Below are 576,716 nucleotides of genomic sequence, written 5' to 3'. Positions count from 1 at the left end.
AATGTATGAGTGGGAAGATTTCTGTGCCTATATGTATATATCAAAAGTGTCCAACCTTGGCAACATTAAGACATGTGGACTGCAACTTCCAGGATTCCACAGCTATTTTCCTAGCTGGGGAATTCTGGGGGTTGAAGTTTGCAAGTCTTAAAGTTGCCAAATTTGGACTCTCCTAGTACATATGACTGTGTAGCTATATTTACTACATCTGTATGATTATATACCAAATGCAGATTTTTCCCTATAAAAGACAATTATCTATTCTAAATAATATCCTGCAAATGTCTGTCAAACCCTGATTTATGAACCTGGATTTCTAGTTCACCAAATCATAAATAGTTAAACTTTCTGATCAATGATTTGGTGTGACATCTGAAATAAATGTTTTTGAATTATATAAAAAGTAAAGTGTCATGGAAAAATACTGATTTTTTTTCAGAGACAACACAAAAAATCCATAAAATTATTAACTAAATTACAAAGGAAAAATGAATGATTTTCTTTTATTTTTACCATTTTTCTTTTTCTTATTTATTTAGTAAGAACTCTGATAGTAAATTTACAAAATTGAAATTATTTAAAGCATATTTTAATCCTCCCAAAATTAATTTCAAATGCAGTGCCAAAACCACTTAAAGGGATACTATGTGCAGCCTGAGAAAAAATGACATTTTTTTATTTTTTTATCCCACTTTCATTATTTTATAAGAAACTCAAGGCCACAAATATACATAACATTCCTTTATATAATATAGTACCTATTTTCCCTACTAAACAACCTTAGCAAGATGGGCTGGGCTGAGAGAGAGTGACTGGCTCAAAGACACCCAGCATGTTTCCATGCCTAAAATGGGCTTAGAATAGTGGTGGGATTCGAAAAAATTTACTACTGGTTCTGTGGGCGTGGCTTGGTGGGCATGGCATGGCTTGGTGGGTGTGGCAGGGGAAGGATACTGCAAAATCCCCATTTCCTCCAGATCAGTTGATACTCTGGAGGCAGAGAATAGATGGGGGTGGGGCCAGTCAGAAGTGGTATTTACCAGTTCTCCGAACTACTCAAAATGAACCTGCTGAATACCACCTCTGGATTAGAACTTATAGTCTCCTGGTTTCTAGGCTCTTAGGCCAGTGCCTTAACTAGATACCAGATTGGCTCTATGAAAGAATAAAATATGAAATATTGAAAATAAATTGGAAGATAATTTGCATGTTTTCTTACTAATTTACAAATATTGAATTGAGATGATCTAATGCACTGATGGCGAACCTTTTCGGCACAGAGTGCCCAAACTGAAACATGCTTGTGTGCACATGCCAGAGTGCCAAAAATCTAAATACCTGCTGGCTGTTGCACACATGCCTGTTTTTTGGCCATTTTTCCGGTCATTTTGGGGCAGTTTTTGTGCTGTTTTCAGACCATTTTCAGCCTGTTTTCCAGCACTCTGGCGCCCACAAAGAGCAGCTGGCTGGTGTGCATGAAACCAGAAGAGCAGCTGACGATGGTGTACATGCCCACAGAGAGGGCTTTGCGTGCCACTTCTGGTACACGTGCCATAGGTTCGACATCACAGAGCGAATCCATTATACTTTTAAAATGCAGCCATCACCAATGGCAGAACTTGAGTAACTAGTAGTACTAAAGATAAAACTGAAAGCAAATGAAAAGAATGATAAACATTTGAAACTCATTTTCTTTTGTTAGGATCTTTAGATTTCTTTTACTATTGATTGTAATGCTTTTGATCCCATGCATTTCATTTTAATTGCAGAAATATATTGTGTAATTCAATGCCCAAGGATTGTAATTGAATATATATTCTATAGATTGTTTTCAATGTTTCCATTAAGGGCTACCATTTACCGTAGTTCTTGTTTTAACCATATTATAGATTAACCCAACTTGATTGAGATTTTGTCTTAATGTCAAAAATATGCTAGAAATCAATACTGTAGTCCCCGGAAATAAAATGAAGTCTAAACTATAAATTGTACTCTCAAACAGCTATGCTGTGGACATGCTCATTAATATATTGTTGTGATAAAGAAAACGAACATTTTATAGAACAAAGTGTCTCTGTAATTTAAGCTTGCTATTCAGTAAAATCTGAAGGCTTAAATGCTGCAAATGTTTATGTAATTTCAAAAAAATTTGGTATGAAAGTTTCATTAAGGTATATAAACTAGTAAGGTTGTCAGAAATGGCATTAAGTATTCAATAAGAGTAGACTTTATGCAATTAATAGCAATTAAAATTATACTTTTATGATGTCAGCCACCAACACTGAAAAGACGTAACTGCCCATAAGGACTTTTGTACCATATCTTTCCCCTAAAACTGTCCAATTTATATGAAAAATGCCAAAAACACATCCCATATGGGTGCTATTATCTTCTAGGATTTCAAGAAGTAATCTATCTTATCCTGCATATGCACATTAAGCTAATTTGCTTTAATTAGTTTTTTCCCCACCCCTATTATGTTGATGCTAACCTTTGGAGATAGAGTTGTTAAATTTTTATTATAAAATCAGTACAAACACTCCATACAAACTGTCTTGAAGGAAGACTGTTTTATTTGACTTGCTTCTCTATTCATACAACAGAACTTATCAACTGCCTTGAACTACTGTGGAACTTTAATAGTTAAATAGGAAATATTGAAAATTTAACTTTCAACCATTGCAGGGAATTTCAGCCTGATTATAAACAAGTTAGAAACATGTTACACTTTCTTTGTATCAGTAAAATTTAGGATGGAGTGGTAGGTTGTTTTTCGACCATCAATGCTTTAATGTTAATCTGGTCTTTTAGCCAAACTTCATTTTTGTTACTGTATATTTGTCAGGTGCTGCAGTACAATCAAACATTCTAAGTCTCACTAAGCCCAGTGACACAGATCAGAAATGTAGAAGATTCTTTTCTTAATCTTCATTAATGTCCTTCACATTAAAAGTAATATTTTATTTGTCAAATGATTTTTACATTTTTTCCTTCATTCAGAAAAGCAAGAACTCCTATGGAGGTATAATCAGAAACAATTATACCCAACAAACACATTTCTATCAACAATAAGTATAATACTTTGATAGCTTAATAATGTACAATAGGAGTAGGATAACAATGAGGAATTTTGCATGAGTTCTTGTATCTGTGCATTGGAGTGAGAACATTATATGTTGAACCTGTTGACATAATGTTTGACTGTGTTTGTGAAATTATACACGTGTGATATTCCACTAAATTAAATGAGAAATACCTGCATGAAACAAAATGAGAAACTAGGGATTTAAAATGCATTACTAATAGTTTTGCTTTGTCACCTTTACAAAAGTTAATTCATGTAGTACATTAAAACAGAACTGTCTTAAACATCCTCATTTCTGGAGTTCAGGTGCAAGAAAAGAGCTTTTTGTTTTTGTTTTGTTAATGAATTGATATTCTCAACAGCAGGCAATGAATTGGTTCACTAGATGAAACCACTAGTAGCTACAACATGGCCCTCAAGGGAAAATGGAATTTTTTAGCTAGCACTATTCAAGTGCCTGATTGCTGATTAGATAGTTATCTGGGATGCATTCAAACTGCTGACATCAGTAGGGCAACTATCAATTAGCAATTGTGTGCTTGTATAGTGCTGCCTGTAGTATCACCTCTCCCTGGTTCTTAAGGTAAATAGTTTCCCCACCCCCATCCTCAGTTGCTAAGCAGAGACTGCCAAGCGTTTTCTCAAGCAAACTGGTTCACTGATTACCATTCAGTCTCTTTTTAAAAAGTCGTCTGCTCACTAACTTTAGAAAAACTTCACCGTGACATCATTTGCCTCATGTGAAACTGTTAGGGCCAAATTTTTTTTTTATTTTGTTCCATAAAGTACACTCTTTTCATGTACAGTGCTGCCAAGAAAGAATTTTGAAGTTTATTATATATGTATCAGAATCTTTTCTTCACTTTAGAATAAGAAGATGTATATTTATAAGATGCCATATACATTTCATTGCAGAAAAAAGGAAAAGAAAAAGTCAAAATCCCTTTAAAAGTTATTGCAGCATTGTCTTTCTGGTTGTTGTTTTTTTTCCTTATTGAACTCAAAATACTTGGAAAACCTAACTGCCATCCAGGTGCAGCCAAACGTCAGCTGTAATTAAATCAGTTCCGTCATAGACTGTAGAAATATATAGTTGCATCTGCAAGAATCCAAATAAAGGGAAATAGTGGGAAGAGACCATTTTCTCTGGGAGATGGCTCATGAAGAAAGGTTTTCTGCATGAAATCTGATGATATTCTGAGACATTTACATATATTGAACAGAGACTTCCAAAATTATGATACTTCAAGCAGCTGGCAAGTTTTCTCCTCTGATTAGACCTGTCCTTCTTTACATGTCACTGCTGGGATAACTTATATTCAACATCAAAGTATTAGGGGGGGGGGGGCTAGAGAGAAGAGATTCATGTCACCCGGCTCTGTGTTTTGTGGCTAAACAAATGAACAAGGGAAAAACTGCAGGGTTACATTTGCTGAGTGTAGGGATCAATTTTAGAAGAGACTGCAGGATGGAGAGGTATAGAGAAATGTCCATGTATTTCTTTGTTGAATCAGTGCTAATAGTGTTAATTTTATTAAAACAATCTACAGATATTTCAGACAATCACTTTATCAAACATTCCAGAGGCTCCAATACGCAACATTTACTTGTCCTGATGATGTTGATTGGGTATAGTATAGTGTCATATGTAACTTTATCCCATGTTTTTCATAATTGCAGGAGGTTAAATGATTGGACTAATTAATGTTCCTATCTTTTTATGGGGAAAACAGGCAAGACCTTTCCAGGCTAAGATGCTATGTAAGAAAGACAGTTTGGGCAACAGGATCATTTACTGACAAAGTTGTTCAGCATGTATCTTACCTATTGCAGTGGAGGCAATATAGGGATAGCAGACTGGCAGCTACATGATACAGATATTTGAAAATTAATCTAATTGCATTTAATGCAATCCAAGCTTGGAAAATAGCAGGTGCTTCCTGCTGCTGCTGCCACTGCTGGTTACATATTTTGCTATCCCTATGAAACAATTGCTGCTGTTATCCCACTAAGAAGTAGGCCATGCGGAACGGTTATTGCCCTGTCATATCTTACCACAAGGAAGGCCGCCTGAAAGCAGTAGCACTTAATGGCCATATAAGATTACAAAGCACAATGTGTGGAATCTGTGATTTGGAAAGAAATTGGGGAGAATGAGCTGCTGTTTTAATAAGTTACCAATTATACTCCCCATTCTTTAATTTCTCCTCTGGGTCATAAGTTGGTTAGGCTGGAGACCCTAATTCTTGTACCAATCACTTTCATAATAGATTATAATACCAAAAAGAGGAAAACTATTTTATAAAGTTGCAAAGTACCTTTCATATTTGTTACTTCAATGTCTAGGAGTAGAATCTTGAGCTTTAATAAAAATAGGCAAATGACATTTTGAAATCAAATGAAATAGACATTTTCTCAAATGTCTTTCAATGCCTTTCTACAATAGATTTTTATTCAAAGCTTTATTTTCTTGAATCTACAATACTGGAATTCCTAGCATCTGATTGATTTAAGAATTTGAATTTAAGAATATTTTATTATTCTAACGCATAATGTTTTATTACTATACTTATAAAAAGATATTTATTGTTTCAGGAAATTATATGTTATCTGTTATAATTCCATTCATAATTGGGTTAATTTCCTGTTTTTGCAATGTGCAAATAAATAAAAATGAGACTTCATCAATGTACTTTCATTTTTTAGAGCTAGCTGAATCTTGGTCTATAGCTGAGCCTAAATATTTTCTTTTGTAGAAAATACATGAATGCCTCTAAAAGCAAGTTTGCAACTCTAAAAACCATCAAATTAGATTTTATATGGGGAATTTTGTTCAAAAGAGACACAATTTCCACAAAGACCAATCCCACATTTGGAGGGGAGGTTCCATTTGATTGTTCTAGTCCTCCAATTGCCATTCAAATAATAACACACAGCTTTCTAGGATAAGAACAAAAATACTTGCCATTATGGATAAAATTCTTGCCAGAAGAAATCAGGTTTTGAAAGTAGATGTGTTAATAGTTCAAGATTCTCTAGGTTTTTTGTTTGTTCATTTTGTCACTGCAAACCACAAGGGAAAGGGGAAGAGACCAATCTACTTTTTCTAATAGCTGGTGTTGGTTTTTGAATGTTGCTCTTTTGATAATTCTCACATGCATATAACCTGTTATCAGTCTGTTGTAATGATGATGTATCATCTCCATGATCTGCCTCTTTGCAGCCTAATATATTTGATAGCTAAAGTGAGCTTCTCTGCTTATAATTGGATGTCTGCTATTGATATGGATAATGGATCTCTCCTATGAAATGCAAACAGCAAATACGTGCTCAGCATGGAGGTAAATTAAGTACCTATGTTACCTGGGAATCAGCAGGTAGCTCAGCCTCATGACTTAATATAAGGATGTATTTTTCAGGCATCTCAGCATATCTCTAATTGCAATTATATTTTATGCACTTCTTGTCAGAATTCATAGAGGAGAACTGTATGTATAAATCTTTTAAATACAAATACAAGCAGATGAGCATGAAAGGTTTTACTGACGATATAGCTGTGCTTAAAAATATACTGTATATTGATCAGTATCCAAATTCAAATCAGCTAATTTCATTTTAAAAATAATATTTTTATTAAACTAACAAAATATGATTTTAAAAATAATGAGTTTGCTGAAATATTTTTTTTATATTTTCATCTGCTACAATTGTCAGATGGCTGTTTGTTGGTAGAATAAAATGGTAAGTTTACAAGGCAAGAATATGCCAAATAACAAATAGAAAAGTATTGCCTTGAAATTTACTTTATACATCTTGCATTTATAATAAAAAAAACATTGTTTTTTTTTTCCTAGGGAAACTGCATTACTGTAGTATAAAATAAAATGTTTTTTTCAATTACAAGTTACATTGCTGTCTGATTTTCATAAACCTTTCTTTTGATATCAATAGCCTTAATATATTAGTAAAAATAGATTGCTAAATCAAGTTTTCACACAATACATTGATTTTTGGGAGATTTTTTCCAATGTAAAGCTAGAAAGATGACAGCTATGTGCAAACATGGTAAAATATTGACTTTATTTCTCAGGTTCTCAGTTCACTTTGAGTTCAAGGTTGACAAGGGCAATAATATCTTGTAATTGTTTATCAGTCATCATACTTGTCCAGGGCACTATTTTCCAACAAAATCTTTATTGGATTTACAGGCATTCCTCTTTTTGTTTGCCTTGTTTCTCTCACCTTTCACAAGAAGCAAGAGAAAAAAAATTAACCTCACTGTCCCTAAGTGGTAGTAAAAAGATTCTTTAAAAATAGATGGACATGCATTTGATAATTAGCATAAGCTTTTCAAACATTTCCTTGGTTTCATTCAGCTAATCCAGTTACGGATATTGTACGGCAAACCATCAAATCTTTCAAGTCTTATTCCTCAGCCCACCTCCTTTAGGATCTGTAAGAAAAAATAATAATAAGAGAAACCACTTGTTCCAAACCAAGTACTTTCTTTTTTTTTGTGAGGGTAATTTTTAATTTACTTTAGGTGACTGGGTGCAGTAACCTGATTAGAGCTGAATGGGCTATAAAATAAAACTCTGTTTGCTTTATATTAACTTTTATTAAGATATCACTATTAGCAATTTATAAAAAAATAAATTCTAATGTATACTAATTGGGCTTAATTTTATTACTGCAATTCTCCAAAGGCAAAACATTACCTCATTTAGCACTTGAGTCAGCATTTTGGAGGTTAATTTTGTTTTAGTAAAAATGAATTGAAATAATTCTACAAAAGATATAGTTTAGTAATTACAGTTAAACAATACATGCCAAATATTACAATGGACTATCACATTTCCAGTAGATATTACATGAAATGCCACTATCATTTAATCTTATTTAGTTTATATTTTTAATTTATTTATTTTTTTAAAAAAATATTTCATTTAGTTGTAGATTTATGCCAACAGTTGCTTGCCTTTGTTTCCAGAACATTTTTATCCTTAGTCTGCCTACAGAGGACTTTTGACTTTTTCTAACTAAGCTTTACTTTCATTCACTATATTAATTCCAGATATTCTAGGACTATACATTGTCTTGGATAGAATTTTAAAAATATGCTACAGAGTTAATGAAATACAAATAGAACATCTGTTCCACTGTTCTTTAAAGCAGCTTTATCGTTTCCTGGGATACTATGGTAGATGCAAATGATAACTGCTCAATCCCACGTAAACATGGCTGCTTTAAAAAGTTATAGCAACGTGCTAAATTTGTACTGCAAAGCATCTGTTTGAACTTGTGTAGCATATTCCTTAAAAAGCTAGAATCTGGGTATAATATTTTAAATCTTCAGTTGTATTTGTTGGGAAATATTTTAAATGGAAACATAATAGAATTTAATAACATCTCATAAATCAGTATTAAACAATGGGAATCTGAATCCTCCTTCCTTATTTCTTGCAATTCTTTTAATCCTCTAAAATTATGATACTTAAATTCATAAGCAGATTGCAAAAGACATATATAAAAAGGAAAAGTGTATTAGAACAACAGAGCACATGAGGTAGCAGAGTACAGAAAAGCAACATGTAAAGTCATTATAATGTTCAATAAATGAACATATTATAAAGGTATATATTAAAATATAATAATTATATAGGTACATAAAATAAATATTCTACATCTGTTAGTTCCTAGATACTTAATGTGACTTAGAAGAGTTTTATCACAACAGAATATGGCCTTGCCAATATAATTTGTTGGATGGCTAATGTTTTTCCTTAAAATAAAAACCATATAAATGTGTGTGTATGTGCATGTGTGTGTGTATACGCAAATATACATATGTATACATACACACATACACACACACATTTCATATACAGTATTTCCCATGATATTACACAGAGGAAAAAAGAAGTGAATGCTTGAATGATTACTGGAGAGAGGCACAGGGGAAAGGAGCTAAAGGTATTCCTTAACCTAAGACCTTTTGGTCAGTGCCAGTTACAATGGCACTGAACATGGTGGTTATGATTGGTCCTCAGAGTTCCAGCCATCCCAACAGTCATATGGTCACATGATCATGATCTGGGTGCTTGGCAACCCACTTGCACCTACAACTGATTTCTAAGTGCATCATGACCATGTGATCACCATTTGCATCCCTTCCTGCAAGCTTCCTCAGAAATGGTAAGTCTCTTCTACCCAGGCATCTTTCCACAGACCTTCTGTGCTTGTTCTGCACTCACCATGTATGCACCCCAGACACAATCCACATGACCTTTGCTATAACTCCCTCACTCCTGTGTACCCTCCTTGACCTTCTTCATACCCCGACATGCTCTCCCTGACCTATACAGTATCTCAAGCACCCTACACAATTCATGTGGCACATACACTTGCACCATTGCATATCCTATTTGCCCCACAGCACTTCTCACACACCTTTCTCCATTCTTCCCAGTCTGTGGAGCACCTCTTGAACACCATCTTGCTTCATTACACACCTTGTTTAGCCCGTACTGTGCTTCTCATAAAACCTCTTGCATCCTTACACACCTTTCTCAATTCTTGTGAGGCATCTCTTGCACACTTCCTTTCAGTGTCCTGTGCCACATCTCTCATGTACCTTCTCATTGCTTAGCATCGCAATTACTTAGGATGGAAATTCTCAACTGCCATCATAAATTGAAGTCTACCTATACATCAAAACTAGTACAATTGAAAATTTGTCTTACAATGATGTAAAATAAAACACACAGGAAAAAAGAGAAAAAAGAAAAAAAGAAAATAGGAAAGGGGGAAAAGAATAGTTGCATTAAAACCTAAACAAATACTTATAAGAATGGGTTAGGCAAGAGTGGAATTAAAAAAACATTTTAAACTAAATTAATTGACAACAATAAGAGAGCCAGAGAACCCAGTCACACAGAACCAAGATATGACTAGGGTTTGATAAGGTGTAACTGAAACAGCTATACACCAAATAAAATGGATGTAGAAAAAAGCTCTAATAGTGGTCTGATTAAAGGTTTCTTCTGATCTATGAACTGAACACATATTTCCAGTATTTTCTCTCTTGCCTTCTCACCATCTGTTATTGCAGATGACAAATTATGTTTTTCAATTTCTTTTTGGAATTACCGCTATGGTGCTACTCTTTCAGTGTAGTGGAACCCCAAAACTGAATACGGGAGATTGGCTTTATGGAGGACTTGTGTTAGGGCATACTGGATAACATAATATCTGTTCTGTGGAATCCTATGCATTATTTTGATTTTTGAAATAAGAAATAAAATTAAAAGCAAACACAGAACTTTATGCTTAAAGCAATTCTGTCAGATGTTGGTGAACAAATGTATTTTAACACATTTTATTAATGCAGAGAGAATAGGACCAAATATAATCCCAAAGAGAGTTTTCCATAACTTATGAGCAAGAGAGGAGAAGGCCCTCTCTTGCATGCCAAAAAAACCTTGATTCTAATTTTCTAAGACCTCTCCTGCAGCTTTTATATCCAGATTCATAACTGTTCTTTAGATATTCAAACGCTAAACCAGAGGTCTCAAACTCACCTCATCACAGCCACGCCACGTGCCATATCAGGACTTCTTTATCCTTTGCTAAACCAGGCGTGGGTATGGCCAGCACATGACGCATCTGGCCTGCATCTGGCCTGCAAGCCAAGAATTTGACAGCCCTGCTCTAAACTAATTGGGGCTTTTAAGATCATTGCCATGGCTTTTATCATTACTCCTGATAAAGTATTTCAGCTTCATATAATTGCTGAACCTGCCCCCCCACAATCATCATCCTAGCTGTTCTATTTTGTACCAGTTGCAAATTTCAGACATTTTTGGGTGATACATGGTGGTATCTTACAGATCTCAAAACAGGATATAACCACTATGTGGATAACTTAGCAAATCCACATCAAACTATAGCCTGTTGTATCATGAACACCGTTATCTCCCATGAACAAGATCATCATATATACCAGGTAAGCACTTAAATCAAAAAATAAATTCTGTATAATAGATAATTTACTACTACCACAATTTAGTAACACTAACCAACAAATAAAAGAACTTTTAGGCTTGAACTTTTAGGCTTTCCTTACTGCCATTTGAAGAAAGAAAAGGTTTAACAAATCCTTTTCCAGCTACACATATTGTTACCAGATAGCTGAACAAGCCAAGGAGGACACAGACAATTGGAAAGGAGAACAAATCAAGAGAAAAGGAGGACATGGTAATCAACAAAAATTACAGCAAAAAAACTTCCCCAAAAATGTACCTGACATTACTTTCTCCAGCATCAGAAAGATTGTTTTTTTTTCAATCTCACAATGTGTTAGAGCCAGTTAGAAGGTAAAAACCTTCCGCATGTAACTGATTAAGGTCTTGTCAATTTCAGGCAGCAGTGTAAACTGGCTGGAGAGTACTAATCAATTAATAGGGGAAGTGCTGTGCCACAGAGAAAAGCTGTTCAGGAAAACAGAAAATATTGATTTTAAGGTTATGCTTGCTAGACAGAGGACTTGAGTGGGAAATGAAATCCTTTTGCTGGACATCTAATAATTCTAGCAACATGCAGAGTGCACCCTGTATTATTACCTCCTCTTCAGTTATTCACTGCAACACCTTCAGCTTCAAGAGATTTTAAGGGACAACTTCTTTTGCAGTTGTTCCTTCTGTAGTAACCTCAACTATGGTAACTTTGCCATTCCTGGGTAGGTTTCATTTGAAGACTTAAGGCTAGGAAGTAGCTAGGCAGACAGCTTCTGTTGGAACATGCATGCAAAGTTGTGCTCCTGCAAAAAAAAAAAAAAAAAAGTTTTCCACAAGCAGATAGCAGTTGGGTTGATAGACGGCCAGCAAAAAAATCCAGTACATTTTCCTTCTACTATCTACCTGGACTATGTAATAGACAAACTTCTCATTCTACATTTAAAGCAGGGTGTTACTTCAAAGCAGTGTTCCTTTTAAACCCTGTTTTTTTAAAACAACAACAACAACAACCATCCTTCAGGCCCTGACAAATGACAATTTAGTCATTGCTTACTTAGATATTTCTAAATATGAATGTCCACAAGCTAACGTATTTCCTTTAAACGAAAGCAAATTATGTGCTTTTATTATATTTTTAAATGAATTTATTTCCTTCATATAAATGTGTTATGTTGAATAGATTATATATAATTACATAAATATGCTGCTTAACAATTAGTCAGGAATTTTCATCTAAAAAAGAAAGAGTGCAAGTTACTTTTTAAATGTCATATTATCTGTATTTTATTTATTTATATTATTTGCTCTATTTTACTGAAAAAATGATAGTAAATAATATACAAGTTATCTGTTTGCATTTTTATTCTTGTATTTTTGCTATTTTCTAATATTAAAATATTCATTTACTTTCTAGAATTAATGAATTTTATTGTAGATACTTACAAGATAATCACCAGAACTAGTAATATTTCACAACTTTTTAACTTAAGTTAATCTAATTAGTAGCAAGCTACGCAACAAAAGGGAGAAGGCAAAAGGTTTTGATTATTCCCTGAATATTTTTGAACAGGTGTTCATACATATATCACAGGAAGGACAGCTCTTTCATGTTACCCTGTCATATGATACCAATTATTTTAAACGTGTGTGACAAATCATTGAGACATTATAAATGGGAGGTTGCATCTCAGCAGGTTTTACCAGTAATCCTGGTGAACCAGAAAGAAAGTGTGTGGGCAGAGCAATATCGCAAGGAACAATATGCTGTGAAAATATTCTCATTCCTTAAGGAGACTTGCATTTTAATCAATGGAATTTGGTCATTAACTTTATGTATTTTGACTGTACTCTAACACAGAACCCTATGCATGTTTATGGAGGATTACATGTTTTAACATTTATGGCAACATCACTACATAAAGATCCAAGAACTTATATTTTTCTATAATATATAATTGCTGGGCAAAATGCTCTTCTATCTGTAATCATTCCCCCAGCTATTATTATGGATGTTCGCTAGCAACAGCTTTAGTAAAAGTATGCTAAGGAAGAAAAGAACTTTTGAAGCTTATTAAAACTGTATACACAGATCTGAACATTAGTAGAGTAAGAAATAACCTACACAAAAGAAAAAAGTGAAAAAAAGAAAAAAGTTAAGAAAAATGAGAAAGTAAACAGATACAAAGAACTGGCTTCCAATGTTCTTCACGGAGCCATAAGTACAATTATACTTTAGCTCTCTCTAAACCTATAGCATGATACTCTTCTTTGTATAATCTCTCCTGTTTAATCCTCAAAACCATAAATTACAAGTTTATTTTTTTCATTTTTATGTAAAAAGTCCATAAGAGGTTTCCAGTCACCAGTAAATGTAGATAATGTCTTTTCTTTTATTAAAAAATAAATCATTTATACATTTTAGCAAAACTATCAACTTTACCAACCATTCCTCCAGTGGGTAGTGTCAAATGTTTCCATTTCTGTGCATGTAAATAATCTCACCAGAGTAATCATATAATATATTGAAATAATACAGTATATGACTGTGTTCCATGACTTTTCATGACTTTTTTCTAACTATTTGTCCATCATGCCTAGAAGAAAAAGTTGTGGCTTCAATTGAACAGCAATCTTGAAAATCCTCTGAATTAATATATGTATTTAAATCCTTTTTACATGTATACAAATTATGATAAAATGTCCCTTTATGTTGTTTACATTTCCAACATACATTTGAAATGCCTTTATACGTTGTTTTACATAATTGTTCTGGTACCAGTTTGGCATCAGAACCAGCTTGGTCTAGTAGTTAAGGTACCAGGTAGAAACCAGGAGACTGTGAGTTCTAGTCCCATTTTAGGCATGAATGTCAGCTGGATAACCTTGGACTAGTCTCTCTCCCTCCCTCCCTCTCTCTCCCCTCCCTCTCCCCAATCCACTTCACAGTATTGTAGTGGTAAAAATAGTAGGAAGCATCATTGAATATGTTCACTGTCCTGAGTATTTTATAAAACTAACAAAGGTGAGATAAAAATAAATAAATATCAGGTATTGACATATCATCTTAGAAAAAAAAATCATTGAGATCATAACACAATGTAAATTTCACCATTTTAACTACTTATTTTCCCATGGATTCATCTGTGTATGTATGTATGTATGCATGCATGCATGCATGCATGTATAATAATCGAAATTCTTAGTCCATCTTATCACATATTTTCCTTTATTTCAAATTTCAACAAAAGTTTATTCATTCTAGCAATTACATGTTCACCATCAGTGTATAACTATGCTTCAAATCTGTATTACTTTGTGCCATGTTGTAAGTCTTTTTGTCCATCTTGAATCTTTAAAACCAGGAAACCATTCACAACTACATCCTTCTGCAGTTAATTGTTCTCTTGATTAGATTTTAAATTTTCCCTGATGGTTTTTCAGTAATTCCTGCTATGTAAACTATTTGTCTTTATCTGCAGTTTCTTTTAAAGTTAAAGTTAAATTATCTTTAACTTTTCAGCCTAAATGGTAGTAAATACTTTATAATCATTATTCAATATTTATTGTTAAAGTCATATCTTGTCTCTCTTTAGATACTGGTGTTGTATTAGCCTCTTTTTTGCTATCAAGCTTTCCATTCTGTAGAATAATATTCATCATTTGTGTAATGATTGTAAAAGTTCATCTTCAAAATATTTATGGTAAGAAACTGGCAACCCATCTGGATCAGATGCTTTTTATGCTTTTGTGTTTTTAGTAGCTTCACAAGATTCTCATGTTGTTAAAAGTCAATTCAAAATTTGTTTTTTATTCTCTATAATCTTGGTAAATAATTTTTCTTTGTTTTGCATAGTTCATCTTTACTTATTTATTTTCATCTGTCATTTTTAACATAGATTGCCTCTGTAAAGCTTAGTTTGGTGAATAATAGTCATCCCTTGGATTTTTTAAAAAATTGTTTTTCCCTTTTTTATTTCATTGAATATGATTTATACTTTCTCTTGCCTTTTCTTTTACATTTATTAGGTATGTTGTATAAAATACATTCTTCCATAGCTTTGCATGTAAACATCCTTACTTCTGTGACTTTATTAAGATTATTCTTTAAAAACATTCCTTTAACTTTTTTTACAGTCTTCCACTATGATTTCCTTTTGTATCAACATCTCATTCAATCTCATCTAAAACATATATTTTTTCTTTTCATTCATTGTATTCAAAGTAATGGTAATGTTTCCACATTATAAACATTAGCCAAAACCTTAGACATCTTGAAAAAGATATTTTTATGTCTTTCAGAAAAATTGTATTATTTTGAATCAACATATTTATATCTCTCTGCATCAACAAGCTACAAATTATCCATTAAATTAAAAAAATGCTTAATAGTTTGCCCTGTGTATTTTTAAGTTCTGCATTTTTATAGAAAAACCATTTTATTCCAATCTCCCAAGAAACATCAATTTTCATAAGAAAAATCCAATAATTTATCCATGTCCTTTGTAAAATGCTGTTTTATCTTTATTTGAGACACAAATTCATAATACTAAAGTCTTAGCCCCCTGTAGATTTCTTCTACCCCAACTTATCTACCATAATCATCAGTCAGCATAGATTTTGAACAAAGCTATGTATATATTTATACACAAATAAGTCCATTTTTCCTTCCTTCTAAAATACTTTTAAGCCAGATTTCTGTGATTCAAATATTTTATAACTTTTTTCCTAATACAGGTTTCTTTTAATGAGATTATGTCTTGCTTCACCCTTTTCACATAATGAAATTTATTTTTTCTCTTTTTGTTCCGTTTATATTCTATGTTAAGAATTTATTAGGCCAAGATTTTTAAAAAGTCAATGTGTATAACACCAAACATAGATTTTTCCTAGTGTTGTCTTGTTATATCTATTGTGATATATATTTGTGGGTTATGTGTAGTCATAAGAAATATTTTCTGCATAAAATAATACAAGACTACATTTATGTTAAATATATTTGACGGATTTATAATATATTTTCTATAAATATTCCCATACACACAAAAGATAGGCACTTTACAGACTTATATAAAGCGTAATTATTAGTGGAAGGAACAAGGGCAGATGATCAAAGCAGCATCAGCTAATTCAATTCAAGTTTCACCCCTATTGTACTTGCAAACAAAAGGGGCAGAGCTTGTGTTGTGATGGTATAACAGAGTTTTTGGCATTTTGACAACAGTGATGGATCCTGCAGACATCTCCATAATTTACACAGAATATTGTCTTATTAGGAATAATATTGGTTCTTAAAAACATACAGAATACATGTAAAATTTATCTTTCAAAACTTGATTTCCCCCCTCTGTGTTAATGTGTTTTGCAGATTTAATGAACATAAGTATCTCTGAGGATACCTGGCATAAGCAGAAAAGAAAGACAGAGTGTTTGAAAGGAGAAAAGGTAAGATAGTATATTTTATGATGTTGGTGTATTTCAAACTGAATTATTTTTAGTAACAAGAGACAAATCATAAAGCTATGAAATGATTATTTCACCTTATAAAATATGGCTTTGTTTTATTTTCATTTTAATAATGACTGACAATCATTTGTGAAAAACAGATATGACTTTAAAGAGGAGCTAGAGTAATAAACATTGTCAATGAGTGTGACAGAGATAGAAGAAGGTTGGCTGTTTCAAACTAGATATTTAAGGATTTAACGGACAAAGAAGGTTTGATTGAATTCTCATGTTGTCAACTATTAAGAGAGGAGAGGAATTTAGCTGCTTTCTCCAAACCATTATCCCAATGTAAATTTTTCTACTCTAGAACATAATTTTTATGTTTCCCCCTTCAGGAATCACAGGGCAGGAAAATGAGTGAACATCATCATATTTTAATCCTGTATGCATGTAAGTGGAGGAGAGTAAATTAGATCAGGAAACTAAGATAGAAGTTTTTTCCTTGCTGGATTAGGGCCCTTTGTAATTAGATTGAACTTCCATGTCTTGATTATGCTGAGCAAAATTTATGAAATAACCATGGAGATTTGAAGGTGGTTTGATGATCTCTGCTCCACTCTCAATTAGTTTTCTCAAAACCAGACAAACTTAAGTGCAAACCTTGTGAACCTTGAAAAATGGATAAATAGGATTCTATGAATTCAGTATATTTACTATTTCACCAACATATTTTTCAAAGCCTTATTTAAAACTGATGAAGAGTTTTACCTTCAAAAGTCACTGTAATTTCTGCATTTTCTGTTATTTTAATCATTCATTTTATCTAATCAACCAAACAACAAATTAGGTTATTGCAGGAAATTGAAGAAATTATTGATATGGGATTTTAGCAGTTCCTCCTCAGCAATATCAGCAGCACTGTTATTGCTGGAAAGATTCAGACTCTGGTTATTATTATGCAGAAATTGTTTTGTAAGAAAGTAGCTTCTCAGATATGCCTATGTCTATGTTTGAATATGTTCTTATCTATCTATCTATCTATCTATCTATCTATCTATCTATCTATCTATCTATCTATCTATCATCTATCTTGCTGATTTACCTATCCCTTCATTAGGTCTTACTGTTACATTTAAAAGTAGATTATGGATGCATTGTGTAGCAGATATTATCCAACGGATGTTGAAGAGCAGATTTTCCATGTGTTTTCATTCTCTTATCCAAAGGCACAACTTGAATTTACATTATCCAATTCTACTTTGCACATTTTTATAAAATGTGGATTACTGTGCCTCCTTGTTGCTTTGTTAAAATAAAATAAGCTTCACAAGGGAATGTTGCTTTTTCTATAAAATCTTGCTAAGTTGTATAGAAAGTAGTAGTTGATTCCTATAACCTAAAGATGGACAGGAGTTACCCGTCACAAACATATTGGGCAAGAACTTTATAAAGGAGTGAAATGTTTATTTGTAAATAATAGAATAAGACTACAGTATTATAATTCAAAGGCTATAGTGGGTATCAATGCAAATAGTCTTTAATTTAGCAACCATTCAAAGTCATGACAGACCTCTACAGGGGCACCTACAGTCCATTTTGTAAGTTCCAATATCCACCCTATTGCATGACCACATGTTGAGCACTTGGCAATCAGTGTGCATTTACAGTGATTTGTAGCATCCCATGGTCATGTCATCAAGTATTATGTCATTTTTGCCTAAAGCAAACATTTGCTACTACTTTTTTGGCAAAACCAACCCATAGCAAACAATGGGCCCTTAACAACTACAATGTTTGCTTAAGAACCACCACAAAGAAGTAATAAAATTACATTGGTGATCTGCTTTACGACCATCATGACTTAGGCACCACTATTGTTATGTCAAGGATTACCTGTATTGAAGACATATAGTCATATCTATTCTATATCCATTTAGTAGCATTACTTACATGTATCTCAGTTTGGAGAATGAAATTTTATCATAATGTACCATGTTAGACTTTTTCCTGCCAATATTATAAGCATCAAGATGGCCTAATTATACAAAAAGAATTTGTGCTGGAAAAACATTGTTAAATTAAGAGAAAAAATTCTTCAACTATCTATTCTCAATGTAACTCTGAATCTTGTAAAAATGCATTTTCTAGTATCAATATTACAGTATACTGTCCCTCAGGGCAAATTTCCTATAGAATACTTTAAAATTAGTGATGCTTCTATACATAATAATAGGCATTATTGTACTTAATTTGGAATATCCTCTTCTAGGAACATTAGTATTTGTTCTGCTATCTGTATATTAATATATACTACTTATAGAGTTCATCCAAAAACCAGGACCCATGACTATAGGTCTATAGGATTGGAATTTGCCAAATTTGTGTCTAGTTTGGCACCATCGTAACTGCTTAGCAACATTTCCTAGAAACCTGTAGGTTATATAACGCAAGGAAGGGGTATAGTCCCATTGTCTTTTCACCTCCATATGGCCCCTGTTCCTAATAGGCTGGTGGGAAGACCCAACAAAAATAGCAATAGCAATAGGAGTTAGCAATAGCAGTTAGACTTATATACCACTTCATAGGGCTTTCAGCCCTCTCTAAGCAGTTTTACAGAGTCAGCGCATTGCCCCCACAGTCTGGGTCCTCATTTCACCCACCTCGGAAGGATGGAAGGCTGAGTCAACCTTGAGCCGGTGAGATTAGAACCGCTGAACTGCAGATAACAGTCAGCTGAAGTGGCCTGCAGTACTGCACCCTAACCACTGCGCCACCTCGGCTCTGCTATTAGCTGCTTTGGAACCAACCCAAAATTTGAAATCTCTTTATGATGGTGCCCAGTGAAAAAAGAACAGGAAAGCAACTCTACTGGCAAAGTAAAACTGGCTGGGGATGCTGCCATTTAACAGGTGAACCTTCTTCCTCCTTAGAGGAGACCCTTGGCCCAAGCCAAAATAGAGAGAGGTTTCACGGCTCCTTTTGTTTTCCCTCCCCCCGCCAGCAAAAATGGCAAACAGTTTAGAGGAGGAAGAGGAAGAGGAGGAGGAGGCTACTTCATCAGGGCTATTCTTAATATAGACTTAAGCCTATATTATATGTGGAAAGAAGAATAACCTAATGAATCATGGGCTATCTAGGAAAAATATATTAGATATAGAAGTACTTTCTTTTGTAAAACATTATCAATAATGCCTTCCATTTCCTTCACACTTTGTCTAGTGTCTATATGTTTCTTTAGAAAAACAGCAATTTGTATGAGCACCAATATAATAAAGCATGTCAATCTTTAACTATCCATTCTTCAAACTTATTTCTTGTCAGTTATTGGAAAATTGCTCCTGTCTTATAGTGAATTTTCCTAGGGTTAGCATTTAGATTTAATAGCTAATGTAGAGACTTGAATGTTCTAGTGCCCCTGTGAGAGGCACATTGATCAGTAACTATTCATAACTGTCTACTTTCTGGGACGGATAAATAGTTACATAGATATGCTGCATCCTAACAAAATGAATACTGTACAATAATTTCCTTACAAAAAATTGAAACTCAAAAATGTAGCTTACATCTGTCAGACATAACAGCATAGAGGTTTTTTTAATTGTTACTGTGAGCTTGTGTGTATTTCTATCACATATTCCTTTTTTAGTATGTGTGTGTGTGTGTGTGTGTATGTATGTATATATTGCTCAAAATCAAATATGACATGAATGAACAATGTTAAAATCTCTAGTTGAAGTGAATACGTCCCTCTCTCTCTCCATTTCCCTCCCTCCCTTTCCCTCCCACCACTTAATAAATCCTGAGCAGTAACCAAAAATAAAATATAATCAAACTATTTAAATCCAATGCAAAAAAATTTGAGACAAGCCCCTTAAAGATCACATTGTTAGTGTACATATGCCAGAGCTCCATCAATATCCTGATCCCAGTGCCTGGTCTTAATAATCTTCTAAAAAGTTAAGGTGATTCCTCATGAGAGAAAGGCATGCTTCATGGGGCTAACTAGGTGACACTGCTTCACGGGACTGGGGCATGCTGTGCCAAAATCAGACCTGACCCCATGTCTTTAAAGAGCTTTAAAGGTGACACTCCACACCTTGAAGTCCCCCATAAACCAGTGCAGCTTGCATAACTGCAGGGCATATTGTTATATAGCTAATTTGGCACGTATCACTGCATTTTGAATCAGATCAAGTTTTCACATGCAGCCCCATAGAACTCATTACAATAGTTCAGTGGTGAGTTGCAGGCGGTATGCCCTGGTATGGGCATACCGGTGCCTGCCCGGAGCACCAGGTACCATTCCGGTACGCTGCTCCGGAGAGCCCACCTGCCTGCCCGAGCTCCTTACCTGTATTTGAGATCTTTGGTGTTTTTGCGCACGGAGCGCAAGGCGCCTGCGCAACACTCCACTGAGCAGTTGGTGCATCTCAGAGGCGTCGCAAGAGGTAAGGATGCATGCATGCACTGCATGCATGAGTGTGCACTGCACGCATTCATATAGTAGACACTGGGCCCTGTTGCAACCGTACCGGTTGCAATGGGATCTGGAACCCACCACTGCTACAGACCCTTCATATCCTGGACATAAATTGTTTCAACTTCTTCCCTCAAAATGACACTATAGAGCACTGCACACCAGAACAACTAGACACAAGGACAGTTTTTACCTGAATGCCGTCACTCTGCTTAACAACTAATTCCCACAACACTTTCAATAATTGACCAAGAATGTATTACTATTATTCTTCTCTTTTTTTCTAGTATCTACTGTATTTCTCTCCACTTATGACTACAACCATGTTGCTTGTATCTTTCAATTTATATTGTTTTTATTGTTTCCTAGTACAATTTGACAGCTTATTAGTAACCTTGTCTATCACTAAATGCTGTATCTTTTTATTCTTGATGAATGTATTTTTATTTTCCTTATGTACACTGAGAGCATATGCACCAAAGACAAATTCACTTGGCCAATAAATAATTCTATTCCATTCTATATTCCTTAAAAATCATCTAACTCCAAGGTAGGGTATGCACTTCAACACTTACAAGGGTCTTGGGAAAAGGTATTGACCTCATCCACGTTTCAGGTAACTATCTCCTCAAAGGCTTCCTGTAGAAGCCAGAAGGATTGAGTCCACAAGTTGCAGAGGGCATCCCAGATATCTATTCCATTAGGGGTTGGGGGGGAGAAATCCCCAGTTAACATAGACAGCTCCTGAGTTATCTCCTGGACTCTAGCCATGTGGAATCAAGAACTGAGTGAATTGCCAACAAAGCAGATCACAGCAGCCAGATGGAGATCTTTAAATTGGCTTCTCCCCAAAATGAATTAGCCATGCTTAAAAAAGACTGTTGAATGACAGGATGCCAATGCAATAAGAGAGAAGTAAACACAGTTTGCTTCTCTTATCATGGTCAGATCCACTTTTTGTTTCCCTGCAACAACACTCTAAGAACTGTTTCTATTTCTTAAATTCCCACAGATGCTTGGTAAACCAGTAACCCTTTAAAGTTTGTCACACACCACCTTTTTAGGTAATAGGCTGCTTGTCACCATTTTTGTTCTTAAAATGATTGTTTGGGAGATTCAATCAGGATATGCCTTTCTTTAAGTTAAATCTATCCTTCCATGTTCTCGCAAAGAATTAGTCTTGTCAAAATCTCAGATTCTACCCTGAAATAGATGATTCCTCTATTCTAGCAGTATAAATACCCACTATGAAACTCAATGGTATGGTATTAGGAGAGAAAATATTGTATATAAAAATACGTACCAATATAAAACTGCTAAGAAGGAAAACGAAGTTCCAGCTTGTTGTATAAATGTAGTCTATGTCTTTGTATTTGTGTGTTTAAAATATTTAAAAAATAAATAAATAAATACCCAATACGTATCCTATCTTGCAAATACATGTGAATACTATCTTGCAAATACATGTGATTCAGACATAGATATGAAGCAGCAGATCTTAAAATATTGAAACTATAATGACAATAATCTCATGGAACAAAATAGTTCCTAAATAGCTAGAGACGGGATAGTATAACTTGGATTTAATCTTTTAAATATCTTTAGTGTCTGGGTTCTTGATTAAATGCCCAGCTATAAAAATATATTGGGTCAAACATTCTGTACTTTTTAAATTAATTACAAGTGAAACTGAAAGCAAATCATCAAATTCAAAGTTACTGTAGCACGTAGATTTATTCTTAGAAAAACTTTCAGTCCAAATCTTTCTGTTTCCCCAGATATGAGTGATTTTATCATTGGCCATATCTATCACATCCTCGGTATAGCCAGTAGTATCTTGGCAAAAATCTTATGAAATTGACCACATCACAGTCTCATGCTCTCCCATACAAATGATTGAAGATTTGTGCATTAGAAATGATAATATAGATTAAGAAGCCAAATATACATTTTAGAATCACTGTTTAAAATATATTCATTGGTTTAAGAATGGGTGCTTCTTGAAGTGAATATTTTCATCAGGTTGAAATCATAGCTTTCCTCCATGTACTGTATGCATCCATTCATACAATATAGATTGTGCTACCACTGTTTAAATAGGTAATGGTTTGTTGCCAAAGTGAGTGAACCAAGGGCAGCTGTCACTGTCGTAATGGAGACCAGGAATTATCAAAGTGGTTATTTGCCCTGGGTATGCCATATTAGGCAGATGAATATGTGAAAATCTGTTTTAAATTCCCATATTGCCTCATTATGTTACTAGATAGAGCTTTCAGAGGCTTTGTGGGAATTTAAAATGATAGCTCCCAGCCAGCTTTTGACTGTGTTTTTGCCACCCTGCCAAGAAAACCTGGCAACTTCAGTAGTGGCCCACCAGAGCACAATTTGTCCAACACCCATTAAGCCTCAGTATCCACAATTTATTATTAAGACAAACCTTGTTTCTCTAAAAAATATCTACCAATTCATTGATTTTAAATCATTCTTTTGAAAAAGTCACATTCATTATAAAGGATGATTTTCATTATAACACAAATTTTGTGAATTTTAGAAGAATTAGAATAATTGATTATCTCTACTACAGAAATGGTTTAAAACCGTGTAACAGAACAAGGATATAAAGATGCTACAATGATCAAAACAGTCCTACTTAAAAAAAAATCCAATGCAAACATTAGCTTTGAGAAGATATCAAATAACTCTGAGAGTAAATAAAGTGCAGGGCTTCATATAAACTTCATATATCACCAATGATTTCCTTCTACAATTTTTAAGGCTGTATTTAATATATCTCTGATTAATAGTAGTATTTCTACAAATATCCTTTTTATGGATCTGTATTTATTTTTTAATTATTTTAATTACTGAGATATTCCATTTGGGTTTTTGATATACACAGATCAAAGTCAATTACATTGGGGAAGTTGATAAATAGTAAAAAAAAAATCCATTTGGGACCTTCTCTTCTTTTTAAACTTAAATAGTAAGAGGCTAATACTCACCAAGTCTGTAAATGTTTTGTTGAGATCTTAATGCCTGGCTGTCTTCTACTTAAGAGTCGTCTTCCTGTTCGGCAGTTGCAGTTTTCCTTAGTTTATCAAGGAATTTCAACAATGAATGGTGCAGGAAAAATAGCTAGAGCATTGCTAACCATGATTAGCCATAAAAAACAAATGATAGAATCAAATCCAGCTCAGAACTCATGACAATATGGAAAGAAACTTTTTGAAGTTGTTCAGAAGCTGTGAAAAGCATTCTTAAGCCCTAGATGTGTTCTAGCAGAAGCTAGTTAGCCTCTACCAAGGTTGCTTTAATTTTCCTACAAATCAAATAAGCAGGTGGTTGGAGAAGATGTCCCATAAACCCCTTCCAAAAAGATGCCCTATATACCCCTTATATTTCCTTGAAATAGTTAAATGCCCACAATTTCATATGTGAGCTGGAGAATTAATTCCTCAACTAACTTTATATTCAAAGCAGAAATAATACAATTTAATTTAAATTACTCAGACATTTAATTATCATGTTTGCTGTTATCTTGTTAAGATATTTCAACAGTTACCAGAAAAAATTCTTAACCTATTCTGATATTTTTCAATGGTTTAGATTGCCCACTGGGTACTTGGAAAAGATTTAAAGAATGTACTATATTATAGTTAGGTTCATAAACTCTCACATGACATAGACTGTAAGATTATATACATACCTTAAGTACAGGTATAAAAAAGGGTGAAGTAGTTCAGAAAACATACGTTAAAAAAGACTGCATTCAGAGACCAAAAAAGCAAAATTTTGAAAGTTGTAAAATAGTTTTATGTGTATAATTTTCATGACATTTCTTTTCAAGCGATACATTTTTGTTTGCTTATCAAGATTTTAATCCATATGTTTTGCACAGGCCATCCTGCCACTCCTTCTCTGTGCCATTAAAATATTAAAATACAGTCAGTCTGTGTGCAGGAAATGAAGCTGACCGGGGGGGGGGGGGGGGAACCTTGAAATCCACAGCAAAGATTAGTAATATCTGAAAGTGGTTTAGGATTCCTAGTGGGATTGCTCCCTCTTTTAATAACAAAGTGCAAAGGGAAGGAATATGCACAGCTTACTTGTCTTCTTATTTCTTTTGATCTGAAAGAACAATCAGATAAGGGTGATTTCTGAAGACAGTTGCCCCCAGTGATAACCATCATCATCAACAGGAGGCATTCAGGTACTGTCACTGGAGCCTTCCATGTTCAGAGGATGAGTATTTTATCTTTTTATAGTTAAAAACTACTGCTGGGTTTTCTGTTTATAGCATACATGTGGATGATGAGTGTGTAGAAATAAAATGAACTTTGAAAAAGGAATAAAGTCTGAACTTCAGACACTGTCAGAAGAAAATCATAATTTAAGGTTAAGGTAGGAAATCTGATGCACAGACAAAAAAATGCCTGTGTCCAGTAATGGAATAAATAAACTAGTATTATGAAGCCTGCAAAATACTTTATCCAGGGTTTAGCTGATTTTTTTTTCTTCTTATCGCAAATGTAAAAAAAAAGTTGAACTCTGATTGATATTTATCTATAGACAGGATGTAGATTGTCAAAGGTTAGTGTCAGTTGAACTGAGAAAACTGATCATAGAAAGATTTTGCCAATATAATGTCCTCATAATAGTGTTATGTGGGATACTTTCCTTTTATATATTCACAGTATTAAGCATAGTTTTTCTACAATATTATAGGCAAAAGGCAATTGGATTTTGTGTTATGATACAAAATCTTACTCAACTTGCTACTTCAAAGCAGACATGCATTCCATTAATGAAAAAGATTTAGCATCTAAATACATATATTCCCACAACATTTATCTGCATAACCAGCCAGCCAGCCAATCAGACACTTCATTTTAGTCAATGACTAATAAAAATACTTTCAATAAATCAAACCAGCAAAATTAACCCTTAACATCAAAGACTGTTGATAACCATTTATGGGTGAAACTTATATATAATGTAGCACACTTTTTCTACTTTTACTGAAAAAGATTTGTCCTAGTTATTTAACAAATAATGCAAGCAAAAATTATTGTAGCACCCTTGAAATTTAATATAAAAAGGACTAATTGGACTGTTGACAATTGTCCCTGTAAAACTCTCAATCAGAAGACCATGGGCCGTATCAAGTTTTCTAAGGTGTACCAACCATATCTTGAGTGAATTAGCCTTCATGCAACCATGTTTTGAGTCCTAACCCTAACCCTAACCATGTTTTGAGCCCTAACCCTAACCCTAACCTGGAAGCTGCAGAATTCCCTTCTTCCCAGCTGTCGCTATGCTCATACACACATACACCCATAAGGCCCTTCCTTCCCGTGTTTCCCTACACTCACACACATGCATAAAACCGTAGAGCCTTTCATCCCCAGCCTGTCTATGCTATACTGCAGCATCCCCTTCCCTAACACACACGTGCATCACTAAGGGATGGAAACACGTGACATGACACTTTATGACTGCATTACTTATAAAAAGAATCTGGTTACAAATGCCATCATAACTCAAGGATTGCTTTATTTAATTTTAAATCTTTGAAATGTGCCATGATTATTATTAACATCCCTTCATTTGTAATTTTGCTCTCAGTTGGAATCCAAGAATGAAGTGGTCCATTAGACCAGGAAACCAATTTAGCTAGTTATCCGGGGGCAGTTTGATCCTGTTGGACCTGAGGAAGTGGACATGGTCCTCCGGGATGTTAGGGCAACTACTTGTTTATTAGATTAAATAGTGGGAAAAGTTGCAACTTCAGATAATCCTGGATGAAATGGATTAGCTGGATCCCTTTCAGTTAGAAAGCAGGCTTTATTATAGGTCAAATTTGGCACTGGCCACACTTGAAGATAATCTCTGGTGGGAGCAGAATGGAGGGGTGCATCTCTCCTTGATCTTTTGGAAGCTCTTGATATTATTGACCATGGTGTCCTTTTAGGCTGACAGTAGGAGTTTGGTAGCTCAGTTTTGCATTCATTCATCTCCTTTTTTGAAGGCTAGTCCCAATCAACCAATAAGGAGTAAGATGTCCAGTTCACAGCTGCTCCTTTTTAAAATCTAGGTAACAGCATCATCACAGGATGGGATATTATCAATATGCCAATAATAGCAAACTTTATATTTTCATCCTTAGTGACCCAAGTGATGCTGCAGCTGTAACTCATGGTGCCTGAAGGCTGTGGGAGTTTGGATGGGGAACAACAGGCTTCATCTGAACCCTGATAAGACTGGGCATTGGGATCTGAGGGTTTATCATCCTTAGTTCTGAATGGGTTGCACTATTCCAGACAGACCCTGTGTGCAATCTAGGGATTATCCTAGACTCATAATTCCTGCTCAAAGAACAGGTGGCAATCATGGCTAGGAGAGCTTTTGTGTAACTTCATGTTGTGCACCAGTTTCTGCATTTTGAGGCCCTATTTTCTGGTCATCACTCAGTTGGCTTACTGCAATGCACTCTACATGAGGTTACTCTTGAAGAGATTTCGGAAGCTACCACTAATGCAAAATGCAGTAACACAGACAGTTCTGGAGATCTCTTGGGTGGCACATGTGGCACCACAGCTACGCAGGATGCACTGCTTGCCAGTTTGCTTTTGGGTCCAATTCAAGATGTTGGTCATTACCTTCAAAATCCTTTATGGCATGTGTGCAGGATATCTGAGGATCTGTCTTATCATGATGGGATTAGCCTGCCCCATTCGTTCCAGCAACTAAGGCCTACATTGGATCTTGTCTGCTAAAGAATTTCAGCTGGCAGGATCCAGGAAAAGGGCCTTTTCTGCTATGGCCACACCTTCTGGAATAGTCTCCCATTGGAAGTGAGGTCTGCTCCCATATGCCAGGCCTTCTGAAAGAACCTGAAAATGTGGCTCTTCCTCCTGGCCTGGGGCCCTGACTTTTTATGAAATTGGCAAGCTGCTCAAAATTGCTGTATTATTTAGATGGGCAGCATAAACATTTTTTCACTCACTCAATAAAAATATTTGTTTTACTCTACTTGTTTGGTGAGATGGACAATTATTATCAGAAAATTGAAAACCTGGAAAGTTGTCTACCATCTCATGTCCCCAGTGCACTCTCCAGTGCACTAACAAATACAAGTTTAGAGTAATATATAATGATTCACTTGTAATTTAATGAATTTTACCTTCTGAATAAACTGAAAAATCTTTAATACTTTGGTCCTGAAAGGCAACATTGTCAGAGACATATCTAAACTGTTACTGAAATTTATTTTCCTGAATATGTTTAGCCACATCTAATTCATAAAAAAATACGGTGATCCATAGTAAAAACTAAATATTAATCGGTGGCTAAACATTGCTTTTGCAATTGCTTTTATATTGTTCTACAAAATCTAATTATCTGTTACTTTAGCTGAAGCACAATACACATGAGTATCTATAGTCTATCATTCAATTCCCATTAAAGGTGTAGAATATTGTGATGATAAAAATCATGGCACCTTACGGGAATATGCAGGTGTTCAATTGTGTGTATTATGCAGAGTCTGTCATTCCAGCAACATCCCACACTTAATTGCTCATATTTCTCTATTCATAGCTTCATTTATAAATCAGTCTTATGCTCTCTGAAGGAATGTTCATGTAAACATTTTCTGATTTGCTAATTCAGAAACACTGTGATATAATATGATTCTGTAAATTTCCTATATTTGTATCAATTGCCCTCTTAAAATATTGTATTATACAAAAAGGCACACTAAACAGAATTGGATGACAATGAATTGGCACAGTATTTCAAGTACTACTATTAAAATATAGGGTTGTGTTTTAAAAAATCAGGTGCTGTACTATAAAATAATGCTTATCAGAAAATACACAACAGAAGGGATTAAGTTTCAAATTTCCCTCCATGGCTTGTATGAACCTGATCATTATTGTATCACAGCTGATGCTATATACATTTTTAAAAATATTTACATAAATTGCAAATATGATGTTATTCCATTTGATTAAACACTCAGTTATCCAGATGTGTACAATGGGCCCTCAAAAAACAGCAGGCCATCTATGAATTTGGTTGTTAGTGAATTATCATAGATTGGATTATTATCCTAACATATGATTAGTTTAAAAACTTAACAATGTACACTTTTCCTTTTTCACTTTTCCCTATTTGTTTATTTTTTTAAATAAATGTTATTAAAAGTCTCAGAAAGAACATAAAAACTAACAAAAACTAATACGAATTAGAAAGAGTGAAGAAAAAGGTGGGGGGAGTGCAGTGAGAAAGAATAAAAAGAAATAGAAGCTTCTGATTTCCTCTGCAGCAAATACAAGTATTATTTCAAAATTATCTTTTACTCTATGATAGCTTTAAAAGTTCACTATATTTTCTATAATCTATTTTTTCTACTCTCAAAACTGTAAGTGATAAGTGCATTTTTCCCACTTCATGCAAAAAGTCTATAGGGTGTTTCCAAGCAGCCATAAAATGTAAATATTATCTTTCTCAAAGAAATTTAATTTAGCCATCTCTGCCAACTCCGTCATCATTCCTCTATTGTGGATAATATCAAAATTTCCTATTTCCCATTTTTTACAGAGTCAATAAAAATATATATTCCTTCTCTTTTTCTTTTTTTCAAGTATTGTACAAGGATGTTACTATAGTTTCTACAGTTTAAAATATTAAAACTAATAAGGTCAATCAAACAAGAACACTGAATATCACAAATGTGTCACTTACCTGCCCTACTATAAGATCTTGCATGTAGTGAGACGCAGAAGACTTGTGATTCAATGATTGCTGATTATTTTGCCTGCCCCCATAGCACCCTGTTGAAATTTATACAGTACCCAAAGCTAGTCAACTCTCCAGCAGTTATTCCAGTTCCTAGTCTCATATAGATAAATGGATAATAATACCCTGTATAATAAAGATCATTGCAAGAGAAAATTATTATATGTTCTGATATAGTTTATAGACATTTATACATTCTGGCTTGTAAGCACTGAATTTCTATGGTATATAGTGCTTTGATATAGTATGTCTGACAAATATCTTAGAAAGTTAAACATGCATTTTGTAAAGAAAGACAATATCCCCTTTCATTTGAAGTCTAGAGAACCAAATCCTGGTATACATTTGAGATATTAATTTCGTGTTATTTAATACCTTTATTTCTATTACTAAATACTTTATGCGTCCTGTTTCTGACTTTAATTGTCCATTCACTTGCACAGTTTCTATGAAACTTCACAATTTCCTCAAGGTTAAGAAATAACAAAAAACTGCAAACTAGAACAGACAGTAGCTTGTTCAAAAGATTTGCTTTTACACAGAAGAATAATCCAGATTCAGTCCAAGATTCCAAGAGCTATTTTAGGATTGTCAGCAAATGTAAGGATCAAATGGCCAAGGTTTCTTACATGAACAAAATTTACACAAATAGCATACAATAGCCAGGTATCAAACTGTTGTTTCCAGAAAAGGAACAGGGAATCAGGACTCTTGATTAGCAACAGCTGGCAGCAGCCTGCTAAATAACCCTTATGTGGATTTCATTTCTTTTTTATGAATTTATTAGACAATGTGGATTGTCCTAGTACTAGTGAATAGCCCATAGTCTGTTAAGTTCATGTTATAAGTATACTTGTGAATTTAGAAATGTTAAACTACTTAGAGAATAGATCTTTAGATTGTAAAATACTTTTAAAATTGTTTTATGATGTATTTTTAATTGCATGCCACCGAGAGTCATGTTCTGTGAGCAGCTATATAAATGTGATTTATAAATAAATATAAAGAAATATTACTGAAATGAATAAGTAGTATTATATTTAATAACATTATATTATTTCAAGGTAATGTTTTAAAACCACGCACACTAAGCATTTCCTTGCCATTATGAGTGTGTATTGCAAGTTTAGTGAATTAAATAAACAGAGTTGTTAATTTTGAATTAATTATTCTAGGAGAGTAATTTAAAATTAAGCATTATTGTGGAATATATGGCAACATTTAGGAACACAAAGCACAATGAATTACATTTGGCAAAGAGGTCTGATTTTACTCTGATACCTATTCAGCATTAAGACTACTTAAAAGACTTACAAGTAGTCCTTGACTTACGAATGTAATGAAGCCTGCCCATTCAATTCGTAACCTGTGTATTCATAGGAGTGAATTGCATAACTGGAACACGATCACTCTCTCCTTTTGCCCACACATTTGCTAATTGAATGTGAAGTGCATATGAGGTATCTCAGGCTGGGGAAGGTCATTGGAGGGGAGGTAGTGGTGGAACAGGTAGTGATGGAACAGGACACCTGTTTCAGACCACCCAAGGCTTCCCCCAACTCACTGAGATACCTCATTCTCCCTCCCCCAGGGTCTCCATAATTCTGCAGGCTACTTCAGCTGACTGTTATCTGCAGTTCGGCAGTTCAAATCTGACCGGCTCAAGGTTGACTCAGCCTTCCATCCTTCCGAGGTGGGTGAAATGAGGACCCAGATTGTTGCTGGGGGCAATATGCTGACTCTGTAAACTGCTTAGAGAGGGCTGAAAGCCCCATGAAGCGGTATATAAGTCTAACTGCTACCTTGTGAAGATCTGTCTCTTCTCCAGCCTTTCTGTTTCTTTGTCTGTTGCAAGTGAACAGCATTGCTCCAGGGGCTCCATTTTCTTTGGCAAAGGGCCTCCATTTTCAGCAGCAAATGAATTTTGCAAAGATGGCAAGGGTACCTCCTCCTTGTGCACCCTTCCTCTCATTCAATGTAATTTTAAATGAATTTTAAATGTATAGTTTCTGTTTACTGGTTTATGTTTTATATGATTCTTTTATACAATGTTTGTACGCTGCCTAGAATCATCTTTAGTAAGATCAGTGGCATATTGGTTTAATAAATAAATGCATAACTGAAATATATAATAATGGCAAATTATGAATATAAGCAATCAAGTTAAACTGTCTAAAATTTAACTTCCCACAGATATGTTAATTTGACTTCAATATTATATAAGAGGCTAAATTAAAGCATAAATAAAAATGTGTAAGGAAATATCTGTGATGGGATGTGCACTTGGGGAAGCAGTGGACGAAGAGAGTTTTAGAAACACAGAGCTTTTCTAGAGAAAAGCCCAGATCGAAACTGAGCTGGATGGGGGAAGAAAAAGAGGTTCAAGATACCCATACCCTAGAATTCTCAGGATTGATTGAGTGATTAAATTTATGTGCTGCGCATCTTACTCTGTAAAGTGATTTATAGGCTTCAATGTTATAGCTTGAGTTTCTCCATTAAAATTCTGTCCATTAAATATAAGCAGATAAAGGATTGGATTCAATTGGATATAGCTGTGCCATTTTTGGTCTTTGGCCTGACAATATCATAGAATTAAAAGTAGTTCTAAACAGTTTTTTTTAACTATTTAGATGTTATTTTATAAATTATTAATATTAATTTTATTTTCCTAGCAATATTATTTTACTTCATAGAATACAATAAAAGCATTGATACAAATAACATTACAATATCAAATTAAATTTTAAAAAGCAAGTAAAAACTGAAAAGATTATCAAAGACTTAACTGTGGTGACTAAAATAACAAGGAACAAATAAAAGATTTCATTTTGAGCCTACTATGAGCCGAGGTGGCGCAATGGTTAGAATGCAGTATTGCAGGCTACTTCTGCTGTCTGCTGGCTGAAGTTTGGCAGTTCAAGTCTCACCAGGCTCAAGATTGACTCAGTCTTGCATCCTTCTGAGATCAGTAAAATGAGGATCCAGTTTGTTAGGGGCAATATTCTGACTCTGTACACCACTTAGAGAGGGCTGTAAAGCACTGTGAAGCGGTATATAAGTCTAAGTGCTATTGCTATTTTAAAAAGGCAATTGAGCATGGGGGAAAGAGGACTTTTGTTGCTATCTTCCAAACCTCTTGACTAAGGACTTTTTAAGATTGTCTCTACAGTTGTCCTTAATGAGATGACTGGTTATATATAGGTGAAACTCGAAAAATTAGAATATCATGCAAAAGTTCATTTATTGCAGTAATGCAACTTAAAAGATAAAACTAATATATGAGCTAGACTCATTACATGCAAAGCAAGATAGTTCAAACTGTGATTTGTCATAATTGTGATGATTATGACTTACAGCTCATGAAAACCCCAAATCCACAATCTCAAAAAATTAGAATATTGTGAAAAGGTACAATATTCTAGGCTCAGTGTCCACTCCAATCAGCTAATTAGGCCATAACACCTGCAAAGGGTTCCTAAGCCTTTAAATGTTCTCTCAGTCTGGTTCAGTAGGAATCACAATCATGGGAAAGACTGACCTGACAGTTGTGCAGAAAACAATCATTGACACCCTCCATAAGGAGGAAAAGCCTCAAAAGGGAATTGCAAAAGAAGTTGGATGTTCCCAAAGTGCTGTATCAAAGCATATTAATAGAAAGTTATGTGGAAGGGGAAAGTGTGGAAGAAAAAAGTGCACAAGCAGCAGGGATGACCATAGCCTGGAGAGGATTGTCAGGAAAAGGCCATTCAAAAGTGTTGGGGACTTTCACAGGGAGTGGACTGAGGCTGGAGTCAGTGCATCAAGAGCCACCACACACAGACGGATCCTGGACATGGGCTTCAAATGTTGTATTCCTCTTGTCAAGCCGCTCCTGAACAACAAACCACATCAGAAGCGTCTTACCTGGGCTAAAGAAAAACAGACCTGGTCTGTTGCTCAGTGGTCCAAAATTCTCTATTCTGATGAGAACAACTTTTGCATCTCATTTGGAAACCAAGGACCCAGAGTATAGAGGACGAATGGAGAGGCACATACATCCACTGTGCTTCATTAAGTCCAGGTTCAACGCAGCCATCTACCAGGAGATTTTGGAGCACTTCATGCTTCCTTCCACAGATGAGTTTTATGGGGATGCTGACTTCATTTTCCAGCAGGACTTGGCATCTGCCCACACTGCCAAAAGCACCAAAACCTGGTTCAATGACCATGGGATTCCTGTGCCTGATTGGCCAGCAAACTCACCTGACCTGAACCCCACAGAGAATCTATGGGGCATTGCCAAGAGAAAGGTGAGAGACATGAGACCGAACAATGCAGAAGAGCTGAAGGCTGCTATTGAAGCATATGGTCTTCCATAACACCTCAGCAGTGCCACAGGCTGATAGCTTCCATGCCATTGAGGCATGCCCCATTGAGGCAGTAATTGCTGCAAAAGGGGCCCAAACCAAGTATTGAGTACATCTGCATGCTTATACTTTTCAGAGGTCCAATATTGTTCTATGTACAGCCCTTGTTTTATTGATTGCATGTAAAATTATAATTTTCTGAGATTTGGGGTTTGGGATTTTCATGAGCTTTAAGCCATAATCATCACAATTATGACAAATCACAGCTTGAACTATCTTGCTTTGCATGTAATGAGTCTATCTCATATATTAGTTTCACCTTTTAAGTTGCATTACTGAAATAAATGAACTTTTGCATGATATTCTAATTTTTTGAGTTTCACCTGTATATGTTTAGATATAACATTGACAAAAATTTACAGCATAGCCAGATGATGTTCATCAAATTCTGAAATTGATTGATTGGTCAGACTTATGTGACTGTCTATCTCATATAATTGCCATAGGTTAGGGTTAGGGTTAGGGTTAGGGTTAGCAGTTAAAAACACATCCTTTCCCCAGATGCAAGTATCCTCACAGCTCAGTCCCTGCTCCTTGGCACGTTGGGGTCTTCACAGTCTATCAGAGGCAGGGGTAGGGGTGGGGGTCTCTCTGATCTCCAATGGGAGGCTGTCCCAAAAGACAGATGGCCACAGATAAGGCACATCTCTGAGGTCTCATTAAATTGCAGGGAGTGGACCTGAGGTTTACCCACTTCTAGGGCAGATAACCTCATTAGATGTGAACCCACAAGCAACATCATAAGACTGTCATACCATCAACTTGAATTAGGTTCAGAAATGAACTGGCAGTCTTTAAAATCACCAGATAAATTTGTTTAACCTTTCTATTGCTCCAGCTTTCACAGCCATATAACAAATTAATGCAAAATACTATTGATCCTCAGAAACAATCCTTTGTTGTCATGGAAATATTAACATATTCTGAAGAAGTGTTATATCAAAGTAAACAGGATCCCTCCAAGGTTTTTTCCTTCAGATTGGATGAGTTACCAGTAAGTGATCCAAACTGAGAAGTGTTAGAATTAGATTTGCAGCCAAATCACTTGAGTTGCTATTGTCTTTGAACTCAACTGGAATATAACACAGCTGTTGCTTTGGTAGCTCTTCACAGTAGGTTTCCAGTGCTGACAAGCTGAACAACTTATTTTCACCCTTAGTGTTCTGACACTGGTAGTAACTTTAGTTGTACAACAATTAAATGTGAATATAGTGTCATTTAACTTGTAATAATATAGACACACATTATCACTGCAATTCTAAAGAAAAAAGAAGAAGTGTGATTTTGCCTATGCACTTATTATGGCTTGTCATTGCAGACTTAAGAATAGATTTGTGTTGTTGCTATGTGATATACAGGTTTGCCTCAGAGATATCTAAAAGGTATAGTTGGTCCCTTTTGAAATGCCAGATACCTACTTTATTATAACAAGAAAATGACAGTCAATTGCAATCAGAATTTACTGTGAACTTAAAAGGCTGGAAGGACTTTGGCTAATCACTTATAATGTCAAATGAAAATTAAAGTATAAGGAAATTGAGTTAATACAACTTAAAAGTTTATATTCTTACCGGTTATATTAGAAGACCTACAATTTAATTAAATTATATGAAATGATTGGCCTTACTTGTATTAGTACATTTTCTGACACATACATATAGGTGGTAGCAGAATTGAGTTACTCTGCAAGAAAGATCTTTGGGAACTAAATACAAGCTTGTAATATTAACCATTTTGTTCTGAGTATATTAGTTATGAAAGCCAAAATGTTCATATTATTTTTACTTAAATCATTGAAATATTGTCAGTTTACACTACTAGGTCCTATAGTTGACATTCTCTGTTTTCTCTTCCTAAAATGGGATCTTTTCAACTCTAAAGTCCTTCTTTGATTGATTATAGTGCTTCTGTCTTTGGCTTATTCTTTTTTCCTTAGAGCTCAGGATTTTCTTCTCCCCCCCACCCCCCAGTCTTACCAAACAGTGAAAGCAAAGAGAGCTGGTTTATATTTATTCATAAAATGTTTCTAGTGGCCCAATTTCCCTTTATTCCTCAGTAGGAAACCATCTGGAACTTGCTCTGTAGCCTAAAATAAAGATAAGCAAGAAAATGAAACAAGATATAGCAAACTATAGGTAGCTAGAATTATAATAAAGCTATGATCTGATATTCTTTATTGATTATTGAAAGAGTATATGAAAATTGTTTTGATTGTTTTCAATAAAGTTAATTGGAATTTGATTATTTCCATGTCAGTTAAAACATCTAAAGGGTATGAAAGTACATATGATAGGAAAGAAGCAAAGCTATCAAGAGTTAAGATTCTGTTAAAATAATAGGTAATGAAAGGTTCTTTCTGAACTGTAGTTACAGGAGATGTGTAATGCTGGAAAATCCTTTCATTTGCTTGGGTTTTTTTTCTATTTAGCATAATGCATTTTGCATTTTTTAATAGTTTCTCCCCTCCACTCACTCTACAGCCATTTGTGTTAAGAAAACAAATAGATTGTTGGTGGATAATGCAAACATCTTATATGATCCAGGCTAATTTGAATTTTCATTTTAGATTTAAATTGATGTTAAAATAAATATTGTGCATTGCACAAAAAGTATTTATATCATACATCAAAACACATAACATCCTACTTTCATGTACCAATAAGTATAGAATTCTGTAATTAGTTTTAAATCTGGATTTTTTTCCACAGACTCCCACCTTGGCAAGGGTGAATTTTTGATGTTTTGTTTTCTGAGAAGATCTGATTAAGCAGAGGAACTAATACTATACCTTTTCATATAACATTGGTGGAAAATGATCTTATTCAGCTATACAAAGTGGCCTGAGGGGCTCATTTGTAATAAAATAGGTTTGCCACTTTTATGTGGGATGGTATCATGCTGAAAACTGGATGTAATCTACATGAGGTTATGTGTGCCACATAAAAATATTTTAAGACTCAATTTGATTTATAGGAATAGATGTGTAAAGATATGGCCTTTTGTCAATTTCACCAGGTAGACCAGACAGAAAACACAACCAGATAAACTAATTCCACTTTATTGTAAAGCTACATTAACATAAATTTGAAATCTGAAAGTACAATTCTCCTGCCATCTCATTTACAACTTGAGATACTAGGGAGTGTCCCTTCTGGGTTTCTTGCCCTGTCCACAATCTACTTGCAGGCTATGCTGTCTCTTTATCTGACGGTTCCCTAGGCAGCATCTCTTTGCCCCATCTCCCAAGGTCTTTCCCACATACAATTACAGCTTTCTGCCAATTTGTTTTTTGCAGCTTGATGCAGAAAAGTGAAGCTTTTTGTAACTCCTAGTAGAGAATTAATTCTCCTATGAGATGAAATGTTCTGTCCAGTCCTGTTTCACAGTAGCTTTTAGAGCTTGACTGTACAAAAAGGACATTATTTGATTGTTCCTTGTTGCCAGAAGAGCTAGCAATTGTATTTAAATAACAATCATCCCCAAGCCTGTAGACCTTAAGCTTTGATCAAATATGCAGTGCATAACTTCTCTAATAGATACTGATGTAGCTCATATAGTCATGGTTACTGAAAAGTAAACCCCGTGAAGTAACTCAATAATTCCAATTTGCATTGGTGAAGGATTGTACCTCTCAGCATCTTATCCTGCATGTTAGATGGAACTGATAGGTGGATAGGCGTGCAATAGCAATTATATTCTGATTCTGTGCCATTTGAATCACATTCAGGTAATGTTTCTTATGTCTATAAAGAGCTGGATTGAAATAATTGCTTAGATTCATATTAAAATAATTTTGATGAAATCTGATAAAATCATTGAGGAAATCAGATTAACAAAAAGATTGTCACAATCTTTGGCTTATCTCTTGTTGCCATTGGATTTCTGGAATTCTAGAGTTTTACATACTTTTGCAAAGTTTACCAAACAATGTTTTCCATTCCATTTTCTTTTTTTTTTTTTATACCCAGAAAGTACAGCATAAAGTATGCAAATAAAGTAGCTTTCCGGAAATGTGTGGAATAGATGAATAGATTTATTTATTAAAGTTGATTTTTTTAAAAAACTACTTGCATATATTTCCTTTAAGGTTAGTATATGAAATAGTATAGTATATGAAATCCCATGAACATTTGGTATATATAAATTCTTCAGTCAAAACTGAGTAGAAGATAAAAATCTCTTGAAATAACAAATAGCTCCAAAGCCAATCAATAGGATGTAACAAAATTTAGGGGAAGTTATATTTTACAATTGCAACAAAATGTAAATAAAAGTATATGGCCAGTCTAAATAAATGTGTTTAAAACTCATTGAACAAATAGCAAGGAAAAGAAAGGGAAAACAAATGTGCATTATACATGGATTTCTGCAGTGTTTTGGAGTACTTTGTTGTACACAAAAAGCAATTGTCTTTTTTTCAGTCTTGCTGTAAAACAGTTTTTTGATTAAACACTGTATATATTGTGTCTTCAATCTCAAGAATTGATTCATATCACATATATTAACATTTTAACTTCCATAATTCTATTAAAATTAATGATGTCACATTGGGTTTAAAACAAAAATGGGGAATAAACAGTGGTGTTTCAGATCTTAAAACAGCATGAAATTGTCTGGCTGAAAGCTTCCAACTGCTAAAAATATTTTGAAGAATGTTATTTGATTCTGCTGCTTCTGCTATAGGTTCATATGGTGTTTGCATATAAAGGCTTTCTTTATGGTGGCTTCTACAAAGTAAAATTACCCTAAAGTCCTCTGTTGTTTAATACCACAAGTATATTCCCTATACTTTCCTGGACTTAATATGCAAGCTGTTTCCAGGTTCAGAGCTATAGTAATTCTAACGTAGGAACTGTAATATAGATGTTTTATGATATGTGGCTTATATTAAAGCAATAGGAAATAACATGTCAGTTTTCTCATTAGTAAATTGTTATAATAGCTTACATAAAATGAGACAGCCTATTAATATTTTCCTTAGATTCACATTTAAAAGAAAAATACTGCTATCTCTGTAAGTATCCTTATGATACAACAAAGAAATTCATTATATTAAAATGATCTGGCATGTCTAAACTAGCTTGAGCTATATGAAAATTTAAAGATATTGCTGAATATCCATTTTTTAATTTTAGTAAAATAATGAAAAGCATATTTTATTTTAACTTACAGTGTAAAAGCTAATTGATATGAAACATCTAGTTCTGTGTATCTGTTGCAAGTTCTTTTGTGGTATTAAAAACCATTTTTCTTGTTACATATTTAACTTGCATTGGAAAAGCAATTTAAAATTCCTATCCACACATGTACATTTGTGTTACCTGTCTATTCTTGTCAAAAGAGCCTAGCCCAATTTTTAAAAAATATACTGCCAAGTTATAAAATTTGCATTTTATTTTTACAAGCAACATAATACAAATTAAATGAATTGGAAATAGCAATATCACAACATATACTACTTAAAAAAAAAGATTTTTACTTGGATAAAATAACTGCTGTAGTAGTATGAAAGAACATAGTGCTTGATTATTATTTAGGAAAATACTAAACGAAATCAAACATTTGACCAAACAAAAAGCAACACTCTAATTAATCTAACATTATTCATGTTTCTCATATGTCTGTTTTTATTTTCTTGTGAACATGGAGTTCTTTGAAAACAATTACATCGTATTTGTGATTTTAGGTTCTCACTTGTATAGTATATTCCTATTGTATTTCTACATGTTTCTCATATGTTTCTGCATGTTTTCATGGGAATTCATGTACAAATATAATAGGAATATAGTAGTGTATATAATTATAACCTACTATAGAAATATAGTAGTTTATAATATATGTTCATTATAGTTGGAAATATGTTCAAATGGCTAGTTAAAAAGGAGAAAAGAAATCTAGCATTTAAAGTAATCTAGAGATGACATTTCATTTAAACACTTCCCACAATGTTTGGAAAAAGTCAACAAATATCTTCCTTTTGCTATAGTTAAGTTGCATTTGTCTTTTATTTTATTCTCACATTTCTCCCTTAGGTGTACTGCATAGTATATCATTTTTTAATTTTATTTTTGTCCCGATACTTACTATCTATCTATCTATCTATCTATCTATCTATCTATCTATCTATCTATCTATCTATCTATCTATCTATCATCTATCTATCTATCTATCTATCATCTATCTATCTATCTATCTATCTATCATCTATCTATCATCTATCTATCTTCTTTCTTTCCTTTCTTCCTTCATTTCTCTTTCTTTCTTTTGTAAATCTTTTGCAGAAATATATCTTCTTGATGCTTATTCTTAATATGTATTAGAACTTAGTGCAAAGAACTTAAAAAACAACACTGTGTTGCACATTATGTTGATCCTGGGGAATACTTATGCACACTTCTCATTGTCTATCAGTTATGAAGCAAAGCTTTTCAACTGTAGTAGATTTCATCTTTTAAGCAAACCCACATACCAACATAACACAAGCACTTTGTCCCATAATGACTTTTTAGCTTCTACAGCACCTATATGCTATGACTGCAGACTATATTAATATTAATGAAAAAATGGAAGTTTTAGATTTAGTGACTGTTGTTCCCTTCCTGCACCTCTCTTATGTTAAATCCATTAGCACAGATGCATGTATATTAATAAATTTAAAAAAAAAGAACAAAATGGGTCTCCATGCAGTATTATGCCTTCATATGACCACATTAATGTTTGAAATTGACCTGAATGCTGCTGTTATCTCAAATGTAGCCTTATAAAATTCTTATTTCATAAAATGTGCTTAATTATACTGGTCTGCTGTTGATGTCTGATAAAATATGTTGAACATTATTTTTATGAATATTATAATTACTTACATAACTTAATAAGACACTTCTAATTATAAGTTCACAATTTTATTGTTCATTCAGAAAGGTAGCATTAGTTCAACTCATTTCTATATAACCACAAAAAAAATAATAGGTGAAGTAATCCCAATAGAGTTAATTTCATATAGTTTATTTCATAATTAGAGTTTACTTTAGGCTCTCAAAATTATGAAGTCCACCTTATAGTAGCAATATGGCATTAATTCTTAAATTTGGTAGATATTCAAATTTATGTTCACAAGTGTAAAAATAAGACCTGCATAATTGCTCCATTTATATTTCTTTTCATAATGAAGTAAGTAAATCTTTTATAGCATTCAGCACCACTTGTTTGCAAAATCTTTATGTCATTCTGTTGGAATTAAAAATATGTTCACTATTAATGTTATATAAATTTGTTCAATTCATAATTCTTGAATTTATATAAAAGTCACTTCATTTAAAAGCATTTTACAAGTGCAATTTTCAATATGCCCAAAATATATACATTGAGTGGTAGTATACACATAAATATAATATACAAAAATATGCATGTAAACTGTGCGTTTGACTATAAATTATATGTATTAAGAGAAATGTACATGAAAATGTAACAGGATTTTATTTTTTAACTCATGCAGAAGCTAAACAAAATTAATTGAGAAGTGAACTAAATAAAATTTACAGATTTACCCACCCATATACTGTAACAATTAGTGTACAAATTTGCTTGAATCAGAAAGCAAACATCCACACGTATGTATCTGTATTTTAATTCCAATAAATATTGTAATGGATGGAATAATGAATACAAAAAATGATGTTTCATAAAGTACCTGACCAGTTCCTAGAAAGAATAAATGCAAAGGGGTTTTTTTAGTCATCAATATTTGGATGTGCAGAATATACACAAAGACTTATATTATATTTGTGCATTTTCTCAAGCTAACTATTATTGTTATTTTTTTTTAAAAAAAATCCTTCATTTGCTCATGTTGTCCAGGTTATTTGGACTGGTTGATTCTGACTGCTGTCCCGGTAGATCAGAATGAACTCCTATTTTTAGAAGCACTTTTTGAAAATTAAATGCTTGTGGAAATTACAATCTAAGTTGCATGACACTCAATACATATGTTGAAGATTATTTTTCTCTTGATTGATATATAACAAGAGATATTCGCTTATTACTTATCGAATGCCTGATATGACACAAGATTTTCTTTTTACTTTTTGAAAATAAATTGTGTCAGGAGGCTATGATTTTGAACAGACGGCTAGCATGAAAAGAGGGAGATAATTTTCCCCCTATTGGTTATTTTTCACTGTATTCATCTTTTGTTCAATACTTTTTCTTCACAAATTCAAAAAAGGAGTTTAAAATAGTCATCAAGGGTACAATGACCTCCCCCTTCAATTCCCCCACTGAGACTGCAATCTTAAATAAGCTTGTAAACTTCATTAAATGTTTGTGTTTGTTATAAAATTGTATATTGCCAAATTTCATGGATTTGGGGTTGTTTATAAGAAAACCTTAACTGTATTAGCTCTCTTCTATATAATCTGTTTTGTTTCCAGTTTATTTTCCTTGATAACAACAATATGAAAATCGTTGCTTTTAATATTATGATTATTATTATAAAACATCACCAAATTTCAATTTTATCTCATTAATGTTTATATGACTCCTAAATATCAGTACATTTCCAATCTATGCAGAATCCTGAACAAAAGGGCTACTATGATAAATAGCAGACAGGTGTTATGCTTGTGTGAAATTCAAAGTATTTATATATCCTTTTGAACTATGTACAGCTATAATTTATATTCATTCCTACCTACAAATCATACTATATTTGCTTGGCAATTTGCCAACATAATACGTGTGTGTGTGTGTGTGTGTGTGTAATTGAATTGAATTGAATTGAATTGATTTTATTTGTAGGCCGCCCTTTTCCCCGAGGGGACTCAGGGCGGCTCACAGAAACCAGGGAGAGGGGAATACAAAACAATACAATACTAAAACAACAACACATAATAAGATAATACACAACATGCATACAACATTCGGGCGGGGCAATGGTCCTTATCCCCAGGCCTGACGGGCGAGCCAGTTCTTCAAGGCTATGCGGAAGGCCTGGACGGTGGAGAGGGTGCGGATCTCTACGGGGAGCTCGTTCCAAAGGGTCGGGGCCGCTACTGAGAAGGCCCTCCTCCTTGTGGTTGCCAGCCGGCATTGGCTGGCCGATGGGATGCGGAGGAGGCCTAACCTATGAGATCTTATAGGCCGTAGGGAGGTAATTGGCAGAAGGCGGTCTCTCAAGTATCCAGATCCACTGCCATGTAGGGCTTTATGGGTGGTCAATAGCACCTTGAAGCGCATCCGGAGATCGACAGGTAGCCAACGCAGCTCGCGGAGGATAGGTGTAATGCGGGTGAATCGAGGTGCACCCGCGATCACTCGCGCGGCTGCGTTTTGTACTAGCTGAAGTCGCCGGATGCTCTTCAAGGGCAGCCCCATGTAGAGCACATTGCAGTATTCCAGCCTAGAAATCACGAGGGCCCGAGTGACAGTTGTGAGCGCCTCCCGGTTCAGGTAGGGTCGCAACTGGCGCACCAGGCGTACCTGGGCGAATGCCCCCCTGGTCACAGCCGCTATATGATGGTCGAATGACAGCTGTGGATCCAGGAGGACTCCCAGGTTGCGAACCCTCTCTGAGGGGTGTAGAATTTGACCCCCCAGCCTGAGTGTTGGATTAATGGCCGAATTTTTGGGAGGAAAACACAACAGCCACTCGGTCTTTTCTGGGTTGAGCACAAGCTTGTTAATCCTCATCCAGTCCATGACGGCTTCGAGCCCCCGGTCCATTACGTCAACCGCTTCATTGATTTGGCACGGGGCGGACAGATACAATTGAGTATCGTCCGCATATTGATGGTATCTAATCCCGTGCCTACGGATGATCTCTCCCAGCGGTTTCATGTAAATGTTAAATAGTAGGGGGGATAAGACCGAACCCTGCGGCACCCCATATTTTAGGGGCCTTGGGGACGATCTCTGCCCTCCCACTAACACCGACTGCGACCTGTCCGAGAGGTAGGAGGAGAACCACCGTAACACGGTGCCTCCCACTCCCACCTCCCGCAGTCTTCGCAGAAGGATACCATGGTCGATGGTATCGAAAGCCGCTGAGAGGTCAAGGAGGACCAGGATGGAGGGATGTCCTTCATCTCTGGCTCTCCAGAGATCATCCATCAATGCGACCAAGGCGGTTTCAGTGCTGTAACCGGGTCTGAAGCCTGACTGGAAGGGGTCTAGATAGTCTGCTTCCTCCAAGGACCGTTGGAGCTGGAAGGCCACCACCTTCTCAACAACCTTCCCCAAAAAGGGGAGGTTGGAGACCGGGCGGTAGTTATTAAGGACAGCTGGATCTAGGGATGGCTTCTTCAGGAGGGGTCTCACCACCGCCGCCTTCACACACACAGACACACACACACACATAATGGACTGGTCCTGTGATGTACGTGAAATATTTTCACATCCTAAAGAGATTAATGGAAACATTTTTGTATGAAGAAAACATTAATATAAACAATTGAAATCAAAATCAGTTTTCATTAATTACCACTTGACTCTATTTTTTCTTTCCTCTACAATTCAGTAATTCTGTTATTAAGAAGCCACAGTTAAGATAGTAAATATAATTATTTTAAAAAGTATAGAGAATTGTTCTTTACATTTTAGTAAGAATAAAGCTCTTGACTATTTCCCACTGTTTGTGCTGAACATACTATCACCTCTTCAAGAAAGCCTTTGGCTTTGAGAAAGTGACTACTGCTCTGCCTGCAGTTTTACCTTCTGTCTTCTGTCAGTAACACCAAAGGAAAGAGGCCCCTTCATACAACTTGGGGAAAATGCAGTCTCTTGAAGCTTATTCTTTCCTCTTAAGGACTCATTAGGTATTATACTACAATTAGAGCAATACTTACGTGAGCATAAAATGGTAATTGCCTAACTAATAATCTGTATTAATGGAAACAGAAAAAGAATGTCCCCTTTGATAGCTGAGTGATTTCTGTTAATCCAGGATATTTATACTATTTTCCCCATCCATCTTTTTTTTTTGCTTTCATTTTTTTCCCTTCTCTTGCTATACATTACTTAAAATGAGTACCGTATATACTCGAGTATAGGCCGACCCGAATATAAGCCGAGGCACCTAATTTTACCACAAAAAACCTGGAAAAGTTATTGACTCGAGTATAAGCCTAGGGTGGGAAATGCAGCAGCTACCGGTAAATTTCAAAAATAAAAATAGATACCAATAATGTTTTTGAATATTTATTTCAAAGAAAAACAGTAAACTAGCGGTGTATTCAATGAAATACTTCACTCACCTCATGATGCTGACGTCCCGCTGTGATGATGATGTCCCGTGCAGCCGCGGGAGCGATGTCCCGCCTCCTATGACACACGGCACAGTGATTCCTATCATTGGATCACTGTACCAGAGGAGGTGGGACATCGCTATGTGGCTGCTTGCCATAACAAGGAGGAGGTGGGACATCGTTGCAGAGCGGCAGGAGGGGGAGGAAGGGGAATCGTAAGACAGCCCTGCATTACATTAGAACGTGAGGAGGGGGGATGGTGCGGTGCGCGCTGCACGGCAAACTGACACAGAGGGAGGGGAAACTCACAGGGGCACTGGGCCATTCACGAGTGTCACCCAGCGGCATGGCCCCGCCCCTTTTCCTCCTCCATTTCGGGCAAATTTTTCACTGACTCGAGTATAAGCCGAGGCGGCTTTTTTCAGCCCAAAAAGTGGGCTGAAAAACTAGGCTTATACTCGAGTATATACAGTAGGTATGGTTCCTTAGCACCAGAAAATAATACATTGTTTATTAATATTGTGACCCAAGGGAATCTACAATGTATGATTACTTCTATCAGCAAAGACAGTTGTTCTTTTTCTGAACCCTCTTTTCCAGTACTTCAAACTACCCACTTATGTAAGCAAAATAAAATGTTTTAGCTCATTCAGGTTTCACCTTATTTTGAGATTTTCTGTTTAAGAAACTACAATATATGAAATGAACATCATCCTTTTTTTCCCCATGCTATACTAATCATTAATGTCTGAGTAACCAAAAATAATATTGATAGGTTATCAGAAAACCAATCAAATAGTGAATCCCCCAGTTGTATTTATTAACTACCACACTTCGGTTATGCAAAATAAACGTTCATGATGTTAAATAAATTATTTGTTGACCATTATGTTTTGAAACCTAAGTTTTCAATATAAAAGTTTTATATGCTTTTATTTATAAATAAATAAATTAGTAGCACTGTGACAGTATATGCTCGTACCTGAAAGAAAGTATCATAATTAATTGAGATTGTTTTCTGAATAAACAAGTATAATTTGTGTTCCGAAGCAATATCTAAAAAAAGTATTGGTACAATTTTAATTTAAACCTGCAATTGCAATTCAATTAAATTAAACTTGGAAGTAACTATGATCTGTGTGATATGTTCATTGATAGTAGTGTTTTGATTACATTATCAATGAATATCTAATACATTAAACAAAAGTGAATACACTTACTCTTATTTTTTTATTCAAAATATTTGCTAATTTTTGTGATCGCTGGCAATCATAATTGTCTCTTATAGCCAATGTGTTTTTTTTCCTAGAACAATAATTACAGTAATTGCTGAATATGGGGTTAACACAAAATGTAAACTATGGTGTTTAATGGAGAAATTTAAGACCAGATAAAAGAATATAGCATCCCACATATTTCTCCATAATTGTACAGTCCTCCAGAGATAATGGATATCATTATCAACGGCGCCTGTCCTAGGAAACTTGGCAAGGTTATGATTGTTTGTTACAGCTTTGGTTATATTAACATACACATTAATATTTATAAATATTTGATGTCATGTTAATTTTTCATATAAGATGATTTATGTAATGTTGCTGTGCTCTGTTAGAGGGCATTTACTGTAGGCTTCAGAACGGAACTGGATTGATGCATGTTCTTTAAGGGATCTTGACTATATATTACTGTACATATGTACGATGAATCATTCCAGGGAAAAGTGATTCAAAAATAAATTATATAAATTGTAGAAAAGTGCCATTAACATTTTAAATAAAACATCATGAAAAAGACCACACTAAAATATTTCATATGTGTTATTAAATGGTAGGCTTTTTGTTCAAAAAGAGCTGAATTTAGTATTTTTTTTTGTTTAAATAATGTATTACAAATATTTTACACACTTTTCTTTAGGATACTGAAACCTTAAATTAAATTAATATAAAACAAGAATAAATTCTATTCTGATAGGATCCCAAGGAATGAATAGAATAGTATCTATTGTTTCAACTGAATTACTTATTAATATTAGAATATTGAAAATCATAAAAACATGAAAAATGTACAATGCTCAGTTTCTCATTACTCCATGAACATTAGCGTTCTACAGTAGAGTTAGAACTAAGATAGTTTGTAGAAAGTTTGTGAATTAAGTCAGTGGCAAGAAGACAGATTTTATAGTCATATATTTATACACATTTATGAACACATATTAATCATTTTACATCAAGCAGGAAACCTGATGTTTGAAGATTGTTTTTATAGTATTATGTTAGAATAATAGCAAGAAGCTTCCAGCCTATGACCCAGGTGCCTCTCACCAGACCTCCTCATTATTAAATATACTGATGTCCTACTACATGTCCCTCCTCTTGAGAGTTTCTCGGAAGAGTAAGGGAATCTTTTCATACAGAGGTCTTTAAATCAGCACTTTCCAAAAGCTTTCTTTGTGTATTGCCTTTGTTGCTTGCAGTGCTTCCTGAAGAAATTGTTTCCTCTTTATTGCACCTCAGCAGCAGCTAAAAAAGAAGCCTATATAGTTAGGGCAATTTGTCTCTTTTTGAGACTTCTTTCTCAAGAAATGAAATTCTATTTCTCAATTAAAATTAGGCATTTGAAGAATACAGAACAAAGAGGAAAATTTAGCATTTGGCTCTGGGGTTCATGGTATTATTGAGAACTATGATGTGTCCTTGGTTGTAAGTGTATGTATTTGAGAGAGTTGGTCTGACACAGATGACTAAAATTAGCATGTAGTTTCAGGTTTTCTTGAATAAAATTATTTTCCTTAAGTTAAAAGGTTTCCCACTTTTGATTTAGAAGGTTCTGTATATTTTTTGCATCTATATCTGTTATAGGTTCCATGGAGTGGAGGGGGAGGATGCATCATATAAATGCACCATAATCAGGGTTGGGATTCAACCAGTTCAGGTGAACCGGATACTAATTTTACATCTGGCTCGCCAAACCCGTAGTTGAAAGGACAGGCTGGCCTCACCCACCCCACCCTGCCCCTCCCAGGAAACTCTATGTGGCCCATTTTGGATGCTAGGTAAGTGTAGGGTCCAAGCAGAGTCTGGGGAGGATGAAAAATGGGCCTCCTGGAAGTTTTGGAAGTCCGGAAAAAGGCCTGTTTTTGACCTCTGGAGGGTCTCCAGAGCAGCTCCAGATCCAGAGGGAGGCCCTTTTTGCCTTCCTGGAGGCTTGAAGAAATCTCCAAGATCCCACCCCCCGCCCACCGTGGTTCAGGAGCCGAGTAGGCCATGCCCATCATGGTTACGTACACCCAGCAACTGGGCAAAGAACTGCTTTCTAAAAATTTTCCCAACCCTGTCCATAATGCTATTACACAAATGATACATTTGATGTACTTGAGAATAGATATGGCACACAATGACAACTTATTTAGCTTTTGTAGTTTTTTTTTAACTTTTTAAAAGAAGTTTATTTATTTTCTAAACACAGATGTAATGGTTTTAAAACTATTCTGATTGTTCAAATTCTGAACTCTAAATAAGTAGATAAAATACAGCATCCTTTTTTGGGTTGAGGACTATATTCTTTTGAGAACAATTTTGATAGAATCATGTCAGTGATGGGATAGATTGGAAAAAGTGGTGGGGAGGCAAAATCAACATAATCTCAATAACTTTTGTTCTCTTTTAACACCCAGCTTTGTCATTCTGACATCCTTATCTGTAGCTTTCTGATATACAGTATACTCTCTTGTATCTTTGTCTTAAGGCAGTACGCTGCCAGAAAGAACAAATATTTTTTATAACGTATCATTTTTAAGGACTACATAAAATTAGATCTACATCCACAGGATGTCCATGCTTTAATAATGATTCCAATTAATGGGAATTTTTCCTTTTTGTGTGAAAGATAAACACTATTCCTAATCAACATCAAGAAAAAGCTTTAAACCCCATTCCCTAACATCAAAATTGCTCATTTCCTGCTGTTTGTAGAAAGGGGGGACTATCTTACCCATAGGGATAACTGACTGGGTAACCTGAAAGCCTCTCTTCCCACTGATTATGATTGGGTTCACTGGTAAAGAAAACTGCCTCCTAAAAACCTACTGAAAATTTCTGTTTTCCTTGTATATAAGTAGGACAGCAGCAATCTAGTTAATTAATTGTTCTATGTGTATTTGCCACCATCCAGGACAGAATTTTTATTAGGATCCTTTACAACATTCTGAAACAGGTTTTACTAATCTAAATACCACTTTCTAAATCTAAATGTCCACTTTCCATCCAATGACACTCTGAAAATGTAATAAGTAAAAGTATTCTAGTGGTGGTATTGGGATAAGAAAAGTACCATTTTTTTAAGTATAAGACTCACCGGAGCATAAGACGCAGCAAGGTTTTGAAGAGGAAATTTTTTAAAAAAAGTTTTTGCACTCTGCAAACCTCCCAAAAATGGCCCATTTTTTTGTGTGAAAACGGCCCTGTTGTTTTTTTCCAAAAAAGGGCATAAATAGCCCTTAGGAGGCTTGTAGAGTGCTCGGGCAAAAACGAGCAAAAAATTTCCCATTTTTCACAAAAATGGGCTCATTTTTTTTCCAAATAAAGGGCATGAATAGCCTTTAGGAAGCTTATAGAGTGCTGCTGGGGGGGGGGGGCAAAAACAGTCCATTTTTCACTCATTTCTGTCCTCCCCAACCCAAAGGAACTCTCTGAAAGCCTTCTAAAAGCTCTACATGGCCATTTTGGTGAAGAGGGTGGAGTTTCAGGAGACAAATAGTGCTGTATTTAGTGTATAAGATGCACCCAGATTTTCAGCCTCTTTTTTTGAGGGAAAAAGGTGCGTCTTATACTGCGAAAAATATGGTACTCATAATAAACAATAAAATCACCTAACAGCAGTAATAAATTGGCATTAAAGACAACTGTCTCTTTGCCTTTGTCTTCTGGAATGATGATAATGTTTTGATCCTGAAGCATTAAGACTGTTTTTTTTCTTCCGCTTTACAGTAGCCCAGTTTTTGTTCTTGAGGGGGGGGTTACACTTATGAGGGCCATACATTTTCATTGATCTTATTGGAGAATTCAATTCTTTCGGATGCTGTTTCTGATGCTGCAAATAATTCTTCACAGGACTAGTTTCCTGGGGCATGAAAAACCCAAGACAGTCTATGACAAAGTGCACAGTTGCTCAGACACAACACAATAACAAAAATGATGCTTGAACCAATAGGCCTTCTCAGCAGGAAATATCAATGTAGGCATCAGGTACTGAAAAGCTTTGATATATTCATATAGATTAGCAAAATAGGCTAAGATTCAAGTACTCAGACAGAAAAGGCTAAATTATATACAAATAATATGCTTATTTGGGTTCCAATATTGGGATTTTTTTTTGAAAGACTTGAAAAGAGTGGAAGAGTCATGAACATTCCCTTCTATCCACATATTTTTGCATAGTTAAATAATATCTGCAAGAGATTTTTTTGTTTTCATTTTCTTTATGTCTTAGCAGTGTTCATATTCTTGTATGCATGGGGAGATATAGTAGTCATGATTAAGATGTGTCTATACTCAAATAGCCTCCTGGAAATTGAACATGCTGGTTTGGAGATAACTAAAAGTTTGTGAGTTAAAGGATGAGAATTTCTTTCTCCCCAGTAACCAATAATGTAAGCATAGTTCATAAGAACTAGTATGTTCAGAATAAAACTATCGGCAAAGAGCTGCAGGAATTGGCTCTCCAGGAATCCCAAGAGAAAGACCTTATTTCTTTCTGCTTGCCAAAATGTATATTCAGAATAACCATACTACACTTCATCTTAGCGAAAAGGCCGAGAAGCCTAATATCAGTACTTTTTAAATATATTTTAATGTCAGTACTTTTTAATATATTGTAAAAAGTAGTATCTATTGCTGGTCTTTGACCATAATAAAGATATACTACTACCACTGAATAACCATATAATTAATATTCTGAACTGCCTGCCATATTTATCTGCTGTTCCACTAAAAAGCTTGACTTCTATCAAAAAATACCCAAATCTCTTCTTTTTTTGATTGGATTATAATCCATATGTTGAATAGCCTAAATAAAAATACAAATTTTCTGCAAAAGGATGGAAGGGAGGGAAGGAGAGAGGGAAGGATAATTAGATAACGTGAAGAGTAAATATAGTCTTTGATTTACGACCATAACAACCATTTGCTGTCACATTGCCTTGAAATGGAAGATTTTAGCCCCGTGGTCTAAAATGTTATTCAGGCCATGACTGCATTTTGGGTGCTTAGCAATCTATTTCCATTTACAATTGGTTGCCAAGTAACCTGAGATCATGTGAATGTCATTTACAATGTGTCAGAAATATTGACATATATTTCAATATGTGTCCATATATTGGGGGGGGGTTGTTTACAAGTGAAGGGGGTGTTAGATTTGGGCCTATCAGAAAGGCTCTGTAGGGGAGGAGAAAGTGCTAGCAAACACCAACATTCTTTCCAAATGCTGCTGCTGGCATTTGCTGATATTTTTACCAGATTTGGGCTCTGAGGTCTATTTTTTGTAATAGTCATTCAATATTATCTGTAGTCACACCAATATAAGTTGCTTGAATGAATATATCTGTCCTATTATGTTCTGTTCTGTTCTCCTTTCCTACTTTATAGGAATACTATAGGACAGGGACGTGCAGTCAGAGGAGACAGGGGAGGCAGAGCCTTGCCACTGTCATCATGAAAAGAAAAAAAATGTAAAAGGAAAAAGGCAAGAGCTGAGGTCAGGCTGAGCTAGTTGCTGCCAGAGTCACCATGGATAACTCTGCTTAGTGCTTAACTGTTTAAAAAAGCCTCTAAAAAGTGCCCTCGACAGGAGACGGCAGGAGAACAAGGTGCCTCATCTAGTGTGACTTTATGATCATTCGAGCAGAGCTAAGCAAGGGTTAAAAGCCGAAAAATTCCTGATGTAGATGAGGCACGTCGTTCCCCTGCCTCCTATAGAGGGCGTTTTTTAAGAGGTTTTTTTAAACAGTTAAGCAGAGTCATCCACACGGTGACTCTGGCAGCAACTAGCTCAGCCTGACCTCAGCTCTCGCCTTTTTCCTTTTACATTTTTTTTCTTTTTATGATGGCAGGCAAGAGCAGAGTTGAAATCCTCCCTGAAACAGCTGGAAAAGATACTTGTGGGTCGGAGGGAAGGGGAGGAATTCAAACTTCATCCTCCTGGTGCAACTTTGTGTGTGTGTGTGTGTGTGTGTGTGTGTGTTTGAGAGAGGGGGGAGGTAGCATATTAAGACAGTTCTTTAGTTTATGCACTATGTAACACTCTAATACTATGCCTTTGGAGCTTTTGAAATTTTAATTATCCAATCATAAGTAAAAACAATGTTTTCAGCAGAATGAATTTCCACTTCTACTTACACCTGCCAGCCAAAATGCTGCTAGTGGTATTGCTAACATGGGCTGAGGAGGAAAAACTAAATTTTCTGAATCCTGGTGCAACTGTGTGTGTGTGTGTGTGTGTGTGTGTGTGTGTGTGTGTGTGTGAGTGAGAGAGAGGGGGGAGGGAGGAAGGAGGGGAAGAGAGAAGAAAAAGAAAAAGAAAGAAAAAAACGTATTTAGCAAAGGAGAAAAACAAATGCTGTCGCTTTAAATCGGAACTGCACATGCCTGGCTGTGGAATTCTGGGAAGTCCACAAGTCTAAAAAAATTGCTGCCTCACCAGCCATAAAACTCACCGCACGTCACTGCTATAGGAAAGCTACATTGAGCAGTGTCCACAGAGGTGGCCAAGGAGATCAGACTGGCAAAAGCAGTGTCATGGTGCAAACTTCAACCTGTTTTCCATGTATATTGAAACATATATAGAAGAGGCAAGACTGGCAGCAGGACGCAGTAACACTTGTTTTTATCATTCTGACAAAAGCAATGTGGTCCTACAGATCTAACTGAGATTAGATTTGCTGATTTTCTTTAATCATTTTCTTTAATCAAATATGTTAGTGGGATGTCAGTAGAAAATAATCTAAACTTATTCAGACATATTTATAAAAACATGCGCCATAGGAGTGCAGGAAAGCATGGCTTATTCAAAGATTAAGCCAAAATAATTGGTATGGTATTATCAATTCGTAATATGGTAATTGTGCTTCTGTAGATATCTGTATGTTTCTAGTTCTTTGAAAGAAGAGAGCAACTGATATATGTTTATGGTATAGTAGTAACTACTAATGGCATGCAATCTTATCTTTCCTCACTTTTAGCTTCATCATCTATTCCCTGTTTCAAACATAATCTAATAGTTGATGAATATTCAAGTCAGTGAAAGTTTGTTTATTGCGTATTGTAATATATGACCCATCCAGCCAATTGGCAAGTTGCATTGCTGATATTCATGTTTTGTAATGAAAGCAGCAGATTTCTGTGACCAGAATAACCTTTATAACTTTTTTCTTCCATGATCAGTCTGATTATAGAAATGGTTGCTCCCGTTCCTTGAAAATATTGTTTCACTGAGTATATTGCTTTTTCAACTGGATTTGAATGAAAGAAGGAAAAATAAAAATAAGGCTTCATTTTGCTTTGATTTTATTTACATAATATGTTTCTTATAAAGCAGACATGGAGAAGGCTTCAATAAAAGCTGGTAAAAATATAGCCCTTCTATCAGTAAGAGACCACCCTATTACAGTATTGCTGTGTAAAGAAAGAACATCTACTATTAATTTAATAAAATATTTAAATTTCAGAAAGAACTTTTAGATAATTTTTGGGGGGGAAATTACACCTCTAAACTACTATACATATAGTAACTGTTATTACTATATGTATACATTTATAAAAATGATATTTTATATTTGAATATTAAAGCCATTTCATCTATATCAGCAGTGTCAAACTGAATGTCATTGAGGGCTGCATCAGGTTTGTGTTTGACCTTGGGGGAGGGGCTAGGAGTGTGTGGCTGGGAAGGGGGGCATAGCCAGCTCGATGTTACTCATTGAGGCTGTACTTTGGCTGTGACAGCCATCTGTACCCCACTGCCAGCAAAAACAGAGCTTGAGGAGGCCACACATAGCCCATCTAGGCTCCGTTTTTGGCCATGACCGCCTCCTGTAGTCCTCTGTCAGTGAAAACAGAGCTCAGCAACGCCTTGTGCAGCCTGCCTGGGCTCTGTTTGTACTGGCACAGGCACTACTGTGCATGTGCGGACTCGGATGGCTGCCTGGCTTCTCACTCTACAGAAGCCAGTGCCGAAGATAGAACACCCTGAACACCCTGAGTGCCTCCAGTATCCTTTTACATTCATTGCAATCCTCCCTGGTGGAGCTTTACCCCAGGATTCGGGCAAGATCTGGCTTTCATCTGTTTGCCATCTCCCTAGCCGCTTTGACTCCCCTCTGCCTTGGCCTGGGCCTGATGTCCTGCCTGTAACATCTGCTCTTCCCCTCCCATCTGCTGTCTGCCGTTGCTCTGGCTAGTTATAGATTTAGGTAAGATAGGTATAGTTAGATATAGTTAGTTATAGGTATAAGTAGTTATAGTTAGATATTTAGAAATAGTTACGAGGGTAGCGGTTGGTTTGCACCCGGGGGTGTGGAAGAGGTTGATAGTGGCAGGAAGTAGGGCTAGAGTCGGGGCTTGAGGTGGAGTTAGGGCTGGGCTAGGGCTGGGCTGATGTAGGATTAGATTAGGTTGGTGTTGGGTTATTAGGGTTATTAGGGTGTAGGGTGTAGTTAGCGTTAGATTAGCTTAGATTAGTGATTAGGTTAGGAGTAGGGCTGGGTTGGCGTGGGAGCGATAGAGGATGGCGGCCGCAGTGGCGAAGACTGGGTTTCGAAAACATCAGTGCTCTCCTCCTCCTCTACTAGAGTGGCTCAGGCCAGTTTCAGACTTTGGCCCCCCAGATTGGGGCCCTTACTCAGCTTCAGGAAGGAGACTTTTAGGCACACGGCCCGCTGACCTTCTTTGGAAGGGTGAGACTTAACAGTTGCCGCTTATGAACACTAGACTCTTACATCTTATCCTTGCCTACATATGGCCGCCTTATACACCGCTGACTTTTGATCTGGTGGCCGAGGATGTCTCTCTGGTACATAGAGGAGAGAGAGGAATGGAGCAGTTCTCTCTCCTTTTTATATTATTGCTTGCTAACGCACTTGTGCAGTGCTCCATACATTTTTAATGTATGGTGAGTGCTTGGGTATGATTGTGGGTATGACTGTGTTGTATGTATGTGCCCACTTTTTATTATATAGTTGTATTTGTGTTTTTTAAATTCTTGTGGGGGAGTGTCTGTTGTATGATTGTGTACTCCTGAGAGGGCTGGGACCATAACCGGGTACCTCCTACACTGAGTGTTCTGCAGAAGTGTTAGGGGGGCCTGGTTCAACCCCCAGCCTTAGAATGTATGGTTCGAAGGGCTTGCCTGGGATGTCGATCTCTGAAGGGGAGGGTGGGGGCCCTATGGACGCGGGAGTGGGCTGGAGCATTACGGTCCTAACTGGGAGGGGCAGATATGGCGGGGACTTTAGGGCGAGCCATTACCGGGGAAGGAGGGTTCGCTATGTTACAGAGATCCTTCCTTCTGGCCCTATTAGTCCCACTCCAAGGCCAGATGGCGTGAGTAGTCAGGGCCCTGGTCTCAGGCTGCTGTTGCTAAATGCCAGGTCTGTGGTTCACAAGGCTCCCCTCGTCCAGGGGGCAGACCTGGCATGTATTACTGAAACCTGGCTGGGCCCGGAGGGAGGAGTCCCCCTCACCAAAATGTGCCCAGAGGGTTTTCAAGTGCTTCACCAGCCGCGACCCCAGAGATGGGGTGGGGGAGTGGCCGTTGTTATCCGAGAGTCGTTAGTTCCTTGTAGGACCCCTGCTCCGGAGCTTGTTGGGTGTGAGTCCTTGCTGGTGAGAAGGGGTGGGGGAGTGGCCGTTGTTATCCGAGAATCGTTAGTTCCTTGTAGGACCCCTGCTCCGGAGCTTGTTGGGTGTGAGTCCTTGCTGGTGAGGTTGGATCCTGGGGGTCAAGTGGGCATGCTGCTAACGTACCTACCTCCCAACAGCGTTACAGCAGCCCTCCCCTCGCTCCTCGAGTCAGTAGCCGAGCTGGCAGTTGAGTTTCCCAGGCTTATGGTGCTGGGGGATTTCAACTTGCCTTTGCTTGGTGAGCACTCTGATGGGGCGCAGGAGTTCATGGCTTCCATGACAGCCATGGGCTTGACCCAAGTAATTCGGGACCCGACCCACTCAGCGGGTCACACACTTGACCTCGTATTCCTCTTGGAGCAGTGGAGTTGTGATCTTGGTCTGAGGGGCATTGAGATCCTGCCCCTGTCGTGGTCGGACCACTGCCTACTGAGGCTTGACTTTCGGAGGCCAATCTCCCACTGTAGGGAGGAGGAACCGATTAGGTGGTTCCACCCCAGGCGCCTTATGGACCCTATGGGCTTTCAGATGGGGCTTGGTGTTATACCTGATACTCTCGCCCACGATTCAGTCGGGACTCTGGTCGCTGCTTGGAACTCCGTGGCGGCAGGGGCCCTTAACCAGATTGCGCCTCTATGGCTGATCCGCGGCAGTGGATCCAGGAGGGCTCCTTGGTTTACTGAGGAACTCCGGGAGATGAAGCGCCAAAAGAGACGCCTAGAGCGCTGCTGGAGAGCCAGTAAGTCTGTGTCAGACCAAGCCTCATTAAAATCTTGCATCAGAGCCTACCTCCGGGCTATCCGGACATTAAAAAGAACTCATATTGCTGCTCTGATAGCTTCCGCTGAGTCACGCCCAGCCGCCTTGTTTAGGATAGCCCGTTCCCTCCTTAAAGGGAGGGATACGGGCACTCCCTTGCAAGGTAAGACTGAGGAGTTCGGTCAATTCCTCGCGGATAAAGTGGCTCAGCTTCGGGCAAATCTGGACTCCAATTGCGCAGAGCCAGCCGAGGTACCGAGGGAGGGTCTTGAGCGCCATCATTGGATTGATTTTCAGTCTGCTACCCCTGAGGAAGTGGACAAGGCCATCGGAGCAGTGAGTGCCTCCACTTGTGTACTGGACCCGTGTCCCTCCTGGCTGGTTGTGAACAGCAGGGAGGTGACACGGGGCTGGATCCAGGCGATTGTGACCGCGTTTCTCCCGGAAGGGTCTTTCTCCCCCCCTTTAAGCAGGCGGTGGTGAGACCCCTACTGAAGAGACCGTCCTTGGATCCAGTCGTTTTGAATAACTATCATCCAGTCTCCAACCTCCCCTTTGTTGGGAAGGTTGTTGAGAAAGTGGTGGCCTCTCAGCTCCGTCGGTCCTTGGAGGAAACCGATTATCTAGATGCCTTCCAATCTGGCTACAGGCCTGGCTACAGCACAGAAACTGCTTTGGTCGCACTGACTGATGATCTCTGGAGAGCCAGAGACGTGGGCCGTGCCTCCGTTCTGGTTCTCCTGGACCTCTCAGCGGCCTTCGATACCATCGACCATGGTATCCTGCTGCGGCGGTTGCGAGAGGTGGGGGTGGGAGGCACCATTCTTCGGTGGTTCTCCTCCTACCTCTCGGGCAGGTCGCAGTCGGTGTTGGTTGGAGGACAGAGGTTGACCCCTAGGACCCTTAATTATGGGTCTACTGCAATGCGCTCTACATGGGGCAGCCCTTGAAGAGTGTTCGGAGACTCCAGCTGGTCCAGAATGCAGCCGCGCGAGCGATTGTGGGTGCACCCCGGTACACCCACGTTACACCTATCCTCTGCGAGCTGCACTGGCTACCTATTGGTCTCCGGATACGCTTCAGGATGCTAGTTATTACTTATAAAGCCCTACATGGTATTGGACCTGGGTACTTGAGAGACCGCCTTCTGCCGATTACCTCCCACAGACCCATTCGATCCCACAGATTAGGCTTCCTCCATATTCCATCTGCCAGCCAATGTCGGCTGGTGACTACTTGGAGGAGGGCCTTCTCTGTGGCTGCTCCGGCCCTTTGGAACAAGCTCTCCGTGGAGATTCGGACCCTCTCCATCCTTCGGGCCTTCCGGACGGCCATGAAGACCTGGCTGTCCCAGCAAGCCTGGGGTTGAGTTTCCCCCCCCCCACTTGAATTTGTTGTGTCTGTTGTGCTTTTAAGTTGTTCGTATTGTCTGATTGTTTTTGTTTTACTTTTTGTAATTTCCCCTCCCTTGGCTTTTGTTCAGCCGCCCTGAGTCCCTTCGGGGAATAGGGCGGACTACAAATTGAATAAACTTCTAAACTCCTAAACTCCTACTACAGGCCGGACCTTTGCTGTTTCCAGGTAGGGCCCACAAGCCAGATCCACCCCACTGGCCTTGAGTTTGACACCCCTGATCTATGTGATCCTCTCTGTTTCTGATTTTATCATCATAATAAATTTATACATTGATATTCTACAATGATTTCAATGACAGTATTTTACCAAATATAGATGAAAGACCACCCTTTTCTGAAACCATACCCAATTAAATTAAATAATCCTTAAAAATGGAAACAAAAATTAAAAGCAAACAAAATCTATTTCAATTAAATATTTGGCCAAGACAAGATTATTTGAGGGATTGATCATCTGAAATTATTTTGTCCTGTTCCACACACTCTTCCAGATTGGGTATACTCCAGATCCCTTTTCGGTACTAGGATGGACATCAGACGCATTCCTTTTCAACTCAGGAATTATATTTCTACTAAATTGAGCTTGATGTTGCTAGCCTTTTATAAGGAATAAAAACTTTGTTTCTCCCTTCCTAGTCATTTGGGATAGAGTGTTAGATATTTCCATCTTGGAATATGGTGTGATGTAGTTGGATGATGTAGTAAATAATATACTTGTTTATTTGATTTTTTTTAGTTGAAGAAGATAATTATAAAGAAGTATCAATAGAGGTAGTAAAGGTAGACTTCAAGTTACAATCATATTTGGGACTAGAACTTCTGTTACAAAGCAGTGTAGTTGTTAAATGCCCAACTTTATGACATTTTGCCACAATCATTAAGTGAATCATGTAGTTGCTAAACATATGCAGTTTTCTTGGTTGACTTGTCATGTGATCTCAGCACACTGCAGCCATTGTAAATACATGCTTGCTACCAAACACCAGACATTTGATCATGTGACAGTGACAATGTTATGATGGTAAAGTACAATGACTTTTGAGTAAGAAAATCATTTTTCTCAGTGCATCATAACTTTGAATGGTCATTTAATGAATGGTTCTAAGTCAAGGACTACCTGTAACAATTTGATCTTATTTTAAGCCCATAAATAGAGTCAATAAACTCTTATCTAACTATTCCACATTGAAGTCTTCATTTGTTTTTATGTAATCAGTTTCTTAGTTGCATTCTCTGAATATAATTCAGGAATGGGAATTACCACTGAGTAGGTCAGATGCATTGTCTGAAATTCATCACTCTGAAAAAGTTCTTCAAGCCCTTTCAAGAGAGCCTTTCTCCTCTCTTATTTCCCAAAGCCTTCATAAGGAAATACCAGTTCTTTTCTCTTTAGTCAGATTAAGGGATTGGATATGATAAATAAGGGACTGGTTAGGAAGTAGCTTGGGAAACAATCCAACCTATCCTGATTCCTTATGCTGAGGTTTACAGCAAAAACATTGAAATTTGAAATTAATATTAATAAAATAATATTGAGCAGAAATAGTTTAAATGAAATTGGACATAAGAAAAATCCAATTTCAAAGTAATTATTAGCAAGAATTGACATAAAACTTTGCAATTAAAAGCTAAAAGAAATATGTAATTGGTAAAAACATGACTCTGAGTCTAACCAACAAAGTACAGAGAAATGAAAGCATCCAAGCACTTATTCTACAACCATCAATCTTGGGTTGCAAAGACTGGATCTTTGTAACTCTTTGCCGATATCTAGATTTTTTTTTCAATCTAGAATTGGTTCAAAAATGTCCAACAATTACACTGTGATTTGTAGCAAATTTAAATCCCACAGCTGTTTTTGGTGTAAATTATAAATAGACTTTCCAGGATTTAGAAACTAATTGAATACAGTTGTTGGTAACAGAAAAGTGAGCCTTTCATTTAATGAAATAAGCTGTAGCTCATAAAAACTTATGTCTTTTAATAAAATAAAACATATTAGACCTAAAAAGATGCTGTTAAACTCTTTCTGATTTTAGGCATTTCTGACATATTTCAGACAGTACATTCCCAGTACAAAATGTTAAATTTACTATGGAGACAAAGGGATTGTGTTGATTTTTTTATTGCTTCAGAATGAGGGCACAATTTTATTATGCCACCGAGATTCATGATTGCCAAGTTTTGGCTGCTTTCCATTCTCAATATTATATTAGTAGTGAAAATTGTTTAAATAATAGGTTATGGGACACTAGATATTTCTTTTAGCAGCTCTCTTACAGCAATTATTGTGCCACGTTTACTATGTCATCTAGATTTATAGATGGAATGGTCTACCTTATTTGTTTTCAGAATAATAAAATATTTGACATTCATATGAAATAAGGTTTAGATTTAAGATAACTTTAATAGGAATAAAATATTCATTTATTCGTGGTAAAATTGTTAGATGGATCTGTTCTTTACATGAATGCAAATTATATTTCTAGCCCACTTACTCCAACAAAACAGCAAATATTTATTTATTCCAAATTTAATAGTACTGCCTTGTTGGGATCACTGCTCCTTCTTCTCAGTTATATTTATCAAATAGGCTTGTTGCTTCTGTTACTCCTATTCTTTCAAGCATTTCAATTATCTGTTAGAGATCAAATATCAAAATAAAAGCTGGACCCTGCATTCATCAGAGCTTGTAGATATCTTTATTTCAGGATACAACTTAGTGGGCCAAGTGTGCCATGACCTTTTTATGGGCCTCCCACTGTTCACAGAATGGATGAACCAAATGTTCTGGTTTTTTGTGTAGCAAATGTTGTGTCTTTTTGTGTAGTTTTTGGAGGGAAAGCCCCAAAAGGGGAGTATGAGAAGCAAAATAGATCTCCTAAGATTTCTAGATTTCTTAAAATTACATTCAAAATGGAACCAATCGTTTTTGGAATACAACACAAAACCTATATGTGGTCCACAAGTTGCTTTCTTAATCCTTCTTTGTTATATTTTATATATAAAATATCACACTTTTAATTTGTACAATTCAATAGCAGCTTAAAGTATTTAAAAGCAATACACTAAAATATTTGACAATAAAATAGCAGAGTAAAAAATTCACACTCACAAAAAATATTCAATAAAGATTTTAAAGCAGAGGAAAAAAGAAGTTCTATTGGCAGATGGATACACTTCCATTTTGGCCTTCTGAGGTAAAAAAAAGAAGTGCTAGTTGTTATAGCCACTGAACATAACTATTCTATTTTCTTAATTTTTGCCTTAGTTGAAACAGAAAAGACCCTTTACTTTAGGGCAGTTTGGAAGGAAGTGGTCCCTGGAGTATGATAGATTGAAACTCACTATTGTTTTGTATCATAAAAAGCAATAATAAACTTTTTTGAATTGTACCAGAAACTCATTGTGTTACATACTGAAAAACAGTATGGTAGTTTCCACTAAGGTCCTCTGTTCCGGAGGGAACAAGATTCAAATCTGATTGGTTGAAAGGTCTGACAGCTCCCTATAAAAGTGCCGCTGCCAGATAAAGTCTTTGCTGGATTGTACATAGTTGTCACTTAATAAAGAGCTATTTATTGCTGAAGCCTGAGTCTGCTTCATCCATTCACCCTATCTAACACTGGCAACAAAGGATGGGATTGGAAGTCAACTAGGCACCAAAAAGAGCAAATACAATCCAGTGAGTCAACCCAGTCCAGAGCAAAGCACGGCTTCGAGCAGCCATCTTAAAGCGGCTAAATCTGCTTGTTGAGACAAGATGACTACACACGCCCCACCAGCTCCGTACGACCCAGCCATCGAGCGCTGGGACTCGTATATGATGAGGTTCAAATGCTTCCTTGAAGCCAATGACCTCTGGGCCTGTCCAAAGGCCGGAAGAAAGCAATGTTCCTGAGCTACTGCAGACCAGACATGTTTGAGATGGCTAAAGACTTGTCTGAACCAACACCGATCCAGTCGGTCGTTTGGTCAGTCCTATAACAGATGCTGTGGACACACTACACTCCCAGACCATCTAAATATGTGTGGAGGCATGAGTTCAACCTCCGCAACCAGAAGGAAGGTGTAACGATCAATCAATATGTTGCAGCACTTCGGAAGGCTGCGGCCTACTGCGAGTTCAGGGAATTAGATGAACTCTTGCTGGACAGAATTATTTGTTGTGTTTGGGAAATTAGTTTACAGAGGAGGTTGCTCGCCAAAATGAACCTCACTCTACAAATGCCAGGGCTACCGAGTCTTCGACCAAGTCGACGGAGATGCTGCAGAGGTAGAGCAGCCCAAAGAGTGCACGTAAAACTGCAGAGTTGCATCGTGAGACTATGGAGCCAGAAGCTTCAGACAGCGAGGACGACATTCGCACTGACACATGCACTGACCGCAAAGAATCGGCACAGAAATTTGAAACACATTTCCCACCTTGCACTGGCTGTGGAGGCAACCACCCAAGATCGGCTTCCGCTTCCAGCGCTGTGAATGAAAGGGGCACGTTGCCAGGGTCTGCAGAAGTGAGTTCCCTGCAGCACCAAATCAACTAAAGGGCCAACCTGCATGCCCCAAACCGCCAAGAAGAGGCTCATGGCCACCATGGCCAAAACAGCATAGGGCAGAATCCAGTGCAACTTTCCAGGCCACCATCGGTCAAGCATGCATGCCGTGGGCTAAAAAGCTGAAGGTCACCATCCTCCTTGAAGGATCTTCATGCTCCATGGATATTGACACAAGGTCATCACTCACCATTATGTCATGGGCTAAGCTTAAGAAGGCTGTCCCCAACTCGAGGAGGCAGAAGCTGAGGGTTCCAGACCTAAGCCTGAGCGACTACCAGGGGAACCGAATCCCGGTTCTGGGCCAAGGCACTTTCCGAGTGCAATTCAAGTCCTTTGATGGACCGCTTCCTATGACGTTGGTTGGCGGAGCCCTGCAGAGCTGCCTAGACTTAGACTGGTTCGAATCCCTGGGCCTGGGGGTGACCGTAATCAATTCTGTTCATGTCAAGAGCACCGAAGAACTCCTTAAGGAGTTCGAGGATGTCTTCGGCAACTGTCTAGATAAGTATGTGTGGACTCCAATATCTTTTAATTTGGACCCCAACATAGCCCCTATTAGGCTTAAATCCAGGAAAGTCCCTTTCACTCTCCACCCCAAAATTTATCTTGAATTGGACAAATTAATTGGCCAGGGAATTCTAAAGACAGTAGATCACACACGCTGGGAGACCCCTATAGTGACCCCGGTGAAGCCTGACGGGTCAGTTCGCATCTGCATGGATTACAAGTGCACAATAAATACAGCTTTACAACAAAGGGCTTATCCTGTACCCTATAAATGCATTTACTACACTCACTAGGCCCCAGAAAAGTGTTCGCTAAATTGGACATGGTGCAGGCATACCAACAGTTGCCTGTAGATGGCACCATGGCGGAGGCCCAAACCATTGTGACAGATAGGTGTGCCTTTAAATGCACCTGGCTGCAATTCGGCGTTAGTATTGCCCCTGGACTGTTCCAAAACATCATGGAACAGCTTTTGCAGGGGATACCAGGAGTTGTGCCCTATTTTGATGACATATTGGTATCGACTGCAAATAAGGAGCAACTTTTCAAACACGTTAGGGCTGTTTTGACCAGAATTAGCGGAAAAGGTCTCCGCCTTTAAAAAGACAAATGCCAAATTAATGTTCAAAGGGTTGGATTCCTAGGGTACCCAATCGATGGCTCTGGGATTCATCCCACAAACAAAAAAATTAAAGCAATCCAGGACGCCCCTACACCTTGCAATCAGACTGAGCTCCAGGCATTCTTTGGACTCCTTAACTTCTACAGCATCTTTCTTAAACAGAAAGCCACGGTTGCTGAGCCTCTGCATCGGCTCCTCAGCAATAAGGCAAAATGGACCTAGGGCAGAGTTGAAGCTGCCACATTTGCTGCGGTGAAAAGACTGCTGTCAGCAGACACATTCCTGGTCCAGTACAACCAGACTCTGCCACTTGTGTTCCCCGTTCGGCATCGGGGCAGTCCTCAGCTACCGCATGCCCAATGGAACCAAGGCCCCCATCACCTACTAATCAAGAACCCTGTCAGCTGCTGAGCGGAACTACAGCCAACTGAACTGTGAGGCTCTGGCTGCGGTAGCTGGTGTAAAACGATGACTACTTGTATGGCTGTGATTTTGAAATCATCATGGACCATAAACCACTTCTGGGCCTGCTGGCTGGGGACCAGCCTACCTCGGCATCACTGTCACCGCAAATGACTTGTTGGACTTTGTTCCTCGCGGTCTACATCTACTACCTCATCTATCGACCTGGCACCACATTGAGGCATGCTGACACCCTCAGCCAGTGGCCTCTACCAGAACTGCTTGCCGATCTGACCCCTGAGACACCAGTCCTATTCATAGACTGCCTGGTCCAGTCTCCTCCAGTGGGGTCGCCTGCCACTCAGCTAAAGACCGGACTCTGAACCAGGTTTTGAACTGGAGGTGGAGGGGGTGGCCCAAGGGGCCGGTTGGGCCAGCATTTAAAATGTTTTTTGCTAAAAGGGACAAACTGTTGTCAATTATTGTTTACTGTGGGGGGACCAGGTCATTGTTTCAACTAAACTGCGAGTTGCAGTATTAGAGGCCTTGCACGTAGGGCATCCGGGAATTGTCCAGATGAAATCTTTGGCTAGGAGTTACATGTGGTGGCCTAACATGGATAGGGAAATTGAGGAATGGGTGGCTACCTGCACACCATGCCAGGAGTCCAGATCAGCTCCCCCACAGGCACTTGCGACCTCAGTTACCCTGGTCTAGGGTGCACATTGACTTTGCCGGCCCAGTTCACGGCCAGGTATTCATGGTAGTTGTGGACTCCTACTCAAAATGGTTAGAGATAGTCTTCATGGCCACTACCACAGCAGAAGTGGTCATCAAGGCACTACAGAGACTTTTCTCCACTCACGGCCTGCCCAATGTCTTAGTCTCTGACAATGGCCCCCAATTTATGGCCATGCAATTCAAGACTTACTTAGCTTCGCAGGGAATCAGGCATGCCCTTGTAGCTCCATTCCATCCGGCTAGTAATGGACAGGCAGAGAGAATGGTGCAATCCGCTAAAGAAGCCCTATCTAGAATGGGGCCGGGAGATTGGCAAACATGGGTTTATCAATTCCTCCTCATTCAGCACATCATGCCAAGTGCTACCACCTGGAGAAGCCCCTTTGAGCTTCTAATGGGTCACCGGCTAAGATCGCCCTTAGACCGGCTACACCCAAACTACTCTGCTGTGATGCCCCCAGATTCGACCGGCAAAATTAGACACTTTAGCATAGGGGATCGAGTTTATGCCCACAACTACATGGGGAGGGTCTGGATTCCTGCCACGGATACAGGAATTACCGGACCTCGCTAGTATCAATTGGAGCCTGAGGATGATAAAACTTGGAGGAGGCACATTGACCAACTCTGTGGCTGCGTCTCCCAATCCAACCTTAGGCAACAAGAGGTAAGATTTAGCCAAAGCCCTACCCAAAAGGAGCACAAATTCACTCCTTCAACTGACTTCTCAAGCCCGAAGGTACCAGGTACTTATCTGGTGAAGTTGCAGGGCCGCAGCGAGTTCCGAGCAAACCAGCTCCAGAAACTCCAGCCACGCCCTGTGGAAAGTTCCAGGAGCTTCCACCAGGCAAAGCCAGAGAGACAACAGCTCCATCCGACCTAACTGAAGATCCAGCACTGACTGAACTGTGCAGTTCTGAGCGAGTCACCAGAAAGCCTGCTTACCTGTGTGAGTATGTTACAAGCTGGACAATCCCAACTAAGAGGGGAGGGGTGTTACATACTGACAAACAGTATGGTAGTTTCCACCAAGGTCTTCTATTCCGGCAGGAACAGTATTCAAATCTGATTGGTTTAAAGGTCTGACGGCTCCCTATAAAAGGGCTGCTGCCAGACAGAGTCTTTGCTGGATTGTACATAGTTATCACTTAATAGAGAGCTGTTTGTTGCTGCCTCATCCATTCACCCTATCTAACACATTGCTTGTTGGAAATTCCTACCACTACTCTTCTACCACCCCCTGAATTTCAGTGTAGTTGCTCTCTGTTATAGTATTCTAACTGAATATTAATAAATTTGTGAATTCTTGTCAGAAACATATTTGTCTTCTGGAACAGTTTTGTCTACCATTTTCTGTTCTTCCTATTCTCAGAAACATCTGTTCAGGTTTCTTTATATTGACTACTATACTCAGGATCCTAATTTTTTATCAATATGACTACCATGTATCAATGTGTACCTAATAAGTCATCCATGGGGAATTGTTGTGCCAAATCTAATCTTGACAAAAAGAATTTATCTGATTATCCCAGTTCAGCGGTATATTTTCCACAAAACAAAGGGCATAACTCAATAAGGACTTGTTTCCCATTAGAATAAGATCTATTATAACTTAACAATTTATCATTAAAATGGAAAATAGTATTTAGAGCAAAGGTCCAACTTATGTTGACTGATTTCATGTGAATTTTCCTCTTTTACAATTATATATTTTATGTTTGAAACAAATTAAAAAGGTAGTTTATATGAAATATAGTAATTAAAATTTAAAAAGTATTCATAATCAAATTTATTAAATTTTACATGTGTAGGAAAATTAAAAGGTGTTTGTGTTAAATGTCAGGGTTTTCTTCCAGATTCATTATATATCTATATATAATATTTAAAATGCATCTTGTATCTCACTGATCATATGCCCATTAATTTGTATTTTATAGAAACCCATTAGAATTGCACATCTCCAATTAACATCAAAGGGCTTCCGTATATTTTTTCCATTTTAAAGAATAAACAAATCCTTTTCTTGTATCTTCTAAAGTCTTACATGTTGGACATAAGGAAGGAAATTATTTATGTACATTGTTACAGGATACTAAATAAAAGAATATAAAACAATCATGTCTAAAAAGACATAAAGCTTCTCATATCCCAGATTTGTGCATTTTATATAATGACATTGTATTATTACCCATGTAGGTGGCAAAATCTTGCTGACCTTTTTTGAAAATTTTGAAAGGCAAGCAAGATCAGACCTGGTTAATACTTGGCTAGAAAATAACCACGAAATCCCCAATCTAAAGACTTTGGGTTAACAGAGGTCCTCAAAGAAAACATTGGCCAACGAGTTATGTTGTCTTGCCAGAAAATTATGTAATAGCCTCCTTGAAGGTGCCAAAAGTTGAGCTCAGCTGAGTCTGCATCTGTACTGTCAACACAACTTTCTTCACAGTATTGTAGAACATGATCTACACGCCAGGCAAACTGCATACTTTCTGAATCCACATTAACTTGTCAGGATTTGAATCTAGATCATTCAGAGATAGATTTATGATCTTGGACACACATGGAGGTTGATTACCCCACATCCCTCCCTTTCTATATGCAGAAAAAGGGCCTTGTATTTTGAAACAAAGAAAGATGTTGAGAACTGAAGAATAAGATCAGTCTCTGGGAAGAACAGTCTCTGAAATGAGCAAAATAGAATCCTCAGGGATTTTTGAAAGGGCATCTAGGAATAATTGAGACACAAGGAAATCTTTTATAGGCAACAATTACCTATGGTAAGAGAAATAAACATATTGCTATTATGTTATGTGGATTACTTTTCATTTCTTTTTTTATTTGGTGTGATGTTTAATTTAATGCTCCTGATATTTATTGTATCTATGTAAGATTAATTATATGCTTGATGCAGCTTGGTATCTGAGTAATAGCAATAGCAATAGCAATAGCAGTTAGACTTATATACCGCTTCATAGGGCTTTCAGCCCTCTTTAAGCAGTTTACAGAGTCAGCATATCACCCCCACAGTCTGGGTCCTCATTTCACCGACCTCGGAAGGATGGAAGGCTGAGTCAACCTTGAGCTGGTGAGATTAGAATCGCTGAACTGCAGATAACAGTCAGCTGAAGTGGCCTGCAGTACTTCACCCTAACCACTGCGCCACCTCGGCTCCTCCATATCCATTACATGATGTGATCACTTCTGAACTTTTATTTATTCTTTTTATGGAAGATTTCTTTAAGTTATTATTTATGATTTTATCTGTATTCCCGCTGCCCCCCCCCCCCGGTTAATTGTTTTATTGCATTATAAGATGTGAATAATACATTGTAGAATACAGATAGAGGTACAGATACAGATAATAGCTAAGTAAATTTCTAAAATGTTAATGAAGATAAAATTGCTTGATTGTACAATTAATGCTTAAGTATGATATGGATAAACAGTTGCAAAAAAGATTAATTTGATTAAATATTTGTCATAGAACTATGCTTTTAGTTTCACTATTGTTTTATATTCTCCAAGTTTAAATTCCCAGTCAGATATTGTTAATGTTGAATCTTTCTTTGCAGCAATGTATTTTTATTTCATGCACCACTGAATGTTTTTACATATGACTACCCAAGGTTAAAAATGAATTTACATTCCCTTTTTTTCTTTTTCTTAATAAATACATTGAATTTAAATTATACCTGGTGAAATTGAACTAAGAGGAGAAAGAACTATTTTCCCTAATCTCATGATTAAAAGCTACAAGAACCAGGTGGTGGTGCTATGGAATGTATTTAATTATTATTTTTATTTCAATTTGTCAGTAAGGCTCATAGATCGTGGGAGTCCTGCATGCTAACATTAGTGGGGAGAATCCCACATCAAGTGCCACTTCCAGGTATCTGATGGCAACATTTCACCTTAATGGCTCAGCTCTGCTGCTACAATCTTGTAGTTTCATATTAATATAACTTGTCTTATTTGAATCAGATAACTATCTACTTGTTAACTTGAGATTGACAACTATTCTTTGTCATGCATTGAGAAATTAATTTTTACTTTTCTAACTAGAAACTAAAATTCTAAAAAACAAATTTGTTATTGGAAAATTTATATTATGCATTACCTATACTTTTCAGATTGTATGCATTAGAGTGCAATTCTTATACTACAGTTCAGAAAGCAGATAGTTCAGAGCAGTCCCAATTTTCCAAAAATATGTCTTTGGAACTGCTGCTAAGCAAGTAGTGAGTTCACTGTTGGCTCACCTTGTTTTCAGCAATATCTTGGAGGAAATCAATAGGCAGATCCATGTATGAAAATGTCAATCCATAAAGATGAGAAGAAATGGGAGAACAAATAATGGGGGAAGAGTTGTTCCCACCTAGCAAATTCTTTATGCTTCCTGTGCCTTATGAAACACTGCTAAATTATTCAGTTGACCCTCTGGATGGACAATATTCATTTAAGAACTTTTAGTACTGAAAGAGCATTAAGGTACATTATCTCATGAGCTGACATTAACTTTATATCGTTAAACTAGGACAGTCCATGTCTATCTAATACAGCAAAGTGCTTTTTTGCATTGTATAATTTCTCAAGTTTTCTCAGAAATTAAGTACCTCTTTTTTACTCATAATTTATACAATATGAAAATGAAAGCAATAATATGTGATGTACTAAACTTTTAAATCATGGTGTAGAGATTTCAGCAACTTGGGTTTAACTGACGATCACACATCTTTTACATTTAAAAGCTTCATATTATATTCTATTAAGTACAATTTACAGGAAATTACAATATAGAGGAAACATAACTGTTGTAGAATACTGAATTTATGCTAGATTCAGTATGTTCTTCAGTATAATAGAAACCACTGCCTAGCAAATGTCCATTTCCCTAGCAAGTCCAGAACTTGGAATCATTTCCTTTTAGCAATTCACTGAAGGAATGATGCTGTGTAAACTCACAAAAGTATATTAAAAGCTAAGCTTTAATGTGTGTCATGCCAATCTGTGCTATAATTCCTGCATCTAATAACGGTAGATAGGGACTTTATAAATGTGTGCATGGAAAAATAAAAATGCTTAGGATTGAGCACAATCTTTAAAATTTATGTAACAAAAAAAAATTAAGATGACTCACAAATTGATCCAAAATTTTGGATTTAGGACACATCCTTGATTGGAGCCAAAGACCAATGCAGCTAATTTAATTTGTCCAATAAAAGTTTGGATGTATTGCTTCTTAGATTTTACCCCTTACTTTCCTATGGAAAGTTTTTTCTGAAATGAAAGGAAACTTCCCAAAGTAATTCATTACAGTAGTGAAAATAAAAAGAAATCTCTTCTTAACATGACCTAATCCAAAGAATCCAAAGGTGGCTCTTTGAGTCCCAGCCACTATTTTAAAGGAGACTTAATAAATTTGTTTCATTGAACTGCCATTAGTTTTTATGCTTATAATATACCTCTCCTACTTGAAGGTGTGATAACTTTCTACAGTGCTAATTTAATATGCTAAAGATTCAAGGATATGTTGGTATTTTATTTCAAAACTGTTCTTATTGTTATTGAAACCCCATTCCATATGATTCAGAGCCTGCAATAATTCAGATTTATACATTATAGATATTTAACTATATTGAATCTCTTAGGCAAGTATTTGGGTTTCCAGTTAAATTTGCAGCATATGTCACATACAATTTTGTTATTTTTAGGGTCAGCAGAAGCATGTCTAAAGAAAATACTATCACGATTCAAGAATGCCTTGCCAATTCTTATTACCTGTTTCCTGAATGCTCTGTCTTATTGTCACTCATCCTACATAGATGCACTCCAATAATTAATAGTAAACAGGATGGAGAGAACTTTTTAATGGTCCCCTGTTCAAGATCTTATGTTAAAATAAGTTCCCATGAGTGAAGTATAAGTTAGCTTTTTTCAAGAAAAAGAAAAGGAATGAATTACATTTTTCTTCTTGTCCTTTAAATGAATAGCATAGTTTGGGTGAAATTATCAGGCAATTGCATGCCTTTTATGCAGATAATGCTATTTGATGAAAGCGGTGTTTTGATCTGCTAAGGATAATACAGATCCAGGGTTGGATTCATTGGTAAGAGTAAAGCTGTCTTCTGTGATAACTTCATCTCAGCATGAGGTCAGACGGGGAAAACTGGGATGGGGGATTAAAAAATGACACAGTCGGAGCAGTATTCAGTTCCCTGCTGTGCTCCTGGCTGCACACTATAGCTTATGTTTCTGATCTGTTATGGTATTGTCTGCTTTTCTCTCCCAGCGCAGAAAGAGATTGCTTAAAAGTTTTCTTTCCTTTTTTTTCTGCTAGAGGGATTAGTTCAGTGCAGCTTTTTTAATTAAAGAAACTGTATCTTTTTCAAGGCAATTTAAGGCTGCAGTAGAAGGCCATCAGCATTCATAACTTAGTACTATTAACTATAACAAAGAGTAGCTGTACCTATTAAATTTTAAAACAGGATCCAATCTGTGGAATTTTAGGGTTAATAATGGCTACTCACTCAAAATAAGTTGCACTGAATGAATTATTGTCCAGAACTAGTAACTTCAAATATTGCACATTGTATTCAGCTAAGTTTACTTTATGAAATCTCTAGGGCAAGAGTGTGTTTTAATTGCATACATAAGTGAAAACAATTTGGAGTGCTTTTCTCCTTTGCTGAAAACTTTTAGGGGGTATCTCCCAATTTAAACACTGTGAGTTGATCTACCAAGAACACTTAAATTGTTTTGTATTAATAAAAATATATTTGCAGTTTGATTTCACCAAAGGTAATACCTAGAAGCCTCAAATATTTCAGATAAGGTCCTCTGATTATCATTTTTCCAAGGTGCTTGGATTGCAACATAAGCAGCTTCTCTTAAATTCCTTGTCAGGTCAGATAGAAACAGTTCTCCTGGCAATTAATGAACAGAATATATTGCCTCAGAGAACAAAGAAGAAGGACTAAGTCCTATCTATTTACAATTGAATCTTTTTATGCCCACCAGTTTATTAAAGCTCACCAGTTGCTAAAACAATACTTCAGGCTCAACAAAAACAAAATAATAGCGTCTATTTTTCTCTCAATTTTTCCCTTTTGGCATTTCAATCAAGATGGTACGTATGTTGCTGTAAATCCTGTTTCACTGTATGGGCTTTGAGAGAGTTTTATTTACAACTGGTGGCTAATGATGCTACTTCTTTTTTTTTTCCACCTAAGAATAAAGTAGGAAAAGAGGATTAGAAAGAAACCTTTATGGGAACTTTGAAGAATGCAACTGAAAATACAAGTATGAATTATAAAATATAGATAGATAGTAGTATAAATTAGTAGCCACTATTAAAAACAGTATAAATTTTACTTAATTGATATCAATACCTTAACTATGAAGGTATGATGACACTTCATATTCATGTTTTATAATTTTTGCATTAATCCTTGCAGTAGCTCTGTGGCGCTGCATTCCCATATTTTGCATAAGAGGTTGAGCCTGAGCAAGAAACGATTTGCCCAAAGAACTGTGTTACTTCACCATGTGCACTAAATCAGTAGCTGAGTAATGGGTTTTACTCCCTTGACCTACTTTGTGTTCCCATCATAGAAATTCTGAGCAGGGCTCTGGCTATAATATATATGACAACAGATCTTCTGAAATTTATTTCATTTTTAACTATATGAAAGATTAGAAAAGAGACTTCTGGTCCATGTTTACCAAATGTTCACAATTAGGTTTTTTTTTCTTGAATTGTGATATGGAATGAAAAGAGAGATGAGATCTAAAGATTGCATCTATTTTTCTAAGGTTGCAGTTAATGTAGTGAGGACTTTGCTGACAATCATGCTTGACATGACAATAATTAAAACGTAAATACATATGTTTTATCCAAGTTGTACATGGATTTTTTCTCTCTCTTTATCGCTCTCTCTCTCTCTCTCATAATATGTAATGACTTCCTTAATTTTTGTACACTATTAATAGTTTATCAATAAACCTTTATCTAGGACTATATTCATTGAATATAATGGGGGGGGTGCATACATGCACGTGCAAAGGAATATATATTGCAGTACTCGTTTTCATTAAAACCAAGTCCTGCACAGTATATAGCAATACAGATGATACTTTACTTTAACATGAATATATTCAAGGAAACATCAATTAACAACCAGGGCAAAAAAAACAGCATACAAACATTTATAAGACCCTATTCAATTAAAATATCTGTGGCTGAAATAAAAGTGTTTTGGATGAGAAAGCATGTTAAAGTTGCTTCTAGGTATACAAATTTAAGGAAATACATACCCAAATTGGTTTCTGCTGATGAAAAGGTTGTTTCCTTTGAAGTCTTATATTCACCTAACCTGAAATACATAAGATTTAAAGACTGGGCAGTTAAGAAATCTTGCATGTAAAAATGCAATATTGTTTTTGATCGGCAGCAGGAGCTTTTCAGTTATGACCCCATAACTATCAAAATTGTTTTATTTTCAGTTTAAAGCAACTGGAAACATCTTGGCTTTAGAAGTCTACTAAGAATCCTGTAGTTGGATAGCTTTTACATTTAGCTTTTATATTATACATCTACATTGCTTAAATAGGATTTTATTTCATTATTTGTAATAAATTGCGTCATGAATATTTTTGTGAAAGGATGAACTAGAAGTATATACTGGATAAATCAGTAAATAATTAAGATTATTAAAATTGTAATTGTGAAGAAACAGCTTTGTTATTTTAAAAAAACTTGCATGGGTTCCCAGTCTATTATAGTGCACATAAGTATAAAAAGAGGAGAAATATTTTTTTTTTAAAAAAAAGAGGAGAAATGTTTTGGTTATTTTCTTCTTTCATGCTGTGTGTAGGCTATGTCAGATTGCTTCTTTTATGAATCCGTTTTAAAGAGGGTCAACTTTTGGGTGAAACTAAAGTATTTCTCTTCTTCAAAGGTCAGACTTATACTGTATACTTATGTATGCAGTGTAACACAAAGTAAGGTAGGAAAAAACATGACCCCATTTAAAGGTTGATTTGTATAACCAGTACTTTCAGTGACTCGAGAATCAGTATATATATGACTCTAGTTTGCCTTAATTAAGGTAATTAAGACATATTCCTCATTGCAGACAGCCATTTAATGTTATGGTTTGTCAGCATTCAGATTTAGAATACTGGTTTTCTAATATTATCACAATGATTGTGATACAATGACCTATCTAAATTATTTGAAATATGATAGGCAGCTTTTCATGTAATGTTTTTGTTGTATACATTTTTATGATCCTTCACTATAATGCAATAAACTGGACATTTCAGTAGACTGAGACTTACTGGTATAATTCTACTTTATTTCACATCAACCTATTTATTGATATGTCTGTTTTATTAATTAGCAACCAATTTTCCACTTCTACCTGAACAATTGTTTTAAAATTTCATTTATTTAATTGGCTTAAATTGTAATACAAAATAATATCAAATATTAGTCTTTTTTAGTTGGTTATATTGTGCAATCATACTTTTCCCTTAAAATTCTGCCACCTTCTCAAAAGAAACATTCATTTTATGATGATATTCTTAGGATTCATTATAAAGGAACTTACAGAGTCAAAAACTAATACAAGTAGATAATACAAGATCTTTAGATAGGTAGAGAGGCTTGTCTCATAGGAATGCTCCTATAATTAGGCATAAACAAACACCTATACTGTGCCTCTTTCCCCTTTTTTCTTTTAAAGTTAGTAACAGTAATGTATAATTAGAAAGAGAGTACATTTTGAAAATGTTTGTGCAGGCTGAAACCCCACCGATCTAGAGAAATACTCTCAGACCTTTGTAAACATGCCAAAAGGCAAAGATTAAAGGGGAGACAGAAAAATATAACTTAGCTATAATTTTTCAAAGAAAGTCATAAACAGGAGCCCAAATTGTCCCAATTCAGGGATATAGAAACATGAACCTAATAGTACCAAGAACAAATGAGAATTGTAACTCTCATTATAGTCAGCCAATAAGATAGATGGAGCATCTAAACCAAGACTCTCACCCCTCCCCTTTCATTTCTGTTTTAATATTATGCTTTATCCTTATCAACAGCAAGCATGAGCTCTTTAGCTCCAACCCAGGAAATCTCTGATCTTACAGTTTTTAACCACAACTTGACACAGACCCCAGAGCAAACAGTGGTTAGAAACAATTTCCTCCTATGTGAGTTGTCTTACTATTCTATTTTAGATATGATTTCTTTACAAGCATTTGAGTGCCTGCAAGCATTTGAGAAGACATATGGCAAAAGGATCAAGGCACTTTCAAACAGATAGATGAATTAGATTGAGATGCACATCAAAAAGAAGGGACACGTTAAGGCAACTTTTTAAGTCTGGAGAGGATGTGCCAGTGTCTGGTATTTTCCCTCCCATTTTCATTTCACAAGTAACTTCCAATAGGCAAAGCCAAGGTCCTTGTATTCACATCCAATCTTGCGATTTGCTTTCAATGACTTCTTGAAGTCAAAGGAATGGTAGATGCTCCTTGCCATTTTATGCAAAAGTGTGTAAGTGTGTGTGGTTTGTGTTTGTGTGTGTGTGTGTGTGAGAGAGAGAGAGGGAGGGAGGGAGGGAGGGAGGGAGGGAGAGAGAGAGAGAGAGAGAGAGAGAGAGAGAGAGAGAGAGAGAGAGAGAGAGAGAGAGAGAGAGAGAGAGAGAGAGAGACTTTCGCCTTGTTAATACTATACAGGTGAGAAAAGAAACAGCCAGTACAGACTGGTCTACTGAGAATATATTTCTTGAACGTTGTGTTTTAAGTTTAGGCACGTCTATTGGCAGATTATAACAGGATATTAGCCAGATAAGATTTGAAAGAAACGTGACTTAACACCCTTCAAATTAGCTTAAAGGCTAAATCATAATTAAAGTCCGGTAAGCTTCATCTTCCTCGACAGCATTAAACATTTCCTCCGATCCTCCACGCATTACTTGAAGTAAGTCCGAGAGATCTCGAAAAGGCGTTAGAGTTGGGCTGTCCGCGCCGGTATCGGAATAACTTCAAGACTTTTCTTTTGCAGGGGTTCGTGGGCAAAGGGAATGGGGCTTCCCTGATAGCTCTCAGTAGATCAGTCGATACAATCCCGGGAATATTCGGAGGAAATATGAGGGAACGGAGGGCTTCTCTAGTTGCTCACTGCCCAGGTGGTGGTAGCAAGGTGCTTTCCCGGCGTTTCAAGAATTGGCTGCGGTTTTCTTTTTACACTGAGACATGCACTCACCGCCTCTCCCCTCAGCCTCGTCCTGAACTACTACTGGGGATCCAGAAATTTCTTGGCAGAATTTCCTCAGTTTCAAATGCTTCCCCGAGCTAGTGATTTGGTCAAGAAAGCTTCGACGGTTTTCAGATTCCAAAGCTCTGGGCGCTCCGGACTAACTTGCTAATGGTTTTTTTTGTTTTTGTTTTTGAGGAACTTCGAAGCTTGCTTTTCCCCAACTGGGAGGCTCTTCCTCCTCCTCCTCCTCCTCCTCCTCCTCTTCCACCCCCCATTTCACCACCGGCGTAGGATACAGCCTCAGACTTATTTTACCTCTCATGGCCAGAGCTCAAAATTTGAATTCAGTTAAACGAGTTGGCAAGCCTGAAACTTTTGCGCTCGGATTATTGGAGATCTCTAGCGTTTAGCCTACTGACGAAGGGATGGTGGTGGTTAAAATTGCATGTTTTGCGCTTGTATTTTGTAGGTGTGCACGTGCCTATGTACGTACGTATGTTTGAAAACCTTGCACTACACTCCTATCCATTTCTGTTTTCTTTCTCTGAAAAGGTAATATGTGGTCAGAGCGATTTTTTTCTTTAGTTTCGCAGCCGGCAAAGTGGTGGCGGATTTTAGTCTACTGCTGCTGCCGCAAGTCATGACCGAGCAATATAGTTAAACTTTAAAAGAGTTTATCTTCTGTCTTCGTTTGCTCAGCTGAACTTCTACTACACCTCAAGCAGTAGCATTTGCCCCTCACCACCGTCGCTTTCCCTTTTATTTCCAACATCGAATCTGAATAAGACTTCTGTGAATCTCGGAAGCTACTTCCCTGCTCTGCAGCATATATCGTTCTCCAGAAAGTTTCCGGCCCGCTCTTTCACTAATGTTCTTCAAACGGGAAAAAGCCCGGAGAGGGGTGGGGTAACAAAGTGGGAACACGAAGAGTGTCCCAAAAGAGTCCGTCCTTTCAAAGGCATTGCAGTGGTGTGGAACAAGTTTAAACCTATTTGCTTAGATGTTTGTCTTTGTTCTCAAATTAATGGGGTTAGTTATCATTACAGCCTGCGTAAGAACGATGAAAGATGCTTTGTTTTTTAAGATGATGTGCTGTGAGAGGTATAGGGGCTATTCGGGAGGCTGAAGATGCGAAAAATACGGAGTGAACTTTGTTTTTCTTGGGACGGAGTGGGAGGCGCAACTTGAGAAGCGGCGATCCACTACATTACAACTGACTTTGTTCTTCAGAAGCGGCTGCCCAGCGGCTGAAATAGCTTCGCTATTTCAGAAGTAAATACTTTCTAACCACCTTCTTAGGACTGGGGCCACCTTGTCAGGGCACACCCACCAAATCAAGCCACTCTCGAGTGAGCAACATTCCTGTTGAATTCGCGACCAAGTTGTGATCTAGAGAATGGCCACGTCAGAAAGGGATTGGCCGTTGCCCCTCTCTAGTATACTGTTTCCAACGCAATCTGGAATCCCCCCGCGGCCTCCCATTCAAGTACCAACCAGGCCCAACTTTGCTTATTTTCCGAGCCCAGACGTAGGAAAGGCAGCCGAGTTCAAGACAGGGATACTTCACTTCGCTCATTCTAGCTCATCCGCAAGCATTTTTCAAACGGAGAGTTGGGTGCGAACAGCGCCAGGCAATACGGTAGGGAGAGAGGGAGAGAAAAGCTTGCGGTCCCTTTTGCTACACCTCTGCACTTGTAAGTAAACGTAAGTTAATTTCCCTCTTACTTGGGACTAAGTCTCGCTGAACCCGTGGACCTTATTTCTGAATAGGCTTCTATGAAGCCGCTTTGTTAAGTTCCCGGCATCATTAGAATGGAGCGCGAAGTGCGCGGAGGACTCGCTGCCTTAATTACAGCCTACTATTTTGCTTTCATCAATCTCTCGGACATTCATCTGTTCTCCCACCCTCGCTATAAGAACTCAACTGACCTAACATGCCCAGCCTGTATAAGGGTCCAGGCGAGGGGAATTAAAATGTAAACGTTAAAAAAAAAGTATTGGCGAACAATAGCAGAGCTCCTTCCTTTGCCCTGAGAAAGCCGAGTCAACTGCAAACATTTAGCCCATTTATTCTCTTTCTTCCCTTTAGGACGTACAAATCAAATTACGGGGGAGGGGGGACCTCACAAAGAAGCACCAGCCTCGTGTCCTAGAAGTAAGCGGTGCATCCAAAGCCTTTTTTTTTGGAGCGTCCGCGATTGTGGGCGAATATATAATGAAGCGGTCTAAGTTCATTAGTGTTTGCAATCAGCGGCACGCAGACACCCTCATCAGGGCAGAAAGCTGCGAAGAGCCATTCATCAGTGTGAAGTGTTGTTCATGGATGACCCCTAAATCATGGCACTAGTAGTAGATGCACTGATTGGACACAGCATGGGAGACTCAGCACTTTGTATTAACCAACAGGGGCGGCGGGGATGAGAATGAGGGGCGACGCGAAAGTGGTTCAGTCCAAATGACAGGAGGAGGCAGCGAAAGAGGCGGCGCGTTGCACAAAACTTAGGCGGGGAAGGCAGTGGCGAGCTTGCCAAATGCCGAAGCAGAGGAGCAGAGAATTATAAATGGCCAAGTCCATTCTTCGCTGCCCGCGCTGGGGAGCTGGATCTCCCCGCGCTTTATGGTAGGCGCCTCTTTTCTGCGTGTGCGCCTCTCTCGCTCCCTAATAAGGGAGGCAGGGGCTGAAGCGACCGCCGCCGAGCCCGCTCTCCCTTCGGGATATCCCCCCCCCTCTAAGCTTAGATTCGCCTGGCTGCCGTTGCTCCTCCCCCCTCCCGGCTTCTTTGGCGCTTTATTGGGGGGGCCGTGCTCTTCCTTTCCACCTCCCTCCTTTCGAGGACGAGCGAAAATAATGTGACACTACCACTTAAAACTCTCGAGTCGGTGGAAGGGACGCAGCTCTGGAAGCTGCGGAGTGTGAATTCCCGAGGAGGCTCCTCTCCCTCCCCCCCCCCCCGTCGCTGCCCCCTCGCCCGGCAGGACCGGGCACGGAACTTGCAACACTTCTCTCTCTTTCCCCCCACCCCTCTTGCCCTTCCCGTACGGGCTCCCCAGTTCGGTCGGCCAAGCGGGCGGTGCTGCCGTTCGCCTCGGCGCTCTTGGGCTGACTGAGGAGAGCGAAGGAGGAAAAGTCCGAGTTGAGGCACCTCGGTAAGTGGCTCCGTCTCGCGCTCTTTGTCGGTCCTAGTGCCCGTGGGCCCCTCTGAGAACCGGAGGAGTTGTGGCGAATAGCCGGGAAGGGTTCGAGGGACACCCGGGCGGCTCTTTCTATCCTTTCCCAGTTCTCTGACCTAAAATCCTGCCTGCTTGGTGGAGTTTTAGTTGTGACCTGCCTCAGGTGGGGCTTCCTTCTCTCTGGAGTTCCCCGGAAACTTTTCTCTCTCCCTCTCTCCCTCTCCCTCTCTCTTTCTCTCAATCTCTCCCGCTTTTCTTTGGGCTTTTTTGCCGAGGCTCTTTGCCGGCGGCAGGGCAGCCGAGAGGGTTCAGTTCTTGTCCCAGAGAAAAGGGGGAGAAATGAAGGTGGAGTTGGGGGAATGGCTGGGATGGGGGTGGGGTTGGGAAGGAGCTCCCCGGCTGGTCCTCTTGGTGTCAGATCTGCTCGGCAAAAGGGATTGCCAGGACCTGAAGAAAGTATAGATCTGGTCTGAAATGGAAAAGGAAGAGTCCAAAAAAGCAACACCGCGGAGTGTTGGAGAGGTCGCTAATTCAACTTGATCTCCTCAACTCCTAGAGTGAAGGAGCAGCGCTGACATGACCGGACGGACCCATCTGTTGAAATCCGCGTTGATTTAGTTATTCCATCGGTGTTCCAGGTCTCAGTCGGAGGATTTGGCACTTTAAGATTCAGCAGGTTGCCCTTTGCTGGCGAACTGAGCTGCTCCAGACGCCACACGCGTTACTTAACCGAAGCGTTTCCTTCTAAGCCAGTTATAGCCTAGCTTTCAGAGCTGTTGGACTGGGGTGTTCCACATAATGACAGTACGAATGTGACTGCTATAGAATTTTTATCCTGTTTGCCCTCATCCCCAGTTTATCAGTTCGGATGTTCGGGTATGAAGAAGGTGGAAGGTTTGTAAAAACCTGTTTTGCTTCAGCTTGTCTAGTTTATGTGTGTGTGTATTTTATGGTGAGCTTTGATTCTGTTCTGGCCTTAAGGAAATGTGTCAAATATTTTATAGACTACCGAATCTCTGGATAGGTTATTCATTTTCCAAATTAAACATTTGTAGTTTTTGCCTAGTTTTTCTATACTTCCCTGGTCAAAGTCATAAGTATATTTATCTATTGATTATAGGGATTATTTATGTAGTATTTATTTGCATCAAACTTCATAAATTGGCTATAATTAACAGATCATTAACTTTCAATTATGCACATAAGAAATTTTGTAATAAAAACCTAACAAGATATCTCTATATAAAATATGGATATCTTATACACAACTTGTTACTATTTGCAGAATTCCAGTGACCTGATCTTATTGTGCTTTGCTATATATTCAGTTAACATACATGCATGCATGCATGCATGCATACATACATACATACATACATACACATACATACATACATCTTAATAAGTTCTGAGACTTAAAGTGTCAGAATGTTTGCTCTCCTAGCCAAAACATCTGCTATTCTAATATGAACTTGAATGTTCTATTGACTGAAGAAACACATTCAGTTAAAGCTGTTTTTTTAAACTTTGAACAGTAGTTTAACATCAGTGTATATATTTAGCTAGATTTATTGTTAAAGCCCCTAGGCCACAGTAGGAATTCTGAAAAGATGAGTACACAACCCACTTCAATACCTAGATAACCTTACCATTACTCTGTTTCGTGTGTTAAAGAAGAGTGATTACTCTATTCAGCTTGTGCCCATGTGCAAGAAACTGAATTGATTAGATTGAACTCTGTGGTGTCCACTGGAATGGTGTATGTTACTTGCCTTAACTTGAAATACATGTATAAGTATAAACAAAGACTGATTGTAACTTTTGTATATTAGAAAGCAGGAAAAAAAATCTTAAATTTGTTGTATATAATGTATAAGGAACAGTATAGTAAGGATTATATGTAATGAAATTTTGTAAAAAGTACCAATTCTGAACCTTTAGTTATTTATTTTGGCAGAAATTTCCTTCAGGTGTTTGTATTTGAAAATAATAGGAAATGATGTATACATTGAATAAGGAAATGATGTATATATCTAACAATGGGCAGATTAGGACTAACATTGCAGGAGTACCAATAATCCTGTTAGTAAGGTATTAATATTTCATTTAATTTTTAAAATCAAAATGGAATTATTGTGACTTGAAGATTTAAAAAAGATATATGGAACTAATATACCCGCACATTTTGATTTTTTTAAAAAATGTCAAGTGGATTAAAAGAATACTGAGATTTTTAAAAGCTTATTGGCTGCCATGTTTAGCACCACCCCAAAAGAGTAAACATGGAGTTAAATGTTGTTATAATGCAAAGATATAGTGTGTGTGGGGGGGGGGGGGTAACCAGTATATTGTAGCCTAAGCATAAACCAAGATTCCTGTTTTGCCAGTGTATAAGTCAAGTCTGATGATTTGGGAAAGGAAGGCCTTACATATGGATGCTATTTTGAAATGTATAGATGACAAACAAAACAAATATTTAATTTAGCTTTAGGAAAAGCTATTTAACTATGATTCTTTGGAAAAAAATTCTTAACATATTGTTACCACAGTTACTCCTGCTGTTTTCAATAGAACTAGACAAAAACAGTACAATATTTTTAACGTGGTAGAAAAATCCTGAGATCTTTGCAAGGTCCCATGTAATTGAATGTTGAGAATTTTTATAAGATGCATTATAGCTTTTTATCACTAATATATTACAGAAACAATATTTGCACAAAAAATAAATTTCATGAATCTTGACATTTTTGTTTTCTCGCCTCACCTGTTTCTATAAAGATTATTTTAATAGATGTAGCTATATAAAGGTTCTTAACATAGAAGATTGAGAAAAGTGGTCTCTTTAATTAAGTTAACTTACAGTATCTTTTTATAAAAGATAGGTTTATCATATCTTTAAAATAATGCTAAATTTTGATTGCAAAAAATTGAATTATCAGTTGTGTGTGGTAAAGAGGCAACTTAATATTCAACATAATGCAAATTTTTATTGTTTATATATAAATCAGTTATTTAGTGAAATATTTTGTTTTTGACTATTTTTCAGAAATGGTTGAAAGTCGTATTTCGATTGTCAAATTCATTTTTATGAAGTTGGTTTTGAAAGTTGCTAAATATGGACAGCATAGATGCATAGAAAGAGCCTGGGTTTTTTTCTAGTTGAAAAACTATATGTTTTAAAATATGATTTACTTTTAACATTTGTTATTTTTCCATAATAGAGATTGAAAGTTCTGAATAATAGTATAGTGGAAACATTTCAGATATATTGTTTTACAACATAAAAGTATTCATAAATACCTGCTTTTATGCTGAATTAACTTGTATAATAGCAAAATTGTTACATTTTGAGGTTTTTTGTTACATTTTTACATTGTTACATTTTGAAGTTTGAAACTTGTTTTAAAGTGTTAAAGATTTTAGGATTTTTTTCAGACTGCTTTGTCATGCAACTCATCTTACTGGAATCTTAATCAAGTGTCATAGAAAAAGTGGGAAAATCGTTTTGTTTTTTTTAGAAAGAACAGTTTGTTTAATATTTCTTTAAGTTGATCTTTAATTCACAATTAAGCTGATTTATTAAGCCAAACATGATTAATTTAAGAAACTGCTAATCTTATTATACATTTACACCTATCACAAAATAAACATTTCCAAGAATAATATAAAAACAGTAGCAATTGAAATCACCTATTATTCATAAGTTAACTATTTTAACATTACATTGCAGTGTTGATAGACTCTGTAGCAGTGAAAAGGTATAGTTTTTTATTCTTTCCTAGAAACAGTAAGGATAGTTGATGTTCTCATTCCTGCTGTGAAATTTGCATATTTCTTCTTTCTCTCTGTTCTTGTCTCAGCTCTGGCAGTACTTGGTTACAAATAATATTTTTAATGATTTTGGTAACTATATACAATTCATTTAAAATATGCTTTCCCAGGAAATATTAAAATCCATATATTTAAAAATAAATCAGAGGGTACAATACTATAGTTCTAACAAAGCAGATATTTACATGTTTCTAAATGTGGGTCTTTTCAGTCATGTATAGGATAATATTTTGTATTCTATATGTTGAGGTATAATTTTTAGATATGAGTCTCAGAATATTTTATTTTGAAAAAGTAACAGATATTTGAAAAACTGCAGTTTATTTTATATAGACCATACCACTATTAAAACAGTAAAATGGATCCTGACTGACTTCTTTAGAACCCAGTATATATAATAAATATGTAGCATTGATTTTTGTTTTCATACTATATATATATTGTACAGCATTCTGCTCCCCAAATTAAATATCTGGGTATCTCTATTAGATAGATGGTTTGTTCATTCTATAATTTGTACTTAAAAATATTGAGGCTATTTAAATATCTTAAAAAATGTATAAATGGTGTAAAAGTATACAGCTAACATAAATTGTTTTTTGCATAGAAACAGTTAAGTTGATCACAGAAATCTAACTTCTTATTTTCTCTGTGAATATCAAGACATGGGAAGAAGGAAGAAATCTTTATACTTATGCATTTATTATGACACAAACTCAGAAGACAGGTTGATAATATTTATCCAAATGTTATTTCATTCATTACTTCAGCATGCTAAGTTATTATATTAATTAGCGGTCATATACTATTGGATTGTAAAGCTGAAAAAAGTGATTAAATTCGCATTTGATTTAAAAAAGCAACCACTTATGTTAATATTCATGAAAGAACTTAAAACTAAATATAATATTTCCTCTACCTGAATTAATTATAAAGGCATATACTTCTGTTCACTTTGTATTTTATGTAACAAAGAAACACAAAGGATAAAAATATGGCAAAATATCCATATGAGCAAAGGTTCTTTTAAAATTAAAATGTGTGACTGAATAATCCAGAATTTATAAATTGCAATAAATTGTATTTTTTTGGTTAGGGTTAGGATTAAGAATACGTATCAATAGGTAACTGGGTTGTAATCTTCATTTGAAGAAATGAAATCACTTATAGTGTTGTGTTTGGAAGATTATAGTTTGTGTCGTAAATATTATTTAAAATGCCCACAGTGATATAACATTTCTTGTTTGCTCGTAAGTCTCTTTCAAAATATTAATAAGGTGCACACTAAGCTATCACATAAAGAAGAGGCTACTTTTTTCAGAACCTTACTTAAACATGAAAACTGTTTTGTTGATTTCTCAAAAAAACCCACCACAACCCTATAATGTACTTAAATAGCATTAAAGTTGTAATCTGATACATACCTTTCTGGGAGTAAGTATATTTCAATTAAACTGGTATTACCTTTGAGAAGACATGCACACAAATGCTTTTATTAAATGATGAAACAATCCTAATGTGTGCCTATCTCCTCATTACTCCCATTTTGCCAAACTGTACTTTTATTCAGTTTTTGATGTTTAATAATGATGGCCTATTACTATTTATTTTTTAGGTTTTTATTATTTTGGGAAGGAAATTGTACTTTGAGCTAGTGTGATTTATTGTATAAGTTATTTTATGATTTTATAACCTGGAATATGTTATATAGGCAAAGCAAAAATACTGTAAATAAACACAATCTATGTAAAGTGATGAAAAGTTCTGTGAATCAAACACAATGAAGAATGGCTATATAAAATATTTAATAATTAAAGAATATAATGGATTTAAAGATGTAGAATTTATTCTAAGGCCAAATAATTTAAGCAGACTTTGCTTACTATGTCATATTGAATTTAATAAGTCTTCGTTCTGAATAAATGTTTGGACTCTTGCAGTATATTCTTTCAGCATTGTTGTGTTTGTCAGATAATGGCTGCAATAAAATTTAGAATCCATTGGTTGTAACAGGATATAGTGGAACTGTAACTATGTCAGTTGAGAGTCAGCGTTTCTTAGGATAGATGTTAGGTGTGTCAACAATTGCCATCCAGTATCAAGACTTAGAAGTTAAACTCAGGGCCATCAACGTTTTAATAAGTTTTGCCTAATTCTTATTTAACCATATTGTGTTGTGTGCTAAACAATCTTATACTGAGTGCAAGCTGGATTTCTAATCAGACAATATCAGTAAGCGATAAACTGAAGAACAACCATGCCAGTGATACTGAACACAGCCAAATATGTATTTAATAGGGGTGTAAGTTAGAGTTGGGTCATAACATATTGTTGCTGTTGCATTATAAGTTTTAAAATTAGAGTTACTATGTAAATGAAAAGACCACTGTTTTATTTACAATATGTTCTGTGCAGTGATCTAAAGAAACAAAGATTTCAAATCAAGTTCTATTTTTTGTATTTTAAAAAGTCATTTTTGTGTGAGGAATTTTTTTGTTCCTTTGATGGTAAAATTGATATTTATCTAAATAGTGGTTTATAGAATGAACAATGAACCAAGAAGAGTTTGGTTCAGTTTATATGTAGAATTATTGGGGCCTTCACCACTAAATCACATCTTCCATATCATGTTTATAATGTTAATAATAACCCTGGCTTTTAAAGTAAGACTTTAAAAGTATTGCTAGTGTAGTAGTATTGCTACTATTCACCCTTCTGTCACGAGTAGGAGATCAAATTATACATAGTCATAGTGGATAGCAGATGGATAATATAGGTTTTGACATTATGGGATACCATTTTTTTTTTCATTTCAAAGTTGACTGTGGAGTGTCGTATAGCTTTTTCATTTCAAAGTATCTAATACGAGTCATTAGGGTAATGTTATATAACATTGTAGATTTTAAAGTAAAAGTGAATTTTAAAGTTTAAATGATATGGGGAATTGTTTTTACACAAATTATTCAACAAAATAACTTTTAAGGTGTTCTTTCTATGTGTTTTAAAAATATTAATAACTGTCTTAATTTCATTTTGAAAGTAGAAATATATGGTGCTTTATTAATCACCAAAATTGGTTGAATTTTATTGTTAGAAGATTAAAAACAAACTTTATCGCTTTGGTAACTGTTGCTAGATTGCAATGGTATGTGTTTCAGGACAGTCAGAATATTTTCCTAAATTTATAATCTGATAATGGTGAATTTTAAACGCTGAAAACACTATGCTACTAATTCCGCAAAAGTGAACATTTATTTTAATTGCTTATATGTTCAAATATATTGACATTTATATTAGATTGCAACTTCTGAACAGTTAATTTAATAGTTTAGACATATTTATTCAGTAAAGCATTGTTGCACTTTACAGTTACTAAAATACAGATTCCACTACTAGTGGTCTTCCCTTGTCTATGATTTCTGTGTTCACTAAACATTCAGTATGAAAATAAAATCCAGTGGAGTTGTTCTAATTTTCTTAAATAGCTTTAAATAGATATCGATAACATAATTTAAGACATAATTGGATATAGAAATGAAATTACTGCATTGTAGTTATTCTGATATAATCAGTTCTGTTATAATGTATGTTATGTATTGTTCTACAAAGCATTTATAGTTGATAATGCAAGCTTCCTTTATTCCTGCAATGAAATCTGAAATCAAATATCTTTTAAAAGCGTTAACATGTCATAAAAGGATTTTATTTATCAAAACTGCAATTAAAAGCCAGTTGCTTTTCTTTATAATAATATTTTAATGATTTGTTAGTATTATTAAAAATTTAATTGAGGTAAGGATTATTGTTTTATACAATGTTCTATGACATACTGCAGTAGAAATTCAGTATAGTCAGGCGCAACTTATATTCTAATTTTGGGTGGAGTGAAGGAGGAGGAGTAGAATATATTTGAAGTTTTTTTATTTAACAGACATCCTATCACACTATACAACATGTAGTTACTCTTGGTTGGTTCGTATGGCAAGTAATACTAAAAATTTAGAGAGGAACTGTCATAAACTGCTGTTGCACCATCAATCTTGAGTATTTTGTAACATGAAATGCTGAAAAACAAAGCTAAAAATTTACAGAACAAATTACAGTATTAGGACTTCAGGTGAGATCTTGGTTTTAGTTTTTTATCTATGGTAGTTTAATACAAAGATTAACTTATCAGAATAAATTGTGCAAACTTTATGTTTAGTGTGACTTAATACATATTAATTTGATAACGGGAAACAGTTCACAGGAATCTAGTTTTTATACAGTAGTTTGTAATTTTGAATTATTTCGAAGCAGCTATATAGATTCTTAAGCTAAATGACAAAATGAGATTTTCTCATCAATATACCATTAATATATGAACACATAACCATACTATACTTTCATTCATGATATATTTCTTTTTTTCCTATTTTTATGAAGCTTTGGGTTCAAGAAAATTGTGTTAATTTTGATAGTTAATGAAAGCTAAAGACATCATATAATTCACCTTTTGAGGAGGCATTATCTTTCATTTTAAATGGCCTAATTAAAAAATATACATATTAGTATTCTGTTGATATTTATTCAGAATTAAGACTTCCTCTGTACGATAATAATTTACCTTATAGAATTAAATCCATTTGAACTTGCTGCCATTGCTGCTGAATACTTTTTTCAAGTGTAGATAATAAATACTAATACTTCTATGAATTCCAAATTTTATTATACTCTAATAAGTAATGATGTAAATAATTTCAAAATATTTAGAACTTTAATGAATTTTTGATGTATTAAAATAAAAAAGTGAAATTTTTGTGATAAGCTAAATGCGAGTTGCAAGTTAAGTTGCAAGTTGGAGATGTTACTTTATCTTCTTATACAGTTTTATAAACTATTTTATCCATTTGTAATGTGTGAAATGGAAAACCTTTAAATAATGGAATCATTGAATCTAGTATCAGATGGATAATTTTTGTTATATTTTGTACATATCAAACTTGCATTCATCTGTGGAAAAATAGTTGTTAGAATTAAATGTGGCAGCATAAAGTTCTTAGCTTGTGAATGAAAAATTGTCTTAATATATGTATGCAGAGAGAGAGAGAGAGAGAGAGAGAGAGAGAGAGAGAGAGAGAGAGAAATGTATACATATCCTTGAACTATAATAACTTATAACTATTTGGGGCTGAAAATATTTTAATAGTGACCTTCATAATGGTTTACAATGTTTTGTAGAATAAATGTTCTGCAGGAAGTCATGTCCATGATGCATTATTTTAGTTAGAGAAAAATTGAGTAGAGAATGTTTTTAGATGTATTTTTGTTGTAGCCTTTTACTTTAATTTTTTGCAGCAGGTAAAAGCAGGTAGCAAGCAAACAGGTAAAATGTCTTTGTCCTATCACTGCACTGTAAAAAATATAATCTGTTACAGTTTGGTAACAATTATGGCAGGATAAATCTATAATTATATCTTAAGAATAAATATTTCGGTGTTTTCTTTTGTCTTTAGGATTGGAATGATTTAGTTCAGGTTTTTATGCCTTGGTTATTACTTGGGCTTAACTGAGATGCAATTAAACTATATTTTGCAACTTGTTTTAAATGTGAACTGGATATTTTGATGTAAAATAACTTTCTGTGGAATTATACATTGTGTCTTATGTATATAGTATAATGATAGAGTGCAGTCTTATGCAGGCTTAATAAATTTGTTCCCCAATAAAAATTCTTTTTTAAAAAGTATTTTTGTAGCACATATGTGAGGAATGCAATTAAGCCATATAGTTTTCTACTTTGAAGTATAAAGTGTATGTACTTGTGGCATTGTACTTTTTTCCGTTCTTTATCTTGATTTATATGTATGCCGCAAAAGGCTTTCTTTTGGTGAATTGGCATAAGTCAACTTCTAACCAATAGTGACTGCACTATTTATGATATTAATGCCCATTACTATAGTTCCATGAGAATAATATACTAGAAAATATATTACTGAATAGTAGCTTCACAAATGGAATGATGTGCAAGGACTAAAGGGAAATTTCTGGGATTAAGACTTGAAGTCACAGGAATATAGGTCTTTTTTTTTTTTTTTTTTTGCAAAAAAGGAACTCATTTTATTGAATTTTTAAAATACATGCGATTTGTAGAAACATTTCAGATCCTTACAGTAATGATATGGGAAAAATAATAAGCAATTCCTTTAAAGTTAATTATAACAAAGTGATATATATTCAAGGAGACTTCAAAAAAGGAAATGCCGATGATAAGTAGCTAAAATGTATCAAATGTTATAACTCTATTATAATATCTTGGTAGAATACTGAGTGGCAGTACATGTTTGTGTTTAGCTATGCTGAAAATACCTTGAAGACATTTAGCAAAGCATCTGTACTGAAGAAATACTCAGTTTATTTATCAAATCACTAGGCCTGTTCTGATATTATACAGAAAAAAATACTGTATGTGTCAGGTAACTGATTCAAGCAAATGTCTTTCTCTGCCTGAGTATTGATCTGCTCAGGATTATGGAAGATGAAGTCTCCAGAAACAAAATTGGGACTAACATTGGTTTCATTTTAGAAATATATAGATAGTTTATTGATTGATTAGCTTTATAACCATACTAAAAAATAAAGGTAAAGTGTTAAAAGGTGTATTTCCAAAATGAAATAGATAAGAGAGAATATGATGAAATGTATGTGTTAATGCAAACAGTCAATATTCAGATAGTTGAATACATTGCCTTTATCTAATATCCCAATCTGTTTAATGTAACAGATCCTTAGCTGATCTCCCTTCTGCATAAATTTAACTGTCCTGATAACAATGTATATGTTAGAGTTCAGGAGGAAATAATCTGTGACTCAGATGCTTTTTGTTGGGAAGTACTTTTTAATCATCCAGTTTAATTTTTTTTTTATTTGAGCAATAATTCCATGTCTAGCATTTGACTGCTCTGATTTTGTACTGAGAGTCCAAATCTTCAGATGAAGCTTTATATATAGTTCCCAAACATGTCCAGGCTGTAATTCAGTAAGCTAGTAGTGCCTCATATTATGGAAGACATTTCAGCTTTTAAAGCCTACTTGGGAATGGAATATGCCATTTCCCCTAGGTAGTATTCTCTGGGCTAAAATGATGCACTGGCCAAGTTCCCAGATTTTGTTTTGTTTTGCTTTTTTTTTTAGTTCATGAGGAATAAGCTGGTTCATTCAGCTTTCCAAGATACGTCTTAACCCCCACTCAACAGGAAAAATAAAACAGGATATTTTTTTATTTAAACCCCGGGAATTCAGAAGGAATTTTCTGGGAGCCACAGAAGTATTGACAGGATACTTAGTGCCTACTGGTCATTCATTTTGCAAATATGCCGTAACACGTTGGGTACTATTTTTGTTGCCTATGAAACATTCTAGATCTATCAGTCAAAATATATTTCAGAAATAATTATTGTTTGCATGAAAATATTTCTTTAAATTCATACATTTTTCAGTTCAGTCTAGCAGATTGTGCATGCTGCTGATCTTGTCAGCTAAATAATGTCAGCTGGCAGGCATTAGAAGATGGGCCATTTGTGCAGTAGCCTCTAACTTGTGGGATATCTTCTCCTCAGAGATTAGAATGGCCCCAAATTTGCTGCCCTGAGGCTTTACAACTTCTTGTGTTCCTGAGCCTAGAGTACTCAGTGTGTTGAAGGGCTCATTTCTTGGCTTTACTATTAACGGGCCAAGTATCTTGGCCAAGTATATTTATGTTGATTATTGTTTATTGTTTATTTGCTTTATAGTATAGAATTATACCAGGGTCATTGATTGAGATGGTGGCTGTATAAATTGAATTAATTAAAAAATAAATAAGTGTTACTACTAAAACAAATCCTGCATCTTTTTAAATTAGTGTGAGAATGCAGTGAGTTAGTTTTGGTGATTTATAATTTCTGGCAGGATTTTCAGCTTTGGAAACTGAAAGCCCAATGTATTAAATTGGAAAATGAAAGTAACCCAATTTCAACAAGCTTCAAAAGAGATTGTCAATATAGATGTAAAATTGGTCTGCTATCCAAGAAATACAAGGTTTTGGCCTTAGGCATATGAAATTCATGTTGTTTTGTCATGTTGCTATTTTATTTTAAAAAGTATTTAGAAATAAGCACTGTTGGCTTTGTAAGCTTTATCCTTAAGGTAGTGTCCGTAAATTAGGAGCTTGAAAAATTCTACTTATATTTAAATTAATATATAGAGTATTATCTACTTAATATAAACAGAAGAGAATTGATATCGCTGTAATCAATATATGGATTATTTCTTATCTGCAGAAGATATCCACAATAATTTATTAGATGCAATCTTATACCAAGAGTCCACTTGTTTTCAAGTGCCGCATAGTTGAGTAAAAAAGTTCTGCCTTTTTTGACCTCTATTTCTCACAAAAATTTCATAGCTATCTACATAAAAGTTCTGAACAAATTTCAATTGAATTTTTAATGAGTGTTTTGTTTCAGTCCCAATATATTATACATGTGAATCTTACAATATTGAATTGTATGTATGCATTATAAACTTTTAAGTTCAGGTTTGAGTTTCTAGATGAAACTTAGTTTAGGAGTTAGCATAAATTGTATTAAGTTTATATTTATCATCAGTATTCTTTCGTTTATAATTTTATCAAATGTCTGGTCCAAGAATTGCTTTTAGAACAAATATATGATTTTAACCTGTCCTAATATTGTTGCTAAATAATAATATTTTCAAATGAAATAAATTTCCTAATTGTATGATATTAAAGTATTAAAGACTATAAAATGTTCTTACACCAATATACAGAGCAAAAAAAAATCTGTTTTGCTCAACATCATTTTACAATGCAAACAGATGCTGTATTTTTCTATAAGCTATCAAGATACTATATAGTTGGATAGTATGAGGGTTTTAAAAGGTAAAACACATATTTGCAAGGGTCACACTAACAAGCATATTTAAAGCACAATAGTGGCTCAAAGTGACTTGAGCCAAGTAGCGTGGTTGGTATAGGATCTGGTAGTGCCTTCTTTCCAATTATTATAAGGATAGAAGTTATCTTATTGGCTGCTTTTTTGCTAAATCACGGTATAGCAAGAACTCACTGGGTGCAAAGTTTTAATTTTCACCTTCATTTTCCCATAATATTGTGTTATTATTTCAAAATATACACATATAAGAAGAGCCCTGATGGTACCTGGTTAAAATGCAGTATTGCAGAAAAACGCTGGAGTTTGATCCTGAGGGACTGAAGGTTGTCTAAGAATTCCATCCTTCTGAGGTCAGTAAAATGAAGACCCAGATTGTTGGGGGCAATATGCTGACATTGTAAGCTGCTCAGAGAGTGCTGTAAAGCACTTGGGGGGTGTATAAGTCTAAGTGCTATTGCTATTAAAACAGGAATATAAATTTGTTCCTGAACAAAATCTAAACAATAGGCTGCATAGTCCATATTTATAAATGTCTTGGGTTTTTTTTTTTTGTTGTTGTTAAATTACTGATGTCACTCTACAATATTCAGTCAATGCTTACTTTCAGGTCTTAAATTAGGCTCTAAATTAAGTACTAGAGGTTTCATCTCTTTTAAATTCCTAACAATATTTCTTTTTAAAAAATGAATATTAACATGCATCTGTTATCTGTAAATGAATAGGAATGTAAAATTCAGCAATTTTTTGCATGTTCAAAATGTAGTTCTATAAATGTAGTTCTAGAAGCTATGCATTAAACATGTTAGAAAATAATGTGTGTATGTGTTAATATATTTAATATAACTTTTTCAAATCGAAAGTACATCATATGAAATGTGTTAATATAAATGGATTAATAATTTTTCCACTTGTGTAAAAATATAATATTCAATTACTTGGTAGCAGTGAGATCCATAATGTCACATATTAATATTCCCAGTAAGTATTTAGAAACATATCCTGCATTTGATAATGAAGATGGGAGTTTATATACTTACCAATAAATTCTTTTAGCTAAACATATTTTATTTAAATAATATTTTAAAGTTAAGATTATTTTTAAATATTTCCATTAAATGTTTTGTAAAAAGAAATTTGAACATTCCCAAATCCAACTTCTGAATATATTTGTTTGATCATATAGAACTGAAAACATACAGAATTTAACAAATCTGGTGAATGATTGTTTCTTAGAAATGCAAAATAAAGAAGAGTAAATACAGAATTTGGTATGACAAAATTGTATAATTTAAAAGCTAGTGATATAACCATTCAAAAATATGTCAATTCAAAAATATTCTGTAAAGATTTACAGCAATTCATTGAACTATTTCATATTATAATTAGCTTGTATGTATGTATACATACAAGTGCTTGTATGCACTTGCTTGGTATTAAGTTATCAACTGAAAATACATTTCAAACAATAAAAAAAGTAATTGCTTCATATGTGTATCCTAAAAAATGAAATCTGCATCTCTCTATGTATTTACATAAACAGAAAGGCAGGGTATAGAAAAAGTAGAAATGTAGGAAACGGTCAAAAAATGAATAAAAGCAAGTGCATTAAGTTTTATCTAATTTCAAGATGGCACTTTAAGAAGATAAATCTTGCTGTGTAATAAATAAATTGTGAGTTTATCTATTAAATACTTTTGCAAATTGATAATTTTCAAAAATAAATTTGATGTAAATTGAATTTGCACTAATAAAACATTTGAAATAACAAACCTTAACAATCCTATCCCTTGGCAGTTTGTTTAATTACCTTTCAAAGATATACAAGTCGAGCATTTACACTTTTTCATAGTGCTTTGTGCTAATTATTTTGGTTGCCCTTTTCAAAATTAGCCGTGTTTGTTTATTTATTATACTTCTACCATTTCTAAGGCAACAAAGAACAAATATAGAAGTAAAAAACTATATAAACAAAAACACAAAGCAAAGCACTTTATAATACACAGAACTAAAGTCATTCACTTCACTCTTGCAGAAGATCTGTGTTTTAATTACTCTTCAGAAAACGTAGAAAATGAGGGCCAAATACACTTTATGAAAGCGTAAAGTTGGATAGAATACCCCGTTATAATGAGATATGGTTAACTGGATATACACTATGTCAGATCTTTAAACCTGAAAGCATACAGTAATCTAAAACAATAGAATGTTATGATGTCCAGAGAATAATAAACTATTCCAGGTACAATTACATCATAGTTCCTTGCTGAAATAATACATGGTCTATAATTGACTAAATAGATTGTATCAGACATGTTTTCTGGGAGTCAACTTTCTTGCAAAGACACCACGTAACATAATTTTAGCAACTTTAGGAAAATCTTATTAGTAGTTTAAGTATTCCACTCTGGAACAATCCACATTAGGATGTATGAGGTACCTACAGATTTGTGACTTAATTGCCATTTATTATGTTCAGTCCTCTTCTTGTTTACAAAACCTGAAGGATATGTCTCATTTATAACTTGGGCACTTTTAGTATCAGTTTGATTTACCACATGGGCAGTTCTGTTTTTATTCTTTAATACCAATAATTTTGCGTCTTAGGGTAATATTAATGATTTGATCAGGGCATAGTGTTATTTCATCTGAATATTTCATTTAATCACATTGGTTACTTATTAAATTCAAAGGGATTGGATTCATGGCAAGTTTAGATTTATATAAAGATCGTATGATATTTACAGGATTTAAAAAAAAAAACAATTTCCTAATAATTTCCAGACTGGAACACTTACTGTTATATGTGAATCCAATGAAATGAGTTATGGCTAATGCCAAAGTAATCCATCATTAAAGGTAAAGGTTCCCCTCACACATTGTATGCTGATCTTACGTATTAATTGATATTTGTGTTGAAATTAGGGAGGATAATGTTATATCTTTGGTTTTTTATGGTGTTATTATAAACTGGGTCCAGGTGTCTCCCCAGAAATATACAAAACTTATTGTACAGATAGAAAGCCACTGGGGGGGGGGGAGACTCCACTCAGCTCAGTTGGGATTGGGGAACACCAGTATTGGCAACAAATGTAAATTGTTTGTTTTAGATACCAACAAACTGAAACTCATTACCACTGTATTATGTATAAAATTGTTCACCAATATATTTGTTAAGCATTTTAAGTAAGTAATATGCCTACCACCTTTTCAAAAATCAATGGATTGAATGTTGCAAGATCGTATTTTGGCAGTGATGTAAACTGATTTCAGGGAAGAATGAATAACTTTCAATCAATGCCCAATCCTCCCTTACTTAGCTGACAGATACAACTTTGATTCAAAATCCAGAATAGGCTTTGGGAGACAAGTTGCTGCTTTCTCCACTGAATGGTCCTAATTTTGAATATAAAATTGTGGGAAAGTAGGTTTGTTAGCACCTTTCCAGGGATTCTTTTTTCATCTTTAATTACTATTAAAAATACTGCATCCAGTTTGGGTCACACATTACAAAAAAGATGTTGAGACTTTGGAAAAAATGCAAAGAAGACCAATTAAGATGAATTAAAAACCTGGAGACTAAAACATTTGAAGAACGGTTGCAGGATTTGGGTTTGGCTAGTCTAGAAAAAAGGACTGGTGGGGAGAGGCATGATAGCAGTATTCCAGTATTTGAGAGGTTGCCATAAAGAAGAGGGGTTCAGTTTATTTTCCAAAGCACCAGAGGGCAAGACAAGAAAAATGGATGGAAACTAATCAAGGAGAGAAGCAACTTTGAATTAAAGAGAAACTTCCTAATAGTGAGGATAATTAACCAGTGGCTAATTATCCTGGCTTGCCTTAGGATGTTGTGGATGCTTCACAGTGATGGGTTCCAGATCCCAGTGCAATCGGTACGGCATCCACCTCATGAACGCGCGCACAGCGCACACACACACAAGCATACTTACCGCCTGTGATGTTCCGCAATGCCTCCGTGACAGTCCACAACACTTCTGCAAAGCTCCAGCTGCTCGGCGGAGCATCACACAAGCGGAAGCACTGAAGAGCTCAATACCGGTAAGGAGGGAGGGTGGGTGGGCCTTCCGGAGCACCGAACCATAACGGTACCCAGTGCTCCCGGCAGGCACCGGTACGCCTGTACCAGGACATACCGGTCGTAACCCACCATGGGTGTTCATCACTGGAGGTTTTTAAGAAGAGACTGGACGGTCACTTGTCTGAAATAGTATAGGATCTCCTGCTTAAGCTGGACTAGAAGAACTCCAAGGTCCATTCCAGATTCTGTTCTGTTCTATTCCTATTCCTATTCTAATGTCCAACTCATACACCCTTGTTTTAACCAGATTTGATGGTTTCTTCTCATCATTGATTAAAGATTTTAAAATAATACTTTTCAAGAGCATCTTTACCCATGCTGCACCCAGTAAGTTAAACCGTATACTTTTATACATCCTGATGCAATGATTTAATAATACCTCTACAATCAATCTTCAGAGTAATTCGGAAAAAGAAATTGTTCTTTTTGTAGGTGATAGATCAATTATAGTTCCTTAAAGGTTGTAGAATTTTATTCAGTTGCTTTTGCCAACTGACATGCTTAATGTTTCTATTCCATTTGTAATACTGTTTGTGTATGATTTGCATGTGTATGGGCTTTCAATAAGTATTTCTAATGACTGCCTGGATTAGCCCATGCAGTTTTGGCAAGATTTTAGAAATGGTTTTCCATTTCCTTCTTTCTAGAACCGAGACTAAATAATAATATAAGGACAGTTAGATGCAGCTTTGTTGTCCTTTCTGGGTTTTTTTTTTTTTGGTAATATAAAGATACATTTATGCTATAATAAAAACTTCCAGCATTTTTCCACTAGTTCTTGCTAACAGCCATCCTTTCCATTGGGGCCAAGAATATTTAATCCTGCAATGCTGACATATATAGCGCAGAGCCATGTCAGCTACAGCTGTTTCCAAACATCAGTAACAAAATTATAGATAGGTTTTGAAGCTTCCATTGTGGAAATGAATACATCTGAGGATTCAACTTGCTGACGGTGTTTATGTAATTTAATCTTACCATCTGGAAGAGAGTAAACATTTTTCAGAAAATTAAACTTAAAAAAATAAACCTCTTGTGGTTTTAAATTTAGTTAACTTCATTAAAATGTAAAATTACAAGTTCATTAGGCTATGCATGGACGGTTATTATTCAAAACCATTTAGACCATGACTTGATACCAATTTGTTGTAAAAAAAATATCTTTGAAATCATTTGTTACAATTTTTCATTTTTTTTTTACAATAAGAACTGGCTAAACTTTTTGTTTTTGTGTAAAATGCAGTTGATTATGTTTGTATTAGATTGTTCCTTCAAGTTTTGAAAGTAGAGGAAAATACAAAAACATTATCCATTATATCAATGACTTTAGGTACATTTATAGTATAATCTTTATACAGGGAAAGTTATTGGTGATTAACCAAGTTTAGTCTGTTAAAAATAAACATTATATATTAATATTCTTTATTTTGCAAGCATTTTAAATTGATTTGCAATTTCTATGTCTTGTATTGTTTTTCTTTCCAAACACCTCAATTATAACAAAAAGGAAAAAGTCTCTAGGCAGAGTAAATGACTTAATTTATTGGGAATATAGATTTTGAATTTAAAGAATTAAGAATATAAAAAAGCTGATACATTGTGCTTCAATTCTTGATTTTTTGTGATATTTTATTTCATTTATGTGCTGCCCATCTTGTAAGCTTACAAACATTAAAATCAGTCAACAGTAAAAACAAAACCAATAACAAAACATTCACATCTGCCTATCCAAGGTCTTTAGAAAAGACTTGATAGGCAGACAAAAATGCCAGTCTGAATATGTAACTGACTGTGCAATGAATCGTATTAATGATAGTTCATCATTAAAAGAATAAATGAGGAGGGAGAAAGGAACATTAAGACTGTGGGGGGGGGTGAAGTCTTCTCTCAATCTTCTAACCATATCCAGAGAGACACCTTGCCTCCATTAGAGTTTAAGGCCAGTTGGCAGAATCAGGTCTTCAGGCTCTTATATAAGATCAGGAGAGTCACCTCAGGGAGCATTATGTTACAGGGGCAGGAGGCATGGCAGAGAAGGGTCTTCTCCTGGACCCTGCTGGCTGGAATTCCTTGACCAAGGAGGTGTGTAGCGTGTCCTCGATGCCAAAATAGGTGGGGCAGGCCAAACCCATTACGGTGAGACATTTCCTTAGATAGCCTGGGCCATGGTATGCAGGGTTTGAAAAATGATAACCTACACCTTGAATTGCACCCAGAAGCAAACTAGCAGCCAGTGCAGTGGCTAAGACACTGAGCTTGTTGATCAGAAAGGTTGGCAGTTCAGCGGTTTGAATCCCTACTACAGGTCTCCTGCATGAGCAGGGGGTTGGACTAGATGACTTCCAAGATCCCTTCCAACTCTGTTACTGTTTACCTCATGCAACTGTGATGTAACATAGGTCAGTCTGCCCCCTCCCACCCCGAGAATTGTCTGCACTGCCCATTCTGCAAATAATCTTCAAGGGTAGCCCTCTGTAGAGGGGATTGTAATAGTCTTGGCAGGAGATGTCTTGGGCTTGAGTGACTGAGCGCAGGGACTTCTTATCCAGCAAGTGTGGCACAATGAAAAGTTCTGCAAAAGCTCTCCTAAGCATGACTGCCACCTGGTCTTTGAGCAGGAATCATGCATCCAGAAGAACAAAGAGGCAAAGAGATGACATAAAATATCCTTTAATATTGTGACTTGTTCTTGTGGAAATTCCCAATATAACTATACCAAAATCCATAGAGAGTGATCTGTACTTTTGCAATTACACTTAATTCCTGCTACAGAATTTAATTAATAATGGAATATGATTAGTCCATTAGAGTTGGGTGGCTTATAAATTACAATAATTTTTAAAGAAAAATTGGGTAAGAGTGGAGTTCTATCAAAATATGGTATTTCTTTGATGAAATGTTTTTAGACTTTAGTGTGGTAAGTATTACTAGAAGCATTAAATGCCAACCAGCATTTGTATTAATGCAGCTTTGACACATAATACAAGAAAATCATTTGAGTTACTGAGTCTTTGTCAGAATATATCCAATGTACAGTTTCTGTGTTGGTTCCTACATTCTGTTTTGCAAAGAGAATTACTTTTGACACTGAAAGGAATTCTAATTGTTAAACTTTACACAAAGACTTATCAGGAAATGACGACTTTCTAAACAATCCTTTATTCAGCCATTATTTTGGGTTTTTTTTGGGGGGGGGGAACTCACTTTATTTATTTTTTTTATTTTTAAAGATTTTTATTAACAAACATGTAAAATACACATGCACACACAAATTAGACATACACCACATTTATACAATACAGTGCGAACAGGAATTTCCTGTTTTTTATATTAGCAATCATCAATCGATATCACTCATCTTATATTATTTCCCCTTCTATCGTATTTCATTTAGATTTCACCATTCTTAACCCTCTTATTTTACTCATAACTATTGTTTTTGAGTGTTGTTATATTCTTTCATTCATGATTTTTGTTTCTTTCCTTCATCCACCTATACCATTTATCTCATATTTGGTAGAATTCTGATTCTTCCTTTCCCTGTATTTCTTTAGTTAGTTTATCCATTTCAGCCATTATTTTGACTTGGCAGAAGACACTCTAGATTAAATTGATGCCCATTACAGAGTAAAAAACCTAAAAATTCTTATACTAAAAAAGGTAAATTTTAGGTTTCTTATTTTCTCCTTTACTACTTAAGTGATATTTGATAGTTTCTAGGTGATTTTCTTGGTGGCCTTGAACTTCTAAGATAAATTTACAAATTAGTTTTCTCTAATCTGGGAATCTGGACAGCATATTAAAAAGCAGAGACATAACCTTGCCAACGAAGTTCTTTATAGTCAAAGCTCTATTGTTTTCTCAGTAGTAACACATGCCTGTGAGAGTTGGACCATAGGAAAGGCTGAATGCTGAAGAATTGATACTTTTAATTTGTATTGGAGAAGACTCTTCAAAGTCCCTTGGACTGAAGGAGATCAAATCAGTTAATCCTAAAGGAAATCAACCCTGTCTGTTCTTTGAAGCTGAAGGTCAAATACATTGGCCACCAAATGAGAAGAGAGGACTCATTGGATAAGACCTTGATGTTGGGAAGGATTAATGGCAAAAGAAAAAGGGGATATCAGAGAATGAGATGATTAGATAGTGTCATCAACGCATTGGCCATGAATTTGGTCATACATCAGAAACAACGGAAGACAGAAAGATGTGGTACATGTAGTCCATGGGTGTGTCTGGCACAATAATGACTGAACAACCTTGGAATTCTGATTTTTACTTGGGAAGGCCAGAACATGGAATGAAATTTAACACATAGAAGGTCATTTATAAAGTCCAAGGAGATGCAACATTTTGGGCAATCTCACCAGTGCCTCTGAAACTGAGAAAGGTTGTGTGTTAGCCTCACTCTTACTCAATTTATATAGTATCTCCATGTTGCACCATGCGTTGAGGAGACTAATTGCTCTATAATTAGCAGGATACTCATCTTTCTGTTTTTTTTTAAAGCTAGAGACAATGATTGCAAGTCCTCATTTTTTGGTGATTGGACCATAGGTGTCAATGAGTGTGAGTGGTGGCCAGAGTGTGAGCCTACAAATTCAGTTGGTTTGAAAGGATTAGTTGTCATAGTTGGGCAACAAGGGTCTTGATCTCTGACATTGTTACTGTCTGACATTTTGCCTCCATGGGCAGGTTTTCTATAGTTCAGCTATAGGGTCCACTTTCAACAGAGGTGTCCATGTAGAGTCCCTGAAAATATGCAGATGTGGCAGAACAACATGAATGGACTATTGCTTTGGGAGTTTGATAAGATATTCCAGAATTAGGCTGAGACTTTCGATTTGATTTTTAATTTGAACAATAAAATAAGTTACAATTGTATTTTTAAACATCCACAAAATATTAAATGCTGCTATTTAAAAATGAATTTTGCAAATTGAATTGAATTGAATTGAATTGAATTGATTTTATTTGTAGGCCGCCCTTTTCCCTGAGGGGACTCAGGGCGGCTCACAGAAACCAGGGAGAGGGGAATACAATACAATACAATACTAAGACAACAACACATAATAAAAGTAATGCGCAACATGCATACAACATTCGGGCGGGGTAATGGTCCTTATCCCCAGGCCTGACGGGCGAGCCAGTTCTTCAAGGCTGTGCGGAAGGCCTGGACGGTGGAGAGGGTGCGAATCTCTACGGGGAGCTCGTTCCAAAGGGTCGGGGCCGCTACTGAGAAGGCCCTCCTCCTTGTGGTTGCCAGCCGACATTGGCTGGCCGATGGGATGCGGAGGAGGCCTAACCTATGAGATCTTATAGGCCGTAGGGAGGTAATTGGCAGAAGGCGGTCTCTCAAGTATCCAGATCCACTGCCATGTAGGGCTTTATGGGTGGTCAATAGCACCTTGAAGCGCATCCGGAGATCGACAGGTAGCCAGCGCAGCTCGCGGAGGATAGGTGTAATGCGGGTGAATCGGGGTGCACCCGCAATCACTCGCGCGGCTGCGTTCTGCACTAGCTGAAGTCGCCGGATGCTCTTCAAGGGCAGCCCCATGTAGAGCACATTGCAGTATTCCAGCCTAGAAATCACGAGGGCCCGAGTGACTGTTGTGAGGGCCTCCCGGTTCAGGTAGGGTCGCAACTGGCGCACCAGGCGTACCTGGGCGAATGCCCCCCTGGTCACAGCCGCTATATGATGGTCGAATGACAGCTGTGAATCCAGGAGGACTCCCAAGTTGCGAACCCTCTCTGAGGGGTGTAGAATTTGACCCCCCAGCCTGAGTGTTGGATTAGTGGCCGAATTTTTGGGAGGAAAACACAACAGCCACTCGGTCTTTTCTGGGTTGAGCACAAGCTTGTTAATCCTCATCCAGTTCATGACGGCTTCGAGCCCCCGGTCCATTACGTCAACCGCTTCATTGATTTGGCACGGGGCGGACAGATACAATTGAGTATCGTCCGCATATTGATGGTATCTAATCCCGTGCCTACGGATGATCTTTCCCAGCGGTTTCATGTAAATGTTAAATAGTAGGGGGGATAAGACCGAACCCTGCGGCACCCCATATTTCAGGGGCCTTGGGGACGATCTCTGCCCTCCCACTAACACCGACTGCGACCTGTCCGAGAGGTAGGAGGAGAACCACCGTAACACGGTGCCTCCCACTCCCACCTCCCGCAGTCTTCGCAGAAGGATACCATGGTCGATGGTATCGAAAGCCGCTGAGAGGTCAAGGAGGACCAGGATGGAGGGATGTCCTTCATCTCTGGCTCTCCAGAGATCATCCATCAATGCGACCAAGGCGGTTTCAGTGCTGTAACCGGGTCTGAAGCCTGACTGGAAGGGGTCTAGGTAGTCTGCTTCCTCCAAGGACCGTTGGAGCTGGAAGGCCACCACCTTCTCAACAACCTTCCCCAGGAAGGGGAGGTTGGAGACCGGGCGGTAGTTATTAAGGACAGCTGGATCAAGAGATGGCTTCTTCAGGAGGGGTCTCACCACCGCCGCCTTCAGTGCGGCGGGGAAGTTCCCCTCCCGAAGGGAGGCGGTTACAACCGCCTGGATCCAGCCTCGTGTCACCTCACTACAGTTAGAAACCAGCCATGAGGGACACGGATCCAAAGCACAGGTGGAGGAACTCACAGCTCTCATGGCCTTGTCCACATCCCCGGGGGTAACCTCCTGAAACTCAACCCAGAGCTGTTGTACTTGGTCCCCCTGAGTCTCGGCTGGAACTGCAGATGTGGAGTCCAAGTCCGTCCGAAACCGAGCAATTTTGTCCGCTAAGAATTGGGCATATTCTTCAGCTCTGCCCTGCAAGGGTTCCCCCGCCTCCCTTTTGTTCAGCAGGGAGCGGGTTATCCTAAACAGGGCGGCTGGGCGGGACTCAGCGGACGCAACCAGGGAGGCTATATGTGATCTTTTAGCTGCCCTAAGTGCCCTAGTATATTCCCTGGTGCAGGTGGTTACCATTGCTCGGTTCGATGCGGACTTATCGGACCTCCAGCGGTGCTCCAGGCATCTCCTCCGGCGCTTCATCTCCCGGAGCTCCTCGGTGAACCAAGGTGGTCTCCGGGATCCGCCGCCTCGGAGGGGCCGCAGTGGCGCAATCCGGTCGAGGGCCTCTGACGCTGCCGAGTGCCACGCAGCAGCCAGAGTCTCTGCCGGACTGTGGGTGAAAGTATCAGGAATAACCCCAAGCTCTGTCTGGAACCTTACTGGCTCCATAAGACGCCTGGGGCGGAACCACCTGGTCGGTTCCTCCTCCCTACAGTGGGGGTTTGGCCTCCGGAAGTCGAGCCTCAGTAGGCAATGGTCTGACCACGACAGGGGTATGATGTCACTCCCCCTCAGACCAAGATCACACATCCACTGCTCCGAGAGAAATACAAGGTCAAGCATGTGTCCCGCCGAGTGGGTTGGGCCTCGGATTACTTGAGTCAAGCCCATGGCTGTCATGGAAGCCATGAACTCCTGCGCCCCATCAGAGTTTTCACCGAGCGTCGGCAAATTAAAGTCCCCCAGGACCATCAACCTAGGGAACTCAACTGCCAGCTCGGCTACTGACTCGAGGAGCGAGGGGAGGGCTGCTGCAACGCTGTTGGGAGGCAGGTACGTTAGCAGCAAACCCACTTGACCCTTGAGGTCCAACTTTAACAGCAAAGACTCACACCCGACAATCTCCGGAGCAGGGACCCTACGAGGAACTAACGACTCCCGGATAACAACGGCCACACCCCCACCCCTTCCCTGGGCTCTCGGCTGATGCAGCACCTGAAATCCTTCTGGGCACAGTTCTACAAGGGGGACTCCTCCCTCTGGGCCCAGCCAGGTCTCAGTAATACATGCCAGGTCTGCCCTCTCGTCTAAAATTAAGTCCCGGACGAGAGGTGCTTTATGTACAACAGACCTGGCATTTAGCGACAACAGCCTGAGACCAGGGTCCTGATTACTTACACCATCTGGTCTTGGAGTGGGACTCCTAGGGCCGGAAGGAGGGATCTCTGTGATGTAGCGAACCCTCCTTCCCCGGTAATGGCCTGCCCTAGAGTCCCCGCCGTATCTGCCCCTCCCTGTCACGACCGCAATACCCCGACCCTCTCCCGTATCTTTAGTCCCCTCAGCCACCCCCATAGCCCCCGCAATTCCCGGCAGGTCCTCCGAATCAAGCACACTCATTTATACACTCAAGCAGTCCCCACGTAATGATTAAAACACATAAAATACAAGAGTCATAGGGTAATAAAAGTGGGATCATCCAGGTCACACATACAATCACATGCACTCACCATACCATTTAAAAGTTTGCGCAGCGTGCGTAGATCTTATAAAAGAGTATATATAGAAGGGAGGAGTAGCCTTCGTCCCTTCTTATGTATTTGGGAAGGTCCCAAAAAAGTCCAGGCGATTAGAAGAAATCGTTAAAGCTGTTAAAGTCCGATTTATCAATAGTGTCAGTAAAGGCAGAGTCTGGGCAGTTGAGATGGTTTCCATCTAACACAGGATTTTTATCAGTTGAAATAAAATATTGTAAGAAATGCCAAATATGAATCTTAAATTAGAAATAGGAGTTAGGTGTTTTAGAGCAAATTAGGTCATGTCAATAACTTTATCTTTCAGTATCTTGCCTTGGTGTCTAGAGATCCTGTGTTGGTATCTACAGGCTGTTGGGGTCTGGCTTGGGAACAGTAGGCTTCAGCTCAACTCAAGTAAGAGTGGCTTTGAGTTTTAGGATCTTCTGGGAACTTTCCATTTCTTATTCTGTAGTCACATTTGTCCTAAACAGATAGTATATGCAATCTGACAGTTCTCTTGGATTCATGGCTCCTACTTGAAAAGCAAGTGTTTTACCTGTTCCTGAACTGGGAGGCCCTGATCATAGTCATTCATGCCATAATCATCTTGTGATTCAATTACTGTGAAATGCTGTACTTGGAGCTACCTTAAAGCAGACTTGGGCATTTTACAACCCTGGGGTCATATCTGGCCCTTTGATTGTCCTTGTCTGGCCTGAAGCAGCAAGAGACACCAGGGGGAGGTGGGCAGTAGGTGGCAGTGGAAGGATGGCAGCAGTGGCAGCTCTCCACAATAGCCCCGGTTTCTCATGTGGCCTTTTGGGAAAATGAATTGCCCTCCCCTCTCTTAAAAAAATATTTCTGTGGTGCAAAATGTGGCAGCACTACCAGCAGTTCTGGTTGCCAGTCATTTGGCATACAGTATGTGATACCTCCAATTTGCAAGCTTCATTTGCTACCCTTGTGTTTCGTAGGGCAATACAAGTTGCTGGTAGTTACCAAGTGCTTCATGGTTTGGGACCTAGTTACTTACAGGACCATCTCTATCCAGTGTGATCTATTTGTCCTTTGAATCTGTTAGGAGAGGAATTCTCCAGGTTATAAGAGCATTCCATCTGGCAGGAAGACAGTCTTTTCTGCTATGGCACATGTCCTCTAAAATATCATCCCCCTGATATTATCTTTGCTGGCCTTTTGTAAGTAAATAAAAATCTGAATTTGCTATTGATTCTGGGACACTTGAGCCCATTTAGCAATAGAAATAGAAATATCACTTAAGAGTTGTATACTGCCTCATAGTGCTCTACGGCCTTCTCTAAGTGGTTTACGGAGTCAGCATATTTCCCCCCCGAAAGCAGGATCCTCATTTTACCAACCTGGGAAGGATGCAAGGCACGTCATCCTTGAGCCGATCAGAATCAAACTCTTGGCAGTGAGCACTGAGTCATCACAGCTCCTTTCATTGCTAATTTGAAAGCTAGATGCTACAAATTTTCTCAGTAGCTATTTTATGCTGTTTGTGTTGTTTAAAATTTTTTGTTTTACTGTTTTTATTTTGTTTTAATTGTTAATTGTCCACAATTTTTAATATGAGATACCGTATATACTCGAGTATAGGTCGATCCGAATATAAGCCGAGGCACCTAATTTTACCACAAAAAACTGGAAAAGTTATTGACTCGAGTATAAGCCTAGGGTGGGAAATGCAGCAGCTACCGGTAAATTTCAAAAATAAAAATAGATACCAATAATGTTTTTGAATATTTATTTCAAAGAAAAACAGTAAACTAGCTCTGTAAGTGGAAAAGAGGGTCAATAAAAACAATATGGTATCAACAATAACTTTAAAAGTACAAAAACCTTAGCTCATTCAGCAACCAAGCTAAAACACGAGTTAAAATCCTTCAAAACTCATAGGCTCATAATATACATTCTACCAGTGTCCTGCCTGTGCCCATTGAATATACAGCCTGTCCTGTGTCCATTAATTACAGCCTGCCATTGCCCATTGAATAACATATACAGCCTGCCTGTGCCCATTAAATATACAGTAGCCATTGTAAAAATTTGCTCTGGATAACAAATTATTATCACACAATACTGGTGTATTCAATGAAATACTTCACTCACCTCATCTCCATGCAGTTTAAATTCATCTCCCTGGAACACTAAGTTCTCTTTTTATTTGCTAAACTGTTGGACTCCTACAGTAGCATGCAGCTTCATTTTCAGACTTTGCTCTATTGAATGATGCCAAATAAAACTTAAAAAAGAGGAGATTTCTGCAAAGTTTGTCCAAATGTATGCATGTACAACATACCTGTGTTAAAAATTCTTCTCTGACACACACACACACACACACACACACACACACACACACACTTATTTCTTGGTTATCCCAAAGGGCCACAAAAGCATCCCATTGCCACTGTTGCTTTCAGCATGTTACATTCCACCATGGATATCTTTAAAGAAAGAATTTGAAACTAATAAAGGATGTGCTGTCCAATTTCTTAAATGAATTATATTTGGTGTAAATAAAATGAACCCTGAAACAATTACGTTGGCCATTGATGTGTTTGACCCTTCCCTTGGGCTCAGCTTGGTCATCTCCTACAGCTATCAGTCTTTTGCATACGTGGATACCAAAAGAACAGTTTACAGATAATCCTTATTTAGTGAACATAACTGGGACTAGTATCTTGGTCATTAAATGGTTGTTAAATGAAACTGTGACTGGGCTGAGGATCCTATTCAGTTTTCCTTTGCTTTACAGGTCTTTTTCACCATCATTATAGCTGCAAACAAAACAATCACTAAACAAGGCAGCAGATACAAGGGGGTAATTCAGTCCACCTCATCCCTTTGTAAAACACCCCCCACCCCCAGCCGCTCCTCAGCCCCACCCGTTCCCAGACACCTGATGAGTCAGCACTACTTTCCCAGATGGGGACAGCGCACCCAACGCTTAGGTAGTCCGAGAAGAAGCGGGGAAGGGCCCCACTTCTTCTTCTTTCCACCCCACCTCTGCAGAAGGAAAACTCAAAGCATCACGGCGATCCCGGGAAAAAGAGGCGAGCCGGGGAGCGGCGGCATTTCTCTCTCTCTCCCTCTCCCTCTCTTTGCCGCGACCTGCTGCCGGCGGGCAACAAGGATGGCCACCCACGCCGCAGATCCACGTCCAGCAGGGAGGAGGAGGAGGGAAACCCACCCACCTGTCAGCCACGGGAGAAAGGAAGTCGGCGAGCGGAGGAAAAGACGGGGGAAAAGGAAGCTCGGCGGGTGAAATGCGGTCCCCGCCAGGATCTCACCTCGCCCTCTTAGCCTCCCCACCCTTGACACACATGCACGCACACGCACCCTCCGCCTAGCCCGCCAGAACATTCCCGGGTGGGAACAGCCGGGGGGTGGGGGGAAGAGAGAGAGAGAGAGACGCGATCGCGTTCCCGGCAGTCCAGAGCAGGAGGCGCTTTTTTCCAAAAATAAACACCGTGGATCATCTATCTCAGTGTTTCTCCACCTTGGAGACTTGAAAGTGTGTGGACTTCAACTCCCAGAATTCTGGGAGTTGAAGTCCACATATTTTCAAGTCTTCAAGGTGGAGAAACACTGATCTATCTAATTAATATAATTAGTTATAATTAGTTGGGAGGGAAAAGCGCTTGGTGCAAAGAAGGACTTTCTTTCAACCAGCGGAACCCCCTGGCGCAATCGGGCTGCGATTGGCGGCCGTCCTTGCTACAATCCGCGCCGAGCTCTGATGAGGGGGAAATTAGATTCCGGCTGATGCGGCAGGGGCTGCGCTGGTGGGGACGGGTGGAGGGGATGGGACTTGGAGTCCTACCATCTTGGCGAGTGGGGAGTCTCATCCCACCCCGCCCCGCCCGTCCCCGCCAGCGCAGCCAGGCTGCGATCGGCGGCCGTCCTTGCTACAATCCGCGCCGCCCGCCTCATCAATGGGGTAAAGTCCTTACGTCCAGCTCTGATGCGGGCGTAAGGAAAGTCCTCTCTTTCCCCCTCATCAGAACACAAGCCCGGGAAGCGAGTGGAAGTTCTCTGCGCGACTGAAACGGAAGCCACGGCAGGAGAGTGAGGCTGCTGCCGGCCATTTCACCTCGCGCAGAGAACTTCCACTGGGTCCCGAAATGGAGGAGAAAAAGGGGCGCCCCTTTTTCTCCTCCATTTGGGCAAATTTTTCACTGACTCGAGTATAAGCCGAGGCAGCTTTTTTCAGCCCAAAAAGTGGGCTGAAAAACTCGGCCTATACTCGAGTATATACGGTAAGCAGCCATATATATTTATTAAATAAGACAGCATTTGTTTGAGTCATAAATATAGCTGGATTGTCTTATCATTGAATCTTTTCCCATTTCAATGCATTGTTTCAGGTATATGTTATGAATAAAATTATTACACTGGAAACATTTTATCTAGATTAAAATAGTTTTTAAATTAAGTTTTACTTATGAATTAAATTTATGCTGCATTTTCAGAGAGACTTGTCATTCATGCAGCTGCTTTTGTATTATATATAGCAGCACGCTCACAGATATCTAATGATAGTGTTATAGGCATCTGGCTGCTATTGCCTGAAGTAGTATGACATTACTAATACTTGAAAAATGAAAACTATATATGAAAGTATATGTATTCAGGTTAAGCATGACTCCTGTGACTTTATGAACATATCCTTGTACTTATTCTGAATAATCTCAGTATAGATGATATTTGTATTGCTGTCCTCTGTATTTTTGTAAAAAAAAATCTCACTCTAGTTAAATTCATAGTGTTATCTTGTGAACTATAAATCCAAATACTAATTATGTATGCCTCTATGTAGCTTTTAAGTATCAGCCAAATAATGGATTTAACTTAATAATATGCAGTGAAATTAAATGTTTGGTAAAGTTGCAAAAATACAATTGCCTTTAAATTGTCATAAAATGTTTTGGGATTTATTTATTATTTCTTTAGCCACCCACTCAACTAAGTGATTTGCAGGCTGATACTCTAGTTATGACTCAAATGCCTTAATCCATGCATACAAAAATGTTAGCATTTTCAAATTGTGATTTAAATATTAAAAAGATTAATTTGAGTTAAATGGAAGATTGAATGTCATTCCATCATCATTGGGCTATGTAAATACTTTTAGGAAGTACTTTGATTCCCTGTGCTATTGCTCCTCAAAACTACAAAACAGTTGCAACCATTTAAAGGCTTCGTATGGGTGTTTCAAAACTTCTTGGTAGATTCTTGGCCTGCCCACAAGTTGTGCCTAACAGCAAGGGAAAGCTCCGAGCAGCTGTTCCAAAGAGTTGCTCTGAGTAACAAGTCATGTGTTGATTTATTCTTGAGTGAATATTTGTGCAATTGTTAGCTTTACAGCTGAAATGCAGATATCTAGAAACTTTTGTAACACTAGTGGCAATAATCAATGATTTAATATATTTATGTGGCTGATCATTCAATGTGACTGGATAGCACAGAACCACTAAGTTAAAAATTATACATACCAGTAAAGCAAACAAAAAAATATTAGGTGATAATCAGCACTAACATAACTTATATATAACCAACTTGGAACTCAGTTTGGAACTTTACTCATCCTAATTGTGAAATCAAGGCCAACTTTATATTGGGGGAGGAGAGGCATTTTAAAAGTCTCTAAAAATTGGGACAAAATCCAGACAATTCGGTGGCCAGTTATTGATATACTTAGTGAATGTTAAATTGAAAAGTCTAGGAATCGAAAATGCATGAAATTCTAAAGAAAGAGATGAACCTGTCAAGACTGTGACTAAAAACATGAGGGAGAAAGGAGATCAGCAGTCTTCTAAGCATATTTCATTCTAAAAATTTATTTTCATAGCTATTGTATCAATTATGAATTCTCCCAAGTTGTTGAAAAATGGTGGACAGAGAATGGAATATAGAACTTTGAATTTAAAATAATTATATCAGTTCTTACATGTTACATATCTTACATATACATATATCCTTGGTGGACTTTCAAAAGCTTGGCATTGTTTCCATCAACATGAAAGTACCTCAGATCTTAAATTAACATGTGAGAGCTGCTTTTTATTTATAACTACCGACATATATACTGACTTCTCAAATTAAACTAATTTCTTGGCTGGTCAGTGATGCATTGCTTTGTCTATCAGAATAAAATTTAAAATTGTACTCTCTCAACTGGAGTTGACAAAAACCATGAAAGCATATCTGATTTTGTGCTGTTCATCTATACAATATTTAAAAATGGAACAAATTCAGAAAATGCTTTTGTCAATTATTGTTTAGTGTAGTGGAATGCAATTTTGAGATCTGAAATTGAGAACTCTGTAATGAAATATGACTAATAGAAAACAAACTTATTCATGTTCTGAATATAGAATTCCGTGATAAAATTTATTTTAAATTTTAAATTAATGAAGGTCATGTCGCCTTCTAGGATCAATTCTAGTTCTTGTTAAAATATTGGTTAAAAACCCCACCTATTACATTATTTAAACTATTATGAGATATGTGGTCTTCAGATTATAGTTTGGTGGATTTGTAGATTTTTTTTACTTTCAAATTAGAATTAAATTTATCTGTTCTTTTAATGAGGCAGGACTTCCCAAACTGTCATCTCATTTATGAAACACCTGATTCTTAATTTTCCTTTCAAGTAACCTGATCATTCTAGAGAAGTGGTATCAAACTCACGTCATCACGGCATCATCATATGATACATTGGAACTTTTCCTCCCCCTTTGCTAAACCGGGCATGGGCATGGCCAACACACGACGCATCCAGCCCACGTGCTGGGAGTTTGACACCCCTGTTCTAGAACTTGATTTTTGCCATGCAAAATGTAGCTTTGGATCATTTTATCCAATGTAGAAATGAACAAGTAATGTTTTGACTCATTTGTTAAATTGGGTTCTTTGCATCTGTTTTTTGGGCTTGTGTAGTGAACAGCCCACATTTTAGTTAATACTTTTGCAGAAATATTGAAAATTCAAGAGGGTTCACAAACCTGTAAGCATCATTGTATGTGAACATGAAATCAGTGAATATTTGAAATGTTACTTACAATATTAATCATCATGTATTGCATGGTCTCTAATCGTTGAGCACCTTACATGCCCAGTCGATTACCTAATAATATGATTCTTAAAACCAGGGTTAACTTTTACTTTGTTATAGCATGTCACCCAAATCTCAAATCAGAGCCTTCAGAGTCTTTTAACCATACGAAACAAGCATCATAATATAATCCTAGATCTGGCAAACCCATATCTCCTTTTTTTAAGCATCCTGTAGAAGCTTATATTTTAATTCTTGTTTTTTATTTTATTTTGCCAAATAAATTTAGGTATCTCTCTACCACTTTTAAAGAAGAATCCTTAATCGATATCAGTATAGGCTGGAATAAAAATAATTATTTTTATTTAATTATTTTTTATTTAGCTGGTACAGTTCTACAGAAGAATTAATGTGTCTGTCATTTGTACGTCTATAACTGTCTGGTTTGGTACAGCAACTAAAAAAGACACTTCAAGGGATAGCTAGCACTGCAGAAAAAACAATTGCAACCAACTTGCCTTCCATTGAGGACCTGTATACTGCATGAGCCAGAAAGAGACCTGAGAAAATAAACTGCCTCAATGTTTCTCCTCAGGATGCCGTTATAGGGCATTGCATGCCAAAACAACTAGATCAAAGACAGTTCCCCCCCCCCCCAACGTCATCACTCTGTTAAACACAATTCCCACCATATGCCTAAGGATATCTAACCATGTAGTAGGGCTACATTTTTATTATCCTTCTCATCCCGCTCCTATTAATATCTGATGAATGACTATCATATTGTTGATTTATATTTTTATTTTATGATTTATCACTTTTTTGCTTGCATGTACACTGAGAGCTTATGCACCAGAGACAAATTCCTTGTGTGTCCAATCATACTTAGCCAATAAAGAATATTATATTTTATATTTTATTCTAGATAGTATGTTCATCTTAATTACTGAAATTCTTCCCATCAATGACAAATTTAGTTTTTCCTTCTCTTTAAATTTAACTTTATCTTTTTTTTTAGTGTAATTATGTTTATATAATTTAGAATTTTCATCAGTAAGAATTACCCCCAAACACTATACTTTTTCACAACTTTAAAACCAGTTTCCAATTTCTTCTGGTCTCCCACAGTCATATTCTTGGTCAATAGGAGCTGGATGTTTTGATCAGTTGTTAGTAGTAATCCCCCCCCCAAAAAAAACTCCTTAAGAGCTAGACAAGTAAGCTGCATTTGCAAAAATGTATCAAATGTCTCACAATCTTTCAACACTTAAAGGAGTAGAAGGCAAAATTTCCTGTTATTTTCTTAGTGTTAAATGCCACTTGCATACTAATTTTAATGATGTTTTGGAGCTGTCAAGAACTTCTTTTTATTGGCTGCTGATTCTGGAGCCTTTTCAGTGAGAGTCTGATATTATGAGAGAGAAAAAGAGAGAGATTTTAAAATTGAAAGTTAGCTAAACTAAGCACCCCTAGTTTGCATGGTATGGTAACTGAAATCTGAAACCTACAAGTCTTTGTATTCCCAAATCATATTTATATAATTTGCAGACAATATAAATTCTGCTCCAAATATGAGAAAAGTGAGAAGTGGAAGATAGTAAAACATGTTCTACAATGTGAAAGAATAATTGTAAATTGATTGGTAGGTAGTATTACCTTTGTCAGATGACAATATGAGGATGGACATAATAGTTCCTATCTATGACATGCAAGCTAATAACAATTATGGCATTCATGCTTTGCCCTGATTATGTACAATTATATAATTATATATAAGAGTTTATCTGTATTTGAGTATGTTTGTCTGCATAATAGGTAATTGATTGAAATAAAAATAATACTTATTCTTACATTGTTATTTATCATGATATACACTTTAGATATATTATTTTAATGTGCTTCATTTTCCAATATTAGTTTCCCCCTGTAGACATTGTTAAGCTTTTTGTTATTAGTATTCTAAAAGATTTTAAAAAGAAACATTTCAATAATAATAATGATAAATCCTGAAGTTTAAATATAATGAGATTTCAATAGAAGAATATTTGCAGCTCGCGATTGAACTGTGATTTATTTTATTTATTATGAAGTCAGATGTGTGGTGACATGTAATTCAAAAATGTGTGAGTTAAGTAATGTGTACAGATAGTTCTATGTTATTTGAATAAAAAACATTTTATGTAGCATATAATTATGCCCCATGCTATCCATTAAGTTCAATCTGTTGTATTAGCTGTGTCCAGTCAAAAACTAGCAAGGAGAAATATATGAAATGTCCATATAAAACCATATTGGTCATATAACACTGTTCCAAATTCATCAGTAGGATGGTCAGCAAATTGAGTTTTATTTGGAGCATAATAAACCAGCATCTTGATAGAGTAGGAAAAAGGGGATTTTTTTTCATAATTAGAATAGCAATATTTTTGCATTACAACAGGGTTTTTTAAAAAAATAAAACTGATTATTGGTGGATGTTTAAGAAGGGATCCTGTCTTATGGTTGGTATCTTGTAGGAATACAGTGTTGGGTTAAATCTAATAGCTTTTCATAGCTGTTTCTAAACTCTCAACCTCAAGGATACTTTCCTTAACTATAAAAAGGGACAATTTAAAGGTATAAAAATATCTATAGGTCATACATATATTTCACACTCATATCGATAACCACCTGTTTCTCACAGAAGCTAACAGTGAAACGTAACTCTAAATTTAGTTAAAATACAAGTTTCTAATAAAGGCCAGCTCCCTAACGCTCTACAGACTAGTAGTACTCTTCATTCATTTATAAAATTTATTTACTTCCCATCTCAGTTCAGGCAACTTACTATTAATAAAATAGTGTCCTGGCAAACAGTCACAAAGTAAAGTAATAAAATCAAAAAATGAAGACGTTAATAAAACATAATGACTAGAATTATGAACAAAAATATGACTATATTAAGTATTTTATACTGGAGAGAGAATCATTAAATTGATTCATTTCTTAAGGAAAATATTAGCTAAATAGCTAGCAGTGACGTGAGGTGAGCTTTATGGCTGGTGAGGCAGCAATTTTTTTTAGATTTGTGGACTTCAGCTCCCAGAATTCCACAGTCAGGCATGCTCAGTTCCGATTTACCTTGTTTTTCTCCTTTGCTAAATAAGATTCTTTTTCTTTTTCTTCTCCCTTCCCTTCCTTAAAAGTCCAAATATTTATTTTATAATAAAGCGGAAGATCCAATACCTTGACCCTAAATAATTTAACTTCAGCAGGGATGAAATAGTTGCTATTGTAGCTAACAAATCAAAATATGACATTGGAAATACTCTGTCCTTCAGCGATGGTTGAATCTCCCCCCTCTCAGACAAGTAAACAAACCCCACAAATATTTTTGTGATTTTTGTGAAAAAGGTGTGTGTGTGTGTGTGTGTGTGTGTGTGTGTGTGTGTGTGTGTGTGTGTGTACACATACCCATGAAGCCAGTACACTGATATTTTAGCTGGAACAAAAGAAATGTGTGTAGATTATGAATTTAGCAGTATTGTTTATTTAGAGAGTATTATTTTACCCAGATCTTTAACTATTCTTTAGTACTGGTTAACTTCAAGTTCTTTGAAACATAGTTTAAAAGACCAGTTTGCATGAAATTCATGTCTTTTTCAATTAGTGCAATTCCAAAGTTTTTTTTTGTTTGTTTGTTAGGTTTGCTCTCTGGATATAAGCATTGAAAAAGCTCTAGTTATATGCATTGTATCCCCTCATTGTATTCCCTGTTTTTGTTATTTGTTATTTTAAAGGTAAGGTATTACTTTAATAAGATATCTCAGTTGTGAATTCTGTATTTTTGAGCAAAGTACTCCTTTTGTATGTTGAGTATTCTTATTGATGACCTTCAAAATCAGGCATGGGTCTTTAACCTGAGTAATTAAAAAAAATGAACACATTCTTGTGTTGGAATCTCATAGATTCTAATATTTGATCTGCTGTTGTGATTTTCCAGATTTTTAAGCTTTGATTGCAAATCTATAATAGTTTCTATGGTATATTCAAAAGCTCTTTTTTCTGTCTCACAGGAGAAATAGAGTCATCCAGTGCAGAGGCCGCCATATCTTCTGTCATTTTTATGATGGCTTTATACAGTTTCCTGCCTCCTTGAAGTTCTTTTTAAAGCTGTGGTTAGAAAGAAACTTTGAGTAATTGTCTAGTGAGTTATCAACCTTAGCTGTTCTGCTTTTTAAGGCTTTAGGGACAGAGGAAATGATATTTGCAAAAGAAGCTAGTAAAAGCTAGTAGAAGGTGAAGGTCTATCTTTTGATTAAAATCAACAAAAATCTTGAGTTTTATCTTTAGGATGATCCAGTATGTTCTATTCTATATTGTGAAAATAAGTAAAGTGAAAATAAGTAAAGTGAAAAATGAAAATAATATGCTGTGCTTTAATAGGAAAAGTGGCTAGAAGGAGAGTTTAAAGCTTATGTCCTTATCTTAGTTGAATGCTAGTCAAGTAATTATTCCTCTTTCATATTATTTAGATTGCTTTTCTATCACCTATCTAAATTACCCATAGTTGTTTCTCAAGACTATATGCCCTGTTTATATTTACATATCATGCTAAGCCATAAAATGCATTATTTAGTTTTACCTACCATAGGGTAATGCACTCACCATGGCTGAATTTGTGTTAAATTATGTTTTCTTTTAACATCGTTTGTTGTCTATGCTATAATATAGTACTTTATTCACAAAATGAAATAAGATTTGATTAACTAAATTGTAGCATTATGTGCAGGAGCCATGTATCTGTGCTATGTACCTGTTCCCATTCCAGCACTGCCATAGAGAGAAAATCTAAAGAAGTTATACATGAGCAAAAGACAATCTATAAAGCATGATTAGGGTCAACCATAAAATTAATTGAAAAAGAATTACTTGAGCTCTTTTGAGTTCAAAGTTTTGAAGCTCTTTTGAAACTGTGCCAAAAGAGGAACCCCAAAAGAAGGAAAAAGTTGGTCTACAATTGCCACTCCAAAATTGGCCCAAAGCCCCCTGCTGCTGGGGAGAGGAAGCCAGACAAACAACCCGGGAAGCAAAAGGACACCGCTATGAAAGGGGTGGAACCAGAATTCCCTCCCATTCTGAGGAAAGAAGAACCCTCCTCTCCATCGGGGGAAAGTGAAACCGATGACAACCATTTGGTAAGTTCCCAATCGGGCCCCATGACCATCCCAGTAGAACTTAAAGTGCCCTCTATTGATGCCCAAGCAAAAATGCTGGCCCTTTTAGAGTCTGGATGCACACGTTGCATTATTAGCCTAGAAGTGGTGGAAAAAATGGGTTTAAGACTTGAGGACTTTGAAAGTCCCCATTGCCTTTTGCCAGTTAGATGGGTCAGTAGCTGGGAGGGGGCTCCTGCCCATTTTGTGACTGAACCAATAGATATGTGGATGGGGGATCACCAAGAAACTTTAAGTTCCATCCTTACACCAGGGATGGATCGGCCCCTCATACTGGGCTTACCCTGGTTACGGAGATGGAACCCACACATCAACTGCAAGAAAGGGTGGTTGCACATTCGATCCGCTAAACCCCCAGATGGAAAGGGGAGGGTTTCCCACATAGCCAACGCTGAACCTAACCTGGCGGCTGCGGTGTAGGAAAAAATTGAGGGGAGGAGAAAATCCCAAAAGAATATTGGGACCTAAAGGACATTTTCAGTGAAAAATCTTCTGATAAATTACCCCCCCCCACTGCGCAACAGATTGCAGCATTGAAATCCTCTCAGGAATAAAACTCCCCAAACCCTAGATTTACTTGATGACCCCCATGGGAAATGGAGGATTTACAGAAGTTTATTGACAAAAATTTGGAAAGGGGGTTTAGAGAGCCTAGTAGGCCATGGGTGGCCGCTCCTGTATTGTTTAGAGAAAAGAAAGATGGCTCTTTTCATTTATGTGTCAACTACAAAAACCTCAACCTCAACAGTGTTTGTGTATATCCCCTCCCGCTGATGGAGGGCATGTTGGCCCAATTGGGTAAAGGGAAGATTTTCACAAAATTGGACCTAAGAGAGGCCTACTACAGAGTCAGAATTAAAGAGGGAGATAAATGGAAAACTGCTTTCAACTCTCCTTTGGGATGTTTTCAATTCAGGGTAATCCCTTTTGGTCTGCAGGGGGTGCCAGCAGTTTTCATGCAATTAACAAACGAAGTTTTGCATGAACACCTGTACAAAGGCGTGATCGTCTACCTTGACAACATCCTTATCTACACCGAAACACGTGATGAACATGTGACTTTAGTGCAATCAGTACTCAAGAAACTCCGGGCCACCAAACTTTATGCCAAATTGTCTACATGTGAATTTCATCAAGAGAAGATTGATTACCTTGGCTACCACATCTCCCACAATGACATCAAGATGGGCATGGCGAAAGTTCAGGCTGTCACTGAGTGGGCACCTCCTCGCACCCGCAAACAATTACAAAGATTTGGGGGATTTGCAAATTTTTATCATCAATTTATGCCCTCATTTGCCAGCATTGCTCTGTCCATTACAAATCTCCTAAAATCAAAAGGGGAGGCTAAACCCAGACTGGGTAAGCCTTTGAATTGGACTATGAAGTGTCAAGCCGCTTTCAAAAAATTAAAGCGACTCTTTGCAGCTGAACCTGTTTTGAATCACTGGGATATGGAGGCACCATTTATCGTTCAAGCTGATGCCAGTGATGTGGCGGCGGGGGCAGTATGAACACTGATGGAAAATTGCAGACATGCGTTTACACCTCACATAAGTTTACAGAGACAGAGGAGATGGACTATATGGGAAAAGAAAGCTTTTCCTGTCAGATGGGCTTTGATGACCTGGCGACATTTCCTAGAAGGGGCAAAACACCCTTTTGAAGTATGGACTGATCATAAACATTTGGAAGCATTGAAGACCCCGTGTAAGCTTTCTCCTAAACAGGTGCGTTGGGCACAACACTTCAACCGTTTCAACTTTACCTTCAAGTACATTCCGGGGGGGGGGGAGAACTTCATTGCCGATGCCTTGTCTAGGCTTCCCCAGTACAACCACTCTAAGCTGAGCGTTATTCACCCAGTCATCCCAGCAAAAAGTCTGGCTGCCCCGGTGGTTACTAGGAGCCAAGGCATAGCACATGTAGAGGTCACTACGGACCTAATATACAAACTCAAGGAGGGCCTTGAGTCTGATGACTGGTTCAAGAAACATTCAAACGAATGCACCATGAAAGATGGACTGGCTTGGGTAGGAGCTAAATTGTATGTTCCTGCTAACCTGAAACCTATTGTTCTTCAACGGGCCCACAATTCAAGAATGGCGGACCATTTTGGTTTGTAAAGACTGCATCTGATTAAGAGACAATTTTGGTGGCCTTCACTGAAAAAAGACATTGAGTCCTACATAGCCAGTTGTTTGTTTGTTTGTTTGTTTGAAGTTTATTTATATGTTGTCCCATTTGTGCAGCTGCGAAACGACCACCAGGAAGCCCCAGGGCCTTCTCCAAAATGTTGCCCGCCCTGAGGCCCCATGGAAGGAGATATCAATGGATTTCATTGTCGACTTGCCAGAGCGTCTAGGACTACCGTGATTTGAGTTATCACCGACCTGTTTTCCAAACAAGTTCATTTTGTACCCTGTTCCAAAATCCCATCTACTAAGTCATTAGCTAAATTATTTATTTGACATGTGTATCAGTTACATGGAGTGCTTGAGTGCATAATTTCGGTTACGGGGGGGGGGTCCAATTCACTTCCCTCTTTTGGAAGGAGTTTCTGAAGTTAAATGGCTCCGCCCAGGGGCTAAGCTCCGCCTACCATCCTCAGACTAATAGGGCTTGTGAACGGACTAATTCTGTTTTGGAACAGTACCTCCGGTGTTTCATCAATTATCAACAAGATAATTAGACTGAACTGTTACCACATGCTGAGGTGGCGTACAATAACTGTGCACAGCAGTACCGGCTTGACCCCTTTTAGATTTGTATTTGGCCAGGATTTTGTACTGATTCCTGAGTTACCTGAAGAGAAACCACAAATTTTGTCCCTCTCCGAGTGGAGGGATCAACTTCGCCAATTTTGGCCCGTGGCCCGCAAGGCATTGGAGGTTGCTCCAGGAAACATAGGAGTCGAATTCAGTATCTGGTGTCCTGGAAACATTTTTCCCCCTCCCATACTGAATGGGTTGAGAAATCTCATGTTAGGGCTCCTACACTTTTACAGAAGTTCTACGCCAAATACCCTGATAAGCCTTGATATTATTTGACATGTGCATGTTTATGTTGTCTTTTCTATTGTTTTTGGTTTTCCTGCAGGGATGACTTCTCTTGCTTTAGACATAGTGTTTGTTAGTACATTACTATTTTTCTCAATGTTAATATGTAGATAAAGTGTAAAAGTTCTGATTTTTGTATTTATCAATAAAATAGCGTTACTAGAATTAATATAATATTTTGCTATATAGGTTTTCCAGGATTTTGCCTTTTCTGCATATCCTCTGTATCCAGTATAAACCTACTGTATAAATAATTTATAATAAATAAACAATCTTCTGCTTGCCTTATCTCTTCTTCCTTGAATTTAAGGCTTTGAAGTTCAGTAAATAATTTATGACACTTATTAGAGTAGATGAATCAAGCAGTATCCTTGATCCTAGATGTTTTCTGTCATTGTTTCTGAGGAATACTTCAACATAATCTCTCTGATAAACAGGGTGTTGGAAAAGATGGCATAATATATTATAGAACATGATTTATATAATAGGAATGCATTTTTTCTTACATTGATGAATAACAAAACTAATTTGACTTTGTATCTTCATGTTTTAAAATCCATGAAATAGAGAATTTTTGGCAATTAAAAAAAGATTGGTGTGCCAGTTTAAAATAATGTTTAAATAAATTTTAAAACTATCATAGATTGAAATGCATAATTTTGACTGTATGAAGCTGCAAGTAAAATTCTTGAACACATCTTGCTGAATACAGTTCTTGTACATATTCAAACAAAGTGTCTGCTAATTGTTGAACTCGCAAAATGGTTGTGATAATTAAGTTAAAATATGGTTTGATGTGAAAATTGAGTGAAAAATAATCATAAAAATATATTGTTTAATCTAGTTTGATTTGGTCTTGGTTTGATTCACTTGGAATAAATGGAATAGCCTTTTTATCCCTATCACATTCACATAGAAGCAACTCATCCATTAGTGAATTAGTTTAAATATAGTAATTTTTCCACTCAAGGAAGGTCTCAATAAAAATATTTATTCTACAATTGACAGGATGCTATGGAAATCTGTTTTGTGTCAAATATGCAAACATAATTCTTAACATGAATTGTTAAGCAGATTTTAGGGTTCTGTAACTTTAATTATTATTTTCTTCTTCGGTCATGAATGCATCGTAGAAATGATCATGAGCCTTTACATAGAAATGTATCTTCTGAATAAGATAAGAGAGTAAGGCTCTTCTTATCTCCTACTTTCTTTTGATCTGGAGTTCTAAAGTTTCTATTTAATCCACAAACATCAATAAATCATTACATAAGCATTGTACTTATATGTCAGGGTCAGTAATCACACTCTGCTCTTGAGATTTAAAAAGAAAAAAGTTTCATTATAGAATTTGGAAAATTGGAGACATCTTGCTAGTATTTAGTGTATTCTAGATAACTGTCATCTTGCTTTCATCACTGGGAACTTTTTTGTAATAAACAGGATGGGTTCTTTAATAAGTATGTAGCTTAGGGGGTGTGTCCGTGCACGCTCCTAAATTGCTTGCCATTTGAAGAAATAGTGGCTTTTATGATTTGTGTCCTTTCATGTCCCTTAAAGGATGCCTTGTCATTGTTTATACACTGGTGATCTCATATTTGGTTAATTGTAATGTACTTGGAAATGAGGCACAGCTAAAACAGAATGCAGCATTCTGATTCCTGCATGTGGTATCTTTACTTGGATATTGCACAGGCTTCTTTTTAGTTATAGAGATATATTGCATCTGGGGTAAATGCCCTTAAGTATCTTGGGACCAGGGTATGAAACGGAATCATTTTTACAGTATAAATCTGCACAATTAATAACATCATTAGAAGCATTTTCAGAATGGTGGGTACATTCAGCCCATCTTCCTTTGATATGACAGAGAACAGCAATAGAGTTGTTTCATTATGTCATGCCCCCATTTACAAGGTTTTACATGACTTCTTCATGCTCCTCTGGAGGAGGAGGAATTTCTGTGTTTTCATATTGTATAGTCTAAGCATTGTTTTCCATTACACTGACCACAAGGAGGCACTTTGTGATTGGATTTCTGTTTACTGAAACTCTTCAGGCATAGCTAGATGCATCTGAAAAGTCTCAATAAGGATGAAACCAGTGATGCGGTACCTCTGGTGATGAAAGTTTGTAACATCAAAGAAGCCCAGCTATTTAATTTGTTGATTGGCTCTTCTCCTTGGATCTAGGACAACTCACCATGGCCAGCTCGCCTCTGCCATCTCTCTGCCACCAAGTCACCGCAGAACAACTCCACATGGCCAACTCACCATAGGGACAACTTGCTGAGGTGGCAACTCATCACAGGTGTCCAGAGGGAAAGCCGGGCGAGGGAGTAGATGGGGAGAACACAGAGCACCTTGGGGTGGGTGGTTGCAAGACAGCAATGTTCAGGAGCTTTCTATATTCATAAGCCCTGCTGCCACCGCCACCAGACTCTGAGTAGAAGAGGCCTGGGATACTGGCGGTTGCCAGGCGGTGCGGAGACAGTGGTTTATAGATCTTGGGGAAATTGTATTATGTACTATGGTTTTATTTATCTGTCTACTGGGTATAATACCCTACTAGGCCTGATGAATGGAGAAACAGTTTAGTATTGCACCGTAGTAACTTGTACTTATGACTAGTACAATTGCTAATTCATATATATATTAATTTACCAGTATAAGATTGAAGAAGTCTCAGAAGCTGCAATAGGTACAAAACGCTGTGGCCAGATTGTTCTTTGGAAAAATCTATTATTGCAGAATTATTCCTATATTCCATCTAATTATCATCAGTAGTAATAATATTAATTTTAAGCTATGTGATTTCTGGTTGTTTTAGACTTTAGAAATGGCTGACGTTAAGCGTGTTCTTGTATACTACCCAGAATAATATGTTGAGCTAAGCTATGTATCTGCTCCTTTCACAAGCCTACTGAGATTCTTTAGCTGAAAATTCAGGTAATGAATGGTATAGTTGGATTATTATGTTAAATATTGTGATCACCTTAAAGTATATTTTAAGATTCCTACTGATTCTTGCTTATATTCTAGAGCAGGGGTGTCAAATTCGATTTCATTGAGGACCTCATAAGGGTTTTGTTTGACTTCAGGGGGACAGGGTGGGCATGGCCAGCTCAACTTCACTCATGTTGCAGGTGCCTGTGGTGGCCCAAGTGTTGTGCCAGTGAAAACAGGCTCCTGAGCTCCATTTTCTGCTGCAACAGCCTCCTGAAACCCTCTGCCAGCAAAAACAGAGCTTGGGAGGGCCGCATGCGGCCTTCCCAAACTCCATTTTCACTAGCAGAGGCACCACGGGCAAGTCCTTTGCTGTTCCCAGGGTGGGCCCCACAGGCCAGATATAAGTACCCAATGGTCAGGATTTGGGCCCTGAGTCTTGAGGTTGACACCCCTAGTTTAGAAAAATCAGGCTACTTGGACTCATTTTATTTAGGATTCAGGTCTGGACTTGGGATACAAACAGAATTCTGTTGAATTATCTTCATCAGGTCTTTGAGGGGAATAAGCCTTTGTTGGGTCTATCAGACAGTTCATCAATTTTTTATATCATCAATTTTCTGTATGTTTTATTGGACTACCTTTAAGAGTTGAGGCATTGCTTTGCAATGGTTTCATTCTTCCCACAGTGAGCAATTCCATTCAATATAATTGGGAGAGGAGAGTTCATTCTAATATCAATTGACTTAGGAGACATACCTTTTTAAAAATATTTTTTATTTTAATGTTTTAAAGGTGTGTTCTAAATTTTGCAGACTATTAGAAAGTCATTTTGTAGTGCTTCAAATTTTTGATAAGAATTGCATGCCGAGAAATAAGTTGTTAAAAATGTTTAGTTTTACTGAAGCCTTTTGAAAATAAATGGCTTTTCTACAATTCCAGTTAATATATTTGTATAATTACCAATGTCATTTAATAGTATTGTAAAAATTAAATATTAATCATTTCCAAGTTTATTCTTTCATGAAGTTGGGAATGTAACTATTGGCAAAACCAGTAGCCAATATGGAAAACAAACATTATTTCTACAAACTTATTTCTTACATTTTGCTATGTATACAGATGGAGCAGTACAATCAGATGTTAAAGTCTGTGTTCATATTTTGTTAAGAACATAATTCATCTTTAGTTATGAAGAATTAATCTAATATGAAGAAGACTAGAAAAAAGCAATGTTTATATGAATTATGTATTCCTTTGTAATCATCCTCATAAACTACATTTACAAGAATAGCAATACTTGATTTGAGTCAAAATTTTACCCTGAATGTACACTTTTACCTCTCTCTATACTTTTTTTTAATAAATATATATTTAATTAGTTTACACTACGCTGACTTTAGCAAGGCATAAGAATTTCTCTGAAGAAATCTCAAAGATCATTCCATTATAAATTAGACACCATATTAAGCTTCACAATTTGCTTTAAAAATTGGGAGTATATAGATGGCATGTTTCTGCTGAAAGAACTGCTTATATGAATGGAAATGTTAAATGAATAATTCTTTCTTCCCCTTATAATCATTTCTGCGGTCTCAAATGTTTCTTAGAGCCTCTTCCAGCCTTTGAAAACTAACTTTGAGATAATGCTACAGTGGGAAGACAGAAAGAAATCTATTGACATGTCATTGGTTTTGATCAAAGTGATAAAAAGCGGTTTTGAAATGTTTCTAGAGATTGGTCATGGAATGAAATAACTCCATACCATACTTTATTCAAACAGTTGTATCATCTTTTATATACATACGCACAGACACACACTTGGCCTATTGGGTGTATGTATGTATATGTATATGTGTACACATATACATACACATACATACACATATACACCTGTATTAAAATCCTATTTTTATAACTATGTTTTTAGTTTTATGTCTTTTTTTTTACACTTTTTTCCCCTCAATTTTTTATATTTTGTTTATTTAAATAAATGTATTTTTTTAAAAAAGTTTATTGTACTAACTCTCCTTGAGTCACTTTTTACAGATTATTTTACTTTTTTTTTTAAAGGGGAAGCTTGCAAGCTGCAGAACACTAGTATCTAGCATTGTTTACAAAAATATTTTTGGATTCCTATAGCAGTTTCATATGCATTTTTATAAAATAAATGTTGAATGGATGCAGTGCTGGTTTTTGTTTGGAAATGGAACAACATGCGAGTAAGATTAAAAAAGCTAAGTAGCGGAAGACCACATCCTTGGGACCAATGACAAAAAGAAAGAATCTCATCATCAAAATTTCTGATTGTTAAGTTTTTCACTATGAATGAGAATAAACTGGAAAGCCTTATAGTTATTTGGAAAGGACTTCTCCGAAATAATATATGAGGAAGATCATTTGTAATATATGGGTTGCAAGCAGACCCTTAGTTTCTTGTTATGGGCTCTAAAGCAACGGTTCTCAACCTGTGGGTCGTGACCTCTTTGGGGGTTGAATGACTCTTTCACAGTGGTCGCCTAAGACCATCAGAAAAGACATATTTTCGATGGTCTTAGGAACCGAGAAACCTGCATGCCAGTATTTGGAGCCAGGGGAACTGCGACAGCGGTGGCGGCAGCCATTGCCTTGCAAAAAAGAAGAGTACCTGACAGGAGCGGCGCCATGAGGACAGCCGGCACCCAGCCAATTGCAACACAAGAGGCACCAGCGGATCGGATGGAATGGAGTGCCCAAGCGCTGGTGAGGCAGCGCCCTGAGAGGTGGCCGAGCCGGGCTCGGTCTCCCAGTGCCAAGGGGAGGGGACGCTGGGAAGAAGGAGATGAGAACCGAAGCGGGAAAGATGGTGACGTTGTCCCTTCAGTCCGCAGCCGCCTCCTTCTTGGAGACTCAGAAATTCATGCAGGTGCTCTGCAGCAGCTGGCTCCAGAGGTTTGGGTTTTCCCTATTCTGTAAAAACTTCTGTCCATTCACAAGGAAACCCGCCTTTGTTTCCTTCCTGCAATATCTATGAATGAGTGGTTGGAAAACTTGGAAGCGAGGGGATTCCAGGAGTTTAGGGGCGGAGGGAAAAAAAGGTAGCTGTCACAAAACAATTTCAACAGCTGCTTTGAAAAAAAAATAAAGCACTACATCTTTTTAGTTTTAAGTTTTAAGCTTGCATGCTTAGAATAGAATGGAATGGAATAGGAAAATGGAATGGAATGGGAATAGGAAAATGGAATGGGAATGGGAATAGGAATGTAATAGGAATAGAATAGAATAGAATAATAGAATGAAATAGGAATAGGATGGAATAGAATAGAATGAAATAGGAATAGAATGAAATATAAATGTTTATTGGTTGACGTGTGATAAGACACACAAGGAATTTGTCTCCAGTGCACCAAATCACAGTGTACATATAAACAGCAAGCAATAGGTCATAGGTCATAATAATAGTTACAATCATTAGTTACAAACAACAATTGATAAATCATAAAGAACCAGGACAAGATGAAAAATAGGAGGGGATATCCAACCTAGTACTGTATTTCTTTTGACCCATTTTTTTTACTGTCTGTCTTCTCCGTTTTATTTTTATTTTGTTACCAACTGAAATGTTTCATGGACTTTTTGTAACAAGTTATAGGTTATATTATATTATATTATATTAATTATTTTATTTTATTTTATTTTCATTAGCAAACCATTTCACAATATATAATTACATATTGTTTTTATGATTAATCACTATGCTTTAATTATGTTAAATTTGTAATAATGAAAATACATTCTGCATATCAGATATTTACATTACGATTCGTAACAGTAGCAAAATTACAGTCACGAAGTAGCAACAAAAATAATTTTATGGTTGGGGATCACCACAACATGAGGAACTGTATTAAAAGGTCGTGGCATTGAGAAGGTTGAGAACCACTGTTCTAAAGACTCATACTTTAGTGCCACAAACAGTTGGCAAATTATAGTTACTGAAAGTGATAGTGCTATTGATATAAAATAGTTTAGGTTTGTTCTTTATTTTTTTCTTCCTCTGTCAATCTTTATACTGCTTTATTGGAATACAATTTCCCCTCCTTCCATTTTTTGCAGCATTGAGTAAGCAGGTCAGATAGTGGAAACCAATGCCAAATATTACAGTTTCTTTTTCAACGTGTTACTGCTTTTTTATTTTCTAATTCTTGAATGCCTGTTTATTTAGTGCCAGTATAAGATTTTATTCTGGCAAGGCTGTTGGACACCAAACAAAAATAGATTCAGCAAAGTTAGAAGAGAGAACTAGATTGGGCCATGTATATGAGAATTTTCATCCCCATTGTAATAGTGTGTCGCAAAGGGGAGATGGGAGGGGGAAAGTGAAATGAGTGGTTACACATTCTGGAGAGAGAAAACTTCCCTGAGGGTGGGCTCCAGCATGAGCCCGAACACTTGGAAGAATAATCTTTGGTCCTGGTGACCGACTCAGATTGGATCCTGAAGAGTGATAAATATAACTAAAAACTTTCACTACCTTTTAAAGTTTTCTGGGAGAACATTTACCTGGGGATGAAATTAAAAATCATTCTATTTTTCCATTCTTCATTACAACACTGACTGGCTTTGATGAAGACTCTAATTGGGGGCCAGAAATTAGGCAGAAATCATCTTGCAGTTCTTTATAAACAGGCATGGCTTGGGGCAGTCAATTTCCTATGTACTGTTTGTAATTAATAATATTTTGGATATGTTATCAAAAATTGTTGTGTTCCTGGGGTTTTTAAAACAGCACAGAATTTCTAAAATTCTATAGGTTTGGTTCTTTTTCTGAATGTACTGAAAGATTAACTGTGAAGACAGATGCTGGTATTTCTGCTTGTTCCTTATTTTCTTATCTATGTGTGTAAGTAAAAACCTTGGAAATCTGTTTGCTAAATCATCTGGTAAATAGTCTTGCTGATGACTGCAGAGTTGCTCTGGGGCTGCTGTTGTTAAGTACTTATTACAGGAATCCAACCGGGTAAATTAAGAAACCTGTGTTTTTGCTTGTTATTTCAAGACTTTTATGCTTGGCTTCTGAAAAGCCCCTTACAGGACCTCATGACCTAAAAAAAGGCTTGCTGTTTTGTAGTCAGGGATTGCCTTGTGAAATCTGAATCACTGACCTGGCAACAATGAAAATTATTACCTCCAAGGGAGAGTTTAGCTTTTGTTATTCTTTAATGCAGTGTTTGGATGTCTAATATTAAAAATGTATGTGTAAAATAACTATGCAGCATTGAAAGTAGTTTTACAAAAGCACATTAATAGGTACATTTAAATGAATTTTGCCACATTTTACATTTCATTGTATGTGGTTGTTAATAATTTTCTGATTTTCAGTACAAATAATTTTGCTTTATACATGTTTAATCATAACATAAACAGAAGATTTAAACAGTTGGAAATTTAGTGAAATAGGATTATGTGTAACATTAATGCTGGGAACCTACATGGAAATTAAGAGGAATAAATTTATGTAGTGATAAATCTACAGGAAGTTCAGCAAAATTTTTGATTTACGTTGTGTGTGTATCTATTTGTAAGTAAATACTTTTAAGTATAAGTAAATGAAGTAGGAAAGACATAGGGTTGAAATAAAGCAAAAGAATCACTTACCTGTAGGTTGTTCCAAAATTAAAATAATTAAAATAAGGATAGAAAATAGAGAGCAAGATCATCTTATTAATAAGATTCCCTCACTTCCTGCATATTTTTTACTGAATTTATAGTGAGAAGGTTTAAATAGAAAATGGAGAACATATCAGAATTTTGTCTCTTGTTATATTGCATATCTCTTTTTGCCTGATATATCTAGGAAATAGTTGGAAACAATAATCTTTTATTATGAATCCATTCAACATTTTTCATCACTGTTTTTATTCCAGTATTAAGCAAACACTGTGACTCACTGCTTTTTACCCCCTTTATGTCAACTGCCTTAACTTATATCTCTATTTTTTTCTTTGTATTTAGTATTTTACAATTTTATTTTACAATTTTGTCTTTGTTTTTAAATATTTTAATTCAGTTGTTTCTCTTTTTTTTTGGTTATCATGTTAAAAGAAAGTTGAATTATGAAGTATTATGACTGCAGAGCAAATTACACAAAATTCAAACAAAGTCAGTGATAAATACTAATAAGGATAATCACCATCTATGCTGTAATTTTATTTTTAATGAAGTTATATATACTAAGATCAATACAGACTTATTATCTGTCTCAGAAATGTAATCTACTTTCCAAAAGATACAATATAGTACATCCTTCATAATGCAAGAAACCTTTAAGTGAAATAACTATTGTAGAAAACAGGAAAATAGTAAATATATTTCCATCTATTTTTTATATTAATGATGTTTTAAAATTTTATCAGGTATATTTTAAGGTAGTTTGCTGCCAATAAAGATAGAAAATTTCTAGAGGAGTCTGAATACTTCCAGATGCTATAAGATGCTATTTACTCACCCAGTGGATGGGGGATTATCAAGGACCTCTTCTCTATGCTCAGAAAGTTACTACTGATGACATATTGATATTAATAATGCAATAATCTTTGCATTTTGTGTTTGTTTGTATGATGCAAGATTGTCCTATTAAAGGAGCTGATTGAAACTGCATGCATAAAGATAAACCTTTTTTCACCAAACACAGATTTTTCACTGCTGAGGTATTAAAGATAAGATACAGGTATTTAGGGATATGGCTAGGGATACTATTGTTGCTAGATTTTTCATTTTTGTTGCTATAGTGTTGATGGCATACATAGTAGTTTCTGAATATTTTGTTGGAAAATTACAGTTGTACTATTATAAAAATTGAAGCTTAATGAAGAGACATAATTTTATCATTTTAAAGTACATACGATTTTAAATTATAAGCCCTAATTTTTGGATAAAATTGGAAGACAAATGGAATGAAATGTTTTATTATATCATTTACATAGTTCTAAGTATATTTCAGATTTTGATTGAAAATTTATTTAACTAAATAGTATACTAATGCACTACATGCAGATTGATTTAAGCTATCTGACATAAGGAGAGCTACTACTTTTGGGAAAAAAATGTGGCCATATATTTCTTAGGTATTAAAAACATTGATTACATTTATAAGAATAACATGAGTGCTGCAATACTGAAAAGAAATCACTAGACCATTATATGCAACTATATTACTCAAATGCAATTGTGGTTGTATCAAACGATTGCCATGTATTTTAAATGCAATCTATATTTTAATAGGTAGAACATAGAGGTCTTACATAGTCCCTTCTTTTTCATCTCTTGACAAACTTGCAATTATATATTCTACACTTTTCATATATATATATATATATTAAAAAGGGTAAAGTAGTCCCTAAGGATTTTACTCAGCCAGTTGCTGACTAAAAGGGGCAGTTCTCATCTCCATTTCAAGGCCATTGGGCCAACAATATCCAAATATTGTTTCTGCAGTCATGTGGCCAGCATGATATCATGGAGAGCTTTTACCTTCCCACCAAAGTGCTACCTATTTATCTACTTGCATTTGCATGCTTTTGAACTGCTACATTGGCAGGAGCTGGGGTGTGAACAGGAGCTCACCCATTGCAAATTCCGTCTTGGCCTCTACCATTTGGGGTGCTACAAGGCTTAATACTTTTTTCTCCTATTTAATATCTACATGAGGCTACTGGGTGAGCTAATTATCACTATGGGTAGGAGGGGTATCATCTATTCCCATGATGAATTACTCAATCCTGTAAACATCTTATCCTGATGCCTGGAGACTGTGAGAATTTAGATTGGGGACAACAGGTTTCAGCTCTAGCAAGGCAAGATTAAGTGATTTCAGGTTTGGGAGCCTGACAGACAGACAGACAACAATATTCATACAGTTCTAATTTGTATGTAGGTTTGTATTAATGACATGACAATCAGGAAAATATTACAATTGGAGGTTGGGGAGGAAAGTAGCAGGATGTGGGGGGGGAAGGTGGGATTTTCTCTAATAGATAATATATGCCTGTCAGAACAATTCAGTTAAAGTACTAGATGTAATTATGGAAATTTACTCTTGCCATTGCTGCCATAGTTGGAACTACCAATATATCTCACTGTCTATCCCCATAACCAGAGCTAAATTGGAGTTTAAAGAATTCAACACACACACAAGCTCATTCTCCTGTTTATTGTCAATCACCTCATTTTATTGTTATTAGGGACATCCATGCCACATTCTTCCATTTCCTGCTCAAATTCACAGGATCACAGGATTTTTTTCTTAGCCTAGATTTGGGAACTGATGGGAAATGCTTCCCACATAGTCCAGATACATAATGGATATTAATTGAAGAATAAGTTCTTAAAAATTCAGTAGGAATGATTTTTATTTTTTTGACAACTATTTCAAGTAGTAATAACAAAATATATTGGTTTAAGAAATCAAAGATCCATATGCTAGTATTATATTCACTATCAAGTGCATATACATAAAAACAAAGGTTGATGAGATAGATAGATATCAGGGCAGTGATGATGAACCTTTTGGGCTCAATGTGTCAAAACTCTGGAAAATGCCTAACTTGACTTTGCTGGCATGTCACACTGTTCAAACAAACAAAAGAGAAATAATTATCTTTCCCCTTATAGACCTGTCTGAACACTGGGTAAAGTAATTTCTGAACAGAAGTAGGGACTTGTGCCTTGACTTCAGCTCTAGTATCACTGCTGCCATTCAAAATGGCTGATTTATGCCATTCCCCAAGGTACAGTTGCCCCATGGCCCAATGCTCCCCAAGAAGTGGCTGTGCACCACTTACCTTCAGGCAGTATTCCTTTTCTGTTGACATCCCCCCCACAGTTTACCTGAGGCTGCTCTAAGTCACATGAGGTCTTTGTTCTTGAAACAGTTTGGGAGAATGCTGTTCTGCAACCTCTGTAGCATATGAAGACTGCATGAAAGCATGCCCCTGTCTCAAATAATTTTCATGAATGCTACAGGAAATTCCGGAAGAAATCAGGTTTTGGGGAATTGCTGTTAGTGCAGGGTTTGTGTGTATCTGTGTGTGTGTGTCTTTCTGTCTGTCTGTACACACAAACACACACCCCTCCAAGCATTTTGAATTAAATGATTGCCGTAGAATTTAAACAAGGTGTTAAAAACATTGTCAGTCATCGTGAAAAAAACCTCTGATTTCAAAAATTGAATTCAAGTAACCAGGCTTATGATTGATACAACTATGTTGTAAATAATTGATTATTTTTCATAAAATATTTTCAAGAAGCAAATAGTATTTTCCAATGAAAATATTTCAATGCACAATGACTGAAATGGAGACATTATAATCTTAAAGATTGGACTAATGGTAATAAGCACAAGAGGTGCACATCTCTTATTAGCATGAAATCACCAGACAGATAAATAGCGTTCGTGATAATGTTTTATGATATTTTATGATGACAAAGTTGCTAGTTAATAGCATAAACTTTTATTATTTGCTAAAAAGATTTAAAAGACGTTTTTAAAAAGTACTAATGGAATTGTTTAAATATACAGAGACCTTGCATTATATAGTGAAGCATTCAAATTATATTTGACTATTTATGCTCAATACTATTTGTGTAATTGTATTTGTATCTTTTAAAACAAATATTAGTGAGAAATATTGGTTTTTCCTAGCAAAAGTACGCTGCTTTTTTTTTGGAAGAAGCATAGCCAATGTGAGTACTAGTCATTTTATAATCACAGTCCTCTTTGATTCTCCTAATTCCCTTTTAAATCTTTGGTCATTTAATATCAAGGGCAGATCTAGAAGTCCCACATTATTGTCTTGTAGTGGAAACCTTTTACTGTACATGACTAAAATTTCCATTTGTTTCCTTTCTAAAACTGTAATTTTTAATTTTGGAGCACTGCTGCATACAAAACCAAGTTGTTCAATATCAGATTTGGTCAAAATTCTCAGGTTGGCTACCTGAGCAGTACATATTAAAAGAAAAGAAAAGAAAAGAAAAGAAAGAAAAAGAAAGAAAAAGAAAGAAAAAGAAAGAAAGAAAGAAAGAAAGAAAGAAAGAATGAATCATAACATAGTGCTGTAACAAAATACAGTAAGTAGATAATAAACACATAATAATTGACATTTTGGATCCATAACTATAAACCTTGTTTAACTTTCTCATAGTTCAATTTAGGCTTAGCTGTAAAATCCTGCAATTTTCTCCTATCTCTTGCCCATTCACTCCAGATATGTCATGTTTACCTCTGATGAAACTGTATGTTCAGTATCACTTCAAACAGTTTTCTGTTTCTTTCTTGCTAGTGAAGAGTAATTTTAAGAAGATTAAGAAATTGTGTGGTATTGTTTTGAAATCAAATATACTATTTTCTGATAGAAATGAATAGATTACAAAACTAACCGTAAGAGCAAAACTAACAGTAAACCAAATGTGTATTCTCTACAGTGCCGTGATTGGATACAGACTTCCAACAAATTAATACTTATTTTAAAATGTAATCAGTTAAGCCCATGAACCTATGGCACGCAGAAACCTCTCTGTAGGCATATGCGCCATCACCAGCTGCTCTTCCTGGTTCCATTGTGCGCATGCACCCTAACCAGCTGGTCTGGCATGCATGCGCATCAGCCAGTTGCTCTCTTCTGGGTTCTGGCATGTGCTTGCCCACTGGCCAGCTGATTGAAGACACAGCTGTGTGTGCCAGAACCTGGAAGAGAGCAGCTGTCTGGTGCACATGCCAGGACCAGCTGCTCTCTTCCTGGTTCCAGCACTCTCTTCCTGGTTCCAGCGCTCTGCCATGTGCACTCCAGTTTCGGCACTCGGTGCCAAAAAGGTTAACCATCACCAAGAAGCTAACAATTCCTAAAAGACACATAATACTAGGAATTTACTTGCTTAGAAAATGTCATAATATATTTGATATATAAACTGCATCTTGCTCTCAAAAATGATTTGTATTGATAATTAAAAGCAAAGCAAGTATTGATTATTTGTAAATGTTATATCTTTTGGAATATGCCTTGAAATTAATTATGACACTATCACTCTTATTTGGCATTGTGAATTTTATTTTTTGTCATCCACCATAATATTCATATAATTATCATGTTTTTGGTGTTGTCTTTCTGAACTGTGTTGCCTATTAATTATTCTTCTAAGTCAAAGACAAAGAGACAATAATATATATAAATGCAATAATGTAATTCTTTATAAAATAATTTTAAATCAAGGCTGTTCCTCTTGAAAAACCTAAATTTTATAGATGGTTTATAGTTCTTTTATAATCCCCATATAAAGTAGAAAGATCTTTATCGTTTTCCATTTAAATTATTGTTTTTATTTATTCATTTTTAATTTGTTCATTTTGATTTTAATCATATTTTATCTTCTTGACTGAGCCATTTAGAGATCTTTGTAACAGCAAAAGGTTTCCATTAACCTCTGACAGTTATTTAAAAAAATATTATACATATAAGCTATCAAAATATAAACAATTTCTAAGAACAGTTCCAGGGATTCTGCTGATACATCTTTGTAAGATTAATTATAATTTGAACCGGCATGAATGTGATCAAATACAAAAAATGAATTATATCAATTTACAAAAAAATATAACCAAAATGTTAGTGAAAATGTTGGAAATGTTACCTCATATGAATTCTTAATTAATAAAACAAACTATTAGAACAAATTGGAAAGAAGACAATGAAATAGTAATGTTTTCAAGGTTTAAACCACAATCAAGCTTTTTGACATTTATTGTGTTTGTTAGCAAGATATGTTGGAAGTTGGAAAAAAACTAAAAAAGCAAATATATAAATTAGAAATGTTGCTTAGAAAAGTGGCAATCTTAGGATAACATTCTGTTAGATATTACAATAATTTGTTTTTCCTCTCATCAGAGACAGGCTGCCTTTTGACCAATGGTGGAATGTTTTATTAATTTTGCAAATATGAGCTCTTTTAGAAGCTCACAACAGTATGAGAGATAACTCTAGCACTTCACTGAATCACTCTTTCTCAGCCAAAACCATCTCACAGGGTTGTTGTTATGGGGGAAAATTATAGAAGGTAAATGCTATGTAATATTCATGAACTTTCTTGAACTTCTGCAAAAAGGGGGAAAATATATCATTTAAGCCAGGCATACTCAACTCGTGGCCTTGGACAGCTAGTAATGTAGCCCCACAAGATTTTGTGTGAATCATATACATTAGCTATAATATATGTAGCTCATGTATAACACACACACACACACACACACACACACACACACACACATGGAAATATTGAAAAAAATCTTCATTTTTCACAGATCAGAACATAAACTCCAGTGTTTTCAGTGATAGCTCGCTTTTTAAATATTGCCTTTAGCAGATCAGTATCTAAAGTGTTTATAAGAACATTGTATGAACGCAAATTGGTATTTGAATCTAAATTTTATTTTCATTCTCTGGTTGTATAGTCATGAAATGTACAAATTTAAATAATTCTTAAAACTTATGCTAGTAAATATATTTTCTGTCTTTCAATATCAAGTATATTACTATGATATTCCCTTCTAACATGTTCACAAGAAAATTAAACACTTTAGCAGAGCGTCTATCTTGATGTTATGAAATAAGTAAGTTATTGATTCAATTTGCAAGCCCTCTTACAAAAAAAAACCACCTTGGCAATTTTTTTATTTAGTGAAATATCTGTTATTAGTCAAAATTTGTATTTTAAAAAGTTTCCCTAATTTTTGTGTAACTTTCATATCTATCATATAGTAAATTATAGCTTTTCTCTGTATTTTTATTTGATATTTCTAGTTTATAAATTTATAGGATATACTAATTTCAACTCTCAACGGTTTTTTTTATTTTTTTACATTCTCATTTTCATCTTCTCTTTCTGAAAAGTCAACCTCCTTTTTTCATTTAATTTAAATTATCTGTATTCTGAATGAGAAATGAAACCCCAAATTTGAAAATGAACAATTGAGCTGAAAGGCAATTTCAAAGTTAAGAATAATGCAGTAAATTAATATATTAGGACAAAAAGTATGGGTTTATAGTAATGTCCAAATAATTTTGATTTTATATCTTGGTTTGGTTTTTTTTAATTTACCCCTTTAGCAGTATTCTTCCTTCACTTACGTGAAATGATAACTGGATTAGTTCGATCTGTTATGTTTCCTGGAAAACCTTGAGGCTAAATTGTGAATGCTTCCAATGTATCTCTTAAGTAAATTAAGTTTTGGATTGTTTTGATGAGGTATAATTGCTTAAACATGACAATTAATTTATGAGTTATATTTTAAAATGTAGGCTTTAAAGAAGGTATGTTACCTTGATAATGGTAACAGTGCTGGAGGCATTTACTTCAAATTTAACTGCAGTCTCCATATTTTACAGGGTACCAATATATAATTCTTTGAGGAGTTAGCAGTATTCTATGTTTTGAAAAGTGGTTTTGCAACTAATGGCTCTTCCTATCAAACAAGTGGGATTTTGGTCAAATTATGAACTAGGTTTTTACTTAAAGAAATAAGTGCACATAAATTGCTGTCTTTTTTAAAATCTAGATTTGACCTGGGGTGGTTATATGTGTCAGGGAGATGTAACATTATGATTAGTCATCACTGGCCATTATTCTTCTCAATGTTTAAGTCATCCAAATGCTTATTATAGTAGTTACTCTGAAGGGATACAGTTTGGAACTAAGTTTAAAGTACTTGACCAATAAATGGATTTCTCGTAAAACATCAAATCTCTAAACATACCAGGGGTGGGTTCCTCCCGGTTCGCACCGGTTCTTGCGATCCGGTTCGTCAGTGAACCCGGAAGTAATTAACTTCCGGGTTCCTAGCCCCTGTCGCTGGGTGCCTGCAGGGTTTTTCTTTTTAAAAAACACCTCTCCGGAGAGGAAGCCCTGTCAAAGCGCACCTTTCCTGCCTCAGCGGCTGCAGGGACCACCCCGCTGCTTTATCTTCCTCCTCCTCCTCCTCCCCTTCCGCCCACAGCAGCAGCAACGGCAGCCGAGCTGGGAAAGGGGCGCTTTGGCAGGGCTGTGGGAGCCCTGTCAAAGCGCACCTTTCCCGCATCAGCGGCTGCAGGGACCGCCCCGTCGCTTTCTCTTCCTCCTCCTCTTCCCCTTCTGCCATGAGCAGCAGCAACGGCAGCCGAGCTGGGAAAGGGGCGCTTTAGCAGGGCTGTGGGAGCCCTGTCAAAGCGCACCTTTCCCACGTCGGCGGCTGCAGGGACCGCCCCGTCGCTTTCTCTTCCTCCTCCTCCTCTTCCCCTTCTGCCATGAGCAGCAGCAACGGCAGCCGAGCTGGGAAAGGGGCGCTTTGGCAGGGCTGTGGGAGCCCTGTCAAAGCGCACCTTTCCCGCGTCGGCGGCTGCAGGGACCGCCCCGTCGCTTTCTCTTCCTCCTCCTCCTCTTCCCCTTCTGCCATGAGCAGCAGCAACGGCAGCCGAGCTGGGAAAGGGGCGCTTTGGCAGGGCTGTGGGAGCCCTGTCAAAGCGCACCTTTCCCGCGTCGGCGGCTGCAGGGACCGCCCCGTCGCTTTCTCTTCCTCCTCCTCCTCTTCCCCTTCTGCCATGAGCAGCAGCAATGGCAGCCGAGCTGGGAAAGGAGCGCTTTGGCAGCGCTTCCGCCACGCCCCCAAGGACCGCTGACCTCGCGCCTCCGTTTCTTCTTCTTCCCCAGCCTTCCCAGTTAGCTTGCTTGAAGCTCCGAGGAGGCGGGAGGAGGGTCGCAGCAGGAGTGGAAGTGGGGGGAGGTCTTCCCGGCCGGGAAGAGCTGAGAGGCTGCCGGCCCCTTTCGCAGGAAAGTTAACTTTTCTTGGCGAAATCCTGCCCCCCCCCGCGTGGGTGAGTGGTCGGCTGTCCTCTTCCCGTAAGCCGCCCGGAGTTACCTGTGTGTGAGGTGGGCTGCCCTATGCATTTGCGTGTGTGCGCTGGAAAGAGAGTGAAAAAGAGAGGGAGAAATAATTATATTAATTAGATAGATCAATCTTTCTCCACCTTGGAGACTTGAAAGTGTGTGGACTTCAACTCCCAGAAAGGGAGTTGGGAGAAAGGGAGAAAGGAGGAGAGAATGAAAGGAAGATGGGGGAAAGAAGAAAGAGGTAAGGAGAGGAGGATGGAAAGGAGAGAAAGAGGGGGAGAGAGGGTAGAAAGGGGAAGAGGAAGAGCAGGAGTAAGAGAAAGGGAAGGGAAGAAGGAAGGGGAAGGAGAGGAAGAAGGAGGAAAGTAGAGAAGGGAGGGAGGGTGAAAAGAAAGAGGTAAGGAGAGGAGGATGGAAAGGAGAGAAAGAGGAGGAGAGAGGGTAGGAAGGGGATGAGGAAGAGCAGGAGTAGGAGAAAGGTACAGGAAGAAGGAAGGGAAAGGAGAGCAGGAAGGAAGAAAGTAGAGAAGGGAGGAAGGGAGAAAAGAAAGGGAAAATAAGGTGGTGTTATAACAGGAGGAAGGGATGGTAAACAAAGCAACCCAAACTGTATATTATAACCTATTAAATGAAATAATAAATGTATAAGAATGATAAATGTTAAAACACTTGTAACCAAACGACATGCTATATGTGATGATGGGTTTTTTTCTTTTTGTTTTGTTTTGTTTTTATTGTTGTGGGTATGTGTTGTCTATGTAACAAAAAAAATAAAAAAAAATATTTTTATAAAAAGGTGGAGAAACACTGAGATAGATGATAATGAGGGAGGGAGAGGGAGAGAGAGAGAGAGACCATAACTAGATAGACAGTTAGGCAGGCAGATAGACGGATGGATAGAGAGAAAGAGAGAGAGATAGGTAGGCAAGCAGATAGATGGATGGAGAAAGAGAGGGGGGAAAGAGGGAGAGGGATACCATAACTAGATAGGCAGTCAGATAGACAGACAGACGGATGGATGGATAGAGAGAGAGAGGATGTATATAATTAAGGTGACCAGAAGTCCCTAGCAAGGTCGCAGGCTGGCAGTAACTGCCGTGGCCTAGCTCCCCCCCCCCGGTCAATGGTGTCCCTCTTTACCAATCTGAAAATCTGGTCACCTTACTTGTTTAGGTAATTCTGAGGTGGTTGATGGTTCTGTGAGTGCCTGCCTGTCCTTTATAATTTTCCACATTGCCTTGATGGTTTTTATTCCAGTGACTTAGTCTTTCCTGTTCTTAGGCTTAGGAAAAAAAAACTGGTTTCATTGGCAGTCTTTCTTTTTTTGGGGGGGGGGATTTGTGGGTGTTTGTGGGTGTGGGTGGTGTGTAATGTCCCACAGTTATCTATGCATTAATAATGATCTAGTAATATTAATAATATCTAGTAATTAGTAATATCTAGTAATAACATCGTCTTGGCCACTCCCACCAGGTCACATGGGCGGCAGGCCACTCCCATCCGGTCACATGGGCGGCAAGCCATTCCCATCCGGTCACATGGGCGGCAAGCCACTCCCATCCGGTCACATGGGCGGCAAGCCACTCCCATCCGGTCACATGGGCGGCAAGCCACTCCCACAAAGGAGGCCACGCCCACAGAGGTGGTTCGAACAATTTTTGAAACCCACCCCTGAAACATACTTATGTTTGAGAGTGGTTTATTCAAGAGAGGGAACTCTGCTATGAATAAAAAATTGTTGTACTTCATTTTATTGATATTTAAATTAAAAACTTTCTTTTTCAATAATTTAGTTAACATTTGAAATAGTCTTGCATGACATACTTCTTTTAAGAAAACATCTTGTTACACATCTCATTTGCAGTTTATTCTTGATCTTGCATTCAGATATTCAGGTATATATTGTTTCTCTATATTGCTTTTTCCAAGATTTGTATGTCATAATAAAAATGGATGGATACCAGATTCATGTTAATGGTTGATTTCTTCACTTCTCTATTATAATGTACCATTTTTTGAAATTATGAATGAACTGCCTAAAGTATAGCATTCCTCTAATAGAACAGTAAATACATTACCAAATATCACTTTGATATTAAATTTATTAAATTAGGAGAGATTTTGAGTAACATATTGAAATACAAATTCATATACTGATTAGATATTATGAAATACAACTATTACTATATAGAAATGCTTCTAAATATATTATTTTTCTAATATAAATTGTTTTAGGGATAGTTTTAGGCAAGTTCATCATAGAATAAAAATAGGAAGTGCACATGGTAACATAAAAGTGAATTTCAGGAGGGAAAAACCCCTTCAGAAGCAGAACACAGAAGCATACTGTACCCTGTGGTTGCTTTGAAGGGGGGACTAAACAGAAGACATCATCATCCTTGTTCTCCAGAAACATTAGCTTGCCCTAAATGAATTTTCACAGATGATTTGGAAAGCAAGAAAAAATAATCTTGATTTTGTCCCATCTACCCTTACTAAGCAAGACCATAGTGAATGAAAAAGAGCTTCTCTCTGCAGCAAGAAATATAATCACATCATCTTTTGCATTTTGGAAATATTTGGGAACTAGATGATAGATACTGTATTTGTTTTCTCTTCAGTGTTTTCAGTCACTGATTTTAATAAAAAAAATGTCCTTTGAATTGAGTTTGCTCTTCATCAGTCTTTGATAAATATTATCATCACTATGATTATTGCTATCAGAGAAATAATCATATAAATAGGAAATAAAATATTTTGTTTTCATTTAGAAAATATGCACAGGATTGTAAAAGTTGTTTTTAAATTTATGAAAGATATGTATATAAATAGTACTAGAACTTGCTAAATAGTGTGCTAAAATATTTAAAAAATGATAGTATTGAAATTGTGTGTATTGTACAATATTTAAACAAGACTCAGATACCTCAAAATCAAATAGTTTCTCAAATAAAATAAGCATAAAATTAAGCAATAAAACATGTCTAACAAGACACATTATTGCCTGATATTTGTTATCAATAGTACAAAATCGATTCCAGCAGAAGGAAATGAGGAGGAATATGCAGGAATCTATTTTTCAGGAAAGATTATGTGCCTATGATTTAAGTAATTTTATGTGCCTATGATTTAAGTAATTTTAAAGGTTGGAAAAGCAAAGATGTGTACCAACATGCTTGCTAAAGAAGCATGCATTTAACTTTTAACAAAAATAAAGCTCAGCCAACTGTTATATTTTTCAACAAAAATGCCAATTTTTATCATTATCAATCTTAAAAAGAAACAATTTCCTCCTGAAGTTATAAATTTAGTCCATATACATTCGTAAATAAATGAAGTTGGATCTAAGAAACAAAATCTTTACTATTTATCATTATTATTATGTTTGAATTGTATTAGCAGTGTTTAGAATGCAGTATTGCCAGCAGTTCAGCAGTTTGATTCTCACTGGCTAAAGGTGGACTCAGTCTTCCAGCCTTCTAAGGTCAAAATGAAGGCCCAGATTATTGGAGGCTGTATGCTAACTTTGTAAATCACTATGAAGCAGTGCAATTACTATTGTTATCACATTTTTCATAAAAAGTAGGACTATTCTTTTAAAAATAACACAGCAGAAATTAAGAGAAAACATCAGCAAATAATAAAATTTCTTGTAGCAATATGTTTAAAATTAAATATTCACCCTATTTGTTATGCATAGAAGGCTGATGTTCTTTGCTCAGCCTAAAAAATACCCCAACCTCCATCAAATTCCATGATGACTTTACGAAGAGAAAATCATCTCCCCAAGAAAACTGTTGTATACCTTTAGCTTCTACCTATTATTAACTGTGTCCCCCACCCCATGTCAGTTCCTGTTCTGGTGAAAAATGAAGGGTTGTAAATACTTCGAGAACATTAATTCAAGGAAATTATTTTTAAAAAAATATGATAGTTGTGAAATTGTTTTATTATTTTTGCCTATTAAGCCCTTTACCATAAATCATCTTCTTTTCTGTTCAGTTTTTTCAAGATGTCTTTTTTTATAAATGATAGTTCTAAACTGAATTAAGAAAAGCTGTAAAAAAAGTAGTAAGAAGGTTCTTCAGAAAAACATCTGTTTTTTCCCCACTGTGCTATCTCTGCTCCCTCCCCTCTCCCCCTCAAGTTTTGGTATGCTGTCTTATCATGATTTGGGATGCAGAGAAATTTCCTGGGATGGATGAATGAAGAACATTGGTGCTGTTTGCTAAGAGTATATATTTCCAGCAGATTCACCCAAGTCATGATGGTCACCCCAGCTGCCTAGCTAATATAGGAAGAAGCTGTAGACAGATAATCACAGATACCAGTGGCAATGCCAATGGTATTAATTCCTTTTTATGAGAAAAAGAAATGGTAAACCACTCCTGTATTTTTATCATTGATGATACTGTGCTGGATGATGAACTCCTCACTTCAACTGGCATTCAGAAAACTAGAGGAATTTTGGAATAAACTTAAAAGAGGTTGTTAAAAATGAATGTGATAAGAGGCTGCCAAAAATGAAAAAAAAATGAAATCAAGCTGGGAGGGTGAAAAAGGGATATTTGAATGTGTGGAAATACCAAAAAGAGAAGACAAAGCCAAGAAAGAAGTTAACAAAGAATTTTAGAGATTTTTAGAGAAACGGAATCACAACATCTGTAAAGACACTGAAGATAGAAAAAGACATGGAAAAACAAGGTAAGTTTTTCAAAAGATCTCTGACTCAAAAGAAGGTTTGAACCTTGAATTGGTATCCTAAAAGATGTCAACTTGGAGAATGAACATGGGTCAATAGATTGGAAGAGACCATTATACAATACCAAAAAAAAAAGTAACAGTACTGTGCAAGCTACTGTAAAGTATCCTTAATTTCACATTCTAATTAAGGGGTGTCAAACTGGATTTCTTTGAGGGCTGGATCAGTATTGTAGTTTTCCTGCAAGTGGGGGTGGAGGGAAGATGGGATGGATGTCTCCTGCAGCACCCTGCTGGCCAAAATGGGGTGCAAGGAATCATATGCTACCCCTCCTGCACTTCATTTCCAGCCTCCTGTAGCACTCTGCAGGCCAAAAACTGGCTGTGTGGAGGCACCACAGCCTGTTTTGGCTGGCAGAGGCACTGTGGGCCAGTCCTTTGATATTTCCAGATTTAAACACTCCACGGGCCAGATTCGGCCCACGGGCCTTGAGTTTGACATCCCTGTTCTAACTAAATAATGCTTAAGATCACCCAACTCAGAAGAAAGTCTTATATGAAAAAAGAGATGCCACATGTTCAAGCTGAAAATATCTAAAATGGGACTAAGATTACATATAAAGAATAAATTTTCTTCATGATGAGCTAGCCTTATCCTATTCTTTCAACTCTCCCAATGGTCCACTTATTGCCAGTCTGAGTCTATTCATCTTACTGCTGAACATCCTCTACTCTTCTACCTTTCCCAGCATAATATGTTCAAAGTAAATTTGACCCTGGTTACTGGTGCTTCAAGTGAGAACTCAGGGTTGATAAGGTGCTTGAAATATATTTAATTGTTTTTTGATTCAAGACATTAATATATATTTTAGTTAGCTCTTGTGGAAAGCCAGTTATTGCTAATATTTGGTGATGTATGGTATTTTCAGATAGCAAAGAACCAAATTTCTGTCAATTTAAAACCAAAGATTTCACTATGTATACTAAGGTTTTCATCGCTGCTCTCTTTGTTAGAAGTGTTAGATTTATATAATAGATGTTTAAAATGTTATTTCTAGTTCCAAACACTTAATGTCCTTTAAGTGTCTTTGCAGGTTCAGTTTCTCTTGAACTATGCTAAGCTGTGAAACAGCTAGTGTTTTATTCCTTTCCCAAAGCATATCATTCTGAAGAATAGTTAACATGTGTACAAATTTCAATATATAAAGGTTCAATACATAAAGAAACAACAAATTTTGGATGTAGCTCAAATCCATAAATTAAGTTGTGGGCTAGGCAGGTTTTCTGAGTTGAACAGAATTCTATCACATGAAACTCAGTCTCTTTGATGGCTACATTCAGGGTGTGGAAATATTTATTCCATTAAACTTGTATCTTGTTTGTATCTTATATGACATTTGATACTAATACTCTGATATGTTCTTTTCATGTGTAGAGCACATGTTGATTTACTTAGTTCACATGGAAGTTGTGGATATCACATTCCTTCTAGATAAGCTCCTAGATAGTGCTGGAGAGGAAGCAGTGGTTCTGGTCCTTCTTGGTTACAGTGAAATTTGAACATAAATTTTACAAATCTAGACTGCAAAGTATGAAATTGAAGGCCACATTGCTAGGACAGAATTCTGAAAACTTTGCCTATTTTATATGCAGACCAGATGCTCAGGAAATCTCAGTTTCAAGGTGTGGATGACAAAATGCAAATGTGTTGGGCAAAGAGAAATGTTTTGGGACAAACTGAATCTGTGTGAGATAAGATAGTGCTGTTTACAGCCAAAAGACCCAAAGAGCAAGGTATAAATATAAATATTTAACACAGTTTAACAATTTTTTATGATGCTGTAATCCCTTGTTTTGGGGTGGGGTCAGAGCAACTGAGTGGAGCTGAGCGTTTAACAACCTTATTGATATGTTGCTAAAGACCTTTTTATTTAATAGCTATAGTAAAATGTTGCTGTTCCTGTGATTTTGGAGTTTTATCAGCAAGTAAAATATTGACATATTTGGAGTGAACTCTTTCTAGTAATGATTTTAAAGTAGGCTAGATAACATTCTGCTGAAAACTCTTACAAAATTCATAATGTAATAACATTATATTTTGAAATCTACTGTATATAGGTAGCATTAATCTGGCTTTTGAAAAGAGTATTCTGTATTTACTTAAATGTAAACATCTGGATCATTTCAGTCATTAGATGGACAGTTGGAATAGTGAACTAGACCCAGGCAGGAGTAAAAGCCCGGGATAGAAAACCAATCCCTTCATCCACACAGTGATATTGACAGACTACTTACTAAGAAGTATAGGTGGACATGGAATGTTGCAAGTATACCAGGCAGTTAAAGAAGAAAAAAGGACACTGCATTGAAGGACAGTGAAGAAGGCACATTGAAGTTAACTCTGTGAAGGCTGGAAAGACCAAACTGGCCTACAAGAAAGACTAAATAATAAAAAAGAGAGAGATATAGAAAGGCAAAATATTACATGGCCATACACACACACACACACACACCAAAAAGACCAGCAACCAAAGCAGATAACAAGAAGACCTGTCGATAGCTAAGAGCAGGATATTGAAAAAACAGAGCAGCTAATTCTGGCTGCACAAAACCAAGCCTTAAGAACAAATGCATGCACAAGACTGACTTCACAAGACCAAGCCTTAAGAATAAATGCATACAAAGCCAGAACTGAAAAGATGGTAACAGGCAGCAAATGTTGTCTCTGCTGAGAAATTGAAGAAACAGTATCATCTAGTTAGTGCTTAAGTAAGATTGCAGAAACTGATTACAAGCAACAGCATGACAAACATGCAACAATGGTGCACTAGAATATTTACAAGAAATACCATTTCCTTGACAGCAAGAAATGGTGGGACCACAAAATAGATGAAGTAATAGAAAAATTATAAGATAAAGTACTTTGGAATTTCAAACAAATAGGTATCTGCCACATAACACCCCAGATTTAACAATTGTTGATACATTTGATAAAGTAGAGTGCAACTTACTACTTAATAAAATAGAAAAATGTGGGTTAGACAGCATCACCACCAGATGGATTCGTAACTCGCTGACCAACTGCACTAAATGTGTAGTCTCAATGGAACTGCATCTAAGTGGAGGGAAGAGTGCAGTGGGGTACCCCAAGGCTCTGTCTTAGGCCTAATACTTTCAACATCTTCATCAATGATTTAGATGAGACGATAGATGGGGAAATTTGCAGAAGACACCAAGCTGGCAGGAATAGCCATCGCTCCAGAGGTTAGGCTTAAGATTCTTGAGGATCTTGATAGAATTGAACACTTGGCCTTCTCTAACAAAATGAAATTCAGTGGTGAAAAAAGTAAGATTCTATATTTAGTCAAGAAAAAACCCAATGAACCTCAATAATATAGGTGGTATCTGGCTCAACAGTAGTAATTGTGAGAGAGATGGACCATCACTTCAATATCAGCCAGCAGTGTGCTTCAGCTGCCAACACAGTCCTAGGCTGCCTTAACAGAGGGATAGAATCAAGATCATGTGAAGGGTTAATACCACTTTGTATTGCCTAATAACCACACTTGGAATACTGCATCCAGTTTTGGTCACCACAATGTAAAATATATATATATAGATTCTAGAAAGAGTACAGAGAAGAGCAACAAAAGGGATTGGAAGCTAAAACATAAAGAACGGTTGCTGGAATTGGGTATGCCTAGTTTAATGAAAAGAAGGATTAAGAGTGACATGATAGCAGTGTTCCAAATCTAAGGGGTTGCCACAAAGAATGAGGAATCAACCTATTCTCCAAAGCACCTGAAGGCAGGACAAGAAGCAAAGCATGGAAACTAATCAAGGAGAGAAGCAAGCTAGAATTAAGAAGAAATTTCCTGATGGTTAGAACAATTAATAGAACAACTTGCCTCCAGAAATTGTGGATGCTCCAATGCTGGTTTTTTAAAAACGATTGGACAAGCATTTGTCTGAAATGGTAAAGGGTAGCACTGGCTCTTCAGCTTTGAAACAGAGATGAGCACACACACCCTGGAGTTGGTAATGACCAGCACATATGTGCGAGGGGACCTTAACCTTTTACCTTTTTACTGTATTCTAACAATGTGTCACCTGGAGACAACAGAATAGAAGAGAAAGAATTGAGAGAAAATTACAAAATACAGGATCTGCAAATGGAAGTAAAATGACTGTGGCAAAAGAAACTTAAATGTAGTCCCCAAAAATAATAAGCACGTTAGGTGCAATCCCAAAACATTTTGAGAACCACTTGAACTACATTGGCATTGACAAAATCCCCATCAGTCAATTACCAAACTTTACTTGAAACAGTTACTTGGGAAGGACTCGATAGGGAGCTAAAAATGCCAAATCCAATCTAAAAATCTGGGTGGCTATACAACCAACATTGAGCACAAACTGAGTTTCCTTCTTATATAAAGGTTGGAATAAAGTTTACAAATTAGATCTATGGTTGGGTTCGCCAACTTGAAAATAATTCTGAAGATAATTTTGAGATTGTGAGATAAATGGGTCCATGAAATGGAGAAGTTGGTGTGATAATGGGAGGTTTGAGAAACCAAATATCTACAAGTTATAAATGTACAAAGAAAGTTCCAGACACCATAAATGTTAGAATAATTGATCTTGGAATTGTTAAGAAGGGACCCTAGATTTAACCCTAATGCAAATGATGGCAACTGATTGTAAAAGTGACCACAACTATTTCTTCCTTAATGACCACACCTGGGATCACATCTTGGACATTGAGCAAAGCAGTCTTTAAGCAGATGTTTACTGCTTTGCTCAGCAACTGTAATCCTGGCATTCCTGATTGTGGCCATTAAGTTAATCAAGTTCCAGGGGAGGATAGTGGAATATCTCAGGATTCTGTGGAGTTCCTGAGAGGCCCACCACAAATTGTTCATGAGTTGGAGGTATGCTGCTATTTGGCATGAGTGCAGAGAGTTGGTAAAAGAAGCAGCAGCCAGCTCTGGAAACCTTAGTTGCCCCAGCCTGGTCCAGGAACATGGCAAAAACTCCAAATGCCTGACAAGCTCCTGAGCAGGGAGTGAAGGGGCCATCCCCCCACAAGGACCAATCTGCGAAGCTCCAGCCACCCCAGCCCAGCCTTGCTTGAGGGCCAGTGCTCACAGTGTGTATTACTCTTGGCCATCCTGACCTCAAGCAATTCTGAGCTAGAGCTTTCCAGGCATTTCTCTCTCTGTGTGTAGGGGCTGGCTTTTCTGCAAATTACCCTTGGAGTTTAAGAACATAGATGTAAAAGAAGACAGGGGGGGAGGCATGGACTGCCAAGTACCTGAATTTTCATCACCTGACCAAGTACCTGAATTTTCATCACCTGACCAAGTACCTGAATTTTCATCACCTGACCATGGGGTACTGTAACATATAACTTCAGGCACAGATTGTAAGTCTCTTCATTCAGCACTGTCATAATTTCAAACAGTTGCTGAGCAATCATTAAGTAAGGATTACCTGTGTGTGATATTATCTTTTGAACAGGAAGTGCTAGCAGTATCCAAGGGAAACAGATTTAATTACAAAAAAAATTAGGAGGAAGAAGGTATTTCTACTGATTTGTATGTCCGTAATGCCCATTACTTGTCATGTTCACTTACACCAGATCTCTTCTCACTTGCAGTGCTTCATTGCATTCTATATGAGGCTGTCTTTGAACAGCACCCAGAAGTTACAGCTGGTCCAGAATATAGCCAATATGAGATACCCCTATGTTCACCCATTTGCATGACCCTCATTTAATACCAGTTTTCTTCCAGGTACATTTCAAGGTGCTTGTTACTACCTTTAAATCCATAAATTGCACTGGACCAGGTTATCTGTGGGACTATTTCTCCATGAGAGCATCTGCCATTTCACCAGATCAAATAGAGTAGGCTGCTCTATGTTGCCATCGAATGGGATCAAGGGAGCACACCTTTTCCATGACATTCCCTGCCTTGTGAAATACTCTTCTCCTTGATGTCCAACAACCCCCCTCCTCCCAATCCTTTTAAATCTTTCAGAAAGCTGTAGAGAACTCCCTCTTTCCCCACAATCAGGCATGTCAGGATTGAATTATAGTAAAGTTAGAGCTGGAACATGTTTGTGTTTGTTGCATCAGAGGAGAACCTTAGAAGAATGTGGAAATTACTGAGAAACTATGAATTCTTTAAATTTCTCTTTATTTCAGAATATATAGGACAGATACATGAGCCTTGATTGACTTTTCAAGTAAGGAATCAAAACAACTAAAGCAAAATTAGATAGTGTGGGGGAGAGATACTGGGGGCATATTGAAAATCTACATAGTGACAAATCACTAGGTCCTTACAGTATCCACCTGAGAGTTTTTAAAGACCTTTAACAGTGAAATTGCTGGCCTCTTAGCAAAAATATGACTTGCCCCTCAAATTAGGCCCAGTGCCAAAGGACTGGAAGGTAGCCAGTGATACCATTTCTTAAAAAGGAACTCAGGGGAGGTTTGAGAAGTAATAGGCCAGTCAGTTTAACATCTGTTCCAGGCAAACTGGTGGAAATGATAAAGGAAAAATAAACACAAGTCTTCAGGAAGGATAATCAGTATGGATTCTAAAAAGGTAAAGGCTGCCTCACCCTCCATCTATTGTAGACTTTTTTTCACTGCCAAGAGGCATGTGGAGATGTTCCTGTTAACACTGTATATTTGGATTTTCCAGAAGCTTTGACAAGGCTTCTCATCATAGGCTCTTGAATGAGCTTAAAAGTCATGGGTTAATAGGGCCTGTCTCTTTATGGATTGCCAATTGTTTAAAAACAGAAAGCAAAGCATTGGCAGTTTTCTAGATACTAATAAGAAATGTCCCCAAGGAATCTCTATGGAAATCAGGTTTTTATAATGCATAACTGCATTATGCTCTTTGACAACATGTGCAATATACATTAAAATACATGAAACATACATTAAAATGACAATTTTAAAAGTTAAATAGAAGGAAAGGAAAATATTTAAAGGTATCAAAGGAATGCAATTTTATTGAATATTTGTTGCCTTACTCTTGAAGCAGCAAGGCATAATTTTTCTACATTATGGGTAGTTTTCTTATGATTTGCTACAAGATAGGGGACATACCACTAGTTATCTGTGCCTGGGAATTCCTTTATGAGGGGCTGAATTTATACATCACACAGGTTCAAGTAGAAATTACAGTACAATAGGTCATGTTGAATATCCCAGATTTCCCTATGGTGTGAGAATGAAAAGGAACTGTCATTCATGGAAGGGAATGTTTTGAAATTTATGGTAGTTGCTGAAGGAAATGTATAGAATCTAGCTAGAGCAATAGAGCATGTCTGTTATTATTAAGCATTAGCAGTGATCGGTTGGCTTGGTGATAAAAGACTACTAGGCTGATATGTTGCCATTCTGTTTCAAGGATCTTCTCCTTTATCAAGAACATTTCCCTGTTCAGATTCATTGCTGTCTGAACATAGAAGCTACATGCCTCTAAAAGCCTTGTACAAAAGAACAGCAATGGAGAAATGGTATATTTCTATCTCCTGCTTGCAAAGCCCTAAAAACATGAGAAACACAATAATGGGGTAATATGTGCCTTCCTCTGATCCAGCAGAATAATTATTTTGTTCTTTAATTTCTGTGTTTTTATATATTCTCATCTAAGGATTATGGAGCATTTTATATGAAATATCTTTTCTATCAACTTAAAACTGAGATAAGAATATTTAACGGAATATGGCTTGCTACTGAACAGGATGGCTGCTTGAGAGAGTTTTTTTCTTTGACTTATTGGGATGAATTTAAATATAAATTTGGATAATTTTATTTTAATCATTCCACATACAATTGAAAAAACGGGAATTAAAATAATGTGCAAATTATCATCCCAAAGAAAGAAGCTCTTCAGAAAGAACCTCTTCAGAGCTGAAGAAGCTTCTTGGATGAGAAGCAAGACATCTTCAAAGAAAAACCAGAAAGTCCAATTGCCTCTTGAAAAGCACCTTTGGGACAACCATGACCTGGATGACTGAGAATCTACATACATACATTTTGCAAATTATCATATTAATAAGCAACTTGTAACTCATATTCTCAATAAAAGAGTGGTACAATTTCATTGTCTTTCACTCAGAAGGAAGACAACTGGGACCAGAAAAGAAGACAAAACAAAACAGCAAGAAATAGTTATTTGTACACCTAGAAAAATGCCTATTTGTTGTTCAGTTCTAGTTTTTATGTATACTTCATATCCAAAGAATACAATTGATGCACATTTTGAACAGTTTCTTGTTACTGGAATATAAAAGAATAAGGGTTTGACTACACCACAAAAGGAGCAAAAAGAATTCTGTCTACACTGAAACATTTGGGCAAGCATTCCTGGAATTTGTTGATTTAATTTTAATTCACAACCAAAAGAATATATTTGTGATTTGACTTTAGATTTAAACTAAATTCTTTTTAGACTCCCACAGAGTTTCTTAAAAAAGAGGCACAACCCAGCATTCCTGCAACAGAAAGAAAAGTATTCCAGACTTCACTAGAAATAAAAAGGTGAATATTGGTGATAGAAGATTCAGTTCTTGGGGAACAGAACCTCTGCAGACCAGGTAGTCAATCAAGGGAAGCATATTGGCTCCCTGGAGCAAAAAAAAAATGTAACTTGTCCAATTGGGAATTATATTATCAGGCAGCAAGTTTGATGTGACTTAAAGAATGGATAACACTAAGGAACTCTAGACTACTGACTGTAGAAGGTCATGATGTATTGTTGGGATAGCATGGTTTTTTATGGTATAAGGGAACTAAAACACAGGGGTATTTCAGAAGACATTACCTAAGGGAGGTGTTGGTATTAAACTAGGAAAAGATCAAAAAGCAATATTATTTAAAAATTCCAGTCTGGCTGTCAACTATTGAAGCTTTTTCATACTCAATAATATACAAAAAGGAACAAACAGTTAGATATAGTGAAATATTGAATTCAGAGGGTGAACTTAAATCTAAGCAAGAGTTGGAACAAGGAGAAAAGATGAAATTGGTTTTCATATGTGCAAATACAATCTAAATATGAAAAAAATCATAAAAAGGAAGGTTTTTATGATAAAATGACTGAGCTAGATAAAATTTAACAGGTACTGATGAAAAAGTAATCAAAAAATTATATGGACACTTACTAGAGGTTAAGCTAGAAGAACAAGTCAAAGAACCAATGATTGCTTGGGGGAAAAACTTTCGACATGGGATTGAACTAGCAAAGTGGCAGAAATTGTGGTCTCAAAATTATAAAATGGCAATGTCAACAGCATATAAGGAAAATGTGTGTAAGATGTTTTACAGGTGGCACCTATCCCCGAAGAGAATAGCAAGAATGTTAAAGAACAAATCTGAAAAGTGTTGGAAATGTCATTAGACACCGGGTTCATATTACCCACATGTGGTGGGCTTGCACAGAAGCTAAAAGATATTGGACTAAAATTCACATGTGGCTGGAGAAAATGATACAAAAACATAGACTTTAAACCAGAGATTTTTTATTGGGACTTATACTAGAAACATATAACAGGGATTTGAAATATCTTGATTGTAAATGTTTTAGCAGCAGCTAGAATTGTATTTGCAAAAAATTGGAAGAATGAGAAAATACCAAAGCAGGAGGAAATTATTCAAAAAATAATGGATTGTGCTGAAATGAGTAAATTGACATTTGAAATTAGAGAACAAGAAGAACAATTCTACAAGGTATGGGATTTGTTTTATCAATGGTTAATTAAAAAACTATGGTAATGGAAAAAGTTGGAGGGCCTCTTTATATATTTAAGAACAATAGAATGATATATGAGATACCACAAAGGTTTAGTGTTGTTAAATAGTATAATATGAGGCAATGGAATGAGGTTGTATGTATGATTTTAATATCTAGAACATTTTGTTTTAAATGATGGAATAACAATTGGAGTGAAACAATTGATGTATAATGATTCTATATATACGAACCCAATACCTAGAATATTTTGTGTAAAATGAAGGTATAACAATCATAGTGGAACAATGACTATACAATGATAATAATGTATTTATGCTTATTCAATGGATAATTTGTGATTTGATATATTGGTGAGAATGGAGATGCACAAAAACCTGTAACCAAACGACATGCTATATGAAACAGTTGAAGGTTGTATGTTTTATATGTTTTGTTTGTCTTTAAAAAAATGAAAAAAAATGTAACTGAATATACCTTACTAAAATAATCAATCCCACGAAGTACTACCCCTATCTTCTTCCATATGTGGGGACCAATGGCACAACAATGATTCTAAAAACAATAACAAGAGATTATGAACAGCTAGGGAAGAATATTAAAGAATTAGGAGCACAAATGGTGTTTTCATCTGTACTTCCAACAAAAGGCCAACATCCAATGAGGGAGCAAAGGATTTTAGAAATGAACTACTGGCTTAAAAACTGGTGTTGTCAACAGAACTTTGTCTTCCTAAACCATGGCCTGCATTATCTACATGAAGACTTACTGGCAAGGGATGGACTGCATCTCACAAGAACTGGAAACAATATATTGGGAAAACAACTGGCTTATCTTATCAAAAGAGCTTTAAACTAAAATTAAGGGGAGAGGGGCAGCAATCTTCACACCTTTAAAACCTAATTGCAAACAAAAACCACTAGACAAAAACCATATGAGATAAGGCAGTGTTGACAACACATTTTGGTATTAAGTGTGCATGGGGGAGTGCCAGAAACTGGAAACTGGAACAGCAGTTCCCTGGCACGCATATATGCGCCAGGAAGCTGAGCTTTTGGTTTCCAGCAAAAGCTTGCATGCTGGTCATCTGGTGTTCTGGTTTTGGGTGCATACGCACAAGCAAAGATCAGCTGGCCAGCGCACATACGTGCACCAGAAACTAGAAGCTCAGCTTCCTGACATGTGCCTGCATGCCAGAGAACTGCTCTTCCAGTTTCCAGTCCTCCCAGGCACACGAAAACCAGCTGGCTGGTGAGCATTTGTGTGCTGGAACTCAGAAGAGCAATGGGCAATGGCTAGCATACCCGCAGAGATGGCTCTATGTGCCACTTTTAGCATGCATGACATAGGTTTGCCATCACAGAGATAAGAACAAAAAGAAAGATGAAATAAAAAAGAAAAATGTAATGAAGTAGAGAGTGATGGAAAGAATAGAAATCCCAGTTAAAAAGTAGGAGATATAAGAAAGTACCCAAAACCCATAAAAGGACTCAAATGCGTGTACACTAATACTCAAAGTTTAGGGAACAAACAGTACATGAAGGCAGATATGATATAGTTTCCATTAATGAAATCTTGTGGGATGAAACTCATGACTCGAATGTAGCCATGGAAAAATACAAATTATTCAAAAGAAACAGATCTAACAAAAGAAGAGGTGGAATTGCATTATATATAAAATATCATACACCTCTACAGATATACACAAAACCAAGGATGAAAGCATCCTAGAATACATATGGGTCAATATAAAAGTGGGGGAGAGAATGACATTGTTATGGTAGTATACTACAGGCCACCCAAACAAGCAGAAGTAGTAGATGAACTCTTCGCTAATCAATTAACAAATGTATGTAGGAAACATACTAGGGTAGTAATGGGAGACTTTAACTACCCTGATATCACTGGGAGACAAATGCTGCAGCAAATGTGAGACCAAACAGATTTCTAACCAAATTAGCTGACAACTTTGTCATCCAAAAGGTAGAGGAGGGAAATAGAGGAAAAGCTACGCTGGATCTAACTCTTAGTAATAGGGAAGAAATAATGGAGTTGAAGTTGCTGGAACCTTGGGCGAGAGTGACCATATCATATTGGAATTCAGTATAATGCAAACACAAGCAACAGAATATAATCTAACCAGTGTCTTAAACTTTAAAAGAGCTGATTTAAAAAAAAAACTCAGAACATAAGCAAAATTTCATGGATAAAAATCCTAAAGGGGAAAACAACTCAAGAAGCATGGAAAACAATGAAAAATATGATCCTAAAAGCCCATTCGAAAAAAATGCCAGTGCAAAAGAAAAACAAGAAATCCAAGAAGAAACCAGCATGGTTGCTCAAAGATCTCTAATAAATTGAAAGACAAAAAGTATAACTACAAAAAATGGAAAAAGGGATACATAACTAAGGCAGAATATCAGCAAATAGCCTGAATCTGCAAAGGTAAAGTCAGGGAAGCAAAGCCTCAGAATGAATAAAAACTTGCCACAAAAGTCAAAGATAATTTTAAAAAGTTTCTTTCAACATATAAATAACAAGAAAACAGGCAAGGAAATAATTGGTCCACTAATGAGAGCAAATGGCGAGAGAAAGAAAGCTGAACTGCTTAACTTATTATTTGCATCAGTCTTCATTCAAAAAGAAACTATAGCCCAACCTACCAAAAACATAGCTCTCAGCTGGTCTAGGCTGGACAATCACAAAAATGCAGCAAACTGTGCTTTAATTTCTCCTTAGCAAGCCAGACCCTCAGAACACAGTGAGCAGGAAAAAGAAAAGTCCTTGTAAGGTCAGAGCTGGGAGTGTCCGCCTCCCAGTGCCTTTTAAAGTCCTTGACCCTGCTCCCTGGCTGGTTGACAGCCCACACCCTTTAGTAGCCACCATCCAGCATCAGGCAGTGTATGTCTGACTGCCAACTCACATGGGGCTGGGATGGCCCAGCTGATGGTGTTCTGCTGTTGTGGAAGCCTCCAAAAGCTGCCGCTCGCTCAGCTGAGCAGTGCATCCTCTAAAAATGTTCGGTGGATGGTTCCTGGCCGCCATGGAGGCCACTGGAAGCTGCCAAGTATTCAGCTTCATGGGCTGCCCTGCAGGTCAGGATTGTCTGGTGACTGGCTCGAGGCAGTTGCTGAAGACCATTGGTATCAACCAGCTGGCCGGCGAGAGCCCAGTAGATTGCTGCCATGGCTGGGTAGCATCATTGCAGGAGGGCCTGCCTCTGCCTCACTTGTCATCAGAAAAGAGCTGATGTGGTTCCCATCTTTAAAAAAAGGGCAGGGAACAGACCAGGAAACCATAGGTCAATGAGCCTAACATAAATACCTGGTAAGATACTAGAAAAAAATAATCAAAAAACAAATCTGTGTACATCTAGAAACAAATAAAGTTATAATTAGAAGCCACCATGAGTTTGTTAAAAACAGTTCATGCCAAACCAATCTTATTTCATTCTTTGATGAAGTGACTAAATTAGTAGAACAGCAAAGTGCTGTGGACATAGTATATTTAGACTTCAGCAAGGCATTCTACAAAATAGTCTATAGCCGCCACCTTAATAAACTAGAAAAATGTGGGATAGACAGCATCAGCATCAGATGGATTTGTAACTGGCTGACAAATCATACTCAACTAATAGTCCTTAATGGTACTATATCTAGATGGGGGAAAGTTAACAGTTGGGTACCACAAGCTTCTATCTTAGGCCCAGTACTCTTTAATATTATCATAAATGACTTAAATGAGGGAATAGAAGGGGAAGTCATCAAATTTGCAGATGACACTAAATTGGCAGGGATAGCCAACACCCCAGAAGACAAGCTCAGGATCCAAAAATTTCTTGACAAGACTTCAACAGTCTACTCTATCCAACAACGTGAAATTTAACGTAGAGAAACGCAAGGTTTTATACCTAGGCAGGAAAAGCCAAAGACACAAGTACAGAATAGGCGAAACCTGGCTCAAAAACAGTAGCTGTGAGAGGGATCTTGGAGTCCTAGTGGATGATCTCTTAAAAATGAGCCAGCAGTATACAGCAGCAGTCAAAAAAGCTAATACAATCCATAGTTGTATAAAAAGAGACATAGAATCAAAATCACGTGAAGTATTAGTACCATTTTGTAAACCCTTAGTAAAGCCACACCTGGAATACTGCATCCAATTTTGGTCACCACATTGCAAAAAAGATATTGTGACTTTGAAAAAAGTGTGAAGAAGAGCAACTAATGTGATTACAGGCCTGGAGAGAAAAACATGAAGAACAGTTGCAGGAATTGAGTAGAGAAAAGAAGGAGTAGGGATGACAAGATAGCAGTATTCCAATATTTGAGAGGCTGCCACAAAGAAGAGGGAGTCAACTTATGTTTCAAAATACCAGAAGGCAAAATAAGAAACAATAGATAGAAACTAATCAAGGAGAGAAGCCACATGGAATTAAGGAGAAACTTCCTAAAGTGAGGACAATTAACCAGTGGAACATCTTGCCTTCAGAAGTTGTAATATTTCATCACTGCAGGTTTTTAAGAAAAGACTGGACTTCCACTTGTCTGAAATGGTATATAGTCCACTGCTTGAGCAGGAGGTTGGATTAGAAGACCCTCAAGGTTCCTTCCAGCTCTATTGTAATTCCTATTGCTAAACTTTCAAGCATGCTGTACAGGTAGTACTTGAATTACAACCATAATTAAATCTGGAATTATGATTGTAAGTTATGACAGTCGTTAAGCAGGTCACCAATGACTGTCCAATTTAAAATCTTTTTGCGTGTTTTTGTATCTTTCATTTAGTGAATGGCATGAATGTTAAGTGAATGTTAAGATTATTAATTGAATCCATTTTATTCAATGGTATTTTTTTGCTGGAAACCAGACGTAAACACCAAAAGCTGCCAAAAATTGAAGTCATGTAATGTTGTAAATGACTACAAATAAAAGCCAGTTATCAAGGATCCAAAATGTGATCAGGTGACTGTGTGTGTTTGTGTGTGTGTGTGTGTGTGTCTGTGTCTGTGTGTAGTCCTCAGAACCCTGAAACTGGGTTGTAAGTACATTTTTGGGAATTTCTTGTAATTTGACGAGGAGGACAAACTAAATATCCTTTTTCTCAAGGTCCTCCTGCCTCCAATCCTCCTACATTGACTTGTTTTTTATAGCTTCAACATAACAAAAACCTGGGTCAGATTCTAAAATTCCTTTTCTGCTCCTGATGTTATCTTATTTGCAGTGGCAGCATGAGAAATGCCAAGTTGGTATTCGCAAAGTGATGTTTTATGTAGTAATTCAGACATTCAGAATGGAGAGAACAATGTATTAATTTCCGAACAGTTGCTTGCACGTGCTACCTAAAAGGATCAAGCAAAGTAACTTTGTGGCAGTTGTCTTGCTCCTTTATTTCATACGCGCCCCTTACAATTGACGTACATATTTTTTTTCTCAGCGTATATAATGGTATTGGTTTCAAATATTTGACAGACTTTAAAGGACTTGGAAGCTGGTACTGTTTATAATCATTGAAGTCTTTCGTCTGCCTATTCCTTTATTTTCTGTACAATACACTAAACCGACTAACTGCTGTGAAGAAGCTATTAGAACATTCACATCCAACACTAGGAGTATCATATAGTAAAACTGGTGTCAAGGTAGAAATTTTAGTGGCTAAGAATATGGAAGAGACTGACCTTGTTCTCTGCATGTTAGCTTTACACTGAACGAAACAGATGGCATTTTGAATTATTCACATCAGTGAAAGCTTATAACTGTTAGCATTGGTGATAGCAATAGAACATGCAGACATGTTTTTATATCTTTTTTGTCCAAATGTCTGACCTGCTAACACTTGAAAGATTTTCTTTCTTAAATTTGTTCATTTTTACAAGTTATTCCCACTTTTTTGCATAATATTTCAGCTGGTCGAAAAGGGGCTATTAAGATTAAGCATTTTTCCATTATTCACTACAACATGCCATAATGATTTATAGATTGGGTGATATTACAAAGAAATCAGTTCAGAATTTTACATGGTGTAAGATTTTACTATATTCTGATAAAATTTGTTTTCTAGCTGGACCATATACCTGCTTCATTTTATTAAGATGCAAGTGTAGCATATTGTTTAGTTTTTCTGTAAAACACAATAAACTGAAAACGATATCAGGTTAGAGTAAAAATTTATAAAAGTTTAGGAGTAGAACTTTAGATTATGTTCCGACTCTTGTTTTCCTTGATATAAGGCCCTTCTTAACTGGTTATTGTTAAACATCAAATTTGATAGAAGATATGGATGGTCTATAACTCCTTTGAATTCTTTTATATTTTATTACAATATTTTCTATTATGGTTCGCACAGTTAGCCAGATGCTTAAACATGTTACATAATATTGAATACATCTTTTTGGCAAATGTTACAAGATTTGTTTGTGTATGGCTGTGACCTGTTGAGAACTTGTATTTTCCATATTTTTACACTTATCCTTGTGTTACTGGTTACTGGTTAGAACTGATTCCTGTCTGGACTTAATTTGAGAGTTATATCTCATCTATGTGAAATCCTGGCAAGTAATTGCTTTAAACTAATGATACTAAATTGTGGTAGAAATTATGTTATGAACAGCATCAATAACATCAGGCACACAGCCATTAGTTGTATCTTTAATAAAGTCTCCAATCTACTTTGTAAAATTTAGTCTCCTTGAATACAAAATGTATCGGGCCTATAAAAAAAGCCACATTTATTACAAAATTGAAGTTCCTATGAAGAGGTTATGGCAATATTCAACCTTTTTAGTTAACAAGAAAGAGAGAAGGAGGAAGGGGGACGGGGAGAGAGAGAATTCAAGTAATAAATCCTATTTAAAAGAGAACAATTGTTCTGGTAAACGAGAACAATAATCTAGCTTTAACTGAACACTTAATATAATGTCAAATAAGTCTGAATTAAATGTATGTTTATTTGATATTCTGATTTCAGAAGCCAGCATGGGAGAAGCAGTAATTAAAAAATAGCCTAATGTGGCATTTATAAATGAGAGCCAATATGTGAAAAAAGGGTTAAAGACCTCCTGTCATAATTGCCCACCTAAGGGAGTTTGGCAACCTCTTTTCACTATACTGTGCTTTTATTCTGATTAAAACATGTTACTCAGGTTTTTCTATGGGAGCGAGTTGCAGTCAACAGCCATGTATGATGTGCTTTTTTCTAGGGATTTCTTAAGATAGCCTATATATAATAAGATACACGAGAACATGCATGTATATAGAAAGATACATGCATACTCTTTATTCATTTTTCATATAGAGTTGTTCCAGCTTTTTAATCAGACATTTACAACCCCCTCCCCAATTCTTAGTGTTTGTTTACCCCCAAAAATATTGTTTGTCATGTTATATTTTTTTACTCTTTGGCTTTTATAAGCATGAATAGAAATTACAGTATATTGATCTTAATCCCCACCTTAAATCCAAAGGGAGTTTATTGTTAAATTAGATTAAGTTTGGCACTATAAAGTCAAGGTAATGATAGTAGCAGTTGGATCAGATTACTAGAATTTTTCTTCTACATTTTTATTCTAAAATTGCTATTTTACTATTGAAGATATGCGAGGATGAGCTAGCCATTAAATTTACTATTTAATCTATGCTATCATGCAGCTTTGTGACAAGTACTTCATTTTTTAATAATTACATCAAAAAGAGTTTAGCTTTGCCAATTCATCCTGCCTGCATAATTGCTTCCGAAGGACTCTTGACAGTGTAACAATGAGTAGATCAGAGCTGGAATCCTCTTCACTTTGACTTGAATGCAGTTTGGTAATTCATGTGTTAGTGGATTACAGACAGTAGCAATTATTCAAGTTTATCTACAACCTGTTGTTTTGTCTTTTCTATTCAGTGTGTTTATTAATTACTATTCATGAACCACAAGGGGTAGGGAAAGTGTATGATCCTGGGAGAAATAAGTGAAGAATGCTAGGAGTATATGCCAAGAGCATTTAAATTCTAGAAGGTTCGTCCAAAGTTTGAAGGCCATCCCCGTACTCAGCTAAATCAAGCAGGCACCAATATTGGATGGCAGAAATATAGCAGAATGCTGGAGAGAAAAGATCACTTTAGTGACAACAGCAAGGTATTTTGATTTTTTTTGAATGGTCATTATATGAATGCCATGGGCAGTTTTGACAAAAACTGGAAGTATGCACCAGCAACCAGAAAACATTAGCAAGTTGCTGTTATGTGATTGTGACACTCTGCAAATAGCTGTAATGGTAAGCTGTCATGTGACTGCTGTTGTAACTCCGAAAATAGATCATAAGTACCTCTGGGAAGGCCTATAACATCTTCAAATGGTTGTTACTAGACTTGTCCAAGGTGACCAGACACCCCGCTTTTGGCGGGACAGTCCCGATTTTTAACAATTTGTCCCACGTCCCGTGGCGTTTTTAAAAAGTCCCGATTTTTGAAAAGAATGCACAAGCTAGGGAACGGCGGGAGAACGGGAAGGGAGATGCTTCATTGCTCAGGGGAACTGAACCAGCAATTTGTAGACAATCAAACCAGGGGGCTTAGCTATTTCCCAGGTGTGCGGCTTCGGGAGGAGGGGGTTACTGGTTGGAAGTCTGCGAGGTGGGATCACCACGCAAGTGGCCGGAGGAGGAAAGAATGGAACCTTGCGCCAGTAGGGGAGGGGCTTCTGCTGCTCCTCTCCCCGAAGGTGGCCCAGCAGCCAAGATCAGAGAGAGAGGGTGGGGGGGAATGTAGGAGTCGGAACGGAGGTGAGGAGGGGGGGAAAGAGCGGCTCCCTGCTGACCCAATCACGCAATCTGCTCTCCGCTCCGAGAAGGCACGAGCCTCTCGCCTGCTTTTGCCATTCCGCATCCTTCGCAGGCAACTCAGTGTCGGGAAGAGCTCCAGCCCTTTTCTCGCGCTCATCTCTTGCACACGTGCAAGTGAAATACCCTCCTGAGCCAGGATCAAGGCGGAGGAGGCAATGACTCTTCTCCCGCTGTCGCCATTGCGCAATGAAGGGAGTAACTGGGGATACAGTGCAGGGGATCCACGCTGCACAGGAGACTCCTCAGTGCCAGATTCAAGTCAGCGTGAGCTGCCGTCACCTTCGGGTTGGCTCAGGAAGGAGGAGAATGGTGAGCAGCAGCAGCAGCAGCTGATTGGGTGCAAGGAGGGAAGAGCTCCGGTTCTCCTGGGCTACACAGGGCTCTCCTTGCGCAGGGCTCTGGAGCTCTTCCCTCTCTGCATCAAGAGACGGCTGCTCCGGCTGTTTCCTGAGCCAACACGAAGGGGACCGATCAGAGTCTGGCGCTGAGGAGTCTCCTGTGCAGTGCAGCCAGTTACTAACCTCTCAGTGGCGGCACGGAAGGAGTCGCTGTCCTCACCACCGTGATCCCTGCCCAGGAGGGTATTTTGCTTGCAGGAGCAAGAAAGAGATGAAAGAGAAAAGGGGAGAATGAGGGAGAGATAGAGAGAGAAATGAAAGAGAGCTGGAAGGAGAGAATGGGAGAGAGGGAAAATAGAGGGAAACAAATTAGAGGGAGAAGGGGGAGAGAGAGACCCCTGGTAAGAAGGGGGCTGGGCAAGGGAGGAAGAGGTTGGGGTGTGGAGGAGGTTGGGAAAGACCCCCAGAGGGGGGAGGAAACTGCTGGGTCTCCAGAGCATCCAACAGCCTCGATCTCTGCATGGTCTCTTCCCCCTTCCTCCCCAATTTCCCCCCCTACAGGAGGACAGAGAAGGACCCCACCCCTTTCCCCGATGGTAGCCAAGGTGGGGAGCCACAGCCAGACCCCTTTCTCTCTCTCTCTCTCTCGCCCTCCCTTTGTCCCCAGTGTCTGGGTGGGAGTGGGTTGCCTGGAAAGAGGAAGGGAAGGAAAAGCAAAAGCAAAAGAGGGAAAGTGAGGCATTTTCAGCCCTGAATCCCCAGAAGGAAAAAGAGGCATTTGAGCAAAAGGATTTTTGTTTCTTCAGAAACTTCACTTTTTCTTCTGAATCTCAAATTTGAGGCTTTGAAGGTCAGGCAAGAGGAGAGCTTCTGTTCCTTCTGGGGGAGCCCCTGAATTTGGGGCGGAGACCCCCCCCCATAATCCCCCATTGCTCAATCGTGGCCTGGAGGGGGAGGGGAACTGAGGGATGATATTGGGGGCTCTGAGTTGCTTCTCTGGAACTGGCTCCCCTTTGTGAAAGGGGCTGGAAACCCTCCCTTTGAAGGGATCCATGGACCATATAGACCAAATTTTTAATCAAGAACACCCCCCCCCGGTCAATGGTGTCCCGCTTTACCAATGTTAAAATCTGGTCACCTTAGACTTGTCATAACTGAAATTTTGTACAGTAGAGATATGGAATTGCGAGATAATTTTGAATACATTTCCTATTTACAAGAACTTATTGTATTAGAAAATAGAAATTAGATCATTACCAAGATGGAAAGCTACAGCAGTTGATGAAATGTATGTAAAAGTATGGCAAGGAACAGAAGCAGAATAATTAAAGGATCTAACTAAGGTATGCCAAAGAAATCTGGTCAAAACATAGTGGAAGAGGTCAATCTATCTTCCAATACCAAAGAAAGGAGATTTAATAGAATATTGTTAACTATGATAACCTTAAATTTTCCAGGAAAATAATACTTGTGAACATCTAATAGAGGTTAGGGCTTTACATGGGAAGGAAAATGTCAGTTATTCATTTGACATTGGAAAAGTCTAAAGAACATGAGACTTCACTGCTAATACTTGTCATAGAATACTTTGGGCCACTCTCTGCCCAACCTATCTCACAGGATTATTGTTGTGGGGAAAATAGGAGCAGGAAGTAGCATTCTGTATGTTCACCGCCTTGAGTTACTTATAAAATAATAAAGCTGGGATAAAAATGTAATAAAGAAACAATAAACAATACAAAAAGATGTCAGTAAGTGCTTCATTGATTATAGAAAAAACTTTACTTGACAGTCATTTTAGACTATGTTAAAAACATGGCAATACAAAATATCTGATTGTTATCACACCAGCCCTATTATACACAGTGGAGGAAGTCACAGTATAGACAGAACATAGCAACATAGATTCGCCATGGTGGCAGAGAAGTGAGGAAAGTCTGTATATTATTGCCTTACTTACTCAGCCAATAGATGAAAGTGAACATGATTTTAAAATTGGAGAAAGAAATATCAATAACCTGTGCTATGCTGATGGTACTTCTCTGATAGCAAAATCTGCAAATGCTAATAATGAAAGTCAGTGAGCACAATGAAAATATGGGACCATGATTAAAACCAAATTAATGACAGCAGATTCAGCAATCAGACTTACAATAATCAGTCAATCCATTTAGGCATACCAGTCTGTTTTAATAGCATTTCATTACAACATAGGTAATTAGAGGATATATAAAAATATACAGGAAATACTCTTTATATCTATGTTGATTAAATAAATAAAAATCACATTTCATTCCCCTATTCATAAAAAGTACTATTGAATAAATGCCTTACATTGAAAAATGATGATTTCTTAATGTGTTCTTGAATGTTCTTTTTGTATTTTTTGCCATAGTAGTATGTCTTTTATTTGTTCCTCTATAAGTGTCTCAAGATTGGAGCCACGCAGAATAAAAGATGAGTGACTATATAAATGTTTTAAGTAAATCAATCAGTTGTATTGTTTATTAGTTGTCAGTTTCATAGAGAGTTATGATTACTAGCTAATTTTCAGATCTGTAACTTTGCCAAAAAAACAAAACAAAAGAGAGAACGGAGTATATCTAAACCATGTGGATTAGTTTTTGAATTGTAGATGGTTACTAGCTTGTATGTTTAAGTTTTCAACAACTATATTTTCTGAAATGGCATATTTTAGTACAACTATTTTAAAGAAATATAAAATATATTTGGATATAGGTTCAGAAGTAAACCTAATAGCGTTCAGGCTTACATATGTGCTGAATTAATTTAGATTCAGTAATAGGTATCTTTTAGGAAAACCAATTATATATTTTATACTTAATTGATTCTGAAATCTAAGGGTAAACCGAGGTCTTCTGGAAATTTTCTTAAAATGGACTATCGGGGCATTTTTAGATTAAGAACATCACTATTAAGTATACTTCATATTTGTGTATAATAGGATAGGCTTCTCATACTAACTAATGTTGATGTAGAAGAAGAGTCATCATTTTAGTGAAAAGACACTATAGATTGCCTTATGCACTTATTCAAAAATGATTTCTTGAGTCACTTGTTTTGTGACATATATCACTTTAAGTCAGTGAAGTGAAAATTCTATCATTTTTTCATATGTTTTAAATTTTTCTGAGTGTTTATTTATAATAGGTTTTATGGATGATTAGTTATGTGAATTGTTTCAGGAGGGGTTCCCCTCCTAGTGGGACCATTTATTACATTTTTTATAAACTTCAATTTACATTTAAACATTTCATGATGAAGCACTGGTACTACTTTCTTTTTTTTTCTTTTTTCTATCTTTAAATTATTTGTGAAAACATATAAAACATTGCAGGAATAATCTTTTTTGAACAAAAAAAATTGAACAAAATTAGTCTAGTTGGCTGTGATTAATTACCATTCCATACATTTACAAGAAATAACCTTAAGAGGCTGGCATCATATTTTAGCTTCAAAATCAGTATAGAATTGTTTGCTTTTTGGATTCTGCTTAATTGCTCTTTTCTGAAAAGCTAGAATGGTCATTTTATCTCATTTTTATCAATTTTTATCATTTTTATTAATCACCCTTACTAGGGTGCAGGAATACTCTACATAGGTATGTCCAACCACAAGTGGCCCTGGAGAGCAAGTTATGCGGATTGTATAAACTTATAATTTTAAGTGATATTTATACGTATACATAATGATGTTATATATTTTATAAGTAACTCAAGACAACTCAGTGCAGCCCAGGCAAGCCAAAAGGTTGGACATCAGTGACCTCTATATATTGTGATTTCAGAAAATAACTTTACAAAATTACTATAGCAAGTTATATGGCATGGCATTTAAGATGACAGTTTACTCTAAAGTCATATTCAAAAGTACAGTACATGATGGAACCAAAGTGTTACATGAACCACAAATTCCTCAATATTTTATAACTTGTGTGAGAAGTAAATGGAATGCTTATTAAATTAACAGATGGTACAAAATTGAGTGAGATAGATAATGTCTGGCAAAATGCTATTTATATGTTATTTTTAAAATGTTGGAAATGATAGAATGAACTTTAACAGGTACAGGTGCAATATTCTTTAGTTACAAACACAGCCAAAAGACCCAGAAAAAGAAGGCACTTCAGAAGAACAGACACAAAAGAACCAGATTGAAGTTTGCAAAAATGCACATTGACAAACCATGGTTCTTATTAGAGAATATTCTTTGAACAGATAAAAGAAATATAGAGGTTTTTAGTAAGTCATATCCCTCTAGACTCATAGAATATGCTTTTAAAGAAAAGAACACCCTCCCTATTGGAAACATGGAAGATATCCCAAAATGTTATAGGGTTGCTTTGCTTCCTCCAATATAGGGCATTTTGAATATTTACAGAGTACAATGATATCGAAAGATCATTATGGCATTGTGGAGTGAAACATAAAATCCAGTATTAGAAAGCTCTGTTTCAGTCATTTGTCATAGGTCCTCCACCAGGATAATGACCTAAATCAGATATATAATGCTCATTTGCACTTATAAAACTCTACGTGGTTGGTGGGTCTGGTTATTTGAGGTAGTGGCTGTCTTCCATATTATGTGTTTGGCCAATCGTCTAGCAGGCTTAACGCCCTCTGGATTTAATTAATCTTTAATTTGATTCACAGTCTGGGACTGGTAAAAACTTCAAGTCCTAACCAAGGACCTAAGAGCTGTTAAAGTAGCATCTGCATATATAGGCAGTTCCAAGTAGTGTGGTTTTTTGCAAAGTGAGGATACTTAGGTCTAATGAGTCCAAAACTTCCAGATATCTAGATGGTACAACCGTTGATTTCTTCCTTCATAGTCACTCAACTTCAATTTACAAATCACAACATTTCATTACTTTTTCTACCTGTTTCTTTTCAATTTGTGCATCACCTGCATGATTGCAATACCTGATATTGCAATATTAATGAATCAGACTTATTTCTTTTCCGCAATATCAGGTATTTTGTGGGCCAGTTTGGATTTGTTTGGATTTAAAAGTCTTTAAAACTAGGTGGTATGTTCTTTGTAGAGACAGAATTTGCTCTCTGTTGCTATCATCTCATTTCTTCAATGTAATCTGGCTGCCAATTGACTCATAGTTTAAATGGCGTCTTGTCTCCACCCTTCAGTGTGACTGTGGTGTTCCTCGACTAAATATCCACCACATTGTGTCTGAATGTCCATCAAGAGCTTACACCAGCCCAGTGTCTGATTTTTTCAACATAGACCACCCTATCCTTGAATGGCTGGGTGGACTGGACATTAACATTTGAATTACTATAAGTCCATGTATTTGCCATGCGCTAAATAAATAAAATCTCATTTCTAGCTTTGTATGCATTTGTTCTTAAGACTTGATGTTGTGCAGCCAAAATTAACCCTTCTGTCTTTTTTTTAAAATTCCTGCTCTTAGCCATTGCAAGGTCTTTTCGTTTTGTGTGTGTGTGTGTGTGTGTGTGTGTGTGTTTACTAGTTATGTAATACCTTATCTTGCCATGTCCCTTTTCTAGTCTTCATTTGGTTTTTCTTGTAGGTCAGTTTGGTATCTCCAGTAGTTAGTAAGCCTTCTTGATATACCAGCTTAAGTGTATGTTCTTCATTGTTCTTCAGATATTCTCCCAAAGCCTGTTTCTTCTTCAGTTGTGTGGTGTATTTGCAACACTCCATCTCCACCTATTTTCCTTGGTAGGTAGCCTGTCAACGTTAGTTGAAGAGCATGATTTATTGTCATTATTTTTCTAGTCTTTCTACTCAGGGCTTTTAGTTCTGCTTGAGTCCAGTCTGCTATTATTTCCTCTGCTGATTTTTGACTTTTCCAGAAATTTTTTTATTTTTTATTCTCTTACCTTACGTAACATTTTAAGTATACATTCACATAGTTGTTATTCTTCTATATGTTTATCATTCTAATACTGCCCAGGTATTTTTAGTTATCGTCCTCAGGCTCTTGATGTTACTTTCATAGGTATCTTTATTCCTTTAGTTTTCACAATGTTTCTGTTATTGATGGTGAGGGTGACACATATGACCAGTCCAACTCCATTGCAATATCTTGGCTGTATATATGAACAGTGTTGAGCTATGATTCCTTTTCAGGTATTTTCCATGCAACCTGTTCCATAGTAAATACCTGACTGTGTATTTGATGCTATAACTGAGCTCCTCTATCTCTTTTTAGCAATAATATAGTTAATTTCTATGTGGTCAATTTGGTGATATCCATGTTTATGGGTGTAATTTTGATTGTTTAATGACAATATTAGGAATGAAGAAATAATTGGAATGGAATAATTTTCTAAGTCATATTTCTACTACATGTTGGTTTCTTAAACCATACAATCCAACAAAAATTTATTCCTTAATTGCAACTTTGGCATTCCTATCTCTAATCACAAGTAGCATACTAGGCTTTCAATTTATGTCAACTACAGATTGAATTTGACCATGAAGTGTAACTGTTATTGTATTCAGTTGCTGATTGTATTGAAGCCATCGCCTTCTCCCAGTAATCTTCACTTAGCAAACACATGTATTTATTTATTTAGGATATGAGACATCATACATGGGCTGGCAATATAAATTAACATTTTAACTACATTAGTATAACCCAATAAAATACAAATGTTAAAAAGATCTATATTCAAATATCAATGTCTAGGTCATTTAACTATTGAAGTGGAACATCATTTATATTATAAAAATCAGATATTGGACCAATAAATGTCCTCAGCTTATGATGTGATCTACAGTTTGATGTGGGACACTCTGCAGTCACACTGAGGGGAGGGTATTATGCCCCATTTATACAGAGAGTCATGGCAGATACCATGTGAGGAGTGAACCTTATTTAGGATTGTCCATTGCTGACATGATGGTTCAAAGCCTGGCAGCTTTTTTGTGGAGTCGTTTATATGTCTTCCTATATCTGGGCATTTAGCAACCCATTTGGCTTTTCATTGGGAATTGATGTTAAACTTGGTAGGCAGATGTTGTGCAAGTGCCAGTGGGGGCTCCCTGGATTTGAGACTTCCTCCTGATAAATGAGGAAAGTGAGCATGCACCAGTAAGAGTGAGTTGTTCATAATTTTTGCCTTCTTAAGTGCTATGTGGTCAGAACAGGAAACCAGCAGGTTGTACTTGCTGATTTCCTGTACTTACTAGAATTACTTAGCACTCATAATTGGGACTGTTAACCTTTGTTGCTAAACATTGCAGTTGCTAAACAGAAAAATGATATGATCACAGTGGATTTATGACATCACTTCCCATTTGGTTGTTATATCACATGATTACAGTTTGCAATTTTGGCTGCTGTTGTCAAGCATTTTTTTCTATGTTTGGCTCCTTGTGGCGGAATGGGAGCAAACAGGCTGTTCTCAGGAGTCTCCAAGGAATCCTTCATTGATTGGCTGGAAAAATGTTACTTGACCAATTAGGAATTCTTTCTCACTATGTAAATAGCCTCAGAGAAATCTGCAGCCTCTTTTAAAATGAATCTGCCAAATGGTCCTATTGAAGGCCTTTTCAGCCCTGTGCATTTGGCAAGGCTGAAGGTACAAAACTAGTACCTGGATGTCAGCAGAGAGGCTGGTCCTTGCAGCAAGCATGCCAGAAAGAAGCGGAGGCAGTGGGCCTTTTCTCACAGATGCACTATGACCTTGGCCTGGATCCGTGCATGGGATACCTGGGAATGCCACGTTTCCTCCATGAGAAGCTTCAAACCTAAAGCAAGACAAGGCCTGCTGCAATTCACTTGTACTTCTCATCAGTTTTCCCACACTAATTTCTCTCATTGAGTTGTTCTGCAAGTTGGCGAGATGGACGGGGCGAGTTATCCCATTCCAATTCATAGAATGTCTGACAAATGGAAAGCAAATATTAAGCTGCATTATCTGTTTTTTAAGCAAAACACTTAAAATAATACAGTTTATATATCTGATTGGAAAAAGAACATGTGAAATATAAATTTAATGCTGGAACTGCCTATGGGTTATACTTTTGTAGCAAAGAGACACCTAACTTACACACCTAACTTGCATGCCTCCCCCACACCTCTGCCTTAGTCTGCTGCTGGGACAGGTAATCAACTCACCTGCACTGTGTGGACTGTGACCCAGCATGTGCCAGCCAAGGGGCCAGCGGGCTGGGGCTGCTGCTGGACACCATTGGCCTCTGCGTGCCGGCCACCTCTTGTGCACCTGCTGAGGAATGTGGTGCCCATCTGGGTTGATAACCCTGATACTATGTTTTCTGGAGGAAAAAATGCAGGCTCTAGAATGATCAAATCAAAGCACAGATCTAAATCCCATCAAAATGCTGTCAACTTTTCAATTTTAGTTCAATTACAGTACATTTATAGTTTAATCAAAAAATAAAATATTGGTGTGTCCACATCTTAAAAAAATAGAAAAAACTTTACATGGAGTGTACTTACTTTTTCACATCCCTAATCTTCCCAGGAATTGTCATCATCGCTTTATTTGAAATGCTGCTTTGCAAGAAATTAGCCTTTTGATTATAATACAGTAGAACTTCTGTTCACAAACGCTTCTGACCATGACCAAATCGGGTTCTGACCAAAAAATTCACAATTTTTTTTTTTTGCGGCCAATTTCCTCCTCCACACAATTTTTTTTGTAAATGCCAAATTTCCAAAATTAGGTTTTGGTCATGACCAAATTAGTTTGCAACCAAAGTTATAGAACAAATTATGGCCGTGACCAGAGGTTCTACTGTACCTGAATTCTTAAAGCTATTCCAATTACTCCTGTGAAATAGCTTGCAATTTTTAACTAGTCATTCTTATCTTGAAGAGGTTTTAACCGTAAAAACATTGACGTATGTGAATTCAATGATTTATGTGAGAAAGAAATCAGGAATTATTCATAATTAAACCATGAAGAATTTTCAGTTGCAGATAAGAAAGTACTATTTAACAGCAAATAAATGATTTTATGAATACACATCTGTAAAAGAAAGAGTGGTCTCATAAGAGAGATCATCCCTCTGAAAGACTTTTTACAATTTTTGACTTTTTAGAGTAAGTTAAATCTTTTTTGTCTGAAGAAACAAAGCTGCCTAATAATTATGCACACCTTGATATACCCTCCCTCATTACACAAATACACATTACCTGATATCTACTACGTATTCAAGTTTATACAGGCTTGGAGGTGGAAAATATGCATTAAAATGATGATATGGTCAAAATATTCACTTGCCTAATAATTGTGCGCATAGTATATGTAGATTAATTCATCACAGTTTTCCTAATATTGTTTCTACAGTATTACATTTCTACACATAAAATTTATCTAGAATATTTACTATACCTGACTGAAAGCAAAAACTATTTTTAAATTGAAGCTAATAACTAACAAAATAGTACATAAATGTTTGTGTGTGTATGTGTATGTTTAAAATCATATTTCATGATTAAACCCCATAATAGGAATAACTTTCACCTAAACTGTAAGAGAACCAAATGTTACATTAAAATCTTTGTTGAGCCTAATTAAAACACATCTGAGTGAAAAGAATGAAGTTATTACCAGTTTAGAAGATTCAGACAACATAATATATTTGATGTGGTATTCACACAGACTGGAGAATAAATACATAAATACATAAAATATAATTGGTATTGTGTAAGGATTTATATAGCTGAAATTTGCACAAATCTCTAGATTCTGATAGCTTTAAAAGTTGGAAATTGAAAGTGGGTCCCATTTCTCCTTCATGATGGTATTTGTTTATGGAAAGAATGAATAATCTTATAATACACATTTGAGTTGATAGAACACACATAATATAGAATCTGTTTCCAACTTATACTACTCTCTTTAATTCTGTTCCAGGTGAATAATTGAATGTATAGAAGAATTCCAAGTGGTATTATCTGACGTGCATACAGAAGGAATGAAGCATGGATGTGAAAGAACGCAGACCTTATTGCTCCCTGACAAAGAGCAGAAGAGACAAGGAAAGGCGTTATACAAATTCTTCCACAGAAAATGAAGAATGCAGAGTGCCTACTCAGAAGTCCTACAGTTCAAGTGAAACATTGAAAGCTTTTGATCATGATTCTTCCAGACTCTTGTATGGAAATCGGGTAAAAGATTTAGTCCCCAGGGAATCTGATGAATATACCAGACAAGGTAGGCAATTAGCACAAATCTCCTTTATGAATGTATACATTGTCCTCTGTGGTCCATTTTCTCATGCCAGTAATATGAATGATTCACCAATGATATATTATATTGCTACCATATTAGTTTCAAACTTTAGTGTGATTATTCATGTTAATACTTATTTACTTACTATCTGTGTGCCTTATTTGTTTAAGAAAGCGATTTTAGGAAACACTTAACATACACACTATTGTTTCTAAGTTATGATACAAATATGCAGTTACCTGATCTCCAAAAACCACCTGTAAAGGGTTTTGATAGCTGACAAGTTAATTGAAAAAGTGTTTTGGTTTCTATATCAAGTAGATCAATATATTTTATATCATTTAATATTGTATCAGATAGATAGATAGATAGATAGATAGATAGATAGATAGATAGATGATTATATAATATATATCACATATAACAATACATAATATGTTATATTAATATCATACCAAGTACATAAATTACATAATTTATGAGATTCAGTGATCATAAGCAGGGTTAGCATACAAACTTTCATGAACCCTTTATCCTGATAGAACTTGTCTAATTGGTTTTCCAAAATTTGAATGTTACATCTTGTGACAGACTATTCATTAAGTTGTCCCCAGAAGTTTTAGGGGCAGTCCTCATCTCCATTTCTTAAGCATTGCCTGGAGACATTTCCGCAGATATGTGGCCAGCATAACATCACACTGCAGCACAGAGCATATGGCAAAACACAGAACACATTATCTTCCTGCATCCTTAAATGTGCTCCCTATTCACCTACTTGCATTTTCATGCTTTTGAACTGCTAGGTTGGTAGGAGCTGGAACAAGTGATGGTAGTTCACTCCATATTGCGGCACTTGGGTCTCAAACTGTCGAACTATAGATCTTTAACAGTCTAGATGGACTTTCTCCAAGATGATTTATCCCTAGCCTCGCTTCAGATCTTCTTATGGCATACCCATCACTGATGCAATTGAGTCCATTCACATTTCTCCTGGTCACTTTAAAGAATATAATAATTTGAACTATCCTTATACTCTTGTTTGATATAATTGGCAGAACAATAACAAATCTGTGTATGTGCATGCTAAATAAAGAAGTGTGAGCAATTTGACTCAGTGTGTGTTCGTTGGAAAATCCTTCTAGCTTTACCAGAATCCTACACAAAGTTCCATTAATATTTCATAGTCATACTGTCATAGTCATAAGTATTTGTCATGAAAATAACAAGATATATGGGAATGATTATAAATTGCAAATTTATGGTTGAATTCTGTATATTCTGTATATAAAGATGCATCCCTTCTGGCCCCTGTGTCCCTTTTGATTTTTTTATAGTTTATTTATTATAATATATCATCATTCTTAGAAAATAAAGTTGTGGGTAGCTGACTATAGTCTGGCAGTTGTTCCGTTTTTCTCCTGAATTGTGCATCATCACTCAGGGGAAAAAAAGTAAGGTGGGGATAGTACTATCATATATGGTGTGTATGTGGAATGAAATATTTTGTCTACGGGATACGTAGGTGTTAATTTATTTTGTGAGTCCTTTTCAGATAAAGTTTGTAACTGAGCTAGGAACCCAGAAACGATGAATTCTAGTCCCACCTTAGGTGCAAAATCAACTGGGTGACCTTGGGCCAGTTTTTCTTGGCCCTAAAATGGCAAACCACTTGCAAAAAAAAACCTTGCAAAAAAAATTGTAGGAACTAGACCAACGGTTCTCAACCTGTGGGTCGCGACCCCTTTGGAGGTCAAACGACCCTTTCACAGGGGTCACCTAAGACCATCCACCTCCACCAGTGTCACCCATGCTCAGGAGCGTGTCCTGAAGCGGCAGGTGCATGAAGAGTGCCAGGTGGCAAAGCAGCCTCCTTCCATCTCTGAGCGCAACCCAGAAACCGCCCCGCCCGGTCTCCACACCAGGGAAAGACCGAGGCACTGAAGGGGGAGAGAGACAGGTTCTTTTGGGTGGCGGATCAACCTCGGCTCCAACGGATGTCCAACTTCAGCCCAGCTGTCTGCACAGGGGCACCCAGACAACAGGAGACTGGCAGGGCAGTTGGACCACCCACTTCAGCTGGCGGGATGGGTTCTCGCCCAAGCAGGCACATGCCGGGATTAAAACTGTCTTGGGCCAGGACGCTGCCTTTGCTGCCCCTGCCACCGCCCCTGTCCTGAGGGCTAAACTGAGCTCAGAGGCTTTTTGGCCGTCAGGAAGGGCTGGCAGGAGAGGCCAGAGGGGAGGACAGGCTACGCCCACACATTCTTTCCATCCTGAGGAATTCCACTCAGGATGGAAGCACAGTTTGATGTAGCTTAAGCCTCTGTTTAAAATCCCATTTAAAGGGCAACTTCTTAATCTGTGTTAAATCGATTGAGGGAGGGAGGAATGGAAAGAAAGAAAGAAAGAAAGAAAGAAAGAAAGAAAGAAAGAAAGAAAGAAAGAAAGAAAGAAAGAAAGAAAAAACTTTGTGTGTGTGTGGGGGGGAACGGAATGTAAAAAAAGTAAACTTAATAAAGTGAAACTCATGTAAACCACGAACTGCTGCTGGAGGCAGGCAGGGAGGTTGTTTTATCCTGGAAAATCCCAGCCTGGCTGATCATCTCCCAAACCAAGATTGGCAGATTAATCACTATGCTTTAATTATGTTCAATTTGTAATAATGAAAATACATCCTGCATATCAGATATTTACATTACAATTCATAACAGTAACAAAATTACAGTTATGAAGTAGCAACCAAAATAATTTTATGGTTGGGGGTCACCACAACATGAGGAACTGTATTAAAGGGTGGCAGCATTGGGAAGGTTGAGAACCACTGGACTAGACAGTCACCGGGAATCAACAATGCTGTGAAGGCACACAAACATGTATTAATTTCTTTTGTGAGTTCTTTGTCAGTTAGGTTTGCATTATGTACAGTATGCATTTGCTTTATATAATTTCTTTCTTCCACACTTTGTTGTTCTTCTAATTTCAGTAGTTTGCTTTCTGCAAGTTGCATACTTAGTCATCATGGATTGTGTTGTTTTTTTTATTCGATACATGATGTAAAATCAGTTAAATCTCTTTTTTAGCCCATTTTGCCTGACGAAAAGAAGCTTCCTAATAATTATGCACACTTTGATGTGGATATTATCTCCTTAGGCCACACACTTCCCTCATTACACAAATACACATCACCTGATATGCTTATATCCACTAAGCATTCAAGTTTATACAGCTTAGAGGTGGAAAATATGCATAAAAATGATGATTTGGTCAGTATACTCACTTAATAATGTGCACACAGTGTATTTCTTTAACCTGTATAGTATATGTACTGTAGATTTTTTAAATGCCAGTTTTTGATATGTTTTCAATAACAACATATGGCCTGTCTGGTTTACTGATTGACATGGTTTATTTAATAGTAATTAATAGTGTTTGAAGTGGCTTATTGGCAGTTTTAAATAATTTACACATAGCATGTTCACAATATTTCACTAAGAACTAAAGAAAATTTGTTTTAATAGTTTCATGCTTAGGTTATCGTATAGATTCTAATAAAATAAATATTCTAATATTTAAATATTTATATAGGCTTTTCAAAAAAACATTTACTATATGTATGTGTGTGTGTGTGAATTTTTAGGATTAAGAATGACTGATAAATCCATTGGGGAAAATTATTTAAGCTCATATTTATGTCATTTTGTTATTAAATATGCTGAAGAAACATGACTTGAACCTTTTTAATAAACATCCCTTTTCCCCTTCCAAAACAGGGTTTTAAAATTGACCTTCATCTAGAAAAAAGAGCTTGGTTGAATGATTTAAAAGACTTTTGAAATCTAAATTACTTTGTCTGTCTGGGACCCTGAACAAGGAAGATCACAGTTTGTGCTTCATAAAGTTTGGTTTTAAATAAATTTGGATAGAAATGATTTGGAAATTGGGATAAATAGGTCTGAATGTTAAAATGGATGTTGGATAGAATAGCAGTTTGGAAATATATCCTGTTTTTAAGCTTTATTGGATGGAGAAATCAAATTAGGAAACAAAGAAAGAGAAATATGTATTTTTATGTGAACTTTGATGAATTAGCTCCTGCTTATTTACAAATGTGGGACTACTCAGACATAGTAAGTGAATGAAAGGCAAAGTGAGTCTGTAGAGAGCTAAATTATAGTTCTCAAAATGAATCTATTTGTAAGTAGTATTGATCAAATTTAGCCCAACAAACAAAAGATATCAGGTCCTTCAAATGGTTAAATATATACGGAAAAAAAGAAAAATATTCATATAATTTTATATGAATATATGCATATGCACGCGCACACACACACACGCACACATGCACACATGCACACACACAGGTGTGTGCGTGCACTCTCTCTCTCACACACAGAGATATATAATATTTTATTACATCCAAAAGAACAAATTAAACATTATTCAGCCTTAGCTTAATTGGTCCAGTACAAGAGACTCGTGGTTGAATTAGCATATCACCAATCTCAGTTGATGACTTTTGGGATAGTAGTTTTTCCATGGTAGTAATTGAGATTTGAATTCACATGTTAAAGAACATATTAATTCTAATTTAGGAGTCATTTAACAAGTGATACTGTTCAAATAATGAGTGTCTTTAGTTCACATTACATGTATGTAGCAGTTATGTTATAATATCCCAGTTACAAAACTGAAATCAAAATTAAAAGAAAACAAGGTCCAAACATACGCTTAAAATTGTCTAAGTACCAGAATTATTAATAAATTTATGATTAGAAACAGCTGCAAACCAGGGAAATTTTTCTCTGTCCCCAAGATTATCTTTAGTAGATGACAAAATAAAAAATATTTTATTATGGTCTGAGAAATAAATTTCATTCTACAAGATAGGTGACAGAATTTTTCCCAAGGCTTTAAAAAAATTAGGTCAGTGAAGCAGATAGTTCCTCAAGCACATTTGATTCATGTGGACAAAGGTATAAATAAAAAGAAAACTATAAGAAATATAGCATATGTTTTATTCTCAGTTGAATTAAACCTTACAGTATTAGAACATTCTATTTTTAAGTATATTTTTTATAACAAATTTCATTTTCAACTGTAGGAAATCTAGGTCATTATATACTGAGGTACAATTATCTAATTTGGCCGTAAAATTATACCATACTTCCTAATGACTTTTCTGGGAGAAAAGGAGAAAGTTGATTTTCAGAGGCCTAAATGAAGAACCCATAAACTAATAGTAGTTTTGGACAAATGAGACCCAAGTATGGAATCATAGATTAGCTTGCAGTTATTCCAATCAACTTTTTTTGGGCGGGGGGGATGATAGTGTGCCACAGTTTTAGCAATAGTTTATAGCAGGGGGTCTCGAACCTTTTCAACTTTAAGACTTGTGGGCTTTCAACTCCCAGAGTTCCTCAACTGAGGAACTCTGGAAATTGAAGTCCACAAGTCTTAAAGTTGAAAAGATTGGAGACCCCTGCATTAAAGAATGTATTTCACTGCTCTTTACATAAGTTAGCCTGATCTATGCTCAGAGAAAAGAGGTTGAATTAGAATCATTTCAAGATTATGTTCTGATAGATTTTGAGGGTTGGAACTTCTGGAGAAGGTTACAAGCCCCAAATCAAAGGTTTACTTTAAGTTGATGAAGTTTGAGCGTTCCTGTAGAATATGGAGAAACAGATAAAAGCAGGGGTGATATTGCAACTACAGTGCCCTTCTCCCTTAGCATCTAACTATGCATTTGGCAGGCTGAAAGGGTTAACCATATTTTAAATTCCCCGACCATTTATAATTAGCAATATATCTAATTCTATATAGAAATGAAAAATATCAAAACAATTTCAATTAAGTATAAAAAGATAATATATTCTATAGCTAAAGTTAATATGTCACATTATGTGGAATTGCAAGATGGTTTATATATTCCTTCAGTTACATTTAGAGAAAATGCCAAAATAGTAAAATATAATCTGTCTTAGAACTTCATTATAGTTATATAAAGACTTATGATTCTGGATCTACATTATGAAAAATAGAGTCATAGCCATTCAGTATAGGAACAAACATAGTTTTATCATTTATTTGTTTATCTAACATATTTATATGTCCCATATCACAAAATACAATACATAAACAATAATAAACATAACATATTAAGTAAAAGCAGAAAAGCAAGAAAGACAACTTTCACTTAATATCACACATAACCATTCTTCAGGTTCATAATGGGAAGACTCCAACAAGATTAATTGAAAACCCCTGTCTTGAGGGCTTTCTGGAAAGCAAGTATAATCTCAACACATGATGAATGATATTCCATAGGACAGGGGCCACAGTAGAAGAAGCATGCCACCATAGATGTTTTGCATTATGATTTGCTAAGAGTCACAAAATTGAGACTGGTGGCTATATACAGGGTATTCAGAAAGTATTCAGATCACATCAGTGGTGGGATTCAGCCAGTTCGCACCTATTCGGGAGAACCGGTTGGTAACTTTCTAAGCAGTTCAGAGAACCGGTTGTTGGAAGAAATCTCATTTTGTTTTTTTCCACTTTACCGGCTAATCCTATAAGGAAGATAGGAAGGAAACATTCTGGTGTTGTTTCTAGCCTAATCTTTATTGCCCTGCTTACAGAAACTGCCTCTCTGGTTAACCCTTATTACATTGTAACAGCTAAAGTGAAGCGCCCATCAATGTGAGTGATGTTGAATTGGCCATGCCCACCCAGTAACATGATCACCAAGCCCCACCTACCCTGCTGGTCATTAGGGCAGAGAACCAGTTGTTGAATTATTTGAATCCCACCACTGGATCACATTCACTTTTGTCAATTTTGTTATGCTTCAGCCTGGTTCTATGGTTGTTGAAATTCATTTCTTTTTCATTAATCTGCACTCAGTACCCCATAATGAGAAAGTGAAAACAGAATTTTAGAAATGTCTGTAAATTTATTTAAAAAGAAAAAAGCTGAAATATCACATTGGCATAAGTATTCTCCTTTCCTAATCATTTTCTCTTAACTCATCTCTTACTCTCTTTGATGTTCCATTTTTCATCAGTTTTTCTGTTTGTCCTTCTATTCCCTACTCTTGAGTTTCTTTTTTCCCCTTCTTTCCCCTTCTTTCCCCTTTTATATGTATTATACCTTTTCTTCTGGATTTTCCCTATAATCTTTCTATGAATTATTTGAGTAACCCTCCTTCGAATTTCCCTTTTTTGCTTCTCACTGTTTCTCTTTGGTTTTGAATTGTTCCTTTTTTGAATAGCATTTTCCTTTTCCCCCTCTCTGCTCTTTGTTTCTCTGTACATCTCAATAGAATTATCTGGTTTTTGTTTTCAACTTCTTTTTCCACCATTAACTTTTTGCCTCTCATTTGTGTTTCTCTTTGTCAGATCCTCTCCTACTTTCTCTTCTATATATTTCAATGATTTTTCTGGTTCTTTAATACCTTTTAGTGTTGTGCATGCATCTTTTAACATTTCAAGTATTCTTCATACATCCCACATGCCATGTTCAAATTTAACAAGTGTTTAGTGGTTTTATATTTTATCACACTTAATTAAGTCTCTCTCTTATTTCCAAGTTTTTCCAGCTGTAATATCCAATCCCAAAATAAAACAGTCTATTTTGAAGATTTTTAACTTTCTTTCTCAGCTGTGGCAAAACAAAGTCAAAACAACAGGAAATGGCTGTACACTCCTTAGAAAAACTTGCACATCTTTTTCTGTGTTCAAGCTTGAGTTTTTCTGTTGTACTTTGTTTCAAGATGTTGCTGCACTTCTTTTCCTCCAATAGATGGCTTTTATGATCCCAGAGACAGTCAAATCGATAACTTGTCAAAGTTTTCAGAAGTCAAAAGTTCCAAATTCACTCAATAAAGATTTTTCTATTTTCTCCATATCTTTCCCTTTTGTTATTTTAAATGTTTCCAATTCCAATTATGTTAGCCACAATCTTCTTGGGCAGTCCTTGTCCCCCCCCCCCTTTCTTTTCCCTCTCTTCATATTCCAAGTAGCCCTTAGCTGCTATTTTGAATCTCTGGACAAATTTTTTTAAACTCCAAATTTAAATTTTTCTTTACCCTTGGATCGGCCAGTCTTTCTCCCGGTCCCAGCACTCCATGTGATCACTGTTCCTGCTCCAAACGTGGTCTGGATGCCCTGGCTCCAGAGTGGTCATTGAACATGGCTGCCACCCCGCCGCCAGTCTAGAGAGCTTGTTTTGGACCTGCTGAGGAGCTTGCCTTGCTCCGTGCGGTCATTCAAAACAACTGTCCTTCTCCACCGTTCCTCCAGGACAGTTCTGGTCCAAATGGCCTCCTGATAGTGGATTGCCAGCTGGGTTTTTCACGAGGCTCCTCGGAGCTTGCTATTTTCCCAGCTGTTCTCGCTGCAACGTTTCCAGTTTATTTAGCTTCTAAATAACTTCAAGTGCAGCCTCCTACAGAGCACATTAGAATGATTTCTTCTAGAGCTGACCAGAGAATGAGTAACTATGAATAGAGCCTCATGGTAAAGGAAAGCTTGCACACACAAAGACACCCCTAACCACAAGTGCCACTCGGTCCTTGAGCAGGAGTTACGAATCTATAAGGACTTCTAATTGTGTACTGGATCTGTTTGGGGCTGTACCACTCCATGCAGGATCAAAGATGGTAAAATGCCATATCCAGATGGCTTCAAACCCCAGAGCCATTGCCTGTGTTCAGTTGAAACCTTTTGTTCTCCACCCAGACCTCTACAGCTTTCAGGTTTAGGGACAGGACATCAACAGCATCACTTTGCCTAGGACAAAGATATATAATTTAATATAATCAATGTATTGATGATGTCTCACCCTGTAGTGATGAATGATCTCACCCAATGGGGTCATGTAAATGTTAATTAGGAGTTTGAAGAGCACCAAACACTGTGGAACTCCACAAAATAGAAGCTAGGGATAGGTCAGCAAAATACCAAATGATTTCAGCTCTCATCTGAGAGGATACTCAGTTCATACTGGTTGGGGGGGGGAGGAGAGCACACCATTCGAAACTTTATTATCAAGCCAACAACTAGGTGACACCTGGACATCAGATTTAATTGGCTATAAAATGGTCACCACATTATCTCTTCATATTCTATTGCTATTGCTATTGCTATGATTCTGATCATCTAGATAAAATTGACCTCAAAAGAGACAAATTCTATGATAGATCTAAGGTGCCAGCCTTCTTTTGCTGCTATTCTCTTTCAGATCCACCAGACACTACACTTTAGACATCACATTGTGTCTGGGGAGTTCTTCAAGTCCCAGTCTAAATTTTGGAACCACAAAGCACACCAGACCATAATAATGATAATTGTTAAAGGCCAGGAAATCCTGTGCCTGTTGTTGTCTCTTATTTTGTTCAAAGCACCTCTGCAACCACAAATGGCCACTGCAAGCACAAATGCTGACACAAATTTACCAAGCCAATCCTGAAATACAGAGCACACCTCTCCTTGCATTTTTATCTGAGCCTCCAATAATAGTTTCTGACATTACTGAGATGTTTGCCCAACCAAAAACCATCTCTTCACTGGCCAACCAAGCCTTCTCATCTACCAGAATGGCTAAAAACAAAATCCACTGTTGTGGTAACTGATATGTGCTTCTGCAGCTAGCCTGGGAACCAATCTGTGTACATCAATTGAAAAATGGGTCAAAGGGGGGGGGGCAAGTGACTGCAGAAACTCACCAACTAGTTGCATAGTCTAATCTCTCTATTTCTCTCAAATCCTTTGCTACCAGCAAAATACATTTAAAAACATAGCTACCCCTCTAACACAAGATGCAACACACATCCTTCAATCTTATTGCCATCTTTTTGCAAACCAATACCCTTTGCAAAACAACTATTTGACAATTGTTTATATAGATCAAGTCTAACTTCCACCTCCTGGGATTTGTCTGACCAAGAAAAGGAGAAGCTATATTATCTGTATTAAAATTTCTGTGTATTTTAGCTATATATTCTCCATCTGGAATGGTATACTGCTCCTAATCAGAGTTTGGCAACACCTGAATCTTTATAGTTATCTTTCTTCATTATAGTATTTTAGTGGTTCCCCAGTTTTGTAATTCAATGTACGTATTTTGCATGCGCAGATTAATTTCAAAGATTAGTAGTCTCCACCTTTTGGTGCCAATTATCTCATTTTGAATTATAAAAAGAAATAAATTATAGCCATGTGGCTTTGATCAATGACAAAGCCCATTTAATAAAATATACCTACCGAGATTAGCAAATACAAGATGGGCTATCTAACTTGATATTGGAGCTTATTAATAGTTGTAAAAATGGTTCTGAAATAATAGTATATTGCAGACTGAAAATGAGTCAGCATTTTTATATTGTTGCAGAGAAGTAAAATGTTTTTTTACATTGAATCCCAGAAGTGTAGTTTCCACTTTATAATACATTATTCTGTATTGATCTGATCTCATCTTGAGTACTGCATCTAGTTCTGGATATGATACTTAGGAAGGATTCAGACACATTGGAATGCATTCAGATGAGAGCAATAAAGGAAGATTAGGGAATTAGAAATTAAGTCTCTATTGTTTTTATTAAGACAGATTGAAGGAGTGGGGAATAAGAACACTCTTCAAATACCTGAAAGTACATCACACAAAAAGTGGCCAAAATACTCTCTAAAATGCCTTACACAAAATAATAGACGTATGTTATTTTCTAAGTAGGCAGTGAATGTTAGAAAAAAGATTGAGAGTAATTTGACAATAGAACAAATTATGCCCTAAACCTGCTGCCTCTAACTGATGAAATCAAGGAGGCGATCTTACAGAAGAGCTCAAACACAGCAACAGGTAGGATGATGTCAAGCTCCAAGAAAATCAAGATTTCCAGAAAGTTCAAATGGATATAAAGATGTATTGTAAGCTCAAGCTCTCTACAAGAATGTGACATACTAATGACCAAGGGAAATTAGCAGAAGATAAGAGTTGAAGGAATTCAAGATGGGCTGGACTTAGGTGTCTTGTGGGCATAAAGGAACTCATGATTGATTATGTGTTTGATCCCTCCTTTGGCCTTGTCATTTCCTACAGATGGATTCCTGCTGAGATCTGTAAAGTACTAGGCCAAAATTCCTTGCAAACATTCCAAGACATCTTGGGAGATACTTTGCTCACGGAAGAGATACCTGATGACTTTTGTGATTCACTCACTATGGCTTTCTAAAATAAGGGAAATAAATCAGATCGTACTCTTGCCCATTGCATGGAAAATCTTTGCCTGCATTGTCATAAACAAACTTGTCACTGTCTCAGAAAGAAATCTCCCAGAGGTGCTGGTTGACTTTTGGCCAAAACAAAGTATAGAAAACATATTTGTTGTAAGGCAAGTCCAGGTGAGGTGTGTATCAAACAACTGGAGAAATTTGAGATGTGCATTCCCCATTCTCTGGCATTCATTGACAAGAATGTGTATGCAACCTGGGGTCTTGGATCGTGCAGAGTTTATCAGCATTGGTCCCTAAACATCTGAGCCCTGATGAGATTGGTGGGATCATCATAATGGATGACTGTTGCATATTTTTCCAGTTGCTGTACAATGTACTGGAGTCTAGGTAGAGAACTCAATTGCTCAAGGGCTACAAAGACATTATGAAAGAAAGCTTACATCACCGTGACATCCAGTCAAAGAAACAGCAGCTGCTGACAGAAGCTGCTGGTGAACTCTGTGCTATGAAGCTTCCACCAACTTTGAAGATAGGCATAACCAAACACTGATAGAAAATTGTGAGCATTGTCAGGAACTGCAAAGCCATCTCTGTGTCCACAAAAAACTATATACCACAGTGCCATTTTCAGATCCAAAGGACTATTTTATATAATATGGCCAAAATTTGAAAAGATCCTTAAAATCAATACAAAAATGCAAAAGAAAAAGAAGCCAATTAATGAATGTGTATTGAAGAATATTAGGAATTTTCAGAGAAATTAGAGGATTAAAGCTGTGATAATAATATATACAGATGAAACTCAAAAAAATAGAATATCATGCAAAAGTTCATTTATTTCAGTAATGCAAGTTAAAAGGTGAAACTAATATATGAGATAAACTCATTACATGCAAAGCAAGATGGTTCAAGCTGTGATTTGTCATAATTGTGATGATTATGGCTTACAGCTCATGAAAATCCCAAATCTACAATCTCAGAAAATTAGAATATTATGAAAAGGTGCAATATTCTAGGCTCAAAGTGTCCCACTCTAATCAGCTAATTAAGCCATAAAACCTGCAAAGGGTTCCTGAGCCTTCAGTAGGAATCACAATCATGGGAAAGACTGCTGACCTGACAGTTGTGCAGAAAATCATCATTGACACCCTCCATAAGGAGGGAAAGCCTCCAAAGGTAATTGCAAAAGAAGTTGGATGTTCCCAAAGTGCTGTATCAAAGCACATTAATAGAAAGTTATGTGAAAGGGAAAAGTGTGGAAGAAAAAGGTGCAAAAGGAGCAGGGATGACTGCAGCCTGGAGAGGATTGTCAGGAAAAGGCCATTCAAAAGTGTTGGGGACTTTCACAAGGAGTGGACTGAGGCTGGAGTCAGTGCATCAAGAGCCACCACACACAGACGGATCCTGGACATGGGCTTCAAATGTCGTACTCCTCTTGTTAAGCAGCTCCTGAACAACAAACAACGTCAGAAGCGTCTTACCTGGGCTAAAGAAAAACAGACCTGGTCTGTTGCTCAGTGGTCCAAAGTCCTCTTTTCTGATGAGAGCAACTTTTGCATCTCATTTGGAAACCAAGGAACCAGAGTGTGGAGTCACACACTGCAAGATGCTTGAAGTCCAGTCTGAAGTTTCCACAGTCTGTGTTGATTTGGGGAGCCATGTCATCTGCTGGAGTTGGTCCACTGTGCTTCATTAAGTCCAGGGTCAACGCAGCTGTCTACCAGGAGATTTTGGAGTACTTCATGCTTCCGTCCGCAGACAAGCTTTATGGGGATGCTGACTTCATTTTCCAGCAGGACTTGGAACCTGCCCACACTGCCAAAAGCACCAAAACCTGGTTCAATGATCATGGGATTACTGTGCTTGATTGGCCAGCAAACATGCCTGACCTGAACCCCATAGAGAATCTATGGGGCATTGCCAAGAGAAAGATGAAAGACATGAGACTGAACAATGCAGAAGAGCTGAAGGCTGCTATTGAAGCATCCTGGTCTTCCCTACACCTTAGCAATGCCACAAGCTGATAGCTCAATGCCACGGCCACATTGAGGCAGTAATTGCTGCAAAAGGGGCCCAAACCAAGTACTGAGTACATATGCATGCTTATACTTTTCAGAGGTCCAATATTGTTCTATGCGCAATCCTTGTTTTATTGGTTGCATGTAATATTCTAATTTTCTGAGATTGTGGATTTCGGGTTTTTATCAGCTGTAAGCCATAATCATCACAATTATGACAAATCACGGCTTGAACTATCTTGCTTTGCATGTAATGAGTCTATCTCATATATTAGTTTCATCTTTTAAGTTGCATTACTGAAACAAATGAACTTTTGCACAATATTCTAATTTTTTCAAGTTTCACCTGTACATACATAATGAAGTCATACATAAATGGGACAGATGCTTTATGTATATTTTTCCAAGTTGTATATGTTGCTTTCTCTTTTATGTCCTAGTTATTATGTTCTTTATGCTTGTACTTTAAACACACAACTTGTGAATAGGTAATATCTCTTTTGTTCATTTATTTTATACATTGGATAGCACATTTTATTTATTTTGCTTTTTATTCCACTACAGAAAACAGATGTAAATACTCAATCCTAAAATACATTAGAAGTAGAACAAATATATTTTAACATTATATGTTAAATTTGTAACTTTACAAGTGACAGTCTTCAATAAACAAATGTATTTATTTATTGTGGGACACGGTGGCTCAGTGGCTAAGATGCTGAGCTTGTCAATCAGAAAGATCGGCAGTTTGGTGGTTCGAAACCCAGGCGCCGCACAATGGAGTGAGCTCCCATTACTTGTCCCAGCTTCTGCCAACCTAGCAGTTCGAAAGCACGTAAAAATGCAAATTACCTTTGGTGGGAAGGTAACAGCATTCTGTGCACCTTCAGCGTTTAGTCATGCTGGCCACATGACTTCTTTGACTTCTTTGGACAGCGCTGGCTCTTTGACTTTGAAACTCCACCTCCTAGAGTCTGGAACAACTAGCATATATGTGTGAGGGGAACCTTTACATTTTATTTGTTTATTGATTAATAAATACATATTGTTGCATATTTAATATATTTGTTTATTAATTTATATTAATAAATTTATTTAGTTTATTAATGTTAATGTTTATTAATCAATAAACAAATATATTAAATATGCAATAATATGTATTTTTAATCTAAAATAAGGATAGCAAAATATAGCATTTGTAACAATTATTGTGCACAGTAAACTGGATGAGGACTTACTCAAAACTTTTCTGCATCTGTCTTTGTGCATCGAATCATGATAAAGTGAAATGTATTCACTTTAAATGTGATGTTAATCCTGTGTTTGGTACACATCATATGAGATTTTCTTTTTGCTAAACTCTGGTGTTCAATATGGGATCACAATAACTGTAACTTGCTTTTGGATTTTGTTTATTGTTCTCTCAAATATGCTCAACAATTAGCATGAACTTTTGAATAAACTATTTCTTGGTATTGTCCTGCATAGTTTGGGAATAAAGCATAGTGTTGGAGGCCCCAGGAAATGATGATAAATAAAATCCAGTTTTGGTCACCACATTGTAAAAAAGATGTCGAGACTTTGGAAAACATGTGAAGAAGAGCAACTAATGTGATTAAGAGAGAAAAAACATATGAATAATGGTTGCAGGACTAGGGTATGGCTTGTCTAGGAAAAAGAAGGACTATAGGTGACATGATAGCAGTATTTCAGTATTTGAGGGCTGCCACAAAGATGAGGGGGTCAAACCATAAGGCAAGGCAAGAAACAATGGATGGAAACTAATCAAGGGGAGAAGCAACATGGAATTAAGGAGACACTTTCAAACAGAACAATTAACCAGTGGAACAGCTTGCCTTCAGAAGTTGTAGATACTTCATCACTGGAGATCTTTAAAAAGAAACTGGACAGCCACTTGTCTGAAATCAGGGGGTTGGATTAAAAGACCTTCCAGCTTTATTCTGATTGATCGATCAATTGATTGGTTGATAATAAACATGTCAGCTAATGCTTAAACATCAGTCTTGAATATTCAAAATACATTTTCCTATGAAGCGTCTTCCCGCTTTTCCTAATAATCAAATTAGTAAATGTAGTTGATCTTTGGCAGTTTCATTTTCTAAAGGTAGGTTGCTTGATATAATTGACATGGAAACACACCATTATGCCCCCAAAAATAAACTAGGCACTTTTAGCACATAGCATATTTGGAGAATGTATCATATATGCTATTGCTTGAAAGTCAAAAATTAAACTGTAAAACCATGACTGACAGTTTACATATAATAATATATTTGTGAATTTGCATGAAGAATTATGAACATTTGTTGTTGTTAGTCACAAAGTTGTATGCAACCCATCGCAACCCCATGGAGAATGTTCCTCCAGGCCTTCCTATCCTCTACCATCCCCCTGAGTCCATTTAGGCTCATGCCAACTGCTTCAGTGACTCCATCCAGCCACCTCATTCTCTGCCGTTCCCTTCTTCTTTTGCCCTCAATCGTTCCCAGCATTATGCTCTTCTCCAGTGAGTCCTTCCTTTTCATTAGGTAGCCAAAGTATCAGAGTTTCATCTTCAGGATCTGGCCTTCTAAAGAGCAGTTAGGGTTGATGATCTCTAGGACTGACCGGTTTGATCACCTTGCAGTCCAAGGGACTCTCAGGTGTCTTCTCCAGCACCATAATTCAAAGGCCTCAATTCTTTGGCACTCAGTATTTCTTATGGTCCAACTTTCACATTGCAACTGGAAAAACCATAGTCTTGACTATACACACTTTTGTTGGCAGGGTGATGTCTTTGCTTTTTAGTATGCTGTCTAGATTTGCCATAGCTTTCCTCCCCAGGATCAAGCGTCTTTTAATTTCTTGGCTATAGTCCCCATTTGCGGTGATCTTGGAGCCCAGGAAAATGAAGTCTGTCACTACTTCCATTTCTTCCCCATCTATTTCCCAGGAATTGAGAGGTTCAGATGCCATGATCCTAGTTTTCTTTATATTGAGTTTCAAGCCAACTTTTTCACTCTTCTTCTTCACTCGCATCAAGAGGCTCTTAGGTTTCTCTTCACTTTCTGCCATTAGAGTGGTATCATATGCATATCTGAAGTTGATATTTCTCCCAGCAATCTTAATTCCAATTTTTGATTCATCTAGCCCTGCCTTTCTCATGATGTGCTCTGCATATAAGTTAAATAGGGAGGGCGACAATATACAGCCTTGCTGAACTCCTTTCTAAATTTTGAACCAATCAGTGGTTACATGTCCAGTTCTCACCGCTGCTTCTTGACCCGCATATAGGTTTCTCAAGAAACAAATAAGATAGTCTGGTACTCCCATCTTTTTAAGAACTTGCCACAGTTTGTCATGATCCACACAATCAAAGGTTTAGCATAGTCAATGAAGCAGAAGTAGATGTTTTTCTGGAACTCCCTAGCTTTCTCCATGATCCAGTGTATGTTGGGAAACTCTAGTTCCTCTGCCTCTTCAAAATGCTGCCTGTACTTCTGGTATTATAAACATATACACTTTAAATTTGTATGCTAGGTTTATACATTATACTAGACCATAAAACATTTTGTCTTAGCATATAAGCACAGTTATTGTTGTTTGTAAAGAGTGTTTTATAGCTTGGTGAAATATGTTAGCCTACCTCTTAATGTACATTTTCAAGTTATGATAGCATTATCCCCTAGACATATAGTAAAATATCTGTTTTGAATTTGTTATACTTATCTTATATGTCAGATGTCATTTGATTGCAGTAGAAAGTTTCATTGAATAAATGGATGGATGGATGGATGGATGGATGGATGGATGGATGGATGGATGGATGGATATTCTTTCTGTTCTCAAACAATATTGTCACTTTTGTCAATTTAGAACTAACAAATCAAACTATACAACAGCTAAACATTGGTGATGATATAGAAATATTTAGTGAATGTGCAGAGAATTCTAGATTTTAATCTTTAAACAGCCAATAGTAAACTATATAGTGTGATTCTTGTTTAAACGTTTGATTGTTTACTGATTCATCCTAATAGCCTTCACACAGTTTACTTTCCATTATGGACTATTTAGTGTTGAGACACTTATCTTTTTCCCTCCATGCATTTTTATTCTGTTATGTATGTGCAACATAGTGATAAGTACTCTTTGATTTGTAGATAATTGCAGCAACTGTTTACATTATTTATGAGTGTCTTAGAATCCATTTACAATCCTGACTCAGATAAAGCTGATTGCAAGAACTGATAAGACCACAACAATAAAGTAATTAACTGGCTCAGTTAAAAGCTGCCTGGTCTGGGGCATTAACTCCTGTTTGCATTTCATGAACCATGCATTCAGTTTTCTGTACTTTTTGAATCTGCTCACTTCAATAATATTGTTAGGTATACAAATATCTACATTTGACACAGAAAGGTATATAAGAGCAACATTAGATTGCTTGTAGGAAGTAATATTTTTGAAAAAAATGATTAGTATTATTTTACTGTTTTATTCTCTATTTTTCTTTTTAAATTATGTCAAGTAACTTTTTAACATTTAAAATAAAATATGTAATATAATGGTAGTGATGTGGTTAAGGAAATTTTTGTTGCCCCTAGATTTGCAGTAGCTTATGGTGGACACTGATTATAGTCCTTTTTTTACAATATTTTACCAATGAGGTTGAGGGACAGGACGGCTGCATGTTCTCAGTCCTTCTAGATTTGTAGTGATATATAGGAATACTTTGTAGGGATTGAAGAATGGAAGTAGTAATGATGTAAAATAAAAAAAATGAAAAGGTTCATCACATAATGGCAGAATTAAAGGACATATTAACTATAGCCATGCGGATTTTAGCAACAAAATTTTAAATATTACTGTACTGGAAAAACATATATAGTTAATGTGATCTTAATTTAATTACTCTGTTTCTAAGAAAATAAAAAGATTCTTATGTTTTGTTTTTCTTCCCTTATTAGGCCAGAATTTTACCCTAAGACAGTTAGGAGTTTGTGAACCTGCGACTCGAAGAGGACTGGCATTTTGTGCTGAAATGGGGCTTCCCCACAGAGGTTACTCTATCAGTGCAGGGTCAGATGCTGACACTGAAAATGAAGGAGTGATGTCTCCAGAGCATGCCATGAGACTATGGGGCAGGGGGGTCAAATCAGGCCGCAGCTCCTGTCTCTCAAGTCGTTCCAACTCAGCTCTTACTTTAACTGATACAGAGCATGAAAACAAGTCTGACAGTGAGACTGGTAAGTTTGTCTTTATATCTAATGTTAAAAATCTATTCTAAAACTTTATGTATGAAATATTTTTTTATTATAATTTAAACAAACATTTAAACAAAACATATGGAAATAGAATTCTTTTGTAAATTTTACTCAGTTAATTGTTAAAATAACAAGATTATTCTGGATTATGTAAAACACACTCTGCAGGTGACATAAGAACACTGAAGTATTATCTCTAATTGCTTTTTCATCCACATGGCTTCATAATTTTGTGGTAGTATATATGCTTTGGTTGAAGAAAGCCCTATATAGATAATAATAGATATATCTGTCAAATGCCTGATAGCCTGACAGCATAAAACAGTTTCATAAGAAATATAAATTAGAAGAGTTTGAACTGTCCTGATGAACCCACACCTTATTTTTGATGTTTTTGAATTATGTTCATAAAATATAGACTTTCATAACAATTCATATTTTTAGCATTGTATAGTAATTTAGGTCATACATAATCCTGTATATTTGAAAGAAACATGGCCTGCAGAAATAAAGGTAGAGCTTTTCATGGCTAAGCATGCACTTGACCCTGGGTTCCCTTGGTCTGAATTTTAACACATTAACCACTATATCACAATTGCTCTTGCTTGTTTTCTTGTTTTAGTAACGTTAATAAGTTTGGGTAACTCAGTATTGAAAATACATTTGTTTAGATCTAGACAAGCAATATACTTATACAATTGTTTTCCACAATTGATATTAAAAGGTTTGTGACATAAATATAAATATTGAATCTGACATTTAACAAAGTTCTAGAATCTCTATAATATCAGAACAAGGTTCTAATTGTATTGTATAAATTGTGCAAGAATTAGTAATGGAAATTACTTGTTTCTAGAATCTCAATTTGTGGAGTCAATTATCCTGTTCTAAAGGTAATTTCCAGTGTCAATAGGTAGTGCAAACTTAAATTTTTATTTATATGAACAACTTCTCTGAGTGAGATTTAGGATGAAAGTTGTTTGTGAATCTGAAATCTACTAGTTTTGTATAATACAACTTGGTGCAGTTCTACTTTCTATTGGTGTTTTTCTTTTTTAAATTGCTTTTTAATAAATAACAGAAAAAGAACAAAAGCCAAAGATAATAATGATGGGGATACATACATGACAAAGAGAAGATAAATAAACATAATTGCATTAAGAAAAAATGGAAAAAATAACAAAGAAAGCCAACCCATAGTGCGATATATTATTATATCAGTAATAATTCTATATATAATCCACATATTATTCAAATATGTATATATTTCTAAGAAATCTGTACCACTATCACTTTTAAATCCACTGTATTCTATATAAATGAGTCCAATATTTCATTATAGACGTCTATACAAAGTTTGTGTCAAGTGCAGTAAATCTAGGCAGTTCAAATGATTATGGGTTTATTGTATGCTAATGCTCTCTACAAGAATCTGAACTAATAACAGTCAAAGCAATTGGCAGTAGATAAGAATCAACAGCATTCAAGGTGGGTTGGACTTAGATCCCTTATGAGTGTGAAGAGACTCAAGACTGATAATGTGTTTGACACCCTCCCTTCCCCTGGCTCAGCCTGGTCATCTCCTACAGTCTACATCTATAGGCAATTCACTTGTAAGGACAAGTGCAATTAGGTCTTCAATCTACTGAATAAATGGAGCCATACATTTATCTTTCCAATGCTGCAATATCAATCTTTAATTCACTTACATTGTTCCACTCATTTCTTCATATTTGCATAACAAATTGATTTGTTGATAACAAATATCTATACAAAATCATTTTTAGTTTTAAAGATTTAACATGTTGTTGTAGCTCTTATGTGTCAGAAGCTGAAATGCTGCTGGTCTAAATAATATTGTTAATAAATATATTAGTAAATAGTGTCATAGAGATTCTATAATTTTAGTATATTTTGATTCTAATACTGGGAATCCAACCATGTTTATCCCAAAGTTGCCCAATTTGGAAAATTAACATCAATTTTCATTTTATAATTATTCTAATTTGCTGTGGCTTGAGGAAAATCATCCAAATATGTCCAGAAAGCCTTTTTCAGTAAAAATGATTAAGAAAGAAAGTAGGCAAATCCAGCTTTATGAAAAGCTCCAACTGCAGCTTGGCAAAGCTGTGTCTCACAATTCCCCTTGCTCTAGAACCTGGTGGGAATTGGTACTTTATGATCCCATCTCAGAGAGTGTTTGTAAGGACCCTGTGGGCGATCCCAAGTCCCCTCTTTCTTTAGAAAGGGTTTCAGGGAGCTGCTTCAGTGGATCCACTTTCCACTGTGATTATAAGCTCTTCTAAGTGAAGCTGTATTCATTCACCAATATCCTCCAAAAATAATTTTTATTTGGAAATAAGCAATAAAAACATGACTCGGTTGTTGATTTTGGAAAGCTTTCAAACTGATTTTTGGGAAACAAAAAGTTCAAGAATATTTCCTGTTGTTTGTTTAAAATCCTATTAAAAATATATGAAGATCTGAGTTTAAGTGTAAGAAATCTCTTCCTGAGAAATGTTCTGGATGGAAGAAAAACATGATAGATGAGACTAGATGAAGGCTGGTTATTAGAGGCAACCAGAAAAAAAAATTACAGATTATAATTAAAGGACAATTCCCACTAGTACAGAATGGAGAAAAAAATTAACTCTGGGACAATTTAAGAATATTGGCAACAATGTATCCACTACTTACTCTTTAGACTGTCTCATAAAATAGAAATGGGTTTAAAAGAAGAGATAGAAGAGGATATTGCTGAAAATTAGATTGTCTTGGATATAGATTTAGAACTAACAGAAAAATAATACTGAAAAATATGCTATACAAGACCAACAAATGACATTAGCTATGATTTCAATAGTTAAAAGGGACAAGCAAATAATAAACTAGAAGACTGATTTGAATATGTGGATGTTAACTCAGAAAACTAACTTGGACAATTTTATTACTTTAGATTTACAAAGGATATGTGTTATATCTATGAAGGAATTACTGAAAAAAGTAAGAGAAAAGAAATGAGCTTGGAGGACATTGCCTAAAAGTAGTCATCACTCTTAAAACTCAAATTAAGGTTTATAAAGTGGATCTATTTAATCAAGGTTCAAATTTATTTTTTCAACTGTAATTAATGAGTTTTCCTTGAGTAAGATTGAATGATGAGGCTTTAAAGATTTGATTATAGAGAAGAGAAGAAAACAGCTTTGTTTTATTTTTAAAGAAATTGATAAACTATTATATCATTGATAGAAGATGAAGAGAAATTTGTGGGATATCTTTGAAGGATTAAATATTAATATATTTTAATTTGCTGTTTTTTTATAGCTCAGTGGAATTTTTCTTGATAAAGTGAATGATTAAGTTTTAAGGTCTATTTAAAGATACAAGACATGGAAAGAGATTGCAGTTTTAGACAAAATAACAATTGCGTAAAGAAAAGAATTATTAAATTCATAAACAAACACATGTAATACTTAAAGGACTTTTACTGTTAAGATTGAAAATTGAGGTTTTTATTTCCCAAAAGATAGAAGATCACAAGATTTTTTTAAAGAGTGATTCATTCTATCATTTAAAAAAAAAACAAATCTAATGGGACAAATTATTTATACTACTGTGCTGATAAACATTGTGACAATAGTTGCCCTGCTGTGTTCTTTAATGAATTATGTCTTATGCATTGAAGTTAAACAAAATTACAAAATGGACAGATTTTTAGATATTACTTTACAGAAAACAGGTACAGTGGCACTTCTGTACTCATTGTTAGGAGGCATGATGAATACCAAAAATGATGAGTACCAACAATTTTTTCCCAGAAGGAATATTGTAGTGAGTCAGAAGGCAGACAGCACCGATAAGTTCTAGCTTGTAAGTTGAGTACCAACAAACAATGAGCATCAGGACAAACATTTGTATCAAAATGGGTTGAGTACCAAATATGATGAGTTTCAAAGCGGTTGATAACCAATGTACCACTCTATATGTAAATGTTATAGGTTCAGTTAGTTATCTGTGCTGGTCTAAGTATATACTTATCTTACGAACATATCCATAATGTATGAAATTTAGCTCTTATTTCTGTAACTCCATCCATCACCTTGTACACTTTCAAACACAAGTTTTAAAGTTTAAAAAAGTTACATATTTGGCAGTTGTCTGTCCTTGCAGAATGCCTATGTCACATGTCACATAGTAGATGCAGACCATCTAATTTATTGCAATGGGGAAAGTGTTGCCTAAATCAATATCTTATGCCTGCTTAGATTATTAGAGATTTGTTAGTAAAAGTTGTATTAATTCCTAGGTTTGAAAGAGGTTTAAATCAACCATGTCATCTATGTTGTAACATTTTCAATGCAGCTTTTATGCATTATTTAAAATAAGATTCTATGTGTAACCATAAAGCTAGCTTAAATGAATCTATTATTTATGATAGCTTTTGTAAATAGCAGTTCTGTTTCTGGTATGAATATTACTTGCCTTTCACTTGTGGAGATAGGTGTCCATATCAATTGAATGAATTAATAAATAAATAAAGATTTTTAATGTTGTACTATGGGATGACAAAATGCGGAAGACATTCTTCTGTTATTTACTGATTTAAAATTAAACTGATGAATTGAGGAACATGCACAAATGACACTAATGGACCTGTTTAAAAAATAATAATAGCAAAAATAAGATTGAAAAACTATGTTGCATATTTTATGCAAAATATTTATATTGGGGGAAAAAATACCCCTTCTGGCTAATTTAGCTTTCTTTCACTTTTTTCTTTTTGATAGTGTACAATATATTGCTACTCAGTTTCATTAAAAAGTATTTTGGATGTAGACTTGACCAAAGAATTTTAACACAATTCCTCATTACTTTCTAAATTTAAAAGTTTAATTTTTGATACTGCGGTAAAATAAAATTGTACTACACATCTTTAGAACTTATGATGGTGTTTTGCTTTTATTTTTATTTTTTTGATGTCCTTTAAAAAAATTACAGACCTAACAGTAAAATGGTTTTAATTAATGAGTAGCAAACCTAATTCAGGATTGTTGATATAATTAGTACTGGGCAGGAAAGAAATGAAAAGAAAAGGCAAGGTCAATAAACTTTGTGCCTGACTTGTATCTTATGTTTAGTTTGCTAGAAAAATCTTTTCATTCCTTAGCCAATTTGAATGGCCACATTATACCTCTGGATAATTAATTTTATATTGATTTTGTGTTTCACTTCTTAACTATTAATATAAGTTTAATACAAATAGTTATCTGTAAACTGCTCAGAATCATTTGGATAGTGAGATGGGCAGTTTCTAAATTTATAGATACATACTGTAAATAAATAAATGATTCATAAAGTATCATCTTCCTTTCATTATATAATATGCTACTTATTTATATTCTACTTATATAAATTATTAATATCTGATTAAATCTTAGAATACATTAACACTTATAATTCCTTGTGATTACGCAGTGTCCTGATCACTCTGTGATGTGCATTTGAAGACCAAATTTCACCAATTTTGGTTTCCAATCCTAATTAATGAAGCTAATTTTTTTCCATAAACATTAATTGATTTGCAGCCATGATATCTGAAATATTTTATTTTCCCATATGAATCTATTAATAATTTTACAGTTTCTTTTAGAATGCCTTTACATGGAAAGAAATTTTGTTCTCTATGTGGAACACTTCCTATTCTTTTGAAGCATTCTAATTATGGAATATCTAGCTTGGGATATCAGAATTATTCCCTCTGTTGAGATTTAGTACATTGCCTCAAAATTATTGATGCAGGAGCTATTTTCATTATATAAAATAATGAAATAATATGTATATTTCTGCTAGTAAATGTAAATATTACATATGAACCTTGAACATTTATCTCCTAGTCTTGCCCAGCGTATTAGAGGAAGACAGATTCAGGTCTTGAATTTAGTTGAATCTATGCTCTATTTGTGACTCATTACAGACTGTGAAGGAACATAATTCACAGCTGTTGAAATAAAAAGAGGGTTTTTGGGACTAAGCATTTGCTTTGTACTGTTTCAGGAAACCTAGATCAGAACAGCTCTTTCCATCATCAGAAAGAGAAAGAGGCATTTCAATATAAGTAGTTCTCAACTTCCAACCAATTGGGACCAGAAATCCAGTCATTATGCTTGTAAGGCAAAGTACTCACATGACCAGACGTAATTTTCTGTATTTCTTAACCAACTGCCACAATCATTAACTGAACACTATGGTTGTTAAATGAACAAAAACCTGGCAGAAAAATTGCAAATTGTGGTCATGTGGCCATATAACACCATGATTAACACTAGGCAGCTAACCTGCCTGACATGTGGTCATATGACTATCAGGGGAGCAGCTCATCCACTTACAATGGCTGGGGTGCTTTGTGGGCTGTAAAGTGTCCATTCTGTGGCTGTTATAACTTCAAGCCATCATAAAACAATTGGTAATAAGTGAAAGCTATTTGTATACCTTAGATCAGGGGTGTCAAATTCAAGGCCTGTGAGCCAAATGCTGTCCATGGAATGCTTAAATGTGACCCATGGGGTCACCCTGGAAACAGCGGACAGGCTCATGGTGCCTCGGTCAGCAAAAATAGTGTGGTCCTCCTTAGCTGGCAGAGGGTTGCAGCAATCAATCACAGCCGAAAACAGACTTTGGGAGCCCATTTTCACTGGCAGAGCACTCGGGCCACCACCTGTGCCCCCCAACATGAGTGATATCGATCTGCCAGTCACCCTGCCCCCTCGAGGTCAAACAACCCTGATGTGGCCCTCAATGAAATCGAGTTTGACACCCCTGCCTTAGATTATCTCATCAGTTAAATGGATAAAAAATATCATAATGAATGCATATAAATATAATCTATAAAACTATAGATATTTATAAAGATGCTATATTACCAATTGTGTTTTTACATAGGCCTTTTTTTTTAGATTGACTAGATGTTTTTAAAATCATGTAATCTCAAAATGCCTTGCTCAACTGCAAGAAATAAGTTCTTCCTTACAAAAAGTTTGTAGTTGGAGAATTATTTAATTTTGTTTTCTATGCACTTGCCTAAGTAGCCAGTTCTTAAAATTAATGCTTGGTTAAGTTAAACAAGGTCTAAGTAATAACACTGTGATCTATGTTATAAAATGTAGAGAAGTCAGAATACCAATAATGATAATATTCTTTAGTCTTTTGAAATTCTAGCAATTTAGAAATAAAGTTCAGTCTTTGCTGACAGCAATGGCTGCTGCCTCCCATTTCCTAATCGTACTATAACAAATTGTAATGATTTATTACATATTGCTTTTATAATAGATAATGTTGAAATGGCATTATGTAACCTAAAGCTATCTCTAACTATTGGCCCTGATGTATTATGTGCCTACTTCTTCCACTGCCCGAGCTAAACCTCTATGCACAATCTATGACATATCCTTCAGAACCAGCTCCTTGCCCGACCTATGGTCTTTAATTTCAATAAACTTAGAGCTTTGGACGGATTCCATGGATGAGAATCCTCAATGGGAAAACAATTCAAGAAGCTTGGGAAATTTTGAAAAGTGAGATTATAAAAGCCCAGTCTAGCACAATACCAATGAAGAAGTAAAACAACAGCTTTCAAAAGAAACCAGCATGGCTGCATAAAGAACTCTCTGACAAATTGAAAGACAAAAAGGACAAGTATAAAAAGTGGAAAAAAGAGAGGCAAATAACTAAGGCAGAATGTAAGCAAATAGCCCAAGCCTGTAAAGATGAAGTGAGAAAAGCTAAGGCTCACAATGAACAAAGACAAAAGTAAAAAAAAAATCCCAAAAAAGCTTCTTTCAACCTGTTAATTATATAATGAATGATTTTGGAAAAGTCATTCTTAGATCATATGGTGTTTTAGTAACACTAAATAATAACAATCACAATAACAACTATGTTAAAACCATACATTTTACTATTATATGTGGTATAATAGCATAGCTATTGTTATTAAATCTAGTTTGTTTTTGGGACCCAAGATGTTTCTATTTGAAGAGGCAGCAATGACCTAATACTGGGAGCTTCATTTTATATGGATTACACGTTAAAACTGATTGCAAAATGGACTGGTGTACTTAGCATAGAGATGCTGACATTGTATGTACATCATTTTTTAAAAATCAACTAAAAATTATGTAGGGTCTGAACAGTTTTAAAATTAAATAAATTAGATGGTTTTTTAAAAAAAAAATCCACTCAATTTTAAAACAAAGGAAGCATTTATCAGTTATTTCTTGTCAGAATTCTTTCCTTATGGTAGCTTATCATAAAATACAATAAAATAATATAGGATTGTAATAACTTAAAAGAAGTAGAAGTAGATGTAAGAAGGTTAGAACACGATAAAGCTAAAGTCACAACTAAGAACTTAAGTTGCCTGACTGTTAACATTTGGAAACCTGTCTGTAAGATAATTAAACTATTTGAGGTCTGTCCTTTATTTCATATACAGTGAATGATTTGGCCCTAATTCATTATAATGAATAATGTTCCCACTTAAGCATCTCCATGTTGTTGTTCAACAAGATGCTTACAAACTTTAAAATATGCTGAAAACATGCTCTGCAGTTGAGAAATGTAAGGGCCCTTCTCAGTGAGGCAATATAATATTAGCTACTGAGTACTGAGAAGCTGCTATGTTTTGGCAGATAATAAGATGAAAATTTAAATAATTGTACTGCAGTGGCATCTTTTTTTTTGGCATTCCTTTCAGAAATCCTATTTCTAGGTTTTTTTCCTCTGCTACAAACTTACTGTTTTTCAAAATATTAATAAGGATAAAATTAAAATAAAAAATTCTAGCAAGTTGGCTACTTTTAAAAGAAACATCCATGCATAAATAAATTAAGGTCCATACTCTAGTTTCTTTATCTTTTGTAAAGTGCTGGAAGCTTGTGTCATTTTTGAAGGCAAGAAAGTCTGCATTTCTTTCATTTTTAAATATATTTTTTCAAATGTGAGTAGTAACTGTCATGTTTCTTATTCCATGAACAATATAATAAAATATAACATTGAAAGTAGGGGTGGGGTCCGCCAGTCACTACTGCCAGTTCGCTCATGGGCACAAAAAACAAGATGGTGGCACCTATGGTGCCACCCAGAGAACCAGTTTGGGGGCATGGAAGGCATGGGTCGCTGCCGGTTCCAAACCACTACCAGTTTGGTCGAACCGGGCCGAACCAGTAGGAACCCACCACTGATTGAAAGAAAGAGTGGAATTACTGACATCTAGAAACAGAAAAGGACTAGAAATTTAAATTAGCTAGGTATTCATAGTTAGGTTGTTTAACCTAACTATGAGTACCTAGCTAATTTAAATTTCTAGTTAAATTTTAGATCCAGAATAAACAGTGTTTGTCTTCTATTCCAGATTTATTATTTTAAATAAATGGTGACAGAAAGAAGGCCCCTGATCAAGATGGTAGCTGATTAAGTTGGGAGCTGCAGTGTAAAGGGTATTTAAATCAGTAAAAGGTTTCTTGTTTAAATTTCATTTCTAAATTAAGGTTATAGCCTTGGCTATTGCATGATCCCAGGAAAAAAAACTATACTGCCTATATATACTTATATTATCTCCCTTCGAATTGAAATAGCATTATGCTTCAAAAATTACATTAAGATTAGTTTTAAAATCACAAATTTAGTTTTTAATTATAAACCATTTTGATATATTTCTTAATCAGGCGGACATACTGTGTTGTTTTAAAGTGTTGGTCAGACAACTAGGAGAACCAGTTTCAAGTCTAACCTGAACTTCCCTTGGCACCAGTGTTTCTCAGCCCAACTTGACTCAGAAGGGTTGTTGTGGGGAGGATGTGTGCAATGAAAGGAGGATATAATGTACATTGTCTGAACTAAAGCTGGGATATAAATACATCATCCAACATATCTCTACTAAGTTGGGAAAAATTAGATTTGCTTTTGCTGATAATGCAGAATAGACAGTGATTTGCTATAATAGCTTCCCTTTGCAGCACATGAACTGAAAAGGGAAAGTACACATTTCACACCAAAATCATACTTCACGTTAAAGTAGCTCTTAAATCTTCCTATTATTCTGTGCATATATAAAGAGATCAATATAGTCTCTAATAGTTTTTGAAAACCAGTGTACTACTGAAATCATCTTTACATCTTCTTAAGATGTTTTTTTTATAATTTAGTACACTTGTAGATTTAAAAAAAATCATTATATAGTCTTCCTTATGAAACAATTGAAGCATATTTTAAGGAAGCTCTTGGATTTTAGGTTTTATTACATTAAGAGATTTCTAAAGGTTATATGAGTTGTTGTTTTTTGCTACTGTGTTGATAGTTAAAGGGAATTTCTACTGAGAGTATCATGTGAGACAGTTAAGGCAAAGATAAAGACATATTTAAAATTTTAATATTGAAGAAGACTATCAGGAGGAGAAAGTTACTAATACATTCCCCTGTGCTCCCATTAATTTGTATATTATCAAGGACCTGGTTATGAATATGGTTACTGAAGTAGGCATGTAATAAACAGAATATAATTGAATTTTCAATCTTTTATCATGAGGGAATAATTTTCTTATAAGACCTCTGCTCTGTCTTCCAGCTAATTGTCAGCAGTTATTCAACATTACTACATAAATGTCATCAAATTGTACAAGCCTTACCCTCCCTCCAAAAAGTGATTACAAAATGAATCCATAGCTTTACAGGTCATAGTATTTTAATTATTTTAATCAAATATTTTTGTTTGAATGTAGTACTTGATCTAAAGCTTCATAATCTTCAGATGAGCAGGTTTTATTCTGTGGTCAATTTATGTGAAGAATTTGCCCATGTGAATTGAAAAGTAAAACATAGCTTAGAAATATCTTTCAGTGTTGAAAATCCTACTTGAATGCCTGGTATATTCACCTTTATAATGGATGTAATGTTTTTAGTTATTTTGCAGGGGTGGCAGGTGGGACAGGGAATGGGGCAGCAACACTTAAGGGCATGGGCTCTAAGAAGCGGCTGCCAGGGCACCCCATTCCTTGCCCCACCTGCTACCCCCAAATTGTACCCCACCGTGAAATGAGCATCTTAATAGAGCCACGACCTAGGTTTCCTTTGTTGCCTGTGCACTCTGGGTGGCCAGCAGCCAAGCCGCCAAGCCAGCAATCATCTGGTTGCCTCTAATTTGCCTGCCCTGTGTCCGCACCCAGCTCCTGCATCTTCACCCAACTGCGCTGCCCTCTTGCTTTTCTCCCTGCCTCCCCCAGCCAATAGTGCTGGCCAGGAGAAAACAGGCAGCGAGTCTGTAGATGAGGAGGATGGTGCATGGCTCTGCGATGTGAACCGGGGAACTGGGAAGGAAAGCATTTTCAGGTGGCAGCACGTGCTGGAACTGCCTGCCATCTGAAACACAATGCACTTGTTTGGTCTCTACACGTGCCCATTTTGGGGCTATAGGGAGGGGACCCTACAGCCCCAAAACGCTTTCATTGAAAAGGCTTTTATCGCAGTTCCCCAGGCAGCTTCAAGAATCAGGCGCCATGTGAAAGTGAGGATCCCCACCACATGGAACCCCCGAAAATGCGATGCACGGATTGGGTGGGTGGAGCTACATTTGGAGTATAAATCGTAACCAGATTTTCACCTTCTTTTTTGGGGATAAAAAGGTGCATCTTATACTTCAAAAAATATACTTTATAAAATTGCTCGTCCTCTCGTTCTCTAATTTCAAATATAAGCTTACTCATTTTGGCACATTCCATTATTTTCCGAATAGTTTCCTCCTGTGATGGTACTTTCTCGTTTTTCCAATTTTTGGCAAATACAATTCTAGCAGCTGTTAAGACATTTATATTCAGATATTTCAAGTCCTTATTGTATGTTTCTGGTATTATTCCCTATAAAAAGAGTTCTGGTTTTAAGTCTATGTGTTTATGTATCATTTTCTCCAACCACATGTGGATTTTAGTCCAATATCTTTTAGTTTCAGTACAAGTCCACCACATGTGGTAGTATGTGCCTGGCGTCTGATGACATTTCCAGCATTTTTTGGATTTATTCTTGAACATTCTTGCAATTCTCGTTGGGGATAGGTGCCACCTATAAAACATCTTATACAAGTTCTCTTTATATGCAGTTGACATCGTCATTTTATAGTTTTGAGTCCACAGTTTTTGCCATTTCTCTAAGTCAATCCCATGCCCAAAGTTTTTCTCCCAGGCTAACATAGTTTCTTTGACTTGTTCTTCCTGAAGTTTCACCTCTAATAAATAGCCATAGAGTTTTTTAATTACTTTTTCATTGGTACCTGTTAAGATTTTATCTAATTCAGTCATTTTATCATAAAAATCCTCTTTTTTTGATCTTCATTGTATCTAGAATGTATTTGCACATATGACTATCAATTAACTTCAATACCTTCCTGTTTCAAATCTTGTATGGATTTGAGTTCACCCTCTGTATTTAATAATTCAGCATATCTAACTGTTTGTTCCTTTTTGTATATTATTGAATATGAAAAAGCTTCAATGGTTGATATCCAGACTGGAATTTTTAAATAGTGTAACCTCTTAATCTTCTCCCAGTTTAATAACAAAGCCTCTCTTATATATTGCCTTCTAAAATAACCATGTGTTTTAGTTCCCTTATACCATAAAAAAGCATGCCATCCCAACAGCAAGTCGTGACCCTCTAGATTCAAGAGCCTACCATTTCTTAACATTATCCATTCCTTGATCCACATCAGACTAGCTGCCTGGTAATATAGCTCCCAGTCAGGTAATCTGAACCCTCCTCTTGATTTAGCATCTTGCAGCACTTTGCGTTTTATTGTTGCTTTTTTCCCTTGCCATATGAATTTCAACCCCATTTTATTTAAGTCTTCAAAATAATCTTTCCCCAGCCTAATTGGGATTGTCTTGAACAAGTATAGGATTCTTGGTAGAATGTTCATTTTAATTGTAGAGATTCTCCCAATCATTGATATTTGAAGATTTTCCCATTTCACCAAGTCCATTATAATTTGTTGCTTCAATCTAAAATATCCTCTTTGAGGGTACTGCATCTAGCTGTTAAAAAGATCCCCAAATATTTGACCTTGTTCGTAACTTGCTTCTCCAAGATTTCTGCCAATTATTCTTTTTGTTTTGATGATATGTTTTTTTGTCAGAATCTTTGTTTTGTCTTTGTTTATTTTCAAGCCTGCTACTTTTCCATACTCCTCTATTCTTTCTATCAATTTAGGTGCGGATTCAAGTGGCTCCTTGAGAATGAAAACTAAATCAACTGCAAACGCTTGCAATTTATATTCTTCTTTTTTAATAGTCATTCCCTTTATTTCTTCTTCTTCTCTGATCCTTCTGTTTAAAACTTCTAACATTAAGACAAAAAGTAGTGGTGATAATGGGCAGCCTTGTCTCGTACCTCTCTTTATTTCAATAGGATCTGTCCATTCTCCGTTTATCATTATCTTAGCTGTTTGTTTGTGATATACTGTTTGTATAGCTTGAGTAAAATTCTTACCAAAGTTCATTTGTTTCATTTGTTGTATCATAAATAGCCAGTTCACATTATCAAAGGCCTTCTGCGTGTCAAGAAACATCAAGGCCATTTGCTTTTCTGGGTGAGCTTCATTGTAATCCAGAGTGTCCAAAATTATTCTTATATTATCTCTAATTTTGTCTCTTTGGTAAAAAAAAAACATTTTGATCGGAGTGGATAAACCCATTTAAATATTTTTTCAGTCTTTCTGCCAGTATAGATGCAAATAACTTGTAATCTGAGTTTAACAAGGAAATTGGTCTGTAGTTCTTAATTTGTGTATAGTCTGCCTCATCTTTGGGTATCAATATAATGTATGCTTCTAGCCAAGAGTTAGGTATTTTACTTTCAATCATTACTTCATTCATAACTTCTAACAGAGGAAGAGACAAGGATTCCTCTAGTGTTTTGTAAAATTCCACAGGTAAGCCATCCGGACCCGGGGCCTTCCCATTTTTTTGTCTTTTAAGTTCATTGTTATTTTACCTTCTAACGTCGTTCTAATATCGTTGGGTATTAGGGGAAGATTAGCATTTTGTAAATATTGTTTTATATTCTCTTGCTCATACAGAACTCAGATTCTTTAGAAACCCTGCCTTGAAACTTCAGATGACAGTTTGCTTTTATTTTGCCCTTTGAATATATGACTTGTTCCAGCAAAATGGAAAGACAGGGTAAAAAACTTTGTTATACAATGGATCAATCAATCTGGAGCTTATCATCATGTAACTGATAATATAAACAAAAGCAAGGAAGCAAGAAATATGGAAGGGATCACACATATTTATATTCATTGGCTATTTTTTCCAATAATAATTCAATAGTGCTGTGCAGGCAAGGTGATTTGCAATGCGCAGAAGCACAAGCAAAGTACTCATCTTGAATAATTTAAACACTTTTGTTCACTGATAAGAAAAATCAACTTTAGGGATTGGAGTATAGTTTATTTTAGATGAGATTGCATTATCAGGTTTGAAGCTTGGAAATGCTCTTAGAGTCTTAACATTCAGTTCAGCAGCAATGATAAGGAGCCTGATTGGGTATGACAATAATTATGCAAGCATTTTTCCATCAGATCACTGCAAGGTATTCTATTTGATATTACAAGTGGGCTTGTAAGCTTTAACTGAAATGTTTACTACTAAGACAAAGTACCAAAATCATATTACTCCCATTGTCAATGCACTGATTGTCAGGTGTTTCTTCAGGCACAATTGAAGGCATTGGCTTAATTAATTAAAATCTAAATTTTTTATCTAACCATTTAAAGAACTGCCTATTTTACTGTGAACCTATCTGATCTTTTAAATATGCAGAAGATACTCTCTTAAAATATTTCTAGTTCAAAGGCCGCAGAGAAAGATGACCTTTCTCTGTTTTGCCCACAAACTATGAAATGCACTGTCTCAGGACAAAAAAGGCTAAATGGAGATGAAACGAACAAAAAATGAACAAATAAACCAAATTGTAAATTGTGTGCACACACACACACACACACAGGCTCATGCATAAGTAGAGATAGTCATTTCATTTCATTTCATTTATTGAATTTCTATGCCGCCCAATCCTGAGGGACTCCGGGCGGCTTACAGAAATGAAAAAATTAAAAAGAATTTTTAAAAACAATGGGACACAACAAAGTTAAAAAAAGGAACACAACAAACACCCAATCGAAAGGGGGCTGGACCTCAATCAAGGGGTCAACAGCCCCAGGCCTGCCGGAAAAGCCAGGTTTTAATGGCTTTGCGAAAGGCCATGAGAGTGGGCAGGGCCCGGATCTCTGGGGGCAGCTCATTCCATAGGGCCGGAGCGGCAACAGAGAAGGCCCAACTCCTAGGCGTCACCAGCCGGCATTGTCCCACTGAAGGCACCCGGAGAAGGTCCATCCTGTGCGATCTTATTGGTCTAAGGGAGGTATGTGGTCTCGCAGGTATCCGGGTCCTAGGCCATTAATCATCTTGATTAACTATCCATTATAACTCCCAAATTCTTTTTCCTGGGTAGTAGTTACAGATATGCAAGATTCTTCCTGTATGTATATAAAGTCAGACACATTTGTTCCAGTATATATAATTTACACTTATTTCAGTTGAACTACATTTGCCATGGCTGACTCCACAGTTTTTTAAAAGTTCTTCATAAACCCCTTTGGTATTATTTACAAACTTCGGCAAACTTTGTTTTTATTTACTGCTCCCTGGCTACTTACCCTTAAGTCAAAATCTTTTGTGAAGATTTTTTATGAAAAATCTTTTATGAAGTTAAAAAGCAGCAGTCCAGCACAGTTTCTTGTTTTATGCTTGCATACTAGTAGTCACCTTGCCTTCTGTCAATTTCTTTTCTTTTTGCCTTTAATTATTCCAAACATTAGGATCTTCTTCATTGATTTTACATTTTTGGACTTTACATAAATTTATCTTGCTGATAATTGGTTTATCAGCAAGAAGATAAAATGATGTATTTTAACTATTTTGCAGACAATTACAAAACAAATCATTCAACACTAACAAAAGTAAAACCATTGGGATCATCGGAGCAGAAGTATTTTTGGACTTTAAATTCAAAAATACCTCTGCTTCCAATGATCCCAATGGTTTTAGTTTTAAGTCCAAAAATGCTTGTGCTTCCAATGATCCAACTTTTGTTATGTTGAATGATTTGTTCTTCAATTTTCTGCAAAATAGTTAAAATACATCATTTTATCTTCTTGCTGATAAACTAATGTCACAGTCATGTAAAAACTGGGAAAATCATATGTAACTTTATTGTCAATGTAATGTCTTTTCCCTTTAATATTTTGTCTATATGTGTACAGTCTTTTTCCAAATACCAGATGTCTCATTATTTCATTTCATTTCTGTTGAAATTTTGGACCTACAAAAATAATTATTATTTAAAATTCTTTTCCCCCTATATTTGCAACAAATTGGCACTGCTTGTTGACATAATTTTAGTTGGGTATTTGACATAATTTTAGTTGGGTATTTGTTTGACTTAATTTTAGTTGGGTATTCGTTTGACTTTCAACACAATATTTCTTAAATGTTCTTTCCTTCAATATATTCAAGGTTTTTGATGTTCCTCCTTACAATTTTAGTTTCAGTTTCTAATCCTTGTAATCCACTTAATAATTCATTAAAGATAGGTTCCTGTATCCCATTGCGATTAAGTTTATTCAGCAGCCATTGATCAGAATCTTTATTCAAGACTTCTTAAAAATCTAGGTATATGGTGTACACATATAATAAGCCACATATGCCATATCAATTGTGGCTTATTATTTCCCAGATCTCAACTTCGGTTCCTTTTTTAAAAAAAAAAAATGATGTCATATTGGCCACCTTCCATTTCTATGGTATTAAACTTGATGTCTCGAGAAATGTATTCATTATGCCAAGATCTCAGCAAGAGTACATTTAATTTCTCAGCAATGTCCTATCAAGGACCCGATGGATTCTTCTATGTTACTTGTATAATTTATAGTATTATAGACTACAACATTCCACCATCTTGTTTTGCATGCAATCCAATAAAATTATTGTTCTTCAAAATAGCAATATCACATTTCTAGTACCATACAGAAGTTTTTAAGAATAGAATAGAAGAGTTTTTAAATATGCTGTTGTAGAATTGAAATACTTTTGATTCAAAGTTTTCAGATTATTCATCTCATAACGAAGTAACCAAAACTATTATTAAACTATAAGGAATAACAATCCCTGTTACTTCAGAAATTTTAGTAATGTAACATTGATTAATTTACAAATCTCAAAGTGAGAAAATTAATTGAAATAGTATCCATGGGAGTGACTGCATGCCTTTAAATATTTAAGGTTACGATTTTCCAAGTTGGAGATTTATTCGTATTTATTGGTCATTTCAACAGCTTTCATTCCAGGATTAAATATTGAATGGTGGCAAATAATTCACTATGTAATTCTAATATAATTCTGTTTTGATATTAGAAACCTTTTTGAAGCTTATACAGGAACTCTATATATCTAGAACATCAAAAGCAATTGTCCTGATGATCTATATTGTAAAAATAATCTCAAAACAACATTATCATGTTGATTTATATCACTCAATTGCATTATAAAATAAATAAGTGAATATAAAAAACTTCTTCATGAATTGGATTGTTAGTGGAGCCTTTTCTGAAATACATAATAAAAATTTCAGCAACTGGAACGCTCAGTAAAGAGACGTAGAAAAAAACATGTTCCAGCAATAATTCTATAGATTGACTTCAGCCTAAAATCCTTTTTAAAGTTTTATCTATTTTAAATAATTCACAGTTTAACTTTTTCACAATGGCTATAATAATAGGCTTAACTAGGGAATAGCTTCATGTCATTGTTTAATATTTAGCTTAACTTTGTAATATCATATCCTCTGAAATAGTAGTTATAAATTATCACATCTGGGGGAAATGTTTCTTTACATAATTTTTTTCAAATGTTACAGTAAGATTTCTGATTTCTTCTGGGATGATCAGTGCAGGAGTGAAATTCTACCAGTTCTGATCGGTTCGCTCGAACCGGTAGTAATCTTTCTAGCTAAACTAAATCGTGTAGCACAACTGACTTCAGGCGAACCAGTCTGAACCAGTAGCAGCTGAAGCTGTAAGTAGCTGTTCTACTTACCTTTGTAGGCGTGCTCAGTAGCAAGCTCCACCCACCTGCCCAGATGTCATCATGTCCATTTTTGACACTTTGTTCATGTGTGGAAGGTCCTGTGAATGTACAGAGATGGTGTGTGCTCATATTTGCGAACCAATAGCGAAGGTAAGTAGATTTCACCCCTGGATCAGTGTAATAGTACATACTGATTGACAGGGTTCTTGACAAGTGGAGTCCTTGGTGTTGCCTGTACTTGGCTGTTTTATTCCAGATGCTTCATTCTTTCTTTTTGGTTCTTAATTTGCCTCATGATTAAAAAATAATGGCAGGAGAGCTCAAATGAGTAATTTAGGAATGACACATTTAAACTGTTTACACATTTTAGTCAGTACTTCAACTTCCTATCTTTCCATAATAAGAATTCAGGTACAGAGATATAGTTATCCATAATATATTATTTAGATGTGAATGTGTGATTTAATGCAGCATCGTATTTCTGCCTTAAAGCAAGAGCTGGGTGGTGCAGTGATTAGAGTGTAGTATTACAGCTTCTGCTGATCACCGGCTCCCAGCAGTTTGGTAGTTCGAATCTCACCAGGCTCAAGGTTGACTCAGACTTCCATCTTTCTGAGGTCGATAAAATGAGGAGGACCTAGATCTTTGGGGTCAATATGCTGACTCTGTAAACCACTTAGACAGAGCTGTAAAAGCACTGTAAATCGGTATATAAGTCTTAGGTGCTATTGCTATTGCTATCGTACATGAACATTGAGCTATTTCCTCATGTAGTTAAACTTGGCCAATCCCCATACTTGGTAATGTCAGAACCTAATATTTTAAGGAAGATCAGTAGAACATTTAGGACTATAGATTAGACTGGGGAGGAGAATAAAACATTTTATAAGAAGTTATTACAAATTACTTCTATATTGCTGCCTTGAAAACTACAATTATGTGTTCCCATTGCCACTAAGAATTCATCTCAGCTCTCTGTAGCTATTACCTTAATTGCACATTATCAGCTGAGACCCCTTTTTCAAAATATTGCTATGTTTCATTATATTGGGAAAAAGTAATTATGTTAATACAAGAGTGATAGAGGTAAATCATGATTCTTTCCGCTTTCTCCCCAAACTCCCTGCAAGGACATGACTACCCACCACCACAAGAAAAGGGTTTCTGGAAACGAAAAATGAAAAGGGAAAAATGGGAAAGAAGGGAGAACGGTGATCATCTTCCCACTACCCATATCATCACTGCCCTCTGAATTAGCCCCTAGAAGTCTGTATGTTTTTTAATTATTAATAATGATTTCATTTATGCTTTTCATGTTGCTTGAAGGTACTTCAAAAGGATGCTTATTCTGAAATAGGAGATAAAATAATTGTAATTAATAATAACACAAAACACAAGGAAATCCTAGAATCTAATGGTAAAATGAATACGACTAACAATGATTTCTCTTTCTGTATTGGAGATTATTTCTATTAATATTTGTTGAAGATTAATTATCTTGAATATTGCTTAGTTGCTTTTCAACAATATACTGAAATTAGAAAGCCCCTGTAGTACAGTCTAATGATCTAAGTAGCTTATTTACAAATCAGGAATTCTCATTTGTAATGTTGTTTATGCATAAACTTGGTCATAGAACATAGAATAATAAAGTTGGAAGGGACCTTGGAGGTCTTCTAATCCAAATCCCTGCTTGAACAGGATACCATATACCATTTCAGATATATGGTTGTCCAGTCTCTTTTTGAAAGCTTCCAGTGATAGAGCACGCATAACTTCTTCTTTTTTTAAAGTTTTTTTTAATTTTCAAAACAAACACAACACATAAAATCTTCCTTTTTTACATACCGTAGAAAGTGCATCAGTTGGTTACAAAAAACGTTTGTGCATCTCTTCCACAGTCATCAAGCATAATTTATATTAACTCAGTATTTTAACTCAGATATTTATACATATTACCATCATCATACCTCCATTTTCATTTGACTATAGTTGTTTAAATGTCCTTCATCATAAAATATACCAAGGTTTAATACATAACCACATACTGGCATTACATTTACTATTTCTAAAATCCTCCAATGACACTAAATCCTTATATCCTATTCTAGCTAAATATCCATATATTTAATAACAAAGTTTTATATTCTTCTTTCCAAATCACTGTTTATAATTTACATCTCATTTCCTTATATTGTACCCATACATATATATACGTTATCATTATCCCTCCTTTAATTGACTATATCCTGCATCATATCATTTTCCCCCTAGTAATCAAAACTTAACTGAACCTAACTTAATTCTTTTATTATTATACAATTGTATCACAGCGGCCAGTTGTTTCGCCGGATTTGGCATTGGTTACTAGTCGGGCCCCACCCAGGGGCCTAGGACGTCGTAACGTATTTTCGCAATATGCGTGCAGATCCAAGCAGTGCGGCTTTTTGCATTTGACTGATGGTGATTTTGTCAATTTTTAACTGTTTTAAATGTAATTCCAGTGCTTTTGGAATAGCACCCAGTGTGCCAATTACCACTGGAATTACCACTGCTGGTTTGTGCCATAGTCGTTGAATTTCGATTTTTAAGTCCTGGTATCTTGCGATTTTTTCATGTTCCTTCTCAGCGACCCTGCTATCACCTGGTATTACGATGTCTATGATTGTGACCCTATTTTTCTCAACCAGTGTGATGTCTGGTGTATTATGCGCCAGTATTTTGTCGGTTTGTATACGGAAATCCCACAAGATCTTGACCATCTGATTTTCTGTGACTCTTTCAGGCTGATGTTCCCACCAGTTTGTTGCTGTTTTAATATTATAATTTTTGCATTATAATTTTTATTATTATTATTATTATTATTATTATTATTATTATTATTAACCCTTATATATAATCCAAAAGGGTTTCTAATCTTCCTTTCATGGGGAGCACCCATAACTTCTGAAGGCAAGCTATTCCATTGGTTGATTGCTTTCACATTAAGAAATTTCTCCTTAGTTCTAGGTTGCTTCTCTCCTTGGTTAGTTCCATCTATTATTTCTTCTCTTGCCTTTTGGTGCTTTGGAAAATGAACCCCTCATCTTTGTAGGAACCCCTCAAATATTGGAACACTGCTATCATGTTGCCCCCTAGTCCTTCCTTTTATTAAACTAGACACACCCAATTCCAGTCAGCCATTATTCGTATGTTTTAGGGTCTAGCTGTTGGACCCTAAAACATGTTGCTCTTCTTTGCATTCTTTCTAGAGTCTTAACATCTTTTTTATATTGTGGTGAACAGAACTGGATGCACTATTCCAAGTTTGGTCTTATACTAAGGCATTATAAAGTGGTATTAACATTTTACAGAATCTTGATTCTATCTCTCTATTAATGCAACCTAGGTATTGGCTTTTTTGGCTGCTGCTGCACCCTGTTGGCTCATACCGATGTATTCTAGTAAAATAAACACATTTTGTATTCTTTGTGAAGACCCTTAGTCATCCAGGTCACAGTTGCTTCAAAGGTACTTTTGCAAAAGGCTACTGGATTATTTTTACTTGAGGAAAAAGAACAAACCATTTTATGTCTCACCCAAAAAGCTTCATCCATTGTGATGGTAGGGGGAATTCCATCAGCATATATTATTATTATTTATACCTGTTTTCTTCTTTATCGTAGTCCCTTTTCTATACTTTTATTTTTAGATTACCATCCTTCAGTCCATGTTGATCATAGAAGATCTCTTATTCCCTGCATATTTTAGCTAGCCTATTCTGTACCCATTTAAATTTTCAAATCCTATTTTGAATTGAAATGACCATCACAGATACAGTTTGATACTATATCCAATTTATTTGAGGTATTATATTGACAGTTAATTTTCAGTTTTGTTCCAAATGATCTCTAAAAATAGATTTTATCTTCTTATTGCAAATGATAATTTCTTCCAAAATTTTAACTAGGCTTTTTATAAATATATTTTTCTCTTTCAGTTCAGAATTTAGTTCAAAATGTTGCCTTTGAGTATAGTACATTTATTCTCAGTGAATCACATTGCTATTTTTATGACTATTATCCCAATTTGAAGACAGCTTCTAGAAATCTTTGCCACATTGTTTTAAGTCATCCTAAATAATTAATTGCACACATGACACTTCAGAAGAACAAATTAAGAAGTACTGTTCCCAGTGAATTTCTTCCTATCAGAGAAATTTGGGGTGGCCAAATTATCCAAAGCATTTTTGTTGGATTGCAAGGTTCCCTTGGTTTTGATTATAAAAAGTAGTTAATTTTTCATTTAGTAATTTTCCTCTTAAAAGAAGGCAGGATAGAGAAGATAGTTATTTACCACAAGAAAAAACAAAAACAATACTTTCTACACATTCAGAATAAACAAGCAACTTTCCCTAAATCTCTGCTGCCCTCACTGCATTTTATTTACTGTTTTTAAGCCTACTGTTCCATCCACAAAGCAAACTGTTTTTGGAAAACAATTTCCAATCCAAGCAAAAAATGATCTTAGTATTGTAGAACAGTTTGTAATACAGTTTCATATTTTGCATCCATTAACATTTTTGGAACATTCTCATGCAGAGATTTATCCACACCATTAATGTTTGGGTATGGATAGTCTGTCATTTGGGTTGATGGTACTTTCCACATTTTATCTTAATGCTCTTGGAAAGGCATTCTTAAAAATTCATTTTTTATTCAGCATTGTTGGTTTTATTTTGTGGAGATTTTTTTTTAATGTAAATAATTTCTCATTGCTCATTAACAATACAGATGTGCCTTAGTATTGTAATTTTGATTAATATACAAAAATTGTTAAGACTTTTCTTTTATGACTTCTCTATGATATGATTGTATTGTTCTGGCTCGACAGTTTTCTACTTACACATAATATATATTTATTAATATATATCATAAACCATTCAGAAGGGCACATCATAAAACCATCTACATGGAACAATGCAGTCGCTGTGTTTTTCAAAATCCAAGCATAACTTTTTAAAGTCATTTGCTGGTCTTCTAAATACACATGGTGCATATTCACTTCCCGTTCTACTTTGCCAATTTTTGTAAACTGTTTACAACAGTTATATCTCATATTATGTGAGAATGTCATTTGGACTTAAATCTGTAATAACTTCTCTTATGAATACTTACAATTGCTTTTATTTAAAGCAGCAATACTAATTTATATCGATATTAGCTCCTTGTTACTGCAATTTCTGTTTAGCAGGTATATTAGTATTTGAAAAGTTTGGTACAGTAACTCCCCAGATTAATAACAAACTAATTCAAAGACAATCCATGATGAAGAACAGAGCATATTTTAGCAACATTCAGCTAAAATACACAAAAAATCAAGTTAAATACACAATGCTTCAAGTTATTTATACAAGACTACTTATATACATACACACCATTATACAATAATATTTTTCTGGCTTACATACAAATTTGGCTTAAGGACAGATCTTGGAAATGGAATTAAAATGAAAGAGGAAGGTGTATTGGATATGTTCACCACCTTGTGTTATTTGTAAAAATAATAAAGGTGGGATAATGAATGAATGTATGAATTGATTAATTAACGAATTAATGAATGAAGTAGGCATCTTGGGTGCAGCCCCAAAACAATTGGAGTACCTCCTGAACACTATCGGCATTGAAAAATTCCACATCAGTCAATTGCAAAAGGTAGCTTTACTTAGAACAGGTTACATCCTGCGATGATATCTGTAACACCATCAAATATCCACATCTCACTATTCCAGGTCCTGGGGAAGGACTCCATACTGGAAAAAATGCCAAATCCAGTCTAAGCATATGATTATCTGTGCAACAAATAATAATAAAAATAATAATAACTTATTCTTAAATGAGGCCTAATCTCTACATAAGGTTTAATGTATTTCAAAAACTGAACTCCATATTGATTAAACATAGCATTTAGCAGCCATGATTATGAGTTGCATAAAATTTGTCAATTGTAATAAGTCTGAGCAGTCTTAATTTTAAAATGTACACTTCTTTTTTAAACTTCAAAAAACAAATACAGTGCCTGCTTAACCAAAATGCAGAACAAAATTTGAGTGAGGGTTGCATTAATTTAGGATTGCAGCATTCTTGCTGTTCTGGCTAAATGGCTACTTTTCATGATGGTTCATTACTTTCCAGCTGAAGAAAACAATTAAGTGAGTGCATGATTATGGCCACATTTAATTTTATATATTTGTATCAATTTTCATATATATATTTAACAGTCTAAAATTGAAGTTACATATCACAGATTTGAATTGGTCTTTTATGAAGTTTTGTTACATAAAATGATAAGGCTGATCAGTGGTGAAATCTATTTTTTTTGCCCACCGGTTCTGTGGGCGTGGCTTGGTGTGGGGGGTCATGTGACTGGGTGCGCATCGCCAACTTTTTTTTACTTTTAAAGCATGTTTTCCCTGCTGTTTTGGGCGAATAGACAGGAAAAATGCTTTAAAAAGTGGGAGGGGAGCTTCCCACAATTGCACAGCTCACAGCTGATCTGTGCAATCGTCTGAAACTTTCCTCCCCCACTTTTTAAAGCATTTTTTCCTGCCTGTTCGCCCAAACTGGCAGGAAAAAATTGCTTTAAAAAGCAGGGGGGGGGGACTTCTGACAATCACGCAGTTCACAGCTGAGCCGCACGATCCTCGGAAGCTTTTTTTTTATTACCAGTTCATCTCTACCGGTTCAGCTGAACCTGGAGGATTTCACCCCTGAGGCAGAGTACCAATATCTAGTATGGATGACATATGGCTAATTAAAGTATTCAAACACAATGAAGCCAACCTTAGAGAGTGAAATTCTACCAAAGTCAGTAAAGTATATCACCTGAAGTAATAAGTATATGAAGTCTCCATTCCTTAGCATCAGTAAATACTTTTTAAGTATTCAGCATTTAAACCAATAAATAGAGTTATTGTTTTCAATTATAACAATTCATTGCAGCTGCCTAGTATGTACTAGTATACATAAGAGTGCATCATCTACATCTATTGTTGCCCGGCCAAATTGTTCTTTTGAAATTATATATGAAAAGAATTAAATAGATCAGTTCAGAAAGGAGAACACTAGGAATAATACAAAAATAAAGTTATTGTTTAGCTGTTAAAATATATACAGTATGACTGAAATTAGGAAATTAATAGGAACAAAGAAAACAAGATGAAATAACTTTTATTGTCATTTTTTACTTGAACACGCTGGTACACATTAAAAATGAAATTCTGTTGCCCGCTCACAAAAGAAAGAAAAAGAAAAGAAAGGAAGAAAGAAAGAAGGAAGAAAGGAAGGAAGGAAAAGTGTGTGTGTGTGTGTGCGCGCGCGCGCGCATGCATATAATACTGTGGACTTTGATCATACAGTCCTTATATGCCATGTCCTGCATAGACAGAAGTGAACTGCCAATAATCTTCTCTGCCATCCTCACCACTCCCTGTCCAAAGCAGTAATGCTTCTAAACCAGACTGTAATGCAATATGACAGGATGCTCTTGGTTGTCACTCTAAAGTAGGGGTCCTCAAACTTTTTGAACAGGGCGCCGATTCATGGTGCCTCACACTGTTGGGGGGGCAGAACAGTTGGGTGGGCATGACTAGATGGCCATGTGACTTGGTGGTCATGGCTAAGTGACCATTTGACTGGGTGGGCACGGCCAATTTAGTAGTACATTTTGCTTTTGTCCTTGCTGTACTTGCTCAACCCAAGTAAACTATTTACTTAAGACCCCCCCCCCCAAGGGAAAAAGAGCACAAACTTTCTTGCCACTTGCCTAACTTAATTACAACAGCAGCTTCAGGCTCCTTAAAATAGGCCATTAAAAAAAGAATAAAACAAACAGGATTTCCTTCAAAATAATTCCTGATCATATGTTTCAGAATTCAGATGACCACACAATAAACCAGACTGAGAACTGCACAAATTAAGGCTGCAACTAAAACCCCCAAGATGGGCATTGAAAGACTTTGGAAGCAGGCGGAAGAAGGCGAGAATCAACACACATGCAGCCTCCAGTGGCAAATTAAGGAGGGATAATGGTCCCTCAGACTGTTGGGGGCTGGACTATAGTTTTAAAAAAACATGTACAAATTTCTATGAACTCTGCATATATCTTTATTTGTAGTGCAAAAAAAATGAAACAATACAATATTTAAAATGAAGAACAATTTTAACCAACATAAATATACTACTAATTCAATTCAATTCAAAGATTTTTAATGCACTACTTTACAAGTTGACAGCTGCTTTGCAAGCCAGCACCACCCACTCTCCTACTCACCCATGGGCCCTGGATCACATGGCTGTGAAAAGCATCTGAAAAGCTGTTTTTAAAGCATTTTAAAGACTTTTAAATCACTACTTTTCAAGCTAGCAGCTGCTTTTCATCCCACCAGATACTTTGCATTGGTGGGCTGTATACGGCCTGTGGGCTGTAGTTTGAGGATGCCTGCTCTATAGAAAGTGGTAAGGACAGGGGAAGGAAGATGTACTCTTATGATGTGATGCAGAAAATTTAGGCGCTGCAGTACTCACATCACTAATGTCTCACTGTTGAGTAACCAAGCTAACCCTGCTCATTAGTTTCATAATCAGAAACCTGATGCTACTAACCACCTCTGCAGTTGGATCATTAATACACAGTGGTGTATGGCTGTGCCTTTGTTTTTCTGAAATCAACAATGATTTGTTTTGTTTTTCCTATGTTTAAAATGAAGCTGTTTTTACTACACAAGTTCACCAAACCCTCTACCTCCTTGCGGTAAGCACCCTCATTGCCATCTTGTATAAGGCCCACTACTGTTGTTTCAGCCTCATACTTCACAATATGGTTGATGGCAAACCTTGCATGTTTCCGAAAATGTCGTCTTTTTAATGTTTAAGTAGTACAGTCAACTTAGATAAATTCCATTTTTTTGTTCTCAATATTAAATGATACTTGTGAGTATACAAGTGATTTTATGCTTTAAAATTATGTGAACTAGGAAATTTATATTTAAGCTTTATATTTTAGCCATATTGGTGAAAGGTTGATTGTGTTTAAGTTACATTTATACTTCGTACTACAGATGGACTAGATATTAGTTCTCACATTACTAACATATTCATAGGAACTATGGAAAACAAGCACAGTTCTGTGAAATGTCATTTCTGTTATACCAAGCAGTATTTTTTTTTGTAATGCATAGATAACCCAGTCAATTTAGATGAATTGCATTTTTATATTCTCAATACTGAATGGTACTTCTGAACATATAAGTGACTGTATGGTTTAAAACTGCATGACCTAGGAAATGTATATTTAACCTCTGCCACTTCTTAGCCAGTGTTTGAGTATGTTTCAGTTAAAATTGTTTCCCCTCAATACAGATACTTGTGGACTAGAAATTAATTTTCAAATTAGCAACATTATATTCTAGTTTATGACCTGATATTTCAAAAAATTATATTTTAGAAATTATAATTTATTATTATTTAACTTTTCATTTATTTTCTTAATATGACTTTCTTAATAGTATCCCATATATAAAATATCACTTACATTGGGTTATGTTTTGGTTGCTTTGCTTAACAGTACACTCACACTAATAAAACACTAACAAGTAAATCACGTTAAGAAATCTTTTAAAATGAATATTTAAATAAATATTAGTTCTTAAGGCATTAATACAGAGAGGTTTGTGATTGGAGCTATTCCTGGAGTATAGATTGCTCCAGGACTGAATAGATCAACTGTTCAAATACCTTGGGGATTAGTCCTTCATTTTGCAGGCAACCCAATGGGAAGCAGGTTGCTGAAAATGCACAGAGGAGCCCATCTACCATCATTAAATTCCTTAAGATGAGAGATGGCTACTATACACCTGCAGCTCTCAAATTACTTTAATCCAATAACACAACTTCTCTATGAACTGCAATTAGACCCCTTTTCCATTGTTGCACTATTTGAATTTGTACAAAATAATTTTTAACATCAACCTTTCAACTGTCTAATTGTGTCTTTTAATGCCACGCTGTGACTAGAGACTGATTTCATGAAAGTGGAGGCTAGAGTATGGGTGACCATGCTCAACTATTGACTCAAGCTTTTTTTTTAACATGCTTTTGCCTGATTAACAATGAGTGATTTTCAGTTGACATAGAAACAGGAAGTAGCAACTAAAACGGCATCTTTGAGCTTCTCTGCAGGTCTTGTACTTAGACTGGATATGGTCAGGTAAAACACCAATTAAACAGTATATAGCAAACACAGAATTCCAATTGGAGCAAGCCAGGCCCCAAACATTACCAGTGAATCTGACAGTAACTTTGCACTGCAACCATAACGAACTAAACTGTACTTACACATAGAAGGCTCTTTATTCTGGCATGATATCATCTCTTTCCCTCAGGTATTCCTTGAAGGCTAATAAAGAAAGATTCTTTACCAGGAAAGATAATATCCCTGTGGCTCTAGACTCATAGGAACAGCAGATTTAGATTTCTATTTTTACTCTTGATCTTTCCTTTATGCCTTTTTAATATCCCATCTTAATTATGCTGGTCTATAGAAGATTTGAATTGATTAGTATCTGGTAGGCATGCTGAATTAGTTGTTGACACTTTAAAGTTGATGAGATATATCATTGTCAAAACGTTGAATAAAATAGTAATGGGTAGCATTTAAATGTTTTAAAAATCATATAAAGAGTATTTAGGAAACAATAAAACCTCAGTTTACCAGATCTTGATGCAAGGACTTCCTCATTCAGTATGCCACATTTCTCTTATGATTTACTTAATTCATTATGTAAATAATACAAAATATATTATTGGCATGGTTTGTGTGATATCGTTATGCAAGTGGTATAATTTGTTTTATTTGTGAAATGTCATCATCATGTATGTGATACTCTTAAGTTAAACTATTTAATGCCAATTATTTTTAGTTTAATTTATTGAAATAAGCGTATTAAACTCTGGAGTATTTTGAACACTCCTTAGCATGTGGTTGAGAGTAAGTGCTACTGCTAACCATGTTGGTTCCTAGCTAGGATTCAGTATTTTTAAAAAAATGTATCCTGAAATGCAACTTAGGATGACTTTCAAGCAGAAGTAGTAGCTAGAAGAATAGTAATAGATGCTGAATTAGTGGGACATGAGGATCTTGAACACATTGAAGGAAATAAATAATTGTAGCTTCCAAGACTGTTTCTTGTGCATTATTTCAACCACTGTCTTATATTACTTTGAATACTCTCCAGGTCTTGTTAAATTTTTGAGAGGAGTAGTGAATTGGACATATACAGTATTTCTATGTCAACATCCAATACAATTATCAAGTATTTTGATAATTATTTAATCATTTGAAGGTAATAGTACAAGTGGAGTTAAATATAGACAAGGATTTTTATTTTACATGATAAGGTTAATTACATTTTTTTAATATTCTAGTGATATAATCTTCCCTATATTAAGAGGCATGAGAATTAGTATGAAATTAGTGCAATTTTATCCATTTGTTTAGAAAATATCAACTGGCTGATCATCTAAACGTGTTCTACTGTATGGTTGAGAAAAGATAATTGTCATCTACCACTACCTACCTCACCCAAGATATATCAAGTAGTTAATCCTTCACCACCTATATCCTCCATCTTCCTCCAGGGGCCCCACCTCTGGTGATCTCAGAAAAATATGTTTGAGGTCTGTTTCAAAAGATTGGAAAAGCGCCATTCCCAGACTGAGTAACTCCTCCTTATTCAAAAGCCTGTGCTGAACAATTGGTCCCCATCTTCACATGGATTTTAATAAATCACTGGAGATGTGTTATGTCCCTTATTACTTCAAATATCATCCTGGTTCCTGACAAATCCTCCATCAGGAGCTGAATGACTATAGGTTGGTTGTTCTGACATTTATAGTTATGAAGCACTAACTTCTCAAAGTTAGCTTTGAGAGATTACTGCTGGCCTACCTGAAAGTCATCATGGATATGCTTTTAGACCCCCTTGGAGTTTGCCTACTTAGCAAATAGTTCAACAGATAATGTTGTCAATATGATACTGCACTATATCTTACAACATCCAGAATGCCTGGGGACCAATGTACAGGTCCTTTTTATAGACATCATCATTCAGTACCATCATTCCAGAAATTCTTTACTCTAAACTAAACTGATTCGGCTCACTGTGCCTATTCATACTTGCAGGTAAGCTTTTTGACAGATAGGATGTAGAAGGTGAAGCTAGGGAAAATTACATCTAGTACCCAGGTAATGAGCACAGGAACCTCTCAGGACTGCTGTCTCCGTTGCTCTCTCTCTATTCCAATGACTGCATTTCAAGGTAACCTTCTATTAAAGCATTGGAATTTGCAGATAATACAATAGTCATTGGCCTCATTCAAGATTGTGATGAGTCTGCATATAGAGAGGAGTTTGAGCAACCCACCCAGTGGTGCAGCCAGAACAATCTGGAACTGAACATGCTTAAAACTATAAAGATTAGAGTGGATTTAGGAGGAGTCCTTCTATTCCATCACCTCTTACTATATTTGATAGCACAGAATCAGCTGTATCCTTAAAATGTTGGGGTTGTATAATCTCCCAGAATTTAAAGTAGACACTTAATATAACTATCATTTTAAACTACAACAAAGTATGTTCTTCCAGTGTCAATTCATGAAGTTTACACTGCCTTAGAAGCTGTTGGTACAGTGTTATAGAATAATTATTGAGTCATTTGTTCTTCTATAACTGTCTGGTTTGGTTCAGCAACCAAACAGGACAGGTACAGATGCCAATGAATAGTTAGGATTGCAGAAAGAACAACTGCAGCCAGCCTGCCTTCCATAGAAGATCTGTATATTGTGTGGGTCAGGAGGGCGGAGAAAATATCTGCACATGCTTCACATCCTGGACAGACTGTTTTAAACTCCTCCCGGGATGCTTCTATAGGGCACTGACCCCAAAACAACTAGACACAAGGAAAGTTTCTTCCCTTGTGCCATCACTCTGCCAAACACCTAATTCTCACAGTACTATCTATGTAGATTTACTCATGTCGTATGGCTGTATCATTATTATCCTTCCTTACTAACCCTTGTTGTTATTGTTATAATGATTATTGTTACTCTGTTGCTTTGCATGTGCATTGAGAACTTCTGCACAGGAGAATTCTTTATGCTTCTAATCACACTTGGCCAAATAAATTCTATTCTATTCTATTCTATTCTACTCTACACTACTCTAGTCTAGGCTACTCACACACTGGCCACACCCACACCTAGTTTAGCGAAGGGGAAAAGAGTTGTGATATGCCACATAATGCTGCCATGATGCTGCAAGTTTGACACACCTGTTCTAGAGATATAATTTCTCCCTATTTTAAGAGGCATGAGAATTACTATATTTGAAATTAGTACAATATTGTACATTTGTTTAGAAAATATCTTACTAGTAACATTGTTAGCTCTGGAAACATTTTATAGTAGCAATTTTTTATATAGTAGTTCTCATGGCACAGGAAATATGCTGCATATAAATGTATATTTTTCCTGTTTATTTAGAATCAAGTGCATTAAACTAAATTATAGTTATGTCTTGAACTATTTTGATAATATGTCATAAGACACTGGGTGTTCTTTGCCAGTTTTAAAATGCCTTCAATTTCCAGGAAGGTTCAGTCCCTCTAAATGCAACTTTGATGTTATGATTTTCTCAACAGGCACTGCTCAGTCCACCCTATGTTGGAATACTGCATATCATGATGAGGATCTAATCCTGATTGGAGATACTGAATGCCACGAAAATACAAGTAAATAAGAATAAAGATAATGATATAAGTAAATAATAGTAAAATGCTGCTTCGCACATTTATTACAATTCAGTAACCTTATATTATCTTTATGATAAAAATTGGGTTTTGGCACTTAAACTTACGATTAAATATAGTTTTTGTAACAGGAAATTATTGTCTGAATTGTCTTGTTAGGAAATTATGCCAGTAAAAAATAAGTGTGTCCTGAAATACAGTGCTAGAATTAAAATTAGGAATCTGCTAAGGTATATTTAGACCTACTGATCAATATCTTTCAAATGCATATTGACTTAGATAACATATGAGTCGATAGACACACTTTGAATATTGTACGTTTATTGCACTTTCTCTAGAATATAGTAACAATTCTGTTTTCAACATCTTAATGATGCATGATTTCACCACCAAAATTCAAGACAAAATGCCTATGAATTTTCATATTTTTTAAAATAAGTAACATAAATAATGATTGCAATAAGCATCTGGGAGACAAACAGATTTCTACTGCTCACATTCAAATTCCCCAAACTATGATTTTGGCTCTGTTTTCTGGGGCAGTGGAGGGACAAAGTTAGAAAATAAAATAATTTTCTTTTCAAATTTCCTGATTATATATTAACAATCGTTGTACAGGCAAATGCCTTTTAATAACCTTGGGTATATCCATTTGTGTACAAGGTTCTTTAGGATCAGTTGTTATAAAATATTTTGCATGGCAATTATGTTTTCTTTTTCAGTTGGAATGTTAATTTTTTGAAGAATACACAAAATCTATTTTTTGGGGAAAGTTTCAGTATTTCTGTGAAAAGAAGTCTTCTGAAACTTAATATATCTGCATGTAATTTGTTAGTCCATTTCCATACACACACACGAACACAATATGCATGTACTCTGTGTGTGTGTGTGTGTGTGTGTGTGTGTGTGTCTACATGCATATATACATGCATACATAAACATATAGGAGGTATGGTGGCTCAGCAGTTAAAGATGCTGAGCTTGTCAGCTGGAAAGTTTTGAGACTCAAATGTCGCACAAGGGGGTGAGCTCCCATTACTTGCCCTAGCTCCTGTTTCGAAAGCATGTAAATGTGAGTAGTTAAATAGGTACCACTTTGGTGGGAAGGTAACAGCAGTGGTGTACATGGTGGTCATATGACCATGGAAGTGTCTTTGGGCAATACTGGCTCCCTCGGCTAAGGAAAGGAGATGACTGCTCCTTATTGTCAGAAATGCCCGGATAGGAAAAATCTTTACTCATACTTATGCACATAGGCAGAAGAAAAGTAATTCTACTGAGTAATAAAATCCAGTACAACATAGAAGATTTTATAGTATTCCCAAGGTCAGCTCAAAATTTAGATAGTGTTGAAATATGATCTAGGACTTCATAAAGTATAAGAGATCACATATTGCAGTCTGAAATAACCATATTCCTACTAGTAAAAAAGCCTTTCCTGCTCTTAAGATTACAGTTGTCAATTATGCGCTACATTTTAATTCAAATATAGATATAATGCTAATTGCAAACAAGGTCAGAACCCCCACTTGTAGGGATTATAAATTTAAAACTGAAATACACATACGCACACTATAATTATTTTATACCAACATTTTTTTCCAAATATATGTTGATTTTCTAACAGAAAGATTAATCACTAAAAATAATATTTTAAGAATGCATATAGAGCTATCAAAATCTTACCTGGATGGTTATTAAAATCTGTATTGATTTTCATTTATTTATTAAATTAATCTTGCCTTGCATGACTATTTTATCTTCATTCTTGATTCTTATAAAATGTTATCATGGATCATAATGACTTATGCACTGTAGATGAAATGTAATCAGCTTTTGGGAGCGGGGGGGGGAGGTACTAGGAATTCATTTCTTGCTTAGATCTTTAATTAGGCGTTATAGTTTGTGCACAAATAGAGATAACCAGAACATGTATAATAGTAACAACCTAAAACTCAGGAATTGTTGTAACAGTAAAAGGAATTGATCTTTATTCTCTAAGAATCACTATGAGGATAATCCGCTGTGAGACTAGGAAAGTTTTGTCCATTTTATAATTTAAACTATAATATTTTAATACTGTACTGTACAGAAAATGAAATTGATTTGAATTCTTGTTCATTTAATGCTAGTTTTTTATTTGAATAATATTTATAAGAGAATTTTCACTATTAACATAACTGAGGCAGATTCATCATTTTCTCATATGTGCTCGATTTCTTATTAAGTACTATACTGAGTTGTCATTTCATATTCTGATTATAATGCACTTTCATTGTTGTTACTATGTTGTTGTTTATTTATTTAGATTTTATTACTATTGTTCCAAAATTTAAAATAAATGAGAAAGACTACAATACAGAAATTCATAAATGTTCACTATATCCAGAACTGAGTTTAATCAAAGGGAACATAAAGATTTTTTTCTACAGTTTTAAAATTATAATATAACAAAAAAAGAGTGAGGTCATAAGCATCTGGGAATAGATGTTAATAATCTTTTCCTACCATGAGTGAGATTTCATATCTTAGAATATTTGACAAGAAATTCATCTGTGGGTAGTTTCTGACAATAAGAAACTCTCCTGTGAAATGGGTGGGTTGATAATAGATCCCAAATATATGATTACTCTGGCTTGGTTTTTCTGTCTGGAAATACTGTTTCTCGTGCTATTTATTCATACTCATCATAATAAAAATGTACTTAGTAATTTACAACCAAGATTGTACAGTAAAATAGCTATTTAAAAATTAAATAAAAGTGTAAAGCAAACTAAAAATCCACCTAATGCACACACATTTAACTCATAACCAATGGCATCACTTTGCACCCCAAAGCTTAATTTTTAATAGAAAAAGCACTGGTATTAAGACCAACCACATAGAGGAGGAGGAGATAGCAAAGATTTTTTCACAGTTCATACATGCTAACAGAAAACAGTGCATATTTGCCTCCATTCCTTTGATTTTCCCAAATTGGGGGACCACGAGCAAATTCCTCTGATTTACACAAAGGAGTTCTTTTTTCTCTTCCATTCAATCATGCCCAGTTCTCAGAGACTGCCTGGACAAGTGCCTTGGCAAAGTTTTCTTGGCAAAGTTTTCAGAATTACTGTAACTTGCCATAGCCTCCTTCCTAGGGCTCAGAGAACATGAGAGGCCCAAGATTATTCAGATGGCTTTGAACTAAGGAGGGATTAGAACTCACAGTCTTCCAGTTTCCAGCTCTAACCACTGCACAAAATAGCTCTTGCATGGATAGGATAGGTCAAAATCTTTTGCAAAAGATGCTCTTCCACATACTCCAGTACTAAGTTATATATAGGGTTTCAAACAGCCAAATCATCACTTTAAACCTGGAAGTGCATCTTTTCTGTCAAAGTGCCTGCCCTCTGGAATAAGGTTTCCCCTGAAATTTGAATGGCTTCCACCCTATTGCTACTTTGAGTGGCTTTATTCTTTGCCCTGGACTTTGGAGACAACAATTGAGGCTCCTTTCTTCCTTTTCTCCATTTTTCACATTTTTAGATTAGCATCTAATACTCCAGTAGTCTCTGTGTATTGACTAGCTTCAATTGTATATGAATAGCTGAATTTTGGCTAGCATTAAATGCAATTACGTATGAATTTATAAATTGTACCAAGTAAAATTTCACATTATTCAAATCTTGACCTACCGATATTGAATTGACTTTGATCTCTGATCCTAAAATTCCTGATCTTAAAGGGCAATCACATGTTGTTAATATAGAATATATGAATTTCTTATGAATCATGATATATTGAATTAATGCAACTGAATATCCCATGGGTTGTATAACTTGGGATTCATAGTAATATAAGCAAAATGACTGACAGCTGTCTATATAGGCAGAGCAAAAAGAGCTATCTACTATTAACAACTCAATTGAATATTAACAGTATATAACAAAAATTGAAGACACATGTAATTCTATATAACTTTTATATTTTTATTTTTTTACATTGTGTGTGTGTGTGTGTGTGTCAGTGAATGAGAAAGAGGGGGCTTGTTTTTGGAAATAGATAGCCACATGGATATAAGTATATAGAATATTAATAATAAACAACAGAAGTAACAAAGTATCTCTTGATACAATCTAGTCCTTTAATTATTGAATATTCAACAACCATATTTTTATGCAAAACAAATTTCATGACAATAAAATAAGAAAGGTTGTCTTCAGATTCTGTTCAGCTATTCAAAAATTAAATTAGTCATTTACATTATATTGGAATTTGTTACTCCTCTTTCATAGAACTAATTATTTTGACTTGAGTTCGAACTCCTGCTCAATGCAGGAATACAAATTAAAGTTACTTCATAAACTAACGCTACTTAAACATTACCACCATTTCTCTGAGCAATTAATTCTAGTATCAGATTGCTTTTTGTACTATAAATCTAATTGTAATGTTTACCTAACAGTCAACATTTTTTCAGCATAGGAACAATTGGACCTAAGTCTTTATTCATCAAGCATACATCTGGTTTTCTGATATCTTTCTTTTGTAAATTATTCTACTTTTTTGTGGATGCCTTGTTAAAATAACATTAAGATTCAGATTTTTTTCCCCTGAGTCACTGAAAGAGAAAACCACAGCACTTTCTAGCTATAGTACATATCCAGGAAGTTCTCAGTTAACATTCAGTGATCATTCAAAGTTACAATGGCACTGAATCTATGGTGCTTATGACCAGTTTTGAGATGCCAGCCATTCTAGCAGTCTCATGATTATGATTTAGACATTTGGCAACTGGCTAATGCTTACAATGATTGCAACATCTCTGTTCAAGTGTTCACAATCTGCAACCTTCCCTATCTGTTTCCCACAAACAAATTCATTGAGGAAGCCATCAGAAAAGATCACAAGTCGCTTGGATGTCTCCCTGACCTGTACATCGTCGCCAAGCTGCTTTTTGCTCTTGCCTTACCTCGCTGGCCATCCACACATTATTGCACACCATTGCACACCATTGCATACCCAGAGCCTCACTAAATTTGCACTCCATCTCTCTGGCCATTTGTAACCTTTGTGCACCTTCCCTGAGCTTCTCACATCACATATGCTCCTTTCCCATCCAGCAGCAACCACTGCAGCCCTGCCACACTCTTGCCACTTTTTCCCCAAACCCACTCGGGTTCTCCCACTCTTTCTCACCTAGTAGTAGACCAAAGGCCGTGATATTCTTGCACTGTACCTGTCTTCCACCTTCGAGCAACCCCCCTCAGAGTCTTGTTGCACCTTTCTCACCACCTACATACCTCCCTGAGTGTCACTGAATTCATAGCACACCTTTCCCACCACTCATCCATCCTTGAGTATCTTCTCCCACTAGCAACAACCACCCCAAGGCTTGCTGTATTTGTGTCTTTTGCCACCTGTGTACATCCTTGGATCCTCTCCCATCTAATAGCAGCCATTTACCTATCTGCCAGTCTGCTTGAGAATGTCTGGGACTTGCAACTTCCTGCTGGCTCCCCCACTGACTTGTTGTTAAAACTGACAGAAAGTTGCAAAGAGGTGCTTGCTTAATGACCCATAATCCTCACTTAGTGATAGCAATGGGGAGTGCAAGGATTGCCAAGCCAAGAATTGATTATCATCCAGTTGCACTTAGGTCCATCATTATGAAATGTTTTGAAAGGCTGATAAAAGACTTTATTGTATCCAGCCTCCCTCCAGTGTTTGACTCACTTCAATTTGCTTACCATCCAAATCATTCCACAGAGGATGCTATTTCCTCTGTTCTCCATCTGAACTTGGCACATTTAGAGGAAAGAGATACTCATGTGCAAATACTATTTGTCAACTTTAATTCAGCATTTAATATGATCATTCCTCAGCATTTAGTAGACAAACTGGGCCATTTAAGATTCAATTCTCCTTTGTGCAACTGAATTCTTGATTTTCTCACTGATGGGCCCAAGTATGTGCGAGTTAGGACTAATATTTCTAATAACAGGTTCTTGAAAACAGGTTCTCCTTAGGCCTGTGTCCTAACTCTGTTACTGTTTAGCCTGCCTGGCCCATGACTGTTGTGCAAGGTTTGCTACAACTACCGTATATTGTGAATTATTCAGATGATACAACAGTGGTGGGCCTTATTCAGGATGATAATGAAGATGATTACCAGGAAAAGAGGTAGAGGATTTGATTAGTTGGTGTAAAAAAAACCATCCTAGTTTTAAATGTAGGAAAACCAAAAGAGGCACAGCCATACACCTCTGTGTATTAATGATCCCACTGTGTAGGTGATTAGTAATGTCAAGTTTCTGGATGTGCAGCTGACCGTAGTGCCTGCATTTTCTTCATCATATGACAAGAATACATCTTCCTTCCCCTGTCCTTACCACTTTCTATAGAACAACAATTGAAATCATCCTGTCATATTGCATTACTGTGTGGTTTGAAAATATTACTGTTTTCGGACAGGAAAGCTGTGTAGAAACTGGCGAAGATGGCAGAAAAGATTATTGGAAGTTCACTTACTTCTATCCAGGACATAGCAGGCTACTTGACCAGGGTCTGCAGTATTGTCAGGGATGCTAAACATCCTTCCCATGACTAGTTTTCTTTGTTACCTACTCAGAGGAGGCTTCGTGGTATCTGAAGCAGAACAACTAGATTCTCTAATAGCTTTGTACCATATAGTATCAACCTTGTTAACTCTCAACACTCTTTTTTCTGCTAGGTATTCAAAATGGACTGTGATTAATATATTTATATGTATGTGTACACACACAGACACACACACATCAACACACAAAAACATTATCTTATATCATCTAGCAGTGGAAATTCTGGTACAAATTTCTGCTGTACATGCAAATGAATTATATAAACACTACAGTAAGTTACCATATAATGTCTAAGCTGTAATTTCACAGAAACCACCTCCAAGGTTTATTATAAATTTCTAATGAAACCTAGAGAATTGAATGTATTCTTAAAATAATTTGCCTATTTTGTATTTAAATTAGTATAGATCCAGTTTTACTAAAATGGCAATAATTAAATAGGCAGTAAAAAGCCATTATCAATTTATAGGACTTGCTAAAATAAGTTCTTGATACAAGTATAGAAACATTGTAGGTTATTTTTTTTGAGAATCTCAATTTTATAAAGACAAATCAGTAAAAAAGAATATTGATTTTGAGACAGAGATGCTACTCTCTTAAAATATCCATTGTAGTATTTTATGAATATGGTAATTGATAACTCCAAGCACCACATAATTTGGTCTTCTGTACAAATTAGCATACTTTTCAAATTCTTTGTATGTCAAGGAACTTTTAAGGAAAAACCTTAGAGAATGGCCATTGAGATTCTAATGGCCACTGCAAAATCACATTTGATTATTAAAGATTCCAATTTTTAAAGACACAATATTTATTACATGCCATTTTATTGTAGATGATGAAAGTTTATTTATTAACAGTTCAATATACAAGTAATAAAGTATAAATTTCTTTGGGTTTCCACTTTAATGCATCAACTGTTAAAAAGTGAACAGTCTTTCAAGTGCTTTATTTTTAACATGAAGTTCTAGCATATTTTGGACTCAGTTTTATAGTAATAGAATTTGCTACAGCAATTGCTAAATAATAATTTATTATTATTTTTTCAGTATGGTTCACAAATTTTCTCTATGCCAGCTTTAAAGGAAAGACTTTTTCCATATAACAAGATTTTGGGGGTTTTTTTTGGTGTGTGTGTGTGTGTTAGTTGTTCTTATTGTTGTTAATGCTATCCCCCCCTTCCTTTATTCTGATTTTAAAAAAAGTTTTGTAGGGATTTTTAGGAAACTGAAACTCATTAAAAAGCAGATTTTAGCACTGCAAGTCCCATTATCATTCTATATGTTGTGACCTTAGAGAAGAAAGCAAAAAGATTGACAATAAATTGTTTCATTTATTAGAGTATGTGAATGCTAAAAGAAACCATATGGAAATGAATATAAATATATAGAGGTTCCATAAACAAGCTAATATTAATTTAACTTTGCTTTGTATGAGTGTATGGATGTTTTTCTTGTGCTTTATGGCTAAAAAACAACAGATGACTAAACATTAAATAAAACATTATTTGAAATCCTTTGTAAGAAATAGAAATTAATCTTGCCTTCTGGTGAGTTTACAAAATCATGAAAATAACCATAAAAATATACATGTACATTGTAGAAAATTAACACCCTACTCTCCTTTATCATATATTATTGTATGTGATATAGCAGTAAAACAGAAACATATATTTGTATAGGCACCTATGTGTCTCCTTAGCGGAAATGATTTAGAAATTAATTATCCTCCATATGTTATCTTTATAAAAATCATTTTCATCATACTTTAGAATCAAGATACGCTTAAATTTTTACATGGATTTTCAGTCATGCCAAGGACTTCACTTGCTATTGGGCTGCATGCTAGAAGGGAAGAGCTCTCCAAAATTGAAATTAAGTGAATAAGGTCTGGGTGAACACTAATTTTATCTGAATAAAATACAATTTATATGATTATTCTTTATGTATTTATGTATTTATAATTTTATCTAACAAATTAATAATTACAGTATAAGTAATTATTTCTATAAATGTGTTTTTATTTTTTCCATTTTCATTTCGTACAGTCACATATATACTGTGCATAACCGGGGCCATATAACATTGAACAATAAACACAGCCATTCCTCTTGTCAACAATACCCCCCAAAATAGAAACCCAATGTACCTCTTCGACCCTCCATACACCGTTTCTTTCGCCCCCCCTCCAACTTTCCATCTTCCCTCCAACATTCCCCTCTACCCTACTTCCTCTCCCCCTCTACCACTCCTCTCTCCCAGTACACTCCCTCCCTTCCTTCTCACCCTCCCTCCCATCCTCTCTCCCACCCTCTCTACCCCTCTTTCTTCTATCCCTCTACTCCTCCCTTCGGTGTATTTCTACTATCTGTTAATATATTCAGCTAACAAATATAATATCTAACAAATTAATAATTACAGTATAAATAATTATTGCTAGTAGTATCTGGAGGACTCTGGAACTACACCAAGGCAGTGGGGATGAGATGCATGCACCACTAGGTGATCTGCTTTATTATAAGGGGCATGAGCTTTATTCAGCCTTAACTAACATATTCCTCACTTACATTTATTTTGGTAAAGTATGGCAGGCAGTTGGGAACTCTTTCCTTATCATAATGTAGCATTGCATCTGAATCCAAAACAGTATGTAAACCTGGCTGTGCTCTCTCAAACCATGTTAAGTGTATAACTTAATTTGAAATGAGTGTGTTTCAAACAAAAAGTAGTCAACTTTAGCTACAGTTTATTAATTTGAATGAAATATGAATTTGAGATTAAGCTTCTACATTTACAGCCACAACAGAGAAAAGTGGAGCCCAATCTAGGACACCATGGCTATTATTGTCCCAGAAAACCTTAATTTACTGATGATCAAATACAGTAATGAATTAAATAAGCATGAGCTGTATACCATATTTGAAGAGCTAGTGAGTGTAATAACTTAGGTTGATAAATAACCATAATGGTTTACAGGATATATGATTCAAACATTAATTTTTTGCTTTATGTTCACCTAGAACTACTTGCGTAAGTATTTAGTTCTGTGACTTATGTACTACACAGGAAGAATTATTTCTTGTTAATAATATATAAAGATAGTACAAATTGCTTTGCCAGCATTAGATGGTCTCTCTCTAATATTCCATTATACTGGAAGTGTTTTCAGTTAGCATAAGAACAGTTCATTTCATTTCATAAATTTGTTTTATTAACACAAAACTAAACCTTTTGAGTCTACAATCTTAGCTAAAACAATAGAGCTTGACCAAAAATCTAAAGCTGTAAAGGTGATTAGAAGAATAGATGTAAATTAAAAATAACATACTGTCAGCGCTCCAAATACCATGTAGAATTAAATCAGAGTCGAAGGCAAAACTATGATTAACTATGTGCCATGTTGGCACATAGCTTTATTACAGTCTTAAATGTGAATTCACGTAAAATAGCTATATCGTTTAGGCAGAGAATACTCTTACTTATATCCAAGAATTTTGATACCATTAGAGAAAATAGTATTTGTATTTTTTATGGTTTGTAACAAGTTGTTCTTCCTTTACACTATTCTAAGTTAATGATAGGATTGTTGCATAGTTTTCACAGAATAAAATAGATAAGCGCTAACTAGGAGTGTAGCTCCTGAAAGCATTTAACCAGGGCATTTATTGAACAAAAACAGATAAAAATACATCCAACTCTGCACTGTTGTAATTGGCTATGACAGCTGTTTGGCACTGTTATGCCTAACTCTAGGTCTTGTTTTTTATACAGCTTATATGAGTAAGAGCAGGTGTTTATCAGTAATGGAGCTTTTGAGTTTGGCCCATAAATCCACAAAAACTATGTACAGATGCTATTTAGAATTTCATCTCTTAGGAGTTATAAAATCAGACAGTGATTTACTGGGAATATCCCATCTCTAGAAGAAGCATCAGGTAAAAAAATAAAGTTCATAATACTGGAGCTGGCCATGAATGATTTTAGACAAATATGTAGGATATATTATAAGAATGATAATCAAAAGAATTAAGAAATATAATGAATGACGAACATATTAGTGCCATATAGATAAATGATAAAAAGACAGGTGCAACAGCAGATCACCAAAAACAGTTTATAATTGCAGTGGATTGATTCCTTTCTACATGTATCTTTTTCAGTTTTTATGCTAAGTATATATTTATATATTTTTCTAGCTCTATTAAAAATTAATCTCTCATCAAGTTCCATAATGACTTTAACCCTATTGCCAACTTCAGCATAGAATTACCAAACAACTATACTTCTGTAGGTCTTCCCCTAAGAGGGCCGCTAGAGTCCAGGTCCCTCTTCCTTTTCTCCAAGCAATTAGACTCTTCCCCACTCTCAGTCACTCACTTGACTCCTCAGTTTCTCTCCCACTGCCTCTCACTCTGACCTTTGCCCACTGGCAATTGCTTGTCTCCTCGTGCGACCTGCTTAGTTCACCTCTGCTGTCCTCTGGTCATTGGTTCACTTGCTCAACCAGCTCAGATCACCTCCGCCATCCTCTGGCACGTCCAGCTCCCCTCCGGTTACTAGCTTGCTCACTGTGGTCACTGGATTGCTCACTTGCCCGGCTCAGGTCACTTCCACCATCCTCTGGCATGTCTGCCCCGCTCTGGTCACTGGTTTGATTACTTTGGTTACTGGCTCATTCACTTGCCTGGCTGCCTTTTCTTTATTACCTGTCATATTTTACAATTAGGTCCACTGATGTACTAGTTCTTTTCCTTTTATTTTGAATGTAGCTTAACATTTTGGTTATTTTTAGCATCCTTTGCTAACCTTGTCTTACTCTAAACTTTTGTCTTCCTAATACCATCTGTCTATAAGTTTTCTTTAATGACTTACCGATAGCCTTCTTTCTCTTCTCTATATCTCTCTGTTTTCAAACCCTCATTCAGGATTTTGTTTAACTACATTGGCCTCTTCTGCTTTCCTTATTATAATTGTTTGCTTTTAGTATTTCCTTCCATTGACAAACATTAAATCTGGTAGCTAATCCTCTTGTATTCCTTCACTTTTGAAGAACAAATTTGTCAGCAAGACATATCCAGAATAATCTTTAAGGTTCATGCTTGGCAAACCTCTCATTAAATGTCATGAACTTGAGTTCATGCCTTTTTAGAAGATCTACATTTCAATTTATGAACAGGAATAGATATTCTTAACATACAGTGCATGATCATCTTTACTCTCTTCCCTTCCTTTTCATTGGAATAATATGGCTTTTAATATGGCCTTTTTTCTAGACATGACAGACATTCCACCAAGTCTCCATTACAGTTATTCAATAGTATTTGCCCCTCTAAATATTTAAGTATAAAATAGATCTTGTTTATTTTACATTTTCAAAGATTGGCTTCAACTTTGATGTGCAAGTGCCAGTTTTGTACTTTTTTTTTCAAATTAGTTCCTCAATCCTAGTAGCACAACATCAATGAATCAAGCAGTCTTCTTTTCTATTACTGTTATATCAACAATATAACTGTATATAGAAGTATTGGCAAACCTTTTCAGCCCCAAGTGCCAAAATGGGAGTGTGTGCATGTGTTCATGCATGCCGGAAACCAGAAGAGCAGCCGCCCGGTCCGCATGCATGCACTGGAAAGATGATCTTCTGGTTTCTTGCATGCGCTTGCACACCGGCCACCTGGTCTTCCGGTTTCTGCCATGCATCCACGTGCAAAGACAAAGTGGACAGTGCACATGCACATACTAAAAACCGGAAGAGCAGCCACCAGGTGCGCATGCACATGCCAGGAACATGATCTTCCAGTTTCTGGCGCTTGCTTGCTCAAGGGCCACTTAGTCTTCATGTGCACATGCTCACTAGAAACCAGAAGATCAGATGGCATGCCAGAAACCAGAAGGTTATCTTCCCGGCGCATGCATGGTGAAGACAAGCTGGTTGTTGCGCCGGAACCTGGAAGAGCAATGGGTTATGGCTCTGCATGTCACTTCTGGCATGTGTGCCATAGGTTCGCCATCCTGGGTATATAGCAACAATATATAAATCAGTTCTTGCCTATTTGAATTTTAAAATTCCACAAGATCTTAATACATTTGTTTTCTAAAACTTTTAACTTGATTTTTTGCTCTTGCTACATTCAAATCCAAACTGTCGACAAAATTTCCAATGAATAATTTTAGCAACTTGAAATTTTGTTGCAGTGACTGATCAAATGGTCAATAGTTTCATCCTTTCTCATCCTATATTAAATTTCAAATATTAAAAATTGTTAACAATTATTTCTTCAGATAGATTTGAATTTGTCATTTTGAATATTTCTAGGAAACAGTAATTGTTGATCTGTAAATATAGTATTGTTATATTTCCCTCCTTGCCACAAAAGAAATCTAAACATGCTAGAATTGTTTTTGGGCTTGGGGCAGTGGTGGGTTTTAAATCCCGTTCCAACCGGTATGGTTGGAATGGGCTTGCTGGTGTCCACGTGGATGCGCGCATCGTGTTCATGTGCCTTGGCGCTTTCCTGAGCCTCTGCGATACTCCAGCTGCTCAGCGGAGTGTCATGCAGGTGCTTTACGGGCTGTGCACATGCACGGAAGCGCTGAAGACCTAAAAGGATGGTAAGGAGCGAGGGCAGGTGGGCCCTCCGGAGCACCATACCGGAATGGTATCCGGTGCTCTGGGCTGGCTCCGGTACGGGCACACTGGGGAGTACCGCCTGCAACCCATCACTGGCTGAATTGTTGATAGTAGTTTTTTGCTATTGATCAGTTTGGAAAAGATACTCCAATTTCAAAGATCCTTGGCAATCAGAATGTGAGGACTAGTGCAATGGGAGGGGAACAGAGTGGTAGCTTTTTAGCAGTACCCATGTTTTCAGTGGAGTAATCATTACTGTCTGTTATTAAAGTTTGAAAATCAGATGTAATAAAACCATTTGTGCAATAAATCCAATAGTAATGGGGGACTTTAACTGCCCCGACATCAACTGGAAGACAAATACTGTACCAAGAGGAATATCAAATAAGGCAAACATAGCAGACAGCTTTGTCTCTGCAAAAGTAGAGAAACTAGGAGTGTTATAAGGTAGATGACATTGGAAATAATTGACAATCACTTTGAATGTTATTCAGTTCCATGATTAGTTTCTTGATAAATTATCATGTATTCTGCAAATGTATCAGGTTATGAATCCAGTGTTAAGAAATCAGTTATGCAAAAGTTGATGAGATGGAGGATATTGTCTGGCAAAAGGAGGAATTTATTCTTTCCTTTAATACCCATCTTTTGATACCCATCTTTTATTATGATTTTCTAACCATTCTCAAAGAGGTACAGACTTTTTGTTTCCTAAAAGTAGTAACAGTGCTCACAAAAACCATGCAGTACTAGCATGAGTTACATTTCATGTTTTTATTTGTTCGGTTGTTTAGAAATAGAGATCAGAGAAATAAAAATAGTTGGTTGAGAGAATGATCACTTGATTGTATGAATACTTCAATATAGATAATTAGAAAAAGTTTATGGGATAAATTGAGTAGTCTTGTGGATTAAAATGATAGAAATGAAATGAGATGTAATAGTACAAATTAGAAGAATATTAAAGGAAAGTATTTGGAAGCCCTTGGGAGTTAATAATGAGTTTTTCTGTTATCTATGGTGAACTGAAAGCTGAAAGCAACAGGAAAAGACAAAACCTGGGGTCTTATTTAATCACAAAATGATTATAAGCTACTATAGTATGTTATTGTAAAAAACAACGAATGAAGTTTTATAATGTGTCAGACCTAATTTTTATAATAGCAAAAGGGCCAAGTTAGATAGTACAGTTTTATTATGGTCAATTATCAGCTTACAATTAAAATAAAAATTTAGTAGAATTTTTTTTAAAAAAAAGACATAACAGACAGTATAGTAATGCTTCAAAGCTGATGCATACAGAGACAAGCAATTTAGCAGGTAAATATTAGGATTTATCAGTCAGTAGGTAGTATGGGTAGACTTTACTAGTTGCAAGAATAAATAGAAAATACTATCTGTGTTCTCTGAAGAATAGAATAACTTAACAGGACCTGCCAATCCCTATAAACTATAGAGACCAAGGAAAATTTGGAAGGGATAGGTCAAGAAATAAGTAAAAGGAACTGAAGCATTTTTTTAATTTCAGAAAAGCCTTATAATATTTGAAGGGGACTTACTGTAGATATACGCCTCCCTAATTAATTGAACTATGAGAAGCAGGAGGAGGTATAGTGTAATCAGACTTGCAAGATTCTATTATAATCACTAATCTCAATAAAAGTTGTTCTAGCATTCCTCTTAAATTGATTTCCTGGTCTAGTCCATCTGAAATAAAATTTAGTAATACAGCATTACATTCAAAGGTACCTGAACCACAGGAATATCAGTTTTCAAAATAAGAATGCTGGGAAATCCACCATACAACACCAAAGAAGCAGACTGTTGAATCCTGGAACAGATGCATATGTATTTTGAAGCAATTCTGTTAACAAGAATCCAAGCTAATATCGACCTATTTTAAAACCCCATAATTCAAGAAGTTGTCATCAGCTTGGCAGCTGCCTAAGACATCTTTTGGCATTGCCAAAACTTAAAAGAAAAATATTATAATTCAACATTTCATTATATGTTTTATTTATCTGAATGTTAAATAATTTAAAAAAATAATTGGGCAAGATCTATTAAGAAAATATAACCTGCGAGGTTCTGGCCTTCAAAGGAATATCTCCACCTCAAAATAAAAAAGCTACATTTTATTTATTTTTGCTTGCTTGCTTGCTTGGTTTGTTTATTAAATTTCTAACAAATTTGTGAGTAGCAAAGATAGACAAAATGTTGTAATGTTTTTAATATAGATTGTTCTCTATGAGTATGCCATACAGAATCTGATGGATAAACGTAGTTTCAAATATATTACAGGACAGGACTCCAGGAGAGAATAAATCCCCTCTCTTTATATGGAAAAGTATAAAGTTGTGGTCATATTCTACTGGATGTACTGTATGGGTAGAATATTTGCGCTTGTTTTGTGACAGAGAGGTATGAAAGAACAAGCCAAGATCTGTATAAATAATATCCAATGCTATTCCTGTTAACTTATTAGTAATATATCTTTGAATATTATTTTGCAAAAATGATCACCCTGATTTTCTGGAAGTTAACAATTAGCTTTTCAGCTTTGCCAAAGACAGATGGAAACTTCAGTGTCCTTATCATGTGCCCTTATCATACAAGATTCTGCATTGTCAGTGTGTAGAATAATTGGAATTGTTCTACTGATAGAAAAGGATAAATACTTTTTTCAGGAAATGTTTTCACAATTAAGTAAATATATAAATCAAAAGAAGATAGGCTAAATATATTCCAGCCTCATCATTTGGGTGATGATATAGTCCAACAAATTACCATGAAGAGTGTACCTAAAACTATAATACCATAGTATACAACTTTTTGGTAAACATAACAGCTTTTTATCTGTCTGGGCCAAGTTTGACCCATGGTCTCTCTGTAGATTTTAGATTAAAAATCAACTATACAATGCCACATAGAAAATTCCTCTGGGAATCATTATGCTTTTTTTTTACCAGATTATAAAGAACAAAGCATTGGTCTAAACCTGCTCTGTACAGATTCAATAGGATAAAAGTAAATATTTTTTGCATATAATCGATCAATTGTGCCTAAGAACAATACTAAAGTTAGGAACAGTTGTATCTTCAGTGTTGTAAAGTAGATTGGAAATTATATCCTTTCCTCAGGGTGATGGGATTTATTATTGATATTCCCACCACCATCAAAAAGGGCTGCCAAAATATTCAGATGTGATTCCTTTAATGCTAGAAAAATGACCTGGCTTTTGCTTCAGAGCAGTAGCTATGTGACCAGGAGTTGGTGGATATTGCCATCTATCTGTTGTCATGTATTGATCCTTACTGGTAATGTTGGAGTTTACCACAGCATACACCTTTCCACAGGAAAGCAGGGTCTACTCAGTTTGCTTGTCTCAGGAACCTAAAAGGTTCCTTTGGGTTTTAGAGGGAGCTTGAGATTTCCCTCCAAGTGTTGGCCAACAATCATATTCAGGACAAGTCAGTCTCGTCTGGGTCAGGAAGGACTGGTAAAGTACTTGTAAGGGTTGCTGTGAGGACTGTGATGGACACTTGGCTAGTAAAATCACTCAACTCTATGCAAATTGCATTCCAGTTGAGCAGGTCTTCTGAAGATAAATGAGGCACACTTTTGTGATGTTAGGTGGGAGGAGTTCAAACCGGTTAGTCCCAAGGAAATGGACAAGATTCTCAACACTGTAGGTGCAGCCATGTATGTATTAGATCCATATCCCCCTGGTTGGTTAAAGCCGCCAATGAAGAGGCATTTTGGTGCACTCATGCAGTGGTAAATGCATCTTTGAGAGACACCATATTTGAATCCAGCCAATATGGACAGTTTCCAACCTTCACCTTTTAGCTTGTTGATAATCTGTGAGTTTGAGGTAGGAATTGTGCTCCATTATGCTCTTCTTGATCACTCAGTGGCCTTCAGCATCATTGACCGTAAACTAAGGGGTTGGGAGTGGAACATACTAGTTCTTCTTTCTCCAAGGCCAGTTCTAATTTATGTTGGTGAAAGGGAGTAGTGAAATCCTAGATCTTGTTTTCCAGTATGTCTCATGGTTCTAGCCTTTCTCCTTTTCAATATCTATAAGATATTGGAGAGATTTCTACCAGTACATGGTGAGGTATAATCAATATGCAGATAATGCCCAATTGTATATCTCTATTCCCAATCATCCAAATAAAGTTATTAAGGTTCTTTCTCAATGTCTGGAGGCTATAAATGAGGAAAAATAGGTTGCAGATCAACCTTGCCAAGATTGAAGGATTATGAGATTTGAGCTCCCCAGATCCAGAAGTTGGAGGTTTCCCTCTTTAGTTCTGGATGGAATTGCACTATCCCATACAGACTTGGTGCAGATTCTGGAACCATTCCTGGATGCACCTTAAAGAGCAGGAGCCTTTGCATAATTACACCAGAATGGGATGGGATGGGATAGAATTAGAATTAGAATAGAATTTGTTATTGGCCAATGTGACATCATAGTTACAATCATTAATCATATTGCAAACAAACAATTGATAAGTTGTAACAACCAATAGAAGAAGATAGTAGGAAAGATGAGAAAAGATGAGAAATGAGACAGTACTGTGGGAATTAAGTGTACAGCAGAGTGATGACATGGGAAAAAAACTATATTTATGTCTATTTGTTATGGATGCAATGCTCTATAGCAGTGTCCTGAGGGGAGAAGTTGAAATAGATTACCAGTATGTACAGATGTAAGTGGTGTGTAGATATTTTCTCAGTCCTCCTTCTGGTTTGTGCAGTATACAGATCATCATTGGATGGCAGGCTGGTTTTTTCTGCAGTCCTAACTATCCATTGAAGTCTGTACCTATCCTGTTTGGTTGCTCTGCCAAACCAGACAATTCTTGAGGTACAAATGACAGACTCAATAATTCCTCTATACAACAGTATCAGCAAATCAGAGGTGGGTTGCTCCTGGTTCAGCCGAACCAGGTGGTGGCAGGAGGCTCCGCCTACCTGGCTGGATGCTACTGTGCATGTGCAGAAGCGTTGCGCACACGAGTACAAGCGAATGGTAGTAAACCGGTTAGGAATCCACCACTGCAGCAGATCTTTGGATAATCTGAGCTTTCTGAGTTGACACAGGAAAAACATTCTTGTTGTGCCTTTATAATGATGGTTCTAATGTTAGGTGTCCATTTCAAGTCCTTGAAGATAATGCATCAACTATGCCCATTTCTGGAGCAGGAGATCCTGTTCATGATCACTAACATCTTATTAGCCTCTTGACAGAACTACTGTAACAAGGTTTATATGGAGCCACCCTTGGGAACTTCAGCTGATCCATAATGCAATGGCATGTATAACATGACTGTATTTTGTTTTGCCCTTGCAACACTGCTACTTCATGAGCTGCATTGCTTCCAATTGACTTACATGTGGCTACAGGATGCTGGTTATCACTTTAAAGCCCTACATGGCATGGGATAGTGGTAGTTGATAAATAAGATCCTGACCTCTGCTTTAAATGCACATGGCCAAATGGGCATTTGGAGTAGAGTCTCTCTACTGGTTTACCATGAAAACCTGTTACAGGAATATTTTGAAATAGATTGCCTAGGATCTGTAAAAAAAATTAGGGAAAGACCTGACTACTTGATATAAAGAAAGTGTTCATTACACTACCAAAAGCTATGTGATTTTTTTAAAGACAATATGGAAATACAATGTGAACTTGTCATTTCTCCTTCATTGTAAAAAATGTTGAAATGTTTATAGCTTTTTTTAATGCTTGGAAAGAATGGAGATTAAACAGGTGAATTGATATGAAATAATTTAAGAGCTGTTGTAAAGGCCTTTTAGCTTCTTCTTTCTAACCTGTACCTTATTCTACTGCATGGATGACTGGGATCTATTGAGAATTTCTGAACAGATAATTTTGTAATGAATGGATTATGACTTGATAGTGTGCCAGTATCAGCTTGGCCAATGCTGCTGAGCAAATTTGAGAATGAAGGTGCAGAAAGATTTAACATCAAGAGTATCTTTCACTCTGCCAGGTTTTGTCAATTTTAGTATGAACATGATTTTGCTCAAATTATCTAAAAGGGCATGGGCACTATTCTGAGAGCATTACCTTTTATATTAAAATGGCGACTTAAGGGGAAAGATTACATTACTGTTTATAGAGTCATAAAGTCCCCTGGTGTTTCTGGATTATGGCCATGTTTTGCTGACTATGTTCTGATAGTGTGTTTCACAAAATAGGCTTGGGTTTTTGTTTTTGATTCTGTAAAAAATACCTCTTTTAGTAAGCCAGTCTTGTGTTTGAATAACAGTACTACATTGGAAAATAATCACTGTTTGGGACCAATTTCATAACTAATTAGGTAACAAATAATGTTCCTTCCATCACCAAGAAGCAGACTCTGCTTATAGACAAGCTAAGGCAATATTTGAGCAGAATATTTCCAGAGGAGTAGCTATGTTATTTTTTGCAGCATTTATTAATAATCTTATACAACTTCAAATATGAACAAACAATATCTCAAAGGTTTGTGAATTGGGGCCCTTTGGGATAGGTGAGACTATAAAAAGACTTTAATTCTAAATTAATATGTTCTTGGTGCAGTTAAGTAGTGCAGCTAAGAATGATAGTTCATATGCTGACGAGAGGAATCAAGAGATAAGAAATATCTGGATGCTTGCTTTTTTTTGACAGGATTGGAAGGTCAGTTTTTCCTTAAAGCAACTGACATTCTGTTTGCTTTATCCATAGATGGTGAGTATATAGATTAGCTTGAAAGCATGCTCATAGTTCAAACAGTCAGACACAACTATACATCTCAAATGGAGCTCTTCAATGCTAGCTTTTCTGATCTTGAGATACAGTATCTGAATTACGATAATGAATATCTTCACTATTGCATCTATGTTTGTCCATGAAAATTTATACACAAATATATAAGAAACATCTTTTTAATAGTGTCAGGAATTATTACAAGCATGTTGGTTGTTCAGGCTTTTTTAAAAAGTGAGAAAAGATCACATGTAATCTAGTGCGTGTAACACAATTCTAGCATTACTTCCTAGAGTCAGTAAAGAAGTGATATGTCTGAATATGCCTAGTTGTGTTAATATAGTGTTTTGAGAGGATCTTTTAATTCACAAAAAAGATTGGATAAGAAAACTAATATTTTGCAAATCATATGCTTCTAGCATCCTCCTTCTTTCCAACTGTGCCTCCAGGCATGATGGAGAGCTGCAGTTCAATCTGTTTTAAAATGCTCAGTGACAAAAAACAAAGGAAGCTGGGGCAATAGAATAATGTAGAAGGGTAGGTGACTAATATACCTTCTAATGATAAGGCAATCATTCTCTGAGAACACCTACAACATACATTTAAAATTTCAAATGTATATTCTAATTCTATTAATAAATACAATTACAAAGATAAAAGAATAAAAATAGAAAATGCAGAAAAGAACAAAATAGAAGAATGGAAAAGAAAGAAAAAATAAGAATAAAGAAAAACAAATATTTAAAGAAATTATTTCCGCCTTCACCACAACAAATATAAACTATTTTAGTGAATTATCATCTCCTCTTAAAATACAAGAAATGAATTCTTGTATCCCATCTATTTATAAACACCTCCTTAAAGCTTTATTGTTCAGTCCTGATCTGCAACCTTCATTAAGGATTAGCAGATACCAAATACATATCTTAACCTTGTTTAAATAAACCAATTTTATATTGTTTCCTTTTATTTTTAACAATCTTTCATCACTTCAAATAATATTCTAGAATGATTTCTTTTCATTTTATTTTGTCCTTTCTTACAAAATTCTTCGAAATTTACAAGTTACTTTTGTAAATCCAATGTAAGAGTGTTACCCAGCTCACTTTTTTTTGTTTGTTGTTTGTATCTTCCTTTTAATTATGAAAACATCAGTCAGCTTCATTTGTATGACCATTACAGCATTTTAAAATCCAATTACAGATCAATCTCTGTCTTCTCTGGTAAAACTTGTTCATCTTCCATAACATATTTTAAACACGGCCCTTCTATAAAGGCCGACACTCTTAAAATTAACTTCTGGTTCCATTGTTCAAAACTATATTCCAGTATGTTCAGTGTTAAAATATTTTTCTCTTATTATGTATTAATAAGTCAAATGTAAGTGTTTTTCTTCTTTAATTGCAATATTTAGTTCATTATGGTTCCTTCTACTGTTCAACCTTCAAAGTCTCAACCTATCATATTTTTAAGAGAATTTAGAACAAAGGCGTTTTCCCATGGGAAAGTTTCTTATAATTAATATAAAATCTTATTTCAAGACCATCTGGGCTGTTAGTTTGTAACTTTCCAAAATCAAAGTTCTAATCATCCTTTTGCTGTTTTTTTTTAAATTAAATTCTTCAACTTGTATTTAAAAGTTATTTTGCTAAGGATTGAAGGAAAGTTGCCTGATTTTGTAAAACTTGTCAATCCAAAGTTTCCTCATATCTGAAAAACAATTAATAAGTAATCACCGAAAGTGATTAGAAGGGGAAATATGTAAACCCAGTGTCAGTTTGAGGGGAAAAAAACTATTCTTTCATTTCCTAGATCTCTAATCCTGCTAGTAGATCCATCTTAACTTCACCATTTCTTCCCCTAAACTCTAGTTTATCCTGAATACTGAGGTATATGTATATATCAAACACACAAACACACACACTTTTATTTGGGTCAATTTTTATTACTTAAGCCAATAGATATTATACATATGAACTGATATGTAATCTAACAAAGTTGATGTTGAAATGGCTCCCTGAAATTAATGAGAGAAGTGCAGCCATATGAACTACCGAGATGGCGCAGTGGTTAGGGTGCAGTACTGAAGGCCACTACAGCTGACTGTTATCTGCAGTTCAGCGGTTCTAATCTCACCGGCTCAAGGTTAACTCAGCCTTCCATTCTTCCGAGTAGGTGAAATGAGGACCCAGACTGTGGGGGCGATATGCTGACTCTGTAAACCGCTTAGAGAGGGCTGTCCTCTATAGGTCTAACTGCTATTGCTATTGCTAACTACAAGTGTATGCTAAATCTCCTTTGGTTTAAAAAAATTGTCCCTTTCGTTTGTCTAGAAGCCATGATTGAAGCAAACTAAACATATTTCTAAAACACCCACCTGCATTTTCTTAAGAGCCTGAAGACCTGGCTTTGCCAGTTAACCTGGAGACCCAATGGGGGAATACCACACTGGAAGTGACTGATAAAAGATCCCATCTCACCCCATGCAGCCTGCTCTTCCCCCACCTATCTTTCAATCATATTGCTGTAATTTCATTATTTTTATTTTTTATTGTTTTACTATTGTTAAATTTACATTTTTATAATATTATGTTTTTACCACTGCAGTAGCCCAGAAGTAAGATGGACAGCACATACATTTAATAAATAATAATAATTTCTGATTATAGAATTAGGCCATATACAATCTTCCATAGTTGTGTTACTAAGAAAGCCTATGCAAGGTTACAGACGCTCTTTTTTCTTTTTACTGGTCAGAGGAAAAGATAAATGTTAGTGTTGTGCATCATTACAGAAAAAGTAATTGTTTTACTATAGTATATTGATAGACAAATGCAAATGAATTATATCACATTGCTCTAATTTGCAGAAAAAGGTATTACTAATATTGTAGTCCAGTGTTTTTCAACCACTGTGCCGTGGCACACTAGTGTGCCGTGACATAGTGTAAGGTGTGCCGTGGGAAAATTACTTTATATATAGTCAATGTAGGCACAGAGTTAAATTTTTTAAACATTTTCTAATGGTGGTGTGCCTCGTGATTTTTTCATGAAAAAAGTGTGCCTTTGCACAAAAAAGGTTGAAAAACACTGTTGTAGTCCACCAATTTCCAAAAGGCTGAAGCAGAAATATGAGAAGTTGCCTCTGCCTGTCCCATATATCTCCTAAATTATCTGTCATCCAGAGAAGTGTGGGAGAATCAATTTAAATTAATATGCAAGGTATGGTTTGTAAGGTAAACCAAGATTTGTGCAATGGTATTTTGTTGATTCCCCATCCTTCCATGAAGTCACAAGGGCCTTGCAATAATGATGAAATACGTGTACATCAAATCTCCATCTAGCCTTTCTCATATCTTTTTTTTATTTTAGAAACATTTATTTTGTCTCTGTCCTTTTCATTATTTTATTTTGCCCATTAGCTATCTCTGCACCATAACTTCCTTTCATTTTATGATAATCTTTTCATAATATATTGCTTCATATAATTTATTTCTGTAGGTCTTTCCATCTGCCACAATCCTTTTGTCCAAGACTATTGTAGCTTTCCCAATGGCATTGAGAGGTTTCTGCCTGCTCTTTCTTTGACATTACCAGAGCCTCCAGGCTTTACAAGATGGAGCTTGTCAGAACTATGATGTCTTAATATTATTTATTCTATTAACAAAAAAACCTAGGTTTATGCTAGATCAGAATAATATGTTTTGGTTAATTCAAGGAACTTAAAATGCAACCATGATAAATGACCTGTGTTCTTTATTCTTATTATTTATTTGAAAGCCAAAAGCAAGGAAGTAAATCACTTAAATATTGTTTTTTTCATAATTATGACTAATAAACTATCTGTTAATTGGGAAGAATTATGTTATTTAGTAGAGATTAAGATACTTTTTAGATACTTTTGAGTTTCTCTATCTTAAATTTAGTATCTGATGTTTTCATGCACTGAATATTTTGGGAATCTACGGAGATCATTGGCAGTTGAAGATAGGTTGGTAAATTATCTTTACATTGGTAATTGCCTAACTTCTGGATAGAGAATCGAAAAAACTGTCATAGAATATTAATAAATACATTGGTATTTATGAATCTGAATTATATTTTGAATTATTTGAAAATATTTCCAGATTTAGGAAATTCTTAGTAACATACACATTAAGAACAACATAAGGAATTCGACAATGTGAGGATATTAATTTTGAAAAAATAATTTTAAACTTCAAATGTATGAAAATTGCCTCTCAAATAAGTGAAACCAGTGGAAAAACATAATAGATACAACGTAGTTTATATGTAGCAGTAAATATGTTGTTTACTTGCATAAGGTTAAATGAAACAATTAGATGAACAAGCAAAGTTTTTCTTTGCCTGTTCATTTAATCTAAGAAACCATATAAATTATACAAGAAATTTATTATAAATGATAAAAAACAGGTAAATAACAGCATTTACAAATATGACAAACCTATGATTTTCCATGTTCATAAGAAATTTATTCAATGATTACATTATTAATTCTCAAAAATCACTGTTGATGCAGAATACAAATATTAGGAATACCAAGCAATGCAGAATATATCATAGAATAAAATTATGAGATTATGAATTATGATACTTTTTAAAAGAAAATTTTTAAAGCAAAAAATGTTTAAATGTTCCTCTTGTAAATTAGTGGCAAGAGCTGTACAGCCCCCTGTTGGTTGATCAGATTTGGGTGGGGGAATAAACATAAATTGAGCAATGTGCACACATGAGCTAATTCATAGTGTGTTCATGCCAATAATTGATGTGTTTCTAATTGAGGTTGATTTTAGCCAAATAATTTAGAAAGAACAATATTAGAAAGTTAAATTTAACTAAATAAAAACACTTGATTTATTATCTAGGAATGATGTATAAATAATACAATTGCCCTATTCCTCCAGAAGAATCAGAGTGCTTGACTTGCAGAAATCTTTCTCCTCTCAACCAGGAGGTGAAACAGAACCAAGATCTGTTAATAGTAGTACCATCGTTTATGACTAAGATCTGGGGCTGCAGGAATTCAAAAGGCAACTCCCACCCCCCACCCCATTTATTCTTCTGGATCCACAATCCTGTAACCTTCAAAAATATTGGCATGGGCTTCCAATGGGTTTTTCTTGCTTCCTGGGGATAAACCCTTCTTTATAGCAATATTCTAGATAGTTTCAGTTTTTTATATTTCATCTCAGTTCCTTTAAATTTTTGTAAAATTCCAACTCTCGGATTCTGTATTTTCAGTGTTGATAGATCTGTGTCAATAACTCTCAAGAGAATTGCGCATGTATATGAAAAATGAATCCTGTTCTTTAATCCATTTTGCATTTTCTACACAAGCTCAAAACACTTTTATTAGGGCTGTTATATTTGGTCTGCAAAAATCTGGAGGACCTGGCAAGAGAGACTTGAGGAGGGGGTCCTTTTTGTTTCCTTTTTTGTGGCCCTTTGCTATTTGTTGGTTATCCTTATTTCTGCAGCCAGAAATGGTAGCCTAACGTAATATAACCTCGATCGATGCAAATGCTACAGGATCAGAAAGGCAAATGCTACGGGATCAGATAATCAGTTTGTGATTATCACGTATCTTTAAGGCTGTCTGTTGTCTGAGTAGCGCAGAAGCCTGAACCCGTCAGGCACGGATCTCGAGCCTTACATTTGCGAATCTTCAATAGCCCAGTCAAAGGAGTTCTCCAAGGCGCCCATTGGGAAGAACTGACTTCTGCAATTTCAGACTGTCGGAGAAAATAATTCTTAACGCTCAAAGATTTAAGTACTTTGAGAGATGCATACTCGCTTTAAAAAAAAAGAACAACCCAAGCATCCATGTATATCAGATATTTAATTTGTTGTCTTTTTTATTATTTTACTCTTTTGCTCTGCCACAAAAGACCCATTTTATTTTGCTTTCCAAAGCTTTCCCCATGCCGGCTGCTCTTTATTCAATAGGTGCTGCTGCGATGCAGTCCTTAAGCGCGATAGCTTATCTTGGGGTCGGGGGCTCCGCCAGTCTCTGCACACATCTTAAAGAAGCGGGGAGGTTCGTTTGGGGGAAGACGAAAAAGCGCGAGCGGCTTTGGCCGTGCTCAGAACTCCGTCCTCCTACGGCAGTCCGAGGAAATGGGGAGAGCGAGGCGCCCCGTGGCTTGGCAAGGGTTAAGCGATGGCAACCCCGCCCCCCTCCCCTGCTTGGATGTAAACAGAGGAGCCTCAGCCTATCATGTCTGATTGCTGTTCGGTGCCTGAAGAGAAAGCCAGGCTCTGTAACATGATACATTATAGACTGATTCAACTTGGAAGGGCTGCGCTCAGCTCGTCACATCCAGAAGGCGGAATCACCACGGAAAGGTGGGTGACTGAAAAGCTACCCTTCTTTGACCTTACAGCCGAGCCGGGATAAAGTGCGAATACTTACTTCGAGAAGATCCACTTAAAACATTCAAAAACAGAAGCCCTAGTGCTGCTGTAGGTAAATGTGCGGATTTTCCCCCCTTCTCCTTTTATGTATGTTTGATTCCGATGCGGTGTTATAGAATGGGAGGGAGGAGGCTGCTCTTCTCTTGGAATCGGTGCAGAGGCAATATTAGCGTTGGAAATGAGGTGGCTTGTTAACCCCTGAAGAGCTAGATGGAGATCTAGCAAAGGCGAAGCTTAACTTTACCTATTTCTCAATGTGCTAATGCTCTTACGAAAAGCTCTCCGGTTACTTAAGCGGCTCTTCTTTTCCTACAGGACTTTAACATTCAAAGAATTCTTGAACGGGTGTGTTGATTTAAAAAAACCCGCAAATTACTGCATTCAGATCTTAGCATAGCACATCTAGTCTTCAGCGCTTTCTGATGTAGCCAAAATCGGGTTGAATTCCTTAGGTTTTTGGACTTGGTTAGTGCGAACGTGTAGTGGCATTCTCAAAGAGTAATAAATATTTCTAATAAAGGAATCGGCTGCGTGTGAAAATAACGGACCTCACCGTATAGCTCTGTTTAGCATACTGCTGTTTTTTAAAATAGTAATAATGAAAGAGAAAAAGTAATTAAATATATAAATCCAACTTTATAAACGCAAATATGGTGTACTTTTATATAATATCGGAAAATGTTGATTTAGAAATAATAAAGTATTGCCAGGAAATCTAGGACATTTATTATGCTACTTTGAAAGGTGGAGAAGCATATCGTATTTTCCACTCCACACTTGCAACTCCAATGTAATAATTCTCTTTTCTTTTTTCTCATAACAGACATGGAATATGCAGACTATGTGATCCTGTCACAAAGTCATTCTGTTTATAAAGCTTAATATAATTGCATTCATTGCCCCAAAATTGTGTAGCTGTAGACTTGATCCCTTTCCACTGAAGTGGAAATACTTTCAGTAATTGAAAACAGATTCATGTCTGGAATTGTATAAACCACAGTTCTTGTTTTCAAAAATAAATCTTTTGTTCTCCAATTCTGAATGTTTGACTAAAGCATTAAAAATTCATTGTTTTGTACAATCTTTATAAAATGAGAAATATTTAAAAGAAAACATAACTATTCATCTGATTTTGAACAGCCATTCAGTAATTATAAAATAAGTATTGATTTTTTTTAAAAAAAAACTATACTAACATCTTATGTTATGTAATTTTTAAAGCAGTACTTTTAATACTTTTTATCATTTCCTCAATGCAAATGGAAGTACATACTGATTTAAAAGTGGGAAACCTTTAGAGGATTTGATGGGATACTGATCTACTTCACTACAGACCTAGACAGCTGCTCTTAATTAACTTTGCTTCAGTTTCCTGGACATCATTCTTGAAGACTACTCTTTCCAAGATGTTTTTTTTAGTTAGTTCAAGAATAGTTCAGTTTAAACTTCATGGGCCTTTAGGCAAAACTAATCCCTGCAAACCAACCTGTTCAGGAATTTGAAAAGCAGAGAACAATAGAGTTATTTTACTGCAGAACTAGAAAGACACAAACTAAATGAATACAGTTATGTAGGAAAAGTTGTTAGTTGGAAGAATCTGTGCATAACATATTACCCATAGTGTATTCTTTATGCTTATTGTATCATGGAATGAATCACTATTATTATTTTAAATATAATAATGCAAAAAGTGTGTGCACATGATAACTGCTAACACTTCTAAATACTATTTGATGGCCTACTGAATAGTTTATTTTGAAGTTACTGTGCAGAAATAGCACAATGTTCAGTAATTTTGGAAAACATTTAGATGGTCATTTTCTTCCTTCATATATCTAAACATTCAAGTTAATGAAATTTATATATCTATTTTATGTATTTTCCTTGTTGCAAAAATTTCTAGAAAAAAGTACCAATTAATCCAAATTATTTGTAATCAGGAATAGGCAAAAACAGTTTCTTTAGACAGTTCTTTTTATTTATATCTTTATGGTGGAAGTTTGCATTTCCTTCCATGGAATGCTGAAAAAAGAGATTCAAAAAAGTGGATTCTAAAATGAATGCATTTTACACATTGTAATAATAGCTGTCTAAATACAATGATCTGGATAATTAATGCCACATGACATATTACATGCTTCACTCAGGTATTCATTCCTCTATAGAAGAGAACGGTTGCTAAGTATCCATCATCACTGGAAGTAATATAAAACGACAGAATTTTAGATCCATATTTTTGCATTTGTCACTGTGTAAATTAGTAGAGGAATAGTTTCAAAATTAAGAATTAAATTTTGAAATACAAATTGGTAACTCATACTTTTAAGTAATATTTCTACAAATACATATGCTGGTTAGTGAAACAGAATACGGCCATTTTTAATAGGAACTTTGTTTTCCCCATACTATAACAAAGTGCTAATGTGAGACAGCACAATCATCTGCAAAAATTTTCAGTTGACCTGCTTAAATCACACTGAAAAGAATGAATAGAACAGCAGCAGACCTTAGTAAGCAGAACACTATTTGAAAAACCTATAAACCTATATATTTTATTTTAGATTGGAAAGGTTAGAAATCCAAATTATTTTTATATTTATAACTCTTGAAGTCATATGTTGATAATATTAATCTAAATAGTTAATTTCCAGATTTTTTTTTATTCTAAATCCTAAAAACTGGAATTTGAAATGTTTAAATATCACTACTTTGATTGATTAATATTCTAAATATCATTGTTTATTAAAACTTAAATACGTAAAGTTATACTAAATCATTTTCTGTTGGGGAAAGCTCCAGACATTCATATATTAGACATACGTTCCCATTTTTTGTATATGCATTATGTTCAAAGCTCTAATTGCAGAGCTGAAGAGAAATATGTGTTGCATACACATGTACATATTTCAATATATAAAATCCTTTAGAATTGTTAGACAACCAATTTTATATTTTGAATTCTGTAATTTGAAAGTCTGTGTACCTTCAAAAGCATATGCAAGAAAGGATGGATGATTGTGTGTATGTGTGCATTATAGGCATATGTATGTAGGTATATATTTTACACACATGCACACAAATATAAATTTACAATCAGACATCATGGGAAGCCATATTTCATATTGAATACCTAAGATGGAGAAGCAATTTAAAATTGGTTGATAGGTCATATGAAATCAAATGGAATAAAGTCCACTACTAAATATAAATTTGGGGATCCTAAATAAATTGATAAGTATAAAGCTGCATGGATTTTAATGCATTTGATTTCCATACTAAATGCCTTTAGGATTAGATAGTAGTTGATTCACATGATTTCATTTTACTATATTTATAGAATAAACGGCAAGTAACAAATTCCTTTCAGAAAATTATGTTTGGAATCTTCATTAGCTGTACTTTTTAATGCTTTGTAATTGTACATAATTATAGTATTTTTTTCATCTTGTATTTTTATTTAACACCTGTAAAGAAGTAACAGAGTTAGTATAACTACCACTTGTGTATGAGTAGTGAGCCCAAGCATCACAAAACAGTAAAAACTGCTTCTCAAAATTTTATTGAGTTTCAACATTATTTCTAAGCAATATAAAATTAGAATAAGAAAAGGAAATAATTTGGATAGCTATTCAGAAAATCACTTGATTATGGACCAATTTGAATGTAAACTTATGTCAGGCTTGCTTTGTTTTGGAAAACAAGAAAAATATGCTTTTACTAAATTTAACAGATTTTTATTTTTATATCATTTTCCAATATTTGTTCTTGATTCTACTGATTTTCAACTAAGCTGCTTTTTATGTTTATTGATTTTCTTTTTAGACTTTTCTCTCAAACTATAACTTATAATATGTTGAACATATTTTAGGCCTGGATTCTGTTGACTGTGATTAGCTGTGCAGTTCTCAGGTTTTTGGCTATAATTCCTGAAGTGTAAACTAATACTTTGGAGGTGATTTTGATTATTTATATATAATAGACCTCTTAAAAACACATATTCAGTCACAAGGCATAGTGGAATTTTAAAAAATAAATGGGTAAAAGACTCACCTAATTATAAATATATATAATGTTTTCTTTTTTGGTTTTTAGTTTGTAGATTAGATGTGAACCTATTTAAAGGATTAGGATGTGTTTAAAACTATTTTAGTTCTCTAAATGGAAATAAAATTAAATTACAGGATTTATTGAATTTTGAATGTAGTTTAATAACTGTTAAAGGGGAGAATTGCTAAGTGTTGCAAATTGGTTAATTTTTTAATTAAGAGCGAAGAATCATTTCATTGAGTCTTCGTTTTATGTGATAAAAGAAGTTACACAAATGCTTCAAGATAAACTTAGAATGTGCTGTTTTATATAGATTACTACATTAAAACTGTCGAACATTTGCTTATTTTAATTTTTATACTTTATTAGTGTAAAATAAGTAGTATTTTATACTGCTATTTCTAATGTTATAATTTTTATTGAACATATTCACTTTTAGTCATAAACCATTCTTTCCTGGGAACTGTAAAATGTAACTAAGAGCATTTTTTAATAGTTCTTTTTAAATAAAACAAAAGTACCTTGTGAGACAAAGTTGACATTCTTAAGACATTTCATTAATTTTGTTGCCTAAATGTTAAACTGTCCATTATTGCAAAACACACAACAATGTGCCTTGAAAAGTTTGTCTTTCAGTTTTTGTGATAGTAAAGTTAGCATATCTCATTAATTCTGAAAGACCTAAGTGGTTAAACAAGTTGTTTAAATTTATGATGAGACTCAATGCAAGTGCAAGTGAGGTAAATAAATAAATAAATAAGCAGAAGGGTGATTGGTGAAGATAAACTTTGTATTGGTTTTAATTGTAGTTCCATTAGGCCTGTGTTATTACTGTCATAGAATTCAAATTGTATTAGTTTTTTATTTCTCTTGGTTATACTTAATTAATAAGTTGAAAATAGAAGTAGATATTTTCTTTCTATGCTTTATTATTTGAAAAATGATTTTCTTTAATTTTTCAAACTGAGACAAGTTGCTCTAAAGATTATCATATACTTACTGCCATTTTCCATATATGGAAAAGATAAGGAGAATATTAGCTGTTTTGGTTGCCCATGTAAGATTTTTATCTACAAATATGAAAGTGTGGTTACTTGGATATTATTCAAGTTAATATTGTATCAGTATTAAAATGAGGCTGTTCCTATTTAATAATACTGAAAATCAATATTTAAAAACAGATTGTATTTGCATTTCTAGGCATGTACATTATAAATTCTGGCACTTTAATTGAAATTTAAACATAAAAGACTTAACTAGTCTCCTTCCAAATTTCAGAAGTCATTTGGATGTTTTTGTGAACTTTAGATTCACAAACCATCTTTAGTCAATTGTAAGTGACAGGTGAATTCTCATTAAAATCTTAACTGACTTCACTTTTCAGATATCTCAAAAGTATTTGAAAGCTATAGTATCTCAGTTTTCAAGAGTATATTTAAATAATTTATTAAATGAATATGACTCAGATGCTTAAGAACTTTGTACTGTTAGCTATAGTTGTTATGCACATGTAAAGGTGATTGGTTTTTTTATCTTCAATATTGAATAAACTACAGTTGAATTATTTAAATTAAAAAATACAGTGTAATTAATAATTTGAGCAGAATGTAACATAGATAGAATTATTTTATGAAGTAATTCAAATTTGTTTTTCAATCATAAAAATATCCCATTATGAACAGAGATTATTGGAACCATTTTCATTTTTTATATTGAAGGAGAAAAAATTCTTATCACTAATTAAACATATTTCTTAAGTCCATTAATTAGAAATGTATTATCTGAGGCACTGGGTTTTATATGGCTGTTCAAAAGCTTTGGATACAGACCTTGCAACCCCTCTCAATGTTGTCCACATTGTAACTTTTTTAATTTAATAGATTGGAGAAAACGTACATACTAGTAATTAGTAATAATTTTGTTAATGATTACTTTTAGTTATTATCCCAATCTTCCTTAACTTTGATAGAGAAATTTCTAAGGGTGCAAAAGTCTAAATGTGCATCTCCATCTGAAAATGTTATATAATCAGACTAAAATGAAATACTCCCATTAGTATCATAGGTATATGGTTGAGTCTCCATTATAAAATGAAATCCTCCATTGGAGAAGCTCTCTTTAAAAGACTTTTACAAATAATGTTATATTATGGTTTTAGTATAGAGAAGTACCATCCATACACTAACTGTGCTAATAACATTTTACACAGGAAGTTCAGCAGTAATAACAAAATTCCAGACTTTTTGACATTTTCTGCTGAGCTGTAGACTTTCCAGAAGAATATTGATCAATAACATCAATATATCACTAGAAGGCGGGTAATAAGTTTCAGAAAAAACATTAAAATACATCAAAGGGTTATTATACAAACAATTACGGTTTAACTATGTATGTTTCATATTTTGAGTAGACTGTTTGGGCATAATTTTGTTCATATTTGATATGCTAATAGAGGAGGAACTACCATAAACTGTTTAAATTTTGTAGATAATTATAAAAGTAGGTGATAATTTCATGCAGACAGAAGGCATATTAGTAGACCAACTGATGTCTCTATAGCATTTTGTGTGTGACATTTATATATATGTGATAAAGGTGTTTTTTTTCCAGCAATTCAATATTTAAACTTGAAGAAAGAAAAATATGTCTGTGTATAAATACAAAACATAAGCTGATATAAATTAAAAACAGCTGCAGATGTGTTTTAAAAATAAAAGAAGTAATAAAATAATAGTAATGAAAAGTAATAAATTAATATATTAACATTAAGAATACTCTTGAGGGTCAGTAAGAGAGAAATAAGCTAAAATTATTTAGGAATTAAAAGTAAATTATTTATTAGAAAAATATTTAAAATATTTAAAAGCTTGAGTTGGTCATCACAGTTATATTTTGAAGCAATATAGTTAGGAAACTACTGAAAGAAATGAAATGGTACAAAAAGTTGGAGAAAATTCCATTTTTAAAACGTTATTGTTAGATAGTGAGGGTTGTCTCAAGGGAATTGGAGCATGAAGGCTTTGAAGATTGCACAGTGCAGTGTACTGAGAATGAGGAATACGGCCTCCCCCCACCGCAAAATAGGCCTTTTAGTATCTGCATAATTAGCATGCCATAGTCCTACACACACAAATAATATTGAAGTTCATGGATTAAGCTCTTTGAGCATACATTAGAATTGAAATGAACCTTAAAAAAATAAGATAAAATAGAATTATTAACATACATAAGATTTTTTTTCAAACTGCCATTAATTGTGCTGATCACAGTAAGCAATTGATGCTTCCCAGAAATTTAGATAAATGTTTTTCAGCAACCCTAGGTACAGTTGAATGTATTCTACTGATTGTATGCAGCATAAGATTGTGAGCATAAGTTTTGTTGGAGAGCTGTGTAGGCAAAAATCAAAAACTTTGTAGCACCCTTTCAAATTAACAATTTTAATAAAAGACTTAAATTTTTGTCTCATGAAAGCTTGTGCCTTTTGATATTTGTTAATCTGGAGAGTGGCCACTAATCTCCTTCTGATTTTTAAATGTGTATATCTGTCTTAATTTTGCCAAGCCTATTCTAAATACATATTCCTTTTAAAATTAAAAATGTAGATATAGTCCATGTGTTTGATTAGTGAAAAATATTATTTACTGATATATTATTATTTTTGTCAGTGTAGATTGTGTGTGGAATTGTTCAATATTCTGGTTTTTTATAATTCTTACCAGGAATCATTGTGAAATCTTGTTACAGTATTACAGTTGATGTATGTATGTATGTATGATGAAAGTGCCATAGCCAAAGTACAACCCAAAAATTATGGAGTAAAAAAAGTATAGACCTTATTTTACTGGTTTTAGAATGTCAAATGATATATATCTTCATTCTGCAATGCTGTAGTTGCTTTCACAGCAGTAAGCTGAATTCAGGTCACAGGATCTTTTTTACTGAAAAACTTACTTGGGGTTTTGGTATTGCTTAGCATTCTGTAGTAATATAAAGTTCTGTAATTAGTGGGTACATTTATTTGTCATTAGAGAGTATGTCTAATTAAATGTAACATAACAAGAAAATTGTTTTGCTCAGACATATTCAAAATTCAGTCTCCAATTCTAGTATAATGTTGGCAGTAATGAAGTTTTTGTTCCTGTATACAAATTTTGAATGAATGCTGTGAGGGATTTTTTCCCATAAATTTACTTATCAACATTCTAATATAGTATAATGAAACTAGATTATTATTAGTCATTGAACAGAGTAATGAATATTTTATCGATCCTCACTGGCTCAGCTTTCCATCCTTCTGAAGTTGGTAAAATGGGGACCTAGATAGTTCGGAGCAGTATGCTAACTCTAAACCGCTTAGAGAGGGCTGTAAATCACTGTTAAGTGGTATATAAGTCTAAGTGTTATTGCTAGTGCTATTTATCTGATATATGTATATGTACATATATATATATATGTGTGTGTGTGTGTGTGTGTGTGTGTGTGTATGTATATGTATGTATGTGTATGTGTATGTGTATGTATATGTAGATATGTGTGTGTGTGTATGTATGTGTGCATATACATATACATATACATATACATATACATATACATATACATCATATACATATACATATACATATACATATACATATACATATACATATACATATACATATACATATACATATACATATACATATACATATATATATATATATATATATATATATATATATATATACATACATGTTTTTGCTTAAGTAACTGGTAGCAGACTTATTTGGACAACATTATAATTCGCAAGGCATAATTTTCCTGAATGCATTTTGTATCTAACTGGGGGAAAAAAATAGCAAAAAGACCCTTTCGGTAGAAATCTTAAGAGCCTCAAATAATTATTTTGTAAGCAATTCTAGGTCATGCTGGCTAAATTAGTTCAGATTTTGTTGGGTCAAACAAGCCATATAATTAGTATTTTGCTCTTGAGGAAGTACATCCCAAAGTTTAAAGATGCTAAAGGACCTGAAGGTCAGAAGATCATCATTTTTATACAATGATAAACATTAATAAGATTCCTTGTTAATTTTTATTTCTAAGTAGTCTTTTATTCAAAATTTTATATGTGGGTAAAATCCAACAATGCTCAATCAAAAACTCTCTTTTTTTCCATCTCCAAATGCTCTTAAAATTTCTTGTACAAACTTCCCAATAATCTTTTGCTAATTTCTTTCTGTGCTCCTGCAATTTATTTGCATCTTAGTCCAGAGAGAGTAAAACTTCGATGCAATTCAGCTGAGTTATTGGTTTTTATGTTATTTTTTTAAGTACTGTATATCTTGCTTTGAAAAGTTTTCAGGATTATGCTTTTTATTTTTAGCAAGATGAATGTGAGTCTTCTATAATCTCACTTCTCATTTGTTCAAGTGTTATATCCTTTACAATACTTTTCATTGAATGCTGTCGGAGTTGTCTGTATGTGGCATTTATTCTGAAGCTGCAAGCAAAGTTTGTGTGCTGTGGTTGCAAACACATATGGAAAAAAATGGGACAGATTTCAAAATTTACAAAGGAGGCGTGCAAGAGACATGGCTGTTTTAATGCTTCGAAAAGGAATGATTTGTTCTTGCTAATGTATTTGAGGACCTTTTTAAAATACTTTCCACAGCTCCCATTGATTAAAACAAATGTCTTTAAACTTTAAAGGTACTAGACTTGAATTTCAGTTTTTGTAAAAGGTATTCATTTTTTTAACCTGTGATAGGAAATTAGTTTTATATAAGATTATTATAGTTAGCATTTAAAAAGTAATTATCTTCTACAATTTTTAGATGACATAAAAACTTATCTTTATCCTTTGAAACAATTCCTAGCTCTACATAATGTTGAAGTATTTTCTCAATAATTAGTTGGAAAACTGAATGATAAAATCCTTCTTAGAAGATTGTTTCATCCTGTTCGTTATGGTTGTCAAAACATTAGAGGCAGAGAAAACTTAGATCTTGCTAGAAGAGAATTTAAAGATTAAAAAGGGAGGGAAAGTATCTCTTCATCAGCAGAGAATCACTTTTACTTTGGAGGCTTCTGAGCTTTTGAAATAGGAATGAATTTGACTGTGTATACACTGAATCCAAACTACCTTATTTCTCTTTTCTGGACTGGGCATCAAATCTGTAGACCTCAGCTGGGATGTGTATGATTCCTTCATGTTTGCCTTCATTGGAATAACAATTTAAACAAGACAAATCACTGATTGGGAGGGAAAGACATTAGATCTTGCCTAGCCTTTAATGACTTAATGAAGCATGAGAACTTATGATCTCCCATATAGATTATCAATTTGTTTTGGCTACCCTGTGCTTTTCCCCACAAAAAGATCAATGCATAGCTTGAATCAAAATAGTAGTTGATTTTTTTAAAATGTAACTTAATTTTAATTTAATTACATTAAAAATTAAATTGATTAATTTTAAAAAATTAAAATTAAATATTTGACTTAAATAGTGTTGATATAACCTATTTTTCATAAGGAGCTCAAAGTGATATATAAGTTAGTCGTTGATTAACAACCACAATTCAGCCCAAAATTTCTGTTGCTAAGTGAGACATTGAGTTTTACTCCATTTTACAGTCTTCTCTTGCCACATTTGTTAAATAAATCACTGCAGTTGTTAAGTTAGTAACATGGTTGTTAAGTAAATCTGACTTCCCTGTTCAGAAGATCGCAAAAGTTGATCACATGACTCTGAGACTGCAATCAACAAATATGAGCCAGTTAGCAAATGTCTGAATTTTGATCACATGATGCTTCAAGATTGTAAATTGAAAAATGGTCAGAAGCCACTTTTTCAGTGCCGTTGTAACTTCGAACAGTCACTAAACAAACTGTTGTAAGTAAGGACTATCTGTATTGTCTTCCTTCTCCAAACATGAGTTAGGTTTGGCTGAGAGCATGATGAACTAAAAAATGAGCTTTAGAATGAGGGTGAGTTTGATCCCAGGTCTTCCTGCTCTTAGTCTAATCCCTTAAATAATAATACATGTAAATAATAGGGAATGTAAATGTCTATATTTAAATTTTTAGGAAAGTTTTTCCCCCACGATTTACTTTGATTATTGGCAGGAATTTTACTGTACATTCTGTGAAAAGGTTTAGATTTTTAATGTTAATATCAGTGTGTGTCACAGCATTGTCTAGCATAGAATATGTTTGAAAAAGTGAAAAAATATTCTGAGATTATTGCTACAATAAAGAGTTCTATATAATGCTGCTTCAGATTACTACTAAAGCAGCATTATATAAAAATCTTTATTATTCATTAACTTTGTAATAGGCACCAACCTTTATGAGTTTGATTTCTAGGAAAAGAGTTCTAGAAGCCTCCTGAAGGCTCTAGAGGTCGAAAATCGGCCCTATGGACAAACCGGAAGTCACCATTCCCGAACTTCCAGGTTCCCTGTAGGTCCATTTTTTTGTCCTCTGGAGGCTTCAGGGAAGTCTCTGGAGCCTGGGAAGGGCAGAAAAACCATGCCAAAAGTGGGGGGGGGGGGCACTGATCGCATACATGTGCATGCTAGGGGGGCACACGCATAGCATTCTGGATGTGGCACGCCGGCACACAAGCCCCCCTGTGCTTTTTTGGCACAGCAGCCCAAAAAGGTTTGCCATCACTGGTATAGATCCATTGAAAGAATACTCAGGATAGTTTCATGTTGACATAGGTAATAGGTTATGTAATAATTTTTAATGATTTGTTCTTTAAGTCTTTACGTTTATTTAGAGTTATTTAGATAAATAAAGACTTGTGATACTTCAAGTTCAGAGTGGCTATGCAAATCCTTTGAAAAACATGAAAAACATGCTTTGCAACATGAAAAAAAGATACAACAAGGGCTATGCATGAACTCATAAACACAATGGTCAGAAGCTTTTTTCAAAGTAGCCATTTGAGCCTGTAAAAAGGCAATTTTAAGAGAAGCCATTTGCTCTTTTGCATATTGCCAAGCAGTTCTTTCTTGAGAATTTGCATAGCCTTAGAGTGTGTTCCCCATATAGACAGCCATGTGGAATTAAAAATACAATTGAGCTTGCCATTAGTTTTCCTTGGTAAACATCTCAAGAATATCCTCATTAAAAAAATAAATAAATCCAAAGTATATAGTTTAGATATTTTTATTGCATATTTTTCTTCTCAAAGGAGTGTTCTTACTTACTCATTCTTAGTTTTTTTAACCAAATTATTATTACATTTGTAAAGCCACCCCCCTCCATTGACAACTCTGAATGCAGATAGTATTAAAACAGATTAAGCAACATAAAAACAAAGAAAAAATGATGGGCTCCACCTTGTAAAACAAATACCTTGCCTAATATGCAATATTTCCATAAGAGGACCATCGCCTTATATAGCTTGAGGCCTGGGAAAGTGCCTGAGGTCAGGCACAATGACAGAGAAGGCCTGCTTGTAAGGCCAAGCATATGATACTGTTAAATTGACAGGATTTGATATATGTCAGCTATTTCAAATCAAACAGGAAGGGTACACATTGTAGAAAGAAGTCGGTCTCTCAAATAGACCCGCACTATGTTATGTTTATGGGAAAATTGAAACCAGAAGCACATTGGTGCAACAGATAACTGCCCATTCTGCCCTTCTGAAGGGTTTTCAAAGGCATTGGAATACATTGCAATAGTCCACACAGGGTGGCCAACCCATGAATAATTGTCTAGGGACTTTCCAGATCCAGAAACAGGTGCAATTTGCCACTACCTTCTTAAGTAGATGTGAGTCTAGAAAACTTACAAAACCATTCATTTTGATGATTTGGTGTCTTTAGCACTCTACTCTGCCTGCATACAACAGTAGTTCTCAAACAGCTGACTCATATACCCTTTCTTGTTATATATATATCTGAGTTAAATTTCACGCAAGAGGTTTCTTGAGTAAATAAGTTCTCACTTCCATTCCTATCATAAATTACTACATTCCTACGGATATCTTATTATATATTTCTTTTCAAGCAGAATGGAATTCATTGACCTATGTGGCTAATCCAAGGGTATATTTGGATTGCCGTACAGTAGTCCTCGATTTACAACAGTTTGTTTAGTGACTGTTCAAAGTTACAATAGCACTGAAAAAATGACATGGCAGTTTTTCACACTTACGACCATTGCAACATCCTCATGGTCACATGACCAAAATTCAGACACTTGGCAACTGACTCATATTTATGACAGTTGCAATGGCCGGAGTCATGTGATCCCCTTTTGTGACCTTCCGACAAGCAAAGTCAATGGGAAAGCCAGATTCATTTAACAACCGGGTTACTAACTTAACTGCAGAGATTCACTTAACAACTGTGGCAAGAAAGCTTGTGAAGTGGGCAAAACTCACTCAACAGCTGTCTATTTAGCAACAAAAAATTCGGCTGAATTGTGGTAGCAAGATGAGGACTACCTATATTTTGCCAGTTGCCCAACTCCTTGTTTGTTCTGATTCTTTCGACTTAGTTTTTCATATACAGGCTTTTTGGATATGCCAATAATTTCCTTTATAATGATCTTTGGATTATTTGAAGAAAACTGCAGGATATCTAAACATCTCTAATACTGTGGCAATCACTTTATGTGATACATTAGATATATTTGTGAATGAACAGGATTTTGCATTGGTCCATTAAACTGCAACTCAGTGAAATAAAGGAATCTCTAAATAATTTCAGTGTATTAATATTTTATTATTCTGGTACTAGTTATTTTTAAGTAGTCTTATTTCTAAGTAATTGAAACTTCTCAATTGTTTACAGATTCATGTATTTGTCTTGCCGGTGCTCACTGTTTCATTCCAGTGTCATCCTCCTTCAACCTTATAGGCTTTTACTTCATTATAAAATAAATTTTGTTCCATTGCTGAAATTTAGCATGTTTTAGGTGAAGGGGCAAAAACACAATAATATTTAATATTTTATTTCTACTGAATAAAGGTTCAATATGACATTCATAGTAAAACATTTTATTATGTTAAGTTGTTCTATCTTTTCTACATTTCTCCTGTCTTAAACACAGTACACATAGTCATACTTTGACAGATATCAAAATACTAGCTTGCCTCATCATGGACAAGCCAAAATATACTTGCCATATTACAGTTTAGTGTATTGTATAATCTCACTAAATTTCAGTTAATTTATTAAACTATGTTTAAGGCCAAGTAATAGGATAGTTATCTTATGCTTATAATGATATGGAGCTTTTACATGATGTTCAGTTATTTCTAGTCCCACCTTGCACCCCTGATTCAGTATTCCAGATTGAGACTGGAAAGGCCTCAGAGAACTTGAGCAAATAGCATAACTAGCAATTGGCTTACATTAATTTTCAACCCAAATACTTTGGGTTGCTCTGACTCTTCTTGGTGAAAATCATTTGGTGGAACCCAAGGTATTGTAAACTTTCATTGATATACTGATCTCAATGAATTTTAAAACGGCCAAATAATTGTTTAAGCAATATGCTAAAAATATTAACATCCAAAATAATTTGTAAACTACATTAAGATTTTGCTGTTATTTGTTAATTTATGATTGCTTATTGTAATAATAAACTAAACCATATTTAATGAAGTCATAATTAATTGTATTCTAGTGGGGAATAAAAATTAAAATGTGAGGATTTTTTTTCTTTTTTCATTTCTACTTTTTAATTTATTGAAATGTTTTGTTTGTATTCTAAACTCATATAAACCTATTTGAAATGTTTATATAGAATTATATAAATGTATTAAATAATAAAGTATCAGAAACCTCTGTGCTAACCTGGAAAATAAGATTAGAATTTCACTGCTGAGTATAATTGTCATTGTATAAGTTTTTTAAGTAAGTACAGTAGGCAATTCTTAAATTGTGAAATGATTAAATAACATGCAGTTTTAATATTTTGCTGGAAAGTTAAGTTGTTTTTCTTAAAAGCAACAATCTATTAGCTTTTTCAGTTAATATTTTTTCATCCAAAAGAACATATTATCTCTAAAGAGACTGCATGTACTTTGTCTTGATTATAATAACCACTTATCACCTTAATAATCAATGATTATTTTATTATTTTATTTGCCAATCTCAAACAAAATTATTCTAGAAAACTAATATCTATTTTAAAAAAAACCAAAATGTTACAAAAATATAACTCTGGTTTACTGAAGCACGTTTGGATAGTGCTAATTTGAAATTTGACAGCTTTATTGCTTGTTATAATTAGCTTTGATGTTTCACTAGGGGGACAGAGGAACAAAATAATCTGCAGTAAATGAAATATTCCTTTAATTTTTGTGTTTACAATCATTTTTGAAATAGGAGTAATTCAGAGAAAAAAGGAAGTAACATTTAATTTTTTTACCAGGTCTAAAACTGCTTAGTATTTTAAAGATTTTCCAGGATCTAGTGGAATAATCCCATTTCATCAGACAATAAACTAGAAGCCCTCTAACAGCAATCAAGATGGAAATACCACTGGAAAAAGGAACTTGATCATGAATAAGGATGCAAATGAGTATGCAGTCATCATAAAGGAACAATATGAATTTCCTAAAACATAATTTTAGCATAATAGTTTGTAAACATTGGTTTATGGCATAGTATTTGCAACTATCTGCAGCAAATTATATCCTTAAATATTGAGAAGTAGGTCATAGATTTTCTTTCAAAATTACATTTCTCAGTGACTGTAAGATTCTATGTAGTTGTGATATAGGAGATTTTATCTCCTTACCTAAGTATCACAATTGGACCTAATTTGTATTTTCTTTCTCACTAATTTGAATTTCTTATAAATAAAACTATGTTAAGTTGCTCATAATTTATTTCATAGTTCTTCTGATCCTTTTCATGGCTAAGGCCTAAGCTGTACAATATTTTTAAGTTTCAGTTCAGATCAGGCAAATAGAGGCATTGGAATTTAAAATCTTCCAGTTTGTTCTAGTACTAATTTCAGGATGATCCAACAGGTTGTTAGCTTTAGACACTTTTTCATAATGTAAGACCCTTTCAGTTGCTTCATGGAAAAATAGCTATGCATTTGTGAGATGGGGTACAAAGGAAATAAAGACAATCTCACAAAGAAAGAATCTTCCAAATCCAGTCATTCACCATCCATTTCAAGACCAACTCTGTTTGTTCTGTCCCTATAATACGCCTGTCAAACTTGTATAGGCTGGAGTTAACGATGAAAGAAAGACTACTTCATGGAGGAACGCTGGACATTTTCTGAGAATATCAGCTTCACTTTGTGATGGATCTGGAATTAGGTAAAACTGTGGCATACAAAGCTGGTTAAATCTGTTTGTCATGTATATTGTTTGTGAAGTTTTTTTCATGGTAATTTATAATATGTAAAATAAGTGCAAAATTGCTACTGTATCCAATTGGAAAAATATATTAAAGTACTCATAAATTATATTACTTTTATTTATATTGTATACACAAATTGTAATTATGGTAAGAAAATACAATTAAATTCTAAAATAGTTAGGACTTCTCAAAGGATTGACCAGAAGATATATAGAATTTGACACACAAGCTTTTTAAACTTTCTCCGAATCTTTTTGTTAGTGTTACATTATGCTATGCTTAGCTGTTTGCTTTCCATTCATGTTTATTGAATCTCAATCTATCTGCTTTTGGATTTCTAATACAATGTAACAGAATATATCTGTATTGAATCACAAGCATTATCTCTGTGAAGAAGTGTTCAGTGAGCACTATCTCACCAAACCACAACAAAAATACAGCTTTTTAATCAAGTATATTTCATAGTTGTTGCTATACCAGTTGTCATATTAGTACACACCTACATTGCTGTACAGTTTTGAGTATTCTGTCCAACTCCTTCAGTTAAAGACTTTATAAAAATCATATTCTGAAAAATGTTTCACTACTGGGTGTATACTGGCAATGTTTCAATAGTGCCAAGTAATCTACTTGTTACAATAAAAATATTTGAGGTGATAAAACAAGATTAAGCAAGTTCTTCTTTAAAAGACTGTACTGTATATATTTGTGAGCACATATATGGTTTGTTTCTCCTGCCCTAAACCGTACCCGAATTTTAGAATAGCTATTATTTGACAGCTTCGTGCAATAAAGGAAACTATTATATTGAATTTATGGTTAGTTCCTTAGAGGCTTTCAAAAACTATGTATTCCTAAGGATATTTTGATGCATAAGGATATGTTCATTGCATACGATAAAGAATACTATCAAACAATTGTTTCCAATAAATCCAAGAATTCATTTTATTGCCACTTGGATAACTGAATGCTGGCTGGTCATCTTTTTTATTTTTCAGAGTATAAGACACACCGGAGTATAAGACGTACCTTAGTTTTTGGAGAGGAAAATAGGGGAAAAAAATCTGCCTACCAGGTATTCATCTGGCTAGTGTCCTTAGTCTGGTCAGCTTCAGCAAACAAATAAGTTTGCTGGTTTTATCCCCTGGTTGGGGATAAAAAACAGCTTCTAAAGCACAGCTGATCATGGGAGAGAGAAGCAATGAGAAAAGCAGGAAAAGCACGGAAGATGGCTTCACTCGTTAGCACCTCATTAGTGCTGGAAAAAAAGCTTCTAAAGCACAGCTGATCGTTGGAGGGAGCAGCAATGAAAAAAGCAGTCAAAGCACGCTTCATTTGTTAGCACCTTATTAGGACTGGAAAAAAAAAGCTTTGAAAAAGCTACATTCGGAGTAAAAGACACACCCAAATGTTCAGCCTCTTGGAGGGGGAGGGGGGAATGTGTCTTATATTCCGAAAAATGCAGTATTCATTTTTATCTTGATGGTAATGCCCTTCAATTGATAAAAATTGAATAGATAGATTTAATTCATGAAAATATCTTTAACAATAATTTTTAAAATCACAAAAGCAAAACTTGCCATTTCAAGTAAAATTTTGGTACTGAATTATTGATCTTATAAAATTTAATAACTTTTATTTCAATCTTTTTTACATCTTCCCTTCTAATGGGGATTTACTTTGTTATATTCATAGAATGTCTGCTTTAAAAGACAAGTGCTAACAGGCAATGTTAATTTATATAGTTTTCTCTGTTATGTTTTCATATTGGTTGCCGTAATTTATTTATTATTCCATAAACAGATGGGACTTAAAGATTTTAACAGCTATAGCATATTGAAAAAAGGAGAATACTTTGAATTCTTTGTCAAGAAGAAAAAGAGAGACATAAAATAGAAAATGTCATTCTAAATATGTGTAGGTGGGATGGAAAAAGATGGATCACACATTGACCTGCCAAATGTGACAGCCATTCTATAATCTGTGTATGACAGATGAGTACATATAAAATCTGCTTCTTTTTTGTCACTCTCGATTTATTATAGACAGTTTAACTATGCTGCAGGCTGCAGCAGCTGTTGGAACAAATATTAATGATGTGATAATGAGTTGCACAAAATTTAAGAGTACATTAAGATTATTTAGGCCTGAATACCTCTTAGTCTCTTTACCAGATAAACTTTACAGTTGGAAATTCTTGGATCTACTGCTATAAGTGTATATATCTAATATTCAAAACATACTATGTTAGATCCTACAGATTGCCTATTTTATCACATACTGATCATTAAATTAAACAAAGAACTCTGTTGTTTTTCTTAGAAAAAATGTCTGTTTTCAGTATAATTTTTAGAGATTTTTCCTGTATCTTGTCAGACTTTACTTTAAGAATAGAATTGAAGAGATTTTAAAATCTATTGGTGTAGAGCAGTGGTTCTCAACCTTCCTAATGCCCCAACCCTTTAATACAGTTCCTCATGTTGTGATGACCCCCAACCATAAAATTATTTTCGTTGCTACTCTATAACTGTAATTTTTCTACTGTTATGAATTGTAATGTAAATATCTGATATGCAGGATGTATTTTTATTGTTATAAATTGAACATAAAGCATAATGATTAATCACAAAAACAATGTGTAATTATATATTGTGAAATAGTTATTTCTAATTTCAAATAAATGAAATTTTATCTGGGAAGTTTAAGAGCAGACTCCCAGCTCTAAGTGGAAAGAGTGTCTTTCTTTTAAAAGGTAAAAAGAGAAAGAAAAAAACAAAACAGCCACCAACTCTTCCTTTCTTACTCTCTTTCTGTCTCTCTGTCTCTCTCTATGTGTGTCTGTCTATCTCTCTCTGTGTGTGGCTCTTTGTCTCTCTCTTCCCTCCCTCTCTGTAATTCTATCTCTATATCTCTGTCCCTCTCTCCTCCCTCCCTCATCTCTGTCTCTCTGTGTGTCTTTCTCTTCCCTTCATCTCTTTCTATCTGTTTGTGTGTGTCTCTGTCTCTCCCTTCCCTCCCCTCTCTCTGCAATTCTCTCTCTGTACCGAGGTGGCGCAGTGGTTAAATGCAGCACTGCAGGCTACTTCAGCTGACTGCAGTTCGGCTGTTCAAATCTCACCAGCTCAGGGTTGACTCAGCCTTCCATCCTTCCGAGGTGGGTAAAATGAGGACCCGGATTGTTGGGGGCAATATGCTGACTCTCTAAACCGCTTAGAGAGGGCTGAAAGCCCTATGAAACGGTATATAAGTCTAACTGCTATTGCTACCTCTGTCTCTCTCTCCTCCCTTCCTGTCTCTCGGTCTCTCTCTGTAATTCTCTCTCTGTATCTCTGCCTCTCTCCTCCCTCCCCCATCTCTGTCTCTCTGTGTGTGGCTTTCCTTCCTTCCTCTCTCTCTGTGCCTGTCTCTGTCTCTGTGTCTCTCTCTGTCTCTCTCTCTCTCTCTCTCTCTCACACACACACACTGTGGTCACCTCGCCTCCTGTCCTTTGGCTACGGCACAAGCCCACGTGGCGTGCACTGCTCTCTTCTCTCTTGACAGTTGCCTCATTTCCAATTGAGGGGGTGGGGAATGCATGCATTTTCCTTCCTCTGCATGGATTTCCCACTCCCTATTGGTCCCATATTGCTGGAGCCTTTTTTGCGGCAGTGGGACTCTTTCCATCGCTGAGAGCTTCACTGGCAGCCGCTTCTTGCCATCGCTGCCATGCTGGATTCAGCAAAAGCGGCTCCAGCAGCATGCTTGGGGAAGGGAGAGCTGGAAATGACTGCCGCCACTGTGAAAATGTCTGTTTTCCAGCCACAGGAGGGAAGGAAAGAAGCCAGTCTTTGGAAAGAACCTCCCTCCCCCTCCAGAGAGTCCATGCCGAAAGACAGGAGGAGGCGGGCTTGTTTGAATGCAAGTGGGCGGTTTGGGGCCAGCACATCCTTTGCTCATTTGGGCAGGCAGAGAAAGAAAGGAGGGTTGTGATAAAGCACCCCTGCCACCAAAGGCGAAGGGGAGCACCTTCGCCCTTGACTATTGCATGCCTCCTTTCTCCACCTACCCGAACTAGCAAAGAAGGCAGGCCACTAAACCGCCTGCTTGCATTCAAACCAGAGAAGAGGGAGCAATCCACCCCTAGTCTGTCTGTCTGACTCACTTAATCACTCACTCTTAAAAGTACCTGGCAGTACACTGGGAGGGCTTTGGAGAGCTTTGGAGGGCAGCTTCTGCAGAAGCCCGGGTGAGTGAGAACAAGTTTCGACCATTACAAAGTCTCTGAGGCTGTAATTTTATGGGGTGTGCACACGCACCTATGTTTTCCACGGCGTGGAGCCGTGGTGATGTTCTACGCGGCCAGTGATGACTCCGGAGCCCAACCACCCATTCAAGGAGCCCATTCGAGGAACCCAAGGGGGAGTCTAAAGTTTAGAGTACCAATGGTCTTAGCGACCCCTGTGAAAAGGTCGTTCGACCCCCAAAGGGGTCGTGATCCCCAGGTTCAGAACTGCTGGTGTAGAGCAAGAAATTCTCCTTAAGGAACTCTTAATAAGGAAGGTTGAATAACTGGATAAGTAAAACTCTAGATGAAGGCTCCTTAGAAGAAAATATCCTAGTTCTAACTTTTAATTTTATGATTCTATGAAGCATTTAATAAATTTCTCCTGCATACACATACTTTCAATCATACACAAGATATATAGAAAAATAATTTGTGCAATCAACATTTTCCATGAAAACGTTTCTACTTGAGCTAAGTTTAAAACTACTATTTGCACTTTTTTTTCAAGAGCAAACAGATAGATCTTAGTTATCTGTGTTTTTAAAGAGTGCAGTATGCAAAGAAGTTCCAGCAGCAAGATATTACTGAGGAATCTAATAAAGTAATTATTGTAAACATTCAGAAGCGTATTCTTAGAAGCTTTTTGCTTTTTGGAACCAAGTTCTAATTGCATTCAGCTTGCTAAGATTAATTTATTTTTATGAAACTGAGATTTTTACCTTCATCACCTCTATCTAGGGTAGGAAATAAAAGAATTGCCTTTTTTGTTTTCATATAGCTCGTCTGGCAAAAAAAAATTTGGAAAAGATAATTCTGGAAGTAGCTAAGAATGTTAATGTTCCTGGTATTTGCAAAAAACTGTGAGAACAGATGTTGTGGAGTGTCAGAAAAGTTTTAGAGAAAAGATTTAATCTGGCAGGTAGCATAGAAGTTATTATTTCTGACAAAGTGGGGGAAATACTACAGAGCCAGACAGTTGTCTAGAGTTGCCATCAGGATTCTAAACTTTTGAAAAGTAACAGTGTCTCGTGAACATAGCTGACAAGCATTCTGTTCAGTTAAGACAAAAAGAGGAATCAAGTAATGAATGCAGTTCTCAGCTAGTTTTCATTTCTAAAAATGAACAATTAGTAAGAAAGAATTTACTAGTCATAGCATGTATGAACAATCCTATGTGGATTTCCATTGAATTTTCTGACCAGTAGCAGGGAGAAAAAAGTGATCCTGCCCTCCCCATGCAGTGAATACTGCTACCTAGGATGCTATTCTTGGAAGCTTTCCTGCCTTCCAGCAGTTTTCAGAAACTATACTGAAAAAATGTGAAAATTTGTGACAGTAGGAATTCCTCATTGAAAAAGGCTGGTCTACAAGAAGCAAGTACTAGATTCAGACATACTGGAGTGAGTCAAGGGTACTTAAAGTTTCTCAGTGTTCTGTAATCTCTGCAGTCATATGATTACAATTTTCAATGTTCCCTGCCAGCTTCCCACAAGCAAAGTCAATAGCAGGAAATCAGAAATCACTACCTTGTTAGATTGTCACTTAACAATGCATATGGACAGCAATGAAGAGTGCCAGAATTGCCATTGGTAAGCAATCTGTCAGGTTATATCACTATGTTGCTTAAGTAGAAGTTTCTGGTCCCAATTGGTGTTCTAATCACATAATTTTAATTTTTATGACTACTGCAAATTGGTATATACGTATATTTTTGTGCATAAAGATTGGATTTCTTTTTTAAAAAATGGTATTTTAGGACAAGATAATTAAATACAAATAGTATTCATTTAGTGATATAACTGGGACTGGCTGTTTGGTCATTAAGTGAAACTTCAACTATTTTTACTTCAGCTTTCTTTTGCTTTACAGACCAAAGAAAGTCATAAATGCAATATTAGTCATAAATTTACTTTTCATCACTGTCATAACTGCAACTTGATGCATCAGTTCTAAATGGGGACAATCTGTATAAAAATACCCTGTATATTTGAAATTCTAGTTATATTTTTTGATTACTTACAGCAAAGATTATTAAATCTTGGAGTTAGTTACATTTTAGACAATCTCTCATGCTAATCTCTCGCTCTAGTCACTTCACAATTGGGTTATTGTAATACATTATACGTGTTGCTTCACCTGAAGACAATCTGCAAATGAAAGCTCTTTCAGAATAAAGCAGCATGGGCAGTGATGGGGCATCACATTGTGTCTTTGGGATCCTGTACTTTCAAAGCTACACCATTTAGCAGTTGGCTTCTAGGTGATATTCAAGATGCTTTAAAGTCTTTATGCCATAAGGACCAGACTATCTGAGGGACTGCTGCAATCTCTGTCTATCAGGACAGGCCAACAAAGTGCGGCTGCAGTGTCTTTTTTAGGATCTAGGAAGTGCATTTACTAAGTTGATGTACATGCTCTTTGGCTGGCCTCCTGCAATGGCTCTGAGGGGAGTTTGGTGTGCGAGTTTAAAACCCTGATCAGGTTCCAGGTAGGGTACTTGTGCACCACCGGAAGCATCAGGTTGACTGTTCGCTTTAGGAAGGGGCGCACCGTGGGATGCTGCATCAAGGATTGCAGAGGCACGCAGATCAGCACTAAGGACAGTGCTGCTACCAGCCTCTTGATCAAGTTGCGTGCTAACCCCTTGTCTAGTCCATCCTGGAGGAAGTCGAGGATTTAAGCCACTGTCACTTCTGGGGGGAAAGACCCTTCTTACTACACCAGCTGCAAAAGGTCATTGTGACCAGTGGGGAATGAGGAACAGTATCTCCGTCCTTTCTGCTAATATCTTCTGTATCACCTTTGGGATAAGGGGAAGAAGATGGAAGGCATACAGAAGTCCTGGGAGCCAAGGAGATCGCAGAGCATTGACTCCCTCTACTCGGGCTGGAAACCTGGTGTAAAACCTCGGCAGTTGTACATTAGCCAGGGTGGCGAAGAGGTCCATGACTAGGAGGCCAAAACGGTTGCGAGTTCCCATAATAGTGGTGGTTGATTGAAAGGCAGTTCAGAAACCTCTGCAGGTCTGACATTGAGCCCCATAGGCTAGCTCTACTAATGGGCAATAAGGAATTGGTTGGAGACGATTGATCTCCAGCTCCCCCTGGGGATAGACTAAGGGAAGGCAATTTGCTGATGCTGCTTGTCTCCGCCCTGTCTGACATAAGTACACTTTTTCTGGCAGACTTCTCACATATCTTTGCTAAAGCTGTGTCTCTTCTGCGCTCATCTCTCTCAACCGCTTTGGAGTGCTTAGCGCTCCTGCCAGTCCTCTCTGTAGTCCTGGAGCTTCACTTTGAAGTGCCTGCTGCTGCCTCAGGCACAGTCCATGGAGCTGGTAACTCCTCTGGCTCGCTGTTATCAGGGCTGGCTCTCCTTTCAGTGAAGTGATCCTCTGCCATAATTAGCTGTGATATAGGTGCTAATGGTGGAGCGCTAACACTCCTGGGACCAGCAACTCGTGGCTCTATCCTATCTGAAGGTTGGGAGTGCTGACAGTGTTTAAAATAACATTGGTGGCAAACGATAATGGCTACAGGTGCTAATGGAGCACAATACCTTCTGTGATACTGCAGGCATAGGCAGTAAAAAGGAGTCTGATCGAGTATTGGGTGGCCAATCTGCTGCTGGCTTGAGTGTGTTATTTAGTGGGGCGGCTCGATTCACTGCTGCAAGAGACATTCAATGAGCAAGTGGAGCATGAGACTCCAAATTGATTGCCGAGTGAAGCACGAAGCTTCTGAATCCTGCAATGCTGCTTTTTCGAGCGCCAGGTGAAGCACAAAGCCTTTGACTATAGCGTTAAGTTTTCTGGCTCCGGTGAAACTCAAGGTTTCTGAAGTCTGTCAAACCCCTGCCTATAAATGTCAGTAAAGAACTATTTCCAGGCCTGGCCAGTTCAAACTATGGCTCCCTGTCACTTGGGACAATTTAAAAATGGTGTGAGTCTCTGAGGCTTGTTTTAAATGTCGGAGCTGAAACTCTTGCCTCCAAAGGAGGCACCGTGACTCTAGGAAGCTACTGGGAGTCAGCAGGTTTACTTACAGTTGAACAATTTTATTTTATTTTAAATGTTAGTTGATCCAGGAATTCCAAAAGTAGGGAATTTTGAAATGTCTGTCCAAGATGATTACTGAGTCAAAAAGCTGGGAAGCCCTAGCAGCAGAGGAGTGATTTAACAGCTGTGACAGACTCAGTCCAATCAGCTTGCTGGCAAGGTCAACCCATTCCTGGATGCTATCTCCACCAAGATGGAGAATAATTGCTTACTACCACCACCAATTTGTGTGCTTCCCAGTCTTATGCCACTGCAAAAAAAATGGGAATTGCAGAGCTCTGTTTTGTTTTGATATTTTGGTCTTCTGATCAGTTATATTTTTGTATTTTAGTTTCTAAATCATGAGGTCTCCAGAGTTGCTTGACAGCCCATTAAATCATGAGGTCTCCAGAGTTGTTTGACAGCCCATTAATTAATTAAATATATAGCAAATTACTTGCACTATTAGAAATAAAGTTTCTCCTGTGCGCTGCTTAGAGAGTCCAAGCATAGGTTAACACAGTCTACCTGCCCTTGGACTGAGTTTTTTCTTGACCACGCCTTTCTTTGCCTCCTTAATTTCAGTTTAAAAACTCAGTCTGCCCATTAGGACTACTTAGGGGAGCTCTCCAGTCCAAGTGCAGATAGACTGGTCTCCCCAAGAATTTATTACCTTACCGTCACATAGAATTTTACTTTATCAGGACAGAAAACTACAAAATTACTATTGTTGATCGCTGAGAGGTTTGTTGGGCTTTTTTCTTCCCCGCTGGTCGCAAGCGGGGTCGGAACGCGTGAGTCGCGTGTGCATCTCTCCCGAAGCTGCATGCTCGGAAGAGGACGACCATCCCAGATAGAAGGAGTGTACCGATCTTCGGTCAAGGATGTACGATAGCTGCGCTCCCCTGCTAGAACCTCCAAACAAGCTCAAACGCGTGAGTTGCTTGTCTGGTGGCTGCCAGTGAGCAAGGGGGGCAGGATCCTTTCCAACACTAAAGTCCACCCAGCCACTGAGTCTCATTGGTCACGCGGGCATTTGGCTCCTAGAGCAACAATGGCGGTGCTCCCTTTCCTGCCCCGCAACAGCGGAGGCCATTTTAGATTATTCGCACACTTTCTGTCCCTTGACTGGCGTTTTGGCAGGCAGAGGCTGCCCACGCAGCAGCCGCCATTTTCTTTGCTCTGACTTGCCAGTGAGCCGCGTGGAGCACGTCCGAGGCCAGAAAAGGAGAAAGCCGATTTCAACCTACCTCTCAGCCACAGATTACCGCTGGGAGGTGCGGCGCTTAGTTTGGGGCGCCGGCTAGTCCTGCCTTCCTGTTCTTCAACACTCGGGGATCCAAGAGCGGTCAGAGGAAGGGATCTGTCCTTTGGGCAGCCCTCTCCTTCATAGATCTGCGAGCGCGCTTGAGCCGGCCGGCTAGAGCCTGGTGCCCGTTTACTGCACGTTCCAGCCAGGAGTTCGGGAGTCCTCTCACCCATTTGGAACCTACGGGCAGCATGGCTGATGACAGTTTGGAGGCGCAGGCAGGGCCCTCCAACAAACGCAGTAGGCTGGACCCTTCACCCAAAGGGGGGAAGGGCACCACCAGGAAGTCCTCCCCGGGGCCCTCAGGGACTTTTAACAAGGCCAAAGGGAGTTCTCGGCATCACAAGCCCACGGAGGCAAAGGCCCTGCATGCCCATAGGCCGCGATCCCCTCCTGAACAGGGGGACCTTCCACCTGGGCCCCCCTCTGATTATGGTGGAGGAAGAGACTCCCTCTCCATTCAGGACAGTAGGTCCCCATCCATAGGGGAGGAGGATTCGAGGGAACCCTCCCCGAATGCTTCCTGGGAGTACCTAGAGTCACCCAGCTCTTCCCTCAGGGAGGAACTGGAACCCTTCCAAGGTATTCTTCCAGCAGAGGAGGGGACCAGTTCGGATGGTCATAGGAGCTGGCTGAGCATCGCCCAAAGGAGGATAAAGGCCCTGTCTTATCCGCAGAAATGAGGGAGGTGATCACCATAGCCATCTCCCAAGGCATAGTGGAGGGCATTAGGCAGAAAGAGGCCCATAAGCCTTGGTCCTCTAAGGCTAAGCAGTTCTCTGTAGCCACTGTTACCCAGGCCCCAGCCTCTCCAGGCTCCTCGGTGGCCACGGAGGATTCGGCCTGGGAGGATGAGGAGGCTGAGGAGTTCTATCGAACTATCAGAGGATGAAGATCTTCCTCCCGATAAGCTGGCCTTAACCAGCCTATTCAACCCCTCCTTGTTTGAATCCATACTCCACAAGGCCAAGGTGGCCACTGAGCTAGGTTCTACTCCTAAGAACACTAACGTACCGTTTTCTTCCTCCAACGACCCCAAGGAAGGTCTATTCAAGAAGACGGCCCCCACTTAGGAATTAATTCCTGTTCCAGATCTATTTATGGACGTAGTCCAAAGACAGTAGGTTCAGCCCGGTACCTTAACCAATCCTAGCAGAGGGGATAAATCCCTTTACTCTGTGGAGAGCAGGATGGAAGATGTATTGAAGTTGCCCGAGGTGGATGTCCTGGTGGTCTCTTTGACCTCAAATTCGAACCTGCCAGCAGATCTTCTAGAAGGCCTCAAAGCTGAAGACAAAATGTCAGAGAAGGGGTGTCATAAGACACATAAGGCAGTTGCCTGGGCCATCAGGGCATCCACCTTGGCATCCTTTTTCACCAGAGCATCTCTGCTCTGGCTGAGACAACTGAGGTCCAAGCCTCCCTCCGGAGGATCCTGGTGGTGACACGACTTCAGCAAAATAATTACAGCTGTAGAGTACTCAGCAGATGCCTCGCTGAATGTAGCCAAATTTGCCTCCAGGGCATTGACGTCCAACATAACCTCTTGCCACCTCCTGTGGCTTCACCACTGGCAGGCAGACATGAAGGCAAAGTGGAAGTTGGCTTCTGCTCCCTTCAAAGGGGGACAGCTGTTTGGGGAGACGCTGGACAAATTTGTCATTGAAATAAAGGACAAACATAAGATTCTTCCAGCCACCCTGAAAAAGAATGAGCGTAAGAGCTCTGGTTCTTTTCGGAAGCAGTCCTTTCAAGGCCAGGACACTGCCCAGGTGTCCACCTCCTCTTCATACCAGAGATCCTACATCCAGGGGTGAGGGGCGATAGGAATCAGGACAGGAACTCTTTCGGGCCACGTGGCAGGCAGCAGCAGCATTCCTTTCGGAAGCCATTTCACAGGGGTAACAGCAACAACTCCCGCCAATTCCATAGGGGCAAGTGACGATCAAGGGCCCCTACCATAGGAGGTCGGTTTCAATTATATACCGACAAGTGGGAGGAGATCACCTCGGACTCGTGGGTCCTCATTACAATCAGGAAGGGCCTGGTCCTAGGGTTCCTATCTTTTCCCCAAAGGAAATTCATTCGTTGCCCAACACTGAAAAATCCCGTAAAGATGGAACTCATGCAGGCGGAGATCCTACATCTCATCCAGATAGAGGCCATAGAACCCGTGCCAAGGGAGCAGGAGAGGCAGGGATTCTATTCCATACTGTTCCTGGTCCCGAAGAACTCAGGGGGGTAGAGGGCCATCTTGGACGTGAAAAGCCTGAATCAGCATCTGGCTTACAAAAGGTTCAAGATGCAATCCCTCCACTCTATCCTGGATTGCATAAGGCAGGGAGATCTGCTGACATCTATAGATCTAAAAGAAGCCTACCTGCATGTCCCCATCCATGTTGCCCACAGGAGGTTCCTGAGGTTCTATTACGATGGGAGACACTACCAATATAGGGCTCTTCCCTTCGGCCTTGTCTGCACCAGAACCTTCACGAAGATCCTGGCAGTGATGGCGGCCCACCTCCGGAACCGTCCGATCCGTCTAGAATGCTATTTAGACGACATCATTATCCACTCCGCAAATCCAGGCCAGGTGCAACGAGACGTCCAGGTAACCATTTGGATGCTGCAACAACAGCTGTACGCTTCTCGGTGAACCTGGAAAAGAGCCATCTCAAGCGTATCCAGCACCTATGCGCCATCATCGACTCGGTCTCCTGTCAGGTGTTCCTGTCACCGGATCGACTAGCAAACCTCAGGAGAACAGTACGTCAATGCCGTCAGTCCAGGTCGGTTCCAATCATCAGATTCCTAAGCATCATGATCTCATGTCTGAAGGTGGTTCCCTGGGCACGTCTCCATGCCAGGGAACTACAGTGGTTCCTCCTCCCAATGCAACAAGCGAAGACCAGCAACTCCTCCAGACGAGTGTGGCCTCCACAGAAAGTAATTCGATCTCCAGCCTGGTGGAGGACGATGGCAGTCGAGAAGGGGTGCCTGTTCAAGGAATCCGAAAGGGTCGTGGTGACTACAGACGCCAGCCTTCAGGGATGAGGAGCACACTGTCAGGGCCAGCTCGCCCAAGGCCAATGGTCTCAGAAGGAAGCCGCCCACAGCATAGAGCTGAGGGTGGCACATCTGCTCTACGATGATTCGTGACACTGATAGTGGGCCAACATGTTTTATTACTGACGGACAATATGGCAACAAAAGTTCACATAAACAGGCAAGGCGGCACCCACTCCAGGAGCCTCATGACAGAGGCGGAGGCCCTGGGCAGGTGGGCGGAACACCATCTAGCCTCTATCAGAGTGTACCACATTTCCAGGACCAACAATCTGGAAGCAGATTGGCTGAGTCGGCAGCCGATTGACCACTCGGAGTGGCGTCTGCATCCAGACCTGTTCAGCAGATCGTGCAGAGATTTGGCAAACCGCAAGTAGACCTATTTGCCATACACATCAACAAACAACTGCCACGATTCTTCTCCCATTATCATTCTCCGTGGGTGGAAGGGACAAATGCGCTGAGATGCAGGTGGCCCCCAGAGCTGTTGTACGCATTCCCCCGTCTGCCTCTCACTCCACAAGTTGTATCCAAACTACTAGCGGAGAGAGCAGAGATCTTCCTGGTGGCACCATTCTGGCCCAGGAGGTCCTGGTACACAGACCTTGTCAGTCTCTCCATCCAGAAACCGTGGAGGATCCCTCAGGATCAAGTCTACCTCGGCCAAGGGGCCGTCAACCACCTGGACCCCCAGTGGCTGTAGTTAGCCATCTGGCACTTGAGGGGAAATTCCTGAGGAAACAGTACCTTTCTGATAAGATCATATACACTATTCAGGCGTCCAGGAGGCCTTCCACTACAGGATATATGATGCGACCTGGGTCGCTTTTTCTACCTGGTGTAAGACTAAGGGTATCAAAGACATTTCTGCTACAGTTCCACAACTTCGGGACTTTTTGCAGGAGGGTTTGGAAAAGGGTTAGCATCTAACACACTCCGTCGTCAAGTTGCGGCCTTGCCCACCATCCTTGCTAGAGGTTCTTCTCGCCTGTTGAGTCAGCATCCACAGGTCAAAAGCTTCCTGAAGGGAGTGGTGAATATCAGCCCCCCAGCGGTTTACCGTTACCCGGCCTGGAACTTACTGTTCGTCCTGCGAGCCTTAACGGGGGCCCCATTTGAACCAATTCGAACAACGAGCCTCCATGATTTGACTATTAAGACGACCTTCTTGGTGACTGTTACGTCAGCTCGACGGGTGTCTGAACTGGCGGCCGTCTCCATCAGGGAGGACCTGTGTGTTGTACATACTGACAGAGTCATATTGAGACTGGACCCCACGTTTATTCCTAAAGTCAACTCTCAATTTCATAGAGCGCAGGAAGTAATTCTTCCTAACTTTTGTCCCAAGCCTTCTCACCCTAGGGAACGCAGTTGGCATAAGCTGGACGTGAGACATGCTGTACGCATTTATATAAAGAGGACTAGGGAGTTCCGATGCTCCGAATCCTTCTTTGTGTCATTCAACCCTGAGTCACTGGGCCGCAAGGCGTCCTCTCATACCATCGGACATTGGTTGCGTGCCTGCATCAAACTAGCCTACGAACATCAAGGGAAGACCGCTCCAAGCCGTGTGACTGCACATTCAACCAAAAGCGCAGCTACCTCAGCAGCATGGGTGACCCAGGCATCCATTATTAACATTTGCAGAGCAGCCACGTGGGCTTCTCCCACTGCATTTATCAAGAACTACAAAATTGGCACCCTTGCCTCAGCCGAAGCCTTCTTTGGAAGAAGAATTCTGCAGAAGGTTGCAGGTGCTCAGGAGACTCCGGTCACTACCCACCCTGGGACACAATAGCTTGGGTATGTCCCATGCTTGGACTCTCCAAGCAGCACACAGGAGAAAGACCGTTGGCTTACCTGAACGGTCATTCTCTGGGCGCTGTGGGAGAGTCCAAACCCGCCCAGGGTCTTCTCAAGGGTACACGACTTTGACTGTTGGTGACTGTGAACAGGACTCCTGTATGGTTGCTTCTTCGTTTTTAAACTGAAATTAAGGAGGCAAAGGGAGGCGTGGTCAAGAAAAAACTCACTCAGTCCAAGGGCAGATAGACTGTGTTAACCCATGTTTGGACTCTCCCGCAGCGCCCAGAGAACGACAGTTCAGGTAAGCCAGCGGTCTGTCTATATATGAACAAAAGTATAGCATATTTTACACTATTTCTTTTTTAAAAAAATACTTCTACGGAGCAATTTTGAAGAAATTGAGTTTGATACCCCTGCTCTAGAAGATCTTATTCTTCATTTGAATTATTTGGCCATATGGAAATAAAATCCATTCTGAACTCTACTCTAAGAATGTAACTTGATAATAGTTTATACTTTTAGACCACTAGGCCACATTATTCTCTTATATACTTCAGATTATTTTCTTACCATTGGGTGGCATTTTGGGAGGTATCAAGGTGAGCCAGAAAGACAATGTCCTGTTGCAAATGAAGAGTTTATTTTGGAAGCTAGTGTGTTACCAGCTTAGATAAGGCCACCTTTTTACCCTATAATTAAAATGTAAAATATGCATATCATTTCTCATATATCTCTTCAGAATCAAGCCCATTTGGTTAGGGTATATTATTTCAAATAAAAGGCCACTTAATCTCTTAGAAAGAATTGCTGTGTAAAGTTTATAATCTACATTCAGTAGAGAGCTTGAATTGTATGCTTCAGGACGGATAGAATCTTGTCCTTCTTTATATATCAAAGAAATGAAAGCTCTTTCTTTCTATGATGAAAGAATTTCTTGGCATAGCTGAATCTAATTCATTATTTGAGTTAAAGGTTTCATCAGAATATCTTGAAAAGTTTTGTAATAAATTGCAGAAATATTTTCAGTCCTAGAACTTGATTCAGTTTCATGTTTATTGCCTCTTTGATCTCATTTTCAGTTATAGGTTAATTAATAACTTCTGTATTGATTTGTAATTTTTTATAATAATAAGCCTTTTAGGTATAATTCAACATTTGCAACATGGTTTTTTTTTTGTTGTTGTATTATTTCAGGTATAATTAATGAATTGCTGTATCATGAAGAAATTATTCTAAAATAACATGATAAGCAGTTACTTGGGTCACATCTTCCCAGCTTTATAGTTATGATAGAACCAATTCATTTTGACCACAAAGTATTATTGAGCTTGTTCACAACTCATCACTAATTATTTGTTTACCTTGCTAAAACAAGTGGTCCTTGCTATTCAGCAACCATTCTTACTAATCAAGCAATTCTCAAAGTTACAACTGTCAGAACATCCTTGCAGGCATGTGATTGCAATCTCTGTGCTTGGCCCCCAATTCACAATTACAATGTTGTGGCATTCTATGATCATGTGATCATATGAAACCTACAGACAATCAATGGGGAAGCCAGCAGCAGGTTGCAAATGGCAAACTTAACATCTTCATTTAATGACCCATGATGATTCACTTAACAAGGACAACGAGAAGTGTTGGAATTACCATTGCTAAGCGGCATGGTCATATGATGTGTACACTTTACTACTAGGTCACTTAGCAATGGAAATTCCAGTTGCTAAATGAGGACTATCTGTTCTATAAAGGAGCAACATTGGTGCCATCTGTGTGAACCCATTATTCAGTCTGATCTATCTTAGTTTCCTCCAATTGCACTCCATCTACTGTGTTTTCCTGAAAATAAGATGGGGTCTTATTTTCTTTTGACCCCCCAAATAAGTGCTTGGCCTTATTTTCAGGCAGGTCTTAATATTTTTGAGGTTCAGGAAGCGGTGAGTGTGGTCACCTCCTGGCTGCTGCTGTGTTGCAATATTTTTGAGGAGGGTTTATTTTAGTGCATGTGCTAAAAAGCCCAATCGGGCTTATTATCCATGGAGGGCTTATTTTCAGGGAAACATGGTATATTATATTAATTTAATTACTCAAATCTCCCCATTCAAGGGACTAATCTGTCTCCAGCAGGGGGCTTTCTCCATATTCATAGGTCAACTTCATCATCAATAGTTATCTAAGATTTGGCAAATTGAACAACCACATTTTGGAAAACACCCAGACTGCTTTTTCTTTGTAATGATTAAAAATAAGAATCCTAATATATCAAAGGTCCTATTATTTTATCCCTGGATTTGCATGCCTTCAGGAATACTTGTTTTGACATGTTTCATGTTCCTGAGTTGGATATTTTATTTGGGTATTTTTTTATTTTGTTTTTGTTTGCATTTTTGTTCCTTCAAATCAGTGTTGCCTCCTGGCAGCTGCTTGAAGTTGTCCCTAGAGTTTTATTGGCCAGGTTTCTGGAAGTACTAGGGCTGAGAAAGGGTGCTTGGCCAAAGTTACAAAGCTGGCTTTATGTCTAAGATGGGACTAGAACTCAAGGTCTCCTGATTCCTGACCAGTGCCATAAGCATTACAGCAGGTGTCCTCAAACTTTTTAAACAGGGGGCCAATTCATGGTCCCTCAGACTGTTGGAGTGGCGGACCAACTGGGTGGGCATGGCTACATGGTCATATGACTGGGTGGGCATGGCTAGGTCATGTGACTGGGTGGGTGTGGCCAATTTAGCAGTCCATCAAACAATGCACACAAATTAAACTTTAATTTATTTTGCTTCTTGGGGGTGTTTTATTTGCTTTTGTTTGCATATTGCTCTTTTGGTTGATTTTTCTTTTACTAGATTGTTTTTTCAGTTGTTTAGGAGTCTAGTAGTCCACTTCAGGAAACTCGGTTGTGCAGCAATTCTTGTCAGCCCTAAGGAACTTGAGAAATCTCTCTCTGTCTCTTTTCACTCTCTGTGTATCTCTTTCTCTCTCTCTTTCTGCTCTCCTTCCTTCTGTCTCTTTTTCTGTCTCTCTTTATCACTCTGTCTATATCTTCTGGAGGCGGGGAAGATGAAAAACAGGCTGTTTTCACCTGTTTTTTTTCCCATCCTGGGGCATCTCTGCGCCCCGTTTTTCACCTTCCCTGCCTGCAGAACGTCTTTGCAGGCCAAAATTGTTGGCATTACCTTCCAATTCCAGCCCACGGGACTTGCGAAGCATTAGGGTTAGGATCCTGCACTCAGCCAAAGGGTGGGTGGGGCAATGTGGGCAGGGCAGCCTCATGGTCCTGCGTGGGCTGGATTAATGGCTTCATGGGCCACATTTGGCCCGCAGGCCATAGTTTGAGGACCCGTGCATTACAGTATACCGAACTGGCTGTTGTTTGTTTGTTTTTGCTTTAATATTTCTTAAAATATATAGACATCTGGAACATCACAAAGTCTATATAGTATGGCAACATATATGTTCTTTGAATTGAATAGTTGAATAGTTTGGTTGTGCTAAACAAAAAGTTTCTCAGAAATACAGCTGATTTTACAATAGTTCCTCTCTTGAAATTTTTAGATTTGTTCTCCATCAGTAACTTCCTCAAGTTACTTCAGGCAAAATTGAGTGAGAACTGGATGATTCAAATTATTCTGTTTTGAGAACAGTAATTCCTCTTAGTGACATTCCTTTTACTTAGCTTGAATGTACTATAGATATTTCTATAATACTAATGGGATTGATGTATTTTATATTTTTCCTTCCTCTTTGTCAAATTATTTGATAGTCAAAAAATTCTTGTAGTTTCTGTTGTTCTTAGAAATTATGTTCAATTGTCCTAAATAAAGGCAGCTAAATAAATTTATGTTTCCTTTTGAATTTCATGAAAAATGTAAATGCTCACATTAAAAAAAAATGTGTATCATTTTAAGAGTTTGGAAATAAGAGTCTTGGTTCTAGATCTATAGGATTATAAAATAGCACAGTAAACTTCATAGGGAAGTAAATGTGTACTTGTTACATCTGTAAAATTCATCTTATTTAATAATAAGATACAGAATGTATGTTGCTAATGTTGACCAGCATCTCGTGACTTTTTACAAGCAAATGGATTTGTATGAACTTGTCTTTTTTCCCCCCCAAAATTATACAATGAGGGAATTCTAGGTGATTTGATATCTAGGTTGAAATTCAGTGCTCCATCTTTATAATGGCTTAAAAATGGAAACCTATTTTATTGTTTGTAATTCACAATAATGTAATTTTGCTGATATAATATATGGGCTGTTGTCACAGGTCTCAATGAATATTTCAGAGCTTCTTCAACAAAGATGTATAGATTGATTGATGTATCAACCAATGTTCCATGCTATCAATATAGTCAAAAGTTTTACTTTGTCTGCATTTTTTATTCTAGTGGCTATGTTTAATTCTCATTGATAGATAAATACAGTAGTTCTGAACAATGAAAAATGGTTTCTACCCCTCATTACCTGGAATTTGTGGAGTATAAGATGCACTGGAGTATAAGACGCACCTTAATTTTGGGGGAGGAAATCAGGAAAAAAAACCTTTCTTCCTCTTTCCCAGCAGCATCCATCAGTATTCATCTGGCTAAAATCTTTGCTGCCTCAGTTGGAGCCTGATTCCCAAAGCTACCTGGGGAACTGCGATGAAAGCCTTTTCAATGAAAGAGTTTTGGGACTGCAGGATCCCCTCCCCGATTCCAAAAAGGGCGTGTGCAGAGGCCGAACAAGTGCATCATATTTCACTTGGCAGACAGTTCCTTCCCAGTTCCTCGGTGCACATCGCAGAGCCATGCGCCCTCCTCTACAGACTCGCCGCCTGCTTTTTCCTGGCCAGCACCGTCGGCTGGAGGAGGCAGGGAGAAAAACGAGAGGGCAGTGCAGTTGGGCAAAGGGGCAGGAGCCAGGCACGAACACAGGGCAGGCAGATTAGAGGCAGCCAGCTGATTGCCGGTTTGGCTGCTAGCCACCTGGAGTGCACAGGCAGCAAAGGAAAGCTGCGTTGTGGGTCTATTAAGATGAGCATGATTAAGATTAACATGGTGGGGTACAATTTGGGGGGGCAAGGAATGGGGTGCCCTGGCAGCCACTTCTTAGAGCCCACTCCCTTAAGTGTCGCTGCTGGTGACCATGGTTTTGTGCCCCCTCTCCCGGATAATAGCTGACAGAAGAGGAGAGGCAGTGCACCGGGTGAAGTTTCACCACCCTCGCCCAACGAGTGAGGGGAGAGGAGAGTCCAGCAGTGCCCGGGGCACTTCTTCGCCACTGGGAGGGATGCCAGGCACCCTATCCCCTGCCCCACCTGCCACCCCCAAATTGTGCCCCACCACGAAATGCACATCTTAATAGAGTCACGACGCAGGTTTCCTTTGCTGCCTGCGCACTCCGGATGGCCAGCAGCCAAGCTGCCAAGCCAGCAATCGGCCAGCTGCCTTTAATCTGCCTGCCCTGTGTCTGCGCCTGGCTCCTGCACCTTCGCCCAACTGCGCTGCCTTCTCGCTTTTCTCCCTGCCTTCTCCAGCCAACAGTGCTGGCCAGGAGAAAACACGCAGCGAATCTGTAGAGGAGGAGGAGGGCGCATGGCTCTGCGATGTGCACCGAGGAACTGGGAAGGAAAGCATTTTCAGGTGGCAGCGCGTGCGGGAACTGCCTGCCACCCGAAACACAATGCACTTCTTTGGCCTCTGCATGCTCCTTTTTTGGAATTGGCAACGGGACCCTACAGCCCAAAAACGCTTTCATTGAAAAGGCTTTCATCGCAGTTCCCCAGGCAGCTTCAGGAATCAGGCGCCATGTGAAAGTGTGGATCCCCGCCGCATGGAATCTCCCGAAAATGCGACGCACAGAATGGGTGGGTGGAGCTACATTTGGAGTATAAGACGCACTCAGATTTTCACCCTCTTTTGGGGGGTAAAAAGATGCGTCTTATGCTCCGAAAAATACGGTAATTTGTTTATGTTAGATAATAAGCCATACCTTTACGGCTACCTGAATTTGAAACATAAGATGATGGTTTCCTCCTTAAAGTTTTCAATATTGCAATTATTTATGAAGCTTTTTGGATTTGTGTGCCAGATGATGGTCGTGAATGTTTACATTTCAGTAAGTTTCTAAAGTATTTGGGTCACTGCATAGTGAAATATTTTTAGATGTGTTTATCTCATAAGATTCTATATGAAAGAACTGCATCAAGTAACAAAATGAAAATATGAAAGTTAGATGGTTTTTTTGTAAACCTATTTGGGGATGTTGATAATGAATTTATATACTGCCAAAGAAATAAACTAAAAATTCCTAGTAACTTTATTGTACTCATATAGATTCCACTGTAACAATTCAGAAGCTATTTGTCATCTTCCACATGAAATTCTATAGTTCAACTAGGGCATAATAAAAACCACATTGAAATTTAGTAATTTCAATTAGGAACTCCAGATATGTGGGTCTAAAATTTCAGAGACCCTCCTTGCTATGAATTCTGGGAAATTTGTGCAAATTTGAAGGTCACTGGGTTGTAAAATGCTGGTTTACTTTATTTTTAATCTGATACATGTATGAGAGTGGAGCTCTGGTGTGGGTGTGGGTGGGTGTCTGTGTGGAGAGGGAGGGAGGAGGGAGTGGGTGTGAAAGTGTATTTTTTATAAATAATGGATATTGATGTAAGGTGAGCTTTTGTATATGTGTTCATACATCCAGAAGATATTTCTGGGAAAGTGAAGTTGGCAGGTAAAATAAAGGAGATTGTCTCAGTGCTTTGATGGGGCATGAAAGACAAATGTATTACTTTTTTTGCTGCAGTAATTCTTTTTTGCAACACTGACAGTTAAGAGTTTCTCCAAAATAGTTCTGCTCTAAAGTACACATGTACTTTACAGCATGAGTCTAGTTAAGTAGAGGGTTAATTTTTTTGTTGGAATGACATACTGGTTAAATAAAATAACAGATTTATCACTAATTTATTTACATTATTATATATTTTTCTTCTAATGATGTTACAAGTAGTACTTGCTAAACAATTCATTCATTCAGCAGCCATTCACATTTGTAACAGTGCTGAACAAGTGGTACTTACGACTGGTTGTCAATGTTCCAACCATCACAACACCCTCACGTTCACGTGATGCAATTCAGGCACTCGGAAACCAGCTTGCACTTACAACAGTTGCTGTGTCTCAGAATCATGTGATCACCATTTTCAGCCTTTCTTGTCAGCTTCCCACAAGCAAAATCAATGGAGATTCCTGTAAATTGCTTTCAAGACCCCCCCGCCCCATCTTTTACTCTGTAGAGCTCACAGCACCTCCCACCAACATTCCATAGTGTGTGCCCATCTAGCTGTATTAATGCAGAACTGTAGACCATCATAATTACAAGCTATTTGTCAAGCACCAGAATCATACACATGATTGAAGGGACACAGCAATAGCTGTACCATGAGGTTTTTGGCTGTTTATAGTACTATCTATAAAATATATGTGATATTATTCCTCTACTGTATCTGGAAAAAAGCTCAGCTGGTCAGAGTGTATTATGTCTTTTATACATAAGTATACACTTATATTTTGTTAAAAATATTTAACAAAATAAGATTATATATTTAAAATAAGGTAAAAGCAATACAGATATTAGAAAAGCAATGCAAGTAAAGAAGAATAGTGAATAAGAAAATAGAAAACAATAGAAAAAGAAAGAAAGAAAGAAAGACAGAAGGAAGGAAGGAAGATGTTATAAAGAGGCAGCTTCCAGTCTTTTTAACAGTAGTTAAATAAATAAATTTTCAACAAGATAAAAGCAGTGCAAATATTAAAAAAGAAAGGAAAGAATAGAGAATAAATAAAAAAGAAAATACAAAAGAAAAGATTATACATTTTATTTATTTATATACCATCTTTATTAGTTTTACAAATAACTCATTACCTTAATTGCTTCCACCATGTGAATTCCCATTTCTTCAGCTTATAACAACCATTTCGCTTTCACCCTTCTCAGTATTTTAGCATACTGAAAATTTGACAGCTTATTATTTATCCTCTAAATCAAGATCATTTATGATAGTTAAAAAATAATAATTTCAGTACAGATGCTTGATGGACTGCCATTTTTTTACTTATCCCCATTGAAAAGTCCTTTGTTTTTTTTAGCTATTTAATATTTTATTAAAAGCTGCTAAACTTAATTAAGAGCCTTTAATCAGGACATTTGTCAAAACTTTTTGAAAATCCAAATCCATTTATAATTCTGGTTCAATTCTGAGAAAAATGTAGAACAAATAAAATTTATCTTTCTTGAATGTGTGGCTTTTTCTTTCAGGGTTTGGTCCTCTATATTCAGGTTTTTTTAAAAAGTTATTGAGACAAAATTATTTTAAATTGATACTTAGCTGACAAGCTTATAATTTTCCAGATATCCGCTGATCTCTTTTTAAAGCAGTCTCTTGGGCTTTATATCTTTTATCGTCTGCAGTAAAGACCAGAACAAAGAATTCATTCTCTGAAGTTGTTTGTTTGCTTGCAGACATTTCATCATCTAGCTTGGTAACATCATCTGTGCTTAGTTGGGACTGCACAAACTCTGACATTAAATTAATTACTGGGACACTTAGCTAATGATAGCATCATCAGCTTCCTGTACAAAAAAAAACAGAAGTGCATGTTTGCAGGGAGAAACTCGCAAGAAGACTGTTTATAAGTAAAGCATGATTTTGAAATATCAGACTCTGAATTAGGATGGATAAGTACCAGCTGTGCTAGGGCAGAGGCTGACAGCAATTGTGTATATAAGTCTTTACCAAGTGCAATTGAGTGCTCGAATGACTTCCTGCTAATGCTCATTCTAGCGAGCCTCAGACTGTATTATGTACAATTATGTATGACTTCTGGAATCCTTGATTTGCTTCACCTTAACTCTGTTATTCCCTTGCCCTTTGAATCAAGCTCAGCAGTGTCTTGATCCAAATTGAATAAGACTGACAGTCTTGCCTTGTGTATTAATTAAAAATGCTTAATTAATTTATGACTTGCTGAAAGCCAGGTCACATTTAGAACTTACTTTCTAACCTCCTGTTCATCTTTAGGGTTGATGGGTAAGAGAATTTGCTTGTTACTATATTTAAAAGATTTAAAATAATAACACAATCCAAAATGATTTCATGGACAGAATGTTCATTATCATTTGACCAGCAATGGTAATGAAAACATAGGAAGGATGTCTCTGACATAAATATATTCCTATGTATTACTAAAGCTTTGTTATGAACTTCACCAACAAAAGGATATGTCTAAAAAGTTGAATTTCATTTATTTTAGTTATTGGTTCACAAAAACCAATGGTAGTCACCTGAAGGTAACAGAAATACGAAGCTTCCCTTTAGTAGCAATTGAGGCCACCTCTATTGTTTTGAAAACAAAACTTCTAGTTTAGGAGTCATAAACTTGTTGAGAAATAAAGGATTAAGCTTCAGCAGACCCATTTAATGTTTTAATATTTTTACTTATCTTGTTTTATGGTGGTGTAAGCCACCTAGAGTTGCTCGATAGTGCAATGGTTGGCATATAAGTTTTAAAAATTAAATAGATAAATAAATATAATTATAAATTATTTTTGTATTCAAAAATTATTTGAATATCTATGAATAGAAGAAAGGACATCCTAATGATAAATAATAGTGCCTGAATAGTACAGGTAGTCCTTATCTTACAACAATTGAGCCCAAAATTTGTTAAGTGACACATTCTTTAACACATTTGTTAAGTGAGTTTTGCCCCCATTTTATTACCTTTCTTGCCTCAGTTGTTTGTGAATCACTAGTTGATAAGTTAGTAATCTGGTTGTTAATTAAATCTGCCTCCCCCATTGGTTTTGCTTATAAGAAGTTTGCAAAAGGTGATCACATGACTTTGGAATATAGCAATGGTCATAAATATGAACCATTTGCCAAGCATCTGAATTTTGATCACATGATCATGGGGATGCTGCAAAGTAACTATGAAAAATAGTCATAAGTGACTTTTTTCAATACTGTTGTAATTTTGAACAGTCACTAAATGAACAGTTGGAAGTCGAGGACTACCTATATTTGATAAAGCTGTGCAAACCAATTGAAGGAAGTATTTCTATGGCTGCTTGAAGTATTGAGGCATTGCATCCTTTGAAAGGCTCATCATGGCTAGTTCTATGGCCTTTTTGGTAGCAGACTCATTGGATTTTCACAGCTATTACTGGATTTTTCAGAGTATAAGACGCACTCTTTTCCCCAAAAAAAGAGGGTGAAAAGCTGGGTGCATCTTGTACACAGAATACAGCATTTCTGGCCTCCCAAAACCCTGTGCCTTTGCAAAAATGGCCGTGCATAGCCTTTAGGAGGCTTCCAGAGTGTTCCTGGGCGCTGGGGAGGGAAGAAATGAGCAAAAAAATGGGACATTTTTTGCTTGTTTTTTTGCCCCCCACCCCCGAGGAGCACTCTGCAAGCCTCCTAAAGACTATGCCTGCCCCCCCTTTTGTTTTTTTGACAAAAACGGGCCCATTTTCACAAAAAAACAGGGTGTTTTGGGGAGGTCTGCAGAGCAAAAACTTTTTTAAAAAAAATTGCCTCTTCAAAATCTTGGTACAATTTATACTCCGGTGTGTCTTATACTCCGAAAAATATGGTATATGAAGAAACTAAAAATGGTTGTGCCAGATTATTGAGAAAATACATTGTCTTGATGTTTTAAGCAATGTGTGCAGGGAAGGAAGGTTCAATTATTTCCCTTTGTCCTTATATTTAATGAATGTTATGTTTTCCCTACAGTTTATCACAGTTTATAATTTTTTATTCTCTGAAGTAGAGAATAAATAAATACCACCTGCCAAAGAGCTAAACTCTTCTGAAGATCTGAGTTTCTTTCTGACATTCTGACAAATGAATTCCTTTTCACGCCTTGAAGGGAACTAAATTCTTTTGGTGGAGTGCAAAAACAGAGCTCAATTGCACCCCATCAAAGGAGATTCCTTCCGTGCAGGTAGTTGTTTCAGCCAGCCTCCAGAGTTGATAGAGTGGTAAAATACAAGCAGAGAGCAGAGAGACAGCACAGTAACGTAAGGAGGTGCAGGGTACCTCAGGCAGTTGTCCGAGTTCTGGTCTAGACCACACCAGCGTCTTTCCATTCGGGACTGAAAATCCTGCTTGGAATTCAGTCTTTAGGTTTTTTTAGCACCTAAGTATAGCCTTCTAGGTCTCCCCCAGCCCAAGTTCCTAACCCAGACCACTTAATGATTGTGGGGATCCTGGAATTGTGATTGTTGACATGGGCAGTCAGGTGATGTCTCATTTAATGACTGTTTTGTAGAATGACCTAAATTCTGGCTGTAAATCAAGGATTATTTGTATTCCTTTTGTTTACTTCTGATGTGTTATATTTACTTGCCAGTCATAATTCTAATTGCAGTTACGTATTAGTTAATGGGATTTTTAAAAAAAGAACTAGGATATGAATTGAAAATACTGTTTTTGCTTGTCTCTGAGGTGATTTAATCAACTATTGGAAAGACGCTCATGAATTCAAAATACAGAAGTTCATTTAAAATTACATATTATGTAAAGATATCCTGCACAAAATACAAAATAAATGAAAAATGACTTCAAACTTTGGGAATCCTGTATGACTTTGGTTCACCTTTTTTTGAAATTGTTTCACACACACACACACACACACACACATACATACAGAATTGCTGCACACACTCATTCTTTTCCCCAGAATGTAATTAATGGAGTGTCGAAAGATTTCCCAAGTGCTGCTGGAATCCAAAAGGAGCTGTTAGTGGAAAAGATTAGCAGAAAGCATGTCGAAATGTGTCTGTGATTGGTACAATAAGATTCTCAATAGGGTGATAGTGTTCATTTAATCAATCGAATATGTAAATTGAAGTTTTGCTAAAGTATTAACTATAAACAGAACAATTGTTTTGAAAAACAAACAGAATTAGAATTATATTATTTTTTTATCAGCAGTTCTTTGAGTAAGAAATCTATACTTTAGCAAACAAAATATTTATCGTAATAATGTAGTTTCGAGCAAAATAAATATAACAGTGGATTTTTTTAACTTTAAAAAATTTGAGGATGTGATAGATTTTTAAGATATTGTTCTTTATATAAATAAATGATGTAGTTCATTATAAGTTGGTTGGAGAGCATATGATCATTCATATTTTCAAAGAGTTCTGTAGAAATAAAGCAATAAAAGATATCCATATGCTTTTTTTATATGTTAAATATTGTATTCTTCAAAACTGATATTATATTTGGTGAATGCAGTGTATTCGAAGTACATTACGATAGTGATCATACTAAATTTTCATATGCTTCCTTTCTCAGCTATCAAGTAAAATACACATGTATTATACATATGTAGTTAAAGAAATCTGTTATAATTGTTGTGCAAGTTTACTTCTAATTAGTCTTGTTCACAGCAGGTTTGTCTGGCTTGTATCCTTTCAACAAAGTCCTGGGCAAAGTCCTGATTTAGGAATTAAGTCCTATCAATTTTTACTGGGCTCTATAATATTTTCAGATAACTTTAACATTTTTTCCAAGCTTTTTTCAAAAAATATTTTGTTTTAATATTTGCTTTTGGTGATTTTTTTTAGCAATTTAATGATGTCTTATTTATCATTTTATTGGTATTGTGCTATGAAATAGATTTATTCCTTTAATTCATTTTAACAATGCCTTATTCAGAAAATGAAATTATATTAGGAATCAGTATTTTCCATGTGCTGAGTTGAAAATGTCAAATTAAATAGCTAAGGAATTATCCCCGAAGAATTCTGTCTTCTCTCCACATTCCTTCATTAGAATGTTCATTTGATAGCAAATACTCAGAATGGTTTAATATATATGCCAATGACAAGAAATTATGTTGTCAATTCAGGGCATGCTTTTTATGAAAAAAGACTTTTCCCCCAAAAAATAATATTAGAAATAACATTAACATGCAATTTTCCTGTCATAAGGTGAATTTTGCACATACAATACCATGCTGCTGTTAAGAGACAATATCTATAAGGAGACTAAAAATAATTTTATGTACATAACAGACTTAGGTACATTAATTTATGGCTTTCTCACACTATGTAAATTATAAGAATTCTCAAATGTAATTATTTGTAAAATATTTGTTGATATCAAGCAATGTTTACATTATAGCATAGATCCAGATAATGCAAGAATACATTTTATTACTTAGGTACATTGATTTAAACAAAATTTGATATCTCATCAATGCTTGACTATTATTTTTTAAATAAGAAAGTAAATAGGAAGTAAAGAAAATAAAAATGAAGCTTCTCTAGAAAAATAGGTATCAAAAATTTTTTATAAACAGTATTATACCGTATATCCAGATTAAGTGGTGGCTCCGTGGCTAAGCGCCACATAATGTAGTGAGCTCCCGTTACTTGCCCCAGCTTCTGCCAACCTAGCAGTTCAAACACACATAAAAAATGAAAGTAGAAAAATAGGGACCACCTTTGGTAGGAAGGTAACAATGTTTCATGTGCCTTTGGCGTTTAGTTATGCTTGGCCACATGACCACGGTGACGTCTTCAGACAGTGCTGGCTCTTTGGCTTTGAAATGAAGATGAGCACTGCTCCCTAGAGTCAGGAACGACTAGCACATATGTGTGAGGGGAACCTTTACTTTCTCCTGTGCGCTGCTTGGAGAGACCAACAATGGGTTAAATCCTGCCTATTTGTCTAGGACTGAATTGGAAATCTTTAGCCATGCCTCTGGTTCTGTGCAAGACTCAGTTTTTCAATTCAGTCTAGCCCAGTAGATGTATCTAAAGTTTTTCCAGCAGTCTAGAACATTGCTTGGACTCCAACCTTTTTTTGAATTTTATTTGAATTTTCTCTTCTCAGTTTTCCTCTTTAATTTTGTGTTTTCTTTTAAGAGCAGGCTTGGAGGGCTCTTTCATTTTTAAATTTCCTTCTATTGGCTACGCAGTGTACCTGGGATTCCCTCGGGCGCTGAGAGCTGTTGGGTCCGACTTACGGGGTCGCATGTGGGTTGGAGTGCCGATGCCCATGTACCCGGTGACAGCATAGACCTCATGGAGGTTGTGGGGAGCCCAAGATAAGGTTTTTTGCTGCCACCGGCTTTGGCGGATTTTTGTCAGCTGGTGGAGGGGTTTGGCAGGCTGCTTTGGAGGCACGGTGGCCATTTCTAGCTGCCACTTGTGCAAACAGCCTGTTGTGACCCGTTCTTGCCTGACTTCGCCGATGGCCACGCAAGCCATTTCTCTATCTGTGTGGGCTCTGGGAGCTGCTTTCGGTTCACGCCCAAACGACAACGGAGCAGCCACTTTTTACTGAACTCTGTGTGGCAAGCTTCTGAGGCAATTTGCTTTCCCTGTTATTCCTTCCACGATTGCAACGGTGGTGAGTGGAGCAATCCTGCCCATCTGAGGAAGTGCTGATATTGCCATAATGTCCCAGTCTGGACGTGTGGAGGACTCCGATCAGCCAGGCCCCTCTATCAGCACCTATTTCAGGGCCTACTCCAGAGAGGCAGGCAGAGCTGCTAGGAAAGCCATACGTGTGGTTAGGCCTACTCATGCCAAAGGCAAAGGGCAATCCAAGGGGCAGGATACGGAGGCTATCCGATGCCAGAAAGCCTTGGAAAAACAATCTGAGAAAACCCAACATATGGCCTACTCAACTCCTGGTCCTCAGGTTAGAGTGAGCCACCCCATTTCAGAAAGCGAAGAGGAAAGCCATGATTTATCTCCTGACATCACCCTGGGTAATGAGGGCTCTCCAGGGCCATCCATAGCTAGGCTGCAGGATTGTTTGATTGCCTTTCAGACATGGAGGCTGACCCTATCCCAGAGAGGCCCCTGACTCCTGCTGTGACGGGGACCCATCCAGCGGAGGATAGGCAGATCCTTTAGGCAGATAGTAGCAGAAGAAGACTTGTCAGGCAATGAAGGGGAGGTTCCTGATAAGCCCGCGTTCACGGGCCTTTTTAAACACACTATGTTTAAATCTATTTTAAACAAAGCTAAGGCTTCTATCCGCATGGGTGATCCTGATCCACAACAGAGTAACACAGATCCTGAAGATCCTATTGAGGGCCTTTTCGATGAACCTGTCCAGACTCACGAGATTCTACTTGCTCCAAAGTTATTTTTGGGCATAATAAATAGAAAGTGGGTGCAACCAAGGGACTCTTTCCATCCCCAGTGGCAGTGATAAGAGGTTGTATACCTTGGAGCTGAGCTTGGAGGATTTATTAAAATTACCCCCGTAGACGCTCCGGTGCAGGCCCTCACCTCTTCCTCTGTTCTTCCTCCCGAGCGTTTAGAGGGATTAAAATCAGAGGACAAGATGGCTGAAAGCTTGCCATAAGATGCACCAGGCGGCTGCATCTTTTCTTTATTTTCTTGAACGTCACTTTTCTGGCTCAGACGGCGCTTGACCAGACTTCCTGCCGGAGATACCAGGCTCAGGCAGGATGTTAATAAATAATAGCATCCTGGGAGGAGCTTACTGGTGGAAGCAGCAAAAAATCAGCTGCCTCCGAATTCCTGGCTACGTACCTGATTAGAGGATCTTCCATCTGACGTCTTATCAGGTTTTCTTATCCTTCAGGCAAGAGGGAAAGAAGAAACTGTTTTGCTGGCAAATGCTCTTCGGTTTTTGCAGCTTTTGTGCTTGCAAGGAAAGGGGGGCTAGCCCAAGGCAGAACGGCTGTCCGTGCTGGGAACTTCAAACTGCCTTGTGCAGGACAAAGTAGGTCTCTCCCACTCTGCTCTAAGTTTTGTTTGATTTAATCTTATCACGAGCTGAATCCGTTTACTGCGAGGACAATAATTGCTTATCAACATTTTAGCTTCTTCTCTTTTTCTCCTCCGAAAAATTATTTACTCAGAGGCTTTTAAAATGGCGTCGAGCAGGCTGGTTTCTCCGGTAATAACGAACACTTTTTGCTAATTCTCACAAGACTTCAAAAGAATTCAAAACAAAAGAGATAGCTTATCACATGTTTTGGTTTCACAATAGAAGAATTTTACTCCTTCATTAACTTTGCTTATTTGGAAGTTAAATGGTGATGAATCTGTTGAACGGTCTTGTTACAATGTTTACTCACTGAAACTTTTGCCAAGCCTTAAACTTCAAAATAAAAGCCTCTTTACTTAAAGCTGCATATTTAGGCAATAGAGTTTTATTAACTGCAGGCAGACAAATTTTGAAATGGCCTCAAAACCAAATATTAACTTGAAGTCGTCACCCTCTACTTCCAGGGGCACATCCTCAGTGCCTGGTACAAAGCTGCAGCCTCCGCTTCCTACGCCCCTTGCTGGGGATGTGTTAACGAAAGAATTTTTTCTGAGTAATCTAAGCGAGGCTCTTAATGCACAGACAATTAAAATGGAAGATAAATTTAGAGATAATAGAGAGGAGAGAAAAGAGGAAATAAAAGAAATGAAAGAAGAAATTAAAAGTGAAATTAAAAGTGAAATAAAAGGACTTAAACAGGAGTTGTATGAGAAATTTGAGGCTAAGGTTGATAAAATTAGAGACGACATGCTGAGTCTTGTAACTGTATTAACAGAACATATTTCTGGAGTGGAAGATACTCTAGAGGTTCTTAATGATGCCAATGCTAACTTGACATTGAAAACAGAGGTGGTGGAACAAAAAGTGGAAAATGCTGAAAAAGAAATTATTATGATACAGTACCGACAAATGGAGTTCGCATTAAGAGTAAGGGGGCTGCGTGAGGAGAAACAGGAGAACCTGAAACAGATCCTATCGGAAGCTTTTGACCGCCTGATGGGAAGACCAGGGACCAACCAAGGCTGGCAAATTGACAAAGCTTACCGCGTTAACTCCTGGCTGGCAAAGCAGAAGCAGCTTCCTCGAGACATCGTTATATATTTTACTACAAGAGAGTTCAGAAATATGGTACTGCAAGCGTCTTATAACACTAAGCTTCAAATTGGCGGTCAAGACCTGGCTGTTTTGAAAGAGATACCACCTCAAATGTTAAGAGCCAGAAGAGACTACGCTTTTTTGGTCGAAGAACTCAGAAATCGTCAGATACAGTATAGATGGGATGCACCATTTGGCATCATATTTACATTTGATAAGCAAAGGTACCGCCTCAACTCTGTATGGAAAGCCCGAGATTTTTATTATAATATATTGAAGGCCGGACACCCTGCACCATCTGGACCTAGAGAAAGACCACAAGAAGGACAGGATAGACAGCAAACTACACAACCACCAGACAAGATGGAGCATCTCTCTTCTCTAGAAGTGCAAGGTGCTATGGAACCAAGACCTAGCCGCATGACTACTAGACGTATGGAGAAACAAGCTAAGAGGCAACAGCATCAACAATCATCGGCCATCGATCAAGGAACTACAACAACAAATCTGGAAGCAGTGGGAGGAGCTAGACCTAAGGTTAAACAGGCCGTGCAGGAAGCTCTAAAAATGCTTCAACCAACCAAAGATGACAACTAAGATTTTAACATGGAATGTCAACGGACTGAACTCTCCACAGAAGAGGAAGAAAATATTTCATTATCTTAAACAGTTTAAGAACGATGTAATTTGTTTGCAAGAAACTCACATCAAGTCAACTGATCAAAAATATTTGATCAACTCAAAACTTGGTCAACATTTTGCAGCTTCTGCTATGGAAAAGAAGAATGGTATAGTTGTATACTTAAGAAAAGATATGAAAGCTGAATTAATAGAAGCAGATCCTTTCGGAAGATATATTGCTTTAGACTTAATCTTAGAAGGGAAAAAGACATTACTTTTGGGAATTTATGCTCCCAATCAACAGCAAGATAGATTCTATAGAAATCTTCATGCTAAATTAGTACAGTGGGACTATAGTTCCTGTATACTATTGGGTGACTGGAATGGAGTGATAGACACTAAGAGAGATAAGAAGATTTCCCGCCTAAATACCAAGATGCGAGCAAAGTTACCCAAATCTTTCTTTGACATTATGGATGATTTTGAATTGAGAGATATCTGGCGAGAAAGAAATGCAGAGGAATATGACTTCACTTTCTTCTCGGACAGGCATCAATCCCTTTCAAGGATCGATTTTATTCTAACCACTAATGATTTGCTTTCTAGGGTCAAGAAAACAAAGATTGCAGCTAGAGTCCTTTCGGACCATAACCCAGTTTGGATGGAGTTGGGAAGGGTAGTGCAGGCAAGAAGGTTTTGGAGACTGAATGAAAATTTATTTAGATATGAAAACTATATTAATGATTGTAAAAAATTACTATCTGAATATTTTGTTTTGAATATGAATAAGGGTACATCTATGGAATTTGTATGGGATGCAAGCAAAGCGTATATGAGAGGAGTTTTGATGAATATAAATAAAACACATAGAAATAAGCAAGGGCTAAAACGAACAGAACTGGAAGAGGAAATTAAGAGAAAAGAGCTGGAGTTAACAAGGAAACCAGACGATACAAAGGTTAAGGAAGCTATTAACATATTAAAATCTCAATTTGACATGTTGATCTCTGACCAGGTAGCTACTAATTTATTATATGCAAAACACAATACTTTTTGTAATGCAAACAAACCTGGCAGATGGTTAGCTTATCAGATTAGGAAAAAAAGGAAAACTCGAAATATATCTAAACTGATTTACAGAGGGAAGGAGGTGTTCCAACAGGAAGAGATTCAAAAGGCTTTCTGGGAATTTTTTACAGAACTGTATAAAGGGGATAAAATTAATGGTTTAGACATAGACAAATATTTAGACAAGGAGAAAATACCTTCAGTTAGAGAAGAACACAGGCAAAAATTGAATCAACCAATAACCTCGGGGGAAATCCTGCAGGTAATTAAGCAATTAAAGCCAGGGAAAGCACCAGGTACAGATGGCTTGACAGCGGTTTACTACAAAAACTTACAGTTAGAAATGGTAGAACCTCTTAGAGAATTATTTAATATGATTCAAACGGAAGGTAAAGTCCCTCCATCTTGGAAGACAGCGTTTATATCTTTGATACCCAAAGAAGATCAAGATACTACTCAACCCAAAAATTATAGACCCATTTCATTACTGAATGTAGATTATAAAATTTTTACTAAAATATTAGCAAATAGGTTAATGTTGGTCATTCAACAATTGATACATACGGACCAAACAGGTTTTATACAAGGGAGACAGATGAAAAGTAATGTCAGATTAATTATTAATGCATTAGAATATTTGGGAAAGAACAACCAGATCCCTGCTGCGTTTATATTTTTGGATGCTGAGAAGGCCTTTGATCGAGTTAACTGGCAATTTCTGCTGAAGATATTGCAAAAAATGCAGATAGGAGATAATTTTTTACAGTCAATTAAAGCAATATACCAACAGCAAACAGCACAAATCATAGTCAATGGAAGTTTAACAGACTCTTTTCAAATTGGAAAAGGTACAAGACAGGGTTGTCCTTTGTCCCCATTATTGTTTATTATAACTTTGGAAGTATTGTTGAATAAAATACGGGGCTTGGATGGTTTAAAAGGGATCAAGATTAGGCAGCAAGAATATAGAGTCCGCGCTTTTGCGGATGATTTGGTCATAATATTGGAACAACCGCAGGAATCCAGTATGGTTTTAATGAATACGATTAATCAATATGGTCAAGTGTCTGGCTTTAAAATAAACTTAGGAAAAACCAAAATATTAGCTATAAATATGAATATTAAACAAAAGGAAGAATTAGGAGTGATGCTAGGATGTGAGGTAGCTAAAAAAGTCAAATATCTTGGAGTTAACATTTTAACTTCAAATGGGAAATTATATAAGCATAATTATGAACCACTTTGGCATAGCATACAGACAGAGATGAAAAAATGGGAGAAATTGCACTTATCTTTGCTGGGCAGGATAGCGGCAGTGAAAATGAACATTTTACCAAAATTTTTATTTCTTTTCCAAATGTTACCTATACTTAAAAAAGATGCGAACCTTTTAGAATGGCAGAAGGGTATCAACAAATTTGTGTGGGCAGGAAAGAAGCCGAGGGTAAAGATGAAAATAATGCAAGATGTACGCGAGAGAGGAGGATTGAAACTACCTAATTTAAAACTATATTATGATGCAGTGGCATTATCTGTAATTAGTGATTGGATTCATTTAACCAATGATAGAATATTGAACATTGAGGGACACGATCTGGTATTTGGTTGGCATGCTTACCTGTTATTCAACAAAAAATTGGATAAGAACTTTAAAAGTCATATTTTGAGAAATGCTTTATTGCGGGTTTGGAAGAAATACCAATATAAATTAAATGACAAGATACCCATGTGGGCAATTCCTAGACATGCAATTGAAAATATGAATACAGCACAAAAACAGGACAGATTTACTTACAGACAGCTTCTTACCTCGGAAAGGGGGGGTATTACAATTAAAATCTTTAGAGGTATTAAAAGAGGAGAAGGTAGTTCAAACATGGTTCCAGTATGGGCAATTACAGGCTAGGTGGAAAATAGATCAAAAAATTGGCTTTATTCAAGTTGAGGATAATCTGTTTAAACAAATAAGAGATCAAAGCTTAATGCATATAAAGAGGATATATAATGTATTAATACAGATGGATTCGGAAACAGAATTAGTTAAAGATTGTATGATAAAATGGGCTCAAATATTGAGGAACCAATAATGTTGGATACATGGGAAAGAATTTGGGTAAGAAATGTGAAATTTACACAAGCTCAAAATCTGAGAGAAAATTTTTACAAGATGTTTTATAGATGGCATTTAGATCCTAAAAAGTTGGCTTCTATGTATCCGAATGTACAGCCTAAATGTTGGAGGTGTGGTTCTCTCGATGCTACATATTATCATATATGGTGGACCTGCCAAAAGGTTAAGGCATTTTGGATAAAAATATGGTGGGTCATGCAAAATGTTTTTAAAAAAAGGATAAAGTTTATTCCTCAGTTATTTTTACTAGGTATATGTACTGATTTTACAGTGGTAGAGACCAATTTGATTCTGCACCTGATAACTGCAGCAAGACTGTTGGTGGCGCAATATTGGAAGAAGGAAGACTTGCCTACAATCCAAGAATGGACATTGAAAGTAACAAACTTAGCTGAAATGGCTAAAATATCGGCATATCTCAAAGATCATTCAAATGAGAGATATAAACGAGACTGGAAAAAATGGATTGACTATATACAAAATAAATACGGGACTAAGAAATTCCAGTTAGCCTATGCTTAAGATCAGAAATGATTTAAACTGTTAAAAGTTAGTTCAGTAAGAAGAAGCTAAGTTCAATCTAGAATGCCATTAATTTCTTTATTTCTTTTTTCTCAATAGATTTTAGACTGTGTTAGTTAAAAATCCATACCGTGTACGGGTTCTGGGAAGTCGGGGGGGGAAGGAGGAGGGGGGATGGGGGGGTGGAGGGAGGGAGGGGCACACACAACAAAAAAAATTGTATTTCAATGTCTTAATGATTGACAAATGATGACATATTTGTGTTTGTTTTTTTTAAAGAAAAATAAAGTTCTCTTAAAAAAAATAAATAATAGCATCAGTAGAATATACAGCTGATGCCACTCGAAATGCCACGAAATTCGTTTCCAGGACCCTAGTATCCAATGTTACCTCTTGCCACCTTTTGTGGCTTCGGCATTGGAATGTCGACAATGATCAAAGTAGAAGCTAGTGCCTGATCCATTTAAGCGAGGCAAATTGTTTGGAGAAGCCCTAGATCCTGTCCTTATCAACAATAAGGACAAGAAAAAGGTCTTGCCTTCAGTTTCTAGGAAAGCTGACCGTAGAGCTCCTTCCTCCTTTCGGAGACAGCCCTTTCGGGCCCCCAAGACTACCACTAGTGCCCCTTCCTCTCAGCATTCCTACACACAAGGGTTGGACCAAACCCAGGACAGGCAGTCATTTCGGGACAAGGGCAGGCAGCAATTTTTCCCCAAGTGCCCCTTTCACGGAGGATCAGACTCCAAGCCCTTCCACCGTTATAAGTGACCACCAACCAACAGCTCCCATAGAAGGTCAGCTACAGCTTTTCCAGGCCCAATGGGAGAGGGCCACTTCAGACCAATAGGTACGACAGACAATATAACTAGGTCTGACACAGAAATTCATTTCCTCGCCTCCTCGTCACTTAATTCATTGTCCCACCCCCTCCTGTCCGGTCAAGGGATTTCTCATGGAGAAGGAAATCCTTCACTTACAGGACATCAGAGCCATAGAACTGGTCATGACGGGGCAAGAGAAATCGTGGTTTTACTCCATTCTCTTCCTCGTCCCAAAGAATTCGGAGGGCTGGAGAGATTTTAAGAGGCTCAATTACCATTTCGCATACCAACGCTTCAAGATGCTGTTACTCCAGTCAATCCTGGGCTGCATCAGACAGGGAGATCTGTTAACATCCATAGATCTCACCCTCCTACACTTTAGTCAGAACATACAAGGGCACCACGTCAGGATTCTCACCGACAATGTGGAAACGGCACATATAAATCAACAGGGGCACCTGCTCCAGATCTCTGATGGCGGAGGCCCTGGGAAGGTGGGAGGCCCTGGGAAGGTGGGCGGACAAACACCTCTGTTCCCTTCAAGCAGAGCACATCTCTGGGGTGGACAACACACAAGCAGACTGGTTGAGCAGGGAAACCACTGACCAGTCAGAATGGCGACTGCATCCGAACCTCTTCTACCAACTCTCCCAGAGTTTCAGGAAGCCAGAGGTAGATCTATTCACCACCCCGGAGAACACACACCTTCCCAAGTTTTTCTCCAGATTCCACTCACCACAGGCGGAAGATGTCAACGCTCTTCATTGTTGCTAGCCTCCCAGCCTACTGTCCGCCTTCCCTGCACTACCTTTCATCCCCAGGGTGATCCAGAAGGTCCTGACGGCAGAAGTTCTTCTAGTGGCCTCTTCTGACCGAGACGAGCCTGGTTCACTGATCTCGTCAGCTTATCCTACCAAGGTCATCCTACCTTGGCGCATTCCCCAGAACAAGTTTTCTCTCAGCCAGGGGGCCTTATACCATCCGGAGCCTCAGGGGCTCCAGTTGGCTATCTGGCACTTGGAGGGACAGGGTCTCCAACAAAGTCATCCAAACAATACAAGCTGCCAGATGGCCTTCTATGGTCAGGATCGATGACTCCACCTGGGCTGCTTTCTCTAGGTATTCAAAGAACCAGATAGAACCTGTGTCTGCATCCATCCCACAGACTTTGGAATTTTTGCAGGAGGGACTGGACCAAGGGCTGGCACTCAACATGCTGAGGCGCCAGGGGTTGGCGTTATCCATGATTTTAGCTCCCAACGAGCATCTATCACTTGGGCACCATCCCAGGTTCCACAGCCTCCTCAAAGGAGCTTCAAATCTTTGACCCCAGTTGTTCATCGCTATCCGACCTGAGAGCTGGAGATAGTTCTGAGGGCTCTTAGCGGTCCTCCCATTGAACCTTTATGAACCATCAGCATCAGACACCTAACACTCAAAACAGCCTTTCTCATCGCCATCACCTCCACCAGGTGTATTTCAGAGCTAGTTTGTCAGTCAGGGAGGGCTTATGCATCATTCACCCTGACTGGGTCGTGCTCCGTTTGGACCCTTTTTTCTTGCCAAAAGTTCAGCTCCTGGTTCCAGAGGGACCAGGAGGTCATCCTACCCAACTTTTGACCACACCCTCGACATCCAAGAGAAAAATGCTGGTACATGCTAGATGTCTGGAGGATTTTGCGAAGATATAACAAGCACACTGCCTCATTTAGGTGCTCTGAATCACTCTATATCATTCCAGCCAGCATCTATGGGTTGTAAAGTCACATTGCTGACTACTGGCTGCTGGTTGTGAGCTTGTATTACCCTCATCTACAAACTTCAGGGCAAGACAGCTCCACACCATATCACTGCCCACTCCATAGGGGGGGCGCAACGACCATCGTATCCTGGACTACCCAAGTGCCCATAGAAGAAATATGTAAGATGATGACTTGGGCATGACCGTCCCCGTTTGTTCATAATTATAAGATGGACAAGTTTGCCTCGGCTAAGGCAGCATTTGGGAGAAGAGTCCTTCAGGGTATTCATTTCAGCAGAGAGACCCTCAACTCTATTGCTCGCCACTCTGGTGACATCTAGTTTGAATATGTCCCATGCTTGGATTCTCCAAGCAGCGCATAGGAGAAGGAGCGTTGGGTTACTTGAACAGTCTTATATGTGCGCGGTGGAAGACTCCAAACCCGCCCTAGGGTCTCTCACCAGATGCCAACATCACATTTCTGGACTCTTTTGTTTGAAGATATCTGGCCAAATCATTACCATACATTTGACAGGTCCATGCCTTCATTGAAAAACTAACTTTAGCACAGAACTAGCGGCGTGGCTAAAGATTCAGTCCTGGGCAAATAGGCAGAATTTAACCCATGCTTGGACTCTCCCGCAGCGCATAGAGAAGACCGTTCAGATAAGCCAACGATCCTTTGAATCAAAATTTGTTTTACAGTGTATTTAATAATGCATATTAGAAAACCTTATTTCTGAAATAATAAATGTGTTAAAAATGGAACAAAACTTTAAAATTAGGTTGTAATGTTATACTGCCGTTACAAGTATTTTATGTTTTGAAATCATTAAATCAATAAATAGCCACATAGAACTTTATGCATTCCAAGAGAGATCTTTCCTATTTTCCTTGATTTATTAAAAAATATCAAAGTAAGTAAACTAGTAATTTCAGTCCTTGGCAAGAATAATTTACTGCTGTGAAAGCAAGGTCACTATAATCCTTCTTCTTTCTCCTGATGTTTGAGATTAAAAAAGATACTGCAAAGTAACTTTTTTTAAATCAAGAATGTAGCCTAAGTTTCCTCTAAATACTTAAGTTTTTATGCTGTAAGTTAGTGACATTTATTTAAATATTCATACATATTTGTGATTTCTCACATTCTACTTTAGAATGTGAGAGGCACCATCTACCTTAGATCTTGTTGGTAAAATATCTTAGTTACATTAAATCCTCAGATCAATGGTGGGATTCAAAATATTTTACTACTGGTGCTGTTGACATGGCTTGGTGGACATGGTGTGGCTTGGTGGGTGTGGCAGGGGAGGATACTGCAAAAACCCCATTCCAGAGATGGTATTTGACGGTTCTTCAAACTATTCAAAATTTCCGCTACTGGTTTGCCAGAACCGGCTGAATTTTTGGAACATTCTCTTTTTCAAATCTTTAGTAAATAATTGTGTGGCTCTTACCAGGTAGCTCTCTTTAGTGTTCTTTGTAATTACCTTCAAATCAGCCTCCATTATGATTAAACCGCCCTATGCAATTCAGAGTTACCAAACATAATTGCTGTCTGCTGTAAGTAACAACAAATTTTCCACAGCCACTGTTTTTTAGATCCATTTTAGGATTTCCCAACCATTACTCCTCTTCATCAAAGTTTTCATCTCCAAATGTTATTGTCAGATTTCTCTTGGTGTTTTTTTTTAATACTCTGATACCAGCTCAATAGCCTCTTGCTATACTCTGAAAAGTATATTTTACGAAAAATTGCACAAATCCTTAAACTTAGTTTCTTTTGTCAGCTACTGAACACAAATCTTTTGATTGAGAGCTGAAATAGACTGACTGAATAGCCCCATCTTCGTTGTAGAGAGATTGGTGGCACTGGTCAATTCCATAATAAACAGAAATTGACAAATAAAAGATATTCATTTTTTTCAATTTCATACCATGGTGTATCTGCTGTAAACCAAAAGCCATGTTTATTCTCTGGACAAAACCATGAGTTGCTCCCCTGATATTAGGATAAGCTCTTGTATTTGTATTTGTATTGTATTTATTAATATTTGTAGGCCGCCCTTTTCCCTGAGGGGACTCAGGGCGGCTCACATAAAATCAAGGGAGGGGGAAGACAAACATTAACAGAGAAACATATAATAAAATATTCAACAACATACATTCTTCATTCGGGAGGGGCGGCTATCCTTGTCCCCAGGCCTGACGGGCTAGCCAGTTCTTAAGGGCTATGCGGAAGGCCTGGACGGTGGAGAGGGTACGAATCTCCACGGGGAGTTCGTTCCAAAGGGTCGGGGCTACTACTGAGAAGGCCCTCCTCCTTGTAGTTGCCAGCCGACACTGGCTGGCCGATGGAATACGGAGGAGGCCTAATCTATGGGATCTTATTGGTCGCAGGGAGGTAATTGGCAGAAGGCGGTCTCTCAAGTATCCAGATCCACTGCCATGAAGGGCTTTATGGGTGACTAATAGCACCTTGAAGCGCATCCGGAGATCGACAGGTAGCCAGCGCAGCTCGCGGAGGATAGGTGTTATGTGGGTGAACCGAGGTGCACCCACAATCACTCGCGCGGCCGCGTTCTGTACTAGCTGAAGTCGCCGGATGCTCTTCAAGGGCAGCCCCATGTAGAGCACATTGCAGTATTCCAGCCTAGAGGTCACAAGGGCCCGGGTGACTGTTGTGAGAGCCTCCCGATTCAGGTAGGGCCGCAACTGGCGCACCAGGCGAACCTGGGCGAATGCCCCCCTGGTCACAGCCGTCAAGTGGTGGTCAAACGACAGCTGTGGGTCCAGGAGGACTCCCAAGTTGCGAACCCTCTCTGAGGGGTATAGAGTTTGACCCCCCAGCCTGATTGATGGAATATTGATCGAATCTTTGGGAGGGAAGCACAACAGCCACTCGGTCTTTTCTGGGTTGAGTACAAGCTTGTTAACCCTCATCCAGTCCATAACGGCTTCGAGGCCTCGGTTCATCACGTCAGCCGCTTCATTGAGTTGGCACGGGGCGGACAGATACAGTTGAGTATCGTCCGCATATTGATGGTATCTGATCCCGTGCCTGCGGATGATCTCTCCCAGCGGTTTCATGTAGATGTTGAATAGTAGGGGGGATAAGACCGAGCCCTGAGGCACCCCATATGTTAGGGGCCTAGGGGACGATCTCTGCCCCCCCACTAACACCGACTGCGACCTGTCCGAGAGGTAGGAAGAGAACCACCGCAACACGGTGCCTCCCACTTCCACCTCCCGCAGTCGTCGCAGAAGGATACCATGGTCGATGGTATCGAAAGCCGCTGAGAGGTCTAGGAGGACCAGGATGGAGGAATGTCCTCCATCTCTGGCTCTCCAGAGATCATCGGTCAATGCGACCAAAGCGGTTTCAGTGCTGTAACCGGGTCTGAAGCCTGACTGGAAGGGGTCAAGATAGTTTGCTTCCTCCAAGGACCGTTGGAGCTGGAAGGCCACCACCTTCTCAACAACCTTCCCAAGGAAGGGAAGGTTGGAGACTGGGCGATAGTTATTAAGAACAGCTGGATCCAGAGATGGTTTCTTTAGGAGGGGTCTCACCACCGCCGCTTTCAGTGAGGCGGGGAAGTTCCCCTCCCGGAGAGAGGCGGTAACAACCGCCTGGATCCAGCCTCGTGTCACCTCACTGCTGTTAGTAACCAGCCATGAGGGACACGGATCCAGTACACAGGTGGAGGCACTTACAGCCCTCATGGCCTTGTCCACATCCCCGGGGGTAACATCCTGAAACTCAACCCAGAGATGTTCTACCTGATCCTCCTGTGCCTCGGCTGGAACTGCGGGGGAGGAGTCCAAGTCCGACCGAAACCGAGCAATTTTGTCCGCTAAGAATTGGGCATAATCCTCAGCTCTGCCCTGCAAGGGTTCCCCCGCTTCCCTTTTATTCAGTAGGGAGCGGGTTATCCTAAACAGGGCGGCTGGGTGGGACTCAGCGGACGCAACCAAGGTGGCTATGTGGGATCTTTTAGCTGCCCTAAGTGCCCTGGTGTATTCCTTGGTGCAGGTGGTTACCATTGCTCGGCTCGATTCGGACTTATCGGACCTCCATCGGTGCTCTAGGCGTCTCCTCCGGCGCTTCATCTCCCGGAGTTCCTCGGTGAACCAAGGAGGTCTCCGGGATCCGCTGCCTCGGAGGGGCCGCAGTGGCGCAATCCGGTCGAGAGCCTCCGATGCTGCTGAGTGCCAAGCAGCAACCAGAGTCTCTACCGGACTGTGGGCGAAAGTGTCAGGAATAACCCCAAGCTCCGTCTGGAACCTTAACGGTTCCATAAGTCGCCTGGGGCGGAACCACCTGGTCGGTTCCTCCTCCCTACAGTGGGGGTTTGGTCTCCGGAAGTCGAGCCTCAGTAGGCAGTGGTCTGACCACGACAGGAGTATGATGTCATTACCCCTCAGACCAAGATCACAAATCCACTGCTCCGAGAGAAATACGAGGTCGAGCATGTGCCCCGCCGAATGGGTTGGGCCCTGAATTACTTGGGTCAAGCCCATGGCTGTCATGGAAGCCATGAACTCCTGCGCCCCATCAGAGTTTTCACCGAGCGATGGCAAATTAAAGTCCCCCAGGACCATCAACCTAGGGAACTCAACTGCCAGCTCGGCTACTGACTCGAGGAGCGAGGGGAGGGCTGCTGCAACGCTGTTGGGAGGCAGGTACGTTAACAGCAAGCCCACTTGACCCTTAAGGTCCAACTTTATCAGCAGAGACTCACACCCGACAAGCTCCGGAGCAGGGACCCTACGAGGAACTAACGACTCCCGGATAACAATGGCCACACCCCCACCCCTTCCCTGGGCTCTCGGCTGATGTAGCACCTGAAATCCTTCTGGGCACAGCTCTACAAGGGGGACTCCTCCCTCTGGGCCCAGCCAGGTTTCAGTAATACATGCCAGGTCTGCCCTCTCGTCTAAAATTAAGTCCCGGACGAGAGGAGCTTTATGTACTACAGACCTGGCATTTAGCGACAACAGCCTGAGACCAGGGTCCTGACTACTTGCGCCATCTGGTCTCGGAGTGGGACTTAAAGGGCCGGAAGGAGGGATCTCTGTAATATAGCGAACCCTCCTTCCCCGGTAATGGCCTGCCCTAAAGTCCCCGCCGTATCTGCCCCTCCCTGTTACGACCGTAATACCCCGACCCTCTCCCGTGTCTCTGGTCCCCCCAACCACCCCCATGGCCCCCACATCTCCCGGCAGGTCCTCCGAATCATACATACCCATGCACTCCCCCAAACAATCCCCACGTCAAGATTTAAAACACAAAAAATTTACAACAATATAATAATAAAAGTGGGACATTCATTCATCTCATACATATCTCATACATATCCCATGCAAAGAAAGAAGAAAAAGATGAGAGAAAAGAAGGAAATTAAAAATTGCGCAATTGATTAAAATTTTAAGGTGCGAGTTCAGATGGCAGAGATTGGCTCTTAATGTTCAGAGTTGAAGTGGCTGGGGGCCAGTTATAGTTCAAAAAGAATATATGGGGAAGTGTCTTATAACCCTCCTCTTTTTCTATAACTTTGTTGGTCAGAGGGTCCTGTGGGGGTTCAGAGCGGACACACAGTGCTGCCATCATCTGTCCACCCGCAGCCCAGGTCCAGAGTCTTCCTTCTGGGAATAAAACCACTCCAAGGGATCCACAGAGGCACGCCACTGAAAGTAGATGGAATAAAAAGGTGGAACAGGCGTTGTAATTACCAAGAGACACCGTCGCTGTTCTCAGGATGGAGCTTGCTCCCTCAGCGTAAAATGGCCAAGGCAGCCCGAGAACCTCCGGAATCTCTAAAGCCAATGGGATCATCCAGGTCTGCCAGGTCCAAGGGTGGTCTCCCCAGTTCCTCGATTTCACTGCAGGCAGATAGTTCCTCGTTTTCACTGCAGGCAGGCAGAGTAAAGAGGTGGGGCAGGCAATAGGGCCGCCAAAGAACGACACCGCCGCCACCGAGCTGGAGTTCCTCTCCTCGCCGCCGAACAGCTGATGTAAGCAAGGCAGCCCGGAGACCGCTAGAACCGCCAAAAACCCCGTGGTCCACGGCTGCAGCGTCCAAACGGCCCAGAGATGGTCCTGGGGGTAATCCCACGATCGTAGGGCGCTCCCGTCGCAAACAGGCAAAGCCAGAGGGTGGAATAAGCGACGGAGCCGCCGAAGAGCGCCGCCGCCGTTTCCAAGCCAAAGTTCCCCTCCTCCGCGCTGCCGAGTGGCCCGACCAGCATGGAAGCCGTTGGAGACGCCGGAGCCTTTGCGGTCCGGGGCTATCCCCAAAGAGGTAGCCCCTACCGTTCGTTGATCTTTTCGGGCTCCCTGGGTCTTCAGCTCCCCAGACGAGCCTCTCATATTGTAAATTAGTGTTGTTACTCGCGGTTTTCTCTGAATTTCGTCGGAAAGATTTAGAGCGGACGGAGCCTTGCAACCATTTTAGTTCTCTTAGTTGTATGGTAACTCTTAGTTGTATGGTAACCATGAATTTCCCAAATCCCTCCAATCCCAGTTTCAAGGAAGACAAGTTGAAGTCACACTGAGGCCAAGCAGTTTGGGAGGATGCTGCTGTACAGAAAGGAGGTAGTAGAAAAGCAGCATTCCCCATTTGTCTTTTGAACCCAACTTAAAAGCAAGGCTCACACACAGCTAGCTATCTGCAGAACTTTACCTTTAAATACTTGCAGGTCTTCCTGTATCATTGTTGCCACTCCACTTCATATATTCTGGGGTTGGAGCTAATACTGAGAAGAGAACACCTCTTTCCTCAACCATAACAGGATTCAGTAATACCAGCCAGGTCTGTCCTTAGATATCCATAATCTGATAAAGGATATAGAGTGGTTTATTACCATGAGGACTGGCAAACAGCAGTTGCCGCCACCAAAGACTGACCTCTGCAAGAATTTGGCTCTCACATGGAGGCCTGAAGGCCTGAAGTATAATTGATCTCAGATATCCAATTTCTGTTTCCCTGAGAGTGGCCCATGTTCTCCCTCCACATGTTCTGTCTGTTACTACATCAGTCTTTATCCTTTATTTTATCTGTCCCCTAAGGTCCATTATCTTTAGTCCCCGATCCTACCTGAAAAAGGCTTTCCAATATCAAACTCCATCCCTCTTTCTAACCACTTCAACCAAGGGTTGAATTAACTGGGTTATTTAGTAGCTTGTGCAAGAGATTGGAATTGTATCTGTCTTCTTTGGTTATGGTACTTGCAAAGAAATTATTTCCTACAAGAATCCACTATCACCCAGAACTGTAATGAAAAAAATATTTGATCAGTTACTACAAGTGCCCACTTTTTTGCAAATTGCACACTTTCCTAATACAACCTTTCCACAACTCACTTTTTCTAACTTGCAGTATTTAACCCTATATTTAAAATATATTTAATTTTTACTCCTAATTAATTACTTCTTCCTCATGTATCAACTCTTCACTAAATCATTGAAGAAACCTGGTCACAGCTACCTTATTAATAGATTTTAACAACTTTTTCCTATCCATTTTTAAGTAAAAAACTTCGTGACTAATTTGATAATACTTCATTCATGCTTTGAAATTAGAGTCATGCCTTTTATGATGTAATATTTTTCTAGGCAATGATTACTGCAACTGCTAGGAACATTGATATTACTATATCTTTTAGCTTGGTTCTCCTGGAATCCTGTCAAAGATAATCTTCCATGCAAAAAGCTCTCTGCTTTTTGCTTTTTTTAATTTGAAGAAAACAACATCAGAAACAATTGATTGAGATAATTTAACATAATTTTCACAGAAAAGGATATCCATGAACACTAAGGCATTTGTGAAGGAAAAGTGGAGGAAGCTGTCCTTTATATTTTTAAATTGATATTTGTGAGGGAAAAAGAGATAGTATGAGTTGTCCGGGTAAATTATAAAACCCATTCTGTGATCTCCCCCTGATAATACTGTTCATTATGTTAAACAGTGTTGCTCTTAAACCCTCTGTAGTTTTCATTTTATGTGCATTGGCCTTCATTTGCTGAAATGCTTCAAGTTCACAGCACTAAAGTCATTTTGAAAACAGGATGTAATTACAAAGGTTTCTTATGCTTACCCACCGCTTTTTGGGACCAATGTAATTATCATTACATGTGGATACTGTAAATTGAATATCCCTTGCCTAATTACATTAAACTCAAGGGTTAGCTGCTTAAGCATCCAAATAAAAAAAGTTCACCCTTTGCTACAAACTGTAGAATTGGTCTGTTAGTTAAGTTGACCTTTAAAGCTCAGCATTTACATGATATTGTCAGGTGTACATTATAAAGATAGCTTATAATGAGATCTGTAATGAGTAACCCAGTTATAATGGACTTTTCTAAAAGTTCATTTATTCAGCATTTTCTAATGACAGGATGAGATTAAAGTTTTAATCTGTATATGTCAAGCCCTTTTAAGGAATGAATTTCAGTGTTCTTTGTTCAATTGCTGAAAATAGTTTAATATTACAGCTTAAGCAGCACAACTTAACATTACTATAAATGTAATGAATTAGCCCTGCCTATTTAATCTATTGAAAAAAATGTGTTTACTTTGATGTAGTTTTCTATTCCTTACTCTTTTATAAACACATAGAAACATATTAACTGTATGTATTCAGCAACATGAATTCTTTACATTTTTGTGTGACCTAATTTTAGCTGTAATATGCTATGTTGTTATAAATGTGACACTGATAATTTGATACTTTATTAAGAAAAACAGATAATTCTTTTTTCTACAGAGAATTGTTATTTGATGGATTTCTGCTTGTGTAGTCATTAAAACCTTATTCATAAATATCACCTATTTAGTATTGTTTTCTATGTTCTGACTTCATTAAAATAATGCCATTCCACGGCTGAAGGTTTTTTCTTCCCAAGTGTACTTCCTGCTGAGTCTCTTTTATGAGTTTTCACTTGAAAAACAACAGTCTGCTTTATCTGGGACAAGTAGCAAAGCATGCATTATAAAATAATGTTTATAGTGTACTGACTAATATTTTGATTATACAAAATAAGAGTATCAAAATAAGCAGGTAGGTTTGAGAACTGCAATATCCTAACTGTTTTGTCTTTTTATGTATTAATCTGCTGTCACATGCTCTCATACTCTTAGTATAATTATACTTTGTTGATTTAATTACAAATTATTTTGTCTTCAATATTCTCTGTTAGTTGTAAAGTTATTCATGGTCTTAGTTCATGTTCTGCAAATTTTATTAAAATTTAACATATGAATATGTATTTTTAGAAAATAATGTAGTATAAACCTTACATATGGAAATTGTTCGTATGAAGTTTATCTATAAATATGGAGCAGTTTCAAATTTTCAGAAATTGAACATAACATATCAAAATAGAGAAAGATATGGGCTGAAGTAGAGTATGGTAGAGATTTAACCAAAGCTGCTAAGTAGTATTAACAATGGAGATAAAATATTTCATTCTAATGAAATACAAATAATTTTGAGATAAATTGGCTCTCTACAAATACAATTGAATCCACAAAGTCCCTTTTCCTACTGATTTTTTGCTCTTCTATAAGATAAAAGGAACCAAAAATAATTTTCCATGTCTTGGTGAGCCACTTGCCTGGAAAACTGTGAAATCTGACCATACCTTGCTAATAATTTTACTTGCAAATACATGAAATTATTCAATGATGTAATCAGAGCAGCTGCATATCCCTAGGTGTCTATGGAGTTTCTCACCCATGCATACCCCTACCTTCATTTTCTGCTGTGGTTACTCGATGCTCATGGGATAATGCCGAAATGTCATAGCTATGTGATACAAACTTGGTACAGCTAGATTGGTTGCCTCACTTGTTATAACTTCTAACCAGTTATTTGCTGCTCTGTTTTGGGAATTGCTGACATAGTTCTTCTCACATTCAATTAACAGATCTATCAAAGGAATTCCATGATGTAGTGCAGTTGAGTTTAAAAATGTCACCAGTGGAAAATAACATTAAACCCCAATCCTCCTAAGTGGACATAGAAACTAAATCAGAGAAGTAAAACAATGCAAAGGATTGCTGGAAGTCAGCATACAACCGCATTAGCCAAAGTTAGGCAATATCTGTGCAGGACAAGGTACAAGATATTGGTTAGCTTGCCATACAAAATTTTATTTACTATGGTATATACATCAGGGACCAATCTTGTGCTCCTTAAATCAGTGGCACAAGTTTTCCCAATGTTTGAGGTAGGTGAACCAATAATTTCCTATTATGACACTGCAGCATTTTACTATATATTCAAGGACAGAAAATATTTCAGATCACAAATGTAACACCTCTCTGTGAGTGCACTATGCATTATATGCACAGAAATGATTGTGTTTGCAAACTACACAAACTTTTTATACTGCTTTCCTTTAAAATCTCAAAGTAGCTAACAATTAAACATTTATAATTCAAACTAAAAACACTAGGCTAAAATATAGCATACTTTAACAAGTGTTTAGCTTTAGCTTTTATTTTGAGAAAGAATAAGTTTGCAGTCTTCTTCTTACTGGGACTTAAATTCATAGAACTTTAATATTAATATATCTGCATGTATGTATGAGAGGCAAAATTGCTCAGCAATTAAAGACACTGAGCTTGTCACTTGAAAGCCGATAGCCCGGGTTTGAGATTCAAGTGCCACAAGTTCTAGCAGTTCAAAAACATTCAAATGCAAGTACATAAATAGGTACCACTAAATAGGTACCAATAGAGAAGGTAACAGTATTCTGTCGGCCTTGGCATATAGTCATCCTGGCCACACAACCATGGAAATGTCTTTGAACAATGCTGGCTGCCTCAGTTAAAAAACAGAAATGAGCTCCGCCCACTAGAATTGGACACAACTGAAAGAGGAAACCTTTACCTTTGTATGTATGTGCATTTTCAATTTCAGTGCTGTTAGGGTCTTGTATTACTGAGTAAAATTTCAAGATACCTCTGTTTTAAATTGACTTTAAGCTAGTCTCTATTTTTACCTATAATTTACAAAATAAAACTGTTCTAAAAAAAGTGTAAAATGAGTAGTACAAAAGAATTACTTCCACAAGAAATACAATATCAGATTGAAATTAGGCTATGTTTCAAGTTAAAAAAATAGCAGAACATATTTTCAAATATTTTGTTCTTGCATGAGTTTGTTTATACTAAGTCTGGTTTTGAACATGCTCCAAAACATTTGATTCCTTTTATATTTATTTTTGAATATTTTATTGATATATATTTTTATTTACTTTCTGATTTTGAAATGCAAAAGAGGAGAGTTATTTATTAAAGCAACAAAAAAGTAACATCCCTGTCTTTAGGGATCCCCAGAGGATTCTATTATTAATATTAAGAGAAACTCCTGGAAGACTCATGTATATGTTTGCTATTAAATTGTTTTAATATGTTCTTTTTCCTGCATAATATTATTAAGGATTATGTAACACAAATAAAACAGATAAAAAAGAATTTTTTTTAGAAAGTACATAAACCTCCCTCCCAAAAAAGGAAAAGAAAAAAGAATATGGAGAAAAATACCTCCCACTTCATCCCCAACATGTTTATTCAACATTAACTAATCATCACTCTCTCTTAAAAGTACAACAAAATACCTCTTCATTCTATACTTCTCCATCTTCTATAAACTTATCTCCAAATCTTCAGTTCTCTTTATTAATTTGCAGAGATACAGGAAAAATTAAGAAAAATACCCAAGTTTCCATCACCTTTCTCTTAACAATTAAGGAATTAAAAACAAGTTAGTTACCAGAAAATTATTCCTATTTAAATATGAAAAATAATAATATAAATATTATGAACTAATCCATTAAAAATCATTAAACATTTCCAAAAGAAAAGTATCCAATCCAGATAACCTTGAAGAATAATCAAGTAGAGGAAATTATTTAATCAAAATCAGATAAACCAGTTTTAGTAATTTTTTCTTCTATTCTTATGTGCAAAAAATAAAATTCAAATTTCTGTTTTCTTCTTTTCTTTTCTTCATTTAACGTTCTTATGGTGTTTATTCAAGTGTACTTGTAATTTCCAGGAAGTAGCTCTTGTAAACCTCTTTATTTCAATTTAAAGGGGTTGTCCATGTCGGTCTTTTGATACATTATTTATATGTCATAAATTGTCTTAATATGCTGATAGATTCTAAAACCTGTGTTTGGATATTACAAATGTTTTTGAAATGGACTTCATAACTAAACTAAATCTACAATTTTGTGACCCGAATCTTAAATTTTAAAAAGGATTATTAAATTGTAAACTGTTAAGTTCAGCAATTTTTTATAGCTGTGCAAGGTGTATATAGTAAATAATGGAATGCTGCTAACAGTGAAATGTAATAAATGAGCATCTCTACTTTAAAATTGTAAATCATTTGCTAGAGATTACTGATACACATTTCCTGGGATGTTTTCCTCTCTTGCCAGTCAGACAAACGTTCTCACACCCTTGTTTTCTTTTCACACTGACTAGACCCATTTGAGGAGTAGATTGAGGGTTGGTTTTTTTTTGTTTTTTTTTTGAGCAGATCAAATCAAATGTTTTACTTTGAAAGACGAAGCCCTGTCAGTATATTCAGCCTAATCCTAGCATTCAGCCATGAAGGATTGTTTTACCTCTTATTGTTTAAATATTTCTGAACTGCATTTTTCTTTCAAGCAAGTTCCAATACAATATTTAAATACCTTTTCTAGAATAGATTTTTTAGGCTCATATACAAGAGCTAATTAAGAACGTCAGTGCTGCCATTTCACAAATTCTCTGAACTTTTTGTCTATAATCTGTGCAACATAAAACTTAACATATCTAAACTAAGGCACTTTATTTTTTTAATTTCTTCCTGCTTTTTATCCTTCATTTTCATATGCTTCTGCCTCTTTTTGGCCATATGCTGTTGAAATATATGGAAAGTGAATTTATGTAAAGTCTTCACCTCTCCTTTTCTTACCAATTCACTTTTTAGGACACTGTTTAGCAGATTTTATTTGATACCCAATTTTACAAAAACCAATGTTCTAAAACCAAAACTATTACCTCAGCAATGATGAATTAGGTAGACAACATTAGGTGCGAGCTGAAGCACTAAGCACTATTTAAAATTGCTAACCAAGATCTTTACTTTAAATTTTTTAATATATATTTTTCAAAGTTAATGTTTATCTATTTTAACTGATTTTTTATTATGGAGTGTGCATTTGTATTATTAAAAATAATATGTGGTATATCATTTATGTGCAAAGGTGATACATATTTTGTTCCAAACTGGGACTGAATCAGCCATAAATTTGAAATGTTTCATTAGAATCTTTCAACTGTTGTATGTTCTGATGGTGCAAAACACAGAATTTGTCAAGCGTTCTTTTTTTGTTGAAATAAAAACAGCCCTTGTTTCTCCCACTGTGGATAATTAAACTTTTGTTCTTAACTTGCAAAAAATCTGATGATGAGTATTTTAAATTAAGCTTATAATATTCAAAATTAAGACTCAAACTAACGTTTCTAGTTCAGAACACTACTGATTTAAATGTTTGAACATCTCCACTATATCTGCTATTTGCTAATAGCAGAATTCAAATAAAATTATTTGATTCAAATACCTTGAATCAGAATCTTTTGAGTGTTTTGTCAATCCTGTTAGAAAATACTGATATATGTGGCAACTGATAATCAATTTTAAATATGTTTATATCAGCAAATAAAGTTAAAACTGCAAATGGAATGCTAGGCGTTATAGTAAACCTGTGCTGAAACTAATCCTTTACTTCAGCTACTATTGGTGTGCCTTTTGAAATTTTTATTTATCATTTATAATGCATTATTTTATGCAGAACCCAGATACCAACATAGAGAGCCTTTAGGAACAGCAGCTGATAGTGAAGTTTCTCATAAGATTAATCAACAGAATTATTTGTTCCTTATGTACCCTATGACCACTACTGTTTATAATCAGATGTTGATCATAGATAAGCTATTAAAATCTGTAGTTAGTTCAGTGCTATGTGTAAATATTGTCCACACTGTAAAATAGATGTGAGAATTACTTATGTCAGGAAAAACTAGGTGTATAACAATGAGAAGAGCTTACATAAATCTTTGAGAAATATAGAGTCAAGTATGGATAGGTGAGAGGAAGAGAAGATTGGGAAAGTTGTACTTATACATTTTTTAATAAAAGCGATGAGAAACTTAAGAGAGATTATACATAAAGGCAATACATAGCTTTCCATAAAAAGATATTGAGAAGTATAATGTATAGTACTTTATAGATACAAAGATGTAGTTAAACTTTTTTTCTGTTATTTTGTGCCTTAAATTTGTTTTAGTCACTGCTATTTATTCTTTGTACTTTGTATAATGCTTATTACTCAAAACAGAGTAGACTGATGGGTTTGAATAAATTGTGATGAGTTGAGAATATTTAGTCTTCAGAAAGGATGGAGAATATGCTTAACCTTTGGTATGTGTGCTTATTCTAGACTTTATTAAAAAAATGCATTGTAATTGACAGTGAAAGGTGAGTTTTCCCTCTCAATATATGTTGTTTTGAAGATACATTTAATATTACATATTTTCTAACAAACTTTGCACATTTCTAAGGTTTTTATATCAATTATTGTATACAATTTGTGGTTAAATCCTGTGTGTTTTGTATTAAAATGGTTCTTTCAATGTTACACAAAAGAGATGGGAGAATTGACTTGTTACAGATTGAAAAGTGTTTAAGAAATATTTTTTATGATAGGCAAGTATATTTTAATAATAGACTACATGTTTTTTGCACCATACACTTTTGAAGTACTATATAATTTAAACAATACGTATACATATATATGATGCGGTGGCTCAGTGGCTAAGACGCTGAGGTTGTCGATCAGAACCAGCAGTTCAAAAGCATGTAAAAATGCAAGTAGAAAAAATAGGAACCACCTTTGGTGGGAAGGTAACAGAGTTTTGTGTGCCTTCGGCATTTAGTCATGCCAGCCACATGACAACAGAGACTTCTTCGGACAGCACTGGCTCTTCGGCTTTGAAACAGAGATGAGCACAGCCCTCTGGAGTTGGGAAACACTAGCACATATTTGCATATCTTTACTTTATGAGCATATTACTCTAGATGCCATGATGGACTGAATATTAATCAGATATTTTACTAGTTCCAAATATGACAGAATCATCAGTTGATAATCAGCAAAAGGAGTTTCAGGAATCTATTAGAGATTTAAGATGCACATTATGTTCCCCTAACCCGGTATCAGAATAGCTGATCCTTTTATTTTTCCTTAAAGTTCATTTATCTTAAAACAGCTCAAAGTTCCAAAAATAGATCTTTGGCCCAACTATAATGATTTTCCTTTTCAACTGTTCTTCAGGAAGAAATAGCAGTAGTTTTCCTCCTTTCTTAGTAGAGGGCACTGAAATATTTTAAAAAAACAGCAGATTATGTGCTGCTCTGCCCTCTACAGATGAAAGCAAAAGTGCAGTTTCTTTTGAATGTATGTGACCAATACCAAAACCCTGTGACCAAAACATACTAAAAAAAGTTCAAATACAATTTTAAGATTGTATTGTTATATTACATTATTAATACATTTGGTCCCCATGCACATAACCAGGTCTTCAAGGCCTTACAAAAGATCAACAGAGCCAGGGCCATCCTAATCTATGGAGGGAAAATGTTTCCTTAAAAAAATGTTTGAAAGTTTGAAAGAAATGCTTCAGGTATCACATAAGAAAGTATATCTCTGCTGTTCTGCAAGGTAATCTACTTTTGTCAGGTTCTGCATAAGCCTGAAAAACCACAATGATTTTTAACAAATAAACTGGCATTAAAAAATAAATAAGTTGGTATATATCTCTACTATAAACCTGCCTATAAATTTGAGATTTGTATTGCTGCATCCTGCTAGCAGTAAAAGCTAGTTTGTAGGAAAATAAAAGCAACCTTTAGCCACTTAGAATTATCCTTCACATCATTGTATTGATTTTAGCTACTGTTACTGCTATTAGTGTTATGTATGCACTTGAAGGACAGCATATAGTTTCTGAAAATAAAATAAATTAGCAAGTATTGTCCATGGCTTTTTAAGTTAGTGCCTTGTTTACATTGTTTTTCTCTTTTAATTTGCATGCTTTAATATCTTTAATTTTTTAATATTTTTTTAAAAAATATAACACTGTGCTATAATATTTGTGTAAACAGATGAATAGTGGAATCTCCAGGATAAATTGTCAAATAATTTGTTTATCATTCTTAATCAAAGTAGCTAATGTTCCAAAAAGAAATACACTAGAGTGAGAAGCTTGGAAAATTCAGGAATGAAATTGCTGTATATAAAATCATATTTGGAAAAAAATGTGAAGGATAATTCTAATGCTCTCTTAATATCTCAGAAAAAACTATTTTAGTTTTAATCAAAAACAATTGTAAATAATTAGTCAGAGAACTTTAAAAGAAGCTGGCTTCTTTCAGAATGGAAAGATTGAGGGCCTAGGTTTCATAAGGTATTTTTTTAATGCAAGAATTTTCTTTATCTATTTACTACTAAAATTCTCATTGTCATGAACTTTTGAATAAAATGGATATCATAGGGCAACAATTTTTAGCCAAAGTACCTCAAATGAGCTGAGTTACAAAATGTATCCCAATTGTGGTACGGATGAGTCCCAAGGGAATGGAATTTGAAGAAGTTGTGCCTGCTTCAGTGCTACTATGTTGCTGCTGCTGCTGAAACGAAGTTACATGATCTTCGTTTTCGAAATTAGGAACTGTGGCAGTGCAAGAGTTAGCATGCCATATTGCAGGCTAATTCTTTCCACAGCCAGGAGTTTCATTCTGATCAGCTCAAGGTTGACTCATTCTTCCATCCTTTAAAGGTTGGTAAAATGAGGACCCAAACTATTGGGTGCAATGTGCTGACATTGTAAGCCACTCAGAGACTGCTTTAAAGCACTATGGGGTCTTAAGTGCTATTGGGAAGGGGAAGGATTCTGAAGCTCCCTGCCAGCTTCCCACAAGGAAAGTTAATGGGCTAGCCAGAAGGAAGCGGAATTTGTTCCCAGACCCATTGCCTCTTTGTCCACCCAAAGTCATTCTGTTTCTCTCTTTAGGTAAGGAAATGATGACCTGACAGGGAACAGGTTGTCTGGTTCTATACTTAATTGCTTAACGTCAACAAAGACATTATGGAGATTTTTTTTCTGGCCCATGCCATTCACCATGAAATATTAAATAAAATGCAAACCCAACACATCTCCTTGTGTTTAACTTAAGATTCTTATTCCATTCTGTCTAACTCTGCGGGTTTTCTCTTAGAAACGGAACAATTTGTTACCCTTTTTTATCCAATTCGTTATGCTTTTTTATAAACAGCAATTGGGATGTCAAGTTAGTCTAACGAATAAGCATTAGTCACTCCAGCAGGTTCACTTCCTCTTTACCTTTCACGTATATATTCTTTTAGAATATTTAGCAAAACAAGGTTCACGGAATTGATTGTTCCTTCCACTTCGAGATAAACATCAGTCTGTTAAAATGACATTTAATTAATCTAATTTGATCAAATAATTGGCTTAAACATTTGTGAAGAAAATAATTTTGAAGTTCCAGTTGGCTATTTTAGTTAGCTTCAGTCAACAATTGCTTTAGCTTTTTTGGTTTCTTTTTCCCTTTTCAGTAAATATTCAGTGATGTATTAAGAAATTTGCACATTGCACAATTGAAGGGAATGTAATTGATTAATGTAACAAGGAACTATAGAAACTTGTTCTTTTTCTGGATATATTTTAAACCAAGTAAAGAATCACAAAAACATAAAAAATGAAAAGGTTTAAAACTAAAAATAAATAACAAGATTCAATACATGGGGTCTGGTAGTATCTATCACAGTCACAATCTGAGTTTAGGAAGAATGCTCAAAGGAAACTGAACTGACTGCAAAAGAAAGGTAGAATCTTCTTATGGGATTGGTAATGGAATATAAAAGAATCAGAAACTCAGTATACATGTTCAGGATGAACTAAGGATGCAGTTGCAGCAAAGGTATCTTATTTTCTGGTATTGGTTTTGGAACATAGTTCCATAGGAAGCAATACTACTATTGTGAGTTCAAATATTGACCATATTATCTCTTTTCACAAGATTGATAGCTTTGCACACTTATTGGTAAACATGCAATTTTCCCAGTATCTTAGATATAAAATACAGCTATCTGTATTTTAGATAAAGCTACGAACATAAGGTCATAGCTGTATTCATTGGAATTCAGAGGTACCTGAAATCTTTTAAGTATATTTTTGACAAGGTTTAATTGGTCATTAACCATTATGCTAAAAAATGACAGAGTACATATCCTATAATTAACATTTGTCTGAAGAAGTCTCCATTGTAACAACTGTGTAATAACTATTGAATGATCTCTAACTATCCTAACTTAGGTAATAAGTGTTTGTTAGCATATTTCCCAGAGGGAGAGATTCACGCTAAATACAATGTTTGCTCAGTATTAAGCAGTTGATAACAAGGTCTGTGCAGTTACAAATAATAGTGCTTTGTGTGCGATCTGCCACAACACTTTTCACTAATGCTATTTGCATGTAGGCTTTTAATTAACATATAACTGTCACCACAGGTTGACTACAGAAGGCTCTTGTATCCAGCAGAGAGATAAATGCCAATGCCACGTTACATGGGTTGGATAGCATATAGGAGGTCTATAATATAAAATGGATTTATAATTAAAAGCCACTCATTACAAAGTTATAAAAGAAAGAATGCCAGCAACCTGGCAGTTTCATGGTAGAAGAGTATCATATTTACCTGAAAGGAAGATAAGCTTGAATTTAAAATGATTTTTCCTCCAAAAGTAAGAGTAGGTGGAAGAAGGGTACGTGTGTGGGTAAATGTCTTGTGTGCATACAAACACAGAAAAAGTCCTATGCAATACTCAGTTTCTCCTTACCCTATCAATCAAAGATTGCCAATTTTAAACACAATCTTGGAGACTTGCTCTTTCCATAAATGTGTGCATGAAGCATACTTAAATATGTCATATGTACATGTCATCAAAGTTTTCCAGAAAGCTAAAAGAGTAGGGGCCTTACAGGGCATGGTGCTCTAAAGGGCATGGGCCACTAGTGAGAAGGTTTTATGCTATATTCTGATTAATGGCAAAATTTAGAAAGGGACCTGGAGTATACCCAATTTATCTGATCTGGTGGAATGAGAAGATACTGTCCATGAGAGGCAATCCTGCAAATAACCTGGACTTACGACATTGACCTGGAAAGAAACTGGAAATCAGTGCAATTTATGCATCAGCAGTATAACAGGGACAAACTGTGAAGCAACTAAAATGTCATGCAATTCAGTATTCTGCCCCAGTTATAATTTCTGCATGGTCTTCAAGAGTAGGCACATGTAGACACAATGCTGTAATTCAACCAGAAACTATGAGTGACTATGATCCAGATCTTTCAATCCAGGAATGGGTATAATTAATGCAGCAGATGAATCTGCACCAAAGGTTCCCCTAGCCATAACTGCCACCTGTTCCTTAAGCAGGAGTCGTGAATCCAAGAAGGCCACCAAATTGCTCATTAGCTCTCTAGAACTTGGGGGACCAGAGACCCAGAGCAACTACATTTTGCTAGGATTGAATTGAAACTATTTTTTCCACATCTAAGCCTTTACAACCTCAGGCATTCAACCAATACTTGGGACAGTGCCCCTTGATTGGCAGTATCAAAGAGATAGGTGACTATCATTAGCATAGTGATCATACTGCATCATGGGGCATCAGATGGCCTCTCGCAGCAGATGTTAAGGAGGGCAAAGGATCAAAACATTAGGCATCAGACAGCAGGTGTACAGGACTCAACTTTCCCTCACCCCCTAGTAACAGTTGAATCTGCCACAGAGGAAGGAGGAGAACCACTACAGACCAATGTTCCCCCTTCAAACCCAGAGGTGGTATTCAGCAGGTACTGATCAATTCTGGAGAACCGGTAGTGGAATTTTTGAGTAGTTCGGAGAACCAGTAAATACTACTTTTGACTGCCCCCATTTATTCTCTGCCTTCCGAGTCCCAGTTGATCAGGAGGAAATGAGGATTTTGCAGTAACCTTCCCCTGGAGTGGGGAGGGAATGAAGATTTTATAGTATCCTTCCTCTGCCATACCCACCAAGCCACGCCCACAGAACCAATAGTAAAAAAAAATGAATCCCACCACTGCCCAACCCCCATAGCTAGTGAAGAAATATTGTGGTTTGTGGTATTGAAAACAGAGAAGTCCAAGAAAGCCAGGATAGTTGCTATATCCTATCTTTGATCCTTCACAGTTTAATCCATAAGTTCGACCGACTGACTCAGTGCTATATATAACCCAGCCTGAATATTGACTCCAAAACAATATAAATAATTTCAGAAAAGATTCATCAGGCAGCCTCAACAAATATAAAACAGAAAGGTTAATATTCTAGAATGCTAAGTGACTGTGATAGTTAACTTAGTTAACACCATGGACTATATCTCTGATATTACATTGAATGCTACAATGTTCAGTTCTAGGCCTTGTACAGTCACATTTTTACTATTGATTTGATAAGGAAAGGAAATATTTACCAAGTTTGCTGATGGCAAACAATTGGTTAAAATATCTTGACAGAAACTATACCAACAGTAGTGATGTATTAGAAAAACACATTGAAAATAATGAAATAAAATTTAATAGAGACAAAATTCATCTTTTAACAAAAAGAAATAAAATGCATGGTATAAAAGTTATCTGATTTGGTGTAATAGTGGTAAAAATTCATAAATTGATTCTAAGGCTATATACCCAGATATAAAGTTTCCAAACACAAGTATTAATTTTGTTTTGCACTGAACAAACCACACCTCTAGGATGAGGTATAATCCTGTCCAGCATGTTTCAAAGAATAATTCAGATAAGTTAGAACAGCTCAGAGGAGGGCAGGGAGGCTGATCAGGAAATAGTTGAAAAAAGTTGAAAAAATTGGGTACCTTTAGCTTTGGGAAAATTAACAGGATTATACTCTTTAGCTGAAAAAGGGAGGGGGGTACAGATGCTTAGTATATTTTTTATCATTCTGCAGTACACAACATGGAATAATGGCTTTAACTTAAGGAAGAGAGATTTATGTGAGTTGATATGTAGCATTTGTTTTCAAAATCGTTGCTTAATTATCATTTTAGAAAATCCATCCCAAGAAGCACTTTTTTAGTTTTTCTTCATTTTTTTTCCCCCTTGCATCGCAGAAAGATCTTGTTTCTTGTTCAGCAATGAAAGTAGTCACACCTGGTCCACCTTCTCATCTTTCAGTCTCTCTGACAGTTTTAGCTCCTCAATTTGTCATCCATACCTAAGCTTTGTCTCACTTCTGCCACAATCTGGACACCCCAATACCACCTCACAGAGTATATCAGTGAACAGATATTCCTGGAGGATAATACTTTCAGAGATCAGGTCAGGTGACCTGGCAATTCTTTTTTCTTCAAGATTTTCATTCAGCTTACAAGTCTGCAGCACTTGATGGGCAGCATCCTGAACCCCTGTAAAGTGTTGTGCAAAACATTATTTGCATGCAAGTGATAGGTGGAAACTTGAGAATCTTGCTATAACCATTCTGCCATTTCTTTCTCTGCATGCACAGGGAAGGCAATGAACATTAGTTGTATAATTGTTTAACCCATGAATCTAGAACAAGACCGTCAAGTCTTAAGATTCATACCCAAATTAGTATTTTTAAACTGGATTAAAATATGATGGAAACATGAAATGCAACAAATGTAACCAACTTTTTTTAAAAAATGCAACAGATACAACTGATTTCTGCATTTAATTATTTAGGAAATGAAACATTTAATAAAGATAATCCCTTCCACAATGAATTTTAGAAAACTAAACGTTTCCATCACATGCTATCATAATTTTGCTTAACTATAATTTATCAAAATATTTTTTAAAATAATTACCGGAAGGTAAACAATTTCTGAACTATTCCCGTGTGTTATCCTATTTTTTTTTAATATTTTTTCCTCAGGTCCTCCCATGCCATCTTCTTCATCTAGTCAATCCGTCATTGAACATTTACATTCCCCTCCTCCATCTCCAAATCTCCATGACAACCAGAGATGGTTGCTAAGTACTAGTGCTATCCAGCCAGTTCAGGACTCTGACACTGATGAGGACTATACTGCCAGCTCTTACCTAGTACAGACCGGTCCTGTTTCAGTTTTTGCCTCAGGTCATGGTAAGAATAGGACATCTTGTCCGTAGTTTTTCTATTGCATCTTGAAATAAAATACTTGGACAAAACATTAATTGTTTTTACTTTATGCTTGAAAATGTATATGAAATAATATAAATTTATTTTATTAAACAGAAAAATGTAGGAGAACTGAATTATCTTTAACTTTTCCAATATTAAAATAAAAAATTCTAATCCAGATATAGTAGGGTTCTAATTAGAAGAGCAGGAGGTATTCTTAACTATAAAGATTTTTGGAACTTGTCAGCATTTGTCTAAGTATTGTTCAATGTCTATTCAGAAGTAAACATGATTACATTAATGGGGGTTTATTCCCTGGGAAGTTTGTTTACAGTGACAGTCTTAGCTCTTATAATTTAAAGTAGACCTTTCAGAATCTTTGGGATATAAGTTAGTTATGACTAATTAAAGTTCTACTGCTTATAGTAGGCTTATTTGAGATACAGATACATACTGACTGAAAGGAACAGATTTCTCTGCTCAATTTTCCCCAGATTTTCTTTTTAGATTCTTAGAAATGCCCTACAAAGTACCAGTAGACTCTCTTGAGAAAAGGGGCATGGAAAAAGGAAATGAGAGTTTTGCAAAATGAGTTACATATTTTATTTAAGTTGCTTTAAAATGTAATTGGAAGATATATCTCCTTTCCGCACTATAGAGCTCACCTTATTGAAGCTTCCACAGTACTGTATACATTATTTTTAGAGGACTAGCAGGCTGCCATTGAAAAGAATGAGGGAAAAACCTGTTACGCTGTCTAGATGTGCCTACATCTGTATCCAATATCATAACTTTCATGATTTTCGTAATTGTTGGAAGTTAGTAAGTTTAGTAAACATAAGTATTTATGGAAATTCTAATTCAAGTATTTTATCTTTTGTACATGATAGTTCTCAGAAGCTTTATAATTCCTTATAAAGTATTGCTTTAAATGATCAGCTATTTTCTTCTAAAACACAGACATCCCAGAAAATCCAGCACTGAAGGAATATTTGTGTCATGTTTTATCAATTACAAAGAACAGTGAAAGAAAAGAATGCTACAACTTTGAGCTAGATCAGTTGTTGTTTGTTAAATGGTTTCATCTTTTACTGAATTATGCTATTATTAAGAGCATATAATCAGGCCAGTAGGGATGCTTAATTTATTACTCCCAATTAAGCACAGCTAAGTATAATTTTCTTCCTAATAATATTGCATTTAGCTAAACAGGGGTGTCAAACTCACGTTGTCATGGCGGCATCACATGACATTGGGATTTTTCCCCTTCACTAAACCGAATGTGAGTGGGACCAGCATGTGACACATCCGGCCTGTGGGCCAGGAGTTTGACAGCCCTGCGCTAAACAGAACACAAGACAATAGCTTGTTTTTTAATTCAACCAATCCCAAAGTTTCCTATATTTCAGGATTAGCTAACTTTTGCTTTTAATGTATTTATTCCAACCCTTGTTCAGTAATAAAATTAAAAGGAACCTCAATAATCATCTAGTCTTATTCCTCATTCAGATTAGGGCAGAATTGGCAAACCTTTTCTGCACCAAGTGCCGAAATGGGAGCGCAAACACCAGAAACTGGAAGAGCAGCCACCTGGTACTCATGCACATGCCTGGAAGATGATGTTCTGGTTTCTAGCATGCGCACTGGCAATCTGATCTTCATGCGTGCCAGAAACTAGAAGACTAGGTGGGCAGCGCATGCATGCGCACCAGGCAGCTGCTCTTTCGGTTTCCGGCACTCCCACATGCATGAAGACCAGTTGGTTGGTGCGCCAGAACCCAGAAGAGCAATCAACAATGGCTTGCATGCCCACAGAGATGGCTCTGTGTGCCACGTAGGTTCGCCATCACGGTCTAGGATTTATAAAGAATTTCATAGAACTATCAATCCAATCTCTTCTTAAAGACCCCCAGTGAAAGTTAACATACTGGTTTATGAGACAAGCTATTGCATTTATCAGCAACTCTTACCATAAGACAGAAATAATGCTGTCAACAGCATAGAAAGAAAATTTGTATAAGATGTTTTATAGGTGGCACTTACCCCCAATGAGAATAGCAAGAATGTTTAAGAATTAATCCGAAAAATGCTGGAAATATCATCAGATACCGGGTTCATATTACCATATGTGGTGGATGTGTGCAAAAGCTAAAACATACTGGACTAAAATCCACACGTGGTTGGAAAAAATGTTAGAAAAACATATAGACTGTAAACCAGAGATACTTTTATTGGGGATTTTACTGGAAACATACAATAGAGAATTGAAATATTTGATTGTAAATGTGTTAACAGCGGCTAAAAACTGGAAAAATGAGAAAATACCAACGCAGGAGGAAGTTATTCAGAAAATAATGGAATGAATTGAAATGAGCAAATTGACATTTGAAATTAGAGAACAATAAGATAAACAATTCTTTAAGATATGGGACTTATTTTATCAATGGTTAGACAAAAAATATGGAAAGGAAATATGATAGAGAATTTTACAATACAAAGATAATGGAATGACATAGAATATAAAGATATATTACTATTGGATGGATTTAGGATGCAATGAATTGTTATAACATAAATTAATTCAAAATTTAGAATATCTCGTATAAAATGAAGGAAGAATAGTTATAGTCAAATAAATGATCAATAATGATAATAATGTACATATATATACTAGATTGATAATATGAGATTTTATATAAATTGTAAGTGAGGACTATGGAGAGGATGCACAAAAGTTTTTTAACCAACCGACATGCTGGATGTAACTGGAAGATGTTTTTATGTTTTATGTTTTGTTTGTGTATGTTTGTTTTTAAAAATAAAAACCTCTACCTCTTTATTAAAAAAAAGACAGAAATAATGCTAACATCTAACTTGAATCCATTTTTCAATGTTACTTCATATCATACATAGATTGTGCTCCTGGTCCTGGCAGACAGTAGATAATAAGACATTTCCCTTGTGTAAAAAAATTCTTTAGATATCTGAAGATATCTTATTTCTTCTTCTAAGTCTTTTTTCCTGCTAAACATATCTAGTTCCTTTAACTGACATCATAGGATTTAGCTTCCAGTTCCTCATAATTTTAGTAGTCACTTTTGAACTCATTTGATAATGTTCATTTTAGATTGTAGTAGCTAGAATTGGATACAAGATTTGTAATGTAGCCTGATCAGAGTAGGGTAGGGTAGAGTAGGGTTAATTACTTCTGGTAATATGGACTATGAAGGAGGTCACTTATAAGACTAAATTATTTGATGATCATCTGGAAACATTAACTGATACAAAATGCAGCAGCCTGTTTTGAGTAGTTTGTTACTATCATGCTACCCCCTTGCTGAAGGAGGTACAATGCTAGTGCACAATTTAAGATTCAGATTAACTTAAGTCCATCAGGGATCAGGTATTTCTGATATTGTCTCTCCAAGGTAGACTCTATCCACCCAGTTTAAGCCAAGCAGAAAAAAACTTACAAATAACTCTACTTAAGCTGAAGTACTTGGGTAGACTGTTTTAAAAGGCATTCAGAGATTGATTATTCTTTTTTGTTTGCAAAGTATTGGCTCTTAAAGCAACAGTACTTCAGACTTTCACCATTATACATTATACTATAGCAAAGATAAATTTTTAAGTAAATATAGAGAATCATGGTCAATACAATATTAATTACTAGTTGAATATCCATGCTTCACGACAAAACTATATGATCGGGCAATGCAGGAGAAATCCAGTTCAATCCATTGGTTCAGTGGTGGTCGGTGATTGAAACATATAAGGGAATATCACTCCCGCTGCCTTGAGTCCGGAAGCAGTTCCATAGGTGAAAGGTGTAGACATTTTGGTGAGGTACCAATATTTAGTACTGTAAGGAGCTCCAGACCACTTCTGAGTGAAGGAGTGGAACATCTGCCAGTTTGAACTGAGGTAACGGAATGTTTCCAACTGGCAGTAGGAACAGAGTTCTTTTCAGGTGGGGAGGGGGATTAGAATGTCTAACTCCTTAGCATCAGAGCGTGTTAATATAAGGCAAGTGGTAATTGGAACAGAGTTCTTTCACGTGGGGAGGGGGAATAGAACTCCATAGAATCAGAGCGTGTTAATTACAGTATAAGAAATACTAATGATCTGATAGTCATTTTGAAAAATCCTTTGCGAGCAACTAGAAGCCAAGAGGAACTTAGGTGCCAAATTTAAGTTTGTAATCTTTACAGTTCTGGAGATTTCATGATGAGTAGTATTTGGCTTTTAAATATGTATAAAAATATAAAATTATAATTGCAATACAATTAAGTCAAATTGAGAACTTGTTTTTCTTCAAGTATCCTATGAAAGTGAAATCTTTGCATCAAAGAATCCAAATTTTGGATTGGATATAAGTCCGTGTCTTAAGTTATAGTACAGGATGGTTTCCACTTTGAATTAAATTCCATGCTATGTGTTTAGGGGTCATTTGAAGTCTCATATCTGTTTCTTCATGTGACTACAACCCTTGCAGAATTGCCATTGGAACAAAGTAAGAGCCAGATGGTTTATCATACAGGGGAGTTTATACAAATTTAATAAGTACATTCTTGCTCACATTCAATTTCAAACTATTCTCCGCATCAAATCCCTTAGACCAACACGGACCAAGGTCAGCATTTCTACTATATTATCAGATTGGTTTAGGGTAGAGATGTAACGTTGTATGCAAACATCTAGGCACCTCTAGCCAAATTGTTTCTTTCAATTAATTTCTTAGCAAGATAGAAGCAGGTGCAGAATTTTGAAGTTTATTTTGGTCAGATTTTATGACATCTCTTTTAGCAGTAATAAATATTTTTACATATATTCCTGCTGTCTTATTTATAAAAGTATTCCTAGCGCTTTCTTAGTTTTTTAAACATCTGCCTGTACTTGATTTTGGAATCCCCCCCCCCTTCTTTATAAAATTCTATGTAATTCTGCTATAGTGGTAGTATTTCTAAAATAGTCTTAGGTCTTCTTGCATTGGACTGCATGTTTTTTCTCATAAACCTCTGGGTGCTGAAGGTAATTCCAAATCCCTTAGTTCTAAATATTTAATTATTGATGTGGATTTGAATATTTCAAATTGTTATCTTGCTGAATATCAAACCTTTTTTCAACCTCAGTTTCTTCACTGTCTCTGGCATATTGCATTGCTAAATTTTGCTAGAACTTTCTCAAAATCAATCTGCAAAACAGAAGCCACAAATCATTCCAACCAACCTTCTGAGAAGCTTAGCTGACACAAGAATACTCCTCAGATCCATAGACCAGCATTGTTTTTATAACAATTATTTGAATGAAAGAGTTATTGGAAGCCTTTTCTTCAAAAATCATCTGAAGTATGTAAAATAAATTTTTATCAAGTCTGAGATGTTTTGAAACAAAGTGCTTTGTATTGATAAAACAAATAGAACTGTTTTGTCACAACCATGTGAGATAGATTTGGAGGAAAAGTGGTGTACTATTTTCAGGGGATCTTGTTAACTGCTAAGCACAGTTTTAATAAGGTTTGGGATTCTGTGGCATAGAAAAAACAGTATTGTGCAGATGGAGGGAAAATGGATTTCACTAACTAGCAACATAACCCAACATCTTTTCTTTTCTAATATCATCACCCTTTACTTAATAACTAATACAAATGCTGTTGTTTATACTGATAAAAATGCTAGTTGCAATCTCTGATTATTTTATATTTCTATGTAGGACCTCATAGTGTTGAGAAATCAATTGAAAGTCTCTTTTGGCAGTGTTGTTGTTTCACATGAATAAATGGATAGTTCTTGATGGATTTTAAGAGTCTCATCAAGTTGTCCATTACATCTTGGATACAGATATCTGGAAGATATTATACTTTCTCTGATGTCACATAAAGTGTGCACAATGTTTTCCTCTTAACAGAAAATGGTCTGCTACCACAACATGCTCCCCCCCCAAGTGATTCTCCTGTAGCTCCAATGGGAGGGACTACAGCCGGTTTGTGACAGCCTGATTGGTCCAGAGACTGAGGGATTTTTCTTTATCATCTCCTCCTTTCCCTCCTGGCCCCAGTTTCCCTCAGTCTCTTGGTCCAATCACTTGGCTCCAAACGAGGTTTGATCTAATTAATTCCTTTCTGACTAATTGGATTCTCTTAAACTTAAATTCTGCAATAATTTGGCTAATTGGAAAATTCAAACAATATTACCAAAAGCATACAGACGCTAGGAAGCCTGGACTGGAAGGTGGCTTAGCCCCTGGACATCTGTGGCACGGATTAGCAGCTCCGCAGCCTCCGGAGGGGGGTTGTTTCCCTCCGCGTTCAACGTTGGACATGTGAGGTTTGCTCAGAAGTTCTGCATTGGCTTACACAATGAGATTTTATTTCATATTGTTGAACTCCCTCAGCACAAAATGCTTCCCAGTCTGACCTCTATAATGTTTAAGAAATCATGGATGATGGGTCAGATAACTGGAAGAGAAAAATGTTTGTATCTTCCCCCTCTCCCCCCCCCCAAAAAAAAAGAGAATCTGAGGAACTACAGTCCAATCACAAACCAGACATCTCTTATCAGGCTTCATTTTCATTTACAAAAGTTTCAAGTTCTCAGGACAGTAACAAAGCCCACAGAATTTTTATATTGAAAGTTGATTGTCTGTAGCATGTGATTTTGCAATTGAATCTAATGTGAGATGTGATAATAGGGCTGTGCAGTATTTTTGATTTGAAGCACATAAACAGAACATCTGCCCGTAATTCATTAAAGTTAATGGTTTTTTAGATTCATGCAGTTGTCCTCTTGTGGGTGTCGTGCAGTCTTAGATTTTTTTTAAAAAGATGTATTATGTTACCTAAATTCTTGTGCACAAGGTGCTACCGTCACCTTCCTAACCTAACTATTATTGAGTATTATTGAAAGATTACGACAAAGTACCTTTTATAGCTATAATGCATTTCTGAAAATTGCAATTTGTGCTGTGATATGTAAATCACCAGAAGAAGATTTTGGAAAAAACTGAAATATAGTTGAAACGACTTAAGCGTGTCAAAAGAACAAGTTGAATTTGGTTCCATTTTGGCTTTTTCGGGGAAGGGAGCTGCTATAATGTATAATAGCACTGCTGCACTATAAGGACAGGTTTTAATTCTACCTAAATTGATTCAAGCAGTAATTCATGGAATTGATCCAGTAGTTGGAAAAAATAAACATTTTAATGACTATATCACACTTGTCCTTGTTTCATTGATTGATGTTCTGACTATGCCATGGTTCAGATCAATAAACAAAGAATGCTTTGAATATGGGCGTGGTTATCAAGTATTTGTATAAAAGCAGCCAGCATTGTTTGGTTGCCTGGGTAACAAGGGAAAATATTGAGAATTTCGTGTTCACAATATGTTATTCTGTCTGTATCTTTCTACTCTTGAATCCTGGCAAATTATTTTGTGGCCTTTTCAAAGCAACCAAATTGTACAAATAGTAGTAGAAATTTGGAATTACATTATTTCTTGTGATTGCTCTTATTAAATACCATGAAATTCATTTCTGAATAAATAGGAACTACAATATAGATTGTAGTCTTCATTGTATTCTTTTTCATGTAAATGAAAAAATAGTATTCTATGGGTTAGTGAATTATGACAATTACTAGTTAACTACATTGGAAGTCTGCTGAATATTTGCAGAAAATATGGTATGTAATGTGCATTTAAAGTATATTTCATTTACACACATGAAATAAAGTTTATGTAGTGGAAAGTATGTGGAGGCATAGATGAATTATTTTTTAGGCCAACTTGGTAATTATTAGAATAGAAGGACATGTGATTTCATTTCAGAAGTTCTCTGTTGAGAAAAATACATTTTTCTAATTGGCATTGGAAGCATTAATAAGCAACAATTACACTTACGTCATTGCACAAAGGATGAAATTATGTAATGATGTACATAATCTGATGGAAATGCTGTTTGTGGGATGACATAATGGCATATCTCTTCTCTTAGACATAAAAGCATAAGAAAACAATTTTTGGGTAAAGTATGAAAAGTACAGATTAGATAAATTTCATAATAATATAGAATCTTATAGAACAAAGCAAAAGTTAACAGAAAGAAAAGATAAGGGAAATTGAAAAAGAATTCAGAACAGAACAATTTGCAATAGCCTTTTAATGAGCTTCAACCTTAGTGAAACAGCTGTTCGTTGGCAGTTTTAGGCTAATACTATTGTTTGGTAAATTTCAGAGTTGGTTGGAAGGGAAAGCATGCATGCCACTCATATTAACTATAGAATAAATTTGTACATCTTCGGTGTGTGAATTTTATTTATTTGTTAATTTTTTTGCTGCCTATCTTGCCATGAGCCTATTTTAGGCAGCTTTTTTTTAAGTGTATGCTAGTCTTCAATTGACGTGTTCTTGAGAAAATCAATATTAAGATGATAGCAATAGAAATAATAGTAATACTTTAAAAAGTAAAATCCTGATTTAATTTTAATATTTTAAAAATCATGACTGGCAAGTGGAAAATAAATACCCTTGATTCTCACATATGAAGAATGGAATGGAATAGAATAGAATAGAATTCTTTATTGGCCAAGTGTAATTGGCACACAAGGAATTTGTCCTTGGTGCATATGCTCTCAGTGTACATAAAAAGGGGGGGGGGGATAAAAAAAATACATTCATAAAGAATCATAAGATACAACACTTAGTGTGAGTCATAAGTTACTAATAAGCAATCAAATCATACTAGAAAGCAAACAAAACAATATAAATCGTTAAAATACAAGCAACATGGTGATAGTCATAAGTGGGAGGAGATAGGTAATAGGAAGGATGAGAATAATAATAATACAGTCTTAGTAAATAGTTTGACAGTTGTCATCATCAGCATCATTGTGATGTTGTCATCAGTATCTTCCTCCCTTGTTATTAATTATAGAAAAATATAGGATCTCTGTGTGTGTGTATACACATGTGTGTGTGTGTGTGTGTGTTTGTATAAATAATAGTTTGGTGTGGAATGTATAGGATTGCACTAAAATTTAAATTTGATTATCTTTTTTACTATTTATTTTAATAATGATTAAAATCATTATTAAAATTAGTTTTAATTTATATTATATAAATAAACCCTTGCCTCCAGCAGCACTCTGCCAGCCCAATATGGGCTGCCGGGGGGGGGGGGGGGGGGGGTGCAAGCAGTCCCCTGCATCATGATTTGGCTGGCAAAAGGGAGAGAATCACAAACTTTTAATAAGAACCAGTAAAAGAGGAATGGAAAAAACCCTTTCTATAGATCAGCGTTTCTCAGTCTGGGCAAGTTTAAGATGGGAGAACTTCATAACTGCCTGGGGAATTCTGGGAATTGAATGCACCTTAAAGTTGCCAAAGTTGAGAAGCATGGGTAGAGCTTAGATTTTCCATTCCTGTTTTATTTAGAGGTTGGTGCAATTAAATAAATCAGTTGTGGTTTCCTTAACGAATAGTGATTAAATCAATATGAACCATTATTGGACTTTTTGTGAGAAACTGAAATTAACAGTTAATCTGGGGTTTTAGATGATTAGATATGGGATTATGGAAATAATGTAGACAAATGTTAACCTTAGAGTAAGAGTGTGATATATTTTTACTTCTATTTTTACCAATTTCCTTCTTTTCCTTTTTCTTTCTTGCACTTTAACTTTTTCTTTTCTTAGTCTTTCCTTTTTTAAAATCTGTTTTTTGTTTATTCCTTAGCTTTGTGTTTTCTTATATATGAAGGATCAAAGACTCAGCCATTCCTTATTTACAGAAATCATATTAAAATTTAGAACGAAATTTTAGAACGTGGTTATTTTATGAGGTTGCTGCTATTTGTAACTGCTTGCATTAAAATGTTTGGCTTTTTGTTAAAGTGAGGTGCAAAGGACAAGCAATGCAAGAGTTAGTCATAGGAATATTACTGTCCTGAATATATGTAGCATTTAGGGTTCCCGAGGCTGAAGATGAAAGGAAATCCACTAGAAGCCATCTCATATAAAGCAGGCTCTGAGTCCCTCTAAATAAAAAGTGTTTATCGATAGAAGAGATTATTTGTAACTCAGGGTAGAACTGGGGGGTCCTTGGTGCTCTCTGAGCTTGATGGTTCTATACTCCTCCCTGAAATGTTCTTTAAAATACAGAGTTTCCCAGCATTCCCTTAAGAACCTCCAACATGCAAACTGTGGTTACTCATCCTAAAATTAATCTTTTTTACCTGGAACTTCAAAAATTGCTTTTTGCTGGGAAGGTGTGTACTTTGGGGATATTTCTTCATAATCAAACAAGTGTATTTTCTGTGCAGTTCATACCTTTTGCTCGCTGAATCTGGATGTCACAAAGCAAAGTCCATATTTTGTAATTAACCCCCGCATCCTGTTTTGGCTTGTAGAGTGCTGCAGGAGGTAGAGTGCTGTCACACCCACCCTGGCCACAGCCAGCCTCACCATGGCCACTCATTGCCATCCCCCACCAGCCTTCTGAGGTCAAACACAACCCTGATGCAGCCCTCAATGAAATCTAGTTTGACATCCCTGGGTTAAGGCATCAGGCAAGAAACCAGAGTTCTGCCTTATGCATCAAATTGGGTGGCCTTGGGCAGTCATTCTCAATCAGATTTAGGAAGGAGAAAATGGCAAATCACTTCTGAAATCTTGGCAAGAAAACTGCAGGGACTTGTCCAGGCAGTCACCTGGAGTCAGTAATAATTTGAAGATCAAAAACAGATCACCATTTTGGTAAATATAGTATGGTTATTTTTGACCAATAATCCCGGTATACAAATTTCAGCTCTGTTGCCTTGATGATAGGGATAATGCAGAATAGAATGGAACAGAACGGAACAATAACTTTATTGCCACATTGAATGTACACTAACTGGCATACATCAAAATGAAATTTGGGTGCATACAGCTCTCAAAGAGTCACCACCTCCAATACATCCTGCATAAGCATGACTAAATAAACAAATGAATAAATAAACACAAAATTATATATATGCCAACATATATTATGTTAATATATTAATATTATATTAATATATCAATATATCATATTATTAATTATATTATTAATTATTATATGCATTTGTCATCATTTCGGGAAAACAATGAATGCCCAAAATATGTGTGTGTGGGGAGGAGAGAATACAGTTTTGTTTCAACCATTATGTATGCATTCATCTTTTTACTGTTGCAACATATGTTGAAATATGCTTAAAGGAATATCTTCCAAAATCCTAGATTATTTCTTGGCTTCTGCAAATGCACAAACACATATATAGAGAAATGTTTCTTGACTCATCAAAAGGTTTTCATATAATACTAGTGTCATTTTTAAACGGCTAGATTTTTTAGAAGAGCTTCTTTATACAAAATTTGTTCTATGTTTTACATCTGGCATTCTCTTCAATGTTGCATATGCAACTTCATAAAGAAGTATTAAAATGAGATTTGTGAGTGTGTTTATATATTGAAAAAATCTTAATTAGGATGGTGCAAACTTAGTAAAATGAAACATGCCTATTCTCAATAAGGGTGGAGATAGCATCCATGCATGGGTTGACACTGTCCGTGCTCTGATTGGACTGAGTCTGATTACTAATTAATTAACCACTATATACCACCTCCATGAGTGATACCACCCAGTTTCCAACTCAGTCCACTCCGGGACAGTCGTGTTATCCTTCTTATCTCTACCTTTATTGGTCAAATTTGATAGATTCAGAACTGTTGATTATTAGCAGCAACCGGGAGTATTCTGACTCCAAACATTGGGACTCTGGATGCTAGGGGCCACAGGGCTGCTGCCCACAGGCCACGCACCTCCCTCCTGGCAAACACAAGGACGACTGCTTCCCACCTCATTTAAATGACTTGCTTGGGAAGCAGTAAAAAAAGTGGTGTGCCGTTCCTTTTAACAACTGACAGCTGCAGAGACAGGGGGAAAGCCTGGAATGCCACACAGTGGCTGGGCAGTGCGCCAATTGCCAAAGCGGATCCAACGGTGCGTGCGATACCATCCTCGCTTTCAAAGAGCAGCGTGTCGAAAGGGAGAACCCAGGAAGAGTGCGAATTGGCAAGGGCGATCAAGCACTTCTCTGGGAGGTTTGGTGCCGCATTTAGGGGCCTCGGCTGAGCAGCTAAAGGGCGCGAACACAATTTTGAAAAGGGGCGGAGCCCAGAGTGCCCATGAAGAGCTGCGGATGCCATTTTCAGCTGTCTTTTTGCCTCGGTGACAGCATGGCTGACGACGGTGTGCCTGAGCCTGCCTCGGGCACTGGCAGGGAGGTCGCTGAATCTGGCCCTGGTCTACTTGTTATGGCAGAGGTTTCTCTTTCCCCTGCCATGGCAGCCCCATATCAGGATAAGACCTCCCACAAGAGCTCCTCTTCAGGGGGCAAGGACTCAAATGCTAAGAAGGCATCCAAGGCATCCTCCAGTAGTAAGCACTCGGCTACCTACTCCTAACACAGATTGGAGAAGAAGGCACGGGCACCGCCGCAGCCAAGGCCATTGCCACTGCTGCAGCTTGAGCTAAATCGGGGTCCGTTTAGCCCGATGTTACCAATTAACACATTGGGGCTTTGGGGGACCACTGGGCCTCATTTCCAGGGTAGGAGCGTGGAGGCCACCTTCACCCCAACTGCAGCTGGCCTTCGTCCGGCAGAACACCTGACTCTATTGCCCAGTTTATATACACCTGCCACCATGCCCTCCAGTTACCAGGATTTTATAGCAGAAGCTATAAAACAAGGGATTGCGGCTGGACTAAAAGAGAGGGCCACGGGGCTGCAAGCTGAGGCCCTTCGGGTCATATCCCTGGCAGGTAGGACACCGGCACCTGCAGCTCCTTCTCAGCTTCACAGAACCTGACCGCAGCCCCTCCTCCGCCTCGGAAGAGGGCGAAATCAGGGATGGTGATGGTCACCGATAAACCCTCCTCCATGGGTCTTTTTCCTTCTAACTTGTTCACCTTGTTTTTATGCAAGGCCAAGGTAGCTTCGGAGCTGGGGCCTCAAGCAGTGAAGGAACCCCCATCTCAGTCCCAGTCAACCAGCGTTTGGTTTACTGAACACAAGATGGAGACCAACACCATTACAGCCCCGCAACTGTTTGTCGACACCATTCAGCATCAGTGATCCACTCCTATGTCCAGCCCAGCCCCGTCAACCAATGATAAGCATTTTTATAATGTTGCAGATGACCTCAACAATGCACTGTTGTGGCCAACAATTGACTCGCCCGTCACGGCCCTGTACATCAAAACCACAATGCCAGGGACACAGGAGGACATCCTCAAACCAGAGGACAGACGGGCTGACCAGGTCATCCAGTGGGGCCACCAGGCGGCTGCCTGGGCGGTGCGAGCCTCAACAGCGGCTTCCTTCTCCCGCTCCAGTCTTAGCTGGCTACAACAGCTACAGGGGCGGATCCCGGTCAGGGATTCAAGGGCCCATCAGGACTTGAATAAAATTGTAGCTGCTGTACAATTCACCGCGGGTGCCTCCAGGGCAATGGCGCCATCGATGGCCTCACACAGACTTTTGTGGCTGCAACAGTGGCAGACGGATGTCAAACATAAATGGTGCCTGGCATCTGAGCCATATACGGGGGCAGCACTCTTTGGGGATTCACTCACTCCCCTGTTGATTGCGGGTAAGGATAAGCGCAAAATCATCCCCTCCAATCCCAAGAAAGGATTCACGTGCCTGGCTCCTTACACTATAAAGCAACTCTTTCGTAATCAAGAATATGGGGGTCCCAACCGACAGCAGGAGTACTCTCCCTCGGGGTATTGCTGACAGGGATAGTTCTTTCAGTGGTCTTGGCGACAACAGTATCGGCAGCAGAGGGGTAACCAATCTAAGTGCCTGTTTCGGGGAGGTGGTAACCGATATTACCGCAGACCTTAATCCTCCTCATTGGAGGCAGGTTGCATTTTTTCGTGGACCAATGGGAGACCACAACTACTGTTAGGACCATGGTCAGGTTCGGTCTGGCCTTGGAGTTTGTTTCCACACCCCCAAAGTTCTTTCTTCATTGCCCTGTTTCTAACAACCCCCAGAGGAGGTCCTTTATGCAGTCCACTATACAGCATTTGCTCAAGATTAGGGCTATACAGGAGGTGCCAGCTGATCAAGCCAGCTGTGGTTTCTGTTCTGTTCTGTTCTATTTGTGATAACTAAGGCCTTTGGAAGGTGGAGGGCCATCCTTGATTTGAAACGATTAAACAAGTTTGTCAAATACAGATATTTTAAAATGCATTCCTTAATCATTATCCTGGAAGGTATTCGCGAAAGTGATTTTCTAACCTTGATTCACTTCACAGAGGCGTACCTACATGTGCCTATCCAGAGGGAATATCGCCAGTTCTTGTGTTTCTGTTACATGTCACATCATTACCAGTACAGGGTATTTACCCTTTGGCCTTTTTTCCGTGTCCCGGGTCTTCACCAAGGTAATGGCACTCTTGGCGGCCCATCTACGCTCGATCCCGGTCAGGGCACAACTTGATCTGGATGATTTATCTGAATGATAATCAAGCTCCAGGGACAGGGCGGTGGAAGACCTTCGTCTCACGTTAGGTGTATTGAGGGAGCATGGGTTCTCCATCAATGAAGCCAAAAGCCATTTTACACCCACAACTCATATTTTATATTTGGGAGCTTGGATAAATATGGAGGCAGGTCAGGTTTTCCTTTCGGAGGACCATCTCAGCAGACTTAGGCATATCGTGACAGAGGTGTTACATAGTCACAGAGTATCCCTGGCCACTCTATCCAAGTATTGGGCAAAATGGTTTCTACTATTTCCATCCTGCCCTGGGCTAGATTGCACACAAGGGAGTTGCAATGGTTCCTTCTTCCCTACCAGAAGTCCAATTGCAGTGTCTCCTTAACCAAGGTACCATTACCCAGAGAGCTTTGCCAATCTCTCCACTGGTGGAGGTCACCAGCCATAGAGAAAGGGTGCCATGTTAGAGTGTTCAATAAAGTGACAATTACCACAGATGCCAGTCTGTACGGTTGGGGGGCCCACATGGAGACACAAATGGCACAAGGCCAATGGTCAAGAGAGAAGGCGGAGAGAAGCATTAACTAGTTAGAACTACGGGCCATAAGATTAGCCCTATTGAGTTTTCAGGATTCCATCTCCGGACAAAATGTACTTGTTCTGACTGATAATATGGTGGCCAAAGCCCACATTAACCAGCAGGGAGGTACTAGATCAGGTGATCTTATGGCAGAAGTGAATGTCTTGCTTTCCTGGGCAGAGGAGAAGCTCTGGTCCATTTCCGCAGAGCATATCTTGGGCACCATTAACATCACTGCTGATTGGCTTAGTAGAGCTAGGGTTGATCAAGCCAAATGGCGTCTGCACCCTTGTTTTTTTCAGGAAATAACGCAGCATTACAGTCTCCCTATCGTTGACCTGTTTGCCACTGCGGACAAAGCCCAACTGCTGAGATTTTTCACACGGTTCAATGCACCGGGAGCAGAAGCAGGGGCTGCCCTTTGCTGCCCCTGGCCCAGGGGCCTGCTTTATGCGTTCCCCCGATTTCTCTGCTCCCCAGGGTCATCCGCAGGGTCATTTGCATCGGAGTAAATGTCATCCTTCTGGTGCCAGTCACGCTGCCCTTGGTTCACTGACCTGCAGTCGATGTCGGTGGAGAGACCTTGAAGGATTCCACCAGACAGGGTTGTCCTCACCCAGGGGTCTCTGGAACACCCGGACCCTCAGTGGCTGCAGCTGATTGTATGGTGGTTGAGCAGCTCGTGCTGAGGGATGGTAATCTCTCGGACAGGATCATTTCCACCATACAGGCTTCCAGGAGACCGTCAACAGTCCGCATTTATAATGCCACCTGGAGAATTTTTTCTCGGTGTTGTGTGGCCAAGTGTATCTTGTCAGTTCAGTCTACCATCCCTCAGGTTCTGGAATTTCTACAGGATGGTTTGGAGACGGGGTTGTCTCTCAACACTCTTAGGAGACAGGTGACCATCCTTAGTAGCATATCTACCTAGGGTGGGGGTCAGTAGTTAGCACAGCATCCCAACGTCCGTTTTTCTATAAAGGGGGTGGTTAATCTAAAGCCCCCAGTAGTGCATAGATATCTGACCTGGGATCTAGCCAAGGTCCTGGAGTCCCTGATTCATCCACCATTTGAGCCCCTTCGGGAAGTGTCCTTACAATTACTTACCTGGAAGGTAGCATTCCTGGTGGCTGTGATGTCAGCGAGGCGTATATCCAAACTGCATGCCTTGTCTATGCGGGATGACCTCTGTAGGTTCCATGAGGATCAGGGGGTCCTCAGACTGGACCCTTCCTTTATACCAAAGGTGGGGTCCTGGTTTCACTGCACACAAGAGATGGTGTTGCCAAATTTTTACCCCTTACCCAGTCATGAATTGGAGCATCGTTGGCACAAGTAAGATGTGCATCGGGCGATAAGAGTTTACATTGATCACACGGCAGATCACAGACACTCAGAGGCCCTTTTTATTTCATTCCAGTCGTCTTCCCTTGGGCAAAAGGTCTCGATAGCAATCATTGGACGGTGGATCAGGCATTGCTTTGCAGCAGTGTATGACTCACGCCAGGAACCAAGGTCAACGGGTAACGGCCTACTCTACAAGGAGCGCTAACATGATGACAGCATGGGCGATTCAGGTTTCTCTGCATGAGATTTGTAGAGCGGCTACATTGGCCTCCCTGTCCCCTTTCATACACAATTACAAACTTGACAAATTCGCATCAGCCGATGCTGCTTTCGGAAGGAGAGTGCTGCAGGCCGTTTGGATGGTTGAGTCAGTTTCGGAACAACCTATTGCCCGCCCTTGAGGGTTATACGCCTTGGGTATGTGCCATGTATGGATGCTATCTCCACCCTTATTGAGAAAGGGTGTTGGTATCTTAGCTGATACACGTCTTCTAATAAGGTGGATATAGCATCCAGTCGCACCCCTTCCTTTGACTGTTCCTTGTTTTTACGGGTCTGTTTTTTCGTTCTAATTTCAGATGTTTGTAGTGACATATTGGTGATGGTTTTTTTTTCATTTAATCACTAAACTTGAAATTTGTTTGGATAACACGTGGAATCTGTCTTTTTTTTCTCTTTGCCGGAAACTGGGTGGTACCACTCATGGAGGCGGGTTATATAGTGGTTAATTAATTAGTAATCAGACTCAGTCCAATCAGAGCATGGACAGTGTCAACCCATGCATGGATGCTATCTCCACCTTATTAGAAGAGGCATATTAGGTAAAATACCAACACCCTTTTCATGTCTATTTTTCCCTGAAATATGTGAAATTTATTCAAGTTCATTAATTTGCAGTAGCACAGACATGTTTGAAGCTTATTACTAGAACCGTGACAATGCTGAGTATTGTATTATCTACATACAAAGATCAATATTTTTAATTTTTTCTTTGTTCAAAATGCTGTAAGAAAACAGAATAATTTTAAAAAATTAATAAACTTTTACAAGTCATTCCCAAATTATTTTTTCTGACTTTCTTATAATTGACTTGATTAATCTATCTTGTTCTTCATAGCCTGCCAAAAAGCTGTCAGCATTGCATTTCTACTGCAAAAAAGTGTACAGTTCTGTTTAATTAAGCATTTAGTTGTTCTGCCAAAATCAAGTTAAAGTTCCCCCTCATTTCAAGTTCGTCTCACCAAAATTAAATTATACAAAGTGGTGGGGAATTACTTATAATAAAAGTATTGGATGTTAAATTTGCTCTCCATTTTTTTAAATAAAGGTATTTTCGATCTTTTATTTGAGTGAGATGCTAAGAACAATTATTTATTTACTAATTGTAACTACACTGTTCTATCTGCCTCAGTATAATTCTATGAAGGATTATCTGCCTGTTATAAAACATAAAACATGCATATCACCAAGTGTATAACATCATGAAAACTGATAGTGATAACCATATTTTACACTTACATTTGAAGCATAAGAATTAACCAGAAAGATACATTTTCAAATAATAAATGCTTATGAAATGTTAAGACTGTTATTTAATTAAAGTCTATAAGAAAATTGTGATCTTGGGAAGACGGAAAGAATGAATAAACTGTTAAGAGTGAACTTTCAGAAAATAATCTTGAGAAGAAAAAGTACCTGAAAGCTATTATAATTAACTCTTCTCTGTTTTCTTTAGAATAATGTGGGGCGGAGAGAAATTTGTGATAAACTAAAATATCACGGCTAAAGTAATCTTGTTAGGACTAGAAACCTCTAATGAACTTTTTGTTGTTTTATAAAATGAACTAATTAATTTTTATTTTTATGATTAGACAGGATACATTATAGAAAGAAGACCATAGATTAAGAGATAAATTTATAATCGTACTTACAACTGTTGTAAGGATCAGAAATTACTACTTTGTAACTTTTTTTTCTATTTCTGTTTTACTTTATTTTCATTTCTTACTTTTTTAGCTTATTCTTTTATTTCTTTTTCATACTTTATATTAATTTCATTAATAAAACTAGTACAACCTTAATAAAATTATATGAAAATAAAATAATCATCTAGATTAAGGTGTTCCTGTTTCTGGACTGCTTTACTTCTGATCTCTACTGTGACACCAGGCCCGGATCATCTTCCTGCAAAAAGTATTTATTTTATTTATTTTGTATGGCGTAGCAAAACACAGCATAGTGCATGAAATTCACAAAAAATTCGGCTTATGCAAGAAATAGAAAAGGTATTATAACTTTGGATATGCAGATCTGGCTTACACATAGACAGTGGGCTTCTGTCAGTGTATGGGTTGACAATTATGTTTATGGAGGTATTACAGCATCGGAAGTTCAGACGTGTAGGCTAAATCCTTTCTATAAGACAAATAAATGCATAGCTATCTTCATTAAAGGAAAACAATTTAAGCAGCCAATCTATTCCTTATCATTGAATAGACAGTTCCAATATAATATCATATTGAGTTTTGAAGTTATAGAAGTAGGTTTAGTGTAGGAGGAGTAAGGCAGAAATCTTCCCTATATGGGTAATTCTCAAATTATCACCAGAATTGGGATCTTAATTTTCATTGTACATTATTGCAGTTGTAAGTCAAGTCGAACCCAATTTTTCAGCAGTTTTTACAGTGATTGTTAAGCAATTCCCTGCAATTGTTATGGGAATCATGCTGTGAAGTTTCCAAGAGTTGGCCTAATTAATTTACGAGCCTCAAGACAAGGTTCCAAAAAAACCCACTCATTTATTAGGACTAACATCTTGGCACAGACTTCTGTGTAACCGAAACTAAATCCCACTTAATGGCATCTGAACTTTACCCCTGTGTCCCCTCCCCTCTGGTTGAGGTCATTAATCACATTCTCCGACAGGACATTATGGCAGGGTTCTGGACATGCGCATTCACATCCCAGTACAGAAATATGAGGCTTTTACTCTGGCCAAAAGCATGCATGGCATTTCTCCCCCCCTCCTCAAGTTGTTAGTAGTCATGGAAACCCTTTAGACGTTGACATCCGGCTCCCCTCACTTCCTGAAAGCGACCTGTGTAAAACAAAGCAATTTGAGTACAGGTGTATAACTTAGGGATGTGTCCCTCCCCCAGACTTGCTTGGATTTTCTGCATGGAATTTTGCTATAGGGCGATCAGCTTGGATATTTCTACTTTTCACTCAAGATGCCTCTGATAAGGGGTAGCCCTTCCTCTTGATTAAGTATTGGAGTGTCTCCTGTGCCACCTTGAATCAAGGATAAGCTGAACTTCATAATGGGTTTGGCCCCTTATGACCATAGGGCCCGGGGGCTCCCGGGGTAGTAGTCTCAGAGTGGATCCAATCACGGGTTTTAAGAGGCTGCTATGAAATGCTGGGTGTATCTTCCCCAACAATCAAGGTAGTTTCAATTGCACTGTGACTGGGTTGATGATCTTTACTATGGGGAATGGTCCCATAAACTTCACCCCAGTTTCTTGCTAGGCAGTTTTAATCTCAAATATTTTGTGGAGAGGTAAACCTTCTCTCCCACCCAGAATGGCCGTTGCGGAGCTCAGTGTTTGTCTGCCTGTTTCTTATAGGTTTGTGCTGCTTTAGCCAGTGCCTTTTTGACATTTTCCCAGGTCACTTTCAGCATCGACATCCAGTCAGCCAAGCTGACTGAGGAGGGGGGATCCTTTGGATACTCAGGCATTGGGACGAAGTCCATACTGCTCACTATTTTAAATGGTGTGAGTCCTGTGCTACTGTGAACAGCATTATTGTATGCCACCTCAGCAAAAGATAAAAGGTCTGCCCAATTGGACTGCTGATAGTTTACATAGCACCTCAGGTACTGCTCCACCATGGTGTTCAGTCTCTCTGCTGCCCCATTTATGCTCAGATGAAAAGTTGAACTAAGACCCTGAGATGATCCAATGGACTCCTTCCAGAAGTTAGCCATGAACTGGACCTCTCTGTCTGAGACAATTCTTTGAGGTACTCCATGCAGTCGGTAGATATGCTTCACAAACAGTTTAGCCAGCTTGTGAGCCGAGGGTAGTCCGCTACAGGGTATGAAGTGTGCCTGTTTGGAGAACAGGTCTATTACAGTCCAAATCACCGTGTTTCCCCCACTTTTTGGCAACTCTACTATAAAGTCCATTGCGATCTCCTCCCATGGCCTTGTTGGCTCTGCTACTGTTTGCAGTAGTCCAGGGTTTTTCCTGGTCGTCTCTTCATTGTGGCGCAGATGGTACAGCTTTTCACTGCTAGATCAGCAGGTCAGCGGTTCAAATCTCACCGGCTCAGGGTTGACTCAGCCTTCCATCCTTCCGAGGTGGGTAAAATGAGGACCCAGATTGTTGGGGGCAATATGCTGACTCTCTGTAAACCGCTTAGAGAGGCCTGAAAGGCCTATGAAGCGGTATATAAGTCTACTGCTATTGCTATAAGTCTACTGCTATTGCTATATTCACGTAACTATCTACATCTTTCTTCATGCCAGGCCACCAGAATTGCCTCCGGGTTAAGTGTAAAGTCTTTAGGAACCCAAAGTGGCCTGCTGGTTTGGCATCATGACTCCTCTGGAGAATTAGGGTACATAGGGATTCTGGGATGTAGCGTTTTGTCCCCTTCCATGCAAGGTCATCTCTCTTTGTCAAGATGTGTTGGTTGTTTTGGAACCAGGGGTGTGTCCAGCAGTTCAGTTTTGAGCCTCGTGGTTAGGTTGCTTGCAAGTTGGGCTTGCCATTCACGGCGTTGCCATCTAGTGGTCACTTGGGCAGCAGTTTAGGTAGAGGGAATGATGGAGTCCACTAAGTGCTCCCGTTTGCATTTGTCCTGAGGCATGCAGGAGAGGTGTCAGCTAGAAAGTTCCTACCCCCTGGAATGTGCTTTAAAACAAAATCAAAACAGTGAAGTATTGAGCCCATCGGACTTGTTTGGGTAATACCTTCCGTGGGGTCCTAAGTGCCTCTAGATTTTTATGGTCGGTCCAGACTTCAAATGGTTTCTGGCCCTCTTCCAACAGGTGTCTCCAGGTTAGAAGTGCCCATCTCACTGCGAAAGCCTCCTTTTCCCACGCAGCCCATCATCTTTCTGTGTCTGTGAGCTTGTAGTAGGTATAGGCGCAGGGTTGTAAGTTTCCTTAATTGTTTCTTTGGAGCAGCACTGCTCCCATTGCCATGTCACTGGTGTCTTCTTGGATCATGAAAGGTTGCTCGTGGTCAGGATGCTTCAGCACTGGCTCCTTTGAAAACATTTCTTTTAGTGTTTCGAACGCCTCTTGGCAGGTTAGGTCCCACTGTAGTGTTTTTCCCGGACGGGATTTCATTCCTGGGCTCCCTGTCTTTAGGAGATCTGTTAGGGGTTTGGCAATTTTCGCAAAGGAGGGGATGAATTGCCTGTAGAAGTTTGCAAAACCTAGAAAACTTTGTAGTTGGCTGTGGGTGCGAGGGAGTTGCCAGCCTAAGACAGCTTGCACTTTGGCTGGGTCCATCTCTATTCCCTCATTTGACACTCGGTAACCCAGGTAGTCTAACCATGCACGGTGGAATTCGCATTTTGATACCTTGACGTACAGGTTGGCTGCCAGAAGTTTTTTCAGTGATTGGCGGACCAAGGGTACATGGTCATCTATGGTTTCAGTGTAGATAAGGATGTCATCTAGGTAGATGAGAAAGTGGCAAGAAGGTGACAAGCAACAGGGAGAAAGCAGAACTATTTAACTCATTTTTTTGCATCTTTCTTTACACAAAGGGAGAAACCGTCCAACCTATCAAAAACAGCACCACAAAAATCAGATTAGGAACACAAATTGAAATAGGGAAGAAAATTGTAAGTGAGCACCTGTCTACCCTAGATGAGTTCAGATCACCAGGACCGGACGGATTACACCCCAGGGTTCTGAAGGAACTGGCAGATGAAATCTCAGAACCACTGAACTATATCTTTCAGAGATCCTGGAGCACCAGGAAACTGCCAGAGGACTGGAAAAGAGCTGATGTGGTTCCCATCTTCAAAAAAGGGAAAAAAATAGATCCAGGAAACTATAGACCTATCAGCCTGACCTCAATACCAGGAAAGATTCTAGAAAAGATAATCAAGCAACGAATTAGCAAACACCTAGAAGTAAACAAAGTAATAGCCAAAAGCCAACATGGGTTTGTCAAAAACAGATCATGCCAGACTAATCTTATTGCACTTTGATAAAGTGACAAAATTAGTGGACTACAGGAATGCCGTCAATATAGTTTACTTGGACTTCAGTAAGGCATTTGATAAGGTAGACCATAACCTACTATTAGATAAAGTAGAAGAATGTGGGTTGGACAGCATCACCACCAGATGGATTAGTAACTGGCTGACCAACCAGACTCAACGTGTAGTCCTCAATGGAACTGTATCTACATGGAGGGAAGTATGCAGTGGATTACCCCAAGGCTCTGTTTTAGGCCCAGTACTCTTCAACATCTTCATCAATTATTTGGATGAGGGAATAAATGGGGAACTCATCAAATTTGCAGATGACACCAAGCTGGCAGGAATTGCCAACACTCCAGAAGACAGGCTTAAGATACAGAAGGATCTTGACAAACTTGAACATTGGGCACTATCTAATAAAATGAAATTCAATGGTGAAAAGAGTAAGTTCTACATTTAGGCAAGTAAAACGAAATGCACAGGTACAGTATAGGTGGTACCTTGCTCAATAGTAGTAACTGTGAGAGGGATCTTGGAGTCCTAGTGGATAACCATTTAAATATGACCCAGCAGTGTGCAGCAGCTGCCAAAAAAGCCAACACAGTTCTAGGCTACATAAACAGAGGGATAGAATCAAGATCATGTAAAGTGTTGATACCACTTTATAATGCCTTGGTAAGGCCACACTTGGGATACTGCATTCAGTTTTGGTCGCCACAATGTAGAAAAGATGTGGAGACTCTAGAAAGAGTGCAGAGAAGAGCAACAAAGATGATTAGGGGACTGGAGACTAAAACATGAAGAACGGTTGCAGGAACTGGGTATGTCTAGTTTAATGAAAAGAAGGATTAGGGGAGACATGATAGCAGTGTTCCAATATCTCAGGGGTTGCCACAAAGAAGAGGGAGTCAATCTATTCACCAAGGCACCTGAGGGTAGAACCAAGAAGCTATGGGTGGAAACTAATCAAGGAAAGAACTTAGAACTTAGAACTTAGGAGAAATTTCCTGACAGTTAGAACAATTAATCAGTGGAACAGCTTGCCTCCAGAAGTTGTGAATGCCCCAACACTGGAAGTCTTTAAGATGATGTTGGATAGCCGTTTGTCTGGAACGGTATAGGGTTTCCTGCCTAGGCAGGGTGCTGGACTAGAAGACCTCTAAGGTCCCTTCCAACTCTGCTATTGTATTATTGCATTAAAAGCTCATGTCTGTTTCTCTCCTCTTTTATGTCTTATGGGAGGGGCCAATAATCTCCAAGCCTTACTCCCAAATCAACCCTGTTTTCTTAATTGTTCTTGCCTTGGCAGCTCTGCGCATGTGCACACTGGGAATAGCCTCCCACTGTTGTTCTGCCTCGCTGATGTCAGACTTCAGAGGCTCCTGAGGCAGCAAATAACTACCAGATAGCTTTGGCCCCCTCTCTGCCTCCGAAGCAGAGCCCTCGTCCGAGCCTTCTCCAGAACCCAGGACTGGCCCCTGTTCCTCCCCAGCTTCCTCACTGTCCAAATCTGCTTCCAGCTGGCGGGCCACAACAAAACCATTTAATATGAAAAGAATCTCTGAATTAGACCAAAAGCATACCGAGTCCTATTTCCCATATTTATCATTATAGAAACATGTTAGGCGTAGTCCAAGAACAATATTCAACCAAAGTTCAGCACTCTATTTTTTAATACAAGTAGTCCTTGACTTACAACTAGAATTTCCATTGCTAAGGAAGGCTGTTAAGTGTGTTTTGTCCTATTTTATTATCTTTTTTGCCACAGTTAAGTAAATCATTGCTGATTGTTAAGTAAATCATGTCATAAATTGAATCTGTCTTCCCCGTTGATTTTGCTTGTCAGAAGCCAACTGGGAAAGGTTACATATGATGATCACATGAGCCAGGGCATTGCAAATACATGCCAAGTGCCAAGTGCCTAGAGGACTTGGCTGCTTAGAGAATTCGACTGTTTAGAGGACTCCTCATCTCTGAGGACTGGCTGAAAGAGCTCCCTGCTGAAGAATTTCAATATCATGCAAGCATACTGGCATCCAAAATCTTAGCAGGCATGGAGCTAAAATCCTTCAGCAAAGATTACTCTCAGCCAGAGTTGATAGGTAGCTAAAATCCAAGCAGAATTTTCAGCCCCTGAGTGGAGAGACAGTGCAGTAAGGAGCATGGATTACCTTAGTGGGTGGGCAAAGCGCAGGGGAAGCTGCATCTGATCTTAACAGCCGCTTGCTCAATGATCAATGTCAGACCTACAACACTGGTTACAATACTCTTTAAAGTAGGAGGAAAAGATATATCTATGACTACCAGCTGGTCGTAAATATTACTAACATCACCTATGCAGAAAGCTACTTGACAAGTTGACATCTGAATGGAATTAGATGATTCTAGCAGAAATGAAAGTAAGTTTCAAGAATGTAGAAGATGATTGAAGTGGGACTTGTAATAAGCTATCGGTGGAGAAATGCAAATAATTCAGAAAATGAGTTAATGCAAAGAATGAGTTAAGATCTGCTTAACTCATTCTTTCCATCAGTTTTCAAACAAAAAGAAACTATAGCCCAACTTACCAAATACATAACCATTAAAAAACCATGTAGAAATAAAAATTAAAATAAGCAAGAAAATAGTAAAATAACAGCTGCCTTATCTTGACAAATATAAATTTCCTGAACCTAATGGATTACATCCCATAGTTCTAAAGGAACTGGCAGATGTTATCTCAGAACCATTGTACCATATCTTTCAAAAATCCTGGAGCACCGGGGAACTATCTGAGGGTTGGAGAAGAGCTGATATTGTTCTCATCTTCAAAAAGGGGGAGGTGAAAGATCCAGGACCAACCAGCCAAACATCAATACATGGGAAGATACTGGAAAAGATAACAATTAAAAAACAGACCTAGAAATAGCTAGAAACAGAGTTATAATTTGAAGCCAGCATTTATTTTAAAATCATGCCAAACCAATCTTATTTCATTCTTTGACAAAGTGACTAAATTAGTAGACAAGCAAAATGCTGTGGACATAAGATTTCAGTAAGGCATTTAACAAAGTACAACACAGCCTACTTCTTGGTAAGCTAGGAAAATGCGGGATAGACATCACCACCACCAGATGGATTTGTAACTGGCTGACTAACCGTACTCAATAAGTGGTTTTTTATGTTATTACATCAGCATGGAGTGAAGTAAGCAGTGGGTGCCACGAGGTTCAGTCTTCAGTCCAGTACTCTTCAATATCTTTGTAAATGACAGTTGATGGAATAGAAGGGGAACTCATCAAATTTGAAGATGACACTAAGGTAGCAGGAATAGTTAACATCCCAGAAGACAAGTTCGGTATCTAAAGAGATCTTGACAGATTTGAACATTGGGCCCTATCCAACAACATGAAATTTAATGTGGAGAAAATCAAGATATTTTACCCTTAGGCAGGAAAAACTAACAGTATAGATACAGATTAAGCGAAACCTGGCTCAAAAACAGTAACTCTGAAAGTGACCTTGGAGTGCTAGTGGATGATGACTTAAATAAGAGCCAGCAGTGTGCAGCAGCAGCAGCCAAAAAAGCTAATACATAAAGCTGGCTGTATAAATAGAGGTCTAGCATCAAAATCACATGAAGTATTAGTACCCCTTTGGAAAACTTTAGGAAGACCACACCTGGAATACTGCATTCCGTTTTGGTCACTACATTATAAAAAAATATGTTGAGACTTTGGAAAAAGTGCAAAGAAGGGCAATTGGAATGATTAAAGGCCTGGAATCTAAAACATGAAGAACGGTTGCAGGAACTGGGTATAGCTAGTCTAGCAAAAAAAAGAACATAATAGATAGATGAGGATAGATAGATGATAGATAGATAGATAGATAGATAGATAGATAGATAGACAGACAGACAGACAGACAGACAGACAGACAGACAGACAGTATGTATTCCAGTATTTGAAGGGGGCAACTTATTCTCTAAAGCCCCAAGAGAAGAAACAACTGATGGAAGCTAATAAAGGAGAGAAGCAACTTGGAATTAAGGAGAAACTTCCTAACAGTGAGAACAATTAACCAGTGGTCAGCACATTATTGCAGCCTAATTCAGCAGGAGCAGCTGATTGGCGGTGGAATGCCCCCAATCAGCTGTTCCAGGCTATGGGGATTGGCGGCATCCTCACTTCCACTCGGATTTTGATAACAAGTAGCACAGTTCTTTTTATCCATTTAAGACAAACCCTATCACCCTACGCACATATAACTGGAGTGAGTGTGGTGGGAGATGATTTTCATGGAGGCAAAAGAGGAACTTGGCACTGAAGGCTCCACTCTAGAGATGCCCCCGTCTTCTTACCTATAGCCGTAGGCATTAAAAGCCTGGCTTTTTCACAGCGAGGCCCAATAGAGATGCAGCACTTCAATCTTCTTGGATGCTGCCATCTCACAAACATGCTGCCAGGTTTCCCTGCAAGCCCCTGCCCCTTTGCTGCCGTGGTTGGAGCCTGATTCCCAAAGCAGCCCAAGTAAGTGCGTTGAAAGTTTTTTCAATTAAAGCGTTTTTGGTCGGCAGCACCACAATCCCCCTCCCCGATTCCAAAAGTGGCATGTGCGGTTGGCTGTCGCCGCATCACTCGGTGCCAAAAAGGGTTGCCTCACTGGGCTAATACATTAAAATATTGTCGACTATCAAAATATTTCTTAAAATGAAAGAACGATAATTGGTTATTTTGAAGTCTTAGACTTTTACAATTAACAATTACTATGATTTTCTCAAGAAAATCATCAAATGCAGTATGAGCATTTCAAAGGCTTCTTTACAGCCAGATTTATGGGTATCTCAATTTTAAAGGGATTTTTTTCCTTAACCTTTTAAAATAAAATATTGGTAAAATTAAAATGGAAACATTCAGCAAAAAAGAACAATGACAAAAAGCTAATAGTTCAATAACCTTTCATTTTATTCTCCAGTAAAAACTAGATAGTTTTGAAAGAATAAAATTTTCTGCTCTTACATCTTTCAAGAGATTTCTCAATTTAGTATCTTTGTCTGAATGCACTATTGACATGAATCTTGCTGTCACTAACCCATTAAGAACACTCTGAAATAGTATTCTTGTTTTTAAAGAATACAGAGTTTTGACTTGAAGGCACATCAACCTTCTTCCCTCATCCTAGCTCAAGGAGTCCTATTGTCAGATGCAGTGGCCATGAAAGCAGCAATTTTACAGCACAAAAACTCCAATAACATTTACTGCGGTTGGCTGAAATTGAAATGCACACAGACATTGCTCAGTCTTTTTTTAAGCACCAGTTTCCCTTGGCTTCTTGACAGTTTGTGCATTTCAAAGAGACAAATCCTTTAAGAGGAAAGAGTTTTCCTTATAACTTGCTGTGGGGTAAACGGACCATTCAGGCATAGTTTATTGCATTACATAGTTGACTGTGTGCTGCCAAATGAAACACCATAATTGGCAGAATTATTTTGATCATTGAAATTCATAAATATCAGATAACTTTATAAGCCGGAAGAAAAGAATTTGAAAATATATAGAATTTATCACAAAATGGTGCCCTGTTAGTAAAAACAGTGTAGCCATTTTTTTCTGTGACAAATTAATAGCTGCTTAAAAATAAGAGGAATTCATTTAGAATGTATTGAACATATTTAATCCAAAACTTTTTAAAGTCTTCAGTTATTTCTTGAAAATATTAATATAATCTATTTCCATTTTCTTTCTCCTATGAATCCTTATTTATGCTTTTCTGACTAATTGCTTAGCTATAGGTTATTATAAAGCACCACATACTTTAATGCAAATATTGCTTAATTTTCATCGGGATCTTAACAATACTGTTGTCCTCATTTAGTAACTATAATTAGGCCCTACAACTTAATCGTTAAACAGAATGTTTTCTAGATGAAAATACAATTTTGTTTATTGTCTTTCTTCAGCTTTCCTTTTCTTTACAAACATGTGATGGTCATAAATGTGAAGATTGGTTGTAAAGTTACTTTTTAAATACCATTTTAAGTTTGAGTGGTCTTTAAAAAGGCAGTTCCTAAATGAGTATTTTCTGTAGTTTACCTCATCTTTTTAAAGTAACTAAAACAAGAGTCTGATCAAACCTGCCTACAGATTCCTTGCATTGAAAAGTTCACTTAATTCTAGCATAGAAAATGGGATTATATTTTTAAATTTATTTTAATTCATTCTTAAATTACTTTGATATTTTATTATATTAATCTCTTTCTTTGGTTTCTGTTTTTATACCCAAGACTTTCTCCACTTTTGTTTTCAAAAGAGAGGAGTAATGGTTTGGATGCTATTTAGATAAATTCATAGATGCTTCTTGTTCATGTCTCATAAATTGAAGGATAGCATTTTATAGAAATTAAAATATATCACTTGAAATGTGTGGAATTTAATTTTATAAAAGAATGTGTAATTTTAAAAAAGTCAGCTTTCTAGTAATTAAGGATCTAGATAAACCTCCTTATTGTATGAAAGACATCCTATAGACACACATTGCACGCTAGTAAAAAATAGTCTTTTATATTTCATGTCATCAATGTGATTGAATTATTTAAAGAGTTCAGTTGACACATTTGATTTTAATGTTACCAAGAGTTATTGTTATGCTGTCTGAATATAAAATAGCATGATTTGGTTATTATGGAATAAAACTGCAGCATTTGACTCATACAATTGCTTCAGATAGCTGTCAGTATAGTTCGCCAAAATATTAAAATGATGGTTTTTTATTTGTATAAATTGAGTGCTTTATCAGAAATATATCCAGTGTCTGAATATATTATTTTTAACTGTGTTTGCTCACTGACTCTTAATATACTCACAAACATTTTATGTATCAATTTTAAATGCTGTCTAAGATAATTTTACTTTTCTTGCTTGGTTGTTTAGGAATAGCTTCAGTTCTACAGAGTTGGAAAAAGATAAGAATAAAAATAACCTTGAAACTCATAGCCACCATGTGCCTGTAGCGAAAATGCTTCAGAAACCAAGTGAAGCACTTCTAATGAATTGTGCTTTTGATTCTTTGAATCTGCACAGCATCTCCATCACGTTTTTACAGTTGGACTCTTGCTGTAATTGCTACTGGGATGAAGTGCACAACATGGGGTGTTGAAACTAAGTACTTACATTGTTGTGCTTCCCAAATATATATGACATAGTAGGAACAACAGACTATATAAATTTCACACTTGTATATCTTCATATTCTTCACTTATTTGCGATATGCTGCTGATTTGTCAGCAGGCACTCTAGGAAGAGGTGATAAAACCAACAAATCTTAAAGGTGTTTCTGACAGCTGCTACATAACCTTTGAGTACAAAAGTCTTGTTGCAATGCTACAAGAGCATAATACAAGAGCAAGATACAAATCTTGAATTGTATATATTAGAATGATGATGACATTCTCAAATTTGTGCTAAAAATAATTTGTAGTTCTTTATGAAATTCTGAATTTTTTTTAAGCTACCATTTGATTACTAACTTTGGAAGCCTCCCTGGTTTATTTCACAAAATTAAAATTTTGCAATATAATAAAATGTAATGTAATCTCCAGGAATTAATTTAAACAATGCTTGAATAATGTAATATGTAATGAGCATACAAAATAGGATGGACAAAAATATAAACAAATTATATTAATGTTACTCAGTGGAATTACTCAGAATTACTACTTTAAACAGTAAGCCAATAGACTTTTCTCTAGTGATTATTCAAAACATATAATACAATTGTGTGTATATGTGTTTAAATAAATAGACATACATAAGTTTTGTACTTTTGTATAAAATTGTGCTAAAGACAAAGAAATTAAGCCTGAGATTAAATTTTTTAAAGGAAAGCCCTTTATTCTATCTCTCTGTGCCTTCCTATCCTTACAAACTATATTTCCATGCACTCTTTCAAATATTGCCTTTCCTCATTTCTTTGTTTGACAGTCTCACTAACTCAATTCAATTGTAACTTTCTCAGTTTATGCCTCCAATCCATTCATTTCTTCATATGTTTGTTTAGCTAATGTGCCCTTTACACATTTTCTTGGTCTTTCATCAATAGTAAGTTGACCAGTCATACTTTTCAATTTATTTCTTTTCCATGTGTCTAAATAGATAAACTTACGCTGAAATCAGATGTTCAAAACAAAAAGATATTTCTAAATATTTTAGGAATATATTTCTAAATATTTTAAACATTCAAATTTTTAAACATGCAGATTCTTATTCAGTCTCTGGATGAGCCAGTAACTTTTTGTACTCTCTTGTCTTGCTTATATAAATCTATTAATTTCACCCAACCCTCTCCCCCTAGATTATATAGATTAAGAATATTGCACAATTTTCTACTCCTCGTTCTAAAATTGTGACCCACTCATTGGGTCATAACATACAATTTGAGAATTTTGTTTTTCATATGCGCCACAAAATTCTAGATGCTCCAGGGATGTGAATACATACAAAATGTATAGTAATTATAAAGTACTGCCCTATATATTTGCAGTTAAGGCCATCCACAGGTAAACTGAACCCAATTTTGTATTTTGGAACCTAATTTTTGGTTTATCTACAAATATGTGTGATATACAGTATGTAAACACATACTTCAGTTTGTCTTTTTCACTACACATAAATAATTCTAATAGTATCTTAAGAAATTATACCTTAGAATATAGTGCCATGGCAAGTTGATGTTTTACAAGGAAATTTGTGGCTGAATGCTGGATGCAGGCTAGCAAAATCTATTTAGAGGAAGGAGAGATTGTTGTAATGACTCATGATTGTGGACCTTCCTACCTCAGGAGTAGACTGCAGGAGCTGTTGTCTTATGAGTTAGATGTTATCCTCCTCATTGTCTGAGCCACAACATTGTTTACCTAGTGTCTTATGAGTTAGATGGCTGAGAGTTGAGGAGTATCATTAAGAACATAAAGTTCACCTGAGCCCCATTTCTTAATCCTGTCTTTAGATTATTTCTAATTTTTTTGTACTGGAAATAATTAAGACTTTTCAGATTACCAAGGTTTTACTCAATTCTTCAGGTAAATTGCCTTCTCCTTGTGTAAGATATTTTAAATATGATTTTAAAAGCTCTGGAAAATATTTTTTGGATTAAACAGCAAAGAGGTGTTTAGAATATGGATTTTGGATTAATCCTTGACAGACATAATTGAAATTACAGGTAGTCCTCAATTTGTAGGACTATTCATTTAGTGACCATTCATTGGCATTGAAAAAAAATTGCATCCAGTCCTTGCACTTAAATAATTGCAGCATCGCCATGACCACCTGATCAAAATTTGGGCACTTGGCAACTAGCATTTATTTACAATGGTTGCAACATTCCAAGGTCATAGGTTTGCCATTTGAAACATCTTTAGCTGGCTTCTGACAAACGAGTCAATGGGGAAAGTTGAATTTGCTTGACTGTAGGATTCGCTTAACAGCTATAGTTGCTCAGATTGACTTGGTAGCGTTGGGCGGCTATAGAAATTGAATAAATAAATAAGCTTCAGTGATTCACTTAACAAACCTTGTAAGAAAGAATATAAAGTTAGGTGTGACTCATTTAACAACTGCCATGTTTAGCAACAGAAAGTTTATCCCAATTGTTGTCCTAAACTGAGGACTACCTGTATAGTTTTCATTTAATCAAAAGTATTCTTCCCACAGGAAATGATCGTTTTGGTTCTTTTAACAGGAAATATGATAATGAGACCTTGAAGATTTGACACTAAAGGGAGGTAGCAGATAATACATTTGCTTTATTAACAAAGACATAGCAAATCAATGTTTTTGAATATTGATCTTCAAAATTACTTGATATAATAGAACAATGTGTGTCATTGAAATTGCAGAAGAAGACAAACTACAACAGATAACTTGAAATTATTTTGAAAGTGGGCTTGTGTCAAACAATGAAAAGGATATAGAGAAAGATATACTGGATACGTTGCTAAAACTGATGTCTATTTCACAGGAAAAAGGGGATTAACAATTGTTAAACAAGAAAAATAGTTTGGATAACTTTTTCTTACTGGATTTAAAAAGGAGGTCTATTAAAAACCTGAAAGAGTTTTATGAAAAATGATAACTAAAAGGATAAACTTTACTTACAGTAATACAAAAGACATCTGTTAAAATTTTCAAAGAAAATAAATTCTGGGACTATTTTGTAATAATTAAATATTAAAATTGTTGAAAATTCAGGGAAGGAATACAGGGTTGGCTTATTTAATGAAGAAAATTAATTACATCTGTTTTCCTTTACTGGACTTTTTCTGACAAAGAACAAATTAGAAAGCTTTTGAATGTATTTTCTAGTTAAAAGATTAGTTATATTGTAAAAGGAACTAAATATTTTGTATTGACAGATAGTGATAACTTATTTAAATTGTTTTTACTTGTTGAGAGGCAGGGGAAAGTATGTTTTTCCTTTCTTTTTCTATGCTTTTTTATTTTTTATTTGTAATTCTATAAAATTTGTTGTTTGGATTAGTTTTTATTCTATTTGTAATTTAAATTATTTGAAAATAAAATAAACTCATACTAGGTACTAATACATGCATATCGTACATTTATACTCTTAAGTTATTACTTTTCCAAATCCTAATGCTGCAGCATGGGAATCAGAGCATATGTGATCCTTGTATTTTAGCTCAGTAGCCTTTGTGTCAAGAAAACAGCCTCTATTTTGTTTGGGTCCACAACAAGCCAAATTTCATAAACTCTGATGATTTATTAGTTTTGAATTGAGTGGTCTTCATATTATCTTGGCTAAATTGTCTTTGGAGGAGATTGTTCTATCTGTAGTGTTGCCTTTAGATACACGATGACAAAGTAGATATAAAAAACAATGATTCGCAGATAAGGAAAACAAGTGAAAATACAATAAATAATACTACTTTTACGGTGGTGGGATTCAAAAATTTTTACTACTGGTTCTGGGTTCTGTGGGCATGGCATGGCTTGGTGGGCTTAGCAGGGGAAGGTTACTGCAAAATCCCCATTCCCTCCTAATCAGCTGGGACTCTGGAGGGAGAGGATGGATGGAGGCGGTGGCAGTCAGAGGTGGTATTTACTGGTTCCCCGAACTACTCAACTACTGGTTCTCCAGAACTAGTCAGAGCCTACTGAATATCTGTACTTTTAGCAGGATTCCTTCCTGATACTAAAGTGCAATGTAGGAATGTTTTGAAGTTAAACAGCAATCAGTATATTTCAGGCTTTTTTTTCCAAGTGTTTTTATTGATTGGAGAGAGGACCAAGATGGGATAACTGGAACATAGAATTTACATATGTCCATGTAATGTAGAGGGAAGTGCTAAGAAGTAAACAAACTGTTATCTGTGTATCCATATTGTTTAAGATATCCCTGGACTTTAATCCCTGAGTATGAAAAGCTGGTGATTTGTTTAGTTAGTAGATAAAATATTTAAATATAAAATACTATAATTCTGATCAATGTCTTTTCATACTCTCTTTTTCTAAATCTAATTGCTTCTCTTCTACAACAGAATTGGGTAGAAAGAGCAGATTGATCCCTTTTATTCTCATATCTCATCTTGTACTTTAAAAAGCATATTTAGTTCAGGAGAGATTGAATTGAAAATTCCTCCTGTTTATTTCTTCAGATCTTTCTCTTTCCAGATCAGACAAATTTAGAAGCCAGGTGAGTGTATAGACTGAACCTGTCAGCTACCAATTATAATCTCCTATTACAGGCACTCTATTGTTTCATGCGTAGCTTGTTTTAAAAGATAAGATAAATTATGGCTCACTTACCAGTAAGCCAGAAGCATGGGCATGAAAATCTTTGATCTTAACAAGCAAGAATGCCCAGTATGCCAAGGAAAATTGTTCTGCAGCAGCTAAATTTGGTTGATTGAAAAAGGTGGTATGGATTTTTGGAAAAGAGACTTTGTATTCTATAGCTTTGGATTACATTTCTCTACCATTACATCTTAAATGATTGAGAATGAGGAGACAACTACCTTCATTCTTTTTTCAGGTTTTCCTGATAAAGATAGTTTAAGAGACTCCCCAAACATCTTTGAGCTTGTACATTTACTGTGATAATTTCAATAAGTATCAATTTTTACTCCCCTTCTTTGTTTCTGTAGAGAATTTCCTTGTGAATATTTAAAGTCTGTATATATCTAACTGAAAATATACTATTGCTGTAAGATAGGAAGATTTTCTTCCTCAGACCCTCATGGTTTATTGTGCTTTTTTTCTTAAGTACTCAAGATTAAGTACTTCTTTCACTCTAGAAGTGAAAGAAGAATTAATTCCTTTTAGTTGTCGTCTGCAAGAAGAGCAAAAAGAAGCAATTTGTGTAAAAAGTCTGAGAATGCTTCCTTTTACGTCTTGACTGTTGAAACTTGATTTTTTTTAAAATATTGCTGAACAGACTTGGAAAGTACAGAAATTATCAATTTACTATGTTCATTCCTAAACTGTTATAGAATCCACATAACTTTGAGAAGGGCAAACTGAAAGCAGTTTACTTCTCAATATAATTTTTTATGTAGCTGGACTTTTAAATTCATGATTGGTAATTATTAACCACCTAAATATAACTAGAAGCTAATTTTAAGTATAATTCTGATAAGCATAATTGCTTAAATGTAAGTTAGATTTTACAAGAGATAAGTACACAATAGCATTTGCCTATCAAGGTAATATAGAATCTGTAGAATGTTATATGACTAGTTTAAAATATGAATATTCTTTTAGATAGCCCTCTGTCAATGTGCATTGCTTGTTATACAGAATTTGCATTAATTTCAGTAGACCTTCTAGAATATTCTCAGCAGCAAAACTAGGTGGCTTCTACTTTATACAGGTAGTCCTTGACTTTCGACCACAATTGAGCCCAAAATTTATGTTGCTAAGTAAGAAATTTGTTGAGTGAGTTTTGCCCTATTTTCTTGCCACAGTTGTTAACTGAATCATTACAGTTGTTAAATTAGTAACACAGTTAAATGAATCTGGTTTCCCCATTGACGTTGATTGTCAGAACGTTGCAAAAGGTGATCATTTGACACTGGGATCAGTGGTGGGTTTAAATTTATTTTAGTACCGGTGCGCTCGCGCAACGCTTTTGTGCATGCGCAGAAGCGTCTCAGCAGGTGGACGGAGCTTCCCACTGCCGCTACTACCGGTTTGCCTGATCCGGGGCAAGCTGACAGAAACCACCTCTGACTGGGACACTGCAACTGTCATAAATGTGAGTTAGTTGTCAAGCATCCTCATATAAATCACGTGACCACGGGGTGCCGAACAGTCATAAGTGTGAAAAATTATCATGTCACTTTTTTCCATCTTGTAACTTTGAACTGTCACTAAATGAACTGTGGTAAGTCAAGGAGTACCAGTACTGCCTTACATTTGTCTTCTCAATAAGTCATATCTGTTACATTTTTGATCTTGTAAAACAAATATTTTCTTTCTATTTAATAGAAATCACAAGTATTTTTCTTGTCTCTTTTCTTTTGTGTATTCCTTTCTTAAGCACGCAATTTTCATAGCATTAAATAAATTGGCATTGTTAAAATATACCTTAAAGGTAAACCCCACAGAGAGCCAGTTAAGTGTAGTGACTGAAGTGCCAGGCTAAAAACTGGTCAACTACTATTAGTTCCTGCCTTAGGCACCAAGTCAGCTGGATGACTTTGAGCTGTCATTTCTCTTAGCTCCTGGAAGCAAGCAGTGGCAAACCACTTCCAAAATATTGCCAGGAAAACTGCAAAAAGGCAGTCTCCAGTAGTAAAGACTGAGTCAAAGGCACACACCCCTCAAAAAACGCAACTGGATTGTGATGATGAGTAGATGGGATTGCCAGCCCTTCAAAGGTAGGCAAGGGCAGGGCAGAGATGTGAACTACTGCAAGTAGAATTTTAAGCTACATTTATCTAATGGCTGTCTCAGACAACTTCATAGTAGATGAAGTTGAGGGAAGGAATCAATTTTTCTGCATAAGCAGAGAAGATTATTGTATTTGAAGTTTTCCCAGTCAGTCTAGTCTGCAATATTAGCAATCCCTGAACTGGAGATTAAGAAGAGATTGGACCTCCATTTGTCTGAATGATATAGGGCAGTTATGGCCCTATCATCACTGATGTTTCATGCAGAAACATTGTGTGTGTGCTTGTTGCGGCCACTCTCCAGAAAAGCTGAACTTCCGGGTTCTAGCACGCACACATTCCCAATGATCAGCTGGCCAACATACATACTCAGGGCGGTTATCAGCACTGCCGCACGTGCAAAGGGATCGCCCTCTGGAAAAGCTGAACTTCCAGATTCTGGCACGCATGTACACCCAACAATCAGCTGGGCGGCACGCATATGCATACGGGTTTTTGGCACTGCTGCGCATGCAAAGGACAACTGATAGTTGCATGCAGGCCAGAAACCCAGACAACAAACAGGCAAGGCCGCGTGTGCTGGGCGACATGGCTTCTTGTGCCACTTTGGGCACGGCATCATGGGTATTGGGGTTCCTGCCTGACCAGGTGGTTGGACTAAAAGACCTGCAAAGTCCCTTCCAACTCTGTTACTCTGTTAAGAGAAAAACCTCTCACCTCCTGAAGAAAAGTCCATGATTGCTAATGATGGCACCAAAAAACCTTACTACAGTCCCAAGGATGATCTTACAGCGGAATACTTTTTACATTTGGATGATCTTTGCTAGTTTGCTTTTACATTGCAAGTCACAAGCAGGAAAAGGAAGAACAGGTGTATTTTGATATCAGTTTTTAAGCACATATGTAGATATCATCAACATAGACTCAGATTTTCCTCTGATTTTTTGTGTCTCTTATGTAAACTGCTAAAGTGTTACTCTGCTGCCTTAATTGCTACCTATTAGATGGTAAGTAGCAGCCAACATGGTTTAAATGTATCTTTAAAAGAGGAAATAGGCTCATATTATAACTAGCTGGATATTCTTCCATTATAAGGATCCTTCCATTATAAGGATCCTTATAAGGATCCTGGATATTCTTCCATTATAAGGATCCTGGATATTCTTCCATTATAAGGATCCCACATAGGAACCCTGAGTAAGAGATTGATAAGGTCCCTATTTTAGGAATCTGAAAAATAAATTGAACCATAAAGGAAGAAAGCAATCCAATTGCTGAGACTTTCATCCTCTTTCACTGAACGTTAGTTTTTTTTTTTGTTTTTGTTTTTAAAAACCTCTTCACATTAAATACGAGTTGTCCTATTTTTTTATAGATCTGAGATGAAAGAGGGAGGAACAAGGGATCATTGTCTGGAACACTTAAATTTTTTATTTAGATTTGATTTATATAGAATATAAAATATTTGAGTCGTTCTGGATATTTCAATTTTTCAACAGTGTTACAAATCAACCAGTTTTGCCTAGATCTCAAAACATGACTCTTTCCTTGCTCTACGCATATGCCCAGTTAAATTACCAAGTACATTACTTCATCCTGTCAGGATTTACTTATAAAACACGCATAAACTAAATAATTTTAATTGAAAAAATATGTTTAATTTTTTTTTAAAACACACACACACACACATATACACACATGGTCACATAGTTGCATTTCAGGTGCTTGGCAAATGGCTCAAATTTACAATGGGGTGCAGCAGTCCATATTATCTGCCTGCAAATTGCTTTTTTGTTGTTGTTTTCCAAAATGAAGCTTGTGAAGAGACTAAATTAAATGTAATTCATAATTGTGAATTGTTTCATTATTTTGAAACATTGAAAAGGGAATGCTTTTTTCCAAACCATGGATTAAATGATGTTAATTGTGCTACATATCTGGCTTCTCAATAACTAGATTTTGTTTATTTCTAACTAATGGTATAAACTAAACATGCCTAGAATTCAGTAAAATCCTGATTACTTTCATATTGTCAACCATAAACTTAGCAGTTATTGGAACCATATTTTGCTTTCTCATTAGCAGTTTTTTCTTTTCATTTGCATATAGTAGAAGAAAAAGGAAAGGGTTTTTCTGCCTTCAACTGGTTTTTAATTCTTTTCCAAACTTATTTTGTAACTTTTATTAGGCACAGATAATCCTCTTTTAGAGACCATAATTGGGACTGGCAACTTGATCACTAAGCAAAGTAGTCACTAAGTGAGCATGACCACAACTGTACTTTCTGACTACAAAGAAGCCTAGTTAGTCAGTTTCACAGTCAGTTTTCTTTTGTTTGCCACCTAATCATTTCCCTGTTGTTTGGAATGCTCATTCCAGTGCTAATTAATAATTAACAAGAATAGAATTAATGTTTGTGTATATGTGTGTGTGTGTATATACATCCACCCACCCATCCATCCATTGGAGTGGAAGGAATTAGAAAACAGTAAGTAGGCACACAATGGAGAATAGACATCTCTCAGCAAACAGCTGGTGTGTTCCTCATTGTATGCTTGCTTACTCTCTCTAATGTCTTCCTTTCCAATCTCTCCACTCTGGAGATGGAACAAAAGAAGATTGCCTACAGAAATTGCTTTGTGAGGACCTTCTTTTCTGGGGGGGGGGGGGATGAAAGGAAAAGATGGGCTGTGTTTGTCACACAATGGGGAATGCACAGCTATTTGCCTAGTGTGCTTATTTTCAATGTTTATTCTCCATTGTGTGCCTGTTTGCTCTCTTCCAATCCCTTCCTCTCCATTCTCAAGTTAGGGAAAAAAATAAAAAGGTCAGACACAGGACAATGTGTACTGACAGCAATGGTGATCACATGGCTAGGGGATGCTATAAAGTTCATAAATTGATTGTAAAGTTATTTTTTAGTGTTGTTGTAACCTTGGATAATCGCTGAGTAAGTGGTTGGTAAGCAAAGACTACCTGTATTGTTCAACACTCCTTTATAGTAAATACATAGGAACAAGCTAATTTATTTTCTTCCAATAAAACTTCCATTTTATCACTTAAAACGTATGGCTTTTAAAAGTTTCTCAATTGTCTAACAGTTTAAATGAAATAAATGGTTATAAATTAGACAATTCTGTTCTTTAAAAACTAAAATATGTTTTTACTAAAGTTATATAGTGAGATGGAATATAAATGTATTCATTTGTCTTTCTTTCATGAAATATGCAGAACTTTTTATGACAGTGAGATGCACAAGATCATCTTACCTAATAATTGGGAAAGGAGCAGCACAGAAACTCTGAGGACTAAGGCCCTTATGCTGTCTATCCTTTCCCAAGAGAGGAATACCCTGCAGGCTACGGTGTTGATCTCCGCCCTGAGATGTAGAAGATTGGTAGCGGGGGGTCAAATGGCTTTTCTCCAGGTTCACAGTGAACCCGTGGTGCTGAAGAGCTGTCATGGTGGACTGGAGGTCCCTGAGGGCTTGTTTCCTGGACGATGACTGGATCAGTATGTCATCTAGGTAACATTGGAGCCTTACCAGCCTCTGCCTGAGGTGGGCCGCAACAACTGGATGCTGCGCAGATATATTAATAGAACAGCAGAGTTTCGCAGATCCGAAGCCCTCTTTGTGTCTTTCCAGCTGGGTTCCATGGGGCATAAGGTTACATCTTCTACCATTGGCAAATGGCTGAGGGAGTGCATCACGTTGATTTACGAACAACTGTCAAGAACGGTCCCTTGCCATATCACCGCTCACTCCACATGGAGCGCTTCCACAACGGCTGCTTGGGAAACCCAGGTGACAATAGAGGAGATCTTCATGGCAGCTACCTGGTTGTCTCCCTCTCCATTTGTTAGGAACTATAAATTAGACACATTTGCATCCGCCGTGGCATCATTTGGCAAAAGAGATTGAGATTTATTAGATTTATATGCCCCCCTTCTCCCAAGGACTCAGGGCGCCGTACAACAATTAAAAGAAACACATAATACAAAAGTTAAAAAAAATTAAATGGAATATCCCAAACCCAATTAAAATTGACAATAAATTATTTTTTTAAAAAAATTCAAATTAAAATTAACAGTGATCAATAGGTTATTTTGTTTTGTTCAGGCCAGGCTGGCTTGCTGGAAAAGCCAACTTTTTAGGGCGTGTCAGAAGGACCGGAGGTCAGGGATTATACGAAGCTCCAGGGGCAGCTCATTCCAGAGGGAAGGCGCTCCCACAGAAAAGGCTCTCCCTCTGGGGGTCACTAGCCGACACTGTCTGGTCAACGGTACCCTGAGGAGGCCAACTCTGTGGGATCACACTGGACGATGGGAGGCTACTGGTGGCAGTAGGTGGTCTTGCAGGTACCCTGGGCCTAAGCCATGGAGCGCTTTAAAGGTCATAATTAGTACCTTGAAAAAGTTCTGCAGAGTGTTTACTCCGCAGCCGACACCCTGGACAGACCTTCTACCCATCCTAGTGGCATTTAACTTAGATATGTCCCATGCTTGGACTCTCCAAGCAGCACACAGGAGAATGATCATTGGCTTACCTAAAGGGTCATTCTCTGTGCGCTGAGGCAGAGTCCAACCCCACCCAGGGTCTCTCAGGTCCATGGTTCGGGAATACCAGAAGATTTACACACAATCTCATCACGTCTCTCCGGCTTCAGCAAAAACTGGCTTTAAGGTGGAACAGGAGGCGTGGTCAAGAAAATTGAGTCCTTGGGCAATCAGACTAATTTAACCCATGCTTGGACTTTCCCGCAACGCAGAGAATGACCCTGGTCATTTTCTCGAAATGTATAGGGTCTGCTGCTTGAGCAGGGCATTGGACTAGAAGACCTCCAAGGTTGCTTCCAGCTCTATTCTGATTAGATTAGGTTTTTGGTTTTGCTTTTAATATAAGGCTGAGCCACACTATTTCACTTTGTACTGACTTTAATATTCACCATTGTAGAGAGCCTTTTGACTGGCTTTTAATAAGAAAAATGTTAAAGTCAGTTTGAAGTAATCTTAAATCATAAAAGCATAAGCAGTGAGAAGATAAATATTATATTTTCTGTTCCTTTTCTTTCTTTAAGGAAAAAATGATTGATTTAAAGAACATCAGAATTTCTGTTTTTTTTCTTTTTTGCTTACATAATTTGTTATTTGTTATTTATTCAAAAATATTGAGGAATTTCTTTCTCTTTTAAAAACATTTTGAGCAATTTATTCACCTTATTGCATTTTAGTTAAGAGAGTAAAATATAAATATTTAATCTTCTTTGATGGTTCAACATTTGACATAATAATTATAATGTGCACCAGTGGTCATTTCATTATTTCAACGGAGCTCCATTCCGTAAATTGAAACAAATTAAATATGAAGAGAAGTTCTAATTATTTTGGCATTTTAAACTTACTCAGATTTGTACATTGTTTCTTGCTATAAAACTAGATAGCTCATTAATACAAAATTCAAATCTTTTATGAAATGTAAATATGTTTTTGGATACTGAAATATGACCAAGCCTAATATGCATTTGCATAAGCAGTATCTATGAACAGGAAAATGTTCTGCATTTTAAACATGTGAATTTCAATTTATTTTATTATTTTCTGTAAAATGTTTCAGAAGCATAACAAATTTATTAAACTTGTATTATTCTTTTTTTTCTCATTTTCAATAAAATATTTTAAATAACACATACATATTATTTTAAATATCTGTGTATTATCTTTTCCCAAATAACACTCCATTGAATCTCAATATTCTTTATTTATTTAGGACATTTATGCCTCCTTGAAAGGTTCGTTTATAAAAATAGTTGATTTCAATAAAAGTAAGTTTTATAAGTAAGTCAACAACAGATATGAGTAGATTTCAGGGATTGAGCAGAATTATTAAGTTGGGAGTTGATTGTATTTTCCAGGTGCTGTAATCATCATAAATATCAGCATTCTTGCTAGTTTGCCAGTATAATACCTTATATCTCAAGCAATTTCTTTTGCTTGTTAAGAATAATTCTCTATTGTAAGAATTATTTGTAATATATTTGAAGGCAAAACTAAAATAATCTGCTACTGTAAATATTGTAATGGTAAACTCATATACAGTAATGATAGCATGTAAGAAATTGAAGTACCCACTATATTTTTTGTTAAAGGTTTCATGATTTCAAAAAAGATCATACAAAGTGAAAAATGTCATATATTTAAGAGTTATAGGAATCACTAAAATCAATTTAAAGATTCCAAAAACAAAACAAACACAATGAAACTATATTTTATGCAGTCTGAATAATGGTTTGTTCAGTTAATTACATTCTACTGTATTTGATAGATTAAAAAATAATCAGAACACTAAAGAGTATTGTAATTTTCTTTATTGAATAATTCTGTGAAGCAGGCATAAAAGTTATAGTCCAAAACTTCAGTAAAGTCAGTGAAATCATACATCAGAACATAAAGCCTTTTGGAGGCCAAATCCACTAACAATAATATTTTAGACTCTTCCATTTTTAATCTTGATTCAGTTCTGTATTGCTTGCTTTCAGCAATAGTATATATCCACACAGTTGTAAGCAACAAATGAGTAATCTGGGCATACTGATCCCTTGTGGGACTCTTAGTTTGCAAATGTTCACAGTATCTACTTCCCCATATAAATTCCTGAAATCCCTCCCAAAGAGTTCATAATCTTCAATATGTCATATGAAGGATAATGTAGTTCTTCAGCTGATGAAAGTTGCTCACTCCCTACTATATTAGACTTCTGTTTCTAAATCTATATAATTTGCCACAAATGTCTAAACCTATTTTATATACTTCGGACCAGTTCATATCATTGAAACTAGTAAATTATGGTCCTTTTCAGAAACTGAGTATCATATTTTTTCACTATAATATTGGATCTAAAACAATTGTCATGTGTACATCATATGAAAATTGAGGTGTTGTTATCAATGGAGGAAGGATTGCTATGGATATTTTGATTTATCCATTGATAATATAATAAGCTTGGCCTGCATATTCTCCTAGGCGCTGCTTGGAGTGTCCAAGCACGGGTTAACTTCAGCTTGCTGCCCAAGGATTGAGTTTAAGTTTCTTGTAGCTCCGCCTCTTGCTCCCCTCAGAGGCTCAGTTTTAAAAAACTCAGTCACCCTACAGGACACTTTTTGGGGAGATCCAGTCCTTGTGCAGCAGGCTGGACCCTCTAGATAGTGTAGTGTAGCTCCTTAATTTTAATTTCTGTGTTTAGTTAACTCATCTCTGTAGATTTGTTTTTTTCTCCATTTGACTCCCGTTTAGTTTCTATTATATTTAAACGCGTGAAACAGGCTGCCTGGAACGTGGCTGGCTCTCACCAGTCGCGATTGCAGCCACACCGCAGGGGGCTCACTTAGCGGCTGCTGACAAGCCTCTATAGGACAGATAGGCAGTTAGGGTCCCCAACGCAGGGAGCATTAGGCTCCTCAGTCTGCCCCTGGTGTCGCTCCAGGCATGCGGCCACCATTTTGAATCTGAAATTGGCGCGCTTTTCTCCCGGGCCCTCTGCCTTTGCCACGCAGCCTGCTTTCACCGCAGATCTCCGCAGAGGGGATCCTTAACATCAACCTTGCTCCGGGCATTTCCCAACTACATTATCCATAGCATTGACATCTACCCTATGAAGAAGAATCTTCTTTGCTGTAGTATGGATGCTGGAAAATACATGGTAGTCATATTACTATGATTAATTATTTCTTGGCTCAGAACAGCAAACAATATATATGTATATTCATTATGTGGACAGTCATGGATTTTGAGGACTTAATGCAATTTAAATCCCTCATCCCCATTCAGCATATAGATTGTAGAACTGTATTTGGGTTACCAGCATTATGTTTGTTACAGCTTCCACTTTGCTGAAAGATATCTTCAGTTAATATGCTAAATTAGTTAAGTTATACATAACAACTTCATTGCTTATCAGTGCATTATCAACTCCTTGGTTTTCATAGAATTGTGATTTTATCTTACGAAGATAATTTATACATATATTTGCTATGTGTACTTCAGGTTTGGTTGAATGAGATAGCTAAACTACTTTTAACTGGTATGTAGCAAACATATGGTATATTTTATATTTTGAATGCCTAAATAATGTATTTTTCCTGCCCTAGTTAAATTAATGTAGTTGTTTGCTTCCATGATCCTTCATTTTGTTGAATATGTGCCTTTTTCTAATCATTCATTATAGCTGTTGTCTTGAGAACATTTAGGCTGAATATTTTTTTCCCTTTTTAGCATCAAAATGGAACTGTCAGCCAAACACCTAGAATGCACTTGGCCACAGTGCTTCAGAATCACTCAACAACTGACTGACATTTCACTAAGATTGAAAAGAATCTTTCACATGTATCAATTAGACCTGCCAAAACCTGGCTTTGAAAGGCGCTCCAGCATCCCTAATAGCTATATGGAATGAATAGGTTTTGACAGCTGTGGCTTGCCCCATCATTGCAGCAATGTGACAGGAAAAACTGCACCTTCTGAACATTGTCTGCCACACAGTTATGAAAGATATAGTAATTGACCACCTTAGATTCAAGTGTAAAAACTGCTTACATAGTTTTTGCCTGTGATCCATTATTTCTATCTTGGAAGACTCAAGTGTTCAAATAAAAATCTTGGATCACTAATGTAACATTACCTTTACAATCACAACAATAAGACAACATGTATCTGGCAGAAATAGATGCTAGCTCAGTGTAATCTTTCCCATATTAAAGGATCGCTGATCTGGAGCACTGTTCTGGAACAATTCCATATTTAGGACCTTTATAGAAAGAATAGGCATCAATATTGATCCATTGCCAAGACTATTGGATGCTTTTCAGCATGATTATATCTTGATTGTATAAGGCCAGTTGCCTTTTCTTCTCTAATAACCACTCTGACTCTCACTTGGAGTTTTCAACAGCACTCTAACTGGCCAAATAGTAACATACAAACCAGAGAGCTCATTTTTGTAGAAAAATAGTGTATTTTGCCTTATGTCTAGGTAATTAGTAGGATTTTAAATGCTTTGAAAATAATTTGAAAGAAATGTTTCACTCAAAAATGCAGCCACAATACACGTCTATAGTTTAAATTGCCTGGTCTTTACATGGAATCTCCCCAAATAAAATCTCAAATGATTTTTAAGTTACTTATCTTTTTTTTTCCAGCATGTGAAAACTGAAAAAAGTTGGGCTTCTTTAATTAATTGTAGAGGTGAAATTTGCACAGTTACATTTTGTTAAACTATACGATGAAAATATTGTTCACTCTGATTTATTTTTCAGTAGCCCTATTGACCTATTTCAAACCAAACCCTGCTGAATTGGCAGCATGGAAGTTTGATTAGCAATTAAAAATAAATATATAAAATCAGAAAAGTATAGGATTGTGCTGTTGCCTTTGTTCACTGGGAATTTACAGTTACCATAAAGGGAGTTCTCCCACTTTCCCTCATTAAATACACGAATGAGTAAAATGATTTCACTTTCTCCTCCTTTGTATCACTGCTGCTTTTATCGCTTAAAAGGAGTGGGGGAGTATGATCTTGAAATATTAGGATACTGTACTATAAAATGGTAGTGTATAAATATCCAAGATTTTGCTAAACAAAACCACTGAGAATGCAGACGTGTTAAGTATGAATAAGTGCATAGCAAAAAAAGTAGTCTCTTCAGTCAGGAGGCAAAATTAGTATTCTATATATAGAGATGTAAGATGTGGTTTCCTGTTGTGCAACTGATCATTTTATATATATTTTCACATAATGATGAAAGTTAATTCTCTACTGACTGATAATTAACTTCTAATCTAAATCAGATAAAGTTTTAAGTAGATTCTTTTTAAAAGCTGTTGTGAGCTTTAGTCTTTTAAATTATCCTGGAGCCCTAAAGCTTTCTATACTGATTTTAATCACATGCACTAACACCTACTGGTGTTGATAAGGGCAAAGCTGATTAATTGTATGCTATCTGAATAATAACATATTCTTCATATGCATTATATGCATCATATGCTTTTGTTAAGATATTTCTAAGCCAAATTCCAATAAAAGGTTGAGAATATTTTATATTTTTAACTTTAGTCATGCTTAAACTGTGTGTATTTGTTTTCCACTTTACATTTTTGTTAATCTAAAACAATTAAGTCAGGATCAATTTGATACTTCTAATAGAAAAATAAACCTTTTGTACATAAGGCAGAAACATACCTGGTCTATAATATCTGCCATGTATTTCTGTCATATATGCAAGATAAATATAGAATATAAGACATTTTGAAAACTAATGCTAGTTATCCTGCCTGGGATTATTTTTTATTGTTGTTAAGAGACATAACATATACCATTGTTGTGATTACAAGATTCTCTGATTACCTGTGATTCACTTTGAAACATAGTTATATCACATAGTGTGAAATTGGAAAATCTGTTCTATATGTGTTCTAATGGATGCAACGGTCATTAAGTATATGAGTCTTCTGACGTTGTAATCAGATGTGATTCAGTCTGTTAAATATCCATGAAGCAACATCTGCTTCACAGAATGACCTTCTGCTAGAGGATAGTTAGCATCTATTAGCAGATCATAGTGCAGATCTGCCTGATTTGAAAGGCACTAAACTAGGATAATCTCCTGCTGTTTAGCAGCAAAATGGCAATAATTTATTGCAGTAAAATAAAGCTTGGGGTTTTTTTCTTTTAAAAGACTCTTCATTACATAATTATAAGGATATATACAAAAACATATTCTGTTGAAATTGCCTGTTTAATTTCAAAATTGGCTTTTTTTTAAAAAATCTAAGATTACATTAAGGGATATGTCGTGATTTCCTGTATAGATATTGATATGTCATTAAAAATTGAAATAAATTAAAGCCAAAAGTAGTTGTGCCATCTGCTGTATATTACTTAGATCTTTGCCTACTAAGGGTAAAGTTTTAAAGAATGTAATTGAAACCAACTAATAGAATATATGCTAATATTTTAGAAAATGGGCTGTTAGCGTATGCTTTAGTTTTAGCAAAGATAAGGATGATCTATAACAAACTTTAATTTTCTTTCTTCTCAGAGCAACCTCCAAATAACCAAGGCCAGTCGACCCTGCAACCTTTGCCACCTTCTCACAAGCAGCATTCAGCACAGAATCACCCATCTATCACCTCCCTTAACAGAAATTCACTGACAAATAGGAGGAACCAGAGTCCGGCCCCGCCGGCTGCTTTGCCCGCCGAGCTGCAAACCACACCCGAGTCGGTCCAGCTGCAGGACAGCTGGGTCCTTGGCAGTAATGTGCCACTGGAAAGCAGGTAATCCTTTAGGACCTTTAAGACTATAGTTATGCTCATCATACTAGAAATCTTGAATTTGTGCTTCCCTTGTTCTGTTAGCACAGCTGGAATTTGGTGGTAGCCATATTCAGTGCTACCACCGTGTCCCAAGCTGACATTTGAATTTAATTCTTTCCATATATACAGGGTTAACCCATAACACTAGCCAGCATGTAGTATATTCAGTTTGGGGTTAGCTTACTGTATGAACCAACACTTTAGTTTTGTAGTTTTAGGACTGTAAAGGAATACAGACCTGATCTTGGGTGTGATGAAGGAAGGAGCAAGCTATTAAGGGGACGGATGTTCAAAAATATTATTTACTCCAGAGAAAGAGGAAAGCATAAGATAGGGCAGAGATAAAACCTGACTAATTTGCAAATTTCTGTTATTCTACCATACAACAATAAAAAGTGTTCCTGCAACCCCTGCTGGTTATTGATCTTACCTATCTCAAAGGTTTAGCACAGGCCACTCTCTCTAAGGTCACTATATTGTCATTATCTTGATGCATGTAATTTCTACTTCATTTTTTTTACTGGGTTTATATGTTGTCAGACAACTCTTAATTTTCATCAATAATATTTCATCTTTGGTAGATATAATAAATTAGAAAGATGATAGTGGTGGTGCTATTAGTGAAGTTTGCATGTATTTATTTATTTTTATTTGCCAAATCTAGACAATGCCCATCTCCTTCAGAGCAACCTTTAGCAACATAGATATGTTCTGCTTTTTGAATTTTGCATATGGTTCTTATTATTTCTTGTCCTTTGATTTGTATTTGGTGGCATTCTTTTGGTCTGTTTTCCCTGATTGCCACTGCAACAACAAACAGTTTGTGGCACATTAAAGGCTAACGGTTTATTATCACATAAGCTTTATCACAATCTACGTAAGATGTATGGTGTCTAAACTTGATCAAGCAAATGTTATAAAACAAGTATTGAGCACGGGGAAGGGAAATAGAAGAAGAAAAATAGTACAAAGAAGAGTGAGATAATTACTTTACCTAAACAAAGCATTACATCATTCATCATGTATGTATTTTGGGACACTACAATGGAAGTTCAAGAACCAGCTTATACAGAAAATCCATTGATTGCTTTATAAGAAGGTGAGGCACAAATTATATATAATAAAATAAATAGTTGCTGCCATTCTCAAACAGAACATATAAAACAATCAAATATTTGCGATTAAGCCATACAAAACAAACATACCCATTTTGACAGTCCATCAGACCTGCTAAATGATTTACCCATGCTTTTCGCAAGCTATAAACCTATCCAATTCAATTTTTTTTAAAAAAAGAAAGGATAAACCAATCCAGGAATAATTACTTAGAAGACAAACTGAAAAGAAACCAACAAAACACTATTTGTTGCCATAGAGCAGCCAAGTAAAATCACCAAACTCTTATCAGCAATGTTCTATAGCTGCAGAACACATAATTTATGTTTTCTAAAATACTGAAACCCCTAAGCCTTTTGATTTTTTTTCTTTATTACTATTTTAATTCTCCCTGTTGCTATCACAACAGATTTGGTTCTGCTTTAGTTAATGATATTTTATTAATTAAACTTCTACAGCTGCCTACTTACCAAAATGAACTTAAAGTGGTAAACATAATGTTAGGACAAAAGCTACAAAACTGTTTCCCCCCCCCCTTTTTTTTTTTAACTTTCAGGAAGTAGCTTAGCTCTTGAGTAGCCTCCTGCTCTTGGTATACTTCAAAGACTTTCCATTGGAGCTGAATAAATTGTCTAAGGCAGGGGTGTCAAACTTGCAGCATCACGTTGTCGTCACATGATGTATCACAGCTTTTCCCCCTTTGCTAAACTGGGGGTGGGTATGGCGAGTACATGTCGCATACAGCCCATGGGCCATGAGTTTGACGCTCCTGGTCTAAGGTGTTCAATGGCTAAATGAATAAAAATATTCCCAAGTTGGTGTCTCTATAGCTGGGATGGCGAACCTATGGCACGCATGCCACAAGTGGCACGTGGAACCATTTGTCAGGGCACACAATGCATTGCCCTGTCAGCTAGCCAGCGCAAATGCACGCACTGGCCAGCTGACTTCAGCCTTTTTTTGAGGCCATTTTTCACCCTCCCCAGGCTGCAGAGGCTTTATAGGAGCATGGGGAGGGCAAAAACAGCCTCCCTCACTTCCCGGAGGCTTCAGGAGCTTCCCTGAAGCGCCAAAAACTGGCCCTGTGGGCAAACCTGAAGTTTGGGAATGGATTTCCGGTTTGCTCGTAGGGCCGGTTTAAGTCCTCCGGAGCCTTCAGGGAAGCTTCCTTAAGGTCTCTGAAGGCTCCGGAGGACTAAAAATGGCCCTACGAGCAAACTGGAAGTCCGTTTCCTGAAGCCTCCGGAGGACCACTGGGGGGGGACGGTTTCTGTTTTTTGTTTTTGCCCTCCCCAGGCTCCTATAAAATCTCTGGAGCCTGGGGAGGGCAAAAAAAGCATACAAAAAATGGGAGGGAACGCTGGTCATGCGTGCATGTGTGCTGGGGCGCGCATTGCATTATGGGTGTGGCATGTCCACATATGACCCCCCTGCGCTCCCCCCTTTTGGCACGCGAGCCAAAAAAGGTTCGCCATCACAGCTCTAATAGATCCCAAAAATCACTACTATGTTGCCCACAGATTTGAATACTCTATTATGGCATTCTATTATGAATACCAACATAGATAACTCATAACTAGCAAACTAATGCAATAGTGCAAACATTAGTGTTTACTTACTAGATAATTGATGAGCCAGTGACAGCCAAAACTGAGAATAGGTACTCAATATTGTGTCTGTGAATAAGGCCTGTAAACTATTTCCTCCCTCCTTCTCAAATATGGACTTATCTCCCGGATATGAAGTGAATGCACATGTGATGTGAGTGTTCCTCAGAGAAAACACCAATAAATGGACCAGAATTGAAACTGCCAATAGTTGATACTGGAGGTGGTTGCACTGTGACTAAGACATTGGGATATGATCTCCACTCAAAAGTAAAACTTTCAGCCAAACCTTTCTTGGGAAAGGAGCTGTTTGAAGAAAAAATTAGATCCAATAAGAAGAAATCCTCGCCTACAGCCCCAAAGAGGAAAGAAAACAGATACAACAGAAATCCTGCATCTGTTTTTCTCTACTTAACAATAAAATCCCTGCTGCTGCTCAATAAGATTTTCTTTTTTCTCTTACTGACAATCTGCTGATTTCACTGCTAAAGCTGGTTCTTTAGCAGTGTTGCTCTCTGGTTTTAAATGGGAGCGCTTAGGAGTCACCTAAGATGACTTTTGGACAATCATGGACCCAGTAGAGAAGGGGGGGGGGGTTCTTGAAGATTCCAATTCCCTCTGGAAGCAATTGAAAAATCATTGGGCATACTCATCTTCCTATCAATCAGTTTTGTTTTCTACGCATGCCAGAATTGTAATGCTCACTTTTTGACTTCACTGTTTTATTTTGCTTTAAAAGTTGATCAGCAGTTGCATGCTGATTTATTTCAGCCCCTTGCTGGACTCTAATTGCTTTTTCTGTTTTTCCCTTTTGTTATATGTTGTTCTGGATAACCTTTGTTCCTTCTGTATAGAAAAGCACTGCAACATTTGAGGGGATGGGGTTGAAGAGATATTAGTCTTTCACCACTGGATTCTGTATTTTTTGAATGTGCAAAATACCTAGAGTTTATTTGTGTTGAATTTTTCTTATGATCTTGGATTGAAATATAGAGGTGTGTTCGTGTGTATACATACATACATACATACATACATACATACTTACTATGTATGTATGTATGTATTTATGTATATTCCCTGATTAAGTTTGACAGATTCAAATGGCTAAAATGATTTCTCTTACAAAATCTTGATCAAACTTTAATGATTGTTCAAAGAATGTTAGAATCTACTTTGGATAAAGATACACAACAGGACTTTGAACCAGAAAAGTGGATTTCATCTGCTGTTCTGAAGTTTAAGTCTGCATACGTTCAATATTACGGCCTTAGCTGGAAGGCAGGGAGACAAATTCCTTTTCTCTGCAAAGGAATTCCTTTCTTCTACAAAGATGGAGGGAGACTGGATGTATTTATTACAGTTTGTGAACAACATCAGTTAACTGGTAACTACTTCTGCTTGTACTCTGATTGGAAGATAGATTTATTCTCGAGACTGAATTTACTACATTTAATTAAACAATTGACAAGAGAGAATATTAAGAAATAAATATTTTTTTTGTCCCAGGATGAATTATTTATAATTTTTGGGATGATTTGGTATAGTTAAGATCCCATGATAAATTTTCTATGAATGGATTACAATAACAGTTTGTTAACAGAGTTTTGAAACATTAATTTTCTCCTAATTTGTCCTTAATATAACACATAGAAGACAGGTCAACAAGTTGCAAATAAATGTAGTAATTTAAAAATTTTGGGAGGGCCTATTTTGCAAATGCGGGGAACCAATGTTGAATTGAACATTAATCCGTATTCAGCTGGAGGGGATAATAGGTGTATAATGTGTTGTGGGTTTTTGATGCATCTTTTTTAATCTTCTAACTACTGTATTTTTCGGAATATAAGACACACCAGAGTATAAAATGCACCAAGGTTTTAAAGATGTAATTTAAAAAAAAAAAAAGTTTTTGCACTCTACAGACCTCCCAAAAATGGCCTGTTTTGGGGAAAACGGGCCCGTCCCCCCCCAAAAGGGTATGAATAGCCTTTAGGAGGCTTGTAGAGTGCTCCTGGGGTGGGGGTGGGGCAAAAATGAGCAACAAATGGCCCATTTTTCATAAAAACCGGCCCCCTTTTTGTCAAAAAAAAAAGGGCACGCATAGCCTTTAGGGGACTTATAGAGTGCTCTTGGGGCTGCGGGGGGAGGGGGGGATGAGCAAAAAATGGCCTGTTTTTTGCTCATTTCTGCCCTCCCCAGCCCCAAGGAACACTCTGCAAGGCTCCTAAAGGCTATGCATAGCCATTTTGGTGAAGGGGTGGGGTTTCAGGAAGCAAAAAATGCTGTATTCAGTGTATAAGATGCACCCAGATTTTCAGCCTCTTTTTTGAGGGGAAAAAGTGCATCTTATATTCTGAAAAATATGGTATTTTGTGCGGGGTTTCCTATTATGTCTTCTTGGGTCTTTTTAAGTTTTTTTATTTTAACTTTGTTCTGAGTAAAATAAATGTATTTAAAAAAAATTAAAATCCATTCCTTCTTTCATCCTGCAATTAGATTAGAAAAACACATTAGAGAGGGCCCCTATCTGATGATCCCATGCTAAACAACCAAAGTACTCATCCAATATCCAATCTAATGATTCAAGAACCAAGGTACATTCTGCTTAGCATAATGTTATAATCTCGCAGGTGCCTGTGTACTAGCAGAAATTTCAGCACACCTGGAGAAACACTTGCCAGAAATATGGGCCTGAGAGATGACTCAGAGGGAATGTACACTAGAGTTCATAAGATTGAAAGTTCACAAAAGCTCACAAAAAAGTAAAATCCATCCTAGAACAAGCATAAATATTTCAGGATAAAGGGAACCATAAATAATTGCCAGAATGGCCATGCCCAATAATATATGTTTTTTTCTGTTATTTGTTCAGTGAAAATGAAAATCCTGAAGCTTAGGTCCTGGGAATATATTCTTCAGTCCTCTTTTTGTTAAGACTGATAAATTTAAGGTTTGGGTTCATTAAGCTGCAATTTATATCTAAGATCCCAAGTTCATTTTTGACTTCTTCTTGTGCCATATCTGTCATTGGACATTGGCGATCATGTTGGCAATACTATTTTTGTCAACAGCTGCATGAAAAAGTGCTGCTGAGTTGTGTCCAAACCAGTCCCTTAGGTTTTGAACCCATGATGTTCTTCTTCTGCCTGGACCTCGTTTGCCTTCAATCTTTCCCTGGAGGATTAAGTGAAGAATGCCATATTTTTCTGGGTGTTGTATCACATGTCCAAAATATTCTAACTTTAGTTTTTTAATGGCTTTGATGATTTCCCTTTGCCGCTTATCTATCACCTCCTCATTTGTCTATTTTGTTAACCCAGCTTATACATAATAGCCATCTCACATTTCAAATGCTTCTAGTTTCTTCAAAAGGTTTTTTGTCAGAGACCAACTCTCTACTCTGTAGAGCAGGATAGAAAAGATGTAACATCTGACCAGCCTGATTTTCAATCTTAGGCATATGTAATGACTACAGAAGACCTTTTTCATTTTGAAGAATGCTGTTCAAGCGTTCTCTATCCTTGTCTTTACTTCACTGATCATGTCTCAGCTTTCATGTAAATTAAAACCGACGTATATGATCCTTTTTTTTTCTAGTGGTATTCCTTCTAGTGGTATCAGTAGTAAATTAATAGGTTGTTTGCTGATGACCATGTTCTTGGTTTTTGAGGTGTTAAGCTTCAAGCCATATTTTTCAGATATTTCTGAGACTCTGTTGATGAGGAGCTGAAGGTCTTCATGCTTACTGGCAAGCAGAACTGTATCATCAGCATATCTTAAATTGTTGATCTGAACATTGTTTACTTTGAGGCCAGCATCAATGTTTTCCAGTGCTTCATTGAAAATTGACTCAGAGTAAATATTAAACAACAGCAGAAACAAAATACAGCCCTGTCTGACCCCTCTTCGTATTTCTGCATCATTTCAGTATTTTGGGCCTAGTCTCACAAAGAAATGTTTAATTTATCAGCAAAACAGCTCTTTACTTTCTGCACAGACTTTCCCAGCCCAGCCAGTCATGGTGCTCAAGTTGTTTTCAATTCTGAGCTAATTCAGATTTCAAATACCAAGGTTTGCAAAGAAACATTTAATTTATCTCTGTGAGCCTTTTCCCCTCTATGCTAAGAAGCCTTTGCATCTTGAAATCTGAACTAGCTCTGGGCAAAGCAGACTTTTCCCTCCACGCAGGCAAACCTCTGCAAAATTGGCTGGCTTGGGAATGCCTTTGCAGAGGGAAAAGGCTGCTAGTGAATTAAACATTTCTTTGTAAAACACAGAATTTTTCCTGACCTTGCTGTTCAGCTGCTTTGTTGCTAGGCTTCATGAGTGGCTGGATCGAAAAAGATGACACTTGTGGAATTCTCCCATGTGAACCAATGAGAAAGGCCTGCTCTCCTTACCTTTGCCCATCTCATGAGCTCTGCAGATCTTTGCAAAGTAAGTGAGCGATAATGATGGATGGACGGAGGAGGCCCAAGTGGCTGTGGGGACCCCAAGTGGTGGGAAATATAGCATGGTGTATCTCGGGATGGGGAGAGGCTCAGAGTCATCCCTGAAGCACTAGGGTCATCCCTGTGCACTTAACAACCTTCACAGGGAAGAGCTTGGATGAGGGGCTCATTAATGATGTAGTTGATTTACATTCTCAACTTTCCACAATAGTGGGGCAGGCTCCATTACTGTCGTAACTTGAGGATAATCTGCATAGAGTTAAATAGGACTATAGTTAAACAGTTGACATATCTGGCTTGTGAGTTCCATTGGTTATTACCGTATTTTTCGGAGTATAAGACACATCTTTTTTCCTCAAAAAAGGGGCTGAAAATCTGGGTTTGTCTTATACATTGAATATAGCATTTTTGCCTCCCAAAGCCCCGCCCCCTTCACCAGTATGGCTGTGCATATCCTATGGAGGCTTTCAGAGAGCTCCTGGGGGCTGGGGAGGGCAGAAATGAACAAAAAATGAGCTGTCCCCCCCCCCAGCCCCCAGCAGCACTCTATAAGCCTTCATAAGGCTATGCATGCTATTTTCTGGGCAAAAAATGGGCCCATTTTCGTGAAAAATGGGCCATTTTTCCTCTTTTTTGCCCCCCCAACTCCCCAGAAGCACTTTGCAAGCCTCCCCCCAAGGCTATTTATGCCTTTATAAAAAATGGGCCCGTTTTCATGAAAAACGGGCTTTTTTCAGAGGTTTGCAGAGTGCAAAAACTTTTTTCCCCTTTTAGAAAGCTCTTTAACTGGTTGATGAAAATTACATGGATCAAGTACTGTGCCAGCAAAAACAAAGTCTTAGATGCTGCAGATTGTCAGCGATTTCCTTCTCCAACACATGGATAAATACACCTGGAAACATCTACCTACCTACCTACCTACTCTCTCTCCCTCTCTGCCTACCTACTGTATTTCTCTCTCCCCCCTTCTACCTACCTACGTACCTATCTATTCTCTTTCTCTCTCTCTCTCCCCTTTATCAACCTATCGAATTATCCTCCCTCTCTCTCCCTACCTACCTACGGTATTTCTCTCTCTTTCTCTCTCTATCCTTCTATCTACGTACTTACTTTTTTAAAAATTTGCCTCTTCAAAATTTTGGGGCGTCTTATACTTTGGTGTGTCTTATATTCCGAAAAATACGGGGTAGTTGGTTTCTGAGTGTAATTCAAGGTGTTGATTAACATGCATATTGCTTTACATAGCTTTGGACCTAGTTATTATGAAACTTCCCTCCAATTGTGTTTACTCATCTGTAAAATATGATAGAGTAGGCATGTTCTTTAAACAATGCCATCATATGAATTTCTATAATTGTATCTTTTCGGTCATTGCTTCTGCTATATGAAATACTAGTTATCCAGAAATCTGTTTAAATCATCAATACTCTGTTTTAGGAAAGCATTGGAAACTTGACTTTTCAAAATGGCCATTGGCCAAATTATTTTGTAATCCTGTTCAGAGTTGAAGTTGAAATTATTTTTATGTAATCCCCAGGGAATCATTTATTTTCTGTATTGGTTTGTTTCAACTGAGTTGAACGTATCTGATTTGATGGACTTAGCAGTGTATTATATTATTATGTGTTATTATGATGTGTCCTCAGAACTTGCTCCAGTAATACAAGTATTTTTAAAACAGAAAAATATAACCAGAATCTGGGATCATGGTTTAGAGTTAAGTTTCTGATCTTAAACCCAGCCTTAGAAGCTGTCCAACTATAGACTGCAAGTTATTAAACAATTATTAGATTTCCCTTCTAGCCTCTGGACATAAATACAGGAGACCATTAAAGTTCATTAATTATGAATTTCACTTGGGTGGTATTGGAACAAGTCTGAACAAATCGTTAAATTTTCATGTTAATCCCATGTTCTACTTATTTGGAGATTAAAATCTTACATTTCCATTTTTATCAGTTGCAATGTGTTATATTATCCAATCACAAGGAATTGTGGTTAATCTTAATTGTGGTTTCCTTAAAATAAAAAACTTTAATTGTTAATACTGCTAGGTTTAGTGTCGAAAATGAAAACCAGCGTCCTTATAGGCAAAATTGTCAAAATATTACGATATAACACAACTTCTAAAACAGCCCATTATATTTATTAATATATAACGTAGTTTTAATTTTTAAATTATTATTTTTGTTTCTCTATCCACTTTATAAATTCTTATTTTGGTTATAATATAAGCATCCTCCTGAATGCTTTTTTTTTTTTAGTTTAAAGTGTTTTCTTTAAAATTCAACTTTTCAACACCGTGCTTCTTCATCCACTGCTGGACGGACTTAGCTCGAGAACAAGGAGCATTGCCATCCTGGAAGTAAAAGTCCTTCCCTACAAGTTGCTGAGCTGAAGGAAGCATTGTCTTTTCCAGGACTTCTACATACTACTTGGAATTCATGATTCCCTACACGATTTTTATCCAACCAACACCAGAAGGCGTGATACAGCCCCAGATCATCACATGCAATGGATGCTTCACAGATAGATTCAGGCAGTACGGCCTAAATTCTTCAGCTGGAAGTCGACAAGAGCAGTGAGCATCTGTGAGCCTTTGAGCCTTCTGGCAAGCAGTCTGTGATGCACTGTGCTCGTGCACACTTTTACATCACATGTTTCACCCCAAATTCTTGTAATCTGAGGTGAGGTCAGCTTCCTGTCAGCCATCGAAATGCATTGCAGAGCCCAGTCTTGTTATTTTTTCAACTTTCTTGGTCTTCCTGAGCGGAGCCTGTCATCAACTGAACCAGTTATTTGGTATTTTTAAACAACTCTGCTCACTGTGGTGCGATGGCATTTCACTCTCTTTGCTATTTCTATACAGGAGTAACCCTCTTCATAAAGCACAATGATGCAATGCCACTGCTCAGTACTGGTGAAAGCAAAGGCCTTCATCCTTGCCCGCAGCCAGAGCTAAATAATTTTTTTTGATGCTTTTCATGCCAATTTATAGTCAGAGAGTATGACAACATTAATTGGCTCATAGATTTAGCCTCTTTGCATTTTGATTGGTCAGCCAAAGCTCGCTGCTAATTGGCTACTTTCGTTCCTAACATTCTCGAAAAATCAAGTTGTGTTTGTTTTAGCACATAAACTCACTCAAAACCTTAAAAAGACTTTGGTTATATTAATAAAAATTATGCATCTCAATCCAACTACAGAAATTTTCACCAAAGTACTAATTTTGTGTGGTTTCTATGAGTTAAAAGTTGATTAAACATGTAAATACAGCTTAAAGCTGAAAGCGTGCAGGACTTTTCACACAGCTGTATTTATTGTACTTATCCCAAGGTTTTATGATTCATTGTAATATCATTAGAAGATGTTATCATTGAAAAAATGAAAGGCAAAATGACCAAAATGCTGAATGCTACATGAATTATTTCAAAAAGGAATACAAACATAGAACCATATTCCTTCATTGTTCATTACAAAAGTAATGAACAATGAAGCTCCTTTCTGACATCAGAATATAATAGCTAGATGTCTTTCAGAAAAGAGTTTCAGACAACCCATCTGCAGAGGAAGAAATAAAAATACTTAATGTAATTTAACAGGAATTATATAAATCATTTCAAATTTATTACTTTATGAATCGCTATTAGAAATTCCCTTTCTCTTTGTTTAGTTTAATATATTCTATCAAACAATTAACATTTAATTGATATAATTAATCAATTATAATTTGGTATAAGGGATAATTTGTGATAACTCTCAGTGCTCTTTGGAGTAGACAATATTCAGGACAGTTTACTAATATTTAATTTTTCCTTACTTTATATTGTGCACTTATTGCTTTGAAACACCAATTACCTTTTAATTTTCTTTTGTTGCAAGGAGAAAAGTGTTTAAATAATGATGGGCCAGTATTTCAGCACACAATATTATTTAATTAGCAAGCTAACATTACAAAAAACTATATATATATATAAAGGGAGACTATATATATATATATATATATTTATTTATATATTTATATTTTATAGGTGTGATTTCCAGTTAACCCCTAGAAAATGTATTAATCTTTTAAATACAGGATTGCATCCATATATTAAAGGCTGATTCTCCACAGGAGTGTAATACATTTGAACAATATACAGGTAGTTCTCAACTTGCAATGGAATATGCCTATTACAGCTATAAATCATGATGATTGTGAAGTGGGTCAGCCATCTGACTGACCTGTTTACTACTTTTTTTGTGTAAGCTAAAACTATGGTTGATAAACAAATGCATTGTTCTCTATGAAAGTAAATACTGGTTTTTGGCAAAAACATTGCAATTTTGTTCATGTGACTATTCAAATTACTATAAATGCGGGGTAGTTATTGAGTGCTCAAATTATAGGTGCATCTCTAAGCTCACTGTTCACTATTGACTATTCCATTTTGTACTAATATTTAAAAAGTTTATCTAAGGTAAATGTGGCATTTGATTTGAAAGAAAAAATATACATCACTTTTTAATCCAAAAATATCTCTATTCTAAACAGCTTTCAAAAGCATTAAAATTAATATACTGTATCATCTAGTTAAAAGCAAGATTAAAGCAACACCTAAAAATCTTATAACACTATCAATAGCATAATCAAATTTAGTCTCAGTTGAGGCTATATAAAGAAGAAATCAGATCTAAGCTCTAATTTTCATATAGCTATTGTTATTTCACATTTATTAAGCTCATTATGCTTCTTAAGACGGTGGCACACCCGAGAGGAACTTAAAAGATATCAGATTCATGAGAAAAGGAATGTTCTTATTGCAAAATTTCAAATCATTCAAAACTTTAAAGAAACAATATATTAGTGAAGACTTCTTAGCAATGTAGAAACTGAGTTACTGTTTATTATGTACTATAAAAATGTCCAATCTAAACTATTTTATGTGTTTGTAATCCTATGAATATATAAGTAATACTTTTAACATTGAAGAGGGATTTAAAAAATAACTTAACCAATATCCATAATTCAGTTTATAGACTAGAAGTAAGACACATCTAACAGTGTGCTGTCATTAAAATCTTACAAATATCCTGTACTTCACACTCATATTTAATGTGTTCTTCCCTTTAAAGCAGTTATTCCACAATAGCAATCCACTTTCATAATCACAACGTAACAGAAATCAGCTGATGTATATTTATATATTTCTTATGGAAATCAAGTTACAGGTAATTGGCAGATTTAAAATACTTTATTTGAAATTATTGTTAGAATGTATTAACATAGAAACAGAGATGTATAAGCTTTTAGTTTTGAATTTCTATGAACAGGGGTTGCCTCCTGGTGTGAAACATGTCCTAAGATAATAACCCATCAGTTCAGAAACATAATAGATTTTAGAATTCAGCAGCCTGTCTGCCTGAAGAGATCATTTATCATCCTTACTAATATACAACATAACAGATAGAATCATTACCCCTTTGTTCTTCATTTCCTATCTTGCATTCATTGGTTACATTGTAAGAGCTTTTGTTGTTTTGTTTTTGTGGTCAAGTATATGTACTTTCTGTCTTTTCAGCAAAAGCGAAAACAAAAAAAAGATTTCTGCAATAAAAATAGCAGCTATTTTTTGTTAAATTGGCTGGGTATGGTATTTCTGTAAGAAAGCAGAACAAAAAGTGCAATTTCTGACAGCCCCATGGTCTGGTCAAACAGTGAACATGGCTCCAATGGAACCTTCTTTCCTATAAGCTGCCTATGCATTTTGCATCCATTTTCCATTTCATTTCACTGCTGCTTTTTCTCTCTGCTTTTTCAAGCCTGATTTTATCATTATCCTGCTCTCTCTATTTCTGGTCTACTCAGGACAGTATGAGAACACTTCTGGTATGATTGGAACAATTTGATGTAAAGCTTATAAAGGAGTTCTGAATTTTAACCATTTTATGAAACGCTGATCTCATTTTAAGTGTTTATCAAATGGCTCTGTTGATCAGAATAGGAAAAGTTGACTTTTTTGTTATGTGTTTAAATAACTTGATAGCCTTAAAAGGTATAGTGTAGCAGAAAATCTCTGTTAGTCTTACATTAATAGTAATATTACTAATATTAGTAAGCAGGAATCACAAGAGAATATCTTACACCTCTGTTTAGTTCATAAAGCGTAAGCTACATGTTCTTTTTATAAAAAGCTTATTTCTTGATAGTGTCTTTACTAAATGAAAGGTAGGGTAGAGAAATATTCAGTACTACCATGCATTTCAAAAAAAGAAAAAAAACCCTTCCAAATTAATCCCTATAATTTCAATTCTCATTTATGCATAAGAGAAAGTCTTCCTTTCTGTTTTAACTATTGTAAAGGAACAGGATTTTAGATACATCATAATATATCTCCTTTGCTGCTTCTGGGAATATAAAGAATTAGTATAACTCTCAGGTTTGTGTCTATATATATTCAAATACTACATTACTGCAACTTCCGCAGTAATGGGATTTTGTGCATTAACAGTCATTTTCTTACTTGAGATCAGGTAATATGAAGTGTTTGTATGCATTCTATGTATAATTACATGCATTGAAACTACAACACTTAAACCTACATAGAACGCAATATTAGACACATCAATACAAGGCAAGCAACAGATACTGTCTTTTCATTGTTCATTCTAATCCGAAATGTTCAGTGGTAATTTTCTTTTTTAAACGTATAATCAAACTAGTAGAATACTTTTCTGTTGCAAATTTCTTCTACTGAATGGTTTTTGTATATACTTGATTATCTAATTTACCATTCGTAAATGTAGGTTCGTTGGGATAAAAAGACATTAAAAGTAAGAAAAGAAAGCCGCTTAAGGCTATATTCTGAGGATTTTATTGAAACTCTAGTTTTTTTCAATTTTATATACAATACATATATTCTTCTGTGACACAAAACATACATTACTCCCCAGATTACAAAAGTACAAGCTCATTTCTTGGAATGAATGGTACATGTGGTTCATGAATAGCCTGCTGGGGGGGAAAGGAGAAAATAAAAGTGGCTAATTAAATACCTTTTTAAAAATGCAATAACATTAACTTTACCAACACTAGGTTTACACTTTTAAAACATGAAACTTTTAAAATGCTGCTAGAAACTACTCGCTGACTTTCAAGGGCACATTGCCAATGGAAAATAAGGGAATATAGGGATCATCCAAAATCAGGGTTTTGACTGCAAGTAAACCATTACTTAGTGGCATTTTCAACAGCCTATAGCAATAACTTACCATAGAATCATAGGACTAGAAGGGACCTTGGAGGACTTCTAATCCAGCACCCTGTCCAAGGCAGGAAATCTTTATACCACCCCAGTCAAATGGTTGCCCAACCTTTTCCCCCCAAAAAACTTGCAGCAACGGAGAACACACAACTCCAGGAGCAAGCTGTTTCACTAATTAATCGTTTTCAAGAAAATATTGGACAAACATTTGTCTAAGGTGGTATAAGAATTCCTGACTTGGGCAGGGAGTTGGACTAGAAGGCCTCCAAGATCCCTTCCAGCCCGATGATTCCATGATTATTCAGTTGATTTTGTGATATGTCCTTTTAAACACTTTAGGTTAAATACTTATTTTTAAAATACAGGACCCTTGAGAAATCATTTAAACATGGGTTCAGCAACAAGTCTATTTCAATAGATATAATTGATTTAATTATTTAGTTGCAGAAGTTGAAGAAGTATTTTTCTTGGCCATTAGTGATGCCTAGTGTTGAAATTTAGGAAATATCCTAAGGCATAGAACACATGCTTCCTCCACTAAGAGCTCCAAATTATCTTTAAAAGAACACATTTGATCCACTTGCTTGAGTCTTTATCAAGTGAAAATTTCTGGTTATATGAAGATGTACAGAGTTGAATGACTAAAGGCTAATCTAGAACTGTAATAAAGCTTATGCTGTGCAATGCAATGCAGTGAAATAATTGCTTGCTGTGACTTGACCAAAAAGCAATAAACTGACATCTAGCATAGGAAATTGGTGGTATTTTTTCCAGAAGTGAAGGAGTAAAATATTCAAGAGAGAGAAGCCTGGACGCATTAGCCTTACTTTTACTTGGGGGACTGAGAAGGTACTTATTTGTCAATTGAAGAGCTCTGTGTGCTGTTTTTCTGTCAAACAAAACAATCACTCAGTGCATTCCATATGTGAGCTTCTATATGAATGTCTATATCTGTCATGCAAGCCCATATTGATGAAAAAGGAAAGATCCTTTTTTGTCATTACAAAGTTTGTGCAACAGAGATGTACAGCCTGAGCTGCCAGAACCATGTACAACCCTCTGGTATCTTGGGTGTAATTCCAATTCCAAAACTTGCTACCAAATAATAATTTTAGGGTGAGTTTTACTATAAGGATTAAATTGTAAATACAGAATTAGAAAATGATCATTTTAATTGCAATTATATTGAATTATACATAATTAAGATTTTGTTTAGGTCAGCCCATTGTTTTTTGGAGACCATCGCCTGGCATTTAATTCATTCATTTCATTTGGCTACACCAAATATAGCCCTTAGTCTGCCTTAGTTCTTCTTTTCCATTGTATTAGATTGGATTATTATAGATTGGCCCAGACTTAAGAGACACAGAAACAATCTAGAAAGGTGTTTTTTTTACATCTCCCTTTAAGAATTGGGAAGATAGTTTTTTTTTAAAAAAAAATGAAGATAACAAAAGAGAAATATAAAGCAAATCCAAATGTAAGTTTTTTCTATTACTTGTTCTGCCTTAATTCCTCTCTCTGAAATGTCTTCTTTTTCTTCTGTTACTGGCTACCTTGTAGTGTACTTGCAACTTTCACATTGTGCATTTACACTTGCAGTTTTCCTTGATGTGTCTCTATACTTCTTTTCCTTTGGACCATATACTCCCCTTAAAGAAAGATTCTTTCTTTTATTAGGCTGTTTTTAGTCTGTTTTCTTGTGGAACATGCGTATCATCCCTTCTACCCCATCTCTTCTCACACCTATTTCAAGGTTGCAGTTGTATTGACAACTGTGCCAATCTGATGCTGGAGAGAAATCTCAAATAGGAGAGGAATAAGCAGCATAGATAACTTGTGATTTTTCTACCCTGTTTCCTTTAAAATAAGACCTCCCTGGATAATAAGCCCAATCAGGCTTTTGAGTGCATGCACTAAAGTAAACCCTCCCCCAAAAATAAGACCTCCCCAAAAATATTGCAACACATTAGCAGCCATGAGGTGACCACGCTCACTGCCTTCTGCAGCTCAAAATTAATAAGACACCTCCGAAAACAAGGCCAAGCATCTCCTTTATCCCTAAATCAGCATAAAGACATCTAAGCAGAGCTGATTGAAAATTAGATCATTTACTGTGAGCATTTTCTTTGTTATGCCTGTCCTACTAAAGATTTTGACCAATTCCTATGCTATGTTTTTAATAGTCACATTTCTTAATGGAACTGTTTTTGGATAGCAAGTTGCATAGTTGAATACAGTTAGGGTAATAAATCTTTATCCATATGTCCAGGCTGCTGTTCCACATCCTCCTCCTATTACATATTCTTGCTACGGAACTTTTTTTTTCATTTTTGTCTGTAATGAATATGGAGAATATGTTTTGTGACATTTCCCAAGCAAGTAATTTCAAGGTTCCTATGATGACACCGCAAATAATAATGCACCACTCCTTTTAGTTCTAGAATAGGAAGAACTGATTGACCTGGTTCTAGCTGGATTTTAGCAGTTACCTAATAATTGGTTATCTCTACTCTTAGCTAAAAATATCAGCAATATTTTTAGAGTTTATTTTTATTACACTCTGAACAAGAATAAATCATTTCTCACTATTTTCCAAGAAAATTGCCTGCAGAACTATGGGAACATATACTGTAAAATAATGTATTGTTATATATGTCATTTAGAGTTGACTAAATATGACATCAATATATCAATATTACATCCAATAGATTGGGGGGGGGAGTAATTTCAGCAGCTTTTTAAAAATGCATGTGAAGATATTTCTGTTGTTGGCACTTTTTTTCCCAAACCTATTCTATAAAAGAAGTTTATTAGATGGCAGCATTTCCTGATCTTGGATGATCTCAAAAGGTTAACCAGTGATTTTCCTGGTTAATATATGTACTATGATATTAAAAATAACCATCAATATAGTCTAGACTGAAAACTGAAAATTGAACTTTGCATTTTTTAATTATTATTTTTTTGAACTACAGTATATTAGATTTATATCTTGTCGCCATCTGTTTTCCCACAATTCCAACCCTATTAGGTAGATTGGACATTGTCAATAAATCTATGTATGAAGTTGTGAGAGTTATTTTTACATGTTCAGAAGTATAAAAACAAATAATAGGTCATACCATTACCAAAATATAGAACAAATGGAAACCTGATTACTTAAAGACCTTAATTTGGAGCAAGCCTGGGGAAGGTATAAAAACTGAACAGTGATTGAAATGTAAATAGAATTCTCATTTGATACTTAGTAGTCGCTGGCATTCTTTCATAACGACTTCATAGTTTTACTGCAATAGATCTGTTTTTTTTTTTGAGCTGTCATGACCTACAAAATACATTCTTACAGTATTTTGTTTTGCCAGCTGAGAGGTTCCTGACAGAAGTCAACAGGATATTAGATTGGCCTATAGAACCTTTATCTTATCATGTAAGAAATTTATTTTCTTATTCTTGAACTCATGGGGCTTTCATAATATAGGGAATATTTATCCAGTTGGTGGTACAATATACACTGTTTTGCTGGATGTATAAGGTTTTACATGTTCTTTGGAAAAATTTACAATTAATTTGATTTAACAATCCTCTTAGAAAATCATGTTGGGAGCATTAACAGCATGAATCAACAATTCTAATAACATTTTAAACGCAGTACTTGATACGTGTAGCGAAAATATTTAATATCATGTTTAAAACTATTCCTATCTGAAGCATTAAGTAAATACACAGGGAAATATAATAGATAACATGTTAAAAAAATAATATAAAGCATTTTACAAATTATTTTGTGTAGATTTTAAGTGTATGTATTTTTTTTCTGCAGGCATTTCCTATTCAAAACAGGAACAGGGACAACACCACTGTTCAGTACTGCAACACCGGGTTACACAATGGCATCTGGCTCAGTTTATTCCCCTCCTACACGACCACTACCTAGGAACACCTTATCAAGAAGTGCTTTTAAATTTAAGAAGTCTTCAAAGTACTGTAGCTGGAAATGTACAGCACTCTGTGCTGTTGGGGTGTCTGTGCTTCTGGCAATACTACTGTCTTATTTTATAGGTAAGCTTTCCTTTTTATGTTCATTATAAACCTGTATTCCAGTACTGCTGGAGGTAAAGATTTAGATAAAGATCTGGAGCTAAAATATAGAGTCAGCACCACACTTGCAGTTTAAAGATAACTTACTAGCAATTGCTGGAAACCATGTGAGTATTTTCATTAAAAAATTACATGGAATAGGAAAAGTGTAGCATATTGGTTATATCCAAAAAAAATTCTAGCAAAAAGCCTGTATATCTTTACTTTAATAATGAAATTATTTTCTAATAATGAAAAGCATTGCTTAATTCTTGTTTCTTTTTCCCATGCTTTAAAGTATTATTTTACTGAATAAGTTACTCATGATTGCTTATGTTGTCCAATTGAGTATATACTGTATTAGTCAATTGTAAAATGAAGTGATCCAACTCTGTATCAATTAGTGCATTATACCATATTATAATGGCAGTGTCTGTGATTATTACATAAACAATATAAGAGTGAAATGTCATGTTTTCCTGGCATAACTAAAATGTCTCTGAACCCCAAATTAAATATTCTGTTAAACTAAACTTTTTGAAATGTTAAAACTTGGTGTTGAAATGCATTTCTTAAATTTAAGCTCAGTCTAAGCACCAGCTGAATAAAATATGTGAACTTAGATCCTTGTTGAAGCTGAAACCATTGAGAATAATGTTGAAACAACAAAATAATATAAAAATAGTTCGTCAGCAGTCAAAGAAATTTGCTTTCCTTTCTGTTTGAATATGATTGCCTGAGATTATTGCCAGTCTCCCTATTACCAAAGAGAATCAAAAGAATTGCATGGGATTGATTGTGATGCATTATAATTTGATGCAATATATAGCAATACTGGTAAGACGTTTATTAGACTCTAAGACTTTTTGGTTCAAAGTATTAGGCAAAAATTTCAATTACTGTATGAACAAAAATGTATAATTAGTAGAATTTATTTTTATGCTTTTAGTTATTGGAATTTGATTATTCTTTATTGGCCAAGTGTGATTGGACACCAAGGAATTTGTCTCCAGTGCATAAGCTCTCAGTATATATACAAATAGCAAATTGATAAGGCATAGATCATACATCCTAAGATACAATGTTATGTTTTTAGTTTGATATGTAGTCCAACTTATTCCATACTCTTCACCTTGCAGAGCTTCAGGTAATGTAATTATATACATAAAATATGTCAGAATACGTTTGGGCACCGTTAAGTGCCACTAATGTCAGACATTGAATATCTAAATATGCAGTTAACATTCCTTATTTATACTTACAAACTGATGTGTGTTTGGTTAAAACTGATCTAAATTTTAATCACATTGTTTTAAGTAAATTATTGTTTTAAATAAATAATGTAATGAAGTTAAGGTATATTGTAAATTAAAAATTTCCTATTAACTTGGACGCATTTAAATACATTCAATTATTGTATTGTACATATTGAATGCTACTTTTTGTCAATCTTAGTTTCAAAACAAATAAGACTGACCATAAGTTTGTCTTATATTTTGATACTACACTATGTTTTCTAAGCAGTGGTTAAAAAAGATGGAGATGCCTAATGCCTTTTGTTTTATACTTGGCATTGTGTTAAGCATACGTTTTGCTGTAAGCATACATTAAATCTGTAATTCTTATTCAGCAAAGATAATTTTCTTTTCTTTGAAAGAAAAACAGTAAAAAGCTGCATATTTTCCAAAGGAAAGAAACCTATTAAGTCTTTGTTCTTGCCTTCTAATTATTGATAGTGTTTAGGGCTCCTAGCCTTCATTGAACAGTCTTAATGTTTCCAACCTATATTTTGGAAGGAAGGATTATCACTGAAATAGTCATTTTAAACCTGTGGAGTGCTCGTTGATGGATGTACTCTGTTACTTTTCTGCGTGTTTGTCCTACATAATGTCTGTAACAGTCCTTATGTTGTATGTTGTTGGTATGGTATTTTGTAGATGACTCCTGTTTTTTTTTCCTTTTGGGGGGTACAGGATCTTTTGGTTTACTTAAGATGTTTTGGAGGGCTTTAGTTGGTTTGTGTGCTATGGTGATGCCTTGCGGTTGTCATCTATTGGTGGTTTCTGAAAAGATTTTGATGTAAAAATCTGTTGTTTCTGATATGTATCATACTAGCAGTTAGAAGACATGATGAAAATTCCTTAATCTGAGCAGACTGAATCATAGTTTCAACTGGAAAATGGTGCATTCAATAGCAAGCTAAATCCAAAATGCTAGGGAATTCCTGGAAAATTGGCATTCAAACAAAACAGCCATCAGTGGACATTTGGAGATAAACCACATTTACACACGATTTTAAAGAGATAACAGTTTTTGTTTTAAAAAAAAGAAAGGAAAGAAAGCAAGGCCAGACTATATCTCTTTCAGCAACCAACACAGGTGAGTAGGGATTAACACAGATAAACAATCAGCAAAGAACAATAGCCTAATCGAACTTTCAAGGAGAAAGCCACACCTCCACAAACACTGGTAGGGCAAACTACTGTATATAAGCAAGGAGCAAACCCCACACTCAGCAGCACTGATGTTACATAGGCTAGTAATGAAATCTCAGAGAGCACCAAAGACTCCACAATTCAAACCTTAGCTATATATTTTTTGTCTTTTAATCCTCTTAAAACTTTTGGAGTTTTAAAACAACTATTTATTTTTGTTGCTTTTTAAAAATGAACCTAACAATTTCTACAACTTTTGAATAATTTCCTTCTACTAATTTGTGCTATTTTGCTGCTATTTGGGGTGCCTCTGGAACTGCAGAATATGGTTTTGGGGTGCAAATGTAGTTGTCTGAGATTTCCTACTATGAGGAAACTGTAAACAAACTGGAAAATGAAAAGGTTAGATTCATTAATCTGTTTTTGTAATTCCTAGTGGGAAATCGTGAGAAACAAGCTTTTCTGGCATTTTTCAGGGCATATCTTCCCATGTGGTTACAGAATATTGTAACATTTGGAATATTGGAAAGAGAAACTATTATAACTAGATTCAGTCTATGCAGTGATTTAAATTTTGTTAGGCATGAGAAACTGTATATACTTACAATTCCTGTAAACATCTCTCCATGACAACCACAAAAGATTGCTTGTTCTCTTCAAAATATGAAAAATTTATGTTTTACTTGACCTTAAATCTGATATAGTTTCTTTTGGCAGGCTATTAGCTCTTCTCTTTATGTTATGAGGATATCCTCCATCTAAACAAGTGGGTCTCAACCTTCCTAATGCCACAACCTTTTAATACAGTTCCTCACGTTGTGGTGATCCCCAACCATAAAATTATTTTATATTTTCCGTTATTTTTTTGAAAATATGTGTTAGGTGACCCCTGTGAAAGGGTCATTCGACCCCCCAAAGGGTTTCCGACCCACAGGTTGAGAACCACTGATCTAAACTTTCAATTCACTTTTTGTATAATTCCACAATAATTCTTTGCTCTATTTTCCTGGATATGAAATACTGCTAAGATATCCACTTTCAAATCATAGTATAAAAGTGTCTGCTGCTAGGTTGCAGAATGTTTAAAATATATAACATTTCCTACTAGGCAAATTAGAAGGTGCTATAGCTCTGGAGTCACAATTGGTCCTATGCTTCTCTTGTTATGGAGTTTCAACCCAAGCCCCAACTCCTTTGGGGAAAATGCGTACTTTCTCACTTGATAACATTGTCCTTAGCAAAACAGCTATTTCTTTAGAAACTGGAATTGTAATTGGTTGGTCAACTAAAGCATGTGCCCCACAGCTGAAGGACCCTGTTATTTCTTCTGCTTAAAAGGATAGTTAATATTCCTGCTTACCAATTGTTTCTGATAGGCAGTGGAAAATAACTTTTCAATAACTCAGGGAAGGAATAACAACCTGCAATTTAATACATCTCCATCTTGCCAAAAGTCTTCACTGTTACTGAGTTCTGTGCATATTTCTACTCAGTTAGCTGGCCTTTCACAAATCCAACAAAGGAAGCAATCAGCAGGCTGAACCACCTCCAGAAGATGTCAACCAAGTCTTTGCAGAGACTCTTTTTAATTGAAGTGAAAGCAGTCTTCTATTGATCAGTGTGTCAGAGCATCCAACCATTTGGGCAATTGTCAGATTCCTTCCCTTGACAGTATATTATAATGGGATTAAATATTGCATATTTTTAAACTACTCAAATATCTATCCATCTAGTTTCTGAATATGTCGCATTGGAATAATAAAATCACTGGAAGATTTTTTTTTTCAATATTCATCAAAGTATGCAAGGAAAATTTCGATTGAAAAGTAATATTCTAAATTCTCATTTCAATAAATTACATTTTTTTCATAAGTAACCCTCAGCTCAGTTCATCAGGGAGATCTATCGGCTTTGATATGACATTAATTTTTTCCATATTTCTTTTTGTCCATGCCACATGTTTTCTTTATTTACCAATTGAAACTACTCCAGTACAAGGAAGTGTACTTATCATTAATCATATATCATGGCTTCAGTGATCTTCTCTTCACCTGAAAGAAGAATATGATTATTTTGTGCTTCTTTCAAATATATCACAGCTGTATTGATTTCAGGTTAATTTTTCTCTCTAGAAACAAATACCTAACTTTGCTTGGAAGTTTGCAATATTATGATTATAAAATACCCATCATGATAAATCTGATCTTCTGTCAAGATTCATTAATTTACTAATCATTCTTGTTTCATGGACATGACATTCCTTCTCTAGCCACTCCTATTTTTCCAGACCCATATAAATCTCAATCCTGCTTCAAAATATTATTATTTCTGTGATGACTCTTATCTCTATACCTGTTCCTCTGATCACTGGACACATACCATTTGCATCTATTTAATCGATTGTGTTCAGCAGGGATGAGGTTGGGAGGGGCAGGGTGATAATTTGTTAGACTTTGGGTTAGGAGATGAATCTTTGGAAATCATGTTGAATCAAGATATGGTAATACAAAACAAATAAGGCCAAGTTGATTATAATTTCAGGCTTTGCATAGGATAAGAGAGATCACACTGAGTAACAATATATGCAGGGAGCATGACCAACAATATATGAATATAAACCAATGTTCATGTAGCTGCAGAAAAAAGCAGTCCTAGGCTGCCTCAACAGAATCATAGTATCAAGATGAAGAGAATCCTTATTATTGTATCTTTTGCGTTGTTCAGATCACATCTAAAACATTTCCACAACATTTTAAGAAAAACGTAGATTAAAGTCCCTGCGAACCATTAGCCTAGGGGTCTCTATGAGCCAATTTTAAAATTTTGCTAAATAAATAATGTATTCCTATATGATAATAGATGAGTCAGCCAATCTGGTTTGCATCACCAAACCCTGGGTGGACCAGGCAGGGGAAGATTCCTCTCAGAAATAAACCTACCTGTGTTTGTCACAGCCACAGCTCCAGAGAAGAGGAAGTAGGGCACCTATGATTGCCCATGTGGAGCTGGGGGGATCCATTGTCTCCAGCGAAGAAAGGCAAGACCAGGGAGAAGACCAAACTCTTGTCCTCCAGAGGAGCCTTGCTGTCCCTCATAGGCCATGCAGGGGACCCCCAGATGGTGGAGCAGGCTACCCAGAGCCCTGGGTAGCAGAGGGCAAGAGCCCAGCCCAGCCCTTGACTTCCGAGGGCACTGGGGCCCCACAGACCAGACCAGACCTGCTTCCTCCTCAAGGCTGCTGCTGCTGTGCTCGTTCTCCTTGGCCAGGTTGTTCATGGTGTGTGCATGACGGCAAACTGTGTGAGTCAGAAGGAGGCTCACTCCCACTCCATGTGAGGAGACCCAGCTTTGTAACCAAAGCATCTTGAACAACAGGAAGGGAGACCACCAGGAGTGATCAGAAGGAGGAGACAAGGGGATGGCAAAAGGGCAACAGGGCTGCTGATGGCCAAGTGCTAAGGCAGGACTTCTCTCAGATCCTCCCTCCCTCTCATTATAATCTTCCTTCTTTCTACTTACCTACCTACCTTTCTTTTTCTTTTTTCTTTTTCCTGCCTTCTTCATTTTTCTTCCTTTCTTCTTCTCTTTCCTTCTTTTTCCTTCTTTGCTCTCCTCTTATTATCCGTCCTTTTTCTTTTCTCTTTCTTTCTCCTTTCCGTCCCTTCTTGGATGCTCAAATGCAAAAGGAGAAACATTTCTCGTTGCCTTTTTGCCTTGTGATCAAATGCCACTTTTGCTAGTAGTTTGCTTTGCTAGCACTCTGCCAACAGAAACAGAGCTCAAGAGGAGCATGCTCGGCCCTCTCGACTCCATTTTTCACTGTGGCAGCCTCCAGCGCTCTGCCAGCTGCTACCAGGTTATAGTTCAGCTCTCAGTTGGGCTGGGCTGGGGCAAGGCACCGTGGGCTGGTCCTTCACTGTTTCCAGGGTGACCATGCAGGCCAGATCTAAGCACCCCATGTGCCAGATTCAGGCTGCAGGCCTTGAGTTTAACACCCCGACATAGCAGAAAGAGGAAACTTGAGAATTCACACGGTTGATGTTAAATGGAACAAAACTGTGAATGAATTTGGATATTCTGCTTTGGATACCGCAAAGCCTCCTCCCAGAAGGCAACAAGGAAAATATGAAGAGAATGTGTAGCATCCAAGACAATTCTGCAGACCCTGCTCAACATCATTTATGTGCTATGTCCTAGATAGAAGGACGTGAACTACTAATAATCTTTTCTGTCATCCTCACCACTCTCTACACTACCTTCCTGTCTAAAGCAGTAATGCTTCCAAACCAGACAATAATGCAATATGACAGGATGCTCTTGATCATCCCTATATAGAAAGTGATAAGGACAGGGAAAGGAAGATGTACTCTTCTCATGCAGTGCAAAAATGCAGGCACTGCTGTGCCTGCTTCACCAGTGTCTCACTGTTGAATACCAAGCTAGCCTACTTGTTAGCTGCACAACCAATATTGTGAGTGTGAAACAATGTCCCTGCTAGGGAAGAATGATCTGCAGGACCATATGAAGGGCTACTCTGAGTAATATTCTCACTGGCACATAAAATCACTTGGATTTGCTCACATGTGGACTCTCATGGATGCATCTACTTAAGGAGTATAATATGCAAGTAATCTAGAGCAGGTTTGGTTTTGTGACTCTTTAGGAGATGGACAGGATTTGCTAGTCCATTCATGTTTTCATCTGGGTGATTAAAGCCACCCAGAAGATGACCTATGGTTGAGTTTATGCAGTGTGGTGTTAGTCTTTGAAGGGATGGCCTCATCAATCTTTTTGTCCAATTTTTTAAATTTTCTTTTAATACAAACATTTCATCATTCATTAAACTGTGTGATGTCTGGGTACAATTTTTTTGTGTGTGTCATAATAGTTAAAACTTACCATGAAATTCATTGTATATATATATTCTTATTTTAATATTAGTACTTAAAAACATATCTATTGTTATAACATTTCTCTTCTTAATTTATTTAATTTTACAATACATTATTTTCATATTTCTTCTCTAACCATTGATAGAATGGCTCCCATATATTATAATAATCAGATTCTTCCTTTCCTTTAATTGCAAGTGTTAATCTATTCATTTCTGCACATTCAAATATTTTTTAAATCACATTTTCCTCTGTGGGGATCTCTTAACCCTTCCAATTTTGTGCAAATACAATTCTTTCTATAATTATTACATGAATAATCAAATATACATTTTCTTTATTATATTTTTTTCTGACAAGATACTGAACAAGAACAGTTCAGATTTTAGATCAATATGTTGCTGCGTCATCTTCAACCACATTTGGATTTTTGCCAAGTATTTTTTTGCTTCTACACATGTCCACCATATATGATAATACGACCCAGGTGTTTGGTGACATTTCCAACATTTAGTTGATTTGTCTTGAAACATTTTTGCCAATCTTTCGGGTGACTTATGCCGTCTGTAAAACATTTTATACAAATTCTCCTTGTATGCAGTTGACATTGTTAGTTTATAATTTCTATCCCATAGTTGCTGCAACATCTAACTCTATTGTATGCCCGTTTTTTGCTCATGCTATCATTGTTTCTTTTACTTGTTCTTCTAATTTAATCTGCAGTAAATAACTGTACAATTTTTATTGCCCTTTCTTCTGTTCCCATTAATACCTTATCCAGTATATCCAATAATATCCAATTCTGTCAATTCCATATAAAAACCATATAACTTAGCATCTTTTTCATACCTAGATTGTATTTGCAGTTGTGTATACCAAACCATATCACTCCCTTGTTTTTCCAATTCTTGCTTCTTTTTAAGTTCCCCCTTTTCTGACAAAATATCTTTATATCTGATAATATTTCCCATATTGATAATATTTGGAGGTATTAGGGCCTCATCAATCTTGAAGGAGTTTGTAGTGTGCTCACTCCTGAAGAAGACATTGCTAAATCCAACATTTCTGCACGAGTAACATTCAGTCAATAGGTCAGTGGAGTGCAAAGGCTATCAAACCTGCTACTATTTAAACCTCTAAATAGAAATGATCCTTGGTTCCATTTGTTGAGAAAGGTATAATTTATTAGAGATCTAGTATATTGCAGTAGTGCAAAGCCAGAACTGAAAATCACATGCCAAAATCCCTAAGTTCTACTCCCCCCCCCCCCTTTAACTGTCTCTCATTGCTCCCGCCAAGGTATATTATCTGGTTCAGGCAATATGTTTTCCTAATGGACAGTCTAAGCATAGTTTGGTATGTTGCCCCCTCCTTCTTCCAGCTGGATGACCATGAGGCAGCTTGTCAAAAGAGATACAGCATTCATTTTGTTTCACAAAGCATTCTCTCCCCATTCATTCTCCCTCCCCACAGTTGATGGCAATCTGTCACTGTGGAATGGGACAACTCACAGTGGCCAGTTTAGCGTGACTTAGTAGGCATGGCTGGGGTCGCAGCCAGGTCGCCGCAAGTAGGTGGGCATGACTTGGTGGGTATGGCTACATCCAGGTGGCGGGCTTGACGCTGCTCATTGGATGCGGTTGACTGGGGATGGTTGGGTTGGCATGGAATAAGTTGCTCTGGCTAAGTCATTATGGGGCCAATGCCCCACAACTCCTCACATCCACAAACTGCTGGCAGTCAAGCATATGCATGTGCACATGCACACTGCATTCCAAGTTTGGGAACTTTTATACACAGAGGAAGGAACAGTCCTTCTCCCCAAGCCCGGGCATGATTGATGGCTTGCCAGCTCAGATGTACAGCTGTGTGAAAAAGTCCTGCACACTTTATGGTTTGCAATTTATGGTTTACAACATATTTTGGATAGGCTATTGAATTTATGATATTTTATGCTAACTGCTATGCAAAAAATGTTATATTTAAATAAATACTGGTGGTTTTTAAGTGAAAGCATAAGCTTTTTGCAATTTGGTGCTGTTTGGATGGGGATTGTGAATTTTCTTGCATGCTTAAAATGCATGCTTACAATGACTATGAAAACAGATTAACTGATGCATACCCAGTGGCATACATGTTGCAATTACTAAGGCCGATGCTAGTGTTTTGTTAACAATTGTATTGTTTGTTGCCCAGAAAAAGACCATTACTAATATGAAATTGGCCAGCCCTTATTGCTTATCACCAAGCGGCATCGCTTTGGCATAGACTGTAAAAGCCTTTGCACGTGATATTTGGTGACAGTGTGTGGCCAGGCTGCAATAAGGGATTCAATCAGCTGCTGCTTGGTCTTCGGATGCTTCTTGTTTATTTCGTAACCAATATTGGCCCACAAGTTCTCAATTGGGTTCAAATGCAGGCTCTGAGCTGGCCGATCCAGGAGTCAAACAGCATGCTTCTTCATCCACTGTTAGACGGACTTGGCTCAATGACAAGGAGCATTGTCATCCTGGAAGTAAAAGTCCTTCCCTACAAGTTGCTGAGCTGAAGGAAGCAAGGTCTTTTCCGGGACTTCAACATACTGCTTGGAATTCATGATTCCCTGCATGATTTGTATCCGACAAATACCAGAAGCAGTGGTACAGCCCCAGATCATCACATGCAATAGATGCTTCATAGATAGCTTCAGGCAGTACGGCCTAAATTCTTCAGCTGGAAATCTTCAGACATACTTATTGCACTGATTCTCAGTCAAGTAGAAATTGCTCTCGTCACTGAAGATGACCTTGGCCCGCTGTTCGTTGGTCCACTTGGCATACTTCTTGGCCCACACACATCGACGAGAGCGGTGAGCGTCTGTGAGCAAAGGTTTACTTTGAGCCCTGCAGCCTTTGAGCCCTCTGGCAAGCAGCCTCAGACACACTGTGCTTGTGCACACTTTTACATCACATGTTTCACCCCAAATTCTTGTAATCTGAGGTGAGGTCAGCTTCCTGTCAGCTGACCTCACCTCAGCGTTGCAGAGCCCAATCTTGTCATTTTGTCAACTTTCTTGGTCTTCCTGAGCGGAGCCTATCATCAACTGAACCAGTTATTTGGTATTTTTAAACAACTCTGCTCACTGTGGTGCGATGGCATTTCACTCTCTTTGCTATTTCTATACAGGAGTAACTCTCTTCATGAAGCACAATGATGCGATGCCGCTGCTCAGTACTAGTGAAAGCAAAGGCCTTCATCCTTGCCCACAGCCAGAGCTAAATTAAATTTCTCAATGCTTTTCATGCCTATTTATAGTCAGAGAGTATGACAACATTGATTGGCTCATAGATTTAGCCTCTTTGCATTTTGATTGGTCAGCCAAAGCTCACTTTTGATTGGCTACTTTCAATCCTAACATTCTCGAAAATTCAAGCTGTGTTTCTTTTAGCACATAAACTCATTCAAAACCTTAAAAGACTTTGGTTATATTAATAAAAATTATGCATCTCAATCTGATTACAGAAATTTTCATCAAAGTACTAATTTTGCATGGTTTCTACGAGTTAAAAGTTGATTAAACATGTAAATACAGCTTAAAACTGAAAGCATGCAGGAGTTTTTCACACAGCTGTAGATTAAACTCTCCAAGCTTGAAATAGGAGGGAGGTGTGCTCAGCACACCAAAGGAGACATTATCCCAATCCCAGACATCATTGGCATTGGGCTGCTTCCCTGTCCAGTGCCCCTCCTGGCAAAGCAGGAAAAATGGAATAGAAAGCTTGCAGGAAGCAGTTTCCTCTGAGTCCAACAGTTGAGTCCAACTTCTGCCTTGACAAATCTCTGGAAAGAAGGAAGGGATGGCAAGGGAGCTGCATGGGGGAGACTGGCCAGGGTTAGGGTGGACATGCAGCTTCTGCCTTGACAAATATTTGGAGAGCAAGAGGAGGAGGTAGAGGAGCACTGCTCCCCAGTCCTGCACAAGCTTTCCCTCACTTAGCTCCCTCACCACCCCTCCATCTCTCAAGATATCTTTGTAATTCAACCAAGATAAGAAAGAAAGAAATTACATCATTATCAAGTTATAAATGAGAGCCTGCAGACTGCACAATGCTCTGGTACATCAGTATTGACAAGTTCAATAGTTTTCCTTTAAAATCTCTATATTATGTTTTCCAATTCTATAGTTTAAAAATAATTTTCATCGCCAATCATTTTGTAATAAATACTTTGTTGTTAGGTTGGCCTGTATAAAATGGATGATTGCTCCAAGAACTACCCACAAGTAAACCAGGGTGAGAAATGACAGCAACATTTGTGACAATTATATATAAAGCAGATCAATGTATGAACTTGCATGACCTGTAACAAATATACTTTTCTTTTTGGCATGGACCTACTCTTGCTACTTCTAAGCAGTAAATCCAAAACCTGGATTTACCCACCCTCCACTTGTAGAAAAATGTTCCATTTCATTCTCCTTTCTGAATAAATAAATAAAATATAAATAAAACAAATCTAAGAGAGATTTCCCTGCAAAGTTTGCAATTAAAGGGAAAGGTGAATTTCCCCACTCCTCCCCCACTTGTAGAAAATGTAAACTGCAAAGACAAGGCTGTGAGAATAAAAAGAGATAAGGGTCCACATGCAGCATTATCCATCCGTATCCCTCCATCTCCTGCTTTGCTGGTCATCCTCTCCTGCACAGTTCCCCTGCCACCCCACCCACCCACCCACCCCCGCTCCTTCTCTCCAAAGATATGTCAAGGCAGAAGTTGAGCTCAGGAAATTGCTTCCTGCAAACTTCCTTTTCTGCGCTTCCATGCACATCAAAGTCCTCCACCTCTTGCTTTGCCAGGAGGGGGCATTGGACAGGGAAATGACAATGATGTGTAGGATTCAGAGAAAAACAACCTTTGGTGTGCTGCATGCATTCACGCACAGACACGCACGCACCATTCCAAACTTGGAGACCTTGGAGACAGCTGGCAAGCTGTCCATCATGCCTGGGCTTGGGGAGAAGAGCCTCTCCTTTCTCTGTAGATAAAAGACCCCAAACTTGGGATGTGGGGTGTGTGGTGTGTGTGCAAGCACATGCTTGGCTGCCAGGAGTTTGGGGAGGTGAGCTTGTGGGGCACCAAGTTGTCCCCTCTTCTAGTTAACCACCAGTCATCCCGACTCAGCCATGCACAGTAAGTAGTGTCGAGCCAGCCATGGCGACTCAGCTACAACCACCAGCCATGCCCACCTAGGTGCTGTGAGTCATCATAGACCCCTATCACTGCATAATAGTGAAGCACAAGCAAGCATAAGGTGACTCGGCCATGCACAGTAAGTAGTGTCCAGCCAGCCACGCCCACTTAGCCATGGCGACTCAGCTGCAACCACCAGCCATGCCCACCTGGGTGCTGTGAGTCATCATAGACCCCTGTCACTGCATAATAGTGAAGCACAAGCAAGCATAAGGTGGCAGCTGACAGGGTGGTTGGACTTCAGCTCCCGAAGATGGGAGGGAAGGAAAGAAAACGTTTTAGTGAGTGCAGTGGGGTCTGACAACTTAGTCATTAGGAGCAGTGGTCTCTAAGTAAAAATCATGTGACCATAATCATGCTTACAATTTTATTTCAGTTTTTCTTTGCATGGTAGGTGAACTGGGGTTCTTTCTCTTTGCTTATTTATCCCATCTATTTTTGCATGGGATAAATAAGCAAATGAAAATAAGAGTAGATTGACACTGTGAAGATCATAAAAATAAGGTAACTGATTTTTTTTAGCACTGTTGTAACTCCTGATGGCCACTAAACAAGGCAGTTGCTAAGTGAGGACTTCCTGTATTTCAGCTAATAGCATTCTAAATGTGAAATCTGATACTTAAGGCTACAGTTTAAATATCTGGATTCTGTAAAGCAATTTACATAATGTAGTGGACTATGCTTGTTCATACGGGCAGTTAATAACATGAGTGATTTAGTGTGAAATAATTTAATTTAGCTGTTTCAAAATGGCATACATTAAACAAACAGTGGAAAAGAATTTTTTGACAGAAAAATTAGATGTTAACAACTTAGATGGCAAGTCACATTTGAAGACCCAGTTAATGACCATTTCTAATGTGGTGTAAATGTTTTACTATAATTGAGTCATGTGTCAGTATATATTAATAGAGTAAAGGTTCAAAGTTAATTAAAATTTTACACTGTGATGATAACTGGGCAAATGTTAACTTACATTCACAAAACACTTACCCAGGTAATTAACAAATAGGCACACTGTGATATAACCGATACCTTCTAGCATAAATATGAGATTTCTTTTTTAAAACCTTAATACATTGTATTTTGTGCATTTATTTAAAAAAGAAAATGAAGAAAGCTGAGTAAAGTTGAGATGGGAACTATATATCGGTATGTTATTGCAGAGAGCACTTTAGATTAAGAAACATTATTTGCTAGAAAAAAGTATCATATATGCAACTTTTCAGCTATTTGGACTAATTAGCTCAGGGATAGATGCACATATCAGTATAGTTTTTCTTACTGCTTACAATGTCTTTCAATTCAATAGATGAAGCCCTCCATAGGTCTAAATTAGAATACATCTTGTGTAAATTAAATTGTCCCCTTCTGCTTCAGACCATACCATATTGAATGTAAAGGTCTACAAAGATTTCTTACTTATTTCATTTAAAAATAAAGGAAGCTACTATTTGTGATTGTGAAATTCAATAAAAGAAGGTCCTAGATATTTTTACTTGCATTCAGAACATCTGAAAATGAGAGCATGGAAAAGAAACAGATAAAGGAAAGACTAGTATACCTGCTGTGTGTATACCTCCACCTTGATTTCTTAAGGATTCAGGAATTAGAGAGGAACAAAGGTATAAAAGCAAAAATAAAAAGCATTTGTTACTGTTATGACCTATGATCTTAGATTTATAAATGCATGTAAATAAAATATCATGAATATATCCTCTTAATAAATTAACATACTTTTTCCTTTGGACAAGCGAGAAAGAAATCAAAGGAACTAATTCCATACATTTTAAGTATATTTAAATGCAACTGAATACTGATTTTCAGCCAACAAGTTTTTAAAAATAAATTCAATCTTGAATAATCCCTATTTAAGCTTAATTCAATTTAATTTAATAATCCTATTTAATGCTGCACTGCATTGGGGTTTTAATGCAGAAAAGTCCTCTTTTTCTCCTAACCCTTGACATAATAACACAATCATTTCATGGTATGGATTAATATACTACATTAGAGAGAAAACTGGTTGAGTTTCTTTGTATCAAATATAAATGGAACATTAAACTTCTTATGAAGTTTTTTTTTTAAAGAAATACAGTGGATGCACTTTATCTTGCTTATTTCTTTTATTTGCTCCAAAGCCAAAAACCAGAATTTTAACCAGTATTCCTAACTTGGAGGGAAAAACCAACACTTTGTAGTAATAAATTCATCAAAACTTCCTATACTGCATAGAACAAGAAAAGCCTATCCAACAGTTTCACAAAACAAAGATCATCTGTTAGGACAGATGACGTACAGATAGAACAAATCGAACGTTGTATGATAAAATGGATATACAACTTGGAGTACACACTACAACAATGAAAGAGTTATGGAAGAAAATTAAGTTTTCTCTAAGCTACAATTTAAGAAAACTCGGTACACTAGTAAAATATTTTGCTGATGGCAAATCACTTTGCCAGTAATTAAAATAGATAAATCATGTAATAATAAATATTAGAAATGCCATAACCAAGAATAAACATTTTATCATATATGGTGTTCATGTAAAGAAATTCAAACATACTGAAAAGAAATAAAGCAAAATATTCTAACATTGTAAAAAAATTAATTTGTGTTAAAATGTTTCTATTATGTATAATTCTGGAAAATATAAATGAAAAATACCACAATTTATTAAGATACATGTTCATAGCTACAAGAACAAATTTGGACAACATTTTTCCTGGAAGACCAAAATTTGAAAACCTATATAGCATTGACCAACTATAGCTATATTAAAAGTCTAATCAGATTTAAGCAGGAATGTGTCTTAAAAACTACATCACATATCAAGACAAACTTAGATATACTCTAGGAAAAGTGTTATTTTCCTAGAGAAAAATACATTAAAAATAATAAACTACATAATTTAAACAGAAATTAGCAATGTTTTAATATAATGTACAAATATTTAGGTTGGCATTGGGAAACAAATAGAAGGGAAGCACCACTGGGGAAAAAAAACCTTTTAAGGTTTTTTAAAAACTTTATAGCTTCTTTGTGTAACTTTTGTATGCTTTAGCTTTCTAAAAAAGTCTGTCAAAAAACTCAAAAGAAGAAAAAGGGGGGGTGGGGAGAACAAGGACAAATGAATAGCCTACTAATTTAAGTATTAGAACCATCCAAGTTTACTTTATGAAAAGGAGAAATGTCTTCAAAGGGAAGAGAAAATGTCAAAATTAAGCCAATCTTTCCCTATTGGTAAGACTGAAATTGGGCCAGGGAAGAATAAATATTTTTATTAAATGTAAAATGGAAACTTCCTGGAAAGATCCATTTTCCTATAATGTCCTTCCTCATCTATATCTATAATGTCCAGACAGGATCAAAGAGGCAGACCTCATCTGAAGCTGTGAATCCTTTTTGTTTTCTTTTAAAAAAAAGGGGGGGGGACAAGTGCCATAGGAGCTCATATAACAAAAGAAAGGGGATCATCATCAATGAGCAAGAAAGTGGCATTTTCTTTCTTCAGCCCCATCTCTTGTTTCCACTATCATTTATGGTGATGAGGAATCTGTTTAGATATTCTTTGTTCCTTAAGGAGAGAAGTCACTAGCTTATAGGGATGCCCTGAATAGTCTGTATCAGTGTAGCATGAAAGACAGATTTTCCCTCCCAGTGATCAGGGAGCTCTTCTAATAACTCCCAAGTAATTTGCTACCAACATATCAAAAGCTTTCTGGAAAAAAAATAGAAAAATAAACCAGCTTAGAGTAGATGTTGATAGAACTCTGTAATCCTTCTATAAAAAATAAGAAGGAACAATTGAATTTTGAATAACTTCATCTATTTTATATAAACTGTAGAGCCTCTTCAATTTTCAAGTACAAATGCCTCTTAATTGTAATGATTTTCTTATTTAAAAGAGTATGCCTTCAGAATGTAGTTTTAGACTATTTCTTTTACATGTAGATACATTTTAAACGTAGTGTAAGACTTTCCTTACTTATGAATTATTTATTAGTTCATGAGAAAGAGTGCAGTGTGATTAACATGGTGCCATAAAATTCTTGATCATAATTGATGGGATGTGGTTTATTCCACAGGTAGAGGTTGAGAAAGTAAATACGTATATATCCTTGTAATCAATCACTATTTTAATAAAATATCTTCCAAAATTGTGTATTGTGGTTAAAAAGCATGGTTATTAAGAGACAGTTCATGAAATCTTAGAATAAGGGTACACATGAAATGGAAAGTATTAAAATTTGGGCTTGGAATCAATTCCAAGTGGAACATTGTATTTAAAATTTCTGGATTGGTTGATTGTGATAAATAAAGCTTCAAATAGATTAAGTATTCTGTGTACTCCCAAAATAAATTGAAAAATTTGAGATGTGTCAATTTGCATGGAGACTTGCTTACTGACTGCCATATTCAGTGACCAAAGTTACAGTGCTGAAATAATAACTTTACTATTTATAATCTACAGTTTCCTTGAGTTACATGATCACCATTACTGAATGTATTTTCCTATGCCTGACCCATTGCTTTTCGCCCCTCCCTGCAGAATGGAGAGATTGGAGAGGAAGGGATTATAAAATAGTAAGCAGGCAAACAGTGGGGAATACATATCAGAAGGAATGTAGCAATGTTTTCAGGTCTGAGTTTGCTAAACAGCCCAGTGTATTCCATGTTTGCCTGCTTACTCTCTTGTAACCCCTTACTCTTAATCTCTGCAGGCCAGGAAGAAGGGGAAAATAATCAGGAACAGGATACACTGCCTATAGAAATTGCTGGAGTTTTTTATTTCTTCCCCTTCTTCTCTCACAGAGTGGAGAGTTCTTAAGCAAGCAAAGGAGGGAACAACAAACAAGCAAGTAATTTCTGTAGACAATCTCTCCTGAGCCTGACCTATTTTTGTCTTCCCCTTCCCGACACACAGAGATAAGAGCACATAAAGTAAAATCAGCAGGATACTAAAGTATGCACTCAAACTAACATGGTTCTCTCCACTCTAGTCTTCCTATACTACCTTTTCCTGTGGGGGAGGATGAGGGGGGTTGTGTATTTGTTGGGGGGGGGGAGTGATGAACAAAGAATGCCAGAAGAATATATATTGTCAGCAGGAGAGTATGTGCTTTCAGCAGAGACACCCAGAGCAAGGTGATTATCCCAGCTACCTAGTTGAAGAAGGAGGCAAGAAACAATGAAAAAGGCATAATTGCTTTAGATAGACATTTTAACGCTAGATTAGGACTTCTCAAGTTGACATGCTGCAGAGGAAGAACTGAAAATCCTTCAGAGTACTAATGGTGGTTTCGATGTGGCTAAATTAAAGTGTTGGGGAAATCTATTAGCTGATGTCAACAGGAAAAGAAAATCTTATGATGCAAAGATATAATTATAGTAGAAACATTGAATGAAGAAGGATGGACATGGAAGAGCTCAGGCAATGAAAGATGAAGCAATTTAATTACAATGTGATGTCTCCTATGCAAGCTCCAAGTTAAGCTAAAGTGGAAGAACAAAGCCAATCATTTTCCACTATATTTTCTTCCAATCTTTATTTTCATTGAGAACATCAAATCACTAAAATCCCCAGCCACATCGATTGGGAACCAGAAGAATTGTAGAATTAATCCTAAGTTGTTAAGAGTAAATGTAAAAAGAGATTGCCAAAGATGAAGAAAACAAAAGAAGGTAAAGTAAATGTCGGGACAAACAATGGAAATTGCCAAGAAGAGAAAATACAAAGCCAAAAAAGAAAAAGTTCTCAAGAAGAAACTTCACGAAGAGTTTAGGGAGCTTTCAAGAGAAACAAGAAGCAGTACTACAGCAACATCTGTAAAGATGTTGAAATGGAAGCAGATGTGGGAAAACAAGGAAACCTTTTGAACTCGAGATTCCAACCTTGAATTGGTATCGTAGAGATGCCAATGTATAGAGAGTAACTGACTTAAAGATGGAAAGAGTGTAGTTAAATTCTGTACAATAGATATGTTAAATCTAAAATACCTTAAGAACTTTTAGTACTGTATTAAAAAATAAGGTTGAACAACCTTTTGGTCATTATCAAATCAGAAGGCTGCAGAAACTGATGGCCTATCTACAGAAATATGGCAAGCCAGAAAAGAAGAATCCAACTATGCCAGAAAATCTGGAGAATTCACACAGTGGCGATTAGATTGGAAGAAGTTAGTCTAAATATCAATGTCAAAGGAAGAAATATATTTTTAATTTCATATGCAAAATTATTAATGTTAATTTCATAGCAAAATCATTCTTAAGATTTTCCAAAACAGAAAAAAAAACTTGTTTAGAAATGACTGAGAAAAGTAAATACTATTGCTGATGCATGCTGGATAATTGAGAAAACCAAAGAATGTCAAAGAGATGTCAATATATGCTTTATTGATTGTAAGAAAAGCCTTTGATTGTGTCAGTTGTGTAAAGCTGTCAGATGTTTTTAGGAAAACTGGAACCCACAATACATCATTGTCCTTCATCAAAAACCACACACTGTCAAGGAAGATGCAGTCTAGATGGAATTTGATAAAACAGACTGGCTTCAAATTGTCAAGGAAGGAAACAGGGTTGTATTTTCCTGCAGTTGTTTCACAATGGAGGAAGAAATATCAATAATCTGCTAATGGTAGCTCATGCACTCTGATAGCTAAAATTACTAATTATATACAAGCCCTAATTATGAAAGATAAGAAGATATACAGTTACAAGAAAAAGTATGTGAACCCCTTGGGATTACGTGGAGTTTTGCATGAATTGGTCATAAAATGTGCTCTGAACTTCATCTAAGTCACAACAATAGAAAAACACAGTCTGCTGAACATAATACTACACAAACATTAGATGTTGCCATGGTTTAATTGAACATAACATGTAAACATTCACAGTTCAGGGAGGAAAAAGTATGCGAACCGTTGGACTTAATAACTGGTTGACCCTCCTTTGGCATCAATAACCTCAACCAAACGTTTCCTGTAGTTGCAGATCAGACCTGCACAACGATCTGGAGTAATTTTGGACCACTCCTCTTCACAAAACTGTTTGAGTGAGGCAATATTCTGGGGATGTCTGGTGTGAATCGCTCTCTTAAGGTCATGCCACAGCATTTCAATCGGGATTAGGTCAGGACTCTGACTGGGCCACTCCAGAAGGTGTATTCTGTGCTTTTGAAGCCGTTTATTTGTTGAATTACTTGTATGCTTGGGGTCATTGTACTGTTGCATGTCCTCCGCTCTCTGCGGAGCTTCAGTTGGTGGACAGATGGTCGTACGTTTTCCTGCAAAATGTCTTAATAAACCCTGGAATTCATTGTCCCATCATTGTCCCGTCCAGGTCCTGAGGCAGCAAAGCAGCCCCAAATCATGATGCTCCCTCCGCCATGTTTTACAGTGGGGGTGAGGTTTTGATGTTGGTGTGCTGGGCCTTTTGTTCTCCACACATAGTGTTGTGTGTTTTTCCCAAACAACTCAATTTTGGTTTCATCTGTTCACAGTATATTTTCCCAGTAGTGCTGGGGAACATCCTGGTGCTCTTTTGAAAACTTCAAATGTGCTGCAATATATATATACATATATATATATTGACAGCAATGGCTTCCTCCATGGTGTCCTCCCATGTACTCCATTCTTATTTAATGTTTTCCTTATTGTAGATGTGTCAACAAAAATGTTAGCATGTGCCAGAGATTTCTGTAGGTCTTTAGCTGACACTCTAGGACACTTCTTTACCTCATGAAGCATTCTGCGCTGTGCTCTTGCAGTCATTTTTACAGGACAACCACGCCTAGGGAGAGTAGCAACAGTGCTAAACTTTCTCCATTTGTAGACAGTCTGTCTTATCATGGACATATAAACATCAAGGCTTTTGGAGATACTTTTGTAACCCTTTCCAGCTTCATGCAAGTCAACAATTCTTGATTGTAGGTCTTCTGAGAGCTCTTTTCTGCGAGGCATGGTTCACATCAGAGAGTGCTTCTTGAAATCCGTAAACCCAAAACAGGTGTGTGTTTTTAAAGGGCAGGACAGCTGTCAGCAACACATCCAATATCATCACACTGATTGGAGTCAAGGTTGGCTCACTCCTGGCTCCAATTAGCTCTTGGAGAAGTCATTAGGCTAGGGGTTCAAATAATTTTTCCTCCCTGCACTGTGAATGTTTACATGTTATGTTCAATTAAACCATGGTAATATCTAATGTTTGTGTAGTATTATTTTCAGCAGACTGTGCTTTTCTATTGTTGTGACTTAGATAAAGTTCAGAGCACATTTTATGACCAATTCATGCAAAACTCCACGTAATCCCAAGGGGTTCACGTACTTTTTCTTGCAAATGTATATATACATACTACATGTGTGTATGTATTTGTGTGTGTGTATATATATGTATGTATATATGTGTGTATATATATATATATGTATGTATATATATATATATATATGTGTGTGTGTGTGTGTGTTTTTATGTGTATATATATGTTTGTGTGTGTGTACTGTGTGTGTGTGTGTGTGTGTGTGTGTGTGTGTGTATACACAAAAACTTTTCATGTCCGTGTAACCTTCAACTGGAGAAAAGGTGGGACAATTTTTGAAGTAAGGTATCTCATATGGGCTAATTTATAGAATGTGTCCAAAATCAAAGACCTATGACTCCTATGAAATACTTTGGAAACCTGTAAGATATAGAAAATATAAAGTCTTGACAGACTTAATTTTGGAAAATATTTGTAGCTCAGGATTGAAATCAATGCTGGCACTGATAATCTTAAATTAAATCATCTTTATCTTACACATTATGAGACACAATATTAATTTTAACAATACTTTGTGAATATGTATTTTATAAGAAACTGAGACACAGATTGAACATATAAAATGCACTATAAACCAGTATAGTGCAGGGCACATGCAATTAAAATAGATTTCAAATGCTAAAAGCACTCAGAAAATAGTTACATAGAACTTTCTTTTTTCAAACATTCAAAATAGATTATTTTTCCCTCCTTGTCTTTTCACTTTCCTATAACCTTTCTCAACATGTTTAGTACAAACTGTTTCCTGATGATTTAATAGAATTGTCAGGGAAATTATTTAATGAATAAACAGGTGAAGGCACTTTTAAGAAATCAAATTTTAGAAGAAAAGTTTTTGCTGCTATTCAGTAGGATATTTTTGATGATTACTATAAAATATTAGGTGTGGAAAAAATATAAATGTTTTACTATAACAGAAGTATAACAGACAGCTCTCATGGAAGCACTTCACATACTTACATTGAATATGTCTTTCATTATAGTAGTAAAGGCTAATAATTTAACCTATGTATTATTGAGTAGAGCTTTCAGAAATAATTGAGTTCACCATAATTTATTTCTAAGTTTGTACATACTGACTTGCAGTTACTCTGAGGCTGTGAGTACATTTGATTCTCCCTTGGAATATTGTGAAAAATACACCTAACAGTGTTTAAAAAGGAATAATAGCACATTCAGTAAACTTGGTATGAACTCATATATATATATATAAATTGCATTTTTCCTGTCTATAGAAAAGTTTGCTGTAATCAGATTCTTTTTAATGTGCATTTCATTTGCAATTTCATGTTTTCATTTCATGTTCTAGTAGAATAATAGTCCATGCAGATATAAAATCATTCAGTGCCTTTTATTACATTATATTATATTATTATTAAATATTTGTTGTAATTGTTGCTTCCATCTTATTATGGAATATTAAAGAATTGCATTCTCTGTATCATTTGTGAATTGTAACATGCCATGCAAATTTTATTACAAAACAGGGAATTTTAGCTAGCTCTAATATTTGAATGTTACATTCATTTGACCTTGCTATATTTGACTCCATAAATCTTTGTAATAGATTTCATTACTTTTAGTCATTAACGTGTGAAAAAGCTATTTATCATGCATGTTTTCAATATGCCCAGCCATTTCAACAATTATCCTTATAGCTTGATGTGTACTTATAAGTTTCTTTGACTTTTCCAAAATTAGTAGTGAACTAATTTATTATATACTTTGAAGAAATATATTTCAAATATGAAATTTTGAAAACCTACTGGCATTTACGGGTTTTTTCCTTCTGCGCTAATTATCTAATATCAAATTAACTTTGTAAACTGACTTTTACCTGGACCATGTGGAAAGGGATATAATGTAGATGCTTTTCTGTACTCATTGTAGTCTGTGTGTGTAGTTTGCTGCATTTAAAAGAAAAGTAGAGAAAAGCTGAAAAAACAATGGATGTAATCTTCATCTCTTTGGTTATGTCTTAATATTTTTTTATTTATCTGCAATTCTGTTACAATGTTTGTGTATTATATTTTAGGGTTGGGATAGCACTGTGTTGTGTTATAATCAGATAGAAGCCATGTAGGAGATATTTAATTACTGCATTTTCATTTTTTAAAAAAATATACAGCATTTTCTATAAATATTTCAAATACACACATTAAATATCGAAATTCTGTTACATGCTTCTTCGGTTACGAGGCTCCCATCTATTTAGATCAATGAAAAAGGTCTTCTAAAAATGCCCATGCCGCAGGAAACTTAATTACAATGTGGGAAAGTACTTTCTCTTTTATGGTTCCCAGGCTATGAGCTCTAAGGAAGTGATAATAACAAATAGCTTTTACCAAGATTTTAATTATTGATTATTTTAAATGACTGATTTTAATTTTGATTTTGCCTTTGTTATGCTTTGTATTTTTCATTCTAGTAAACTATCTTGAGCCTCTAAGGTGGTTGTATTGTTCACAACCTGTAGTTGACACTTTCCACACTTTTGTTTTTGATTAATCTTAAATATTTTCATAATAATTATATTTGCATGAATGTTTAATTGTTTTATAACTTATGAGCTGCTCAGAATCACATTAGTGAGATGCACTGCTATGCAAATAAATAAACAAATAAACAAATACTTCGGGAAAAAATCAAGGTAATTCTACCATGTTTCCCCAAAAATACAGCCTTTCCTGAAACTAAGGCCTTGCCACATTTTTCATCTGGGCAAAAATATAAGCCCCCCCCTGAAAATAAGCCCCCTGGATACCCCCCCCCCAGCCAGGCAGAGCACCGCTCACCAACCTAGCGGTATTCCAAAGGCACCAAGGTGCGCAAGCCAGGGGCAGAAAGACACTCATGTTGCTTGCCACCTTTGGGATACCGCTAGGTTGGGGAGTGGCGTTCTGCCTGGCCAGAGGGGGGAGTTGCCAGGCAGCTGCTCCCTTGCGAGCGGGCTCCTGAAGAGCTGGGCACAGCCTCAGGGGTGAAGCAGCCATGAGGTGACCACGCTCACGAGCAGCCACCTGGCAAACCCCCTCTCCAGCTGGGCAGAACACCATTCACTGACCTAGGGGGTATCCCTAAGGCACCAAGCCACATGGCGCTCTGCCCGCTCCCCAGCTCCCGCGGCTTGACACATTCGCGATACCCCCTAGGTCAGTGCCTGGCTGGAGAAGGTGGTTGCGCGAGCGCCTGTTCTGCCACCAGCTCTCATGCCTCCCAGTCTCACCATGCCCTGGGCCAGCTCTCCCTGCAAGGCCAGGGCGCCGCTGCACTCTGAGCATAACTTCTTCTCTGGCTTCCAAACTCCGGAACTCAGCTTTTGATTCTTCCAGCCAGCCCACAACCATAGAGCGCACTCCTAGAGTGGCCATTGCTGGAAGAATCGGAAGCCGAGTTCCGGAGTTGGAGAAGAAGTTATGCTTAGAGCACGAAAGTGGCAGCGGCGCCCTGACCCAAATAAATGTGTTTACCCTCAGACCAAAGAAGCAAGCTTCTTTTATTCCTGGACATGTGAATAATATTGTTTTTTATATTGATTTTAAATGTAAAAGTATATGTATTTGAAGGTTTTTTTTAAATATAGTTGTCTGTATAATAAATCAGGAATGTAGATGCAGTTATAAAGGTATAATGAAATTGGAGAGGAACTGGACTTTAAAATTAAAATAATTTTTGCCATCTAAAAATAGGTTGGGAAGACATAAGTCACTAAATCACTAAATGGAAAATTTCCATTTCAGAAGGTAAGTGAGTGGGTTATGTTTTACTTCTATTTCTATTAAATGGAGAATTATGTGCTAGGGATATTCTGCATTATTGTTTCATGGCTAAAATTAATTACTAATGAATTTTATATGTCATTTTAAATTTATCAGACATCACTATGTTTTCTAAACCAAAAACAAAGTAAAACAATTAAGAGCTTATTAAAATATTCATTTATATTGTATTTTAAAATATGAATGTTGGCTATAGAATAACATTCACTGTTCATTATAGTTTTTTTTTTCCCAATGTAACTTGTGAAATGATATATTTTCTTTACCAATAGCAATGCATCTATTTGGCCTCAACTGGCAGTTACAACAGACTGAAAATGACACGTTTGAAAATGGAAAAGTGAATTCTGAGACTGTGCCAACACACACTGTATCATTACCTTCTGGTGAAAATGGTAAGGGAACACATAATATGAGTTTAGGTTTTTTTTTTATTCTAATGCATCATTTTTTTAAATATTCTCTGTTATTAGAAATCTAAAACTATAGTTTTCTAAAGTTATATGAATGATCTTGAGGTAGGCAACTCAACTCTCCCCGGATTCCTGTGCAGAAAACAGGTAGGAGTATTATGTTCATCATTTAGATTGTACAAAACAAAGGTGAAATCTAAATTAATAAAATAAAAAAGAAAGTTTTAGACATTTTAAAAAGTGAAAAACAGAATTATTGTGTTTATCTGATATTAAATATAGTCATTTTTAAAATAATTCCATTCAATATTGTAATGTATAGAAATTATACAGGACAGAAATAGCAATAGCACTTAGACTTATATACAACTTCATAGTGCTTTACAGCCCTCTATAATTGGTTTACAGAGTCAGCATATTGCCTCCAACAATCTGTGTCCTCATTTGCCAACCATGGACAGATGGAAGGCTGAGTCAACCTTGAGCTGGTCAGGATCAAATTGCTGCAGTCGGCAGAGTTAGCCTGCAATACTGCATTCTAACCACTGTGCCATCACGGCTGAGAGTTCTATAGTTGTAAAGTAACTCAAATACCATCATGATTATGCCTCTTATACACCTATATATTCTTAAATTGGAGACAGTGATAACAATTTTCAGGCTGTATGTTTATTGATGTCTTTCCAGATACTAATTCTTCTGGATTATAGATACAATCAAATTGGTTCCCCTTTGTTTTTTCTAGTTCTTTTTAAAGTAGTGTTTTTCTATATGTGGTTGCAGTATCCAATGTTTTTTTTTAATATAACTATATTATATAACTATATTATAGCAAAAAATGTTGAGTTTTTACCAAACCATGTACATATATTTCTCCAAGTAGGTGGAGACATCATCCAGGCATGGGTATGATTCCGTCAGGATCCAATATGACTGGGTCTACAAGTATTAAAGACAGGCCCACTAAGCTCCTCCCCAGAAATAGACTCAGTCGATCCTTCGATTAGCTGTGTCTCCGTATCTCTCCTTGCTACTTAATCCCTTAATTTCTAAAAACTTTCCAAAATTCTCTAATTGGCGTTCTCTCAATTTTGTGTTTCGATTGGCTTTACTTCTTTATTCCTTTAAGGCGTTGCAGACTCTAGGCTTTTGCCTCTCTCTGACTTGCTGCCTCAGCAGCGGAGAGCGTTAGCGGCCAGCCTACGAGGTTTTCCCTCAGGCTCCTTTCATTGTCTCCCACTGCTGCCACGCTGCCCGAAAGGCTGATCTCTCAGCCGCGCCGCTAAAGGAGCCGATTGCTGTAGCCGTGCTGCCCGATGAGACGGTCGCTGCAGCCGCGCTGCCGGAAAAGCTGTTTCTAATCACGGCAGCCACAAGAAGCGTTTCGCACGGCGCCACCTCTTTGTGCCGCCCCAGCAGCATTCTTCGTATGGCTTCAATTCCGCTCCTGACGCTGGAGTGTTTGGCGAGCAGCAAATTGTTTGGCGATAAGCCGCCTTGTCAGCTCGCTACCTCAGCCCTTCCTCAGGGCCCTGTCTACCCAGGCGGCAGATTCCACAGTCACCAGCTACAATGGCTGTTGCTCCCGTATCAGAAGGCGGACTGCAGTTGCTCAACACACAGTATTTGCCTGACCCCCGTAAGGCGCTCCCTGCACTAGTGGCTCTCCCCTGCCATGGAACAGGGATCTCTACTTCATGACCCCCCATGCATCATTCTAACAACGGACGCAAGTCTGCAAGGCTGGGGAGTTCACATTCTGTCGCACACAGCCCAAGGCCTTTGGTCACGCTCTGACCAGACGAACAGTATCAATTGGTTGGAGCTAAGAGTCGTGTTTCTCGTCCTGCTTCAGTCAAATCTCTCATGGTCAATGTGCACATGCTTGTCCTTACAGACAATACCATCACCAAGGCACACATAAACCGGCAGGGGGGGGGCAAAATCCTGGCATCTATTGACTCCGTCTTTCCAACTGATATCTTGGGCAGAGACCCACCTGTTGTCTCTCCGGGCTGAGCACATATTGGGGCCCCAAAACACTCAGGCAGACGACCTCAGCCACATGCACATCAATCCAGCAGAGTGGAGCTTACATTGTCACATCTTCCAACAACTGACGGTCAGGTTCGGACTTCCGGTTCTCGACCTCTTTGCCTCCCAGGACAACACTCAGCTACCAAGATACTTTGCACGCTATGCGACTCTAGGGGCGGAGGGCGTGGATGCTCTGAGGAGCGAGTGGCCTCTGGGCCTTCTGTATGCCTTTCTTCCTACCCCTCTCATTCAGCAAGTGGTGCAAAAACTGCTGGTGGAAAGGGCAGAACTAATCTTGATTGCGCCCTGGTGGCCCTGCAGGCCCTGGTTTGCCGATCTCATGAACCTCTCAGTAGCACCACCGTGGCAACTGCCTCAATTCCCCTCACTGCTCCTCCAAGGGTCATTCCAACCTTCCGACCTACCTTGGTTACGTCTCACCGTTTGGAGGTTGAACGGGAAGCTCTAAGACTGTCCACTGAGGTCATTCACACAATTCAAGCCTCCAGGCGCTCTTCTACTAACAGCATTTACGACGCCACTTGGACTCTCTGTCTGGTGTCATACAAAGGGCATCGTTCCTCTACAGGCTTCTATTCCTCATATTCTCCAGTTTCTGCAACAGAGGCTGGATCTGGGACTTTCGCCAAATACTCTTCGCTGCCAGGTCGCGGCTCTGTCCTCAGTCCTCTCTCTGACTTCTGCTCAGCCCCTCTCTCATGAACCTCTTATTCGTCGTTTCTTGAGGGGGTGCCACATACATCATGCTGCCTACAATACACCGGTTCCCGACCTGGGATGTCACCAAAGTCCTGGAATCCTTAACTCAGTCTCCATTTGAGTCTTTGCCTTCTGTGTCTTTGCATGATTTAACATTAAAAGTGGTTTTTCTTGTAGCCATTACCTCAGCGAGGCGAGTTTCGTGTTGGCAGCCTTGTCCATCAGACAAGATTTATGCATCTTTCATCTGGATAAGGTAGTCCTTCGGCTTGACCCGGCCTTTGTACCTAAGGTAAATTCTGTATTCCATAGAATCCAGGAATTGGTGCTCCCCGACTTCTGTCCTCAGCCATCACACAAGCTGGAATGTAAGTGGCACTACCTTGATGTACGACGTGCTTTATGTATTCATATTAAATGAACTGCTACTTTCAGGTGGTCTGAGGCTCTTTTTGTCAAGTTCCAGCCTGAAGGTAAGAGAGGCTCCAAGGCCTCCTCTTCGGACATTGGTTGTTGGGTACAGGCAGCTATTTCTAGGGCGTATTCTACTCTCTCTTTACTGGTTCCACCTCATATCACGGTGCACTCCACACACAGCGCGGCCACCTCTGTGGCCTGGTCATCTCAAGCTTCCCTGGAGGAGATATGGCGAGCGGCCACATGGACCTCAATTTCTCCGTTCATCTGACACTATAAGCTTGATAGATACGCCTCAGCAGACGCTTCATTCGGATGGCGCATGTTGCAGCATGTGGTTTCTACTTAAATTTTCTTATCTTATTCCATTCCCACCCAATGGGACTATTGGGCTTTGGTATGTCCCATGCCTGGATGATGTCTCCACCTACTTGGACAATGGGCATTGGTTCCTACCTGATACGCCCTTTCTCAGGACGGTGGAGAAATCATCCAGCCCCACCCTGTTACTTTGACTTTCTCCTGGTTTTTCTTCTCTACTGTTTTCCTTGGGGAGAGATAATATCTATCGTTTCAGATCGTTTACATAGCGGTCTACAAGTCACTCCTTCATCTATTTCTGGGGAGGAGCCTAGTGGCCGTGTCTTTAATACTTGTAGACCCAGTTGTATTGGATTCTGACGGAGTCATACTCATGCCTGGATGATGTCACCACTGTCCTGAGAAAGGGCGCAACAGGTAGGAACCAATGCCCATTTTCAGCAAAAATGTGCATCTTCTGCCAGTGCTGCATTTTTCATGAATCTTTCCCTTGTGTTATGAACTGAAATAATTATTTCTTATTGTACATTATGTCTTTTCATGCATAGTAGAGGTTTCCCTCAAATTATGACCACAATTGGGCTGCAACTTCCTTCCCTTAAGCAAGATAATTGTTAAATGAATTGCAGCTAATTTTAATGACTTTTTTTGCCACAGTTGTTAGGTGATTCACACAGTTTAGTGAATCTGGCTTCCCATTGACTTTGCTTGTCAGAAGCCATCTGGGAAGGTCACAAATGGCAATTACATGACTCTTGAATGCTTCAGTCATCATAAATACATGCTGATTGCCAAGTACTGAAATTTTCATCACATGAGGTAAGGATGCCACACACATGTTGACCAGCCATAAATCACTTTTTTCAGCACCATCATAAGTTTGAACAGTCACTGTTATGAATGATCATAAGTCAAGGACTTATGTCATTTTCTGGGTGTAGGAATGGTAACAGGTATCTTTCAGCAGTAAATATTTACTGCTAAAATATTTTATTAAGATAGCTTCAAAGATGAAAAAAAAGTGTTATGCCACAATTTTTGAGATCCTGGATGTCTACAGATAAGCAAAGGAATTTTGAAGATACCTAGATTTCTGTTGTTAGTTACTATTAGTAGTACTGACTTCAAAAAATCAGTAGTACTGATTTTTTTGTTTCAGTATAAACTATACGTCTATGTTTCTATGTCGAATCAAGTAAGTTATACTGACATCTGGGAGTGAATTTACACCGTAACAATCTTTTAAGTCATTTTTTCTTCTCTTTGCCCTGTTTTCATGTCTGATCTTGACAAAAAGCTATGTTCAGAAAATAATGGGAACACACGAGGGAGTCAATAAATAGCCAGAGGTCAAAACATAGGGCACCACATGACCAAAAGTAAATAGGAGTCAGTGTGTTGTATGAATCAAAACTGGAGAACAAAAACACATTCCAAATTCCAAGGAAATTGAGGATCAGGAACAAGTCTTTATGTTGTTACATCCTAACAATACAACCCAGTCCTTGGGATACATCAATAACCAATTACTTTCCGATGCCTCTTCTATTCCTGTCCATTTTAGTTTAAGTAATTTCAGGAATGTAAATTATTTTTTCTCTAAATTGCCTCCTAGATCCTCAACCTCTACCTATCTGTACAAATATGTATTTGCTATCATGGTTTCAGACACTTACAAATATTTCAGGCTGAAATTCAAGTCTGCCCAACATCCTGTTAAGCTACTCTTAAATAAGATAGCTACCCTTCTTTTCCATTTCCCATTTCAACTAATAATGGAATCTTTTTATTTTCAATTCTCCTTTGAAATAGCATGCATATTGAGCTGCCTCCTGTTCATTTAGTGTCTCTTAAATTAGAACTGCATTGTAGTCAAAGGATATTAAGAGAAGAGCTTTGGAATTTTAATTTCATTAACTGAGGTGGAAATATACTTTAAAATAAAAAAAAGATAAATTTCCTGGCAATCTTTTTATTTGGGAACTTTGCCCACAGACTCAATTGATTTTATACTTCTGCTGTGTAGTATGTCCTTGAAATTTTGGAAAAAGCAAATTAGTATGATTTAAGACAGCCTCCAATAACTAATAGGATCTAAGCCTTTTCTAAATGTCTTGTGGAACTTTCCATATAATTCAGCCAGTGTTTTTGTTGAGGCCCTATTCTTGGGATAGCGAGACAGGCTATTGATACAATTGCACTTAAGCATTATTAGTTAAACTTTATTATTAACTAAAGGAAGTTGCTGGAAGTTGGTAGCATATAAATTTAATAACTTTGATCACTTTCTTCATTACTGTGGAAACCAGAAGACCTCCTGAACACTGACAGGAAATGTAGCTGCTCAAGAGAGAACTAGAACATAAAGGGTAGAAAATTTGCCATGAATATAATAAACAGGTGTTAAAACATATTATAATGCCTACTGTGAAATTAAAAGCTGCAGAATGTTGGAATGTTTGGAATGTTTATTTAATTTGTATGCTGCCCCACTCCCGAGGGACTCGGGGCGGCTAACAACCAAAAGGGGGGAGGGGATACAAATAAGACAAAAGACAAACAAAGTAAAAACAACAGCAGTCACAACATTTCAAGTGCGGCTGGAAATTCTTCAGCCCCAGGCCTGCCGGAACAACCAGGTCTTCGTGGCTTTACGGAAAGCCTGGAGGATGGTGAGGGTCCGGATCTCCACGGGGAGATCGTTCCAGAGGGCCGGAGCAGCCACAGAGAAGGCCCTCCCCCGGGGATTTGCCAGTCGGCACTGGCTGGCAGATGGAATTCGAAGGAGGCCTAATCTGTGGGATCTGATTGGTCGTAGAGAGGTAATTGGCAGGAGGCGGTCTCTCAAGTACCCAGGTCCGATACCATGTAGGGCTTTAAAAGTAACGACTAGCACCTTGAAGCGTGTCCGGAGTCCAATAGGCAGCCAGTGCAGCTCGCGGAGGATAGGTGTAATGTGGGTGTACCGAGGTGCACCCACTATCGCTCGCGCAGCTGCATTATGGGCAAGCTGAAGTCTCCGAATACTCTTCAAGGGCAGCCCCATGTAGATAAGCCTTTTGTGCCATCACTGTTGCATCTTTGAGTAGATATCTAAAGGACTCACGTATTTTGATATGTGGGAGCAAATAGTTACAGTTATTGTAATTTATTTGCAAGGTATTTGAAGGATAAAATCATTTATTTACATGCTGTCAGAATGCCAAAAATTAATATTAGTTCAAATTAGATATTCATTATTTCAACCTAGTACAGTTTTATGAGATCAGTTTTAGCAACTTGGGCATCCAATCATATGCCCTGGTTTAGCTGTCCTTCATAGCTGATTTAGTCTTGTCAGAAGGCCTTGACTAAGTGAATCCATTTATGGTAAATGAGTTTGCATCAGGCTTATGCATCAGAATTTGGCATTAGTTTCTAGACACTGGTGACATTCCAGTTGGGGGAATAAAATTGGCCTACAAAGAAGCTATTTTTCAGTTCCAATGCCAATTCATTGGAATAGTTTTCCTATAAACATCAGATTTTTCCCCCTCTTTGTCCTTCAAAAAATTCTAAAAAGAGCTTTAAAAAGATTTTGTAGAATAATATGCCTTATGTAGTTGTGATATTATTGTGGTTGTGCTCCTAGTGACATGTATATAGCTTTTCACTTCTTTCATTTATTTATTTCATTTATTATTTATATGGTACTGTTTTCTCCCTCATGGAGTGTGTAGTGTAGATTCTTCTTAATAACTGCAATATTCCTTAATGCTACTTTTTTGTATTTAGATTGTTTTCATATCTAGAAGGCCATATATGGAAAAATATGTTGAGTGATACATTTCTGTTCTCTTCTATTGTTCAACATCTATATGATACTTTTGATAGATCATTAGGAAGTTAGGAGTTATCAGTATGCCAAAAGCACCCAGATCAGTTCCTCTGTATGCATCATTTGAAGATATCAGAGAACAGGCAGGGTCTAAACTAATATTTTTCAAACTTGGCAACTTTAGGATGTGTGGACTTCAACTTCCAAAATTCTTCAGTCAGCATGGGAGATGAGGTCCATATATCTTAAAGCTGACAGGTTTGCCAAGCACTGGTAGATATATATCATATGTAGTTTCTGAATGAAGGTTAATAAATAAGAGTGACAAGACATTCCCTTGTAAAGAAATTGAGGAATTTATATGATTTGGATGGGATTACAGTTCTGAAGGAACAGGTACATAACCTGTCAGTCTTACCACTATCACAGATAAACTCTACATTATGAGTAGTGGGAGGCAGTTCTGGTTAATTTGCAAGCTTCCTTTTTATTTTTCCGGGATTAACCAGGCCAGAGAGGGCTCTTGCAATGTGATAGATAGATGAGATAGAGAGATAGAGAGATAGAGATATAAGCTGCATTCAAAATTGACCACAAAACACAGCTATTACAAAAACTCTAACAAAGTTGCTGAACTGTACAGTCTACCATAATGTTATTGTGAAAGAACTCAGTGACTGCCAGTTTACTGTTAACCAGGTTTAGAGTACATGTAATGATATAAGATCTGTTTGGTATAGAACATGGATATATGACGCTCTCTTTTCATGTGTGTACTTCTTACCAAAGAAATAGGATACCCCTTGCGCATGCCACTGTACCATGACCAATCTTAATACAAAAGGCCCAGTTATGGAGTTTCTTCCTTGTTCAGTTATAGTCAATAGCAAGCTTTTTAACCTTCTGGAGACAGCTGAAGGTTTACTCAGACATTTGGTTTAATTGGTGCTACTTTATCTGTCTAGATTAGATTGCTATTCTTGTTTTATGTGTTACATTTAATGGTTGTTAGAGCTATTGAATTATTATTAGTGTTTTTTTAACTCATTGTGAATTATTTGTTATTCTTGTAACAAATCGTAGCCTGCTTTGAAATTGTTTTTAATATGAATGTACTAAATATATAATGACACAAAAGTGTTAATATGGTTGCATCAGTCTTCTTCTTGCTTTTATTTTTTTATACAAGATAAGATTTATAAACACATATAGATAAAATTGCATTCTGTGAATGATTTTGGGTATAAAATAAAATGCTAGTGTAAATTAGTAAGAACACAGTTAAATTATTTGTTTTTTAATTTAATATGTATTTTAATGGTAATTTAAAAATCAAAAGATAAGAAGACAATCTAAATAGGAATCTCACTGCTTAGGAAAAGTGAAAGTGAAAGAGAACAAAAAGATCAAGCTTTAAAGGTCTTCTGCTAGGAGCAAACCCTATCTCTGAGGGAAGCTTTTTGAGCGTCTTCTCAATTATTCTGTGGAAGGCAAAACGTAAAACTCATAAATTGATTACTGTGGTTTTTGTGACCTGTTTATCTTTCTTTAAAGTGTTTCTGGCTATATTTGGGTCATACCAGAGTTGTACATCTCCCTCCCTTTGAGTGTTATGCGCTTTCTTAAAACTTGGATTAATGTATTCTCTTCAATACTTTTTCTCTTTTTCAAATATTTTTTATTGAAGTTTTAATTTTAATAATAAAATATAATACAAACTAACGAAAAAGAAATATTAAGAAAAGATGCAAGACAACAAAAACAAAAGTATAGAGAAATGAAAAAACTAAGAAAGCAACTTCCCACCTTCATCCCAAGTATAAGCAATTTCACCATCTCTTTACTTACTCTTAATTAATACATTCAGAACTCTTTATAAGTCAAATCATCCCATACTCAATTTTTCATCCAGCAAGCAGTGTGTGCTTCTCCACTCACTCACATGTACACATAATGATGGTTTAGTGGGTTTATTAATATTCCCCAGCAGTTCCCTTCATCAAAAATCCAGAACTGCCCAAATTAAGTCCAGCCAAAAGCAAACCAATGCTAGTTCACAGAGCAATGAGTCCACAAGGCACTTGAAAGTTTCCCATATAAGATAAATCCACCAGGCAAAATTAAATCCACAACACAGGATGATTCACAAGGCAAGAAAAGTCCAGTGTTCGCAAGGAACAATCCAAAGTTGTTGTCAAATCCAAAGGCAAGAATCACAACAACCAGGAAACACACTGCTAGGAAATGAACACATTGTTCCCAACATTGTCTCTATCTGGATAAGCCGTGGGAGCACAGTGGTTAGAGTGCAGTACTGCAGGCTATTTCTGCTGAACGCTGACTGTCTGCAATCTGGCAGTTGGAATATCCCCAGGCTTAAGGTTGGCATAGCCTTCCATCCTTCCAAGGTCGGTAAAATGAGGACCCAGATTGTTGGGGGCAATATGCTGAACATGTAAACTGCTTAGAGAGGGCTATAAAGCGGTCTAAATGTGTTATCTGTCTGCTCTGCTAAATAACTAGCTTCTGGTGCAACCCATCAGGAAAGGAAAGGCTGCCTCCTCACAAGTAATCAGGCTGACCTTCGCTGTCCCTGTCTTTTTTCTACCTTACGTGTTCTCGGATCAGGTACAGAAGGCAGTTCCTCTTCCACCTCTCTAATCGGTTGCAGCTGCATGCTATCCCCACCTAAAGCACCAGCATTGTCCTGTTGCAGCTGTGCTTCATCCAAATCACTCTCAGCCAGCTGTTTGTCCAGTTTCTGTTACATCAACCACTCACCTTTACTTAGACTCACAGCCCCTGCCTCGAAACCATTGACCAACTCACCTCCTGATGTTCCTGGGATTGGTTCATCCTCTTCTGAACTGACATCTGGAGAGGTGTCTGGGGGAGTTATCCCACAATGCCATTTCCAATCTAGGTGTCAGTTGTCCAACAAAGTCCTAAACAAATAACAAATTAGTTAACAAATATAGCAATAACAATAGCAGTTACACTTATATACCGCTTCATAGGGCTTTCAGCCCTCTCTAAGCGGTTTACAGAGTCAGCATATTGCCCCCACAGTCTGGGTCCTCATTTCACCCACCTCGGAAGGATGGAAGGCTGAGTCAACCTTGAGCCGGTGAGATTTGAACCGCTGAACTGCAGATAACAGTCAGCTGAAGTGGCCTGCAGTACTACACCCTAACCACTGCGCCACCTCGGCTCTTAAGCATATAAATATAAAACTTATAATTCCATACATCATCTCTTAAGCATAAGCAAATCCAGTACATGACATTTTTTTCAGTACAGATGTCAGTAAGTTCAAAAAGAACTGCTCAAAATATTATGTCCCATATAAACCATGATCATATACCAACTTTATATTCCTGCCTTTTGCATAAAAATAATCTTGTTCCTTAATCCACTGAAATGATTATTGACCTTAATTTTTTCAAAACTGTGACGAATCTCTTTCTAAGTCCAGCTAGAAAAAAAAAATATTCCAATTGTTCTCTTGAATTGACATTTTTATTTATTTCTTAATTTTTAAAGCCTTATCCTTTTTTCCCCTAAAGCAGTAATAAAAGCTTGTCCATATTGCTCTTCATACTTAAATCAAATACGTTTTGTTGCAAATTCTTTTTTTCTATAACAGCTTCTTCTGAAACAGACTGTTTATAAGAATACAAACGGCAGCTGACATTGTTGAAGCCCCATTACAATTCTTCAAAAAAATATCTCTGAATGCCATTGCAATTTATCTATTTTGTTATGTTTTCAAAATTAAGAATAGTTTTTTTCTCCAAAAATGCTTTCATTCTTTAAAATTAATTTTATAAAGTCTTAATATTTGAAATCAAATATTCTACTGTTTTCTATAGCAAAAACAGCCTTGTTTTTTGTTGTTTATTTTAAATTCTTAAACTTATAAAGTACTGTTTCATTTTCTTATATTAAGGATTGAAAGCAGTCACCCAATGTTTCCAATTCTTTTCATTTTGAAGATGTCTAACTTCTTTAAAGTAGTTAATAGGCAATTTCCTAAAGTGGTTAGCAAAGGAAATGTATCTGCAGCTGGAGCAAGAATAGTAAATCCCCTAATCTCCTGATTCTTCCACTCTCTAGAGCAGGGGTCTCCAACCTTGACAACTTTAAGACTTGTGTACTTCAACAAGCTGGCTGAGGAATTCTGGGAGTTGAAGTCCACAAGTCTTAAAGTTGTCCATGTTGGAGACTCCTGCTCTAGAGACTGCTGCCTTGCAGCCTCTCTTGTGAGACATCTGTATCAGTGGTGGGATTCAAATAATTTAACAACCGTTTCTCTGCCTTAATGATTTCTTCCAACAACCAGTTCACCTAATTGCTCAGAAAGTTAACAACCGGTTCTCCTGAAGTGGTGAGAACTGGCTGAATTCCATCACTGATCTGTATGTACCCTCTCCCTTCCTCCAGAGAGGGTCAAAGGAATCAATCTGCTTGTCCTCTCCTTGTTCTTAGCTGCAGTTGTTGACTGTGTTTTCTCAAAGCTGTCTTCAGTCTGTCATATTCCTGAGGAAACCCTTCAGTTCATTTTTTTCTAGATGATATATGAAAATCAAACACTCTGCTAATTGTGGTGGGGGGCTTTTCAGACTGAAGCCATGTAACAGGATTATATTTCATTGACTTTTTCTGATGTTCTCCTTTCTAAATTAATTCACTTTATGCTAACAAATCAATATTTTTAAAAATGAAAACTTGATTTAAATGGTTAATGAATAGAACATTTGCTATATCGTTTGATATAAATATATTTTCCTGTTCATATTTTATAGATGAACTTTCTGTAACTTTGAAACAAAGCAGAAGCTCTTATAATCAATTTTCTGTCCATCATAGTTTCAAAAGAAGTGTGAAATTATTTAGATAATCATTTAGCATTTTCAAGAGTCTAGATATTCAGGACAGGGTACTAAGTAGAAAAGGAATCACATCAGTCTAATAACACCAATGGAAATGCATTCACAAATATTTTAAACTTCTGTTTCCTTATTTTAGTGTACATTGCCTAAATGTTCCCAACAGTCAGGAATATGATTGTATTTACTTCGTAAGATTTCATGTAGTTTCTTTTTTCATGGCCAAACTGCAAAACCACCCAACAGAAAAATGTATAACTTCTGTTTATTGAGATGTTAACACCAAAAAGAGAGAGATGGCAATAAGACTTCTTTTCTAGATAAAACAAAAAGGATGGATGAAAGGAAGGGAGGGGGGAGGGAGGAAGGGAGGAAGGAAGGAAGGAAGGAAGAAAAGAAAGGAAGGAAATAATTTACTTCAAATGAGGATGTTTGTGGTTGTTGTTTTTTTCAAAATTAAGATTGAATTGGAAATACACATGTACGTATATATTCATATGCATGCAACCCCAAACTCAATAAACCATTCCAAATTAAGCAATATTTTGTCCTTTCCTGTTAAAAGCAGCCTGTTAAAAGCTACTTCAAAGACGTCACAGAATTTAATTCCCAGAGCATGATTAACATCAAAATTTGAGTAAGTGAACCAGATACTATACAAAGAGTGAGTCTTTGTAAACCCATATGAAATTAAGTAGTTTCACAAGAATCTCATCCAGCAAGAGCATCACTAAGGCACTGTTTGGGGGACTAGATGATAGGAAGTTGAAAGATCATGACATTTTATCTTGGACATTTTTCTGAGATCTTGTGAACCAGTCTCATTCTAGAATGACCATTTCAGTAAGTTATTCATTTACTCAGAATGATAAGATATTATTGTAAGAATAGTACTCACCTTTGCCATCAGTGGTGGCTTAGGAGGGAGAAGGGGGAAGACTGCATTCATTAATAGGTAGGCTGAGATAAGACAGGTACATATCTAATGGGAGGTTAGGAATGGCTAGAAAAATGAGGTTCATTTTAAAGAAAATGAAATATTCTACCAAAGCAGCACCTAGAAGTGAATAATGGATTATTAGCGAATTTCATGCAGAAACATTTTCTGGTTCAGGATGCTAATTGGTATACAAAGGTTGGCATTGGTTGTCAGATTTACCCTCTCATTTTTTCTTTAATTTGCCAGTAATGTGGGAATAAAGCATATTTTATTACAAGGGTGGAATATTTGAAATTCCTTGTGATACACATACACTGATTGTGATCAGTGATCGTGTATTTATACTTTAATGCTAATATATAAAGAAAATTTTTTTGGTAGTTTCTATCAATTTTGCTAAGAAGAAAACTAGAAATAGTCTCGTTTTCATAGGAAAGGTTTTGATGGACACCTAGAAGAGCACAGAAATGACAGAAATGTTTTAGAATATAAATGTCATCCTGGATATTTCAGAATGCTTGGGTATTCAGTAAACATTGTATGATGTGCCATTGATTGACTCTAAAACTAATGTTACTTTCTAAATACTGGTCATGATTATATGTAGCAGCAGTTACCAACCCTTTTGACACCAGGGATCGTTTCGTGGAAGACAAATTTTTCCACAGACCTGGGGTGGGGGGGAAGCGTGCAACCTAGATCCTTCCTAGTTTACAGTAGGATTTGTTCTACTATGAAAATCTAATGCTTGATAAGCTGAAATGGAGCTAAGGCAGTGATGCTAGCACAGGGGAGCAGCTGCAAATACAGATGAAGCTTTGCTCACTTGCTTGCAGCTCACTTCCAACTGTATGGCCTAGTGATTGCAGTTGGGGACCTCTGTCCAGTGGCAAGTGTTGCTCGTTTTGTAATGTGTTGATCAATCTCAAAAATATATTGATTTTTTATTTCTTTAAATTTCAATCACTTGCTTTGACTTTGTAGCATTGTAGGGAAAATTATATCCTTCTGCACTGAGAGAGATAGCTAGACAGACAGACCGATCCATCCATCCAAACTTGATCTGTTCCAAGTAATATCATTACAGGCTTCATGGGGAAAAATTGCTTTTAGCATTTATTCTTCTGTATATTTAATATAATAAATGAATTTAGTCTGTATGTAGATATCTTTATTATTTTCAATTATTTCTCCCAAAAAGCTATATATATCACTGTGACAGCATCTTTAGGAACTGTGTGTGTGTATGTGTGTGTGTTTGTGTGTAATGTTAAATTTTAAGTTTTTGTCTGCACTGAATACAGTTTGCTAAATTCAGTGAAATAAATCTAAATTGGGAGGTTTATGAAGGTTTTTTACATCTCTTCATTACCTTTTCCTCAAGGCTTTATATTATTTTTCTTCTTAGAGTTTTTTCTTCCTCTAAGCCATAATGTCTTGACTCTCTTAACATCTGCTTTGGTGTGTCACTTACTTCTTTCTGTTCTAGAATCAGTCCTAGTTTCTATCTAAATAATTCATAACATGCATTCATTTTCAGTAATAGCAGCATACTGATTATTCCAGTCAACCTCCAAGTTCAACTATTAGAAACCCATACAAGTCTGTTAGAGGTATACATAAACCTAAACAAATTTGTTATATTTCAGACTTCCTACTGGACTGTTCTGAGTGGCCTGCACCGTTCTACTAACAGTAGAAATGGAAAGAATCTCAAGTTAGGTGTCCCCGTTTCTGGAATGTGTGTTAATTTCTAATAGCCATCAATACTGATTTACATTTTGTATCAAGAGGATATAAAGTTATATCATATATATAGTACAGTTACGTGCGGTGAGGTTTATGGCTGGTGAGGCAGCAATTTTTTTAGATTTGTGGACTTCAACTCCCAGAATTCCGCAGCCAGGCATGCTTAGTTCTGATTTAAAGCGACAGCATTTGTTTTTCTCCTTTGCTAAATAAGCTTCCTTCTTTCTTTTTCTTTTTCTTCTCCCTTCCCCTCCTTCCTCCCTCTCTCCCTCCCTCCCTCCCCCCTCTCAAGCACACACACACACACACACACACACACACACACACACACACAGTTGGATTGGAGGGAGTCAGGGAGACCACAGGAGGGGGCAGGAAGCCAGTCAAAGAGCCATACTGGAGCACACACATTTTCCCCCGGCCCCGGAAGAATCCAGCCCAGCTTCACTGATTACAGGTTTGAAAGGACAACATGGCTCTGCCGAGGTGGTGCAGTGGTTAGGGTGTAATACTGCAGGCCACTTCAGCTGACTGTTAGCTGCAGTTCGGCTGTTCAAATCTCACCAGCTCAGGGTTGACTCAGCCTTCCATCCTTCTGAGGTGGGTAAAATGAGGACCCAGATTATTGGGGACGATATGCTGACTCTGTAAACCGCTTAGAGAGGGCTGAAAGCCCTATGAAGCAGTATATAAGTATATAAGTCTAACTGATATTGCTATTGCTATTACAATCAAACTACACTTGGGGAGGGAAAGCACTTCCCTCCAGCCTTTGCCCAAAGCCCCGTACCAGGAGGATGAAGTTTGAATTCCTCTCCTTCCCTCCGACTTACACGTACCTTTTCCAGCTGTTTCGGAGAGGATTTCAACTCTGCTCTTGCCTGCCATTATGAAAAGAAAAAAAATGTAAAAGGAAAACGGCAAGAGCTGAGGTCAGGCAGCGCTAGTTGCTGCCAGAGTCACCGTGGATGACTCTGCTTAACTGTTTAAAAAAGCCTCTAAAATAGTGCCCTCTACAGGAGGAGGCAGGAGAACAACGTTCCTACATCAGGAATTTTTCGGCTTTTAACCGAGTTGCTTAACTCTGCTCGAGTGATCATAAAACGCCTAAAGTCAGACAGACTAGATGAGGCATGTCATTGTCCTGCCTCGTACTGTAAAGGGCCCTTTTTAGAGGCTTTTTTAAACAGTTAAGCACTAAGCAGAGTCATACACGGTGAGTCTGGCAGCAACTAGCACAGCCTGACCTCAGCTCTCGCCTTTTTCCTTTTACATTTTTTTTCTTTTCAGGATGACAGTGGTGAGGCTCTGCCTCCCCTGACTGCACGTCCCTGATATAGTATAAATACAGTTCTCTTCTCACACAATATCCAGTTTCCTCTTCTATCCTCTGCTTTCCATTCTATTCTCTTCCTGCTTCAATCATCCTATATTTCTAAATAATAATTTATCCAGGTGGCAGGAAACCTGAGAAGAATCATTTCAGTATTTCAAAGAGATCTCGCTTTAAATGAGGGAGGGAAAAGTTTCCAAAATAATGCATTTTCCAGACTTAGTATTAAAATCATCTGAAATCTGTGTAGCTCTTGCTTCCTTGATCTTTCCCACTTGTTTGAGGCTTGGCAAAGGACAGCTTGCTATATGGTTAGGGGCCTTACCATTCCTCTCTGAAAGGTTACTTAACCTTCCTAATTCTTTTCTGCATGTAAACTGTTCCATAAACTTTTGGGAATGAACATTTTAGCCACGTTGAAAACACACACACACACACACACACACACACAGAGAGAGAAAATATGTTATTCTTTGAGAAGTTTAAGAGATGAATTCGAATTAGAAGCATTTTCTTTTTTATCTTGTTCTTGCCACCTAGCATACTATTTTTAAGATAAAGAACTACTGTCTTCAAATTCCCATAATCTATATCAAAATCCATCTCAGTGGTTTTTTTCTTAATCCGCTTCGCACTGAAGAATCATATTACTGCTTGTGTACACTGACTGCTGAAATAGGTATTTAATCAATGCACCCGCCATTATATTAATTATTAATTGTTTGGAATAGTGTAAATTTTCTTCTCTTGACTGTTAAGAGAATAGTTCGTTGCCCTGTAGTTGGCAATGACTAGCGGGCTAAAATCTGCAGGGACTCCATTACCTTTTTTTAAACACTAAAGTTTGTCTCTCATACTAAATTTATATTGATACATGAATTGGATATTTGTGGTCCAAATTTTCCAAGTTTAATAATAAAACAAATTTGACTGAAAATTAAAAGAATTATTATTTATCTTCTTTTTCCTAAAGGTATTTTTTTCACTGCAGTAACTTTTTATTTGATACAGGAGACTGATGGTTATCTGAATTATGGAACTTTTAAACCGAATCATCTGTAAACACATTGATATTCTGGTTTTACAGTATATGAAGGCACCGCCTATTGTTCTCACTAGCACTTGAGACTGTTTAATTAAATAGAACACATAAAAACAAGAGGGTAGAAGTATTCACATAGCAAATAGAACAAAAGAAGCATATCTGCACAATCTGAAAAAATATTAGTATATGTAGCATGATACTGAAATTAAGAATTTTACAAATGAAAGGCTTTGTCTTAATAATCTTTTATTCTGTTTATCTATTACACATAAGAACTGCTATTTTACATGATTCTCATAGAATAGTCTGCTTTGTGGTTACAGAACAACAGTTATTATTTGTTGGAATATGTTTGTTATTCTTATGCTAGTCTACAAAACGTGTAGAAAACAGTGTGAATTGTTTTTTGTTCAGATAAATACATTAAATGGAAGGTGAAGCTTTCTTAATATACAAATGTTTACTGTTGTAGGTTTTGCAGTGTTAAAGAGGGCTTACCATTTCTACTAATTGTTTTACTTACCTGTTTATATATGAATTAGTTTCTCTGTCTAAATTTGTTTATAAAAATATAATCCTTTATAAAAATTATAGTTAATATTTTGTCTAACAAAATTAGACATACAGTAGATAAATAGTTAACAAAAATAAAGAATAGATTAATCGTTAACAAAATGAAAATATAGTGCACCCTACAAACATTTTGTTAAAAATGGAAGTTGTAGGATTTGAGTTTGAAAAAGTTTAAGTGCATTTCTTTAATCTGTTATTTTTTTTCTTCAGCAATTTCTTCAAATCTTTAACATTCACCGAATGATCTGATTAGTAGCTTAGTTGAAACTAATCTAAATGTTTGACTTACTGAAAAAATTAATCAAAGCTAATACTTTATTTTTATTTTTTCAGGTAAATTAGGATTTGCACAGGAAAATAACACTATAGATTCTGGAGAACTTGATATAGGTCGAAGAGCAACACAAGATGTTCCACCTGGGATCTTCTGGCGGTCACAAGTCTTTATTGATCAACCACAGTTTCTAAAATTCAATATCTCCCTTCAGAAAGATGCTTTGATTGGAGTATATGGCCGAAAAGGTTTACCGCCTTCACATACACAAGTAAGAGTTGTTTTTAATGAAAATAATATTCAGAACCTGACATCTTGAGAAATGGATATTACTTTGGGTTTCAAAATTTTATGGTTTATTTTTTATTATTACATATATTGTGCCAAGGTCATAATATAATATTATAATTTTACAGCCTACACTTATGCTTCTAAAAAGATAATTTGGAACACCCAAATATCTGAGCTTTCACACACACAAATACATACTTACCTAGTTCACAGAAGAATAACATACATTTTTTTTCAGAAATCTTAACATAAATTATATGATAAGATATAACTACCATATTTTAATGATACTTTAATCTGAGATAAACTTGGTTAAGTTTAGAATTGTTTTTTTAAATAAATATTTTAACAAAAAGCATTACAGTTATTTCTTAGTAAAAATCAAAGGAACTTGAAATCAGATAAGCATTTTTATAAATAACATATGCTTATTCATTTCATCCTTCAAAAACCTTTATGATTGCATTTACTTTTCATTCTCCCTTTGCTATATTGCTGTAAGAAGTGATGTTTTTCAGCCTGTGTGTGTGTGTGTATGTTTGTACCAATATTCCCAGATGTAGCTGAATGACTGCCTCTTACATTTTGTGTCTGTGTCAGAACAATCTTAGTTGCACAGCTCTGTTTTCTCAGACATCACAAATAAGTCAGCCTGAAATAATTGATAGTGGCTGGCCATTCAAAAATAGTCAATGGTAGTTTCAAGTTGGTATGACACATTCCTAGAATGTTGGTTTTCCTGCAACAAGGCAGTCAATATGTTTATCTAAAGAAACTACAAAATAACAGATGACTTTGGTACTTTGAAACAAAAATGTATAAACTCTTGAGGCACTTGTCTAAATCTAAAACACATAAGGAATTTGTAAAAATTATAATTTGCTGCAAATAGCAGCTCTACAACAACGATTTTCAAATTTTATTATAATAAAAGATAGTTCCAATGCTCATTGAATGTTTATTATTTAATACATGTTGTTATTTCCAGTGTTGTTGCCAAGATCTGGAAGAAAGTTATGATGAAATAAGGCAGATGAAAAACAGAAGGGAAAAATATTTTGATATAGAATTTAGCAATGTATGCTGTTCACTGCTGCTTTTTGAATTTTTTTAAATAGCTCTGTGACTGAAGGGTCAACAGGATTGTTGTTTCTTTTAGTACTCATTAATCAGGCTAGTGCTACATATAAAGAGAAATAAAATAAACGATTATAAACAAATCCTGTAAATGATCTGCCTCAGTCAATCATTCATTGAGTATTGAGATACAATGATTACAAAGTTTCTCCTCTAAAGTCTGCTGCCTTCTTTTCACTTAAAAATCTGACCTAGACAGATTATACAGGCAAAAAAGCAATGAGGAAACCCAGCAGTGACACTGACATAGTGAACTAAACTAACTAATTAACTAACATCTAAACTAAACAATATGAATCTTACAAACTGGGATGTGAAGGGAGACTGAGAAAGAATCTTTCTGTGCAGAAAATCATAAGAAAAACTACTCAAAAGAATAACTATTTTAAGCAAGGTACTTGGCTTTAAAAATCGCAATCCCTGACTAATGAGTTCTAGTGGTCAGTGGATTTATACTCCTTTTCCCTCTGATATCAGCAAAATGATAAATGATGACTAATTCGTTCCCTGATGCATTTAAGGCTTCTGCTTCAGTCATGACAGGCACATAATAAGCTGCAGATTGTGGCCAGTTCTGAATAGGGAGCAAAATCTCAGATGCTATTTGAGAGAGCAAGCAATCTCCCTTCATGGTCACCCATTGAGCTATCAGCAAACTGCCTGTAACTAAGAGTTACTTTATACATAACTTGTCTTTAAAGACAATTTATTTTCCATTACTCTGATGCTCATATGGAAAACTTCCAGTAAAATCACCTATCATGCTAACAGTATTTGAAACTAACATATTTTAATGCTATTTAAAGGTAGATTCTAGTCTCCTTTCTTTTCTTTTTATTGTTTATATTTTCATTATTGTTGCTAGCCAGTCAGAGTTGTATGCCACAAAATAACTGGCCTTATGGGGCGGGGCTTGATGTTGAGATGACACAACATACAATCTTGGGGCTCCAGGATTGCTGTCGATATCTCTGTTGCTGGATGGTCCTTTTTGGATCTAAACCATTCTAAAGGAACGGTGATAGAGAAGAGCATGTCCTGATGATCTCAGGGACATCGCAAAGTCCCTGATCGATTCAGGAGAAAGCTTTTTTTGCCGGCTACAAGAGAAGCTGCCAAAATGGCTTCAGAAGGTTAGGCAGTCCCCTGAAATGGAAGCAGAACAGGAGAGACAGTGTGTCGAAATGGTGAGAAAAATCCTTATTATTAGAGAAGAGAAAACCCAAAAGACTTAAAGTTAAAATAAAATTGAAGACAGAAGGAAATAAGCGGCGAATGAACACTGGTTTAAAACTATCATGTTATCTTTTTCACTTTAATTTTGTTTGTTTTCTAAGGATGGACTTTTTACAAATGCCTCTTACTTTTAAACTGGACTGGTCTTTTTTCCCCTTCTTCCTCTATACTTTTTCCATTTTTTGCATTTGTGGATTAAAAGTTTCTTTCCTCGCAAGGCTCGGCTGGAGTCTTTAAACATTTTTTTTTCTTCTCTTCCGGAGTTCGGAGCTGAGAAAGAGAGGCAAAAACAGAGGGAAAGAATGTAACACTGCCATCTAGAGGCTAGAGGCTTGGCAATATCTGATAATGCAAAGCTATTGGCTTTGTTTGCTGAAAGGCTCAGTGGAAAATGTCTTGTTTATAGAGGTGCTCTTTTGGAATAAAGAGAAAGCTTTGACTTGAAAGATTATACTGAATTAGTGTGAAACTTAGCAAAAAGCCTTGGATGTTTCAGTTGCAATGTTTATAACCTAGAAAAATGGCCCAATATGAAGAAGAAAAGGGACTAACATTGCAAAGAATTATGCTAGAAATTCAAAAAGTACGGAGGAAGAGTTGAGAATACTTATAAAACAACGATGAAATTTGAGGACAGAGTTCAAAAAACCACAGAGACATATGAAAGTGATAAGAAAATTGATAACACTGACAGCAAATCGAGAGTGGGGGGAAATGATAAGTGCGAAATACAGAAAGGAAAGATCAATGAACTGTAACTCTATCTCAGATGTCAAAATATAGATGAAGAAAGGGGAGAAAATTTGGCAGAAACAATGAGAGTAATTTTGGCAGAAGCACCAGCGATAACAAAAGTCAAGCTGATGAAAGGAACAGATAGAGGGTTTCGAATCTTTATAAGATATGCAATGAATAACAAGTTGTTAAGGGAAGTCCACATAAGACTTATCAAGAAAACACTTAGAATACAGATTCTACAAATGGCAAGAGATATTGGGCTGCATTATTTCTGGAAGGATACAGGATGATGAAATGAAATGTCACAATAAAATTTAGTTAAATGTAGTTAAATTTTGAGTACTATGTATCAGACAAAGTAATAAGAGCTATAGTCAAATAAATGATTAATAATGATAATAAAGTATTTTTATATACTAGATTGATAATATGAAACTTTATAGAAACTGTAAGTGAGGATGATGGAGATGATGTTGAAAAACCTTTTTATAAAAGATAAATAATTCTATATAGAATAGAATATAAAGATGTAATATCATTGGATGATTTCAGGATGTAATGAAATGCCATAATATAAATTTACTTTAAATTTAATATGTTTCATATAAAAAGGTTATAATAATAGCTATGCTTAATGAATGTTTAACAATTATAACAATTTGTATACATGTATAATAGATTGATGATACTAATAATGGAGAAAAACATGGAATTGAAAATTATTAGAGAATGTTATCAATGCTAAAATAATAGAATGACAGAATAGGATATAAAAAATTGTTTATTATTGGATATATTGAAGATGATATAATGAATCATTATAATATAAATGGATACAAATTTAGAATACCTTGTTTAAAATGGAGAAACAATAGTGATAATCAAACAAATGAAGTATAATTATAATGTATACAAAGATATTTGATTGGCAATATGTGATTTTTGATAAAGCTCAAGTGATGACTATGGAAAAGACGCAGAAAGACCTTGTAACCAATCGACACACTGTATGCAGTTGAAGAGGTTTTTATGTTATATGCTTTGTGTGTTTGTGTTTGTTTAAAAATAAAAATTTTATTAAAAAAATAATAAGTGGCCTTACAAATCTTACACATAAATAAATAAATACCCATTCCATAAAAAGTATAAATTTGGCTAGCCACCTTCACTTACCTGGTTAAAAGCAAGACTAAACTATACAATATTTGGAAGGGGAACATTTTTTCTAGCAAACACGTCTAAAATCGTTTAAAATTTTATAGATTAAAATCAATTTGTTCTTATGATCACAGGGGCCAAATTTCAGTGACATATCCTCCTTTTCCTTGAAACTTGATCACACATGGAGACCAGAAATAAAATTACAATAATGATATTGGTTTTAGAATAAGCAAGTGTACTGTTAATAAGCAGGGTGCAAGACTATCCTGAAAATAAAGGTACAATGCCTCTGAATTTGTCCTTTTAAATAAAACTTTAGTCTTAATACTCCAATATTCATTTTTATTTTCAATCACATAATTTAGATGAACGTAGCCTACTTGATATGTATAATGTATAAATGTACTACATATATAAAATGTATAAATGTACCGAGACAGTGCCAAGGAACTGTGTTCTTCTTGCTCATCCCTGATTTATATTCATGCATTATATTATAACATTTTTTTTTCACACTGCAGACAAGTATAAAAAATATACAGGCAAAGTAATGCAATTTCATAGTCTTAAGCTTTGAAAGACTTCACATCTTTTTTCACAATTTGCAGAAATATAATAATTAACAAAGAAACTTTGTTTAATTTTGTGTAATAGTTTTGGAAAACCTGATTTTGCAATAAACATTTGATAACCAAATTGTTTCTTAAAAAAAACAGGTGCTTCTGACAGCAGTGTAGTATTTAAAACGAAACAACTTTCTTATTTATATATGTTTTTCTTATGATTTTAAGTCAGAAATATATATAGCCATCATGTTTTTGACCAAGGATTGTCCAAATTATTAATCCACAGCATCCATGTATTCTCTATTTTTATATTCTTAATTGTGTCCAAATATTAAGATTGTTGTTTATTTTTAGCAAATCAATATGATGCGCTTCAGCCATGAATGTATGCTTTTTAAAAGAATATTTCCAGATTAGCAATTTTGTTAGCAATTAAAGCAAAATCTATTCAGGGCAACAAAAGTCTCACTTCTACCTAATTTTAAAATATATACTTATTACTGAGAACAATATAATTATAGTTTTGAAAATTAATTCCATAATGCATTGATATGCAATGTAGCATATGATTCATTTCCCCTCCCCCCCTCCTTGCAGTATGATTTTGTAGAACTTTTGGATGGGAGCCGATTGATTGCAAAGGAGCAGCGTAACCTTCTTGAGACAGAGAGAGCAGGCAGACAGACAAGATCTGTTAGCCTTCATGAAGCGGGGTTCATTCAGTATTTGGATGCTGGGATCTGGCACCTGGCTTTTTACAACGATGGAAAAAATGCAGAGCAAGTGTCTTTTAATACAATTGTTATAGGTAAGTAGAGTATTCACAATATTCTTTAAGAATATTTTGAATATCTCTAAACTTCAAACTTTCTAGTATAATCTTTCTAACTATACATAATTATTAAACAAGAAATGCAATTCCATGTTAATTAAAGAAACAAGATATGAAATGTAATAAAAATGTGACCTATAAAGCTTGTAAATTTTTATTTTATTTATATCCTAGATTTTTATTTAAATATTTTTATTTATTCTCTTGAAGGCACATATACATTAGGTATATGATTTCTAAGAGTATGTTAATTTACTAACATTTATAGGTTATATAAAGAAGGATTTTTGCTGCTTTATTTCAGTGCACTGATTGCTGCCTGTTAGAATTTTCTTCTTTTGGTAATTTCAGAGTCTGTGGTTGAATGCCCTCGAAATTGCCATGGAAACGGAGAATGTGTTTCAGGATCATGCCATTGTTTTGCTGGCTTTCTTGGCCCCGATTGTTCAAGAGGTATATAAACTGAATTCTTTCTTAAATAAGTTCAAATAAGAAGCAGAAAAAACAAGTAGTTACTAAGAAGCAAGAAAAAAGATTTTGAAATACAACTTGTCAAGATGTACCTCTGCCTCTAAAGCTTGATTGAAAAGAATTATGTTAAGTTTTCTGTCATGTTTTATTTCACAGCAGCCTGCCCAGTATTGTGTAGTGGCAATGGGCAGTACTCCAAAGGACGTTGCTTATGCTATAGTGGTTGGAAGGGTACTGAGTGTGATGTGCCTACCACCCAGTGCATTGACCCTCAATGTGGAGGTCGTGGGATTTGTATTATGGGCTCTTGTGCCTGCAACTCTGGATACAAAGGAGAAAACTGTGAAGAAGGTAAATAAGCAAATATTGACTTAGGATTGAACTATTATGCTATACACTATATTCTACTACAGCATATTATTGATCTAAACACAAGATAACATTAAGTAGATACCATGATGTTTTAATTTCAACAGAAACAAGTATTTCTGCGTGTTTCATTCATACATATAATCTTTCAAGCAGGTTAAATACAGAACTTAGAATATATATTCTAGAATAGTAAACTTTAATTCCTTTATTGATCTATAAGTGCAAGTTAATCTGTTTTAAGAGCACTGAAAGTTGAAAAAATTAAATTCTAAAAACTAAATACAGATTTTTGAAAATATATACTTTTAATCTTTATTAATTGAAAACTGAAATGACTGATTTAAGAGTATTAACACTACAGTTGTATAAACATTATGTTGTATCAACTGAACAAGTACAAAACTCTTTCTACTGGAGGAAAAAAAAGTGTGGTCATTTTTGCTGGATTTATTTAGACAGAGAAAGCACAACTTTCCACTCTCAATCAAATTGATTTTATTGATTAGCACACACAAAGTAATACAATTAAGTCTCTGGAATTAAATTTTCAGACCATTGACCCTACAAGTGTAACGTTTTATTGAGTCAAATTGCTAAATTAAATCTCATCATCTAAAGCACATTAAAGGGAATTAAGAAAGATAGAGCTGTGCAACTCATTTATTTCCTAAATAGGCTGTGGGTCAACCTGTAAGCTGCCTGCTTTTTTGGATAGGAGAAGTACATTTCTAGGTTGGATTAATTTCGCTTGTCTTTTTGCATTTCTTTCTTTCTTACTTCTTCTTTTTTGTCTACACATAGCCAAATTCTTCCTAACATCAGCAAAGAAGTATTGTGATAAGTGGAAAAAAAAAGCAACAACTTTGTCTTTATTAATTTACAAAGCAGATAAAATAAATATCTAACGGAACATTTGTTATAAACAGTATAAATTGAATAACTGCATAGTTCTATTAATATTCAAAGATGCTTAAAGAATAATAAATGAATAAGAGGGTATTAAAAATAGTATGCCATAACTGGGGTCTAAAAGTAAAAACTGGTGTCCAAAACTGAAATTTAATCTTGTTTGAAAACTGAAGAAAAATATAAATGAAAGGTGTAACAGTTATTTGGGAATTTTAAAAAGTAATTAAGGTTTTATGGTTGTATGATAGATTGTGAGTCAATGCAGATTCCTGTTCAGAATCTTCTGAACTTTTTCATAGACTCATACCATGTAACTAGGTGCAGCTCCCACCTTTTAGTTTATTTCCAAAGTGACGCAGCATTAGCACTGAACTGACAGTATTTTATATTTTTATGTATTATATTGTATTTAACTTGTCTATAACACTTATTCATATATTTCCTTTGGCTGGAGAATTACTCATGTTGTCTAGTTTTCAGCATAATAGCTTTAAAGTGCCCTTTTCTTTAAATTTAAAATCAATATTGCAGAAACAAGGTTCTCTCCTTTGATGGGATCAAGCTCTTCAAGGCAAATTCAGCAAAAAAAAGAACCACTTAAATTTCCAGAAATATATTTATTGCTAATATGGAATTATAACAGAACTTGAAAGCCTATCAAAATAGTTCTCCAGCTCAACCTATACCTAGCATAATTAAGACAGAGTAAATTAGTCCTTTCTCACATTTTCCCCTCTCAGGAATCCTTTTAGTAACTGTTAGACTCCTTTTTCCTTGTTCCCAGAGTCTATTAGATATTTTATGAGAGGTGAACATTGTCTTCTCTGATGCACCATCAAAGGACTCAGAAAATTGCCCAGCATGGGCTCAGAGCATCCTAAAATATTTCTGTTACCTAATCCCAAGTAGTGAAAAAGGAACTGAGTATGTTACACACTGTGATTCACTCTAATATCTGCTTCAGAGCCTTGCCATATGCGTTGCTTCAGATTTGGGCAGTTGCAGAATGTAAATCTACCACTCAGTACTATGTAATCTTAAGGTTGATTTAGAGTTGCCCATAAATACTTACAGACATCACCACATGCCTGTGCTGCAAAAGCAGAGGGTAGGCAGATGTTGCAAGATGTTCGAGTGGGCAGGAGACCTTCCTCCTGGACCCTGCCAGCCAGAATAATCAGTCTGACAGGACCTGGAGCATGCCTCCTCTGCTGGCACAAGTAGTATGGGCCAATGGCAGCAGGGTGAGATGGTTCCTCAAGTAACCTGGGCCCCTGATATGAAGGACTTTAAAGGTGATCACCAACACCTTGAACCACACCTGGAAGCAGTGCACCTGGTAACCAATGCAACTCACAGAGCAGTGGTGTTACGGGGGGCATTTTTGAGGCCACCGAAATTACCCATGCTGCTGCACTCTGTACCTGCTGTAGCTTCTGAATGCTCTTCAAGATGTAGAGCATATTACAATAGTCCAGTCATTTAGCAACTATCCAAAGATATGACAGTGCAGTCCCTCAGACACATGATCATCATTACAGACACTAAGCAGGTACACAATAGGAAATAAATATCTAAAGCAGTATATTTAGTTACAAACCAGTAAGCACAGTCATGGCCAATTTGCTTTGGCACTGATTTTAGGTCCCAGTTGTAGTCACTAAACAAGGACTACATGTAGTGACCAATTTTTAATTCCAAAATAAATACGTTTTTTACTAATCTGACTTTGTATCGCTCTATGCAGGGAGGGTTTTTCAAGCCTTTCTTTTTTTACATCCATTTTCTTTCTTAAATTTATTCCTCCTGAGCCTTTCATCACCAAAGAATTATTCAACTGGAAGATGCTTTCTCTCTCTAGATGAGTTTTAGCACAGAAGACAAATAGAATCCACTACTATGTAAATTGTACTTCACTCTTTAGGCATAGATTTTGGAGATATCAGGAAATTAAAACATAATGGGGACATGAAAGAAAATTAGGGAGGACAAGTTTAATATGATACTAAGTTACCAACCTTTCTGTTTTAGTTATTTAAATATTTTATTTATTGACCATCTTGCCTATGTAACTCTCTGTCCTGTTACGTATTCCACGACAGAGACATATCTGTCTTTTTCTAGGCCTCCTAATTATTAGAACATATAGCTTTACATTATGTTATCCTGATGTTATCTCTGAGGATGAGCTTGGGATCCCTTTTTTCATTTTTCAGTACCTAGTGAGATTCATGATTCCTTTTTTTAATCTTTTCATGTGTAATATGAGGAATATAGCTGGCAAAAAATAGTAAAACTTACCAGATGCCAAACTTTTTTTTTCCAGCTGATTGTTTAGATCCAGTCTGTTCAAATCATGGTGTATGTATCCATGGAGAATGTCACTGTAATCCAGGTTGGGGTGGTAACAACTGTGAAATACTGAAGACACTGTGTCCGGACCAGTGCTCTGGCCATGGCACGTATCTACAAGAAAGTGGCACTTGTAATTGTGATCCTAATTGGACTGGCCCTGATTGCTCTAATGGTAAGAATTTTGGAGAAATTATTTTGTGCTAATAATATTAAAAACTTCCAAGATTCTGTAGTGCTGATTTGATTAATTTGTAAATTCCATTAAAGCCTACCATCAATGTAAATATTGGCAAGACTAACAAGAAAATTTTTATTTTCCCTAAACGGTTTCTTGTATCAACAACTATAGTTAACCTATTTACAGTTCACATTAGTTGTTGTTCGTTTTAACTTGTAATTTACAATCTGAAAATTGCTCGGAGTACAGCTGCCAAAATAGTATTATATCAATGGCCAAACGTTTAAAATATTTAGCTGTTACAGTACTTCTTATATATGCTATAGCATCAATTGAATTGATGTTATAACTGTACATTTAAATGTTTTCATATTAAACTATTATAACATAAGCTACTCTTCTCTCAATGCCACGAACAATATGTACAGGAACTGCATATGAAGAAAATTTGGTAGGTTCTGTTTCATATGTTAAAATTGGCAGAAATGCAAACAAAAGCCTACAGAACCTAATTCTATATATTTCAAAGACAACTTGAGCTATGTTCAGGCTTTCAGAAAATATATGGGAAGAGGGGAAATATGAATATATGTTTTGAGTCAATTCTTAGTTTCGGGAAGTTCTGCAAGAAAATAGTAAACACAGAAGGAGCCATATGATCTTGATCCAACTTTCCATGTATATGTTCATCAGTTCCACTCCACATGATCAGCTCATCTTCATTCAGATCTATTCTATCCTTTCCCTTTTTTCTTAGTGTCACAGATACATATCTAGTTTCCTTTCATTGATAGTGACTTGTTAGTTTATGCTCTTTAAAGTTTTACACTCATGACATTCCAAGTCAATTTTTTCCATATCCCATAGTCATTATCAGATGGTTTAGTAAGTATTGATCTTGTCATTTGTCATGACTTAGATTTATCAAAGATTTTGCATTTTTTTTAGAAAGATAAAAGGTAGTTTAGGTTATCCATCTTAGTCATATCCATTTCTCATGTTGCATTCCCAATTGACAATAATGACAGTACTTACTTGTTACAATGTATTTTTGCCTCAAATTTAATCAAAGCTTTCATCCCAGACATTCTTAATCTAAAAATTAACTTGTAAACTAGCATACATTTGCTCATATTTCATCAACTAGGAAATTTCAAATAACATAATTCTTAATGTTTTTGAAAAGTTATTTGCAATATTCAATTAATTTAAAAGTAGTTTATTTTTGAAATTAATTGAATGTTGCAAATAATTTTTCAAAAACATTAAGAATTATGTTATTTGAAATTATTTCCATCTAATCAAATGAAGATGTTTCAGTTTAGAAAAATTGTTAACATCCCAAAGGAGAAAAGTAGAAGCTGTTTGTTCCCTTTTCCTTGGTGGTTGTCCATTAATTAGCTCTCCAATTCCAGTTTTTCTAAATTAACCCTAATTAATAAGCTCATTACAAAGACTGGCACACCTTGCTTTAAAGCAGATCTGCTAAAAGCTGATAAACACCTTCTCTTTAATGAAAAATTGATTAGACTGAGGAGAAAAGGCAAGTCTTTGGAAAATGAGGGTATTCTGAAGTTAATCTATCCAAACATCTTATAACAAAAAAAAATCCAATTCATAACATAAAACATGATAGGAGGAAAGCTTTGCAGGTCAATATTCATTCTGACAGGTATACTGTCAACATACTTAATTGTACATTTGATGTTCTACAGTGCTTTGAAATACATAAAGTAGTCAAGGTGAATGAATCTTTTTCAGTCTTTTATGTTTTTTACACCTCAATATCAATCACAAATAATTTCTTTTTAGGATTGATGTTCTGGTTTATAAACAGGAAATTGTTCCAGGAGACTTTAACTGTGTCCTTCGGTTATGTTAGGTTGTATTTTTCATGAAAACAAAAGAAAAAGAAAAAAACAAGTATTTTTTTTATGTTTTACAGAGTAATATAATTATGTACCCTTTATTGTTGAAGCAGTTAGTTGCATTTTCCTGTTTCATAGTGAAATTTAAGTTAATCATCCCTGCATAGCCTTCTCTTCTGTCACTTAAGACATAAAACTGTTAGTGCTCAAAAGCAAATTTCCAAATAACAAACATTTATCATACTCAGTATAAAGGTAATTAACATTGTACAGCTAAGACTTCATTGTTCAAAATGGTTGTATTGATCAGTAATTGTAATAAGGCCTAAAATAAATGGAACTTTAGCATACAAAAATGGCAAGAAAAACCACAACTTATAATTATAATCAAGAGAAAGGTTGCCGTATGGATATACCCTTCGTGCCAATTTCAAATATTCATCACACACACACCCTGAAAAAAAAACTTCTTGCCACAATGATACAGTACAGGATGTTATATTTTTTTAATCATAAAGAAGATACATCTCTGAAACATTATTTTGCTATTTGTATATTGCCTATACAAAGCCTTCTTACTTAACATTTTCGAGATTATAAATAACATACATTTATATTAAAAAATGCAACCACTGCTCTTTTTAAAAATAACATGAGGGTCAGAAACCCACCTCATCTTAAGAAAAACGTCTGTGTGGAATTTACCACTGGTAGTATTACTTAACTCTCAAAAGTACCTGAGTTAACTGAATTTAAGCAAAAGATATGTATGATTTTAAAATCTGATGAATTCACATTGTATAGTATTTAAAGTCAAATATTAACATTGTAGTGTTTTAACTTTTAAGTGTTTTAAAAACATATCTTTGCATTACAATTCCTGTTTTTCAGAACATGTAACACTATTTACTGAAAATAATCTAAAAAGACTCATAAATTTACACAAGTGTATAATTTCAGAGTACTCCTAAGCAATATGCAATAAAAATGGTCACTTATTGAAAGAATTCTAAGCTAAGTGAAGAAATCAGGAGAGAGATGTTACTAGATCTGCTGAATAAATAATCAAGTGTTAGGAAAGAGATAACACTTGAATCACTTGAAATAAATTGCTTGATTTAATTTTCAAAAAGTTCACATAGCCGGATTTTGGAGCTTAACTAATTACTGTGCTCTTTTTTTTCCTTTTTCCTTCTTCCTTCTCTTTTCATTTGCTACATTCTTTATTCCTATCTCAGAAATCTGCTCTGTAGACTGCGGTGCTCATGGTGTCTGCATGGGTGGAACGTGTCGATGTGAAGAAGGTTGGGCTGGAGCATCTTGCAATCAAAGAGCATGCCATCCTCGGTGTGCTGAACATGGAACCTGTAAAGATGGGAAATGTGAATGCAGCCAAGGCTGGAATGGCGAGCACTGCACAATTGGTATGTTAGCAGAGAATTCTCAGTACTGAACTTAAAAAGTATGAGTCTCTCTGACATTGAATATTGTTTATTGAAGCTTATTTCTTCAACATAATATTTTCCCTTACATCTTTGTAAATAAAAATGTTTTTTTTTTTAAGAAAAAAGAAAGCAAGTATATAATTAAATAGCCTTTGGAAATAGCTTGTCCCAGATAGGAAGGGCAAGAATTTCATTTTACATTTACTACATTTTCTGTTTAGATTCAAAAGATAATATTAGAGAACAATTGCTTTTCCTGCTTGGATTCTTAAATCTCTAGCTAAACGAGTTTATGTTCATTTTCTTTTTCTAATTTTAGGCAATAATCGAATACCTAATGTTAATGTTAGAAAAGGGAAAGAAAAAATACTATATATAAGGAAATATCAAACTTGGCTGCAAAATAGCCTAGCAGTCTGACATTGTTTTTGTTACGTTTTTTCAGCTAGCATAATGAATTATGTAGGATTTCCACATAGATTTCTATTTCAGTATTGAAAAATTGAAAATGTGCTGCCTTTCACCACTTTCATTTATAGCTTTTTTTAGAGTAGATATCATGTATTTTGCATCCTGATATAAAAGAAAGTTGCCTTTGATTAATAACACAAAATAAAAAGTACTCTTCCCTAGAATTCATTTAATATTACTTTCTAAAAGCTAGTCTTTGCCTAAATAAAACTTTCATCTCTGACCTCAGTCATTAACCAGCATATAAAACATCAGTGAAAAAAATACTACAGCGATTCTTCACGTTTTCTCCATATGTCTTTCTCTTATAAATCTATGTGACATAGATTATAAATTATCAGTTACCAATCAAACTTTTTTTCTGTTGTCCTCACTGACCTTAGTAGCACGCTGCTGGTTTATAGTTGTTTAATGGATTACCTGCTCTTGTACAATTTTTGACAGAATACACTATAGAAGTAGCTTTATGATTTCCATCTATTTATTCCATGTGCTTGTAATTATTGCACTGCTGCTTTTGAAACACAACAAAAGTTTTGGATAATAAAATAATTGTGATAATGTTGTAGATAGCACAGTAGCTTGGCTTGGGCTTCTGTTATTTGCACAATTTACCTAGTATGGCAATCATAGATGACTGGTACATTTCCATTTCTATAAGCCTATAATTCTCAAAATTATATCAAAATCAGCTAGTTAATTGTGGGATATAAATTCTGCAAAATGCTATTCACACAAAATATATTATCATGTTTTGGATATTTGGATATTTTATTTTATTTTTTTAAATACATGTTTTACGATTTAATATCATCAGTGCACCTGTGCTTCTGTGTATATATTGATAGCAATCACATAGAATAAAGAATTGATAGAAAAGTAAACACAGAATCAATTGGATACAAAATATATCCGCTAAGAAGAACAACCATTTGGATAAGTATGATAGTACACACAGAGAAAGATTAAACTGCACAGAATAAAACATTAGTAAGACAAAAAATAGTATCTGACTTTTAAAATGTTCAGTAAATCTGCATAAAGTAACCTGGGAATTGTCATATTGTATTTTATTTCTGATAAAAGCTGGTAAAACTGGTAATTCTAACCCTAACCCTAAATAAAAACAGATTATATATTTCTGCAATTAGAGACACTTCATAAACCAATTAGTAGAATGCACCAAATATAATGCATGCATCAGTGGAACTTGGGTGTACTGACTATAGGTTCTACAGTAATGGTGGCTGGCAAAGTATGAGATTATAATTCTGTCCAGACTTCAAATGCATCAGTTTGCTTTAATAATGTTTAACAACTAATTCCCAGCTGTTAGCATTTCATTTTCAATTTTTTTAACCGAATGGCTACCAAACATTCCAGAAAGCTTAGCGTAGAATAGATGCATGCTGACTGGCATGTCTGCATTTTTTTTTCCTGAACAAAGCATGTCTTTGTGATCAGTAATGATCTTGCTTTCCAATGCAATAAAGAACTGGAATGAAAACAAATAGCTGCTCTTTTGTAGTTTAAAGGAATTAGGATTTCCCTATGGCCAGATTACCATTTGAATTGCCTGCATATACATGAAAATCAGTGTAGCTCAATAAACAACTTGATGTTTAAAGCACTATTAGTGGAGAACACCTCAAAGGACTACCTTTCTTTAAATTGGAGACATGGGATTTGGGGGGCTTGGTAATATGTGGCATCCTGCATACAAACAGAGCATCTAATTGAAAATGAGGCAGAAAGGAAATTAAACATTAAACATTAAAAAGAAATAGAAGTTCTCACTTTGTACCGCAATTTGCAGTCTAGTAGCACAATATGTATTGTTGCATTGTGCATGGTTAAAGCTTTCACACAAATTAATATGATCATGGAGCATCCGAGCTTTTTTCCAGCATTGGGCACATGCTTACCCATTGTTCAATGAAACAGTGCTGTTTATTTTTCCAAAAGGATAGCTATTTGTATGGGAGATGAAGCAGGATGAATCAAACTGTAGAAAAGAGAAACAGTGGCATCATATTCGTACGTGCTAAGTTTGGTGCATCGGTTGAGAAAGCAACATATCATAAGGCACTGATGATGGTGACAATACAAGGGCATTATTACTACTGCAATTGTATTCATGAATCCTTTCTTTGAACTGTTGTGTCCTTTCAAGCTTACTTTCAAATACCTATTATGCAAAAGTCTAGGCTTGACCCACATATAAGATATAATTGAAAAAATGGAGCAATTTGTTACCCATTGTTTCAGAATATAATATCAACATGCATTTTAAAGAATCGTACTATATTTAGCAAGGTGTTAAGAGACATATCTACAATAAACAATATGATGCTTTGACAACAAAAAGGACTTTCTAGTCACGAAGCACAATTCTTTTGTTTGTGATATTTAAATGCTCAATGCATTTCCTTCTTTTAGAGATGTAACATTTTTCAGATTCTAAAATAATGGAGGCCTAAATAGAGGAAGAAATCCATATTTCTTCTGCTCATTGTCCAAAAAAAGGTTTCTTTCTGTATTTTGTCTACACATGTAAACGATTAGCTATAGTTTTGATGAGGGCAAACTGCACCCATTTTATACATCAGTTTCATAGCTCATTCACGTTTAAGAATACATTAAAGAATCTACAATTATGAAATAAAGTCTTCTTTATTTCTATTTCTATTATCACATTTTTTCAATTCTGTTTGAGATTTGGAAATAGATATAATATAAACTTAACATCTGAAATTATTTAAATTTGGCTACATCAGATGTATATCAGAAGCATTAATGGTATTCATAAGGCAATTTTTGTATTAAAATAAATTGTTTAGCAGGATAACATCATAACAATCTTGCTAGCGTTTTTGTTGTTTATTAATTTATATCTTCAACTATGAAATAGTTCCATTTAAAAAGTTAAAAACAAGCAAGATAAATGCTTGAGGCTTAAATATAAACAAATTTAAGCAGGAGGAATGTCAGTGTTTTAGTGATATTTTCAATTTAAAACATAGGTTCATATCTATGTACAACTTCAGTTCAAAACCACCAAGTGTTTGTCCATCTAGAACTGATTATCAGACATTGAAACTGAACTAACAAATCTTGCTCATACCTGCTTGAGTGTAAGACTTCAAGGGTGCCCCACTTTAATAGAAGTTTGAAATTGTTTATGAAAACAGAAGGCTATCCATTGATAAGAATATGTTTGCAACGTACAGATAGTCCTTGACTTATGAGCACAATTAAGCCCAATATTTTTGTTGCTAAGTAAGGTATTTCTTAAGTGAATTTTACAACGTTTCTTGCCACAGTTGTTAAGTGGTTGTTACGTTAGTATCCCAATTGTTAAGTGAATCAGGCATCCTCATTGACTTTGCTAGTCAGAAGATCACAAAAGGTGACCACATGACACTGGAACACTTCAACCGTTATATATACATGCCAGTTGCCAAGTGTCTGAATTTTGTTCATGTGACCATGGGGATGTTGCAAATGTTGGAAGTGTGAAAAATAATAATAAATCACTTTTTTAAGTGCCATTGTAACTTCAAACGGTCACGAAATGAATTATTGTAAGTCGTGGACTGCCTGTAGTCACTTAAGTCCTACATTATGGTTTAACTGTTAATTGCAGAAATTTTATTCTGATTTATTTATGGCATTTATCAGGTGAAGATTGAGCATTCGTATTATTTTAAGTGGCTAAAAGTGTGTGTGTGTGTGTGTGCACACACATGTTTGAAATTAATTTTTTATACAAATTGTAATTGTCTTAAGTTATTATTATTCCAATAAGAAGACTAAGCTGAGTGGGTTGATTTGGTTTTCCTGAAGCCTATTTCTTAATATTTTCTCAACTAGGACACACAATGAAGCTAATTAGTCTGAGTAATATTAACTGCCTGGAAAAATGGGAAGAAGCTGGAAGGAATAGATAACGGGGGAGGGGGGTGTTTCAAGATTATGGCTGCTAGCACATTTTTTTGGAAAAACTGCAATAAGTAGCAACATGTAGCACTACATGTTAGAAACAAAAATTAAGATTTTGAGGAGAAATGCTGTCTTAGAACTGATTTGTTAGGCAGTCTGTTGTTTCTTTGACTCTTACCTTAACCTTACTAGGTGAACTTTCGAACCTTTGTTATTTTCCCATTTTTCCTTACACATTCATATATAAAGAGAAATGACCCCAAGTTTACAGATATGTTAGTTGTCTTCTGCCACGATGGATTAAAAAGGCACAAAAATATATTTGTTATCCTCTTCTATATTAATAAGGAGCAGTTAAGAAATAAAACATACATTTCCATTTATATGATTCTTGACACAATTACTTTTTGAAATTCCAAGGATAAGAGTGTGGTTACCAGTTACAAACTGACAATATAAAACTTTACACAAACGGTAAGAAAACAGTTCTTGAGATTGAAAATTGCAGACATGCTGTGAGTATGTTACTACAAGGAAATTGATATATATGAAAAGACAGAATGTTGAAAAATACAGCTGGTCTTGCATTCTACAAGGTATGCAAGAAAAAAATGCAATCTATTACAATTGTAGGTTCAAATTCAGAATTATTCTTACTGCTGCAGAATTACAAAATGATGAGTAGGCATTCTGTAGGAAAAAATAAAGAACTGTCAGCATGGAGCTTGGACTAGTTCATAAAAGGATAGTATTTTTATAATAAAAGAGAAGATCTGAGTAAATAGAAACAATCTGTAAAATTTGAAAATATTAGGTATTGCATAAGAAACAGAAGATATTATATGAACAGAATTAATAGTATAATGTTAGTAATTACAATCAAGGGAAACAAATTGTCTCTATGCCAATTTACATTAAGGTTATGAGATAGTTTAACTGAACTGAACATAAAATATGTGAGCAATCATATTATGGTATGCAGTCATCTAATTAATGATTTAACATGCACACAAATTACAGTAGAAGGTCATATTCATAGAAGCTACTCTATTTGAATTACATTCTTCATTTATACTCCCACTCTGTTATTTTGGGGAGGAAAATGTTAATATCCACAATTCTTTATATTTGATAAACTGCATATATTATTAGATTGATCACAAAGAAGAACATATGCACCTTTAATAAACAATTATCAATTATAAAGTCATATTAACAATCCTATATATTGCAGCCCAAAATATAATATGACAATAATATGACCCCAACCCTTTAATATTTCAATTTCTGAATTGCAGAATAATTGCAACCAACTTTTATTGAACTTTTTCCATTTGTTTTTCAATCTGAATTGTGGAGCTTACAGTACATTCTGAAAGTATTCAGACGTCCATCACTTTTGTCAATTTTGTTAATCTGCAGCATAATTCTAGTTGTTGAAATTAATTTTTTTTCTCATAAATCTATACTCTTCCACATAGTGACAAAGAATTTTAAAAATGTTTGTAAATTTATTTATTTTTTTAAAAAACAGAAGTATCATATTGGCATAAGCATTCAGACTCTTTGCAACAACACTTGAAATTTAGCTCAGGTGCCTCTTGTTTTTCTTGATTGTTGCTGATATATTCCTACAACTTGATTAGAGTCCACCTGTGGTAAATTAAATTGATTGGACATAATTTGGAAAAGCACACACCTCTATAAAAGGTCTTACAGCTGACAATGTGTACTATGCAGAGCAAAAGTCATGAGGTCAAAGGAACTGCCTGCAGAGTTCAGAGACAGGATTATTGCAAGGCACAGATATGGAAAAGGCTACAGTAAAATTTCTGCTGCACTGAAAGTTCCTAAGAGCACAGTGGCCTCCATAATTTTCAAATGGAGAAGTTTGGCACAACTAGGATTCTTCCAAGAGCTGGTCACCCAATCAAACTGAGCAATCAGAGGAGAAAGGCCTTAGTAAGAAAGTAAGAAAGGTGGACTCCAGTCAAGGCACATGCCAGCAAAGATCCAGAAAAATGGAAGGCACAAGAGATTCATGACAAACAAAATAAATTTCAATATCTGTAGAATCAGGCTGCAGCATAGCAAAATTGACAAAAGTGAAGATGGTCTGCATGCATTGTATATATTATAATAAAGGTGGAAATAATTCTGAAGAGTTTTATCTTTTTTTATGTCTCAAAAATCTGGCATTTTAAGCGATGTGTAGACTTTCTACATCCATGGATATTGTTGTTATATAATAGCAGTAGACAAATGTTTTAATCTGTTTAAGGATTGTTTTATTTAAATGCTAAATCACTGAACTCATTTGAGCTATGGTATTCCAGTTTCATGAATTTATGCAATTGACGGTATATCAGTACAAAACTAGAAATTAATATCTGTATTTTAATTATATCAAGTCAAATAAATCAAAAATAGCACTTTTCTGAATTTGGTTTGAATCAAATATATTGGATGGCATAAGAGTTAAGTTGCAGCAGCAAAATTCCCTTAAGGCTTCTCTATGACTTAATTTGTGTAATAGAGTACATTTGCAACAGTATTCTAATAAATTATCACTTAGGCAGTGATTGAAACATCACAAGCTCTTCACACAGCTCTACCATCAGGTCACTCTATCTTATTTTTCAGTACCGTAGAGACTCTCAGTCATCCAGGTCATGATTGTCCCAAAGGTGCTTTTTAAAGAGGCAAGTGGACTTTCATTGTTGTTGTTTTCTTGAAGATGTTTTGCTTCTCATCCAATAAGTTTCTTCAGTTCTGACTAAATACTGGCGAATAGAAGGATATATATTTCTTGCAGTCATCTGGTCATTAGCACTCTTTCAGAGAGTAGGGGATAAGAACAGCTCTCTCTTAACAGAAGAGGAGGGATACAGTATCATCTATCTCCTGCTTATCTCCAGAGTTCTTTCAGCAGTTCCAAGGAAGTTCCACACCCATTTGCACTATTCAGATCACTCTGAGGGCAGATAAACCTCCAAATGGCCTTAATGACTCTCACAAGGAGTGCTAATGACCAGATGACTGCAAAGAATATAAATACTTCCATTCTCCACTATTCAGTCAAGAAGAGGTTTCTTGGATCAGAAGCGAAATGTTTTCAAAGAAAAATAAAGTCCAGTTGCCTCTTGAAAAGCACATTTGGTTCCATGCCATACAATTTATTTTTAATGTATCAGGTCATTGTGCCTAATCCTTAATTCTTATACTGGTAGATCAACACTGACTTTTATAGAATGTTCGTTGAATTATTGCCTGGAAATCTAATTTACCATTCCTTAAGTGTTGTTAGTATAGTGTCAGTTATTGTTGAAATTTATGCAAAAACAAGGTGTTTTTTTAAAGCTAACCTTAAACATGAAATACTATATTTGATAGAAATATCTTATAATGGGTATGATTACACCAATATAAATAAGAACGCATTATCTCTCACTGAAAATAATGTCACTATTATGATCTGCATAAGGTAATAACACAGTGCACTGAGTACCAATTAAGTATCATGAAATCATTAGCTCACCCTGATTTAAACAAGAGATGATGGAAATAAATGGATTTAATATAGGCTTCTTTGCAAGTTATAACTTCAATAACAATTGAAGCAACCATATGTAACTCTAATGATCCAAGCATATTGATTTACATCTTTAATTGATGATTAATGAAAACTCCTCCGTTTTAGAAAGCCTTTGCTGAGATCTCTTAATAAAATTTACTAGTAAATGAAAACTTTGTGCTAGTATAACAACATATTGTAAGCAAAATTGTAAAAAAAAATATTTTATTTTATTTATTTACATTTTATTATAAATGGATAGTGATTAAATATCAGTAAATTTCCACATTTTTTCCAATATTAAAATTAGAGTTTCTGATTGGTTTCAAGTCAGTGTGCAGTTTCAACCAGTTCAGTGTATTTTACACAAGGTTTGAGATACAGAAAATTTATGTTTATAATTTTATCAGACATTTCATATCTAGAGAAATGAACCTGATTTTTATAGTAAAGTTTTATGGTGTTCATGAAGGAATGCTTAAAGTTGAGAAGTACCGTATTTTTCAGAGTATAAGACGCACCTTTTTTTCTTCAAAAAAGAGGCTGAAAATCTGAGTGCATCTTATACACTGAATGCAGCATTTTTTTTCTCCCCTGAAACCCTTCACCAAAATAGCCATGCATACCCTTATGGCGGTTTTAAGAGAGCTCCTGTGGGCTGGAGAGGGCAAAAATGAGCAAAAAATGGGCCGTTTTTGGTCCCACTCTGCAAGCCCCACCCCAAGTCTATTCATGCCTTTTTTTTAACGGGCCTATTTTCAGGAGGTTTGCAGAGTGCAAAAACCTTTCCCCTTTCGGAAAGGGGAAAAATTGATAAGAATTGCACTGATCAAGTGCTGTGCCAGCAGAAACAAAGTCTTAAATGCTGCAGATTGTCAGCGATTTCCTTCTCCAGCATATGGATAAATACACCTGGAAACATCTACCTACCTACCTACCTACCTACCTACTGTCTCTCTCCCTACTACCTACTGTATTTCTCTTTCTCTCTCCCTCTCCCTCTCTCTCCCTCTCCCTCTCTCTCTCTCTGTGTCTATCCCTCTACCTATCTACCTACGTACCTACCTACTCTCTCTCTCTCCCTACTTATCTACTGCATTTCTCTCCTTCTCTATTTCTTTCTCTCTAAGCCTCTATCTACCAACCTACCTACTCTCTCTCTCTCCCTACCTATCTACTGTATCTCTCTCTCTCTCTCTCTCTCTCTGTTTCTCTCTATCCCTATCCCTACCAAACTACCTACCCCCTCTCTCCCTACTTATCTACTGTATTTCTCTCTATCTTTCTATTTTTCTCTCTCTATTCCTCCACCTACCTACCTATCTTCCCTCTCTCTACATACCTACCTATTGTATTTCTCTATCTATCTAGCTCTATTTTTCTCTCTATCCCTTACCTACCTAACTACTCTCGCTCTCTCCCTACCTACTACTGTATTTCTCTTTCTTCTCTCCCTCTATCTACCTACCTACTTTTTTAAAATTTGCCTCTTCAAAACCTTGGTGTATATTATGCTCTGGTGCATCTTATACTCCAAAAAATATGGTATATATAATACATTATACTTTTTCTGCCTTTTACTTCTTAGCACAATTCTAGCACTGTTTCCATTACAAAACTCCAAAAGGGATGTTTACTCTCAAAAAGCACACGTTCTGCAATTCCTTTGCTTCATGGCATTTCGTTCAAGGTTTCCTTTTCCATGAGACTAAAAATACCTCTTTTCAATAATTACATAGTCCTTCTATGGGCAAGTTACCTAAGTAGTTATTGTTTGATATGGTGTTGTATTATTAATCAGTTTCTGTAATTGAACTTTTCACATTTCAAAGAAGTAATGACTCAGTAGGCAGTTTAACATTCTTCTTCTATTTCATCACGTTCCTTTTAGCATTTTCATGTTCCTGTTTACATATGGCATTTCATCCTCATGGCAGTCTTAAGACACCTGTCCCTTTCGTTTCTCCTTTCATTGGATCCATTAATTTTATAACTTTGGTCATAAACTCATTGTTTTGCATTTGATTGTCATTGAACTGGATAGTAATGTTTCCCTAATGCAGTAAAGATAACAATGTATATAATCTGTTAATACATAAAATTTTATTATTTTATTAATTTTTAAAGATCATATCAATTCAGATCCTAGGTCTGAATTGTAAAATCACAATAGGAATCGAATTTGAGAAATAATATAATCTATTTGTCCATTGTTGACAGAGATCATCTTTTTCAGTCGTAGCTTGAAATCCTCAGGAATTTCTTGTCAGGTTTTCATACAGCAGCCAAATGCTATACTTTACATGAATTTGATCTTTTGCTTGTTTGTTTATTCAGATTTGTTGTAGCTGCTCAACTCCAATGAACTATAGGTAGTGTATAAACCAAAACATTACATAAAAAACAGATAAAATAAAAACACACAGACATCCCAGACTAAAACAATCTAAAGGCAATTCAAAACAAACAAAGCAAAACAGCCGTCCCCCACCCAAAAGACAATAATACATTAACCCCAGGTCTGGGACCAATGCCTGCTTTTAAGAATTTTTGGGGCCCTAGGAGAAAGGAGACCACCTTATCTCTAGAGAGATGTCCTTCCAGAGGGTGCGGGGTTATATCAGAAAAGTAGTGCTTCCTCAATGTCACAAAATAACAACATTTAATGGAGGGAAACTGGAATGCACCCATCCTCAGAACATAATTGGTTGGGCAGAATCAATTTGAGATTATCAGGTATCTAGACTGTATGCTACACAGGTAATTAACAAATAGTATCCTTTGGCAATTGGCTAGGAAACTTTAATAAACTTGATTCATGATAATCATTTCATTTCTGGATGTTAATATCCATTATTTTGATTAATGAATAATATCCAAAATATAAAAAGCAATATCATGCATAGTTATATAAACTACATTCAATATATAATAACTGAAAAATAAGGCCCGTTATATCTATGTAAATTGCAACATACCTTTATTTAACCATTGCCAAACATGTGAAAAAATACACTAGGCTCCATGTGAAATGGTAATTGGCAATTGAAAACATCTTGAATTTTTGAAAATATGCTTCATGGCAAAATTATATTGCTTTTATCTGAAACCTTGACTCAGTTTCAAATTTTAAACAATTAGTTTCATCTGTACTACTCCCAGTAAGAATAATGTATTTTGTTTTGCATAATTAGCTGCATAATTCACAGAAATTGACAGTTCTCAAAATGGAGGGAGTAAAAAAATGCCATCTCCCAAGAATCCATATTGAAAATAGGTCTTTCTGAGTTATTTATGAATTACCTGAATAAAGGGGTAAGCAGTAAAATTCCCCTGTTTGTGAATCACACAAAATTATCGAAGGCAGCAATAAAAATGTTAATTGGAAAAGCTGCAGAATTGTTTTCCGAATTGAAAATGGCAGCTATTATTCAAAGTAAGTAATGTGATTACCTGGGGAGATTATAAAGAAAAAGCTTAATTTCTCATATACAACAATGGAATATAAACAATTATTTACTGACCAGAAAAAGGATTTACTGAGCTGCTTGTTGTAGATAACTCAAAGCTATGAAAACAATGGATTCTGTACTAAGAGTCATTGTAAAAACGCAGGACTTAAAATCAAATTGGAATGCCTTTAAACAGCTCTATAATGCCTCTACACACTTGGAGTAGTAGGTATAGTTTTCATGAATACGCTATTAGAGTAAATAGATGTAGAGAAGGAAAATCTGAATGTTTTAGATGCAACAGTTTTCTCTCAAAAAAAGATTAGGACATATAGAATTATTTAATTTATAAAAATATGATTAAGGAAAGCTATGATAGAGATTATCAAGTGTGGATATAACAGAGATAAATTTCTTTCTCAATAGCAAAAGCTAAATCTCAGCTCCAATTTAGCTAAATAGTGGGAAATTGGTACAAATACAGGAAAATAATTATTTACCCAGTAAGTGAAAACTGTGCTCCTACAAGATACATCAATGGCCACCAACTTAGAAAATTTTACAGGAGGAATAAAAAAATTCAGAGCAACACTTTCACTGATTAGTGGTCATGATGAGTAAGTACTTTTTTTCTGAATCAAAGGCAATCTTCTGAATAGCAATTGTTGAAAAAACAAGACTGAGAATAACTTTTTCATGCTTTTGTGTAAATGTCTATGAAGGAAAAGGAAATATAACCAAACTTTTCCTAGTCTATTAAGTATTTTATATCAGAACTGTACAATTCTATGAAATATAGGCTCTCAGTTGGCCTTGGCAACAAAAGTCACAAAACATGTAAGTGCACTACAATTAAAATTGTTCATGTTTTTCAATAGATGTAGCTGTAAAAAGGTATATACCAGTATATTTGAAATTTAGACATTGCTGAATGTTTTTATGATTATTTACAGTGAGAAGTATACTGCTCTGAAATGAAGGACAACACTTTTCATAACATCACTACTTTTTCTATTTGTGAATTCTGAAAAATTCTATCTATTATTGTTCTTAAATGTCTGTTCTTTTTCTTTTTAATTCTCAAGCTCACTATTTGGATAAAATAGTTAAAGGTACTGTATATTTTGACATGACTCCATGTATCTCTACATGCCTTCATATATCTCTGTATATTATAGTGGTCATTCCATTAAACTTGGCAAATGCAACATATTCATACTCATTGAATTACAGATTTCATTCGTGTTACTTTCCATATGACTTGGATAAGAGAAGACTTAATGTTTTTGTTATCTGTTAACATTTTTACTAAGCAGTTTGTTAAGTTTCACAATATGTGTATAAATAGATTCACTTTGATGTTCTCAGATACTGAAGATTACAAGTATTTGTTGTTTGTGGTGTCTTTAAATGTCCCAACTTTGTTGTTGGAACAGATGTTCAATTATACATGTATGAAAAAAATAGGAGAAGGCACCCTGACCTGGAAATTTATAATAGAAATATGAGTTCAGGTCTGATATGAAAGAAAAATGGGAGGCATTTAATGCTTAAAACTCTGAATTTTGTACTCAAGTATCTTGACATATTTTTTGAATACTTCCACTAAAATTAACCACTAAGCTTTTATTACTTCAAATAAAGATTGCAAAAAATCTGTGCAATATGTGAAATCTATTTTACTTGCAAGATTTAAAGCCACTAAACAGCAAATATTTCCATATCTTCAGTTGTTGGTAGAAGTTTGGCTATTTAATTTATTTATTTTTATTATCATCAGTGATCCCCTTTTTTCCAGATTGCCTTTCTTCTATTCCTTATTTGTGCTTTTTCATTAGAGTATGGCAATATCCAGGCTTTCATAGAATTATTCTTAATTCCGTCAAATTGTCTGCAATACCTTGATAATAGGACAGATAAAGCTGTGTATCCTATGTAGTAATCAAGTGTAAAAAATATTTCAAAACTAAAATACATCCTCTGTGTGTATAGTTAAAATGTGCAGGTGGCAAAAATGCTAAAGAAAAAGCAGGCCAAATATAATCTCAGCCAGGTAGGATTACATGGCATCCATAACAATAATTTCATCATACCTGGTCATGAGATGTTATTCCATTTCAATTAAATTATTGTTTAATTTATACTAATGTAGATAAATAAAGAGATACATTTATAATTGTTTTAGTCTAATAGACATAGGGACAGATTCTTTCAATAATATTGTCAATCCCTTGGAAAGAATCCTGTTCTACAACCCAGAGATATAGTCAGAAAAAAAATAGCACATCTTATATATTAACGTGTATGGAGTAAAAATTAAGTCCTAAAATCTTATTTGTAGCTAGTGATTATAGTTCTGCTTTATTTGCTTATGTGAATGTCTTACAACACTCATAGATAAGGAATACTAGAATTTTACACATCTATATTTATATAAACTGTCATCATTCTCATACAGGTCATGTTGGCTGCATGCCAGGTTTTCATCAATATGAATTGACAAATACTGTTTTTGATGTAATGTTAGATTTAAAAAATAGATCTTGGATATATTAAATAATTTTAATTGTTTCCCAAATTTTCCCTCCTTGGCCATAAAAGCAGACAAGATAGGATATAAAGGTAACAGAACAAAAGCCTTAGGGAGATTGTCACAAAAAAATTATAATCACTCTCCGCTCTGTCTTGAAGCACGTCACTACCGTGTTTTTGTTCAGTCTATCAATGTTTTATTGTGGTCCTTATGGTATTTCATTTTGTCCGTCCTAAATACTCAAATACGCACAGCTATTACATTTAGTTGGAAATCTTGTTGGTCCCGTCCCATCCGTATGCAGCCTGAATCCTAATGTTTGTTAGACTAGATGCTAAGCTGCTTCACTATTTCCTGAGCTTTGCTTATTATGTGGAAAGGAATGTATTTTTGGCATAAAGTATAGTCATAAAATTGACATATACTTTGTGCAATTATTTAAAACACTGTAATTTCACATGAATATACGGCAACTCTGAGACCAGATGAAATTAACATTCTCTTTTATTGAGTACTAAGGAACATACCTTCCTTTGAATTTTAGAAATACTTCTTTAAAACAAGGAGCTTAACAAAATCTACATAAATAACTTGTGATACAAATATATCAAATCATTATTCTTAAGAATAGAAGCACTGTTGTTTATCTTGAGGCTATGTTGTATGCTGTGATGCTGTTGCCTGCTGATTCACTAAAGAAAATGAAAATATGATTTTGTCTGGCCCGCAGGTATTTAGTGGTTTCTTAGATATATTTCCTGCCTGCACAGGTAAGTGGTGTCTCAAAGTGTCAGACAAATCGAAGATGCCACTTAGTTAAGAATAAGAATCCCAGTTAATGTTGCTGTTACTCTCCATGTGCAATTACAGTATTTGTGCTGTTCTGAAGGCCTGTTCCCAGTAAGTGTCCCCTGTTTGTATTTTAATTAGATTGAAATATTTTTGCAATATAATATGGAGTATCCTTTTTGTCTATTTTAACAGAGGGATGCCCTGGCCTGTGTAATAGCAATGGAAGATGTACTCTTGACCAAAATGGCTGGCATTGTGTTTGTCAGCCTGGATGGAGGGGAGCAGGATGTGATGTCGCCATGGAAACTTTATGTACTGACAGCAAGGACAATGAAGGAGGTAGGAGGTTTAGAGCAAAATTCTTGCACTGCTAAAAAATATAAAATTATTGGCTTCTTAATCAGGTGAACAAAATACCGCTGTGAGACTGATACAGAGCTTTTACTACCTGGGATGAGATATATTCAGAAATGTGCTTCAACATTTATTGCCTTCATTTTGTATGCTATCAAATCCTTAAGTGCTGGTTACAACAAGCAAAATGTGTACATCAAAACCCATTAGTGAACATTAGATTATAACTGGTAGTATATCTATCAAAGAGCAAATACAATAATCCAATGAACTTTATCATAAAAGTGCATACCAACAAAAATGGTTGTGAAATCCATTTTCAGATTAAGTTTTGAAAAAGTTACAGGAATATGCTGAGAAATAGCTTCATAAAAGCTTTTCTTTTTTAACTGCCCTTTATCAGCAATAGTGTCATCCCTAATATTGCATACAGGCTGTCTTCAACTTATGATCATTGATTCCAACCACATCACTTGGCAACATAAATTCTATAACTGTATTAACTACCGTATTTTTAGCATTTTTTCGGAGTATAAGACGCTCCAGAGTATAAGACGCACCAAGGTTTTGAAGAGGCATTTTTTTAAAAAGTAAGTACATAGATAGAGGGATAGAGAGGGAGAGAAAGAGAGAGAAATACAGTAGTAGGTAGGGAGAGCGAGAGAGTAGTTAGGTAGGTAGGTAGATAGGTAGGTAGATAAAGGGATAGAGAGAGAGAGCTGGAAAGATAGAAAAATACAGTAGATAGGTGGGTAGAGAGAGAGAGTAGATAAGTAGATCAGTAGAGGGAGAGAGAGAGAGAAATACAGTAGAAAAGTAGGGAGAGAGAGAGTAGGTAGGTAGGTAAAGAGGGAGAGAGAAAAAGGTGGAGAGAGTGTGTGTAGGAGGTAGGTAGAGGGATAGAGAGAGAGAAATAGAAAGATAGAGAAATACAATAGATAAGTAAGAAGAGAGAGAGTAGGTAAGTTGGTAGGTAGAGAGATAGAGAGAGAGAAATGGAGAGAGAGAGAAATATAGTAGGTAGGTAGGTAGGTAGGTAGGTAGGTAAAGAAAGAGTAGGTAGGTAGGTAGGTAGATGTTTCCAGGTGTATTTATCCATGTGCTGGAGAAGGAAATCGCTGACAATCTGCAGCATCTAAGACTTTGTTTCTGCTGGCACAGCACTTGATAAATGTAATTCTCATCAATCAGTTAAAGAGCTTTCCAAAAGGGGGAAAAAAGTTTTTGCACTCTGCAAACCTTCCAAAAACGGCCTGTTTTTCACAAAAACAGCCCCCTTTTTTTTAAACGCATGAATAGCCTTTGCGGGGCTTGCAGAGTGCTCTGGGGGAGGGCAAAAACAAACAAATAATGGCCCGTTTTTCGCAAAAACGGGCCCGTTTTTTGCCAAATTATTTTGCATGTATAGCCTTATGGAGGCTTATAGGGTGCTGCTGAGAGCTGGGGGGGGCAAAAAGGGCCATTTTTTGCTGATTTCTTCCCTCCCCAGACCCCAGGAGCTCTCTGAAAGCCTCCATAACGCTATGCACGGCCATTTTGGTGAAAGGGGCAGGGTTTCAGGAGGCAAAAAATGCTGTATTCAGTGTATAAGACGCACCCAGATTTTCAGCCTCTTTTTTGAAGAAAAAAGGTGCTTGTTATACTCCCAAAAATACAGTATTTTTTAAACATTTCCACCAACATTTAAAATTGAGGACTTTGTTACCCATTTTGAATCCTCCCAACTTCCTGACAGAAGCAAAAGTATTCTGTTTCCCAAATTACATTCAAGTTTTTATTTCTCTTTCATATGGGCCACATCATAACTTCCTGATTTTTCAAATTGCTCTTCTCAATATGCCCGGATAAAGTTTTTCATGTTACCCACCTCCTCAAGCCTCTTCTTGCCTGTCCTCTGTTTCTTAAATCAGTATAGTTATATTTTCACCTTGCATGTTTAAGAAGATGCTGAGGTACATTTCTAGTTAACCATTTTGTCATATCTTTATATATTTTTTTAATTGCATAAAACAAGGTGAAATGCCTATGTGACTTTATACCTAGACCATATATATATTCCAAATGGTATTCTTGTTTTGTAGCAACTTTTATTTGTTCTGCATTTATCATGTGAGCAATTTGAAGTTCTAGCCTATCCACACATTCAGCAACAATGGAAAACTATGGAACATTAAATGTAGTTGGATCATTATGCGCTACAGTCAGAAACTAAATATAAGTGAAAATATAAAGCAGATGCTAATACACAAAATTGTTAGGAAAGTAACATATCTCTTAAGGATGACAGTTTAGCAGATTGATTTAAATCCATAGTAAAACTCTGATCTCAGAGCATAACACTCATCTGCTATGATATTGATTTTTAGTGTTACTTAATATTGTGTAAATCTTGAGTTAAGAATTGAAAATTATAATAAGAAAACAATAGATTATGCCACTTATTAACATAATAAATTTTAATTTCTATCATAATCAGACAAACAGTATGGACATTGATTTTCCTTATTATGCAGAAACACCATCCTGTCAAGCAATAGGTGCAATTTATGGTTATGGTTGGTTATGGTTAAGTTTATTTATAGGCCGCCCTTTTCCCTGAGGGGACTCAGGGCGGCTTACAACTTATATAGGAAGGGGAAACATACAATGACATGTAAGACAATACATAATTAAAAGAGTAAAGCAACATTCATTCAACATTCGGGCGGGGGTGGATTATAATCTTTAACCCCAGGCCTGACGGGAAAGCCAGGTCTTGAGGGCTGTGCAGAAGGTCTGGAGGGTGGTGAGGGTACGAATCTCCACGGGGAGATCGTTCCAAAGGGTCGGAGCTGCTACTGAAAAGGCTCTCCTCCGCGTAGTTGCCAGTCGACACTGACTGGCAGATGGAACTCGGAGGAGGCCCAATCTATGCGATCTAATGGGTCGTGAGGAGGTGATTGGCAGGAGGCGGTCTCTCAAGTTTAGTATTCATGTAAATGATCCTGCTGAGTGTCATTATGTGCGTACAAGGAATTAAATAAAAATCCATTACTTTAATTCCTACTTTGCCTCTAGGTAGATAATACTTCTGCAAAAGATATTACCAAATTGTTGAATTACATTGATAAACATTACAAAATCTACCCTACTGAATTCAAAAGTTTCCCCCTCAAAATGTAAAATTCACCTTCTTATTAAAAAAAAAATCTTAGTCAGTGACCCATACAAGTGTATCACTGTTTACTCAGTTAAATATCCCTTACTTGAAAGTAGGAAAATTAGAGTCACAAAGCTGTAAGACAGATTTGACAAGTAAGATCACAGACTCTTAATAGCTTTTTCTATTGAAAAGTGATGGGACTAGGATGCAGTTTAAAGTAAAACAAAATACACATGTATTTATCATGCATTTCAACTGTAGCTTTAAAATGAAATAGAATGATCATTACATTTTTTTCGTTATTCTTCACCATCTGAGTTTCTAAAATAAAATAAAAAAATGTGAATTCCCATATCCTATTGTACAAATAACCTGAGTAAACCCCTGATCAGTGCAAAATAATAGGACCTTTCTCTTTAATTTTTATTTTGTCAACTACTAATTTAAGGAATAAAAATATATCAAAGTCCTGATTAAAATAAGCCTCAAACTGTGAGATGAGCGGTATATAAATTTAATAAAAAATAAAAATTACTTTACCAATGAAATAAGAGCCAGGTAGTTTCAGATTCTGGTTTGATAAGTGTCAAATCACATCAAATCTACAGCAGATCAAATGCTGATATAGTTTATACAAATGTAAGAATTAGGAGAACTCACAAATAGCACTACTTTACAGGCAGATACCGGTTTGTGTATTTATTTGTTTATTTTAATTGAAGATATATATATATATATATACAGGTGAAACTCAAAAATTTAGAATATCGTGCAAAAGTTCATTTATTTTAGTAATGCAACTTAAAAGGTGAAACTAATATATGAGATAAACTCAGTACACGCAAAGCAAGATAGCTCAAGCTGTGATTTGTCATAATTGTGATGATTATGGCCTACAGCTCATGAAAACCCCAAATTTACAATCTCAGAAAATTAGAATATTACATACAATCAATAAAACAAGGATTGTACATAGAACAATATCAGACATCTGAAAAGTATAAGCATGCATACTCAGTACTTGGTTTGGCCCCCTTTTGCAGCAATTACTGCCTCAATGTGGTGTGGCATGGAAGCTATTCGCCTGTGGCACTGCTGAGGTGTTATGGAAGACCAGGATGCTTCAATAGCGGCCTTCAGCTCTTCTGCATTGTTCGGTCTCATGTCTCTCATCTTTCTCTTGGCAATGCCCCATAGATTCTCTATGGGGTTCAAGTCAGGCAAGTTTGCTGGCCAATCAAGCACAGTAATCCCACGGTCATTGAACCAGGTTTTGGTGCTTTTGGCAGCTTGGGCAGGTGCCAAGTCCTGCTGCAAAATGAAGTCAGCATTCCCATAAAGCTTGTCTGCAGAAGGAAGCATGAAGTGCTCCAAAATCTCCTGGAAGACGGCTGCGTTGACCCTGGACTTAATGAAGCACAGTGGACCAACCCCAGCAGATGAGATGGCTCCCAAATCAACACAGACTGTGGAAACTTCACACTGGACTTCAAGCATCTTGCAGTGTGTGCCTCTCCATTCTTCCTCCATACTCTGGGTCCTTGGTTTCCAAATGAGATGCAAAAGTTGCTCTCATCAGAAAAGAGGACTTTGAACCACTGAGCAACAGACCAGGTCTGTTTTTCTTTAGCCAGGTAAGACGCTTCTGACGTTGTTTGTTGTTCAGGAGCGGCTTGACAAGAGGAATACAACATTTGAAGCCCATGTCCAGGATCCATCTGTGTGTGTTGGCTCTTGATGCATTGACTCCAGCCTCAGTCCACTCCTTGTGAAAGTCTCCAACACTTTTGAATGGCCTTTTCCTGACAATCCTCTCCAGGCTGCGGTCATCTCTGCTGCTTGTGCACCTTTTCCTTCCACACTTTTCCCTTCCACATAACTTTTTATTAATGTGCTTTGATGCAGCACTTTGGGAACATCCAACTTCTTTTGCAATTACCTTTCCCTCCTTATGGAAGGTGTCAATGATGGTTTTTTGCACAACTGTCAGATCAGCAGTCTTTCCCATGATTGTGATTCCTACTGAACCAGACTGAGAGACCATTTAAAGGCTAGGAACCCTTTGCAGGTGTTATGGCTTAATTAGCTGATTAGAATGGGACACTTTGAGCCTAGAATATTGCACCTTTTCACAATATTCTAATTTTCCAAGATTGTAGATTTGGAGTTTTCATGAGCTGCAAGCCATAATCATCACAATTATGACAAATCACGGCTTGAACTATCTTGCTTTGCATGTAATGAGTCTATCTCATATATTAGTTTCAACTTTTAAGTTGCATTACTGAAATAAATGAACTTTTGCATGATACTCTAATTTTTCGAGTTTCACCTATATAGTAGCAAGGACACTCACAATGTGATACATGTGATCTAATCCTTTTACTGCTTTCCAGCAACATATACAATATGTATGTACACATTAGTTAATATTATTTAGGCTGCTTAAGATTTAATAATAATAAGCATTGTTTTTTGTTATCTTCTTTTATGAGGGTTATTCTTATCCTTTTCTTATTTGAAAGGTTTCAGATATCTCCTGATTATTCTGTACTTTTTCTCTGAACAGTTTCCAGGTATATTCTGAACTGTAAGATCATTTTTTAAAATTTAGAATTCTCTAATTAAAAAATGGATAAGAATCCATTTTACACAGTGACAATATAACATTTGGAAAAGGTACTAGGCATATAAAATATATAGACATTTTTTTTTTAACTTAGACTTAGAGGAAACCGGATTCATAACTATCAATTGCTCGCTTTGGCAAACAATTGATAAACTTCATAAAAATATTAGAAACAGCAAAATGGCATGGTTCTGTATTTTGTCTGGTGAAAAGGATATTCATTTCCTGATTAATATGAGAAGAGAGCATTACAAAAATGTATCTACAATTGATTAGTTCAGAAGATGTCAGTCTCATACAATTTTGTTATCACAATCCACATTCTAGATTTATATTTATATATAAAATATAAATACAGGAGCTGTAGTCTTAATCTTATGCAAGCCTATGAGTTCAAGCAAAGTTCTTTCATTTTCTTTCATCTTTCCTTATTATTTTTCCACTTTATTATCAATCTCTTCCTTTCTTGAAGACGAGATACAAGCAAATCAGTGATGGGATTCAAATAATTTAACAACTGGTACTCTGCCCTAATGACCAACTGGGTAGATGGGGGTTCGGTGGTCATGTGACTGGGTGGGCGTGGCCAACTCAAGTCGATGGGCGCTTCGCCTTAGCTGTTACAATGTAATAAGGGTTAAACGGAGAAGCATCTTCTGTAAGCAGGGCAATAAAGATTAGGCTAGAAACAACACCAGAATGTTTCCTTCCTGCCTCCCTTACAGGATTAGCCCTGTAAAGTGGAAAAAAACAAAATGAGATTTCTTCCAACAACCGGTTCTCCGAACTGCTTAGAAAGTTAACAACCGGTTCTCCCGAATGGGTGCAGACTGGCTGAATCCCACCACTGAAGCAAATCCACTCATATTGAAGAACGTTTGTGATAACTGTGAGTTCACCTCTAGCAGCACACCAATAGTCTCCTTGTTTCTCAGCCACCTCTAACTCTAAGGACATGGCCAGCAATATTCAAAGTAGCCAGAAGACCTGGCATTCTTCTACAAAGTCAAATGGTTCTGACCTTAGAGGGGGTAAAAGCTAATGGTCCCAGAGGTCCATTTCCCAAATCCATTGCCATTAATTTCCTGACTTGGTGCTGTGAGGAAGGCCAGTCCAGCTGTGACTTCAATGAATTACATCTGCTCTAAGGATAAGACATAGTCCTTGATCTGTTACTATAAGAAATATAATATGGTCACAAATCATAATGGTTGTTAAGCAAGATGCTCATATAATTGCCTTACATAATAACCACATTCTATTTCTAATCAGATTAAATGACCATGGGGGTTATTAGAGGAGCACAAGATATCTTGGGGGTGGAGGAGACTGTGGGAAGCCAGCACAGGCCCAAGTCTGCACTCCCCAGCTCACGCATGGCCTGTTCCAAATATTCCAAGGCCTTCCCTACCCTCTGAGGCACCTCATGCTCCAATTGCTTGTATTCACCGCAGACCTTAGGCTTGCTTCCCTACCCAATTGGGTCCCCATATGCTTGGACTTTCTTTTTCACTAGACTGGGTCCCCATAGACCCTGCTTCCTACTCCACTGGGTCCCATATCTTCCTCACCACAGTCACCAATCAATCACTTATCTTTTCAGTGCCTTAGTTACCTTCTTACCACACAGTCTTCCTACACTCAGAGGGACAGAGCCACATGACTTCCATTGTGTAGGGAGGCTGAGGAGTGGAATGACCTGCTCATTTCCCAGTGCAAGCCCCTGCCAGAAGCAGATGCAGCCACAATTCATCAAAATGGGGCCTGCTTCCAGAAAGGTGCCATGCAGCCACTAATATGTTCACAGGCCATGTGGCAGATTGGCTGCTACAGTACTAAAAAGGAAGTGACATGGTGATGGGAGTAGGAACAGATGAGATCCAGAAGGGTGGGAGGGACCCAGCAGGATTGGAAGCAGGCTCAAGACCTGAGGTAACCTAACAGGATAAGGGGGGAGGGGGAGATAGCTAGAGGGGAGCACTGAAGTGTCTCTGTGGGTCAGTCATAAGTGTGGTGGATTCCAAATGCCCAAATTTTGTTCATATGATTACGGGGGCACTGCAACAGCTGTAACTTTGAGTAAGGATTGTAAGTCCCCTTTGTTCAGAGCTGTCATAATTTCAAATGATCACTGAATGAATTGTCATAAGTTAAGGACTACCTGTACTATCTTGGAACTCTCCAGCCTTGTGGGATCAAGAAGGCAGAAAGGAAAAAAAAACAAGAATACTCCCCTCTTTCATTTTTCTCAAATTATCTTGGTCTGATTTATTTTTACATTTCAAAAACCTGATTTTTAACCAGGTTATATAGACTTTCTGTAGCCACTATATGACTATGGAATATACATATATAGTTAGTTTATTAATAACAATACAAATAGATATGTAAACTAATATGCATTTATGTAGAAACATTAATACTGTCTGAGTTTAGTTCTTTGCTTTCAGACCTTTCATTACCTAACTACCGTAGATAACAAATGTGAGTGATTGTGGACTCGTTTTTAGACAGTATCTTGTCCTGCCAATGTTGGTGTGAAATTGGTTTTTGGGGGGGGGAGGGTTGTTTTTTTGATAGTTCCCTGATTAGGGAGTTGTTTGGTGCCTGATTGTTTGTCTGGTATTATTCCTACATATCTTGATCTAGCTGCTGGAGAGGATGTGTTCTTGTCTTTTTCTTTATTTCTTAGTGGTTTCTTTGTTGTTGTTGTTGTTGCTTTTTTCTTCTTAGCCAACCAAGCTCATAGAAAACATACCAAGGACACCACAGTTAAATTGTGAGCTTCATATGTTCTCTTCTATTTGAATATATGATATTTATTTTACAACTTATTCTTCAAACTGCATTGAGACATGTGGCAATTATATTTGGACCCTACATATAAATTATTTAGATAGCATAGAATCAGGGCTGTTGCCTCTTACATAATGTCAAAATCTGGTGAGAGGTCAGGAACAGATATGTTGGGAAAAGGAAGGTAAAACGGTATGTTTATCCCAAAGAAGAAAAGTTTAAATGACTAAAAGTCTTCAAATACTGGAAGTGCTATCACAGGAAACATGGTATTGATTTATGTTTCATACCTCCCAAGAATAAAATAAGAATTTCCAAACCATAAATAAACAGCAAAATGCCCCTCCTCCTGATTTGGAGTCTTCAATCGTGTTGGTTTTCAAGTAATGGTTGAACAACCATTAATTTGGGTCGGTTTGAAGATTCCTGTTCTAGGCAAGGAGTTGCCTTAGAAGACCTCCAAGGTTTCTCCAACTCTGATTCTGTTAGGAAAAGGAATGACAAATGTCAAAGTGCCTGAGCAAATGCACGTTTATACAATATTAGATTCAGTACATAGTGGAAAAATTAATGAGCATTTGTTGGCAAAGTTTCTGTAACAAGTTCTATTCATAAATATTTTTCCAGAATTTTCCATGGAGTTAATGTTATCAACATTTTGTTGCTGTTTTACTGTTTTAAAAACAGTATTATATTTTCAGCCTTAAAAAATGGTTTAAAGGTTTTGTATAAATGGAGGTTCAAATAGAAGTATATAAATACTTCATATAAATGATAATTTACCGAATGAGACTATGCAATATACGGTACCTGATTGATTGATTACATGCTATCCATCTCTTAGTAATCATATACATATATTGACAGATGACAATCTGTCCCTAATCTGGTTCTTCAGAGTTCCAACAGTGCACACATTGGCACTGTAACTGAGTCCATCAGTCTTTTTTATCTGGGTACATCTGATTCACTTTTAGAGGCAGATCAATAAGCATGTAATAATTTGCATGTACTATTAATCTTGTGGTTAAATTTTATGGAGCTATAAGTATCTTTTTAAATGTAAGGAGAAACGCTTTGTTCTCACTTGTCATTATTTTAAACAACTGCGTTTGAAGTTTCAGAAGTGTCCCCCCCCCCAAATCATCATGCACTCTATGTTTTTCATTGAAAATAAAAAATATCATCCAGACTATTTTTTAACATAAGAGACTAAATGTAATTTGGGGTTTTTAATAAGCTGCTTGAAACAAATAGAGAAATGTAGATATTTTCATAGTGCTTCACAATGAATTTTAAGTCGTAAAGTGATAGTAGGGAGTTACTTCTGTGAAAACATCTGTTACAGGGTTGTGTAACTTAAGCTATTTCGGTTTATTCAAAAAGCTGATTAAAATATTATTTTTAGCATTATGAATGAAGACAGCAACAGTACAATTAATCTTTTACATAATGTCTTTAAGAGCAGGTTAATTTAGCATGTTATTGCTGCCATTTAACTTAGTTAATAGCTAGGAACTTTAAAAAGCAGGTTCTGCTACATTTTTAATCTTGAGTAGTAAATGTCTTTAGCCACTGACTGAATATTTAAGGATAAGGTTTTGATGAGCATAGCAAGACCATAACAAGAAAGACAATAACATCATACAATTGCACAAGATTGTGGTTTTATGGCAGGAATTTTTGTGGGTTTTGAACATTGCATTTCATAAATATTTCAGTGTGTTAAGCTAATGCAATAGCATTCATTGCTTTTATCTTATTCTTGCTGAAAATTAGCAGAAAAATGCATCCTGAAAATGTTATGTTGGAAAATTCTTGTTCTAAAAAATTGCATACTATTTTAATAAATAAATAAGATAGATTTGAGGGCTACATGCCAGCTACTAATTGTCCATCAAATTTCATGCCAGCTACTAAATGTCCGTCAATTTTAAATTGTTCTCAACAAATTATGGTTGTATTATTTATGTAGCATAGTCACATCTCTTTTAAATACCAAGAATCTTTATTTTTCAATAATACGGAGAGGTTTAGTCACACAGCTCATACATCATAAGATAAAATTTTGGCAATATTTCTAAATATACATTTGGGATTTGAGACATACTTTGCTGATAGAGCACGTAACTTCCATATGGGAATTAAATCTTGGAGTAATTGATACAGTGGAGAAAGATGGCCCTTTCTAAACTTCTGAAGAGCTCTTTCCCATCTTTGTAGACATGATTGTACTAGGTCAATTCAAAGTTTGATTCAATACATTGGAGCTTTCTTTGTTCTTAAATATCAATATTTTAATTTAATCAAACCAATGGATTTTGAAGAAATCTTGACTGCTGCACACCTTTAATAAATAGATGGTGACATTGCTCAAGAGTTTTAAAGAAAAAAAGTCATTCATTTGTAATGATCTCTTCTCTTTATTTAGTTGTTATGAAATATATCTTGAAAACATACACTGAATTATTTTGATGTCATTATTTTGCTACAGTATATGACTTACTCTCTTAAAAAATATTTCAGCATTCTCTTCTCAAAAACATTTGTACATTCTTCTTCAGAAGAAGAATCTGTGGCTCTTGAGTCATATGCCCTGTAGATATCTCCATGCATTGTTCCTAATTCCTTTTTAATGTAAAATTTGTTTCTTCAGTGATACGTGGTTCAAGAAAGAGAGTTTTATTAATAACATGTATTTCCCTTCTTCCTTATATGACATAATCTAAATTCTTCCAGTAGTGGTGTGTCTGAAAAGGTTTCTACATCTTATTAAATATTGATATTGTATATATTAACATATAAAACTATGGTGTAGTAATTAAGACACCAGACTAGAAGCCAAGAGACTTCTAGTCCCACTTTGGATACCAAGCTAGCTGTGTGACCATGGGCACACTTTCACTCAGTCCTCTGATGGAGACAGTATCAAATTCCTTTTGTAAAACCTTGATAAGAAAATTGCAGCGAATTGTCCAGGACGTCGTAAACAATTGGACAGAATTGAATGGGAGAAAGAGAGAGAGATGTGCACGCCCACACACACACACACACACACACTCATGTTCTATGACTAGCAAGAGGTGCAAGTATTTTTTATGTTCTTAGTTTGTCTGTATTTAATTCATCCAATCAGAAATGTAATTGTTTCTTTTAGAGCATCTCAGAGCAAGAACTGCTAGTGAACTGTTGCCACTAAGGTGGATTTTTACAAAATCAAAATTTCTGAAGAAGATTATTATTTTGTTTAGGGATTTTAGCTTATTTAATGTATGTGTGTGTGCGCGCACACACTCATACACTTGCACATGAATGTACAGAGAGCATATATAAACACATTCACTGGGCTAGGAATTTTTTGTCTTTCACTATGAGTTTTATTGTGTTGGGGGGGGTGCATGAAGGGAGGCTCAGTCAATCTCATTGTACACATGTTGTACTCTAACAATAAAGGTTTGAATTGAATTGACATAGAGAGAGGGGCTGGGAAGGAGACAGAGTTACAACATTACTTCCCAATTACTGTTTAGTACAAGAATGAAGTGGAATGGAATAAGAATGAAATGGAGTGGAATATTCTTCACAGGCCAAATGTGATTGGCCACACAAAGTAACAATCCTGAAATACCAATAGTAGAAGATAATAAGAAAGATGAAAAGGATAATAGTTATACAGCCCTACCACATGGCTAAATATCTTTTAACATAAGACAATGCTGTAGGAATTAGGTGTTCAGTAGAGTGACAGCACGAGGGAGAAAACTGTCCCTGTGTGTAGTTATTTTGGCATGTAGTGCCCTATAGCAGTAATCCTGAGAGGAGGAATTGAAACCATTTATGTCCAGGATGTGACGGGTTTGTAAATATTTTGTCAGCCCTCTTTCTGTTTCATGCAGTATACAGGTCCTCAATGGAAGGCAGGCTGGTTGCAATCACTTTTTCTGCAGTCCTAATTGTACCTGTCCTGTTTGGTTGCTGTACCGAATCAGATAGTTATAGAAGTACAGGTGACAGATTCAATAATTCCTCTGTAAATCTGAATCAGCAGTTCCTTGGATAGTCTGAGCTTTCTGAGTTGATGCAGGAAGTACAGTCTTTGTTGTGCTTTTTTTAATGATGGTTCTAATGTTACGTGTCCATTTCAAATCCTGGGAAATTATAAAACCCAGAAAGGGTTTTTAAGGTCTCTACTGTTTTGATATTGTAAGAGGTGGTAGAATATGAGAGCTCTTCCTAAAATCATCTTTCATCTCTACAGTTTTAAATGTGTTCAGCTCCAGATTGTTCCAACTATACCATAGGGCCAGTTGTTTAACCTCCTATCTGTATACAGACTCATTACATGTTGTATCATCTGCAACCTTCAGTACTTTAAGAGAGGAATCCTTCAAGATGTAGTCATGGGTATAGAGAGAAAAGAGTAATGGAAAGAGCACACAGTTCAGGGAGTGGGAGCTCCTGTGTTAATTGTTTGAGTATTCAATGTGATTTTACCTAATGCTTTCTATCTGCTAGAAAGCTTATAATCCACCTACAATTGTGGTCAGGCACAGCTAGCTGAGACACTGGAAAGAAGAATGTCTGGAATGATGGTATTGAATGCCAAGCTGAAGTCTACAAAAAGGACCCTTGCATAGGTCTTTGGAGATTCAATATGTTGTAGATGTAGTGCACTGCAATGTTAACAGCATCATCTGCTGATCTCTTTGCACAGTAAGCAAATTGCAAGGAGTTTTAGCAGTGGATCCATAATGATTTTCAGGTTAGCCAATACTAACCTTTCAAACGTTTTCATAACTATTGATATCAGAACAACCGATCTGTAGTCATTAAGCTCCTTGATGGAGGGTTTCTTGGCCAGCGTAGAGTGTTTGAAGCAAGAAGGGGTGTAACACATCTCCATTTATTTTTATTTTATTTATGTATTTATTTTAGTTTAATAAAGATGTGGGTGTAGATGAGGGCCAGTTGATTAGCACAGACTTTGAAGAAAGAAGGAGTTACTCTGTTTGGGCCTGGTGTTTTTCCAGTCTTTTCTCTGTGAAACAGAGACCCCACATCTTTTTTTCTAGGATCACTAGAGGAGGGTGAGAGGAGTTAAAGAATTTAACCAATCTGAGCTCCCTACTCTTTTTAGGAAGCTAAACTTCTAATTTCATTTCACATTACATTCAATACAGCAATCATATAATTTCTCCTTAGAAAAAAAATACTAATAAGTATTGCTGTTTTTCTTTTGACTTTTTGTCTGTAGATGGATTAGTTGACTGCATGGATCCTGACTGCTGTTTGCAGAGTTCCTGCCAAAACCAGCCTTTCTGTCGAGGATTGCCTGACCCACAAGATATTATTAGCCAAAGTCAGCAATCACCATCTCAGCAAGCTGCTAAATCCTTTTATGATCGGATTGGTTTTCTTATAGGACCAGAAAGCACACATGTTATTCCTGGGGAAAGCCCATTCAATAAGAGGTGACTATCATTGTAGTATTAAATAAAAAGTAATGTCTTAAGGACTTTTTTTACATTTCTGATGCTCTATTTTTCCCCCCAGGATAGTTGGAAACCTTCAAACTTTGAAGTCGAACTGTGTGGCTATTATGTATAAAACTTCAGTCCATTTGCACACCTTTTCTTGTTTGTGGTATCTACGTTCTAGTAGGACATTAGGGTTCTGCAAATCTTACCCGACTGATTTGAGTTAGTGCTGCTGGAAGTATATCATTCATGTGAAAATACTTCTGAAGGGCAGTAATGCACTTTTAAAACAAAACTCAATGCATAATATAAATTATGAATTACTTTAGTAACACTGTGAACTTTATAACAGCACAGTGCATAAACTGCCTGTACAGGCTTTATTCAGCAGTTGCACATTTCAAAATAAGTTGGTAACAGAAAGCAGGTATTCTATGCCTTATTGAGAGAAAGTAGTAATCTATACTAAAACTCTCCTATCTGGAATAGTTTAGCTGTATTAATCCAGCTTGACACAGCTATTGATTAAAAGTATTAGAGAAGTGTTTCTTAAGACTCCCATAACTTCTGTATTTTATATTTCCCAAAGATGAAAAATTTCTTGCCTAAAGAGCTTGCCTAAAAACAAACTAGCAAGACACTTTTCTTTAGAAAAATGCAAAAATTAGGTCCTGATTTTAAAACATCATTACTAATTTATTCATTTTACCCAATGACTCAGAATGCTTTGGTTGTAATTCAGAAAGCCTGTATTTGAAATCAGAGAATTGTACACACTAGTAGGCATTTACAGTAATGTTCCCCTGTTGTAGCATATCATATAAATTGGAAAGAATGCATACATACATATGTCCATATGTACCACAAATTGAAATTTATAGAATTAATATTTTTATTTAATAGCTCAATAGTATTTGAAGAATGAAAAAATCATGCCATTTATGTAGGCTGCATTGCTTTTTGAACTTTTCCTATTGGCTATTGATTTTGAGGTGTTAATTTTCTAATTGAATGAAATCTACCACCAAATGTTTGTACTCTTATTTGTAGTTAGAAAAGAAGATGCCACAGTTGAAAATGATAAAGCTCAAATTCTAAATACATTCAACATGGAATTAACATTTCAAATTCAATAAATCAAATGTAGTAATCATACATAGGATTGCACTATAAATTACTGCATAGCCAATAACATTTTTATAGAAAGAAATATACCGGATCTGAAAAGGACCTTTAGCAACCAAATATAGTGGGCACTGCTATATTTACTTGATGCAACTTTTTGGTATTCAGATATTGCATGTTCACATACATTAAAGTATAACAGAAAGGGTCACTATAAGTAAATAAGAATTTGAAATGAAGTTGAAATTAAATTTCTTATAATGCTGTGAAACTGATACAATTTAATGTTTATTGTTGGACAAAGTCTAATTTGTAAGATTTCTGAATAATCTAAATTTATTTGCTTTCTCCACAGTCTTGCATCTGTTATAAGAGGTCAAGTATTAACAGCAGATGGAACACCACTAATTGGAGTTAATGTCTCCTTTTTACATTATCCTGACTTTGGTTATACGATCACTCGTCAAGATGGAATGTAAGTTTTTTTCATGCACCTGAAATAAGGGAGTTTTCTATCTTCTATCTATATATCAAAATCATTGCACTGATAGCTAACTATCATAAGATTGAAACTGATTGGACTTTGATAAGTGACCATCAGGAGGAATCAAATTTATCAGCTACATTGGGAAGCAAAAAAACCCTGGTTTGCACCAGTATCAAACCAGTGCTAGGAAAACTAAATAAATATGTTCCTGAAGTCACAAGGAGTTGTGCTTAACTTAGAGGAGTTATTACCATTAAATATTAATTGTATATATAATTGGAAAGCTATAAATTTTAGATGCATTACTAAATAATTATCTGGTTTACCTAGGTTTGACTTGGTGGCAAATGGTGGTGCATCATTAACTTTAGTATTTGAACGATCACCATTCCTTACTCAGTACCATACAGTCTGGATTCCATGGAACGTCTTCTATGTCATGGACACCCTTGTCATGAAGAAGGAGGAGAATGACATTCCTAGCTGCGATCTGAGTGGATTTGTGAAACCAAATCCCGTAATTGTATCATCACCTTTATCTACTTTGTTCAGGATCTCTCCCGAAGACAGCACTATTATTCCTGAGACACAGGTAAAGTGCCATTTAAGGGTAAAGATCTTTGCATACAAATAGTTGAAATATATATTTTAAGTCATTAAAATAACAATAAAAACAATACTATATCATTTGTATCAGTCTTATCAGCGTGCTTTATCAACTTTATCAATTCCTAAATATTTATCAATACTCACCTAATGTCTTCACCTTTCTATAGTTCATTCTGATCCCTTGAAGTCTTGTTAGTTTCATTTTAGAGTTATGTGATCCCATTTCACTCCTGTTTCCTAACACTTTGTCTTACCATTTTCTGATCAAACAATTATGTGACACTTAATAGTTAATTTGTATAAAAGAAAAAAGAATAGAAAAAAGAAATCTCACATTTTCTTTGTCAAACATCCAATAAGCTGCAGGAAAAGAATGAATTAATGTAAATGTCTTTTTTTATTCTTCTATGTTATTCCTAGAATATCTGCCTATAAGAAAGACTAATTTGAGTACGTATATTTAATAGAGAGAGTTACTGCCACATCATTTTTTGAAATATTGAAGAATATGGATGAGGATAATTGAGAGTCCCCAGATGTGGAAAAGTTTTTATTTTTGGTTTTCTGACAAATAGTTTTTCCACTATTTTGTTGTTTGTTTATGAGGTGGTTTATTGGATACATTTATGTATTCAGTACCATTTAATATCCATCAACTGATCTATTCACATTTGCCCATTTTATAACTTGATATTCATTTCATACCTATGTACACATATTCACAAAAATGCTTTTGAACCCTTTCTTACCTATACATAAACAAGAAAGATAAGTGAATCACCTACATTCTGCCTACATTTTGCTTTAGTTCTTGCTTTGGAATGTAAGTCCTTGCCTCATTACTTCCATAGTGTTCATTGTAGAGACAAACCAACATTTCAAATATATGTTTGTGAAAATGTGTTAAAATTTAGTCTTTGACTTAGAACAGTTCAGTGACTATTCAAAGTTACAACAGCATTGAAAAAATGTGACTTACAACCATTTTTCATAATTACAACCTTTGCATCATCCTCATGATCATATGATCAAAATTCAGATGCTTGGCAACTGGTTCATATTTATCACCATTGCCATGTCCCCAGGTCATGTAATCATCTTTTGCAACCTTCTAACAAACAACAATGGGAAATCCAGATTCACTTAACAACTGGGTCACTGACTTATCAACTACAGTAATTCACTTGCAACTGTGGCAAGAAGGTCATAAAATGGAGCAAAACTCACTTAACAAATGTCTCACTTAACAAATTTGGGGTCGTACGTTGAGGACTACCCGTTTATAGTTTCATCTCCAACTTATTTCTTACATTCATTTTCTTTCTTTAGCAGGTTAATTCTGAATTCATATCACATATTTATGGAAAAGGTAGTACATAAAATAATGTAAAAAATTACTGTTTTAAGTATTAAGAAGGAATTGCTGTATCCATAAGTTGGAACAATGCCTGGTTGTGCTTAAAGCAATCTCACTGAGGAAGAGAAACATTAGCTATGACCTTTTTGTTTCAAATGATTTAAGTAGATCTATCTTAGATCCAACTTCTCTGATTGGTATATTGAGTAAGAGAAAAGCAGTTATGAAGAAGACATTATGAAAAGATGTGTGAATGATTTTTTACTTGCATGATTTTTCACTATATCTTATCAGTGCAGCAGTATAACTAGTTGGTAAAGACAGTGTTAAATATAATGTATTTATATACAAGAATAAATCATAGGTTCCTTCACAGGTTGATTAGTTTAAATAATATGACAGGAAAACTACATTTGTCATTTGCTTGTTTCAAATCTATATTTTCATGTTTGTTGATAATACTTTAATAAATTTTAAGGGGAAAAATAAATTATAAGTAATTCAGGTATTTGCACTGAAAACCTATAATTTCCCATTTTCTTGTGACCCTTGGGAAGCTATTCAGAGAGTTGTAAATCAAATTCATTCTATGAATTTATTTCCATTTTTGGTTAACTAAGTAAAAAATAATAATTTGCCTTATAAATGCAATAATTTCATGAATCAAATAACAAGTAGGGAAGAAAAGACTGTTCTTCATGTCCATTAGCTCATTAATATTTCCTCAAGGTATACAGCACTCTTCAAATGCTTTTGGGTTTCTGGCCATAATAAATATGAAAAAAATATACTGACTTGATTCAGAGTGGTGAGACTAATTTATTTACTATTAAATATATATCTTCCCTTTTTGTTTATTCCAGTATTCATGGTGGCAGACAACAATAGAAACATAAGATATAAATCTTAATAAAATTAATAAAGGTAATTACAAAAACCAACATTAAAATCAACCATTTAAATAAAGAGATATTTTTGATATCTTCCTTAGTAGTAGGAGAGGGTCAGTAGACCTCCTTCAGAATATATTCCATAGACTGGCAGCCACACAAGAATAGATCCTTTTCTATGCCAAATGTTTGGCTGCAAGGACGTCGTCAACAGTGTTTCTCCTCTAAGTTACAGAGAAAATTCATATGGTAGATCAGTTCCACAGATAATCAGGCCTAAGCCATTTAGGACTTTTAAAATGAACACTAGCCCCATATATGGTGCTTGATGAATAACTGGTAACCAGTGCAGATCTTTATTTACAGGAAATGTTTGATTTCTATTCCTGGTATTAATGAGCCACCTCATTGTAATTTCTCAGCATTTCTCATATAAAGTGCATTGCAAGGCCGTAATCAATACATGTTGCATCTGTTCCAGGGGTGGGTTTCTCGCCCCGTTCCAACCGGTTCGGTTGGAACGGGGCCGGCGGCATCCTCGTGCACACAGCAGTGCACACATGCGTACTAGCGTCTGTGCGATGCTCCAGCTGCTCCTGGAGGATCACGCAGGTGCTGTATGCGTCCTGCGCATGCGTGGAAACGCAGAACTCGTCAAAACCGGGTAAGGAGCGCGGGCGGGCGGGCCCTTCGCCGTTCCCGGAAGTTACTTACTTCCAGATTCGCCGACCAACCAGTTCGCGGGGACCGCCGCGAACCGGTTGAAACCCACCCCTGATCTGTTCATACATTTGACTAGATCAGGAAGACCTAGTTGTAATTACGGAGATACAGTCCTTGTCGCAGAAGAATTTCCAAGCAGTAGAACTGGACTAATATTGATCCATCCAAGATCAGTTTCACCTTAATTAGTTTCTATCTAGCCTGGATTTGATTTCAGTTTGTTCTTCGTTATATAGTCTTTATTGAAATGAGGCGATGCTCAAGGGTATTGATTGCCTCCTTGATATTAAAAGATAGGGAGCAGTAGAATTTGGGTTCTCGCTTTATACATGAGACCAAGGTTCAAACTATTTTATTTCAGGTACATTATGCAAAGACCCATTTCCAAAAGCTGTTTGGAAAATCTAATGCTAGGAAAGGTGGAAGTAAAGTGAAGATGAGAACCAACAGCAAGGTGGATGGACTCAGTCACAGTGGCAATGAGTACATTATAAGACCTCATTCATTTTCATGAAGAAAATTTTTATTATTGCTAGGAATTTAAAATAACTTGATGGCAGAAGATTGGTTTTTAAAAAAATACAAAGCTCCAAACCAGCTGTTTCAGATTTTAAACAGCAGAGGAGACTGTGAACAATGATACATGTATCAAAAAGCAGAACTTCACAACACCTTCTACACATGGAATTGCTCCCAAATACCCAATTCTGCTAGATGATCTAGATCAGGATTGTCAAACTTAATTTCATTGACGGCCACATCAGGGTTATGTTTGATCTCAGGTGATCAAAGTGCCTGTGGCCAGGGTAGGCATGGCCAGCTCAACATCACTCGTGCTTATGGTGGCCCGAGCACTCTGCCAGAGAAAACAGGCTCCCGAGCTCTGTTTTCTGCTGCAACTACCTCCTGCAACCCTCTGCCAGCGAAAACAGAGCTTGGGAGGACTGTATGTGCCCTCCCGAGCTCCATTTTCTCCAACAGAGGCACCACAGGCCAGTCCTTCTCTTTTTCCAGGGCAGCCACGCGGGCCAGATCTAAGCACCCCGCAGTCCAGATCCGGCCCCCTGGTCTAGATGAATATTATTTTTGAAATCTACAGAGCTGTCGCTGTAATCTATTGCATATAGTGTTTGATACCAAAATGGTTTGTCCATTAATATGACAAAATGAGTGTATAGATTTGAGCTACATCAGTTTCAAATTATTTATTTAGGTTTTCTTTGGTGACTTGTATCTGTCACCCATTGACAGATGGTGTCACGCATTGGCGTTTTTGACACATATTTTGAGTGAGCAGTTAATGGAACTAGCAAAGGGATGAAAAAGCCACATGCAGCTCCAGAGTCACATGTTGCGGATCCCTAGACTAGATAGTCACTTGTCTGAAATGGTATAGATTCTCCTACTTGAGCAGGGACTGGACTAGAAAATCTCCAAGATCCCTTCCAGCTCTGCTCTATGCTATGCTATTGTATTCTCCAAAATAGTTCATATGAGTAGTAAATGGGCTCATTCTGCAACATATCCTGTTGTTTTTGTATTTCATTGGCTAGTTTTGGCTTGTTGCAGCTTTAATTTCTTAAGCAGTCCATCAGATAATGCAAAATTTCCTGTGGAGAGGCTGTATGTGGAAGGTTTCCACTTTTTGGATCTCTGGTTGTAGAAGTGTCTTTAATTTGGCCCCATAGAGTCTCAAAATTTGAATTATTGTACTTGTCTTAATTATACACCATTTATCTATATGACTATGAATGAGTCATAAGTGGTCAGTTGATTTCTCTTTTCCACACTGATAATTAGTTCAAAGGGCTGATCAGGGATTTTCATGAAGATAACAATGGCTTTCATGTTGTCATCAACAGAAATTGCAATGTCATCTGTATACATGAAGTTGATGATGAACGCTCCTTGGCTAATTTCAATTCCACACTTATTTATGAAGTATTGTCTTATGGTGGAATATTGTAGCAATAGAATATTCTATTGCAGCAATACAATAGCAGTGGAGACAAGACGCATATGTGGCATTAAAATACAAGACACATCAAGCACTGTAATCAAGAGTTGCCCTTTGTTATGATAACTGTATTTTTGTAATGGGACAAGACTTCCAGAGCATCACTTGGGGTCAAGGTACAATGCTGATTATCATGAAAATACTACCTAAGCCTGTGTTGAAGGATAACTTCACCCAGTGGTCTTTGTGTAAAAGTTAAAGAAGAGATATGAGAACATCAACCCTGGAAGCCTGCTTTCTCTATTATGGTCCCTGCCCTCTGAAATAGAATCTGAGATCTGTGTGTTTCTTACTATGATGACATTCCAGAAGGCTTTGGAATTATGGTTGATTTCCCAAACCTTAGGTAGGATATTTGTGGAGCCTGTCGGTTATGTTTTCTATTTGACAGAATGTGCTTGTCTAGAAGCACCACATCTTCTTTCTACTAGTTCCTTTTTTTTTTCTAATGTTTTCTTATAAGCCCTTAGAGTCACTCTGGAGTTGGACAGCCTCTGCATTTCATATATAAATAAAATAAAGTTTTGAGGCAACCTATAAACCACAGGCTTTGCAGTCACTCATCTCTTCTATCATCACCAATTGGAAAAAACCACGGGTCTCTAAAGATTAGGTGGAGACAGAGAAATAAGTGTTTTTACTGCAACCACTGTTGTGGAATCAGATTTCAAATGGGCCCTGAAAATGTTCCCACTCCATGTTTGATATCATTCAAAAGGGAAGTTTCTCCATTTGTTCATCAATCTTATATTGGATTTCTTATTGTAGAAGGTGGCAGTGTTCCATTAAAAGGCTCATGTACCCCAAAGCATATATGGATTTGAAGAATGGATCTGAGTAGTAGAATAACATTTATATAGCACATTTCCTCCAAAGGGAATGCATATGCTCTCCACCCTCAAGAGCAGATTTCCTTTTATTTTTATGATACCAATGCTCAGTCTAAATCCAGCTTTTCGGGGGGGGGGGGATTCTGATGTTTAATAATTAATCATATGTGGGCCTAACAAAGCTATATCCCAGTTGCTATAAAAAATTTCTTGCAACTCTGAAAAGTATAGTATTTATTTTGTTTCAGAAGCTACATGACTTGATTTGAGATTTACAGTTCTCTGTTTAAGAAAATTTTCATATTAAAGAGGAATCTTGATAACTTTATAGCTGAAATTTAAATTTCTCATTTGTAATGTTTTTTTTCAACTGAGTTGAAATTGATTTGAAAAAAGCAGTTGACTGCTTTTCTTGTTGTTTGCATGACTTTTTGATGAAAGGAAAGTGTTTTTAAAAGTTTAAAACGTTTCTGATATGAATGAATATTGATTAAAATATATAAGTAAGCTTCCCTAAGCAATATTTTAAACATTTTAATTTTAGTAACAACTGTATCAAATATAATTGTAACATTTGAAACTAAATTCTATAGGAATTAGAACTTACAAAATTAAAGTTGTTGTATTTGTACTTTAAAATAAGGTAGTTTCTCTTTTATCAGGCTTCAAGTACAATACACATTTTCACAGGTATCAATAGAAAAACTTCTTATGTGAAGGAATCTTGCCTTACTTTTTATTTTATTTTTAAGTATTTCTTATTAAATTCCATATTGTTTTTTTTTAAAAAGATTACATTTCTATAAATGAATACTTCTCTTTTAAGCTTTTTCTCCCTTTATGCTTAATCTTGCTTTAGTCTACTGTTGTAATGTGGGAATAACCTTGAGAGATAAAGGGAAGACATGCTGCATAGGGAATGATCATACATAAGTGAGAGGAGCCCGCAAGTGCTTAACAGTCAGAAAAAGAAATCTAGGAAGGACTCACCATAATTGATCAGGTTGTTGAAAGTGACGATGAGAAATTTGTACTTTTAATGTAGCCATACAATAAAGTAGAACTAGTTCATCTGGTTCTGTTTCCTGTCTAGTTTACTTGGGAGGGTTGACAATTGTAATACTCTTCTTAATGTATTTTACAATGAGCATTTGATTATTATTATTATTATCTTAAAAATACAAAATGACATGCAATCAAACAAATGGGAATTGTAAAACTTTTCCTACTCCGTGTATTACTAAATTCATTTTTTATATGTATAAACTATAATACTTGATAAAAGCAAAAAGCAATTGTTCTGAAAACACCAGAAGTCATACTGACAATAGATAACATGAGGGCAAAGAGGCTAGTCCATGGTTAAAAGTATAAATCACAAATGCCACTATAGTGACATCATCAGTCCCTCCAAAAATATAGCCAAAGTAAGTCCAAGAATCAAGGAATTCACAAACATATTTAAAGGATAAAACCAAAATATCAGCAGTGTATAATACTAGCTGAATACCCATGCTCCCCTACAAAACTATGTGATTGGGCTTGATAAATCAACACTTACAACTTGAAAATTAATGAGTAGTTCCGATCAGTGTCTCCTCTGCCCTTCTCTCCTTCAAGCTTGCCGCACAGAATCCTCCCCTATCCTATTCCCTTCTCCCTCGGGCTTGCCCCACAGAAACCTCCCCTATTGTATCCCCTTTTCTCCATCAGGCTTGCCCCACAGAAACCTCCCCTATCTTATCCCTTTCTCTCTCAGGCTCCTCTCCAAACTCCCAGCCAGCAGGCTCGATGAATCACATGCTGGCCATGCCCACATCCAAGGTTTCAGGTTGGGAGGGGGAGTAGAACATCTAACTTCTTAGCATCAGACCATATTAATAATAATATAAGAAATTCTAATGATGTGATGGTCATTTCTAAAAATCCTTTCTTAGTGAGCACCTAGAAGCCAAGAGGAACATACGTGGGAAATTTGAAGTTTGTAGGCTTTACAGTTCTGGAGATTTTGTGATGATGCGTGAGTGGCATTTCGCCAAAGTGCCCTTTAGCTTTACTTTAATCTACATCTAATAAATATGGTATGTATGTATGTGTGTGTGTGTATGTGTATGTATGTATGTATGTATGTATGTATGTATGTATGTATGTATGTATGTGTATATATATATATAATCATATTTATTAGATGTAGATAAAAGAAAAGCTAAAGGGTACTTTGGTGTAGCAGTTAAAGGCATTAAGCTAAAAACCATGAAACTGTGAACTCTAGTTATTTCTTAGGCATGGTGCCAGTTTGACAGCTTTAGATGAATCACTGTCTATCTACTCTAGGAAGAAGATAATGGCCAACCAAGAAAATTGGGTAAATTTGTCCAAGTAATCATCAGGAGTCAAATCTGACTTGAAAGTGTGTATGCATATGAGCATGTGAGCGTGTGTGCACACACACACACACCATGCATTAGAAGCAGGAAAAACAATAATTGAGTTGGGCTTGGTTTCTGGGGTTCCTGGAAATGTACCAAAAGCCATAGCTCAGAATGATAGCTGCTGCTGAAGTAATGGTTTACTTCAATGGATACAAGACAATTTATATAAAATCATGCTATTAAGGTTATGTTCTTTTCTGGCAAAAATAATTGGATTTTTTTGCTGGCATAGATGTCTTCCAATAGTAGTATAAGGGTTTTAGGTTGTTGTGATATTGATGATATAATCTAGAAAAATGTTAGTTTAAATTTCATGTTGATTAATCATCATTAATTGAGAATATTATTGAAGACATACTATGTCAAACAGGTAAGTTAAATTTTCTGTAAACTTTCAGTCCAGATTAGTTTAAAAGAAAAAGTTTTAAGTCTAATTAAATGCAGTCTCAAATTTCATTAACATTTGTATAATGTGAGTTATTTTCAATACTACTATATTTGCTATGGTTCCATAGAGAATATTTTTCTAAAAGTATCTGCACTTGTATATCTTGATAAAAACTATTAAATTGCATTTCAAAATTCCAGTAAAATTGGATAGTACTTCATATAAAGCTGAATAGTATTTTACTATTTTTAAATGATTGCTATAAAACTATAGTAATTATCCAAATATGTGCACTAAACAAATAGCAAACTCAGGTTAATTCATCAATTTTTTTTTAATATTTTAGGTGCTCCATGAAGAAACTGCAATACCAGGAACTGATCTGAAATTGTCATACTTAAGCTCCCGAGCGGCGGGGTATAAATCTGTACTTAAGATCACAATGACACAGTCTGTGATACCATTTAATTTAATGAAAGTTCATCTCATGGTGGCAGTAGTAGGAAGACTTTTCCAAAAATGGTTCCCTGCATCCCCAAATTTGGCTTATACATTTATATGGGATAAAACTGATGCATATAATCAAAAGGTCTATGGTTTATCTGAAGCTGTTGGTAGGTTTTGTTTGTTATCAGGTTCTTTTGAATACGCTAATATTATGTAGCAAAAATGATATTCAATAGTATAATTCTTGGTGGATACATTCTATAGAAAAAAACAAAAGTATGCTGTAAATTAAATACTGTTGCAGTCTGATATACACATCAAATATAATTTTTATGTACAAATACAGAAATATGAATGGAATAATCATATTAATTTTGTAACTATTGTATTGATTGTGATAAACTATTATTTTTACATTGGGGAAAGTAATAGTTAGAAACAACTGCATTGAGTGGATCATTTGTAACGCTAACTTACACGAAGAAACATACATTTGTTTTTGCAGAAAAAGCCCTATGTGGCCATGATGTTTTTCAAAATTGCCTGAAATTTGCTATTCAGCATCTGATACTTTACAACACATGGAGCCATAAACTTATTTCAAGGGAACATCAGTATATACGAGAGCTTCTAATTTTAATTATTCGGTACATTAATTAAATCTTCAAATACTGAAAAATACCGAAAAAATTGCTAATTAAATGTCCAGACCTGAAAATAAGCAAACCCAAGATGTCTGTATATGCAAATAAAGTTATTTACATATTTATTTATTTATTCATTCTATTTATACCATTCCTTCCCTCCAGGAACTGACAGTAGACTATATAATATTGCCTTCTCCAGTGTTTTTATAATAATAATGGTGTGATAAGTTGGCTGAACAATTGTGAAACTCCAAAATGTCCAATGAATATCCATAGCAGGTTTCTTCTAGACCTAATCCATCATTTTAATTAATATAGCACACATATAATGGATATTCACAACATCCATTTCACAATGGATGTGAAAAAAGTTTTATTTAAAGTTATTCTAGTATAAAATTATGTTGAGGTCTTTCTGAAATAAGACACAGGAGATGACAAACAGTAGAAATGTGCATCCATATTGAATGTATTCTCAATTACCTAAATAAAATTTATATGATCATAGTTACCTCTGTTGGTACACCAAATCAGTGGATGGCAGATACAATTTTAAAAACTACATAATTCACTGTACCAATTAATATTGACACAATTTTCAGAGGACTGACAGTTATAGAATTACAAGAAAACCAACTAAATGTTTGATAGTTTCAAGCACAATTACTTTGGTCAGAACTTTTAGGATCTGTTTTATCATGTGCAGTGTCAGGGTTCTGACCAATGCCCTAATTAAATCATGAGCCTTCAAATCCAACTTCAGCCATGGAAACTTACTGGGTGAATTTAGGCCAGAAGTTCACAGCACAATTTAACTCATAAAATGGTGGGAAAATAGCAGAGGATATGCTACCTTGAGTTCATGGAGGAAAGGTGGAATATAAATCTAGCAAATGGATAAATATTATATTCCGTAATACCTTTTCCATGCAAAATATATTTGTTTTCATATAATCTTTTTGTTATAGTTTTTATTAAATTTGATTAATGAGAATAGTAATTGTGATCTTTGTATCTATGAATGATTAACTGTTATTTCTTGATTGGATTCTGAATCAAAGCTCAGTTCCCTTTTCAAATGCCAGCCTTCATATCTTATTTTAAAAGAAATCATTTAATTTTTTGAATTTAATTTCAAAACCTTTAATTTCAGAATTTATGGGTGCCACATTGCCAGCTTTTTTTTTTAATTTATATTTTTCTATATTATATTGTTAGTGCTTTAATGGATATTTTTTTAAATGTCAAGATTTAAAGATTAAAATTAATCAGATAAAATAGTTAAAAGCCTTTTTACAGTCACTCTATATTAATAACACTGTAAAATGAAAATAAATTAATCATGACTACCTTCCATTGAATTGCATTAGTTTATAGTAAAATAATTATTTTATTATTTATTTCAGTATCTGTTGGTTATGAATATGAATCTTGTTTGGATCTAACATTGTGGGAAAAACGGACAGCCATTCTACAAGGTTATGAACTGGATGCCTCCAACATGGGTGGATGGACACTGGACAAACACCATGTATTAGATGTTCAAAATGGTGAGTATTATGAATCTTATAATGTTATGCAGTACATCTTAATTGAAAAACATAAAACCCCAGATTCCAAGTCTGAACAAAAGTTTATAGGCATTATCTTGGAGAATACTGTTATTTTTTTTCCAATAATGTGATTAATTCATTACTCTGAAACACAGAAGCATAAATTCAAAAATTACAATTCTTCTTTATTTTAAAATTCAAATTTACAAACATACTTTAACTCACATAAACACCATGACAATATTCCCTTTTTTGTAGTACATAATATGAAAATACTGTATTGGTATTTTCTTCCTCTCCAAATCAATTAATTTCCATGTAATGTAGCAGTAAACTTTCACTCTTTTATCTGATTCTGTCTCTCCAAACATATATTATGCAATGTATACAAACAAACAAACTGTATGTGAGAGGGGGGGGGGGGGGGAGAGAGAAAGTGAAATAAATCATAAGAGGTTGGTAAAGGAATATCTCCTCCTTAAGAAAATATCTGTGGGAGCACTAAAACTAGACACCCGTTTGGTGGCAAATAATCAAATAGAAATATGCTGATTTCATAGGGAAATAAGTAAAATGTTCGCCCTTTCTCAAGAGATTGTAATGCACCGTTAACCATGAAACAGTATAAAAAAAAGAAGCCACCCAGTCAATGTGGTAATTCATGTAAGGCTAAAGAAATCAGTGACCGAGAACCTACTCATGCAATGTTTTTTAAGTATATGTATGTTCATTTAATTATTTTTCTATTATTTTCTGTTTGTAAATCAACTTCAGTGCTTAGAGATGTACTTAGGAGGCAGTTGGCAAATAATGACTTTTGAAGGTGTAATTGAAAAAATGAAGTGACTAGGATGAATGAGCTGGAAAAATGTATTGGCTTAGAGCAAATACCGTGGCAGGTTTTTATATGGATATCTTGAATGACTGCAATAGTCCAATGTTCATCTTTTCCTTGTTTATATTAAAAGACAGATGTGAGGGAACAATTTTTCAGAGTAATTAGGAAATGTGTAAATCAGATGGTATAGTGCTAACCTCTAGGAAGCATGATTAAATTTATAGAACTTATGTATTGAAGTGACATTGCAGGTTTCCTGATTGTCATAAAGGATGTGATCATAGAAGTAGGGTTTCAGATTCCAGTAGGGCACTAAATTCCTAAGTTCTTATGACAAATTGAATTCCATATAGAGTAATGATACAATCTTCTATATAGTCTTCTGGTAGATAGGGAGGGAGGGGAAATATGATAGATAGATAGATGATAGATAGATAGATAGATAGATAGATAGATAGATAGATAGATAGATAGATAGATAGATAGATAGATAGATAGATATTTAATAGTATATGGAATATTTATCTAATGAAAATAAATTAGCTTGGATTGTGAAACTTCATAAATATATTTTACTGGTAATCAAAGTATAATAATTATCATGAATTTCAATTTTAAATTTTGTACAATCAGTGAAACCAGTGTTACCATACAGTACAAAGTGACATGTACATTGCATGATTTAAATTAGATTGAGATTTATAATGAAACAAATGTTACAATAACAGCTCACTGTTCTTGCTGCAGACTTAGATTGACTCATTAATCTTGATAATAATAAAGAAAGAAGTCTGTCCAACTGACAGCATTAATTGTGAAAGTCTACATTAGGTACATATCTTCCTTCCCCACATTTTCTGTGAAGGTCATAAAAAATGATGCTGGCAAGATACTTTGTCTTTTTCCAATGATTGTTGATGCCTTTGAGCAGAACTGGGTTTAAAGGGCAGGTGGCCTGCAAAAGAATTTTTGTTGTGTTTGACATATGAGAACGTAACTGCAAATACATTATAAAACCAGACTCTGCAACCCAAAATAAATTATTATAAAACCATTTTGCAATGTGAAATTGAGGCTGTCAGAAAACTGCTCTACAGTAATAATGTACTAATACAAGATTTTGATTCGTAACAGCACATATGTTTGTAGTTTATTCCAAGAAAAAAAAGAATGTGAAAACATTGCTCCAATCCAACATTCAGCCGAAACGAAAAGAGAAAATCTGCATGCAAATGAATTCTGCAGTTCTCTTTCATATAGCAGACTGAGAAGCAGTTTATGCAGAGACACAGTCAACATACCAGCTTTCTGGAACAAAAGAAGACAAACATAGATTTGAATTCTCTCCAGAAACAGAAGAGTATTGCTAACTGGGGTTGCATGCACATAGCTCTTGTTCTTGGGCAGACTTGAGAACCAGCTGTACAGCAGCTGTTTGCATATGGTTCTGCTTCCACATATTTGGCTCATTATATGTAACATTACAAGTCTAGATAGAAAATAATGTAGGAGAAATTCATTGTGGACTAATGAAGATCCTTGTTTTTCTTATTATTGAACTAGCTTTAAATATGAATGGTTGCGGACAAGATAACTAACTATATATTGTTAAATAGAGTTACAGTTAGAATTGAAAGGACAATGCCAATGAGATTCTAAAACATTGTTTCTTGGTATGTGCTCACAATGCTTGATGAACAAACCATTTCTGAATTTCATTGGTATGTGCTCAGATATTCTATTAATATATTAACATCCATGAAATGCAATCACACTATGAAATTTTAAGTGTACTTTATTTAAAATGTATCTTGTTATTAAAAGTTATTACAAAGACAAGGGGGATCATGTTTCTGTTTTTTTTTTAAAGGAATCCTGTATAAAGGCAATGGGGAAAATCAGTTTATCTCTCAGCAACCACCTGTTGTTAGTAGTATAATGGGTAATGGCCGACGGCGCAGCATTTCTTGCCCAAGTTGCAATGGTCAAGCAGATGGCAATAAACTCTTGGCTCCAGTTGCCCTAGCTTGTGGAATTGATGGAAGCCTGTATGTAGGAGATTTCAACTATGTTCGACGGATATTCCCATCTGGAAATGTAACAAGTGTACTTGAACTAAGGTATATTTTCCCCTAATTTTCCCCTAAGTTTTAGAATGCAGTTGTGATGATTCAGTAGTGTCTCCTTATCCATAAATATAAAAATACAAATTGTATCAAAATAATATTTTACTCACACAGCTTGAAAACCATTTAATATATCATTACCATTCAGGTGGCCATGTCAATGAAGCCATTATATATCATGACTACAGTGTTTGACTACTACTAGGAATACTAAGTTTGAGTCTTTTTTCAGCCATAAAAATTCACTGGGTGATTTTGAGTCAGTATTTCTCTTTCAGCCCAAATGATTTCACAGGTTGGTTGTTGTGGGGGGAAATTGGAGGATGGAGCATTCTCTATGCCACCTGGAGGCCCCAGAAAAAAGGCAGGATATCAATCTAACATCTAACTAATAAATTAATACATAAAATTAAGGCTAAATTCTTACTAGCAACCTTTACCAATTTTTTTCTTCTTTTAACTTTTTCCTTCTAATACTGTTCTTTTTGCTCTTCCTTCTTTTGCCTACCCACCAAGAAATAAAGATTTTAGACATAGGTAAGCATTTTAAGCATGTTCATACATTTTGTTGAGGCTATTATTGGCTTTAAATGAGTAAATAAGGTACTACAAAAACTACTAAAACATTATTTGAATAAAATAATAGTAAAACTATTCTGAGATAAATCTTACTAGTATAAGGTAAAAACTTGCTACTGTTCATTATTAATCATATTATTTTCACATCCCAGTTTAACATGTTACATTTTAAAGTCTGACACTGGGTAAATGTAATGTTTAAAACAAAACAGTGCTTCATTATCTTTATATATTTCTGATCTGTTTTTAAGGTATTGGCTATGTTTTATTTTAATGATTCGCTATCTTCATTCTGCTACATCCATCACCCACCTCATTGTCTTTTGGGCATCCTCAATATCATTGACAGAGACTTCCATGCTGCCTTTTATATGGAATCCATTTACACACACATTTGACTGCTGGGTATCAAGGCTTGCAGTTATCCAGATAACATAGTTGAGCATTGTATACATGTGTACAAATATGTCTGGGTTTCAACAGAATAGATCAGAGAATGTTTTAGCGCTGTGATGGAAAATCTGATATACAAAATTTAATCTCTGGCGTCTCAAATGTGTCTAAAGCTCTTAACATTGGAATGCAATGGAATTGGGAACAGGAAGAAGAACATAACAGAATACTTTATTTGGCCAAGCGTGATTAGACCCACAAGGAATTTGTCTCCAGTGCAGAAGATATTAGAGAGAATCTACTTTTCGGTTCATAATATTTTAAAAAGTTAGAATTAAAATAGTTCGAATCCCACTTTCTTTATGATGTGTTTTAATGATATTATGAGTTTTCAATTTCTCCAACCATAAAATGCTATAAAAGGTAGCTTCCATATATGTATGTATGTATATATGTGTATGTATGTATGTATATGTACATATACATATGTATGTATGTATGTACGTACATACACACACACACACACACACACACACACACACACACACATATATATATATATATATATATATATATATATGTTGTTGTATTTGTGCTGATAAATAAAGGGAGACTAGTATAGATCTATTTCAAGCTATTTAGCTCTCATCAGCTAGCCATACCCTTACTGGGATTTGAACCTGGGCTATATTACATACTAGGCAGACATCTTAGCCATTAGGCCACAGACTCTTATCCGTTATCAGCCAACCCAGGGTGAAAGGTATCTATTAGATTTTTACAACCCCCGGTATGCCCAAATATGGGAGGAAGATCACTACTTCCATTCTCTATCCTTCGGCTCGTCACAAGAGACCATCCAGGCAGAAACCCAATATTTTTACTGTTGCCTTTTTGTTACATTTTGTTGTATTTGTGCTGATAAATAAACGAGCCGAAGGACAGAGAATGGAATGTATGTATATGTATGTATATACATATATATACATATACATACATATACATACATATACATACATACATACATACATACATACATACATACATATATATATATTCCTTGAGTTGTTCTCTGTCACCTTAACAATAACAGTATTTGGGTTAGCACATATTCACTTTCTTTTTCAGTGTTTTTCTAATATAATAATACTAAGTCAAATTCTACTATTTTATGCAAGTTAAATATTCTTTTGATTTAAATTTGGTTAGTTTAATTTTTTCCAACCAAACTGTGTACAATTATTATCCAGAGTTTAATTTTATATCAGATGAAAGATTTTATTTGTCTTTAGACAAGGTCTAGGGACATTAGTGAGAAATTTTACGTGAAAAGGCATACATTTGATCCATTATATTATTTTCTGTACCCATCATTATTTTGAAGAATTTTCAAAAATATATTTTCCAGTTAAGAGGTTTCTGATCAAATCCAGACATACTATTTCTTAAAATAAAAATCAGAACAAGCTGTCAGAACCTTTAGTACTTTGCCAAAACCTGTTCACAATTTAAAAATAGAATGCCTCCGATTTAGGCTTTTATTGTTCAATTGCCCTGCTGCATTAAACACATTTTACCAAAACTTAAACTGATTATATTTTCCATCCAAATTTCTGTATCTATTAAAATGACATATTAATAATTATTCAAAACCTGTTCCTACTTCAAACCATAATTTAGTCACAACTTGTTTATGTTAACCCCTGACACTCTTTGCCAACAATATTACATGCAATGTGTTATTCTAACACTGTTATATTTATATTTATGAAATACTAAGCAGTATTTTTTTGTGAACAGATGCTCTGATATCACCAAATCTATTGGATACATGTTAGTAGCACATTTGCAAATAAATTAGAAATTGATCTGATGGATACTAGGGCTTTGTGCATTAGTAGGCAGTCTAATATTATCAGCAATATATTCATTTTTTATGCCATAACTTAGATCTATTGTTATTGATGCAGCTAGTTAAGCTTTTGGATTGTATCTTTGAGCAACAGATATATTCAACAAAGTTATTTACTCATTAGGAAAAAAACTTTTTCTCCAAAATTTATTGAGCTTTGAAGAAAAGCTCTAAAACTGTATATTCTTTTATTTCATAGGAAAATATGGTAGCATATTTAGAGGTTTTTAAAATGCTGTGGTATTTTGAAAAAAGCTAGATTTTCTCACAAATATATCTAATATATGAATTTATGCTCAGTGATAAAGTACTTTTTGATCAGAAGAAAATACAATATATTATTTATCAGTAATATAGATCAAATGGGTTAGATTTATGAAAAAAATGTTGAGAACAAAGAGTGAGCTAAGTGAAGAAATCCAGATATGATTATTTGAAACTAACATTTTAAATATGTTAGAGATGTCTTAGATGTCTTAGAATTATACACAATTCTAATATTAAAAGTAAAAAAATCACAAAATAATTAAATTTGATCCAAGTTTTAAGGCAAATGACAGTTGATTTGTCTATACAACTAGGCCAATTGTTCTCAATTGCCAACTCAATTATTTTAAAATTTCTCTAATGTATAATAGAGAAAATATCAATGGATATATCCCATATAAACCAAAGATTTTTGGAGTCTTCTATTATTTTTTAGAATGTGAAGTTATACTAAATGTTCAAGAACCGTCGAATTAGACAAACAAAAAAATTGGCATGGGATTATAATCATACTAAAAAAAACTTGTTTTCCTTTTTGCAGCAGTAATCCCGCTCACAGATACTATCTTGCAACTGATCCAGTCACAGGAGAATTGTATGTTTCTGATACAAATACAAGACGGATTTATCGTCCAAAATCACTTACAGGAGCAAAAGATCTGACAAAAAATGCTGATGTAGTAGCAGGGACTGGAGAACAGTGCCTTCCATTTGATGAAGCACGATGTGGCGATGGTGGCAAGGCTGTAGAAGCTACTCTGATGAGTCCGAAAGGTGGAGAAAATTGAAAATTTATGAAGAGAAAAATACACTTTATTAGTCAGCATTCATGATAACATTTAACACTGTTGAGTTGTTTATTCAATCTTGTACTTATATGTAGTTTTCTGAATGGAAGAACCTTCCAAAAGTAAAGTTGCAAAAATGGTTTTTTATTTCCTATCATTAATAATTTGTCTTTCATTATCATGCATTATGAATATTTTTACCTTCTATCAAGAATGTCATTGGAAACCTGGAATGATACCTAAAGGATGGCATGTATATGATGCCATAATCATGCAAAAACTATAATTACATACTTGCATCATAAATGTGTTGCAAGTATGTAAATCATGCCAATTGTATGATTGCATCATTATGCATATGTCATCATTTGTCCATCTATGGTCGTGTGTGCATGCTTTAAAGACTTTGTATCCAGGGAACCATGAAGGGTTCAATAATTAGACACAATGCTTAACAAACTACAACAAACAATGTTTTATTTTCATACATGATATACATCTGGTTAGAACCCAGTTCTATTAAATCTTTAGAATCATTCTTGGTGTTTAATGAAAAGATATAAAAAAAACAGTGTATAAATAGAAGAGGAAAAATGTTGATTTTTATAATTTGAAAGAAAATCATATCGTATATGCTTGTTTGTTTGTTTTACTGAAGGAGTGGCAGTAGATAAGAATGGATTAATCTATTTTGTTGATGGGACTATGATCAGGAAAGTGGACCAAAATGGAATAATATCAACATTACTTGGTTCAAATGATCTGACTTCCGCGCGACCATTAACATGTGACACCAGCATGCATATCAGCCAGGTACTTTTAACAAAGGTGTTTTGTTTTTTTTTGAGATAAGTCATTTTCCCTGAAACAGCCTGTATAGTTCACACAATAACAACATCAGCATCTTCTTTGTCAATCCACTAATGAAAAAATAAGTGCAGGTTTAAATGAATAGATTGTTCATCCATCCATCCAGGTCTAATCTATTCATTCACATGTCTTTCCAGTAAATAAAACTCCTGACAAAAGACAAGGAAAGAAGGAGGTTTTTTTAGATTTTTATGTTATGGGATTTTCTTATGCTTTTATTTATTTATTTATTTCTGTCCGTGAATTCTAGACAATTAAAAAACTCAGCAATACATTTTGTGTTAAGATATTGATAGTTATTTCAACTTTGATCATTCCTTAAAATAAAATTTACTGCCTTATACAAGAGCATTGTATTGAATTTAGGGCCCCTGGGAATAACGTTCAGTTAAGTTATTTATTATTTAATTCTACAAAATGTAAATCATCAAAGTGAAACAATATAAAAACAAAGATTTTATACACTTTATAACATCATTTTAGAAACAATTGAGAAAAAAAACCCTTCAAGGTAGATTCTAACAATTATTGCACATGTATTAACAGATCTATTAGAAAACTACAAGACTCAGATACATTTAGCACAAACATTTATTCATTCTAGTGTGCTGCAGATATTTCTTTCTTTATTTGCTTGCTTGCTTGCTGCTTCTTTGCTGTGCTGCAGTGGGTCAAAAGCTAATCTGAAAATCAGAACTGTATACCCAAAAGTAATTTAACACATGACAAAAATCAGGAAAGACTATCAAACTTCATAAATCAGCATGTTTATCAAAACCTATTCTTGTCTGAGCATAACTCAGATGCTGTATCTCCTAATCAGAACTATGATTGCGATGGCATAGATTTTGCAACTTTCTAAGAGATTTTGTTAGATTGATATTTTAATAAAAGGCTCACAAATTGATATAATTTTAAATATTGCCTTTTTTTTCTTTGCATTGCTGGGTTTCTAGGGACACAAGCTTTTAATATTGTGTGGGAGTTAGACCTGGCGGCCCCATTTGTTACACAGACCCCCATTTAAATAAATCTACCATTAACTTTTAACAGATTAACAGAAAGGATCTTGTAGATCATCCAACCCCCCACCCAAGCAGGAGACACTACACTATTTCTGACGAATGGCAGTCCAGTCCTTTCTTGGAAGCTTCCAGTGATGAAACTCCCACAATTTTTTTTTAATTCTTTCATTCATATAAGTCCATCCTCTAAAATCAAGTTGCATTGTTTCCAGACTGTTCATTGTTTTTAATTTTTAGTCTAATTGTTTTCACCTAAATTAAGTTATTTAAATTGTTGGCTAATACCATTCTCTGTAATCCCATGCAATTAAAAGAAAGCAGATAAGTATTCCAGAAGTAGTAACTAGAGCCATTTTAAATTTCATTCAGAAAATTTATTTGGCTAAAGCCAGGTTAAGTAATGTGTTAATAAATTGTTCTTTTTTTGATAAGGTACGTCTGGAGTGGCCAACAGATTTAGCTATCAACCCAATGGATAACTCCATATATGTGCTGGATAACAATGTAGTGCTTCAAATTACAGAAAATCGGCAAGTCCGTATAGCTGCTGGAAGGCCAATGCACTGCCAGGTCCCTGGAGTGGAATATACAGTTGGAAAACATGCAGTACAAACTACCTTAGAATCAGCCACGGCTATTGCTTTATCTTATAATGGGGTGCTTTACATTACGGAAACAGATGAAAAAAAGATAAACAGAATAAGGCAAGTAACAACTGATGGAGAAATCTCATTAGTTGCTGGAATACCTTCTGAATGTGACTGCAAAAATGATGTTAACTGTGACTGCTATCAAAATGGTGATGGCTATGCTAAAGATGCCAAACTCAGTGCCCCTTCTTCCTTAGCTGTATCACCTGACGGAACACTGTATATTGCAGACCTTGGAAATATTCGAATAAGAGCTGTGTCAAAGAACAAACCATTGCTGAATTCCATGAACTTTTATGAAGTTGCTTCTCCAACTGATCAGGAGCTCTATATCTTTGATGTCAATGGCACTCATCAGTACACAATGAATTTAGTCACAGGAGACTATCTGTACAATTTTAGCTACAGTAATGACAATGATATAACTGCAGTTACTGACAGCAATGGAAATACCCTTCGTATTAGGCGTGACCCCAATCGGATGCCAGTAAGAGTAGTATCTCCGGACAATCAAGTCATCTGGTTAACCATAGGAACCAACGGTTGCTTAAAAAATATGATAGCACAAGGACAGGAACTAGTCTTGTTCACATATCATGGCAACAGTGGACTCCTAGCAACTAGAAGTGATGAAATTGGATGGACGACATTTTTTGAGTAAGTATAATCTTAATATGTACCATTTTGAAGCATGCACAGTTGGTGTAGTTGAAATTTGATATATATTAATAAGACTGATAAAGCAACTATTAGAAGAGGAATGCTGCACACAAAACAGAATACATGATCTACCTGATAAGAAATCCAGAGTAATGCTGTAACCAAAGCTGATAACCAAGCTAAATCAGTCAATCCCATTCGTGTACTATAGAAAAACAGCTATTTTGACATGATAAAGTTATTTTGACATGTAGTGCCAAACTACTCTGAAGTAAAAAGTATGAAAATAAGGTTTGTTGTTTCCTGTAGTGCTGGTTGCCAAACTCAATTTCATTGAGGGCTGCATGAAGGTTTTGTTTGACCTCATGGGGTTGGGGTGCGCATGGCAGAGTGGGAATAGCCAACTCCACGTCATACGTGTCAGGGGCCCCCGTGGTAGCTCGAGCACTTTGCCAGCGCAAACAGGCTCCTGGGCTCCATTTTCGGCTGCAACAGCCTCCTGCAACCTTCTGCCAGTGAAAATGGAGCTCAGGAGGGCTGGTAGAGACATTGTGGCCCAGTCCTTCACTGTTTCCAGGGTGGCCCTTTGGGCCAGATCTAGGCACCTCACAGGCCAGATCTGGTCCCCCAGGCCTTGAGTTTGACACCCCTGCTGTAGTGTATTGAAGCAGCTGCCCATAATTGTTTGCACTGGTTCTAGGAAAGTTGCTTTCCTCAGCAAAATGTCAGCATCTGTTTTCTCAATTATTCTACGCGTGTTCTTATCAAAAGCAATTCAGATTATTCAGAACTCTGCTGGATTGGGTCCAGGATCCATCTAATCCAGCATGGATTAGATTCATATATCATTTCCATGTACAGCTAGCCAGACATCACCTAGGAAACACACAGTCAGATTCTGACTGGAACAGCATCTTTTTCTGTGTACCTCAGAAAAATGCTATGATTTATAACTAATAATAGCTGTCGAAAGATTGTTGCATCAATATAATGTTCCTATTGCAAGACTAGCAGAAGAGACAAAAATCTAAATGTCCAGTCTGAAAAGTAATAACGGAAATAATTTAGACAAACATTGCTAGGCAGCAATTAAAAAAGGGACAGGAATGGAAGTTGGTTTTTAAGTTGATACAGTACAGGATGTGAAAGAAGAGCATGGAATAAGAATGAAGACATTCAAAAGACAATAGAAGAAATTTAAAGGGCAGAAGAAGGATGTGCTATAATTGTAAAAATACGAAATTAGGTGAGTTGAAACATTAAACCGCCCATTTAAATAGATTAGGGAATTAAATAAGCACTAATGGAGATATTTAGAAGCATATTGTCAACCCTATGTTAATTTAAAGAAATCAAAGAAACTTTCCTTTCCTTTCCAGTATAGCCACCAATTAGCATCTCAAAGTTCTCTGTTTTTGTCTGAACAATATGACACACTATATGGGAAAGAAATAATTGGAATCAGTTCTTCCATGCACTTTACTATGGAGGCTGAGTCCTATAATTGCTCCTAACATGTAACTTCTCTTATTATTCAAAAAGTCCAGTTGACTGTCAGGTCAACTTTTATAGGTATGATAATAGAAAATTTATCTTTGAATCCAAATATAGTTTTTCTTTTGTTATAAGAAGCCATCAAGAAATTCCCACTATTCAGGCATGTAGCTTCTTTCCAGAAAACAACTAAAGTATGATTATATTATGTAAATCAGTTAAACATCCTTTTCTATAAATGTATGAGGACTGGTATTTTTTAATACATTTAGACAGCCACCTGTTTAAATAACATGAAATCTTAATATTATTTTGTGATAAAAAGATGTATTAAGAATTGATACATTCCAAGTATAAATGTAAAATTAAGTAAAAATACATGGAAAAGTATGTATTGATCAAAATGAAAATAAAATCTTGCTTTGATCCTACTTCACAGTTTAAATAATCAAACCATATTCTGTTTTATTTTTACTTTTTTCTTTTACAAAGTATGTGCTGCCCAATCCATTTGCGGCTCTTGGCAGCTTACAAACACTGATATAAAAGCCAAAGTAAAAAGCCATTAAAGCCCACTTAAGAAGGTCTTAAAAAATTCTAAAGAACTCTTTAGAATACTAGATCTCAGTAAAATATGTTAAGCCCTTCCAGAACTATAACAATTACAATAGCAAATTGTTCTCTCAATAGAAAAAAATGTTCTCTCAATTAGCAAAAAGTATGGTGCAAGCTATATAGGAATTAGCAATTCTTCAAGTAACCTGGGCCCAACCTATATAAGATTTTATACACCATACTGAGCACATTGACTTGGGCTCATGAAGCAATTGTTAACCCGTACAGCTGATTTCTTATTTCCTACAATTACCATTCATCATCCACATTATTGCATTATGGAGCAATTGAAGTTTCAAAACTATTTTATTATGCCCATTCAAAAAAGCACTTTGCAAATTCTATCCTTGCAGAATGAGTGTACCTACTATATCAGCCAATGCTGATAAAAGGTCCATCTTGCCACTAATATAATGTGGCTTTCCAGCACCAGTATCAGATCCAAGAAGACCTAGAAGCTGTACATCTGATCCTTATGAAGTCTAGCCCCAAGAAAGGAAACACTCAGGGGTGGGTTTCAAAAATTGTTCGAACCTACTCTGTGGGCGTGGCCTCCTTTGTGGGAGTGCCTTGCCGCCCATGTGACCAAATGGGAGTGGCCTGCCACCCATGTGACCTGGTGGGAGTGGCCAAGATGATGTTATTACTAGATATTACTAATTACTAGATATTATTAATATTACTAGATCATTATTAATGTGTAGATAACTGCGGGACATTACACACACACACACACACACACACACACACAAAAACTATGACAGTGCTAGGAAAACACCAAAAAAATAAGAATCCCCCCCCCCAAAAAAAAGACTGCCAATGAAACCAGGTTTTTTTTCCTAAGCCAGGAAAGACAAAGTCACTGGAATAAAAACCATCAAGGCAATGTGGAAAATTATAAAGGACAGGCGCTCACAGAACCATCAACCACCTCAGAATTACCTAAACAAGGAGGGTGAAACACACTGCCTTGCAACAAACCTGGCCTGCCCATAGAAAAGCAGCCACTTTGAGACACATAAACCTGGTCTGAACACTTAAAAGCAACATATTGCATCACAAATAAAACATTTGCAAAAAGGAATAACATTTATTGTAATAAACATTCTATAAGCAATAAATAAATAAAAATTCCCTAAAATAATTAAAAACCACCACGTTCAGAGAACACCAAAGGACCCCACAGTCCTCTCCCACCGTATCTTTTTCTTTTTTGTCCTCACTTTCTCCTCCTTCCCCCCCAACCCCACTCATTTCTAGCACTGATGATGTTACCAAACTAGGAGTGCTGGAGAGGAGCTCTCACAGGGCGAAGAGCTTCCCGCTACAGGCACAATCTATCTGCAGCCGTAAATGATTGCAAGCAGCAGTTTCAGGCACCTGCTCGCAGCTGACAGTTGCGTTTGGGAGCGGAGGTGGCGGCAGCGGAAACAGGCACAGACGGGATGTCCCCGCATGTTGAGTAGAAGGAAGAGGCGGGGATGCGTTGTTTCAGGGCGCCCCAGGCGCCGGCTCCTCTAAGTGCAGCCCATTCCCCCTCCCAAGAAGACCATTTTCTTTTTAAAAACGCCTCTGCAGACGATCTTGAAAACCTGCGAGGTTGCTTTGGGAGGGGGAAGACAGGCAGCATTCCCCCCACCCCATCCCTGGTTGCCTGCAGCCTCGGAGCCTTCCGCAACTTGCACAGTAAAGGCAATTAAGACCTTCTCTCGCTCGTGAGATTTTCTTTACTGTGCAAAGGCTTGCTTTAAGGCTGCAGGCTCCGAGACTGCAGGCACCCAGGGAGGGGGAATTGCTGCCCATCTGTCCCCTTCCAAAGCAACCTTGCAGGTTTTCAAGATCATCCGGAGAGGCGTTTTTTTAAAAAGAAAAACCCTGCAGACACCCAGCGACAGGGGCCAGGAGCAGTACCGGCGTTCCCGGAAGTTAATTACTTCCAGGTTCACCGACCATCCGGTTCGCGCAAACCGGGGCGATCCGGGAGGAACCTACCCCTGGAAACACTTGTACCTTGTCTGAATTCTGGTTTGACTTATTCTCCCACATTTAGCTCTTTACATCTTAGTGACATACAAAAGAACTCTAAGCATGAATCCAGGTTTACAGAAAAACAGGTATAGATAAATATACAGCAATCTTCACCCATGCTAAGCTGGTGTGACTTATTCCACATCAGAATGCAGGGCTACTTGGGAAGAGTTCTTGATGTCTCTAAAAACAATCATCTCTTGCATGAAATTCTGCTTTCTGTTGATTTGGGGTGTTTTGTTTTTACTTTCAATCTAATGCTACCAATATTGCCATATGTTGAATGAATATAATTTTGTCACCGTCATTATTTTAAGTTTGGAGGTGAAGGAAATGTTATCTGTTCTAGGGGCCTGGCTATTTGGGATCCTAGTTGAGAATTGTGCCCATGTTCAAATTTTGTGGAGAGCAACCAACAGTAGATGCAATACTATTAAGGAGAGTTATTCATCAATCTCCTTTTACACAGTTAAACTATGATTTGGTCAATATCTGGACCATCGTCTTAATTGTTTTTTATTTCCTCAATTCTTTTAATTTTTGTTCATATTTTAGGTGCTTATTTTTAATTGTTTTATTATTAGCTATTGTTGAAAATAAAGAATTAAAAATAAAATACAGATTTATGTTCATTGCCAATTAGATTCATGAACAGGTATTTGAAGGTGAAACTGTCTAACTAAATATGTATCAGTCACATTAAAAACTAATTCACATTTTATTTCCAATGAAAAACCTTAAACTGCAGGAAGTCCTTCCCATGTCAAGAAAAGGTTAAACCCTTTCATTAAACATGCTGTCCTACTGATTATACAATTTCAGCAATACTGAGATGCCATAGTAAAATACACCATATTTTCTTCCAACAGGGGGAAAGATAAACATAGCAAGACACTTAGTAGATTGAGTTTTATGTCCTCAGCAGTAACATTTGAACTGACATTTAAATTAGTTAACTGAGATGCAGAAGGACCCAACTGTATTTCCTGATGGATGAATTATATTGGGGAGTGGGGGTTGGTATTCTGAAAATGGGAATTCCTGGCAGACAAATCAGACTCTCCCTTCATATAATCTAGACTTGAGTCTCTGTATTCATCCCCAAACTTTCCTGTTGAATCTGAATTGTCACTTAAGTTTAATGCTAAAAATTCAGATAAAAGTTTCAATTGTTCTGGGGTTCTCTATTGGAATACTGAGTTATGAAATACAGTAGTCCATGAACTATATGTTATCCATAAACCTTTTCAGAATCACTGTACTTTTTATCCATATACTTTTTACACTTGTTCTAGAAATAATGCATGTCCAGGTGTCGTAATGATAGAAAAGTAACATTGCCATGGAAATAATCTGCAGAACCATCCCTTCCAATATATCATAGCAATGTGACAAAGGGAATTCCATTGTAAAGTCTCAGGGGTTTAAATATATGTTCGGCTCTGGTCTGAGATAGTGTAGATCCCTCCCCAAAATATTTAGGGAACATTTTGAATATCTCCATTTTACCTTATTTCATTGTTCAAAAATGTTGGAGAACCTAATAGGACCATCTATATATTATATACAGTATACTTAGAATTCTTGATTAGTAAAGAATACTATGAGAGCCAAGGTGGCGCAGTGGTTAAATGCAGCACTGCAGGCTACTGCTAGATCAGCAGGTCAGCGGTTCAAATCTCACCGGCTCAGGGTTGACTCAGCCTTCCATCCTTCCGAGGTGGGTAAAATGAGGACCCAGATTGTTGGGGGCAATATGCTGACTCTCTGTAAACCGCTTAGAGAGGCCTGAAAGGCCTATGAAGCGGTATATAAGTCTACTGCTATTGCTATATTGCTATTGCATTTGATTGGTAATTTTCAGTAGCTTGACAGTAAAAAAAAATTCCAGCAACAATATTGTAAATGAAAAGATTCAGATTGATGCAATGGTTAAGGCATCACATGTTAGTTCTAGTCCCAGCCTAGGCACAAAGCCATCTAGGTGACTCTGGGCCACAGGGCTAGTCACTTTCTTTCAGCTTTAGGAAGGAAGCATTGGCAAACCACTTCTGAGAAATCTTGCCAAGAAAACTCAGGGACTTGTCCAGGTAGTTGCAAAAAACTGACTTAAAGGAACAAAAAAACCTTCTTCAAAATAATACTTATTCTTTAGCTCTGAGGCAATGAATACAAAAATAGCACTGTTTGATTTTGTGAGACAGCAACTGTCTCATGTCCCTGCTCTTTGCAGATGCTATGACACAAAATATTATTGCAAATAGGCATGGAAGTAGGTAATATTTGTTCATGCTCAGCCCTAAAACTTTATATTAGAATATTTGCCATTTAAAATAAATTATTATATCAATTGAGGGCAAAAGAAGAAGGAGACACCAGAGAATGAGGTGGCTGGATGGAATCACCGAAGCAGTAGGCGTGAGCTTAAATGGATTCCAGAGGATTGTAGAGGACAGGAAGGCCTGGAGGAACATTGTCCATGGGGTCATGATGGGTCAGACACAACTTCACAACTAACAACAACAAATTACATCAATATATACCATGTAATTGCAAATACCTATTTAAAATATGCAGATATGAAAAGTTAATGAGTAGCTGCTAAAAGATAAGGTGATTCTTATGATTTACTTCAGGTTCATTTTATTCTATTACTATGGCTGTATTATACAACGCATTTAGCTTAGTTTTAAGCAATTCATTTTTCTGAGTTTTTACATTACAGTACATTAAATCAGTGTTTTTCAACCACTAGTGTGCCGCGACATAGTGTAAGGTGTGCCGTGGGAAAATTACTTTATATATAGTCAATATAGGCACAGAGTTAAATTTTTTTAACATTTTCTAATGGTGGTGTGCCTCGTGATTTTTTTCATGAAAAAAGTGTGCCTTTGCACAAAAAAGGTTGAAAAACACTGCATTAAATCATATACTAACCACATGGGTGGGTTCACATAACAAAAAACAGACCAGGTTTTCTAAATTTATATGAATATAGCCACAAATTTTGCAGCATACCTGCTTGAGCGTGTTATCTGAGTGTCTGGTTCTTTTTTGCCACATAAATATGACCCAATCAGAATGAGTATCTGGTTCAATTTAGGTATATAGTAGCAGTCTGTGATATTTTCTTCCTGAATTCTATTAAGCCAAAAGTGGAAACCAAGGTTACCAAGGGAAACAGAATTTGTGTTAGTGCCAAAATATGTCAGTTTTGGTCCACAAATCATCCCTGAGTTGAGTTTTATTCAAAAGGGTCTTCCTCACTATAAAAACAAATACTAAAATTATCAATTAGCAAATAAATACTATTTCTGTTGTGTTTCCAAATACAAGCCATTCAACATTGCAATTAAAAATTTAAAAGGTTGTTTAATTATCTGCTGCAAGGTCAGGTGAATACTGTATTGTCATTCAGTCCTAATTATTCTCTGAGTTGCTAAATATTTCTGTAATTATATATTGAATTCCAAAGCAAGTCAAGTTTTGCATGCTAAATAACTTATTATATCTCTAACAAAACTCTTCCCTTCCACATTTGTTTGGCTCGCGGATTATTCAAATATGTAATTTCTCTGATATATGCATGAGAGTTTGAAGCAAGATTTGATCTTAATTGTGTTTTGAGAGCTGTATCAAGAGTAAACTGTGAAATCCCATAATGAAATAGTGTTTCATCTTTCTGTCTGATATTTATTATTTTATAAATACAATTATTTCTATATTCTTATTGCCGTAGTTACATTATTTGAATTTAGTGAAGCAGAAATGAATGGACAGAGCAAATAATTGTAATCCATTGTATAGCTCCAGATTAATCATATTGAACACATAAAAAAATAGCATGTATCTGACATTAAAAATTGTACTATCACAGATTATTAAAACATTGGGTAAATGAATTCATTTTTACAATCAGTAGTGATTGTAATATAGATATATACAGACTACCATACAGACATTCTGCTGGCAGTATATCATATGGCAAAAAGCTATATTGATACAGCTACATCTACCTTTTAGCTTCAAATAAAAATATTTTGTTTCTTCCTGTATATTTAAGGAATATTTTAATTTAATGCTGTTTAATTCTAATAGAACTAGATTGTGTCTATCTCCTTCAGGTCATGTACTTCAATTTTTTTTTAACATCCCCCTCAATTGATCTAGTACTGCAGCCTGGAGATACCTCCTATAGGTCAGGATTTATGTAAACCATACAAAATGCCAAGTGCTGCATTTATTCCAACTTTTGGGTACAATTCACCATTTGAAATTTAATGATCTGGACAAGCGAATTGGAATCATATATCAAACTCTATGTAACTGACAATAATTAAATAGCATACAGATTTCAGAAGTGTAACTGTAGTGATAATTAGGGATAAAACATAATTTTAAAAATGATAAGATTAAATTCCCATCAACATATGTAAGAAGAGTCAAGTAAGGTTCAGTCTCTTTGAAACAGTTTGTTCAACAATCCCCAAATCTAGGCTGCATTTCCTCTTCTCACAAAAGCTAGACCAGGGGTCCCTGACCACAGCCTGGTACGTGGCCCACCAGGAACCAAGCCATGCAAGCAAGCAAAGCCCCATTCAAGCATACACAGGATCTAGGCAGCGCTCAAAACCACGCCACCCTGCTCTGCAGAAAAACTGCCCTCCATGGAACTGGTCTAGCTCAGCGGGTTGGGGCCCGCTGAGCTAGACTCTTCCTGCCCTGTTTCTTTCCCAATCTTTAATAGCTAATTTGATTTTGATAGAAGAAATCCCTGTGTATATTCTGATAGGGTAAATATATACAGGTGTAAAGGGTGCAGAAATTCCAAAGGTATAGAGGTTGTGCCACTTACTAAAAAATCTGTACCCAATGCTAACCAATTTGCTAGTTTGAACCATTGTCACAGTGAAATACCTTGTGGCTGATAAACTAAAAATTGAATTAATGAAGTGGATTTTAGATGGTAATACTTTTAAACCTCACCTCAACCTGAATTTATTTTGCATATTCAGCATTATATAGCTAATTTAGCTAATTAAAGAGCTAACAGGGTTATCTAGTGTTAACATATTCTCTGCCCTTATAGATGGAAATATACTGGCTGCCAATTTGCTATGACGCCAGGTTCTAAGTGCTTTTGTTGACATATAACTGCTACATTGGCTAGGATTTTATTTAGTTGATGGATCCCATCCTTGCCATATCAGTTAGGAATGCAATAACCAATAAAAATGTCTTCTTATGAGATTATCCTTGTCAGTGATGTGTTATGTATCAATCCATAACAGAACATTTTCTAAAGAGACAGTAGCTTCCTCCATCACTTTCTGGCTTGTAAACATTTGGCATTAACTGAAAATCTTTAATTGAATTGATGCTGCTGAATACCTTGTTACTCCTGCTGTCTATTTTTAAAGTGTTGCAGTTTTATGGTTTTAAGAAGTTAAAAATTTAGAATTTTGATCTCATTTGTACATCTTCTTTAAAAGTTACAATAATACAAACCTTCAAGCGCCTAATTAAATTTAACATATATTTAGAATATCTCAATATACATTGTGAGGGAACTCTTAGCTCGTAAGAAATAAATAAATGTTATTTTAGAAAGAAGAGATCATTATTTTCAAAATCAACAAACTGAAGTGAACTGCAAAAAGTACCTTTAAAAACTGCGTATTAAAGTATTCCTGGAAATTTATTGTGCTTGACATATTTTGAGGAAAATAATGTAACCCCGAATGAAAAGAAATTGTGAAATGGGACATTTTATTTCCCAGAAGTAAAAAATGAAATGAAATAAAGGGAAGCAAAATACCTTTTTGCTGATGTTGTAGCTTTCAAGTTACACCCAATCCAATTCAGGAATACAGCAATGACATATACATTGAAAGTTTTAAAAAGCAGATGTGTTTATTTAATCACTACTGTTTTGAAATAGGGTGGCAATCAGTTCATACTTTTAACAATGTTACATGCATTCTTAATGAAGTTTGTTAATGTATTATGGGTAAATATAAAAATTTTAAAAATAAATAGGTTACTCAGATAATTTAGGGCTGGAAACGTTTGGTGTTCTTCTCTTAAAAAAAAAAAAGTTGGCTGAAAACATTTTGTACACCTAATAAGCCAATGAATATTTTACTAGATTTTTTTTAATTGCCTGCTAACCATGTAAAATAAATGCATATTTCTGCATAATAACTAAGAAGCAGGATATTTTCCTTGATATGTAATTACTGCACACTTGATTTTAGCCAAAGGCCGAAAAGTAATACTCTGTTTTTTTCAGATTGTATAAATTGTTCAACTTTTTTTTATACATAAGAATATATTTTTCAGTACAAAATTTGTGGAGCAAGTGCACAAACAGTATTGTACAAAAGTCTCTCATGTTGAATTTTGCGTCCTAAAAATAAAAGTCAAATAACTATGAAACTATGGAAAAGTTGATATATTTTCTGCCAAATATGTAGAAGGATGCTCTAAAATTTTCTACCGATAGATTAATTAAGTTCAGCTGAATATGAATTTTCATATTCATATTGAATATCTTGAAAAGCAAGAGAATGTTTTTCATCAAATAAATATACAATTGTAATTGAAGTCGTCCTTGATTTATGACCACAAATGGGCCAGAATTTTGGTCACTAAGCAGTTAAATTAAGTGAGTCATCCTGTAACCAGACCCAGTTTTACAACCATTTTACCATGGTCATTAAACAAATCACATGGCTATTAAGTGAATCGCTTGGTCATTAAGTATATGTGGCTTCCCCAATTGACTTTGCTTGTGGGAACCCGGCTTGGAAGGTCAAAGATCATGATCATATGATTGCAAAACATTGCAACTATCATGAATGGGAGCCAGTTGCCAAGCACCCCTATTGTGATTGTGTGACAATGGGGGTGGTGCGATTGTCATAATGTGAAAGACAGGATGTAGATTACCTTTTTGATACCATTGTAAATTTGAACATTGTTAAAAGCTTGTAAAGCAAGGATTACCTGTAGTTTTGTTCGTCCTGTTATGAAGCATTTCAGATCTACTCTTTTAAATACCTGTCACCATTCATTAACAATGTATAAATATATTTCAATCTTGTTTTATTGCCTAGTAGTAGACATATTTATAAGATTTGCTCAGAGCTGTAAGTAGACTGTCCATCAATTCAAAAAGGAATTCCTGGATGAGAATTAAAATTTAGAAAAAAATGAGTAAATTTAGAATAAGATTTCAAGCAAGGCTTGTTAGCAATGTCTTCAGCTAGAATAGAAAAGTAATAGTATCAAGAAACTGACTGCTTAAAATACATATAGACATAAAGAAATGAGAAATTGCTTAGACAGAAGAACACAAGTTAGCATAAAAGCAACTAAGAAGCATATACTGTACATCATATGACTTTTAATGAGGAATTCTTTTGCACTCTTTCGCCTAGTACAAAAATCTGTGTAGTTCAGAAAGAACACAATAACAGTGATACATTTTGTAGGATTTAATGGGGTTGATGCAGAGGTGGGTTGCTCCCAGTTCGGCCTGGTTTGGCCAAACTGGTAGTGGAATTCAGCCCTGGGTTGCAGAACCAGCAGCAACCCAGGCCTGCCACGCCCCTGAACCAGTTCCCTCGCCGCCGCTGGCCTGCCGCCATTTTCATTTTTAGTGACTACGTGTGCGCAGTTCATTGTAAATTGTTCTGCACATGCACGAACAACAATTTACATTGAATATTGCGTGCAGATTGCGAACTGGTAGTAAAACCGGCAGCAACCCACCCCTGGGTTGATATCCAGTCAAAAAAGTAGCTTTTACAAAAGTAGATCATGTCTTTTCTCTGTTGCTTGCCATGTTAGAACCATTTCATGTCCAGCACTATAAATCTTAATCCTGATTGATCTCAACATTAATAGATTGTTTCTTGCAGTGAATTCTTTAGCCTACATATTTCAGAGTTACATTGCAATTCTCTAGAATTCTCTAGTTCTATTATATTTAAGTAAACATGGGCAAGTACCAGTAGAATCCTTTAAAGCTGTTTTCTCTCTAGCTGTGTTCTGTTAGTGCTTTTTTATATGCATCTGCTGTTTGCATTTATTTTACAGAGAAATAAAATAAGTAATAAACATAGCCTAGGCAAGATAATTCATTTTAATCTCATTGTGAATTTTACTAAATTAAATTTGGAAACCTTTTAGAATGGTCCATCCAGATCCAGTTGTGAAATTAGTGAAATTTACAGCTTGTCTCTTAGAATGAACAATAAATAATAAAATGAAAGGAAAGATAATTTTTTAATTATTTTTAATTGTGCATATCCAGCATTTTAAAGAGCTTCCATTAGGTCTATTTGTGTGGTCCATTGTTCATTACAGGATTTAAATTAAATTAGTAGTCACAAATTGTTTGCAAAGAAAGAAAAATGCATCTATGCAGGGAATAACACAGCGGAACTACTAACAGAGTCATTTGTGGGTTAGCTATCAATCCAGTAGCAGGCAACACTTAAGATAAGTGTGTGACTGAGTACAGTATGTCAGGTACATAGGCTTTGTGTGCTGCTTTTCAGTAGCAGATAACGTGAATTATCTCATCTTCCTATTTGAAAATGTAGGGACAATGATGAGAACAAGAGGGCACATTGCTGACATGTCTTTATTTCTTCATAATAAAACTCTCAAAATAAACATGTGTCCAATATCAGCCTGCCTATACTCTGTTTTTTAACCTCTATATTTATATAAGGCTAGCTTTACTTAAATATTCTATGTAGGACAAAGAATTACTTGAAAAGCAATGCAGATCAAAGTAGGAGTTTTTCCCAATACACAGCCTTAAAGATGCAATCTGCTAAAAATTATCTTGCAGCAGACATTTTACTACAGGAAAGCCCTGCACTAATTTGCAAATGATCACATTTATTGTGACTTTAAAACAAATATTATTAAATACTTGAAAATACATATATGAAATCACATACAAAAGGTGATTAGTTCCAGCATATCATGTCGTTTCCTCTATTTTTGGATTTCAAGATACTGTATATATATTATTGCTTTATGCAAATTATTCCCACAAAGGATATTTATTAATATCAATCTGGGTGTAAGAATATTGAGTACACAAATCACTCAAGAAATAAACACATGCAGTATTGTACTAGACTGGGTGTCAGCAATCTGTGACTCACGAGTCACATGTGGCTCTTTGACCCCTCTCCAGTGACACTATGACAACCTGGTCAGGCAACCTGCTCTCCGCCCCGAGACACTGGCCCAGCATGGCCGACACCAACACGAGGGCTGGTAGGATGGGAATGGGATCCGGGAGGAGGGTATGATAGACAGGGGAACAGGTCTGCAGCTAAGGAGAGATCACAAGCCCCGCTCGCTCCTCACGCAACCACCTATCTGGCTGTTGTGGGGCTGGGAGGGCATGCACAAGTGGGGATACCTTCCTCAATTGAGACGAGGGCGGGCAGGTTGACTGGCTAACAGGCAAGCATCTTTGGCAAGGGCACTCCGGCTTTCTCTGAGCCTGATGCCCGGGGTGGGCATGCGAGGTTCAGTGAGGCCAGCCCCCGTTTCCCATTGCCCTGAGCTTTTTTTACTTTTCCAGTTGAGCAGTTCCACCAGCAGCATTAATTGAGAGAGAGGGAAAGAGAGAGAAGGGAGAAAAAGAGAGAAATGAAAAAATGATGGAGAGAGAATGAGAGAGAAATGAGAGACCCATTTCCCACAGAAAACACTGGGAGCCATAAAACCTGAGTAGATGTGGTTGGGGTCATGTGACTGGGTGGAGGTGACATTATCTTGACCACGCCCACCCAGGTTTTGTGGCTCCCGGTGTTTTCTTTTCTGTGGGAAACTGGTCCAAATGGCTGTTTGAGTCTTTATGGTTACAGACCCTTGTAATACATACCATGAAAGAAAAAGAGATTAAGCAAACAATGAACATGATTATTCAATAGTGTAATATTTGGTTACAAGTACCACTTCTTCCTTTTATATTAAGAATTTTATATTTTTCCATTCAATTTTTTGTGAATGCATCACAATGGCCCTACAGCAGTAGTGGTCCTATCACAACTTATTGTTGTATCATTAAGAATGTGATGCTGTCAAGAATGTACGTGAACAAAGTTCACTCTCTTCATAAACGGATAAGGCCCATGCTAAATTAAAAAGAAAAAAAATCAAAACCACTGGACATAACATTTGCATCAAACTGAATTAAATCTACCCTTATTATAAAAAGCGAATTAGAATTGAATTGAATTCTTTTTTGGTCAAGTGTGATTTGTCTTTGGTGGATATGCTTTCAGTGTACATAAAAATAAGCAATCAGGAAATAATCGATATCAATATAAATTGTGAGGATACAAGCAATAAAGTTACAGTCCTGCAGTCATAAGTGGGAGGAGATGGGTGATTGGAATGATAAGAAAAGCAGCCTTAGAGAATGGTTTGACAGTGGTGAGGGAATTATTTGTTTAGCAGAGTGATGGCGTTTGGGAAAAAACTGTCCTTGTGTCTAGTTGTCTTGGTGTGCAGTGCTCTATAGCGCCGTTTTGAGGGTAGGAGTTGTTACAATTTATGTCTAGGATGCGAGGGGTCTGTAAATATTTTCACGGCCCCCTTGTTGACTTATGCAGTATACAGGTCCCCAATGGAACATAAAACAATTAATCCCTACTAAACATACTCCTTTTAAATAGCAAATTAGATTGCAGTAGGATTTGGTCACAGTCCAAAGAGACATCTATGCAGACTTGAGAGCCATTGGAGGTTTTTTCCCCTCTACCAAGCTTCCTTTGTATATTGAAAAAGCTTTCAATAAATTTAACAAATTCTTCATTTTTTTCATTGTGCATAATTCTCAGGCATAAAATCTCAAAATTCCTCACAGTGTTATCAGCAGAAATTCCTAGTTTGAGTCAGTGAGTAAAAACAATTCATTCTTGCATTTATTTATTTGTTTGTTTGTTTATATAAATTGTTATAGCTATGACAGTGAAGGCAGATTGACCAATGTCACATTTCCAACTGGAGTGGTCACTAATCTACATGGAGAAATGGAAAGGGCTATTACTGTAGACATTGAATCATCTAGCAGAGAGGATGATGTCAGCATCACTTCAAATTTATCCTCAATTGATTCTTTCTATACAATGGTCCAAGGTAAGTTAACAAATTAAATGAAGAATAATCTTCAAGAGGAAAAAAAATGAATTAAAAGAAAAAAACACTGTTATATTTATTACAAGTTGTGATGAAAACTAGCCTGCAAGGGAGGTTGTTGTGTTTTGTATAGGAATAGGGTTGAAGCCTTAATCTTCTATAATATACATACCTATTTAGAAGACAATTCAACTGAATAAAGTCATTAACTCTATGATTGTGACTCTAATTTTTATGATTACACTTTCACTAGTTGTGGATTCATTTTGCAAGTAAAAGTTTTTTAAAAAATTAGTTACATTGATTAAAACCTTTTATATGCATTCTATTTCTAAAATGATTCTAAAGATGCATGTAGATATAAAAATAATGCTTCTTACGGCATATATTTGTCATACATTGGAATATGCATCAAGAAATCAGATAATGTTGGAAGATTATAAGCAAAAAATTAAAATTTTAATGTTTAATGTTTTAATCGGTTTAAAATTAAAATGCTTGTATTTTTAATACAACTGAATGTTGCATTAATGTTGACTTGGTTTGTGTTATGAATAATTTTGCATGAAAAATCTTGATTTAGAAAAACATATTTGTTGGGTTTCATTTCAGATCAGTTAAGAAATAGCTACCAGATTGGATATGATGGGTCTCTCAGAATCATCTATGCCAGTGGTCTGGATACACACTACCAAACAGAACCACATGTTTTAGCAGGTACAGCCAATCCAACTGTAGCAAAAAGAAATATGACTCTTCCTGGAGAAAATGGACAGAATTTAGTGGAGTGGAGATTTCGAAAAGAACAAGCACAAGGCAAAGTGAATGTGTTTGGCCGTAAGCTCAGAGTAAGTTACATCTCTAATGCACTTTTAGTTTAAGATGAATAGTACAGAAGATCTACTGACAGCTTTCACTGCTTCAAATGAACTTTTTTTTCTTTTAGCAAATCTTCTAAGACCAATAAGATAAAAAGGGAAAGGAATAATCCTTGCTAGTATAATTTCAAGTTAGCAATGTCATAGAAAGGAATATCTTAATTCATATTGTTCTATGTCTTTCCAGATTTATAACCATCTGTTTTTTCCATTAGCATTACAACTAAATATAAAATCCTTCCTATACAATCCTATCTTTTCTGCAGATACATAGAGTAATCATTTTCGGCGAGACCGATTAACAGTGCTTTAGGTTAATCTTAAACATTAAACATCCCAACTGTATAATTTCTTACTTTTTAAAAAAGGGAAGTTTATAACCTTAGGTGTGTTTCATTTCACTGTATAAAATGGAGGCTCTCCCTGTAGTATGTTGGTTTGTGAATTAGTGTCCAGGTTTCAGATACTAGCTTTCATACCAAAGGACTAAAGCATGCTTGGGAAATAATTGGGTTTTATCTGGGTTTATAGCATACTATCTGAAATCTTCAGTACTCAAAAACTGACCTGTAGTGTCCCTAGTTTTATCAGGAGCTCTTACATATGGAAATATGTTAGTAAGACTGGTAATCTAATCAGCACTGTCTCAATCTCAGTTTTCTCTGGAAAAGCCTCAATTTACCAACACCATGATGGGCAACAGAGGTCAGTATCCATTAGTCCATCTAGTCACAGCCATGGCATGTGGAAGATTGCAAACTGGAACCTAAAAGCATAAATGGGAAAGGCATGAATTAACATGAGTGATGTTATATATGCCTGTGAAATTAAGAATGGAATGGTGTTGATAAATACAAATAGGGAGGTTTTAATTAATAAAAAAAGCTTAAACGAATACCAGAAAGTATGCATTTACATCATGTTAGTTGTTGCTGAAAGTAAAATTCGTAGGTTGGTGATAATTACATATTATTTTCCAGTGAATGACAATAAGAGAGAAGGTTTGGAAAAATTGTGCAACATATTGAATGAATGCAGTCCAGGGGGAAAATATTCTGTTAGATGGTGGTGACATGAATAGATGGTAGGAAAAAAGCAGTAGAGTATAGAAAAAATGTTATTGCCATTTGGACATCAAAGAACGAAAGATTCTGATGAACATGCATTTACAAAAAGGTTGGTTTTCAACATGTCATTGAAGCAGAATGCAGAGGGGAAGTAAATGATTCAAAAAACATAACTGATATAATTATTTATTATTACAAACTGAGACATTAGTGAAGGATATAGGTGAGATGACGGTGGGACAAGCCATTATTTGAAAACATCAAAAGTAAATCAAGAAAAAATATGCATGGAAGAAAGGAAGTAAATGTATAAGAGTAAGTATATGACTACAGAAACTAAATGTATAATTTGTATCTGAAAAGCTGGCAGAATATAAATTAATCAAGAATGAATAGAAGTGAATATATGGAAAGAGGATTTGGAAGTTGCTAGAAATTAAGTGAGAATTACACTCACTGTGTGGAAGTGACAATAGTACTACAAAATGTGGGGTCACTCTAATGAAGAGTATGTCAAGGGCTGCTTTTAAGAGGAAGCTCTCTGCAGATAGTGCTGCTGAGAGAATGCTAATGTATACACATAACACAAGATAGTTGCAAATAGGATGTTGTTTTTATGTGACATTGTGTGAGTAAAGGGTAAAAACATTGTCTCTTCTACCTTTATAGTTGGAGCAAGGATTTGAATCACAGTAACATTGATTGGCTTGGAAATGGGAATGAAATAGTAACATTTTAAGTGATGGAAGCGTTGATAGAAATAGTAAAAAATAAATAGTATGTATTCTTTTATGTGTAATGAATGCATATAATATGAAATAAATTTAATTGTGTATAAGAACTGGCTTCTAACTATTTTGATTTGTGGAAACTGAAATTTGGATATGTTAGGAACATAAAAATAAGTTGAATGCAGTAGGAATGGGGTATTCAACTTAATGTATGATAAAACAAAAGATGGTAGGGTAAAGAATTAATGAGTGTCAAAGAAATGTGAATACAGACGTCAGTGACAGTACAAAGCGAAGGTTGCTAAGATGGTTTCATCAGAGGGGGAAATTGAAAGAGGCTCCAATTATAAAAAAATACCGTATTTTTCAGAGTATAAGATGCACCAAGGTTTTGAAGAAGCAATTTTTTTTAAAGTTTTTGCACTCTGCAAACCTCCCCAAAATGGCCCATTTTTCGTGAAAATGGGCCTGTTCTTTCTTTTTTTAAAAAGGGCATGAATAGCCCTTATCAGGCTTGTAGAGTGCTCCTGGGGAGGGAGCAAAAATGAGCAAAAAAGGCCCGTTTTTCACAAAAACTGGCCTTTTTTTGTCAAAAAAAGACCATGGATAGCCTTTAGGAAGCTTATAGAGTGCTTCTGGGGGCTAGGGGAGCAAAATTGAGGAAAAAAACGGCCCAATTTTTGCTCATTTCTGCCCTCCCCACCCCCCAGGAGCACTCTGAAAGACTCCTACAAGCTATGAATGGCCATTTTGGTGAGGGGCAGGGTTTCAGGAAGCAAAAAATGCTGTATTCAATGTATAAGACGCACCCAGATTTTCAGCCTCTTTTTTGAGGGAAAAGGGTGCGTCTTATACTCCGAAAAATATAGTACATCTGTAGGAAGAATAAAGAGATCAAGAGCAACCGGAAGGCTGGGAAAATTGTAGTTGGATGGAGTGGATGAGGTCTTGAAAAAAAGAGACAAGTTGTGAGTGTAAAGAAGTAGTGCACAAATGTGCTAAAAAGAAGATTGATTTGCAAGAATAAAAGTATATGAAGAGCTATAGTGAATAATTTGGTGTAAACTAGATTTAAATGTACTTCTTTTTACCTTTTGCATTTTTCTTACCTTATACCTATGATTTACTGTTTCTTACTGCTTTTCTTCAGTTTTCAGAGAAGCATCCATTTATACAATGCACATGTACTCTGAAAGCTTTCAGAAACATTTCTTATCAAAACAGGATGATGAAAAGAAATACGTTGCAAACAATTCTTATTGACCCTCGCTTTTGAATACTTCAATCAAATTACAGTTGCCTAGAGGATTGTTGAAAAAGATTTTGAACAGCGGGACCCCAACTTGGAATAGATTTTTCTGTCTGAATTCAGATAATTAAAGACTAGAAATCCACCGTCCTTGTTAAAATGCTTTCCTTTTAAAAACCTATGGAATATGATCAGAAAACTTCGGAACTTTTGTTTCTATTGCCCAACAAAAATCATTCTTTATATCTCTAGACTATTTAACAAAATGAATATTTTAGTTTACAGATCTTACCATCTTTCTCCTGATAAGTTCCAGAACTAATGATATTGAATCATTAATCCATTTTTCAATAGAATTCTATTTTCCAAGTATAGCAGATGTCTTTATAGGATTTTGACATAATAAAGCCTGACACTAAAATGAAAAATAGAACGGAAAATTTAAAACAGACAGTAAAAATATGAAAATAATGGAATACAACATAATTAAAATGCAACTCATCATTATTCTGTCTGTTTTTGTAAGAAAAAATACAAATGCTTACATTTTATATTGTGAATTATAAGATTTTTTGTACAATTGAAAAGCATTACTTTTCATAGCTCCTTGCTTCAGTGGATTTCAGAAAGAATCCAACTTCCAGGTCCTAATGATATTTATTTGTAAATGTCTTCTGCTGTCGAATTTATCAATATTTAATAAGTGAGGTTTTTGTAAAAACTTGTGGCATTTGGCTAGATAATTCTACAGTCCTTGACTATTAGGTCAAAATATCAAAATTTGTTTTTATTTATGAAAGTCTAAATAATGTGTTATCTGTTTTAAGAATATTACTTTTCTCAAAGTTCAAATATTTCTTTTTGGCTTCAAGCAATGCAGATAATTCATTAGCCAGATAAATTCTTTCCAAAAATTCTTCAGATTATACAATGTGTGTAATATAATATAACGTATAAAATTAGAAAGTAAATGAACATTCTTTTTTTTTTTGCCTATAAATAAGCTAATTTTATTATGTGAAAGAATTGCCAGTGTCTATTTTGATGATCTATTTGAAAAGCAGTTCTTACATTTCACCAACATATTTGTTAGCCTTTTATTTTGACTTTTCATTATTATAGTGATTATTCTGCTATATCTTCATAATTTCCTCTATAAATCTTGTTGAGTATTATAAAAGTTCTCAATGTATATATTGTTGAATTATATTAACATTTAACTAAATTCTATCAGCATTAATTGAAAACATTTTGAATAAAATGTCACTGCATCTTTATTTAATGAAACCTTTTAAAATGGCAACCTAATCTCTGGCTATTATACTAAGAAGCTGCTAAATTAGTTTAGTGACAAAGAAAATCAATCATTGTAAATGATTTTTAAACAATGGTATTCAAACAGTGGCTGATTCTATAAAGAAATAATAAGCAGCAACTCAGTGCCCCCCCCCCATTATTTATTTTGTTGTCTTATTTGTTTCATAAAAGGTTAATGGTAGGAACCTCCTTTCAGTTGACTTTGATCGGACTTCAAAGACAGAGAAGATTTATGATGATCACCGAAAATTTCTACTGAGAATCGTCTATGATACTTCAGGACATCCAACACTCTGGTTCCCAAGCAGCAAGCTTATGGCTGTCAATGTTACCTATTCATCTACAGGTCAAATTGGTAGCATCCAACGAGGCACAACTAGTGAAAAAGTAGATTATGATGGACAGGGAAGGATTGTATCTAGAGTATTTGCTGATGGTAAAACATGGAGTTACACGTATCTTGAAAAGGTACTCAACTATTATTTGGAATATTGGTTTACAGTTCTATTAAAGAATTATTTCTACATAAAATCTTAAAAATGATTGCTGCATGATATTTGAAGTTTTAGACAGAGAAGGGATATCCATGTGTGTGTGTGTGCATGTGTGTGGCGCACACACTTTCCTCCAAAATCTTGCAGTAACACGTGATTTTTTTGGTTCATTCCCCTAGTCTGTTGTATCTTTACAACAGTCCTGCAAAGCCATCTTGGCTGAACAATAATGATTGATCCTACTCATCTAGTAAACTTTCTAACTTGTCATTTGAACCCTGATCCCTTTGGTTCTAGCCCACATCTTCACTGTTGTATTGTGTTTAAGGAAAATCAATCCCAGAAAACTGATTGAGATATACAAGTATGTAAGATAAATTTGATTTCCTGGAATTTACTAGCTTGTTGCCTGTTAATACAATTTCATGGAACTTAATTATGTCATTGAAATCACAGGGAATGATTATACATTTCTAGAATTTTAATGCGATTGAAGAACATTTAGGTGGCAAGCAGAGTCAATGTATTTGGAGATACTCTTTATGAGCAGTCATGTTAACCTAACACTTTTCTCAATATTGTAATGATTGTTTATTTAATATTATATTTTTTCAAATTAAGATACCCTTAAGAATGTCTGTTAACACAAGTAAAAACACTGAATTTTATAATACAGGGGAATAAAAATAGCTATACCTTTTTCCAGGCTAAATCTAAAAAGGGAATCTAAAAACGTTTTCCAAACATTTTTTTCACTTTGCACCAAGAAATATAGCATATTCACTATCAAGTCAAACTTATGAATGAGTTCTAAACTGCAGCATAAATGTAACAATTTAAACAATGATTTTTCTTTGTGTATATGTGCCTCTCTCTGTCTCTTACACACACATATACATGCACACAAATACTAATGTGTTTTCCAAGACATTCATCCAGAAAAAATTGTCATTTATTCTTGGCCCAGAATTAAGGGGGGGGGGCCAAAATAAAATATGGTATTAAACCAGTGCTGCATACTAAATTATATACTCCCTAGCATGGCAATACTGAACAAAGCATAAGAAGTCTTTTATCATTATTTAATTTGATGTCCTTTAGTGGGACAGAATAGAATTTGCCTTAAGTGAAAACAGCTACCGACAGTGACAGATGCTGAGAGTTTTATACATCTTCATGTGAGTAATATAAAATAACAGTGGTAGTGATGTGTAATGCCAAAGCTTTACAAAAGGAATCATTTGGTGACTAATTAACTCTGCAAAGTTTGATGTAAATAACAAGCCAATTGCTTCACCCATCTGACAAATAGATATAAAAGAGGAGGTTCAGGGATCTTCGGGCTAGTAAAATTCTCAGTAAATTATCTCTAATTACAGGAGTGAAATTGTCTCCTCCATATGTTGTTCCCTTCTTGAGTTGCTGGCTTAAGACAGCCTCACTTTTGTTGGTATTAAACATGACTTATCCCAGTCCATTGACAATCTGCTGTTTGGCATTGAGTACTTGATAAAAGGATGACTCAGTCACAACAAGAACACATTAGGAATCTGGAGCAACTCATTATAGATCCTCTTACAATTAAGTATCCAAATGAATTAGGCAATTACCAATATGTAAGGTCAAGAATTACTCAGTTTGAATAATGATGTTAAAAAAAACCCAGTGTTGCTAGTTTACCAATAGTTTTGGCACCTGATTAAACTCTGTTTTCTTTTTCAGTCAATGGTTCTCTTACTGCATAGCCAACGGCAGTATATCTTTGAATATGACTTACTGGATCGGCTTTCTGCAATAACCATGCCCAGTGTAGCTCGCCACACTATGCAGACTATCCGTTCTATTGGCTACTATCGGAACATCTATAATCCTCCAGAAAGCAATGCCTCTGTCATCATGGATTACAATGAAGAAGGACAGCTGTTACAAACTGCTTTCTTGGGCACAAGCCGGAGAGTCTTGTTCAAATACAGAAGGCAGACCAGGCTTTCTGAAATTCTGTATGATAGCACAAGAGTGAGTTTTACTTATGATGAGACAGCAGGAGTTCTAAAAACAGTAAACCTCCAGAGTGATGGCTTTATTTGCACCATTAGATACAGGCAAATTGGTCCATTGATTGACAGGCAAATTTTCCGCTTTAGTGAAGATGGAATGGTAAATGCCCGATTTGACTACAGCTATGACAATAGCTTCAGAGTGACTAGCATGCAAGGTGTTATCAATGAAACTCCATTGCCTATTGATCTCTACCAATTTGATGACATATCTGGAAAAGTTGAGCAGTTTGGAAAATTTGGGGTTATTTATTATGATATTAATCAGATAATTTCAACAGCTGTAATGACTTACACAAAACACTTTGATGCTCATGGTCGCATAAAGGAAATTCAGTATGAAATATTCCGTTCACTTATGTACTGGATTACAATTCAGTATGACAACATGGGCCGAGTAACTAAAAGAGAAATTAAAATAGGCCCATTTGCTAACACTACCAAGTATGGTTATGAATATGATGTTGATGGCCAGCTACAGACAGTTTACCTTAATGAGAAAATAATGTGGCGCTACAACTACGATTTGAATGGCAATCTCCACTTGTTGAATCCAAGTAGTAGTGCTCGATTGACACCACTGCGATACGATCTGAGGGATAGAATCACTCGACTTGGTGATGTTCAATACCGGTTAGATGAAGATGGATTCCTGCGACAGAGGGGCACTGAGATATTTGAATACAGTTCAAAGGGCCTCCTTACTAGAGTTTATAGCAAAGGCAGTGGATGGACAGTGATATATCGTTATGATGGACTTGGAAGACGTGTTTCCAGTAAAACCAGCCTGGGGCAGCATCTTCAATTTTTTTATGCAGATCTCACATATCCAACAAGAATAACTCATGTGTATAATCACTCAAGCTCTGAAATCACTTCTCTCTATTATGACTTGCAAGGACATTTATTTGCCATGGAGATTAGCAGCGGAGATGAGTTCTACATCGCCTCAGACAATACTGGAACCCCCCTGGCTGTTTTCAGTAGTAATGGTCTAATGCTGAAGCAGATTCAATACACTGCCTATGGCGAAATCTATTTTGATTCTAACCTTGATTTCCAGTTGGTGATAGGATTCCATGGGGGTCTTTATGACCCACTAACCAAACTAATTCATTTTGGTCAAAGAGATTATGACATATTGGCAGGCCGTTGGACTACACCTGATATTGAAATTTGGAAAAAAATAGGAAAAGATCCAGCTCCTTTTAATCTGTACATGTTTAGAAATAACAATCCAGCCAGCAGAATACATGATGTGAAAGATTATATCACAGGTAAATATGTACATTTAATAAAGTACAATTTTCTATGTATATCACCTTGGAATTATAGCATCCGATATACAAAAGTATATAGAGTATACATACATTCATACATACATACATACATAATATACTATAGAGAATAGGAATATACTTTGTTAAATTAAAAATGTATGTGTATTCTACCTTGCTTCACATAAGTGAAAACTATACACAGTTGGTAAAATGCTAAATAAGTATATCATTTTTCTTAATTCGATCTATCTGAGATCTTGTATCTATAGAAAGTACTCAGGATGGTCTCTTTTTTTACCAGGGAAGAAATTCATTGTAGCCAATGATAGATTTAGTGACTTAATAGACAATAAGACTTATCAAAAATCCTCATAATAGGCCTTGTTCTCTGTCTCAATAGAATATTTTATCTCTTAGAGGATTCAAAAGAAAATGAGATTTTGATGTTTCCGTTTGACTAAATGGTTACTATGGCAACAGTTTATGTCTGCAAATTTGTTGTATATTATGAGTGGTATTTTGCCAGATGGCCAGCATATCTAGGAAACATACTAGGATTTCTTGCTTGCATGATAACACCTTGGATCTTTAAAAGGAAAGTTTTCCAAGCAGTCATGTGACAGTGGGAAAAATAATGTGCAAACCTTCCTTCTTGCTATTTATGGTTGTAGGTTTATCGGTAGTTTAAATAGTAGTGCTTTTTGATTTTCAAGTACTTAATAGAAAGTCCTTAAATTAAGAAATCTGGTATTTTAATGTTAAGCATTTTTGTATCCCAAAACTTAATTCACAATATACTTGCATTTTGTTGATAAATATATATTTGAACACCATATGTATTCTTTTGTCATTTCTTTTCTTTCAAAGAAATGGATACAAGTTCATTGTAAATCACTTGAAATATTAATGCCAGCTGTTCTCAGTATCTAAGATCTGTGCTTCCCTTTTTCACAATTTATTATTTGCATAATTTATTTATCTAATTATAATACACTTATATGAGCCTCCATGTACTAGAGAGAATCATGCTACCCGTACATTCTGCTTAATATATCTACATTGCAGTAACATTAGGGATAAGTCACAGTTGCACTGTGAAATTACATAAGTGTAACAGAATACCAAATATATTCCAAATTAGGATCTTTAAGATCTTATTAATTCACTAAAGAGGCTTTTTTCTAAAAGATGTCCAAATACTGATTGTTGGGGTTTTTTTTTGCAATAGTCGTGATCATATGTTCACATAGCAGTATTCTTCCTGTACAGTTTCTTATGTTCCTCATTGTCTTGCAATAGTTGAATTCATGGGATATGACGATCTAGTGCTCTCCCTATGGTTATTAAGTAGATAACCTTATCTGCATAAAGAAATTATGTGGATCACATGAAATCATCTATAATAAATCAGATTATTCTGGATTGTATAAAGAGTGCTTTTAATAAATAGCTTCACTACATTCTTTTCTCTGGGTCATTGGTTGTATATAAATGAGGACAACTATTAAACAAATAAACTACGGCTCTGCCATGGATTTTCTCCTCCAAATATATTTTAAAGCTCAGAGCATTATCTAGTTTACTGACATTCATTCAAATTATGCTGCGCTAAATTCAATCACATATTGAGGGATATGTGACGTTTTTCTAACTTACTTTATAATTGCTTTCTAGATGTTAACAGCTGGCTGGTGACATTTGGTTTTCATCTACACAATGCGATCCCAGGTTTCCCTGTGCCTAAATTTGATTTAACTGAACCCTCCTATGAACTTGTGAAGAGCCAGCAATGGGATGATGTACCGGTAAGAAAAAAATAAGGAACATTAAATTGCAACAAAATATAATAAAATATTCTACTAGAATATTGAAAAATCCTCAGAGGCATACATTGAATTTTAAAAAATTAAAACATATTGTAAAAATATTTCTTGATACACTTTTGTCTCAAACTGTATGTTAATTCTGTAGGGAATTTTCTGTCCAATAGCTAAAGACTAGGCTTAAGTTTTAACATTTCCTAAACTGAAGTGAGAGGGAGGAAATGATTAATCAATAAATAATAGTATTTTAAAATCCTTTTTTTCTCCAAATTATAATATTCCCAGTGGAAGCTATAGAGATTGGATTGATAGCAGCACCCTGCCTCCAGGCTAAAAGTGAACAATGTAATAAAAAATAGAATGTGAAAGAAACAGAATAACAGGTGATATAAATTATGCATATTGTACAGCAGTACAATTTTACTTGTCTTTAATATTAACCGTGTTTTATATGTGAAGATAAAATATTGAATATAAAATCACCCCAGGTAAAATGTATTACATTATATGGAGCTCAAACTCCTTGTTTTAAAATATATATTGCCAAATAGAAGTATAAAACTAAATCATATACAAAAATCTATGAAATGTAAAATAGTAAGTCATATATACTGCTTAGGAAAATAGCAATTATAAATTTTATTCAAAAATCGAAAATCCATTTATCCTCAAATTCTCAGTACCAGCAATAAATGACAAATGTTAAATAGCTGTTAACCTTTCAGGTGCATTCCGAAGGATCTCTGTGACTTACCAGGCTATTAAAATAAAGAGTCAAAATAATTTCATGTTATATAAATCCAGAAACATTGTGTTGATGTTTTTACAGCAGAAATCTTAGCCCTATCATTATAAAATTTCTTTCCTCTGCATGCAAAAACGAACGTAAGTGATATGAAGGAGTAACCCAGGGCCTTTTCCAAAATGGATATTAAATCTTGGGATAAGTTATCTGGAGCAATTGCTGCTGTCAATATTTATTTCAGTGTTTCTCAACCTTGGCGACTTTAAGTCCTGTGGACTTCAACTCCTGTGCTGTGCTGGCTGGGGGATTCTGGGAGTTGAAGTCCACAGGACTTAAAGTCGTCAAGGTTGAGAAACACTGATTTATTTAATACATTGAATTTGTGATGTAAAAATGTTGTAAAGAAAACTATTATCCTTCTTACTCATAGCTCATTTCTTCATTTTGTGAGTTCTCTCAGAGCTTATTCAGGATCAAATATAGGCAAAATGTGATGATGAGATCATGGAGGCCTTTTATTGATGGGGACACGCCCATCAGTGATCCAAGGTGCCTGTTTCCCTGTTGAAGAATGTAAAGGGAGCACAAAGACACAGTGTCCAGAGAATGAAGGGAGGCAGACCCCAAAGGCATTATCATAACAGTGGACAAAAGAGATTAGGAAGGAATAAGTAGAAAATGAAGTCATAAAAGAGAATACAAGAAAGGAAATAGAAAAGAAACTCACGTAGTATGTATCTGCATGCATCTTTAAAACCTCTGAAAGTCCAACAGCATTGAATGAAACTTTCGTAGCTTAAGGCCTCATAACAATTTAAAATTGAATTTATATTGTGACATGAATACTAAAAAACAAACCATTGTGTCCTTATGGTATATCTGGACACATTTCTAAATCAAAAGCAAGGCAAAAATTGTGAAATTAAAGATGTATAACTTTTAAGCCAGTGGAGAAAATTATTTCACAGATATTGCGGTTGAAAATTCAATGTATTACTGTGAGATAGATTAGGTAAAGAGGTAGTCGTGATCCAAAGTTATTACCACATCCCATTGCAGCCCAAGGGTACAGACACTGCTCTCCTACAGCAAAGTTTATCACAAGTTTCTGCATCTGGTACATTTTATGTGAAATCTCACACATAGATTTCAGGGGGGAACTTAGATTCCCTTTCTGGGTAAAGTTACAGCATATAAAAATGCCTGATAATAAATAGATAATGCCAAATATAATTGAACCAAATATATAAGCAAGCATAAAACTTTCATGGTAGACTTTCATTTCTGCAATCACTAAAGGAAAGCTCTAGAACATTACTTATAGAAATACAGGTAATTATAAGTATGCATCAAAGATGTCTTTGTTTTTAATTTGTTAGCAGATCAATTTATTGCATGCATCTTCCTATCTGGACAATACTTTATCTTTCTACTATTTCATGGTATATAAATTAACATCATAAAGATTGATGTAAAAAACTAGTGAAGCATAGCAGATCTCTACTGTCAATGTTTCTAATTTTATTTTGATTGGGTAATGATCAAATAAGGAATAGTTTGATTAGCTGAATTTTTCTTTGGAATGATTCAGTGCTTCTTTTTAAACTTCATAATCAAAAATGGTAATAAATACTGAACTATATCAAGCAATGTAGAACTTACAAGAGTGGAATCCAGTCTGTGAATTCAATTAGCTGCAGCAGTGTCATTGTAGCGTATCATGTTGTCAGCTGCAGGCACCATGCCAATAAATGCTTGACTGTTAGAATTTATAGGCTTGTAAATATATCTATATCTATATATCTCTTCTTGTTTTCAGCCAATTTCTGGAGTGCAACAAGAAGTGGCAAGGGAAGCAAAGGCTTTCTTATCCCTGGGAAAGATGGCAGAAGTCCAGATCAGCAAGCGCAGACCTGGGAGTGAGAAATCCTGGTTGTGGTTTGCAACTGTGAAATCTTTAATTGGAAAAGGAGTAATGCTTGCTGTCAATCAAGGCAAAGTACAGACCAACGTGCTTAACATTGCAAATGAGGATTGTATCAAAGTGGCAGCTGTTCTGAATAGTGCATACTACCTGGAAAACCTGCACTTCACTGTTGAGGGAAAGGATACGCATTATTTCATTAAAACCACTTCACCCGAGAGTGACCTGGGCACGCTGAGATTGACGAGTGGCCGGAAGGCACTGGAGAATGGCATCAATGTCACAGTTTCCCAGTCCACTACTGTAGTGAATGGCAGAACTCGTAGGTTTGCTGATGTTGAAATGCAGTACGGTGCACTGGCTCTTCATGTCCGCTATGGCATGACGCTTGATGAGGAGAAGGCACGGATATTAGAACAGGCTAGGCAAAGGGCTCTTTCCAATGCCTGGGCCAGAGAACAGCAACGAGTGAGAGATGGGGAGGAAGGGGCCAGGCTATGGACAGAAGGGGAAAAGAGGCAACTTTTGAGTGCTGGAAAAGTTCAAGGATATGATGGGTACTATGTACTCTCTGTTGAGCAATACCCCGAATTAGCTGACAGTGCTAACAATATACAGTTTCTTAGACAAAGTGAGATTGGAAAGAGGTAACACATCGGTTGAGCTTGGCCTGCCAAAGAGACGGACCCTGTGCCAGTGTCTTCTAAGAGAGGAGACCAAATAGTTTGCTGCATTATTACTTGAGCCTAAATATACATCTTTGCTCAGATTTTTCTGTAGCACAATCTGAATGGACTCTACAACAAAGAGAGAGCCTTCCAGAAGAATGATAATATTAAAAAGAAAAACTGGAGTTGTGTTTTTTTTTTCTGAATGACCTTAAAGGTGATCTGCTTTAAAGAATATGTTTACATATGCATATCGCTGCACTCAAGTTGGACTGAAAATACTAAAAAGAAAGATCTAAAGAGTTTCCAACCGGCTGAGTATTCCAGTAACTAAGAAAGAAAGCGATAACAGTGTTTCCAAATATTACTAAATTGTTGACTTTTACTTACAAAAATTAGTATTTTTTCCTACTCCTCCTCCTCCTTCTTCCCCTTTCTCCTCCTCTCCTGCTGACTCCCTTTCTCTGCCTAGGATGTGGTATATAATCTCTGTTCATGTTAAGCGGGGGACAAGACTCTTTGTGTATGGACATCCCAATGGCTTTAACAGTGCTGCTTTTTGAAAGGACACTGGCACAAGCAATTTATTCTACAATCAAAATTTGGTAATGGATTTTACGGTGATCATGGGGTTTACCTTGGGGAAAATGGCAAATAGAATTCTTGTCACAGAAGCAAAGGAAGCTTGATTTTTTTGTAAATTATGTGAGACAAGTTGTTTATGGATTTTTATATAAATTACAATTTACTGTACATCAAATATTAGTCTCAGAGGAGTTAATTTATGTAAAGTGTTTAAAAAGTTTATACTTAAATAAAATAATAAAAATATGCAGTGTGTGAATTTTTTAAAAGAATTACACCTTTATTATGTTATAGCTGCACAATAATAAGAGTTATAATGTAGAGATATAACAGTGTACAACAGTTGGATAGAAGTGTTAATATTTTTGTATTAACTTTAACATGGTGTGTTTTTCTCTTTGGATTACTTCTGAGAAAGGTTGGAGAAATCACAGACTAGAAGGAAATGGAGTTGCCGCTCTTTTTCCTCTCTCCCTCTCTCTCTCTCTTTCTCTTTCTCTCTCCTTTCTTTGCTTGAGTACTGGCAAGCATGGTTTCATCAGTCACTGCTAAAAGGAAGAAAGAACAATTCAGCAAGACTCATTTGTTACCATAAATGACTTTTGTAGGCTGGACATGTCTTGTTCTCTTTAAGAGCTCAAGGTGTAATTATTCTTTTTACAGATTTCTAATGTGTGGGTTTTTTTAAAAAAATGTGGGATGTGAAGTTGTGTTATGTCATAAAAGGAACATTTCCCTACTTCTTTATACAGGAGTAAATTCATTTGTGGGATTTATTTTGATGAATAAATTTATGACTGCAAGCTTAGATATTTAGTGGTTCATGAAGACAAGTTGATGCTGTTCTAAACATACATGATTGGTTCTCACAATATATTTAATTGGGTCACCTGGAGGTTAACTATATCAGGGAAACAATATATCTGGTCAACCATGTTGGCATTTATAAACGGGGTAATTAGCTCTTCTCAATAAGGGTGGAGATAGCATCCATGCATGGGTTGACACTGTCCGTGCTCTGATTGGACTGAGTCTGAATATTAACCAGCCAATGTACTATATAACCTGCCCCTGTGAGGGTTACTACCCAGTTTCCAACTCAGTCCACTCTGGGACAGTCGTGTTATCCCTTGTATGCATTAGCAGTTTAATTATTTCACCTTACCAGTTTGACGAGTTGCATTATCGTTGTCAGAAGGGAAAACAATCTATTTGAGGGATCGTGAGGATTTCAAGATTGATCTGGAGGCTTGTCTCTGTCTGGCCACAGGGCTCCAGCACACAGGCCTGTGTTCTTGACAACCTTTTGGGGCTGTCTACACACTGCAGAGGAGAAAGGAGGCAATCAGCATCAAAGAGCCCTGTCTGACAGCCGCTTAGGCTTGTCTTTTGCAGGCGAAAAGCTTTTCACTTGGGACGACAGAGCGTGTGCGCGTGTTGCGCTGTTACAGAGAGGCGAGCACACTGTAGGCAAGCCAGATGGGAGTCTCCTCCTTGGAAAGTAATGGCACAACAGTGCGTACTCCAGACGAGGCATGGGCGGCCCAGACAGCCAGGTTGAAGCCAAACGGCAGCAGGAAGCCTCCTGTCATCGGGGCCCAGATTGCCTCCAGTAAAAGAGCGGGAGCGCCATTTGGGAGCCATGCGTCGCGGTCACCATTTTGAGTCAGCATTTCGGTTAGCAGTGGCATGGCAGACAGCAGCATGTCTGACCTGAGCCTAGAGACCAGCAAGCCCGCCAGTCAAGGCGGCAGATTATTTGTGGTAGGACAGAGCCCCATGTCTCCCACTGGGCAGCCTTCTTCCCAAACACAATTGGGAGACAAGGCATCGACCAAAGGCTCCTCTTCCTCCAGTAAGGCCTCAAAAAAGAAGGCCTCCAAGGACAAGAGCTGAGAGGACTTGGGATCTTCCCGCCAATGGTCCAAAAAGACTCCAGTGCTGGCCAGGCCCAGCCCACTGCCACCACTGCAGCTTGAAGTGACCAATGGGCCATTTAGCCCTATGCTCCCAATTGATACATCCGGCCTTTAGGACAGCACAATCTAACAGCCACCGAGCAGGCTGGCGGAGGACACCTTACCCCCACTGTGGCAGGGCTCTGCCAGGAGGTTCCCTGTCTTGCCCACCATCTTGCCGCTTCAGTCTATGGCTACTGGATTCCAGGACATAATAGCCGAGGCCATTAAAGAACGCATTGTGGCAGGGCTCGAGGAGAAGAACCAAGGGGCAAAATCAGGGGTCTCTAGTTCTACTCCACAACCAGGTTCAGCCCCAGAGCCGATGGAACACCTGTCTCCAGCCAAGCCTGTGCGTAGCCCTTCTCTTGCTTCAGAGGAAGGGGAGATCAGGGACGTCGACCTCTCTGAGGAAGAAGGCACCATACTGGACAAGCCCGACTGTGTGGGTCTTTTCCCTCCAACATTGTTCAAACCGCTGCTGGCTAAGGCCAAGGCCTCCTCAGACCTCGAGGGCCAGGCCAAGGCAGGGCCCATTGGCAAGCGTGCTGTTTAAGGAGCACAAGGTGGAAGCAGACATCATAACCACTCCTCAGCTCTTCGTTGACATGGTGAGATGCCAGTGGACCATGCCAACATCAGGCCCGACGCCCTCGGCCAATGACAGATGGTTCTACAATGTTGCGGAACAACTGGATAAGAATCTCACCTGGCCAACCATCGACGCTCTTGTAGCGGCGCTGCATACTAACACCATGCTCCCAGCCACCGAGGAAAACATCCTCAAACCCGAGGATAGGTGCGCTGATCAGTTCCTACAGCGGGGGCATCAGGCATCAGCGGGGGCTGTGCGGGTCTCGACAGCAGCCTCCTTTTTCTTCTGCTCAAGTCTTTTCTGGCTGCAGCAACTGCAGGAACGTATCCCCACAGGGGATTCTAGGGCCCACCAGGACCTTAATAAAATTATCGCCGCAGTCCAGTTTTCAGCTGACACCACGCTGAGCACAACCCGGTTCACTTCCAGGGCCATGGCCTCGTCGGTGGCCTCACGCATACTCCTGTGGCTCCGACAATGGCAATCTGACTTGAGACACAAGTGGCACCTGGCGTCGGAGCCGTACCGGGGGGGGCACTCTTCGGGGATTCTTTGACACCCCTATTGATCGAGGGAAAGGACAAGCGTAAAATCCTGCCCTCTAACCCTAAGAAAAGAGCCGAGGTGGCGCAGTGGTTAGAGTGCAGTACTGCAGGCCACTTCAGCTGACTGCTATCTGCAGTTCGGCGGTTCAAATCTCACCAGCTCAAGGTTGACTCAGCCTTCCATCTTTCCGAAGTGGGTGAAATGAGGACCCAGACTGTGGGGGCAATATGCTGACTCTGTAAACCGCTTAGAGAGGGCTAAAAACCCTATGAAGTGGTATATAAGTCTAACTGCTATTGCTATTGCTAAGAAATGGTTAGCCCGAGCTACCCCATACACCAAAAGACAACCCTTTAGACAGGAGGGGTCCTTTAGGAATAATGATTATTCCCTGTCAGGGTTCCGCCAGCAGGGCGGCTTCTTCCAGCACCCTAGACAACAGCAGTATTGTCAGCAATGGGGGGACAGTCCAAACGTCTCTTTCGTGGAGGCGGTAACCAATACTACCACAAATCCTAACCAGTCACATGATCGGGCTCCCATTGGGGAGCGGCTACAGCACTTCACCGACCAGTGGGAGGCCATGACCTGTTATGCCTGAGTTAGAGCCATGATCAGGTTCAGTCTGACCATGGAGTTTGTCTCCCATTGTCCCAGGTGCTTCCTCCAGTGCCCTATTTCTTCTAACGCCTAAAGACAGTTATTGGTGGTGGAGGCTATTCAACACCACCTTGATATTGAAGCCATCCAGAGGGTACCCGCTGACCAGGTCCACCAGGGGTTTTATTCCTTGCTATTTGTCATTCCCAGGGCCTCTGGAGGGTGGAGGGCCATCCTTGAAGCAGTTGAATAGGTTTATTGCATATAAACGTTTTAAGTTGCACTTCTTGCAGACCATCTTGGAGGGTGTGAGGGAGGATGATTACCTTCTAATGACCTCACGGAGTCGTACTTAAACATACCCATCCTGCAGGAGCATCACCAGTTTTTACATTTTGTTATGGTTCTTATCATTACCAATACACGGCTTTGGCATTTGACCTTTCTTCTGCTCCCTGTGTCTTTACTAAGGTTTTGGCCGCCTTGGCAACTCACTTATATACAGTGCCTGTCAGAGTTCAACTATACCTTGATGACATATTGGTACAGTCCACTTCTCCAGACAGGGCCAGAGCAGACCTCCATGTCACGACACAGGTGTTGCAGACCCATGGGTTTTCCATTAACAAGGCTAAAAGCCATTTCACACCTACCACTAGGATTCTCCATCTTGGGGCTTGGATAGATTCCAGGGCTGGGCAGGTTTTCCTGTCTGAGGAGTGGGCTACCAGCCTTAGACAACTGGTAGCGGAGGTGGTCCGCAGTCAGGAAGTTTCGCTGGCGACCTTATCTAAACTTCTCGGGAAGATTATCTCGACCATTTCCATAGTACCCTGGGCCAGGCTCCATACGAAGGACCTCCAATGGTTCTTGCTGCCTTTCCAGAAAAGCGCGTCATTGAGACAGGTACACCTCACTAGGGAGGTCCAACAGTCTCTTAATTGGTGGCACACCCCTGCCATAGATAAAGGATGTTACTTCAGGGTCAGGCACCGAATCACCATCACCACTGATGCCAATCTATATGGCTGGGGGGGCACACATGGATGCACATATGCCCAGCATCAGTGGACGCAGGATGAGGCAAGCAAGAGCATTAACTGGCTAGAACTCAGAGCCATTAGATTGGCTCTACTGGAATTTCACCCGTATATCAAGGGCCAGCACATGCTGATCCTTACAGGCAACATCGCGGCCAAGCCCCACGTCAACAGACAAGGGGGCACCAGATCATGGGATCTCATGCTAGAGGCTAATGTCCTGGGGTTGTGGGCAGAGAATAACCTCCTTTCCCTCGTGGCCGAGCACATTTCAGGGGAGACTAATGCAGGCTGACTGGTTCAGTAGAGTTACAGTAAACCAGGCTGAATGGCAATTACATCCTTCTCTTTCAGGAGATCACACACCGGTTCGGAGTCCCAATGGTGCATCTGTTCACCAGCCCCTCCAATGCTCAGCTCCCCAGATTTTTCATGAGATTTCGAACACCAGGAGCAGAGGGAACAGATGCTCTTCGCTGTCAGTGGCATAGGGGTCTCCTCTATGCTTTTCCACCAGTACCTCTCCTCCCCACGGTTGTCCGCAGGATCATCGAGAACAGAGAAGAGGTTATATTCTTGGTCCCGCACTGGCCGAGGCATCCTTGGTTTGCCGACCTTCAGGCGTTGGTGGAGAGGCCCTGGAGAATTCCAGCGGACAGAATTGTCCTCCACCAGGGAGCTCTACAACACCCAGAGCCCCAATGGCCGCCTGGAGGTTGAGCGGCTCACATTAAGGGCGGGATCAGTTCTCAGCCAGAGTTATTGATACTATACAGGCCTCCAGGAGGCCCTCAACTGTGCGCATTTACGACGCCACCTGGAGAATCTTTTGTAAGTGGTGCCTGCTTAAACAGATTAATCCAGAGGGCTCCTCCATCCCTCAGATCTTGGAATTTTTACAGGATGGCCTTGATAAAGGGTTATCTCCCAATACCATCAGATGGCAAGTAGTGCCCTTGGGCACCGTTCTCACCTGGGGAGACAGCCAGGCTATTTCACAGCACCCCGCAGTAAAAAGGTTCTTAAGAAGGGCTACCAACCTGCGGCCACTGGCTGTACACTGTTACCCAACCTAGGATTTTACCAGTGTCCTTGGGGCCCTTACCAAGCCACCATTCGAGCCTTTAAGAGAAATTTCCATTGAATTACTTACCTGGAAAGTTGCCTTCCTGGTGGCAATAACTTCCGCTAGGAAGATTTTGGAACTACACACTCTCTGTTAGGGAGGACCTGTGCACGTTTCACGATGATAGGGTGGTCCGTTGGCTGGACTCTTCTTTTGTGCCGAAGATGGGGTCATGGTTCCATAGCTTCCAGGAGGTGGTGCTCCCTAATTTCTGCCCCATCTTGACTCCCCAGCTTGAGAAACAATGGCACAATCTTGATGTCCGTGGGGCACTGAAAATTTACATCGCACGCACATCTGAGATTAGACGGTCGGAGGCGCTTTTTCTTTTTTTTTCAGTCTTTGTCCTTGGGTAAAATGGTCTTCACCACAGTGATTGGCAGATGGGTGAGGCATTGTATTGTGACAGCCTACATAGCCCAGGAGCTGGATGGACCACTTGCTCTACACGGAGTGCTGCCACCAGCGCGGCATGGGCCACTCAGGCTTCTCTGGACAAGATTTGTAGGGCGGTGGCTGGGCATTCCCATCACTGTTTATCAGAAACTATAAGTTGGACAAATTTGCATCAGCAGAGGCCGCTTTCGGCCGCAGGGTGTTGTAGGTGGTAAGATCTGAGGCTCAACTGCCGGAGCGGTCACCTTCCCTCCCTTAGGGACCACCTACCTTGGGTACCTGCATGGATGGTATCTCCACCCTTATTGAGAAAAAGTGTTGGTACCTACATGATACACTTCTTCTAATAGTGTTGAGATAGCATCCAGACCCATCCCTTACCTTTTTTGGAGGCGATCTCTTTTACCTGCCGTTGGAGTATTTTTGTGGTTGATGATTGCATAAGGTTTTGTTGTGTTTACCTGTATCACTAAAGATTGTTTTTTTGGGGTGGGGGATAACACATGGAGTCTCTGTCTTCATTTATTTTGCTGGAAACTGGGTGGTAACACAGGGGCGGGTTACATACATTGGCTAATTAATATTCAGACTCAGTCCCATCAGAGCACGGACAGTGTCAACCCATGCATGGATGCTATCTCCACCCTATTAGAAGAAGTGTATCAAGTAGGTACCAACACTCTTTTGTCTTTTGAAAATTAAGCAACATCCTATAGAAGCCTCATAAAACAGGGTCTTTTTAGGTAGTTTCCGTGAATGTTTTCATAAATTCATCCTTAGACACAGGAGAGAATGAGAAACAAGCAAAAAAATGAGCAGAAAATGCCCATGATGACACCATGACATCATGGGGGGGGGGTGTTTCTTACATTTTTAGTCCAAATTTCAAAGGACAGGGCAAAGAAACAGGCCATCCTGATTGTTGCCAATGTGTGCTGATGAGAGAGCAATAACTGAGTTGCTTGTGTCTGGGAACTTGTGAGTCTTTGTGGTTTGTTTAGTTTTGGTTTGATTTTCTGTATGTGTGAAAAAGACATACTCAATTCTTCTGGAAGAAAGAAAAAATAGAATTCTACCTGGGGAGATGGAACAAAAAGAAAGTTATCCCACCATGTAAAAAAAATTGAAAAAACATCCGAGAAATTTATAATTTTAGGATAATATCTAATCAGCATTTATGGGTATCATAATGTTAAGACTTGCCTATAAAGACATGTGTTAGGGCTTGAGATGTGCTGATAGAAGAATTTAATGTAAACCATGTATAATTTTCTTAAACCAAGATATAGTATCAAATTTCTCCTGCTGAATACCTGAAAACACCAAGCAAAAGGAATATTTCTGAATAGTTTCTAAATATATCTCCCATCATTGATAAAATCCAGGATGGAACATAATTTTCATGCCAAATGCCAGCCTCACACTCTCTTATTAACAAATCAATGAAAATACTTGCTCAAGAAGTTTAACATACTTAAAAATTCTGTAATGACTAACTTTTCACATTTTTCTAGTTAGTTTGTTAGTGCAGAATTACATGTAAAAACTTGAAATGCTCAGCTTCCATAAAAAAAAAACCCTTTAGGAGCAAAAAAAAATATTGAAAGTTTCTGATAACCCTCTTATGGAAAAACACATTAAAACAATATTTTGATCCCAAATCCTTTTTTATAAGTATAATAATACGACTTAACTTGCAATTGAGCTGAATGTTGCATGATTTGAAAATGCATTTAAACTTTTTATCAGTATTAGTATTGCATAATTTATATGTGTGAAGAAAAAAAGGAAAATCTCAAAGGCCTAATTTCTCTCTTACGTCCTTCGTACTAGTTTCAGCAGGATATATTCAAAAATATTATTTATTTGGGAAAAACTAGTCCATTTTCATTTTTCTGCGCTAAAAAAAAATCAAGATAGAAATGCCAGTTAAATACATCTGAAACCTGTAAAAAAAATTACATAGATGAAATTTTTAAAATTGTTTTCTAATTGCTTTCTGCACTGAGATTCTGTAATAGACGTGTGCTTTCAGTTACACAAGTGTGCATCTTGTCAAAGAATTATGAAATGATCAAGCGAGCCACAGTATTACTTACTTGTGTCCCATTGGACACAACCTACAATAACATTCTAGACCATTGTTTCTCAACCTTGGCAACTTGAAGATGTCCGGACTTCAACTCCCAGAATTCCCCAGCCAGCATTCGCATTCGCTGGCTGGGGAATTCTGGGAGTTGAAGTCCAGACATCTTCAAGTTGCTAAGGTTGAGAAACACTGTTCTAGACATTTAGAACAAAAGTGCTATTACATTTAAAGTGTAAATAAATACTTTATTGTTATTTTTCAGACACACAAAGATTCCAAATTTAGAAATTAGGATTTAAAAAATGCTGATCAGTGCCATTATTTCCTATCTAAGTTTAAATCTCAGTACAGCTGTTTATAGTTCTGTTTGGTAGAATTGCAAGGTTTTTTTTTTAAGCACTGGGTTTTCTGTTCCTTTGGGCTCATATTCAAACTTTTATCTGTTGGCTCAAATTGAATGATGGCCAATTAACCTTCATAAGTTTTTAGTAGATCTTTTTCATACTGTAAAAAATATCTGCTATGTTCCTACATGACATAGTGACTGTGGGGAAAATGTAAACTAAGTAAGTTTTTTTTTAATGAAAAACTGTATTAAAGTAATTAGCCTATGGAAATTCAGAGTATTTTAGGCAAAGCCAGTCAAAATGTTTTCATGCAATTTTGAAATGTATTTTTTGTCCAATTTGTATTGTTCTTTTCATTTGCCTTCCAAACTTTATATGTATCCTGAAGTTTTCCACAACTTGATGACTATAGATTGCATCTAGGCTTTCCAATAAAAGCCAAGCCAATGTGTCTGCGTTTAAATTTGTTTTCTTAACTATGTCAAACATTATAACTGTGCTATTATTTTTTGTTTCAACTTGTAGAGGCAAAGTGATCGGTACTAGTATTGATTTATTTGCTCCAGAATTGGGAATCGTTTCCCACACCTTCTGCCAGTGTCACAAACTGCTAGTTCAGCCAGGAAATCATGGCAGGGGTCTCCAGAGACCTACTTTATAGAAGTGTTAACTAAGTTAAGCTTCGCAATTTTTTAAAAAAAAGACAATTGAAGCTGGGTCTCTCATGCTAAAAATAACAAGATTCATTTAACTAACTGATCATGAGCAGGAACCTTTCACTGGGAAGTGGCATCTTCAAATCATTCAGTATGTTTTATGTATAATGATAGTATATTTTGATGTTAATTGGAAGAGGAGCATTGCAATATGCCTCCTTGTGTAGAAAGCTGCCGTTTGATAACATGTCAAGCAAACACAAATCATGTTACTTGTCTGCTACACATAACCCTACACATATACACCTACTCCAACAACAGAAATCAGTTCATTTTAAATGGAAAAAGACTGTCAGTATACTTACAGACTTTTGCAAGTAATGAATGATTTATTAATCATTCCAATTTGTATCTCATTTTAGGATGTTCATTGTCTAATTATAATCCTTACAGGTAGGTCTATAATATCAGCTCATATTTTAGGTGAGGGGCCTGAATGATAGCAACTTATTTTATGGCCATCTAAAGAATTCACAAATGCATAATATATAATTCAATTCTTCTTGATTTATATCATTTATTATAGGTGTCTCGGCTGTAATTCTATGCCAGCCTTCAGGAGATACGTGAAAGAAAATAGTGATTTATTTCTAAAAAAAATACGTTTTAGAACAAAGTGTAGTCCCAAATGTTAATGGCATAGACAGTAAAAGTTATCTATTAAATCATACTTAATTATATATTTATAAATCTTAGCAAAATCCCCAAAAATAACAATAATATTTCAGCAAAAAAATGAAAGTTAACAATTAGTTTAATAAGATAGACTTCTTACCAAGCAATTTCTATGCCTTGGTACAACACACCATTCCCAACTCAAATCAGTCATTGGCCCAATAGAGTGTCGTGAGATCAGTTATAAAAACCCATTTCCAGGTTAGAGGCTCAAATGAAGGCAAGTTTGAATATATATATAGGAACAAGTTTAATGGTATCTATCGCACATATATGATCATTAAAATCAAATGTCAAAATTGTCATTTGTAACCAACTTCTTCAGGGTTTTTTATTTTTATTATTGGGGCATTTTGAGGGTCCAGGTTAATTCACAAAACTAGATAGGAGGTGTTAAATAACTTACAAAAGACTCTGGGTTCACTGCTTTGACTCTAACGCAATCCATGATTGTCTTACTGCAGTGCCCTGACATTTTCATGCTTAGCATCGGACAATAGAAGTGCGTTGATCAGCTTATCACCACTTAGATTTAGCTCATATTCCATGTCAAATTTCCATTAGATACTGCAGTTTCCATTGTCCTCTTGAGGGGCCAAACCTATTAAATGTGCATTTTAAAAGTATGCTTTTAACTAGCCCTTTTTAAAGCAGTCTAGAGAACAGCCAATCCTTGTTTCTCAAGCTGTACAAAAAATGGCAATCCTTCCACATGCCTTCTGCATTCTGACACCACCAGCAACAGTCAAAAGCACAAAAGGTCCTCTTTACAGAGACCTATTGCAACTATCTGCAGTTATTTTGCTAAGTAAAGGGATTGTTGTGTTTTGCCAATTTAAACAAAATGTGTGTTTGGCATTAAGGCAACATGGTGATTTCAGAAGGCACATGCATAGACATAAATATCAGGATCTGGCCTTCTAAGAGCAGTCAGGGTTGATTGATCTCCTCTAGGACTGACCAGTTTGGTCACCTTGCAGTCCAAAGGACTTGCAGGAGTCTTCTCCAGCACCATAATTCTTTGGCACTCAGCCTTTCTTATGGTCCAACTTTCACAGCCATACATTGCAACTGGGAAAACCATAGCCTTCACTATACACCCTTTGGCAGGGTGGTATCTCTGTTTTTTAGTATGCTGTGCAGATTTGCCACAGCTTTCCTCTCCAGGAGCAAGTGTCTTAATTTCTTGGCTGCAGTCCCCATCTGCAGTGATCTTGGAACCCAGGAAAGTAAAATCTGTCACTACCTCCGCATCTATTTGCCAGGAATTGAGAGTGCCAGATGCCATTATCTTAAGTTTTCTTAATGTTGCCTTTCAAGCCAACTTTTGCACTCACCTTCTTCACCCGCATCAAGAGGCTCTTAAGTTCGTCTTCACTTTCTGCCATTAGAGTGGTATCATCTGCATATCTGAGGTTGTTGCTTTTTCTCCTGGCAATCTTAATTCCAACTTTTGATTCATCTAGCCCCCACTTTCACATGATGTGCTCTGCATATAAGTTAAATAGGCAGGGTGACAGTTTACAGCCTTGCCGAACTCCTTTCCCAATTTTGAACCAATCAGTGGTTCCGTGACCTGTTCTCACTGTTATTTCTTGACCCGCATATAGGTTCTTTAAGGAATTGTAATTTGAGCCTGTCAGTAAGCTCCCTTTCCCCTTTTTTATTCTGATTATTGTACAGCTCTATGGAAGGCATTCTTTAGTCCTAAAGTGAATTGGCTATCCCAAATTAGACAACAGGCCAGCTAAATTCTGTGCAACAAGACTTTCTGTCTGAGAAAGCACTCCAATTAAGCATATTTTTCCACTTAGGGCTCAGTACAAAAACTCCTCACCAGCATTTATAAACTAGGCATTGGCTTCAGAAGGAAAGCATAATTCAAAAAGCTGCAAAGAAGACCACAGTTTCAACAAATAACTTTTGATGTTTTTTCCAAGTTCTTGCATACTGAGCATAATATTCACACCTTCTTTTCCGTTAAAATTTGCTGACACTCTAAAAACTAATGCAAAGGTCTAGACAACAAAAAGGAAACTTTCCTCAACTGTACTTTATAAGGCGCACAAAAATAATAAAGTTAGTTAAATTTTGACATTTAGCGGTAGCTGACATTTTTAGCTTTAAAGGTGGGCTTTTATTCTCACTGACCAATCTTCTGCGTTTGAAATTTTTGGTAATTGACGCTATAAATTGTGCAGGAGTTAAAACAACCAAGTTCTAAATATTTACTTAGCTCTACATGCAGTATTTTTTTTGCATTTATGTATATGTTAATCTTCAATGTGTAAAAAGCATATATTTCAATGGGGAAAAACCAGACATTGCATTTTTATAAAAACAACAAGAACACAGGTACAGCAATATTATGTTTTATTTTTTTTAAAATCCAAACATTATCAGAAACCTGAGGTGCTATAAATTTAGCTTTCAAAACAGGCAGTGTTGGCATGTTCCAAATTCATCCGATTGGGGAGTGTCCTCAAGCAAGACCCTGGAAGTGCCCCTTCCCTGTAGCAGGAACTTCCCTATGGAAGAAGGTTCCACCTGAGATTCAGATGCTCCAACCAAGCTTGTATTTTGGAGGCCTTGAAAACCTGGATGATGAGAATAATCGAAAGCCCCATTTAGGCTGTTCAGATATATATATATATTTTGCTTCTGTCTGATTTTTACTATTTTGCCATCTTTCATTCTTGTTCCTTGTTGTATGTTGTATAGTTTTTGTTTAATATTTTTTACTTGTGAACTTCCCAGAGTCACTGGTTCTTTATGAACCAGGGACGTGCAGTCACTAGAGGCAAGGGAGGCAGGGCCTCATCAGTCTCCTCAGGGAAAGAAAAGGATTTTAAATAATTTTCTTAAAATAATTAAAGCCAGGGTAGTTGCTACCAGATTTCAAGTCACAGTGGCTTGGTGTCTGCTCTCAGTATTAACTAGGAGGAGGCCAGAGACTAGGGGCCTCTTTTGCATAAGGATTTTTTCGCCTTTTAAGAGTTAAGCAAGGGTTAACAAGCGAAGAATTTCTTATGCAAATGAGGCACGTATTCTCTCGCCTCATGTAGAGGGCATTTTTAGAGGCTTTTTAGAGTTTTCTGGGAGCGACTAGCTCAGTCTGACTTCAGAGCTCTGGCTTTTCAAGAGGAAAGGGCGGGGCAGGGAAAAACAGAGTTGAAATCGTCTCTGAAACAGCTGGAAAAGGTGCGTGTGTGGGGAGGGGGGAGGAATTCAAAAAGTTTGATCGGAAGGCAACAGGGAAAGGGGGGGTATGGCAGAGGAGCTGCTTTCAAGCCTTTGGAAAATATATCCAATCCAACTTCTGTGTTTGTGTTTGAGAGTGAGTGAATGAGAGAAGGATCGAAGTTCTCTGTGTGTGTGTGTCTGTTTGAGAGAGGGGGAGGGAGGGAGAGAGGGAGGAAGGAGGGGGAGGGAGAAGAAAAAGAACGGGAAAACTTATTTTGCAAGGGGGAAAAATGCTGTCACTTTAAATCGGAACTGAGCATGCCTGGCTGTGGAATTCTGGGAGTTGAAGTCCACAAGTCTAAAAACAGCCTCACCGGGGCTAAAGCTGACCGCACGTCACTGTTATGAACCCTAAGTAGCTTAACTTTGGTGCAAAACATAAAGGAAGGAGTTGTCTGAAGTATTAAGAGAGATGTGAATACGGAAACACAATTTAAGCATTTTAGACATAAACAAGGTGCATTCATATGCACCTTCCTGTATGTGCATGTCTCCTCTATAAACAACCTTCCATTTCATATCAACCGTAGCAATACTTGCAGAATTATACTAACTAGTTTCAAAGAGCACTAATTAAAAATAACATCAATGACAGCAGAATCTCTTTATCTATTTATCTATTTATCCATCCATCCATCTATCATATCTATCTATCTATCTATCTATCTATCTATCTATCTATCTATCTATCTATCTATCTATCTATCTATCTATCTACCTACAGTATTTATATGGGTGTATATTTCTAATTAATTGATAATTAGTAGGATGCAACTTACCATATTTTTAACATTGGGAGAATTAAGCCAATCTTTGGGGATACTGAAAAAATTGCTTATAGCAGTGAAAACAGGGGACAGAACAGAACAGAATAGCTTTATTTGGCCAAGTGTGATTAGATGCACAAGGAATTTGCCTCTGGTACAAAAGCTCTCAGTGTGCATGCAAAGCAACAGAGTAATAGTCATAATAATACAAGAGATAGTAGAGAAGATGGAAAGGATAGTAATAGTAATAGAGCCATACACCATGAATACATATCTTTAGAGACAGTGCTGTGGGAATTAGCAGTGTGATGGCATGACGGGGAAAACTGTCCCGGTATCTAGTTGTTTTGGCATACAATGCCCTATAGTGGTATCCTGAGAGAAGAAGTTGAAACAATTTATGTCCAGGATGTGATGATGGTGGCTATCAAATGTCTAGCATGATGACCACCAAGCTGTATTTATTGTCAGAAATCCAATGCTTTACATTTTTTTCACTTGAGTTATTAATTGAGAGACAATATGGACCATTTAGTAATTCACTAGCAGGATACGTTCATCTTCTAGCTATGCTTTAAATAAGCCATAGAAGAGCCCAATCTGTCTCAAAGTCTATTAAATTAGTGCTATTTGTAGAGCTGAATCTTGATAAAGATTGTGATATAAAGTGCCAGACTAGACAAACTTTATATTTCAGAACCCAATATAATCAGGTCCAGTTTTCTAATCCATAGTTTTGTTTCTTCTCTATTAATACTTTTTATAGCCGCCCCCGTTTTTTAAGAAAAAAAAGTCACATATATATAGGTGTAAACTAGGGTTTTCTGTGCTCTCAAACTAAGTTTAGATCAATTGTTAGACTGAAAATGATTGAAAATAATCAAAGAAAGAACCAACATAGAATTAAGGAGAAATTTCCTGACTGAATAATTAATCAATGGAATAACTTGCCTCCAGAAGTTGTGGGTACTCCAACAATGGAAGTTTTTATGAAGAAATTGGACAGCCATTTGCCTGAAATGGTATAGGGCCTTCTCCTTGAGCAGAGGGTTAAACCAGAAGACCTTCAAGGTCTCTTCCCACTCTATTATTCTGTTATTCTGATTGGACTGTAAATTGGGCAAGACTAATGATTTGCTGGGGGAAAAAATGTTTCATGAGCATTGTTACTTGCAAATAGACTGTCTCAAAGAATTAGCAGTTGGATAATTAAAAAATTGAACTGAGACTGTAGACAATTAAACAAGATATAGGTCTATGTCAGTCACTAGTCACTACTTGGATGAATGTTTGCAGTAGAGGTTAATTTTGTTTTATTAAATCGAGTGCTAACTTATTCATAAGCAGTCAGGGATTACTCTTTAGGCCAAGGCTGTCAAACTCATATTGTCATGGCAACATCACATGATGTATTGGGACTTTTTGCCCCTTCACTAACCTGGGTGTGGCTAGCACATGATGTCTCTGGCCTGCAGGCCGGGAGTTTGACAGCTCTGCTCTAGACAAAAAAAAAATCAGTAATATTAACATGTAATCTTCTCTAGATCAAGATCATAAAATAATGGGTTTGTTTGAAAGAGCATCAGAGGTGGGTTCCTACCAATTCAGACTGGTTTGGTAGAACTGGTAGTAAAAATCGGTGCTGGCTCTCTGAACCGGTAGTACTGGCAGGCTGGCCATGCCCCTGAACCAATCCCTTGGTTGCGTCTCGCGTCCATTGGATGGCAAGCTGACCACAACTGGGAAGCGGCTGATTGGCAAAGAAGCCTCTCAGCCACCTCTTTGAGTGCCGGAGGATCAGAGGCTTCTTTTCCACCCAGCCGCTGGCCGCAGGGTACCAAAAAGTCCTCCAACCAGTGAGAAGAAAGCTGTGTATGTGCGAAGATGGTGGCAGCAACCGGAGGTCTTTTTGGTGCCCTGGCTGGGTGGAAAAGAAGCCTCTCGGCTTCCATGTTCAATAGCAGGCTCAGTCCCTTCACAGAGTCGCTTTTCTCTGCGCCCAAAAAGATCAAAAGGTGCAGAGCAGCAGCCTTTAAGAACAAAGCCGGCGTAGCCACCTAGAGGTAAGAAAAAGAACCATTGAGGGAAGGAACCCCCCTGAAACTGCAGCATTGCAGCTGTCCCCATCCCAGCAGCTTCGAGCTCCAAGTGGAAGATGCAAAAATGCCTCCATTTTTGCCTGTACCTTGCAGGCTTCAGCAGAGCTGGGGGAAAGCAAAAATGCCCTTGGTTTTGGCAAAAACAGAGGCGGTTTTGTCTTCCCTCAGCCCTCAGAACAGTGGTGGGTTTCAAAAATTGTCCGAACCTACTCTGTGGGTGTGGCCTCCTTTGTGGGAGTGGCATGCCACCCATGTGACTGGATGGGAGTGGCTTGCCGCCTATGTGACCGGATATGAAGATGCCGACGATACTTGTCAGAACCACCTTAAATTACCTCACATACAGCACTGGCATGCATAAGAATATGATGTAAACTTATTTTTTAAAAGGCATCTTTGGTTTGCGTTAAAACAACTTCAACACACGCAATGTTCTGATTGCACCACAAACGCAGTAGTCATCCTTATCTTTCATAGAGGCACTGAGTTTTATAAATATGAGCATGCTAGTGTAGAATAATCATATCCAAGGACCAGTGGTGGGTTTCAAAAAAATTTGGAACCTTCTGAAGGTGTGTCGCCTGCTTTCCAGGTCCATTGGTGGAACCTCTTCTAACCGGTTTGGTAGATTTGACGAACCGGTTCTACCGAATAGATGCGAACTGGTAGGAACCCACCTCTGCCTCAGAAGCACTCTGCAGGCTTCAGCAGGAGCCGGCCAAGCATGGCTTCTCGGAGCAACACACTGCCCTGGTCATAAGACAGTGAAGAGCCCCAGGATGGTGCGTCTCCCCCCTCCCACCAAAACTTTTTGCCACCATTTTGGTGGGCATGGTTTGGTGAGAGGGTCATATGACTGACTGTGCGTGAATGACATCAAGTTGGCCATGCCCACTCAGTCACATGCCCCCATCTAGCCACGCCAACCCAACCAGTAGTAAAAAAAATTGAAACCCACCCCTGATGAACATGTGTATCATTTGGAGACAAGAATTTAAATTATATACATGGACATTAGCTGGAATATTTACAAAATACTAGAGTGGAAACCAAATAATTTTAAATACTTTTCTAGAATTTTGATGGAAAGAGTCCTTTCTATTTTTAAAAAAATGAGAGAGAAGGAGAGGCTATGATAACTCTCAGTCTTTCTGAAAGAGGATTTTTTTTGTTATTAAAGTTTAATTTAGTAAATATTTATATTTTAGTAACCTGACTTAAAAATGCATCATTTCTAAATGTAAAGCTTTCAACAATATAATGCTAATAGTAAAGGGATCCATTAAGAGGGGGTGGGGGCAATGGTGATATTCTTGATTGCTCCATCAGGCTCTTAACTGCAGCTATATTGCATCATTTAAAATGTCACATATTGAAAAACAACTAGATCTTCAGAGGCTTTATCTTAACATTATTACATAAACATTCCTGTAGTGAGTACCAACAAAACATTCCAGGAGGTGAAATTACAAGATCTAATTAACCTGAGACATGTAGGAACAGCAAACTCAAGCTTGACCCCCTGAGAACGTGCTGTTTCCATCCTTCATTGAAATTGTCCCAATACAATTTAGTACGCAATGAAAGCAATGGGTTTTCCGCAGGAATTACTTAAAAACCTATCTGGTTTAATAGAAAATGGGACTGTTTTACTAGCTTGTTTGCTTTAAAACCACTTGAGAAAATTCTACAGGAGAGACAAAACTGTTTTTCACATCTCTGCCAAAAGATAGTTGTTCAGTCATAATCCATGTAAGAAGTCATTGTGCTCTTTTTAATTGTTACCTGTTCTGGTTCTAAGCATTAAATGGCCTCTGTTCCAAATATCAGTGCAACTTGAATCATGGAAAACGTCCCCAAAATCATCCAATACATCTGAGCTCTCTTGTGCGGAACAGTCATGTGGAGGAACAATTTAAACTTATCTCTGTCTGTATAATGGAGCAATTTTGTGCACCTGAGCCTAAAATCTTAAGCAAAAGCATTCTGCTTGTTTCTGTTCCCATGAAATCGTGGATCGGCTCTTGAAATGTCATTTTTATGGTAGCTGGTGAGCTAGCAAGCTCCTTGCCTTCCAAAATATTGTGCCACCATTAGTGGCTTAATAATGCCTTGCCCTTTTCTAACCACACTTTCTTGTTGTGCTTCTAATTCTGTAAAACACAAAAGAAAAGGAGAGCATGATTGATGGTAGCACCTGCCCAATTTTTACCTAAGTTTGGAGCTAAACTGGAATAAGCCAAATTAATACTTACAGTAGGAGCCCTCCAGAGAATCCTACAGTACAGGGCGGGGCATAACCTTTTCCTAGGGGGTCACAGCAAGATCGACAGCAGTTTACAACTTCCGCGACACCTCATTTTAAAGCCCATAAAAAACTGAATTGAATGAGCTATTAAATGTTAAATTTGCTTTAAGAATGGCTGGAAAATTCGATTCGGAAGAACAAAGGATCATTGACAGAATAAAATGCATTGCCTTTCGAGAGGCTCGCGATGCTGGAGCGACGTTTATCAATCGAAAATGGATTGCAAACAAATTGAAACGTCATCCGGATTGGGTTACTGATAATTGGAACAAAACAGCCCAAGAATGTTTCACAAAATTTGGAGAAGGGCGTCCTCTGCAACTGTCCCAAGAAAGCAAAGCCATCATTGCAACTGGCAGTCGCAAACAACGAAAAGGAAACCGAAAAGTGGCCCAAGAAATCCTTCAAATTCGTGGAAAACGAGTTGATCAAAGGACAATCGGCCGATATCGAGAACGAGAAGGTTTGAAGCCATTCCACATCATTTGCAAACCATTGAAAACTCAAACACACGTTCAAGATCGGCTTTGGTTGTGCGATTGGTTGTCTGAATGGACCGAGGAAGATTTTCTTCATTTGGCGCCATCTGACGAATTCTTCGTTTATGCCATTCGAAAACCGAATTTCCAGAACGATCGAATTTGGGCTAAAGACGTCGACGACATCGCCAAACATGAACGATATCGACAAATCGTTCGCAATCCGACTTGCATCGGGATTTTCGTCATTTTCACAGCCAAGAAACTGCATTGGGTTTTGAAGGATAAAGGGGAATCCTGGGATGGCAGTTATTTCCGTGAGAAAATTTTATTGGAGAATGTCATTCCATTTCTCAGTGATCCAGACAATGTCTTGGTGGTTGGTGAGGCTGTCTTTCTTCATGACAAAGCTCCTTGCATGCGTGCAAATGCGACTCAGCAATTGTTAAAGGAAAACAATGTCGAATTTTGGGGCAATGACGTCTGGCCGGGAAATTCACCAGATCTCAATCCGGCAGAGAACATTGGGGCCATAATTAAGGATGAAGTGGAAGCTCTGATGATTCAGGAGCAAGGTCAAAATCGATATTCGGTTGAAACTTTGAGAATGAATTTGGAAACTGTGTTGAAAAATCTGGAAAATCGAACGGAACTGTTTGAAGATTTGTTGTGTTCTTATCCACCTCGTTTGAATGCTGTTCGAAGGGCTAATGGTGGTCATACTGACTATTAAATCGTGTCAATAAACTCAGTTTTTGATGGGCTTTCGAATGGTGTATGAATTATTTGTGTTGTTATTACAAGTGTTGCTGTGACCCCCTAGGAAAAGGTTATGCCCCGCCCTGTATGTGGAAAACTGGGGGGGGGGGGAATGTTGCAGAAGGCGGCATTTCTATATAGCCTAAATAAAAGACCAAAGGAACTGACCATGATGTGCATGAGAAACTCATGGAAAGTGAGAAGTGTTTCCAGCTGAAATGATATTATAGTCATCTTTCTGCAGCTGTGAGGCAGGGTAATAATTAGGAAAAAGGAGTTTTGAAAATAGGAAGGCATGAAAAGAGAGAAGGATTTGACTCCCCTCTGTTTGCCATGTATGTTTCCTTTTAATTGCCTCCCAAGTTGACACTTTATAGGACTGCAGTGGCAAATTGATCCGGCACACTCATTTGACATAATTACATCTAGTTTAGTCCTGACTGCAATAAAGCTAGTTTCAACACAGTGCAAAGAACTGCAGCTCTTAACAACGCCAATAGCTTTCCCTAAAAAAGTCGTTTCTAGAGGTTCTAGGCTGTAGTTACTGCAAGCATGAACTGAAAATACTAGAAAAATATCAGCACATTTTATCAAAGCATCAGTGAGCCTCCCCTTCTAAAGAAGCTTCCCTCCTTGATCCATTATGAAACTTCACATTGCAGACTAGCAGTTCAAAATAGTCTTCCGGTTCCAGCTACAGCCAGCTATAGTCTTTCACTACTATTATTAAAACACTATTTACAAGTTGTTAAATATATTGAAATAACTGGATGGGTATTCTCTCTCTCTCCCTTCTTCCCTCCCACATCATTTTATCTGGACTTGATTGATTCTGGGCTTTAGGAATGCTGATTTTAAAAAAGACAAAATTGCACATTTAAAAAATCCACTTGTGGAAGAGCTTAATGTTTAAAGACTTGCTGAAAATTTCTCCCATTTTTATCCTTCAAAACTGGCAAACCTCATTGAGAAAAACTGCTAACAGGCTGAAATTGGAAAAACCAACTTACGGTAATACCCAGATAAAAGCATTAGTCCAACATGCTTTTTTCAGCAACAGTAGCCGCTTGGGGTACTTCCAAAATGGGACTTTGACTTCAACCTGCATGATTTGCCCTGATATCAACAATAGGAGAGAGGAAGCAGTGGTCTTTGGAAAAAAATTGTATTTTGAATATTTATTAAATTGCATGGATTCCCAATGGATTAGGGAAGCTGTTACATATAAATGTGCTTGTCTACAAACTATGAAGAGGGCTGTACCCCATAAGAAACCTTATATTTAGTCCATATGTATCCTACCACAAATATGACACCAGCGCCCCTTAGTGGTAAGGAGAATATGGAAGATAGTTTGCGAAGAAGGGGGGGAGGGGAATCCGCATTCGATTTCAGCCAAGTCTGCATTTCTTTTGCTATTGTTTGAAGAATTCTAATTATCCTGCATTTTAACAGCTTAGCACTGCCCACAGAGTTTCACAAATAAAGGCTATTACTGCTACTTCATGCTTCAGCTCACTGATTTCTGGGCCTTACGAAGAGGAAAAAAGCCTTCTTAAGATCTCTTTTCACCCCCAGCAAAAACTTTATGGAACAGATTCTTTTCATCTGTTAGATCAAAATGGAGCTACTGCCAAGAATTGTTTTTCTGGTCAGATGAATGTAGCAGGGCCCAGCATGAACTACCCCTGCTGCCATTTAGCTGTTCAGGCTACAAATTGCCAAACAGCAAAGAGGCCAAAGAAACTTTAAAAATCCAGACAGAAAGAGGAAGATTAATTTGTAGTATTAACCATGTAAAAATGGAAGCTTATGAGAGACATGAAGCTGTCACCTGTTTGTCTCTTTAAAATTTTAGATTCAGATGAACAAAAAAAACCCTCCAGATTGATGTGCACCTCAACCTCACCTCACCTCCTACATAATAAACAACTGGGAGTTTCCAAATCACTTCAGAAGCTAGGAATGATACAAGCTGCTTTGATTTTGATAACACTTTGATTTTGTTCAATAGTGTAACTTTTTGTGCTTATTTCCAATGATGTTGGAGGTGAGCCAAAACTACATGATGGTAATCATGGCCAGATGATCAAAGGACTTATATATCCATATTAACACACAAAAGAGACAGGACCTCTTGATTTTCTAATCCCATCCCACCTCACAAATCCACAGCAAGTCATTTTGTAATCATAGTTTTGCCAAATTGAATGTATTCATTTGAAATACAAGCGCACATGATGGTGCTTAGCCTCTCCCAAAGGTGTCCATATAGTAGTTGGCAAGTTAAATAAGCTAAACTTTCATCATATAATACTTAGCAAATAATCTCGCCTCTTCAGAGAGGAAGCCAACAACAAGTATTTCACTCTGAGGTAGATTAGGGCTTGGTTACTTGGTTGTTTGGCTGCTTAATTGTAGATATTTCATTATCAAACATATTAACATCATCATAGATTTACCTTGTTGGATAATGAATCAGTTTGAAACAAGCAAACCAAGCTCAGATGCCATCAAGAACACTACAGTTCAACCCTGAGTTGCAGACAGTCTCTTCTATAGGAACAACAAGAACAAGTGTAGTAATCTTTCTACTACACAACTCAGTGATGGGATTCATTTTTTTACTACTGGTTCTGTGGGCGTGGCTTGGTGGGCATGGTGTGGCTTGGTGAGAGTGGCATGATGGCTATGGCAGGGGAAGGATACTGTAAAATCTCCATTCCCATCCCATTCCAGGGGAAGATTACTGCAAAATCCCCATTCCTTCTCAATCAGCTGGGACTTGGGAGGCAGAGAATCAGAAGTGATATTTACTGGTTCTCTGAACTACTCAAAATTTCTGCTACCGGTTCTCCAGAACTGGTCACAACCTGCTGAATACTACCTCTGATACAACTAGCTTTGAGGCCATACTTACTCATGGAAACTTGATGGATCTTGCTGATTTTTTTGGATAGTCCATCCTCTCTCAGAGGATTGTTCTTAGTCAAGAGCTGGATGAAGGAAAATCATGTACACAATATTGAACCCCATGAATAAAAACAGATGGTAAATCTAATTAGGGAATAAAATTATACAAAAGCATGCACATTATGCTTCCAATATTCAAATGGACCTAAGATTTATGACCTTGTGACTGCTTTCCTGGCATTGTGGTAAGTTCAGGATCTTTATCCATGTGTCTGAGATCCAGATAACTGCAAGAATGAGGGACAGACTTTCTCACCTAACTTAAGGATGGAATATCCTTCTGCCTTTCTCCTCTACCTAACAGTCACACTAGAAATCTTTGCCATTAAGAAAAAAACTCTCTTTCAAGCATTTTAGCCCACTGCTCCATTTTAAAAAAGATATTTAATGTTTAGCTGCTGATTAATTCCTGTGAATCATTTTAAACTGGACATCAATTTAAAATTCAGAGTTGACTACCTTGCATTGGACTACCAGGTTCCCAGAAAGGTGACTTTCATCCACATTTTAACACAGTGTTTTCCCTCTTTGCTCTGCTTACTTCCTAGCAGCCCAGTCTTGTCCACTAAGTCCAACCCATTCTAGCCTACACCAATATCTTCCTTCTAATTAGTGGCCTTTCCAATATTGTGGGAGTTCTCCCCACCACCACCAACTCCTGCCTTCTGCCTTCAGGGACCATTTGGGGCTTGGCTGCCTTCTATGAAAAGCTGGACCTTGTTTTGTTTTTCATTTTTAACAGTTTCAATGATGGAAGTGAAATGCTGGTTGCTGTCTTGCTTGAATTCTTTTTAACAGGTTCAGCAGACTAATGGCCATTTTGATGATGATGATAATGATAGTGGTGGTGATTACTAACTGAAATTATTAAGCATTGGCTCATATTTCCCAGCCTAGCTCAGGAGACAAAAAGAGCAATAAACGTGTGGGAGGTTTTTCCCTCTGAACTAGCCTCAAAAGATGCCGACAGAAAGGAAGCAATTGGTGCTTGCTTTCCTGGTATGGTTGGGGAAAAGAAGCAGGGGATCCACCAAATCCACCAGCCATATTAGCTGTTGTCTTGAGAGAACTCCTGGCTGTCATTGTGATCAAATGAGGAAGGGGTGAAATTTGGAAGAGGGTTTCTTAAGTCATCTCAAGTTTACTCATGGGAAGCAAGCAGCTGAAGGTGGTGTTGTAGAAAATGAAATATATGATATACTGTTTTAAACAAATAACATGCATAACTTTGAGATGAAAGGAAACCCCTCCGCTCAATAGCTCTCCTTAATCTTGCATGGGCTCTGACCAAAAGAACCCACAGATTTTACTGTAGGAAGCCTGCTCATCCAACCATCAGCCCTAGTAGAAACAGCTTCACAAAAATTGTTCATCACCACTTTCTGTTCTCTCACAGAGGTTAAAAGACTTGGCTCTAAACACAACACATTTCCAGACAGCCATATTAATTTGCCAACACCACCTCCGGGCATTTCTTTCAACACAATAGCCATCCCATATGTAGCAATTATTTATGCCTCCCTCCCTCCACTTGTCACTTCCACTTAGGAGGTCACTGCAATTTTACATTTTTAATCCTGAATCTACTGTGGCTGCCAGTACAGGAGCAAATACCTTTGGAGTTTTGCAGTCCGAAATCTGGCTCCTTTTGCCCATCCAAACTGTCCCCGCCCCTTGGTTAGTAATTACTCAGTAGCTGCAGTGAAACTTCTCTGTGATGTGTCAGACTTGGCCAGAAAGATGAGGTTGGCAAGACAACAGATTGGCATCTAAAAGTCTTATTGTACATTGTAGAGGTGAGTGACAGAAGGTGCTTAGGAAGCAGGAAGGTGGAGATGATGAGCTTCCCTCTGCTACGTCTAAAGGTTGAGATGCTCATTGTTAAAAGCAGTGTAGCATTCCCACTTTTCCCTATCGGAAAAAGCTAGACCAGGCAGAAGCATTCTGATGTTATTTTAACACTGAAAAGGCTTAGGAAATACAAAGCCTAGTGGTCTGGAAAAGACTCACAATGGTGCGCCTGAGGCAGGAGAAAGGTTTTGCTTTGGATTTTTGATTTCCTGAAATATCGCTAACAGCACATCATCAGTATTGTACTGTGGCAATTATGTCTTTTTATAGCACATCGCTTCCTAACGTGAGATACAATTTAAAGTCTAAACATACCAATCCTTCTAGAAGATTGCTGTTAAACTGTCTCCAACCAAGTGTCCATATACACATACTGCACTAAAGCCATTTAATTTGCTTAACATCAGTTCACTTGCAATTAATATGCCTGCCATAACAAGGCCCATAAAATTGCTAGCAGTAGGGGAGTGAAATGATTATAACATTTTTCCCCTTTCAGCAATACCCATCTATTATCTGAGCTCTGTCAAATCTTTTTAAAGGTAGAAATAAGAAGCTGAGCAGCATCTGAACAGCTGTTGTTTACTGAAGCAATAATTAGTAACAGGGATGGCATTAAAGTACCTGCTACCTGAAATAACAGCAAAACAGCAGATGAACACACACACGTGTGTCCCCGACCTCCTGGCTAGACAAACCAAAACAACTAACAATACAAAGAATAGGCTGCTGCTGAGATTACTTAATTTGTTTTATTAAACATTCAAAAGCTTCCCAGATGATTCTGCTCATTTAAGACAGTCCTGCTTGGTGCCACATAATTAAATTCAAGTCATCCCACTTGACTCTACTATGCTTCTCTGGATAATTACTAGTTCAGTACAAGTATCTTTGGATTCAGGCAGACATTCCAGTCCATCTTCAGAAGATAATAATTGAGCTGAGAATATTTAATAAATTAAAATAGAGATAAAATAAGAAATCGGGGCGGGGGGGACACACACCAAACCATGGTATGCAAATCCTGATCAAGCTTGGCAATTTGGAGCAAAAATCAAGACTGAAAAGTATGTATTACATAGACAAATAACTTTTTTTTTGTTTTCAGATATATTGGGTATTTTGGACATTCTGTCATTCCCAGCTAACACATTTGAAAGCCTTGACTTGGAAGAGCAAACAGTGCAGAAGCAATTTGGACATTTGTTACTGAATATTGTTTGTTTTAAATGAATTTGTGCTACAGTATTAGCTAAGCAGCCCATGAGTGGGTATTTCTTTGATGGCTGAAGATCTCCCTTTAGCATTGAAAGAGACAACTGGAGGGCACAAGCCAGCGGTGGCTTCACTTATCTTCCCTACAACGCGTGGGAACAAGCGGACTCGGCTGGTTCTCCTGGGATCTCCTCCCAGGGTGGGGTGGGTGGTGGGTGTCGGAGAAGTTGCGTCCGGGGAAACTTTGTAAAGAGAAGCCAAAAATCTTGGCTTTTGAGAGAGAGGCACTGTTACAGGCATTTCCTGTGGGTAAAAGAGCACACCGAGAGCACCGCCCCATCGAGTGTTTCGGCTCCGGCTGCCCACTTGAAAGGCGCTGGCTTCCAAGGCTTTGGGGATCGCTTGGAAGGGCCGAAGTGCTTCTCCTTTGGAGCGGAGCCCCTGGACCTGCCCAGGTGGGGCCAGGTGAGTCCTCGCAGTCACTTAGACGCTGGTTCACTTGGGCAGCCCCGCAGGCACGTGGGAGATGCACCGAGGCCAGCCAGCAGCCAGGTCTACAAGGGGGGGTGACAGTGCTTCTTTCCCATTTCACCCAAAAAAGCTGTTCTTGGTGCTTCAGGAAGCCGCAAATGCGGCTGAGAGAGATGTGCGGCTTGGTTTAGCCTCCCTGGATGTCTCAGCAGCAGCCCCAAGCACGCCGATCTCGATGTTTTTCACATCGGGGCGTGCTGCAAGAGGGAGTGAGTGAAGACCTTTTCCGGATTGCTGGTGGTGGAGATGTGGGCCCATCACACCTGCTCAGCACCGTGCTCAGCAAAGCAGTCCGGGGAAGTCATTTGCACCAGCTGGCACAAAGGACTTCCATGCAGCACGCCCCGATGCAAAAAACATCGAGATCAGCACAATTGGGGCTGCTGCTGCGATGTTCAGGGAGGCTAAACCAAGGCACATGCCTCTCCCAGCTGCTTTCGCAGCTTCCCGGAGCGCCGAGAACCTTTTCGTTCTTCTCCATGCTTTCCTCAGCTCCTTGCGGCTGCAACAGATGTCCAGAAGCAGTGGGGGCTGTCAGGCTGGAAACCTAAGCCCCATTAGCCCCAAAAGCTGCTGCGCCAGCAAACAGCTTACTTACCCCCTCGGCAGGCAGCACTAGAGAGCCAAGGGCTCTCTACAGGGCTCTTAGGTGCAGATGGGTGGGAGAGTGAATGGACAAGTGGTGACCGGATGAGCGGGACCCAGGAGTGAGCGAGCAAGGGGGCATTCCACCACTGGAACTGGTTCTAAACTGCACGCTAGATTTGTGGAACCTATTCTAGCGAACCGGTTAGAACCGGCAGGAATCCACCCCTGGTTCTGGGAGATCTGAGTCAATGCTGATCCTGAGCACTTCCACAGAAATAAACAGGACAATACAACTGCTATGTGGTGCTTATTTAGTCAAGGAGAAATCAAACTGGTAACTTTCTAATCTATGTTGTAACATTGAGTAGAAGTCATTATGAAATTGACTAGATATGCTTTTCTTAAAAAGAGGAGTTGTAAAATTGATTAGAAACAGGCACACTCAGGAAATTAATGGCATTTAAAGCCCGATTTGTATCCACCAGGGACTGGCAATGTGGTAACCATGGACACTGATGTAAAACAGACATCTTCTATCACACTGACAATCTTCCTGCACACCTGACTTTGTATTGTTAAAACTTAATAAGAAATTATAATAAATGGGAAGCTAGTATGCTTACTTCCTCTAAAATCAACCTTATTTAAACCTTATCTAAATTTTCAGAAAATAAAGCAGTGGTTCTGTCTGCTTAGTAGAGAGCCCATCTGTTATTAGGGAGACATAGATGGGTTCAATGTTAGGGGACAGACTAGCAGACTACAAGGAATGCCTCAGAGCAACCTTGTCAGTTTGAATTTTAATCGATTGCAATAGCTGGGAAAGGGGCTGGTTAGCAAGAAGATAGGAGATTAATATTCCAATAAATCAATAGATCTTTCCTTCCTCTGGATGATTGATATTTCCATGTCAAACAACAAAAAAGTACCTAGTTTCCCTCAAAGCCAAAGCCAAAATACCGATAAGAGCCAGTGTTCAGTAGCTATACAGCAGGGGTGTCAAACTCACATCATCACGACAGCATCACCTGATGTATCGGGACTTTTTCCCCTTTGCTAGACTGGGTAGGGGTGGGGCCAGCATGTGACCCATCTGGCCCGCAGTCCATGAGTTTGACGCCCCTGCTATACAGTGATCGAACACAGGGCCCACAGCAGCCAATAGAAGCAGCCAATAGAAGCTAGATAAATCTTTGCCCCTCACTGCATCATCAGCCTTGTCACTGAGGCCAGTGTGACTTGCTCCATTCTGACCCAGTCGTCCTGAGTCAGCTGTGCCCTGTGAGCAGCATCAAGCCAGCCATGCCCAGCCAACCATGCCCATCTCACCGCTGTGAGTCATTGTCTTACATACAACTGGCCCTTTGAGGGCAACGATAATGCTGATGCAACTCTCAATGAAATTGAGTTTGACACCCCTGCTGTAAATTGTTTATATAGCAAGCCTTGGGTCAGGACAAGAGGGAAGCTACCACTTTAATGACAGAACAACTAAAGACAACTTTGCAGTGTCTCCTTAGCAGGGTGATAATGACATACTGGCAATGTTATGAGTACATATCCCTTAAACGTAGTGTGACAGGCAGATGCAATTGTACCCTTTATCCATCTTGGCTTTAGGAAACAAATTGCACATATTATTAGAGTGAAAACAGCATCTGTGGGAGCAAACAGCATCTGGTGGAAAAGAACTAAATAGAGATTATCCTATTCATGTAGAAACACCCATTGTATGTCAGTGGGACTATCAAGGCAGGCCTCTGTTGAACAATTCAGGATCTCACTTAAGAGAATGAGCAGGAAAGCCACTAAACAGAGGATGGTTGGCTTTTTGTCTTTTGAAATTAGGGAAATTCATTACTGTTGAGAAAGATCCCTGTTAGTCCATTAAAGCAGAGTCTAACATTTATGTATCATTAAAATAAGATGATATATAACATATGTATTGGGCTATTAAAATTACAGTTGCTGGAAATCTACTAATTTCTTTTTCATCAGATATGTTCATAATATTTGGCCAACACAAGCATACATTTTCCTGCATTAGCGTGAAAAAATGTGTGGAACCCTATGGGAAATAGATTTAACCACTCATCCATTAATCCAAGATACATAAATATCAACGAGAGTTAAAGACACTCATGATAATAAAGAAATACGTTGTCACAAGATGAAGCAGGGGCTGCCTGCAGTTCAATCATGATGTTTCAATTAACTTTTAGAGGGAAGCAACTCAAAGTATTTTCTGAAGCTTGTCCTATCTCTCAGCCAGACTCAGACAAAATTTAAGTAAACACACAGCTAGTGACAGAATTGAGCAGCAAAAAGGAACTCCATGATAACCTGAAATTAAGGTGTATAAAGTAACCTGGAGTGCATAGTATTGTGTAGCAGATAGCTTGATATGATGGAAAGAATGCATGGAGTGAGAATCACTAAAGTTAAGAGTCTAAGTTTTGTAGAAAAATGTCTTGATGTTGCTGTCTGCATAGGGGGAAAAACTTTATTTAGGAAATAACATGGTGATAGAAAAGCCACAGTTACTTAAGTCTAGCTATAGTTTTAGTCAGAGATAGACTAAATTATTATGGTTTTTCCTGGAGCTTGTAATGTTCTCCCTTCCAATATGGAAATAAAGTGTGCAGGTGAGAACCTGCAGTATACAGTTAAGCGACAAAAAATTGAACTGAGAAAAGAATCAAATAATGAAGGCCCTGAGAAAATCATTCCAACCCAATATATGTTATGTAGAGGCATGCAAAGTATGGTGCTTAGACAAGGAAGGGAGGTAGTTCTTCTGTGAACTATCTCTACATCTATTGTCTCCAGCAGTTTATAGGTTTATATGTGCAGAAAGCTGGTATGTGCAAGGTTTAACACAGAACTTAGACGTGATTCATAAAACCATACAGTGCCTTGAAACTCTCAAGATGAGCAGCCATTGTACCATAAGAAATAGAGTGGCATAATTTCTTCAGAAATGTGAAGAGCCAAGTATCTTCACAAGTGACCTTCCCTTTCAGAATCTGCTCCTTGAGACAAATTTGAAGACTCTTGTCTCTTCTGAATGGAATTTTCTGCTTGCTGTCTGCCTTGCGTGGTAGGCTATTGGAATATATTGGTGTAGGGTATGCTAACAGGAAAGACTACCAAGAATTCTTCTTTTTTATATCAGATAGAATCAAGGCAGAGTTATTTTGAATGTTTTCTTTTTGCTTATTGCCTTTCCCTGCTGAGATTGCATTTACTGTCTCTTTTAACTTTTGCAGCTTTCACATTCCTTTGCTCTCTCTGCCTTCCATCACAGCAGTGTTTTTCAACATGGAGAACTTTAAAATGTACGGACTTCAATTCCTAGAATTCCTCAGCCAGTATGCTGGGTTATCTTAAAACTGTCAAGGTTGGGAAACATTGCACTATAGTAGGAGTACATCAACTTGGCCGAGAATCTCTATACGTAGTCTTCGTTTTATGAACACAATTGAGCCCAAAACTTCTATTGCTAAATGAAATAGTTATTAAGTGACTCTCATTTTACAACATTTGCCTCATTTTACAACCTTTCTTGCCTGTTGTTAAATCACTGCAATTGTTAAGTTAGTAACAGGGTTGTGAAGTGAATCTGGCTTCCCCATTGATTTTGCTTATCAGAAGGTCGCAAAAGGGGATCACATGATGCCAGGATACTTCAACCATCATAAATATGAGTCAATTTCCAAGCATCTGAAATTTGCTGCAATAGCTGTTAGTGTGAAAAATGGTCAGAAGTCACTTTTTTCAGTGCCATTGTAGCTTCAAACAGTCACTAAACAAACTGTTGTTGTAAGTGGAGGACTACCTGTAGTCAGAATTGCCTGCATACTTGCTATTGGCACAAGGGATGCAATAATGATTTTTTTAAAAACCCAGAAATCTATATCCAAGATGATTATAAAGATGCATCCTTTGTTTTCAATATATAAGGACCAGGGGCGAGTTCCGGCAATCACTACTGCTGGTTTGCTTGTGGCTGCACCCTGTGCACACACGCTCAATGTGTGTGCATGCACAATGCAATAAAAATGTTCTGTGCATGTGCAGAAGCAAAAAACAAGATGGTGGTGCCTATGGCAGCCCCCAGAGAACCATTTCGGGGGCGTGGCAGGCCTGGGTCACTGCTGGTTCCAGAGACCCAGGCCACCAAACGACTACCAGTTTGGCCGAACCGGTCCAAACTGGTGGGAACCCACCACTGATAAGGACTTTGGAGTCTGTGTATTTGTACCATATGTAGTCTGCCAACACAACAAAGAATACTGTTAATTTGCTATAAGGGTTTGTATTGCCAGAATTAGGCACTTCACTTCTTTTCTAGAAATGCCTTGACTGTGTTCTTAACTGCAGTAATAAAAGCAGATGAAATGTACACTTCCATGAGTCCTGCAGTACCAAGCTTACATGCTCCAGCTTTATCTACTAAAATTCAAAAATAAGAAGAAACCAGGTAGATTAATTTTGCCTGGCTGGAGGATGTCTTGAGTAAAATGCTCACTTTCAGATAACCTGTCCTAACTTTCCCTTTTTCTTCTCAAAACTAATTTTTTTGCACACAAAAAAAGGAAGAAAATACAATTCCACACCATTATGCCCAAATCTTGGTGTCCCAAAAATTATTAGAAAAGTTTGGTTTGATTGAGCCTAACTATCAGATGTTCTAATATATTACCATAGTGTATAATATTTCAACGGAATCAGACGTTTCTTAGATTCCGACCACAGCTTCTCCTTACATCTTTTCCCCCCTTTATTGTTACTGTTCACCTTCATGTCATTCAGTAAAAAAATTGTGTGAAGTTTCTGGGTTGTGCTATGCTTCTCTGGAATGAGATAAAAATCTAATCTTCAAAGAGGAAACAGTGTCAGTCACTGATTAAAGTGCAGCTTTAACATGCTACTTCAACACAACTGTTTGTATCTCACAGGGCACCACCTGAGTTGAAGCATGTCAAAATTCAAAGGTTTCCAAACCAGCAAGTTAATCATCAGAATGCTGAAAGCTTAATAGCTTGTTATTTAAAGTACAAATTGCAACTGAAATATATGCAGTAAATCCAACTATTTACCTGGACTTTGTCATTTTATTATTTTTGAGTTTTAATATATTATTTGGTCCTGTTAAAACCGACATTGATTTCCTCCAAGAGGTAGAAAAGAAACAAATATGAAGTGAGCTGACCACCACGTCTGTCATTTTAAAACAAACACCTTAAAAACTCTGGTAGCAATCGTTCCCTCTCCTGGTCAGTAATTAAAACGTAACATTGAAACATGAGGAGGTCTTGACCCAAAGCAGGAACAGCTGGAACTAAATGCACCTCAGATCCAAAGAGCAAAACATATGCAAATTCCTGTCCCCATAACAAATAGGAACGGTCAGGGAATTATTCATCTATTCCAGAAAGGCACACCTACACCTTCCAAGTTGTAATTGTACAGAGAATATCAGCATTACAGAACAATGACAAGGTAGCCTGAATATTAAAAATGTTATGCATTCACATTCCCCTCCAGAAAAATGCCCTCCTCTGCAGATTGAGCAGAGGGAAAGCAAAGAGACTAATGGCTACGTGCTCTGCACCCCCTCCCCCCAAAGAGCACTCTGTGTTTAATAAGTTGATGGGTCTTTGTCAGCAAGTCCATCCAAGCTAATACTCTGTGTTTGCCAATGAATAGTTCGGGTCAATGGCATTTTCAATGACCTGCATACCTATCACAGCTAATGCAGTTTCATGTTAGCAAAAGGGTAAGCTGAGGTGAGGGAATTTGCGGGGAGTACTCAAAACTTTTGTTAGTTAGTCAATATATCAAACTAATGGGGTCATTCTCCCAAGCAGAATTTTACTGCATCGTAATTTTTGTGTTGAGTATGTCTTGTATATGCCTCTTTAAATTTTACTTGAGAATTTGTGTATATCCTATTCTGAACTCTTCATTTTAACATCTCATAATACATCTGCAAAATAAATATATAGATGGGGAAAGACTCAAATCTGTTGCTGTACTGGGTTTCCAAAGTCCACAAAACTGCCCCTGATTGTATGCTAGTGAAATGAGAATAAGACTGGCTCTAGATTATGCTTCTAGACACACCCTATTGCCTGTGCCAGTCATTTTACTTCTACTATATTTTAAGTGTAGGTAAGAGAAATAGAATTATTTCCAGATCACACTTTCAGGACTGTCAGATTGCCCCCAAATGTAAATTTCACTAACTTTGTACTCCCATGATGCTGAGTTAATTAAATGCCTAGCTTTTCAAGTTATGATGGAGAGTAGATCTCACTAAAGCTTCATATTGACTTTTTAATGCATATTGTATTGCTAGGTACAATAATATCACTGTTAGAAAGAAGGCAGCTTACATACATCAGAACATCTATGAGCAATTTTCTGTAGATGTATTTACAATGGAGGAACTAAGGAAGTCAAGCAATATTTTTCTGGAACTGTTATCAGTGTCCATGTTGGTGGTCATTAATCAATGTGTTGTTTATTGCCAAGTCTTCAAGTGCTGTAGTTTTGTTGTTGTTGTTGTTTGATAATCTTATTTTACTTTCACTTTATTCACTGAGTACCTCAAACTAACAAAAATACCAACATTGGCCATCACTAGAAGTTCAAAATAGAATTGATCCCAAGTTACTAAGGAGATGAGAAGGAATGATGGCATCAATACAGTTTAACACAAATAGTTCTTGAATTCTGTGAGCTCATCTTTCCTTTCCCAAAGAAAAATAATAATAACATCTCCCTTCTATCATCCTTGAATAGCTTCATATACATTTGTTCCTGTTTCACAACTTATGAGGGGGCACAATTAAGCACAATACCCTGACCCTTTTATCAACATACTGTTTCTTATAACCAGAGACAGCTTGGTGAATTATTTTTCATTGATGCATTACTGTCTGAATGCCATCCCATTTTCTTACATTGAAGAAATGTATTCTTCTATGTCTTTAAAAATAGATATTTAATGGAAAAATGTAGTCTATAGTTAGAAATAGCAACCTGCTTTTAAATAATCTATTTATTCATACCTAAAGGGACTCTGTTCTGTGATGTGACTTAGCTTAATTATATTTCAGTATTCCACATTCACATAAAGGCAGATCAGAAGAAACAGATTGCTGAAATTCATAACAAAGACCAATCCATTTTTCCTTAAATCCTTTTCCAATAAGACCAAAAGAGGTAGAAAGCACTCAGATAATTTTTGTAGGAAGTATAAACACATAATTGAAACTCAGGTTGTGACATGTGACCTATCTTTAGCATACTAAGGTCAGTTTTCATCTGTTAAAGCTTATTACAGCACGTTTTTAATAGACATATAATTATAGTCCATTATTATTGTACTACTCAGTACACCATGCACTACTAAGTACTGCACATTATTGTAACATATGGCTCTTTCAAAACACCACAGGAGTATTTCTATTAGGAAAGAAATAAAGTGGTTAGTAAAAAGGGTTTCCATGTACTCCAAGCAGTTCTTATAAGGCTCTGTTTTGAATGGACTGCCTCTTTTTAATGTCTATAAACACTGAGAATACATTAACACTCCATACATGCATATATCACCTTATACAAAATATAAACTGACAAATCTAGTATCTAATAACATTTTAAAAGTATACAGTAATCAGGTCAAATTCAGGTCTCTCTAAAACTATTTAAATTAGAAAAAATGGAATAGTTTGGGCGAGCTTGCAGGGCTTTATAAACAATAGATTGATTTTGAGCAGCAATTCGTTTTTCTCTAAGTGCTTATGGATTAGTTATTTGCTTTGTTATATGAACTTCAGAAGTACAGAAATCAAACAGGCCTGAGGTTTATATATTGGTTATTCACCCATTATATCTGGTAAATGAATCCACATAAGCCTCAGTCAGAGTGAAATCTTTTGTGTTCTGGAATCCCTTTTAAAGTGTGAAATCCATTCATTAGATCTATAAAATAAGATAGCATTGCTGCCCTCCGTCTCTATTTAACCATTTGTTAAAAATCTAGCTCCAATAGACAGAAGGGAATTTTTGGCCCCCAAAGGCATCATAATAGCACCTCAGGGTCATAAAATAATTAGTAACTTGACATGGAAACAGGTAGTGAACATTGTCTATGGAATTAAATGGCCCCCATTTTTATGCATCTTCACGAGAAGCAATTTACAAGAACTAAGCTAGTTTGTTCCATTTCTGAATGCATTATAAATAACCTTGAAAATCCCTAGGAAACCACCAAACAAGCATTATGAGGAAGCCATTTTTGAGAGAGTATAAATTGTTGTATTTTGGTGAATAGGATTTGACAAAATATCCGAGTAGCTAATAAATTGTGCCATATTTTTATACAGACTACACAGTATCTTCCATGTCTATAACTTCTGTATTTCTGTATAAAAGGGAGATTAACAGCTACATTTATTCTTATCGTGTTTTCCTTTGAAATATGTCTTCGGTTGTCTTCTAGGTAGAGGTAAAATCTCTACTCATTTGAAAAATGGCAACTTTTCTTAAAGGCTGACAGAATAGTTAATATGAAGCTGTTCAAGTATGCTTTGAAAATATATTTTATTTAAAACTGAATCATTCTCAAAAGAATCTTACAAAGATGTAGCACAGTTTTCTTTAGTATTTTTTAACTTGTAAATTGTGCAGTGAACAATTTATCAAATTGAATGTGATATTTCATTTAGCTACTTAAAAGATTGCAAATGATTAGTTTGCCATCAGGAATAGTCTCTCCTATGACTTCTGCCATGTTCTTGCATGGAACATCTACTATGCAGGGTAAAGGAACCATATAGAAATAAAGTTGGCTAAAAATCAAGACTACCTAATATTCTTTTGAACATAATGGTATAATTTGAAAACTGAAAGAATTCACACAGGTCACGTATACAGAATTATGTTGTGGTTATTGAGTACTGTACAATCAAAAACACTGAGATGTGGGTTCTCTCCCCTATGCCTTCATGCCTCTCCTCAAAATATCACATCTCTCTTTCTATCTCAAATGTTTTCTCTAAGGCTTCAAGGTGTAAAGGCTTTCCACTATAATAATGCAAAGTATAAAATCAGAAATTCTCAAATACTAGTTTGAAGACTCTGAGGAATTTCAGCAATGATAAAAATGCTTGAAAATAGAGTGAAGAAACAAGCAAGAGATCACTAGCCTCACCTGTCTTGTTGAAACTTGCAAGATCATAATAAACATTTTTATACAAATTATTGGACAAAAGGCATTATTTGAGAGGCCTGCATAAAAGTCTATTCTGTGTTTCACACAGATATTTTTAAAATCAATCAGAGATGGTATTCAGCAGGTTCTGACCAGACCAGGTTCTGGGGAACCGGTAAATACTACCTCTGACTGATACCGCCTCATCTATTCTCTGCGTCCCAAGTCCCAGCTGATTTGGAGGGAATGGAGATTTTACAGTATCCTTCCCCTACCACCCTCACCAAGCCACTTCCCCCAGCCATGCTACACCCACCAAGCCACGCCCACAGAACCGGTAGTAAAAAAATTGAATCCCACCACTGAAATCAATGCTTTGCTTCTAGAAAGTATGCCATGTGGCCAGCATCTATTCATTTAAATTTTAATTAAATATCATACTATGTAGCATTTCTATTATCACAATACTTATCTTAATTGTATGAAATTTCTCATATAGAGACATTTCGGAATGATTGCAACAGTTGCCTTCTGAGATATCTTCTATATCTTCTCCTATGCACCTCCCATTCTCCATAATGGATCATCCTTCCCTTTCAAGTGTCTTCAGATTATTTAATGGTCTATCAGACAATTTTTCATATAAAAGAAACAAGTTTCTTTCTATAAAAGAAACAAGGCAGAGGTCTCTACTTGTTAAATCAGTGATGTAGCCAACCTAGCATTGTAAGTTGCTAGTTCCTTGACAGACTCACTCATTTCATATAAAACAATCATTTTATTGAACAGAAATGCATAGCTTGATTGTGTATAAATTATACAGGCTTGATATACAAGTCTGAAGAGAGAGAGAGAGAGAGAGAGAGAGAGAGAGAGAGAGAGAGAGAGAGAGAGAGAGAGAGAGAGAGAGAGAGAGAGAGAGAGAGATATTTTGGCATCAAAGAATAAGTTTTGTTATAGTCACACTCAGCCCAGCTTCCAGATCTTGTCCTTAAAGCAATTAGGAACCCCCTAATGCACCTTGGGAGCTCCCAATGAACTTTTTAGGCTAGGCTCCAAGCAGAAGCTGAGGGAAGCTGCAGATGTTTCTAGCCTTCATTTTCTCTCCCAACAATTGCTTTAATGGGTTGGAATTCCTGGGAGACGATTTGACTTTTGCTCAGACTCATGCCACACTTTTTAAAATGCTGATTGTGCAAAAGCATAACGCTGTCAACAACCTGTATTCAGTAGTATTTCAAGTCAGGAAATAAAGGGCCATCTGATCTGTCAAGAGGAAGGTGGAGATTTTGTTTGGAAAATAAAAAGCAAAAATGTTCTTGCAGAATCAATAGTCAAATCAATACCAGGCCGTCCCGCCGAAAGCTCAGTTCAACAGTGGGCTTCTTTCCACTTCCCCGCTCCCTCATTACAGCAATCATCCATTAAAGGGAATGGATGATACATGCATTGCCAGGACCGCATCTTTGGTAAGTGTTTCTGTAACAATAGAGTAATGATTATTTTGCAGTATTGCATTTTAATAATTAAAATAAAGCACTGAACATTATGCCTGCTACTCTGTGGGAAATGTTTCCCAGTAACTAGGGCCCTAAGAAAGCATAATTTACATTAGCAAAGAGATGCTTCCACAGAATAAAAGCCTAAGGTGAAAATGTAAAGGTGACCCTGACTTATTCACCCTCTTTCTCAAGGAGAATCAACAATCAATGCTTTAAAACATGTTTTTCCCCCTCAAGGAATTACTGTATTTCCACAGCTGCATTATGTGCCAAGGAAGAATATTATCCTAAAACATCAGTGAGGTTACAAGCAAGAACAGATCTTGCTTCTCCCCCTCCAAGGAAGGATATAGAAGAGTTTTATAAAGTGCAGTTTTGAAGGTGAAAGATTTCTTTTTTAACAGACCGTATGTCAGCCCTTCTTCATTCCAAAACCAGGAAAGAAAACCACAGGACTCCATTGGTAGAAATCAAGTGTACTTTTACTAATTATAAATGAATAGAAGCGAAGCTAAGCGAAGTCTGATTATTTAGGCGTGAAAGCGAATAATATATTGTATAATTCATTCCCCTCCCCTTGGCATCCCGTGCACAGTCCAATCATAATTCCTCCAATTGTCAGGTGTGAGATAACTTCAAAAGGCATCACCAGGATGGAATGCTGGTTCCGTTAGCCTTGGCGGGAAACACTCCTCCTCCACATGCGCAGTAAGGTGGACAGTTCAAACTCTAGAATCTTCCTCCAGCACAACATTCAGTCCCCTCCCAAATACCATGCCCCCCCTCCCCGTTTCAATGGCAGCCGAAGCAGCAGCAAAGCGGAGGCTGACATCCGGCCCTCCTCCAGAAAAAGGCGGTCAGACCTGGAAAATGACAAAGCACAAACAAACAGACCAACAACAATAAACAGAAAGCGAAAAACGGGGGGGGGGAGAGAGAAAAAGTCAGGAAATATGGGAGACTAGGGCTTGTCAGGATAAGCAGAATAGAACTGGCAGAGCAACTCAGGGGCCCGGACATGCGATTTGTCCACCCATTCAGCATGAGAAGGGGGGAAATGCTTCCAAGCCACCAGGTACTGAATGCGATTCTGCCGCCTGTGACTTCTGCCGAGTCCAAAATTTCGCGAACTTCGAAATGCTGTTCACCATCAATCAACAGTGGAGCAGCCGGTGGGTCAACCAGCAGGCGTAAAGACGAAAAGAGAACAGGCTTAATGAGGTTAACGTGAAAAACAGGATAGACCCGGCTGAATTGTTTAGGCAGCTGTAGGCAAACAGAAACAGGATTGATGACCTTGATAATAGGAAATGGGCCAACATACTTAGGGCCCAACTTCTTGGATTTCTGGGTAGTCTGAAGAAACTTGGTGGACAGATAAACCTGGTCACCCACTTTGTAATCTGATGGCTTAGTCCGTTTCTTATCTGCCTGTTCCTTATGTGCGCGATGCGCAGCGTCCAAAGTTTGAAGTGCTAAAGGCCAAATATGCCGAAGGCGATCACTCCACTCAGAGAGAGATGAGACTTGCGGTTGCTCACGAGGAACTTCAGGAATAGGTACAAAATCCTGTCCAGACACCACCCAGAAAGGGGTGAAACCAGTACTGCTATGCACAGAATTATTATAAGCCACCTCCGCATGTGGCAACAAGTCCACCTAATCATCTTGCTGGTAGTTGATGAAACAACGTAAGTACTGTTCTAGAACAGAATTAGTCCTCTCACAAGCCCATTAGTCTGAGGGTGGTGGGCGGAGCTTAAGCCCTGGGTGGAGCCAATCCGCTTAAGACATTCCCTCCAGAACATGGAGGTAAATTGCACACCCCTATCTGAAATGATGCGATCAGGCACCCCATGTAAACGGTAAACGTGAGAAATGAACATCTTTGCGAGAGCCTTAGCAGACGGAATCTTGGGGCAAGGGACAAAGTTGACTTGCTTGGAGAACAAGTCGGTAACCACCCAGATAACAGTGTGCCCCTGGCTCTCAGTGAGTTCGACAATGAAGTCCATAGAGATCTCCCTCCACGAGGCGACAGGGCAAGCCACAGTCTGGAGCAAACCCTGCGGTTTCCCTGGTGGGCGTTTAGCGGCAGCACAAACGGGACAACTGGCGACATAAAGTTCAATGTCCTTTTTCAAAGAAGGCTACCAAAACTGCCGTTTCACGAGATGCAGCGTCTTCATGAACCCAAAATTCCACGCCATCCGGGAATCATGAGCCCGTTGGAGAACCACCAGACGAAGAGATGCAGGGACATAAAGTTTTGCCCCAATACATGGCAAGTCATCCCTCATGGTGCATTCATTCACATGCTGCTGGAACCACTCATCATGAGTGAGGCGTTCTTGAGATTGGAGAGAAAATCCTGGGACATCTCCACTTTAAAACGTGCCTGTTGTCTAGTAACCACAAGGCAGTGAGGCTTGAGGTGGGAACAACCGGCTGGACCACGCTGAGCTTTGAACAATTGTACTGAGGGAGCCGGGACAAAGCATCAGCCATGAAGTTCTCCCCCCCCCCCGGAATGTATTTCAGGGTGAAATTAAAACGATTGAAATGCTGAGCCTAGCGCATCTGCTTAGGGGAAAGTCTCCGGGGAGTTCTCAAAGCTTCTAAATTCTTATGGTCAGTCCACACCTCGAACGGGTGCTTAGCGCCTTCTAGAAGCCCAACAAACAACAAACGCCTCCTTCTCCCAGATAGCCTAACATCTCTCTGTGTCTGTGAGCTTGCGAGAGGTGTATGCACAGGGTTGCAAGTTACCTTGATCATTGGCCTGAAGCAATACGGCCCCCACCGCCACGTCGCTGGCATCAGCCTGAACCACAAATGGTGCGTCCATGTCTGGGTGCTTCAGAACCGGTTCCTCAGCAAAAAGTCATTTTAACTTCTCAAAAGCAGCTTGACATTCCATGGTCCAATCCAATGGCTTGCTAGGTCTCAGTTTCAGCCCACCTTTGGACTTCAATAGGTTAGTAATGGGAAAGGCTATCTTAGCAAAAGAAGGGATGAACTGGCGATAGAAATTGGCAAAACCTAAAAATTTCTGCAACTCCCTGTGTGTACGAGGGACCTCCCACTCAGTGACTGCTTTGACCTTAGTGGGGTCCATCTCCACACCTGCGTGGGAGATACAATAGCCTAGGTAGTCCACCTTCTCCTGATGGAATTCACATTTGGACAATTTGGCATAAAGCTCCGCGGCTCGAAGCTTCTTCAGCACCGTACGAACCAGCTTGACGTGTTCCTCACGTCTTTGCATGTAAATAAGGATATCGTCTAAATATACGATAACGCCTTTGTAAAGATAGTCGTGCAAGACCTCATTAATCAATTGTATGAAGATCGCAGGCGCCCCTTGCAGGCCAAATGGCATCACACAGAACTGGAAACAGCCCAGAGGACAGTTGAAAGCTGTTTTCCACTCATTCCCCCTCCTTAATACGGACTCTATAGTATGCCCCCCGTAAGTCTAGTTTAGTAACAATGCGGCCCTTGCCCAGTTGGGCTAACATGTCCTTCATTAGTGGTAATGGATAGAGGTTCTGGGCAGAGATACTGTTTAAATTTTTGAAATTCACACATAATCTGAGAGAGCCATCTTTCTTTTCTCTGAAGAGCACAGGTGCTGCTACCTTGGGTCTAGCTGGTTCAATGAAACCCCTCTCCAAGTTCTTGTCAATGAATTTTATCATTTCCTCCATCTCCCTAGGAGACATAGAATATATCTGGGGCTTGGGAAGCGCCACTCCAGGTAAAATCTCGATGGTGCAATCAGTGCCAAGGGAGGGGAATGAATTATACAATATATTATTCGCTTTAATGCCTAAATAATCAGACTTCACTTATTGTCAGCCCTTCTTCATTCCAAAATCAGGAAAGAAAACCACAGGACTCCATTGGTAGAAATCAAGTGTACTTTTACTAATTATAAATGAATAGAAGCGAAGCTAAGCGAAGTCTGATTATTTAGGTGTGAAAGCGAATAATATATTGTATAATTCATTCCCCTCCCCTTGGCATCCCGTGCACAGTCCAATCATAATTCTCCCAATTGTCAGGTGTGAGATAACTTCAAAAGGCATCACCAGGATGGAATGCTGGTTCCGTTAGCCTTGGCGGGAAACACTCCTCCTCCACATGAGCAGTGGACAGTTCAAACTCTAGAATCTTCCTCCAGCACAACACTCAGTCCCCTCCCAAATAGCATGCCCCCCCCATTTCAATGGCAGCCAAAGCAGCAGCAAAGCGGAGGCTGACACCGTAGCCATTGAAGAAGTCACAAGTCACAGTCCTCTTTCAACCTTTTTTGCTTTGTGTGTCATCTGTGAAATGTTATTCTATTGTGAAATGTATTTTCTATGTTATGCACACCATTGATTTCTGTAGCTTTAACACTTAAAAGTGATTATTTCACTTATTATGACCAGACATATGAGAGGATAGGTCACTGTTCTAAACCATTAACAGTTACCTAGAAAATAAATTTTAAACAAGTGTTATTGGTCATGCTAAATATGCTGAATACTCTCTTTTAGAAAACTACTAAAGACAGAAGAACTTTATCTTCACTTACATCTAATACCAACTTCAGTCATTATTAATACTAGAGTTGCCATATTTCAAATTTCCTGCTTTTTAAAGATAATGTCTTTCTACAGGATGTAAAAGTAATTTCTAAAACTAAACAGAAGTGGATGTGGTCATTGCTTGAATTAGAGACCACCTGAGAAGCTTACGCATCATCTTGACTTCCATTATCAGATTAATCATTATGACATCCAATATTACACAAAATTCAGTTCTAGAGGATTAATTTCCACAAAGATTGTGAGCAATTAAGAAACATTAAGCATTCCTTCAAAACAGCAGGAAAATCCCCAGTTGCTTCTTGCCTTCCCTGATTCCCACACAAATGAAAGAAGCAGGTTATTTCACAAAGCCCTTGACCAAATTAATGGGAGAAAGAGTTAATAATGAATACATACAATGGCTGGCAATTAAGTGAAGTTACTATTTTTGGGCCTTTTCCAAATGACTGGATTTTTTAAATATTATGGTGAAGCTAATAGATTCAGAAATAGCAATAGCAATAGCAGTAGACTTATATACCGCTTCATAGGCCTTTCAGGCCTCTCTCAGCGGTTTACAGAGAGTCAGCATATTGCCCCCAACAATCTGGGTCCTCATTTTACCCACCTCGGAAGGATGGAAGGCTGAGTCAACCCTGAGCCGGTGAGATTTGAACCGCTGACCTGCTGATCTAGCAGTAGCCTGCAGTGCTGCATTTAACCACTGCGCCACCTTGGCTCTTAACAATTCAGCATAATTTCTCCTCTTGAAAAGAGCGTGAATGTTCTTCTGGACCATAATACTACTTCAGGATACCTTTTTAAAAAATAATTCCATTAACATTACAATTGTTAAAGTAAAAACTAATTCAAAATACAAAAAGTAGGTGTGTGTGTGTGTGCATGTGTGTGCATTTATATGTATATATAAAATAAAAAATATGAGGTGCAGGAAAAATGGGAAAAAAGGAAGTAAAAAATAGAAAAAAGTAACTTTCTCCTTTTGAGATACCTCCCTAACTACACTTTTTTAAAAAAAATTAACAACACATTTTAAGATGCAACCAATATATTCTTTTTCTCATTATTCATCTCTTGACTATTAACAAAATCTTAAAGCTTCATCACTTATTCCTTCTCAGCATAAGTCCATTAAGGGCTACTAGAAATAACTACATGACCATTTTAACCTTAATCAAATCAGCCAATGCTATATTCCTTCCCCACACTTTTAACAATCTTAGGGTTTAATTGATTTCTGGGATTGATTTCTTTGGGATTGATTTCTTTTGATCATCTTTTTGTCTTCTCTCAGCAAATCATTCAAAGCTTAAAGAGATCTTTTTTGTAAAACCAGTAAAAAATTATTTTGAATTAATATGTATATATCCTTTCTAAATACCATGACCATTCAGTTTCATTTGTATATTCAGTGTATCTTTTTACATATCATTCTTATTGCTTGTCATATTTGTATTCCAAATTTTCTGCCATAGACAGTGTCACATTCAAAAAGGGACATCTAGCTGACCATGAATCTTCTCCAGAAGTCCCAGGATTTGAGGGTCTTCAAGGTCAAAGGTTTGAAGAAATGGCAAGGCTTTCTCCTGATGTTAATTTCACCAGAATCTGGGAGAGAAGAGAGGAAATTGCTACAGTTAAAAATGGACAAAACTTTGCTTTTGTCAGTTTTATTAAGTATCTTGAATCAGACATTTTTCAAATTCCAATATCTAGGCCATATAACCACTGGAGCACAGCATCGTTTATATAGATGTAGCGACAGAGAGATGATAGATAGATAGATAGATAGATAGATAGATAGATAGATAGATAGATAGATGATAGATAGATAGATTATATATATATATATATACTGAGAGAAAGAGAAAGAGAGAATCATTATCATATTGTCATTAACTAGGTCTTAATGAATTGCACTTCAAACATGTTATACAGCTGTGCTGAACCATTACTAAGTAGACACGTGCTGGAAGGAGTTTCATGGGAACTTCAAGAACAATGGTATAATTTCAAGGAGGAGGAACATAATTTGTGAATAAACTTGTGTAAGTTGATAATGTGTATTAAAGTGAAGAGGGAAGGATTATTATAGCAGGTGAAAATGCATATGCAATCAGCTTTAGAAATATTAATGCAATACAAGGACAGCATCGTTGCTAAAGATAAACATACATTTTTATACCAGCCATATCTCTAATAAATTACTTTTCATAATGTATCCTGAATATCTCTCTCTCTCTCTCTCTCTCTCTCTCTCACACACACACACACACACACACACACACACACACACCTATCTACCTCCCATATTTTTATCCTACAACAGTCATGTGACTCTTGGTAGTAAATATATATATAAAATTCCATAATACAGATAATAGCTAATATATGATAATGTAAAACAATAAAAACAATAATACTTTTAAACCTAAACT

At 36.7% G+C, this 576,716-nt stretch overlaps 1 protein-coding gene across 4 annotated transcripts; it reads left to right on the top strand.

The window, feature by feature from the left end:
• The first annotated feature begins 171,758 nt into the window (after positions 1 to 171,758).
• TENM3 (teneurin transmembrane protein 3) lies at positions 171,759 to 532,300 on the top strand. 4 transcript variants are annotated; one of them, XM_032223762.1, is made up of 27 exons: positions 171,759 to 171,990; positions 190,228 to 190,506; positions 373,628 to 373,865; positions 392,149 to 392,387; positions 417,332 to 417,454; positions 435,647 to 435,858; positions 441,314 to 441,524; positions 441,900 to 442,001; positions 442,176 to 442,370; positions 445,627 to 445,827; positions 448,940 to 449,125; positions 464,103 to 464,249; positions 478,086 to 478,302; positions 479,789 to 479,908; positions 480,251 to 480,512; positions 489,513 to 489,780; positions 491,667 to 491,810; positions 494,522 to 494,771; positions 498,470 to 498,702; positions 499,375 to 499,529; positions 501,044 to 501,918; positions 517,061 to 517,236; positions 517,849 to 518,084; positions 522,650 to 522,946; positions 524,695 to 526,306; positions 527,984 to 528,114; positions 530,697 to 532,300. In XM_032223762.1, the coding sequence occupies exons 1-27, from the start codon at positions 171,759 to 171,761 to the stop codon at positions 531,450 to 531,452; spliced, it is 8,097 nt and encodes a 2,698-aa protein (XP_032079653.1). In that variant the 3' UTR covers positions 531,453 to 532,300. The 4 variants fall into 4 exon arrangements, with proteins under 4 accessions (XP_032079653.1, XP_032079656.1, XP_032079655.1 ...); XM_032223765.1 differs by lacking the exons at positions 171,759 to 171,990; positions 190,228 to 190,506 and adding exons at positions 248,800 to 248,915; positions 325,747 to 325,956; XM_032223764.1 differs by lacking the exons at positions 171,759 to 171,990; positions 190,228 to 190,506 and adding exons at positions 248,800 to 249,032; positions 325,747 to 325,956.
• The last annotated feature ends 44,416 nt before the right edge of the window (positions 532,301 to 576,716 follow it).

This window comes from Thamnophis elegans, chromosome 9 (assembly GCF_009769535.1).
Source record: "Thamnophis elegans isolate rThaEle1 chromosome 9, rThaEle1.pri, whole genome shotgun sequence".
Lineage (NCBI taxonomy): Eukaryota > Metazoa > Chordata > Lepidosauria > Squamata > Colubridae > Thamnophis > Thamnophis elegans.
This window is presented reverse-complemented; position numbering and strand designations above follow the sequence as displayed.

Excerpts from the sequence above, each read along its gene's own strand:
- TENM3 (XM_032223762.1), top strand. The coding sequence starts at position 171,759 with ATGGATGTGAAAGAACGCAGACCTTATTGCTCCCTGACAAAGAGCAGA. Across the intron at positions 190,507-373,627 it reads CAAGTCTGACAGTGAGACTG|AGCAACCTCCAAATAACCAA; the intron begins GTAAGTTTGTCT and ends CTTTCTTCTCAG. Across the intron at positions 392,388-417,331 it reads ACTACTGTCTTATTTTATAG|CAATGCATCTATTTGGCCTC; the intron begins GTAAGCTTTCCT and ends CTTTACCAATAG.